We start from the raw sequence: 419,310 nt of genomic DNA, 5'->3' as shown, positions 1-419,310 counted from the left end.
CTTCATTGTGTCCTTTGATGTACAAAAGTTTTAATTTTGATGAAATCCAGTTTATCTTTTTTCTTTGTTTGCTGTACTTTTGGTATCATATCTGAGAAACAATTGCCTAAGTCCAAGGCCACAAAGACCCGGGTCTCTGGAAATCCTACCAGATATATAGTAAATCTCCTCTCTACCTTCCATGCCTCTTAACTTCCCTTTCATAGTTTTTGTCTTTTTTTATTTTTCTGTGTTTCATGATGGGTAATTTTCTCCTACATATTTTCCAGCTCTCTGTAATTGTGTCTGATCTATTCTTTAACCCATGTGTTGAGTTTTAATTTAAATAATCAGTTATTTTTTTTATTTCTAGAAGTGTTATGTGGTTATTTCTCAAATATATCTGTTCTTTTTTCAGACTACTTTTATGTCCTAATTCATTCTCTCATATTATTAATCACTTTAAACATAATCATTTATTATTCTATATTATTTTACAATCTGATTTTCTTGGTAGCCTAATTCTGAGTGTGTGTGTGCGCGCACGCGCGCACACACACACACACACACACACACACACACACACTCTCGTACTGATTCTTGCTCATAGTGGGTTGTTTCCTCATATATTTAATATTTTTCAATGCAAGAGCTTCCTTAGACTAGCTTTTCCTATGGAAATCTGTATGACCCGGCTAAAGGGCATTTCTCCAAGGTGGTTTTGAATTTTCTTCTGCCTAGAGTTTGGAGAGATTACAAACTGGGATAGATTTTAACATTCTCTTCTTTGTTTAAAGCCCACATACCATACAGGTGGTACGAATTCAACTCCAAATCCATATGTGACAGTTTCATAATTATGAATTTTTAAGGGAAACCCATATTCTCATTCAAATACTGAGCAGACACAAAGTCTTTTTGATATAAGAGTATTTAACTAATCCATCTGTCAAGGGTTCGAACTCTATGTAGGAGTCAGTTCCATTTACCTGTTTCCCATGGACTGAAGTTTTCATCTATCATGGCAATAAAATATAACAATATAAAACACAGATCACTGAGACTGAAGGTATCTCCTAGGGCAGTTGCAACTTTTGCTCACCTACATGCATGTGAGTTTTTAGTATTTTCTTTATATCTGCTCCCTGAGAATTTCCTTTACTTTCTCAGAATTTTAGCTATGCATTTAAAGAATATTCAATATATTTGTCTAGACTTTCTTGGTGTTTTTAATGAGGACATTTTATGGTTATCTAGTCTATTATTTTGGCAGAACTGTAAGTCTGGGACATATGCTGAAGACTCAGTTGCGGATGCAGGAGTATTTGGGGGTCAGGCTAGCTGTTTACAAATCTATTCTAGTTGTTCTTATATGAAAAGAAAGTTCATTGGTTTTCAGTCCTTAAGGGGAAATCACTCAAGCTGAGAAGCCTACTATTAATATAAAATGTAGGCTACAAGTTGCCAGTGTGTTACCCAAACACTGATTTTTGTTCTTTTCTTGATATGTACCTTAAAACTATGTGATGAACTACTTGCAAATAATTGCAGACTGGTTTTTTTGGTTCTTTCAGGAACATGGATGAAAATTAATTTGGTGTGTTTCTTGTTAGGATCAAGTCTGGAGTCCTGTTCTCTGTCACCACTACCAGTATCTAGGAATCAAGTGGTTCCTAGGAGAGTGTCTGTTCTCATTTTCTCTTTCTCTCTCAAAATAATGAGCTGTGGCAATTCTGGTTTGTAGCATCACAAGGAGAGTCCATTGAGATTGTTGCCCTGATAGCTTTATACATTTGATTTCTGTCTTTTAACTAGAGTACTAGAACTGCACTATTTTAATGATAGCATTTTAAATAATGTGTTTGTATAGTCTAATGCACCTTAACAGAGAGATTTTATTGGATCTAGGATTATAATTAAGAAAATAAAAATACCACTTCCAAAAAAAGTAAAGGAGGATCTTTTAGAGAAGATGGACAAATGAGTTATATGGGTCTCTTCCCTCGTATTTTGAACACAGAAATCCTTGATGAACATGATGAGATTATTATAATCATCATCATAATTTAAATAGATAGCCAAGCTAAATATCTTTTTAAAAAATATTTTAAAACTGTTTCACCAGAATGGAAAAGCTAATCCCAGAGGTGTGTGCAATTGCATGGCTCATGGGGGCAATCACACAGCATATGTGCCTGAAAGTCTGGTGTCTAAACATTTTCAACTTGTCAATCCACAGTGTCTCTAGACATGGCCAAATGTCTCTTGGAGGGCACCCGGCTGAGAACCACTGGTTTAATGAACCCCCCTGGCCGCTATGTGAAGAAGAGGACAAGGGAGAAGAGAAGCCACTGTGCGACACACTCACTCTTCTTTGCTTCCTCTGACCTTGGATGTGAGGTGAGGAGAGAACAGAAATGTCCATTAGCTTTACAGCTGAAACTCCACTGTGATCTGAGCAGAGCTAAATAAGGCATCAGTAACTAACTCTTCTCTGAAAGGTAAAGAAGAAAAAATACAGCAGGTCCAAACAATAAAATTAGGAGATTTGTGCTATTCTATTAGATCTAATTGTATGCAGATATTATGCTATAATATGAAAACAGGAAAAAATATTTTGTAAGTATTTATTTGCTAGCTTGAGAATTCACATCTGTCCCTTTCAGGCTGGGGCTTAGCAAGCAGGTTTCAAAGTTTAATTGGGAATAAAACAATAACTAACATTCAAGAAACATTGCAATGTTCAGAATTTAAAAGGTTTTATTCTTAACTATTTTTGAGAGATTTCTTCTTGAAATCAAATGTGAATAACAAACATTTAGTAACAGGTGATAGGAACATCCGCTCTCTCTTCCTGTGTTCTCTGACTGGGGTAGCGGTTTCTCCTTAATCCCAGCCTGCAACCCAGGACACTGTGGACTCCAAAACGAATCCTGGCTCCAGGCAGTGGCAAGAGAAGGAAATCCATGTCATTTACTGTTTCGCTCGGCTTTGAGTAAGTACTGCTTCCAGTTCTAAACCAACTTCGGAATCAGCCTCCCAATGATCTGGTTCCTAATTTGTTTTTGATCTCCCTGAATGCCTGGATTGAATGTGTTGTAAACCAATTCTCCTCACCTTGTTGAAATTGTTGCCGCTATTTTTCTGATTCTGGCTATTGGGCTACACTATACTTTTTATAGTTCTTCCTCTTTTTTTTTTTTTTTTTTTTTCATTTAAACAACAAAGTTGTTTTCTATCAAAACTGAACTTTTGCAACCACATAAAAGTGCTTGAATTATTCACTGGAAAAAAAAGAAAGAGACATGAATGTTTATAAACATAAAACATAGGCATTTGTCAATTTCTGGAGTTTAGATCTGAGTGGAGAACACTCATCTACAGCTATAATAATAACATAGCAGCAATAATAATAATAATAATAATAATAACAAAAACAACCACCAGCACAGCAACAATAATGCGGCATGTTTTTCTTTTATATTCATTGTTTTCTACCCTTTCTTATTCCTTATAGAATTGGAAGTGTTCAGTAAGAAAAATGATGGAACAGAGACAGTGTTTGTATAAAAAGAATACATTGAAGTTATGCTCTGGGAGGAAGGCAATACAGCATAGAGAAGAGTCTGTCTTGAATAAGATCGCCTCTGTAGCAGAAGGACCGACGGTCACTATTCAGAGTGTGAAGTCTGAAAAAAGATCTGTCACCCCTCTCCAAGATGAAGCTCTGACTGTTTGGAGAGTATCGAGAGGTAGAAAGAAGAAGGAATGGTAAGGAGGTAGAACAAGAGACCAATGATGGGAGTCAAAAGGATTCCAGGGCACCTGTTGTAAGAACTAATAGCTTATTTGATGAGAAAAGTAAAGAAACATTTTGTTCTACTTTTGGTCTCTGAATTTTAGGATTGCCAGTTCAGCATTGCCTAATAGAATTTTTTTCATGGTAATAGACTGGTCGTACCCTCCCTCCCACCATCGAAGGAAGAACCACCAGCACCAGCACCACAAAAACATTAACTGAAGGTTTATCCACCTTGCTAAGTCCCTCACCAGCCCTTCCTCTGTGAGCTCACAATACCTGATCTTTTTTCAGGCTTGCTTCTCAATGAATTGGAAAAGCCAGTGCTGGCTGCAAGTACAGAAATACCTTGGAGACACTGTTGCCAGGGGAGTTCACAGAGCTGGAACCAAAATAGGACAGACTATTTTTTCCTAGGAGTTTGACTGCCCAAGGGGCTGCCTGATCTGCATTGAAGCTGCTTTGTTCATTTCTCAGTGACAAGCGTCTAATGGCTGTCAGGGCAAGACCCTTGGAAGCTCAGGGCTCAATGAAAAGGCAGCTTTCCTTTCCCAGGCTCTAACTTACTCTCTGAGGGTCACCCTTGTGAACTAGCTCTGAGAAAGGACCACTGGGCTGAGGGATTGTGGTTCCCCAGCCTTGTCACAAGTGTGGAATTTCACTTTGTGGCATACCAGAGGGCCGATGAGAGGGAGGGCTCATGACACCTTGACAACCTGCGTTGCAGGTGTGTTCAGCTGGCTCTGGAGATGTTACCTGAAATGGCACTGCTCACAATCGTCTTCCTATCCCAACCCCCACCCTCTACCCATTACACTAATCACTCTCTTGAAGTGTTAGGACTTTACAACGCCTGTTTGGTGAGCTACATCTGAAGGGAGCTAAATCCTCAAAGTGAAGGCAATTTGTCAGTGCAATATTAAAACAAAGTATGGAGAAGGAATAAAGGAATACTTCAGCAAAAGCCAAGCTCGCTAACCTTTCAAAAGTAAGTGTATTTAATTTGAGCTGAATCAGGAAGACTGTTTCAATGTCTTATGTATTTATAAGTGCTATGTGCAGGCTTTATTTTACCCAAAGGCTGCTTGTAATTCTGTTCCTCTGCAAAAATGTCTTCTCAAGCTGTAAGCTAATTCTGCATCCTCACTGCCATCTGGAGCACCTGTGGGCTTGCTCAACCCACCTTAGGGCAGTTTCCTCAATATCACTTCCTTTCTCTATTTTCTTGTTTCTTCCGCAACCCTCACCACCTCAGCCAAAGGAGGGCTGCTAGCTATATCTCAGAAATGGGAATTTTATTATAACATCTTAACCAGTCTTCCTGTCTCCGGTTTCCACCTCGCTTGCTGAAAAGCAATACACACTGTTCTCCACATAATTGTCAAAGTGATCTTTCAACAATATATATCCATCATATTGCTCTCCTGTTTAAAACTTCTATGGCTCTCTGTCGCCAAGTCCAAGCTTCTCTTATAATGGAATTCTTGGTTGTTTTCTCCATCTACCCAGAGTCCTGCTGTTTCACAGCTTCCATGCGTTTCCTGCCACTAACCAGAATGCCTCTTCCTCTTCATCTCATGGCTGGGGAAGTCTTAGCCCTCTTTTAAATCCCATGTCCATAATCATCTCTTTTTGAAAGGCTTCTATGACTTGTCTGTATTTAATCATTTCCCCCTCAAGATTATGTTTGACTCTTGTATATGCCTGTATTGATGTACTAACTGGGAATTATAATTTGTTTACATCTTTCTCTCTTGCTGTATTATATAATTCCTTAAAGCTAGAGGCTCTATCTTACTCATTCTTGTGTCTTCGGCATTTAGCAGACTGCCTGACACACAGTAAACTCTCCACAGCTCCTTCTTGAATTGATTTATGCTTATTCATGCAACTGGTAGCTGTCTGACGGAGAATAAGACAGTATACAAATATAAGAGAGGAACTAGGGCTCGAAGTAGAGGAATCATAAATCAAATAAGTCATACTAGATTGACTCTCTGGTTTCTTTCAATCAGATAAGCTGGAGGAAATTTCCTCCTACTTCCGAGTTGGATGAAAATGATTATGTTTCTATTTTGATCTCTGGTCTCCTCTTTTCTTTCTTCATTTTTTTCTCTTTCTAGAACTAAAAGGCACCGCTCTGAGTGCCATCCTTCCTTGTCCTGCTTTTCATTCGTTGGTCTTATCCTGAGAGCATAAAGTCAGGTTAACCCCAAACTTTGAGCACTTGCAGAAAGGGAGTATGAGAGTTCTCTGCAGTTAACATCAACTTGATTTTTTTTTTTTTTAAATCGTTACTCCACACAAACTACCTTCCTTCAGACTGAACACAGAAGGAGACAAACATCGGTGGAGATCAATGACCACTGGTCAACGGCTACTGGAGTGATTGTAAGTAACTCTCTAGATGTATCCTAATTGCACTTTGCTACTTATATGTATGCTTGTCGTCACATTCTGCCGTTGTACAGACTGTCTTCCCTCTGTTCTCAGACAAAGATGTGCGTTTCTTCCTATTCAGAGCTAATTCTTCCTCCATGAATGCAATGATCTCATCCTGTTTACTTCAGGGACCTCGCAGCAGCGCCCTAATCTCGCTTTTGTTCTTAGAGTTCCTTTTTTCCACTCCTTTCTCATAGAGTCTTTATTGTGTTACAAAAATAACCCTGGGACTGTGGGATGTTTTCTTTCTATTCCAGTCAATATTCTTAAAAAGAATAGACTCCTCTCACTGTCTTCTATTTCCTCCTCCCCACTCATTTCTCAGCCCACAGGAGTCTGGCTTCTACTCTTACCACTTGACTGAAACTCTTTTTTCCAAAGGACAAAGGTCACTAATGATCGGCTTGTGGCAAAACCCACTTGTAAATGAGCAGGGCTTGTATTACTTAACTTCTTCACAATAATTGACGGTGCAGAGATGAAAAGCAATATTGTATATAGAGCAGTAATGCTCAATAATGCCACCTATTATTACTAAGCTTATTAACTGCCTACTCCCTAATTTCTTGAGACCTATTCCAAGGCTTTCTGGAAACAACTTTTGCTTGTTTGCTTGCTTTTCTCCTACTCATTTGATTTCCCTTACTTAATTTTCTTTGCTGGATCTTATGCTTCTACTCCTTCAAATGTTTGTGTTCCTCCAGAGTTCTATTCTCATCTTTTCTCTCTCTACACATGTCCCAGTGAGATTCTATTGACTTCCATAACTTCAGAAATTCATTTCTCTAGGTCAGAATTATTTATCGAAGGACAGGTTTTTATTTCCAATTCTTTTATGAACATCTCCATCTGGATGTTCTTAAGGGCTACAGAACTCCATGCATGCAATGCAGAATTTATTTCTTTTGTTATGCCTTCCTGCCCCTCTCTACATCTCCATTAGTATTTCCTATCATGAATGGCACTACCACCTTCTTAGAAGCCCGAGCCAGAAACCTTCATATGATCCTATTTCCTTCCTTCTCACACACCAACCACTCTTCCAAATATGTCTAATTGTTTATGGAAGCCCATAAACGCTAATATTTGAATATCCCTCTAATCTGCTTCCTCCTACCCAATCCACAAACATAACTTGAATTTGTGACCTTATGATCTCTTCCTAGGAAGATTGTCCCGGTATCCTTATCACTTCCTGTATACAGTCTTGTCTACTTCCAGTTCACTGCTTGATGCCAGAAGAGTAGTCAAAAATATAAGTGTACACGAGTATATATAATGTAGAAATTGAAATCTATCAGTCTTAACTTCACACATAAATCTAAAACTTCAGGACTGACAAGAACCTTTAGGAGGATCCAGACGTGGTTAGCTTTGGCGCCGCATAAATCACAACTCCGCACAATGTACACAGCCATAGAAGACTGCCCAGCGACATACTCTGTGTTTGTTTCCTTGGCACTCTCCTTCACCCACGCCTCATCCCCACTTTCCCCAAAGTAAGAATTAGTATTTCTATACTACAATGAACATACACCCTTTAAGGCCCACTCTGTGTCATATTTAAAATATCTGATATTCATGTCTGTCTTCCCTGTGAAATCCTCAAAATAGGAATATTTCATACCATTCACCTTTAAAACCACAGGGCTTATCACTGTGCCTTAGATCAATCCAGACAATGACTGCAGTAATTTTTATCCAATTACTAGTTGTTTTCTTCTAAAGACTGATTAATAGAAGCTCTTCAGGGATTGTTAAGAATGCACTAACTATGTGAAGACAAGAATTTGGCTTCCAACATGAACAAACTAGAGTCAATTGACAATTGGAATCAGAGGCTAAGGGTTCAAGTCCTGAATTCCACCATATTCTCTCTGTGTGACTTTAGATAAGCTATGTAAACCTTTTGAGCTTAAATTGGCTCACCTTTAAATTTAGAGCAACAATTCCTGCCTTACCATCTTGTTCTTCAGATTAAATAAGATTATATGTGGCAAAACAACTTCGTAACTGGGAACATGATAAAAATATTTGCAAGACATCATTATACATAAATGTTTACCAGATGTCAAAAATCACCATTTCTTTATCATTTCTAACAACTTTGGTTGCAAAAAACAAAACCAGGAAAACAGTGGCTTAAGAAATGGAAGCCTATTTTTCTCATCCACAGGAAATGTAGAGGTACATTGTTGGTTCAGCTGGTTTACTAATGCTCTCAGGGACTCAGGGTCTGTCTCTATTTTGATCCATCATTTTTAGCACATTGGTTTTGTCCTTATGCTTGTTTCCTCAAAGATGGCTACAGCAGTTACAGACATCACATCTGCATCCAAAGCAGAAAGACGGGAGATAACGGAGAAGGAACAAGCCTTATTTGTTCTTTTCATTAGGATAGCACAAGGTTTTTGGAAGCCCTCATCAGACTTCCGGTCCCATCTCATTGCCTGGAATTCACATGGTCACTCTAAGCTGCGTGGAAGGCTGGAGAAGTATTCCTCAGCCTTTATAATAGAGGTAGGCAGCTGGAAAATAATAGAAGAAGCAACTTGAAAATGGATATTAGGCTTGCCAGCCAACAGTGTTTGCCACAAGTCTCTTCTTGAACATCTCAATTTTCCACCCATTTGTTGAGCAATCAAGCATAGCATTGTGTTTTCAAAGCTGCTTCTTGTGGGGAAGGATTCCTCATTAAAGAAGAATTAAGGGTCAGCATGTCTTTTCAGACAAGTAGTCCTTCCTTCAGGTATCCATAAACTTTAAGTCAATATCATGGAGTTCTGCCTTTGGTGGAAGAGGAGGTCACCCTAGCTAGTGCTACACTTTGCCTTCAGAAAACACACCCATTAGAAGCTCCTCAGGAATGTTAGGTGAAAAGAAACTCTCTGAAAAGTACCCTTCCAGCAGTTTCCAATAGTACGGTGTGGAAAGATAAACACAAAAAGACTGTAGACAGAAGATGATTTAGAAACAAGAAAGAGTTGCCGGAAGAAAGCAAAAACCAAAAAGATGAAACAAAATAAAATGAACAAACAAAATAAAATGAACAAAATAAAATGGGTTTTATTCCTCTCTCTCTGCTCAAGTCCCAACATAGCATTTACTTTATAAAGAGCAAGGCAATCTCCCTTCCTAGTCCTGTCTGCTAACTGGGCAGAATGTAGTGAAACCCAGGGAGTCTTTAAGATTACTAGTGAGTTCAGTGGAGGTATTTATATCTTCCAGGCCTGGAAGTAGCCTCTTTATTTTCATTAGTTCTGTACAACAGAGATAGAGTGCATCTTAACTAAGCATCTTATGTTGCTTGAAAGCAAATGGGGCCGTGACTCTGCCCAAGGTTCAGTCTGGCCAAGGAATTGAGTGTACCTTGGGCAGTGTCTACTGTACTGGACCATACAGTACTTTAGAATAATTTTATAGCTCCAGCAGATGGCTACTTTCTGTTTTTAGAAGAGCTGACTTGGAATGCCTTCTGCTTTTAATCTTGTTGAAAGGTGTTCTAAAAACTCAGACCCTATCAATGGCTCTTCATCTTTCTCATTCTGGCTACAGCAAAAAATGCATTAAAATTAATTTATTATTAAAAATGGTAGGAATGGAATGTCTAATGCCCTTCACAGGATTGTAGGAATTAATTCCAGCAATAAATCTGAGACCAGACTGCAATATCACAGTGAACAATTCTAAACGTCTGCAACCACCATCTTGTGAAAAATGACCTAGTGGAAACAGTCCACTATGTATTTCTTTCTAGATCTTTCCACCCCTCCCTGTCTTTCTCTTTTCCTCTCTGTCTTCTATGTAGTCCTTAATGTAGGCCACAGAGGCAGTGAGATAGGTGATTTTGTTATAGATATCTGCCTGGAACATTCCACGGTCTCCTTATTTTCAGGTCTGTGGATGTCTTTACTGCAGTACATTCCACTAATATGGCGGCTGACAAGGCTTTTGTGAAGGACATGACTAAATTCAGTCTCTATTTTCTCATTCAAATCATCTAATGACATTTTCGTGGCTAAAATTAAGACATCAGTTCCTTAAATTGAATTATTTTGAAAATCCATTTCGAGTTGAAGAGTTGGATTTACTTGCTATGTGTATTTATTTATTTTCATGTTCAAGAAGGCTTCAAATGGATTTCAGTTGTCAAGTTCAAATATTATAATTGCTATTCTCTTAAGTTGCATGCAAGTGAGAGAAGTTGACTTGTTGGGATATGCAGACTGTTGAGGAATTTTTCTTTAAAAATAAAATTGAAATTATATTCTTTCTTATGGTTTCTTTGCAAAGGCAGTGTTGAAAATACAGAAAGAAAGTGTGCTTTATTTTTCTGACCTCTGGTTTTTTTGTTTGTTTGTTTGGTTGTTTTTTTAGTTTCAGGTGTACAAAATAATGTAACAGTTAGACATTTACACCCCTCACAAAGTGATAACTTCCCCCAAACTACTACCCCTCTGACATCAAATACAACTGTTACAATTCCATTGACTATATTCCCAATGTTGTATTCCACCTCCTGCGAATATATATATATATATATATATATATATATATATATATACACACATATATATATTTGACATTCCATATTATTCAATTTCAGCTTCAGGTGGATAGCACAGTGGTCAGGCATCTCTTTAAGAAAGTGTGCTTTAAAGGATTCTATAGACCCTTAGATTTGGGAGAGTTAGAAAAGACTCTTAGAATTTAATTTTTCAGTTTGAATCCTCCCTACCACCCTTCAATCTTGACTCCCTTTTGACAAGCGAGGAAATTTTCCTAGGCAAGTGAAGGACTTCCCAAGGTCACATGATTGACTGGCATGGGATCTCAGATCTCATTTCTGGTGAGTGTTTATTCTGCTAAAATTGCTTTTCAATATGAAAAACATTTTTAAAACTATTGAATGTGCATTCAAATCTGACTCCATCTAAAGGAAAGAGCTAATGTTTAATTGGTTGTATTAAAAACACAAAGGAAAATCACATTAAAATGAATCATCTTTTTCAAACATTTCTCAGTGGAATATAATGCAAGATATACAACAAGCCTGTGAGTCAGACAGATCTGAGTTTACATCTCAACCTAGTGTTATGACCTTGAACAAGTTGCTTATTTCCTCTGAGGATAAGAATACTGATTGTGCAATGTTGTGAAAATTAGCAGTACTGTATGTGAACCATCTAACACAGTACCTGGGATAGAATAGGTACTCAAAAAATAGCTTTTATCAGGTAACATCAAAGCTAATTTTTATATAAGTGATGATGAGGGTTCCATAAACTTGGAGATGTAGAGAAAAATATGTACTATGCAGGTATCTACCTAAAGTGGATAGGCTGATAAAACGGGTCTCCGGAAATACAGGTTTCTGCCTCCTTTAACCTGAGTCATCAGCTCAGATGCTCAAGGCGATGTCCATCACAGGTGCACTGTGCCTAGGTCTTTGCTGAATCTGAGCAAGATGGAGGGCAGCGGCAAAGTTGCAAAATCAGCCACTCCAACTGATGGAGCCTAGACATACTCCTTTTGTCTGCAGCCTATTAGCCAACATGCTTGGGAACCCCACCCCCATGCTTTTACCACGTTCCCCCTGATCGTTAGTTTGTCCAACATCGACCCTGAACTTCAGTCTTGGTGTCCTGATGTGCGTGCTGGTTCCTCTAGAGGAGCCCAGGGCACTTTGCTCACCCTGACATCCTGTCTAGGCCTTAACACTCACCTCTTTCAGAGATGGGCACTGTCACGTGAAGCTTTCATGCTGCCTGGGGCCCTGCTCCTTGTGGATCTTTCAATTGTATCCAGCGGGTTTCCACTAACTGTATCCATTGCTGTTTTCAGTAGACGGAGAGCACAGGATCAGAGTAAGTTCAAGGGTACCACGTCCTTCTGAATATTGTGATTGGACTGTGATTCACCACCGGTCAGGTGCTCATCCTCCATTTTAGTGACTTTATCCACCTAGATTCTCTACCAACCTAGCTTCTTCCTCTTCTCCCACTGATGAGTTTCCACAGTTCCTTACTCTTACCATGTTTCCCCGAAAATAAGACCGGGTCTTATATTAAATTTTGCTCCAAAAGACGCATTAGGGCTTATGTTCAGGGGATGTTATCCTGAAAAATCACGCTAGGGCTTATTTTCCAGTGTGGTCTTATTTTCAGGGAAACACGGTAGCAGTCCTGAGCTAAGAAGTCTTTAGGAGACCTGTGGGGAAAAGAAAAGTTTGATGTACGTACCATGGACTAAACTGAGCTGTGTGGGGCATTCATATTCTCCTATAATCTACATTCCCCTGCAGCTGCTAACTGTAACCCTATGATGGAAAGCCATAGAAAAGTTCTCAGAGACTTACTGTGAAGTTTCAGTGATACAACTGTTTCTCTCCCAGGAGGTTAGGTGGAGTAGGGAGCCATCTGAGTAACATGGAGTCCTGGTTGACAATCAGCCCTTCTTTCTGACGTTGAGATATATTTCTGGGACAAGGTCTATGTATCTCAACCTTTCTCCTTTGTTACTCTTTCCATCAGCCAAAGAGCCTTGCAGATGTGCTTCCAAATACCCGAAAGAGCAGTAGATAAATTGATTAGGAACTCTTTGAGAGAAACTTGATATAATAGTAATAATAATAAAAAACAGTTCTAATTTTGGTCTTTCTTTACACAAATGATAACAGAACTTTGAAGAGGCCTTGGGTGCCATGTTTGGGCATTGAGGGGCACTTGACTGAGAATGAGGGGAACACAGGGGACTGGGAGCTGGGCACTACTGCCCACATCTAGTATGTTCTTTCCCACAGTGATAGCAATTGCTCTTGCCTCTGTGGATGGTAGAAGTGGGAACTCTGATGGAGATGCCTGCATGGCAATCATGGGCAGTAAAGATTAATTTCCCGGGGTCTATATTTGCAACTTTTATAGAGATAAAAGATGACTATGTTGACCCTCAGACTTGTTTGCTACTACTTTGTGCTATTTTTATTTCTTATTTTTTATTATTTACTTTTTTCAGTTACAATTGACGTTCAAAATTATTTTATATTAGTTTCATGTGTACAGGATAGTGGTTGGACATTTATATAATTTATTCAGTGATTCCCCCTGTTTAGTTCTAGTATCCACCTGGCACCATACATAGCTATTGCAACATTTTGACTATGTTCTCTATATTCCCCATGACTATTTTGTAACTACCAATTTATACTCCTTAATCCCTTCACCTTTGTCACCCAGCTCCCCAATCCCCTTCCTCTCTGGCAACCATCAGTTTGATCTGTCTATGAGTCTGTTTGTTTTTTTGTTCATTTATTTTGTTCTTTAGATTCTGCATATAATTGAGATCAGACGGTGTTTGTCTTTCTCAGTCTGACTTATTTCACTGTGAGTTATTTTTAAATTAGAAAATGAACCTGGCAGTCCATCATCTCACTTTTTAAAATTAGATGGACAAAGATCATATTTTAGACCCAACATGGATAAAATGCATGCTTTGTATTGTTATTCAGGAAGTAGGGTAAATTTCTGCCCCAAACTCTTTCTCTACATTCCCATTATGATCAATGGCATTATTAACAGGTGCCAGGAGTATCATCTGCAATTAGGAAGCAGAAGAAACAGAATGGGTTAAAGGACAGATGTGCACATTGGGACATAGATCACTGCAAAGCCACCTGCTTTTGTTCAGGTTCTTTGGGTCACATGCAACATAAAATAACCCTGGGAAGCTTACGCACATTAAAAAACAAAAACCACATTTTACCATGATCCTGATGTGACTCTTACAGAACTAAATGAAGAGATGAATAACTGAGGCTCCTAAGGGAAAGGAATGAGGACAGCGTGGATACCTCATCAGCAGAAGTTCTAGGCCTTTTTCTTGAGGTAACAACAAACCAGTTCTTAGTTTCTGAATACTGGCATTCCAGATATCAAAATCTCATTGGATCATTCTGGGTTAGATGTCTATGTTTGGATTAAACTGTTATTGTCAGTGGGGTTGGGTCACAAGCTGGTCGTGGCTTCTTCTGGGACACACCTCTGTGGCCTGGGGGGCTCAGTCTTAGAGAAGCGGTGTTTGTTTTGAGCTGTGCAACCTCCCCAACAGTGTACGCTACACACCTCAGATTCTAAAATGCTCACAATTAAAACATTTGCAAATGCTGTAGCACAGACTGCATGGAAAACGAACTACACACCCTCACACACACACAGTCTGAGGGTGAAAAAATTAAAGCATCTATAGCAAAGATGCTGAAGGTTTGTGGCTGGAGAGAGAGTTGGTTCTTCAGCTCATAGGATATTGATTATAGGTTGGATTGTGTATCCCCAGTATTTATATGTTGAAATCTTAAGCCCCAGTACCTCAGAACATGACCTTGTTTGGAGATAAGGTCTTTACAGAGGTACTCAATTTAAAATGAGGTAATTAGGGTGGGATCTAATCGAGTATGACTGATACCCTTATACAAAGAGGAAATTTGGAGACAGTTGACAGACATACATACCTGGAGAAGGCAGAGAGCTGAGTGATGTTTCTACAAGCCAGAGGACACCAATGATGGCCAGCAAAGCACCAACAGGTCGGCAAAAGGCATGGACTCCATTAGCCCTCACGGCCCTCGGAAGGAACTAACACCGCTGACACTCTGCTCTGACTTCTAGCCTTCAGAACTGTGAGACAATACATTTTTGTCATTTAAGCCACCCAGTTTGTGGTATTTTGTTACAGCAGACATAGCAAACTAATACAATGTTGGCACAGTGAAAGGGCACTGGTTAGACACTTAAAAATGACTCCATTAAAACTTAAGTGGTCAGAGAAAAAGGTGATCTCATAAGACTCTATATTAGATTGAGCCACTTTTCTACTGAGGCTAACCCTTACCTTCATTCTTGTAGGATGACATGTGAAGATTTAATTCAATTCTCAATGTATCACAGACCAAATAAGATTAAATAAACTGTTAAGTAAATGGGTTCACAGTGACATATAGAGATATGCCCTAGTATTCTCAAGTTATTAAGAACATTTTCTGATGTGAAGCTATTCTTTTCTCAATTTTGTAATAATTAGGACTTGAGCTAAACAGTCACTGCAAAGTTATAAAGGAATAGATTCTGTTACATTTTTAGGTCAACAGTGGACTTTTTCTCTCTGTAATTACTGACATTAGCTCAGCCATCTGTCCTTTTCCCCAGGGAACCCATACATTTCAAAGACTCCAGCTGAGAGAAGTTTGACTATTTCTCTTCTTCAGCAAAATATAATGATTTCCAGTAATGTATAAATGTTTGGAATTGCAAAAAGTCTCCCAGATATTTGAATGGTTTGTGTTGAGGCTACCTTACACCAAATTCACTGACGAATGCCATGGCTCAAAAGGAGAACATATGAAAAGGAGAATGTAGTTCTGCTATTACCATGTTTCCCTGAAAATAAGACCTCACCGGAAAATAAGCCCTAGCATGGTTTTTCAGGATGACGTACCCTGAACATAAGCCCTAATGTGTCTTCTGGAGCAAAAATTAATATAAGACCTGGTCTTATTTTTTGGGAAAACACGGTAAAAACAAAATAGGTAACTTCCATAGACATTTGGTGAGGATGACAGTGATGAGCTCAGTCTGAAATCTTTGTAACTCAGTATCAGTGAGGTCTGTGGCTATTTAGTGTGTTATTGTAGCCGCACTTATCACAATCTAGTATTGTCTCTTTTATATGTTTAATCTCTATCTTCCCAATAGATTTGAAACTCCATGAGGACCAGGAGTATATTTGGCATGGTCAACATTGTGCCTCACAAATCTAGCACAATCTGGATTTCAATAAATTTTTGTTGAATAAAAGAATGATTAAGTTCAAAGAATCAGTGACTAATCAGTGTTTATTGCAAGGTCTCGGCAAAGCATTACCAGTTTGATACAGAATGCAGATAACAGTTCTTCAGGACATGTGTTTCTATCTCTTCTTCCTTTTTATTTAACAAACTAATTTTTAAAAAAATTTACCAACTTAGATATGTCATATCTTTTCTTTAAAATCTTTATTTTGCCATTTCTTACAGTATAAAGTTCAAAATCTGCAGTAGAACTTTTTTTTTTTTTTTTAAATAATCTGGTTTCAATCAACACACCCAGTCTTATCTCCTTCCATTTCCCCAGTCTTTCCTTTTCCTTACTTTTCAATATGTTCCTTATGAGCTAGCCAGACAGAGCTGTTCCCAACCCTACATGTTCCATGAACCTTCATAATTATGTAATGGTGTTCCTGCCTAGAATAGCTGTCCCCTTCACCTTTGTCTGTTGAAATTCTATTAATTTTACAACACTCACTTCACTTCCTCCATAGAAACTTCCATAATTCACTTCTCTCTTTTCAGAATTAACCACTTGCTCTTCAATGCTCCCTCCCCCAGTAATGTTTACATAGCAAACAAGTAATATTTCCTTGATTGTCTGTATGTCTTTAGTGTTTGAAAATCTCTTTAGGGAATGTATTTATGCCTCCATTCCTTAAACCTAGCTCAGTGTGTGGAACATAGTAGGTGCTTAATTAATATCAAATGGATCCCTTCCTGTTTTTCGCAGAATTATTATTTTTAAACTCATTCTTTCAAAAAAATATGTGGGCATTTGTTTCTATTCCCATAAATATACTTAAGCCACACAGAAGTGCTTTGCTTACTTTACCAGAAATGACCTAATGTTTTATAGGATGACATAAGACTCTGACTATTGTACACTCACATTCTCTTTCCTGCTCACTTTAAAACAATTTAAAGAAATCAACCCCTAATGGCTCAAAACAGCTTAGTATAGATGGTACATCTCAATGCTGTGGGACTATTCAAATTTTACATTTCTTTTTTTTCTATTTTTAAGAAATAATCAAGCTATTAAAATAATATAGCTTCTCATTCCTATCATACCCTTAGCCTAATTGACTTGGATTCTCCAGAGTCAATTAAAACTGAATATGTTCTCACATCTAGTCATGGGGAATGGATGCAGGTCTATTTTCTTTGTAGGTTTATATAGTCTTCTGTGGGGAAATGCTCAAGACTATGAATCTACAAACACACTCAGTTTTGGAAAGAATTGGTTTGAAGTTGGGAGGTGGGATTCCTGTGGATCAGCTGGGCAGCTGCATTATTAATGCCACTGGGATGCTCGCAGATTGCTCCCAACATACCAGTTGGGATCAGCTCAGCAAACTCCTGTGGGATAGGGGACTCTCCACCTTCAGGGCTGCTACAGTAGCCCAGAGAAGTGCCCAATTAATCAAGAGAATGCAAATGGAGAGCTGAGTTTCTCCATCACCTTGTAACTGAGTTTTCGTGTCGATCACATGGTTTGGACTAGTGTTATGGACCTGGCACAAAATCTCCTGCATCTTCAATGGTCTCTTAATTAGGCAAATTTCTATTTTAAGAATATTTTATATTGCTTGGGGTAATATGGCCATTTTACCTATCCTCATTCTTCCAATCCATGAACATGGAATACCTTTCCATTTCTTTGTGTCCTCTTCAATTTATTTTAATGTCTTATAGTTTTCAGTGTATAGGTCCTTCACATCCTTTGTTAAGTTTATTCCTAGGTACTTTATTCTTTTTGTTACAATTGCAAAATAAATCTCTTTTTCATTTCTTCTTCTGAAATTTCATTTTTAGTATATAGGAACACAATGGGTTTTTGTACTTTGGATAAAGAAGATATATGGTGCATATATACAATGGACTATTACTCAGTCGTAAAAAAGATGAAACATTGCCATTTGCAACAACATGGATGGATCTTGAGGTTATTGTGCTAAGTGAAATAAATCAGATGGAAAAAGTTGAGAACCATATGATTTCACTCATATGTGGGATATGAAACAGAAAGCAATAAATGAACAAGAAAACAAACAAAAACTCACAGACACAGACAACAGCATAGTGGTTACCAGAAGGAAAGGGGTAAGGGGAAAGGTAGAAAACGGTTAAGGGGGTCAAATATATGGTGGCAAAAGGTGATTTGACTTTGCGTGCTGAACACACAATGCAATATACACATGGCATATTATAGAATTGTACACTTGAAACCTATATAAGTTTATTAACCAATGTCACCCCAATAAATTTAACTTAAAAATTTCAGTGATATATAGATAATGTATTACAGAATTGTACACCTGAAATCTATGTAACTTTACTAACAATTGTCACCCCAATAAACTTCAATTAAAAAAAAAAGAACATTCTAACATAAATAAAGTTGTTATAGAAAAGTGAGAGAAATTCAACAGTATGTCAAGCTCTTAGAACAAGAAGTATTTATTTCTTCAGTGAAGTGGGTCTTCTCACTGTGGATCCAGAGAAACACTACACAATCTCTGGTTCTTCTGCCAAGAAACATATATATCATTTTTAAAGGAAAATTTCATGACTTTATGTCAAATATTAGCTAGTGCCTGAATTTTTATAATAACATTTAGCATTTTTACATTGCAGTGCAATTTACCAAAATGTCTTTCTGTGCATTATATGTTTAGATCCTCTTTTCATCCTATGATTCGGGTATTGTTTAGGGTGACATGACATAAAAGGTTTTGAGAGATAGAATTTATTTAAGACCACATAACTACCAAGTGATATTTCTGGTAGTCAAATCTACGATTTCTGATTTCCAAGCCCATATCTTTATATTAAATGGTGCAATATACCATTAGTAATAATGCACTAGGAGCACACATCCACCTATGGCTATGACTTGAGACAAACTGAAGAAGACCTATTATAAAGCTATCTTTCCTAATGGCCTTTGGGAGTCATATACATTTTCATCATGTAAAAGCATTGTGTTACCTAAAAAACGTTCCAGGATAAGCAGCTAAAATAATAGCATCAATTCAAGAGATGTTCATTGAGTATGGTCGATGTCCCGGGCACCACACTAGGCTTTGACACTACAAAGATGAGGAAGGCCAGATCCTACCCTTGAGTAGCTAGCACTGAAACTGTAACACCAAGGACACATAAGAATAAGGAAAAATTCTGAAGTATCAACTTGTCATACCAGACTACGAAGGAAAGGTAAGTCAACATCCTACTAACATCTCACTCAGAGTAGAGGTCTATGTCCTTACAATGGCCCCCTGGTCAACATATGTGATCCCTCTCACCTGTCTGAGCTCATCTCCCACCACTCTCTCCCTCCCTTACTCAGTTCCAACATCACAGTCCTTTTTTGTTTCCTGAACATCTCATTGACAGTGGCTGTTTCTTCTGCCAGAATGGTCTTCTTCCAAAAGCCTGCTTGGCTAACTTTCTTACCCTCTCATTCATCATCTTCTTTAATATTCCAACCTACATCTCCCTTGCCTTCCCCTACACTGCCGAGCCTCTTGTTTGTACTCCACTTTCCCTTTGTTTTTATCCATAGCACTTATCAGTACTTTGTTAATTTGTCCTAAAATCTGACTCAACATTCTAGAATAAAGCTCCAGAACTTTGTTACGTTCACTGACGTATCCCAAGCATTGAGAAGAGAGAACAGCTAGCACTCTCAATATTTGTTGAATGAATGAATACAATTCACAGAGCACTTGCTTTGCATCAGAAGCCTTCTTGTATATATTATTTTCATAATCTTACACACGTTTGGAATGTAGCTCTTTACTCTCCCCATTTCACAAATGGAGAAACTGAGAGCCACAGAGCTTAAATATCCTGTGTTCATACAACTGGTCTGTTGCAGATTCTTTTCCTATACACCATGATGCCTCTGTCTGACAAGGAGAAGGATTAGACGATTGCTGCACAACTGCTATATCTAAGTAAAAAGAGAAGATAACTCAGGGTGAAGAATGTTCATGTGTGGCCATGGCCAGTTGTCAGAGACAGGTTAGCAGGGGGTGGGGGAATAGACTGCGATATCTGAATCTAGGGAAAACAAATGGAGTCATAGGAAAAGGATCAGAAACATCCAAGAGCAGAGTTGTACCTTTAAACTATGGCAAAGATCACTCCATGCAGGTGTTGGGTGGAGCGGGGTTGGTGGTGGGTTCACAGGAAACCAGACCAGTGTGGAAGCACCGAAGTTGGTCTCAAACCAAAAGGGATGCTCTTTAAGACCTTCAAGAGATGGAGCTCCCTGATGGTGTCTCCTCCGCATCTACATGCCAGATTAGTTTTTTGTTTTTTTTTTAAACAGATGTTGGTTATACATATTATTCATTCTGTATATTGTCTTCCTTTTGGATTAAACCATCCTTTCCCATGACGCTGTCCATCTAATCACAGTATTCCTTGCTGATTTAAATTCTTCAGAAAATTTTCAGTAATGTGTCCTGGCATAGAACAATGAAACAGGCATTTGAGGGCAGCAGTGTGGTAAAGAGGTCATGCCGACTCAGGCCCAGCTATTCTGAATACTGGCCTCACCACTTGTTAGCTATATAACTGAGGGCAAGTTGCTTATGTACCTTAGCATCAGTTTCCTAAACTGAGAAACGTGCATGATCATATAAAATTGTATGGTTGTGACAATTGAACACATAAGGGCAGAAAATTAAGATCGTGAACTCATCGTAGAAAAAGTGCTACACACCTCATTGCTAAATATCACTACAGTCACCTTCGAAGTACTCCCCACGGGAAGCTATGCACCAATGCCAGCACCTAGTCCATCCTTCAAAGCAATTTTGGAACTCTTTTTCTGGAATGGCCATCAGAGCTGTCATCATATTAACCTTGAGGTCCTGAATGTCATCAAAATGTCTTCCTTTCAATATTTCATTTATCTTTGGGTAAAGAAAGAAGTCATTGGGGGCCCGATCAGGTGAGTAGGGAGGGTGTTCCAATACAGTTATTTGTTTCCTGGCTAAAAACTCCCTCACAGACAGTGCCGTGTGAGCTGGGGCATTGTCATGATGCAAGAGCCATGAATTGTTGGCAAAAAGTTCAGGTCATCTAACTTTTTCATGCAGCCTTTTCAGCACTTCCAAATAGTAAACTTGGTGAACTGTTTGTCCAGTTGGTACAAATTCATAATGAATAATCCCTCTGATATTAAAAAAGGTTAGCAACATCAGTGCAACAAATTCGCGAACTTAATTGTCAGACCTCGTATATAAGAAATTTGCTACAAGGGTTCCATATGGTGGCCAGCAAATAATAGGTGATGAAAAAATGGTAGCTATTTTCACTTTTTTGCTATCTTGAAAACTCAGTGCCAGGATTTAGCCTTTGTTCAATTCCAAACGTAAACTTCTGGGGGTAATCCAGGAAATTTAGCCACCTTGTTGGGGGCATAGAGAATAACCATAATTGGGAGCAGTGGGAGGTAGTGGGAATAAATTGAAAACAAAACCTTAAAGAGAAACTGCCCCTTTTACCATTTACATGATCAAAGTTTGGGATTTTAATGTTTAGAATTTAAATGAGAAAGACGTTTAAGATTTGGCTGCAGGTGTTTAAACTGCAATTAAAAAGATTTAGAATTCTGACCAAAGAGAAAGGATGTACCATTAAAATTGAGATCCTTCATAACTTGAAATCAATCAGGTACCACTCAGATTTTTATGGGTCCAAAGTGAGATGCACTTTTCCTAGTTTCCACCTTTATTCTAAAGTATCCACATTAAATGAGTCCAAAATAGTATCTGAACAGATGGCTATTTGCATAATTAAAAAAAGAAACAACCACCATAGTACATGTCACAGGTGACCTAGTGTCTCCCCTGAGGTCCTGTGGTCTTCGGATGAAAGGATCCAAATGACTGAGAGGTGCTTTTCCGGATTAGGGTGCAAAATACAGGACTGAATGAATACAGAAGATTAAAAGTCTAAATTGATTCCAGTCTAGATTTTAGCTAAGGCGCTTTTAGGTAGATTTTCAGGAAGGACAATAATGTGCTAAACTGTCCATTCCTTTAACATTTACTGAGCACCTATTACATGACAGGCATTGTACCAGACTAGACCTTGAAGAGTCAGAAATAAACAGGGTAGACATGTGCTTGCCCTTAAGGAACTTACCGTCTTTCTGGGGAAGAGAAGAGACTCTTGGTTGTAAGTCTAAGAAGTCTTGCTCATACGCTGATAGATATCTATGTAAGATAAATTTGTGCCTCTGAAGAGAGTTTTTAATTTTCCTTGAAGATGGTGGTCAGAAAGAGGCTTCACAGCCTGAGCTAAGTATAGAAAATGAAGAGGTATTCCATGGGTGAATGGACTCAAAAAGGGTATTCTGGGTAGAGAAAGATTGAGCAGGGTGACCTGGATGACCTGGACATTATAGGGCTCAAGTTGACTGGAGCATAGGATTGGGGGCCAGGGAAAGAGCTGGGAGGGAAGAGATGAAACTGGAGTAGGAAGTAGCAGATCACAGAGGGCTTTGCACGCTGTGCTATAAGACCAAGACATTGCCCTGGAGGCTTGGAGGTGGGGGGTGAAGAGGGCCTGGGAAGATGTAAATTGTCACATGCCAATCAGATTTGACATTTAGAGAGATGACGGGTGGGATTCCAATGAAAGGTTGGAAGGTGTAAGCCTCATGGCAGGGGAACATTTTAGGACATTTTTGGAGGAATCCAAGTTCAAGATATTGCGAGTCTGGGCTAAAAGCTCTCCTTTTTGAATTATTTGTAAAAAGCCTTCCAATTTCTCTCTTTTTAGGTATTCTATGAGATGTTCCCCACTTCCTGAATATCTCTCCCATCCCCTGAGCAAACTGCCCAGGCAGATGAGTAAAAAAGCAAGAGATATGTTTTGTTCAAGTCACCAGAACAGAATAAGTACATAGAAACCCACTTCCAGCTCCCCCTCAGGTCCTGAAAGCCAGGGACCCCAGGAAGTAACGAGAGAAGAGACATTGCAATTAGGTTTTTCATTAGTGGGAGTGCAGAGAGACACCCGAGACTAGAGGTAATGTTCTTTTGGTGAAGCAAATGAGAAAGAGAGAGGAAGAGAAGAAAGAAAGAAAAGGAAATGCTGAGGAATCCAGACACATGATCCTTACAAACCTTGGCCTGTGAGTGAGAGTGACACAGAAGAGGAGAGAGGCGTGGGGTTTGGAATCTTCACTTTTATTTTAGGAAATCTAAAATGGTCGGGTGAGAGACAGCGGGAAAATTAAAAAAAAACAAAACACGTCCAATTGTTCCACTGAGAAAAGCAGGAACACTCAAGTAGAACAAATTCACCCCCGTGCCCCCCTTCTTTTTTTTAGGAAGATTGCAGAGGGCATGTACATCAATTCTGCTGAGTGTGAAATTAAGAAAAATAAAAGAACAAGGAAATGAGAGTAAGCAACGGTATTGAGAGAATGAGAGGTCTTTGGAGCTGTGCTTAACAACATAGTTCTCTTGCAGGAGCATGAGGAGAGCTGATGATGAGTAAAATGTCCTGGAAAAGAACCCGTGTTGAACAGAGAGCTGGACAGGCATCTGCAAAGATGAGAAGTTTTTGTTTAAAACACATAAGGCTGGATTCCCCTGTGGCTCACACAGTGTGTGACTTAGGTTTCCAACTTCTTGCCCCCCATGACTCCCTGCACAAAGTCACACACTGTTCAAAGGGTATTATGCCATGCACACTGGGTAGTGTCTAGAACAAAAGATACACGTGTGAAGCAGAAAGCCACGGCAGATCTTGTAGATAAAATGCAGCCATGTTCAATGAACTGTATTAAAAATAAACAAAAAGAAGTGGCTTTAACAACTCACTCACATTTTAAAAAGCAGTGCATTCCAAATATGCGGGGGGGGGGGAATTTCAAGTATGTGATTTAGGAGCCAACAGCACTGGGTTTTGATTGTTCCTTATTTTTGCTTATCATTAGGGATTTTCTTCCTTAGTCGTCTCCAGTACATTGCTAGTTGTGTCTTCTTTTGTAAATCTTGGACTGTGAGAACTGAAAAGGCCCTGAGAAACCATCTGGAAAGTCCTTATAAATGAGGAAACAGAGTTCCAGAGAGAAATGGCTAATTTTCAGGGTTTGATGACTATCCTGGTAAGAGAATATTTATTGAATCTAGATTCAGAATTATCTCAGGTCTTGGAATTTGGAGCGGAGGAGCTGATATATTGTTTTTCTGGTGTGTCTTCTTAATTTAATGAAGTAATAGGTCACATAGCCCTCCAAAGCAGCAGGTTAGAGGAAAATTCTGTTTTATAAATTCCCCTGATTATCAGAATAAGAGTGGAGCCATAGATCGCAAAATGATAATGTGTCTGTTTGCAACCCTGGAACAGTTGATTTTCAAGTTTAAGGAGAATGTTGTCTTGCTCTCTTGCTAGCATCCATGAAAAATACCGGAGATGCCAAAAAAATGTATACACATGACTTGCATTCATCTTTTGTTATCGGTATATATTGAGTATTACGATTTTAATACAGGTTTTTCCTTTCTTAAATTGTGTATACATTTTTTGGCACCCTCTGTATACAGGCAGCTAAAACTTTATGTTATGCAAACCAGGAGGCCAGAATGGTCTTAAGGGGTAAGAGTCTGTCCCTTAAGGTTAAGCAATGCAACAGAAATTCCAACAACAATAACAACAACAAAAAAAGAAAGACAGAAAATAAAAAAGACAAGGGAAGAAAGTGAAATCTCCTTCAAATCTTCACTTTTGCTTTAGTTTTCAAAATATGGACGAGGATAAATTATGCCTTACTTTTTGCCTTCTTAGTTCCCCTCTAACTTGTAGTGTTTGTTACACTGAAACTTTCCCAAATTATCTCAGCACATGATTTTTTAAAAAGGGTAAAACAATTGACATTCTAAGTTAAATTGTTCCTGCTATTATTACGCAACTTAATGAAATTCCATCTCCAGTCATTGATGAAATCCATTACCACCCTGATCCACTGCTTCACTCATACTCTCAATATTGCTTTCTTGCTTGCTATGTAACGATTTGGTTCTTTGCTGAAGAGTTGGGAATCTTGGCTCATTTAAGCAATCTGATGTTAGCAATCAGTTGACTCTACATGGCTAAGGCAAGATAAAAGACAGACACCTTTTTTGATAATGTAAATGTTTAACTGTGTCTCGCCTGTCCCATTGACTCATTTAACAAATATTTACTGAGCCTACTGTTTGCTGTAATTACTGTACTTACTGTTTGCTCAGCCTGAGTTGCTTCCCTTTATGCTGTCACTTGATCTTCGGAAAGCACAAATATGATTTTGTCACTCCTTTACTTAAAACTCTTCAATGTCTTTTCACTGCCTATAGGAAAAACTCTAAAGTCTTTAGTATCGTTTTCTAGGAGTTGACCCCTGCTTAAGTCTTCAATCTCAATTTCTACCAATTCTATTTTCTACGTTCTTGTCGTGCCATCATATTGGTTATTCTCATGGAACATGCTGGCGTTTCTGCTCTCATCCCTCTGGGGAGTCTTATCTCATGTCAGAACAAAATCAAATATCTCACCTTCTACGAAGACTTTCCTTAAGCATTCTATCATAGTTTTTCCTTCTTTTATTCAGTCAATAAGTACTTACGAAAGCTAACTATGTGCTAACTACATTCTAGGTGTGGCCAACAGTCCTTGTAGTCAGACACTCATGGGAGAGAGAAACCATAATTAATTTACTGCAATTATGGTAAGTGTAGGATTCTTCGATAGCATAAAATTAGGAAAGCAGGTGCTTTATTGGGGGTATTGGTGAAGGTTTCTATTATAACACCTATTGAACTCTAGTACAACTGTCAACTTATTTCACTCCGTGTGCCTTGGGGTTAGCAACTCATTTTAATCATCTTTCTCTTATCAGAGCCTGGCAGAGTGGCTAACACATTGTAGGAACCCAGAATATGTTTTCAAATTCAACAACTTGCACGAGTGGCCAGATATAACATTTTGCTTTCCTTCATAAGTTTTTATATTTCCTTTCTGGAAAAATGGAATATTTGTACTGTAAGGTGGGTTTTATTGTGTTCATTTAACAGATGACAGACTGGAACTTTGAGAAGTTAAGAATTTTTTCCTCAAGTTTTGTCTCCTTAAGATAACTAGAGCTCTTATAAGCTGATACATTTAAGTGAAAATAGGAAAGATATAGGCAGATTAAGCAAAGAAGAAGAAAGGTGATTGGATCATGGCTATGTGAAAAGACTCCCTATCCCCAATAATGATGAAGAGATACTAATTAAAATGAGATGGTGATATTAGATTGCATTCTTCTCTAACCACAACCCAACATCAGTTAATGGCAATAGCTACATATCTATCAAGAATTACTTTCAATGTAAATGGATTAAATGCGCCAATCAAAAGATAGGGGGACTGAATGGATAGCAAGACCCTTACATCTATGGCCTACAAGAGACTCACTTCAGATCAAAAGAGACACACAGACTGAAAGTAAAGGAATGGAAAAGATATTTCATGAAAATGGGGGGAAAAAGCTGAGGTAGTGATAGTTATATGAGGCAAAATAGACTTTAAAACAAAGGCTATAACAAGAGACAAAGAAGGACCCGGTAATTCCACTTCTGGGTATTTATGCAAAGAAACCCAAACGCTACTTTGATGGGGCATGTGCATCCCTTTGTTCATTGCAGACTTGTTTACAATAGTCAAGACATGGAGGCAGCCTATGTGTCCACCAGTGGATGAATGGATAAAGAAGAGAGGATATATATATACATATATATATATATATATATATATATATATATATATATATATATATACATATATATATATATATATATATATATATATATATATATATATATGCACACATATACACAATGGAATATTACTCAGCTGTAAAAAGAATGAAATCTTGTCATCTGCAACAACATGGATGGACCTGGAGAGTATTGTGCTGAGTGGAGTAAGTCAGATAGAGAAAGACAAATGCCGTATGATTTCACTTACATGGGGAATCTGAAGAACAAAATAAAGGAATAAACAAAACAGAAACTCATAGATACAAAGAACTTTTAGAGGGTTGTCAGATGGAAGGAGGTTAGGAGGATGGGTGAAAAAGGGGAAGGGATTAAGAAGTTACAAAATAGCCATGGGGATGTAAAGTGCAGCATAAGGAATATAGTCAATAACATTGCAATAACTATGAATGGTGTTAGATGGGTGCTAGATTTATCAGGTGGTCACCTCGTAGGTAATATAGATGTCTAATCACCATGTTGTACGTATGAATCTAATATACTATTGTATGCCAACTCTATTTGAAAAATTTTTTAAAAATCTTAAAAATGGAACAGATAATATTATTTTGCAGTTTGTTTTAACTTAAAGGGTATTGTGAACACTCTTTGAAGTCAATACAATTAAAGCTATGTCTTCTTTCATAGTTCTTAGTATTTTCTAGTTTATACAACTATATATAATGGTTCATATAATTATACATTATTTATATTATATTATCATCATAATAATATGTCATTATGAAAAAAAACCCAAATCCTGAACATGTAGATTGGTACCAGTGTTTTTGCACTTACTGTTCCTTCTGTCTAAAATATTCTTCCTCCTCTTTCCCACCAGGGCTCTGTTCCATTCATTTCTCAGGTTTCCTTATCAGCATTTCTTTAAGAATCCCCCAAGACCACAGGACATCCACTGGGCATTCCTTTGGAGTGATTTCTTACCACACCCACTATCCTATGTGAGGGCCACTTCCAGGACTTCCTGCTGCTTTGTCTACCTCCTGAGCATATGAAAAGTACCTTTTCACTGTTGTCTCTCCTGTCCATAGCCCATGGCCTTGCCGGGAACTGATGTTTGAAATAGTTTCCAAATGACTATTAATTGCCTCTTCCCTCTTAGCATAGCTCAGATCCATAGCCACAGAGGCACGGCTGCTTTGTTGACTGATTGATGGGGCTGCCACGGTCTTCCATTAGGGGTTTCTCCAGCTGCAACATAACTTCGCTGAGAGTCTACGGTTCAGTTTTTGTAAGTACCTGTGCAGTTGGTGATTGTAAGGACTTTCTATTCCAAATCTGTGTAACACCAGGCCGTGCAGAGGAACCAGAGCATGGGAGGCAGAGTGAAGCTGTCTGTTGTGACATTCACAAAACTCCTTGCCTCTCTCTCTCCCTCTGCTCTCTGACCTTTCATTAAGGCGCTGTTTGTAAGCCAAGACAGTCAGTTCTCAGCAGAGCTCTTATCAGCACAGGCACAGCCTTCCCACACCAGGCATGCTTTTGTTCCGGTGCCTGGTGGAGAGAGGCCCTGAGAGCCCTCCTCCTGGCTGAGATACATTTACAAAGGAAAAATGGCATTTTATCATACCTGGAAGCAGGAAACTATAATCACTAATGAGATTTATGAAATTATGGCCCAAGCCAACTTTGACTCTCATCATAAAACATACCTTGCCTTAGCCGGCCCACACTACGGGCATAGTGAAAACCTCTGGATGCTAACGGATGTCCTCTGTGAATTATGGATTGATTAAGAGGAGCACAATGTGTTATTTGAAGGTTATGTGAAGGCTAAATTATCCCATCTGTGTGAGACAGGACACAATATTTTATACAGTCTGTGGAGATCTGTCCAATTATGTTTTATAGTCCGGACTCAAAGATCCCAGCTTCTTATTTTATTTAACTCACAGGTGAAGGTTCAGCAGAACATCCACTCCCCTGGGGTAGACAAGATGGGGAGGTTGGGCTCTGGAAGCTGAAATGTAGCTTCAGACAGAGGCCATTTTATAGGGTGAGGTGCTCCCTTTGAATTCTTTCACTGAACCAAATAAGAAAGAGAAAGATGGGTCCAGATCCCGATCTGATCACGGGGCTGCTGATCAAATCTGATCACGATGCTACGAAGGGGATCTTTTCCATGTCACAACAAAACTTAGCTCAAATTGGTGGTGAGCTTTATGGTCAACGATATGCTGTTTTTAGGGCCCCAAAGGGGCTGGGGTTCAGTGAGACTTCTATCTTGAAATGCTTCCAGCTATTGTCCTTCTTAACACCACCCCATGGTTCTTTTTGGCATTGTTTCCAGATATTTCAACTCTTTTAGGTCCTCTATTCATCAGGCTGTGATTTGATTGTTTCCTGATATTAAGTTCACCATCATAAACTATTTTCACACAAATTAATTAAGGCTTAATTTCTACAAATTCATTTTGTCTTTGTTCTAGAAAATAGCAGGGAAGATGAGAAGGGTATACATTTGTCCTGTAGGTTACCTAGAGCCAAGCATGCTTCTTTTCAGAGACCTACACTTTATATATTGTAACACAGAAAGGATGCTTTTTGATATATAGGTTTCCAGAAGCAGAATAAACAGTATTAAACTTCCCCAATTGCTGTAGTCAGCCTTCTGGAGCAAATAATATGCTTGGCTTCCAGTATAACTTATTGAATAAATAATTAAATGTGAGTTACTGTCTTCTTAGAGATCTTTCCCCCTACCAAGACTTAGTTGACCCAACGTTGGGGACCTGAGTCAAGTTAGGCCAGGTGAGCCCTTCTCCAGGTCTCATGAATTTGAGATAAGAGAGTAAACCCAGGTCCTCTAGGAAGGTGAGGTTGAGTGATGAGAGGTTTAGAAGCTGTCATGTCGGGATTCTCTACCTTGTGGAGAAACTTTTAAAAGATTGAAGCTGACCTGCAATGAAAGTAAGACAGAGAGAGAGAGAGAGAGAGAAAGAGAGAGAGAGAGAGAGAGAGAGAGAGAGACAGAGAGAGACAGAGAGAGAGACAGAGAGAGACAGAGACAGAGAGAGAGAGAGGCAGAGAGAGAGGCAGAGAGAGAGACACACACACAGAGACACTCAGAGAGAAAACAGAGAGAGGGAGGAAGGGAGGGAGAGGGAGAGAGAGAGAGAGAGAAGACTCAGTCTCCTTTTTCTTGGAGGTTAGTCTTATTCCTGACTTTTCTTTAGTTGTGTGAGTCAACAGATTCCCTTTTTGCCTAAGCTCACCAACGTCCCTTGCAAGACCCAACGTCCATAACCAACATCAAAATGGAATCTTCTGCCACTCTTAGTAAAGCCTCTTCCAACTGCCCTGAACATTTACAAATCAATCTAGTGAATCTTTTTAAAATTTCCATGTCTCTTTCCCTGAAATCAACAGTCTACTTTCTTGGAAGGAGGATGTCCCGCAAATCAGTCTTATTTCATATCTAAAAAGAGCCATATTTTTATAGTGCTTGGTCTAGATCTGTAAGATCTAGATCTGTAGATCCCAACTTTTTCCATGTCAGTGATTGTATTCAGCAGTTACTAAGATAGACTACAGAGGATAATTGCAGCTTTCCTCTTTGATAGGGTTATATGTTGCGACAAGACTTCTGAAATGTGAACCCCAAAATAAAATACAGTTATGCAAACATGGCATCCTCTCTCTTTCATAGTAGTCCAGAAGTCTATGGGTTGTCAGATGGGGAGCAGCCCAAGTTCCTTCACTCGTATTGCTGTACCATTCCTTAGAGTGGTGCTTGAGCTGGTCCATCAGTAAGTACACTTTCCAGCTCATAGGAAAAGGGAAAGAGCTCACAAAGAGGGAAAGACATTTTTCCTTAAGGAAGTTGCACACATTATTTCTATGCCATTGATGAGAGTTATTATATAAATGTTATATGCAGCTGCAGCCAGGGAGGCTGGGATGTGTAGCATCTAGCTGGGCAGCCACGTGCTTTGCTAACACACATCATGGTAGAGGGAGATTATTACTAAAAGGAAGAAGGGGAGAATGGGTATTGTGGGAAAATTATGTCTTTATCATGTGTTGCTTGACTATTACTACAGGGAAATGAGTGTGCTTTCTCTTTAGCTAACAGTTCACTCGGATTTCCCATGTGCTGAAAAGAACATACATTTCAGTTTGCTATCCCTTCAAACTACTGCCCTTTTTTCATTTCATTTACCACCAAAGTTCTATAAAAAAATAATCTATACTCAGTTCACCTACAGGCCTACCACCCCCACCCCACAGCAATCTGACTTCTGTGCCCATGTCTTTTACGAAAAAACTTTCTCATGAATGAGAAATGGCTTCTAGTTCCTTTCTTCTCAGCTCCCAGTCACTTCACCCTCTCACCTGCTCAGTTGCTGTTCAAGGTTCATTCCCGTCTGGACAAGCACTCATTAATTTCTATGACTCAACACTGTCGTGCTGCTTCTACTCTAACCATGAAGCGTCTTTTTCTTTGCCCATCTTTTCTTCTCATGTTATAAATGTGATATTATCTGTGGATATAAGTTTTTGAAATCTCTACCTCTCTTCCGGCAGTTTCCCCAGTGGCTTTGGTTAACACCAAGGATGGCCTCAACTCCACTCCTTTCGTCTTACATACAATTTGCCTTATCGTCCCACAGTAATGCTTCAAACAGGATCCTGATACAAATCCAAGCACAGTTCCTTGTTAGTTTCCAATGACAAAGTGTGTTCTGTGACTTCTCTGGTGTCAAAGCTCTTTTGATCCCAAGGAACAGAAACTGCCTGTCTACTTCAAGGAAAGGGAAAGGTTTCCAGGGTATTCTTGGGATATTCAAAGGTGGACTGATGGCCAACAACAGAGTGGAGAAAGGGGCCAGAGCACCCAAAAGAACCAAGTGTTATGGCCCCTCTTGCTGCTGCACATGCGTCTCCCAGCCATAGTCTCTTCTTCCTTAGAGGTTGCGTAGGTCATGGTAGGACATAGCTACTAACAGCTCCCATGGTTATGCATTCTCAATTTCAGTTATCTAGGGTGAGACTCACTTTTCCTCTCAGCCTGTTTCTAAAATCTATGGAAAGATTTCCAATGGAGATAGGTGAAATGAAGTACTCAGAAGAATCCAGAGGGAGAGTACCCAGAAAAGAATATATTTTGGGGAAGCCATTCTAATAGATATACATTCAATGATGTGATTCAATGCAAGTGCTAATATATGTAAAAGATGTAACAGGGTGGAAAGAACATCACACTTGGTGTTAAGAAATTGGTATTTGATCCCAGACCTGCCGTTGTTTCAGCTGCATGATTTGGCAAGTCTGAATGCCAATATTTTCATCACATAGTGATCCTTACGTCTGTCATTATGGTGATAACTGAATGACGTTATAGATATGAAATGGACTAGGTTAGCTCCCAGCACATGTTAGACATTCAGTAAATGTTAGTTGAATCTAGTTGGCCAAGAGGTCTGTAACAGAAAAAAGACATTTGTCTGGTGAAGTCTGGCAATGGCTTTTCTCAGGGCCGGAAAATAACACAAAAGTCCTCTTTCCCAGTAATTCTCATGTACAAGAGAGAGAGAGTATTAATGCAGCTATCTGTTCTTCGTGGGGTTAGTTGGCTATGGATATTCTTTGCAGTGCTTAATTGGCCTTGCCAGTTCATCAGGAACTGGGGAGCAGCATCACGACCTTCCAAAGGAAGATGGATTGTGGCCTGCTTACTCACATAATAGGAAGCTGCACGTCAGCTGAGAAGGGCACAAAGCAAAGTTTCCTGGCTTTGTCTGGGCAGGAGAAATGTTTTGGTTCAATTCAAAGCAACCCTGCGGCCTCATTGCAGTATTCTGCTAGATATAATTCTGGAATTGATAGGGGTGTCTGGAACATTTGGGAGGGGGTGTTGCAAGAAAGATTACATCCTCAAATTTGAAGGTATTGTTGATGTTTGTCTGAGAATGAAAAGAGCAAGGAGTATTACTCGGGAGTGTGTTATTCCGAGGCTTTGGGTTCACAAAGGGATGGCTATTTGGACCCTTCCAATATTTCACTTCTCCTAAACCCCACTCCTAAACTGCAGAAGGCTTTGGATGAATCGAGATGACACTGAGGTCTGATAATATGCCAGGTGGGAAGAATTGAGAGAAGATGAGTTGATCACTTCCACAAAGCCAGCGGGAGTGCCCAGTGCTCTCGGGAAGAGCAAGACAGAGGAATTGCCCAGCTTTGTTCATAAAATCCTTCCAGCCTCCCAGTTTGTTATGCTGACTGTGAGGGGATTAAGTATCAGCGGCCCCATTTAATCACTGAGGCTCATTGGGTGATCGCATTTCACTAGTACTTGTCAGAAAAAGCAGGCGGAGACCTCTACTGCCCGAAGGTACAGTAAAATCCAAAATATTTTTTCCTGAGGATCTCTTTTGACTTGCAAAACAGCAAAGTCATAAAGTTCACACACACACACACACACACACACACACACACACACTCACACACGAAAGGTCTGACAACTAAGTTTGCGAACTTTCCACTGTGCGCTTACACGGTGGAAAGTTCCCGAAATTAATTGTCCGATCTTTCGCATATGTAAATATTTTTACATTAAATATGTACAATAGTTTTACACATGTACATTTGTAAAGGATTACATAATTAAATATATAATCACCAAGGCAAGTCTGAAATCCATAGGAAAGGCTGTAATGAAGGGCAGACTGGAACTCTCGGGCATGAATTAAAGCTGCAGGCAATGGGCAGAAATTCTCTTTTCTTAGGAAAGCCCTAGCTCTGCTTTTAAGGTCTTTCAACTGATGGAATCAAGCCCATCCAGGCTATCTAGGATAATCTCCCTCACCTCAACTGCACTAATTATAGACTTCATCGCATCTACTATTATAACTTTGTAGAACCACCAAGATCAGTATTTGATTAAGTAACTGGGGACTGTAGCCTAGCCACACATCAAAAGACCATCACACAAGTTCAGTGAGTAAATGAAATGCCTACACTTCAGTGAAGAAATGTCCATTTACTTAATTCTATAATAACTTTGTTCATATTTTCATGCAAAATGTTCAAATTACATAGTATTTTGTTTGACTACACAAATAGTATTACTTATAGTTTGGAAGTATTTAGCCATGTGTTTCTGAATATATTTAAATAAAAAAACATGACTAGGTTAGCTCTTTCAGACAAATCTTTCCCTTCATTTTATTTGAATTAGCTGGGTGGATTATCCTGTAGATTATTTCACAGCTGCCTTTGCATAAAGGAAATAGTAATTATTGGACTGTTTGGCGGGGGTTACATATTATATCATTCAATATTCCCAGGAATCCTGTGAGATGGGGGTTATTATACCCATTTTGTAGTTGAAGAAACTGAGGCTCAGAGAGATTAAATAATTTGTTCAAGGTCACAGAATAAGCAGGTGGGTATGTCCAAGATTTGAATGGGGACTGGCTGACTCCAAGTCTTGAGTTGACCTCCGCTGTGCCACCTTTGTCTATTACTATTGTCCACTGATGAGTAGCAGGCTTTTCATGCCCTAGGAGCTGTAGCTAATGGCCAAGTTTAATATTGATTAGTCCTCTTTGCTTTTCAATGTTAATATAATCTAAGTTTAGAATTAGATTGAGCAAACAAAACAGAATAAGCAGATGCTAAAGGCAACTTCGTCTCCCATCCCCTCACAGCCAGTTAACTGGCCTCAGTGAGGGATGGTGAGGAGGGACTGAATGGAGAGAAAGAAAGGAGGAATGATAAGAATTTAGGATTAGCTTTATTTAAGCATTTAATTAGCTGCATTTAGGAATTCACCTTGGGTGTGGGGAGGCTGTGTTTAGCGAATTTAGCAGCATCCTGGGAGAATGGTGACCTTGAAAAGCAGAGTCCTGGAGAAGTACCAAGCCAGAATTAGTTCCTGATTATTTGATTGACACTGGACAGACCACTTTACCTCTCTATAGCTTCATTTCCTCGCTGACAAAATGCTGCACATTTTATGTGACTCGCTCTGAGCAGTCTCCAAGGAAAGGTGTGTGGATAAAATAAGGAGAAAGTTGTGAAAACTCTGCAGAAAACGTCTTTTATTTTAAAGTGCCGTGCAAATAAGATGTGCAATTGTGGATGCAGAAAAACTGCCTTCATTTTTTTATGGGTTGAATCATTCGTGGCCAAATCATCTGATTTCATTTCCTCCATCCTTTTGTGACCCTGTGTCTACTCATGACGTGGGTCTTTTGAGTTTTCCAGGTATCATTGCAGCCAGCATGATATCTTTTTTAGCTTGATGACTCTGCTGGGGTAAATTCATAAGCAGCTCCCACGAAACTAGAGCCTGGTGTTCACTGTCTGAAATACCTTCTTTATCAAAACATCCAGCATAGAGCAGATCCACCAGGGGATAGCATATACAATGATATTTTTTTCCTGAAGAAGAACTGCAGTTTTCAAAAGATATGCCTTCTGATTCTCTCATCTCCCTCCCTCCAACTAGTTGCTTTCTCTTGCACTATTATTAGAATCAGCTACAGATAAAACATTCAAGCAGGTCCTTTCTTCCACTTGTGTATTATTCTTACAATCTTCCCAGTGAGATCAGTTTAACTTTGATCTACTTGAACTAAAGATTTTTTGCCTATATATGTTGAATCCCAATTACCTATGGAAACAACTTTGGGGATGAGGCTCGATACCTACAATTATCAGCCTGCAGAAAATTCCACATCATTGAATTTTGATTCTGAAGTGTATTCCATGAATTTTTCTCTCTACAGTACTTTGCAGTGATATTCAATGCGGAATGATGTAACTTGAAAGAAATTTATATTCCCAAACTTCCCACTCGTCTATTCTTGCAAGTTGGATCTTAATGTCCTAGATTTTTGACAGGTGCTAGATTACAGATTTTTCAAATTTATATGGTCTATTGAGATTCGGATGAAACATATCCTTAACTGCTGACTAATGAGAGGCCCATTAACTTGGAAAGCAGCCGAATAGACAACATCATGAAAACTCAAATACATGCTTTGTATTCTTTCCTGAATATGAGGCGACTAGGCCTGTGCACAGAGGTTCCTGATATCAAACTAGGATTTCCTTCAGGAATAAATTTCAGGTATGTCCCAGAACTTGGCTGGCACTATGGTCTCATGAATTCCATTTTGTATCTGTAATAAAACTGTGCCTGAAATCACTACATGTTATGCCACTCAAAATTCCCTACAGAATACAAACTATCCCAAAGAGACATATAATAGACCAAGGTTGTGGTAGTTTTAGCAGGAAATAGCAGTCATCCCCCCAAAGACCTGTGGATTCAGTTCTCTCTCTCTCTCTCTCTCTCTCTCTCTCTCTCTCTCTCTCTCTCTCTCGCCTACAGAATTAAAAAGGAGTAACAAATCCACTTTTATTCAACTCCCTTTCTCACTTTTTGGAAACAAGTCCCTCTTCTCAGTGGCACCTCCACCATTCATTAACTATGGCCGCACAAATGTTAAGTAATATTTCTGTGGAGAAGAAATTTAATAGCAATGAGTCAGCCATAAGAGTATGGGCCTGGTAATGACTATAGCCAAGATACATACCAAATTTATAGGAATAGTAAGAGCCAGAATGTCTCTCAGGAAAATAGGCTGGCAGATACTTGACTATTGCTTAATCAATGCTATGAACACAGAATGTGTCCAAAAAGGAGGTAGAGGTTATAATAGGTTGCAAAAATACTCACTGTTGTTGAAGCATCTCTGACATCCATGCCCTTTGAGTCCTTGCATAAAAATTGAACTTGTGACTTGTTTTGGCCAACAGAATACAGTAGAGGTCATGGTGTGCCACTTCCAAGCCTGGGCTTCAGCACTTCCACTTGGACCCCTGCCCTGTGAGCAAGCCCAGGCTAGCTTGCTGGAGGAGAAACACGCAGCTCAGTTTCGTGCATTACCCCAGCTTCCAGCCAGCCAACCGCCAAGCACATGAGTGAGATCAGTATAGACACACCAACCTCCAGCCACCTTGCCAGTCGACACAGATCTAAGAGCAAACTTTGTCAAGATCGGCTGAGCCTTACCTACATCAGCAGAACCACCCACTTGACCTATAAACTCGTGAGCCTTAATAAATGGTGGTTGTTTTAATTTAGTGAGTCTTAGCACAGTTGTTATGCAGCAATAGATGGCTGACACAGAGGTCATTCTTAATAAAAATAAAACGGGATCAAGAGTAATGGGATCATTTTATCAGTATGAATACAGTTTGTCCAAAGGAAGTAATCTGGAATATCAAAAACAGAGCAGTCACTGGGCGTTCCCAGAACTTAGGCAAGACCTCCCTCCAATTCTGATTCCGGACAGGGTTGGCAAAGTGGTATTCAGGTTCTGAGAAGTTACAGCCTCAATGTTAACATATACTTGGACTTGGATTTCTGTCTTTCAATCCAAAGTGACTTGGGCTGATCATCTTGGATGGGCTGTAATGTGAATGTGAGGTGTTCCTTCACGTGGAAACTTGCCTGAGAGGATGGCCCTGATTTCCAGACTAGCACCAGCGTTCTCACTGCTGACCCCAAGCACAGAGTTCCACAGATCAATACAGACTCTTTAGGTGTTATGCAAATGCCATGCTTTATTTTTAGAGTAATGATACACCCATACATCAGTAACAATGGATACCTAGCCAGGATCATTTGTCCTGAGGATATTTGCTTGAAATATACTACCGTGTTTCCCCCAAAATAAGACCTCGCCGGACAATCAGCTCTAATGCGTCTTTTGGAGCAAAAATTAATACAAGACCTGGTATTATATTATATTATATTATATTATATTATATTATATTATATTATATTATATTATATTATATTATATTATATTATATAAGACCCAGTCTTATATTATACTAAAATAAGACCGGATCTTATATTAATTTTTGCTCTAAAAGACACATTAGAGCTGATTGGCCGGCTAGGTCTTATTTTGGGGGAAACACGGTAGAAGAATATTTAGCCTCCTATTTCAGTATGATGAGAAGACACAGGCCCTGATTCACTTCAACATAAATATAAATTTTAAAATAGCAAAGAGATTTTGAAGTTCATTGTTGTAGATGATGAAAACATGTCATCTTCCATTAGTGGATCAGTCCTACTTTTCACAGTGTTATTAGAGTACGGATTTTGAAGGAATGGTAATAAACATTACCAGTTGGTAATAAACTTAGCACATACTAAGTTTTTTTTTTTTTTTTCGGTTCCTAGATACAGAATTAAAGGCTAAAGAAAGTCAGAGGAAACTATCGTCTTATGTAGCTTTGAACAGATTTGCCCAGAAAGTATAAAATGGACTAGCAGTTTTCAGTATGATTGCAGTTATGCCTAAAGTTTTAACTGCAAAAAATAATGAGTTCTACCTGAGAAGAGGGGGAAGATTTTCCAGAGGACTGACATTCACATTTGGTTACTGAGTATGAGTAAGAGTCTGTGAGGACAGAAAAGAGAACGGCGTCTCCAAAAAGAGGACTCAGCATATGCCAAGGACAGAAGCATGCAAGAGAATGCCTAATTGCACCAAGAGCTACAGCGCTGTGACCACGAGCAGCTGTGTGTGTGTGTGTGTGCGCGCACACGCGCGCACATGTGCAAAGGTATATTTATATAAAGAAAAAATATGCATAGGGACTAACACAACAGTGGAGACCAGTTAGCAATTTCATTAATTGGATTTTTTTTTTTGGAAATAAAATTACTTGTATGTTAGCTGACTGAAGCAAATAGATATATTATCTTTGTCAGGGACCCCAGTTCCCATGTAGGGCTTTGGACAAAGCTTTAATAACGCTGAGCATAGTAAATATCTAACAGTATGAACCCAAGATCTCATTGCCAGGTATTGCTTTTCACTCTTTTTGAGGAATCAGACACATGATTAGACCAAAGAGTGCTGGTGCTTTAGCATTATTATTTAATGATGTGAAATATGGGAATTTAATTCTCTCACTCGGAATGACCATATGTTATTATCCCACTCAGGGTTGGGCATTCACACTCTGACCTTATTAGCTGTAAACAGACTCCAGATCCAGCTCAGTAGCACTTCCCTGGGGAATGGCAACCAGCCCATTAAAAGCCCTGCCTTACAGTCTTGAACACATGGAATAAGGCAGTGGGTCTTGAATCAGGGAAAGCCAGGAAAGAGAAAGCAAACTGTTTTCCTTACTTCTCATTAATTCTTTTATCTCAGGCTATTGTAAACCTGGGTCAGACTCAGCCTTTGGTCAGGGACCTATATAATTGGCTTATTGTAAATTGGTTGCCTGTTTTGCCTGCCCTAGCTATAGACTGAATAATGACCTGAAATGCTGGCAGAGTTGCCTGGATTTTGACATTTGCTGTGTGGGATCTCCATATGTTATTGCCAGTTCCTGAAGCAGGAGGAAAAGGTATGAAATTTAAAGTAAAATTAGGCAAAATTCCATAACTGGTTATCCATTGTCAGCCTTTTCTTTCCTAAGGGGAGGGCCCGGTACATAGATGCAGCTAGTTTGAGTCCTCTGTGGGCTAGGATTGGGGTGAGGAAGGTACAGGTGTTATTTGTTGAAGAAAGGAATATCTATTAGGCATACTTAAAGGAAAACTTTAGTGTCGAGTCTGAGGTGAAAGTTCAAAACAGTGTCAGAGGCAAATACCGTGTTTCCCCCAAAATAAGACCTAGCCGGACAATCAGCTCTAATGCGTCTTTCAGAGCAAAAATTAATATAAGACTCGGTCTTATTTTACTATAATATAAGACCGGGTATAATATAATGTAATATAATATATAATATAATATAAATATAATACCGGGTCTTATGTTAATTTTTGCTCCAAAAGACGCATTAGAGCTGATTGTCCAGCTAGGTCTTATTTTTGGGGAAACAGGGTGGTGCTTCATGGAACAATCTGGAATTGAGGGGTAGAGCCAGGAAACATGAAAATGGAACAATCTGAGGTAGTTGAGGTGGAGGTTGTCTCCAGATACACTGGCAACAAAGGTAAGATTCTGACATGAAATGTTCATAAGCTTCCAGCATTTTTGCACATCTGGACCCATTTAAAAGAAAGGTAGGATAGAAACTGATAAATAGTAAATCAAATCTTTGAAATATCCCACCCTGTAAACACGCCTTTTAGGAAATTTCTCCATAAGCTTCAAGGGAAGAGGCAGGTTATTTAGAATATAATGACTAATAGTGTAGGTTCTGGCCTCAGAGAGCCTAAGGTTCAAATCTTGATGTTGCTATGTATTAGCTGTGGGAACTTGGTCAAGTTCTTATTCTTGACTTCATTTTCCCCATCTGTTAAATGGGAAATAATGGGGTAGCCACCCCCCTAGCTTTGTTGTATTCATTGAAATAAATCATAAAAGTTGTTTAGCAAAGTGGCATGCCATAAGTGGAGCGTATTTGTTAACGGTTACTGTGATTATGGTGATGGGGATGATGAAGATGTTGATAAAGAAAAAATAGTATCCGTGGAAACAAACCAGATTGAGAGAATGTGTATAGTGAAGTTAAAGCATCCAGCTATACAGTGTGAAGTTTTTGAGATGTGAATTTACCTAGTTCAAGACCTTCTGTTTTCTTTCACAGCAGAGCCACCTCTCATGGCCTAATTATCCTTACAAATGAGTCCCTGCTCTGGGTCCTTTTCTGTGGGTTTGAAATCGATCAGCGAAGACCTAAGTAGTTTGTAGGCAAAGTGCTTCACGTGGCCTCTTGTCAGCAGACCGTGTTACCTCCTGAGGCAGCGTGGAGACTGGTTCTGCCGGGAGATTGTGCTGAGGCCATGTATTCTCAGGTACCCATCAGTACATACAGACAGCAGTTTAGATACAGATCCCCTCTTCTTTCGCTTTAATAGGTAAATGGCCAAGTTCCAAAGACCATTTTCTTGTTCAAAAACTGTCATCACTCTTTCTCCATAGAGATATAAGCGGATGTCAGGCAGAAGGAGGGAAGTAGGGAGAGAAAAGGGTTCCTGAATAATTCCTTTTTAGTTTTGAGAATACATTTAGGAATTGAAGGAGAGAGGTAGGAGCTCACAATTCTCACTTTTTGCGGATAGTATTTCCAAACCTTCCTGCTCTTGATGCCTGTAGCTTTAGGGCCAGCTTAGCATCATTACATCAAAAAACAAAAAAGGGAGAATCTTAACTGTTGTAACATTTGTGATGTAATTTTTTTTTCTGGTTCATTTGGTCTCAGGCTGCCTGCTAATAAGACAGGTGTATTTACTAACTTGTGTGCAAATATTTCTATTAGGTAAACCAAGCTCTGGTACATTCAACATACTTCCACTTAGGGCAAAGAGATCTCTGTCTCCTGAATGGCCTCATTTCCTGATAATGTTCCTCTACGATCAATTGGATTTCCATTTTCTTAAGTCTTCAGCCTTATCTCTCATTCCCCCAGTCCATAAACCTCCTAGTTGAACCAGCTCAGCTTCCTTTGCCTGCAGCAGGTGGATTCATTGAGATTTGGGCCGCAGGTTCAGTACTGACCCATTCCTGAATTCGTCCTGCCTGGGTAAAGGAGTGTGTCGGGAGCCCCATCTCTTCCCATTGATGGCAACAAGGAGTCATCTTGCTTCCCAGGTTTGGAGTCTGAGTACTAGTTACCCCAGGCCCCCACATTTCATTGAGCTATAGTCTAACCATCACCAAGTTTATTTTGTTCAGACCTAGAGAGAATTTCTTTGCCCCTCACATAGTCCAGTAGCATGGTATTATTTAAACATCCAAGTGAGTTGCCAACATTGTGTGTGTGTGTGTGTGTGTGTGTGTGTTTATGTGCGCACGCTGAGAAGATTTACTCTAAGCTCTATCCTCTTAGCAAATTTTAAGTATACAATACAGTATTGTTAACTATCATCACCATGCTATGTATTAGATCTCAGAACTCATTCATCTTGCATAACTGAAACTTTGTACCCTTTGACCAACATCTCATTTCACCCTCGTCTCTCCCCTCCCTGGTCTCTGGCCACTATGGGTCTATTCTCTGCTTCTGTCAGTTTGACTATTTCAGTTCCACATATAAGTAGGAGCATGCCATTTTGTTCTTTCTGTGTCTGGCTTGTTTGTCTTGGAATAATGTCTGCTAGAGTTTGTTTGTTTGTCTGTTACTGTAGACGGGCATGGGTAAGGGGGTAGGATTGACCATCAGGGTTTTTCCATGAGCAAGGGTTGCCTTCCTCTTTGCATCCATCCTTCCTCCCATCATCAGAACCCTCTCTTGGACAGATGGGATTCCTCTTCTGCTTACTACCCTCTTGCTTTTCTGGGCTGTGGTTTACTCCAGTTTGTTTCAATTATCAATATGCTTCCATTTATTTTTAACTTTGTTAAGCCTTATTGAGATTTAATTGATATGAAAAAAATTGCAGATATTTATTGTATACATTTTGAAATGAGTTTGGACATATACTGGGGGTTCCAAAAAAATGTATACAAGTGGACACTTTGCTCAGCGTTGCTCAAGCAGTAGTTCACCGTAATCAGAAGTGTCTGGTCGCTGATGGCAACCACTTTGAGCGTCTCTTGTAAATGCAGAAGTCAAACGTGATTTGTATTCATCTTTTGTTATCAGCATATATTGAGTATTACAATTGTAATGGCTTTTTTCCTTTCTTAAAATGTGTATACATTGTTTTGGCGCTCTGTATATACACCTGTTACATATATCCATTTTCTTTTGATATACAAAAATCTGTTAGAATCTCTCCTCTGCTAATGAGCCTTTTGTGTTCTTTTTGTTCCTTTGTTTTTATTTCCCTTTTTATTACTGTCTTATCATTTTAGTTGGAACTCAGAAGAGAGGGGAAAAACACTATGTGCTCAGTCAGTCATCTAGAACCAGTAATCTTTTAATAAATGTTGTATAAATATTTGATTTAATGCCAAAATCCTCGATAATATTTCAACAAAATGCTGAGTAATAAAATAATTCTAATAAAAATTAACATTTCATGGAAAAATTTGTTTTACAAATCTTTATAAAAAACACTAATGACTCAATGGACTACAGGGCAAAGAAATAAACTAAAGAAATTCAAATGGTCAATAAATATGTGGGAATATTTTATACCTTGTTAATAACCAAATCAATGCAAGTTTAAATAACAATAAAGTATTTTTCATACATTAAATTTGATTATTATTTTATTTATATTACTTAATACTGGGAAGAGTGCTGTGAGGTGGCCTGTTTATAGTTTATAGATGGCCAGCAGGCATACATTTGAAACCCTTCTGGAAAGCACTTCAGCAAGATGTATCAAAGACACTTTACAATATTTCTTCTTTTAATCAGATGCTCTACTTCTTAGGCACTTATAAGTATAATAAAAAATGTGAATAAATCATTGCAACGTTAAGTCTCATAGAGCAAAAAAAGAAAAGAAGAAAACAAACTTTAAAGCCAACAGAACTTTAAAAATAAACGATAACAAATCTGGGCACTGATATTATGTAGTCATTAAAATGATATTTCAAAGAATATTTAATGTCACTAGAAAATATGCATGATAAGTTGGATTTTTAAAAGTTACTTAAGATTCAAATTGCATAAACAATTAAGGCTTCAATTTTGGGGGAAAAAATATGGAGAGAAACTTCCCTGTTCCTATAAAATGGAATGCCCAGCCTTTATGCTTCCTTAGCATTGAATATTTAGAATTGGTTACACTTTCCACTATAGTATGTTTGTCTTGGCTGACCATGAACTCTTTGATAGAAGGAGTATGTTATATTATTGTTTATATTTATTGTTTATATTGTTTATATATATTGTTTATATTGTTTATATTTGTGATTCTTATGGGGCCTGGTACTTAATAGATGTTCCATAAATATTTATGAATTATTAAATTAAGGGATTGATGAATTATTGATTTGATTGAAGAATGAATGAATGAATGAGTGAATGAATGAGTAATATAACCCTAGAAATACAGAGCTAGTCTGGTGGTGGTGGTCTAGTGCAGGTGGAGTAGGGAAGTAAAAAGAAAGAGATGGAAAGAACAAGAGTGAAAGTATATCTTTGGCCAGAGGAAGAATAAAAGGAAATTCAATTAAATGGGATTATATAGAAAAATAAATAAAGTCAAAGATATCAAGGAAGGATAGCAGAAATACATCATGATATTGTGAAACATTCACGAGCTTTTAAATCAGAAATATGTGAGCTTAAATTTTAAGTTCATCTCTTATTGACTATGTAATCCTAGGCATTCAGTAGAAAATAGACACAAGAGTTCTTTCCTAGTGGAGATGACATGAAGTAACATGAATATTTCTTCGTGCTGAGCAGGCTCATGGCAGAGAAAAAAGCGACAAATTCAAGGAGACAGAGAGAAAAAGGAAGAAAACTCATTTTTGATGAGATGTAACATTAACATCAAGTATGGGAAATATAAAGTATTGTTTCAGGGCAGAGTTAGATATGAAAGCCACTATCTTGAATAATAAGGAAGCATGGATTTTTGCTGCTGTGGCATTGCTATTTTCAACACACTCCCATTGCTAGCCGACAGTGCACCTAAATAATATCAGCGGCAAATAGGTAAAAATCAACCCTCACAAAGTTCCAAGTCTATAAAACACAATGCTTTTAAACTAGGTTTCGCCACCTGGCACAGTATCTACTCAAATTGTATCTTATTGGAGTCCAAAAACAAATATTAAAAATAATTATTTATGGTCCTTGATTTTTTCTTTTTTTTTTCTTTTTTATGGGTGCAGTGTGTCCTTCGATTGGTGTGAGGGGCAGTGGAATGGAGAATTTTTTTTTTTTTTTTTTTTTTGAGACCCAGCCAAGTATTGAATACTACATCTTAGACTATATCTTTGAATCATTCCCCACATCCTTGTCAATGAGATAGGTTGGATGGGCCTGGGCTCTAAAGACACATGGCTCTGGGTTCGAATCTCCATTCCAGCACTTACTAGTTCAGGGACCTTGGACTGGTTGTTAAGCTAAAGAGTCACATTGCTGTCATCTGGGAAGGTAACTAATGTTAATAATTTCCTAGGATATTGTGAGAATTAACGAAAATTTGTGTAATGTTTCTGGCATTGCCAACACTGCTTGGCTCTAGTGAGAATTCAAGGTTTCATAGATTCTTTGGGAGTTTGGGTGGCTAACAGGCATTTGAAGAGAAATTGTTTCAAAAGCTTATCCACGTATCATTGCAATTGATGCATTTCCCAGATTTTGGTCTGGATTTTTCTGGGCTAGCCTGCAAGGGATTTTTGCATACTTCTTTCGGGTTTCATGGTGACTGTCTTGCTCACTTTTTCTCTAGTTGTGCCAGAGGGAGTCAGGAAATATTTCACCAGTGTGGAAAGATGAGCCTCCAATTCTGGCAACCAGCAATTTCCTTCTACCAGCACATCTTTTGGACATAAACAGAAGAGTTAGAGAAGTACATTTATACCTCATTCATCACAGCTTCAGAGAAACAGATTCTATCATTCTAGAATCAAAAATGAGCATTCAACTCAAGGAGAAAGAAAGAAATCAATTATGCTGGTGGCATTAGAGCATCATAACAAAGAAACTGAGAAGCACAGAATGAGATCTTATATTTTCCTTAAGTTGAAGAAGCCAAGCTTCCGTTTTTTATACTTGGAAAGCACATCAATGAGATTGATTGGGAAAAGCTAGCAGAATGTTAAAATTATACAGTATTTTTGCAGCTTGACTGTAATTTGTGCACACAATGGGCTATTACCTATGCATTGTTCTAGGGAAGAAAAAAAAATTAATTGCTTCTTCCCTTCCCTCCTTCTTCCTAAAAACCTTATCAGTGATTTATCTTTAAACTTATTGCAATGAGTAATTTCATTATCATTTAAAAATGTTTAATTGTTTTCTTTAGGGAAGAAGATAAAATATTAAGAAAGAAGTTACTGGTTTCCAAAGTTTTTCTTGGACATGGCAGCTGATGTTTTGGATACCCGGCCATGGAGTTGTACCAGCCATGGAGCACATTAAGACCCTGCCCCAGCATGGAGGCAATTCCCACTCCCGCCCCACTGCCGAGGGTGACTTCCAGTGTTAGCCCTCCAGGAAACGTGGCTGCAGACACCCAGCAGCCTTGTAGCACAGCCTGTGGTACTGCCCAGCCATAGAATCAAGACTACAACCCTACCCAGTAGCTGAGTCCACCACACAGTCCTGCCCCCTGGCTGAACACAGTCTGTGGCTTTCCCTAAGCCAGGAGCCCGGCGAGATGCCCTGCCCAATCAGGGAACAAAGCCTGCAGCCCCACCCAATCAAGGAGCCTGAACATGAGCCCATCCAAATGCAGAGCACAGTGTCCGGCTCCACCCAACTGTAGGGTACAGCTGGAGGCCTTGCCTAACCAGAGAGCCCAGCCAGCAACCTTGCCCAACAGCTGAGTACAGGCAAAAGTCTACACAATTACAATGCCCAGCCTGTGGCTCCACTCAACTTCAGGGCACAGCCTGTGGCCCTATCCTGCCATTTGCAACAACTTGGATGAAGCTTGAGGGCATTGTGCTAAGTGAAACAAGTCAGACAGAAAAAGACAAATACTATATAATCTCACTTTTATGTGGAATCTTAAACAAACCAAACTCTTAGAAAGGGAGAGTAGGTTGGTGGTTGCCAGGGTTGAGGGGGTGGGGACAATGGGTGATGGTAATCAAAGGGTACAAACTTCCAGTTATAAGTTGCCCATACTCTGGGAATTGAATTAAGCATGGTGACTCATACTGTATTCTATACTTGACAGTTGCTAAAAGAGTAAACCTTAAAAGTTCCCACCATGAAAAACAAGTAACTATGTGAGGTGATGGATGTATTAACTCACCTTATTGTGTAATCATTTCACAATATGTAAGTATATGAAATCATCACATTGTACACCTTAAACGTACACAACGTTACACATGTCAATATCTCAATAAAACTGGAAAAAATGAAAATTAAGGTAGGGACAAAATTGCTTTTTTCCTCATAGGTATCCAACAGATCTAATATTATTTGCTGAAAGTACCACTGTTTCTCTCAGTGAATTGCAGTGGTATATTTTCCATCAGATGACCTTATATGAGTGGTTCTGTGTGTAGATTGTTTTCTCTTCCACTGGCTTATTTGTCTAACGCTGCACCGATATCCATGCGATTATTTTTAATTACTCTCTTTTCACATTAGCTTGGTTTATTTCTGGGATTTCTATTCTGTCCCACTGATCTATATGTTAATATCTGTTTTTGTGCCAGTACCATACTATTTTGATGACTATGAATTTGTAATGTAGTTTGAAATCAGAAAGAATGATGCCTCCAGTTTTGTTCTTGTTGCACAAGATTACTTTGGCTATTTGGGGTCTTTTGTGGTTCCCTATGAATTTAGGAATTTTTTCCCCCCATTTCTGTGGAAAATGCTGTTGGAGTTTTCGTAGGGATCTACACGGAATCTGTAGATTGCTTTGGGTAGCATAGACATTTTAACAATATTAATACTTTTAATCCATGAATACAGAATGTCATTCTGTTGGTTTGTGTTTTAATTTCTTTCAACAATGTGCTCGTATAGGTAGGGAAGGCCAGTACTAGACAGTCTCCGTATTATATTCTGTGTTCGATATTGAATTAAAATGCATCAGGTAAAATGCATGCCAAAGAGTAAGCATAAGAGTACCTGGTTTTGCCAGTCTTCACCTTGTGGGAAGTCACAGCATCACTGGACCTCAGGTTTTGTTTTTGTTTGCTACTTTGTATGTTTGTTTGCTTGTTATCTCCAAAATGGTAATGCTATCGGCCCACACATACCCTGCTGTACTGTTGTGATAATCAGATGAATAAAAACTGATCTTAAACACACACACACACACACACACACACACACACACACACACACACATTGTATATGGCAAAGGTTTACACCAAATAACCTCTTAATGATCAAGATAATTTTCCTTTTACTAATTTCTAGGGCTAGATACCTAGAGACTTTTTCATAACTCAACCTTTTTGTTTTACTGCTGGCTGTCTGACTTGATAACAGAGTTAGAGCTGGAGAACAAAGTGGGCGTGAGAGGGTAGATTATATGAAATTTTCTTCTACCAGATGCTCCTTTTCAGGAACAGGAGGACATATTCCCCGAAACTGAATCTGGGGGAAAAGTACCCATGTTTCCCAAAATAAGCTGCATGGGAAGTAATTACAGCCCTCCTGTTTGCCAGCTAGTCCATCTCCAGAACTCAGAAACTCCTGGCACAGTTAACATCATTCATTTGTGCCAATAAAGCCTGTATGTCCTGCCACAGAATTCTTCCAACTGTCATAAAGGGACTCAGGTACCTGTGGATACCATATGCTGGCAATAAGTCTATCCTAATAGCCCAGCCCATGGTCCCCTCATTGCTTTTAAGTCATTCCTCAGCATCATAGGAACCCCCACAAAACCACCATTTAGCTGTCACACATGTCAGCAGATGGAAGCTAAGGGATGATAAATAATGGCATTACCCCAAACAACATGGGCCAGTCTGCTCGCTGCCAACTCTCTTTCGCTGAAAATGCAGATCTTACGCTGCACTGAGATGGTGAAGCCAAAGGCAACACTGTCAATGGAATTTCCCAGGCAGACCTTTTTTCTTTTTCAAGATTCCCACCTGCTTGGCTCACAGGCCAAGGATGCAGGTCTTCTTGATGATGCAGGATGAAAGCAAAGATTTAGGGGAGAGCAGCCAGTCAGTGCCCCAGCAAGTAGTAAAGGCGAGCCAGATTCTCGAAGGCAACCCCTTTTTGTGGAAGAGATGTAAAACGGCCTGAGGTGGGCTTACTGCCCTTGCTGGGGTCAATTCATCAAGAAAAATTAGCTTGGTGTTTCTGGTCATGTCCCGTACTTTATCTAAGCTAATTGCTTTGTGACCTCGTGAACTAAAAGATACTTTCTCCATTGCTTTAAGCTCATGATCTTCCCATTATGCCTCTGACCCCGTCTCATACCATTCACTTTTCTTCAGCCACCCTGTCAATCTCCAAACCCACCAATCTGCTCTTGCCCCAGGGTCTTCGCTATGGCTCTTTCTTTGCCATCTTCTGGGTGAAATGCTCTTCTCCAGATATTTGCAAGACTTTCCTTGTTCTTGGCTTGTGAGTGTATCAAAAACACCACACTATCTTCTATTGCTCTTTTCCTGTTTTATTTTTCTCCATAGGAATCATCACTGCTCACTCATTTTATGTGTCATATATTATATCGAAGGTGACTCAACGCCTTTCTCACATACCAATTTCAATGCCTTTTACCCAGTTACATCTACCTATGGTTTTTCTCTTCTCTTCCTCTGCTTCTCTAGCACTTTATTAAGACATTGAGCACTTTTCCCTGATCATGTAGTTGTTCTAGGTATAATAGGTGTTAACATTTCTTCTTCCTTATTAGATTACAAGCTCCTCTAGATTGTGGGTTGTTTGAATCCCCCATAGTAATTTGACTTGTGTTTAGTATTGGGGGAATAAATGAATGGCTGTACCATAGTAAATACATTCATTTACTCATTTACTCATTTGTTTAACAAGAGACTATCATTGGTCACAGCTCTAGGTGCTGGGGAAGAGCAGTGAATGAAACAGGAAAAAGAAATCATTAGTAAGTCATGCATTGAGTATCAATGTTTCACTGAGGATTTTCCATAAGTTTTTGTTACATGCATTTAATCCTCATGATATTTCTCTCTGACAGATGTTATTATCCCGATCTAAGGATGACTAAATGGAAAACAAAGATATTGAAGGGTCTTTTTTTTTTCTTTTCTGAATTTAATCCTGATCTTTCCCATCCCAACATACATATATTAAGCAATATGCCATGTATTCTGACTGTGCAAAGTTCTGGTATCTAAGGACAATGATCACGTGGGGATGGTTGATGATGTGTGTACAGCACTGACATGAATCCATTGTGGGCAGAGGGTGTTTACTGACTTGTGAGAGTGGTTTCCACATGGCCTTTCCTGGAGCCCCTGTGAGGAGGTTCAGCTCCGCTGCTCAGAGGCAGCGGTGACCTCTGAGCGCTTCTCCCAGGCAGACCTCTTCTCCTCTTCCCAGCCCCTCTCCAGGCGACTGTCGGCTTTTGCCTTCAGTGGTTTGTACCTGTGTCTCCTCTTTAAAGGTCACTTTCAGGCCACTGCAGCCACTTGACCCTCAAGTACAAGAAGTGAGAAGTACCTGAAAGTTTATCTGCTCCTCACTCTCATATCTGGGGGGGGCGGTCAGGCTGAGTGGAAGCTCTGTCTGAAATCACACCCTTGTTGACCTCTTCCCTTTACTTTTTTTGTTTTCCCCACTCACTTACTGGGTTTTCCCTCAAATTTATTGAATAAGTCACTTGCACTCAAACACTTATTTCAGGGTCTGATTTGAGGAATCCAACTGGAGATAATATTCTCGTTGGAAACATTACAGAGAAATGTTTTCCCTAAGAAAGGAAAACTATCTGCCACTCGGACACTGTTCTGCCCTTTTAGAGGAATCTGCTTACCGCTGAGTCAGGACTGGGCCTTGAGGGTGTCTCGTGGCTGTCTTAGATGGCAGTCCTAATCTAACCCAGGTTGGCAGGAATAATAAGTTAAACCTATTTATTCAGATTGTGTTTTGTCTATGGTTGCTACACGTGTATTATCATATCTTCATATTAATCTCTCTGTATTTATGTATTCAGGATCACATAAAATAAGCATGGAGAAACTTATTTTTAACTCCACTCATTGCATCTAGCATTTATTGAGCATTCATCACTTTCTAGGTATTCTGCTGAAGACTCAGGATACAAATCAAAACCATATTTCCTACCCTTGAGAAACTCACAGTATTTGGGGCAAGACATACATGTGGTAAATAAAAACACAGTACAGGTGGTGAATGCTGCAGGAAGTATCAGTATAAAGCGCCAGGAGACCAGAAGAGGGAGCTGTAAATTCAAGGAGGGGAAAAAACAAGAAGAAAGATTTTACTGAGAAGGTGACATTAGAGCTGGTCTAGGAAGGAGGGAAAGAAATTACCAGAAGGAGAAGAGAGTGTGGCCTCGGTAGAGAGAACATTGGGAATAAAAGAAGCATAATTTATTAATTTATGTGTACTTTTTTGTCCCTTCCTCCATGACACTTCCTTTCCATTTCTAAGACTGCCAAATAAATAATCAGGATTTTTGTGCTTAGGGACTGAAGCACGTTATCTGAAAGCAACCTCCTTCCAGTGGGAGTGATGCTGGCGGGAGGTGTGAGAAGTAGGGATGCAGAGTTAGTGTGGGGGGGGGGGGCAAGGGAAGGGGGAAGCTGAGGTCTGCAGACCTCTGGGGTTTGGGCAGTAGGCAAGTCACCAGTGACCAGTGTGGATGACAACAGAGACGACTCTCTGAATACTCTGCTCATTACAAAACTTTAAAGAGCGTTAGGGAGGTAATGGTGGCGGGTATCACCAGAGGGACTAAGATGGAATTTACATTCAACCTGGTGAAATGACTGCCATGTTAGATTTAATTTTATTTAAAGAGTACAAAGAAATAAGGCACTTCTTGAATATATGCCTTTTCAAAGTATAGTTCAATACTTATTTCTGGCTTGATGCACAAGTGGAACTGAGCGGTTTGCATGGTCACATGCAGGATACAACGGGAGGCGGGGAAGTTGGGTTGGAGACATGTTGTAAAGCTCCTGTAAGATGTGATTGTTTTATGCACTGATAAGAACCATCACATATCTTTGAGTAGAAAAATACCAGGCTCCCAGGGCTTGGGAGGGAATAAAGACTGGGTGGAAGGTCTCTACCTATGGGGCACAGTGAGAGGCACTGGTGATAGAAAAAGGTAGAAGGTCAGTGCTTGCCTCAAGGGCTCCCCATTTTTCCAGGTAAATGAGACTTACTCTCAGGAGAGGTATGTGACTGATGCTGCAGGAAAGAGTGGCCATCAGAGGTCACTTTCAGCTCCTCATTAGTTTTCTACCACTTTGTTGCATACTTAGAGTTGGCCACTGAGTAGTGAAGTCAACCCTACCTTGGTGGCTCAGTCAGACTAAACTATTTGTTAGGGGCTTAAATAAAGTCACATTGCCTACTTTTTGGATGCGATGGCTGAGCTATGACCTCTGGGCCCCTACGTGCCTTTCCATATTTTTATGTTTTACCTGAATCTATAATTGACAACCTGACCAAGACTCCACTGTTGAATAAGTCAAGGATGGATATGTGACCCCACACGGCAGCACTCCATACCTCTTGGGTCAGTTCTGTCCTACAGACTGGGTCTTTATCCCTTTCCATCTGTAGACTACCCTCTTTTCTAGAGCAGATTTCCAATTTTATTCCAGAACTGGGGTTCCCACCATGCATCCCAAATACTTGGTTGGAGTTCTACTACCTTGCTTAACCTCCTCCTGACTGCTAAATTCTGTCTTCCATGCTCTTAGCATGTCTTTTGGTGTCCTGATACTTATGGGAAAATCATTCATAAAACACACTAGTTAGGATGCCTGACTTTTAAGTTTGTGATGCCTTCTCGATCTTTGGAGTGCTGTGTTGCTATGATGTCCCAGTACTGACCTCCTTTAGGATTCTGAGGCTGTCATACTCACTGTCATACTATCATACTCACTTTCCTTACATTCTGTCCCCAAAGCCTTCTCTGTAACCAAGTAGACTTCTCAGGTCCTTGATTGTCTAGAATTTTGTTTATTGCCCTTCAACACATATTAAGAAATTGGAAAGGATCTAAGCAGTGGCTAGTGAGATACAGGACTGGGGCTGTTCACAGGGAATCAAAAGAAAAAAAAAGATGAAGAGAAAAGATATTCTGTACATCACTACACATTTGAGATTACCAAGAAATAGTCACTGATTTTTGTGTTTCATTTCATCTCAGCACATACAAACAACAGGACTCCAGTGTTCCCAGCAGAAGGAGGTTCTGAAGGCTTTACAGAGGCTCGTTTTATGTGATGGGAGACAAGTCTGCTGTGAGACCACCATTGTCACAGTTCATGACGACAATGAATCGTGGTACCTGTGGGGCTGGGTGCTGAGCAACAGGCTGATTCAGAACGTCTCTGATGATGTTTTGCCATTTAAAAAAGGTTTGATGCTGATTCTTTAGAGCAGCAATTTTTTACCTCTTAAAAATTCAGCATTGCAACCCTTCTATCAAAGGAAACCTTATGGAGAAAACTAACATGGAAAACATACAAAACAAAACTGCTGAGGTTGGAGCCACGGTGAGATGCCTGAGCCCTGGCCACCAGCTTTCCTTTCTGATCCTCCAACTGTGGTGGTCCCCGAGGCTGGCAAAGCTCTCAGTGTGGTGTCTGCAGAGCAGAGGCCACAAACTGGCTTCCTGAGGGCTGGATCTGCCATGTAGATGTGTCTAGTTGGACCTTACAATGTTTTACTGAAATCTGAGTTAGTATTTTCAAAATGAGGTAGTTCACGTTACAATTTTTAGTTCCCTTTCTTCTTCTGAATAATTTTAAGTTCATTCAATATGGAGCCTGAATTCTCACACAATAATATTAGTTTAGAAAAGATGGGCAGTGCATTAGTCAGAGTTCTCCAGAGAAAAGAATCACTAGGATTGGTATCTCTCTATTTATTCCTCTCTCTCTCTCTCTCTCTCTCTCTCTCTCTCTCTCTCTCTCTCTCTCTATCTCTATCTCAACTGTATCTGTATCTATATCTTTATTCACCTATGGATATCTGCTTACTTATCTATGTATGTATACACACATAAAGAGAGAGAGAGAGAGAGAGAGAGAGAGAGAGAGAGAGAGAGAGAGAGAGAGAGATTTTAAGTATTGGCTCACACCAATTATGGAGGCTTGGCAAACCCCAAATCTGCAAGGTAGGCTGTCAAGGCTAGACAGAATTGCAGTTCAAGTCTGAAGACATCTGATGAGGGTAATCTCATCCATATCATGGAGGGTAATTTGCTTTCATCTGTCTTCTGATTTAAATGTAACTGAGCTAAGTTGCCACCTAAAACTACGAGCAGCTTGTGACAATTCACAAGCAGTTACCTCTTTAAACATTAAAAAAAAAATAATGTTATTGACTTTAAAAAGTATTTTCTCTAGTTTCTTTTGAAATAATTATAAACATACAGAAAATCTGGAAGTACAGTACAAATAACTTTATTGTCTCTAAATTAATGTAGAATAAGTTGTCAACTTAATGTCCTATCACTACTGAATGCTTAGGATGTATCTTTTGTGCAAACAAGGTCATTCACTTACAAAACCTCAACCCAGCTACTAAAATCAGGAAATTAACATTGTTGTATTGCTATAGAATCCTCAGACCCCATTCAAGTGTCCCCATAATGTTCTATATGTTCATAATGTTCTATAATGTTCTAAAAGAGTCCTACTCAAAGTCAGGCATTGCATTTATTTGTCATGTCTCTTTAGTCTTCAGTCTGGAAGAGTTTCTCACTCTTTGTTTGATTATTCAACCTTGACACTTTTGAAGAACAGGTTATTTTGTAAAGTATTTCTTAATTTAAGTTTGTTCAATATTTTATCATAGCTAGATTTATTTCATGCATCTTTGGTAGGAATATTTACAGAAATAATACTTGTTGCTCTCACTGCACCCTGTCTAATAGAAGAAGGGTCATCTGAAATCAGACAAAAATTCTAAGTCCATATGTGGATGAGTATGGCTGCAGTTTATCAACAATAAACTGAAATAGCTGTAGAATTGTGAAATCTATATGTATGTGTGTAGGTGCACCACATTTTGTGTATTTCTACTTAACTGGGTTCAACTGAGAGTGGTTTTCTGCATTCACATAATGTTTTTCCCAGATAAAATAATGCATAAGCCAATAGGGCGTTTGAGGTATACTTAAATTGTTCCTTAATATATCAATAACATTGGAATAAATTCATGTTTTCCCAGCAAGTGTTATAGCAAAACAGGTTATAAGATGAATCTGAGTAAATCTGTTTTTAGTTTATTTGGGGAATATAATAGTTTTGGTGGGGGGTAAAGGCTTGGAAAAAGAGATTCTTAGAATGGTGCTGGGATCAGCCAAAGTACTTTTCAGAGTTCAATAATGTCCATTAACAGAGTAGACTCGTGATGTTAGTTGATATATACCCTACCATCTTTGTCTTCGTACTTTTCCTGGAACATTTCATAGCCACGGTTACTCTTTCAGGGCTGTCAATTTAACATACAGAAAAATGGCAGCAGAGCAATCTCCCTCTGCAACGTAGCTACAATCTGCCTGATAAATATCTACCAGGGAAAGGGAATATTTCTGCATGTGAAAAAATGCAAGGAAAGAGCAACCACACCAAAGATATTACTGAATTTGTACCTAAAAGGATATACACTTGTATAAAGGGAGTTTCATGAAGAATTTACATGATAGAAGGAACCAGATGAGATGATTCACTGCTATATACCTAGAGTCATTAACGGACACTCCAGGTTGGCACATTAATTTCTGCAAATGTTCAGAAATAGAAATTTATATAAATACAAAAGGAAGCAGTAGACTTTTAAACGTTTTTGATTTTTGATTTCTATACCAGACCTCTGAGAGCTCCCTTTCTCTCCTTTCCAGCTGATTTCTATAGCCCTGTCTTTTCTCTGGGCTTTTGACAAGTGATGAGACTCACAATTCTTGACAGCCCTCAAGCTTGGATTCACTGAACAAAGTAAGGCTTTAGTTGTACAAGTGGATTTCATATTTAGAGCTTCCTCTGGTAGTGATGCCAGTTTAGGAGAAAAATCAGAGAGCATAATTGTTCTCTCAGCACCCTACATCCATCCTTTTAATAGTTCAGAATTCCCCTGAAAAGAAAAAATACACGTTTCATTCTAGGTTTAAGTCACAATCCATCTTTGTGCTGGCTGACATAGCTTTTTTTTTTTTTTCTTTTTCTTTTTCTTTTTAAAGTATATGACTTATATCTTAGGCAAAAAGAGAAAACTATCAGCCTTTTAGGCCAAAAGGTGCACTTTCAAAGAGCGGGCTAATGAAGAGACGCACAGGTCTGCTGTCTCATGCTATAATTTGCATCAGACCATTAAAGACATCACTGGGCCAGTATGCTCATTAAAACGTTATTTGTCATAGGAGAAAAGGTCCCGTAAAATCTGGAAGCAAAATGAATGTCTATCAAGAGATTAAATTATTTTTATTCACCGAAATCACATGTATCCATTTAAAGTGATGTATTTCTTTACAAAGAAATAAGTTCCAAACAAGATTGTAGAAGGAAGGAAAAGGATGTAGAAGTGAATTCAAGTTAACAGACATGAGTGTGTATGTGTGTGTATGAGTGTGTGTGTGTGTGTGTGTGCGTGCCTGTGCACGTAAGTGTTTAAAAATATGTTCTCCAAACTGTTGATGGTAACTAATTCTGATTGGTAAGATTTCTAGTGATCTTTGTATTTTCACCTATTGCAGTATTTAAAAAAAAACAAAAACAAAAACAAAGAATATGTATATTTTTATAATAATAATAAAACATAAGGGACTGTAAAAGTATATTCATTCTATGCCCCTTGAAAGCATACTAAAGAAAGATAAAAACAAAGATGAGGAAATAAAACTTCATCAACAGTGATAACAGAAAGCCACTGAAATTTAGTCCCTAAGCTATGGAAAGTACCTGCAATACAATGATTTTTCTCTCAAATTAAGAATGCTATCAAAAGTGTATTCCTATCTCTCCAGATTTCAAACTAGGTGCATGTAATTCTGAAAGTGAAAGTTCCTTGGGAGACTAACCATCTTGTAACAAGGTAGGGGGTTCAAGGAGTTCGTGAATGCTTCCTGTGTGCTAAGTACTTTATGTAGACTAGTGCATTTAATCTTCTCATAGCCCCGTAAAGCAGACAAGGTAACATCTATGAAGCACAGAGGGGTGAGGCAACTTGAACAACAGACAAAGGTGAAGCCAAGATTTTACTGAGGGAGTCTGATTCCAGAAACTATGTTCATAATCATATGTGGGGAATACATTTGGAGGGGCCAAATACACATTTCAGATTGGTGGGAGAGACAGAGATAAAAGAAGGCTTGTGCAGAATGACATCTTTGTTTTACAGATTTGATGGAGAAGAGAAAGGGAAAACGGCAATGCTTTTGGGAGCCCCTGAATGTCACTGAACAGAGCTAAATAGTCATTGTATCATTCGTTGAAACTTCCTAGGTATGAGCCATAGTTCACTGATTAAAATGAATCCCCTTCCTGACTGATAAGATGACCCATAAAAGAGGGAACTCTGAACCCTGAGAGGGAGTGTACTTATACCACAGTGTAGATTGCAGCTTGGATTAAAAAGTATTCTAAGATAACAAATCAGAAACGAGTGCCCTAACTCACTCAACTGTCCCCTCCTCTTCTTGAGAAAAATAGCAGCTCACAAAATGAATTTCATTCAGAAAACAAACAAACAAAAAGGAAATTAACATAATATAAAGGAGAGCTAAAACTTAAAAGGCAAATGGAAAATGTGCATCTTAAAAAGAACTATTTAATTAATAAAAGAACATTTTAGATAACTACTCTCCTATACTCTCAAACAATCAAAGGAACACCAGCATTTTAAAAATTATAAGCAATCAAGAAAAGTTATTAAGTCTATAGTGCAGAATAAGAGTGTGCTGCCAAATGTCAGAAAAGACAAAAATAAGATAGTTTACATAATGATAGATACTAAGACGTAGAAGGAGTTTGAATAGATACTAATAAAACACAGGGGCACAGTGAACTGGATTATGAAAATTATATAAAACAGGGTAGAGATAAAGGCAATTAGAGAGAGGCAGAGATAGTTGGAGGACACAGAAAACATATTCAACATATGGATAATTACCATCCTTGTTACTAAAACAGAGGAAAGAGCACACAGCACATATTATATATGGAAAAGCAAAAGAAAAAACGAACAAAAAACAAAACAAAAAGAAAACATTCAGGAACATAATACAAGAGAGCTTTCCTAAAATGAATGAAGCCATAAATGTGCAGATTGAAAGAATACTGTGTGATCCAAGGGAAAAAACAGCGAAAGAACGACCATCACTGAAACATACCCTGATGAAGTTACTGCAATTCCAGGATATAAAAATTAACACCGTTATAATCTAGGCAGAACAGACATATCAAAAAAAGGACCAAAAAAAGAAAAATCAAATGGCCTCTACAATTCTCCTCAGAAACACTTCAACAGAAGAATACATTAGAACAATATTTTCAGAATTGTGAGAAAGAAATGAATACAAGAATTTCATACCCTGCTAAGTTACTGCATCTGTAAAATGATATAGAAAGTAATGTCTGTAATTTCAGAACTTTGAGAAAAACTGCACTCAGATAGATTGATTGGATAAATATCTTTTTGAAATCTAGACAATCAGAAGAGGAGAAGGAGGAGGAGGAGACTCAGAATGAATAACTCAGAAATTTTGAAGCTGAATGATAAAAGAAATAGTAGCGATCACTGAATGTATGTAAATACAGAAATTAGACCTTAGAATCCATAGTAAATGGCCTATAGAATATAATACAAAGGGTATAAAACCTGACAATGTAAAATAGTGTACTGTAATAAACTAATCAATATCAATGAAAGGAAGATACAATAGGTAGGAGGCATTTTAAATATAATACTATTCTTATTTTTCAGGGCAAGGTATCAATAGATACTGTCAAATTTGCCAAATTAGTAAATAGAATTTAGGTGTATTATTTTAAAGTTATAAGGTATTAAGAGATAACCACTGCAAAGTCCATAATTTTAATTCAAAGCTTTGAAATTACTGAAAGGGGGAAAAGGCAAAAGATAACAAAAAAAAGAAACCTAGATCAAAAAGCAAATATTTAAAACTGAACACACACTAAAAAATGAAAACCAGTTCTCTTCAATAAGACTTGAGGTCAATGAGTGAATCCAAAGGAAAATTTTAAAACATACAGAGCCTCAAACACTCAACATTTCTCTAGTGAATGTTGGTGGGAGTAAACTCAGGGGTAGCATGCCATGCCTTTTCTTTTTCTTACTAGAAACTAGATTTTGCTCAGCTATCTACCCTTCAGACCCACCGGTTCTGTTTCTCAGAATAAACTAAGCCTTGACCTGATGGATAAATAGGACCCTCACCCACTTTGCTAGGCACTGGTGGACCAATTCTGGCTAACAATGTGGGGAAAGAAGCATAATACAGACTTCTGGGAAAGACTTCCTTGTTCTCAAGAATGTCAATTGTGAGTGAGGAAATGTGGAGCTCTAATTGCTATGGACACCAGGGGATTTGTCTTAACATACAGTTTCTATTGGGGATCGCAGAGTAGAGAGACATGAAACACCTTAGGGCCTTGAACACATCACGGAGCTGCCAATAAATCAACCCTAAAGTCCACTTTACATATACGCTTCCTCTTATGTGAGTTAATACATCTTCTCAGTCAATTTGAGGCTGTTTTTGTTGGTTTCATTTTATATACAATACCATGCATCTAATTGATATAGTTAATAAATGACAAAGAATAACATAAATAAATTAGTCAATTCCAGTCATGTGCTGTTTAACGATGAGGATATGTTCTGAGAAATGTGTCACTAAATGATTTCATCCTTGTGCTAACATCATAGTATGTACTTATGCAAACCTAGATGCTATAGCTTACTACATGTCTTGGTTATATGGTATACCACCATTGTATTAGGTTGGTGCACAAATAATTGCGGTTTTTGCAATTATTTTTAACCTTTTAAACCACAATTACTTTTGCACCAACCTAATATATATGGCCTGTTGTTGACCGAAACATCATTACACAGCACTTGACTATATTCTACATTTATTGAATGATTATTGTGTACTATGCATAGAAATAGTTTAGTGAATACATAGCCAGCAAATGTACACACACTCATACGTACACAAATACATACCTATGTATGCAGCAAATATATGCACCCACATATACACACATAGAGAGAGGATAGAGGAGAGAGAAAGAGAAAGGCAAGGGAGATCTCAAAAGAGATACGAGAAAATGTTGACAGCGTATATGTAACATTTCATACCAAATGAACTCTTTACAAGCGTATATTACTTCAACAACAAAATGATCTTTAAAATGTTAAAGATTTAAACAATCTGTTTTCATTTTGACTATAAAGAAATCACTGCTGTCTCTAGTATCTGCCCTTACAACAAATGTCAACATTGTGTCTTTGGCTATAATCCACTGGTGAGAAGCTCTCAGCAGGAATACAGCTGAATTCTGTAGTGTTGGGCTGGGGTTAGATTTCCTATTTTATCATCCAAAAAAGAATAAAAATCATAGAACAAAATGCTTCAATAGCCCGACACTTCTGAAGCATTCATATATGCAGGAGAAAGAAACTAAACATCATTTTAAAAAGAAAAAAGAAAAAGCTATCCAAAGAAGCACATTCCGCAGAGCTATAGCTCTATAGATACACACATTATATGGGTGGTATAGAATAAAGATCTTGCTTATCAAGGACAACAGGTTTTAATGGCTGGGGAATTAAAATCTGGTTTCAGCAACCCCTTTGCCTGGTTGCAGTAAATTAAATTTAATGCCGACAGGAGTAATACACATTAGATTCCGGAGCAATAAATTTAAGCACCAAATTAATGCAACTGAACTGAAATGAAGGGTCTAGGAAGAACATTATGGACAAAGCAGACTCCTTTAATGATTGTTCTTTTCCTAATGGAGAAAATCAGATCTAAGAAGTAAAAATGCAAAACCCACCCACAGTCTCTGAAGCCTCTGGGTTGCTGACGCTGGTGTGTACGTCTCTGTTGAGCTTCCATTAGCCACATTTCATCCATTCCCTCTCCTCTCATTTCATGAATATCTGGTTAGTCTTTTTGGATAGAGCAACACCATTTTGAGAGAAGAGCGAGCTGCGATCAATGAGAGGGCAATGGGAACTTGTACTGAAAGCCTCAGGGGAAAATGGAACAGTAAATTTCCTTAATAAGATGAAAAGGTTTCACTTTTTTCCCCCCTGCATCATAAATATAAGCCATCTCACAGCTTAACGTTTATTTTAGAACAATTTGATTTTTCAAGACAAATGCAGATCCTTGGTTTATAGGAGTTGAAAAACCTACCAAAGCTTCAAGATTATAGGGTAGTCAGAAGTATAAATGATCTACTTGCTATCCTATTGCAATAATAACTCAATTTTATCATTGGTAGTCCTACAACAGCTCCTGTTGAATCCCGTAGCATCTGCCTTGTAATGTCCAGAATTGTGGTGACTATCCTGGGTCCATTAGGGAAGACAGCCCCAGAGGAACCTCAGTACCTGATAGTAACCTTGGCATTCTGCCAGAACTACTCTGCCTCCAGACTCTTTGATACGTGACATAAAACATCCCTCTGTGCTTTAGGTCTTTTTTTTAGGTTGTTATTTTTCTAGTACTTTGAACCAAAATTATCCTAATTAATAAAGGGGATCAGGAACCAGAGCTTTAGTCAGTCATTAAGTCAACCATTTTAATTTAGATCCTACTATGTGTGAGCCAAACATGGTCTCTCCCTCACAGAGATGACAGCTTATTGAGGATTCCAGAATTACAAAGAAAAAAAAAATCAACAAACAATCAGGACCTCAAGGGATCCTGTTGTGTAAAAAAAAATGCCAATCTCAAAAAAGGCTCATAGAGCATGATTCTACTTATTATGACATTTTGATGTAACTCAATCATAGAAATGGAGAATAGAGTAGTGACTGCCAGAGGTTAGAGATGAGGGGTACTCTGAAGGGGTAGCAGAGGGAGTTTTGTGGTGATGGAACACTTCTGTATCACATGTGATAAAAGTGCATGGAACTAACACACCCATATATACGCTCACACACACATACACACAAATGACAGCATGTACTACTGAGGCTGAGTAAGTTCTAGAGTAGTCAGAGGTATACCTCTGACACTGTACCCATGCCAAATACCTAGTTTTAACATTGAACTAGCTGTAAGAGGTATTATCATTGGGGGGTGAAGGGGTGAAGGGTACCCGACACCTCCCTGTACTTTTTTTTTTCTTTTTGTAATTTCCTATGAATTGCTAATTATTTCAAAATAAAAGGAAAAAAGGAATTCTAATAATAATCAGGAATTCCTTGTTAGGATGACAGATTGAACACATACATCTAATTTCTAATTTAGAATTTACCAAAAGCGTCACAAAAACTACTAGAAATATTCCCCCTTACCGCTTAGGACTTAAATCCAGAAGTGTAAGGATACAATGAAAAGAGAAGACAATTAATGGTGTTTTGGAACCACTCATCATGGGCTTAGTATACAAAACAAGGGCAAATCCTGAGCCAGCAGTACAGCTGAAAAGGACCCAATCAATCCTACAAACCTCCTAAAAGGCTTGGGTACTGGCAATTCCAGAAACTTCTAGAAATGGGGGGAATGGGTGAGGCAGGGATCTAAAATGTGTTTTATTGGGTCAAACATTTTTGAGAATTAGTTAGGAATCTAGATCTTCTCCCCCATCCCGTGACTCTGAGTGATTGCCCAGCCTCCTCCCTGACAGAAGAAGGATATTTATTCTTTGGTGCGATTTATTCTAATCAGGATCAACGGGCACAGTCAGGAACATGGGTACCATCTGAAAAACAGAGGTGTTAAGTGACTTTATCTATGCTGCAAGCTGACACCCTTGAGTGCCCTCCTCCAGTTAGATCTCAGAATACAAGCCGAGAAACTCTGAGTTCCGGACAGGGGGTGAAAGACTCCTCCCTGGGAAACCTGACAAGCCCAAAGCAAAAATGAGCTAATACTGTTTCAATTCTCTAGTGCTACACACACACACACAAAAAAAAAAACCATTGCGAAACTGCTTAAAATAACAGCTTATTATCTCTCACAGTTCTGTGGTTTGAGTGAGCAGTTCTTCAGCTCCTCTTGGCACTGGCTGAGGTATTAGGATGGATGGAGTCATGTGAAGTCTCCACTGGGAGCCCAGCGGGGGCTGTCAGCTGAAGGCATCAGCTCTCCTCCCTTTGGGTCTCTCCAGGAGGCTGCCTCACATCAGGAAGTCAGGTAACTGAGTAGTGTTTCAAGAGGGAGCAGTTCTAAAGGAAAGGGCTCAGCTGAGGCCTGGCAGAGTAATATCACTTCCACCGCATTCTATTGATTAAATCAGGCATAAGCCCAGCCTAGAGTCAGTATGAACATTCATAGGTTCTGGGAGGCATCATGCACTGGGGGTCAGCAGTGTAACAGCCCACCACACTGACATCAAGGGCTCCCCAACAAAGAGCTGACCTGGATCATCCTACACTGGAACTTAAATTAGCCACACCCTCAGAGATTCCAATCAGAGTTTTATCACCTACTATTAATTATGAGCAGACAAACCACCATCCATCAATACCTGAGACAACTGAAAAAAGCCTCCAATACAAAAGAGACCAAAACAAGAAAAAGGGAAAGAAAGCAAATTGGAAGAATTATAAATTATACAGAGGGTGCGCAAAAAAAATACATACACATTTTAAGAAAGGAAAAAACTGTATTAAAATTATGTTGATGGTAACCACTTTGAGCACCTCTTGTAATGGTAGAAGTCAAATGTGACTGGTATTCATCTTTTGTTATCGGTATATATTGAGTATTACAATTTTAACACAGTTTTCCTTTCTTAAAATGTGTATACATTTTTTGCCACCCTCTGTATATATATAGTTATATATATATATATACACATATATAACTATATATAGTTGTATATTTTATTACATTATATATTATATTAAAAATTAGATTATTATGTAATATTATATATCATATGAAACATATAGTATATATGTATTACTATATTAGACTACATATATTATATATTAGAAATTATATATGTACCAGGAACATTGAACAATCCATTGCTGCTTTTTCTTGAAACTAGTATCTGATCTGTACCAAGATTACACCAGATTTCCCAATTATAGGAGACAACCGAGAATCCATAGTCTGGGCCAACTTTAAAGATGAGGCAGTTTAGGCTCGAGGAGTGGAAGTAATTTACTTGGATGACACAATTATTTGGTAACAAACCTGGAGTTAGAACCCTGGTGAACTGTTTTTATCCCAGTTTTTTTTCCTGTTATGTGGCACAGCTTCCTCAGAGGAAGAGATGCTCAGAAAAATGATAATTCATATGACTTCTGTCTCCAGTCACTGCTGCTCTTTCTATCACTGGACACCAGCTGGAAAAAAAGGCAGTAGGGCAGCCTAGCGCACAAGGTTTTTCCATTTTACCACCAAGATTGCTCTCGTGCTTTTGGGGAAAGAGTAACCTTAAAATGATGAATGTTTGTCCTATTAAAAGCTCCTCCAGCACAGGCATTATTGATAGTGTGTAAAAAGGCCATCCATTTTAGTGCAAATGAAAATTGAAATGGAGAGAACATCGTGTCTTTTTTTCTAATATATGGTGCTGGCTCAGGAGCAGTGTGATTGGTGTGAGCTGAAAACAGCTGTCCAGAGTCCTTGCGACCTTCACCTTCTCCCCACTTACCATCGCAGGGATGCCGGATCAGAAAGGAAGCTGTCTTCCTAACACAAATCTAATAATGTTTTCAGCTTTTAGCAGGGCATTCACGGACTCTCACAATCCGGTATCAATCTCCTCCTTGGATTTATCTTCTGTCACCTTCAGTCCCCAAACCAATGTGTTAGTTATGGGAGATAACTGTCATTATTATTCCCACATCGCCGTGTGCTCGTCTGCTCTCTCGGATGTGCTTTTTTCAGAGCCATTCCCATCTTTTCTGTGTGGCTGATTAATTCTCTTCTTTCACTGTCCAGCCCAGTGTCCCCACTGGGGCCTTCTCCACACCTTCCGTTCTTCAAGCTGCAAGGACTGTTGCATCATGACACTTCCATTGCTTTTTAAATGTATGAAGGATGTTCATGTGCCATGGAATTATGGTCAGGGTATGTCTGTCCCCTCATCTACAGGGTGAACTTCCTGAGAGCACAGACCTCATGCACCCTTGCATCTTCAAGGCCCAGCACAGTGCTTAGAGGTAGGGTTTCCAGGCGGGAATTCCCACCCATTCTCAGGGATTTTTTTCTCTTTCCCATTCCTGAATCCCAAGAAAAGTTGGTTGGGAAATCGGGAAAATTCGCTCCTTGAACCCAGGTGGTTGGTGGTATCTGCCATTACTTTGTGGAAACAATTCATCATGGAGAACAGAAAACAGTTTATATCTTGGGATTCAGGAATGGGAAAGTGAAAAAATTTCCTGAGAATGGGTGGGAATTCCCACCTGGAAACCCTACTCAGAGGATAGCAGGCAATTAAACATTGGTCTAAAGAAGGAAACTGTCAATGAGTGGTGAATGAATGAGGAACCCATATGAGATCAGAAAGCATACTTCTCCTTTAAGAAGACTTCTCAGCTACAGAGTCAATCTCAGCCACCATCAGTCCCAATGATCAGGTACGGGGGGCTTCCACCTGGGCAATCAACCCAGCTGCCAAGGTTTGTGTCGTTTGCCTATCACTCAGTAATAACTTTCCAGGAGTAATATGGTGCTCATCTGAAAGAGCGTCTTCATTTAAAATGAAGCAATCTTTTTCAGTGACGTGAGAGAGCACTTGAGACCCTCCATGCTATATAATTAAAACCCATGCATTAATCTTTCTATTTTGTCTCTGGGTTTAAACCCTTTGCTGGTGATTATTATCTCTTGATACAAGAATTTTAAAGTAAACTGGCAGTTAATTTACCAGCATTTAAAAGTAATGAGGAAGCAAAGATGTCAGAATGAAATACACGTTTCTTTGAAAACTAAGGCAACGATTGCCAACTCTTTTGAAATCTGGTTAAGCATACCAACCTTAAAAGGGGAAGGATGAAAGAGCAGCTGAATTGTGATTTAGTTCAGACAGGGAACCATTAGGGAGGCAGTATGGAAAAATGACAAGAGGGTTAGGCTTAGAGCCAGGAGGCCCGGATTTGAAATGCCTGCTTCACCTGTTCTTAGCTTACCAGTTTAGCTGCTGCCATTTCTTTTGTCTATAAACTACACATAATAATTTCTACTTTGCAGCATTGTTGATGATAAAATGAAATAATACATATGTAAGCTCAGAATCTGGCATGCAGTTGGTGCTCAATAAATGTCCATTTGTCCTTCAAAAAAAGGAGTACCTCTGACAGACCATTTGTTACATCTCTGTGTCCTTCACAAGGACGGAAAGAACAGCTGATTTGGTAACATGGAGGAAGGGGAATCGAATACATGCAAGGAGGCAAGATCGCTCAAGAACTTAGTAAACCACTTTACACTTATTTCAAATTGAGAGAAATTAGGTGGTCTACTCGACTTTACTACCCTACTGGTGAGCAGCTGAAGCCTCTGGATAGATAAAAGTAACACTTTGGCTGCGCCGTTCGACTAGTTCGACTATACTCGAATGATACTTCCATGCCGCTGCCTGCTCGTTCGACTTGACCCCATGAGCTCAGTGTTCCAGGAAAGATGTTTTGGAAAGCAAATGTACACATTTCTATATTTTTGTGTTTTTCGAGAATGAATAATAATAAGAAATTTTTATACTTTAAAGTAATCATTTTTTTAAATAAAATGTAGCACCTTAACTGTATTTATTTAAAATATAAATACTGTAGTTATTTTCTGTAGGTTTTTTGACACATTTTGGAGAACAACCGTGAAATCAATTCATGCAGTGGAAGGGTTAATAGGGCATGTCTAATACTGAGACTAACCTCTAACCTCCTAACTCAAATTCATCTCAGTGGAAAGAAAAGTGGTTTTTGGAGCCAACAAGAATAGGTTCAAATTCTGGCTCAGTTACTTCCTAACCCTATAACCCGGACAGTTATTTAATTGCTGTGAAATGAAGTGACTAAGCTCTCTGAGTTACAGTTATTTTGTTGGTAAAATGGAAGCATGGTACTTACCTCATTTAGTGGCTGTATTAAATTTGATAATGCATGTAAGCAGCAAATATAGGACCTGACACATAGTATGTGCATGACTACCTAGTTTTCCTCCCAACTTGGATCTTAGTATTGTTTTTCCCTACTAGGCTGGGAATTAATCAGTATAAAGTGTTACAGCAAAGCAGGCTCATGGGAGTCAGCTTCCCCAGCAGTTTTAAGTTACATTGCATGGATCCCTAGGGATTCTCAGAGTTGTCCCCTATGAGGGGTGGCAAAGTTCTCCATTTTAATCTGTTTAGTGTTTAAAAGAAATGGTAACACTACTAACAAGAAAAAAATATCAACATAGCAAACATCTGCAAACCAGTGACCTGTTGCAACTCACCCTTTTACATTTGAGTAAACTCAAAACAAAGAAGGCTCAGGCCTTGCCAGAAATCATCCTGTGTGTGTGTGTGTGGGGGGGATAAATGATGGCATATCAGATATGTAACACAGAATTGGGATGTCATGTGTGATAAATGAGTAGAGACTCTTCCTGGAAGACTATTATTACCGCCTACCTAGTGTGAGCTTTTCCCCAGAGGCCTCCCTATCCAAAAATAACCTCAAAATTTTGCCGAATATAACTGTTTACAAAGAAATTTGCAGAAGATCCAGGTACTTATATCATGTAAATAAATAGTAACAATAAAAAAGAAAGTGATGAGTGTCATGGAAGATATGTTGGAAAGGTGGGAATGGATGGTCATTTGGATCTGTCATGAGGGTAGACAAGTAATAAACTAGAGAGCAACCTTTCTAGGACAATTGCAGATAGTGTGCCATGAATTGTGGAACATGGTTACAACAGCTCTCTGCAGAAAGAAACACATAAACACGGAATGTACTTACATCCAGGTTTGGGAGTCAGAGTTCAGTTTCAACTCACTTGCTGCACCTTCAGCACGTCACTTCCCCACTTAGGCCTTCCGCACCTGTAAAAGGAGACACATAAACAGGTGTTTTGATGGTCCCTCCAAGTTCTAACATTCTCTGATTGTACTTGAAAATAATATCTATTTTCTTCCACTCCACACTTCTCATATGCCAAGAGCAGAGAAGTAGTTATGTAATAGAGGACCTCTCTTATGCTTATTCACCCCAAGCCTTTTAAAGTCAGTTCTATTCACATACTTGACTGTCACTGGGACATTGGTTCATTAAAGGATGCTGCCTTTTGTCCCTGGACCCATCCAGTGTGGCAGCAGCAACAGCAGCAGCTAAAATATGTCAATTAATCTATACAAGTTATTTTACTAAATTTGCTTTGGTCCCCACGTAGTGACAGCATGTCAGCGTCATTTCCTTCTTCCTCTTGGTTCTTGTTTTGAAATCCATCAAACTTTTTTTCCCCAACTGAATTCAATGTTCTTGTTCTTACCACCAGCCTCTGCAGCTTGCAACTCAGCAAAGTTTATTCTGGAGCACTCTAGTACATTACAAGCAAAGCAGTTCTCGTAATGTTGCCCACACTAGTTAGAGATGCTAGATATCATCATTGTTTTATTATATATTTAATTGCATGATTGCAAGACTGAGATTTGTTATGTCACTGTATTGTCTATTGATTATTTGGCATTTTGTTCAGTGCCATACATTTCGTGCGCTCAAATTGGAATTATGGTAAGATGTTTGGCACACGGTGGAGAAATAATTTTCTTGGAAGAATTAGATATTTTACCCATGGTGGCAGGCTTACATGAAATGGATATTCCTTTAAAGGCTGATAATGTATTTTAGATCATTTTCAGTTACCGCTGATTTCTATTTTACTTTCTGGGTGTCTGTGGGAAGTGAGAAGAAGAAAGATCAATATTTTCCTACTTTATGGATATGTTAAAATCATTTATTAAAAGCCTGCCAGGGATCAAACCTCATAAAAAAGCAATCCAGCCTCGAAATGAAGGGCACTGAGTTTGTGGCTTGCAATCTCCTTTAACAGAGTAACCTCTGAACCCGTTAAAGACATCTTGAAGGTTCTAAATGATGTGGCTCTTTCTTCTTTCTCCATTTGGTCTGTAGTCTCCCTCCCTCTTACGTACACACTGGCTGTCTCTCTTCCAGACTGAAGGGCTTTGCACTGGCTGTTCCGGTACCTAGAATGTGCCTTCTCTTTCACTCACATCACCATGTCTTGCCAACCTCTAACCTCTGACCTTAGTTGTATCTCTGATCTGAGATGCAACTTTTTCAAAGAGAAACTTGAGCTCCTCAAATTTAGATCCACTATCCCTATTTTCCCAATGCATCGGGCCATATGCTTTGCTTTCATAGTACTTTGTAGTTTTCTTGTGATTATTTAAAATACATCCCACCTCTTTCAGAATGATGAAAATCATGATGTGAGGGACCACGCTTACTTGGTTTTATCTATATTTTTCATGTTCAGGACATAATGGAAACTTAATAAATATTCTGAAATGAATATTCTGAATGAATATTTTGAATATTCATTCAGAATAATGAATGAATAATTCCGAGTGAGTATTTGCCTTTATATTACCCATTTGTTCAACTCTGGACTCAGCCTAGTACAACTACTCTACGTCTTTGGGTTGGATGGGTATCAGCTTACTATAAAAACAGCAACTGGTGAAAAATTTTAATTTTATAATAAACATTGAACATATTCATTTACATTAATATAATCTTCATTATTATGGTGGAAATAGTTCTTATTTAGGGATTATTTGGTTACAAAAATAAGGAATCTACTCAATGATGCCCAGCATAAAGGCTGTCTGGGGATCTAGTAGAACCAACTTCAGAAAACGGAATTGCCTATCACAAAACTGAAAAGTCTTCAGGCAGCCTCTCTCTACTGCTCTTTCTCTGGCTCTCTAATACAGTTTTTCATCTCTGCCTCTTCCTGAACATATCTTTGTTTCAGAACGGTTTTCTCAGTGAGACTCTTAATTCCTTCTGCCTGTAATTGTGGCTTGCACAGGCAATAGCTTATCAGGAGCCCAACTTTGTCTCTAAGTCTATGTAACCTTGCAATTCCAGTGCCCAGCATTGTCTTACTCAGTTGGCCTCTGTCTGGCTCAGCTTACACTCTCAAAAGGCAGATACTGTCATTGGTTGCTGTCTGTTCATAGGATGTTTCCTTAGGTCCTTGCTATATAAGGTCTCCATAAAGACCTGCAATGTGGACCCAGAGCCTTGAAGCAACGGTTCATGTTCAGCATGCAGCCTTGAATAAGAAAATACGGAGGTAAAGAAAATTGAGAAATGTTCCTATTAAATGATTTAATAAAACCATTTTGGTGTTGACTTTGGAAATATATGTTTATCTGGGTTATTCTATGGGGGATACTTTATCCCTGCATAACAAAAGGTAACTGGGGTGTTATGAGTATTATGTTAGGTTGGTGCAAAAATAATTGTGTTTTTTGCAATTATTTTTGACCTTTTAAACCACAATTACTTTTGCACCAACCTAATACTAATGTTGTACAACCAGAGGCAGAAGCACATCTTCATTGTTGGGTTCAACTTTGTTTTCCAAGGGCAGGGACACTGTCTATTAATCAAAATCTGTCTTGAGTGTTTCTGTATACTTTGTATGTGCTCACTAAACATTTAGATGGCGGGCCACTTGCAGAAGTGTGGATGATCCCATATGTAATGTAGGTTGTCCAAATGATGCCCATATTTCAGGCTTCTGAATGTGAGTCATGCTAATAGTAACTTAAGTAATAGGGTTTTGGGGGTGGGGATGCTGATTAATGACATTCTGATCCTCCCTTTCTGAGTTCTGAATCAATTGATATAGACAAAAGATTAAGAAAGAAGGAGAGATGAATAACTTTCTTACTTGTTAAAGCCAAAGTAGAGAACAAGATGTAGTTATCACACACAATAGGGTTCCTAATACTCTTGCCTTCCTCTTCTGTCCCCTTTCCTCCCCCTCTTTGAAGTATAATCGTATTGTCAAAATTGGACTAATGAAAGCACCAGCTCTAGACTGAAAACTTCAAGGAATTACTAACTCCAATCTTATTCAAATTGCTCTAAAGATGAAAAAATTGGTGAAAAGCTACCTGACTTATTTTATGATACTAGTATGATCTTGATACTAAAACCAAAGGAAATTGTGAGTAAAGCAAATTATAGGCCAATTTTACTTTCCAATGTAAATAATAAAGTCTTAAATAAATATTTAGCAAACAGAATCTAGGTGTTCATAAACAAATACAGGTGGATTTACCATGGTAATAATGAAATTTAAGCCCCAGAGTCTTTCAGTTACAAGAGCTCCTTCTAAGTCATATTGCTTGATTTTGGAATTTTTTCCTCAGAAAAGGCCCCCAAAATGTGTACAGTCCTACAAAACCATCTCATTTCAAACATATGCACACAAACCTATACACACAGTGTAAACACATCATGGACAATTAGGGTTTACTCTAAAGATCCTAGAATCTATTAACATAATTAACCACAATAATAGGAAAGAAAGAGAAACATATATGATCATCTAAAGAGACAGAGAAAACAGAATTGGATATATTTCAGTGTCTACTCTTGCAAAGAATTGTCACCAAGCATTGTGCTTTATTATGAAATGGCAGAAGCATTTCATTGAAGGAACAACACGAGGATACCCAGTACTGCTGCTTTTATTCTGTACCAGCCTTGGGGTCATAGCCAATCCATTAGGATAATATAAACTGTTAGTATCAAAGTGGAAAAGAAAATATGGAACAGATTTTATTTGAAGAAAAATAATTGTATTTATAGAAATACCCGAAAGAATCTCATGATGAATGAATTAATAAAAGATTCAGCAAGTTTATCTCACACAAGTTTAAAATGCCCATATCAATGACTGACTGATGCACAAGCAAAAATCCATTGAAATTTTTACAACAAAAATATATGTCTTTTACAAAAATTAAAAAAAAATGTTATAGATCAATGCACTCAATACAATTGCAACCCAAATCACTTCACGGGTTGATAAATTAAGAAAATTCACATAGATGGAGTAAGAATAACCAAAACAAACAAACAAAATAATAATAAGGAAGTGGCATTCACTCTGTAAGATGTTGACCTATTATAAAACCCGGTAGTTAAAACCAGGTGGTGGTGCAAAAATTGCCAAGTATACTAATAGAATACAATGGAAAATCCAAATAGAAACCTATGTAAATAGGACAGTTGGGATGTGAGACATATAGCAGCATAAATCAGTGAGAAAATCAGGGGCCATTCAATAAATGGTGCTGGGACAACTGGGTTAAATACATTGGGGGAAAAGTCTTATCTCTTTCTCCCATGAGACATGTTAAGTCAAATCCAGATAGAATAAACACAAATGTGATCAGCGAAACTTCTTTTTTTTTGAGGAAAATATGGAAAAATATTATTATGACTTTAGCATGGAGAAAGATTTCATAAATAAGTCACACAAGGCGTAAGTCACCAAGAAAAAGATCGATAAATCTGACAGAATCAAAATGTAAAACTTCTATACAACAAAACACATGATAAAAGAGAGTGAAGAGCGGAGCCACTGACAGGAAATAGGTATTTTCATTACATATGGGCAATAAATGATTAGTGAGGTGGATGTTAACCCAGCCCACATGTTTTCACTCCCTTGCTAATATGTGGCAAATTCCCCATTATGTGAGTATCGCCCTCCCAAAGAAGAAATCAGCTAGGGCTTAGGGAGCAAGCCTAGGTGCCCATGATCTGATGCACCAGCAAGACTTTGATTAGAAAAAAAAAACCCTGGCTTTAGGGGACAGCAGGCAGTGTTTTCAACCTTCGGTTTCCAGCCTCATTAGTGGCACACTCAGTGTTTGGGCCCAGCTGTGTGGCAGTGAGGCCTCTGCTATGACAACCCTGCAGTGTGATTTTGGCAAACCACAGGACCTCTGCGTCAACTCTTTGGTCCTTCCAGAGATTCCATTAGCTGCTCAACATCCTTTTAATACATGACTTTTCTGCTTAAACTGGCTAGAATGTGTTCTTGTGCTTGTGAGTAAGAACAATGACTAATACAACTCCTATACAGAATACATAAAGAGCACTTCCCAAATCGATACACGAATTTAAAAATGAACAGGAAACTCAGAAGAGAAAACCTGAACTGAAAGGCTAACTAGTATATGAAAAGGTGCTCCACAGCACTAGTACTCAGGGAAATGCAAAATAAACAACCAAATAAGACTTTATATTCACCACATAGGCAACTTTAAAAATCTACTAAAACCAACTGAAGGAGACGATGTGTTCAGAGATTACCCATCCCTGTTGCTGATGGAATGGTACATTGGCACAACCACGTGAAAGAGCACACATTGTATCACGTGAGAGCTGTGCCTTCCTAAGACACAACAAGCATGTACTCTGAAGAACCCCTTTCCCATATGCCCAAGGCGGATGTACAAAAATTTTGACTAGAGTTGCTTGTAATATTGAAGGTTTGACAACCCAGAAAGTCAATACGAGGATAAATATATAAATTATACCATTTTTAGTTAAATTCCATGTAACAGTTAAAATGGATTAACAAAACAAGTATGTACCAGCGAAAAATGTCAAAACATGTCAAGTGGCCAGAAAATAAAACGAAATGAAATACTGAACAGTATCATGCCATGTTTGTATTTAAAAAAACACACACAAATAAACAAAAAATAACATTCTGTATAATTTGAGGATATATACACATGTAGTGAAAATGGTAAGATCATGCACAGAAAAGGGACTTACCCACTTTGAGATGATATTTACCTCTGTAGAGAAAAGTGTGGGGAGGGAGCTCCAACCATTCCCATTGTTATTTTCTTAAAAATATATTCTAAAGCAAATGTGCCAAAATGACGAAGTGTTAAATCAAGTCGTGGGTATATGTGTATCCATTACATTATCCCCCTTCCCGTATGTGTATTTGACCTATTTCCTATTTAAATGTGTAATTAAGAACTTTCTAGATGTGCAAGTAAAAGAAAACAAAGAGAAGGAGGAGATGGAGAAGGCTGACAGTCTGACAACAGCAGCCTGGACACATTTTCAAGAGGTTTCAGTTCAATACAGCATAAAAATGTACGATAACGGTGCTCTGTCACCCCTGACTTATTAGTCTCCCGGGCTTTGGGTACAAATCCTCCTTCAACTCCACACTAGTTAAACAGGTGTACAACATGGGATTCCATATAAGAAAACTTTGAGCTTCATGAGGCTGTATTCCCCTGAATGAGCATTTAGTAGCGATTCAAAAATGCTGGTTCACTGACTGAATCAGTAAATCACTATCAAGGTAATTAAATAACCAAAATAGCAAATGCACAGTACAGTGGATGACAACCTTAAGTGTCAGAATAGAAAGTAACTTAAAACAGTACTAGATAGTCAAAACTGCCCTTGGAAATCCTTAGAAAATCCCCATGTTGGGAGAGAGGTGGTCATTCTCATTGAGGTTTAACACAGCATCTCACTTCCGGCTTTGGAAACTTTTTTTTTTTTTTTTTTTAGTTAAAAAACCCCATACGATTATAAAAAGTAGTTGTGTTGTATGTGGGGGTGAAGTTATACTAAACATGTGTATCTTTAAATGTTATAACCACACTCAGACGAGAGGTCCACACTACCAGAAGCCTGAGGAACCTGTGTTTCAGAGAACACAATCCATGTGAAGGTTGCTATTGGGTGTGAACTGAATAAGTAGAATAGCAGATAGAATTCCGTACTTTTAAAAATCATTGCTTATCTCTTTGTCTTCATAGACCAAGTGAATACAACTGAATTTATATGAATTAATGGAGAATATGATGTGAGTCAACCTGATATGGGATTGTTTCGTTATTACCAAAATAATTATAATTAACGAAAGCGCGCTAGGAACCTGTAGTTTTTCCAATACAACATCCTCCGAACATGCTTACATGACTGACTTCATGCTCATTTGTTTATTGTGGACCAATTCGCAAGACAACATCTTTCTGAGAACTGCTGCTCCTGGACCTGAAAAATTCATAGTTCATCCTAACTTTCCACTGTGTGAGTGTGTGTGTGTGTGTGTGTGTGTGTGTGTGTGTGTGTGCCTGCCACATAGTATATTCCAACATGTCAACCCAGGCAACAGGCATTTTTAAGAGCATGATAAATACAGAGTGTTGTCTACAGTCCTGCCTCCTCAGGATTTTTATGCCAAATTGAAGGTAGGTTTATCAAATTTTCAAATGACAAGAAGCTCAGCGACACAGAGAATATTTTCAAATGCAAAGAGAGAGCGAGAGCGAGACAGACAGCGAGAGAGAAAGAAAGAAAAAAAACTTACAAGTTTGGAATGATGAGATGAATAACACAACATGGAATTTAAAAGAATTAAATGTAAGGGCTTGGACCTGAGTTGAAAAATCAACTGCTCAGATAGAAAATGGGGGAGAGAGGTGTCAGAAACAGAACACTTGAGAAAGAATTCGAAATTTTAATCAACAGGAAGATCATCAGGGTAATGAGTTGCTTGGGACTTTGTACAGGAGAATATTTTAAACTCTAATAATGCTACTAATTTAAGTGTATTAATATGTCACAGTTTGGAAATATTGTACAGTTCCATTTCAATATAAACCCTTTCTGCCAAATGAATTAATACATCCAAATATGGCTAACAGGATAGTGTTTCAGTTGGCTATTACTGTACAACAAACCAGCTGAAAACTTAGTGGCTTAAATGCGTTATTTTCTACAATTCTGTAGTGGGGGAATGTGGTCGGGGTTTGGCTGTGTGGTTCTTCTGCTCCAAGTTGTGCCAGCCGAGGTCATTCACTTATTCAATTGCATTTAGCCAACACCTAGGCTGAGGCAGAAGGTCCAGTAAGTTTTCAACTCAAAGGTCTGGTGTCTCAGTGGTCCTCCCTATGGCCACTCTCCCTCTCTCTACATGTTCATGCTCTCACTACTTGTAGTCTACACTAGGGTTTCTCGACTTCTGCACTATTGACCTTTTGGGCTGAATGATTTTTTCACTGTGGGACTGTTCTGAGCTTTGCAGGCTGTTTAGCAGCACCCTTGGCCTCTACCCACCAGATGCCAGTGGCAGGCCTTTCCCCCCACGCCCCAGTAGCAACAGTCAAAAATATTTCCAGACATTGCCAAATGTCCCCAGGCAACTTTGCCTCTGACTGAGAACGACTGGTCTGCCACAACCAAGTATTTTATAGCATGGCAGCTGACTTCCCTGAGAGGGAAAGAGGAAGCTCCCAATTGTCTCAAAGTCTGGGCCTGCAAGTTTCAGACCTTCACTTTGACCACATTCTTTCAGTCAAAGCAAGTCACACACCAGCCCCGCCTGTAGGGGAGGGAAATCACTCTTTCTTCACGTTTGCTTGCAATAAACATGGCAGTGACACCAGCCAGCCGCAGCCTCTTCTTGGGCACACAATTATTCTGCATGAACCGATCAAAAATGGAAACAGTCATGCACATGGTGTCCTGTGGTAACCTGGATTCCCTCTGAACCTCCACTAGCCAATCAATTAGGATGGCTTTCATGCTTCCAGTGACTTCACGACCCAGTCGGGATTTTGGTCTGGCTGCTTGCTCTTCCTCAAGTCGTCTCAGAAAAGCATAGCGGTCTTTCACACATTCACTGCAAAGGTTGCGATGGGCTCCATCGTCTGCCTCCTTATCATTCACTGCAAGAAGTACGTCAGAGAAAGCCTGACATGGGTATTCGTCTACAGGGGCACATCCAGATGTTCCCATAGGGCTTGGAGAGGGAGTAGCCACCAAAATAGGCTCAGGTGAAAGTTTTTCTCTAGCACAGCCATAGGCACAGTCTCCAGTGCCCTTTCCAGAGGTTTTGGTGGGTTTATTTAGCAATACCTTTTCCAGCAGCTAAAGTTTTGCTTCCTTGTTCAGAGGCATTTTGGCCTGTGGCTGGTTACTGACTTTGCTACCGAGGTCTCCTAGAGCTGTGCTTGGCTGTAGCTGGGGCTGGGAGGCTGCAGCAGTGACCACAGGCACGCACGTTACGGCCATACTGATCTTCGTCTGATTTTCAGCATCATTTTCATGTTTCTGATGATGCAGAACATCAAGTCTTCCTCTTCGCCAGGCAGCAGCTCAGTGGGGAGAAGTGGAGAACCGAGGGGATTTATTCTTAAATAATTCGGTTAAATAAAGCTTAAGTTGCCTAAAATACTGAAATGCTATGATTTTATTTGAATCTGTGTGTATTTCTCAAGGTCTATTAAGTCATATCAGGACTATTTAGAAATTAATGTGTGGAGGAGGAGTGAGAATGTTATGAATTCAATTCCATAGGGAATATAATTTTGTAAGGTGTTAAAATTACGCAAACAAACTTGAACGGCAATGCCGTGTGAAAGGCAGTCCTTACTATGTGTGTAAGGCAGTCATTAAAATTCACTTGAACTAGAACAATAAAATCCCAATAAAAATACCAAGTAAGTATCCAGGGGAAATCAGGTTTATGTTCTGTTAGAAATTGCCACCTACACAGTAGGCTGCCAACCTTGCCTCAGATGTGTGGGACAGAAATCTTATCTAAAACAAAGCAGGGAAGAGACACAGAATTCGGTGTGGGGAATATGACAGGGCTGAAGAGCTGGCTGGAGCTCCGGAAATGTGATTTGCCCGAGAATGATAAGAACAAAGACATGATTATAGCCAGTCCCTCAAAGACATCTTAGATGTGGCAAAGTCTGGTATTAAAACGAATGGATTTGTTTAGCTGCATTCAGCATAAGGTAGGATGTCTTTCCACACTAATGGAATTGAAAGATTAAAAAAAAAAAAAAAAAACAACCACCAACTTGCTCTTGGATGAGAGAATAAAATGATTAAAAGGCAACTAAGTCATTCTCAAGTAGTGTGTGCTCTAAAGAAATCTGACAGGAAGACAGCTGCAGTTAGAAGCCACTGTGTGGGCCAATCTCAACCAGGAAGTCTCCCAGTGATTAAAAGAACAGCTTGGGTTAGGTTTGTCTCTTAGAATTCTTTCATATGCAGGCTGCTTTCTGTTCAGCCATTTTAAGAAGTATATAGTTCTAACTAGGTAGTTAGGTATCTTTTGGGAGAGTAGCGTGGACAGAACTTTCAGGTTTCCCTATCCCAGAATACACAAGCTCTCTCCTTTTTTTTTTTTTTTTTTTTTTATCAGTACTCATCAGTGTGACTTAAGACCCTCATCACTCTACTGAATCTATTACCTCTCATATCACTGAGAAATTACTCTTTGAAAAATGTCCTTTCCTAATTTTCACTATCCTTCATATTTATGAAGTGCTAAATGCTGTTGATCCTGCATTGCTTCTTTAAGCCTTCTCATCTCTGAAACTTTTTGCTTCAGAATCTTCTCCGAGCACCTTTTTCCTATTACTTAGCTGTTAATTTCCACCCATGCCCCCTCTTTCATGCCTTTATTTTTGCTCACTCATTCCCTCAGAAAGCTTATGCACCATTGTTTCTTCAAATATTACTATTGGGACGACAGATTCCAAATCTAAATTTCAAACTATAAATCAAGTTATTTAGATTCCAACACTGTTTATAGGGTATGTCTGCTTAGATGGCACATCTATATTAATTAGGACATGACAGGCTCCATACAAACTAAACTAAGCCTGGAAGCTTAGTGACAATATGAAAAAGTTTTGTTGCTACTCATGTCACACCTAGGGTAGGGCAGATTATTCTCTTCTGAACAGTGACTCAAGGCTACAGATCCTTTCCAACACTTGTGGTATCCAGACCAGACCCAGGGATCTATGTGGAAGTGGCATAGATCCCTTCCAACTGCATCCTATTGGCCAGAACCTAGGCACATGATCCCAACCTAATATGAAGGAGACTCATAAATATAGTCTTCATGTGAGCACTAGAGGAAACAAATCAAGTGGGATTTGGTAAACACAGAATATTTTCTCTACCACAACATTCTCGCTCAGCTCAATTCCACTCAAATCTAACTCATCATCTTCCTCTCCAAACTGTAGTTAACCAACTATGTAATACACTATTTCCAATAGTCATCCAGTACTTTTTTGGGTATCTCATACTTAAAAAACATTATCTTTAATAAATCATTCTATTTGACACCAAAACTTAGTTTTTATTCTTTTAAAATATCAGTCATATGTTCTCAGTATTGATACCTTAGATCAGCTATTCATAAAGTCCTGCTTGTCGAACTTCATAATATCTCACTATATAATTTCCCTCCTCAGTTTATTGTCTTTCTGGAAAATAGCTTCCTAAAACAATGCTTCCTTAACATCTCTCCTCTGCTTAAGTGACTTCTTATTTTTTTCAGCGTCAAGTCCAAACACTCATGGATCTCAGAACTTCGCATAATTCGGTCCCATACCACCCAGATGACTTGATCTTCCATTTCTGTATTAGTCAGCATTCTCCAGAGAAACAGAACCAATAAAATATGTACATCTGTATCTGTATCTATGTCTGTCTAGAAAGAGATTTATTATATTGTATTGGCTCACATGACTGTGAAGGCTGAGAAATTCCATGATTTGTTACCTTCAAGATAGAGACCCAGGAAAGCTGGTTTTGTAGTTGGAAGGCCTGAGAGTCAGAGAGCTGGTGGTATAAATACCAGTCTAGGTCAGAAGGCTTGAGAATCAGGCGTGCTGAGGGCAGGAGATCAATGTCCCAGTGCAAACAGGAAGGCAGAGAGTCTATTCAACTTTCCTCTGTCTTTTTGTTCTATTCAGATGCCCATCCACATTGTGTAGGGCCATCTGCTTTACCCAAGCCACCAATTCAAAGGCTAGTCTCTTCAAGTAACACCCTCACAGACATACCCAGAAATAATGTGTAACCAGTTATCTGGGCATCTTTTGGCCCAGTCAAGTTGACAAATAAAATGATCCATGACAATTGCTCTTCTGTATGTTCCCCATGGTCATTTCTCTCATAATCCCTCCCATCCTCCACCACCTTTTATACATACTGACCAAGCTATTACTTGTCTTACTGATGTTTTCCTAGCCTAAAGTACATTGTCAACTCTTTTATTCATCTGTCCAAAATCCTATTTATACTTTTTTTTTTTTTAAAATTAAAGTTTATTGGGGTGACAATTGTTAGGTAAAGTTACATAGAGTTCAGGTGTACAATTCTGTATTACATCATCTATATATCACATTGTGTGTTCACCACCCAGAGTCAGTTCTCTTTCCATCACCATATATTGGATCCCCTTTACCCTTATCTACCGCCCCCACCCCTATTTACACTTTAAGATTTAACTTCTATTCCAATTCTTCTATGAAATAGTCTTTGTCTCTTCCAGTCCTTGCTAATCCCATCATTCTCTCTGCTCAGTTTAGCACCTCACAGTTTTTCCTTGTTTCATGTTAGATTTTTCTCCTAAAGTAGTGCATAAGCACTTAATTCAGGACTCACAGTTTTCTGGTGATTGTAGAATTCAACTCTATGTGCTGATTTGTGTGTCTATTTTTTCTCTGAATCTCATACAGCACCTAGGAGAGTGATAGGCACATAGTCAATTCTAAATAAAACAACAATGTTTCAAGATAGAGAAAACTGCAATGATAAGATACCAGGAAGAGTTGTTTATTTCTGTAGCACATCGTTCCATGGACATTTTCATGAATTCTATCAGGTTTTTATTTTCATGGGATATTGTCAGTAGCACATAAACTTTTTATAGGACTCCTAAAAAGCTTTAAAATAGGATGAGTATTCTTAGTATACACCTATATTGAGACATTAATTAACCCCCAAATACTACATAACACATTTATTCAATGTTAAGTATATGGGCTATATATAGACACTGGCAATTTCTGGGCAACTTTAGTCTCCAAAATCAATTCGTTGCAACTACTTGCAGAATTTGGTGTTTCTACATTAAAGTTTTCCTGAAGATTTAGATCTCCCCTGAACATATTCAGTTGTTCTCCTGGGTATTTGTGCTTTGGTTAAGTTCAGTTATGAGCTTTCAGGATTGGATGATTCATGCTGTTATTTCAGGCTGCTTATGTTTTTTCTTCAACTTATAGCTCCCTATCAATGAATTGTCGACTCATTGGCAAGAATCAAATGCACTTTGCAGACAGTTGCCATATTTCTTCCTTCCTTTCAATCTTCTTGTCTCTGGAGAGTCACTTTCCATGCCCATATGCTTCTCCATGAGGTACTCTGTCCCTTGGTTCTCTAGTTCCCTTGTTGGTACATTTCTATAAAAAGCCCTGTAACTCTCATTTCACTCGCAAATAAATACTTACTACTAAGACAACTTAAACTGTCTATGCCTAAATGTATACTCACCTAAAATTCATTGAATCACAACAAAGTGATTCAGGATATTCACAAACACCACTTTTCTGGGCTATTTCAGTTTGTTCCACACCAATTAATCCACTAGGTTCTCTGGCATCTCTACCATCTGTATTGTCTTGCGTATTTTCCAAGCAGCCTGACAATGATGTGGAGACCTCGAAGAAATACCTTCTCCTATAAGAATGTTGCTATTTGTGAGTGATAAACTGGAAGAGACACTGGAGGAAAATCCTGTTTTTAGGGTCAGATTTACACATCCACAGGTATCTGAGGAGGCAGAAAACCCAGGATCTATTCCCGATCTATTCCCAGGCTCGCCCTGGCTCCCTGTGTGACCATGGACAAGCCGTGGCTTGATGAATCTCTCTACACCTCAGGTTTCTCGTTTGTAAAGTCATAGAGTCGGACCCGATGATTTCTGAGGCCCATTTGCAATCTTCTACGCTATAATTTGTTTCATCATTGACATTCATTGTGATTTGCAAAGAGATGAGCATTTGGAGCAAAGCTTTTGATTTAAAGTCTGTGCTTGGAAGCACTGCTTATTGGGTATGGTGAATACTAATGAGGGGATTGAGATATTTCCGGGATGAGCTTCAGTGACCATCAGAACCTTCTCCAGAGCTTCAGATCCAAGAATATTCTTTTCCAGATCCATGGTTCATTCTTCAGAGTGAACATAGATTATAATAAGAACCAAAACACTTTTGTTTTAGTTTTGAGAAAAGCCAAGCATGCTATAGATTAGCCTTGCAAATATTAATCACACGTTTATTAGCCCACCAGGAATGTGTTCAATCATCTTTCAACCAGGGCCTGCTTGGGAAGGGAACAATTAGCTTGCCACTTGCTTTTTAAAAATCTTTAAAAAAAAAAAAAAAAAGAAAGAAAGAAAGAAAGAAAGAAAGAAAGAAAGAAAGAAAGAAAGAAAGAAAGAAAGAAAGAAAAGTCTAAAAGAAAAATTATGGCCAGAATGACCTAACTGGATACTGAATAGAATATAGGAAAACCCGTCTCTGACCCAGAGAAAGTCCAACTCAAGCCCTATCCTCACGAATCTTGGGTTTATCTTTGTGTAAGACAGTGGATCTCGAGCTTTAGTGAACATCAAAATAACCTGGAGAATTTGTTCAAACACGGTGTCCTGTCCCCAAGTCCTGCCATTCTGATTCAATAGGTCAGAGTGTGGTCCAAATAGGTGCATTTCCAACAAGTGCTCAGGTGATGCTTCTGCTGTTCTGATGAGTTCACTTTGAGTAGCACTGTTCTAAAGTACTACCACATTATTGGTTAATTTTACACACAAATGAGAATTAATATTGGTAAAATTAATAGGACATACAGTAAACAAAGAAATATTTTCAATGATTAATGATTATTCTTTCACTCTGATTCTCATAGCCCAACCAAAGAAGCCACAGTGCCTTGGAGAAATGATTGATACGAGAGCTATGGCACCGAAAATACAGGATGACCCTGGAGCCTTTCACAGGGCCCACAAGTAAGAAAATGCTCAAGTAATAAGATAAATACTGACAGTACTGAGTTATAACCCAAAGGACAAAATAAGGAATACTGAAAATATATTTTTTAAATTGAAAAAACAAAACAACAAAAAAACAAAACCAAAAAATCCACTCTACTCATTAATATCCTAAAGACCTTTCCAAGATCTCAGTGCAAGGCACATTTTAACATTATATGAACAATAAAGAATTTGAAGTCAATTGTGTGAGAAGCTGGAATAATGCAGAGAAAACATAGCACTACCGTGTGAGAGAGAAAAGAAGGCTGCAGTCGGAGAGAAAATAAAACATTCTACCAACAAGTACTGGAAAACAAAAGAAAGACCTCTTCCTATAAGCCACTCCTGTAGATGTCTAGCAAGAGAAAGAATAAATCAGTAATTGCCATGAATAACCAAGGTAACACGACAGCTCAGAAAGAAAGTGAAAAATCTCCAGAAAAGGAACTTAAAGATATGGAAATATGTGACTGAAATGACAGAGAATTCAAGATTGCAGTTCTGAAAAAATTCAACGAGATGCAAGAAAACACAGAAAGGCAGTTTAATGAAATCACAAACACAATTAAAGAACAACATGAGCATTTTACGAAAGAGATTGAAATTTTAAAAAAGAACCAAATAGAATTTTTGGAGATCAAGAACTCAATAGAAGAAATTAAGAATGAAATAGCCATCTTAGGTAGTAGAGTTGACCAGATGGAGGAAAGAATCAGTGACATCGAAGATAGAAACCTGGAAATTACACGGATGGAAGAAGAAAGAGACTTGAGACTTAAAAGAAATGAAAGAACTCTACAAGAACTTTCGGACTCCATCAGAAAGAGCAATATAAGAATAATGGGCATACCAGAAGGAGAAGAAAGAGAGAAGAAGAAACAGAGAATATATTCAAACAAATTGTCGATGAGAACTTCCCAAATTTGTGGACAGAACTGGATCCTCGAATCCAAGAAGCAAGTAGAACACCTAATTACCTCAACCCCAACAGGCCTTCTCCAAGGCACATTGTATTGAAGCTGTCTAAAATCAATGACAAAGAAAGAATCCTCAAAGCAGCCAGGGAAAAGAAGATGGTAACCTACAAAAGAAAGTCCATTAGATTATCATGAGATTTTTCAGCAGAAACTCTACAAGCCAGGAGGGAGTGGAACCAAATATTCAAACTATTGAAAGAGAGACATTATGAACCAAGAATAATATATCCAGCAAAGTTATCCTTTAGATATGAAGGAGGAATAAAGACCTTTCCAGACATACAGAAGCTGAGAGAATTTTCTAATACATGACCTGCACTACAAGAAATACTAAAGGAGGCTATTCGACCAACATCAACAGGGACAATTTGTGGCAACCAAAACATAAAAAGGGGGTGAGTAAAGGTCTGAACCGGAATATGGGAATGGAGAAAGTAAGCATGCTGAAGAAAATGGAATACTCTAAATATCACACTGTCTTTTACATAAACTTAAGGGTAACCACTCAAAAAAAAAAAATCCAGAATGGAAATATGTACTGTAATAAAAGAAGAAACAGAGGGAAACATCATAGAATACCACCACACAGAAATAATAGACAACAACAAAAAAGCAAAGAAACAATGGAGACACAGTCTTACCAGAAAACTGAAGATAGAATGATAGGAAATCCTCACATATCAATAATCACCCTAAATGTAAATGGACTGAACTCACCAATAAAAAGGCACAGAGTAGCAGATTGGATCAAAAAACTAAACCCAACCATATGCTGCCTCCAAGAGACACATCTCAGCTACAAGGACAAGCATAGACTCAAAGTGAAAGGGTGGAAATTGACACTCCAAGCAAATGGTATCCAGAGAAAATCAGATGTAGCCATAATGATATCAGATGAAACAGACTTCAGGGTGAAAAAGATAACAAGAGACAAAGATGGACATTTCATAATGGTAAAGGGGACTATACAACAAGAAGACATAACAGTCATCAATATTTATGCCCCCAATCAGGGAGCAACGAAATATACCAAGCAACTACAAACAGAACTAAAGGGAGAAATTGACCAAAACACAATTATACTAGGGAACATAAATACATCATTGACAGCTATGGATAGATCATCCAAACAGAAAATAAATAACGAAATAGCAGCCCTAAATGACACATTAGATGAAATGGACATAATTGACATATATAGAGCACTTCATCCTAAAACATCAGAATATACATTTTTTCCTAGTATACATGAAACATTCTCAAGGATAGACCATATGTTGGGACATAAAATCAGCTTCAGCAAATTTAAGAAGACCAAAATCATACCAAGCATATTCTCTAATCACAAGGCTTTGAAATTGGATATCAAATGCAAAAAGAAAGCAAGAAAAAACACAAATACATGGAGATTAAACAACATACTTTTAAAGAACGATCAGGTCAAAGAAGAAATTAGAGGAGAGATCAAAAGATACATAGAAACAAATGACAATGAAAATACATCCTACCAAAATTTTTGCAATGCAGCAAAAGCAGTTTTAAGAGGGAAATTTATATCATTACAGGCCTATCTCAAGAAACAAGAAAAATCCCAAATACCCTCACGTTATACCTTAAAGAACTAGAAACAGAAGAACAAGTGAAACCCAAGGTCAACAGAAGAAAGGAAATAACAAAAATCAGAGCAGAACTAAATGAAATAGAGAACAAAAAGACAATAGAAAAAATTAATGTGACAAAGAGCTGGTTCTTTGAAAAGATTAACAAAATTGACAAACCCTTGGCTAACCTCACTAAGATTAAAAGAGAGAAGACACTAATTAACAAAATCAGAAATGAAACAAGGGAAGTTATCATGGACACCAAAGAAATACAAAGGATCATCCAAGAATACTATGAAGGACTATATGCCACCAAATTCAATAACCTAGAAGAAATGGACACTTTCTTAGAAACATATAGCCTTCCTAGGCTGAACCAGGAAGAACTGGAAAATCTAAACAGACCGATCACCAGTAACAAAATTGAACCAGTCATCCAAAACCTTCCCAAAAGCAAAAGTCCTGGACCAGGTGGCTTCACTAGTGAATTGTACCAAAGCTTCAAAGAGGATCTAATACCAACCCTGCTCAAACTCTTCCAAAAAATTGAAGAAGAGACAGTACTCCCTAACTCATTTTACGAGGCCAACATTACCCTGATACCAAAACCTGGTAAGGACAACACAAAAAAGGAAAACTACAGACCAATATCTCTGATGAATACAGACACAAAAATCCTAAACAAAATTCTAGCAAATCGAATACAACAATGCATTAAAAAGATTACTCATCACGACCAAGTGGGGTTCATCCCTGGGGCACAAGGATGGTTCAACATCTGCAAATCCATCAATGTGATACATCTCATAAACAAAATAAAGGACAAAAATCATATGATTATATCAATTAATGCAAAAAAAGCATTTGACAAGATAAACATCCATTTATGATTAAAACACTTAACAAAATAGGCATAGAAGGAAAATACCTTAACATAATAAAGGCCATATATGACAAACGCTCAGCTAATCTCATAATTAATGGTGAAAAACTGAAGCCCTTTGCTCTACATTCAGGAACATGACAGGGCTGTCCCCTGTCACCTCTGCTTTTCAACATAGTGTTGGAAGTCTTGCAGAACAATCAGGCAAGAGGAAGAAATAAAAGGCATCCAAATTGGGAATGAAGAAGTCAAATTATCACTCTTTTGCAGATGACATGATGCTATATATAGAAAACCCTAAAGACTCCACCAAAAAGTATTAGAAACAATCAACGAATACAGTAAAGTTGCCAGCTACAAAATCAATGTACAAAAGTCCATTGCATTCCTATATACTAACAATGAAATCTCAGAAAAAGAAACACAAAAACAATTCCTTTTGCAATTGCAGCAAAAATAATAAAATACCTAGGAATAAACTTAACCAAGGATGTGAAAGACCTATATGCTGAAAACTATAAGACATTTTAAAAAGAAATTGAAGAAAACACAAAGAAATGGAAAGACATTCCATGCTCATGGATTGGAAGAATCAACCTAGTTAAAATGGCCATAGTACCCAAAGCAATATACAGATTTAATGCAATCTTCATCAAAATCCCAATGGCATTTTTTAAAGAAATAGAACAAACAATCATCAGATTTGTTTGGAACCACAAAAGACCCCGAATAGCCAAAGCAATCCTAAGAAAAAAGAACAATACTGAAGGTATCACACTTCCTGACTTTAGCTTGTACTACAGGGCTACAATAATCAAAACAGCATGGTATTTGCAGAAAAACAGACACATAGACCATTGGAATGGAATTGAGAACCCAGAAATAAAACCACATAAATATGGACAGATAATTTTTGACAAAGAAGCAAAAAACATACAATGGAGAAAAGACAGACTCTTCAATAAATGGTGCTGGGAGAATTGGATAGCCACATGCAAAAGAATGAAACTGGACTGCTATCTGTCACCATGTACCAAAATTAATTCAAAATGGATCAAAGACTTAAGCATAAGACCTGACACAATAAATACATTGAAGAAAACATAGGTACTAAACTTATGGACCTTGGGTTCAAAGAGCATTTTATGAATTTGACTCCAAAGGCAAGGGAAGTAAAAGCTAAAATAAACGAATGGGACTATATGAAACTTAAGAGCTTCTGCACAGCAAAAGAAACCATCGTCAAAATAAAGAGGCAACCAACTGAATGGGAGAAGACTTTTGTAAACAGTGCCTCCGATAAGGGGCTAATATCCAAAATATACAGGGAACTCATGAAACTCAACAACAAAAAAACAAACAACCCAACTGAAAAATGGGCAGAGGACCTGAAGAGACATTTCTCCAAAGAGGATATACAAATGGCAAATAGACATATGAAAAAATGCTCAACATCACTAATCATCAGAGAAATGCAAATAAAAACCACAATGAGATATCACCTCCTCCCTAGTCAGAATGGCTATTATCAACAAGACAAACAGTAACAAGTGTTGGAGAGGCTGTGGAGAAAAAGGAACCCTCATACACTGTTGGTGGGAATGCAGCCTGGTGCAGCCGCTATGGAAGGCAGTGTGGAAGTTCCTCAAAAAATTACGAATAGAATTACCATATGACCCAGCAGTCACTCTCCTGGGTATCTACCCCCCAAACCTGAAAACATTTATACATAAAGACACGTGTGTTCCAATGTTCATTGCAGCTTTTTTATGGTGGCCAAGACATGGAAACAACCAAAATGTCCTTTGATAGATGAATGGATAAAGAAGTGGTGGTATATATACACAATGGAATACTATTCGGCGGTAAGAAAAGATGATATAGGAACATTTGTGACAACATGGATGGATCTTGAGAATATAATGCTAAGCGAAATAAGTCTGACAGAAAAAGTAGAGAACCACATGATTTCACTGATATGTGGTATATAAACCAAAAACAACAAAGAACAAGACAAACAAATGAGAAACAAAAACTCATAGACACAGACAATAGTTTAGTGGTTACCAGAGTATAAGGGGGTAGGGGGTGGGAGATGAGGGTAAGGGGGATCAAATATATGGTGATGGAAGGAGACCTGACTCTGGGTGGTGAACACACAATGGGATTTATAGATGATGTAATACAGAATTGTACACCTGAAATCTATGTAATTTTGCTAACAATTGTCACCCCTATAAATAAAAAAATAAAAAAAATATAAAACTATATAGATATTATGAAAAAAAAAGAATTTGAAGTCAGTTTATTTGAAATTTGATTCTGATGCTTATTTTCTGTCTTTTGGTAAATTGTTCAATCCAAGCCCTGATTTCCCAGTTTATCTTTCTTGTGTTGTAACAACTTCTCAGCTTAAATTTCTAGTGTCTTTAATATCAATAGACATAACTCATAGAAACAAAATCTCTTGGTGTTTTCAATACATTTTAAGAATACAAAGAGTTCTAAGACCAAGAAGTTTGAAAAGCACTATTTCATTTCTTTATTATACACTCCAAAATGATAATTAAGGCAAATTTTAAAAATCTAGAATCAGTCATTTAGAGCAGGCTTTTCCTTGGATTAGTTGAACAACAAACTATTCTGATTTTGAGAAATTATTTCATTCAATGAACAGGGACTAGGGCCTAGTGTGTCTGAGACACAGAAATGCAAATGTGACCAGAATTTCTAATCCTGGGTCACGTGAAGTGATACAGAAGCAGAAACAAATAATTCTAATAGAGTGTACTAAGGGTTTAATACACTCGAATGCAGTGGCCTCCGTGGGGAGAAATTAGGGGATTTCTCAGAGTAGCAAACATTTGAAATTGGGCTTTCAGGAAGAAAAGAAGGGAAACATTTCAATCTAGAATTCCAAATATTCCATAAGTTGGAAATAATACTAGCAAAGGAATGAATGGCAGTACAGAACAGCAAGGTTTCCTTAAGAATGGCTATAAGTTTGTCGTGACTGATTTTCCTACCGAATATAGGTTTTATTTGCCTGGTTTTACTGTCATTCTTTAAAAGATTCCTCCTGATGTTAAAATGGAAGTTTCATGGATGATATGTATGTGAGTAGAAGTCAAAACAGCAAGCATCTTGTTTTTTTGTTTTTTTGGGTTTTTTTTTTAAGAATTTTTTAAACAGGAAAAGAAAGGAATAAATAATAAAGGTACTCTTTTTTTCACAGCAGTTATATAGTATTCTTATATTGTTTATTGTATTAAAAGTTCTTTTCATGGCCAGCTCAAGTGAGCCACGCTTTGGTAGTTTGTCTAATTTCCATATTTGAAATTACATTTTATTGAAGCTTCAAGCTCTCTTTCTACTATTTCTCTTTAAGAACTTGACAAAGACTAAAGGATTTACAGTACAGGCAAAATCTGATGCACGTTTCACAGGCATAACTGAAAGAAAGAAGTAAATTATCTTTTGATGGCCAGGTGACTGCATGCAATGTGAAAAGAATGCTTTCCTCCTTTTCACATGTTGTCTAAACCTAATCATCTTCTATAAACCCCTAGAGGGTTTTGTTCTCTGGGGTTTGATGGTCATTCAGTGTTCTCCACTCTTCCTTTGACTTAAACATTTCATTGTCCTCTTGGAATCAGTTTTTACTTTGTTTCTTCAGGTGTCCAGGTTCATAGTATCAATGACAATTTTAAATCTTTAAAAATGCAACCATTTTGTAAGGCATGTTGCTCGCAAACTTCAAGCCTTTTAAAATTTTGCAATCCATAAAGAGAAGGGCGCCATCCAGGGCTGCAGTGACTTTAGTTAATTTTCATAGATACCTGTTCTGTAAATTCAGAAAAATTTGGCATTTAAAGGCCAATGTGTCAGCTTTTATAAAAGGTAATTTTTTATGTCCTCTAGATCTAGATTAGACCATAACTAGCAGCACACTCTACATTTCAAACAGGAAAAATTGTTTCCAATTTATTAAGTGTCGACATAACCCCTGGTAATGGGCAATGTCAAGATCTTATTTAAGGAATTTTGGTTTTCCTCCTTTTCAAATTGATCATCTGCCTGAATAACGTAATTATGGAACACAGCTCCAACATGAAAACCAATGACCTATAGGGGATCCCTGATCTTGAGAAATGCAATTCATTGATTTACAGATTGCTGGTGACAATTTAAAAACAAATGTTTTAATAAAGCAAGTTGTTTTTGAATGTTAACATAATAACCCTGGATAGGCAGCTCTTTATAATCAGAGGCTAATCATTATTAATTCCTTTGACATTCAGTGCAATGACATTAATTATAGCAAACTCAGCAAATATGAAATGCAGTCTAAAACTCTATAGCAAATGTGTTTTAATTTGGAATTCATTGTTGTATAGTCACTGGGAAGTTTGGCTGTATTATCCAACTTCAAGCATCTTACTAATCAAAATTGATATCTTACTCTTCTGTAGATTTTTAAAAAGTTCTGTTTTTGGAAATGTTTGATAATTATTGCCAATTTTTTTCTCTTGGATTTCACAACTTTGACATTTTGTTTGACCTAAAAAAAAAGGTTTCTATTTTCCATATCTAGACTTTTTTACCCAGATCTCTCCTTTTGATTTATGTACGTACTCATTATTTTTCTTAGTCTCCTGATTCATGAAAACTTTTTAAAAAGTGAACATTGCATCATCCATTTACTATGTCCAGTAAACTGACTGGAGAGCAACTATGCAAATCACTTCTTCACTTCTGAAATTTAGTTGTAGTAGGAAAAAAAAGTCATGAAAATTTGAATACTCTAGTGCTAATTTGTTTTGTCTCAGGCTTTGTTATATCATCATGCTTTTGTTATTTTTTCCCTCTAATTGCTTTTGTTAGTAATGTCTTATTTTAGGGAGAGAGATGTGGCAGAAAGCATGCAGTCTTTGGAATCAGTTGTTTATTGCATGATCCTGAGAAAAAACAATATTCAATTGTCGTGTGGGGTGGCCTGCAGGGTGGCCTGCAGCGTCTCTGGTCCCCTCCCCACATAAGAACGCAGGATATAGTGAGGCCAAAAAGGAACACCCACGGAGCCATAGATGGCGGAGTCATACCACTATATTCTCGCTGGCGGCATCCGCCTCTCTGCAATCCACACTTGCTAGTTCAGCCACCATTTTCTTGCTAGCCCCCATTTGCTGCTAGGGTAGCCACGGCAGTTATATTAGTAGCCAATGGCTCACTGGTTACAGCTGACGGCCATCTAATCATACTTGATGGCCATTTACTACCTGAGCCAGCACCTTTCCATGTGAGGCTGAGAGCCTGGAAACTGCACTCCTGGCTCTGTCCCCACAGTGGCTGCATCAATTTACATTCCCACCAAGAGTGCACCAGGGTTCCCTCTTCTCCACATTGTTCCCAACACTTGTTATCTAATACAGAGCTGCGCCAGCATGTCTGAACTGACTGAATTTAGCATCATGCTGTCACCCAAGAGCTATGCAGAGCTACTAACTGGGATGGAGGCATTTGTTTTCTTTGGGGCATGGACTATTGTTATAACCACCTCTATCACTCTGCCACTTCTTGTTCCACTTTTAAGAGTGAAAGTAAAAGAGCAATTGAATGAATGAAATAAAATAATCCAAAATGTCACTCCATAAAATAGCAACAGTGAAACAGTAAAAATATGCAGCTATAATACACACACATACAAACACACACACATGCACATGTACACACAAAACTCCATCTAGGAAAAACCAATTTTGAGCATCAATTAGAGTCACTCAATTAAATCTGAGATTACTGAAAACAGAGAAAGACATCCTGAGTTGGCTGCTTGCTCAAATAAGGGGCAACTTCTCATAGGACAGTCAGTAGAAGTTGCCTCTGTCTCCTTGCTCCTTATCTTTCTTCCTTCCTCAACTTCTCCCAGCTGATTTTCCCCTTAACAAGCTCAGGCCTGCTCCAGAGGTTGCTGGTTTACACCACTGATTTCTCCAACTGGTTGATTAAAAGAATCCTTTAGGCAGTTTTCCCAACAAACAGAGCTCTCTCCACTTACCCTTGAAGGCAGAGGAGTAGGTGGCCAGTGTAGCTTGGAAAAGCTTCTAGGTGATTCTGAATTGCAACTCCCCTCCTTGCTCCCCCAATTACTTGAATCACAATGATAGACTTTTTAAAGTATGACTATATCGTCTCTTTTTATTTCCTGATGAAAGAATCAAACATGACACTGTCTCTACTAGTTACAGTATAGGAATGAATGAAGCAGGAAGACCTGTGGTATCTTGGAGACATTCTCTGCTTCCTTAATAAGATTATTCTTGTACATATAGTTACACCAGAGGTTTAGTTTGTTCTGGATCCTAGAAAGTCAATCAAGAGTTGGAAAGAAGCACTAGGGATCATTCAGTTCAACACATCTATTGTAAAGGTTAGCAAATGAGGTCTAGGGAAGGAATGACTTGACTTACCAAGTCCCAGAGCTGCCTGCTGCCTAAGAAAGGACCAGAGTCCAGTTTTTCTTGTTGAAAAAGCACTTTGTGTAGGTGATAGGTCATCCTGAGGAAAATGCTGGTATATCAACAAGCCGCTAGTCTTTTCTCCTGAATCCTTCTCTTGAAATATCAGGAAGGCTCGTCTTGGCACCAGAGCCCAAGTGCATCTCATTCTCATCCAATGTTGCTCTTCTCACCAGTGACTCAGCTTTGAGGAAAACACAGTCCTGACGTAGTCATGTACTTGTATTACTTGCATCATCCTTCCCACTTTAAAATAAAAGAATAAGTCTGCCATTTTATACCTGGTTGACGCCTTGAGTTTTCCAATTCCAGATATCTCCTATAGGCTATGCCTATTCTGGATAGCAATATGCAGCACTGCTTGTAACCATCTTAAGGCAATGGGAGTTTGTGCAAGCAAGTATGGGAACGAAGAGGCTACAGTTACTGAGTTTGAAGACAATGTCTAGTCTCAATTTCAGATTCCATCAGTTTATATGCAGGAATGTCAGGAGGGTATCCTTATCGCTGGAAGGAGGCAGAGAAGTTAAGGAAGGATAATCCAAGTGGCTAGTGTATGCTCATTAGAATCTATGGGCCTGGGTTTGAAGCCAGGCCTTATTACCCAACACCTGTGGGTAATAATCTTAAGCTCTCTGGATGATAAATAAATGGTAGTACTTACTACTACAATAATAATTGTTAAAGAATTTGTTAACAGGAAAGGTGGAATGTGAGGTTTTCTGACTTTGGTTCCAATCCTAAATCTCCACTATTTGATGTCATTGTAATGAAATAGATGGTTGCTGATGGTTTTTTTTTAAAACCTCATTTTGCTTTCAAATGAGTGATAGCATGTTACTTATTTATATTCACTTAGGATGGTGCTAATATTTATTTGCTTGTCTTTAATACTGTTTTGTTCAATCATTTGCTGAATTACTATTTGTTGACTATGACTGATAAGATTTTACCAACTCCATATCTAAAGGACATCAGAGTGACCATGCATGTACATGCCTACGTAAGTTTTCCTGGATATGAAAGCACAAGGGGGGCATTTTGGAAATCAAACTGACTTAGCCAGGCAGTTAGGATGCCATTCAACCCCGAATAAAGACTAAACGATTGATACTTAGTACAAATTAAAGAATGAACGGAACATGACCATCTTTATCTCTGATTCCCCCCCCTTTACCTAAGTAACGATACTACTCAATTTTATCCAATTCTATAGATCCCTCATATGGACGAGTCTAGACATGATTTGATACCAGAGTCAGACTCAAAATGACTAAGGGACTTGTGACTTTCTAGGCATTAAATAAATACTGAATTCAATTTGCAAATCTGCAGATTGAAAATCAGACTGTAGTAAACCTTCGGTTACAAACATACAGAATGGTGACAGTATAAGGGATAACAGGAGTGAAAACAGAACACAAGACCATCTATCTCCTTTCAGCCTTCAGATTTAGAAATTCAAGCTTTTGGAGATGGACACTGGAATGCTGGAGGAGCCTGGAAGAGTCTATTGATGAGACAGATAAAAAGAAATATAATTTTACATAAGACTTGCATGAAACCCATTATTCCCTACTCCAGATGATAATATGGGCACAGCAGAAATACATTCATAGTCTTGGGGTCACGGGGAAGGATGCCGTTACTGCTCTCTTTCTGATTCCTCAGAGGTTACTTTTGTCTTCTAAGGAACTGCATCTTACAACTTGGAGATTGTATCACAATCAGCTTTCCTAAGCTTTCATTCAGAAGTCAGCCGTGATTCCATGTTATCTTCTTACTTGGTAGCCACAGTAAACTTTAAATACGAAAGTTGAACTATATTACCCTTCCATCCACTGTCTGTGAATTCTTCCAGTGGTTTCCCTATTGTCCAGCCCCCTGTATGGCAGTCAAAGCCTTCCCCAATCTCTTCCATGTTCATCTCCAGTAGCATATTTTGCTGCATTCTTTGCTGACCCCAGTCTCAACCACCCCCAATATCTTGCATGTCTCTGTGCCCACTCATGCCTCCATACCTGCTTTGTGTTACTCCTCTTTAGCTATCCACTCCCACCCTTGTTCAACTCCTAGTCAATTTTCAATATCAGCCTTAGTGTTACCCCTCCCCCTTCATTAAGTCCTTTCCATGGGAAGCGATGAACCGTCTCTCTTTAGTTTCCTCCACTGTATATGCTACAATCACAACACCTACAATACTTATAAGAATTATCTCTATTTATGTCTCTATCTTCCCTACTTTGAAAGATTAGGTCTGTATTCTTTTAAAGAGCAGTCCATAGGCAACATGTAAGTTTTTGAGGCCCCATTCCACACTTAGTAAATCAGCTTAAGTGGGAATGGGGAGAAAAACTCCAGAATCTGCATCTTTAGCAATCACCAAGTAATTTTTAGGCACACAAGTTTGAGCAGCACTGAACAATAACTTATTTATGTTTCTACTCAGATTGTCTAGCATAGTAACTAGAATAGGTGTTGAGTGAATGAACCAATGAATTAAAAGATGAACAGGTGAAAACTCTTGTATCTATTCACATGTCATCCATATGCAACGTGGAAGACTCTTACCCTTAATAAATCAAATCAAAATTGCTGGTGTATCTACACAATGAAATACTACTCTGTCATAAGAAAAGATGAAATACTGCCATTTGCAACAACATGGATGTATCTTGAGATTATTATGCTATGTGAAATAAGTCAAACAGAAAAAGTAGAGAACCATATGACTTCACTGATATGTGGGATATAAAACTGAAAGCAACAAGACAAAGAAAGAAAGAAAAACTCATAGACACAGACAACAGTTTAATGGTTACCAGAGGGTAAGGGGGAAGTGGGGATAGTACAAGAGGGTAAAGGGGGTCAAATATATGGTAATGGAATGAGAACTAACTCTGGGTGGTGAACACACAATGTGATATATATTAATAGATGATGTATTATAGAACTGTACACTTGAAACCTATGTAATTTTACTAACCATTGTCACCCCAATAAATTTAATTTAAAAAATTGCTTCTAACTACAGATTTTATGTTCTGTGGAAGTCTAAAGATCTTGTCGATATTTCACAAGTCATCTGCTCTTGTGGTTCATGAGGCTTCCTACTCTAGCATTTGTACATATACTTTCTATTTTGTTCCACACCAGCCCAGACATAAAACTCAACCCTTCCACCAGTTTCTATGAGAAATCCACTCACATGGAGCATTTTGTAAGATTATTACACTTTCTGAAACTTACGGAAGTCATGGGAGAAGATACACATCATGGAATCTTCTCCTTTCATTTCTTTGCTCTTCTTCTGCCCAATTTACCCCCCAAATATTTCTCCTTATTAAGCATAGCTCTTCAGCTCTCTTCAGCACCTACCTTCAAATTTACTCAAACAAACTCAACTCTAGTCATTCAGTAGAAGTACATAGGCTGGCTTGTTAATCCACTAGCCTAAGATGACAGGCAAAAGTTTACTTTTGTTACAGATTTAATACTTTCTCCCTTTCATATTTCTACACACCCTATATGATTGATGGAGAAAGACTATCTTTGAAACACAGAGCTGACTTTCTTGTGATGCCCTGGGGTAGACAGAAGGGGTAGTTTAGCAAGTTAAGGTTAAACCTTGTAAGATATACACATGGGACAGCACAGCCAGGATTCCAAGACAAGTTTGTGTGTTGGTAGGAAGAACACAGACAGCAACAGACAGGAAAATAGCAAACTCCTGTCTCGTCTAACACGAAGTTGAGCCTTCTGTTCTATTTCCACCCTTATTTCTTGCACAGCCCTTAGTTCGATTCTTTTCAGGCTTTCCTTGTATTTGGCTGAACCCAGAAATCCAGATCTGCACATCAAAAGTTGATGAGTCCAGACATTTAGTGGCAATTAGTTTACTCATCACTCTGATGGACTCTATTTAATTCACACGGCCAGCAAACCCTGGCGCACCCCAGCCACAGAGGTAATTTGGAACACGTTAAAGGAAAGCTAGCCTTGAGTTGGATCAGTTGTCATGGTGATATTGTGGGACATTGAGATACCTGCACTTGAACATACTACAGAAAAAATATATTCAAGGCTTAATGCAAAACATTGCATTGTTCAGTATTATTATTATTACTATTGTTATTATTATTATTTTGTTCAATAAGGCATAGGAAGAGAAAGAGCCCAGGTTTTGCAGGTTAAACATACTAGAGCTGAAACCCAGTTTTACCATTTACTAGCCTGTATCCTGGGCAAAGTAACTTACCTCCTATGCGTCAGTTTCCACATTTGTGCAAAGGGGATGGGTAAGAATAGTAAAGTAGATTATATGGTTTGATGAGATAAATGCATAAAAAGCACTCAACGTGCTGCTAATAAAGAAATGATTCTCTCCTCTCCTCTCCTTGTCTCTGTTAGTTCTGAGATCATTTTGTCAATTAGGCCTATCATCTGTCTATGGAGTATGGAGGCTTGTGCTGAGGTAGAGTTATCCAAAGAGAACTGTGTGTGTGTGTGTGTGTGTGTGTGTGTGTGTGTGTGTGTGTACGTGCATACACATGTACACAGGCAAGAGGTTACCTTTTCCTTTGTTGCAAAACACATTTGAGCATGTAATGCAGTGATTAGGTGGTTATCGTAGTCTTTAGTTATTTATTGTACAGACATATTATTTATAGTTTTCAAAGTGATTTTATGTGCATTATCTTACTGATCCTATAATAACTCTCCAAAGTCGGTAGGGCAGGGGTTTCCACTTTGTAAAAGAAAAGAAAATGAGGGTCTCAGTGGTTTTTCCAAGTTGATCTTTCAAGGAAGTGATGGAGACAACTCACTCAGTCCATTTCTAACCAATGAGTTTTGCTTCATACTCAGATGTGCGCTGTTCACCGTTTTGTTTAATTTAAATTTCGTGGGTATTGCCAGTCTAACTGAATGAGTCAATGAATGCGAGAATACATAATATTGAAGGAATGCTTATCTGTCGTTCTAACAAGGACAGCATTAATTAACAGCATTTGGTAGTCAGGCCACTGTCTGTGTCAACAGTGGCACCCTGTCCTCAGGAAGCTTAGACTTTCACAGTTTCCTACGGGAAAACAGCAATTCGGGTGCCAAGTTCAGTCTATGGGCTCTCAGTAAATGGCAGTTGGCTTTGTATTCTCTCCTAGATAAGACTTTAAATGACAGCTCATTGTGATAATGAAGTCATTGTTAATTCTTCTGTGGGAGCCCCGCAGGCAAATGTCTTTACAGCACTAATGTCTGCGATAACTCAAATCAGACATCAAATTGTACTTTTCATAAAAATTCAATGAAACATCAAGCCAAAGGCAGGACAGATGTCGCCCTTATGAAACGATCAGTGGATTGTTTGCTAGAAGTTCATTTGTGGGTACATCATTTGGTGGAATATGCTTGTTAGAGACGTTCAGAGCGTCTCACTAATGAGCTGTTGCCGGAGTCTGAAGGTCTGGGGTGGCACCCTGGCACCTGCATTTTTAACAACCTCCTTAGGCGATTCTGTCACATACTAATGTTTGAGACTCAATCTGGTATGCACACACAGAGGAGCATGCACACACATATTTGCACAAATAAATAGATACTAGTCTCTTTCCCCAAAACATAGAAGCCAAGAAAATGAGGAGGTGAGATAGTGAAAGGTTAAAGAGAGAGAGAGGAATGAACAACTTCTACCTAATCTGCTGTTTTGCTTTTAATTTCACTTTATCTTCAGTTCATTCTCTATTACTCCAGGACAGTCACTTTTCTAAACCACACATCTAGTCATACCCTTTTGATTAAAAAACAACAACAACAAAAAAACCTTTTGATGGCTTCTTCGTTCCTGTGGAACAGAGTCTAAATCACTGAGCTTGACTTGTAATTGAGACCCTTCCCACATCCTCAGACCTACTTTCCCATCATATTTACTCCAGTCATACCTGGCTCCTTATCAGTTGCTAAACCATCCTCATATTTCTGCATTTGTATGTCCTGATTTAAACTTTCTTCCTGGAATGCGCTCTCTCAAACTGGATTCAGAGATGGTCATACTTCAATATGAAGCTAAATCTCAAGTTATTGACCTTTCCTGACACTAACATTTGAAGATACAAGATTAAGAAAATCTATTTCACAGGCCAACACAGGTAATTTTGGGGGGTAAAGACTGATGCAAGCTCATCATTCTAGGGGGTTACTAGAAGGCAACATTATTGAAAACTATATACCCTAGTGGACTATTTTAACTATCAAATTTGTTAATGGTTAATAATCTATCTTAGATAGGTTCAGGACAGAGATATTTCATTCCTAAAGTATAAGGAAGACTTTTAGGGCCTCAGAGTGCATAATCAGATTAATGTGTTCTTCTTCTTTTTCCCTGAAAAAAATCATGTAGCCCTGTCGCCACGCGAACTACCTTCATTCATTATCAATGCTAATAGAAGAAAATCACGACTCTCTTTTTTCCCCCCTCAACATCTCATGATAACAATTGTGAAACATGCAGAGATACTGAAAGAATAGTACAGTGAACACCCACACAATTACCATCTAAATGCTGCAATTATTAATGTCTTGCTATATTTGCTTTACCACATACCCATCCTTCTATCTACCCATCTGCCCATCCATTGACTCGTCTTATTTTCCATGCGTCTCAGAGCCAGTTGCAAGCATTAGTACGCTTCAGATCCTTTCCCTTGTTAATGCAGAATGTTGAGACTCCCAGGTAAAAGCTTGGCAGGTCAAGTATATGCATGTCCCTTCAATCAATAACAAGTAGCATCTACACTATAATCGTAAACCACATGGGGCCTGTTTCCTGGGACGTGCATGGTTAAACTGAGCAAGCTCACCTTTTTCTCTGGTTTCTCACAAAATCCCCCTATTAGGTCACATCACCAGAAAGCAAAGCATTTGTAATACTGATAGCTTGGGTGTTGCAGAAATTTCATGAGAAAAGTGATTTGATAATAGGCCATTACTATTTATGTCAGGTCAATATAAATATTTGCAGGATAGCCTGTGGTTTTTCAGATTCTGTGGAGCTATGCTTAAAGTCAATTTCCTTAATATGACTTATTGTCCTTAACCTAAGAGTCAGGGGATATACATGTTAAGAGATAGAGTCCTTGGAGTTGCTCAGTGAAGGAACGAGAATAGGGACACAGGAATGGGGGAAGAGAGCATTCTGGTAAGGTTTGTATGTTGACAAACCAAATGTTAGAATGTTATTTAGCACTGTGAAATTAACAACCAGAAGCACTAAACCTGTTCAATAGTTAAAAATAGTGGAGGCAGACTGGACAGGAGAGGGTTGTGGAAGGAAACTGGTGATTTTTATCATAAGCCTTTCTGTAATCATCACCACCATCATCAGAGCACACAGAGTGCTTATCCTGTGCCAAGAACCATTCTAAACTCGTTACATTTATATTACTGTTTTTCTTGAACAGTACAGTACATTTCACTTAATTTTCTTGTAACCTTTATAAGAGTCCTAGGAGGTAGATATTATCGTTAATGTTATTTTAAGGATGTGGAAACTGAGTCTCAGAGTAAGACCTGAGGCTTTGAACTCAGGAACTGTGTTCCAAAGTCCATGTTCTTTACTGTTGCTTCTCAATAACACTTGTTAAAGAAAAAAAACAACAACAACAAAAACCTATGAGATAAGTTATTTCTAGCCATTAGTGGCAGGAAAACTCTTTTTAAAAGATCTCGTAAGCTTGCTTTTATCAGATAATAAAACTCATGTAAGTCCTGTGTAAAACTCTCTTCCCTGTTTTGTGTTGGAAGCCCAGACATCAATCTATTGCTTAAATATTATAATGATTTCAGTCTTGTTTCGGTTTCTGATCTCATTTTTGTCTTTACCTTTTGTGTGTGTAGCCAAAATATACAAAATGAACAAGTAAACAAATATGACAATACATTATTCCTTTGCTCACTTGTTTGCTTCTACCCTGATGATTTTATTTAAAATTCTACACCTTTCACAATTTCTGGCATTGTTATGACTTCTGTAGGAATGCTCTCTGAAGATTCAAAATAACTATCAAACCAGTCACTAATAATAATTCATGTGGCGTTGAAAATGCAACATAAGACTCTTTATTGAGGTTACATTAAAATTAATACATCGTTTGCTTTTCATTAATGAGAGGTTTGCAAAACTGGTGGATTCGGAGTGGAAAACCTGATGTTACAAAGTCAGTTTTTATACCCCTGACGGTATACAGAAAAGATCGTGGGGCTTACATTTTCTCTGTGGATTTATGCTTCCTAGTATCAAAGCACCCACATCATATTCTGACCCCATCATTTTTGATCATTCAGCCTTCTTGAGTGAATTTATTCCTTCATATTCTAATGGCCTGCTATACCTCCCAAGGATAACCAGGATGTGACTGCTCACAGAGCACTGGACATCTGAGCAGAGCTCTCAAGGAAAGAGTACAGGGATCCTCTAGAGTGAGATCCATATGGACCTAAAGCTCTACTTTTCATCTTTCGTGTCAAGAAACTCTTAGCTCAAAAGGGATCAATGTTTTAAAGTAGGCTTAAAAAAAATCTTCTTAAGGAGTACATCCTGCTTTAAAATATATATGTACCCTCCCTTCCATTCCCAGGATTGATGGATATTTCAGTCTTTGGAACCAAGGTGAGCTAAGAAAATGCTTGTATTCAAGCTAAACAACAACAACAACACAACAGCAACAGAACTGCCAAAACATCACAGAGTTGCAGCCTGAATCTATCTCAAAACAATCAAAGAAGTGCCCTGTTATGGCTACAGTACAAGCTCCTGGTGGAATTGCAATGTAAGATGTGAGCCACTGTGCCTGATTTCATGGGGTGTTTGTACCTTCGCCAGGAATATCATGCTGCTGGTCCTCACATCATAAAAGGAGAGGATCTTAGGACTGAAATGGTAAAAACAAAGTAACAAAAAAGAGTTTGAGACGATGTTATCGTTAAAGCAATCGATAAATGAATTGAATGCTGTTCAGTGTTAAAATAGAGACGAGACAAGATCTGAACTATATAGAAAAGAAAAAAAAGACTGGATTTACAATGTAGAGAAGATATGGGGTAGGGGCAGGAATGGGAGCAGAATAATCAGTGAGGTGGTTATTGTCATAAGTCAGATGTCAGGAGGCGGTGGGGTAGATTATGGTGGAGGAAGTGAAAATGGAGAGAAGTATGTACATACCGTGGATGTGAAGTGAAAGACATACTGTTTGGTTATATAGGTGATGGAATCATGGGTTGAAAAAGCAAGGAATCAGAGGTGATTTCTAGGTTTTTGGCTTGAACAATTGGATGGATGGTGGTGCCATTCACTGAGATGGAAAACTGCATGGAAACAAGTTTGGGGACATAAATAGGGACTTTCTTTTGGATACAATGAGTACACTATTGATTCCCAAGTGACATATGAAAAAGCTTGCACTATTTTAATATAAGATACAATGTAGTCTACAATCACACATATGTACAAACATGCATAAGAACCAGAAAATTCATGAATTTGGTTTCCACATACACCCCTATGGTCAGCTCTTATATTTTAAGTTAAATCCAAGGCCCTCATTAAGTTTGCAAGCATCAGAAAATGGCCATTCCTTGGAAAACTTCATGCTTCAGATTATTACCAACAGTTTCAAAGAAGAGGGTATTTTACTGAGGTAGATTTTTAAAACATGAATAATACTATTTATCCATAAAAGAACAAATGAAACTAATTTCTGAATTACTTGATGCAAGGGATATAATTTGAATTTACCAGTGACTTGTACTTTTCTCCACCTTTATAAAATATTGTTCATTATAAAGGCTTAAAAATGTTTGTAGAATGAATGACCATTTGCATATCTTGTCTTTTCAATTAGGCTGTTAGCTTTTGACAATAGGAATAAACAATGTCTTATGCTTCTTGGATTCCACCCAGTAAATTGGAACAGGGCACAATGAAAATTGAAAACATGAATTACAGAAGCTATGAATGTGAATTACAGGGCTACTGCTTACCCTTTATTTGACTTTGAGAAAGTTACCTGCCTTGATAAATTTATATTTTGTCATCTGAAAACAGTAGTAATGACACCTATTCTCATGTGACTGCCTTGAAGATTAAATTAAAAAGTGTAGCAAGTCTAATACAGTTCTTTGCATATACTGAAGTGCTCAATAAATGTTAGTTTCCCATCTGTAAGCATGAATCTATGGACAGAGTCAGTAAATATTTGTTGAATAAATGAATGACATTATCTTTAGAATACCATTACCATTAATTCCTAATGGGTCTTGCATTTTGGGTCAAAAGGACACTCTGTCAACCCTTTTCTATTTGGTGTTAACAGCCATACAGTGTCACAGATCACAAAACCATACTTAATGTTTGTTGCTATTATCAATCAGTACAGCTGAACACAGCCCACAGAATATAATTGAGTCCGATTAATTTTAATAACTGAGAGTGAACATTAGCATTCGTGGGAATGGAAATAAAAATTGTCCCCATCACAAGTTAAATTATTGCTGCTGTTCATAAATTTTAAAACAGCTGACTCCAAATTTCCACCTGAATCTTTTAAAATGATCTTTCTATCTTCCCATTATTTCTTTAATAGACACTTAGGCAGCATTTTGTCTCAGTTGTACTTAAGAGTAAAGCTAGAAAGTAGCTGAAAGAAAATCTGTTTCTTACTGAATGATTTATACCAACATTACTTAAATCTTAAGTGAGAAATTATAGGAGCTAAAGTAGGTCTCCTCAAATATTATTTTGACATTGTATTTTGTATGATAATTCTCCACTTGAAATACGAATTTATAGGGACCCCCTACACCGAAATATTACATTATAATGCACGTGCACTATTAAACTCTAGGTGCTGGGCAGAAATTTGAGAACAACTTATTGATAAATAAATAGATTTTTCAAGGTTTTTCTAGTGTTTACAGAGTTTCTTCTGCTCTCACTTCTAATTAGCCAAATGCATTCAACTCTTCTAATAACACTCATATCTAAAGAGCTCAGTAGACTCTTCTTTACCATTGAGTTATAGAAACTGGGTTTGTTTTTTAACCCTTCCCCACCATCCCTTCCTCCCATATGCATAAAATCAGAATCTACTGGAGTCACATATACTAGGGGTGAAAAGGCTACTTGGTCTACCAGGGAACAGAGTTTTTGGTCCACAATAAATTCTAGATCCTGATTGTTTAAAAACCACTTCAGCATTTCTCCCTATCCTGGTGTTTCCAGAAGTATCTAGCTACAGGAGCAAGTCCCTGGCCTCACTGGAGAAGGTACACATTTCAAGGATACATTCCTAGGAAGAAGTGAAAGGAAAACATCTTAAAAACGCAGGCTAAATGAAAAATAAACAAAGTACACACACACAAATCCTTCCTGGGTGGGAAGGATGGCTTTAATACACAAAAGACTTTTATGTGGCTAATTTGAGATAAAGAAAGTAAAACTGGGGTAGACGCCAGGGACTGTGCTTACCAACAGATTGGTTAAGGCCGTAGAAGACTTACCTGTTTCCAGCAGCGGTGATAATGAGTAAGGAGAGCCTTGAGAGAGGAAAATGATGAAACCACCTGGACAGTATACTTGATTGAACCCTGTTAAGGTCTTTATATAAACTTAAGATTCTGTTGGGGGGAGGGGATAGAGATCTACTCATCTTGTGGCGCCCAAGACAAGCCTCACAAGTAAGTTTCCTTACTTATTAAACCTGCCACTTACCAACCTGGAGTGGCCTGCTTCTTTCTTCCTACTCTCCTTGCACTCCTCCTAGGAAAGCCAGTTTCCAGTTTCACCCTGGAAAATTCCGGAAAAAGGAGGAGGGGAAAATTTGCTCTCTGCTTGAGCAGGGACATCTATCTTCTAACTGTGGACATTGGTGCTCCTGGGTTTCAGGCCTTTGTACTTGGACTGAATCACAGCACCAGCTTTCCTGAGCCTCCGTCTTGCAGACTTGAATCATGGGACTTCTCAGCCTCCATAATCCCATGAGCCAATTCTTCATCATAAATCTCTTTCCATATACAGTTGTCCAGTGAACAACGTCGGGGTTAGGGGTGCTGCCAGCCCATGCAGTTGAAAATCTGCATATAACTTGACTCCCACCAAAACATAACTACAGTTAGCCCTTCGCATCGGCTGATTCAAACAAGGGCAGATTCAGAGCAGAACTTTCCATCCGCGGTTGGGAATGAGAAAATACTGTTTTGATCCACAGGTGGTTGAATTATGGATACAAAAGTCATGGATACAAAGGGTTACAGTATTTACCAAAAAAAAAAAAAAAATCCGCGTGTAATTGGACCCCGGCAGTTCAAATTTGTGTTGTTCAAAGATAAACTCTCTCTATATATGTATAGCCTATTGGTTCTGTTTCTCTGCTGACAAGTACAATTTCTATTCATTAAATTGGCAAAGATAAAAAAGATTGATAAAATTCATTGTTATCAAGGATATAAAAAAGTTGACGCTCTCAAACATTTCTAATGGGCACATATACTGATACTTTTAAAAAAATAGCATATGAATGTGTCACCAGCTGTAAAATTACATATTTTTAATTCCAAAATTCCTCTTCTAGAATTGTATCATAATTAAAGAAGTGCATAAACTTATAGGTGCAAAAATATTTATTATGACATTGTTTATAATAGCAAAACAGTAGTAATAACTATTTTTAAAAATATTTTTTGATTTATTTATAGAAAAGGGACTATAGTAATAACGTAATTTTAATAACTAATAAGGATAGCTAACAGTGTTTCCTAAGTGCAAGTCACTATGGCTATTGCAATGATTATGTGGCTGATACCTACTGACAAAGAAGTAACTATATCCATTTGATGTTAAAAAAGGAAAGCCCACCAAAACTATAGTACCATACAGTTTGTCTAGATAGGTAGGCACTTTATAGTGTGCATATTCATAGAATAAATTTTGGAAGGTTGTTAGGGTGACCATGTGTCTTGATTCACCTGGTACAGTCAATTGTCCCAAAGTAATTAATAACACCCCCTTTCACTCTAAAAAGTCCCCATTTGGATAAGAAATAATACAGACATGCTAGTTATGTGTGATTTTTAAAACTTTCTTATTTATATCTATATTCAATTAAGTCTTGAAGTGAATATGTATTTTAAAAATCAGGCATGGGAAAAACAATAATGAAACTAAGTATTTTATTGTGGAGGAACCAAAAGGGATATAGCAGACAATATGTGTTGTACAGTAAAAATACATAGGTGAGATACATTATAAATTAAAAGCTTATGAAAAATATCCTAGTTTTGGTGTTTTCTGTTCACTACTTTTTAGTCATTTTTTTGTTGTGAAGAGTTGCAGGGAGGTAGTAGATGAATTACCATCACTTTCTCAGCTTTAGGAATCTGATCCTGGGATAAAACAAATGTAAACCCAGCACATTTTTTTTTTTTTTTTTTTCTGAGAAGGGAACTGTTTTTCAGTGAGAGGAGGAAAAGAATCAGTTCCTATCAATAGAAAGTAAGATGATAAAAATTTCTAAATGTTGAAAAGGATTTGCAAACTGTAGTTGCATATTCAGTAAGTAACAAATGCTCCAAGAAGAGGAAGAGACTGGAGGAGTAAAAGACACAGAGAAGAAAGTCTCCAACAGTGATTCTGTCTTGGTTAGAAGGCATCTAGGGAGAATGTCACCGTGTTGGTGCTTTTCTTCAATACCTGGGTTTGTGACGAAAGAGAGAGATTTATAGAGAATTGGAACAAGCATTGCTTAATAGGAAGATAGGAGTGGTAGCAGGATTTGGGGTTTCAAACTGGGGCAGAAAGCTTAAATAAAGATCTAACTAAAGAAGTTAGCATCAGCCTCTTAATGCAATAGAGGGAGCTGGGGTGGAGAAAGATTGTTCTTCCTGGTTTGAAGTTTGAATCAGCATAACTCAGAAGGTTTCTGATCTTAAGAAAAGAGTCATGGTGACGTTAAACCAAGTCCTTAGAGAATACCAGAGTAATATTTAGCAGGAATTGGTATTGATGAATTTTAAATGATAAAATGTGCCATGCCCAGATTTGAACCCCAAGTGTCAGCTGGGACAAATCTATAATATTTAAGTAAGACCAGCTAAACCTACTCCCATGCTATGATTTGTGAGAAGTCCAAGGCTGTCCTCAAGAAGTCTGCAAATTCCTAGGGGAATTCTTCTCTCAAGTTCACCTTTGACCTGAGTTCTCCTTCTAGTCGTCATCCTAAATATGCACCTTTCCTCACACAAGTCCATAAACTATAGAATTCACTCCTTTATTATACAAACATGCACACACATGCACATGTACACACACACTTCACATACACCCCTCACTGAAGGCCTTTATGGGTATAATTGACTTCACTGAAAATTTGGGAATAAGGAGCCGTTTACAACCACACGAACATTCTCATCTGATTATTAGATCCTCTGTATTGTCAAGTGTCTTAGCCATTTTTACAAATCTTGCTCCTGCCCCTTGCTATCTGTTTCCCCACTCTCCCTTTTTCTCTTTCTCTCTCTTCTCACCTTTTATTCTTTGCCTCCTTTATACTCAGAGAGAAAAACAAATACTTTCTGTGTTTTTATATAGAGCAAGTTAGCTCTTTCTAGTACACAGGCTTAGTTTCAGGCTCCTTTTGTGAACATAAACGTCAAAATTACTCTGGTCAAATTAAATTCTTAGACAATGAGTCTTATTCTCCATTACCCATCTGTGTGACGTGGATATTTATTTTACGATTTTAATTGCATTTCTCAATCTTGCTACCAACACATAGAAGTTTTAGATTTCTTATGGCAGTCAGTTAAATAATTCATACTTTATTTTAATAAATAGCATATTATAAGAAAGAGTCATTGAAAAAAGAAGAATATCTTCATCTTAACTCTAACAGCCAATTCATGTTTGGGGTAAATCTAAGCATTTTGATAACATTTAAAAACTCAAAGCAATATTGTTCATCTGGTTGTATTGAACCAAGTTTTAGACATTGGAGAAAGTTTGGGTAAGTAACTAACATATGATGGATTTCAGAAAACTCTCTAGGTTTCTTACAATATTATGCTTGTCTTTTTATTTACACATTAGTTGGATTTATGAAAAGTGGAAAGAAGTTAGGAAAACACTCAAATCAAAATATATATTCTCATGAGAAATAAAAAAAATATTAAGTATAATCAATGTTATAGCAGGTTGAAAAAATGTTATATTGAAGTTGTTTTCTTTTTTGCTTTTGCCAAATTTATTTATTGAAATAATAAATACACAGACTTTAGGGGAAATAAATGCATACAAATATGATTCTCGAAACAAATAATCCAACAAAAGTTAGACAGAGATCAACTGAGCTACAGAACAAAACTATTAGCTTTTATTCTCCATCTTTGTCTTGAAATTCTTGCATTGGAAGGAAGGCGTTACCATATTCAGTCATTCCAGACTTCACACATCCTTTAATCTTGTCAGCACTGTCAAACAGCTCTGTGGCTGGGCTTTTCTTCCATGTTGACAGTGATCCTTTCACCTTTGCCAATGGTTCTTCATCTGAAGGCTTTCTTGTGACATTAACTGACGTTTCCCTAGACAAGAATTTATTTAAAAGTAAAACAGCAGCCACAACTATAAATCTCCAGGAACACAAGAATTCAGAGAGTGCACAACCTCAGATGTTACAAAAACAGAGGAACTGGGAAGGGAATGCTTCCCAACATTGGCCTCGTGGTGTCCTAACTCACAGTGATGCTAATTGGTTCCCCTTCACCACATCGGAAACTTGCCACCAGTACACTGACCTCCAAAACTTTGGTATGCATATTGTTTTCAGATGTTAATGTGTATACATTTTAATTTATTAATTTACTGGTCATTGTATTCCCAAAATAGTGTGTCTGGTTAAGCAGGTGATGGCAAAAGCATAAGTGCCAGGTAATGCTATGCATATGTATCCATCCCTACATCATGCCATCTCACCTTTTAAGCTTCCCATCTTGTTAACTCACTTATCATTTCCAGACTGTTAGTTTTTATCTCTTATGAATGAAGAATAGTCTGATTTTGGTGTGTGGTACAAATTTTTCTTCCTTTTTAGTCATTTGGTCAGTTCATCCTTTTAGGCAATGATACAGTATCATACATCACATAATCACATAAGTTCACTTGGTGTTGCAGGTTTGGTTTGTCAGAAGCTGACTCTGCGATTCAGATTCATGAAGAGGATGCCTACTGGGGAGTGTCCTGAGGGTGTAGCAGTGGGGAAGGGAAGGCAGCAGGTTTGGCAGAAGAAGTTGTAATACTGTCCTAATGAAAGACTCAGTTAACCCTGTGGGGGACCTGGGATGGCCCTTCAGAGTTGTCCTGAGTTGAGGCAAGAAGGGCAGGCCTTTTCACACTTATGCAGACCAGTTGTTGGATATGGGCTTTCCCTGGAAGGAGTCTGCCTGGATAAGGCAGTTTTCTTCACCTGAGGTAATCCTCAAGGATGAATGACCTCTGAAGGTCATCTTCTGGCAGCCCTCCCAACAGCTGGGAGAAAAACGTCCTCGTTTCTGCAGATCCCGGTGGCACATCACTGTTATTTACCACACACTTTAACGGTTACTCAGTTTCCAAGGTTTCTGTAGATCACTGGATTACAAAGTATTTTTGTTTGTGTTTTTTAAAGAAACAGTACTTTTTGTTCCAGACAATAGCTTACACAAAATCTTCCTACATAAGTTACAAAAGCAGATGCTTTTCCATAATGTCCAAGAAATGACTTCTAAGATAACTCCACAGTTATTTAGACACCCAGGGTTTCTTGGAACACGTTTGAAAACCTACTAGATGAAGAGTCATCAAACTTGGGTGATCGTTCAAAATCAGCGGAAAAACCTAAAAAAGAAAAAAAAAACACACACAGAGATTCTTGAGCTTCATACTGAGACACTCTGGTTCAGTAGGTCTAGAGTTGGCATCAGGATATAAAAATATAAACACCTCCCTTCCCCCACCCCCCACCCCCTACCCCCCACCCCCCACCACACACACATTCCCCATGTACTTCGTCTAGAATTGTGCTCTTGGATAATAGCTTTTTAAAACTAATTGTTTCTATTAGAAGAAAAAAGGTATCGATATGAATCACTATTATCTGAAAATTAAAAAGGCCAGGGCATATTGACTGGGAGCTGAGCTGGTTTAGAAGCCTTGTTACGCTGCACATTTCTCCTGTTCTTAACCCTGTTGCCGCAATGGTGTGATATACCCCAATGAATATTTCCATCTGCTGACTGCGGATGGAAGCTTCCAGAAAGGAAGTTTAGGAAAGCCGATGTACATTTTTCTATATTTTTGTGTTTTTCAAGAATGAATAACAATAGGACATTTTTTATACATAAAAATAACGTCATTTACATACAAAGCAGCTCAAATTGTTATTGTTAAATGCATACAATAGTCAAAATATCAACTGTTTGTTTTTTTTGTGGATTTCTCACACATTTTGAAAAAAAACCTTGAAATCAATGAATGCAGTGAAAGATTAATCTGCTTCTTTCCTTAGTGAAGTGGTGTTGAAATTTATGGATTTGTGTTATTCCGCAAAAATAACTTGATGACTCCTTTTCTAGGGGCTGACTTAACTGGCGCATTTGGTTAGGCATTGGGAAAAGGAAATTCTGAGATGACTCAGCCCACCATCTTCACATTGACGTCCCTGGTAAGTGCATCTCCACAGACATTTCACAAAGCCTGATTCCTCTCCAACGGTACCCTCTCCCTTCTCTACCAGCAGTTTTGGAGGGATTCTGCTACTCCATACACTAATTAGCACAAGGAATTGCTTATTAATTATTAAGTAAATGTTTATTTATTACCTGCTGTGTGCTAACCACTACTCCACGTGTTTGAGCTAAACCAGTGAACCAAACGACATTCAAGCAGACTGATAATAAACCATGCATATGATAAATAAGTGAATTTTATTGGATGTTAGAAGGTAAGTGCTATGGAATAAAGAAAAAGGAGAGCAGAATAAGAGGAATCAGGAGTGTCATGGAAGGAAGGATTGAGGTGGTAATTTTTAAATAGAGGGGTTCTGATCAGTCTTATTGAGAAGGGGACATTTGATAAGGGAATTTACCTTGTGGTTATCTGTTCCAGCTGGAGCTGGGTTTCTCAATTATGACATAATTGATATTTGGGGTTGGATAAGTCTTTGCTGTAGGGGCTGTCCTACGCTTTGTAGGATGTTCAGCAACATCCCTGGTCTCTGACCACTAGATGCTAGTACTGTCCTCTTCTCCAGTTGCAACCAAAAATGATGCAAATGTTGCCAGCTATCCAGTAGGGGCCCAACTCAACCCCATTGAGAACCACTGGTACAAACTACCGAGATAATTTTGTCTTTTTTTCTATATGGGTCTTATTCATCTCAGCACTCCCTATGATAAAGGCCATCTTCCTGGTGAGTTGTAAAATGCTACTTTTGTCAGACAGAAAGTCCTCATATTTGTGAGGGTCAGAATCCTACTCTATTATGTGTCAAGGATCTATTTATCTATCCCTGAATAAATATTCCCTTAATTACTATAACTTGTAAGTCTTGCTGTCGGATTGGGTAAATTCTTCCTCCTTCTTCTTCTTTGAGATGAACTTAACCATTCTTGGCTATCTACTCTCTTACATATGCATTTTCTGACCAGCTTGTCACAGTCTATAAAAAACTGTGAGCGGATTATGATAGGAATTCATTAAATGTATACATTAATTTAGAGGGAATTGACACCTTTGTGAAATTGATTCTTTCCATCCATGACCAAAAGTATCTCTCTCCATTTATTTAGGAATGCTTTATGTCCTTCAGTAAAGATATTATTCATTTTCTCCATGTAGGTCTTGAACCTTTCTTGATAGATTTATTTCTGGCTATGCAGTAGGTTCTGTTGCTGATGGGAACAGTGTCTTCAAACACAATTAGTGAATTTTTTAAATTGCTGTTTCTAGGGTATAGGATTGTAATTAATTTTTGTATCTTCAATACAACAATCTTGCTTATTATTTCTCGTAATGTCTTACAGATTGTATTTAATAGTTAAGGAGCACAACCATATAATCCGTGGACTAAGAAAAAAAATTTCCTTTCCAGTTCTTTTACCTCTTATTGCTTTTTCTTGTCTTTTTGCTTGAGTTAGCAGTGTAGTGGAGATTTTTCATGCTGTTTCTGATTTTAAAGTGATTGATTCTAATATTTTACCTTAAGTGTGATCATTGCTATAACTTTTTGGTAGGTACGTAACCTTTATCAGGTTAATGATGATTTCTTTCATATTCAATTCACTGAGTTTTTTTTCTCCTATGGCATTAAATTTTGTCATATATATAGAGAGATCTATTGAGATGATCATGTGATTTTTCTCATTAATGAATGGAGCAATTACATTAACAGCTTTTTCTTAATTTAACCATTTTGACATTCCTGGAACAAACCCTACTTCATGTTCTCTAGAAACGAGAACAAGTCCACTCTGCAAATAAGAGTATCTGTTCCATTCCGAGAGACCTTATCCCTACAGGAAGTTGCCTGCAGAGGTAGATCCAGGTTTACAGAGACCTGAAACTTATTCAATTTGGGGGCTGTCTATACGAATAAACATGCAGATCTATAAATACACGTGAGCTATAAAAGCAAATATCTAAAATTGAAAAGAACCTTTAACAAATTAAAATTTTGTAAAGCTGATGAACACCATAAATATCACAAAATCTAGAAAAGTGACTTAGTTTTATCCATCAAATGCTTGATTGATACAGCAATGTAACTTTTTCTTTTTGACACCTTTTGGCCTCATACTCCTAAAATCATCTCTTTATGGAACGATGATTTTCAAATATTCTCTATGTAGATTCTGGCCAAATAATTCAGTCTTTCCTTTAACATGAACAACATGCTTTTAAAACTTGTTTCTATTGAGTGTTCATAAAAGATGCAAATCCCATGCATATACATTCTCCGTTTTTCATTTCTGCTGCGTGTCTGTCCCCTGTAAACATCAGAGTTCTGGTAACTCTATTTTCCATGATTTCCATAAAAATTATGGGTATATTTGTAAGTATAAACTGCATTGTTAGTATATGCATGACAGAAGAAAACTTCTGCTTTGACTAGACCTTGTTAAGAAACAAATCCTCTGCTTGTGATACTTGGGAGAGATTTCCAGAGATTAGTTTCTGGCTCCACAAAATTCAAACTTTGTTTCCCTTTCATTGCTCACACTCTTTAATGACTGAGATCTGAAGGATACTTTTTCTTAAAATTAAAATGTATTGGGGTGACAATGGTTAGTAAAATTACATAGGTTTCAATTGTACAATTCTGTAATACATTACCTATATATCACTTTGTATGTTCACCACCCGGAGTCAGTTCTCCTTCCATCACCATATATTTGACCCCATTTACCCTCAGGTATGACCCCCCCCACCCCCTTACCCTCTGGTAATCGTTAAACTGCTGTCTGGGTCTATGAGTTTTTGTTTCTTTATTTGTTTGTCTTTTTCCTTTGTTGCTTTCAGTTTTCTATCCCACATCTCAGTGAAATCATATAATTCTGGACTTTTTCTGTCTGGCTTATTTTGCTTAGCAAAATAATCTCAAGATCCATCCATGTTGTCACAAATGACACTATTTCATTTTTTTTTCTTATGACTGAGTAGTATTTCATTGTGTATACACACCATATCTTCTTTATCTATCGAAGGTTGTTTTCATGTCTTGGCCACTGTAAAAAAAGCTGCAATGAACATCAGAACACATATTTTTATGGATAAATGTTTTCAGATTTTTTTGGGTATACACCCAGGAGAGGGATTGCTGGGTCATATGGATATCTTGAGATTGTGACAACACCTCTGGCCCTGTACTTTCACATCATGTCACAGTGAATTGTCACAATGGGCAGGAGGAATATTTCTGGAAGCCATTCCTACACTGGGATATTTGGCAATAACTTAAGTATACACCAAAGTGACTCCAAACCACTTAACTATATCTCACTAAATACAAAATAAATGTGTTCCCCTACTCAACTTGTTGACTGGATTCCAAAAATGCTCATGACGATATTACTACCAGTTGGCATAAAGGAAAGTGTGAAGGAAAGCCAGGTAGGGTGGAGAGAAACTGGTCTTAATGGTGATAGCAAATATATCTTACTTCAACAAATTTTATTAAAAATATGTGACCATATACCATTGATAAGACCCCATCCAGGGCCTTAGGGAGAACCTGTACAAGACAGGGACCGTGAAACTTGAGATTTATTAGCTGCATGGTTCACCCATCATGGTAGGGCCAACGTTAAGCATCTTTTAAAATAAGAAAGACAATTGAAAATATAATGTCTGGCATTAGTGAGCTTGTATGACATATTTCACAGTGTGTTTCCTTTGCAGCCTTGTGACGTGAGGACAGACTCTCACTTTTCACAGAACATTTACCTCCATACTGCTAATTAAAATAAGATGCTCGTAAATCCTCTCTCTGATAGAGAGCTTGCTTGCTGAGACAAAGGCAAGGAAAATTAACCTCAAGAAAATGTCTGATAATTAAGTTTTAATTTTCCTTCCCATTTTGAAAATTTGCTTTCTTTCTTTTCCTATAGATAGAAATTAGTTAACCTTTCTCCAAACTCATGTAACTCCCATAATATTTGGTATTAATGAAATGACTACTTCTAAATATTCTTGCTTATCATGATTCTCCATTTACTTATAGATGGGTGATAAATAACACTTCCTAAATGATTTGATCTCCAAAGTGTTCATTCACATTTGTTTTTGTAGGGAGGTCTTTGGAAATAGTGAATAGATGTTCTTGAACTTGCCCTCTCCTGGAAAACATCTCCACACGCTGAAACGTCAAAACATCTGTTCCATGTTCTGCTCTCCAAAATTTTTCATATTTCTTAGAATTATTGGAGAACTCAAGCACGAGAAACATTCTAAGAAAATATGAAACAGAGAATGCTTTCTTCTCTCCCTCACATCTTCCCTTTCTGTGCACTTTTTCTCCTTCCCTTCTAGCCTGGTCCTATATGGATACCCACAGCATTCATATCCTCTCCCCTCATCCTTCTCAGTCTGGTTTTAGGAAAGGTGCTACATAGACTCCTGTCTATCCATGTATCAATTCTTGATGGTTTGTTTTTCACTGACGTTTCTGCTAGAATTTGTGAAGCTTGAAACATACAAACACACAACACAAAGAATGACTATCTTTGGAAGTGCTCAGAACAAGGAAATAAATGTTGGTTCTAAATGTAACAATAAAGGATTTAAAATGAAATGGTTCTGATTATTAAAGGAATTATAAACAAGTAAGAGATATTTTTAAATGGAGGATAGGAAAAGTAAACACTTGAGCAAGATATTGAGGTAATCATGGCTTTTTAAAGTCAAAGGAAATTTAAAGCTGCAGCAATGAATCAGCTCCAATTCTAAAATGCCCATAATGTCTAGGATAAATCAACTTTCTCAAATAAACTTTGGAATTAGAATATTAAAGCAAATATATGATGAAGAGAATTAGCTTTGCTTATTTTGAACCAAGAGACTATGAATTCTAGTGAACGTGAGGGCAACTACCCTTTGTCCTAAGCATAGAGTTGCATAAATTCAACTGGTATTTTTACTAACCACTCCAACCCTTTACTCCTGAGATAAAAATCAGTGTACTGAATGGGATAAAACCACAATTGAAAGATGGTTGGTATGATGTGCAGACATACCTTGGTGATATTGCAGGTTTGGTTCCAGACCACTGCAATAAAGTGAGTATCACGATGAAGTGGGTAAAAATCTTTTTGTTGGTGGAGGGTCTTGCCTTCAGTAGTAAGAAAGTCAACATCTGTGAAGTGCAATAAAGTAAAGCACAATCAAACAAGGTATGAAGGTACCCCAAAGATGACTAAGCATTTGCAACACCTGAGGAGCTTCTCAAATTGCAAACAGCAGCATGCAGTCCAGTACTGGGGACAACTGAGCTATCAGAGGTAGGTCAGAGAAGGGGTTTGAATTGGCTGACTTTAAGAAATGTGTATTTTTCTTACACATGTCCCATTTGGGAGACCACCTCAGGGGTGATGTAGATGCCTGATCTCTGCACTGCACACCTGAAGCTGAACAATAATGAATGCCAACTATATATATATATATATATATATATATATATATATATATATATATATATATATATATGTATATGGTTACAGGAAGTGGAGTGCAGCACTGGGAATAGAGACAGTGGAAATGTAATGAATGGCTCTGTGTGATGTCAGAGGGCTAGTGGATGGGGGGAGAGGGGATCACACAGTGTACAGGATATAAATGATAAACATCTACGTATTGCTTTGTCTTGTGCACCTGAAACTAATAAAAATAAAAAATAAATAAATAAATAATTTTAGAAAATAGACTTGTAAATTAAGAAAAGGAAAAAAAAGAAATGTGTATTTTTTTAAATCAAGTTTTGATAATCTAATAAGTGACACTCCCCCACTAAACATCTGGGTAAGGTGTCCAGATTGTCATAGAGCAGACCCCTTTGTCAGTGCTAGAGTCTTAACTCTCCTTTTCTTGCATGTGCCATTTTAAAACCACTCTTTATCACTACTATATACATAAGTGCGGAGGGATTAAAAATGAGTCTTGGAACTTTATCAGGACTTAAATCCTGACTCTGCTACTTATCCATCCTGTGAACTTAGGCAAATCACTTAATCTCTGAGCTTCTTTTTTGTATCTGTTGAACGAAGGTGATGGTGCCTAATTTGTAGGAATTTATGGGGATTCAATGTAATGACGTATTTGAAAGTGCTTTACAAAGTACGAGGCATATTTTAGTTTTGCATGACATCCTGCCAATGCTTAAAATAAACACCAATCCCTGTAGTGAACACTTTATGTATCATAGTGTTAGATGCATTATTCTTTGGAAAATTTCATTAGAAACAACCTGACATTTCTGATCAATTTTTATTATTATTGTCTGACTTGTATCTACTTGTAACCACACCTATGTGTTCTAGAATGTTGTATGTGTCCAGGTGTTTACTGAATAGTGGGCACATATTATGTATCTTAACAAAGGAAGTATTTATTATTTCCTTCCTATAGGGACCACCTCACCCTGATGTCATAATAATCCTCATTAGCCCATCACCCCACTGACCAGTTAAGAGCATGTCAACAATGATACCATAATTATTTTAGGGATGGACATACTGTACAAGCCAGACCTAGAGTCCCTTCCTGTAGTTTTGCAGGAGTTTGCTTAGAAAAACACCCTTGGATATCCTCTAGGAGCAAGACAGCAAGGTACATGCAAGCCTGAATTGGCTGGGTGTTCTCTTTTCCATCAAGGGGAGAGAACCTCCTTGATGATGAAGGCAATATGAATGAGGGATGTAGAAAAAGAGACAAAAAACCAGTGATGAAGTGTGAGCCCCTGGTTTCAGGCACACCTGAAGGGAATAGTGAGTGTTGGCTACCCCTGTGGGTATTTTTGTTTTATTAGCTAATAAGTCCTTTTTGTCCCCTAAGCTAGTTTGTACTGGGTCTATACCCTACTTTCAACCAGATGAGGTTTGGCCAGTAAACATCTGATCTTTTCTTTTGTCTAGAGTATCCATACCTTTTCATGCATCTATAAAATCCCAGTTTATTTGTGAATTTCTCTGTAAAGATTTTCTGAACCATTTCCTTTTCCATCTTGGTTGAGTTCATGGTTCCACCCTTTGTGCATTCCTCCAATGTTGGTTATGTTAGCTATTTTAAGGGTGTGTCTTCCTCATAGACAATGAACTCCCCTAGGACATAGACTGTGTCTTATTCAATTTTATCATTTCAGTATCTTGCATAGTACCTAGCACCTAGAAGGAGCTTAATGACATCTGTTATACAATCTGACTAATGACTAAGTGACTACACAAGTTGTGTGCAATTTTCAAATGCAGAGACAACATTTTACTTCCTCATCTCCACACCCTCCTATAACTAGACTCAAGGAATATTTTGATCACAATATTCATTGAATGGGAATCTGGGAGACAACAGAGCACATCTTCCAGGATGGGGGTTATGGAGCTAATATTAGTTCAGCACTTTGTTTTATGATGATTTAACAACTTGGAAAATCTAGAAGAATAGATTATTTACATAGTCCATTAGGTTCTCTTTCTCTGATATCATCCGTTTTAAATAACCCTTCAGCAGACGCTGGCTGCCATCAATTTATGATCGAGTTCTCTAGCAAATGCCTGTGGTACAGATGGCCTCTCAGGCAGGTTTCTCCACTGGGAAGGGGGTGCACTGATTTGCAGCTGAGGATAGTGAAATCCCAAGACTCAGGATTTCTCTTTGTAATTTATTAAAGTGGTTTTCTAATACCAATCAATCCCGTGTGGGTTTGATTGGTGTGAGCCAGTTTTCCTAGGGCTAGACCACAAGTAAGCCATTCAAGTTGCACACCTGGGAGAGCCATGTATGGTCACAAGTCTACAGGGGGTCTGCCCAGTGGTAGCTGTTAGTCTCCAATTGCACTCCACTCCTTTAAGTCCTGTCTTGTCCTAATGGAAGTACACATTGAGCCGTATCCATATTTTATCAAGACATGCATACTATTTTCCTTTAAATGTGGCATTTGCTGAACCTTCAAAGACAGTTTTGTTATGTCTTGGGGCCACTTTTACTTTGGACTCTCATCTTTGAAATTCAAATATAAGGCAATGGAGAAATAGAATTTAACTTTTAAAAAACATCTGCTTTTATTTATTTATTTATTTATTTATTTATTTATTTATTACCAATTTTAAGAACAAATATATTATTGAAGGTTGGAGAAACTATAGACTGTATATTTCCCACCGGTCATGAAAGTCTTTCAAACTCCAGAGACTTTGCCCCCACCTTCTCCTAGCTCTTGATTCTAGGGTTCAGATATTTATCACTAACAAAGACATTTCTCTGGGAAAAAAATTCCCAACATCCTTCTTAATACAGTGTGGGTTAAAGAGGAAGGGTGTCATTCTGTGGTCTGAGAATTATTTTACCATAAAACAATGCTAATCCTTTAGCATAATTAGTGAAAAATTGCTCCCAATGAATGCGAATGATGATTTGTTTTGCAGACATTGGTTTGTGTTCCTTTAGAAAGATCTGCCAAGCAGTTTGAACTCTGATAGGGATTTAGGTGAGAAGGGGAAGATTTGGTTCACTGAACAGGCAAAAAGGAACACATAAACATTTATTACTGAACATCTACTATGAGGCCAGAATATCAAATACACTTTGTAAGCAAAATTCACTTAAAACACAGGAAACACACAATTGCCAGTAAACACAGCAATTATGAAGTTAAAACACATAGGATCAAATTACAATTCTTCCTTTACTAATTTTATAACAGGCAAGTTACTTAGCCATTTAGAAACTCCATTTCCTCATTTGTAAAATAGTATTAATAATAATACCTAGAACTATAGTTTAAAAAATGAGAATTAAATGACATAATGCCAGCAATTGTCACTTTCAAAACCTGTTAGTGTATAATTGTTTTTATTATTATAAATTTATCATTATTCGTTATTTAATTAGAAATTGAGTTTCAAATAACATGCCCAAGGCCATTTATGAATGTAGGCTGACCTCCATTACAACCCTATTTTTTTTTTATTTTTGATGGGATTTAGGGAGAGGAGTGTACCTTTCAAAGGTAGAGAAGCAGGGTTAGGATTTTTGTGGAGCCTTGCAAAACTGGATGATGACAGTAGGATTCATGTTCTTTAAGTATTATATTATTATTGCAGCTGCTCAGCCTCCCATTATTTTTTAGAGTCTATTTTAGAGCCTTTGCCATTTTTAGTCTTGCTTACCACGCGTCTCAATTTTTCTGATGTCAGAAATGGCTTTGAAGAGTTATATACCACTGTGGCAACCTTGGTCATTCATCAGCTCTCAAGCATCCAAAGTGCTGTTGCTATTGTTCAGCAACATTGAAGGAAGGGAATTTGCCCCTTGGGACTCACTTTTGATTGCTATTAGATTTTTAGTCATAGCTATTGCCCTCCAAAGAAAAATCCATACCACCTGGGCTACCCTGCAGTTTTCTGTTATAGTGCTCCAGCTGTTCATTGAGATACAATGGGGGTCTAAGCAATGTCATCTATCCCACTCTTGTTTGACTTGAGAGTAAAACCTGGTGTCTGAAATCCCTGTCTCTTGCCATCCTAACACTGTCCTCATCAATCTTGCTTCTTATCAGTTTTAGCAAAAACGACAGAGACAGACATTTTCCTCCTCACGTCTCAGTTAAGGCTACTGAGCATACTTTTAGATGCATCACCTATATCACATTACACGGCCAGAACCGAGCCTTAGCTGGTTCCCTGATGAATGCTGGTGCAGTCTTTGACCTTGTTTTGGAAGGACAGTTTTCTGTGTTAGCACAGTCCTTAGAAAATAGATAAACTGAAGCATGAATAACTTATACATTGTTTCCTAAAGTCCTTTTTACTCATTTTTAACTAGAGAATCTCAGTATTCCATAACACAAGTACAGGTGTTTGATGTTTTGGCTTCACGTCCAAACTGAAGTGGTATCAATAGTAGGAAGCAACCATTATCTAGTTCTTCAACTTTTGATAAATGTTTTCTTACATATTATAGTCATATGTTACCTTATAAAAAACTTTAAAACCTTTAGTATAAGCATTACTGGTAGAATTATGTCTGAGTGTTCATCTCTATTATATTTCTTTTCACTATGACCAGACAGTTTCAGGGTCACTGGTCAAGCAGTCAATATTGGGGAACTAATAAGAACAAAGGTGAATATTCTGTCTCAAGGAAATTGGTGTCTTGCTTTGAAACAAAAGCTTATAAAGCTGAATGAGGTAGAGAGCTTCCAGTTAAGATGGGGTGGGGGGTAGGTAAAAGCCCTGCTGGTCTCTCCCTATGACCACCTCAAAATTACAACTAACCTACAGAACAACCATCATTAAGAATTGCCTGAAATCTCGATGAACAGGAGTCCTATAACTAAGGATATACAGAAGGAGACATGTCGAGACTGGTAGGAGGGGCAGAGATGCGGAACAGGCTGGTCCCACAACAACATGTGGGGGTTAAAAATTGAGAGGGATCTCTCAGCTGCAGTAGTTCCCCCTAAGGAGCAAGGGGTCCCAGCCCCACACCAGGCTCCCCAGCCCAGGGTTCAGTTGCCTGGAGGAGAAGTCCCCACAATTTCTGGCTGTGAAAACCAGCAGAGTTTGTGACTGAGTGAGACAGAGGGCTGCTGTAATCCCAGGCATTTCTCTTAAAGGGCCTGTGAATGGACTTACTCACCAGTGGACTCACTCGCTCTGAGCTCCAGCACTGGGGCAGCAGCTTAAAAAGCACCAGGGCTGTACAGGAAGGAACTGAATTGTCTGGCTTCAGAGCAAGGGCTCGAGGGGCAGCTTTCTCCCAGACAAAGGTACTGGCAGAGGCCATTGACCCTTTGTTGAACCCTCCCCCTACTCAACCTATACACACCGGGTGGCGCCATATCTGAGTCTCCATCATAACCTCACTAACACATTTGCCCTATTCTTGTGATTCCCTGAGACCCTGACCTACCCAACTTGTGGGCCCACCCAAGCTGCTTCCAGTGGCTTTTTCATACAAACTGCTTGTCTTGGCTCATGCTGCAGACTTTCCTAAAACCTCTTAAAGTTCGCAAACCTCAGACAAGCAATATCTGTCCTCAGTGTGCCCTGTACTTCTTTCTAAGCAGCCCCAAGCCTGGTACTAGCAGTAGCCAGGCTCAGTGCACAGCTTAACTTCTCCCAGGTATCTCCAAGACCAGCACAAGTGGTAATAATCTGCACCTCATACCAGGTGTCCCAAGCAGGGCATAGACAGCGACTGACCTTGGTCTGTACCAGAACCCCTCCCAAGAGGACCCAGAACCAACACCCCTGGTCGCCAGCTTCATAACACACCAGAGCACCACCCAACCACCTTCACAAACGACACATCCAAGGGCAGACTTGGCAGGCACCACAGAGCCCTGCTAAAGCGAGACCTGCTCTGAATGGTTAGGCCCTGAACAACAGCTCTTCCACTATAGTCATGGCCAGACCTTACAACCAGTCAGTCTGAGGGTCAATTTCTCCTACTGATGTGCCAACAGCAATCAAGGCTCAACTATACTGGGAGGGCACATACAACACATGCAACAGATGCACCTGGAGTGTCTAGCTCAGGTGACCAGGGAGACTGTGCCACTGGGTCCCACAGGACACCTTCTACATAAGGCCAATCTACCAAGACTGGGAGACATAGTAGCTCTACCTAATACATAGAAACAAACACAGGGAGGCAGCAAAAATGAGGAGACAAAGAAACATGTCCCAAATTAAAGAATAGAACAAAGCTCCAGAAAAAGAACTAAACAAAATGGAGACAAGCAATCTACCAGATGCGGAGTTTAAATCACCAGTTATAAGGATGCTCAGTGATAACAGGGAGAATTTCAACAAAGTGATGGGAAACATAAAAATGGAGATAGGAACCATAAAAAAAATCAGGCAGAAATGAAGAATACATGAGAGGGAATCAATAGTAGATTAGATGAAGCAGAGGATCAAATCAGCAACTTGGAAGATAAGGTAACAGAAAACACCCAATCAGAACATCAATAGATAGATAGATAGATAGATAGATAGATAGATAGATAGATAGATAGATAGGTAGGTAGGTAGGTAGACAGACAGACAGACAGACAGACAGACAGATAGATAGATAGATAAGGATAGTTTAAGGGGCCTCTGGGACAACATCAAGTGTACCAACATTCACATCATAGGGGTACCAGACGAGAAGAGAGAAAGCAAGGAATTGAAAACCTATTTGAAGAAATAATTATGAAAACTTCCCTAACCTGGTGAAGGAAATAGACATACAAGAACAGGAAGCACAGAGTCCCAAACAAGATGAACCCAAAGACGCCCACACCAAGACACATCATAATTAAAATGCCAAAGGCTAAAGACAAAAAGAGAATCTTAAAAGCAGCAAGAGAAAAGTAGTTAGTTACCTACAAGGGAGCTCCCATATGACTGTAAGCTGATTTCTCAACAGAAACTTTGCAGGCCAGAAAGGATTGGCACAGAATATTGAAAGTGATGAAAAGTAAGGACCTACAACCAAGATCACTCTACCCAGCACAGCTATCATTTAGAATCAAAGGACAGATGAATATCTTCCTAGACAAGAAAAAGTTAAAGGAGTTCATCACCACCAAACCAGTATTACAAGGAATCTTAGAGGTACTTCTTTAAGAAGAAGAAGAAGAAGATAAAAACTATAATGGCGATAACTACATCTCTGTCAATAATTATCTTCAATGTAAATGGATTAAATGCTCCAATCAAGAGACAGGGTAGCTGAATGGATAAGAAAACAAGACCCTTATATATGCTGCCTACAAGAGATGCACTTCAGATTGAAAGATGCACACAGACAAAGTAAAGGGATGGTAAAAGATATTTCATGAAAATGGAAATGAAAAAAAAAAGAAAAAGAAGGTGGGGTAGTGATATTTATACCAGACAAAATAGACTTTAAAACAAAGGCTACAACAAGAGACAAAGAAGGACCCAGTAATTTCACTTTTGGGTATTTATCCGAAGAAATCCAAAACAATAATATGAAAAGACACATGCACCCCTATGTTCAGTGCAGCATTATTTATAATAGCCAAGATACAGAAGCAGCCTAAGTGTCCATCTGTAGATGACTGGATAAAGAAGAAGTGGCATATATATAATGGAATATTACTCTGCTGTAAAAAAGAATGAAATCTTGCCATCTGCAACAACATGGATGGGCTTAGAGGATATTATACTAAGTGAAATAAGTCTGACATAGAAATATAAATGCCATGTGATTTCACTAATATGTAGAATTAAAAAAAAACACAAACAAACAAAACAGAAACAAACTCATATATAGAATATTTTAATGGTTGCCAGGTGGGAGGATGGGTGAAAGAGGGAAAGGGATTAAGACGTACAAATTGATAGTTACAGAAGTGGCCAGTTAGCTCAGCTGGTTAGAGTGCAGTGCTCTTACAACAAGGTTGCTGGTTCCATCCCCACCTGGGCCACTGTGAGCTGCGCCCTCCACAACTAGATTGAAACAACTACTTGACTTGGGTCTGATGGGTCCTGGAAAAACACACTTAAAATAAATAAAAAGTTAAAACAAATTGGTAGTTACAAAAACAGTCATAGGGATGTCAAGTACAGCATGAGGAACATAGTCGATAATATTGTCACAACGATGTATAGTGTCAGATGGGTACTAGATTTATCGGGGTGATCACTTAGTAAGTTATATAAATGTCTAATTGCTATGTTGTATACCTGAAAGTAATATAATGTTGTATATTAACATTAATTAAAAAATTTAAAAAGCTGAATGAGAGGCTTGTCTTAAATTTCCAAAGTAGGGTTTTATCAGAATATGCCAGTATAAGGCTGGAGATAGAACTAAATCCTTAGACATTTTAATGCTCTATGAGCTTCCAGGGGTGATAGAAAGGGTTAGTCATGTCAGGTTTTAGGACTTTTGGGGGGGATAGGATATAAAAATGAATAGGAGAGATTGCGGTATATGTTAGAAATTGTGGAGAATCCTAGATTAACTTGGTGAGTGTTTCTGTACATTATGTCATCTTGTCCAGATGGGGGCTTCTCAGATGAACAGGGTATGGCCCAGAAACTCTACATCAGAGATCTCATATATGCATTTGTCAGCATTGGCCTGGGAGTGACGCTCAGAAGATGATCAAGAATCAACCAGGCCAAGGACACGTGAAATACCCGGTCTAGAAATGGTGCCAGGTTTTTTTCAAAGTAATTCACAACTATTGAACCTCACAGGTCTTGTGAGGTGCTGACTCTTCAGTACTGTAAATAGTATAAGGTAAGAGAAATATTGCAGAGGCCAAAAGAAATCATAACCTTCTGGCAAAAGCGAATCTGGAAAGATCTCAGACCCTTATTACCGTCCCACGTAAGGACGGCATTCATATTTTCAACGTCCTAAAAGTCCAGATTTAGAACAAGATAGACTTAAGAATCATGGGTAGTGATTGTGTTGAAGTCTCAGCTCAAAAATAGTTTTATTCCAAAAGAGTATCAGAGGTGGGAAAGAGAAAAAAAATGTAGCATATCCCTGCACTGGGACACTATTTGGCCGCAAAAAGAGACCAAGTACCGATTCATACCACAACATGTATGAACCTCAAAAACATTATGCTCAGCGAAAGAAGTCAGACAGAAAAGACCACACCGTGCATGATTCCATTTATATGTAATGTCTAGAACAGACAAAACTATGGAGACAGAGAATAGATTAGTGGTTGCAAATGGCTGGGGATGGGAGTGGGGAGGTACTGCATATGAGCACATTTCTTTTGGGGGGTGGTAGGACTGTACTAAAATTAGATTGCAGTGATTATTGCAAATTCTGTACATATATTGAAAAACACTGGCTGGTTCACCTGAAATGGGTGAATTTGTATGGTATGTAAATTTTATCTCAATAAAGATTAAGCAAAATAAAAAGAGCAGGAGGGGTCTTTCCAGAGGAAAAACAGACCTAATGAACTCTGAAACACACCAACAATCGTCTTGTTAAGGGGGCCCATATCATTGACCAGGCTTGTGGGCCTCAGGCCTGAGATCATTTACATCATTTCGCTTTCAGTGGTGAAAAGAGAGGCTCACCAGACTCTTGAGTTCACCTCACAGCCTCTGGGTCACAGTCACTCAGTTGTCACTAGAGGGCACCATTATGCCATCGCTGTTAGGGGCAATACTGGGCTGTCTGCTGCTGTGTGCAGACACCGCAGACCCCAGGAGGAGAGAACAGGATGTGCCCTGAGAATGATCAACACTAGAAGTGGGCCCTGTTGGCTGGCTGTTAGTCCTTTGCATTGTGCTGGAGCGCGCTGGGAGGTGGGAGAGTCTCTGAAAGTCTTAGACATTTATCTCCGAACCACATGGGTCAGGAGAGATGCTAGATGACAATCAAACTCAGCATATTCACCCAGAGCTGCACTGTTATTATGAGCTCTGGGATCAAAATCAAGAGGGGCTCTAGGAAACTCCAGGCCTTAGGAGATAACTTGTGAACACTCACTGATAAGCTAGACTGGGTCTCCATGGGCCTTAGGGATGGGGTGCTTTGTGACAGGAGTCCACAGTGTCAGCAGACACAGCGCAGAGTTGACTGTAATCTACTTTCCTGAGTGGAGAATTTCAGGTTCTGCCGTAGGACCTGGGACAAAGGGGATCTTGTGTCAACGACACGAGTGAAGGGAGATGGGGAAGACATTCCATAATGATGGCAGATGGGCAGGGCTAAGCACATTGTCTAACATTTATTTGGCAATTAATATGCTAAATGAAAAATAAAACAGAGTAAAGTCAAGAGGGTGGGCAGTATACTTTTAGAAAAACCAGAAGCCTTGTTTTGGGGGAGCAGTGCTAGAAATGACCCTGGTTAAATCAGAATTCTGGGGGTGGGGGTGGAGGGCGGTTCTCAGAGACCTGAGTTAAAGCCAAAAGTCTGTGAGCTCTTTAAGCTTAGAGTTTGAATGGGCTACCACCTAAGCCATAAAACAAAACTTAGCAGCAACGTTCTCTTTGAAGTAGAGTGGAAAACAATGGCTGACTTCATAATTTCTTTCAGGTAACCCTTTGGAGTTTCATACAATGATGGTTGCTTCTAACTTCCCTTTAATTTCTTTAGGAACAGTTGGCATTAGAATAAGATTCCTGTGCACAATGCCCCCAATTCCAAGAATAAACATGCGCTAGAGTGATTTGATTGGGTTCACTGAGCTACACCACAGAGGTGTCTTGACCCTCCTGCAAACACAGTCTTCAACTGGCGAGAGTGTTACGGGAGAGTCCTTTATAACTTTCCAGCAGGGAGCCCTGTGTTTTCGTGGTGTTGGTCTTTGGCCTGGGGTACAATAGGCCAAAGGTACAATATTCACGTATTCTATTGCTCTCATAAATTGAAGTCGAACACTTTTTATCGGTGCTGTCTTTGTTGCTGTTTCTCCTGGCATCTTTGTTGGTAATTGCATTTATTTTGTTAGAAATTCACACAAATAGAGAGTCTTTCTGATCTGTGGCTGAGCATTTGTAGGGAAAAAGAGGAATGGTCATGTTCACCTGAATTGTAAGACGTCTTTTTTGGACTTTCTTTTTCTTTGGTCTTGTAATGTCTTTGATCGTGGAATCAGAGTAATGCTGTCCTCATTAAATGAATTGGAACGTGTTCCCTCTTCTAATGCTGGACGGGCTTGTGTGCACTGGCTTCTTGATTTATCTTTGGGTTTTATGCCATGGGTGTTCAATCACTGATTACGTCACTGTTGTTATTTTAGAGGGCATTTGTTTTCCATGAGGCAGAAAGTCTAAGAGTAACATAAAACCACTCACCTTCTTCATCATTTCCCACCTGGCGGGGAGTGGGGGGATCCTTATTTCCATCTCCCTAAGTCTCAGTTATCCTTTTGGTATCTTCCTGAAGCAGTTTTCCAGATCAGACAGGGTTCAAATTTTGCTTTGCTTCTGATTTTTTTTTTAATACACAATATTTTTTAGAGCATTTTTTAGTCTGAATAGAAAAATTAGGTGGAAAGTACAGAGTGTTCCCTTCTCTGCCCCCTATACAATTTCTCCTATTATTAACTTCTTGCATTAGTGTGATCCATTTGTTAGAATTGATAAACCAACACTGATACATAATTATTAACTAGATTCCATAGTTTATATTAGAGTTTACTCTTTGTGTTGTGTAATTCTTGGGTTTGGGCAAATGAATAATGATATGTATTGACCATCATATATATATATATATATATATATGTATGCGTCAAGGTTCACAACATTTCTCAGCTTTAGTATTCTCTCAGAAAATGAGAATAACAATATCTAACTTATTTACTTGTAGGGTTGTTTTAAGAGATGGAGGTAACAAATGACATGAAAGAACCCAGTCCACTGCCTGACTCAATAAAAGTTAGCCTTGTAGCCTTGCCTCTTCTTCTCCCATCCCTCAAGCCTACATCCATTTAACACTTCTTATGTTTCCATATGGTGGCTTTATATCAGTGCTTTCCATCTCTTAATCAGCCTGTGAATTGTACCTTCTGATTTAGTAGAGATGGGGTAGAGCCTGAGGTTCTGCATTTCTAATGAGCTCGCCCATGATGTTGGTTCTACTGGTCCACAGAGCACACTTTGAGTAACAAGGGGTTACATGTCTGTCTCCTCTAAATCAATGCTCCCACACTTCTGTCTTGACCTATTAGTGAGTTATAAAAACAATTTTGTGGATTGGCAATCATCATTTTTACACCCACAGACTACAATAGAAAACATCACAGAGTCAACCATGAACTATATTGTTTTATTAAAAAAATAAGTTATACACACACGATATGAATATTGAGGTCAAAGTACAGGATATTTGAAATTTACTAGTATATTACACTGAAAGAAGGCCGCAAACTTTGCTTGTTCGTGCACATATTTCCAGTTCTAAAACATGTGCTTGCCTTTAATGGGTAAAGTAATACTTGTTTGTTCCAACTGGGATGTAGAGAAAAGTAAGATGGTCAGGTTTTGAAAGGTTCTGAGTAATCCTCATGAAGCAAACATGTGGCTTTGAGGAATAGGTAGGATGACATTTGGTAGAAAGAAGAGGGGAGGTGGGAATGACCCTTAAGCTTTAAATAGAAAGTGTACAGTGAGGACACAAAGAGGAAAAGATAGTCCAGGTGTGGGAAGAAACAGAGCCAGTGAAGGGCTTTAGTTGTCCGTGTAAAATTGAAAGATAAAAGCAGTGTAGATTAGCAGGCGCGGGGACAGTAAAGGAAGGGAGGCAGAAAGCCCAGCTAAATGTTTTCAGTGTTACATTAATGCATCAGAGGAATGAGCTGACAAGCCCTGAGCTCAGTTATTAGCAGAGAAAATGGAGATCACAAGTCATCACAAAGGACAATTCAATGCCCTAAGCTCACCCTCTATCCACACTGCCAGAGGGTATCCTGGTTAAGTGAAGGAGCATACCCTTAAGCCACTCTGACTGCATTATCAGATGTTATGTCTTAATGGTTTTTACTCTGCTGCCATCTCTAGGGTAGACTCATTGCGTCAGTGGTGGAGGACCATGGGAAAATGAAGTATGGGAAATGAGTGGTTGGGTAGGAACGTGAGGCTGTTATCTGTCTCTTTATCTCTGTAGTACTCTTCCCATAACTGTCCTCCACAGCTTCTCACAACACCAAATACAGACCCCTCCCCCCATCTAAAGAAGAGACTCCATACCAAGGTTACCCCTTCATGAGCTTCCCATTACACAGCCAGCAATGTAAGAGTTGGGAGGAAATGGATGATTTTCCAGCTGGATCATTTTCTGTTGCAGAGAAGACAAAGGCAGGTGAGGAGTTCACATAGTCAGCAGCACAGTGACTGGCGAGGGGCGAGCACTCCGTAGATGTTTTCTGAATGAAACAAATGAGGTGCAGGGCAAGGATTAGAACCCAGGACCTTGAAATTCTGGACCACTCTGCTCGTCTGCTTGCCCCTTGGCTCACTTGCCTTAAACCCACGCTCACACTACCTGAGTAAAAACCCAGGCTCCAAATATCGGGGCCACACAGGGAAACTAGAGTCATCCTAAGACTCCAGCTCAGTGGACCAACAGGTGTGGGGTTTGTACCCCTCCCTGGTCATCCTCTTGTAACTCATCTGCCTTAGAACTTAGGTAGCAGCCTCTTTACCTCCCGGAAGCCAGTCGTATATGGGAAAGCCGTGAAATTAGATTCATTAAGATGTCAGAGCCCTGAAAACATCTGAACCTACTTGGGAAACACTGAAATAAAATAATTGATTGGGCTGGCCACAGGGTCACAGGCTCAAAGAGGAGGAAGCGCTCAAGTTCCCAAGAAGAAAAACAGCTCCAGGAATCCCTCAGAGCCAGCGCTGCTCTGTTTCCTACAAATCCGCTTTAGCCTGGCTATGTTTTTTATGTTGTTTTGGGGCTGTTTTATTAAGCCCATGGATCCCTCAGACAGGTATATAGCAACAGGGTGAAAAAAAAAAAAGAGAGAGAGAAATATTTTCTACACAATGGAGAGAATAAAGAAAAAGATCTTTGGTGGGGAGACTCTGGAAACCTCAGGTGTCTATACATCTATGCCTGCTTCTTAATTTTCTTCTCGGTTCCCCGAAGTTAAAACTTTGGGGGATGGGAAGCCCAAGGGGAAATTCTGAAGAGGCGGTGGCAACCTTGCATGGTGTGTTGGAAATCCTTAGACTTGTGTGGGTCAGGAGGAAGGCTGCAGGGTCTCTTCACTGTGGACATGTAAGATTTACATTTCTGGGCCCTGAAATCAAACAGACCAGGGTTGGATCTTGGCTCTGTGACCTTGGGCCAGTTCTTAACCCCCTCATTCAGTTTGCATTTCAAACACGGAGATAACGAGATTGTACCTACTTTCTACACTGTTTTACAGATTAAATGGGATACCTTGTGTGAGTATTGAGCAGAGCCTGGTGCACAAAAGGCACGCAGTAAATGATGAAAGTTATCATCATTACTCGGGATTATTATTATTACTAGGGAGCCTCTTGGAGCAGCTGTGGAGGTGGCAACGGTGGCAGTGTGGCTGCAGCGTTGGCAGCAGACGTAGGTGGAAGGGGAGAATAAACCAAGAGTTTGGCTTCCAGAGCTCTGGGTTTCTGTCTGAGTTCTAACAATTTCCAGTTGCTTTTAACTTGGATAAGTTCCCGATCCTCTCCAGGTCTTGGTTTATTCATCTCTGAAGTAAGTGGGGGAGAAATGATACTAAAAGCCCCAGGGAGATCATAGGCTGGATAGACAGCGCTATATACTGAACTATTATATTATACAAGTGAATACATTTTTATCTGTAGCAAATCTGATCAGCCCCTTCCCTTGCACCTCCAACCCCCTGCCTTTTTAACACCTGAAGCCAATCTCAGAGTGCTACTGCGGCCGTCATAATCATCCAAGTGAAAATTGACTTTACCTTCCTATTTGCTTGCTGTGGTGATCTGCACTGAGATTTCTGTCCAAGTTTATTGTCACATCATACATTCCCCTAGAAAAGATGTTGGTTACTCACTGTCTTTAATTTCCCACCTTTCTAACTCCTTCCACCTGCAGTTTCCAAATGGCACGGACACCACCCCACTGCCTGTGAACCCGTCTCATGTCCTATGGGAGGGGCCTCAGTCACTCAGGAAACCAGGAACAAGGGAGGCCTTTTGAGAATACCATTCAATATAGTATAGTAACTAGCTATAAACATTAGGCTGTACAGTAGATCTCCAGAACTTATCTTGCATAAATTAGCAATGCAGTATTGTATACTTAAAATATGTTAAGAGAGTGGATCTTATGTTAAGTGTTCTTACCATCAGATAATAATAATAATAACAATAATTGTAATAATGACAGGAATAGCGTTGGGAAGTAAAGATATGTCTGTGGCTTTGATGGTGGTAATGATGTCATGGGTGTATACGAGTACGTGGCCCCAAACTCATCAAGTTGTATATATTAAATATGTCCAACTTTCTACATGTCAGTCATCCCTCAATAAGGTAGCGTAAAAAAAGAGAGAGAAAGAGAGAGAATACCATCCTGCACTGTGATTGTAACAGTGTGGCATCAGTTCTCCTTGGCTGGTTTATGCAGTCTTTTCAAACAGATCTGTTTCTGAGTCCCTGGGAAGGGGAATAAAAGCAGAGAAATCCTTTTCGCCTGGGGGAAGAACCAAGCTCACAGACTGAGAGTCTTGTGCTCCATTAGCACCCGCCAGCCAAATTGTACCTGTTTGCTAAGGTCCTCTGATGGGATTCCTCAGAGGCGAGTCTGCATGGGATTCATCTGTCCCGAGCCTGCATCTGGGAGCCTGGGGTGACTAAAACACAGAGACTGCTCTCAGAACAACGGTTCCAGCCTTCAAGCCTCCAAAATAATGGTGCCCTTCAAAACAGACGCTACTGGAGGCTAGTTGTTTAATGCACCCGCTGTGGTAATTCCCACCATGCAAAATATTGGGGATTTTTCCTTTGGCATGATCCCAGAGGCAGTTATAAATTACAGATGAGGGGGAAAAAAAAAAAGAGCTCATCTTACAATGGGTTGCTTTATCAACCATGTGATTTATTTTTTATATTTTTCATGAAAACAAAACTAGATAGGACTTAAGTCTCTTGAGTCCCTGAGCTATGTGTTTTCCAACAACTTTCAAGGTGGGAACAGTCATCCTAGGCACAGTCCCCAGTGTTTCACTGCCCTTCCAGTAAGTTACTCAGTGTAATATCACACTCAGAATTATTTAATTCCAAAGTCAACAAAATGCCCACTATGGCAAAGTGATTGTTTTTCAACTTTCAATCCATCTTCAAATGACCAAAAATTGCCAGAACATAGGCTATGGGGAATTCCAAAAGGGGTTTTCTAAAATATCCCTTGAGCTGGCTTTATTAGAGGAAACTTATATACTTATATAATATATAGCTACTTTTTAAGGAGGGGTTGCTCATTTCCTACTGCACATTTCATGTGCTTATTTAGAAAAATACTACCCAGCTCAACTCGAATCCATGGATTTTCCTCTTATGCTGTCTTCCTTTTTATTTTTAGCCAAAAAGGAATTTCTAGAATGTTTATCAGAGGATATGTACGGTTGTGCGTGTGTTCACTGACTGGCTCGGGGGTGACTGATGAAGCCTTCCTTAATTCAGGACACCAGTATGCCCAGGTGTGTACTGTGGCCGCCTTTCATATCTCCAAGCATCCTTCCAGTGGCTCTTTATCTGATAGTTGAGTAGCCTCCCACTTCAGGGATACCACTGACCAGCCTCCTTGTACCGCGTACCTTGCCCAGGCGCCTGTAGATTGCAGCACTGGTTACAAAATGTACTTCTTTTTATTTATCTGGCTTCCACTTTGATGAATGCTGGACTCTATGACTCCACGTTCCAACTCTAAGAGAAATCCTTCTCTTAGCCACCTTAGACAAGACCATTATAAATGAAGAAGTCAATGTGACCCAAGGGGACAAGCAGGATATTGTAGAAATTAGCTATCCTTTCAGTCAGTGCAACACTGCCAGGAATTGGGTCATATTTACGTCTGTGGTATAGAGCCTAGTACAGAGCTTTAGAAACAAGAGGTGTTTAATACCTGTTTATTGGAATGAACCTGTAAATGTATTCGTCTCTTCTTTTGGATTCTTTGCCTCTTGAGATGCAAGGCAGTGTCTTATTTTAGCTTTACTTTCTATGCAATGCTTTGCTCAAATTAGGAGCTAGGTAAACATTTAATTTTAATTCAAGTAAGTATGGCAGTGAACACGTCGGGGAGGGGTTGTACTTGGGCCATGAAGTATGACTAGAGGTTCTCCATTTGTTTTTGACTCTGATGATTGAGTGTCCATGAAATATTCAGCAACGACATCTCAATCAGCCATTTATTTACTGTATTTCAATATTCAGTCATGCCATTTAATGGACAATAAAAATAGCAAACACATGTTAAAGGCCTCTATTTTTAGCATGGCTTGCGTCTGATAATTAATGCTATAGTTTTCAAATGTCAGTGAGATCAATACAGTCTCCTAACTACCCTTCATAAAAATAAGTAGATATCCAAGAGTTAAATATATGTATCAATTTCTTCAATAATTCTGCTTAATGTTCACCTTTGTTACAGGAAGTTTTCCACAATGAGAATGTTATTCTTTTTTTGGAGAAAAAAATCATTGCACTTTTGGTATTTGAAATGATTTGCAAATTATTGTGATTAATTGCTGGTGTACCTGGAATTTTTTTGGTCCTATTTTTTTACACATAACTGAAGAGATGTATTTTTCCACTCATTTATCTACTGAGAGGCCATTGCTCTGTTTTCATTAACACCATTACTAACAATTCAATATGGCTCCTTTGCCTGGAATCAATTAGTTATAGTATTTGGTAATGTGTTTTACTCCACTTTGGGACATTTTTCCTGCTTGATGAATAGTAAATTAAAAAAACATAAAACACCTTATAGGTCTTTCTATAATTTCTACTTACATAGGGCCTTGTAAACAATATTTTAACATGAATGTTAGAAGTCTGGATATAGATTATTTTTAAAATAAACCTTTGAAAATATTTCTTGGTAGAATTTCTAATATTTTCAGAGTTTAAACATCATATTGTTCCCTATTCAGATTAATCACATGTTCATTAAATTCTTACTTGGTACCCAACACTGTGTGCGAGGCTCCAGAAATACGGAGAAGGATTATCCAGAAACCTCAACTCTCTAGGAACTCATGCTCTAGTACTGAGATGTGCATAAACTCAAATGTCAAATCATGGTGAATATTCTCATAGGGTCACTTAGGAGGAGAGAGGAGGAGTTAGACCAAATACCACTTACAGGTGGATTGAGGCAAAAGGAAATGAACAAGGAGGAAATGGAGTCACAAAAAGCTAAAAACTGAGTTGTTCCTTAAAGAATGAATATATATATATACACACATATATATACACACACATATATATATACATATATATGTGAATATGTATGAATATATATACATATATATGTGAATATATATATATATATATATATATATATATATATATATATATATAACCACATGGAGAGAGTAAGGGCTTGGGTAGCATCTGAGGCAGAGAGAACAGCATATTTAAAAGCATGGAGGTATACACATCATGTGTACCTTGACATACATTCAGATTGATAAAACCACATCTCAAAATATATAAAAGAAGGAAGAGATTAAAGCTGGAGAGAGAGATACAGGGGTCAGACCACAAGACTATCATGCTAAATCAGAGCTAAGCCTTTGCCTTACAGGAAATAAGCAATTATTGAAGGGTTTTTAACAAGGAGTTGCATTATCAGAAGAATTGTAGAATCAAGTTTCATCATTGGGAAAAAGAAAATCACATATTTAATCACTCGATTGTTTTACCATCTTTTAAAAAATTTTTTTCCTAAATGTATTTTATTTATTTTGCTATGTGTTGAGTATATATATGTATTTTAAATTTATTGGGGTGACAATTGTTAGTAAAGTTACATAGCTGTCAGGTGTACAATTCTGTATTACATCATCTATAAATCCCATTGTGTGTTCACCACCCAGAGTCAGTTCTCCTTCCATCACCATATATTTGATCCCCCTGACCCTCATCTCCCACCCCCCACCCCCTTACCCTCTGGTTTTTACCATCTTTAAACTATGTTAAATGATGGTTAACCTAAACATTCCTGACTTCACTAGTTGGTAATTAAAACTGTGGTCACATTTTACATTCTGAGTCTGTGTATACTGACCAGCAGGAAGGCCTTTCCTAGGGAATTCCCTCTGGTAATATTCCAGAGAACCCAGAGGCTTTTTAGATATTCTAATTTTGGTGACTAGCTAAAGCCACATCTTCCTATTGCAGTTTCTGGTGTTTAATGGCGCCTAGGAATGTCTTGCTACCTACTGATTGGTGGCTCCTCGGCTCATTGCCCAGTGTCACTTTGCTGGTATCAGGCCATTTCCCCATCACTACTGTCTTCCCTAGATTGCTGATCCCCAAGCAGTTCTCAGGATGTGTTTGATAACAGGCCCCCTCTCTATCACTAAAATCTTTGCCATTTCTGTCTACTTTTCATTGAGGGGTGCAACAGCAAAAGTGCTTGAGGTCTTAGGGACAGTTATATTTGTATGTGGCATTCTCTTCCCACAGGGCAAGGATATTTAGGATGGTAGAGCTGGCCAGAGAGTAAACATAACTCATGTTGTAACATAGCTCTCGGAAGTGATCTGCCCTACCCTGATTTTCTCTTTAGTTTATAATTTTGTGTGTGTGTGTGTGTTCTGAGTCATTTGCTTCTCCAGTTGTGAAAAATAGAAAATGGTTTATCAGAAGTAATGATAATTACATATAAGTTTCACCTTCTTTCCCATCTGGCTCCGGGGCTCCAATCAAAGCAAAGAAGTTTTCTGGCACTTATCTTACCATTTTCTTAACTTCTTGAAAGTTAGGATATTCTAAGATGTCTTAGGAGGGTGTTACCTTTGTCTACGTAGTGGCTGACTTCACTGTGATCCAACTCACAAAGCCTACAAATATAACATCTCCATAGACCGAAGACGACTATTGGTCATGGCGTGGTATTGTATGAAATATTTATTAAACTTCCCCCATGTGTTGAGTGGTACTTCTATTGAGTAAGGTAAGTATTGCAGATCTTCACCTTTCCAGAAGATCTTTTCAGGGGGTGAGAACTCCAGGGGTGAGGAGAATATGTCTTGTTCCTTTTTCTCTCCTTCCCCTCTTTCTGAAGGCTCCTTGGACGTGTGCATTGGAAATGAGACGGAAATCTATACTTTCACTCATCAAAAAGGTCCGGGTTTACCATCTGTGACTGAAAACAAAGAATACATTTTGAAGGTGATCGACGCCAGCTACTGTTTTGTACTTTCTTGTCATTTATGTCTTCCGTTTTGGAACTTCCCCTACTCCATGTGATCCTGGTGGAGTGGTCACCCGTGTAACCCATTATTTTCTAAGAGAAGGATGAGCCTTTGACACGCACAGGGAGTGGTGGGCTGAGAATTTACCTTTCCTGATTTGTTACGTTTGCATTTGTAGTGTCTCCCACCCTCCTACTATGTCCAACTCCACAGCACCCATATGACATCACCAAATGTGACCTTGGGAAGAGGAGCATGGAATTGGCTGTGCTGAATTGATACAAGCCCATGTCATCAAGGCACTGCCAACAGACCCCTCCTCATATACCTTATATCCATTTGGACACAGAGATTGGTCCAGAATCAAGTATGTAAATCCAAACAGTACTGACAAGCATCATAGTAGAGCACTGAAGCAGATGCTGGGGGTGGGGATGGGGGGGGGCTATGTTTTCCCCTGGGTTAAGGCTGTGAGGAATATGTGAGCCCCATGTTACTGGTCACCACCACCTTTGCTACCGTCTAAAGAGAGTGTACGTGAACACAAGGCAAGAGGATGGTGAGCCAAGAGCTAATGACAGAGTACTGTTGACAATTCGAAACCCCGGTTCCAGTTTAATCTGACCAGAGGCAACCCTCTGGGACTTTCTGATTACCTAAGCAAATGAATTCAGTTTCCACATAAGCTAATTTAAGTTTGGTTTCTGTCACTTGTAAGTTAAATACTCCTCATCCTAAGGGATAAAGAAGCTCTTAGAATAGGGGATTTATATTTTTGTGTTCTGAGAGTGGAAAGTTTAGAAATATTCGGGGCTCAGAAAGGGGTGATTAGGCTTTCCTTAAATAGAGGGTGTGCATAAGAAAACCTGGTATTTCCTTTGGAAGCAAAACAAATGAGGAGACTGGAGAGTAAAGAGGAGAGCTGCCTGGAACAAAACTCTTTAGGAACATCATCTGCCAGGGGACAGGGCCAGGGGCTGTGCTTCTCCACACAGGAGGCTTCGCCACCTTTTTTTCTTATCAACTGTCTGTGCGTAGAGGTGAGGGGTAATGACAGTCTCCTAGATGCTAAACTCAACCTATTCCAAAACTTCTATCCTTTATTCTGTTGCTGGAGGACTGGATATCTGATTACTTCATCTTAAATGCAAAATGCTTTCGTATTTTCCCTTTTGTGATCCTGTGATTTATCCTAAGAAACATATAGTTGATCTTCTTTGCCTTTTCTGACACGGAGGTCCTACAACCCTTGGAATTTCCAACTTGATGAGAGCAGCAAAGGTGTCTTTTGTTAAAATAGTGACTGTTCCAAGGTTGGGGGCTGGTTGCCAGGAGAACCAACCACTTAATTAGAATGTTGGAACATTCAGCTCCACCGGCATGACCTCTGGGGAGAGGAGAGGGACTGGAGGTTGAATCAATCCCCAATGGCCAATGATTGGATCAATCATGCCTCTGTAATGAAGCCTCCACAAAATCCCCCAGAGGGATTTGGAGAGTGTTGGGTTGGTGCACACTGGTTGCTGCTCGGAGAGTGGTGTGCTGGGCGAGGGCATGGGAGCTCTGCACCCTTTCTTCATGCTGGCTCCGTGTGTCTCTTCCACCTGGCTGTCCTTTTTATGATAAGCTGGTGATCTAGGGAGTAAGTGTTTCTCTGAGTTCTGTGAGCTGCTTTAACAAGTTAATCAAACCTGAGGAGGTGGTTGTGGGAACTTCTGATGTGAGCCAGTATGTCAGAAGCACAGGTTACACCCTGGGCTTGCAACTACTGTGTTTCCCTCAAAATAAGACCTAGCCAGACAATCAGCTCTAATGTGTTTTTTGGAGCAAAAATTAATATAAGACTTGTTCTTATGTTACTATAAGGCTGGGTCTATATAATAATATAATTTAAATATAATATAATATAAAAGACGGAATAATATAAGACTGAGTCTTATATTAATTGTTTCTCCAAAAAACGCATTAGAACTGATTGTCCGGCTAGGTCTTATTTTCTGGGAACACGGTAGCACTTGAAGTGTATGTGTGTGTGTGGGGGATGGGGGGTGTCATGCAGGGCGGCTTGCGGAGTCTCTGCTCCCCCTCCCCACATAAGAACGCAGGACATGGTGAGGCCAAAAAGGAACACCCACGGAGCCATAGGTAGCGGAGTCATACCACTATAGTCTCACTGAAGGCTGATTCATACGACGTGCGACTTGCTGTCCGCTTTTCTGCCAACTATCTGACTCGACTCTCCACTTGCTAGCTGCAATCCGCCTCTCTGCAATCTGCAATCCATACTCTGCCGCTTGCAGGCTCAGCCACCCTCTTCTTGGTAGCCCCCATTTTCTGCTAGCATAGCCATGGCAGTTGTATTAGTGGCCAATTGGCTAACTGGCTACAGCTGACGGACAACTAGCCACAGCCAACGGCCATCTACTACCCGAGCCAGCACCTTTCCACACAAGGCCGAGAGCCTGGAAACTGCTCTCTGGGGCTCTGTCCCCACAGTGGGGTACTCTTGTGAGACTGAGCCATTTATCTAAGGAATCTGATGCTATACTTCCCTGCAGTTAGTGTCAGAATTGAGTTGAACTGTAGGACACCCAGTTGGTATCTGAGGATTGCTTGTTGGTGGGGAAATCACACACATATTGGTAAAGGGTGACCAGACCCTTTACCTTTATCTTGGTAGAAAAAAATCAAAACTCCTTTTCATGATATGTTGGGCCTTTTATAATTTGGCTTTTTAATAGCACGTAAGTCGCATCTCCTTTCACGCTCCTCACAGCACTTAGACTCCCTTAGTTTTGAACTCCCCAGACCCCCAAATAGAACTTACTCACATGTCTCTAAGTATTTGTGTACCTACAAGGTGCTCACCCTGCTGTTGACCTAGTTAAGACCTACTCACCGCCTGTGTCTTAGCACAATCATCGTTTCTATGGGAAGTATTTTCAGATTCCTCCAGGAGGCGTCCATGCCTTCCACCTCCATGCTCCTGTATCACTGTATCTATCTCTCTATTGTAGCAATTATAAGTTTCTTTGCTTCTTTGTCTATTTTTGTATAAATGTACTTTGCTAGACTGGGAGACCCCTGAAGACAGGTTTCTGTGGACTAAGCCTGTTAAAAACGTAGTCTAAAGGTTGTTTGCAAATACAAGCCTTTAGGCTGTCTCTGATACTACAGTAGCAGGCTGTTCTACACTGGAATATTTATGAAATCTCAGACATTCTGCCAGAAAGCAGGAAGATTAGGTAGGCATGGCTGAAGTCCTCTACATTCTAGAGCAGAAGATAGGTAAAGAGGTGGGTAATGGTGTAGACAGAAAAATAGACACTTAAGGTGTGAAAAGGGGATGTGTACAAACTGCCACAGTCACCCAAGAGGCATTGTACCTAGTTCAACTACAGAAGGTTTCATAGAGAAAATAACATTTAAGTTTCATAGAGAAAATAACATCTAAATTTGAGTCGTGAAGGATATATAGAAACTATTTCAGAAGGAGAGGGCAAAAGGAAGGAGGCGGAACTTCTTACAGACAGAAGAGACATCACCTGTAAAATAACAGGCAAGTGTGGTTCGTGGTATGGAATCAGACTGGTGTGGCTACTGTGTGATGTTTAGCTCAGGTTCTGGCACACAGGAGGTGAGTGAATGGGGGCTGCATGAGTGAGAGTGACAGGAGCATATGTGGAAGCCAACCTGGGACCTACATGAGAAGAGAAGAGTCTTAGTATTTCAAGCTAAGGAGGTGGTACTTCATCCAGACTTAAATAAGGCAGTAGACCCAGTGGTAAAGCCCAACCACTAGTCAGACTGCTTGGATTGAATGCTGGCTCCAGCGTGGGACCAGTTTTGCAGCTCTAGGCAGGCCTAGATCTCAGTTTCTTCTTCTACAAAAATGGGCCTAATAAGTATACTTATTTTGTAGAGTTGCTGTGAGGATTAGAACTGAAGCATTTAGTACAGAGCTTCATACAATGTGAGTCTCCCAGAAAAGCAGAAAAGTTAACTAGCTAATGAGCTCTTTATGCCCTGGAGAGCTTTCGAAGAATTTTAAGGGAGAGAGTGACAAGACTAGGTTTTTTTTTTTTCTTTTCTTTTTTTTTAGATGTTACAGGGCTCTTGGTATACTGGGGCCCACAGAAAGTCATCTTTCCTGATTTTTTTGGCCTCTCTTGATTAGCGGGGGACAGAAACCCCCTTGCAACTCTATGAAAAACATTGGTGATTTCAGAGACAGGCCAGAGGCATAGAAAAGTATCAGTGAAGGTCTGGCACTAGATAATAATATATACCTTTGCTTACAGAGACTGTTTTAGGCCTGGAGGAGGAAAACAGTGGCTAGGTAATGGGACTGAAGTAGGACCCTTAGGGCTGAGAGTTGGAAAGGCTAGTATTAAATATCAAGTTTAAGCAGGTATAGAGCAGGCGATGGGAACTAGAGAAAATGGAAAAATGGCTAAATGGCCAATAATAGTTACCAGAGGAGAAAAAGGTGTTAAAGTGTGTAACTATCTCACTGTCCCCGTTTACCTGTAACTCTTTCAAGGGCAGCTCCAGATGAATTCTTACTTAAGGTAAAAGCAGCCCTGGGCGGGGCAACTTTGGCCTGAGGCCTCATTCCAAGTGGGATGAGCAGGCCTGGAGCTTTCCTGGGAGGGTCTGCAACTTTGGCTTGATTCCTTTGTCTATGGCTGTAGTTCCAACAGTCAGTGGTGTTTTAGAGCATGGGGTAAACAAAACCCATTGTTCCTAGATATACGTCTACATCTATGGATCTGATTGGACATCAAGGAGACCTCATTTTTCAAACTGACAGCTCAGTGACAGCAAAAGAGGAGACTAGCCCTTGAAGTAGTGGTGTCCAGGCTATTGCTTGGAGATTTTATGACCTATTAATACATGGGCTGTGAAAAAGTGATTCTGTGGGCATATTATTTTGGAAACAGTGACTTAAGAGATGAGATCAGTTGATTCAATGTAAAACTTCTCAGATGCTTAATACGCCATGTTTATTGTTAATCTCCCAGAGGGAAAATGTAGGCAGAGGGAACGATGGCAGGGCATGGGATGACAAGTTCTGTTCTCAATGTGGCTAATCTAGTGAGAAAGACAGAGAAGCAATCCCACTAGCGCCATAGTTGGTGAATACTTCTATGGAGTGTGATACCCAGCTTAGGCCACTTCACTTTCTCAGTGTCAAAAAAAAAACCACTGGCCTTCTCACATTGGCATTTCCTTCTTGTCTGGCTTGTGACGTCAGGAATTAGCTTAATGCTTAGTCAGACTCCTAGGTATGCAAGGGGGAAGCTCTGACCCTACATTTCATGATCAGTTCAGTCTTTGTGCTCTTGGTCTCCGTTCTGTCTCCTAGGTTCAATGCTATTCTCAGGACAAACTCATGAGCTGTTTCTTACAAGTACACAGAATTTCTAGAGTCAGAGACATTAGAACAGGAAGAAATCTTAGATCCCATCATATTCAATCCCTTCACTAGGTACCTTTATGTTCCATCCCTTAATTTTGTAGCAGAATTTCACTAGGATAAGTAGGCATAGACATGACCGTCAGGCTCAGCGGCCCCAGTTGTCCCCTACTCAACAGCAAGGTATTTATTGCTAAACTATAATGTGAATAGTACCCCATGCAGTAATCTATGCGACCACGGAAAGCAGCCCTGGCTTCAACAGAACAGGATTTAATTTATTTTCCCCTAGAAGTGGTAGTTGTGTGTCCTAAGGAGGCCGAGAATAGTGATTAGAGTGTAATAATCAATAGTGTATAAATCTTAAAGCCTGAAAGGTATATTATGTTTCTAAAATACCATGTGCCATTATGAAATTAACTGCTAGGATGAACATGTTACATTTATTGGGTAAAAACTTGTATTATAGCTCTAATTTCAATGCTTCACCTTTTCCATTTAGTAAATGATTAAAAACTAATGGAAAAAGAGGTCACGAAGTGAGGTACAGCAGTGAGTGACACTGAGGTGTTTAGAAAGAGGATAGAGGTGAAGGAAAAAATATTCAGAGCACATATAATAGAAACCAGATGTCAGAATAACAATGAAATATATATATATAATCTAAGGTTTATATAACACTCCTTGGTGAGTCATCTCATGTGGCTTGGTAAGTTGCAAAATGAATAACACAAGTATTTTGTTTATAGATAAGAAAATTGAGGAAAAGTGAGTTTTAATGTTTTTGATACCCCTTGGGAGTTAATTTTCAGAATGGTTAACACAGGTAGCATCACCATTAAATCTCAGTCTCATGCCTGTTCCAGCTTCATTTTATTATGATCTGTCTCCATTTGGCTTGTTGAGGCATTCAAAACATATTTGAGTAGCTCCCAGGAATAGCAACTCTGTTCTCTATCCTGCTGTGAGGTTTACCTTGTCAGGTAAGGCTTAGACTTTAGTTATGGATGGGATTTCACAGCTTTGCTGTGGTTGCTTGTCTTCGTTCACCTGCTTTCCTTGTTTCTCCCACTAGGCTATGACTCCACTGAGCACAGAGACTTTATTCCATGCTGGACATCCTCCGCTCTAACACAGTGCCTGCCACGTAGAAGACATTCAGTAAATAATTGTTGAGGGAGTGAGAATTGTGGCTTCTCTCGCCCATCACTTGAGAATCTCAACTCTAGTCCCTGTAAGCTGTTTTCTCCTGCCCTTTAAGCCCCAAGCTCATTCGTACCCTACATGGTCCCAAAGGCTATTTTAGTCAAAATAGATGTTTGCACAGCTTCCTCACTGTCCTGACAAGTGTGTGGATGGACAACACTAATATTCAGTCTGGATTAAAATCAGGAATTCCTGTTTGTTTAGGTTCCAGGGTTAAATCTTCCTGTACATAGATATGTATCATGGTGATGGTCCTGATGGATCTGCTGCCTGCAGCTTCATTGAGTTATCACTGTTTCTACTTGATCTATTGACAACAGGGGATTGAAAGTAAACAGTGTTGCCAACTCTAAATAGCTGGTTTGAAGCCCTGCAAACAGGAAAGTTTTGCACAAAGCTAAGAGCTGGCACAGGGCTTGGAGTTTTCAGTAAGTTTCTACAGTTGGCTTTGGGAGGGTGGGGAGGGAAAGATGTCCGCATTCTAAAACCAGGGCATGAAGTTAGACCTTGAATCCAATCAGTGTGTTTAAGAAACACCGACCCTGTGCAGTGCTATATAAGAATAAGAGGGAAGTAGGTTTTAAGTCTAACTCTACCACGTAGACATCTGGCTTCTCTGATATCAAATTTCTGTATCTCAAATAAGGAAACAGTGACAGCAAAGATGACTTGATAGAAAGGAACGTGTAAAGTACTGACATTAAAGAGAGATAAACCTGGATTTCATTCATGGATCTACCAAATCCTACCTTTGAAAACTTAAGACACTACTCAGCCTCGCTTTGGTTACTTCATCTGCAAAGGGGTAATAACACTGCCAAGGGTTAGCCAGAAACAATGAGCTTGAGTGTCACATAGCAACATAGGCAGAACTCAGACATTTAACAATGATTGAGGAAAGCAAAAATCAAAATATACATAGAGCATTGTGTGTTTGTGTGTGTGTAAATTAATAAATATAGTGAAAATTGGAGAGACAACCTTTAAATGAACTAGAGTTAGGGGCTAAGGAGGGAGGGGAAAGGAGTGGTAAAAAGTACTGAAGGGTAAAACAAAAGAATTGTCTGGCATATATAATTGTACTCCTGCACTGAGTGACATGATGAACTCAAATCTGTGGTCCATGAAGGGGAAGAAAAAGTAACCATGCAATCAAATACATAACCACAAATCATGATAACTAGTGTGAACTCAAAATATACTATGATTAAGAATTAGAGGAGTAGGGGGCCCTTTAATATGGATGTTAGAATTGTGAGCCAGGGGAAGGGTAGAGGAAAGGACAATTCCTGACAGCAGGGACAGCCTGCTCAGTCTCCACAGTTCTATGAATAGGTTGATGCATTCAAGGCACTGAGAGAGTCATGGGGCTGGTGAGTGAGGGCCAGAGTGGTTAGAGATGAGCCTGAAGTGGTAGACAGAGGCTGAGTTATGCAAGGCCTCTGGGCCACACAGAAAGGTTGCATTTTAACTTAAGTGCAATGAGAAGCCATTAAGGGTTTTAATGTAGAGACTGGTGGATAGTGATGGATTTGGTGGGCAGAGAATGTATGCGGCGTGCTCAGATTTTTGTTGAATAGTCTAACTGCTGTCACAGAGCCAAAGTGAATGTAAATGGATCTATGAAGAGCTTTCTTGCAGCAATCTAGATGGGCCATGAAATTAGCTTGGACAACAGTGTGGGCGATGGGAATGTAGAGAAGTAATTGATTGGAAAGGTACTTGGAGATAGTATCAACAGGTCCTCTAAGACGAACTATGTCTTTGGCATGGATTATATATGTATTTAAATATTTATTGCTTTTTTTGTTGCAGGATTATACCTCCTCCTCTGACTGACATTAGAAAGAGCCATGTTAGTTTCTTTAGCCAAAGAATTTCAATTGAAGTAATATGTGTCACTTCTAGGTAGAATTTTTAAGAGCCAGAAATTGCTTTGCTACACTCTCTGTTTCCTGCGGCATGAGAACAGCTATGCCCCAGATAGAGGCTGCCTCATCAGCCTGGGTCTCAGGATGATAATGACGTATGACAGAGCCTTAACTGACCGGTGATAAAATGAGTGAATAATTAATTTTCTTTCTTAAGTGTACATCAAATGTTTGCTAAGATATACCGTATGCTATGCCATAAAACGAAATTTCACTACATTTCAAAGAAGTGAAATCATACCGAGAATGTTCTCTTACCACAATGGTATTAAATTTGGAATCAGTAAGGCAAGATATTTGAAAAGTGCCCAAATATTTGAAAATTAAACAGTTCACTATAGAACAACCCATGGATCAAATAAGAAACAATTAGGAAAATTAGAAAATAATTTGAAGGACTGAAAATGAAAACATAATATGTTGAAATTTGTGGGAAGAAGCTCAGTGAAATGTAAGGTTTTTTTTTGTTTGTTTGTTTTTTGTTTTTAGGATTTTTAAAAAATTCATTGGGGTGACAATTGTTAGTAAAATTACATAGATTTCAGGTGTACAGTTCTGTATTACATCATCTATAAATCCCATTGTGTGTTCACCACCCAGAAATGTAAGTTTTAGATGACTATATCGGAATAAAGAAAATATAAAGCCAATGATCTATGATTTCACTTTAAGAAGCTAGAAAAAGAAGTGTTAATCAAACCCAAAGTACATGAAAGGAAGTCTTTAATAAAATGTGTGGAAATCAATAAAACAGATAATGGAGAAGTGATTGACAAAACCAACAAAATATAAAATATGGTACTGTGAAAAGTGTAATAAAATTGATAAAACCTAACAAGATTAAAAAAATGATAGGCAATATAAACAACCAATGGGAGATAGGATATCACCACAGATCCTAGAAACATTGAAAGAGTAATAAGGGGAGAGATTATTATGAGGAAAACTGTATGCCCATAAGTTCAGCAACATCGATGGGATGAAAAATATTTGAAAAGCACCACTTACTAAAGCTGCCATTAGAAAATTAAAAACAAACAAACAAAAAATCTAAATAGCCTGTATCTGTTTAAGAAACAACTCAAACTTTAAAATCTTTCCATAAAGAAAAGACTTACCTTGCATCTTGCTGTTATTAAAAGCAGTTGTTCCTAAAATTTCAATCCCTTAAGTACACCCACAAAATAAGAATATGGAGGTCTTTGTTTTCCCTCAACTTTAATTTGCCTGGTGTTACCTCAGTATTGTAGCATCACTATGGTACCTGACAGATGTGGCGCTTTGATCTTCTCATACCTTTTGTACTGGCCTGAAGGAGACCTAAGAGTTCCTTCTCTTTCTGAATTTGAATCACAGCCTCAATGAGGTCTGTCTTGTTTTATGTCCTTGTTCCTAATGTAAAAGTATTTAACTGCTTCTTGGTAGTATTGGATAGCACGGGGGTAAGATTTTAACTGGGTATTCTGGAATTACTTTTACAATAAACCAATTTTATAATCTTAAAAAACAGAATTTTTTCAAGAATTTTTTTCTAAAATTTAGATGGAAACGTTAAGGATCCTAGAATAGACTACCCAAAAATCTTAAAAAGGAAGACTTATGCTATCTGATTTTAAGAGTTATTATAGAGCTAATCTAATCAAGGAAACCTCATATTGTCAAAATGATACACATAGACATCAATGGAATAGAATAGAAGATCTAGGAATATATATGGTAAAAATACAAAGGTGTCGTGGCAATTCAGCGGGTAATGGAAAGTGTTCTTACAAATGGTGCTGGAACAACTGGATGTCTGCATGGAAAAAATAAAACTCAATGCACACTTTATATCACATAATACAATTTATTTGAGATACCATATACCTAAACATAAAGGATAACTGTATAAAAGTTTTCAAATAACATAGAACAATACCCTCACAACTTCGAAAAAGCCAAAGATCCTCCCGCCCTCTTTGGAAACAATACAGAAAAACCATGAAGTAAATGGAATGTATTGATAAATTGAACATCAAAATTAAAAACCCCTTCACATCATGAAAACAAACAGACGAGGCACAGACTGGGTGAAAATATTCACAATGTATATATTTGACAAAAGACCCCTATATAAAAAAAGTCCTACAACTTACTAGTAGGAAAAACAACCCAATCAAAAATAGCCAATGATTTGAAGAGACACTTCACAAAGGAAGATATTCCAATAGTCAATGAGCATATGAAAACGTGTTCAACACCATTAGTCATCAGGGAAAGGTAAATTAAAACAAATGAGATACCACTATACACTTACTAGCATGATTAAAATGAAGAAAGAAGTTGACATGTATATGCAACAACAAGAATGTTAAACATTGTTGGTAGGACTGTCGAATGGTATAACTATTTCAGAAAATTGCTAAACTATTCAGCGATGTTTTAGACATTTCTTTCTACTGTGACTCAGGGATTCCACTCCAAGGGAAATGAAATCCTACTTGCAACCCAAGAGTTCATAGCAGCTTTATAACTGTCTGGAAATGATCCAAATATCCATCACTAGGAGACTGATTAAACTAATTGACATATGTAAGCAATTCAAAACTACTCAGCCATAAAAGGGATGAACTAGTGATACACTGTGCAAACTAACCTCTATATGGACTTTCCGACCCAACCCTACGTTGTCAAAACTACCTTTTGTCTTGATCCTGTCTTGGCTATCTCTCCCCTTTGGTCATGCTCCAATCACAATGTCCTACTTTCAGTTACTTGGAAGATTCATAAAATTTGACAGATGAATGAGAATTGAGTAGCATGGAACATATTATTCTTGTATCAAGAATGCCTTGACTCATCTTTCCACAATCTCAAATCTACCCGAAAGGCCACTCTTTTCATCAACATTTTATTATGAAAATCTTCCAGTTAGAAAAATTTTACAGGAAACACCTGTATACCTACCACCTAGATTCTACCATTAACAATTTATTATGCTTGTTTTATCACGTATCTATTATCCATCTTTCTATTCAATGGCCCACTTTGTTTCCATCCATTCTTTAGAGCAGCTTTCTCTGAATCCCCAAAGAGGTGAAGACCTTACATCCTATTCTGGAACCCTCCCTTACAATTGCTTCTTTTATGACACTTGAGTTAATTGCCATGCAAAACTTTGTTTAATATTTACCTTCTCTGCTGGACCAGTAATTCTCAAAATTGATCTTACATTGGAATCACGTGGGAGCCTGGCTAACACACAGGATACTGAGCCCCACCTCCCAAATTTCTGCAGGTCTTGGCTGGAGTTAAAATTTTGCATTTCTCACAAGTCCCCAGGTGATGCTGATACTGTTGGTCCACAGACACTTTGAGAAAACGGAGGTTGCTTTTGGCACCATGCCTGCAGGGGTCAGATCTGTTTTGTTTATTGCTGATTCCTATAGGCTCTCACAGGCACAGAATGGCTACTCACAACATAATACAGATTTGTGTGAATGAATATATATTATATATCATACATCATATATATTGTCCTTTATTATAAGAATTCCTCAAAACTGTAATTGTCAATGAATACCTCCATCAATCAGCCTATGCTGTTTACTTTTCTTCCCCTGCTGTTAGATAATAACATTGTTTCTAATTATATCTTATGTTATGATACTTTTCCCAGATGGGTTTTGATTTTCACAGGGATTCCTTAAGTTCAGGAAAGAAATTATAACTAACAAAGGATGAAATACACTTTTTGACTTTCTTATGATTCTGGGCTGTAAAATTGGCATGTTGTTTCCCACTTAAAAGAGGTAGGAGTTATGACTTCAAAAGGTTTCTCTCAAGGGAAGAAGCAAAACAAAAACAAAAAAACAAAAACAAAAAACCCAAACAAAACAAAACCCTACAAAAACAAACCCTGAGCATAGTTTGACTAATTGCAAACAAGGTAACAGTTGTACGAGCTTGGAGGCACAGGAGTGAGGGTAGGAGGTGAGGCCGCACAATATGCCTGGAGTTGTCATTGTGTAGTCTCCTAACTATGAAAACACCTGGTTCTAAATGACTGGAGAGGTCCACTGCCACTGAAGGAATTTCCTGGCACCCACTTTGAGTTTTTCAGATATAGGATGCAGAAAGGATGGCCTTGAGTTGCGTGTGACTTCTTAAAAATTAAACTTTATTTTTTAGAGCAGTTTTCGATTCTGAGCAAAATTGAGAAGGCACAGAGACTTCTCACTTATTCTCAGCCCCCACACAGGCATAGCCTCCCCCATGTCACCATCCCCCACCAGAGGGGTACGTTTGTTACAGCTGATAAACCTACATTGACACATTGTCACCTGAAGTCCACAGTTTATATTAGGGTTCACTCTTGGTGGTGCACCTTCTGAGGGCTTTGGACAGATATATAATGGCATGCATCCACTGTTATAGTATCACAGAGTCATTTCACTGCCCTAAAATTCCTCTGTGTTCCACCTGTTCCCCCCTCCCTCGCTCCCTCCCCGCCAGCCCTTTCCAACCACTGATCGTTTTACTGTATTGATAGTTTTGTCTTGTTCAAAATGTCATAGAGTTGGAATCATATTATATGTAGTCTTTTCAGATTGGCTTCTTTCACTTACCGATATACATTTACATTTGTTCCGTGTCTTTGCATGGCTTGATAGCTCATTTCATTTTAGCCCTGAATAATGTTCCCTTGACTGAATGTACCACACTTTATTTATCCATTCACCTATGAAGGACGTCTTGGTTGCTTCCAAATTTTGGCAAGTTTGAATGAAGCTGCTATAAGCATCTATGTGCAGGTTTTTGCATGAACGTAAGTCTTGGACTCCTTTGGGTAAATACCAACAGATTTGCTGAATTGTATGGCAAGAGTTGCTTTAGTTTTGTGAGAAACTGCCAAACTGTTTTCTAAAGTGGCTCTACTATTTTGCCTAACCATCAGCGATGAGTTCCTGTTGTTCCAAATCCTCACCAACTTTTGGACTTCTGAGTGTTTTGAACTTGGGCCATTCTAATAGATGTGTGGTGATATCTCATTGTTTTAATTTGTAATTTCCTGATGACTTGTGTGGGACATTGTCATGCGGGGAACCCTGCTCGCTGCGCCATGTGTCGTGCAGGGTGTCCTGCGGGGTCTCAGCTCCCACTCCCCACATAAGAACGCAGGACACGGTGAGGCCAAAAAGGAACACCCACAGAGCCATAGATAGGGCAGTCATACCACTATAGCCTCGCTGGTGGCTGGGTTGGAGACACAGGACGCAGGAGCCACACTATCTGCAACCTACAGTCCATTTCTCTGCAATCCACAACCCACACTCCGCGTGCTAACTGCAATCGCACTTGCTAGCTCAGCCACCATCTTCTTGCTAGCCCCCATTTTCCTTCTAACATAGCCACAGCAGTTATATTAATGCCCAATGGCTCACTGGTTACAGCTGACGGCCAACTAGCCACAGCTCATGGCCATTCAATCACAGTTGATGGCCATTTACTACCCGAGTGAGCACCTTTCCACATGAGGCCGAGAACCTGGAAACTATACTCCTGGCTCTGTCCCCACAGACATATTTTCAGAGGCTTATATGCCATTTGTGTATCATATTTGGTGAGATGTCTGCTGACATCTTTGGCCCATTTTTAAATTGGATTGTTTGTCTTATTATTGAGTTTTAAGAGTTCTTTGTATGTTTTGGATAACAATTATATGTCAGATATGTTTTTTACAAATATGTTCTCCTAGTCGGTGGCTTGTGTTTTCATTCTCTTGACAGTATCTCTTTAGAGTAGAAATTTTTAATTTTAATGACATCTAGTTGCCTTATCATTTTTTGTTGATAGAGGGGCATGATATACTGTGTAAAAGGAACTGCTGTCACTAGTCTTAGGGGAAGCATTCTCTGGTCCTACAATTAGGTCTCAGTCTTTTCGGTGAACCTGTGCCTCTGGACTGTGAATTTTGTGTGTTTCTTCTCATTTCCCCTTCTGTTTCGGTGGGACAGCTTGGCTAGAGTGGGGTGAAGTTGCATATTTCCCTTTCTTCCTATGGTGGAAGGCTAGAGCCTCCTAGTATTGTCTTTTCCTGCCCCCAGGTCATTTAGGCTCTGATAAAACTCCAGATGGTTAGGCTCTAGTTAAGTAGCTTTTCCTGAGGGCAGAGCTTGTTAAGGAAGAACCCAGCTGCTCAGGAATCTTTTAAAATCATTCCTTTCACCCTCCCCCTACAGGAAGTAGGAGGGGCTCTTTCCTATGCTACTCCATGTAAGAACCTAGTGGAGCTTCTATAAGTAAAACTCACAAAAGTGGCCCCCTTGCCCTCCATGACTGGGTCCCCTGGAGTGTTTAACCCTCAGACTTGTCCACACTGGCCTTCAGCCGTTCATGAATTACAGCTCAGGTCTTCCTGCTCCTGCACTGGTTCCCGTGGTGGCTGCTGCTCAGGTAAGTGGTGATTCTCTGTACTCACCTATTTGTCTATCCAATTTGGTGGGAAGCCGTTTGTGCTGAGACCTCACTTCTCTTACAGATCTAAGAAGAGTTGTTGATTTTCCAGTTTGTGTAGCTTTTTACTTGTTGTGAGGGGAGGGGTGATCCAAGCTTTTTACATGCTAAGCTGGGGACCAGAAGTCTGAGTACAACTTTTAAAATCTGCTTATGTTGCGGTTCCTTGGCTGCAATGTGGGGGAGAGGAGGAAGACATTCACTGTATAATTTCATTGAGTTTGGTAATTATTTCTGTGTTATTCAAATGATGAAAAATTTTCCAAGTAATTTTCCTCTGCCTTGGGATCAGGGAACAAAGGCACCATAAGCACCATTCTCACCTGATATTGGAAGCTGCCCTCCTCATTTGAGTGTTGTCATAAACCTATTTTACAGTGATCATTTATACAACACAGGATAAAATTAGTAGAAGGCACAACATCCATCCATTCATAAAGTCACCCAACCTCTCTTTAGTGCCTTCTTTTTCCAGCTGTTGTGGGAAAACAAGTTGCATCAAGCTTGTTTTCCTTAAGGAACTTAGAGTCTAGCAGGGAATAGAGTTAATAACCTCAGGGCAATGTGATGCAATGTTCAAGTAAAATATGCATTGGTCTTATGGGAAAAGATTAGTGTTTAAATAAGTTGGGGTATCGGGGAGGCACTGAACTGAGTTTTGGAGACAAAATAGCTTTAGTATAAAAAGGGCGGCTATTGTACACCTTAAACTTACATATGTTATATGTCAATAATAATCTCAATCAAGCTGGGAGAAAAGAGAGGGGTGGCCAAAGCAATTTTAAGTGGGAGATAGCACCTAGAAAGACAGGAGGTATGAACAGAATAAAGCATTTCAAAGAACAGGGACCTTTCAGTGTAGTTAGGTGTGGGATTGCTTGTACGAGACAGTTCTGAGATTATCAGAGAGGTTGACCAAGATCATGAATTGCTGAGCAAGTGACCAACCAAGTGTGGCCCATGCCTACCTCTTAAGCCTTATTTCACTGCTTACCCCTTATCGTCTGTGTTCCAGCCCCACTGGCCCTAGATCATTCTCCTACATCTCTCATGCTTTCCCCTCCTTCTGGATCTTTGCACCCTGTCAGGGAGGTTCTTTTGTGTACGCTTCTTTATCCAGACCATGACTACTTCTCCTTTAGAGCTGGACCCAATTCCATGTTCTCAGCCGAAGACCCCTCCGATCCTCCAGATGAAATCCATCTATTGAGCATCTCCTCTGTTCCCTATACGTTTTCTAGTAGGTTGGTGCAAAAGTAATTGTGTTTTTTTTGCAATTTTTTTTTTTTTTAACCTTTTAAACTGCAATTACTTTTGCACCAACGTAATACATAGCCCTTATCTTAGTTGACATTTATGAGGTTGATCCGCCTCTGTTCTCTAAGCTCCAGCAGTATGATGACGTGTCTGTTTTCCTCATACTGTATTCCTGCTGTAAGCAGAAGTTCTGTCATATAGTGAGTGCTTAGCAAGTACTAAATGAAAGAAGACAGAAAACTAGCATTTATTCAACATGTTTAAGCCTTGCTCTGTGCGTGTATACACAAAAGTGTTTTTTCACTTAATCCTAACCTAAACTCTTTGAGGTTGTTGAAATTATCCCTATTTTACAATTAAGATGCATTAGGTTAATAGAAGTTAATTTCCTTAAAGTGGCAGTATGCCCTCATCATTCACTGTGTGTGTTATCCTCTCTGTTAACCCATGGCCTTCAAATTCTACCCAGAAATAAACTAGTAATTTTATTGTCGGAGGTCTTAACTCCCCTGTGGAGCTTCCTCTGGCTCTCCCTGCACCACAAGCAGGAGAGTCTAGGCCATTCTCCTGCTGAATTCTATTTAGCCAGGCAGATTCTTCTTAGTTGGCACTAACATTGTTTACTGATCTGTCTCCCCCATCAACCCTGTGAGGCCCTTGAAAACGGGGATTTTGTCCTGTTCAGTGTATTACTGCTGCCTCTCAAGTATCTGGTATACAACATGTACTCAAAGTATAGCCAGAGTGGCTTGTATAAGACAATTTAAAAATTATTAGAGATGCTCAGTGTCAGATTATGAACTGCAGGGAAAGTGAGTCTGTCACCCGCCGATCTTTAAAATGAAATCAATAGCCAGATTATATTTATCAACTCCATACATATGTATTGAGTTCTTACCATGTGACAAGCACTGACCTAGAATCTGGGAATATAGCAGTGAATAAATAATACCAACCAAGTGCAAGTTCCTGTTTTCTTGGAGCTTATGCTCTAGTGGGAGTTCAATTAGGCCCCGGAAATCTCAGAGCTGGAAGGTGGCAGAGCCAGCTTTCCAATTTAGGTCTGCTTGTCTCTGAAGACAAGGCTACTTATAGGCTACTGCTTCTAGTACAGTCTTCAGAATAAATATATTTTATCTGATGATCACATTCAGCCTAATGTAAGCTTTGGGCATTACTTCTTTGCTGAGAGCACTCTTATCAGTTAGTAAGGTGACCCAATCTTTCTTGCCATCTTGAAAAGAAAACATTGCTTTTGTTCTCACTCCCTCCATTACTCCTTTGTTAGTATAGCATTTATTCTTATTCCCAAAGTGATGCACACATCCTCCTTATAGTTCAACAAACCTTCCTGGCTTTAGAGGAATTATTGTGCTTTTTGTCATAAAAAGAAGTATCTTTAACTTTGTTTATTATAGCATACAGCCTAAATACAGCCAATTTGGTGCAGCCCTTTTGTCTTAACACTATCCTTTAAACCAAATCCAGAGAAGGGGCTTCATCTTTAAATGCTGTTTTCCTTTTGTATACATTTATTTTGTTTTCCTTTATATACATTTATAATTCCCTTTTATATATATTTATACACATTTATAATGTTATATTACTCGATTCACGTGTTCCTACTCAGAACGCATGTCTCCTAAATGCCCTGTTTTGTCTTAAACAATACATTTACCTGTACTGCTGTTTCTTCTCTCATTGACCATTGCAAGTATCAAGTTAGACCCATTGTGGAAAAACACATTACAAAACAAGACAAAAATTAACTCCCACTGATTTTTGTATACTTAGTGTTTTGTCTCAGAGCTCTGTAGGTGACAATTAAACTTTTATTGTCTTCCATTGCTTGTACTCGAGTTTGCTAGGGAATGAGTCCTCACAAACATTTCTGTGATTTTAGTTCACCCATCTAGCGTCCTTGGTTTCCTTCTTTCATTCCCTTTTGGCATTTTTCTTGTGCCTTTTTTACTTGTCAGTTTCTGCAGGCCCAGTTAATCGGAAACTTTTGGGCCTCCTCTGAAAAATTATCTTTGCTCTTCCCTGTCAGGTTCACTGCCCCATCTCCTTCTATAGTTTCTTTGTGAACTATAGTCAAGACTGAATTTTGTAAGGCAAATTTTCCCTCATCTTCCTGCTTCAGAAGATGCCTTCCTTCTATTTTTTGTACTGTTCTCTTTGCTCAAGACTAGCTATTATATTTCTCTTTCTTCACTGCCTCCTGAAATTTAACTTTACTTTCTTGTTATCACTAAGGCCCTTCGACTGTCTTCTCCTTCGGGCCCAGGAATATTTCCTGTGTACTTTGGGGAAGATGTTAAGCTGTTCATACACCTCATGGGTCTTGGTCTCACAGTTTTCCTTGCTGCTTTTCATAAATCTCCTGCAATCTTTTGGAAATTTACCCCTGTTTTCCACAAGGGTGAAATAAGTAGTCGCTTTTTGAAAGGGCACAGCTATGTTCTTTTTCACATCACCTTTTTTTGGGGTGGGGGGTTGTGCATTAGAACCACCTTATGTTACATCTATAGTGTGTGTTTTCCTAATTCCAGGAACAGCTATTGTTCTTTAGAAAACTTTAAAATAAAATTTAATAATTAGTTACATATTATTTTATTGAATCTCAAAATTACCCTATAGTATATTAATCTTGTTATATATGTTTTATAGGTTGAAAAATATGGACTTTTTAAATTTTTACTAGAAATATTACAAAACCAATATAAACTATTTAATCCCAGGACTTGGAATTTTAAAAGTGTTGCTTTGGTTATTCTTTCACTTATTTGTATCTAACTATGTCAGATAGTGTGCTATGTTCCAGGAAAACAGAAATAAATTCCTTGCTTAAAATGTACTCAAAATTTCAAGGAGATATTGAAACATAAATATTGTTGATTCATGTGATAAATGAAACCATGTGATAGAGAGTTATGGGAACACAGAAACGACCGAAATTCATCTAGAGAATTGGAGAAACTTCATAGAGGAGCATATCTTTGAATTGTCTATAAAAAATGAATAAGTATATGTAATACGGAAAGAAGATGAGAGATGTTCATGCTGTAATAATATATACTATATGCATAGGTAAAAGGTATAAAAGAGCATGGTATAGTTAGGGAAAGGAAACTAGAATGGTTTGAATCAAGTATGGATTCTGTGAGGTGGGAAGATACAGATTAAGTGGGAAAAGTCAATCAGGGATAGATCATATCTATCCAGAGTTTGGGCTCTCTTCAAAGGTGATTGCAGATAAACCCTGGAAACTTGACAGGTTAACATGCAGAAGTCTATTTGTGGAATGATTGCATTCAAGGAACTGAGTGTTTTTGTTTAGTGGTGGGTGGTGGTCTTTGCTCTGCACAGTTTGGGGCTCAGACTGAAGACGACTCTGCCATTTTCAACTCCCTGGATATTGATATCGACCCAGCAGAGGGAAAGGAAAAGAGCCAGTCAAGGATAGGACAGGAGGTTTTCATAAGCCAGTACTGGATGGAGGATTCTTCTCTTCCACCCATAGTCTGTGGCTAGAACTAGAGGACAAGGCTAATCTACCTGAAAGGGCCACTGGGAAACATAATAGTTATGTGCCCAGGATAAAAGCCTCTGTCCCAGTAATATAAAAATTTTCAGGTGGTGGAGGTTTTCAAGTGGAGAAATGACATCTACATTCTGATTTGGTTGAAGAATACCAACAAGGAAATCTTGGAGGAAATACAGCAAGTTTGTTTGTGAATATTGAGTTGAGATGGCTATCGCATAGGGATATGAAAAGAAGCTAAGCCTGGAGCTTGGAGGCACTTAAAATTACTCTTAAATGTTTGAGAAGTAGCCAAACAAAAATGACTTAGTCAAAATTACAAAAAATTGATTATTTGAGTGGAGATAGTGTGTACGGCAAAGAGAGAAAAGAGAAGAGGGCATACCTTAAAAATTCTTATTTAAATAATTGAACAAATAGAAACAAGTCAAAAAAGGGCATGACCGTGTTTCCCTGAAAATAAGACCTAGCCGGACCATCAGCTCTAATGCGTCTTTTGGAGCAAAAATTAATATATTAAAATAAGACTGGGTCTTATATTAATTTTTGCTCTAAAAGGCGCATTAGAGCTGATGGTCCGGCTAGGTCTTATTTTCGGGAAAACACGGTAATTGTAGTAAGAAAACTAGGATAGAGCAATGTCACCAAAACCAAGGGAAGAGATGTTTTTAGAGGATAATTTATTCAACAGCATAAAATGCAATCAAAAGTCCAGATAAGAAAAGGACAAGCAAATGGGAATATTAATGAGAGGTTTTTAATAGCCTGTGAAAAAGCCGATTAAGTTGTTGTAGTAGAAGATAGAACACCATGATTTAAGAAAACAGTGGGCGAGACCTCTATAGAAGCAAAGTATTTATTGACTCTTCCAAGAAACCTGGAGAAGAAGGAAAAAGAGAGAGACAGTGACTTTAGGGAGAACAAGGTTGAGCTAAGGTTTTATTTTGAATTTTTTAAGGGTAGTAGATATTTGAACACGTCTGTAGGATCAAGGGAAGAAGCCAATGGCAGAGGTTTGAAATATCCAACAGACAGAATAATTGATGGAGCAATGCTTTAGAGGAGAAAAAGTTGCAAACCTAGGTAGGGGCATCAGCTTTAGAAAGAAAATGTCGATATCTTCTTTTGGAGAGGCAAAAAGAAAGAAAAGTTTAAAGAATACATGCATTTCATGCCAGAGGGAATATGATTCAGAAACTCAAATTCTATAGTTATTTTCCCAAAGAAAAAAAAAAAAAAAAGCAAGGTCTTGTGATGAAAGTGAGAAAAGCATGAGTGGAGGGTTGTGGCCGGAGAAAACGGAAAGGGTTTAGAAAAGAGGCATGGTTATGATCAGTAGGAGACAACCATGGTCGTGGGAAAGAGTTTCCAGCCATCACCGAAGGCCCAACTAAGACAGAAGTTATATAATGTCACATATCTTGAGAAAAAAATCTTCTCTTGAAAGCTATGCGCTTCAGCCTCTGCTGTCCCAGAGATTGTATACGTTTCCTGCACTTTCCCTGGACCCACCATTCTTGGTGGAATCCTTTTGGAAGACAAACAAATTCATTTACCAGACTCTGCCAATCAGTTAAGGTTGATATGCCCAATAGGCAAATTGTCATCACTGTGGCTATTTACCTGCTTTCTCTCATCCTCAAAATGCTTATTTGCAGATAATTCTTACCTCCTAAGTTGGCAGAGGAAATTCAGGTCTCTCAAATCCCATAATTTATCTTCCTTTTCTGCAAATGGATTAATAAAGCATTAGTGATCGATCCTATTCCTCACACATTTACAACACTCATTTTCTTTAAGATCTTGACTTGCTGGCTCATGCTTCAAAACAAAAAAAAATATCTCAAAAGCAATGCACCTTATTACCTGAGATACTGAGATGGGGAAGGAAATTGATGTGGGTAAAACTGGGACTAAGAGGCCTAACTTAGATTCACCCTTTAATGGGGTCCTTAGAGGCATGGGGGAATTCAGACATTTGCCATGTATTCACAGAACAATGGTCTTAGACAGAGTTAGATGATTACAATACCAACAGAGTCTGAGCCAGTTCTTAGTCTGCCTGGACTGTCATAACAAAATACCATGGACTGGGTGGCTTCAATGACAGAAATGTATTTCCTCATGGTTCTGAAGACTGGATGTCTAAGACCTAGGTGCCAGGAGGGTTGTGTCTGATAGAGACTCTCCCCTTGGGTTGCAGGTGGCTACCTTTGCTGTGTGCTCACGTGACTTTGTGTGTGGAGAGACAGGCTAAGTGAACTCTGTGGTGTCTTTCATAAAGACACTAATTCTACGGGATCAGTGCTGTGCCCTTATGACCTCATTTAACCTTAACTACTTCCTTAGCAGCCCCATCTCCCAATAAAGTCACACTAGGGGTGAGAGCTACAACTGATGAGTTTTGGGGGAACACAAACATTCAGTCCATAACATGAGCCAACAGAGCAGGGCAAGAATCCTCAATGAAGGCAATCCTCACCATAAAGAATATATTATCACCGTGATTTAATAATTCCACTGTTAACTGGGATCCCAGTTGGTCCTTATGTCTACATGGAAATTGCCAAGATGTACAAAGCGTGTCATGACCTAATTCAGGGAGCTCTTCCAACAGAGAATACGACATCTCAGTAGAAGGTTATGAGTATTTTATGAGACACACTTCCCCTCACACTGGTGAGGCAGGGGCTACTGATGTGGAACTCTTGGGATCAGGATTGACTAGACCTGCATGGGTTTGCACTTCAGTCACTTTAGCTGGAAGAAGGAGCTGACACATCCTTTACAGCTATTCATTCACTATGGCTATGTTGCTTTCTTGAGCGTATCCCCCACTGCTGAGAAAAGGTGAGAGAAAGAATGGGAAGTTTGAAAACTGAGTGAGCATGCTTAAGACCAAACAATTAGCCAATGATAGCACTGGGACGGAAATCCAAGGCCCTACATTTTCAGGAGTCATACTTCCTCTGTTGGAATTCTGTTGCATTTAACATTAAAGTGGGATTTGACATTGTCTAAGGGGAACAGAGATCCTATCTCTGCTTTATGTGTGTAAATTACTGTTTGAGACTTAGAGTGTGAAACAGCTTCCGGGATGATGATAAAAGAACTCACAATCTTGGAGCACTTAGGTGCCACACACTTTCAATGTATGATATAATTTAATCCCAAAAAAAACCCCATGTAATAGACACTATTACCACTTTCATTTTATAGATGAAGGAAGAAAGGTTTAGAGGAGAATGAGGTGCCACAACAAAGAAGAAGCAAATCCAAGATTCAAACCCAGCTTGACTGAGGTTATAACTAGGAACCGATAGCCCATGTACGTGTTGCTCTCATAGAGCAGAAGAGGGGTTTAATTTAGATCTTTACTGGTATCTTTGCAACATTTATTCTGTGCCAATATGTCATTTGACCATACCATCTAAAGGTAATGCACATTTTCCTAAATGATAAATAAAGCAATAATAAAAAAGGTTTATTCTCCTTTCTTCTCACAGACAGAATTTCAGAAACATATACTTTGCAGAGGCAAAATTAGGAGCCCTTTTCTAAAAGAATGAACATTCCAGAGTCCCAGGATTGCCTGAAATAATAGATTAAAAAAAAAAAAAATGCACCTGGAAGCTTAAAGAGAATAGGGGTTAGATGCAAGTCCTAAAATCACCCATTACCCAACCTCAGTGAAACATACTGTATACTGTTGCTCTCTTTTCCTCCCCAGCTTAGAGAGTTTAATTATTCCTGGAGGCGCATGGACCTGCTGTGCTAAGTAATAGTCTCAGATTTCGAGACTGCTTCTCAGAGTCCATCTTCGCTATGAACTCACTGCATGATTTGCTACCACCTGGTTTGCTCACTCACTGAGATGAGCTAAGAGAAATAACACCCCTTCTAATGTTTAAGGCTGTGAACAGACAACCATGCTCTCTGGGCAATAAGCAAAGAATACTTAAGAGACATCATCAGTTGAGTATTGCAATCAAATAAAACTTACAACAAGAAATCATCTGACACGTAGTTAATGACATGCTTCGTCATTATTTGGCTGCATTGTAATTTGACCTAAATGATGAACAGTTTGTGTAAATTACCATATTTATTAGCAACTGCTTTCTCTTAATGTTTCTATGGCCCTTTAAAGTTTACAATGCACTCTACAAAAGATTATCTCATTATCTCACATGAGAAGATCTAACAAGCTCAGTAAATGTTCATTTAATTTAGATGGCTCAAAACCACATTGGAAGAGCTGGGTAGTAATTACTAACTCCTTTTTACGGATGAGGCAGCTGACGCTCAGAGACACACGACTGCTTTTTCATTGAGCCCAAGCTAGAGCCAGTGTCGTTTGACTTCCGGTGATGGCTTTTCCTTTTCATACCATATAGTCAAATGCGGCATCAGTGATGGGTAGGGCGGTGAGGGGAGAATGGGAGAATAGGTGGAACTGAATTAAAAAGGTAGCTTCTCAGATGTCCCTCTGAAGTTTAGTTCCCTTTATGTCCATCAAGTGGCATGTCCTTCAATTCCTTGAGGCAGATCTTTATGCTGTTTGAGATTTTAGAGAGAAAGGGAGAGATGGCGGGGGAGAGGAGGTGGAGGAGGGAAAAGTAGAGATACAAAACACTCACCTCTGGGAAGACTACTGCTACCTGTGAATACTAAAAAGAACATACCATTTTGGTGTTGTGCTTTGTAGTTTTTAGAGAACTTTCTTCAGGTAAATGGCAGAAGTTCAGTCAGCTTATTTTACCACAGGTGGCTTTTCATTATCTGGCCTTGCCCACCCCCCAGGTATCAGCTCCTGTGCTCTTACAGATGCTCTCTGCAGCCGTTACACAAGACAAACTTACAACAAAACTTGAAGGTATTAAGCTCTTTTGTGCCTCCGTCCCTTTGTACCTGCTGTCCCTTTTTGCCTGGACTGCCTGTCCCCTACTTTATCCAAAGGCTTCAGTTCTTCCTCTTCGATCCTCAGCCATCAGAGTCCCCCAGAGTGATTTTAAGAAACACTGTCCCCAGGCTCTGTCCTAGGCCAGTTATATCTCTGAATCCGGGGGTGGGGAGTGGGGGATACAGGCGAGAGCTTGGGCAGCTGTAAAAATTTCTTTACTTGATGTTGGTGCCTGTGAGGGTTGAGAGTATTTTTCACATCCCTGACTATCCCATTGGATCTTCAACTGTTCAAGGGGATGGGATAGTTTATTCCATTTTACATTCTCCGAGCCTAGAATGGGGTCAGACACACTTACTAAGTTTTCATTTGTCTCAGAAATAGGGCTGATTAGGTATGTCAAGGGATGCTGGAATTTCAAACTCCTTTGGACAAAGACACTTCCTTATTTGGGGCTTCACATAAAGCTGCAAAATGTGTCACTGCTACGCCTCTGGCAGTGTTGGGTGGCACCTTCTGTTTCACCTCTTCTGGCTTTATACACTTCAGTCATTCTTCTTGGTTCCCTGAAAGCCATTGTGGTTCCATTTTGGCTCTTGCCCTCTGTGTAGCCCACATCACTTCTGCTGCTGTGTCCACAATTGCTGTTGGTATTTGATGATGGCTCTGTTTTTCACTTAGCCTGACCATGGCCTCAGAATCTTTCTCAACCCAGAAACCCAAGACGCCATTTCAAATAAATCAGAGTTGGTATATGAGTCAAAATCTATTTGTGTTCCCTGACCTAACCCCTTGAATTGATGCCAAGGGTTTGAGTCTGGCTCTTCTGCCTGGTCTGTTTCGTCTAGTATTGAACTTCCAATATCCCCTGGCTTTAGCACTACATTTATAGAATGGAAACACACTGCCTTGTGCCCACCTATTCTAGATTGAATGTTTGTGTTCGCCCCCACCCCCCGCCCCAAATTCCTATGTTCAAATCTAAGCCCCGGTTTTAAGAATGTCTCAGATACCCTCTCATACAAACACCAACACCTGAGAATCCTGTCATCAGGGAACCATCTCAACTATAGTCATTATTGTCTCCTATCAGAAAGGATGCATTGAGGTTAGACAGAAGACAAGCCATCCCCAGCCCCAGAGTCCACGGTTACTCTTTATCATATTGGGTATATGATACCCAAGAAACTACAGGACTGCTTTCATGTGTCATTCCTGAATCAGAGCTAACTCCCCACTTCCACTGAGCCCAGCTCCCAGCATACCTTTTGTTCCCTATTTGAAGCCAAAACTCTTGCACACTCAGATTTTGTTCTTTACTGTTGAATGATGGCAACATTTAATCCTGACTTCAAGATTGTAGGCAGTGGACTTTTCTTCAGTTTGTGTTGCTGTCCTGATTTTGTTTTAGAGGAATCTACTCTTGATCTACGGAGCAGAAACCTGTCATTGCATCTGTGCAGGGCTCACCATTTTCTGGATACCTCTCCTGACACCATCCATGTGGTTTGATGAGAGAGTGGCCTTTGTCTCCACTGTGACCCCTCCTCTTGTCACAACTGATGAGATGTGGGGGTGTCGGTGGGGCATGGATTGCCTACTTAATACAAGCTTGTTCCCAAGAGTTTGGAAGTAGAATTAAGAGGTTTTCCTCTCAGACTGATTAGTCACATGAAACAGAAGTAAATTTATATCAAAGACTGTTCGAGGTAATATTTTTCCAAAACAGAGAAATCCGAAAAAGCACCAGTGAGATGGAGGGTAGGGTTCATAAAAAGAGAACAAGTAAGCAGACATGCAAAGATGTACAAAGAAAGGAGAAAAGAGGCAGCCAGTCACATTCTATCTCCAGTTGATCACATGGATATCCAACAGCCCCAGCTCTGTATGGAACAGGCTTTCATCACCAGTTCACTGCAACGTCGTCTTTGTCATAACCGGATACATTTATCGTTCTGTTTCTGGACTTTCTTTTGGTACATTTGTCTCTTTATCTTCGCACGTCTTGAAATTATGCGTTATGGAAACCTTAATATCTAGTAGACTAAGTCCTCCAGGTATGGTCCTTTTTTATTTTTGCAAACATCTTGTTAGTGGTTTATTAATTTCCACTAGGAAGAATCTACTTTGGGATTGCATTGACTATATAAATGTATAAAGAGCAAATTTAAAGCTTTATAACAGTCTTGCAATCCAAGAACATGGTATATCCCATGATTGAGTTTTTAAATTTCTCTTAACCATATTTTGTAGTCTACAAAAATAGTTTGCACTTTGTTTATAGATTTATTTCTTGATTTCTGATACTATTCTAAAGGTATCTTTTAGAATACCCAGATTCTATTTTTTTGACTAGTATTTAGAAATACAGGTGATTTTAAAATATACTGACTTTGTATCCAACCACCTTATCAAATACACATATTAATTGTAATAGTTTTTCTGTATATTCTTTTGCATTTTTCTGTACGTAATCGTATCATCTATGAATAAGACAGTTTTACTTCATCTTATCAAGTCCTTTTATACCATGTTTACTAAAAGTGGTGATAATAAGCATTCTTGTCTCCTCACTATTCAGTGGGAAAGTCTGTATTTCATCATTCAGTATGACGTTTGCTACATATTTTGAGGGTATATTTTGTTAGTCATGTACATATAATCCGTTTTCATGAATGAATGTTGGTATTTGTATTATGAATGAGTGTTGGTTTTTATCAGATGATTTTTTTCTGTGTCTATTGAGATTATCATATATACTTATTCTTTAATCTGTCTACGTGGTGTGTTGCGTTGATTTTGAATCTTGATTAAAAATTTTTTTTTACAGTTGACATTGAATATTATTTTATGTTATTTTCAGGTGTGCAGCATGGTGGTTAGACATTTATGTAATTTACAGTGTGATCCCCTGACAAGTCTAGTACCCACCTGGCACCATACATAGTTATTACAATATTATTGACCATGTTCCCTATGCTGTACTTTACATCTGTGTGGCTATTTTGTAACTACCAATTTGTACTTCTTAATTCCTTGATTTTGATTTTGAACCTTAAACGAACCCTGCATTCCTGAAATAAACCAAGTTTAGTCATAGTATATTATCTGTTTTATATTATCACTGGATTTGATTTTTCTCCCTTCCCCCCTTCCTCCTTCCCTCCCTCCCTTTCTTTCTTTGGGTCCTTCCTTCCTTCCTTCCTTCCTTCCTTCCTTCCTTCCTTCCTTCCTTCCTTCCTTCCTTCCTTCTTCCACAAGGATTTTTAGGTGCTTTTTTTTAGAGAAGAGGCTTATACTTTTTATTTAATGCCCTCGTCATCTTTTTAAATGAAGACTTGGCTAACTTCGTAACAAGAGTTGGAATGTGGAAATGTCAATGTATTTATTTTTTAAAAAGGTACATTGAATCATAAGGAAGATTCAATATGGGAAAATAATACAACATAACAGCAAAGTGTTGTAAAGAATATTGAAGGCAATTTATAAAAAGGTAATGGTATTTGCTCAGGTTGTATTAAAAAAAGTGAATCTACATTTGTGGTGACTCGTGGTTCTTTATCTACCACTTTGTGCCTCAGCCTATTATGGGACGCTTGTCTTCAAATTGTGCTGAGGACTTTACAGGGATTATCTCAATCCTCTTTATAGCATTGAGTAGTAGATACTTTTTAAACTCCACTTCACAGGTGAGAATATTGAGACACTCAGAGAGTAAGTAACTTGCCCAAGATGATAAAGAGCATATATTTAAGATGGGATTTTAAACAATAACAATAATCTTAATATAGAGATATTTTCCCCATTTTACCTTAGAGTATGTATTCCTTTTCAGAGAAGTTGAAAACCTGCCCCAACATAGCATAACTAGCAAGGAGTTGAGCTAGCTTTTAAACTCAGATCTAATTGCAGAGAACACGTGTTTCCTTCTGACTCACATGGCTTCCGGGACATCCTTGAGCCTACTTTGCACACCAGTCTCCCTAAAGAGAAGGTGGTAGCTCTCATAATTATAAAGCTGGACTGCTCATTCTCAGAAATGGTTGAGGGAGTCCACAGACCTCCTGCCCAGAATTCTGCGGTCTTGTCTTAGCTCTTCCACTCAATATCTGTATGACATTGGTCAAGTTGTTTTATCTCCTTAAAGGAAATGGGGTAGAAGAATGAAGACCATTTTCCTGTTGTTTTTTGATTGGGAGGTGGTAGAAACATTGCTGGGTGGCAATACTCTAACAACCCTCTTCACCCTGTACACTAGTTCTTCATTTGTTTATTGGTTTTAACATGAGTTTCTCCCAGGTTTCAAAAAAAAAAAAAAAGAAAAAGTAGCATTAAACAGCATCAACTTGAGGATGGTACTACTTGCTACTAGGCAGTTTTCTTAAAAATGTACCCATTATATTATAACTGCCATCCTTCCTCTACTAGAAAGGCAGTAAGGTGCAAGGGTTAGGAACACAAAATCTGAATCCAGAACCTGGGTTCAAATCCTGTCTCTGTCACTTAGTAGCTATGTGATGTGATGAGAGGTTACCCAACCTTTTGTGCCCTGGTTACTTGATCTAGATGTGATGACTGGAATGGAGTTAATATTAGGATAATACAAGTTCACTGAATCAAAGTTCTTAGAGCGGTGTCTGGCAGCCAGTAAGTGTTGCTGCTGGTGGCGTTATTGTTACGGCTGCTGCTGGTGTTGCTAATTTTATGATTACCACCACACGTCTTCTAGCTGTTGCATGAATTGTGAAGAAACATAAAAGCAAAGCCATATGACACCATCAGAGTTGTCAAACTCACCAAGACAGATGTACTTGGGACAGTTTCAAAAAAAACCCCTTCAACATATGGCACGAACAGTAGAAAGATAAGTGTGTCACGTATAGATGGAGCAGATATGTATTACTCAGTACATATTGTTATGTAAAACTGAATTTATTTCACCATTAGTTAAACTTCCTGATTATATCACATGCTCTATGTGTGTATGTATGTGTGCATGTACTGTTTCTCGTTACCTGATAAGGGGTTTGTATAATACATTAGTAGTACACAAGAATACAGATTAAAACAAGGTCCTCATCTGTCCTCACCCTGTCACCATCGCTGTGCTACTCCCAGCCACATAAAACTCACTTTCATTGTTAGCAGTTTGGTGTCAATCCTTTCCGTTCTTTTGCTATAAATTTATACATATACTCCTTTCTTTGTTTATACTGAAATGGGGTAACATTTATTTTTCTGCATTGTTTGTCATTGCTTAATAATGTATCTTGAGAAGTCTTTCCATATAAGTATATATAGATCCCCCACTCTTTTTAACATTTGCATATTATTTCATAATTTTAATGCACCTTAATTTATTTTACTATATGTCCCCTATTGTTAGACATTGTTGTTTTCTGTTTTTCACTATGAACACTATGCGTCATTGTGCATACATTTCCATGCACACAGGTATGTATTTCCTTAGGATAGGTTTCCAGAAGTAGAGTTTTTGTGCACATGGTCTTTTACTGTGTAGGAAGCATTTTTAAAATAGTCACTATTTGTTAAATATCTACTAGACACCAGACATAAGACTAAGTAGGAGTTTAAGTATATTGTATCACTTAATCTTTACTCTCACTCCATTTGTAAATGAGGAAAAAGGCTCCTAGAGGCTAAGCCATTTATGCCAGTCATATTGTTAGTAAGTGGTGTTAAATGTTAGGATTTTCTTTGGTGCTCTTCAGGGCAATTTTTAGGTTCAGAAAAGAGAATTCAGAGGTTTAAATTGGTTTTAGAAGTTAATGTTTAATTTATTAAAGCAAAAATCTAAGACCCTTATTCTTAGGCTTTTAAGTTCAGCTTATACACAGTATGATTCTATTCATATAATAAGTTTAGAGAATTTTAGAAATGACATATAAAGGGGTTTTGCATAAAGGGGTTTGCTTTAATTTACAACCTTAGTTAAACATCTTCAAAAATTTTAAAAGGTATAAAATTTGATATGCAGGACTTTTTAATGTAAGCACCCTCATTGTTGATTGACAAGCTTTAACAACCTCTTACTTACATAACTCATAGAAACCTAAAAAACTCGTAGAAACCTAAAAAACTAAACATAAATATGCTGAACCTTAAGTCATTTTTTAGTATTGTACATAAATTATGATTCCAATTTAAAATACATATGGAAATCAGTCAATTACACATTTCAAATTAGAGTTCTAATTTATTAATTGGAATCTTATTCTAATTAATAAATTATATAAAATATTAAGCATATAAAATATTCCAAAATGCACAGACTTTATTTTTTATCTTTACTTTTCATTTTAAAATGAATTTATTTTAATTAAAAAAACATTTTTCAGGCCGGCCCGGTGGCTCAGGCGGTTGGAGCTCCATGCTCCTGACTCCAAAGGCTGCCGGTTCGATTCCCGCGTGGGCCAGTGGGCTCTCAACCACATGGTTGCTGGTTCAACTCATCGAGTCCCACAGGGGATGGTGGGCTCTGCCCCCTGCAACTAAGATTGAATATGGCACCTTGGGCTGAGCTGCCTCTCGGATGGCTCAGTTGGTTGGAGCGTGGGCTCTCAACCACAAGGTTGCCAGTTCGATTCCTCGAGTCCTGCAAGGGATGGTGGACAGTGCCCCTTGCAACTAAGATTGAACACAGCACCTTGAGCTGAGCTGCCGCAGAGCTCCAAGATGGCTCAGTTTGTTGGAGTGCGTCCTCTTAACCACAAGGTTGCCGGTTCGACTCCTGCAAGGGATGGTGGGCTGTGCCCCCTGCAACTAGCAACGGGCGGCTGGACCTGGAGCTGAGCTGCGCCCTCCACAGTTGAGAGTGAGGCGACAGCAATTTGAAGCTGAACTGGACCCTCCACAACTAAGATTGAGGGGACAACAACTTGACTTGGGAGAAGGGGTCTTGGAGGTGCACACTGTTCCCCAGTGAAGTCCTGTTCCCCTTCCCCAATAAAAAAAAAATATATAGATTTTTCAGTTACTGTTGACATACATACAATATTATATTAGTGTCAGGTGTTACAAAACAACACATTGATTAGACATTTATATACCTCACAATGTGATCACTCCTATAAGTCTATTACCCATCTGACACTGTTCATTGTTATTACAATATTATTTATCTTTATTTTGCAAATATTTATGAGTTTTATTAGCTAGAATTCATCCTAGATCTTTCAGAATTCAAAGATGCTAAGCCATTAAGAATAATAGTTTCTCTCACACAATTTTAGGGTTAATTTCTAATGAAGATTTTTGATGATTGAATTCTCAGATTGCTTGAGGTTACAGAAATTTCCATATGGATACTATCTATGTTTTTGTCAGTCATCCTGATAAGATACATTGGACTCCATTTAGTCACTTTTTTTGAGCTATATTTTCAGTTCCGACATTTTGAAAAAATATATTTCAAGTAAAGAAAAATGTAAAAGTTCGTTACTCAAAATGTAATATTTAACAACACATGTTAAAATTAACATAATTTCATTTTCCCCAAGTTTTCTGAGACTAATAAAACAGATGTCTGTAAATAAAAATTTAACAGAAAAATTATCAAATATTTATTAGTTGTTTTTTTTATATACTACTCAGAAATTGAGGCAGTAAATTTGTTTAATAATGTATATTGAAAGTCTCTTTTTAAAATTTTTGCCAGTTAGACTGGCTTTTTTTTTTGTTGTTGTTGTTTGTTTTCATTCACTTTGTACAAAACTAAAGTAGAACCCAAGGCCAGGACCAGAGTCAGATCAGTGGAGGCACCTAAGGAGCAAAACTGAAGAAAACACTCATCCCCACGGTCATGCAAGTGCCCATTCTACACTTGGCACTTTGACAAAGAGTGTCTCCTTATTTGTCTCACCTCAATCCTGGCCTTGGTACCAGCCAACTGAGATAGCTGATAGATTATTAAAGACAACTTTGACATTAGATCACTGTGAAATTTTTGTTGTAGAACTGTATTAGTTTCCTATAGCCACAAACTAACTGGCTTAAAACCACACGAACTCAACGTCTTAGAGTCCTGAAGGTCAGAAATCCAAAGAGTCTTACAGGGCTCAAATTACGGTGCCCTCAGGGCTGCGTTCCTTCCGAAGGCTAGGGGATAATCTGTGTCCTGGCCTTCGCCAGCTCCTGCATTCTTTCACTCATGGACTCTTTATCTTCAAAATTCCACCATCTACTTTTGTCATCACATCTCCTTCTGACTTTGATGCTTTTGGGTCTCTCTTCTCAGGACTTTTGTGATTATACTGGGTCCACTGAGATAGTCCAGGATAATCTTCCCCTCTAAGGAGGCTTAATTTAATCACACCTGGAAAATACTTTGATCATGTAAAGTAACATATTCACAGAGTCTGAGGATAAGAACATGGACATCTTTAGAGGGGTCATTATTCGGTCTACCACAAGCCCCTTCCACCTCATTAAGAGACGCATCTTAAATGACATTTTAATATTTATATTAATTTTTTTAGTAACATAAACAGTATTTTCCTGTTCTCTAAAATCAGCTTTGTGCTCATTATAAGTTTTAATGTCTCAATCCAAAGAAATAAATTTTAACAATTAGAATCTTACATTTATAGAAAACTCCAATGAATAAAATGTACAATATACAAGTTTTCCTTACAGAACAGGATGACAGATGGCAGTAGAGCAGCCTTTCAAATATAAAAATATGCTAGCACAAGGATAAAATTCCATTGGTGTGTACAGTAGATACACAAATTCAAAAGTAAAAGGAAATAGAACATTTTAAATGTGAAAAAAGAACTACTTTCATGTACTATATAAATGGATAAGGCATGTGTTAGATATTAACTAGTATTTAGATTTCTTTGAATATATTGAAAATACAAGAAACTCTTATTTAAAATGTTAATATTTACAATATGCAGAAAATTATCTCCTTTACACTTATTTGATTTTATGATGGCAACTTTTAGGTCAAAATATAAAACTGTATGATAGGCTACATAATTTTAAAATATTTTGTAGGATGAATGAGCAAATGTTTGTTGCCTGAATTTGCAGAGTCTTACGTTATATGGAAATATTGTTCCAGGTCAAGAGAAGCCCATCAGCACCAGAGATTTTTGCAAACAGAATTTAATGCATAATTAGTCCATAACCTATTTTCAGTCTCTGTAAGAGTCTTTATCTATAGATGGTAGTAATAGAACTGATTTTGTTCCCAGGGTTTTTGTCAATACCAAGTGGGACAAATTGTCTACATTTTTCATAAATTATAAAGTGCAATGCAAATTATAGTTATTAATGTTGCTTACTTTTATGTAGGCACTAACCAGTAATAGGCTTTTCCTGCACCCTTTCTTTCAGAGACAAGTCTGCCATGAACTTGCTTATGAGGAGATCAAAAGATCAAGTAGGAAATCCTGACATATGTTCCTCTTTTCACTCATTAACTCCTCCCTAAGGGACGTCTTGAATGGGGATCACTGGTGACTGTTTACTGAGTTGTAAAAGTTCAAGTCTTTGGAGATTTTCATTTTACACAAAGTCTTTCAAAGAGGGCTTTTAAAGGTTACATTGAAATATGTCATCCTTACCCCTCCATCTTCTTGCTTCTGACATCAAAAGGACATGAATAGAATAATAGCTTTGCCCAGGGGACTTTGCTACTCACTAGAGACATTGGCAATAATTACTTGGTGGTAAAAGCTAATGATTTTCTCACTTAGGCAAGAGTAGGGCTTCCATTGGTTGTCATCCCCTTGGTAAATTGAATGGCTTTTCTTATGGTAATGCAAAGAAGAAATGAACTGCACATTAAGGAGCTGTCTGAATAGGGAAATGTATTGACATTTCAGCATTATCTGAATTGTGTGTTACGAGTGGCTTTGTCAAATTAAAATGAACAGCAGGTCAAAGTAAAAATTCCAAGCTCTTTCTCACTCAGAATGCATATTACATGTTCTCTCAGAATTTAAAGAGTCCAAAAAATATTAGCCAATTGAGGTTACAGAGACAAGCCTTCTTTACAGGGTTTGTGTAGGACACATGGAGAAATGTGAAGTTCCAACAAACTTGGGTAGAGGTAACACTCCCCCCTTCCCTTTGCTGCTTTCCATCATTTTCATGTCATGGTTAGTTCCTTACATAGAGGACAACTTTGTGTAGTGCAAATTGGCCCAACTGGAGTACATGAGAATCTAATTTTGTTTCTCCTAATTCACTTCTTGAAATGTGGCAAGCCACTTTATTTCTCTGATTCCTATTTGTAAACTTCCAACTGTTGGGTCAGAGCAGCAATTTTTTAAATTTTTATACCAACCTACGTATAAATGATGATCACAATCCTGTACAAATTACTCTCTTGGGCTGGGTCTGAGATTCAGAAAAGGCCCAGCGCTGATTTTATAAGAAGAAATCCTCTTTTAGGAGCAGAAAGCTGCATTAACTTTACCCTTTGCTTTTTCACTCCAGAAAGCTATCAGAATGTCAGTGGGTGAGATGGATATTATTATAGGGCTCAACTTGACTGTGTTCTCATTAATTTAAAAAAAATACATCTTTTGAGTATGAAGTGACAGATAAAGGAGACAGATGTCCAATGAGGGGACTGAGGACCAGAGATGCATTATGACTTTCCTGAAGAATCTTTGCAAGTTATCTTATGAAAGAAAATGCCTGAAGTCTAAAGAAGCTGGAAAGCTCCTTGAGATGGTGAGGAGGTGATTGGCCTGACACTGGATGTGTTGGACTAGAAGATAAGAGAAGCTAAAACAGAACCTCAGAAAGGAAAGAAGAAGGTGAAACTCTTGGGCCCACCTTCAGAATTCATCATAAGAAGACTTGCTAAATCTTCAGCCTCATTATAAGCAGAGAGAGCCATTAGGCAAGAACCTTATGGGTGCTACATTAAGGAATAGTATGCAGATAAAAGCCTGATTGCTCTGCAACAACGTGGATGGACCTGGAGATTGTTGTGCTGAGTGGAGTGAGCCAGACAGAGAAAGACACATGCTATATGATTTTGCTTTTATGTGGAATCTAAAGGAAGAAAATAAATGAACAAACAAAACAGAGACAAACTCGTGGAGACAGAGAACATTTTGATAGTTGTCAGATGGGAAAGGGTTTGGGGGTGAGTGAAAAAGGGGAAGGGATTGAGAAGTACAAATTTGTAGTTACAAAGTGGTTATGGGGATGTAAAGTGAAGCGTAAGGAATCTAGTCAATAATGTAATAACTATAAATGGTATCAAGTGGGTACTAGATATATCGGGGTGATCACTTTGTAAGTTCAATAAGTGTCTAATCACTATGTTACATACCTAAAACTAGCTATAATATCATATATCATCTATAATTAAAAAATAAAAAAAAATAAAAATAAAAAATGTAACCAGAAAATAAATAAATCTATTTTTAAAAAACCAAAAACCAAAAACAAAAAGGACAAACCTGATCACCAAATGGAAAAGAAAGGGTTATGAGACCCTGTGTTCCCTGTGATGCATTCGGACTGGGGTACCAACTTTGGAACTAACTTCATTTGATGGGCTCATGAAAGCAAGCTGGTTGTGGGGATGATCATCAAGGACCATCACTGTGGCTGCAGGGACGGCTCAGGCTGAGACTGCCCTGGCCCCAATTCTCACCCTGCCCTTGATCTTGAGTAAAGATGGCTGCTATATGCACTTTCATTTGCCATTCATTTTCCTGGCATCAGTTTCCCTGGTAGCAAAGACCTAGGGCAGAGTTGGAACACAGTCTCTGTGGGTGATTGGTTTGGTGTTTGTTGGGGTCAGTTATTTGTAATTAAAAGTCATGTGTTTTTAAACCACACACACACAAAAAAGTAATCATTTGAAAACACTTGTGCTTTATTTGTAATATGGCATTTAGAGTTAAGACATATTTCCAAACTCACTAGAACTATACCAGTGGCCTCAACTTTATCAACAGTCTTGCCTAAACTTATTTCTTTTCCTGTTATGTCAAAGGAAAAGGTTAGCATCCACTTGTCAGCTAACGAGAAGTTTACAACAACTCCTTTATAATAGTGCTTTCCCCTGTCAATTTCTAGAAACTCATCCGGACTATATATGTGTGTGTGTGTGTGTGTGTGTGTGTGTGTGTGTGTGTGTGTGTATATATATATATATATATATATATATATATATATATATATGATACATTCTTGACAGGAAGAACATAAATAAGCCTGTATTTCTTGTACCCAAGAGTCTGCCAAAGAAAATCCAGCTTTAGGTTCTTTGTTTCTCTGTGTGTCTTCCTTTCTCCGGCAGAAATCCTTGGATAAAGGCCCTGACACCTCTCTCTTTCTACTGGGCTCTTTCTTTGCTCCCTCTGGCTTTTCCCCCACAAAGCTGGGAGCTCTGGAGCACTGGAAGCTGCCTCTCACATTACAAAGTGTTGTGGCATGGAGACTGACTCATCTCTGCTCTAAGGCTGGGTACAATCTCTGGGACTCCTGTTCTTGTCTCTTCTCCCTGGCTACATGTTCTCCTTGAACCACTCTTTTCATCAGAGTTTCATGTCAAAGAGGCTTGGCATCCAAGTATGAGTTTATAGAGACGGGGACAAAAGGGGCTCGTTCTGTTCAGCCTCAAGGTTCCAGGTATGTTTCGAGCCAGGCAAAACTATTATACAAGTGTAAGTCGAGCCAAGCAGACCACTGTACTCAGTTTTTGAAGCAAAAGCTCAGAATAATCAGATAAGTGCATTTGCCTGCATATTAGCCAAGTGACATCTTTTCCTTGCTGTGATTTTTGTTGTCATTTTAAGGTAATGAATAACTTGAACATTTTGTCGAAGATGAACGAGCTTGTGGAGAAAGGATACAAAATGAGAAAACAGAGGAAATATTCATGAAACTATGTCCCTTTATTTTTCCTTGAGATATAATAGAAATAGTTGGTATTACGTGAACATCCAAGCACCATAATTTGAAGACACACCAGTCTGTGCTCAAATAATCTTTCTCCTAAGTGTTTTATTTCAAATAGTGACACCAATTCTACTTTTACTCTAGGTCTAATCCCATCTCGACCCAAGAGGAACCTACCCTCACCAATATTTCCTCCATTTTCTGATTCTCCATTTCTCCTTTCTCCACCAGCTTCTTCACTTTAGCCTATTGACGTGTTCAAGTTACTCATTATCTTAAAATGGCCAAAGATGTGAACTGGATAATACTGGAATGTGCCTTCAAGTAAAGTGACTCATGTGGATGTGACAATTCAGGGTGCATGGCAACTTGGGCAGTCAGTCAAGAGAACGGAGTGAGGAATGAAGCTTGGATATTCAGGAAACTAAATGTGAATTAAGGCCATATGTTAGAATAGTCTTTGTAAACAGAATCTGGTGCATACTCTCCAGAACATTTTGTAATTTTGATAACCTGAAATACAAAGTCAGGATAGGGCACCAACTTCAGAGATCCATACCACTGGTGGTGCCTCTCATTTGTGCAGGGAGTTGGCCAGAAACAAGTTATTATCAGTAGGGAGATGTCAAAGAGCTTGGAGCATATGAAGTGATCTTTAAGCATCTGAAGTATTCTGCGAATACTACTGTAAACCCCAGGGAAGCCAAAACGTAAAGGTCCTCAAATGGGTTCATACAAAACAAGGACCCAGTTGGGAGTCTTGATGGGAAGCTGAAGTGTTAAGAAAGCTCTTAAAGTAGAGCTCCTCCTTCTGGGAAATGGCTATGCATTTCTTTCTGAGGGAGTCATTCTGTGAGGGGACTGCCTTAGCCATGAACAATACAATTGCACTAAAACAAATATTTATTTGCACCATAGAATTTTAAATCAGAATCCTTGTGGGTGAGGTCTGAGCATAACCTATGCTTTTAAAAGACTCACCTGGAAACCTTCAGGAGTGGCTGGCTTAAACTGCTCTTTGGTAATTGTGACTACTGTGTCACAGACACTTGAAGGGAGTGAAGGAGGTTTGTGTTGAAAGTTTATAGTTTTCATAACCCCTTGGATTTCTGAAATTCAGATATGTTTCCAGAAATTTCTCAGTTAAACCTGAAATATCTTTATGTACATATCTATTAGTTTAGAGGTGTAATTCCAGATACTGGGCGACCAAAACAACAACCAAAAGAACACATAAGGCAATGAGGTTGCAGGGACTTCAGTGGTAGGCTTCAACACCAGCATGGTGGTGCAGGTGAGGGGTTTGCTCCTGGATCTTGTGTTCCAGAACACGTGATAACAGTGATCCTATGGGAACTCTGCCAATCAGACTGTAAGGGCTTGAGGCAGAGGGAGCTGAAAGTTCTCCCAGGTACCCTCCAACACATGTGAGCCTGCTGTAGACACCAAAGGCTTGCCACTTTTGCCTGTGACAGCAGGACTACAAGTGCTGGGTGTGGGATCATCCAGAGCAGAGGTCTTCTGTTTCTTCTGCTGATTGTTTGTTTGAGGATTTGGTGCTGTGGGCAAAGGTGATTGTAAACTGAAAGCCTGGAAAGCACAAGAGTTCATTACATTTGGCACTGGATTAGCTTTCCAGAGAATGCCCATCTTCTGTGCTCTGTGACTGCGGTATCTAGTACGAGCAGAGAAAATTCGTGCAACCAAGTTGATTGATCTCTCCACAAATGTGTGGATTTCAAGTTTGTTTATGCCCCTGGGACTACCTGGTAATTCATCCCTGTTTGTCTTCCTTTTCTACTCCTCACAACGCTGTATCATCAGAATTTCCCCCATGCAATTCAATGTGTTTTGGAAAAAAAAACATTTTTATAAAAGGCTACTTTCTATATGGTTGTTTTATAATGTATTTAAACATTCTCTTATTGTTAAGCACGAAGGTTGTTTCCAGTTTTTAGCTATTATGGATAATGTTGCCATGGATACCTTTGTACTGAATCTTGAACAAATCTCTTATTCTTTACAATCGATTCCCACTTGTAGAATTGCTAAGTGAAAGTGTAGAAAATTTAAATATGTGTGCATACATATGTACAATACTTCTGATATAAATAACACATCCCTATTATATAAAAACACATTAATACAGATAAGCAAATATTCCAAATCTCAAGACTCAGAGATTAATACAGTTAACATTTTACTAAATAATCTTTTGGAACTATGTTTTATGCATACAGTGTCATGAACTTTTCAAAAGGCCCATTATACCTCTTGCCAAACTGCTGTCCAGAGGAACATGACAATATGCACTCCTACCTGCTGTATTGTAATTAAGTAAATATGTTGGGAAATAATGTCTCATTCTTTTTGTTGGAATTTATGTAACTCTATTGGGGTTGGTTACCATTTTGCATGCTGATTTTTAAAAATTTCATCTTTTGTGAATTGATCTCCAGGTTCTTCTCTCTCACTTTGTTTCCTTCTTTTTGTGGGGACAGGTTATTTTAAAATATGTAACAATACAAAGAAAACAATAAAAGTCACTCAAATATCCATCACACAGAATGAACGGTTGTTTTCATTTTGGTAAAATTTGTCTCACTCTTTTTTTATGTTTATAACTTGTATATGTTACACAAGTCATAGATGAATACATTATTATTGTTTCATTTTTTAAAAAAAGCACATTGTACATCAAACTGTAGTCCCCCTTGTTTTGACACTTCAATTTTTGTCTCTCTTCCCTAAGTAAAAAACTAACATGCATTTGAGGAGTCATCTTCTAAAAAGTATCGATCTATCTGTCTCTCCCATGGAAAGCATACAATATGGTGTAGTATTTGCATTGTTCTTCAACTCTTCAGCCAATATGTTTCTTAAATATCCATATTGATGATACTGAGCCCTAGATTCCTTTGGACTGCTGCATATACTATCTGGATTCAGAGTGTACGTATGTACAGATTTATTTTTCCTTTCCCTATTGTTGGACATTTGGTTCATATAGTGATATAAAAAGGAGTCTTGGTTCTCTAAGGGTATATGAGGAAGTTTTATTTTTCTCGATAACTACAATAGCAGTGCTTTGTCAAACTCTCTCCTGCCCGCTCCTGCTGGGTTGTGGGATCCCTTAATGACAGCTCCTTTGAGTCAGGTTACTTTCGGTTATTAAGCCTGTCCCCCATTACCAAGTTCCATAAGACTTGGTAATGTACATTTTATCACTGTAATCTCATATTCAATTCAAAGCAATATCCCCTTCCTCTCCCTCACCTCTGCACCCACTCCAGCAGGTGTTGGATTAGGGGCAGAATTGACTGCCCGTGAATGCCCCCTTGTCCCCACATTTCCTCTCCCTTCTTCTCTCTCCTGGTGTTGGCCAAGGGGAGCGGGAGGGATAAAACACATCATCTGTGTAAGAGCCCAATCTGGAGATCTTCTCTTGGGTTGGTTGGAAGCCCTTTCCCAGCTTGATTTCACTGTGGACGAGTAGTGGCTGGCCTTGCACAGAATAGCTTGCAGCCTTTCTCTGAAGCAGCAGCCTGTGGCTCCACTCTGTGGCAGTCCCCAGCAAGAGAGCAGGGCTCAGTGGCCCTACCTTCCCTGGCCTGACTCTGCATCTAGGGCACCAAGGCAAGATCTACTCTCTAGACCCATAGGCATGGGGAACTTGAGTGAACTGTCAGGGCCCTGAGCTGGCTACCCCTCTGTGCTATCTCTTCCTTATGTTGTTTCCTTCCCCTGTTGCAGGGTCTCTGTGGTGGCTAAGCAGAAATCCAACCAGAGATAAAATGTCAGTTTCCCTTTCTTGTAGACATCTCCATTCTCTTCTCAGTGATTTTCCTTTCCCTTCTTTCCTGTCTATGGAAACTGGAAAAACCTCCCTCCAGAAACTTCTTCTCTTCCTCCCAGGTCTCCTGATATGACTATAGGGTAGGAGGGTAAGTCACGTGTCAGTTCTACTAAAATGTCTCTAGGTAGGCTCCAGGGGAGACGGCTTGACCCCCTACATTGGGTTGTTCTCTGTACTTAGAAAATGAGAGGCACTCGAGGTCTTTTGTTCTCAGCTGTGTACTTTAGCTCCAGGAAAAAAAGGAAAAAACCCATTTTGTACCTCATAGCATTTAAAAACAAATAGTTTCTGAGTTTTTTATTGTTCCACACAATACAATTCTGGACATCCTTGTACCAATCTTCTAGAACACACGTATGACTACTTGTGATGGAAGAAACCTAGAAAAAAACCTGCTAAGTCACAGGGCACGCACATTTTCCACTTTAACAGAAACTGCCAAATTGCCTTCCAAACTGGCTCTACTGCTTTGCACCCCAACAACTCTGTAAGAGATTATTTCCCCAAACACTCACTCATCATATTTGATGTTACAGGCTTTTTATCTTATGGGTGAAAAGTAGTATCTCATTTTCAATTTGCCTTTCTCCTCTCTCTCTCTCTCTCTCTCTCTCTCTCTGATATATGTGTGTGTGTGTGTATATATATATATATACATATATATGTGTGTGTATATATATATATATATATATATATATATATATATATATATGTATGTGAATATCTTTTCATCTTTTCATCGGCTTCCCCACTTCCTTTTTACCCCATTGCAATGTTTGGCTTTTTATTTCTGTGAATGAGATCTTTATTTTTAGAGAATGTCAATGCTTTGCCTCTATATATTTTACTTCTCTCTTAATTATTAGTCACCCTTTAGTCAGAATGGTCTCTCTAAAATTTAAATCTTAATACAACACACGCCTGCGTAAAATGTAGTGTTTCCAGTGTCCTTCAACATACATTTCAAACTTCAACAGGCGTGCGAACGCCTTTAAGATGTATCTTCTGTGTACTCGTTCAGCTCATCAATCATCATCGCCTGCTGTCTAGTCTGTGTTCCGTGTATACTGAGCCATGGAAGGCTAGTCACTGCTCCATGCCTTCTCATGTCTCTCTCCTTGGGCACACATTTCTCCCGTTCTCTCTGGAGTGGCTCTCTACGCCTCAACGTCCATTCCTCTGGGCTTATGCAGCCTCTCCTCTGGCAAGTCCTCTTTCTTCTGTGTGACCCAAGTATCTCTCACGTCCTCTCCTCATAATTCTTACCTAACAACTGTGTGGTCTCTTTGTGGGCAGGGGTTATAGTTTAATGATCCTTGATGTCCTTAGATTTAGCATAGTGCCTTGCACGTAGTATGACCTGATTGAAACAATATATATATTTTGGATGAATTAATGAATGAAGTTAAGATATAGAAATAGTGTTATAACGCCAAGGATTCTTTGAAAGAAATACACATTTATTTCCAGTCGTTGAGGAGAGAATATAATTATACTTTAAACAGTGAAGTTAGTAAGGGAAGTTGAGGGAACAGAACTAGAATTGAGGCATGAGATGGGTAAGGATTAGAGATTCAAGAAATGAATTAGAGATTCAAGAAATGGTATTTTACTCCTTTGTAATTTTCTCCTTTGTAAGCAAATAGGTATCAGACACCAAAATGAGCATAACGGTTTACAATGGAGGATTCACAGAAAGATGTGGGTGAGCAGTGGTTAGATAGTGTAAGAGTTCTAAACTCCTCACCCACATCAAGCAGATATAAGTCAGCTCAGAATTGAAATTAAAAGAGGATTTGGGGAAAGGATGCTCGTGGGCATTGATTTCCTACCCATCCCAAGGGAAAAGAGTTGTGCTGGTTTTTCACCTTGTGCCTATGAAAGTGGCTTCACTGGGACCACCCAGAGAGTGAACATATACACTGGCCAGGTGTCTAATTCTTGACTGAGCAATGGATATTATAAGACATGAACTGACAGCTGTAGTGACAAAATAGACATAGAAATGGCTACTTAGTGTCCTGTACTCCCTACATTCATCCGGGGGAAGACTATCTGACTATTTCTTACGAGGTCAGACAATTAACTTTGTGAATTCATCCTAGAAAAAGTACTACATAATTAATTGCTGAATATCACCATGGTCACCTTCGAAGTACTCCCCTTGGGAAGCTACGCACTGATGCCAGCACCTAGGCCCCCCTTCAAAGCAATTTTGGAACTCTTTTTCTGGCATGGCCATCAGAATTGTCATATTACACTTGATGTCCTGAATGTCATCAAAATGTCTTCCTTCCAATATTTCCTTTATCTTCGGATAAAGAAAGAAGTCATTGGGGGCCAGATCAGGTGAGTAGGGAGGGTGTTCCAGTACAGTTATTTGTTCACTGGCTAAAAACTCTCTCACAAACAGTGCTATGTGAGTTGGTGCATTGTTGTGATGCAAGAGCCATGAATTGTTGGCAGAAAGTTCAGGTCGTCTAACTTATTCACGCAGCCTTTTCAGCACTTCCAAATGGTCAACTTGGTTAACTGTTTGTACAGTTGGTACAAATGCATAATGAATAATCCCTCTAATATAAAAAAAGTTTAGCAACATTGTTGCAACAAGTTCACAAATTTAATTGTCAGACCTCATACAGACAAGTGACAGGTAAGATAAAGTTGGGAAATATAAGGTAACGCTGGGAAAGAATCAGAGCGTCTCCTGGAGGGGCAAATGGCTATCCGCAGAGATGAACTGAAGGTGTCACCTCATTTTCAGAGGGTGAAGATAAAGTTACCATACCAACTAGAATGGAGATCAAATAAAATGCAGGCGAAAACTCCCTAACGTGGCCCCAAAGGTTCCATGACAGCACCATGGGAAAAAGGGTCAGTTCTTAACATGCGTTAGGTTCAGAGACAAGGCATCATTCAAGTAAGAACTTTCCTCAACCTTTTTCTCACTTTACTCCTCACATTTCAACCCAAAGAGGTAAGAAATTCTAGTTAACAAGACATGGCTGAAGAATAAAACAGTGGTGGAGAAAAAGACCAGGCCAAGTGTACCTTCTTTCCTTGCTCCAGGCTTTCTCAGATAACAGTTCAGAGATGAGGGAAGGAGGCAGGGGTTGGGGTGGAGAGACAGCAAAGCCTGAATTTTAAGGACATTTGGAATTTGGAACATATAGAGTACCGGACATTTCAATTTTTAAGTTGAACAATATTTTATAACTTAACATTTATCAAGAATATCTTGAGGCAGGCCTGACTTTTCTATAGGGACAGGAGGAGAAAACAGCTCACGAAATAAATGGGTCAACACAATGAGAGACAGAACAAAATGGCTTTATGAACTCATTTCATGAGTCATGCTTGTCAACATGCTGATTACATTTTACTTAGAAGCTGGTGAGCACCTCTGCAGTGACAGCTACTTAATGGCTCTATGCCAGGGTAAACTCTTTCAATAATGTATATGTTAAATGAGTTCTATTATATTTCATAGACATGCAAATTTCTTTTGAGTTTTCCCTTAGATACCAATGCTTAGATTCTTCCATTTTTGCTTGTGTTTCCTGGACCTCCTGGGTCCAGTTTAATAAATGAGAAGTTGTACATGGGACGAGGCTAACTCACATAAGCTGGAATAGATTTTACTACTCTCCCATTCTGGCCTCCTGGGTAGAATCAATACTATTGATCACAGTGGCTGAGTTGGCCAGACAGCCACTACCCCCAAGAAGAGGATCTCATCAGTCTGCTGGTGAAATATCACGGGAAGACATGAACACGGTTTCAGAGAATGATGCTTTCTGTGCATTCCGGATTAGCACAGGATCATCATTTTATCTCTCCAAGTCCTCCATGCAGTTATGACTGACCAACTAACCTCAATACATTTTATTTTAACTAAAAATGTTTATGGCAGCAACCACCTGGTCATCCAAAGCATTGCCTTCAATGGGTGTTTGAATATAGATGTCTGCAGGTGATAATTCAGTCATTTGTATTGTCACTGAATTCCTTGGACTACCAAGGTGATCTTTGATATTGGTGACAGGGTCATTAATGTCCTTTAGTCTAATCAGATGATACAATAAATTCTAGAGGCCCATTCCAAAGATTCTGTTGTCGCAGTACCACTTCTCGTGCTAGTTATTGTATCAGTCCAGGTACATTCCGAGGAGCAGAAATACAGTGAGCATTATAAAATGAGGAAGTTAGTACACAAATTAGACATTACACACTTGTGGAAGGAGCTGCAGGGTTGGAACTTGCAAAGAGATATCAAAGCTGGTGTATCCAGCTGTTAGAGTTAAGACTGTCAAGAGAGGCTGATGAAGGAGTCTCCGAATGTTATTGGTTCTTCATGGCTACTGCCTCTGAATTTACAGCAAGCCATCTGATAATAAGCCTGGGGTTTCTTTTGGTGAGCAGGTGTATTAGTTATCTGTTGCTATGTAACAAATTATCACAAATATAGCAGCTTAAAACAACACACATTATCTCACAGTTTCCGTGGGTCAGGGTCTGGGTATAGCTTAGTCTGGTCCTCTCCTTTGGGTCTCAAGGCCTGCAATCAGGGTGTCAGCCAGGGCTCGGGTTTCATCTGAGGCTTGGAATCTCTTTCAAGCTCACGTGATTATTGGCAGAATTCATTACATTGCAGCTATAGAATTCACAGAAGCTGTGTTTTCAAGGCCAGTAGGAATGAACCTGACATGTTACCTTTTAAGTGTTCTGGTGATGGTCAGGCCCACCTACAATAAGCTTGCTTTAGATTAACTCAAAGTCAAGTGATTAGTAACCTAACTGTGGCAGAGATATCTCATCACACTCACAGCTTCCAAGAGGAGGGCATTCTATTAATACGTATAAGGAGAGTGCACCAAGGAGGAAGAATCGGGCTTTGTTTAGAACTCTGCTTACCACAGCAGGGGTGGCAGTTGAGAAAAGAGCTTGACATGGAGTGGAGAAGACCCTGGACAAACTGGAATCTGCCGGCACATCTGTATATGTCTCTCATTATCTTTAACCAGTAACAAACTTCAGAGTGTGCTAATCACAGCTGCTTTACTTCCTCCTCCAAATCCAACGACTTTGACTCTAATCTAGGACCTTACAGGGATGTGAATTCTGAGAAATGTGGTTCCCAGTCTAACCAAGCCAGCATAGCCAGGGTGAAGAAAATGTATTAAATTGCACTGAGCAGGGCACACCTACTTCCCAGTGAATCCATCAGGTATAACAAAATACCGTTACTCTTTTCACAGAAGGAGGCTCTCATCTCGTCCTGTCAATAGAGCCAAACCATGTGAGTTACATCTTAGTGAAATGAAACCAGCCATTTTCTATTTGTTCCAAGAACAAAGAATGGTGTTTTCCACTCTTACTTTTATGATACAGTTAGATTAGAATGAATATCTTCCTAAAACATAATTTTAAAGAAGTCACATTTTCTTTTATGCAATTTAAATGAACATTTTACAGCAAGAGAAAAACGAGATGATTTGCAATATTGAGTGTCTGCCTTTGTCTCCATAGTGCCTTTCTCTAAGGACCTTGGGTGATTTTATCTCTGTTATGCTTATTATCATGTATAAGCAAGGGCAAGTTGCAGTTATATCATCATTTTCTAGTTGGAGAAACAGAATTTTGATTAAATGAGGCAATCTATAAAATCAGAACAAATTAGAAAATGTCAAAAGACACAAGGACTGCCACAGAAACTATTCTGGATTTGGAAAAAATAAACCAGCACGTGGTTAGAGAGAAATGTAAGAAATTGGACACAGAACAAAAGAAACATAGACCAAAACTCAGGAGGTTTTGCTACAAATTTCTTGTGGGACCTTCATCAAGTTGCATCAGCTCCCTGTGACATGTCTTTCTTCATCTGAGAGCTTTGCATCCCCAGAGCTGAGGGCAGTTCCTGAAGCATTGTCTGTGCTTAAGTCCTGTTGAATTATTCAATAACCCAATCAATTTCTCAATAAATCCATGGATGAAGCAGAATTAATTTTTGGTAATTTTTGGTCAGCTTTGATACACTATGATTCCATTACTTCCTCTGATTTAATAGTTAGATTTTCATTGACCTTCGTGTTTTTTTTTTTTTTTTCAATAGTTGCACAAAAGGCAGGGCTTCTCAACTGGAGGTGTCAACTCAATGTGACTTTGTACCCAAGAATTCTTTACATTTTGAGAGACTGTGCAGACAATGGCCATCCCTAGATACCAGATCAATTCTAAGCTTATTGGGTCAAACGCTAACCTGGGGAAGCGCCCGCTATTTGCCTGTTCTATTCCTACTCTTAGGTAGTTTCACAAAGTCGTAAAACCATGCCATTCTCAGCTCCTCATAGATTGCTCTCAACTGGGTCCTCTTGGCTGGTTGATAATCATATTATTCTACTCACCTTCCTTAGAGCAGCTCTTCCAAAGATTGTACTCCAATGTGTGCACCCACCCACCACATACATGCCATTAAACCTTCCCTTCCCTTCTACTCACACTTCTTTCCTTGTTTTCCTTATTATCCTGCTGACATTGGCTCTAATATCTTGCTAAAATAGTTTTTTTTCTTTTCAATTTTCCTTTTTGCACACTTCACTTCCTCAGCTCAAAGATCACATTGATACTAATGGTTCCCAAATCCGAGTCCTGGATGTAAACTAATTTCCTAATTTTGAATCCCACATTTCCAGATACTTACTAGATATTTTACCTGAAGGTTCTGCCATGTCTTCAAAATCAACTGAAAAACAACATGTTGCAAACTGACACGATCATTTCCCCTCCACCCCCATTGGTTCTCTGGTTTTCTCACACTTATGCAAATGGCATCCTTATTCCTTTCATCACTCAGGGTTGACAACTTCGCATCACTCTTGACCATTTCCCCTGTCCCTTCATTTCAAAACATTGTCAAGTTCTGCTCCGTCTGGCTTAACTCACGCTGGTTCTGATGCACGGCATCCTGGGACCATTTTATTGTGAAATATGGAAGACGGAAAGAAAGTGGGACTAAGTGGAGCCAGAGTTTGAGAACCTGATCTAGCTCTAGAAGGCTGGCCTCATGGGAAGAAGTCCTGTAGACCTTGTTGTTCTTATTAGATGTTACTATAGGATGAGTCTTCTGGACCTTATGGTCCTATCTCACATTTACTATAGGATGTGATGAACTCAGGCTTGTTGAGGTCACTCTTGATGTCCAGAATGTCTAACTAGAAGGCAGGAGAACTTTGAGGGCATAAACGATACTTGAGACCAACCCCATAGCAGTGAGAGCACCATCACAGAACTCCATTGTTAGGGAACTGGCCTAGCTCCGCAGGCACCCGGGCCCCACTAATACACGTTTCCCTTGTTAACCTCCCTGAGGCACAGCTTCCGTCATGTTAGTTGCCTGGTCAAAAATTTGTAGTGGTTTCACATTTTTGATGAATTAGTATTCCAACCTTTCTGTCAAGCTTTTGAAGCTCTTGTTATTCTAGCACCAACATCCCTTTTATGACTAACGGTTCATACCCTGTAAACTGAGCCTTGCATTACTTCCCAGCACCTACTACTGAAAATAAACAAGTGACATAATCAAGTAACCCAAATGGTGATCGGTGCTATGAGGAACGTGAAGGAAGTTTAGGTGATGGGCAGTGAGATGGGTTGCAGTGTGTATACTGTGTAGATAGTGGTTCGGGAAGGCCACTATGATAAGGTAACATTTAATAAGAGACCTGGAAGAAGCAAAGAGTAAGCCATAAAAATATCTAAGGGAAGGGTGATATAGGCAGAGGGAACAGCAAAGCAAATGCTCTGAGGTGGGGGCATGCTTAGTGTGCTCCAGAGGCGCTAAGGAGGCCAGAAGAACTGGGGTGTGGTGAGTGAGGAAAAGGGGGACTAGGTCCTGTTGGACATTTTAGATGTGGTGACCCTAAGTTCTAGTTTTTCCCAGTATTCCTGATTTATGCTTGTTTTCCCAACATCATTTTTAATGATGCTCCTTTTATGTTCCAACATGTCCTGATATGGACAGTACTTATGTTTGTATAGTGTTCCTTGGTGCGCACCGGGATAATACTGCCTCATTCGGGTGAAAGTTGTAGGATTATATGAGGCGATTCATTAATTCTTTCAACACTTATAAAGCATTCACTATGTTTTTATTATCTGTGGATACAAAAATGATTAAGAATTGGCTGCAGTCCTCAAGGAATTTGTAGTATAGAAGACAATCTAAGAAATGTAGTACGGTGTATTAAGAATGATAATTGTATGTAAAAGGGACAGAAATAATACACAGTGGTTGATTTATCCAGAGGCCTGAGGGTGTTTTAGTAAAGGCTTCATGCAGGTGATTACACGTCTGGAATTTTACAGGATAAATGAGAGTATGACAGGCACACAGAGGGAGCAAATACAGAATCAAATGGCAGCAACTAGTCTGTTTTATTTAAGGACCAGTGAATGGGTGAAAGTTTGAGAACTTCACGTGGTGGAATGGGGGGAAGTTGATCTTTAGGAAATGAGGCAGGAGAAAGAGGTAGGGGCCTGAAATTAAAGGTTTGTTTTCATAACTCCAAGGAATTTGGACTTTTTAATCTATTTCATAGAGAGCTGCAGGAGGGTGTCCTCCTCATGAGGAAAGTGATAAGATCAGGTTTATATTCTAGAATTATTCCAGGACCATCGTAAATAGATTGCATGGGTGAAGTCAGTAAAATAAGTTAAGAGAGTCATTGTAGTAATTCAGAAGAGAGAAATGTATGAGAGACATATCTGGGAGTACAAGGCCTGATATACAATAAGTACGGAATAAGTGATGATTTCTTTTCTCCTCTGACAGTTCTCTAGGTTAGTAATGGCAGATGTTGTTATCACCATTTTATAACTTGAAGAATTGAGTTGCTAGTTCAAGTGACTTTCCCTGAGGGGATTCAGATTGTAAATGACAGGGCCAGAGTTACTACTTTTGTGTTTCTGCTTTGAGGTTTAGCACTCTTTCAACGTCTAAGAGCTTTGAGGATACGAATGAGAATAGCAAGTCTTTAAATAAATAGAATATATATTTTTCTGCACATCGCCTTCAAGGGCCAACCAACGAATGAATCAGATCCTTAATCAAGTCCCATCTCTGCTTTTCATCTATTCCACTAATACTTCTGGAGAGTTTATTATAATCAGGACCTGGTAGGTAAGTGAGACAATCAATAAACAAATGAATAAATGGGTTATATCATTATAAACAATGATGAAATAAAGCTATGCAACAAATTAATAGATGGTTAGGGGACAGAAAATGATGGGGAGTTTCTATTAGGTAACGTAATCAGGAAAGACCTTTCTGGGAAAGTGACATTTCAGCTGATACCTGAATGATGTTGAAACCAGAGGCCAAATGAGTCCGGGGTTCATGCTGCCTGCACCGCTCAGCCAAAAGACCGACACAGGAGTTGGGTCATAGAATAAGTGTTTATTATCAGAGCACCAGTGGTCTGAGAAGGCAGCGGGTTAACACCTCCAAAACCTGCCTTAACATTCTCAGACCGGCTTGGGGTTTTTAAGGAAAAATTGGGGCATTCCTCCAGAAGCCCCATGATGGTTCCTGGGGTCTGTATGGAGCCTTCCCTCTGGCGATGTGGCTCTCCAATGTGGTCACCAACCCAGCAACAGTGATGGAATGAATGCTAGGCCATAAAGATTGTAATTGGCAAATGGTGGGGCGGGGAGGCATTGTGACTAATAAGCAAGCATAAGTTTCAGGGGAATTGTCTAAAGCAGGGACGTGGGACAGGGGCATCCCAAGCTCAGGAACTGGGACAGGGGACATTCTGAGCTCAAACTGCAGGGAGAGGGTTGATTAATTGTTAAGCTTTAGAGCAGAGAGAGGCTGGGCCTCTTTTGTGGGGGTTCCAACCGGGCCCTGTTTCAATGTGAAGGAGCAAGACTTTGAAGATGTAGGAAAAGATGGTTTCAAGGTGGCAGATGGACCATCAAAGATAAAGGATTGCCATATTTAAAGGCCCTGAGACAAAGTGTGGTATAGTTAAAGATCAGGAAGATGGCCAATGTGGGTGGCACTGAATGAATAAGAAGATACTCAATAAAGAAGGAGGTCATAGAAAAAAGTTGACATTTTCAGTTTTTTTTTGTTTTCTTTTTTTTCTTTTTCCCCCGAGTGACTGTGTGCTTAATGATGCAATCTATGACTCCCGGGTTGAAGCTTCAGGGTTAAATCAAGACTTGATAAGGTCGGCATGTTTATTGAAAACCCAAGCAGAGATACAGATCTACTTGATGCTAGTGGAGAACTCAGGGGAGAGAACAATTACAGAAACAAACATGTAGCGGGCACCAGCATACAAAGGTTTGTAAAGCTGTGGAATCAGATACGATCACCTCGGGAATGAATGTTTGTATGGAAAAGCGAGCAAAGGACCAGGTTTTTACAACATTTACATTTGGGGGAGAGAAGTTCTTCTCAATGAAAACTGAGAAGCAGCTGATGAGGAAGAAGAAACACCAGAAGAAAGTGGTTTCGAGAAGCTAAGTGACTGAAGGGTTTTAAGAAAGAGGAAATAATCAACTATGTCATATGCTCCCAAGAGGTCAAATAAAATGAGGAGGAGCATTGATTGATGGATTTGGGGAGATGAAGTGGTGACTTTGACAGTGTGGGTTTTGCACAGTGGTGGGGATGGAGACCACATGGAAGTGGGTTAAGAGACAATGGGAAGTACAGAAATGAGCACTGTGGTAACTTATACGTTGTCTAGCAATTTACCACATGGGAGAGCTGGGACGTCAGGTGGTAGCTAGAGGAGGTAGTAGGGGACCAGTTGGGGACATTGTGAAATGAGAGTCCTTGCAGACTGTAATGATGAGAATGATGCAGGAGAAAGGGGAAATGGTACTGCCAGAGAATGAGGGAAGGCAGCTTTGTCTTATCTGGAAGATGAGTTCTTGTGGACACAGTTCGGTAGACTTGTAAGCAACCGTCCCGAGGAGAAAACCAGAACCAGCTAACATGGATGGCATAACATACTGTGTGCAGGCCTTACACGAAGCTTTTCCCCATATCACACTTACACCATAACTCTAGAATGGAGGCACCATTATTTCTCCCAATTTACAAGTGAGGAAACTGTGTCTGAGAGTGTTCCAATGACTTGCCTGTGGTCACATCTTTAGTAAGTCGCAGAACTTTGTTTAAAGCCCAGGTCCACCAGCTTGTGCATTTAATTACTGTTAAGGACTTCTGTCCAGCTCAGTGAAGAAATGCTCTAGATAATCCAGGATGATGATGATGTATTTCTCCTAACTGCTGCCCAGAATTATTATTAAAATTACCAGGTGCTTCAGAAATAGTTTGACATCTCACTGATTTGGTTAATACTAATGTGAGAGTAATCTGGCATTCCTGTAACCTGACTGTGTCCAGAAATTCAACCTAAAAGCCACTGTTTCACAGAAATTACCCTGAGGACAGGTTCCTTGAGCATGTATCATACAGTAGACTTTTTACCATTTTACCTGTAACTTCTTAATTCAATTAAAAACACTTTTATTAGTCTACATGAAACCAAACACTGTGCGAATTAGTGAGGATGTATTGATGAACACGATGAAATTTCTGTCCCCAAATAGTCAAAGTAAGAGGCAGCTTGAGGTGGAAAGTGTCTTCTTTAGGTTATTTCTGTCAACAGAACTAAATTGGATTCTTTTAGGTCCCACTTCATTTATTCCCTGCACAACAACACTATACCAAGGCCTCAGAATTTGGGGAACAGAGAAAAGGAAGGCAGACAGCCAGGTACAGAAAACTTTTTGTGTTTTTTAAGAAAAGGATGATTGAATGAATGCTTAGTTGATTTTCTATTTCATTCCCAAAAGAATTTGAGAAAGTTTGCAAAGATATAGACTATGAATTAATATAATTAAGGACAGAAATTTGGGCAAAGAAAAATAACTTCTGATCATAAATAGGACCAAATATCTCCCATAAGTTTTGAAGATTTGGCCAGAGGCAGGGAAAGAATTCACATGCAAATACAGAGCAGATGCTCTCTAATTGGATAGAAATGGATAATTATGCTAATCTGTCTTTTTAAAATCAGAAGTCTTTTAATTCTTTGTGTGGATTCAAAATTAAAACATATCCATATTATTTGGTCCTTGCTTCAATCTCTCCTTTCAGGCCAAAAGTACCCTCTGGTGTCATCTTCATGCAACATAGATTTTTCTCATGAAGATCGGGTCACCAAGAGGTCTTCTTCTTACACTATTCACATGTGCCCACCTGGCTATTAGACAGATGTTCTCCTGTAGGGCACAAAAATTTTCCAACATTTAGTTTTAATTGCATCTGCATAATTGTTGGTTAAATGTTGGCATTCATTTTATGAGCTGATATTGCTATGCTAGTCAGTGCTCAATTCAATCCAGGACAAACAAAAAATAACAACAAGAAAAACACAGCTCCTATATTTATAGCTTGTGACTAAAATAGTGCCACAAATCACAACTGTGACTGACTAATTGCTTGATGTGTAACACAGGACCAACACAGACATCCTCTTTACACAGCTTTCATCACTGTAAACAAAATCTACCCTGATTTGTTTTAGAATCAATTTGATTTGAGAAGCAGTGAGGCTCTGTCAATAGGCAACAAACAGAGTACAATTTCCTTTGATGGAATGGGGACTATGCTCTGAAGAGATTGCTTTTCTTCTTCTTAAGGAAACTGGGAGAATGAAACTGGAAACTCCTTTCCTGGTGGCAAAAGGTTTTTCAGTTGTTCAGACATCGGATGCTTTACTTCAAACTCTTTGGGCAATAATGAAAAAGGGCCAAATTGTCAAGAATGTGATTAATCAAAGCCTAGGAGAGGCAGCTGAATGGAGTTAAATGGTTTTTGGCTTTGGAGTCAAAGAGTTTGGCTTTGGTATGGATTTGACAAGGGTATGGTTATAACCCAAACTGTCATGTGATTTGGGGCAGCCCCATGTTTGTTCTGCATCTCAGATTCTTCTGCAGCAAAGTGTGATAATAATTTATGCTCTATATGGTCATTGTAAGAATTGAATGAGAAAATATATTTAAGAGTGTTTTGTAGATGATTGAGTTAAAAAATGAAAAACAAGGAAACATAGTTTTAAAATAATGTCTTTAAATATTTGATATATAAGTCAGCTTTAGCCAATACTTTCCAGACTTTTCTGAAGTCCCTACTCCAATTTTTGACACAGAAAGAAGTGGAGATCTGCATTCTATGCTTTAGAATAAATAGAAATTTCTGCTGTTGTGACTCCAGATTTCATGTTCAATAAATTATGGATTTACTATGGTCTTAAAATTAGAGAAATTTGATCCGTGTTAAATGCCAATCCCAAAATAGTTGTTTGTAAGCCATTTTTTTGTTTGGTTGACAGGGACCCAATTTTTCACAAGGTCTTCCATGTCAGCATCAGGTCCTCTAATAATTAAAGCTCTGCAACAGATCTTTTTTTTTACACCCAAGTACATTATTGGAATTTAGCACCAAACCAATAATGGGTTAGAAAAATATCAGATACATTCCTGTTTTGCCCTAGTGTGGGTTACAATTTGTCATGTTGTTAGAAAGCCTAGGAGGCTGGAGAGGAGGGTAGAACTTTATTTACAAATGTGCTTATTGCCAAGATCGCTACCCTTATTTTAAAACTGATGTCAGTCCTGGTTTTAGGCAGCTCTTCATTAGTAGGGTGGGCATGTACAGAGACGTTTCTCCATCTCTGATTTCCAATTCTGCATGGTCTGCTTCATGAAGGGTTTTGAAAGGTTTGTGACACCTGTCCTCATCAGAATATGGTTTTGTCTTTTTTATAGTTATTCTGGTAAATGCAGATAAGGGATATGCTTAGTCCTCAACCATAAAATCTCAGCAATATAAACTCTGGGGGAGCAAGAGTAGAAGCAAGAAGACCAGTTAAGAGGTGATTGCAAAAGTTGATGACAGAGTTTGTGTAGAGGAATCATAAAAAACAAAACAGAAAACAACTTGTCAAAATGCAGATTCCAATGGGCCAAAGCTCAAGATTTTGCATTTTCCCAAGTTTCCAGGAGACGCTGATACTAGGGGTTCATGGAACACACTTTGAACAGCAAGGACTAATGGTGTGTCTGTACCTTGTTTCTACATCTGTGCTTCTCTCCTTTGACTTGAATGCAGAGGGTCTCATCTTGGGCTGCATGTTAATTCCAACTAGAGAGTACTAAAACCTCACAGCCCCAAGTTTCTGATTTAATTCTTCTGATAGAAGGCTCAGCTGTCCATATTTTTAAGAAGCTCTCCAGGTAATTCTAGTGGGCAGTCAACGTTGAGAAGTCTGGCTTTTGTTTCTTTGGCTTGATCTCAGCTTCACCCTTTGATGCTGCTTTCAGGTCTCTGTTGGCGCCAGGCTTCACAGCGTGTAGAGCTGTTACCCCACCCAGCTGCCCCCAGGATCTGAGTACTGTGCGGTAGCCCTGACTGGTCCAGCACAGAAACTAGAATAGATAGTCACCATCTATTCATTTGTTGTCCTCATCTCGTGGTGTCCCACAGAATTTTTATTATTTTATTTTACCGTGATTTGTTTATATGTCCATGTGTCCCCCTTTTGGCTACTCAAGTAAAAGGACTGTGTCACATCCATCTTTATTTTACCAGGCCCTAGTATAGTGCCTGGCAGAGACTACACCGAGTATTCTGTACAAATGTACAGAATAAATAAAATGAATTGATGCAGTGTGCTTAGTGGGCTCCCAGAAGATCTCCTTAAAATTCTTTAATAAGGCGTTCATGTGCAGAATATGGACGGTATACATAGCTGCCTCCATTTCCCAAACGTGGGCACGAAAAATCTGATTGAAAAGACTAAACATTAGTTAACAACCTGACTTCCTGTGTATTCACATAGAATTGTCCTACTGAAAATTTCAGGATCGTATTACTCATATCATAATTTCTAACACTCTTTTCTAGTGCTTATTATTATATTACTGGATACTTTTCAACAGTGAAAAATATGTGTGTGTATGTATGTAAATGTGTGTGTGGGTGCATGTATATGTAAAACTAGTAGTATTTATATGTGTGTGTACACACAGCACATGCCATTATAACTTCTCATTTTATTGGCCAGTTAACCCTGGCTTGGAGAATTTATACATTTAGCTTGAATTGCCAAGCTAGTAAGTGGCAGAGCTGGGATTTAAACCAAGCGGTTTGGGTCCAGAGATCACGCCCATAAATACTGCCCCGCACTTCCATGCATTACCCTGCCTGCCACAGATGGCCTGACTATTTCTGAAGCAAGTGGGACTATCACACTTATTTTAAACACTTCTCCTTTTTTTTTGTTTACTGGTTATATCTCCTGTTATGCTCATAACCAAATTAAATCTAAATTTTTAAATGCTAATCCCTTAAATGATCCTCTTTCGTATATTCAATCACTCTCTATAATCTGAATCTTTCCTATCAATTTGTGAATTCTCTTGAATAATTCCAACTACTAAAGTAAGAGGATCGTTATATAACGTGATAGAGGCGCTAACTATCACTGTGATGGCAATCAGATTCCAATATATAAGTGTATCAAATTCACATGGACACCTTAAGTTTATGCAATGTTATATTTAAATATATTTCAGTAAAAAAATAAGAATAAAAAATACCCTTGAAGTTCTGCAATTGAAGTTCTACTACTACTACTGCTGCTACTACTACTACTAAAAATAAACCCTCTCTCAAATTTATATTCCTTTTCAGTTGCCGCCCATCTGTCCCCTCCTCTTTGTTATATTTTATAATACCCTTTCTTCACCCCTGATTCAATCCTTAGCCCACTGCAGCCTGACACTTATCCTCCTCATTCCATCAAAAACGGTTCTCCCGCTGCCACTCACGACCTCCATACCATTTATCTCCTTTAACCTGTTAATTTTCAGGCCTCACATTATGTGATCTTTCAGTAGCTTCTGACCGTGTTAGATGCTGTCTTCTTAAAACACACTTTTCCTTGACTTCCATGGTGCCACGCTGCTGTTTTCATCCTGCTTCTCTGGTTGCTTCTCAGTCTCCTTTGCAGATTCATCCTCATCTGTGCAGCAAATGACAGAATTCCTAAAGCTTTTCTCCCCGGCCCTCTTCCTTTCTCTCCTCTCACTCACTCCTCTGTTTGTAGATGATATTCTCCACCCTAAGATTTTCTTCACCACTATATGCAAGTTATACACCCCTTCTGAGCTCTCAATAGTCTACTGGGCTGATATTTTTGGACGTGTCAGGGGTCCATCAAAATTAACATGTCCTAATCTGAACCAAGTCTTTTCCCCACCTGCCCTGTGTCCCCTAACTGAGCATATTCTTGGGTTTTCTAGCTCAGTGAATAATACCGTTTTCCATCTAGTTATGCCTCTCATGCATCCAGAAGTCATCTTTGACACGACACCCTTCCCTCTTTTGATTCTTGTCCCCGCAATAGCTGTTTTTCCAACCATTCTCCACCCATTGATTATACCTCTTGAGTACACTGACTATTCATACTATTATGACAATTTTAAGGCCTTCAATACTTATGACAATTTTTGGCCGCTTGAGTTTTTTCTTTCTCCTCATTTTCTAGGAGTTAAATGATTATTCAAGCCTGGCTAGTTCTTCTGAATGAGTCCCCGAAACAATGTCTACTCGAACCCTTAACCCTTGATTTTCTTGAGTACTTTTAAAATTCTAAGTTCCACAAAACCATCAGTCATCTAAATGTCAATATTGACCCTTCAAAGTCACTGTTTTTTCTACTACAGAATTCAGTTTTCTCTCTAAAGCTCAGCCCAACCTCTGTGCAGACTGCTCTCTATTCTCTCTTCCAGTTGATGAGCTTGTTCTGGGGAGAGGGAGAGAACACAGATACCAGGGCCCTTTACTCCTTTATAGCAGTCTTGTCAAGTCTACATTTTGCTTGATTGACAGGTACTCGAGTCTCCCTTCTCCTCTTCTATTTCTGGAGGTTTCTGAGGGTATTTAATGATTTGTCAAGCATTTCAGTCTTTCCAGTTGATTGTCCCCTTCCATCCCCAGCCTGGCACGCAGCATACAGACCCACACACCTCTGAGAGTGGAATCATCACTGCCCCTTACCTGAGTGGAAACATGCTCACTGCAGAAATCAGCTTCGGATGGATGCATTTAGAATAAGCATCCTTCTGAAGACCGGCTCCCCATGGTAAGAGAGCAGAACATGTTCAGATTAGAGTTGAATCAATGAAAATGAGGGGTGAGCAGAGAGGGGGCCACTCAATGAAGGGATGGACACCCATTGAGTACCAGAGTATCAATGCTGCAAGTAATTTAAGGATTATCTAGCTCAGCCTTTTTGTTTACAGATGAGAAAACTGAGGCCTAGAGAATTTGGATAATTTGCTTCTGTAACAAAACTAGCTATTGCAGGGGCAGAATCTTCTGCTTTCCAGACCTGTTTGGAGACCAGCTGATAGGCTCCTATGACATTGCCTGCTTCTCTGGTTGAATGCTGCCTATCTCATCTATAATCAATCAATCACTCTTTCTTTCCCTCCCTCTCCCCCGGCCCCCTGTCTCTCTCTCCTTCTCTTCCTCTCTCTTTGAATTAAAGTTATAAGAAATAATTCTTCAGTGTAACAAGTGGGGTTATCTTTCCTATACATATATCATAGCAGACTTTAGAAGCTATTTCTTTTCCTACTCTTGATCCACAAAAAAAGGGTCATCCTGTGTATTTGACCACCTGTCTTTCTACTGGTTAAGTCTTTCTACCCTGCCTTGAACCTGTTTTCTCCTGGTATTGGACATTCCAATTAGCTCATCCATAAGAAATTGCCAATTAGCTCATCTTTATACTTGTAGACCTTCTGTAAGATCCTAAGTCATCAAAAGGGTTGGGCCAAGGGCTTTCCCTGGGAGGAGCCAGGATTAGAGCTAGAATCAATCACATGGAAGGTAGACCCCCAATTGAGCAAAGAGGTTCTTAAGAGGCTCCGGTTCTAAGAACTGGAGCAAGGCAGTATTGAACTGGTTACAATGGAAGGAGGTGGGAAATACAGGATATTTCAAGTGGCAATTGGGAGTAACTAAAAGATCTCTGTACATACCTGACAGTGGTGATTTATTATATGTAAGAAATTATGAAAATATGGAAGAGAGAATGTGGGTCTGTGGTAACAGAAGCTCAATTTCTAACCCATGGGATTAGATGCTGTTTTCCCACCTTCATCCCTAGATCTATTTTTGCTTTAAAATTAGACTGGAAAAGCTCAGGAAGATGTCTGAGTACATTGTGGAGGGATGCCATCTTTATATGATTTATTTTAGGCTTATAATAGGCATTTTTGTAAATGCAAAGAGGCAATCAAAATAGATGTAGGCCCATTCCGCATTTAGCTAGTATTTCAAAATATGGAAGCAGATCTCAGCCTCTTTGTGGCCCTAAGAGATTATTTTGGCTGCTGAGTCATCCAGCTTTGGCTGTAGTAGGAGCTCAATAAATGACAGAATTATATTGAATAATTAACTAATTCTTAGTTAATTATTTTCTGAAAACTCTATTCTTACCAGTACTGGATTCTAACCCATATATATCCATTCTCTCCTATTTTTCTAGTGAAGTGCCCACATCTATGTTACTATCTGCCATGACCTCAGTATCCCTTATTACCATATTTGATGCCATCCATTGGCTAAGCTGTTTCTTGTTGTCTATCTCTCGGGTCTCTGAACAGAGCACTCTTTCTTTTGAACTGGATATCCTCCCCTAATAAGTACTAAATTTCCCCCCTTTCCTCCTTTGATACCTGCACTATCCTGTAAACATATCTAAGTCATCATCTCATGCGCTTTCTAGTGTAGTAAACTACCATGGCAAGTCTACTCATAAGCACTTCCCTCCCACTCCAACCTGCTTAGAGGAAATACTAGCCACCGCCACCACCACCACCACCACCATCACCACCACCACCACCACCACCACCACCACCACCACCACCACCACCGACTACTGAATGAGTTCCTTGCATAAATGGATTCACATCATTTATGAACAACATTCTCATGATTAAAACACATGTAGGCATATATTTTTCAACAATATGCCTAAAGTATGCCACTCCTTGACTGCCTAGGCATGTAGTTACCCTTCCTGACTCATTGGTTTTAACTCCTCTTTACTCAATAGGGGGTCTACCTTCCATGTGATTGATTCTAGCTCTAATCCTGGCTCCTCCCAGGGAAAGCCCTTGGCCCAACCCTTTTGATGACTTAGGATCTTACAGAAGGTCTACAAGTATAAAGATAAGCTAATTGGCAATTTCTTATTTTCCAGATAAACCATATCATCAAAGTTTTGGCCCAATTCCCTCACTGACAGTAAATGCTCAATCATTCAAAAAATCGTTTTATTTATTTGTCTTAAAACATCAATAATGGCAATAGTTGATGGCAAATCAAAGATTTCTAAACTAGTTAGGTCAAGTGTTATCTACATGGATGAAACAAATTTTAATTATGAGGTTTATTTTGATCAACTTAAAACAAAGAGAAAATGTCTTCCTAGGTGGAAAAATTATTTCACTGACAAAATGTATGAGACATTGAAGAGGTCAGATCACTTGCCTTGGGCAATCAGACTGAAAATCTGAGAGTTGGGGTAGACTTTGATCATGTTTTAATGAGACCTCCCTCACATATAGAACATCCTTGGTGGTAGCCTAAGAATCCAAAGCCAGCAATAAAAAGTGGCAGGTGGATATTATCTCTAGTTACATGTGTCTCAAAATCAGCAAAGCTATAGGGATGAGCAGGAGGAAAGTGGATTCTACAAATATCTTTACTGATTTTTGAGAACAGCCTAAAATTTAGATTTCAGATAGGAATGATAATTCCCTGACAGTTATTAAATAGGACTTCTCTAAAAGAAGCCTATAGAATAATTACAGTTATATACGAGGTCTGACAATTAAGTTCGCCAACTCATCCTAGAAAAAGTGCTACATACCTCATTGCTGAATATCACTATGGTCACCTTCGAAGTACTCCCCAGGGGAAGCTATGCACCAACACCAGCACCTAGTCCACCCTTCAAAGCAATTTTGGAACTTTTTTCTGGACTCATCATCAGAGCTGTCGTTATATTACCCTTGATGTCCTGAATGTTAGCAAAATGTCTTCCTTTCAATATTTCCTTTATCTTTGGTAAAGAGAGAAGTCATTGGGGGGCCAGATCAGGTGAGTAGGGAGGGTGTTCCAATACAGTTATTTGTCTACTGGCTAAAAACTCCCCTCACAGAGAGTTCCCTGTGGTGCATTGTAATGATGCAGGAGCTATGAATTGTTGGCGAAAAGTTCAGGGTCATCTAACTTTTTCATGCAGCCTTTCAGCACTTCCAAATAGTCAACTTGCTTAACTGTTTGTCCAGTTGGTACAAATTTACAATGAATAATCCCTCTGATATCAAAAAATAGTTAACAACATCACTATAAGAAGTTTGTGAACTTACTTATCTTTTTCTTGGCGAGGCAGTCCTGCATGTAAGTACCACAGTGTTTTTCTAGCTCCCCACTCTCTCTAGGAAGGGCAGCTCCATGTGAGCACACAGTAGCACCCCATTATCTCTTCACTTTCTCTGGACAGGCAAGCCCTGCTGGGAGGTATTACAGCATTTTGTTAGCTCTGCACTCTCTCCAGGTGGGGGAGCCACTTGTGTGTGTAGCCCCCTCCTGTACCCTCTGGATGAATCTCCAGCTGGAGAGGCCCCTTGTATGCACGCTATGGTGCCCTCCTGTTTCTGTGGATCTAGATCCAGGAGGGGTGGCTGGGGACATGCCATAGCTCCCTGAAGGTCAGCCAGAGAACCTAGGTGGAGGTTTTGCCTGCCATCCACATTCAGGGGAAACATAAACAGTGGTGCTCACTGGTTCGTTTGGTCCGGGGATTTTCTTTCAGCTCTTGATGAACTCTCGTTGTTCCGCGATTTTTGCAGTGTGGTCCCTCTCTCTTGCTTGTTGTGCAGAAGCTGTTCAGTTGTCTCACAGCTGTCTCTCAGGAGGAATTGCTCTAAATATAGGTATACATTTAGTGTGGTCTTGGCAGGGGCGAGCTCGGTGTCCACCTATGCCACCGTCTTGGACCTGCTTCTGAGAGCCTATCAATTTAAAAGACATTTTTTGGATGGTAAAGAATAAAGGGACAGATTGGCATCAAAGCCTGCTAATAAGCTGGTACCAGCTTTTTGCCACATTCAAAGGCAGCGAAGAGGTTTTTGGCTGAACCACTGTCTACGTGGGTGGAGGAGGGGAGTTAGTTTTGAGCCATGCTAGTTCCCAGGTATCTATTTCTAGATCCTTCTTGTCAGTGACTGAAGTCACTTCTTTTGGTACCCCAGCCAAGGAGAATTTTAATGTCTGAAAAGGGTAGCATAGCATCTCCAAAACGATGTGTCCAAATCCTAACCCCTGCTTTGTGAATGTGACCTTATTTGAAAGTAGGGTCTTTGCAGAGGTAATTACCTTGTTAACGATCTTGAGATGAGATCATCCTGGATTAACCAGATGGGTTCTAAATCCAGTGGAATGTGTTCCTATAAAAGACACAAGAGAAGAGGAGAAAGACACCGAGGGAGAAGGCCATGTCAAGACAGAAACAGAGATTCAAGTTATGCTGATACAAGCCAAGGAACAGCTGTCATTACCAGAAACTGGAAGAGCAAGGAAGGATTGATTCTCCCCTAGAGCCTTTCGAGGGGCCCTCCCCGCATCTTGATTTTGGACTTCCGGCTGCCGCTACCTTGAGAGAACAAATGTGTATTGTTTCAAGTCACTCACTTTGTGGTAACTCGTTCAGCAGCCATAGGAAACTCATGCAATGTCTAAATGAAAACCTCTGTCCCTCAGATGTTTTTATTTCTTGCTCCTGCCAAAGGGGTACTGACCCTTGGCCCTTCTTCCAAACTACATGCAAGGGTGTTATGCATGAACTGAAACGAATTCATAGTGTACCATTTCTCCAGGAAGTTCTCAATCCCTACGGTGAATTTTACTAATGAGGATTTGAACACACAGTGGGGAAAAGCAAGGCAGGCCTAGCACTCACTCTTTTGGCATACTTTCTGACTTGACCATTAATCAAAGTACCCTGCAGAATGCTGTGTCTGTAAGACCGCTGCTAATATTCCAGGGGAGGAGAGCAGCCAGAACAGAGTTTGGCCACTGGGTTGGATTCACAGTTGGGTTCATGTTCTTCATCTGGAACTGTCACCACTGTCAATAGGTCCCCCTCTTTCTTTGACTACCAGGTTTCTTCCTAATAATATAGTCAGAGTTCATAGTTGACCAGATACGATGTGACTTTTTATATTGTGGCGTGAAACAGAAACAGTATCTACTGCAATAGCCAATCCTGTTTCTTCGTAGGCATTGCAGTTACCCAGGCCAAGTGTTTTCTTGCTGAGAAAATTCAAGCGTAGAACCATGAGATACTGTCTGTTCCTTCTCTCCTACAGACCTTCTTTACTTATGTTCCTAAACAAACCACCCTCCAAATAGCATGTTTGCATAAGTGCCTGCAATTCTTAATGAGGGTGAGTCACTTTTTAATAACGGAGGCTTTGGATAAGGGGACTTTGGCGGAGGATTGGAGAAGGTAGGGTTTAACCCAAGCTTCAGAAAAAGTTAGGAATGGATGTAACTATCCAGAAACTCAAACATTTAAATGCATAACATCAGGGAAACTTTATCACCTTCTTGCTTGCCAATTTCCTACATAATAGTATACCTCTCAGCTTTTCCACGGAGATATTTTCATTCTGCCATTCTTAGATGCAGGTTTGACTAATATTTATGAAATGCCTATGACCTTCCAGACCATGTTAGGTGATTTATAAACTTAATCTTATTAAAGCCTAAAAATAACAATGTAAAGGCAAGGATCATTATCCCTGTGGAGCAGAAAATAAGGGTTAGAAAAATTAAGTTAACTTGTCCCAAATTACAGCCTGAGTAAATCTCAGAGCTAGGAAATTCAGCTCTGGTCTTTAGGCCCAAATGTACTAATTTCCCCTTTCTTTTTGTTTAAAGATTGAATTGGTCCAGTACTTCTTAATGTGACTTAAGGCCATTGTGTATAAGTGCAGTGGTTCTCAATGGGCATTATTTCACAGCAGTATTTACCACAGCAGTAACTGTAAAGAACGAGTGCTTCAGAGTAAGTTATAGAAGATCATAATGTACAGGGAGATTTAATTCTAAAAAAACCCACAAAATTGGCCTTCAAACTGCAAGTATTTAATTTTTAATGTGCTAATCTTAATTAAGTTTAATTAATGCTGCTGAGCTTGGTAAACTTAAAAAACTTCAAATGACACCCCCAGAAGCCCTGAAACATCTTTCTTACTTGTTGAACCTGCCTTTTGGCTGAATCTCAACTCATGCCTCAACAGAAATTGCTTACTCTTTGCTCTTTCCAAATCTATGCTCTCATTTATCCATTTGTTATATGAAATCCAATTTGTGATTGAATCTTTGTCCAATACTTTATCAGAGAGAAAGATGAGCTCTGCGATCATTCATTATCTTAAATAGTGCAACTGAGTTCTGCTGAAGCCTGCTTCCCCGAGTTAATGATTGGGCTGTGCTGCCTTGAGGGTTTACTCTGATTCATTGCTTCTCTTGCTGCTCATATCACCATTGGTACTTCAGGGGTGAAGGTTCTCCCCCACTCTTACCTGTGAAAATTAGTGTTGAGGAAGAAGACCTGGCAGCCTAGTGTCCAATCCTCCAGGGCTTCCAGGTTCTCTTTCTAGATTTTTGGAAAATAGAGTAGATACTAACAGATATCCTTGACTACCCTAAGGGCAAGTAGGGCTTCTTTCTTATTTAAAGTAGGAGAAACACTCTGAAAGCTGTCCGAGCCACAGAGCCATGGAGCTTTCCAGATTGAAGACTCTAGAGAAGTCTGAATCTTTATCTTCTAAATTCAGTCACTAGAAGAGTTCTGCAAATTTTCTCTAAATCGACTCCTCCATTTATTACAGATGCCACATCCAATCCACCATGTAATCCTATTTGTTCTACCTTGAGAATGGATTCAGAGCCCAAACACTTCTTGTATCCTCCACTATAACACCTCAGGTCTGTCACTACCATTTTAAGCCTGGAATAGTTCAATAGCATCCTAACTGGCTTCCCCCCTTCAGCTTTTGCTCCCCTATAGTCTTTTCTCAACAGAACAGCCAGAGTGATACCTTTAAAACATCAATCAGAGAATGTCCTTCTTCTTTCCCAAAGCCTACAATGGTCCCCCATTTCATTCATCGTGAAAACCAAGGACCTGGTATCTTATAGTAGAAGTAATGGTTATGTCACAGCAACCGTTATGTCTGACACAAATTAGTCATATAGTTATTACAAAAAAAATAAAACAATAGATGTCCTTTAAGAAGCCCTTTACATTTTTATAGTGAAAACCAAGGGTAGATAGGATGGTACATAAAAGGTGAAAAAAATGTTTATTATCGTCAACTCAAGAAGTAAGTATTGAGCATGTGTCATAAATAATACAGCATGTTAGGAAAGCTGGGATTAAAAGACGTGGACTAATCCTCTCGGGACTCATACAGCGACCTAGTCATGTAGATGCACAACCGAAGTTCTGCTCATACAAGTCAGACTGTGATATAAGCTTTAATAGAAGCACAAAGTGCTAACCGAGCACAGAGTAGGCACATGAGAATGAGTTGAGATTTAGAGTTACGCTCGCTATCTGGGTGAGTTTTAGAGACTGTGGTAGAAGTCGAGAGTTGGTGCTGAAGAAAAACATAGCATAGAGAGGTAAAAATGGAAAGAAAGTAACAAAAGAAAAAATGTTCCAAACATGCTGTGCTAGCAATGAGTAGTCAAGGTGAGTAAGGGATAACTTAGCTGGGAGTGGAATATTGCGGAGGTTGTGTGTAGGACACAAGTAGAGTCAAATGACGTAAGATTGGAAAGAGGTAAGGGCTGTTGACACAGAATCTTGACTGTCAAGCCGAGAACTTTGAGTTTATTTTAAGGCAGAACTATTAAAAGTGTTGACAGAATGCCTTAATTGATTTGCAGCTTCAGTTTAATTAATCCAATTATAATTTATTAAATAGCCAATCTGTCCTTATACTATCCTAGAATTTTGATATTTATAAAAAGCACTTAGGCCATTTGACAAAATACGAATTCCAGGGCTTGTGCTGGACATGCTGTGGTCAATCTGGTATGGATTCCAGATATCCACACTTAACACAACCAATGGGCAGTGCTGTGGGCAGTTTGTGTGTAGACCCAGTTTGGTCAAATACTGATTTATAGAATACAAAGCTGTAGAAGGCTTCTTAAGGTTGTGCTTTCTAGTAGAGCCTATGTTTTAATATTTTGGTTTGGGAGTCACCATTTCTATTTCTAGTCTGCAAAGTTCTATCTATCTATCTATCTATCTGTCTATCTATCTATCTATCTATCATCTATCTATCATCTATTTATCATCTATCTATATAGCTAATACAGACATAAACACTTACCTTTGATCAGACCATCTAGAAGTATGACAGACATCTTGAAATTTCACTTCTTGTATGTAGATCCCAAGAACAGTTCATTCTCCTACACAACAAAACATCATTACCATAGATAAGAAAAACAACATTAATTTAATACTATCATTCAAGTTTTAATGTATTATCAAATTCTTCCCCAAATATATTTTATAACTTATATTTTAAAACCCAAGATACAATCAAGGTTTATGCATTACAGTCCCCATTCCAGAACCTTCTCACTGCCTCCTCTGTTTTTCATGAGATGGAATAATTTGAGGTGTCCATGTGGAAGGTTCCATATTCTGGATTTTCCTATTTTCCCATGATTAGTTTCAAATAAAAAAGCAATTCTGAAAATAATAGCACAAAGATGATGCCCTGTACTTTCCACTGCATCACTTCAGGAAGTACATACTATCAGGCCATCCAAGAAAAAAACTATAACCACATAGATAAGAGAATTTATTCAAATGCATATTAAAAACAATATTTTGACTATACTTCCTTAGTGGAATACAGCCTCAGGACAAAATGAACTACTAACAATTTTTGAACTTTAATTTGCAGGTTTTGTTGTTAGTTGTTATGGCTTTGTAATTGTTAATCTTTTGTATATATTGTAGGTTATTGTAGGACAAAGTGCATGAGTAAATGTATTAATTATTTTTATAGAAATGTACTTTGGATCCCATTTTCTCACTATGAAAGGAAGAAAATACAAATAAGGATGGAAGAAGATTTTTTTTCTACCACCTCTTTTTTTTTCATTTTAGTTTCAGGTGTACAAAACAACATAATGATTAGACGTTTACACCCCTCACAAAGTGATACCCTCCCAACTCTACTACCCCCCTGACATCGTATGTAGGTGTTACAATACCATTGACTATATTCCCTATGCTGTACTTTACATCCTGTGAATATACAAAGGGTGCCAAAAAATGTATACACATTTTAAGAAAGGAAAAATGTGTAATAAAATTGTAATAAAATATAATGGTAACAAAAGATGAATAAAAGTCTCGTTTGATTCCTGCAGTTACAAGAGGTGCTCAAAGTGGTTACCATCAGCGTCCAGACACTTCTGATTATGGCAAACTACTGCTTGAGCAATGTTGACCAAAGTATCCACTTGTGTACATTTTTTGGCACCGCCGGTATATATGTTTAACTATAGTTAACATTCAGTATTAGTCTACTGCAGCTTCAGGTGTACAGTGCAGTGGTCAGGCATCTACACGATCTATGAAATGATCCCCCGGGTAAGGCCAGTATCCATCTGGCACCCTACATGATCTTTACAACATTGTTGATACTGATAATGTTTTAATGGAAGAAGATTTTGCATTAGAATTACAATTAGTAGGATCTCATGATTAACAGAAAAAAAATGTGTGTAGGAAGCAATTACACTGCAATACCAATTAGCACACCTATTTTCTAGTTACTGTTTTCTAAATACTGTTTCTCACTGTTAGTATCAGTATTCCTTGGAGAAATTGCTAATTCTAGAAAAAGCACAGGTTAAGCCTAGAATAACCTTTTGCACCAGAGCAAGAAAGTATTCACATATTAATGAAGTTATGTCAAAAGAACACGTGATCACAGAAGTTGGCTTGAAGGGCATTTAGCTGCCCAAATTCGAGGTAATTAGAGTCGCAAATGAATCCTAATAACATAATGAATAAAAAAAAAAAATCTATGAATCTACATTAATGTATACCCCTCCAAATACAGAGGAAAAACGATAGAGAGGTTTTCTTTATAAAAGAATGCCAGCTGTGATGGATTAAATATTAATTTCTTTGTTACTTTCTCCATTTGGGGTTGGGATATTGAACTTGGGCTCCCTCTATGACTCTTTAACCTTTAAAAACATGTGGAAGGAGGACTATAGTGTCAATTCTGGGTCTAGACTTCAAGAAAATGGGAAACTTGTGCTTTCTTTTTCTTGGAACATTGGCTCTCGGCACGGCCATGTTCCCTTTCTGAACACAATCACCATGCTGTGAGAATCCCAAGCCACAAGGAGAGGCTACATTTTGGGACACTGGTCAACAGATGCAGCTGAGTTCCTGGCCAACAGCTAACTTCAGCTGCCAGCCATGTGAGTCAGCTATCTTGAAAGTTCCAGCTCAAACACCTCCACGACTACACCTAAGATATTATTTATGACGTGGAGCAAAAGAACCATCCACCTGATCTCCGTCAACTCAGAGAACAATTACATAATAAAATAGCTGTTTTAAGCCACTCTATTTTGGCATGGTTTATAGTGTAGCAATTATAATGTAGCAAGATAACCAAGGCCATGGCTAATACATGTAGAAGGAATGTTAGCATAGAAAATCACCACTTTGTATACCCCAATATAATAACTGACTCACACAAGGATATTCAATAAATGCTAACGGTCTTGGGAAAATAGGCTTAATAATAATAAGTATTCTCATCTAAGTACTTGCTATGTGTTAATTACCATTTATTCAAATGTTCTTTTAAACCTCTCAGTAAATGTTGGGCCTTGGTTTATTCACTGTTAATTATCATCTTTCATCCAGCTCAGAATACAGTAAATTTTCAATCAGTGCTTATTAAATGAAACATAAATGAATATTAACCCAAGGAAATGAAAGAATTGAAAGGGAATTCACAAAGGATATTACTGTTAAAAGACTGTTCTTTGTTTCATCCTACTCCACCAAGGATATCCATTTATCTCAAGGAGAAGAGGGAGGCCACATATGCCCAGAAGAGGATAGACTCTTAAAGCTGTATTTGTACAGATCCTGTTCTCAACAACAAAAGACACATTACAAACTCGCTATGTATTTTGGGCACTTCATGTGTCTTGGTATCATGTGAATAGCACTGAACTCTGAGTTGGAGCCTTATAGTCCAGACCAGGTTTCATCCTTCACTCTTCTTATGAGCAACACTGATCATTGATCATGGAATTCACATTGCTTTACTTCTAATATGGAGCAAATAAGAGATTAAAATGCAAGAACACATGAGCCTGGGGAGGAAAACATAGTCGTATGTAAGTAAATAGTTTTTGAATGTTATATATGCTGACTAGATGAGAGAAAGGGAAAGGGAAGTCTTAGAAGGGATGGAGATAAGATAGTAGAGATGATCGTATATTTTAAAAATATAAAGTAGTGAACAAAGACCAACTATTGGAAAATGTAGAGTGATCCAAACACAGGAGTAGCTTCTGTCATGTTCTAGATATGTGATTGATGATAAAGAATAGGTAGGCAAATCACTAGTTCTTAAGTCACATCTCTTATTCATGATTTATATTAGAATGCCAAGTGTTATATGATTTCCATCAGTAATTGGTTATATTGATAATACACACCATAAAAGAGGCTGGATAGTACTTTGTAATAAAAGAGTTTTCAAAATATAAAGTAGCCCGAGAAGGTCCAGTTCATTAGTAATGAATAGTTAATATATGTATAATCGCTGTCTTTTAGAAGGCAACATTTGGTGACCGCAATGACAATATTAAATATATTTTTAACAAAGAAGACAGGGAGATGGCCACACCTGGCAAATGGACTAACAGAATATATTCATGCAGTCATTGATTCATACATGGTGAGGTGGATGGGAGTGGAGGAAGCAGGAAGTCCTGATTGGCTAACCATCACTGATCCTTTCTTTATACTGTCACTGGCACTGGTCCAATTGGCAATGAGTACTTATTAGCTGAATTCCTCTGTTATTCAGTCCACTTCTCTCATGTTATGTTTGACTAATTATGGAGTAGCAAATACCCAAATCAAAGTTTTATGGCTAATTGGTGGGTTAATGAGCCCACAGAAAGCTCTTTAATTAATTCCCCTTGTTGTGCTGACAGAAGAGACAGAACTGAATCTGAACATTTGCATTAGAGATATTTGGAATCGTATCACTAGCACACAGATGACACCAGAAGAACTACAGTCTTCACTCTCTTTGTGGGTACGATTTTCTTAAGATAATCAACCATTAAGTAGTTGTCAAAATGCAGATTTCATGTGAGCAAAATTTAGTTCCTCTTGTTCACAAAGTGACTTCTCTGTTACAATCAACATCTCCATCATTTCCCAATCACCTAGACTTGTATGCACGTCATATTTTATCCCTCCCATTACGAGTCAGTAATGAAAAGCAAAAATACTAACAATTATTTATTGAGAACTGAGTGTTGTGCATTATACTACATCATTTACCTAATTACCTAATTTTATCCTGACAAAAATCCTATGAGGTATTATTAGCTGATTATATCAATGAGGAAAGTAGGGCTGATGAAGATTAAGTAACTTGCCTATTGTTTCCCAATTGTATCAATTCAAATTTAACAGAAAGGAAGTTCTATTAAATAATGTATTTATGTATACATATGAATATACACATATATAAATATATATGCAGGAAGCAGAAAAACATGTTGTATTACAATGTGAGTATACAAGAAGCCAAATCCACAATGTGAGAAACTTTAGAGGTCAAATGGTCCAGCTTTTTCAAAATATGTTTAATTGGAAGGAGATCAGATAGTTCAAAGAATGTGTCCAAAATCTGAGAAACCGAGCTTGGCAAAAGAAAGCAATCCAGAAGAGTACAAGGAGATAGTAATTTGGGTGTTTTCACTAACTTGGGGATTCTCAGTACTCTGGCCACAGAATTCTTATTTACCTCTTTTAAAACGTTTTAAAAACCATTTAATTTTAAATTAAAATAGAGAAGAAGTGACACAAAACAAATGTAAAATGTATAGCATAATGAATTATGGTAAGGTAAATACCTTTATAAATACCTCACAACCAAACCCCTCTGATGTTTCTTTTTCCTTCTGCATCTCAGTCTACTCTCCACTTCAAATGTTATCACTACCTTGCTTTTCTATTAATAATTTCCTTACAATTGTTTTCATCCAAAGGTGCATCTCTAGACACTATAGTTCACTTTTTTTTTCCATTTTAAAATATGTATGTCTAAATTTCTTTAAATTTGCAGGTTCCTTACGCACCCCTTGCTTTTCCTTAAAATGTATTGATTGAAGAAATAGGTGCCTATGACCTGGGGAGTTTCCCAAAATTGGATTTGCTGAATGCATATTTACAGTGTAGTGCAACACGTTGTTGCTGTCCTTGAAATCAATTCATTCTGGATTACGTCTCTATCTCTTTTCTTCCACAATGAGGATCTGGTTCTCAAGGACGCAGGGGAGAGAGGCACAGAGTATCATATAATTATCATTTGCTTACTCGAATTACGTGTGCGCAGTCCACAGAAACAGCACTCCTGCTATTATTCATACTGAAAACAGTTCAATATATACAACCCGAAGTGATCAGACTCCACTGGAAACACTAAGGCACACATGTTGCACACAAACACACAAATACTTACTTTTCCATTTTATAAAACAGATGATTCTGATACTCATTAGTCAGTGCCTTCATCCATGCAGGCTGCTGTAACCAAAATACCACGGACTGGGTGGCTTATAGAAAACAGAAGCGTATTTCTCACAGTTCTGGAGGCTGGAAAGTCCAAGATGAAGGCATCAGCAGATTTGGTGTCTTGTGACAGCCACTTTCTAGTTCCTAGCCAGCTGCCTTCTGGCTTAGTCATGGCATGGTGGAAAGGGAGAGGGAGCTCTCTGGGGTGTCTTTCAAAAGGGCACAAATCTCATTCATCAGAGCACCACCCTTACGATTAAATCACCTCTCAAAGGTCCCACCTTCTAACCACCACATTGAGAGTTCAGATTTCAACATATAAACTGCAGGAGTGCACAAACATTCAGGTTATAACAGTGGGTGTACCCAGATCAAGGCCAAGACTGTTGGATTCCTACTCTTTCTACGTTTCTATGGTCTTGGATCAATGTTTTAAAAGCTATTTAAAACTGAAATTGAAAGTTAGGCACCAGTCACACATACCATATACGATAGAAGATGAAAGGGAAATTGGTCTTAACATACATATTTTGACATGTGACTGAATATGCTTTTAAGTTTAGGGCCAGATGGCTAAATGCTAAAAATAGTCAGCTGAGCTCGATATTTCCATCATAGAATGAACCTCTAGGATACAGGAATAAATCTTAAGTATTACCACAAATTTAAATATTACTGAATTTTTAATATTAAAGTTTTAGTGGTCCAATTTTGTAAGTTTGGTATTATAGTGCAGGGACAGTAACGTCTCAGCTGGCAGCTGCTAGATTGTTTCCACAATTATTATACTGTACATCTGTGATTTTAAATAGGTGTTCATTTTTTTAGCTTGGATGCTGAAGGAACATGAATTTTTTTAGGATAGCCCATTTGCTTTAACACTCCTCTTTGTTTCATATTCTTTATTCTTTAATGTATATAGATCAAAGATCATTTATAAAGGATATAGTTGTACATGCCATTTCTCCTTCTGGAACTTGAACATAACAATTTGACATTCTGCTTTGAATTCAGACTCACCAGATGTTAAGAATTCCCCAAAAGAGATTTTTCTTAAGATTCATAACTTTAATTCAATTAAATAATTTAATATGCATACACACATGCATAATTTAATTTTATGAAAGCTTATACATCAAAAGTTATGTATGGATTAAAATTAGGGTATGCTCTAATTTTACTTTTCCTTATAGTTTTAATTATATCTTAAACACATCTGTTGGTTACAAATGATATATAAGGTTTTTCCTAATAAATTATCTTACAGTTTGTATTCACTGTCAAATTATTTATCAATTTTTGAACTGTCTAAAAATTTTATGGTAATTATTTTATTCATAAAAGTATATGTGTATACACATATATATATAGTATATTCTCTGCTAGAGGTTTCAGAGAGAACATGGCTTTGTCAGCACCCTAATTTTGGACTTCTAGCCTTCAGACTGGTATAAAATACATTTTTGTCATTTTCAGCCACCCAGTTTGTCATACTTTGTTATCGCTGCCACAGGAAACTAACAAAAGGAGACAGGGAAACATGAACCAAAGATCGAGAAATAATGGGCAGTAGAAACAGACCTATAGGATTCAAGTTAAAATCGTTCTTCATATATTTCTCTGGTGACGATGACATTTGTGAGTTTATTTTTGAATCTTGAGCTCTTCTCCAACATAAATGAGTGATAATTAAAATATAAAGAGAGAACATTTAAAATTAAGATAAATATCTCCATTGATAAAAAAGTACATGGAAATAAAGTTGTGATCAAAAGTGAAACTATAGATTAGTTGTCTTCAAAGTATAAAAACAAAAGAAGAAAACTGAGGCTCTGAGTTTGACCGTTAGTAGAATTACAATAAAACAACAACAACAACAACAACAACAAAAACTGGTACAAAGCAGGACACCTGAGTCAGGCCAAGTGTGTAAAGCACGGAATAGAGTGGGGATTTACTGCCAACCACTGCCCTTGGTTGCAGATTATGTGAAGCTTTGTGCAATATGGGCGGAGAATACAGACAGCCTCTAAACAGATCCTGAGACAAGTTACTTTCTACACAATTTCTGCCCCACAGAGTTACATGTAAGATCTATGTCTGTTCTATGGCCTTTGTGAGTTTGTGGACACAACCACAAAATCATGAGACCTAGAAAGGTAAGGAGAGGGAGGGAGAGAGAGAGAGAGAGAGAGAGAGAGAGAGAGAGAGAGAGAGAGAGAGAGAGAGAGAATCTTAATTTCACGAAGAATGCGGAGACCACTAGCTATCCACCAAAATGTTTTCCTTCTTGTATACAACATCAGAAAACACTTCCCAGCTTCTCTTGCAGTTAGGATGAAACACATGGCTAATTTATCTCCAACTAGAATGTAAAGAGAAGTGAAATGTGCTACTTCCAACTTTGGTCCACAAACAAATCTTATGAATTGTCCTCTATACATACTTTTCTCTCCATCTTGTTGACGGAGATGTTGATGCCCAGGAGAATTTTGGAAACCATTCGTTGAAAATACAATAGGCATCGTTCTCAGATGGCTCCCAAGATTTATCTATTCCCTGGTGTATACTTAGTTATTCAATCTGACAGCAATATAGGGGCTGCTGTGAAGGGATTTTGCAAATATAATTAAGACCCCAAATCATTTGACCTTAAGATAGGGAGATAATCTTCGGTTGGTTTGACTTAATCAGATGAGACCTTAAAAGGGACTGAGTTCTTTCTGGAGATTTGAAATTTGAAAAGATTTTCATCTGAGGAATATTCTCCATTGCCGGCTTTGAAGATGGAGGAGGCAAGAAATGAGAGTGAGCTCAGCGCAGCCCTGGCTGCCAGTCAGCAAGGAAACTAGGATCTCCGTTACTCATCATGGAAGTATAAATTCATCGTGAATTCTGCCATCAACCTGAATGAGCCTCCAGAAAGGCGTGTAGCTTGCCAAAATCTTGAATTTTTCACTGGAAGACACTGACGATAACACCCAGCGATGCTGTGTCTGCACTTCTGACCTACATAATTATGAGCTCATAAATGAGCATGGTTTTAAGCTGCTAAGTTTGTGGTAGTTTGTTGTACAGTAGTGTAAAAACAATGCAGGGTGTCTGAATTAACCTCACAGAAGAGAGACAACCTGCAAACGTGAACACTTTTCCATTACTGCTGTGCAACTAAAGTAAACTTAAAGTAAACTTTCACTGTTAAACCAGTGAAATATTTGGCTTAAAAAAAATCAGCCTATACTACTATGAGCAAGTGATTCAGTTTCATTCTTTTACATGTGTCTGTCCAATTTTCCCAACACGATTTATTGACGAGACTGTCTTTGCCCCATTGTATATAGAATGCAATTTCTTATTTACGATTTTAGTGCTTTGTCTACTTTTTGTCCATTGTTTAAATATGTGTGAAGGTATAACTATGATATTTTTTCTCTTTTCTATTGAATTAATGATGCTGTTGATATAAGTCAAGACAATAAATTTCCTTATGGCAGAAACCATATGATGTTTATATGTGTATGCTTATGTGTTCCAGAGTGTTTGGCATAGATTAAGGGATTAATGATGTTGAATTAACATTTACACATTAAAATGTCACATACAAAAATAAAGACAGCTATAAAAGACTAATTCATTTTCTAGGGGAATAAAAGGAAAATATGTTTTGTCTTTGAGAGAGAATCAATGAAAACTACTTAAATCTGATATTTCAAGTCTCAGTAACTAATCCTTTCATCTCTGCCTATTTATGCATCGTATTTGTTGTCAGTGAGAAGCCCACTTATTTTTGACATACACTTGGCACTCCCTACATTAAAACAGCTAAGGGGGTTTTTCATTTAAATTATTTTCCACCCAAGTGCAATTCTGAGGAACTTGAATCTTTCCATAGTGAAGTATTTAAGTCCAAATCAGACACTTGGCCTGTACTAGGTATGCAAAGCAAGCTCATGCGTAAGTCTTATTTAATGGAAAAATACACAGTAATTACAGATATGCTAATGTCCACTTTCTTGCTTATTTATTTATTTATCTATTTATTTATTTATTTATTTAATGTATTGGGGTGACGTTGATTAGTACATTTATATAGGTTTCAAGTGTACATTTCTATAATACATCATCTATATATTGCATTGTGTGCATTGTGTGCTCACCACCCATTGTGTTTCTCCTTCTATCACCATACATTTGATCTGCTTTTCCCTAATGTCCACTTTCAAATAGACTGAAAATTGATTAATACTAAAAATCCCTGTTTTACTGCACATAATAATAATGCCAATTGAATTAATTTTATTTTTTTCTTTTGATTCTGCCAGAGTTACCATTTCTTGGGCTCAGTAGTTTGCTTTCAATTAGTAAAAATGTCCTCCTTCACACAAGGTGTGCTGTACACATTATGATGTTGTGAGCTGCAAGGTGTCCTCAGGGAGATAAATTATGTTACCCTCCTCCTTTTTCTAAATGACTGGGATCCGTGTCTATACTAAGTGTTTTCTTGGATCGTGTTTAGAATTTGAATATATAGGGCTTTATAGATTTTTTTATTCAGTATACCTGGTTTTCACACTCTTGTGCATGCCTCTCTGCTTGGGTATGAACTGGACCTCGTGACTTGTTTCTAAAGAATAGACTAGACTAGCTCTAAAGAATAGCAACAGTGATTGGAATGTGTTACATAGAGATTAGGTAACAAAAGTCTATGACCTCTCTCTCTCTCTCTCTCTCTCTCTCTCTCTCTCTCTCTCTCTCTCTCTCTCTCCCCTCATTTACTCATTCTGATGAAGCAAATACCATAATATGAGTTGCCCTAAGAACTGAGGCCCTCAGTCAAACAACTCTGGGAAATGCTGAATCCTGCCAACATCTACATGAGTAGGCTTGGAAACAAATCCTTCCCCAGTGGAGCCTGGCAATGACTGTACTGCTAGCTATACATTTTCTTTGCAGCCTTGTCAGGGACATAGACCTAGAGGCCACTACTGGTCTATTGTTGGATTCCTGACTCACAGAAACCATGAGATAATAAATTTTGTTTGTTTAAGCTACTAAGTTTGGGGATAACTGGTATGTAGTAATTGATGATAAATACAGTGTCTAATTTACTTCTCCCTCAAGGCCTCCAATAGCCATAGGAGAGCTTGAGCTGATTTGCTTGACTGGGATGAGACAGAGCAACAACCACCACCATAATAACAACAAAAATTATAATGAATATCATAAATAGTACCTTATTAATTTTTAATTTTCCATAATGTAGTAGATATTTATGTGATTTGGTTATTATTTTTCACTCCTCTAAACCATTATTTCCATGTCTGAAAACTAATCGCAGAAGACTAATCCAAGAGAAGTTTAAAATAATATGCCCAAATGTGCTCGTGCTGCAGTTATCTACAAGAGTACATATGGGAAACTAGTGATTATCAATAGTAGAATGATTGAGTATGTTATGGTGCCACCACTTAAGGCAATGTTACTGAAACTCAATTATGAAGTCTAGGTAGAAATAAATAGTTCACATAGTATTAAATGAGAAGAGCAGGAGAGAAAATGATACATCTTCATTGAATGAGGTCTGCTCAAAGTACACAGATCGTAATGAAAATGTTGAAACAATTTTTAGTAGAGAGAAATCAGAGAGAGATAATAGGAAGACTAGGACAAAACTTAGAGAGACTTGTGTTTCAATATTGCATCTAACACTTAACGGCATGATTTTGAGCATACACGTATAGTATTTAAAAACTGTCTTTGCAAACAGGCTAAGAATACAATTATCTTATAGATTATCATTTGAATGAAATGAGGAGTGTTTATAAAGCATCTTACACAGTGGCACAATATTCATGTTACTGGCCTTTTATTTCGAGTATTGTTAATGGGGTGTGGAGATCTGAGAATTATGTCACTTGAGGTATGTTTCTTGCTTTATATGTAGTAGTATTTGGAAGAAATGATCTTATCCTTCCATTGCTACCATGATAATTACATCCTGTGATGGATAGTTGTATGTCACAACTTGACCTGTCTCAGGGACGCCCAGAGGCTGGTTAAACGTTACTTTTGCGAGTCTGTGAGGGTGTTTGTGGAAGACATTAGCATTTGGATCATTAGACTGAGTAAAGAACTCTGCCTTCCCCCATGGGGGTAGGTATCATCCAATCCTTTGAGGGTCTGGATAGAAGAAAAAGGCAGAGGAAGGGTAAGTTTGCCCTTTCTCAGCTGGGACACCCATCTTCTGCTCTTGGAGCTCCTGGTTCTTAGGCTATTGAACTTGGGCTGGATCATACCACAGCTTTCCTGGTTCTCTAGCTTGCAGACAATAGATGGTGGGATTTGTTGGCTTTCATAATGGCATGAGCCAATTGCTGTAATAAATCTTCTGTATATTACATAATATCTCTATCTCTGCCTCTTTCTGTCTCTCTCTGTCTCTTTGTCTCTATCTATCTCTACCTCTACCTCTACCTCTATCTCTGTCATCTCTATATCTATCTCCTATTGGTTCGGTTTCTCTGGACAGCCCTAATACATACCCCATGCTCTCTTGTGCTGTGCTGCTCAGATTTACAGTGTTGTGTAGCTGTGTAGGATGTCACCAGTGTGGTGTATCTTTTAAAGCAGTCCAGTCCCTATTCATCTGTATATTGAAGAGTTTCCAGTTTACATTTCTTCTAAATTTTATAAAGGATTATCTCATGGTTTGGAAAAAGTTCTACCACTTGACTTCACACATAGGGGACACGTTTTTGAATTTGAATTTTGTTATTCAGGGCAAAAAAATGTTTCAGGTTTTCCTTGGCTGGCTGATCTTTCTTTATGAAGTAGGTGTAGTGGAGACGTTATTCTTTGTTTCATTCCCTGCTCCCCACCCACAAAGTCTTTTGCTTTTGCGTGATGCTCTCCTCCTACCCTCCATAACTCTCTTTGTGACCAGCTCCTTTGATACTTATTCAGAGAGTCTCTTGCCTTAAAAACTATCTTGAACACCAACGTATGAAACTGATGTAGCAGGAACAGGTTGCTTGCTTTTTTATTACAGCTCCATTTTTTTTTAACAGCCTGTTGTTTCAAATGAAATGCTACACATGTCCACAGTGCACTAGAACCTTCTTGGGTTACACCCCTCTTGTAACCCAGCAGGCCTGTATGTAGCATGGCCTCATTTTAACATGGCCTTTCTAGAAAAACTTGCCATTTTTTTTTGTTATACTAAATATTTTAGAAAAGTGTGTTATCTGTGGAGAGTCTGAAAAGAACTCTTCAGATTTTGTTTAAGGTTTCGGTACTCTTAACCCACCTCATTTCTTATTGTTTGTTTTTCAGACACAACAAAATGATTTCCCTTTCTAAAATTGGTTCTCATTGGAGATGAAAAAACTAAATTTTAAAAGTAAATTCCTGAATAAGTCTAATAGAATGAATTAATTAATGATTTCAATTGTTAAAAATAGCATCATTACTTCCACTCTCAGATAAGCCACTTTTTAATAGGCAGCTCCAATAGTCTTGTTCTGAGGAGGGCATCACAGTTGTGGCCACTGGGCCAGTGGGAAGAAGAGCTAAGGGAAGAAGAAAATTTTCACTTTTCTCTTGTTACATCTTGGAAGTAAGCGACTAGTTTCAAAGTAGACTGATGTGTCCTGTGCTGATAGAACACCTTTATTTTACGAATGAGACAGTGGAATCCTGGAATATTAAACTATCCTTCTGAGGCTTCATGGCCATGTGATGGAAGAGACCAGGATTATAATGCAGGCAGTAACCCTTCTGAGATTCAGTTCAGAATATGTGTTAACATAAAACATTGTGGGATTTGCTTCAGAGATTGAAGACATAGTATATTAAATATTCTTTTGAGAGATTTGATGCTTAGGACAAGATAAATATATCTCTTTGGTTTTCTTTCAGTCTGATATACAATAGTATTTATTTGAATAGCAAGTTATGAATTACAAAGGGCTTTTACAGGCATCCTATAATACCTGTGAGCTGGACTTCATTATCGCTATTCACATTAAAGAAACTTTGGTTCAGAATAGTTAGGAGATCTTCCAATAGTTAGTCATGTTGTGAGAGAAAGAGAGATTGAGAGAGAGAGACAGAGACAGAGACAGAGACAGAGAGAGACACAGAGAGAGAGAGAGACACAGAGAGAGAGAGAGAGACAGAGAGAACTAGCTCCCAGCAATGAATGCAATTAGTGCATCTCCCTAAAATCATAACATTGAATGTTCTGAAAACCATGGGCAGCAAAGACAACTTCTTCTTACCAAATGGTTTCTCCACATTTCCCAGGTCTCTTTTAGTTAGATGGCGCTACTGACACCAACTAATTCTAGCTTACTTGCTATTTACTGAAATAGCCAGGTTACTTCTGGCCTGAATGCACAACCCTCCATTCCACTCTTCTCAAGCCATTGTGACTTCAGAGGCACTGGCTCCAGAGGGCACAGTCACAGAAGAGGTGGGGCCTTCGCTAGCCTGGATCCCTGAGTACAATGAGATCGAGAGACCCCTGCTCCCTCCTGGTAAATATATTCCATGAGTAAGAAATCCACCTCTTGATGTCACACCACTGAATTTCAGCATAAATTTTTAATTGCCACATAAATTTACTTATCCTGATTAGCACAGAGTTGAACAAATCTAATTCCCAACGAGCAGGAAAAGTTATTCTCTCTCTGTTATCTGAAGATGTGTAGAGTGTGTTACTTCCTGGAGAGCATTTTCTTCAAGACAATGTATTGAATGAAATCTCTTCATCTGTAACTCTGCACACAACATCACAACCTCAGGAGTCAGCCACCATTTTAGCAAGCGGGTCATTTCCTAAGAAGAAAGGAGGGCCAGCTTTGTGGGGTCTGGCTAGTGCTGTTCCCCAGAGCCCTGCTTCAGGGAGAACTGTGCATGGACTTTAATGCTCTGCAGCTGCTTTCTTGAAGTTCTTAATAATTTTACCTTTGAACTTGAGTTTTGTAAGCAAAATTCATTGGAATAATGGCACGTGAGCTTGAACCTGGTCTCAGCTCACATGGTACTGCATCCAACTGCTTCTCCATGACAAATTCTCAGCTGTCTGCTCCCTTATCCTTCTGTCCTGGCCTGCCTGGTCTCCCATTTCCTATACTGGTCTCACTGCCACCGTCTGCCCTGGGGGGGACCTGGGCATAGATGGAATGTTGGAGTTAGGCACAGATGTTCAGTGGTCCCTAGGGACCGGGGCAGGGCTTCGTGGTTACTACGTCTGGCTGATAACTCAGCAGTGAGCAGGTGGAGAGGCTCTAACCTGCCCCCAATTCAGATACCAAGGGCATCCAGATGTGCAGGTTGCAGTACCTTTGGGGGTTGCCTGTGCACAGCAGGCTGGCACTGTGAGCATATAGGAAAGGGAGATACCTGGCTCACTTCCCCAGATGATGTCCTGGCTAGAACATGGTACATACACATAGTTCAGGCTGCTGTTAGGCAGAGCAAGTGTGCACATGGCCTGTATCACCTGGAAGAGCCTGGGTACCTGTGAGGGACTGGCTCACCCCACCAATTATCCTGTGCCTGAAGGGGTGCTTCCCTGACCTGCTCCTTACCAAGAAGCATCCGCCAGTCCTCTTTCCAGACTTCTTGAGTCTGGCATGTGTTTTTTTCCCTTCTGCCAGCTCCAGGCACTCTCTGAGGATAAGCCACCAAAAGGAATTACGTAATTTCAGTGATTCTGCATACAAGATAAATGCTCTGATACTTTCATTTCAAAGTGGCATTGTATGGTGTAAATATGGATGGGAAGACCCATGCTAACTATAAAATTTTAGTTTTTCTACACTTAGAATTAAATAGCAAATGACAAACACCATAACAAAACCAAATGAGAGAGAGAGAGACCACAAAGAAAAGGAAAAAAAGCTTTACATTTTAATACTTCTAGACACTATTTTCCTTGATTTTTGAACAAGAGGCTTAGCACTTTTATTTTGCATTGGGTCTTGCAAATTATGTAGCAGGTCTTGAAGAAGAACCAGCATGGGAAAGAAACTGTAAGATCTGAATAAATCACCCAACAGTGAGATCTCTTCCAATACATATCTCCCTTTGTAAACTCCTGGTGCCTTAAGAGGTTGTTTAGTTGTCCAAATCTCTTTAAAAATCACAACAATCTACAGCTGTGTTCACAAGCCACCTATGAGGTCTTTCTGGCTTTGAATTCTGTCCAGCTATGCACAAAAGTCTTACATTTCTTCCTTAACTATAATGCTAAAATAAAACATAGGAGGTCTAGAGAAGAATTGCTGAATGGGTTTATCAGATCCTAGAAGCAGTGGGAAGTCACAAAGGAAGACAAAACAGTCTTTTGCTTTACACCTGCTTTTGTAATTTCATCCCTCCAGCTCCTCTGTGCTTCTTTTGCAAAGGGCAGACTTTATTTCTGCCAAAATCTTTGCAACAGAGCCAACAGAATTTATCTCAAGCTTGGCAGCCAGTATACATTACCCACAGGTTTCTGGCTAAACTATTAAAATTAATCAGGTGGCAAACTTTCATTTTAGTAGCTCTAATAAACAAGGGAACCAGATTCTCAGGGGGTGGAAATGTTAGTAAATATAGCAGCTTTAAAAGGAAGAAATTCTTCAAAATGTTGGAGGATGTAGTCAATTTTTAGTCAAGTGGATCTAAACTACCGTTACAGTATAGGCTCAACCATTCATTTTTATAAAGGCATTTTTCACTGTAAGAGGAATCAAGTCTGTTGTAATACAGGATTTCAAGCAAACATTCAGGTTGCTTGAGAAGGTGTTCGATTTGTGGGGCGGTACTGGGGAAAAAGTGTCTATGGATAGTTTTCCTGGTGAACACTAAAGTAATTCTAAAGCAAGAGCTTCCAGTAAGAGACCTGACCCTAGATCTTTAGAAGAAGGCACATGTGGCAGAAATAGATAAACTCGCCAAATAGTTCACACGTTTTCCTGTATTCCCCAGCACTCATGCAGGTAGGCAGATCCACATAACTAGTTCTGAGCTGAAGGGATGTGTAGTGTTTCCAGGCTCAAGCCCATAGGTACAGCAGTGTGGGTTCTCCAAGCTTCTCTTTCCCTGTAGCACTGACAAGTTAGATTGCAAATGGCACAACTTCACTCAGTTTGGATCCCTGAGGGACCACATGGAGCATCCCCTCCACCCCCAGCTGTGTTGGATGCGTAGCATGTAAAGGAAAGAAATCCTGGTTGTGTTAATAAATTGGCATTTAGAGGTTAATTTGTAATGCAGTGTATCTATCTTAATTAATAATAAAATTGGTGCCAGTGGTGTGATATGGTCACAGAAAAGACTAAAATGATAGAGGGCAAGGACACTAAGAAAACTACCTAGTGTGTCTGTTACCCTGTTTCCCTGAAAATAAGACCAAGCCGGACCATCAGCTCTAATGCGTCTTTTGGAGCAAAAATTAATATAAGACCCAGTATTATATTATATTATATTATATTATATTATATTATATTATATTATATTATATTGTATTATATTAGATCTGGTCTTATAGTAAAATAAGACCAGGCATTGTATTGTATTGTATTGTATTGTATTGTATTGTATTGTATTGTATTGTATTGTATTGTATTATTATATTACATTATATTATATTATATTATATTATATTATATTATATTATATTATACCCTGTCTTATAGTAAAATAAGATGGGGTCTTATATTAATTTTTGCTCCAAAAGACACATTAGAGCTGATTGTCCAGCTAGGTCTTATTTGGGGGGAAACATGGTAGATAGATAGCTATCCTTTTTATGCAGCATTAAAACATCTGGTAAAACTGTCCTCTGCAGTAACTTGGAAGAGAGATGGTATATCTGATGAACTACAGGTCTGGGAGAAAAGGGTTGTAAAACAAAACTATAGTAGTGTGTTTTTGTAGTTATTTTTTCCACTTAATTTAGGATTACAGAAAGAAGAGATAGACCCACAAAAGAATTGGCTGGTTACGAGTAGAAATGGAACAGAACAGAAAAACTCCAGAAATGACTGACCTAGCAATGTTTAAAAAGATAAACTTGAATGGCACTGTCAACCTTTAGGAAAAATTATGTAAGGGCGTGCCCTTCAAAACAGTTGTCAAAATCCTTCAATGGATTAATGTACCAAAGGGCAAATATCAGATTAAGGATATCATGCCCAGAAAAGCTTTTCAGTGGATTAAGTACTTCAGGGCAAAGGTCATATTTAAAAAGTCCTTTTTACCTACTATTTCAGTTAAACTCAATGTGCCCACCATTAATTGGAGACAATAGTTTTGGTGTCAAGAAGGGAAAGACATGTAACAAATGTAAGGATTAAGTTTCTAAAAAACTGTATGTTATAGCAAGGGGGTGTCACTTGCATTTGAAAAGGACTGGAAGCAAATAAATATTAAGTCTACTACATTTTTGAGTGACAAAGAAACCAAGAGCTTGGTTTAGCATGTCCTGGGCCTTAGCCTGCCAAAGGGCAGGGAGTAAGTTACCCCAATAATTATGTTTGAATGTGTAAAGGAGGATGGGGGACAACAGAGAACCTCCCAGACCAATCATAGGGGACACAGAGGACAATGAACAAGAGTGCTCCTCCCAGAAAGCAGAGTCAGAGCCAGATCAAAAATTCTTTCCCACCCCAGGATTGCTATTTGTTAAATTTCTTCCCAGTGGCATTGCAGAAGAGACCTAAGGCTGTTGCATGACTCCAACTATGATAGTTTACTGTGGTTATTTGGTACCCTTATTGGGTGGTGTACTGGAGGACTGGAGATTTCTTGTCTGTTTAACTAAAAGGAATCTAGACCAAGAAGAATTACTATTTGATACAAAGGCTATTATGCATTGCTAGAGACCCTGGGACTTCTGGTTCTCTATATGGGGACGATGTGAGTAAGTTCCAGGTGTGGGAAGAAAAAAGTAGAGAGAGTTTTGAGTACCAGAAAAACAAACAGTAGCTGAGTGGATAATAGAAACATTTTAAGCATTCCTCTACGTTTTCTAGGTAGGGGCTATGTGATTAATTATGTGCAAAAGAGTATAACAGGTTCATACTCTCTTCAGTACTCTCTTCTTCTGCCATGGTGAACGGTGGTGTTTCCAGTGGTGGACATTTCTATCAGCTAATGTCCTTGAGGGATCACCTAAAGCAATTTTCTACTTCTACCCCCATACAACAATATTGTCTATATAACATGATAAAGAAACAAAGATTGGTTGAATTAAACAACTGAGATTTGTGGGCTAATTTGTTACTGCCACATAATCTAACGTTACCTCACTGCTACAAGAAGATACATGAAATATAATTTCTAATGACTGGGAAAATGTGGGCATGAAACCAGGGAGTTTCAATGACAGTGAGGAAGTTCATCACCACTGAAAGTGATGTGGAAAAGACCTAAAGTTTGGAATCCATTAGACCTGACTTTGTTCTCTTTTATCTCATTCATTCTGTGACCTTGAACTTATTTAAACTCTTTAGCTATAATTAATGTCCTCACATGTAAAGTAGGGATAATAAAACCTACCTCACAGGTTGTTATACAATGAAAAAGATAGTTTTATGTGAAGGATCTAGCACAATGCAATGGCTACACTGGTTTGTTTTTCTTCTCCCCCCGTCCTACTATTCCCTTACTGGATAAACACAGTGAAAAAATTCATCAAATGGGCCATAGGAATTCCTAAAAATCCAATTGTATTTCAAAGAAGATCAGATAGACAACACATGTTTGAAGCGTCTAGGTCTAAAACTATTGAATGGGGCGTCAGATTCTGGTGAACTTGAAAGCTCATAACTTTAAAGTAAATTAGAAAACAATGTAAAAGAAAAGAAAGGAAAACTTCAAGCAGGTCCAATAGAAAGAGTTAGTGGCTAGAAAATTAAGATTCAGCCATGGATGTGTCAGTGTCTGTACCCTAGAATGAGAGAAGAGCGAGGTCTCTTATGTCAGATGGCTTAAGTTCAAATCCCAGCCCATCCACTACTTCTGGTCACGTCTCTGAACATCTTTAAGCCTTGGTTTCCTGTGTGTAAAATGCGAATAATGATTGTCGCTACTTCATATGCTAGATATGAGGAATAATAATCCCCACGGAACACATAGCCCACTGCCTGGTACGTACTCCATAAATGTTAGTGTTTATTAATAGCATGACGATGATGATGGTTGCCATCTTCCTCATTTTTATTATGGTTGAATGGGGTCAATTAAATGGGGACTCGAAAGTCAGGAGAAGTGTAAGCCTGAAACTGATACGGATGAGAATATGGATCTGTTAGCGTTGTTTAGGAAGGTTTGGGAGCAACCGAAACTGGAGTTCTCTGACCCCTCAGTACACACTAACCAAACAGATGCACTTTCAATGTTCATCCCTCCAGGGAGAGGTAATCAAAGCAATGGCATGGAAACTGAAAGTGAAATGCTGATCTTAAGGTTTCAGGAAACATTTCAATAGTCATTGGGTAAAGGGAGTGCTCTGAGACAGCTGCTATGATGAGAGAATTATAAGTAATAGTTATTTATTAAAGATGCATCTCATTTGTTGATCCATTCACCTATTACATTATTTAGACATTTTATTTTAACGTAGTGAGTGAACACTGTGCTAGGCTCTGGTGATACATATGTAAAAAGAGAAGACACTACTCTTGGCCTCCATAGAGTTTACAACCAAAAGCTCCAGGAAGAATAAATCAGTCTATGATGCCTCCATTTGAATTGCTGCTCTTATCACCTTGCTCTGCCCTAATTTCTTTCAACCCCATGATAGCAATAGCTATCCCTAGCTATTGAGGGCAGTGACAGTGCCTTAATCATCTTGATAAGTGCTAAAAATAGATCCTTATTTAATTAAAGCTTGCTGAGTGGATTAATGAATGAAATTAAAATAACCCTACGTATTTATAGTCCCAATTTTTTTGGAAGGAACTATATATCTACTATAAATGCAAGACTTGTTTTAACATTTTACTGATGAGTTCTGAGATTGGGTAGAACTTTGCCTCCATAATACTTTCAAACTTAAATACAATTAAATAATATTTGATTTCCTTCGTCTAAATACATTCAATTTTACTTTTTATATATGTGGGTGCAGGAAGACAGTGTTTCTATCTTCCACAGAGATAAATGATTTCACAAATTTGGGGATTGCAAATATAACCAGTGAGGTAAGGCAAGCCTACACGGAGATCTCATTCTTATTTTTAAATTAAGTTGCAAAAAAATTGACCTTACCCATATACATTAAGGTTTTTTTTTCCTATTAAGTATATAAAACATATATACATAACAAATACTTAAACATACATATTTAACAAATACGTAAGGATGCAGTAAAAACGTCCCTTTCCCTGAGACACCCTCACCAACCACTAAGAGGGCCAGAGCTGGGCTAGCTAGCAGTGGGGTTTAGGTTCTAGAGACATATCTGGAACACACATTTCTATCCAAGACAATTGGAAAAAGCCAGTGTGGATACCAAATCTAGCTTTGGCCCTAATCTTCCATCAGCAACCCCCTACTTCCCAGGCCTGTTTCTCTTCTCCTTTTTTCTTCTGCCACTTAGTTTCACACAAAAACCCACACAGACTTTGTCCAAAGGATGGGTCAAAGACACTTTGAGCTCAGTAAAAAGCATGACGTATAAAAGACTATTGATCTAAACTGCAAAGTACAAGAGTGTCTGGGGGAGAGTGGAAGGTCAAAGAATAGGTTTGGTTGTTTATTAGGAAAGAGAGGGAGATAGCTGGAAATGAGGGAGGAACCAAGTATGAGACTAGGCGTCAATAAATACCTCCCTTCCTCATATCAGTCACTTTGCAGACAGAAAATTGGTCTATACTGCTGGAAAGGGCAGGAATACCGTGGTGGTTTGGAATCAGTGCTGACCCTCTATCAACTGAAATTGTCCTTGAGAATGCCATAATATTAAGACATTGATATATCTTTCTAGCTACTTTTGAGTATCCGTTAAATCCAAGACACTTTGCATGTATAATATTCTTAATCCAGAAATCATCCCTAAAAAGTAGTAGTATCAATGTTAAATCAACTGCTTCTTAAAGGTTAACTACGATAGCTTACCTAAAGTCACAGGAAAATGTTTGTGGGACAGGCAATCATCTTAGTGAAAGTTCCTAGCATCTTCCCAAGAATAAGCTCCAACGTGAAGGAATCACATTTACTGGAGATCTAATATGAGAGTCATTGTACATATAGAATCTTGTTCAATTTGTCCAACAGAACTAATAGGTGAGAATTATCGTTGCTATCTTACATGGCAGAAAAGGCAGAATAACCTGCCAAATGAACAATAATGTTAAATAACGGAGCTGAGATTCAAATCCATTTTCATCTCATTTGGAAGAAAGAGGTCTAGATAGAGAATCAGAGGCTTTTTAGGAAATGATAAGAGAGTGGCCTCAAGTAGAAAATGGGTTAAGAGTATAGCAGACCCTATACCATTACTGTCTCCAATTTAGCAAATTCCTCCTCATTCAGATAAGTTAGGGACAATTCCGTATCTCCAGCATGGGAATGAAGTGAACGCACAGTTTATTTTTAGCAAGTTGTGCTGTTCTGCTTTTAAACACCAACAAGAAAATAGAGACTTGAACCCAAATCATATGTGAGTAATATTATTTTCTCTATCGCTGAGCAAATAAGAATCTGACATTCACTGTTACCGAGGTTATGCTTTGTCTATGTCTGATCAGTCTGATGTGGTAGCCACCGATCCATGGGGCTAGTAAGATTCATTAAAATTAAATGAAGTTAAACATTTAGTTTCTGAGATGCACTGGCCACATTTCACACACTGAATAGCCACATGTAGCTAATGGTTACCATATGTAGAGTCTTTCCATCCCTGCAGAAAGTTCTAATGAACAACACTGGTCTATATGAATAGCTTAGAGAGAGTTTCAATGTCTTCTTTGCCAACAGACTATATACTACAAACAGCTATTGCATTAAACAAAAAATTGTCTTTGGATTATCACTTATTAATCTCCTTTATTCACAGACAATAATTTCTCAGCCTCAGCATTGAGTCCTATGAATGAATTGTGGGAAGGAACCGAAGCAAAAATCATGGATCAAGAGAACCGTATTCATTTATATTTCATGAAAAATCACAGGCAATGGGCTATTAACACACTAAATGATGAAAATTGGATAATTTTCCTGGTCTTCAATTATTTGTTTATTCATTTATTCTTGCAAGTAACATTCACTCAGCTTCTGCTACTGACAGGTGCTGCAGGGTTTATAAAAGAACACCCTCAGAGATTTCAGAATCTGGGGACAGAAATAGAGACAGACAACTGAAACTCAAGGGGCTAACTGGCAGAATAGCAGAAGGCAAGCTTTTGTTCATAGCGTAAGTTTCTCTGGGAGCCTGATTTTGGTTTATTCTTTACAAGGAAAGAGAGAGGATGCAACTGCCGGAATGAGTGCTATTGGGGGGAAAGGGTGTCTCTGCTGGTCATTTTCAGTATTTACCCCAGATCTATTTTCCTTTCTTCCTTGTCTTACTCTTTGCAAGGAGATTAGGTTGATCCCAGTAATGTGTCACCTACACTCCCTTGCTGCTGACTAGTTTTCAGTTGGGTTTGATCAACAGAAGTTACCTATAGGATCTCAAAGGTGAGGAAGGGGAGAGGGTAGGTTATTTTCCTCTGTATCTCTAGCAGGAGCTGGGACTCTCAAAGACTACAATTCCCCAGGTCTATGTCTCAGCTGGGGCTCCACAGCTACCATTCCTCTCTATCCCTTCAGGTGTAGGGCTTCTCACCATCTCTCAGCTCTGGGTCTTTCATCATTCCTTTTTGTTCCTTTCACACTATCCACGCTTTTGTAAGTAGTCCTGTCTTCAAGTCTTCTCATGTGAAATACCTGGGTTTAATTCCATATCCTTCTAGGACCCTGACTGAATACAGCTAAGGAAGAGGAGAGGCCTAGTGGCTGAGAGCCAAAGACTGAGGACTTTGAAGGAAAGCATGTGTGATGAGGGTATAAAAGAGCTGGTCTTACATAGTGTACTGATATCTTCAGAGGGAAAGGATTATTTGAGGGACTTTGAAGAGATTCCAAGGTCTGTGTCCTGCTTCCTATCTTTCTACCCTCCGTCACCCCATTCCTACTCCCTGGAGTTTGCCTTAGTGAATAATTTTGGTGTAACCTCTAACTGTTCTACCTGGCATGCTCAAGCCTAGGGTTTTAGGACTCAACCACAATGAAGAAAAATAAATCTGCCTCCCACTTATCAGAAAGTAAAGTGGTAGATGCTATCACCACTCTATCTCCTTTGACTACCTAATAGGGGTTCTCAAAAAGTGAGGCCCGGACCCACAGCAGCAGCATCTGGGGACACGTTAGAACTACAGATTCTCAAGTCTTGTCCCAGAGCAATTGAGTCAGAAACTCTAGAGGTTTAGTAAGCTTTGACTCTGTTGCGCATGCAAGTTTGAGTACCAACGGACTATACAGTTTTCCGGCTAGCTCTTGTCCTTACCCATCTGAGAGTGATTACTGCTCCACAGAGAGCTGGGTGACCTTAGGCTCTGATGCTCCCAACTGCTTGGAGCAGGCTTTCTGTGACAATGTGAGAGCTGACCAAAGCTACATCACTGGAATTTAAATTTTCACTTCTCTACATACATGTGAGATGGAGCATATCTCCATATATGTATCGCCCTTTGTATTGCTTCTGTAAATTACATTTTCATAGCTTGACTAATTTATTATTGTTTTTATCAGGAATTTTTCCTATTTTTTTTTTTCCAGGAGATTTTCTTGTTGATGCTGGATATATACAATTTTTGTATTATGCATTAAAAAAAATTCTCCCATTCTATTATTTGTCCTTTAACTTTTTAAATCATTCCTTTACCAATAAAAAATGTGAAGTGTTTAATCAGGCCCGATGATCTGAAATTTATGGCTTCTACGTTCTCGACTGGCTTAGAAACTTTTCCACTTCAGGATGATAAATGTGTTCTCTAATACTTTCTTTTTTTGTTTCTATCTTTTTTGTTATTTAAATCTTTAATCTACATCTGAATTTACTTTTGTGTATGATGTAATTTATGTCTGGTCTCACAGTTCCATAGAGTTAAGGCTAATGCAGGATGTGAGTCTTGCCAGAGTCTCAATGCATGAAAATTTAAGGAGAGTGCAGACTTGCAGTTCGTGGGGGTAGGGGAGAAAACCAGAAAGAAAGTCTACAAGCATCGCTGAAATCAACAGGAGCTTCAGAAGTAGTCATCAGGGAGGGTCTGGGATTAGGAAATCAGCAATCCAAGATGATATAAGCAAACAGCCATACATCTGATAGGCAATTAGGGAGATTCATAGTGGTGGCAAATAATCATCCAGAGGCCATTATCTCGTCTGGTTTCCATGGAGGATTTGATTTATCTCAGGGGTCATGGCTTGAGCAAATACATGTCAGGGTTATTCCAATGATCAAATGAAAGCATGACGTGGATGCAGAGGAGCTTTTCAATGCAAATGTCAATTGTTACTATTCTGGATTTATATGACCCATCTTGATGTTATAGAAAGTACTGATATTGTAGGGTTCCGGCTTTCTCTTTAAACCCAGGCAAATGTTTCTTTCCTTATTTCTTCAGTGGTTAAAAGAATTATGCAAAAGCTAGCTGGGGTTGGTTAATTATTCAAACGTGCTTATTATACATAAGCAGCATATTTGTTCTGTCCCTATTTGTGCATATCTTATTTATTTTTTATGAACCTTACTTCCCGTCAGTGAAGATAAGAGAATAGAATTAGCACATCTGTGGCATTTGTTGTGACAAAATATGAACTTAAAATCTGTATGCTGATTTAAAGAGCATATTCCTAGGAGTCCATGGGAGCCTGATGGAATAAAATTTCAGTCATAAATACAGTTGTGGGAATCTGCATTAAAAAGCAGCACTAAAAACAAATGACATGAAAGAGTGTTATGGAAGCTTTTTAAAGAGAATCTGAACAGAAATAGAGCCATCTCTGGAGAGGTGGAGCGCTGAGACAAATCATCTGTGGAAAGGGGGTGGGAAGAAACAGACCAAGGATGAGGTTTCTCCCTGCCAATTTCCAAATTTGTGAATGCCAGTGCCTTGAAGGAATCATGAGAAAGGTGTTGAAAGAAACAGGGAGGAGGAGGAAACACAAAAATGTATGCGTCGCTTGATAGGCAAAATATACACTGAGCTCTGTACAGCTTTGAAGATACTAAGGGAAGGAGACACGCTTAAATGTGTTGGAGCTAATTATATTTGCTAATTGCATTTTTTTTTTCTTTTTTTTTTCTTTTGCTGCTCCCTCACCCAAAGTCACAGCAGTGCCTAAGGAGAAACACTGTTGCTTTTTCAGGCAGCTGCAGGAATGTCCAGAGCATTTGCTGGGCTCATTCCACCTTTGGAGAGCATACCGCCCCTGGAGAACAGGAACACAGGCCACACATCCTGCATTCTTCCTTGTAAGCTATAATTAGGAACAGGAGAGAGGAAACCTTTTGAGATAGTTTTCAACATATCGATTAGTGATTGTTCCCCTGTGTGACATACGATAGTGACATGCAATATGAATTTAGGTACAACACAGATACTATAAATTTTACTATCTGTATATACATCTTTTGTAACTGATACTGGTCTTCCATGTATAGTACCAATATGAATAGTGTTATTAAAATCAGTGTATTTAAAGAAAATAAACTTTATTTTTAAAGTCGTTACCTGTATAATATTAGATCAGCCTGCAGATTGGCAAAATCTGTGAAGGTGGCTCTCAAGTGACTGACATTTGGGAATCACTACAGGATAACATGATGTGGCAGGAAAAAGACAGGACCGAAACTCAAAAGTTATATATAGATGCTTGACTTTGCGACTAATTACCCATGCATTTTGGACCTGTGGTTTAATTTTGCTTAACCTCAGTTTTCTTTTTTTGAATGTGGTTAAGAAGTCCCAATTTAGTTAATTTAGAGTATTTTCTGAGGCCCCAAGGGGTTAAATTATTTGATCTTCTTTCTCATATACCCAGTGTTGCCATGGGGCGGCATTGTGGATACACCTTAAGATGGCCCCTATTGAGTCGTGCCTTTGAACAGTCCCTATATCTGAGCTGGACCAGAACCTGCAAAGTGCTTCTAACCAATAGAATATAAAAGACAAAGGTTATGAGGTGTCATTCCCTTGACTGTGGTTGGTTATCTAAGTCTTGGCCAAATGAGAGAGAGATTCTCCTGCTGGCCTACGAGAAGCAAGCATCCCTACTGTGAACTTTCCATAGAGAAGGCCACGGGTAAGGAAATGTCAGCAGCATCTAGAATCTTAGGGTGGCCTCCAGCCAACAGCCAGTAAGGAAATGTCAGTAACAAACTGGGCCCCTAAGTCATACAAGGAACTGAATTCTGCCAACAACTTAAATGAGCTTAGAACCGTATGCTTTCCTAATTGAATATCATCTGCCTGACCCTTTGATTGCAACCTTGTGAATCCTGAAGCAGAGGGACCAGCTAAGTCATGCCTGGGCATCTGTCCCACAGGAAATGTGGAACAAGAAACTTCTGTTTTTTCAAACCACTACATTTACATTTGTGGTTATTATAAGGCAAAAATTATATAACTAATATGGGGCAAGAGACACTAGTTTGTGTGGGTATGTTTATTGTATCTCCTATATATAGATAATATTATTTTGTGTAGTATTAATACTGCCTTTTGTTTTTTTCTTTTTTCTTTTTTTTTTTTTTTGGTAAGAGAGCTCTGGGAATCGAAGGAAGTCGTGGGTATTTTGAGAAACTACTCTAGAGATCTAGAATTGGTTTATATGTTTGAAAAACTAGTGATTATTATGTTTTTTCAGTGTTCCAAGAAGAATATAAGGTTCTTAATAAACATTATTTTCTTTATTTTCAGAATGTTCTAGAGAGGAATATTATTATCCTTATTTTTCAGATAAAGAAACTTGCCTAATCTCATAAACATTCTGTAGTATTTACCTTTTCTTGCTCGCCTACGTTGATTAATTTTATTCCCTTTTAGCAATAAAGCCTGTAATTAGGCCCAGCCAATCAGAGGTTGCGTTTTGCTGAGTGCAGTGATTAGTTCAGGCCCACACAGGGACACAGGGACAGTCACAGGATCTGTGTGGAAGCTAACAGAATTAGAATCTGTCTTTTCCACTGAGCATTTATTTATGGAGAAGTGAGCTTGGAGCTACAGGGAGCCTCCATAGAGAGCCTAGAAATAAATCCCAAAACAAAGAGAGGTAGAGCCCAGGAACGGCAAGATGCCAGGTTCTGGTGAAATTATTGGAGCTCCTAAATCCAGCTATGTCTGAAATCAGAATTATCTCTAGGCTTTACAATGACATCAGCCAAGAAATGCCCTTCATTGCATTTAAATTTTTGTCTTGAAACTGAAAGGAACCTAATGTACATGTTTTCTATGAAGAAATGCTGAGTGTGGGGACCAGATCTCCCTGATCATAAATCCAGAGCAGATTGGAAGTGCTATCTATACTTATTTCCCAGTTCCTCTCTAATTTCATTCCCTTCCCCTCTCCCCCGTTTATACAGAGTAATAAAGTGCAAAGAATAATGGATTGGGAGATAAAATCACTGGGTTTTGACCTAAGGTACTTACCTGGTATGGCATGGAATCGGGACTGTGATTTAGGTCTTTTCACTCCCAGTTCACTGTACTTTCAACTAAAGTACAAAAATAACATGGGAAGTTCTCCAGGGAAGAGATCACACATCCATTCTCACTGTTCCAGAAGAGGAAGTGAAACAGATCACTAAAGACTATTCTGTTGGGTCTTTGTTAGGGAGCTTAGTGAGGGCTGGAGATGAGCGCGACGTGAAGATTTTAGAGAATTTAGATTTGTTTCAAGTTGGACTTAATTTTTCTTTTCATCTCTTCTCTAATACTACAGTTTCAGATAAGATGTAACGACTGTCAGTCAGTGGGACGATGTCAGCACCAGCATGTAGGATACACTTTTTATCAACATGATATCAGAACCTGTCATCTGTAGGCCTAGTGGGAAGCACAATTGGTCATCAGGTCTAAGTAGCAACATTAACAACAAAATGATGATTACTTTAGAAAACAAATGAGCCACATTTCAATTCGCTCAGAGTTTAACATCTAAATGTTCAGGGTTTTTCTTGTTTGTTTGTGTTTTACTTTGTTTTCTTTTTTCTTTTTTCTTTTTTTTGTAGCTAGAACTTATTTAAATTTTTTTTAACAACATGATTCTTGCTTGCATCACAAATGGTATGGTCATGAATTTTGCTAGGAACTGAAAATTCCATTGCTTTTCCTTTCTAAAATTTTTGGAAAAGGAAAGCACTCCCAGCCACGTAGATGCTTTGTGTTGAACAATCAGCATAGTCAGCTCTTTGCTCCAAGCAATGATATCATATAGTGTGGTCCTCAAGGGGGGTTCCAAATTGCATACCCACCTCCAGCATGCCAGATTAGACTTTGGAACTGATAGTTTTGTCCCAGATTTCTGAAATTAAAATCATCTGATCAGTTTTGGGTAAGGCCTCATAACTTCTCAAAGTAGTTTCAAGTCAGGCAGGGGTCTGACTTTACCTAGAAGAGTAATGTTGTTCTTTGGCACTTTTTTGAGGTCCTGTTGATTGTCAAGGGGATAGGTGCTAGCTGGGCAGAACACTTAATGTCGCCACTGATACATCAATGGACTCAATTCCTGAGTAACTTGTTTAATGTGAGACTATATTTGTAGAGCCAACAGGCCTGTCAAAGAAGCACTGACTGACCCAAAGTTGAGTCACTTGGGAGAACAATGTCTTCGGCAATTAAATCCTGAGTTTGGCTGAAAGAATTTTAATGATCACCAGGTATAGCAGACTCTGCTAGTGCCCTACCCAGATTTCTTTGAATCTATTTTCTCAACTTTGTATGCCCATTCTCCAGTTTCTGCATGTTTTGTGGTTAATGACTTCAACCTGAAGATGGCCCTTGGACACTTAAAACATCTACCAAAGGGACAGCAGAAGTGACTTGGTGTTTTATGCTGGGTGGGGAGATAGCCAATGATTGACTGCTATAGAAACACAGAAGTTCAGTTTCTTTGCTTTGAAGCAGTATAACGAACTCTGAGGTATGATTTGTGCTCTAGATATGACCTTCCCAGTACTTGTGGCTATTTACATTATAAATAAGTTAAATTGAAACAAAATTAAAAATTCACTTCCTCATTCGTACTAGCCACGTTTCGAGTGTTCGTACAGTACAGATATCGCAGTTTCATCATCATACAAAGTTCTGTTGGGTAAGGCTTCTCAGGAGCTTCCTGAAGGCACAGGTAGGATTTGAGACATCCCCTGACATTGAACCCTGACTTGGCATCTTCCCTTTTCCTGTCCCACCTCCCACTCTCTTATTGCTTTCTCCTAGGCACATTTTCTTTATAAAACTGCTGCAGTAGAAACTTTGATTCAGGGTCAGCTTCCGGGAGAGCTTTACCTAAGACTCTAGAGAACAACTGGAGGAAATTTCAGTTCTTTTATTACTGTCCCTGAATGCTCAATGCCAAAATCTGCTTTCACTACAACTGATTTTCTTATCATCATGCTTTCATGCCTTCATGGTACCTCCTTTCATCTTTAAATGTGGAAACATAGACTACTGCATTTACGGTTTACCCAATGCTTTCTCAGACATTATTTTAAAGGAAAGATATTTTAACGTTTAGCTTATTTGCACTGGTTTACAGTAAGTAATCACGAACAAGTAGCTATTCATATCCTTAGCTTAAGTCTTATATATTGAAGCCCAAAATGATTGTAACTAGTCTAAGATCGTACTTCAAATAATGATACAGTTAGAATTCACGGCACTTGCTCTTTTGACCAAGCACTCCGTGTTCCTTCTGTACCATGCCCGGATCTCAGAACTCCGAGGGATATGCCACACCTAGTACCCTGTGTGTGCATGCTTAATGGACACCAACATGTGTTTTCTGAGAAGGGAGATTGTTCACTGGAAAATTAAGAAGGGGGTGGTTGCAAGATGACTATGGGTCAAGTTGTAAGGTAGGCTTTTCATTCTTTCCGTGAACATACCGGTAATTGATTGTTTAGTGCCCCGGTGTTCTTTGTGCATTGCCATCATGCTGTTAGTCTGGCCACTTTTTCTCCCACACATGCAGAAACCAATCTAATAGGTCAAATACACTCAGTTGTCTTCCTCCTCCCCTCTCCCTTCTTCTCCTCCTCTTCCTCCTCATCTTCATTATCTATTTATTGAGGCAGGAAGTATGCTAAGTTTTTGCAGGCATGATGTTATTGAACACTCATAACATGCCTAGGAGCTGATGCCGTTATTATTATTCTCATTTTATAGATGGACAGAGTTAGACAAATGTCAAAGCCTTGCAGTAACCATATAGGCTACAGCTTATCTCCTTCCCACCACATCCCCAATTCAATACAGTGTTCAGGGCAGGTGAGGAATAATGATGCTTAGTCAAACTACTTGGGCCTGTTTCCTGTGGGCCTTTGCTACCTAGCATATTGTCAGAAGCGGTGGAGGAGATAAAGTATCTTACTAAGAATAAGGCCAATGCCTCTTTTCTCTGATTTACTGCCTTATGTTAACCTGGGTATGTCAATAGATTAGGTTCCATTACTTAAAAGAAAAGAAATAACAAAACTGGTACGTAGTTCCTTTATATCCCTTTCAAAGAGCTGTTACTATTGTTTTAAAATAGAACTAATTAATATAGTTCTGCACTGTAATTAGATTCCCTTTGTCCCAGAAATGGGCCAGACACTGCAGTTCTGTCCAAGAGAAAGTTCTTCATAGCACTGGTAGAACAATGCTTCTCATTCACTCTTAGTCTGAGCCACACCTGAACTAGTGACACTGAGGTGGATGGCTCAGAGGCCCCTTACCAGCCCCCACCACCATTTACTGTGACAAGAGTCTTGATAGATGCAGCTTAATGCCACCGAGATACTATCTCTGAATCTTAAGCAAAAGACAACTGCAGCTACAAGGCAGATATAAAAGTCTCTTGCTGAGATTTGTAGAAAAATATTGTCATTTAAATTAACATTTCCAAACAATAATAATCATTATTTAGTGCTGCAAAGCCATCTACATACCAAATGCTAAATTTCTGAGTATTTTAAAGCCAGAAAATTATCTTGTAGGAAAATGTGGTTTTCTGTTCCTAGACTGGGAATAACAGATCAAAGCCTTTTTTTCTTCTCCTTTTAAGTAAACACGGCATGCCTTATTCTGAAATCATTCTTCCTTTGCTAATTTGCCCCCTGACATACACTAACTTTGCAAAAATTCTTGCAATGGATTAAAATTATATTTTTAAAACTGAGCTTGAGATCTTGAGGTTTACGGTCTGCAAAAATACAAGGTAACTGGAAGTGCTTTGGAATTTGGAACGTGAAGGAATAAAACCAATTGCTACAAGAGATTAAAAGTTTGTTTTTTATTCATGTAAAAGAATGCAACATCCATCTCACCATTTCCCTTCGTCAGTCTACCTTCTTATTCTGAGAGCCTCCAAACCACTAATTTATCCCACTAAATTGCTCCCTTATTCCCTGCTGTCCCCCAGGCACAGAAGGCTTAGTTCTCTGACTCTTTATTCTGGCTCTTCACAGTTGATCTCTCTTGAACCTGGATTCTTTGTCCCTAGTCCTTCTTTTCATTTTTGTTGTTTGACCCACCCTGCTCAGCTACAGGCCTCAGTGGTATCCTTCTTCAGGCTCAGCCCCACTGAGCTCATAAACTCATTCTAATTCAGGCAGAGCAATTTCAGATCAGATGATGGGTCAAAATATTAATAACAGCCAACACGTACTCTTCCCTTGACACGTGCCAGGCAATACCCTACATCATTCATCCATGTGGTCTTTTCAGCAAACCTAAGAAACACGTATTACTATCATCCTGACTTTATAGAAGAGGAGATTGGGGCATAGAGAGGTGACATGACTTGCCCAAAGTAAGTGACAGAGTCAGGCTCTGAACCCAGGCAGTCTGGTTGCACATCTGAGCATCTTCCCTTCTCCATTCCCTCCTTCCTTAGCCATAGGCATGTAGATCTGGGCGTACCTGAGATTTACGTATTATATTTGATCACCCTCCTGCCCAGAAGGTCTCAGTTAAAACAACAACAACAACAAAAACAACAATAAAACCTGGGAGGAGCCAACTTCTGTATCAGTGTTTTACTCTGTTCTCTAGACCTTTGTGGGAACTAGAGGTCTTGCCTTGTGTCCTGAAATGATAGTGCTTTGGAATCTCTGCTGGTTCTCACTAGTTTTTTAGGTAAGGGGATCCTAGACACTCACAGTTGTCCCTTAGTGGCTGACCTGGGTCTTGTTCTAAACGGATCTAGCACTGGGACTATCTGTATGTAACTTGACATTGTTTAGTTGAGTAATTGCTACCACATCTCTTGCATCCATTCACTTGACTTCATTCCGATGACCTTCACATGCTTGTCTAAGCCACCATCTTTACTTACGAGATGAAGATGAATGCATTAGGTTCCCATTGGGTATCTCAGTTTATACTCATGGCCTCTCCAATCCAGTCTTCATGCTGCAACAAGGGAGGTCTGTTTCCTGAAAATGTGGTCATTTCCATGATTAAAACCTTCATAGCGTTCCATTACTCTTAGGACCAAGCCCTACATCTCTGATGCAGCTTGCAAGGCCTTGCCTGACTGGCCTCCATCTGTACCTGGTGTTTATCAATACACTCTCTCCATACAGCATGCTTCTTCCTGTTACGGGACTTTCACACAAATCCCTCCTGCCTTAGAACCATTTTCCCCTTGTCTCCATGTAAATCACTCATTTATCCTTCAGGTCTTTGCTTACAGTTTTTTCCCCTAGAGAATTCTCCCCTGTTCTTGCAGATCAGATGAAGCTCTTATAAACTCTTGTAACACCTCCTTCTGGGTGTTTAATTACATACGGAATACAGACTGTGTGCCAGATAATTATCAGTTGTAATTTGTTACCACATTATAGGACCCAAGAGCATTTGGACCATATTTATCTTGTTCACAGTCTATGTTCTCAGGTTTATATAAGAGCATTAAGTTCCCACAGCAGATATTAGATAATGAATGACTGAATGAATGACTGACTGACTGAATGAATGAATGAATGAATGAACTGTTGCATGGAACCTCCAGCTGTCAGCAGACAAGGAGGCTTCCTAAAAGGTAGCATTTATTGGACATCACTATATGCTAAACCCTGATACAGGCTTCAATATTTTATCTAATTACATACTCACAAGGACCTTATAAGTTAGCTTCTAATATTAACCTCATTTTAAAGATGAGTAAACTGAGACTTTTGACTGAGAAACCATATCTCTCTGTATATATAATATACATAATCTCTCTTTTTCTCATATTTATATCTCTATCTATCTATCTATCTATCTGTCTATCATCTATTTATCTACCTAGCTATCATCTATCTAGCTATCTAGACCCATCTACCAAGTGTAGCATTAGGAATATAGGCCCTAAAAGCAATTTATTTTATCATATAGGCCTTTCCATTTCAAGTTCTCGCTCTCTCTCTCTCTCTCACACACACACACACACACACACACACACACACTCACACACACACACAGTTTCCAGCTTGCACCTTGACTTATGATACCTGTGATTCTATGACCAACATCAAGGTCAATGTGAGGATAAGGGTCCAAAAAGAGGTATATTCCCAGAGGACTTCACTCTTTAGTGCTGTTATACAAAGATCCCTCTCATCTACGTGTACCTCTTATTCCCCTCACAGAGAAGTTATAGTGGTGTGGGGGTGGCTGGCAGGAGGACGTGAAAGGACAAAACAGAAATGGGCTTTTGTTTCTATCTTGAGATCAAAATCCCATTTATTTTAAACAAACAAGTTCCATTTGGACGCTTGTCAAGTGACTTCCCACCTTTCGTTTAGGCCCTTTGAGTAAATGTTCTCTGATGTGCTGGACATTCTGTGTGGATTTAAGTCATTAAATCATCAAATTATGTGCAGAGTGCTGGGCAGTTGAGGTGGACAGGGCAGGAATTGGACCCATGCTTTGCAAAACGTGTATTGATGAATTTGGGATTTGATAGGAAAATTGAAAGCACTTGGTTTTTATGGTTTTATAATGAAAACTAAAACCATTTTATTCCCATTATAAAGGATAACACTCAGAATATATTTGATAAATATAGCATTTGAAAAAAAATGCTTATTTTTCATAAACTATGGGAATCACCAAGTAAGGAAACTGCAGAAACTGTTTTTGTTGAGTTAGTTTGTCTTTTCTTGTTCCCTAGGTTAAATAAGTTTTAAAATCCATAATTTGGAAATATGTGACTATGGCATGGATGCTAGAATCCTTTAACACATGTTTAAAACACACATTTTATTAATTTGGAATCTTGAGCTCAGGCCAGCACATTTTATTATGCATTTAAGCTTCCTGCTTTGTATTTTTTTTTAAAATCTAATAAATTGTTGGATTTTGTTCCTCTCTACTGTGAGCCATATTTTCATTTTTTAACACCAACTAACTCCGTCACCAGCTAATGGCTTCGAGAATAATCTCACAAGATGCAATGAAGCTAGGTGACAGTGAAGTAGATGTGTTGTGCAATTAAACTACATCTAACAAATGACCAGTAAGTTCTCTACATCCAAGAATGATCGGACAACCATGCCCATTTTTGATCATTCTTCTGTGCCCTGAAGTTGGGATGACTGACTCAGCCTGATCAAAGCAGTATCATGTAACTTTTACCATGCTTAAGTGAAATGCTTTCTAAGGTGGATTGCTACCCCCTTGACAGATTACATATTTAGCAATCTATAGAACTTCATTTTTTTTAAGGTGTCGGAAAGGATTCTCTATTCAGTGAAACAACATACATGCCTGTTAATATTAGATCTTCATAAGACACATCATTGTATGCATTATAATATCTTTCAGGGTGATTTGAATGTGTAATTTTGTATTTCCCTCAACATGCCATTAAGGTGATATAGGCAGGAAGGAGGACGCCTTTGTTCATACAATCAATTGAAAGATATATAAAGAGGAGGAATACAATTAGTTTATACTAATCAGGACTCCTTGATAACAGATTTGTCGCCATGTAGTGAGAGAAAGATTCCTCTTCAAAACCAATTCTTCCAGGACAATAATAATAATAAAAAAAGACATTTTAAAAACATCTAGAGGAGTTCTTGCAAGAAGGTAAAATAATGAATTATTAAAGGTACTGCAGCTTCTTGATAAAAATTTTATGATAACTGTACAGTATTCGCCTAACCTTGCCTTTTAGCAATATGGAAACATGAACTCTGCTTATTTTAAGTTGTAAATTGGTTTCCTCTTATTGTCTCATTTAAACAATCTTTTCCAGAATAGATCCAGAGGTGCCAAATGACTCCACATTGTAAGCGACAGGTTTTTTCCTCCTTTAGAATTATTGTTCCCATTATATTAACACCTTCTACTTTGTTGTAAAACTTCTTGCATTTACAGAGGTTATTACGCTTCTCCAAAATCATGTGCAGAAGATTGTATGTATTAGTGGAGAGGAGAGTCTGAACATTGTTCACGGTCTTAACTGGGAAACATCTACAAGTATAGTATTCAGAATGCACCAAGGGGGAAAAAAGAGAGCAGAGTGAAAATTTCATAGTAACACCTGCATCCACTGTAGAACTAAATGAGGTGACTAGTGAACATAAAGAATGCTAGCAATGCCCTTTCTGCCTTCGAGTCCTGTATTTGCTCACTTCCTCTTTATCACAGACACATAAAGTAGGGGAACATACTTCCTTTAGGTATTTTTTTTAATGCAGGTACCACAAAGCAAAAAAAAAACCACAACTATATATACCAATTTTGCACTGAGTAGTTATCTTTAGGCCTGGTGACTGTTGGTTGCAAGAATATCTCCTATAGATTTCTTTATTCCAGAGGAATTGCCGTCTGACATCAGAGGGAGGATAATGCCCTCACATACGAGGTCAGACAATTAAGTTCACAAACTTGTTGCAATGCTGTTGCTAACCTTTTTTTCATATCAGGGGGATTATTCATTATGAATGTGTACCACCTGAGCAAACAGTTAACCACGGTTACTACGTATTTGGAAGCGCTGAAAAGGCTGCGTGAAAAAGTTAGACGACCTGAACTTTTCACCAACAATTCATGGCTCTTGCATCATAACAATGCACCAGCTCACAAGGCACTGTCTGTCAGGGAGTTTTTAACCAGTAAACAAATAAGTGTATTGGAACACCCTCCCTACTCACCTGATTGGGCCCCCAATGACTTCTTTCTTTACTTGAAGATAAAAAGGAAATATTGAAAGGAAGACATTTCGATGACATTCAGGACATCAAGGGTAATATGATCACTCTGATGGCCATTCCAGAAAAAGAGTTCCAAAACTGCTTTGAAGGGTGGACTAGGTGCTGGCATCAGTGCATAGCTTCCCAAGGGGAGTACTTCAAAGGTGACCATAGTGATATTCAGCAATGAGGTATGTAGCCCTTTTTCTAGGATGAGTTCATGAACTTAATTGTCCGGCCTGTTCATTGCCCCTGGGCACTACTTGCCCTCACTCTGCCAGTGCCCCAGCATATACACCTAGATGGAGGTGTTCAACTCAAATTTGGTCCAAACCACCACCCAACAGCTCAGGGAATGTGTTTCATGGAAACAGACAATCTAGACAGCATTCCACTGAGGCGCTAGAGTAGTGAAAAAGAAGCCCAGATTTCATGGTCAGGCGTCCACATCATTAGCACTTACTATTGAAGTTAAGTAAATGATTATACCTTTTTTTCACCTCCACTATCTTTCTATAAGGACTTGACACTGAGATGATTAGATCTAAAAATAAATGATTTAAGATAGGGGGACAGCCTTATATAGTGCCTGTCACTAAGATAACTCTTCGTAAACAATAGTATATTCACTTTTCAGTTTACCTCTGGAGAGCTATTCTGCCACATAGAAAAGCCGCACCTATTAATTGTATTTCTGCAATTATGCTGATTGTTCAGGACGCTTCATTTGGACTTCCTGAAATTTTGCATATCAGCAATGGTCAAGATCGCCCACTGTGTAGAAAACAGAAAAGTAGGATGTTAAAGCAAGTAAGATATGGCATATTATTCAGAAGGCAATTTACCCAACCTAGAAACCCTCAGTCTTGTGGTCTTTGTCAGCTGTGGTCTACCTGGCCACAGATGTGTATAGGTATGTACACTTGATTGAGGAGACACACAGATGATTTGTTGGGAATAATTCAAATGAAGAAATTCAGTGAATCCTATTCAGCGTGAATATTTTTGTGAGAAAAGGCAGGATTTACGGGAAGGTCACATATGTATGGGGAATAGCTCTACTAGCAGGAGTGATTTAGCAGCAGCCATTTGTAAGATAACAGCTTTTAAAGTTCACAGGTTGTTGAAAGGAGAAGGAAGGAGAGGTGGAATTGCAGAAGTAGGCAGAGTATCAAGCTCATTTGCCAAGTCAGGAACCTCGTCTATTGTATTCAATTTACCTGTATTTTCACCAAAGCTTCCTCTTTTCCCTGCAGCGTTCATTTTTTTTTGGGGGGGAGGGGAATCATTTCCTAGTTTTATTATCTTTCCTCATGTTAACCATTATTGCTGTACAGTATTAAGTGGAGTCGTTTTGATGCTTTAAAATCCGGTAGTATCTGGCTAGATTTGCCTAGGTGAGAAAGCATTGTGAAGTCAGCTTCTGTTTCTTCCACTGCCTTTCCTCTTACTAAAGACATCAGTGGGCCTGTGCTGATTCTAACAGGCCATCACCGGTGGCCCCAGTGCTTCATGTCTTTTCCCTGAAAATGGAAAAATGCCATTGCGGTTTAGCACAGAGATTCTCAAACCTGGCTGCACAGGATAACTACAAAATAGAGATGACTGGACTCCATGCCCAAATTCTGATTTGATTTGGTGTTATATTTTGCACAGGTATTTTTAAAAAGCCACCCAGGTTATTTCAGGGTGTGATCAAACCTGAGAAACATTTGTATAGGATAAATGACCTGCCCAGTTTGAAAATAACATGTGTGGTAATTAGAACACAGTGTTCTTTATAAACAAAGCCATGCACCTAATGGTGTATCACTGCATCCCTGGTTTATCCACTGCTTAGAGGATAAAGCTCAAGCTCAAATTTTTGCTCCTCTCCAGCCTCACTGTCTGATAGTTTTCTCCATTTTTTTTTTTTTTTTATTGTTTCAGGTATACAAAACAATGTAATAGTTAGACATTTACACTCCTCACAAAGTGATAACTATCCCCCAATCTACTACCTGTCTGACATCATAAATAGCTGTTATAATTCCATTGACTATATTCCCTATGCTGTACTCCATATTCCGTGAGAGAGAGAGAGAGAGCGAGTGTGTGTGTGTGTGTGTGTGTGTGTGTGTGAGAGTGTGTGTATGTGTGTATTTAATTATAATTGACATTCCATATTATTCAACTTCAGCTTCAGGTGTACAGCACAGTGGTCAGGCATCTACACAGTCTATGAAGTGATCTCCCTGACAAGTCCAGTGCCCATCTGGCACCCTACATAATCTTTACATTATTGAGTATATTCCTCAAACTGTAGAAAGTAAAGGGATTAGAAAGGACACATTAGTAGTCACAAAATTGTCACAGGGATATGAGGTAGTTTCCTCCTTTTGGTGTACATTCCTGTAGTAGCAGTCTGGTGGTAGATGCTCCATTATACTCTTGTAATTCATGCTTCCATGCCTTTCCCCACCTCAAATGCTCTTTGTCTTCCTAACCTCTTGTTCCTTACATTTATCCCATCAAATCACATTTCGGACGTCCTCTTTCTGGGAAGTGTTCCATGATGCTTTCTACAACACACCCTCCTTCAGTAACTTGAAGCTTCATGCAGCTTTAGAGTTTTATATGTGGTTTGTAACTTATTTCCTTCTTCAACTATCTTACCTTGTGAGGCCCTTGAAAGGAGGAAGACGAGGGGCTCTTTTTCTGTATCCATATGTGAGTGTGCGCATACATAGTAGGTTCTCAAGAAATGCCTAAATTCAGCGCTCCTGGTGTGTTACCAATTGAGGCCATTGCAAACATCCAAGGTTTCTTTTGCTTTTACCTTCCTCACATTCTCCTCATTCAGTTCAAAGGTAAGTAGTTTGAAAGAAACACTGTCAGGGACAGAGACAAAGCCAAGGCAACTATGTTCTCTTGCTTTTAATGAGGGACTCCTCGGTTACAAAGGGAAGATAAATGGTTTCTACATATGCAGTAGAAAGATTATGAAAGAATAGGAGCAATTCCAAATAGGGCTTAACAATATAGTCAGACTTCAAGTTTTGCTGTTCGTATCATAAAAATAAATAAACAAATAAATAATTGAAATTCTAATTAAGAATTAATTACTCTGCATGGACCTTTTTATGGTATGGTATATAGCTTTTCACCTTGAAGAACTGTTACTAGGCAATAGCTTAACAGGATTTTGTTATTAATGTTCTTTTGGTTTTTCTCTCTTCCTCACTCTGTATGTTTTATCCCTTCCTTCCTTCCTTCCTTCCTTCCTTCCTTCTTTCCTTCCTTTCTTCCTTCCTTCCTTCCTTTTTTCCTTGCTTCCTTCCTTCCTTCCCTCCTCTCTTCCTTTTTAATTTTTCTTTTCTCTAATTCTTTCTTTCTCTAAATTGGAAAGCATTCACACATTTTTTTTAACCTACTTATTCCTCACACCTGCTATATGATATCACTGTGCTAAACAGCAGTAGGTCAAAATAGGCCATATCCCCTACCCTCAAGGAACTATGTGTTTCATAAGGCCAACAGACATAAATCAAATAACTGTCTTGCATGATGGGTGTTAAAATGAATGCATTGCAAGGTACTATGAGAAAATAGAAAAGCAAACAGAATACCTTGTAAAGTATAAAATGTCTTTAAACCTTTAAACGATCAAAGGAAAGAATAAGCAAAATCATTTTGAGCTGTAACCACATACAAACTTCCTGCTAAGCATTGGTTTCTTCACATATATTAAATCATACCATCCTTATAATTAACCATACAAGGTGAGAATTATGATCATCGTTGATTTAGATTTGAAAACTCCAGATACGTTGTGTGACTTTCCAAGGTCCCCTCCTACCTGTCTTGACATGGCTTCTTCTTTATATTCTTATAAAACGTCTGTTCATCCAGGTTTCACATGGTTCTCCAGCTTGGTTGTTCTATAATTTAGTTGTAATTGTAATTTGTTAATGGAAGGATGCAGGTACAGTGTTTGTCTACTCCACCGTCCTGGATCTTTATAAGTGTTAGTGTTATTATTATTTGTAGTTTTGAGGTACTACATGCTATTTGGGGATATAAGAGAAAGGTGTAAATTGTTAGCTAAATTTATGGAGAGTTAAATATATGCCAAGTATTGTACTAGTTCTTTGTGATATTAACTTATTAATACCCATGTGAGGTAGGTGTTTTTATTATCTATTTTAAAGATCAGTAAACTAAGCTTTAAAGAAGTTAAGAACATACAGTCACTTTGTGGTAGAACTGGACATTGAACTTAGCCATTCTTGAGCTGGCAACTCATGGGAAACAAGACAGACATCTATGAGAAGAAGTTAGGATATAAACTATGAGTTCTAGGTGCCAAATGAATGACACAGAGGATATGTGCTCTAGGTCAAAAGCTATCCATGGAAGCAAGTTCTACTTTTCTCACTAGCCAGGCCGATTGAGGTAGTGCCAGCATTATGTGATACAAGTGGCATGGACCCTGGAGTCAGTACAGTGTTTCAGTCCTGACTTTGCTCATGCTTGTGTGACCTTGGGCAAGTTACTTAAATCTTGAAGCCTCAGGTTCCTCATCTCTCATTTGATGGTGTCATAAATATTTTACGTTACTGTTCTGTGAGCCAATTGGATACTTCAAAAGTGCCTAACACATACTAAGTGCTCAGGAAATCTTTTTCTCCCTGATCAAGCTTCATCTGACGCTAACATTTTTAATGGGGCTTTAAATAATAAAGGTGAGATGAAGGCATTGCTTTGGCAAGCTTCTAAACCTCTTAAATCCCCATGGAGATTTGATCTTTCAACGAAACCCAGCATTTCAGCTCCTTATTTCTCCAAGAAACATGTCTTATGCTTTATCTTTGTAGTACTTCAGCATTTAAGCTACCTCCCACTGTTGTTAATGAGACTATGCCACTGTGTCATCATAGAACCATGTACTTCATATTCATTATTTGAGCATGTTTAACTGGACTGGCTGCCTCACTATTCCATCATTTCAAAATCTCAGAAAGAAGGCTTCTCTTTCTTATTTCTCAATCACGTCTTTCTTCAAAGGAAGAGAGAAACCGCTCTCTTTTAGGGGCTAGGGGTAATGGGGTGGTACAAAAAATCTTGTAGCAACAAAATCAAATGATTTAGGAATATAAGTTAGCTAACAATTTGTCTGTTCACAAGAGAGCACTTTTTGGCACCTGAGACACTGCTGTGGACCCACACCTTTATCTTCTATCTCTTGCTTTACCTTTGTTTCTATCTCTCCACTTTGAAGCGATGTTTTATTTCTTTTCTGCAGCCTGTCTTGTGGCATATCCTTAAATGGCATCAAGTTTCTCTCATAGGTGCATGTTGTAGCCTGTCGCTGCCTTGGGAGCCAGTAAGCCGAGGGGGAAAGGAGAGTAATGAGTCCTTACATAACATCGCAGTACTTGCTGTTCCCAACAGCTCTGTTCCTTGCTAAGGCAGTGTGGGGAGCAATTACCACTCCCCATATGAAGTCTGACTGCCTTAATCATTCTCAGAAAAAACAATTTCAGTACAGTCATTAGAGCCTGAAGACTTCCCCTTCTCCGGAGGGATTTCTGAAATGGGGACGCTATAGCAGAATCTGACAGGCAGAGAAGCAGGAAGCGTTCAGAGGCATGAGAATGCAAGAAAAAGAGCTTTGTTCTGATCGTGTCTTTGGGTATGAAGGAGCCCCCTCTTGTTCCAGGTTATTATGACCTTTAGCATAGAGTTAGCCACTGAATACATGGAGCTTTCTTCCTATGTGTTGAACAAAATTATAACATGAATAACCCATCTCTTTGAATAGACACCATAGTCAGATTGAACTTTTGTGATTGTCTTTTGGGAGCCCTAGGGGCAAGACGAGGAGGTTTTCTGCTCTTGTCCATGCTAAGGTAGATAGCTCAGGCTTGAGAAAGCCTGGCCTCACGGACCAGATGAGTCTGGGAGGATTCCTGGCGGTTAACAGATTATGGAAAGGGCAGGAAGCAGGTTCAGTCTGCCCTTCATCCCCACCCCCGGCCCTAGACTGCTGCTAGTCTGGGGAGTGCACACCAGGCTCCAACCTCAGTGGCATACACCTGAGACCCATCAAGTGAATAGTGTGGAAAAAAGGCAGTGACTTTTGCCTTAAAAAGAATGGCAAGTTTTAGGAGTAGTGAGTTACTATTGCCAGATTTTTCTCTCACCCAGTCACCCTTCCATATCTTGGGGGAAAAAATGACTGCGTATGCCTGTATGAAAGCACACTGAGAAAGTAGACACACTAAAAATATATGTGATGGGGACATCCAGTCCCAGTCATAGAGTAGTATAGCGTAGCCACTGTTTAGTACAACAGTGGGGAGGAAGGACTGCCTTTCCTCTCCCCTACCCTCCCCCACTATCATGCACACACACTGAAATATATATCGGGAATGTCTGCCAGGACAGAGAAGGTAAGGAACTCTTTGGGCAACCCCACCTAACAAGTGGTGTGTCAGTTGTCACGTGAGAGTTATGCATTCACAACCAAGAACATAGGATTCGATGAATTTGGTACATAAAGTTTTCTTTTCCTCTTTTTTTCGGTATTTTTCCTTCCTTCTTTGCGGAACTAGGACCAATTTAGTTCCCTGGGGTTCATGGGCTCATCTTGGGACCAGTGTTTCCCAAGGAGGGGGAAACAATTTCTAGAGTCTCACGGAGTCATGGTGTCATTTAACTGGAAAACTAAAAAGAGTGTGGTCCCATTTTAGAGTCCATGCTGGTGAGGCATTGGTTTTCATCAATTGTTTCTTAATATAAATACATTTTAGAGCTTGAGGGGACTTTAAAGAAACAATGCAAAGAGAAAGGGGGGGCAATCATAACATTTATTGAGCATATACTGCAAGTGGGGTACTCTGGTAAGCTTTCTCAGTCTGTTAGCTCATTCAATCAATCTTCACAAAAGTTCTGTGAGATTTAGGATTGGATCCCATTTAGAGATAAACAGTTAAAGGATGGAGAGGTTCAATAATTTGCCTCAAGTCATAAAATTACTGGACGATAGATCTGTGAAGGCAATGAGGGCATTGATAGATGGGGGAAGTGAGCTGAAAGAGATGGAGGGGAAAGGCTAGTTGCAGGTATAGCCGAAACTAGAGTTCAGAGTCTATGACCCCAGTAAGTGTTCTTTCCCATCCACGGTCTCCAGCGGGACTGTTAACTGCCTAGAAAAACCATAAGTATGAAAGTATGGAAGGGAAATAAGAAGGGCAAAATAAGAAAAAATTGCACTTGTCACAAAACGTACCTGGGACTATGACTTTCTTTCTCCCTATACATGGTTCCATAATCTAAGCAAAAGAACTTCAAGAATTTTCAGTTGCCACTGTAACATCCCTGGTAATGTATTTATATAGCCTTTATTTTCCCCAGGCAGTGCCTGTGTCACCTGCTGAGTAGTATTTGACATGAAACTTGGCCCTGATGAAACAGCGCTGTTTTAGGTACTCTTGAAAGCTTGCAAGACTAGAAATAGGTTTATTATGCCATAGCTCTTACCTTACTTGAAGAAATCTGCATGAATACACTGTAACTTTGTTCTTGAGAGTGCAGATTTTACTAAGGGATGAACACATAACAAGATATAATATTTTATCTTTCCATCTTTTAACACACAGAAGCATGGTGTGTTGAACAGAGTGCTTCAAGAGGAGAAAGATTTTAAATGATTATTCATTGATTAATTGATAAGTTTAGTAACAGGACATTTTCTCTTATGGACAATTCAGATCTCATAACATCTTGTTTTCTCTTTACGTTTGTAATTAGGGACGTCTGAGATCAATTAACAACTCTTCTTAGGTAAATGTAGAAAATCTAATGGCATGCATTCTTTATTGTTACTTGTTCCTCTGCCCTTAGCTTACATGTTTTATCATTCTCTGTTTTTAAAAAATATGTATTTATCGTATTGTTCTTAATTCATTACATTTATTTGCCTTGTTTCAAGTCCTTTTGGAAAATAAAGGAATATAGGTAGAGAGCTAGTCAGCAAACAAGCAGGAAAGCTACACTTACTCAATGGCATTGTGTCAATCAGGTATGGTTTCTTTTTTTACAGTTTAAAATGAGAAATTCCTTAAAGGGATTTAAATTTTCATCCTGTCTGGTATGCTCCTAATACCTATAAAGCATTTCCTGCTTTCTCTTTTGAAATAAGAATGATAAATTGGGTAACTTGGTGGAACTGAGCGGCAACGTGCGTGTGATGTGTTGCTGTCATGTACATAGAACATAAATTTTATGTTGTGGTAATGCAGATGTAGTCATTGTTTGACATTATTATTTCACTGCATACATTGATCAGTTCTCTATGTGTGTCATTTTATTAGTGGCTCTCGAGCATCTTGATTTGGGTTTTTCCTTTTTTTTTTTTTTGAAATGGTGATTAAAAGGTATTTGACACACTTTGCAATGAGTTTCTTAAGTTGCCTAACAAATGTTATTAAGCAAATATGAAAATTAACTCATAAAATCTGTGAGTCATGTAGAATAATCTACAAAATAAAATTTCCTAATTTAAGAGCTGAGTTATTAGTATCATCTAAGAGTTATTTTATCTCTTTGATTATTGTTCTTTCAAAAATATGCTCAAGATAAGTAATAAGAGAAGAAATATGTCAGCTTTGGGAGGTTTTACAGTATTTTCAAGATGTTCTTGATTATGGCTATCACAGTAAAATATACCCAGTTATAACTTCATCCTTTCTAGTATTAGGAAAAATTTCTAAGGCATAACTCTAGAGTAAAATTGTAATTATACTCTCTAAAACTAACATCATCCTAGCACTAATCTTAGCTAAAACCCTAATACTAATGCTGAGACTAGTTAAAGCCTCTTGCCCTCGGAGTAACATTTACTCTCATGCTAAAGCTAAATCCTAACCTTTCCTTAACTTTATGTTTAATATCATCATCGACACAAAACTTGGAAAACAAATAAGTTTTAATTCACATATAAATTCTGACTGGTGGTGTTTTCTCTGGGTCACTCTGTTGAGAAGGATTCTAAGGCTCAGTAAGAAAGGGTTCTCAGGTGAAATAGCATTGTCTGTCCTGATCCATGAAGAGGGAAGGGCAGCATGGATGCCAAGCATTTACCAACCCTGTCCTAGCATCAACTCTTGCCCTAAGTCTGGACTTAGCTCCCTGAAGGCAAATATTGCTGGCATATCATAAATGACAAAAGACTTCCCGGCTTTCATCTTAATTATAATAAAAAGATGGGGCTTGAGTTCCTTACTAAGGAGTTTTCTTCCTGAGGGGATTGTAAGAATTCTTTAGGGAGGAAGAAGATAGGTGTTATTTATTTTTTTTTCATAACTTGTCAGAATGATTCATTCAATCCCTATATATGAAAAAATATAGACAAAGGGTTGGAATTTAAAATCTCAGTGCTCTATTCTAATAAGAAAGTGAATGATTTCCAAAGAGACCACCTAACAATCATTCTGCTACCAAGGGAATATATTTTCTCATTTTATTTCTCTAGGACTTTTATTTAATACATCACATGTGCTTAATCTCTGCCAATTGTTAATTTGACACAATCAATGGGGCATTTCACAGGATATAAGGGTCATTCGTACAGTGCAATCAATTTCTCTAAGCACAGGGGACATGATCTTCAAATAATGGTTGAGGAAATTATTTTTTAAATTGGTTTTATTAAAAATTTTGAGCATAGACAAAGCTCAAAAGAGTGCAATGATAAATCCCCAGAAACTCTCAACCAGCTTGAACAATTATCGATCTGTGGCTGATCTCGTGTAATCAATTATATACCTCTCCATGTATCTTAATTCAAATTTTAGCCATCGTATTATGTTATATGAACATATCTCTGTAATTTAATGACTATTTTTAAATCAGCTTTATTGAGATATATTCAAATATCATACATTTACTAATTTAAAATGTATCCCTTGAGTTGTTTTAGAGTCACCACAATCTAATTCTAGAACATTTTCACCACTCCCTAAAGAAACCCGTACAAATTAGCAGACACTCCCCATTTTACTACCACCCTCCAGCCCTAGGCAATCACTAATCTAATTTCTTCCTGTATAGATTTATCTGTCCTGGGCATTTTATATAAAAAGAATCATGATATTTTGTGTTTGTGTTGCTTTCTTTAACTTAACGTAATGTTTTCAAGATTCACCCATGGTGTACCATGTATCAGTAGTTCATTACTTTTTATTGTAAACAATATCCCATTGCATGGATACATCACATTTTGTTTACCCATTTATCAGTTGATGGACATTTGGGTTGTTTTCAGTTTTTGTCTATTAGAAATAATGCTGCTGTGAATATATAGGTACACATTCTTGTATGGACTAATATTTTTATTTCTCTTGGGTATATAACTAAGAGTGAAATTGATGGGTAATATGGTAACACTGTTAAAAAAAAAAAAAAAAAAAAAGGTTAAGAAACTTTTTGAGGACCTGTCAAACTCTTCCAAATTGGCTATACCATTTTATCTGTCCCATTTACCTCTCTGTTCCCTGAATTTAAGAAAAGATGTGGCAAAAAGAATCACTAAAATGTTTATTGAATTAAATTGATCCTTAGCTATAAAACATACAGTGTTATAGAAAATCAACTCCAGTTACTATTGTAAAATTGCAGGCCTAAAGCATACAAAATGAAGATACATTTGTGGTCATTAGATAAAATAGACGAATCTGTAAATATATACCCCAAAGTAGCTATCTTGTCATATTTCTCATGGATTTAAAGGAGATGATTGCTTAAACAGTACAAAGAAGCGTTTTAGAGAAATGTTCCACTTTTTGGATTCCATTTGTGCTTTGGTAGTTGAAAACAAACCACTGGAAAAAATGGTGGCAATGATAATAAAATTATTGAGCCTTAAATGACTTGGGTGTATGATTGTAAAAGCCCAGGGCTTTTTTGTCTCCAATAATACAAGTTAACAAAAGATACTCTGATATGCTACATAGTTTACCTCAGAGTTTTTAAGAGTCTTTCTAAGGAAACTATCACGATGACTGAAGTATAAAGGTTTTAAACGGAATGATAGGCAAATTTTAATGATTAACCTAATGTTTCATACTCTATGTCCCCTAACTTCAAAATTATAGCATGTTCTATACACCATCATGCATCGGTACAGGATCAGAGAACACTTCTCAAATAAGCATACATTCTTACTGTTTACATTTTTTAATCTCTTTAAGTACTACTATGGGATATTAGAAAGCACTGCAGTCCCTTTACAGCTATATAAATGCTATGGGTTAAATTGTCCTAAATAGTGTGTATCTCAACTACTGGATATGAAATGGATGCTGTTTATTCCTGTAGAATGTAGAACAAGGTAAATATTAACTCCATTTTTTATTGTTACAGATAACAATAAGTGTCCTTTTATTCAAATTGAGATAGTTTTAAGAACACAGTCTTCCCTTGAAGGTTAAAGACAAAATTACATTTTTTTACAGAATATTTTCAATTATATAACTCTCAATAGGGTAAAATTCATACGTTACAAAAAGACATGTTCAAAGTTTAGAGAAAAGTTTAAAAATAGTTTGACTGGAAATTAAAAAGGACATTTCCTTTTCTCATTTAATTAGCTAGAAACCAGTGAGTTAAGAAAAGATCTGCACCAATAAAAATCATGCCTTCAGTTGTACTTTATGTTTCTATATTCACGTGGGTGTGTGTATGTGTGTGTGTTTTATAGCTAAGGACATATTTTATAGAACTTGTAAAGAATGGGCTGCCAGACCCAGTGAAATGGTGAAGTATCAGAGAGAGAGATAGTGGAACGATTCTGGAAACATTATTAGAGCTTATTTGCAAAGTACAAGAATGAGCAATGCTGTTTGGAACTGAGTTTGCTCTTTGTGCAAATTTTCTCCATGACCTCCTGGTGGATTGTCAGTAAACTCAAGACCACTAAGTACAGCTTTGAGGGTGAGAGGATTTTTTATATTAACTGTGAAAAGTGTTGTGTTCTCCTTCAGTGTTGGAATGGGTGAAAGCAGAGGTGTCTGGGAAATCAGCCGTCAGGGTTGATTTAGTTGATCATTCACATCTTCAGTCAATGCCTATTGAAGATACACTCAATGCCAGCCATTCATTATTTGGCAATGAGTGCACTGATGAGCCAGGCACCATCTTAGACCTTAAGAGGTTCCTGATATGAACCTAGCTCTGGAGACACATAAGTTTACAGATAAATTAATTGCAGGAAAGAATGATAAAGTCTAATACAGCCATAGTACGATGCACCGTAGGTATACATAGTCAAGTTGCATATCCTAGTTTGGGGAATTGCTTCTCAATTAGAAAAACAATTAAAACCTGTTTTTATTGCATGATTTGATTTTGAAGTTCTGAATCAAACTGAATATAAATATATACAAAATTATGAATTATGTAATTTTCATATGTGAAAGTACCTTATGGAAAGAACACGAGCGTTGATGTTAGACGCATAATACCCAGTATATCTAAGTTTGTTATTATTTAGGTGAATTTAGAAAATTAATTCACCTACCTATGTTCTCATATGCAAAGTAAAGATAATGTAAACTATACAAGTTGTTAGAATTGGACATTGGAAGTACCTAATATAATGCCTGATACCACCTAGCAGGCATTTGGTTATTGCAGAACTTTGCCGATCTTTTAATAAGCAAGTGTACATTGTGAATTTCAAAGAGGAGGGATGCTGTTAATGGCAATTCTAAAACTTGTTTAAAGAATAGAAATGAAAACTTCTAAAGGAGTGAGTGGTCTCAGCAAGGTGGTGGAGGAAGTAGCCCTAAACCTTGTTTCCTCCCACAAACACATGAAATCTGCCATAATTTAGGTATAGATTCCCTTTGTGAGAACTCAGAAACGAATTAATGTCTGGTACACAACAGGGGAATGCAAAAGCAGACTCACCAAAGGCAGAGGAGAGATTTAGGACATCCTGTCAGTGGAGATTCTTCCCCAGGCACAGTACCATATGAACAAGGTGAAGATTGTATATTAAAAACTACGAAACACTGATGAAGGAAATAAAAGAAGACAAATGAAAAGATATTCTGTGTTCATGGATTAGAAGACTTCATATTATTAAAATGTCCATACTACCCAAAGTGATCTACAGATTCTGTGCAATCTCCACCAAAATTCCAGTGGCTTCTTTTTCAGAAATAGAAAATTATATATATATATATATATATATATATATATATATATATATATATATATATATATAATTCAGAAATAGAAATAGAAATAGAAATTATATAATTATCTATATTATATAATTATATATAATTATATATATAAATATATATATATATATATATATATATATATATATATATATATATGTATATATAATATGGTACCACAAAAGACCACAAAGAACCAAATTGATCTTGAAGAAGAAGAACAAAGTTAAAGGCATTGCACTTTGGTATCAAAATATGTTACAAATCTACAGTAATCAAAACAGTATGGTACTGGCATTAAAGACATACAGATCAGTGGAACAGAATAAAGAGCCTAGAAATAAATCCACACATAGGTGGTCAACTGATTTTCAACAAGTGTGCCAAGAAATACACAATGAGGAATGAATAGTCTCTTCAAAAAAGATGGTAAAGTTGGATAGTCACATGCAAAAGAGTGAAATTGGAACTTATACCACATACAAATATTAATACAAAATGAATTAAAGACTTAAATATCTGAAACCATAAAACTAGTAGAAGAAAGTATTAGGGGAAAAGTTCATGACATTGGTCTTGGCAATGATTTCATGGATATGATACCAAAAGTACAGGTGCAAAAAACAAAAATAAACAAATGGAACTATATCAAACTAAAAAGCTTTTCCATGGCAAAGGAAACAATCAACAGAGAGCAGAGGAAATCTAAGTGGGTGGAAATATTTGCAAACCCTATTTGACAAGAGGTTAATCTCCAAAATAATAAGGAACTCCTACAGCTCAATAACGAAACTAATAAACATTAAAAAAATGGGCTCAGGACTTGAAGAGACATTTCTCCAAAGAAGATATGCCAGTGGCAAATAGGTACATGAAAAACAATGCTGGAAATCACTAATCATGAGGGAAATGAAAATCAAAATCACAATGAGATATAACCTCACATTTTTCAGTATGGCTACTATCAAAGGAAAATAAAGATAAATGTTGGTGGGTATAAGGAGAAATTGGCGTATTTGCTACTGTTGGTGGGAATACAAAATTGTGCAGCTGCTATGGAAAACCGTATGGAGGTTCCTCAAAAAATTAAAAATAGAATTATCATATGATTCAGAAATCTAACTTCTGGGTATTTATCCAAAAACATTGAATTCAGGATCTCATAGAGATATTAGTACTCCTATGTTTATTTCTACACAATTCACAATAGCCAAGACATGGAAACAACTTAAATGACAGATGGGTGGATAATCAAAAATGTGGTATATACATGCAATGGAATACTATTTAGCCTTAATAAAGAACCAATTGTGTGATATGCAGTGAAATGGATTACACTTGAGGACATTATGCTAAGTGAAATAACTCAGTTCAGAAATACAGTTACGATGTGGTTCCACTTATACCAGCTTTCTGAAATAGTCAAATTCATAGAATCAAAGAGTGGAATGGTGGGTGCCAGGGGTGGAGTTAAGGGAATATTAAGAGTTACTAATCAATAGGCATAAAGTTTCAATCATACAAGATGAATAAGCTGTAGAGATCTGCTGTGCAACATTGTACCTATAGTGAACAATAATTTATTGTGTACTGAAAAATTTGATAAGAGGGTCGAATTTTATTGCACAATAAAATTTAGAGAAAATAATATTAATAAAAGAAACACCAATTATGCATGTGTCACGTGCATAATAATTTCAAAAGCTAAATTTCTATTCATTTTATTTGTAATAAACCTTTCAAAATTATTTTTCAAAAGCGAAGTATATACAAATTGCCAGGCCTTACCTTCTAAAATGCATTTAATGAAAAAGAGAGGAACCCCATTTAATCAGAACTAATTTTAATCAGCTGTCACAAAGATCTGAACAAACTAGAAAGTGACTCTACGTTATAAGATGACATAGTCAGAAAAAAAACTCAACTATATTATAAGAAACATAAATCTAATTCTCCTGTTACACTGTTTCTTTGATTGACCTTTGTCAAGTTATTAAACCTCATGTATTATACAAATGAAAATTTAAGGACCTCAATCTAATGGGTCTTTCCTAGTATTTACATTATGATTACAATAAAATGAAGATCAGCCCCGGGTTTTTACAAAAACCCAAGTAATCCCACTGTGACAGCATTTGTCTTCTGCACTGATAATGGAACAAAATTAAAGACATGAAAATTTTTTAAAAATGTGATAAAAACAAAAATCTTGGCCTTGTTGTCTTCTTTGCCACCTACAGGGCACAGCGGTCTGAAAGAGGATGACATCAAAACGAGTCAACCACCTCCCAGTCCCATAAATTTTTAAAAATTTATGTAACATGGGTGCAGTTTTCATAGGTAAATGTTTTGTAATAATTATAAGCAAAAAACAAGGCTGTATTATCTGGTGTGATACTTTATGCATAAGTAATTATACTCTGTGATATTTTACAGCCCATTTAAACATTTTATGTGTTAATATATTTTCTAAATGCTGACTTCTGAAAAAGTGGCTGCATGATATGTTGCACTTTGCTACGTCTGCAACTATTCTGAATTTTAATGTAGTTCAGATATGCATTTGGAAGACAGTACTACATCTTTATTTTTTAACCCATTTTAATTGGTTATAACATAAAATAAATATACTATCAAATATAACATAATTTTATCCTTCATGTTTATTGTTGCTCTTGCTCTGACTGTCTCACTTTAAGGGTATACTTTTGGTATTCTATGATGACCGCTAGACGACATCTTATGCTAATTATGACCTTCTGTGAAAGAGACGGCAAACCCATGATCATTGTCTAACATGAAACACTAGGAAGTGATGCTGGTCGTTCAGAAACATGGGTTGCATTTTGTTTTGTTTTCGGTTTTTCCCCTATTGGTGTCCGTTTAACTGGTGTGGTCAATTGCTTAGCTTTTTCCCCAGCCAACGGTCCCAAAATAGAACCTGGTAAACAGTAGCCCATACGTCCGTCTTCCAACTTGAAACAATTTTTAACCACAATCCAGTCAAATCAGCCCCTTCTCACACAGGAGACTCTGTGTGTTCCTCATTTCACAAATGTCAATGTCAGCTTGATTCTCTAATCTTGTCCACCCATGGTCTTCTCTCTACTGCTCCTGTTAGCTATTTACCTATTTCTCCTCTGCCATAGCAACTCTATTGGGTAAGATTTCTGTAACCTCCCAAGTGCCTCAATACAGTTATCCAGGCGGTGTTCATTGGAGCTCCATTGCCCTCCCTAAGCATGGTTGGCTCTAACTCCGTCAGGACCTGGGGGTTAGCTACTGTTATTGGTCCCCCAGGGTGTTTCCCTTGTGGTGACCTTAGAGTAAGTGTTCAAACTCAGTGCAAAATGTTAAGTGCAAGACCTAACATACTTTTACGTTGGAGTGCTGGAGAGGTTGTGGAGAAAAAGGAACCCTGATACACTGCTGGTGGGAATGTAAATGGATGCAGCCACTATGGAAAGCAGTATGGAGGTTCCTCAAAAAATTAAGAATAGAATTACCGTACGACTCAGTAATCCCTCTTCTGACTATATACCCCCCCCCAAATATAAAAACATTTATCCTTAGAGATATATGTACACCTATGTTCATTGCAGCTTTATTCATGGTGGCCAAGACATGAAAATAACGGAAGTGTCTTTCAATAGATGATTGGATGAAGGTGTGGTACATATATACAATGGAATATTACTAATCCATAGAAAGATGAAATACTGCCATTTGTGACAACATGGATGGATCTTGAGATTAGGAAAGTTACATTTCTTAACATGAACATTTACTATCTATGTATACTGACTGTGTGATACTTGAAAATTTTTAACCATGTTTCTGTTCTCCATCCTGAAAAGTATGTTGTAAAACATAAACTCAATTATTCTTTCCTCCCTACTTTAGCCAGCATACCAATTATTTTTCCTCCATTTACATCCAAGCCTCTTAATATATTTGTCCTTATTTTTGTTTCCATTTCCTCACTTTTAAATCATTTTTTCAAACTAACCTTCTGAATGGGAGAAGATATTTGCCAATGATACATCTGATAAGAGGTTAATATCCAAAATTTATAAAGGACACATACAATTGAACACTAAACAAGCAAGCAAGCAAACAAACAAACAAAAACAATCCATTTAAAAACTGGGCAGAGGACCTGAACAGACATTTCTTCAAAGAGGACACAGATGGCCAATAGACATGTGAAAATATGCTTAATATCACTAATCATTAGAAAAATGCAAATAAAAACCACAAAGAGATACCTCCTCACTCCTGTCAGAATGGCTATCATCAATAAATCAAAAACAAATGTTGGTGAGGATGTGGAGAAAAGGGAACCCTCGTACACTGTTGGTGGGATTGCAAATTGGTGCAGCCACTATGGAAAACAGTATGGAGGTTCCTCAAATATTAAAAATAGAACTACTTTATGGCCCAGCAATTCCACCTCTGGGTATTTATCTAAAGAAATTCAAAACACTACCTTGAAAAGATATTCCTTATGCTTTACTTTATATCCCATGACTATTTTGTAACTACCAACTTGACTAGTCAGGGAGATCACTTTAAATTATATGAAAGTCTAACCACTATGCTGTATACCTGAAATTAATATAAAATGATATTGAATGTCAACTGAAATTGAAAAAAAGGGAGGGAAGGTGAAAGGGAATAGGAGGTTCAAATTTCCAGGTATAAAACAAATAGTCATGGGAATGTAACGTATAGCATAGGGAATATAGTCAATAATATTGTGACAGCATGGTTCAGTGTCAGATATTTGCTGTACTTGTGGTGATCACTTCTTTAGGTATATAAATGTTGAATAACTGTGGTGTACACTGGAAACTAATATATTATGTTAGCTATATTTTAATAACAGTCTTTTTTTAAAAAAGAAAAGATATATGCACCCCTATGTTCACTGCAGCATTACTTACAATAGCCAAGATATGGAAGTAACCTAAGTGCCGATCAACAGATGATTGGATAAAAAACATGTGTTACATATATACAATGATATATTACTCGACCATAAAAAAAGTATTCTAATTGTATTTTAACATTCATTATTCCATTAAAGTTTCCTCATGAAAGTTATCAATAAGTACTTGTGGTTAAATCATGCAATTTAAAAAAATTCCCTATCTCTCTTTTCCTCATTGCAATGTAGACCCCTCCTCCCCCAACTGGGTGCTCCCATGACGTCATAAACTCTCATGCCATAGCATCTGTGAAACTTTACATGCTGTTTAATTTCTCTCTCTCTCATTGAATCATAAGCTTCATGAAAGCAGGACACAATCAATTTGATTCATAACCCCAGGCCCTAGCCCAGTGTCATGCATATAGTAGATGGCCAACAAATATATATCAACTAAACTAATGAATAAATGGAAAAAAAATTAAAGAGAATCTAATAAGCATGAAATCATATTCTGTCATTGATATTGTATTCTAGTTCCAGGAATCTAAATAATTTTAATATAATGCATCTCAACAAAGAACCGACTTTGCAATTATAGAGGAGAAGAAAATCGTATTCAGAGTTTTTTGCCGAAAAGTGGGTACAGATAAGTCTACTTTTACAATTGTTTGATAGAGAGGAAACTGAACCTCAGAATGAATTTATCAGGTTCTTAAACTCAGTGGTAGAATGGCCAAGACCCTCTCTGGTAGATTTCCCTCCCATCCCCAACCCATGCTCCTGTCAATCAAACATGTTACATAAATTTAACCCACATGCCAGTAGATGGGAGAACAACAGCAAAAACAGAGGGTTGTTGTGATTTGTTGAACTAAATCACCTCACAGACATATAGCTACAAAGAACCTAATTGAAATTAGGTATTTCTGTTTGCCAGCTGTATCTGTTATTGGCAATTAGAGGTTTAGATCTTTTTGAAACTGAGTTCCAAGATTTCCTCCCACTCTCAGGTCACTGACAGATCGGTACTTAGCAGTGGGAGGAGAACGTAGTCAACATTTCCCTTTGTGTTCTCTTCCTGGGCTCTCTGGGCTAAAAACTTCAGCTTCTGCTTTACAGGTGTGATTTCTGACTATATATTTAGCTACACAGAGAGAATTCCTTTTTCTAATTTGAATGCCAGGTGACTTATGAATGTGGAAGGAATAGTGGTTTCTGGAGTAACCAGAGTCTGCCTCCCGTGTGATTTGTGGGCTTGGACCCATGACCTTGCAGTCTTCTTTAATGAGTTTCCCGAACAAGTATTAGAAAGTGAAACAAAATTGCATTTTGGCTTTCTTCAAAATTCTACCAATTTGTTCTATGGCATAGAGTGTATAGGGAGAAATGCTCTGAATATAATAGGACTCTATTCATTCAAGATGAGAGCAGGAAAACAGTTGTGTTTACTGACTATACTTTATGTCTCTTAGATGGCTAAGAAAAGCTTTATTTGTTAGATATGGAATTCATAAATATAATGGTCACTAATTCAGTGTTATTCACAAATAAAAGGAGTGTAATTCATTCTGTCCTCACTGTATGCAAGAGGGAGAAGCATTGCACGGGAAGTTAACATAAACATAAAGACAAGTGTGGACTTGTCCTTGGAAATCAAACAATTGCTTACCTTCTCTTAAACACCATAGAGGTTTTTATGTCATTATTAGCTGTTTTACCATAAAACCAAAAAGAAAGAGGGACTGAACTCATTTAATTACTACTAATTTAGATTACAAGTAGACAATGCCAACAGAATGAGCTATTCAATTGGTAAAATAATCAATTAAATCTGTTTATTTTTTCTAATGGCAAGAAGTTAGTGAAATGACAGATATTGTTCCCTTCTGTGAGTTAATCCTTTGTAATACAGATGACACTGGGCCTCCCTTTCAATGGACTATGACACAGACTGTCACACACTCTCTTATCAGGGAGAAAGAAAAAACAAGCCTCACATGGTTTAGCCTCTTGCATTATTATACTAGTCACTATGCTACACAGGGTAACATACTTTATCTCATTTAATTCTCATAATAATCATATGCAATAGGCATCAGCAGTCCTGTTGTTCAAGATGAAGAAACTGAGGTTTAAGGAGTTTATATATTGACCAAGTCTGCCCATTCTATAAGTCAGATGGGCAAACAGGTTGTCTTATTTCAAATCGTTAAGCCTGTGCTCTTTGGACTGCATCATGTTGCAACACACGGTCAGCATGAAGATAAAATATAGGGAAGGAGATAGAAACTTACTTAACATGAATAATTGGGTAAGGGGATAGGAAATGAAATTTGATATAAGTGGTTTCACTTTGGTATATGGTGTAATGTTCTAATAAGTGTTCCAGTAACTTAGTCAAAGCTTTCTGCAGAAGCTCGTGAATTGGATGGGTAGGATCAAAGTGAAAAACAGAATGAGGAAGTGATGCTTAGCATTTAGCATGGATCAACGTGTTTTGCACCTATCTTTTCTCCTTGTCTATCATATTATTTCTGCTATTAATTTTTTTTCCACCTTTCTAAAAGTTCTATTCTCTGAGTGTTCCGTTTTATATGGATGCTATATTTTATCTCTTTGAAATATAATAGTTTTAAAAATGCTTTATTCTGCTCTGTGTATTGTCTTTCTTCCTAAGTCATTTGTTCTTTTAGTTTTGGTCTGTATCTTTCACATTAGGGGATTTCCTCCAAAGTATGTTGATCCTTGGCTGACGGTGCTTACTTCACAGAAAATAATGGTCCCATATAGGAGATGACTGGGCATTTAGAATGAGGATATGGTGATGAGGGCACACATCATGTAGACAATTCTTCCTATCTATAGAATTATTAGACAAGGAATGGGTATTTTTTTATTGGAAAGTCTTCCCATACTTGAATATCTATAGGCATTCAACTGTGGGTCTATGCCCAGAGAATGATATTCTTATAGTTACATAGAAATGGGGATGGTATAATCCTAGTTGCTTAAGGGTTACCCATTGCTTGGTTTTGAGTTTAAGAAAAGTAAAGGGGCTGTAGTAGCCCTCAGCATGACATAAACTGCAAATATTATGTTATTATCAGTATGGTACTTCTTTTCCATTCTCAGTGGTACACATATCTCCATAGATAAACTGTTATTTTTCAGGAGTTGAGGGTAGATGGTCACTTGGTTGAGTGGAATGGAATAAAGTATCCAGGGGATATGATTTCTATGTATGCAAACATTCTACGGTCTTCTCTTTTTAGCCCTGCCTTGCATGAATGTTTCGGAGGTCGTTAGTGCTCCTAATCTGGGAAGCTTTCTGAAGTGTATCTAACATCTGTTTTTCTCTGTGTTGTTCTCTCCCTTGCCTCCTGATAGGCTCGGGCATCTTCTTTCTTATGTCTTCTAAGTGAGTTATTTCTCATCAATGTGCTTTTTGTTTTTTAGGAGGGCACAGCTCACAGTGGTCCATGGGGGCATCGAACCGGCAACCTTGGTGTTATTTGTACCATGTTCTAACCAACCGAGCTAACCAGCCGCCCCTCATCGATCTGCTTTTGGTACCTTGTAACAGAAATATGATAGCTCTAAGAAAACCTAGTTTCTTTTCTTTCCTTCACACACATCTAGACTATGTTTCTGAGCCTTCCTTACAGCCATGTGACTGAGTTCTTGTTATAAAATATGAAGTTGGTGATAAGTGCCATGTCCACGTTCGGCCTGTAACAGCCTCTCACGTATAGTTTTCATTCTGTTTCACTCTTCCTTACATGATAATCCAGGAAGCCATATCGTAAAGATGGAGTACGGAAAGTCTTCCCATGAGTAAAACTATGCTCACATTCAAAGCCATTGAAAATAACAGAGTTCCTGTTCATTATCAAAGAGGACCATATACTGCTAGGGAAGGAAGAGCAAGCTCTAATTCCCAGGACTCTATCTATAATTGAAATAATATTATCTTTCAGCTTCATTTAGAATATTTACATTGGTGGAATTTAGTGAGAGTAAAGCGACAGGTTTTATCTTCATGGTCATATTAAATACCAGAGAACCTGATTCAGATGAGAGAAAAAAAAGTGATTTAAAAATCTTTCTTTGAAATATTTTTTTTCTTACTGTCTTCTCATGAGGCAATGTGAAGAGGTAACAAAAAATGTATGTCCTTGATGTCGATGGGGCATGTCTTTATTCCTCCATACTCAGGGAGGGGAGATCACACCAAAAACGAGATACTTGCTCCCTCCCTGTAAGAGTTTCTATTGGGTACTGTTCTTTTTCTCTCAAAGGATATTTTTTTAACAATGAGCACTAACTCATTGACTACTTATTTCCTCTGCTAGGGGAAATTATCTGATTAAGCCATAGTCTTAGTGATGATGAGTAGTGTTGTTTTCCCTCAAGGATCAGTATGAAGAACATTGGGCATCCAAGTTCCATGCTGCAGGCCCTCCTGAACAAGGTCTCTTGGAGGTGAAAGAAATGGGATGGGGTGGGGTTCGCTCGCTCTGTTCCACCTATGACTGACACTAGCCATTTGCTCCGGGCATCTTTGTCTTCAGCTTAGCGTTGTGGCAGCCAACAATGAGACTGCACATTCAAGCTACATTCTCTAATCCAGGTTTGCCGTAGAGATTTTGAAAGCTTACTTGAAGCTTTCAGGTTGTCTTCATTAGTTAGAACCTGTGAGCGAGAAGAAGTGAAGTCACTCCCAACTCCAACAGAATCAGAATCATTAAACTTTTGTTTGTAGCCACTCCCTCATGCTAAAATCCTAGTGTAGAATTTATGAACTTACCAGATTCTTGGTAATGTTTTAAAAGAGGAAAGGCTCTCAGTGAGTGAAAACTATATTTAGGTTCATAATCATTGAAAATACACAGAGCTCCTGTAGATTGTATAGTAATAGAGGACCATATAATACTGGGAAAGGAAGAGCCATGAAGGTCTGTTACTGTTAGTCTTGATCGTCTCGCAGATGGGGAGAAGTTTTTATATATTGGTTGAAACCTTAGCCATGGGTAATCTCTCTGTAAATATGATAATAGATTAGACTGTCTATTGCACTAATTAGCTATAAAAGCACCGAAAAGAAACACCTGGATTATTTACTAGGGAGAACCTGATTGTTGCAAAAGCATTTTTCTTCCCACTGCCAGCCCCAAGCTAAAGTAGGCCATCAACTGAAACTTAAAATGGATGAAAACCCAATTGCTTTAATAATGCACCATGCAAATCACCCCATTGTGAAATCTTTTCCTAGGTAGAGACTCTCCAAGTTGCTTGAGAGGATGGAGTATAACACCTATGTTGGACGTCAGATATTAAGAAAAAATAGTTGAGGGAAGGATATTCATGAGGTTGCAAGAGTTGAATACCATTGCTGTTCTTTAATTTAGTAAAACATGTGACAAGCAATGGAATTCTGAAGGAAGAAGGAAAAAGAGAAATGATGAAGATAGGCAGTGGAGATGGAGATGGTAATACGGATAGTATTGAGAGTGGTAGCACAGCTGATGATAGCGTTTTCTTGAGGATGAATAAAGAAACTACAGAATTCATGGGAGCAGGAGAGTCATTTATATGGTAGCAGTAGAAACTGTATGGTAGGAGGTGACTTAACTCTAAAATCTCTATGGTTCGTATGAGCGTAAAGCCTCCTATCCTGTCTCTAGGAAATAAGTCTTGTAAGTATTCAAACACTTCTGTGAACTAATTGCTGTTGCTTCTGGACTGCATCTTAAACACAATTTTGCTCTGAGGCTTGGTGCTAAATGAAGGTGTCAAATTGCTGCATACAGTATGATATAAATTAATGATACAAAAGACGATCTGCAAAATGTCTAGTCAAAGCTTTGTTGTTTTGCGGCAAGATTTAGCATTGCTCCCTGTTTGAAATTGATTTCCTTTCAGGAATTCCTGTTTCTCAAATCAGTAATGTGAGCAAGTGTGTGGTGCCACTTTGATAATGTATAAAATGCCTCTTTTCATCCTTCTTTTCATGACATAAAAGGTAAAAGTAAACAGTGGATTATTTTTGACATCTGCGATTTAATTTTTGAGTCTTGATTTCAAATTATGACAGGAAAAAAATAGTTCAAACTAGTGCTTAGCCTCCTTGTGAGGTAGGGGTGGGCTCTTTATTTGACTGCCATCAGTACTCTGTTTCTTTGGATTATAGTCAACATAAAGAAATCCAATGTGGTTCTTTTGCAAATAGAGATGGACATGAACCTCTAAAGACCTTTATCTTCCCAAAGTGTAGTTTAAAAAAGGGCAATAGCTAACATTTGCTCTTCCACCTATGAGCTGGGTACTGGTTTATTTCATTCAACCTTTACAAAAAGTTTATAAGACAGGTATTAAGATAAGCCTAACATTACTTTTGAGGAAACAGATTTAAAATAGCTTGTCAAGATCATAGACTCAGGATTTTCATTTTATTGTATCTAAAAGTAAGCTCCATATTCCCTCTTGGTACTCTTAATGAGATTAAAACGAATGATGCACAGATGTAATTGTAACAAACAGCACAGAAAAAGATTTTATAGTGTATATCTCAAACTCATTTTGACCTTAATGGCTATCTCATTTTTGTTTAATTGTTGATGAATTAATGAAGGAATTTACTGTTATTCTGCTTACTTTTTTAATTGGGTTAGGATAATTTTGGATTCTTTTGATTTGTTTAGAGGTCACTGTCAAAATATTTAACAACCATACAGCTCCACAGTACAAACCAACCACTCAGAAGCCAGCTGCACACAATACTTAGGCGTCTTTCATTGTCTCAGTGTGAATGTCAGTCCTGAATTTATGTTCTTTTGGTGGTTGTTGGACAATGGAGAGGCCAACACATGGTGACATGTACCGTGTTTCCCTGAAAATAAGACCTACCTGGAAAATAAGCCCTAACATGGTTTTCAGGATGACATCCCCTGAACATAAGCTCTAATGCGTCTTTTGGGCAAAAATTAATATAAGACCCATTCTTATTTTGGGGGAAACACGGTATTTCAAGAATATCTGTAACCAGGTAAGGTTCGTTTTTTTTCCCCCCAGTGTTAATGAGTCTGTACTTTTTGTCACACGAAATGTGAAGAGCTTGTAAGGAAAAAAAAATTAAACAAGATTACTGAATGTGGCCCTTAAGGGCAAGACTTTCTATTTTGAGACCAGTGTTTTCATCCATAATCTCATATTCCCTCTCTCTCCTGAAAAGATCTTGTTTTTTTTTTATTATGATGTGTAGTTTTTACAACAATTAGAAGGCAGGTAGACATAAATCTTGATTATATTGTGGAATGAGAAAGAGGCTCTTAACCTTTATGTAAATTGTGTGTATGTTTATATCCCTGAACTGACGTTAAACATCGCAGTCCCTGTTTTCATTATAGCAGCAGGCATCCTGAAGCTGATGTATTTTCTTAAGATTTTGCAAACCAGCCTGCTGTCTGTCCTTGTATGTTATTCAGCTTAAGCTCCCAAGAAGGTTGTGTGTTTTGGGTGGTTGGAAATAAGGTGAAGTGCGAATGACCAGTTGTGAAAAGATGCATCAGAGAAGGAATAAGGAGATTGGAGATGCAAGAGAAACTAATGAAGGCCAAATTGCAGAAGAGGGGACAATCTAAGACCGGCCAACATATATAACAAAATAGGCATTTTAGCAGTGTGTCTTTGGGTAAGTAACTTAACTCCACTGAGTCTCCATTTCCTCATCTGTAGAATGGAGTTGACACTTAACTTGCAGAGATCTTACCAGCCTTGGTTGAAATAACATATAAAAAACATCGAACAGAGTTCTTAATGCATAGCAACAACCAATTCTAGTTGAATAATGTCCCAGACATCCTTGCTGGATCGTTTCTTTCCAGTGTTATATTCTGTATGATTTCATAGTACAAATAGTGTGAATCACAAAACAAATATCCTTTTTTTTTTTTTCCTGTCTCTGGTAAATGCTAATGTTTAGGTTTTCTCTTCTGCCTGCTGTCAAAATAATTGCTTGGTTGCTTGAATTCATGGTAGATAACCCCCACCCCCAGTTTCTTTTCTTCTCAGAATAGGTTTCTTTTTCCTTTTTTCCTTTTTTTCTGTAAGTAAATGTTGTGCTCCTTTATGAATAATAAGTTTGTCTCTCTTTTGATAGACTCACTCATCTTATTTGTCACTCTGCTAAAAGTAGATGTTAAACCATATCATGAATGCTTATGCCTTTAAAAATAGATAAAATGAAATTTATTGTGCCTGAATTGCTTTTATGTTATATGTTACTCGAGATTAACTTCAGTGTGAAATTATGAATTATATTCATGTATAGAGAATCTGGGGACACACTATTGCTGGTGGACTTCAAGTTTAGCTCTTCTGCCTTATTGATGGTGTAAAAATGAAACTAATTTGGAAGACACTAAGTCAGACTTTGAATTTTGTTGGTGGCTTCAGATTCCATAATCTAGGGCAGTAGGTCTCAAAATTGGCTGGGTATCAGAATCACCTTAGTAGTTTACTAAAACATTTGCTGGGGCCACACCCCTGGAAATTCTTATCCATTCATTATGGGGTGAAACTCCGGCATACACACACACACACACACACACACACACACACACACACACATATACATATGTGTGTGTGTGTGTGTATATATATATATATATATATATATATATATATATATATATATATATATATATTAATAAGGGATTTCTATGCAGGGAGACTGGTGTTTAGAAACCAATGATGGGTTAGAAAAGGGACCATGGAATAAAAAGTGGGACAATAAGCCAATGAAATTTATCTGTAAATTTTTGTGTGTATTGGACACAAGGAACATTTAGGGGAAAGAAAAAATAGGTTTAATTTGACAAAATAAACCTGAAAAGACTAGAGAAATGTTCTCAGCAGTCCTGATTCATTTATTTTATGATATTCTACAAATTCTGACGTTAAAAAAAATCTATCTGGGATCACTTTTCTAACCCAGACTACTCTTACAAAACAAAATACTTCTATTTTTTGATGTGCTTATGAGCCAAACACTTTACCTTGCTGATAGTTAATAAAACTGGGGTAAATAAGATGGCAGAGTAAAATGGTGCTGCTCCAATGGACAGTATTGTCAATGAAACTAGGAGATGCCAGAAGAGATGCCTACAGTTGTGGCTCTCAACCAGCTTTGATGAAACTGACTTATCCTATGAGCCAAAACTTACACGCTTCTTTGGAACAATAGATATTGGCAGTGTAATTTGGCCATGAAACTTTCTGGATATCATTGGCTATAATAGAATAGCAGAGAAGGAAGTAATACATGAGGAGAACACGTGAAGACATGCCATATTTGTAGGAAGCAGTCTGTCAGTGAGGCAAGGTGAAGGGGAAAATTGCTTTCTGTTGGCTGGGGAGAAATAGATGCTGAAATAGATAACACACAAAATCTACAACCTTTTGCCTCATGAAGGTTCAAGGGGATTTGGGGAAAATTCCTTAGTCTGATATCTTGTTCCTTTCCCTAACACAAGACCCCTAGAGATGGTTTGTCTAGGGATAACTCACACTATTCATAGATTTGAAAATAAATAGGAAAGACATCATTCCAAGATTTGTAAGGAAGCTCTATAAAAAAAAGTGTTCAGTAGACAGAAATAAAAAATATTTCATCAAGGGATCAGTGACACTAACATTATTTGCTGCAGGGCTATACTGCATCTACAAGAGGTTTTGGCCAAAAGGGATTTTGTTTCCTGCCTCTGAAGCATATGACTGGTTCCTGGGACCTTTCTAAGGCTGTCACAGAAAATTCCAAAGCTGTATTTGGCAGCAGAAAGAACAGAAACAGCAGAAATAAAAGAAATATGACCTCTAACTAATTTCTATCTTCAAGTAATCATGTGCAAGTGCATTTAACTGGCCAAATCTAAATGTCACCTAGAATCAAGATGAAAGTAAGGCTAGAAAATGTAATTTTTAAAAACATTACAAGTAAGTGTTTAATGCATAAATGTACAGCTTCATGAATTACTATAAAGTAATCTTTAATTACCACTCAGAAACTCTAGGAGTTTTAAAAAATATGAAAATGTGCTCATCCTCACTCATGTTGAAAGAAATATAAATTATGACTATAATACACTGGCATTTTTACCTATCAGGTTAGCAAAAATAAAAAAATGTTTGGTGTCACTCATTCTATTATTGCCAAGAATATGAGTAAACGGAATCAAAATTGCAGGTAGGAGTGTAAAATAGTACAAGTCTTATAAGGGAAATTTTACAATATCTATTAAAATTAAATATGCACAGACTCATTGACCTAATGTTTTACTCCAAGGACTTTATTCTACATATGTACACACATCTGTAAGTATATTCATTTTGGCATTGTTTCTAATAGCAAAAGATTGAAACAAATATTAAATGATAATCTAAAAGGGACCGGATAAAGATGTTTTTATAGTACATTGTTAAAATGGAATAGCTGTGCAAAAGAAAGAGTCGCTTCTGTATGTAATGCTATTGAATCATCTCCAAAATATATTAAATACAAAAATCAAAGTGTAGAATATTCTCCTATTGTGTATATGCAAAACACATGCAGATGTGCATGCATGGAATATTTATATACTGTAGTTGTATATGTAACATACTTTCTCTAAAAAAAAACACAAAAAACTATTCATGAGACTAGAAGAACAGTTGTCCTCAGGAAAAAAATAGTGTGAGTAAAGAAAAAAGTTATGACAGAGATTTCATTATCTACCCTTTTACACCAGTTGAATTTTGCTTCATGAACACGTATAACCTGTTCAAATTTAATTTTTAAAATAAGTTACTTAGCTTCTAGTAACATTAGGTTTTCTTTCACTGTATGCTTTTTTTAAAAAGTTCTGGGCATTTAAAAAAAAATCATATTTATTGAGATAAAATATAAATACATTATAAAATCCACTTTTTAAGTATACAAGTTCAACGATTTTTAACAAATAGAGATGTGTAACCATCACCACAATCAAGATGAAGAGACTATTTCTAATATGTGTATATTTCTTTTGGGAAAATTAATCCTAGGTACATTTATAATATGATGAGAGAACAATTACAAATTATGACTCATTAAACATTCAGTCACTATGAACAACCACATTATTTTTATTTTTGTGGGTGAAAAAATGATTAGTTTGTTTTGATCTTTCTGTATCATTCTTTACTTAGCCTGTTATGAAGACAACTAAGAGTTGGAAGAGGGATAAAAGCATTAATAATGCATAAGAAGTCCCAAATGCTATATTTTCATGTACTAATGCTTCTATAAATACTGACCTTATTCCAAAAAAAGAAAAAAAAAATAGAAGTTTCAGATAATGAAAGAAACGTGGTCATGGAAGGCAAAATGATTGTTAATTGCATTTTGAGTAGTTAAGCTAAATTTTCAGTAATATTCCACATTTTTTTCAAAGTTATATGTGTTTAGCCCCATCAGCCAAAGCATATATGCATACATAATTATTTTCTGTATTACTGTACATTAGTTAATTCTCTCCTCCCTCCCGTCCCACAGTTATTTCTTTATGTCTCACTCTTTTTCTTTCTTCACACGTGCTCTATTCTACCCCCTGAATATGGCCTGGAGTATGAATGATTTTTTTCAGTTCTAGGATACTCCTCATGAAATCTCTATGCTCCTAATTCAGAAATATGACTAGAGATTTATTAGGGTTAATATTGAAATTCTGCGAGCAATCTGCCTTCCTCCTCCAAGTCTCTTCTCGGTTCAATTGCCTGCAAGACTGTGGAAAAATGAGTTAAATTTTCTCTTAGTAAAAATTTCCTTGCAATTTATGAATGATTTGTAATGGATAGACATCATTCCTTCCTTTCAATTTTTGCATCAGACAAGTGCACATTTTCCTTCTTCACTTAATTTTAAAATAAAAAAGAAACTGCCCAAGAAGGAACCCCAATATCTCTAATGTCTCAAGGCAAATGTTCTACAGCATCCCTTATGTTTCATAGATTTGAGTCTTCATTCTTCTTAAGTGGTACCACATGCTCTACTGGGTCTCCTGGTTTTCCCTCTGTATTGACCCTGATGATTATATTTTCGCTTCTGCCATTTACTTGCAGAAATTCATTAAACATTGAAGAATGGCATTTTGTGAGGAGTTTAGGAGGGGTGGGAAAGAGGGAGTTTGATTTGTCTTCCTATCCTTTCACATAAGGTGCATATGTAAATCCTTCCTCAGGCAGAACCTAATGAATTCAAGCCATTAGACCATTACTTTCATTTCCTTTTTAGTGTCCTGGATAATATCCAAAACATGCTTATTTTAAATTAAATAGCCTTGTTATCATTAGAGCGTTTTCATAATTCTCAGACGATATATGCAGACTTTGAATGCCCTTGAAGGTAAGCTTTGACACATCTTTAAATATCAAAATGATGATCAATGATTTAAGAATTTCCAAAGCAAACTAAGAATTATGGAAATGAGTAAACTTTTGATGAGTCTTGCTACATCCCAGAATGTTAGAGCTTGAAAGTGCAATTTGAGATCATGCAGTGCAATTTTTTCACTTTATAGATGAGTCAGTCGAGACCTAGAAATATGCAACATAGTTTTATTGTTTTATTATTTATTTATAATAAGAAGACTAAGTCTCCATATCCCCAGTCTGTTTCTTTCCACTGTAACATCTTCCTAAATCTAACTAATAATGATAAAAATGAGGTATTTACAATGTGCTCAAAGTATTTTTATTTTTTTTAAAGTACCTGATACAGTTCTTCATGGTTTTTATTCAAAATATTACCGAGGGTTAAGGAAGGTCAGCTGTGTTTTTTATTTCTACTGAAATAGCAAGCAGACATAATCAAGCTCATGATAATCACCCCAGAAGAATTTTTCTAGGTGGTCTAGGTATGTTATTCCATTTATATAAATCACTTTCTCATCTGTAGACCTAGTCGTTCTACGTGGATAATGGGACATTATCTTTGCAAGTATTCTTTTTTTTTTCTGTGAAAAGATCTCTGTGACAAATTATTTAGGACAATTTGTACTATACATCAAAGTAAGTTAAAATTATTTCTTTTAGGGTGCTAATGATCTTGAGGAAGTCAAAGGATTGTTGGTAAGAATATAAGGGGAGAAGTGTTTTGCTCTGAATTGCAGTGCTTATTCAAATACAATATTCTGGGAAGGGAGGGAGGACCAAGGCTTCTTACAGCTGTTTACTAATAAGTAACAGGTGAGAACGGTGATGCTCACTACTAAAGTAGTAAATGAACAAGATAGACTTCAATTTTATTTCAGTTCTTAAATATTCCTTTGCTCCTCAGACAACTGTGAAATAACAATCAATAAAATAACACAGAAAACAGAATCAGTCCTTAGGACAGAAGCTTATAAAACAACATGATTAGGAACGCTATTAAAAACGTTGATTCTATGTTCTAAGGTTTTCTTTCACAAATCAACTGGAACACATCTTTTTTTAAAAAAAAAAAAAAACCTCTTACAATTTTACTTAAATGTAAATATGAATACCTGTAAGGGGAAGGAATGAAAAGAACAAAAAATTATTTGTTGTCTATTATATGGTAGGCACCCTGCAAGACACTTTACATGTATGACCTTACTTAAACTCCATAGCAACCTACACAAGAAAAACCAGTCTCGGAGAAGTCACTTAACCTACCTAAAGTCACATGGAAAAAAAAAAAAACAAGGACAGAAATAAAACTTGATCTCCAATCTGCCTGACTTTAATGTTTTAATTGTTCAGGAATTTATATAGGTAGATAGAGATAGAAATAGATATAAATATAGACATAAATATAGAGCTAGATATAGATATAAATCCCAAATGAAGGATAGTTTATATATATAATTACAATATTTTATATATAAATACTATATATGTTTATACACACACACAGAGACTTTGGAATAAGAATGGTGGTTTGCTGCTTTTGCCACAAATATGAATTATCTTGGAGCTTCAAAAAATTTCAGTGCCCAAGATCTACCCACAGAGATTTTAAACATGTTGTTGTGGGGTGAGCCCTAAGTATTGGCATGTTTTAAAATCCCTTAGGTCGTTCTCATGGATAACTAGGATTGAACACCACTCCCATAGCATTGGCTAGCAGATTTTAGTGTCTTCAGAATCATTGGAGGACATTTTAAATCCATAGTTTCTGGTTTATTACACTTGGGTTGGGGCTTTTTATGGACTGAATGTTTGTGTCCCCTTGAAATTCATATGTTGAAGCCCTAATCCCCAATGTGACTTGGTGATAGGGCCTGTGAGAAGGTGATAAAGATTAAATGAGATCATAAAAATGGGGCCCTAATCCAACAAGGCTGGTGCCCTAATATAAGGGAAATAGACCCCGGAGCTTTCTCTCTCCACCTTCTGAGGACAGAGCAAGTAGATGGCTGTCTGCAGGGTAGCAAGAGGGTTCTTCCCAGAAACTGAATTGATCTTGGACTTTCTGGCCTCCAGAACTGTGAGAAAATAAATTTCTGTTGTTGAAGCCACCCAGTCTATGATATTTTGTTATGGCAGCCCTAGAAGACTAAAACAAGGCCAAGGAATGGACATTTCTAAGAAATTCCAAGGTGTTCCTGATGCTACTGGTCCAGGGACCACATTTTAAGAATGAATGGTTAACAAAATAAAAGCTTAAATAACCAGAAGTTATTAATTGATTGTGTTCATGCACAAATGTGTCTACAATGTGTATGGTGCTGTGATGAGTTCTAGGAATTTAGAGATGAAGGAGACAAAGCCCATACAATCAAGGATCATATGGTCTTGCCATCGGGTCGAATAGCAATTTCACCTCAAAAATGCTGTGATATTGAAAAAGTCACTAAAATTTGGGGTTCTCAGTGTCAGCACTGGAGAAAACAATGGTGGGAAATGTGGATTCAAGAATGCTCTTGAGCTCTCCCTGGTTTAACTTGCATGATTTTAGTTTTAAGGCAAGAAGTATGGTGGGAGATAAGACACTTGTCCAGAGGAGCAGCAAGAGGCTTAGACTGAGGTAATCTACAGTCCTTGGACTTTCTAGGAGAGAATTTGGGTTCTCTGGCGATTTTTATAAGACTATCAAAGTGAGCTTCAACATGTGTTTGGTTGGGTTCTATTCAGAGAACTTACTCATGTCTTTTAAATTAAATCCTCATAAGCATGAGAAATTATCCTCATCTCATTAAGAATGTTTCCCTTTTCATCATATAGGAGGTCAGCAACATCTGTTCATTTGTGGTTCCACAGTGGTGTTCATATCCTCGTGGTTTAAGAGTGAATTTATGCCATGCTTCCCTGAAGATGTAGGTTTCAGCAAATTGTCTTGTTAATAGGCATTCTGTGTAGGTTTAATGAGTTACAACAGACTCTGTCATACCCAGAAAACCCACAGAGAAGTTTGCTCATTCATAGCACCTCGTCTACATGCAACTTTGTCTTTTATCCCTAAATAAACTGAGAGACTATTCTTCACTTATATTTTTTATAAAATATGTTCTTACAGAAAAAAAAAAAAACACTTCTCCTTTATATTTTTACCAACAATTTATTTATTCTAGAGAGAACCAAAGATGTGTATTTAGTATGTTTTGAAATTTTGGGGTCTTCTTGTTTGATTTGTTTGATTTAGATAAATACATGAAAACATATTATTAGATTATACTACCCACTTAATGCTAGGCATTACTGATTTATGAAAGAAATCTGGCTACAATTTTTAGTAATAAAATGAGTAAGTTCATATATAGAATGTAGACCAGCATCTTTTCAAATCATGGCACTGCAAGAAAATTAGTGAAAATAACTGACTGTCTTCTTCGAAGGGTATTTACTGTCAGAAAATGACAGTTTTGAATGTCTTAAACTAGCTATCCTAACCTCCAAAAATAACGTGTTTTTTCTTCAAAAATTTAGTTACAAACAAAAAGGAAGGAAAGAAAGAAAGAAAGAAAGAAAGAAAGAAAGAAAGAAAGAAAGAAAGAAAGAAAGAAACCCTATCCTGAGATGATAAGAATCTGAGAATATCTACATATGCAAAGTCAGTGAAGAATTTAATCAATCATTGTGGTATCTATCACACAAGCATTGCTATTAATGCAAAACGTGGGGTCTTTTGAGAACTGAGTTAGTTGATTCTGGGCTACATCAGTCTGATAAATGATTGGTTGTATATTTCACTGTTCTCCTTGAATTTAATTCACATTGGCAGGTAAAATTCTCCTTTACAAAGTGGCCAGCTAGGGAAATCACTTTGGAAGGAGCGGAAACTGCAAACTTCTTGGAGAACCTAAGAAAAATGAATCTGGGGATGACATTGGAGGCTTTGAAAAATGGATAAATTCTTGGTCCAAGAACATTGAAAATGCTATTCAAGGGCTCTGAAAAATGAGACCACTGGGTTGTACCTGGAGATTACTGAAGGCCACGACATTGTCTTCACCTATCGTAAAATAGCATTATCTACTCAAGAAACAAAAACCAGAGGGTCCTCACTGTACAGCCAGTTTGCCCAAGAGGAGATATTCTGCTTTATACACATGGTGAACTAAGTAGGTACAGTTGTTTTCTCTTTACTAACAAATAGACAAGTTTTTATTTTTGTTTGTGTTCTTATCAGAACCTCATCTGGAAAAATTCAGAAACAATTTTGTAAGGAAATCAAGGAACCAATGTGTGGGGTAATCCAACTCTGGAATCTATGGTTTTGCTTTGTTGTAGAGAGTCGACCCAATGAAATACTAAATATGCAAATATCTTCTCCCATTCAGTTGGTTGCCTCTTTGTTTTGTTGATGGTTTCTTTAGCTGTGCAGAAACTTTTTAGTTTGATACAATCCCACTCTTTTTTTGTTTGTTTTCTTTTACTTGCCTTGCCTTTGAGGTCAAATTCATAAAATCCTCTCAGAACTCAAGGTCCATAAGTTTAGTATCTATGCTTTCTTCTATACAATTTATTGTTTCAGGACTTATGGTTAAGTATTTGATCCATTTTAAGTTAATTTTGGTATATGGTGACAGATAGCAGTCTAGTTTCATTCTTTTGCATGTTGCTTTCCAATTCTCCCAGCACCACTTATTGAAGAGGCTTTCTTTTCTCTATTACATATTTTTGGTTCGTTTGTCCAAAATTATCTGCCCATATTTATGTGGGTTTATTTCTGTGTTCTTAATTCTGTTCCATTGGTCTATGTGTCTGTTTTTCAGCCAATATCATGCTGTTTTGATTATTGTCGCTTTGTAGTATAAATTGAAGTCGGAAGTATGATACCTCTAGCCTTGTTCTTTTTTCTTAGGATTGCTTTAGGGTCTTTTGTGATTCCATACAAATCTGATTATTTTTTGTTCTATTTCCCTAAAAAAATGCCATTGGGATTTTGGTGGGGATTGCATTGAATCTGTATATTGCTTTTGGTAATATGGCCATTTTAGCTATGCTGATTCTTCCAATCCATGAACACGGAATATCTTTCCTTTTATTTGTGTTTTCATCAATTTCTTTTAATAATGTCTTAGTTTTTAGTGTATAGGTCCTTCACATCCTTTAAGTCTATTCCTAGGTATTTTATTCTTTTTGTTGTAATTTCAAAAGAAATTATTTTTCTCATTTCTTTTTCTGAAATTTTATTGTTAGTATAGAGGAATGCTGGGTGGTGAACACACAATGCAACATATAGATGATGTATTATGGAAATGTACACTTGAAACCTATGTAATTTTACTAACCAATATCACCTCAATAAATTTAATTAAAAAAAAAAAAAAAGAAATACTTTTTACCTTCCAGTGAATTGTAGAAAGTGGGATGTATGTGTATTTCAGATTTTCAGTAAAGAAAAGGTGCCTAGAACTTTATTGATTCTCAATCTTTTTATTTGATATGATTAATAATACCACACTTGATTCTAAATTTCAACTTAAAAAAAAATGTTCAGTGGTTTTTTTTTTTTGGTTTTTTTTTGTCTCCCAGATACTTAAATGTCTATTTAGATTAAAGAGCTTAAATATTGCCAACTAACTTATTTTTATCAATAAAGAACTTTTGAATAGGCTCAGATAAAATGCAACTGTTTTTAAAAGGAGCATCTATTTCTTCTAAATAATAGATTCAGCAGTTTTCTGAACATATCCTTTACATTTTATTTTGGTTTCCATTTCAAACAATTGCTAATCTAAGTTTCTCAGGACAGCACAGTGCTGAGGAAGAGGCAGAATTTAAGCAGATAGATCAGTATTGACTATTGTTAATACCGTATGGAAAAATTTGTAAGGAACAAAATGAGATTGTTTCGAGCTTGTAATGGTCTCCCTGCTGAATTTCACCAGCCTTTGACTCTGGACAGCACACAATGATGAAGTAAGTAATGTAACTTCAAAATGAGCTCCTGGGCAATGACGCATACAGGATATAAACCTTGCTAAAACCAGAAGGGCCAGAACAGTTACTGACGGGCGGGCTGACTATTGAGATGGTATAAGGCACTGGTTTTAAAAAGTTCTGTTTCTTATCCTGTCTTCTCTTTAAAAAAACAAAATATGCTAGCAACGTGAAATCCTATTTGGTAGATCAAGATTCAAGACATACTGATATGCTGGCAAAAAAAACAATTGTTATCCTCCAAGATGATGATCGTTTCACTGCCTTAACTTGTACGTAGCTACAATAGATAACTTATCCTATGTAACACAATTTAGAAACTGGCTTAAACCAGCTCTTCTAAAACATAAATAATCTTTGAGGGTAGATATGTATATATATATATATATATATATATATATATATATATATATATATATATATATACCTTATCTCCAAAAATATTATATAGCCTATCAACTGATTATGTTACATTAGACCAAAATTTCCTGGAAAATTTGACAGGAGTTCGCATTAAAAAACTATTGTATGTTTTCTGTATGTAATATTGGGATATTTCTCTGGTATGGAAAGATTAGAGTCATGACATTTTGGTGCAGCCACCTTGATGTGGCTCACCCACACATATTTTTACTAGGATTAAAAATAAGTCATTTCATTGGGGCATTGTAAAAGAGAAAAAGAGAGAGGGAGAGAGAGAGAGAGAGAGAGAGAGAGAGAGAGAGAGAGAGAGAATACTATTTTAACAAGAGCCACCTATTGAGAGAGACCTTAGGAATGCAGTTTTAAGTAAGACAAATACAGACTTTTCGTTTATGGAGTTTACCTTTTGCTGGAGAAACACACCTATGAAAAATTACATAATTATTTAATTTGTATTGTGATGCAGGCTATGAGGGGAAATTATAGATCCATTATAGGGAAGCCTGGTTTCTCCTGGGTGTCCAGGACATGTTTATTGAAAAAGTAATATTCATGCTGAACTCAGAAGAATGAGGAGGACTTAGCTGGGTCAGGGGTTGACGAGAGCATTCCAAATATGGAACAGAATGTGCAAGGACCCTGAGCAGGAAGAAGATGGATTTCATGGACCCTGAGACTTGAACAGGGACTGAAATAAAACATTGAGGGAAGAAAGGAGCAGGAGAGATGGGTGGGTCTCATGAGTGAAGCAGGTCTAGATGATACAGGAATGTGAGTCTACATTGAGGATTTTGGTCTCTGTTCTAAAAGAGATGGGTAACCATTGACCACTTTAAAGTAAGATAGTTAGATGATTAGATTTGTGCTTCCAGTGGGGAGAGGGTTGAGCCTATTAATGAATTTTGAAAAGCTAATTGGAGCCTGGAATAGTTTTGGCAACGGAAGCAGAGAAGCATACATATTTGAGTAGTAACCATCTGCAGAAATTGAATGTCAGGGTCCATGAGAAAGGAAGGAGTCTTGGAGGCTTGTGAGGTTTCTTTCAAGAGGTATGATATGAATGGCTGTAATACTCTTAGATAGAACTAATATTATTTCAAAAGCAAAATCTGTGGTGGGATGAGAGATGAGGGAAGAAATTATTAACTCAATTTTGTACCTGAGTTTGAAATCCCCATGAAATATTCAAGTGAGATTGGCAAGCAGGCAGTTGGATGTGTGGGGCTGAAACTGAGAGGAGAGATTTAGACTAGAGCTACAATAAATTTACTATTACAGGTCGCTCTCCCAATGCCAGGCATTCTAAAACCTTACAGGTACTAATCATTTAATCATCACAATAACCCCTTGAGGAAGCTGTTGTTATTATCTCTAGTTTGCAGAAAAGGACACTTTTCTAGTTTGCAGAAATGGAAAGCTTGAACAATTTGCTCATCATCACACCGGCACTAAGTAGATAGGAAGAAAGTTAGCAGCTGGCCTGCAATCTATTCTCTCTCTTTACTCAAAATACCACAGAAAAGAAGGAATAGTAACCCAATCAGATCTTATTGTAAATATGCTAATGACAGACTTTCTGGCAAGCATATTAGTAGTATTTACCAACTAGAGAGTCTTTATCTATGTAATGCTTTTAGGGGATTTACCTGGTCTTCCTAGGATGGCTTAATAGAAACACACCTAAAATTTTACGGAACTATGAGCAGGATTCCATGGAAAATGTCACACAAAGTATGTCATTATTAGAGTTGAAAATGGAGAAGTTGTGTTATTCTTTTTAAAGTAATATATACACATCGCTTAGATTTCACGTGGAGTACATATGGGCCCACATATGTTCCATAGGACCTAATGTGACCAAAAAGGATGTGAGGACTTATAGTGACAGTCTGAATTTCTCCCTCCTTCTCTTGTGCCTTGTGTATACTTGAACCTAGGAATAACTTAAAAAAATTTTTTTTTTTTTAAATTGAAAATTATATCAAGGAGGATTAGTTGGCAAAGAAACCTGAAAAGTAGTTATCAGAGAAATATAAGACAACAACAGGAAAATGTAGAGCCATAAAAAACAGGAAATGAAGTTGATACTGTTGATATCGTCACCAATTCCTGAGCCTTCCTGAATTGCTGAACATCCTTCCTGGCCCTGGTGTAGTCTTAAAGATAAAGCTGAGCTGCAGATGGTTAGGGAAAAAGAACAGTGAGAGTTAGAGATAAGAGTGAGGATGAGTCTCAGAGAATTGGGTAGGAGGCAGGGAGGAGGTTTGGTCAGAGATGGGGTTAAGGAGGGCTCAGTAGGTAGGCACCACCCACATTGAATTATTTATAAGCAAAAGACATATGTACGATACCAGTTTAATTTAGGAAAGCTCTTCAGTCATTTTAAGCAGTGTTTGCTCATTTTCTAACACTTCTCTGATATCCTGAGTGATTTGTCTCTTACATTCACTAATTACTTTATGAACATTATAATGGTCATACTTATTTACTTTCCAATAATAATTTCAGAATGCTAATAGAATTTATTTTGCTTTCTCTTTGAAAATTAAGACAGTAAATTAATCTGCCTTTTCGTAGGCTTCCTAATTGTAGTAATTTTATTTGATTGAATCTATATTAGGCACTGGAGTAGGGAGAGGAAATTGTGGGTCCATAAAGAGATCCCTTGAACTTAACTGTCAACTGTATAATCCATCCTCAATTAAAGTTTTTAAAAAGTTGTTCCAATAAAATACAATGCCATAAATAAACTTTAAAATGATGGTTGTAGGATTAAATAACGTCACATAACTCAATCAAAAATAACACATTCTTCTGGTTTATAAAATTAACACAGATTCATAAAAATTCTAAAATGACATGGGAATGAATAGAGTTGAAAGTAGACATTGTAATGGGTAAAAGTCATGGATAGTATTATGCACACTCAGTGGCAAACTCCTACAGGACACCAATAGTAACCATTAAAGAAGGTTTTATGACACACTACTTTTGGGGGGATGCTCTGAGAAATAAGGGTTCTGTGTTCAAATTATTTTGAGATATGCAGCACATGACCACCCTCTTGCAAATTTACAATGTAAATGCAAATTAATGCAAATTAATATTTTAAAGATTATGAAACACATTTTTGAAGGCTGTTTAAATTAATTTATCCCAATATTTTAAAAACTAATTTGATCACAGGACTCTGAATGTGTGTGTTTGTTATTAAATGTTACTGGAATTTGCTCATGTTTATTTAGCATATATGTTATTCAAAGCATTATGCTAAGCACTTTATGTGCATGTTTCAAATGAATCTTAACCAACGTAGGCAGTAGTTACTATTATTATTGCCACTTTATACAGAGGGAAAGTGAGACATAAAACAACTCATTGCCAAAGTAATCTAGCCAAACCATTAATTTAGCCAACAAGCCTACAGGACCGAATTCCATCTCAGGACTAACTGAATTCGTAGCTTAATTTCTTAATAATTATGCTACGCTAATCTTTAATATTCTACAGAAATTTTTGCTAATTCTGATGTAGTTTTCTGGGATTAATTTATTTCGGTGATTAATTAATAACTCAGTGATTTATTTCTAAATAGAATCATGAATCTGCCCTTCATATCTTTTTTTATTCATCTCTTTTGAGATCGGCTGCTATAGTTTTATTTTAGTTTGTTTCTCAAAGTATATAGCTGCTTCTGTAATTGGCCCTACAGTCAATCTAGCCTCCAAATCCTTGTCAGAACATATGATTTCAAATTCCCCACTGCCACTGCCATTGCCGCTGCTGCTGCCCAAGCGTCACTCAAAGTCTGGTAAAAAGTAGTTCAGGAGAATTGTCTAAATGAAATCCGTTCATTCTTCTCAATATTCTCAAAAATGTCATACCTTTGCACCGCTGTGATCACAGAGTTATCTCTTTGGATCAAATGCTCTGAATTGTGTTTTAGTGTTAGGTACTTTCTCTGTTTGTGGTGAGGGATGTTATTAAAAGCAACTCTACAAAACTTACTGTTGTATTTGTAGTGGAGTTACCATAGCTGACATTCCTCCTTCCAAGCGATGATTTATAGTCATTGATGTACATAAGTGCCTGAGAAGCCTTGTAGAAAAAAAAAAAGAGAGAGATCTTTAATCATAATTAGTATTTACCCATAACCAGTCTTATCTGGTGGAATTGTGGTGGGGATGCAGAAGGCAGTACCAGATAGCAGGAGGCTGAGAAAGGCCCTGAATAGCCATAGGAGGGAAGGAACCAGTCAACACCTGGTTTCAGGGGCTCAGTGTGACACTTGCTGATAGAATCTGCCATAATCCAGCTACCTGGACAGCAGGGCATTGGCTGGGACACGACTGACACTGTTACAATTAGACTCGTGAATTCAGCTTACCTTTATGCAGTGTCTGACAGGGCCCTGACATAGTTAGTGTCAACTCTGAGCAACCACCAGAACCACTTTCTAAATGAAAATATGGGGGATTAGAAATACTTGAGAAAAAAAACGCAATCTCTGCAGGGACTGAAATGTCAATAGGAACAGAAGACCTGGAGCTACCAAGATTCATTAACATACATTTGATTGTATTATACGCACAGGTTACTGAACCTTGAGACACAAAAATGTATTTGCATGTTGTTCACTTCAGCACGTGTTTTCTTATAGCAAATCCATGGGGGAGACTTTCTGTTAGGTTTTAACTCCAAGAGAAGTGCTTCTTCTCTAAAGGTGCTTATACAGTGATTTTTAAAAAAAATCCTACATTAGTAAAATTGACATTGTGGTGTATATATAGCTCTGTTAATTTTAACATGCGTATAGATTTGTGTATCCACCACTACAGTTGTGATACAGGGCAGTTTCATTACCCCAAACCATTTCCTCATGCTACCATTTCATGGGCTCAGCCGTCCTTCACCCCTGAACCCCTAACAACTACTGATCCACTCTGTGGCACCATGTTTTTGTTTTTTCAACTGTCGTAAATGGAATCCTACAGTTTGTGGCCTTTTGAGACTAGCTTCTTCTATAACATCATGACTCTGAGGTTCATCCAAGTTTCTGCATTTTTATTGGTCAGTAGTATTACATCGCATGGTTCAATCACAGTTTGTGTATACATTCACCCACTGAAGGACATTGTGGGGAGTCTCTAGTTTTTGACAATTATTAGTACAGATGCTATAACTATTTGTGTACAAGTTTTTATTTATCGAGGATAAATACCTAGGAACACAATTGCTAGATCAGGTGATGAATGTATGTATATAAGTAAACTGACAAAACTGGTTCTGATACTGTGATTTATAATAAGCAATATGTATTTGGTCTTTGTCCTGGTTACAATAATAAAGATGTCTATTGTTACCTTACTGAGGTGACTTTTAAAAAGCACCTAAAGATAGGGGTTGGCTGCCAGGACAGACCTTGTAATTAGAGGATTAGAACTTTCAGTCCCACTCCCTGATCTCTAGAGAGGGGAGAGGAGCTGGAGACTGAGTTCAATCCCCAGTGGCAAATAATTTAATTAGTCATGCCTATGTAACAAAGCCTCCATAAAAACCCAGAAGGAAAGGGTTTGGAGAGCTTCCTGGTTAGTGAACACACTGAGACAGAGTGGCACATGGAGAGGGTACCAAATCTCTGTCCTTTCCCCATACCTGCTCTATGCATCTCTTCCATCTGGCTGTTCCTGGGTTACGTACTTGTATAGTAACTTGGTCATCTAGTAAGTGAAACGAAGGTGGCACCTTTTAATATACTCAGGTTAATATATTCTGGTTTGCCTCCTTTTGTTCTGAATATATTTAAACCATTAAAGTGCACATTTTAAATAGGGCTATTCAATTCTCTTCATGCATTGGGTCTGGAGAATAATTTATTAAGTTTTGTGTGTGCATAATTTTACATATATACATATATGTATATATACATATATACATATATACACACATATACACATATACATACACATATACATACACATATACATACATATATACATATATACATATATATATATACACACTGCAGAGCGGCACTCATGCATTTATAAATATTTGAGTATCCCCTATGTGACAGGTTCTGTGCAGGACCATCAGTGATTAAAATCATAACAAAATCATTCCCCTCATGGAATATACATTTTGGTGATATATATTCTAGGTCATGTATCACACAGATCATAATATGTCTGTGATCCATATCGTATATCCTATATATTTAATTTACATTGATTAAAAGGGAGAAAGAGAAATAATTTAAATGTTATGAGCAGTTTCTTCTCCCATTCCACTTAATGAACCTATACTCCTAAATCCTCTTGAGATAGGAGCTGTGAATCAGATATTTCTTCCATAAGTTTCAGTTTCTCCATGAATCTGCTGGTGCAAACATCTCCTAAGGTAATATGAGCCCAAGATTAAAAGCCATATTTTTCATGCACTATGGTTTTTAATGGTAGATAGGAACTTTATTGGCCAACTTTCTTAGGGATTTTCATGGATATATTTGATTATACTCAATATTTTACATACTAATTTAGAGTCTAATCCCCATGTACTCTGTAACTCTTTGACTTTAATTTTTATATAGATTAAATATTACATTTTAATAAGGGTGATAAATACATTAATAAAATGTTTTTTGTTGGCTATTTTCATATAAACACTACATTATCATCACTTTTTATACTATCAAAGTACTTAAATCCATTTTTATTCCAGAAAGGATTTGTGGCTGTGGACACAAATACTTATCACAGAATAGAATACAAATTGGAAAATATTCAAGGTAGTAGAAAATAGTGGTGAAATTGGGAAATAACTTTGGGGAAAATAAGGACAAACAAGTATTTAGTAGCATATCTTTTACAATTGTGAAATACTCTTAAAATCTTTTAGAGCTTCCAAGCCCCCAATCCAAGTAGGAAATCTATTAGTTATATGACACACAACAATGCCTAAGAATAGTATAATATTTTGCAGTGGGGTGCAAACAAATCTAAGACATATTTCTCCCATACTTTTGCATAAATGGGTCCTAAGAATACTGATATAAACATGGTCTACTAGGTAAATGCAGGACTCCAGATTATGGTGACAAAGGGTTACCTTGTGGTAATTCTAGACTGATTATTATTTGTTATAGGAGTAGCACATTGACAGTTAAATTTTGGTTTTCTAGAAATAGTTACGCTAGTAAGTACATTTCAAAGTGCTAGAAAACTTTTCTTGTAAGATGTTTACTGTTGCTGTGACAAAAAAAAGTTTACAATATAGTTTGTTTCATAACTGTCTTAGATTGTGCAGATGTACACCGTATACTGGAGCTGAGTATATTTCTCAATTAGTCGACAATCTAATTTTGTTCATTTACTGAGCTTTTTCTGTGTAAGTAGAAGAGAACAGAGCTATACCAAGAAAGAAGTTGAAACAGAGTATTTCCAGCGACAACTCATTTTGGAGAAGTAGGTAGCTTGAGAAACCACGCCTTAAGAGTAGAATCTCGGTATATTTTTCCATATTCCATTGTTGCTACCCCTACCAACAGTTTAGTCCATCTTAATACCATATATCTATTGAGTCAATTTTTATAAATGATACATCTGTTATCTTCCAAGAGAAAAGAACACTGCTGATGGATCAATTTAATGTGCATTATAATTATGAAGACATAGTCGATCCTCATTATCCCTGGAGTCCATATTTGCAAATTGAAGTACTTGCTAAAATTTATTTGAAAACCCCAAATCAATACGTGCAGCACTTTCACAGTCATTTGAGGATATGGGCAGCGTGTTGAAAATTTGAGTCACCTAACGGGCATGTTTCCACCTGAGATTGAACAAGGCAACTCTCTGCTTTCTTCTTTCAGTGCTCATATCATAAACAAGTATACTTCGTATGGTCTACTTAGTTCCACATCTTTGCAAATTTGTGCTTTTTGTTGGTGAATTTTCTGTGTAAAATGGGCCTCAAGCAGAGTCCTGAAAGTGGTGCTGTGCTTAAGGAGTCTATAATTTGCCTTACAGAGAAAATACTTGTGTTGGACAAGTGTGGTTCAGGCATGAGTTACAATGTTTAGGCCATGAGTTTAATGTTAATGAGTCAAAAATATATATTAAATAATGTGCCTTTAAGCAGAAAAACACATTAAAGAAAAGGTCATCTATTGATCAGTTGGTGAAAATATAATGACCACAGACTCACAGGAACCTAAGCCAGTATTTCCCCTAGTAGCAATAGTTCAGTACTTGCTAATTCAGTAATAATATGTAACTATAATGAATAAGAAGAATCAACTGTATATTATATCCAAATGTACGATTTTGTCAGATCAAAATATGTTCTACAATTAATAATCTTCAATAGTGATTCTATTGATAAAATTATTTGATTTAATTGATTGATTCTAGTTGTATAGAGCTTAGCTTAAATCTTTATCGAGGTGTCTAAGCAATGCATCCAACATGAATATACTTATACCTATAAGGATGATATTCCCAAACTAAAAAGTTATACCAAGATAATTGAATAACTTCTGGCAGAAGGAAGGCCCATACTAAATGTCACCTTCATTACTTCTGCCTTTTTTTATAAAAACACAAGACATTTGTTATTTAAAATTTATGGAACATTTTAAAATCCATACTCTTTTTTTAATTTTAAAAATTTTATTTTTAATTACCATTGACATATTAGTTTCAGGTGTACAGAACAACATAGTGATTAGACATTTATATACGTCACAGAGTGATAACCCAATAAGTCTATTACCCATCTGAGACTGTATGTAGTTATTATAATATAATTGACTATATTCCCTGTGCTGTACTATATATCCCTATGAAATTTTTTTTCAATTGTAGTTGACATTCAATATTATTTTATATTAGTTTCAGGTGTATAGCAGACTGGTTAGACATTTATATAATTTATGAAGGGATCCCCTTGATGAGTCTAGTACCCACCTGACATTATGCATTATTTTTACAGTATCATTGACTATATTGTCCGTACTGTACTTTACATCCCCGTGACTATTTTGTAACTAACAGATTTGTACTTCTTTATCCCTTTACCTTTCTCATCCAGTCCCCGAACCCTCTCCCATCTAGTAACCATCAATTTGTTCTCTATATCTATGAGTCTGTTTCTGCTTTGTTCATTTATTTTGTTCTCTATATTACACATATAAGTGAGGTCACATGGTGTTTGTCTTTCTCAGTCTGACTTATTTCACTTAGCATAATACCCTCTGGATCCATCCATGTTGTCACAAATGGCAAGGTTTCATTCCTTTGTATGGCAGAGTAATATTCCATATATATATATCTCACAATTCCTTTATCCAATTGTCTATTGATGGGCATTTTGTTTGCTTCCATATTTTGGCTACTCTTTTTTGAATGGAAGGTTCAGTTCCACATTATTTAACACCTTCTATCTGTCATTCTATGCAGTAGGTTCTATTGATATATATATATATATATATATATATATATATATATATATATATATATATATATATATATGAAAAAGACCAGTGACCTCTCTGGGCTCATAATGTTGTGTGTGGCAGGGTTGGGGAGGGGAGTGATAAATACATTTAACTAAAGATTTGCTACAAAGATAGAAGTTCTCTCCTATGCTTGGCAGAATCAGAGAAGAATTCACATAGGACAGATTCTTGAGCTAATCATGAAGGATTCTGTCAGCCGGGTGCAAAAGTAGAACCAAATATATACAAAGATAAATGAATATGGGCTATTGAAGTGACTGTATATAACTAAACTTGGTTGAAAAAGAATTCCTGCCCCCAAGAAAAGATGAATGATCATGTTTGCTTCAGCCTGCGTCTATGTCATCTATTGACAACTGCCTAGCAGGTGGCATTGACATTATAGATAACTTAAATTAATTTGTGGAAACACCTTTCATGGTAACTTGAAGTTCAACTCTGAGGTTGAAGAAGGAAAGGAAAATGAGGGTCAGAGTTATATGATTTACTCCAGGTCACACAGCTTAAAAAATATATATGATTTTGGGAACTAAAATCAAAATTTTTTGGATTTCCCATACTACTGTCAATATCAGGTACTACTTTCCTCCCTTACTTATAAACCACCTCCTCAACATTGAGTTTTCTTAGGCCCTTCTGGTGTCCTTTCAATTTTAATGGTTTCCCTTCAACCAAAAGATTATTACCAAGGGCTTCTCTTCCTTGGCAGTGACCCCTCGTGAAGATATTGACCAAATTTCCTTCCTCATTGAAATGTGCTCTGAAGATGTAGTTCTGAATTTTAACCCTGGAATCAGAAAATAGCTCCCCTGCACATGTCTGCATGTATGTTTGCAGATATGAACAGACGTTTTTATGTATTTGTGTATAATTAATCCATCTTGTTCCAAATGTGATTTAAAATGATCAATAATGCTAACATTCAATAAAACAACTGATATTAAGTTGTTTAAAAATTTGAAGAGGACTTCTTAATCGAGGGAGGATTGAGCATGTAACATGTATATATGCTTCTTTCTGGGACCACAATAAAATAATAATAATCGACTGAAAATGCATAAATTCATAATGATGATTAGAATGGGAAGAAGGGCTGCACTGGATGAGAAATTTTAATACATTTTTGAAGACAGAAGCAGGCAAATGAGGGTTGACTAAAAAAGGTAGGACCATACTCTCTAACTTATATAATATTGTAATATTCTCATATTTTCTCTTTCTCGCTTTATTTCTAGATACTCTGGCTCCTGAGTTCTCCGTTTCATTTCCATTATTGACTAATTGTTCTATATGCCTGCATCAGAGCTATCAAATTAAAGTTTAATTTAATTTCTTTCCTGAATAATTGAATCTCATATCTAATCTTCCCTGGTTTATACATTCATTTTGCTGTAGTACATCCTTAGTTATATTTTTTAGTTAACTTGTTTCAAAATAACATTCTTTGACACTTCCACTAAATTGATAATATGGATGTATTTAATTTTTTTTAATTAAATTTATTAGAGTGTCAATGGTTAGTAAAATTATATAGGTTTCAAGTGTACAATTCTGTAATACATCATTTATATATCACACTGTGTGCTCACCTCCCAGAGTCAGGTCTCCGTCCATCACCATATATTTGACCCCTTTACCTTCTTCTATCATCTCTCCTCCCCCTTACTTTAAGCTGAGAATAATTTTCCTCAAAACTTTAAAGGCATTGATCTGATCTAATGCCTTCTAGCATCAATGTGGTTAATAAAATATATGATGTTGGTCTGATGCTTTTTAGATTGATGATGTCCTCCTCTCTCTCTCTCTCTCTCTCTCTCTCTCTCTCTCTCTCTCTCTCTCCCTCTCTCTCTCTCTCTCTCTCTCTCTCTCTCTCTCTCTCTCTCTCCATTTTTCTCTATAAAACAATCAAACCCCATATCAGTGAAACCATATGGTTCTCTGCTTTTTCTATCTGACTTATTTCGCTTAGCATCATACTCTCAAGACCATCCGTACACCTGAAATCTATGTAATTTTACTAGCAATTGTTACCCCAATAAATTAAAAAACAAAACAAAACAAACAACAACAACAACAAAACCCAATCAAACCCTGTATTGTTTAAACTAAGTTGACTTACATTTCTACCACCCACAGGTGAAAGTGTCCTAACTAACAGTACCACATCAGGTGTTAGCCAGCCCTGTGTCATGATGGGTATGGTCTGAAGAGTCAATGTTCTCTCTCATTAGATCCTTCCTTAGACACAAGGACATTATGAAGGGGTAGTCAGAGGTCTTTTTCTCCCTAGCTTCCTAGAGGCACATGGTGGGGTAGTGAGGGTTATACTTTAAAGATTCAACCAACCCTAATATCATCTAAAACATGACCCTGTGCTATATAATCCTAAATAATGTGCTAATCTTAACTCCCTAAAGATACAGCCCACATAACTTTCTGAGAATACTCCAAGTATTTTGTTGTTGTGATATTCAGGAAATGAATAAAATAATAATGAAGAAACCATAGAGGTTACCATAACAAAATTAAGGGGAAGGGCACTTCTCTGTCACCTTACCTAATTGAGACACTAGAGGTTAGTGTTAATGACTAAGAATGCCAGTATAGTTCAACTTTTCCTCAGTTAGTTCATAACATGCATGATTTTTCATTGAAAATTATCTCTGATAATTGAGTCTGAAATGATATGGATAGCCCACAATAAACTGTCACCTTTAATTAGTTTCAAATAGATGCTTTGCCTGATAGATTTCTGTCACATTAATAAATATTGCAGACACAACACATTTATCATACTAAAGAAGGGACAGCATTTTCTTATTATTTCATCTACCAATTTCTAAATTGGTACTCTCATCAACAAAAGGTAAATAGGTTAGTGTTGTACCTCGACAGAATGGAACACAACCAGAGATTTCCTTTTCCCTTTTTAGTTCAGATAAACTCTGTGCCAGGCCAGAAGAGTAAGTCATTGCAGACGAAAGGAGGTCAGTGGGCCTCCTGGAGTTAGACATGAGTCCCCAGGGAGAAATGTCAATACCACCGAACCATTTCCCCTAACATATCGAGTTTGTAGGGAACGTAGAGAGAAGGTTTCTAACCAAGACTTGGTAGCAGTGAATTACAGTAGGGATGTTCTCATGATGGGTAGAGAGATGGGTAGTGAACTACAACAGTAAATCACAAAGAGAGAAGGAGGTTAGTGCTTCCACTTGGTGAGATGATAGGTTCTGAAACCACTCTAATTCAGCCCTTTTGGAGCTGACTTGCAACCTGGGGAGGAACTAAAGAGTCTCTTGTAAAAGCCATGAAAATAGTAGCTCAGGTGTTTTGCAGTATGAAGTTTTCTTGATGGATTGTATAAAAAATGGTATTTTTCAGAAATTCCCTTTACAGGAGGAAAAGAGTTCTTCGTTTCAAGACCATATAATACATTATCTTAAGGGCTAGGTTTGATCGGGCACACATCAGATCACTTACATGCACTGCATGCTTCTACTTAGAGACTGGCTGCCAATGAATTCCTGAGCTAGCATTCTGACTCTGAGGATATTGTTTCATTGTTTCAGAATCAATGAGGTCACCAGATGATGTGGAACTCAATATACTCCACATGGTAACTCTGTTACCTGTTTGTTACTCCATGTTCATTGCCTTGTACTAAGTGTGGTGCTCAGGCCATCACCAAAATCATCACCTAAGTGATTTTCTTTTTTTAAGAAATGCAAATTATTTATCCCTACCCCAACCAAAACCAGAAATTTGGGTGTGGAGTGCAGCAATCTGTGTTTAAACAAGCCTTCTAGATGATTCTAATGTACACTAAAGTTTGAGAAACTCTGTCTTATAACCTTGTTTGTTATTTATCTTTAACTTTTTATCTGTATCTATATTTTCCTCCAACTCTTGTTGCAAGCTTTATTAAGTATCCATTCTCTAGAAGCCCTAGTCCAGTAAACTCAACCAAATTCAAATTCAATACTTCTTGTAGGTGGGAGTCTCACATATTTTGTTTTAAATGCTACACAATATATGCCAGGAACTTTTTATTAAAAATCGAGTCATGTATCAACTTAAATTATATTTTTCCCCAATGAATTTGCTAGCTTGGTGGAAACTGTCTACTTCTAATTTATAACTTTAAGAAAACTACATCAGCCTTGACCCCTAAGTGCAAGAAACTGACAGTAATATTCCGAGTAGTTATTATAAACTTTTCTACCTTGTTCCCCATCCCTGTTTAGTTAAATTATCATACTGTCCTAATTATTAGCTCTAGCCCATACTCTTTACTACTCATTCTTGATTAGTCTTGACATTTGAGACTAGTCCTTTTCACACTTGATCTATTTCACATTGTAGATTCTAGTTTTATCAGCTTTCCTCATTTTGGGGAACTTCTGGTGGGATACCCGTGTATCAGTTGGAATATGTTCAACTACAAGAAACATAATACCCCACGCACAGTGGCATTAACCTTAAACACATCTGTTTATATCACATAGGAATTATCTCACAAGCTGAAACACTGCCATTTGCGACAACATGGAGATTATCATGCTAAGCTAAATAATCAAACAGAAAAAGTTGAGAGCTATATGACTTCACTCATATGTAGGATATAAAACTGAAAGGAACAAAGGAACAAGACAAATAAATAAAGAACAAAAACTCATAGACACAGACAGCAGTTTAGTGGTTACCAGAGGGCAAGGGGTGGGGGTTGGTGGAAGAGGCTAAAGAGGGTCAAATATATGGTGACGGAAGGAGAACTGACTCTGGTTAGCACACAATGTGATGTATAGATGATGTATTACAGAAATGTACACTTGAGACCTATATAATTTACTAACCAATGTTACCCCAATAAATTTAATTTTAAAAAAGAAAATAATTATTTCCCAAGCAAGAAGCCAGAAAGTAGATAGTTTCTGGAGATTGGTTCAGCAACTCAACAGTGATAGGACACTGTACTGTCATCCTAATTCTCTTGTCCTTCCTCGTAACTAAATGGCTGTGTCAAGCGAAACATTCTTAATGGGTAGTATTCCAAGTAGGAAGAACTAAGGGGGACAGAAAGAGTCCTTCCTCCTGTGTGTGAATCAAAATAAATTCCGGTAATTTCTAAGCAAACTTCCTCTTAGGTCATCTCAGTCAGAAGTGAGTTACATAATCACCTCTGGCTGAAGGGAAGCTGGAGAATAAGTAACTGTGCTATTGTCGTTGTTGTTTTCCTCTTATCCTGCATAATGAAAGGAACACGAGATGAAAGGGCTTTAAATGGCGTTTATGTGCTGCCTTACTTAAGCCTTCAGCATCCCTGGCAGCTTGGGCAAGTCTTCAAGGGGGCCAGGAGAGCATGACATCTCAACAGAAAGAAGGAAAAGGAGGGAGGGAGGGCAACACAAGGAAGCAGGTCCATTTGACACTTTCAAAGTGATCAAAACACAAGGAAGACTTGAAACTGCGTTTTGGTTTTAACACTGCATTGGGTGTTTTCAATAATCCCCAATGCTTTGCATTTATTTAACATTTTACATTGTACAAATCACTCCTATTTCATTTTCATTTTAATAGTTTTAACCATCTGCAGGGCATATATTCTCGCACTTTATAAATGACTGAGCAACATTTAAGAGAGGTTCCGTAACACGCCCTAGGCTTGACAGAGCTGAGTGTAGTTCTCTAGCCTTTTGGAGCTAAGCCCAGGGGACTCCGTCTTATCAAATGTAATTTAAAAACAAAAGTTTATTCTGTCGAGTGGTAAAACATCTCAAAGACTGTCAGTGGAAATATGGATATTTGTTCTTGTGAACTAATTTGCAATCACCTCCTTATTGTACTGCAGGAATCAAAGGATGAGGATGCCTGTGAGTATGTATGAGAATACATGTGAATAAATGATAATGAGGTTAATAATACCGGGTACCATGTGTTAATTGTCTTCTGTGTTTCAAGCACTTGGTTAAGAGCAGAGCTGGGATTAGAATGCAGGATAGTCTGACCCTAAAGTACATACTCCAAACCGCTGTGCTACATTAGAATATACATGTGCTGAATGTATGCTTATGTGACTGTATATATGTGTATCTCTATATTAGTTAGAACTCTTTCAATTGCAAGTGAAAGAAACCCAACTCCAGCCAGCTGATGGAAAAAGGGAATCAACTGGTAAAAGAGGCAAGGATGTCTAGTGACATATCGGCTTCAAGAATCAGTGTTTAGGAGCACAGCATTGAAAATCAGTGGATTGGGCCTCATCACACTCTTTATCTCTTGGTTCTGCTTACGTCTGTGTTTTGGCATCATTCTCTCTTCACGGCCCCGCTTGATTAATTTCCCTGTAATTTAGGTCGGTCATTGTTACCAGAGAACTAGTATATTAACACTGAGAAGGTTTGATCATGTACCACGAGGGTCCCAGGGGGGATCCCCGCAACTTCTCATGGGGAACGATGATTTTCCTTGGTTCCTGTTTTCTTGAAAGAAAGAGTTCAGTCAAAAGACAGGAGTCAAGCAAGCAACAGACAGCAAACTCAATTTGCAAAGCAAGTATACTCTGAACGCGGCAGGCTGGGACCCCCGCCGTGGGTCCTATAGATGGGGTTATCCTCCTCCTCCTGTTTTCCTATTGTTCTCCTTGTTCTGCATGTCTCCTTCATCCTAGTGTGTTTGCACTAGCCCAGCGCTTGCTCTGGCTGCTCAAAGCAGGATGTTGATGATGCCACTGGGTTACCTGTACACGCCTCCTCATTCCTCTTCCACCTGCTGACGTCCACTTTCCTACTTACTGTATCGACATGACTATCCTAAGAAAATTATACAGCATGGAAGGAATGCTGCACAGGACACAAACGGTACATCTCCATGGTATTCTACCCTTTGGCTATAAAAATACAGACATCTTCATACCCTTCATATGATTTCAAAAATGTCTTCACTTAATTTAATTAAATGAAAACCAATGTACTTATCTCTTCCCTAAAGTGGACAATTCAAAGTCATAATTAGTTTTGCCTCTAGTTCCATGTTTAGCATCTCTGGATCTAGGGCGAACTTCTCTCAGTCAGATCCAAATGTGGATCGTCATATTTTTCAACCTATGGCTAAATAAGAAATTTAACTCCCTTTAAGATACCCAAAATAATCCCATATAGAAAACAGAAGAAATAAAACAAGCACATAGCAATTGTTAGTCCACTTATTCCGGCTTTTTTTCATTAGAGTGAGTGCCTTGGTCAGCCAATTTGTCAGTCAAACATTCCATACGCTAGAAGGAGCTTCCATGTTTCTTGTTGGCCATTGTCATGGTTGAGAGGAACTATATGAAGGTGAGTCTTCAGGTGGCTTCACCACTATCTTATGTTATGGTTGTAGTTTGGAAACTGTCTTGGGCAGCTGAACAGTCCTGAGATTTCTCTCACAAAAGCAGTCAATCAAAACTCCAGTAGTCCCTCAGATTGTTTAATGGGCATCCTATTAGCAAGTGACAAACAGTAAAAATCTTGTTGATCTTTTTTAATCTGCACCCCATATTAAGGATATCTAGATTTAACAATAGGCCTTGGTATTGCAACCAGCCTTCTGCCTAGATTTCAGTTGAGACCTCATGTTAGCCTGTGTCTTCGGGCAACATTAAATAATATATTGGAATGAAATAGCAAATGGATTCTGATTTCTTAACCAAATTTGCTTTCCAATGAATGGCATTTATGGTAAGGGAGATTAATACTTCTCTGGTGTGTGGGATATTTGAAAAAAATCATTGTTCATTCAGCCTTCCAAACTTTTCATTGTTTTTTCTGGGTCTCAATTTTATATCTCACGATGTTTTGTCCTGCTCTGCTTTTAGTAGCTTAAAGGAAGGGAAGAACAGTAAACTCTTTCACAAAGCACTGGCTCATCTGAACCTGAATATTCTTGAATTCTGACCTGAGCAGAAAAGGCCTCTCACACATAAATCCTAGCGTCTTCACATCCTACCTTAAGATAGGACAACTTTGGCAGAAGATTTTCTCTGTTTTAGAATTTTGCAAGACTGTAAGAAGTTACCAATACACTACCTAATCATCTTAAAATTACAACCTTGGTAGGTACATATATAAAGGTTTTTTATGTTTACAAATGACTGAAACCCTAATTAAACTCGCTTCAGGATATAAGGCAATTTATTGACTCATGTAACTGGGATGCCTAGGGTGTCTTCAAAATGGTTGGGTTCAGCGGCTCAATGTCACTAGATATTTGTCACTTTGCTGATGTCTCTTTGTAGGTCTCCATTAAATTTCTCCTGTATGTTGGCCTCTTGCTCTCCTAATGCAGATGTAATTCCTCCATGTATCTGGGGATGATGGCCACCAGGTGTTATAATTTCACATATATTCAACTTAGCAATTGAGGAGAGATCACTATTAATCAGGTGCTTGACTTAATTGGGTTATATTCTCACTTCTTGGACCAAGCACTTTAATTCAGGAGATATGACACTTACATCATTCAGGTTTGAATCCCCCTGCTTGGGCAGAAAGCACTATTTTCTCCAAGCCCTTTTCCCTTTGGTGAGGGGTATGTTGCTAAATTATATTTCTAAGCTTCCCTTCCACTTAGATGGGAACAAGTGACTGAGTTTTGGTCAATGGCATTTGGAATAGAAACAAAGTCCCTCTTCCCCAAGCCTCATTTACATAAACCTACCAAACAGTCCTCTACTCTCTTTTTCCTCATCTGCCAACTGAATAGGAATGATTTTGAGAAACTAGAAGGAAATATTTGTTCCTGAATAATAATCCAGAAGGGTGCTCAGTGCCCAGGGACATCTGCATTAGACTCGATACCAGTGTGCTTCAGGAGTTTGTGCATTGTAGGTACTAACAATGTTGATATTAACTAACTTTCTATCTCACATAATTGATTGTCAGCTCCTTTAAAAACTCCATGAATTTGGGAAGAGGTGGTTTTCCAAAAGACAAAATGCTAGGCAGACTAAAAACAAAACAAAACAAAATTACATGTAACACTACCAGATATTTTGTGTAATTATAAATAGAAATATGTCATAGTACGTCTACATAGACCCAGTATGTGTATGTGTGTGTGGGGGTGTGTGTGTGTAGATAATCAGATGTGTCTCCAAGATCCCTCTACAAGGAAGAATTTGTTGCCCACTCATTGGGCATACAGCAGGCAGCCTCCAGCTGTCAGTTCCTTCAGGATCTACCTCAGCTGCAGAGATCTATCCCTCCTAAGGTCATGCCCTTCCAGCAACAACCCAGATTCTGTGACTGAGCAAGATGTGGGTATGCAGGCTCAGTTATTTGGCCAGATGTGGGACATTATTATGCTTCAGAGTTTCTTGCCAATCTGGCAGAGGTGTTGGTGGGCATGACCTTAGGTGGGATAGATCTTTTTCCTCTCCTTAATCCTAGTTCCTTTTCTTTCCCTTTACAGATATTGATTTCTAATAAACATCTAGAATTCCGAACTCCATCATTGCCTACTTCTGGAGAATTCAATCTGCAGCTCTGTGTGTGTGCGTGTGTGTGTGTGTGTGTGTGTGTATTCATAGATAGATAGATAGATAGATAGATAGATAGATAGATAGACAGATAGATATTCTGTATCTATGTGTATATGTATATCCTGGAGCAAATTCATCTACATAAAACTCCTGCTTTGACCATTCACTGGATGATGATAATGTACTTCAAAGGGCTGCATTGAGATTGAAATGCATGAAAACTCAGAACAGGGTACCTAGTGCCCAACAGATGTCAGTGATTTGCATATTAGCTGTATATGTGTATATGCGTCTGTTGAGGAAGATTTCAGGGATATATGCCTCTTGATTTATGCAGAGCACTTCCCAGAATATAGTAATTATTGCTAAAAGCTGCCTGTTTTCCATGCTTAAAACAGATTACTGACATAACTGCCTCATTTTCATATATAATAGACTCTCTTTAATTATTTTTGACTAATATAATCATAACAACTCCAAACATAGTATTCATTTTTAACAAGCTACTCTTTATTGATGCAGCCTTTGCTGCAGATGATTTCTACAAAAGCCCATCGAAAGCTGTGCTTAAAAAGGAAATTCCACATGTTCATTCATACCAGCTCTCTTCCAACATGTAAGGCAGCAACTTGCCACTTCCATTACGATTCTGACATCTCTGATCCTGGATTCACTGTAACAGGTGGCTACTGATTGGGAATTTCCTTCTGCCTTCTTTTTGGCTCCATTCTCTGCCTTGGAGGGTTTCCTTCCCCCTCCCCCCCACCCCTTTCAAATGCCTGCAAAAAAAAAAAAACAAAAAAAAAACACAACACAAAAAAACCCGAAGTCTAGCCAAATGGGGGTCTGACTTTCAAATGTCCTTTCTATTTTATTATGTTCCTTCTTCAGCCAATACCAGAGGACAATTTCATGGCATTCTCAATGACCTGTGTGCTCTGAACCAGTTTTCAGTTTTTGAATGATGCTCACACAGTCACCAATGTCTGATTCCCATGTCTCTTAAAGAGGGAGCATGGTTATCTTTTGTCTCCCCTTGACTGGGTGCTCCCAGAGAGAGGTTTCCTCTAGAAGCTAGTAATAAATGAAATGGACTTGGGGGAGGGGAAGAAAGAGAGAAGAATGTGCCTTTCAACATGCTTCTCTGTCTTCAATTTTCAAAGCTCAAGGAGGACTTCAGTCAGACACATGACTATAGGAACCAAGCGTTTCAAGAGCTCTCAGAAGAGAATGGGCATAGGGCCCAGTGATGAATCTCATTTTACACTTTCCGTCCTTCTGTTAAACACTCTGCGTTGGCACCTGGAGATTATTACTGTACACACCCCTCAGCCTGTAACTATCTTTATAGTACAAAACAGGAAAGCAGATTCTATAAAATAGTATGCTGTGAAGGAGCAAACCTGCCCCGCCTCGACTAAAAGGTGTCTAATAAATTATTCTGACTGACTATTCACTGGTCTTATACAGTGTTACTAATAAAAATAAGTAGCATTAGAATGCAATGGTCTTTCTAGTATATGAGGTTGGAAAATTAAGTTTGTGAACTTATTGCAACAATGTTGCTACACTTTTTTGATATCAGAGGAATTATTCATTATGAATTTGTATCAACTGCACAAAGAGTTAACCAAGTGTACTATTTGGAAGCGCTGAAAATGCTGCGTGAAAAAGTTAGACGACCTGAACTTTTCGCCAACAATTCATGGCTCTTGCATCATGACAATGCACCAGCTCACATGGCACTGTCTGTGAGGGAGTTTTTAGCCAGTAAACAAATAAGTGTATTGGAACAGCCTCCCTACTCACCTGATCTGGTCCCCAATGACTTCTTTCTTTACCCAAAGATAAAGGAAATACTGAAAGGAAGACATTTGGATGACATTCAGGACATCAAGGGTAATATGACAGCTCTGATGGCCATTCCAAAAAAAGAGTTCCAGAATTGCTTTGAAGGGTGGACTAGGCACTGGCATCAGTGCATAGCTCCCCAAGGGGAGTACTTCAAAGGTGACTGTAGTGATATTCAGCAATGAGGTATGTAGCACTTTTTCTAGAATGAGTTCGCAAACTTAATAGTCAGACCTCCTATAAGCAAACTAGAAGCACATGTCTTCACATTCATAATAGTTTAAGTTTTATGAGATGCCTTGTAGTAATAAAATTGTGAATAACTAAAATTCATTTAAAATGCTAGTAAAGAGATACGTTCATTAGATCACTCCTTCATGTAAATGGACGCCTCTGGGGAGCATCGTGAAAGTCTCCCCTCCCGTGGTCATCATGTCTAAGGCAGAGTCTCCCAAAGAGCCTGACCAGTGGCAGAAGCTCTTCCTCGGAGGTTTGAGCTTTGAAACAACCGATGAGAGTCTGAGGAACCATCCTGAGCAGTGGGGAGCGCTCCCAGACTGTGTGGCGATGAGAGACCCATACACCAGGCACTCCAGGGGCTTTGGGTTTGTCACCTGTGCCACGGAGGAGGTGGTGGGTGCAGCCATGAACACGAGGCCACACAAGGTGGAGGGAAGAGCTGTGGGACCAGAGAGGGCTGTCTCAAGAGAAGATTCTCAAAGACCTGGTGCCCACTCACTGTGGAAAGGATGTTTGTCAGTGGTGTTAAAGACCCTGAAGTGCATCACCTAAGAGAGGATTTGAACAGTGTGGGGACATTGAGGTGACTGACATCATGACCGACTGAGGCGGTAACAAGATGAGAGACTCTGCTTCTGTAGCCTTTGATGACTGTGACTCTGTAGACAAGACTGCCATTCAGAAATGCTGTGCTGTGAATGGTCACATCTGTGATGTAAGGAAAGCCCTGTCTAAGCAGGAAGTGGCTAGTGTTTCATCCAGCCAAAGAGGTCTAAGTTGTTCTGGAAACTTCAGTGGTGGTCGAGGAGGTGGTTTGGGTAGGAATGACCACAATGGTCATGGAGGAAACTTTAGTGGTTGAGGTGGCTTTGGTGGCAGTCGTGGTGGTGGAAGGTTTGGTGGCAGTGGGCATGGCTATGATGGATTTGGTAACGATGGAAGCAATGTTGGAGGTGGTGGAAGCTACAGTGATTTTTGACAATTACAACAGTCAAACTTCAAGTTTTGGACCCATGACAGGAGGAAACTGGAGGCAGAAGTTCTGGCCCCTATGGTGGTGGAGGCCAGTACTTTGCCAAACCACGAAACCAAGGTGGCTGTGGTGGTTCCAGTAGCAGCGGCGGTTATGGCAGAGGATTTTAATTCCTGCCAGGAAACAAAGCTTAGTGGGAGAGGAGAGCCAGAGAAGTAACAGGGAAGCTACAGGTTACAACAGATTTGTGAACTCAGCCAAGCACAGTGGTGGCAGGGCCTAGCTGCTACAAAGAAGACATGTTTGAGACAATACTCATGTGTATGGGCAAACAACTCGAGGACTGTATTTGTGACTAATTGTATAAGAGGTTATTTTAGTTTCTGTTGTGTGGAAAGTGTAAAGCATTGCGACAAAGGGTTTTAGTGTAGTTTTTTTTCTTCCTTGCATCCATGCTGTTGATTACTAAATGTAACAGTCTGATCATGATGCTGAATAAATGTGTCTTAAAAATAAATAAATAAAATGCTAGTAAAGATGCTTGCAAAAAGCTGTTAAAATATGCATATAGTTTCTACTGAATAATCCATATCCCATAGTAAGTCTTCAGATAGTATAACATTTGAACTGTGTATATTGCAAGTTGACTTGAATGGTTTTCACCTATATAATTGACCAACATCCCATGTGTATATAAACATTATATTTCCAGAAAACTATGCTTCTTTGAGCTGTAGAGGTGAATAGTTTGAAGCAATTGAATTGTTCAAGTGTTAAATTTATTTTGCTATGAGATAAATTACCATAATTAGTTCACAGAGTATTGAAAAAAGATGCTATCACCTTTTGCTGAGTTTTTTCTTTCCGTTAAACCAATGGAAATTGATCACTACACAATGCTCATAAAACTTGGGAGCATTTAATTTTTTTTAACAAGTGTTGCATCAATTTCTCTGAAGTTCATAAATAATGCTCTCATGCAAAATTTTCACGTGCAGTAAAACTAACCAAATTCCATGAATTCTAAACTGCGCTTTTAACCTCAGAAATCCTAACGATACCAATCCCCTTAACCTTTCTTGGATTTTAGAAAGTAGTTTATTTCTTCTTTTATTTTTTTCAATCTATAAATATTGTTGGGTGTTAGAAACTTCTAAGCCACAGGGCTGGTTTTCACAATAGCTACAAACATGAATCAGATACACATATTTTCCTCAGGGGAGCAAAGATGAGATAAAGGGGACAGACATTTAAAAAAAATACCTATTGTAAGCCAGGTATGATGTTTCCTGTTTTCACATATATTGCTTGCCCATTTGGTTCTCACACTATAATGAGGTATCATTTTTCTTAGTTGACAAACGAGCAAACTGAATAAGTAACTTGTACAAGTTTGTGCATATGGTAGGCATGGAACTAACTCCTAAAGCTCTTTTTCCCCCTTCTGTGCTAAACTCTGTGGCCGACATCTAAATAGGACAGATGAAATACATATAGTACAAAATAGAAAATGTTAACTGCCAGAAGAGGAGCCCTGATAAAGTAATCTGAGAATTTTACAGTTTTACATTTCACACTATAATCTTTGGAGGGCAGGAAAGGAACTTGACTTATAGCTTAGAATTTAGCATTAGTTTTAGTCTTGGCTCAAACTCAAGGTGAGTTTATTACAGTGGCATGCTGTTTTCAGAGTTGAAAACATTAAGAACCACCAGATAATCGTAGTATAATTTTTGAGATTACACAGTCATGTTGATATTGGGTACGTCTTCATTTTATTTGAAACAAAATATGTTCCTTTTTTTTTTTTTTTTCTTTAAATTAGCATTCTACTTCCTTCCCTTTGAATAGGTCTTCTAAAAGTCATTTCCAAACCATTACAGCCATGAAGTATTTATAGTGGCTGGCCTCTTTTTCACAGGATGGTGACAACCATAATTACAATTGCAGGTCACAACCTCTCACATATCCCTATAGCTTTAGGGGTTATAAACCCATAAAGAAGCTCCACATTTCCATTTTTATGGTACAAACCAATCTTTTTACCATGCAAGTCCTTAGGAGAGCCATAGGTAATCAAGCTTTTTCCTACTGTCAGTCAGCAGTTGTACTTTTACAAGAATTTGAAGAGACTGTTCATATCCACAGCTGTAGCTGTCCCAAACATGTCTCTATTTCTCATTTTCTACCTTTTCCCTAAACGTCATACTTATTCACTGAATGTTTCCTGGGAAGCCTGCTCTCGGTCAGGCTTAGGCAATAAGTGGGTGCTGGACATCCCAGTGCCAAGTGTTCTGGAATGATGGATAAAGAAGCACAAAAAGAGGACCATAAATAAGCACTGTCATAGTATGGCTTTGGGACCTGGCTGGTCTCAGAGAAGAAAGGTGCATGTTTACCAAATCTGAAGAGAACAGATTTGTTTCTGGCCTCGTTAGGACCAGAGTCATGTTGTATCATTATAGTCACAAAGTGGTCTGCAGCTTCGAAGGCCCCTGGGAGACTGTAGCCCATGAGGTGAGTGATTTGTGACAACAGGTACATCAGTGGTTTCACAACTGCTGGATGTGGTGGAGAAGTAAGGGAAACCTGGTAGGAAGGTGGCAGCAATAAGCACATTCCTGTTGTTCAAGAATAGTAGTGAATAGCCCTTAGATCCCCAGATATATTAGGAGGAGATAGGGGATTTGTCAGGGGCTTAGGGTCCCGTGTGAGCAAGGAGAGTATATGTTAATATGGGTTTATTTGCATACTAATGAAGATCTGAGCCAAAGATTGGTCCCATGTGTAATTATGAATTTGTTTGATTTCTTGTAAAACATTCATGTTGCCTGCTATATTGTAAACTACATGAGGGCAGGGAACCTGTCTCAGATACTAATTTTCTGGCACAGAGTAGATTCTTCTTAGGTGTTTGCTAGACATCATGGTAATAGGTCCCTCTATTTGAGGCCTTCTCCATCAAACATTGCAGCCAGTGGTAGAACAGTCATAATAACTATAACTCAATGAACATGGACCGTGTGCTAGAAATCATTTTAGGTCTTTACACATGTTAACTGATTCAGTCCTCATCACTGTCTTGGGAAGGAGATACATTGTTTTGACTTCTGTTCCTGACATCTATTTGCTGGTGGGAAAGTTGCTTACGTTTTCTGTGCTTCAGTATCACCAAATGTTAAAAAGCAAAGGGAGGTATAATACACATGCCCTAGGGTGATGATGGTGAGTCCATGAGAAGCACCGTGCCCTTTACATGGGAGATGCCCAGAATGATGCTCCTTTCCAGTCTTCTCTTCCTTCTATGTGTTACCCTGGCCTCAGAGGATGATGCCTTTTTTCTATAAAGGACCATCAAAATGAAGTTATGATGTCTACCTAGAAATGACCTGTTTTATTTTCTCTCTCTGTCTCTGTCTCTGTCTCTCTCTCTCATACAAAGGGTGCCAAAAAAAGGTATACACATTTTAAGATAGGAAAAAAAATACTGTATTAAAATTGTAATACTCAATATATACCGATAACAAAAGATAAATACAAGTCATGTTTAACTTCTGCAATTACAAGAGGGGCTCAAAGTGGTTAACATCAGCATAATTTTAATACAGTTTTTTTCCTTTCTTAAAATGTGCATACCTTTTTTTTAGCACCTTGTGTGTGTGTGTATGCATGGAATATATTATATGTATATTATATATACATATATGTATATATAATATACATATATAATATATACATATACAATATATAAAGAATATATGTATATAAAGACTATATATATATATATATATATATAATTTTTTTTGAAGTTGGTTTTTATAAACAAAGGGCTTTTCAGTTTTGGGTCAGAGTGATTCTGCATCCCTCTTGCTCTAGATTGCTTTACCCGCAATTCCCCGTTTTCCATCTCCACACAGCCCAGTACATTGGAGGCATCAAAGGTCACTGCAGAGAGTCATCCATCATTTTGACACCTTTTATGAGTTTACTGCTCCTGACGGTGATGATAGGAGAGGCTGCTTAAAAGTGATAACTGCCAGAGGCACTTGATGTTCATAGTATTGAATGATTGAAATATGTTCACGTTTGGGACAACAGAAAAAATAAAAATCGAAGAATAAAACGAAGAGGTGATAAAATGCAAAGGCAACTCGAAAAAGCAGGTCCTGATGGAGAAATATTGAAATAGTGGTTTCAGGGAGAAATGAGCCTAATTACACCCTGTCCCATAGGTGGAGTCTTATGGATTGTTTGTCCTCCATGATGCCAAATTGCCCACAAGTCAATAAACCCCTGAGTCTACTGTCGTAATATTTTGTCGATATGACACCAAGCACCTGGGACCTGTCGAGTTCCGAATACAGGTTGTCATCACAACATGAAATCAATGCCTTCTTGAAGGGATAGTATGAATGCTAAAATGAACATAATGCGTAAACGTAAACTGATCTCCATTATCACATCAGGAGTATGAAAATGTTCTGCTGTTAAAGAATGTGTATTGAGTGTGGCCTAATTATGTCCAACAATAATAGCTAGCATTCATTGAGTACCGAGTGTGTGCTGTGCCCTGTGTTAGGCACATATACTTCCTCGTCTCATGTAATTGATCAACAATTACATGATGGGGAATTGATCAACGATATTCTCTTCCTCTGCCCAATTTCAAAATCAGTTGAGATATAGTTCACAGGACGAGGGCTGGTAGAAAACAAAATATCATTTTTATTATTGGTAGAGATTACTAAATAATATAGCTTTATATTTGCAGCCGAAAGGGATAGTGAATGCTTCACTTAATGTAAACAAACTTCTCTCTGTTACTGCATGAGCTGGACAATCCAAGAAATCTCTCAAAAGTAGCAATGCCCTCCCCACTGTGTTTACAGCGTAGCAGACCACACACGAGAATGTATGTCTCCTGGAGAAAAGATGACTGTGAAGACAGAAGAAGGGACTGAACCAGGAAGGCTCATTTACTTCTCCAAATTTTCTAATCAGATCAGACTCTCCTTTGTAAGGAAAAATAAGTGAGGAGGCAGAGAATAAATGGGAGTGTTTCTCCAGTGATTTACCCTCATTCCTAGTAAATGCCAAGTTCCTTCCCTCAGTGGAAATATGAGAAGGAAGCAATAGATACCCTATCCCCAGGGCACCATATTATTACACAATTAATAATTGAGAAAACAAGCTTAAGATGTTAAGTGACTTTCTTAGTTTCACAAAACTAGTAAGTGGCAGAAAGAGACTCCTACTACATTTTTTAGCCTCCTTGGGAGGCTGAAAATGAAACATTATGTTTATTTTAGCAATAATAACACCTCCTCAATTGTGACTGCTTGCAAGTAATAAGTCATTTGGTATCGTATATTATGGAACGTGGAAGAATTTTGAATGTATAATCTGTACATGCAAATAATATTTATAAGATTAGTATTTAATAAATAATATTAAGATTAGTACTATTGTGCAATCAATACAAAAGTCTCTTTAAAAACAGAGAATACACATACTCAAGTTTTCCCTTTTAATTTTTTCCCAAACAGAATAAATTATTCAGGCCGACCCAGTAGAGAACAGTTTTCCAAGCAGAGAGAAAACAATTGGTAAGTCGCAGAAACTCAAATAATCATTCTATGCTCTAAGAATCCCAACTACTTCCTTGAGGATGGGTCCAAGGGTTGTTTGCTTGTAGGATTATGGCAGGGGCTTACGAATGGAAAGCTGGAAGAGATTCAAACTGGAATGAACTTTGCAATATGTGCTAAGAATTTTGAAATTCCTCCTGAAGGTCTCAGGAATCCCCACAGATTTGAAAAAGAGTGTCATATTGCATGATTTACAGTTTGGAAATATCGCTATGGCAGAAATGTGGAGGGATTGTCACAGTAGAATGTGACTGAGGATATGTTTTCCACATTATTTTGTGTGGTGCCTTAGGATTCTTCACAGGTGCTTTAGGAGCAACCACAGGACAGCTTATATTCAATCTCTTGCCTTTAGTTCAGTCAAAGCAGTTTTGCTTCCAGTTATGCAAAACATTGGGTTTCAAAATTATATTAAATTTAAAAACAGATTTTGAGCCATTCTAGTCTAAATGATGTTGTGTCTATGCTTTTAAAGGACCTCGCTGATCTAAAACAAAGACCTAGACAACTTTTATATCTGTTTAATCTCTCTATCCGGATTTGACACATTTAGATTGAACAAACAAACTCATTTTTTCTTCTTCCTAGGCATTCAGTTTAATGGTATTTCCCTGCGTCCATTGCAGTTATGTGTGGCCATGTAGCCGAGTTCTGTCAAATATATACCACTTTCAGACCCAGCCTATAAAATCCTTTCACTCTTGACTCGCTCTCTTCCTGTACCTGTCAGCTAGACATCACTGCCCAGAGTAACCTTGGAAACTAAAGATTAAAAGTGGCAAATTCTCCAGTGACTTAGGTCCCCAAATAACTCCGTGAAGTACATAGAGCCTTGTTCCTGTTGCCAATAACACTTTCTATGAACTATAAGTGAGCCTCATATTGTGCTATCACTGATATTTTTCAGTTTTTCTGTTATAGCAACAAGCATCACCTTAAATAATACATGTAACTTGGAACCCTATTCCTGCAAAATCTCTGCAGCAAATATCTACCTAATTGCAAAACTTTACATGAATTCTGCTTAAAGTCAGGAAAAAGACAGTGGTGCTTGTTACTCCCCCTGCTATTTCATACTCTGATGTAAGCCCTAAGTATTGAAAAAGAACAAGTGAAGAAATAAAAAAGATAAGGATTGAAGAGACAAAATGCCATTATGTGCAGATAGCATTATTCTCAACATAAAAATTCCAAAATAAAAAGCATTCAAATTAACGAATTAATGATTATGCTCAGAAACTTTTTCTGGGTCAACATATAAAAATCAGTAGTTCTGAATTCCAATCCTGTGAAGGAATACATTTCTGTTGTTCTAAGCCACTTGTTTGTGACTGTGTTATGGAAACCCTAGGAAACTAACACACCTACCTTGCCATCCTACCAACTTCCTGAGAACTAGGCAAAAAAGGAAACTTCTCTGTTGAGTTGCAAAAAAGGTTTTGTTTCATACAAGATCATACCGGAAAATTCTCCTGCCATGCCAGTCTTTTAGATCCTCAAGAATATGAGGGTAGTCAGGAGTCTGCCATGGAAAATACTTCAGTGAAAGAGATGCAAACCTGTATCTTTGATCAAATGCTGTTATTCTGCAAAGAAAAAGTGAAGACAAGATGTGAAAGTAAAGAAAAAAAGGAGGAATTGAAGTGAATCTTTCCTTCCCTTCAACTGCTAAGTATGTCAACTTGAGACACATTTCGTTTCAAGACTTAGGAAACTTTAGTATTGTTTTGTACAGTTTTTCACTGCTTTAACTCACAACAGCAAAGGAGCGACGTGTAAGTGGAAACTGTCAATCAACTAAGAAAACAGTCATGATCTCCATAGTGACCTTCACTGTTCCAGTAGGTCACCATGCATGTATGTGTACAGGTGAGGAGTTGGTGATAGGAATAACAAGACCCTACTGTGTCTCAAGGAAGTTTGGTTTCCCAACAAAGAGGTGGACGGGGGCTTATTCACCAAATTGGGCTCCAAGACCTCAAGGAACAAGACGTAACGCTGAGTTTTGTTGACTCACACTGATTCTCAAAGCCTAGTTTTTGCATGATGGATTCAAAATATTCCTTCAGTGATTTACAAACCATGCAGTGACACATTGATATGTTGTTCTCTGAAGTATAATCCATATGAGCTATATTAAGAACTACAAACATATCAATGTAAAAAGATTACTCATCATATCATTGAAGACCGTGGTTCTCAAACCTGATTTCCTAAAAGAATTCCTTTGGACACCTGTTAAAAATTCATATTCCTGGGCTCTACCCCGGATTTAGAGTATCAGAACCCCCAAGTGGAACCTATCTGTGTTTTTAATAAAATTCCGTTGTGTATCTGGAGATTTACCATGGCATGGATTTTCACATGGCAATCATGAATTTAAAGAATGAAAGTTACTTTTGTAACATGGAGCAGTCCACTAGCTTTAGCACAGACTTGCCAGGTCACCTGTAAGTAAGGCTGGAAAAAGACTATAGCTATTGACTGTCTATTGTATACACAGTACAAAGCTAGGTATTTTGCCAGGCTATCTCATTAATCCTCACAGAAAGCCTATGAAAAACGGAGTAGCATTCGCCTCATTATAGAACTGAGGGAAATGAGACATAGTTTATGTAAATAATTAGAGTGGCGAAGTACAAGTAAGTGTTGGAGCTGGCATACAAATTCAAGTTTGTCAAACTGCGCAGCCCATGGTCTTCTTATAATAGCCTCCAAGTTCATGGCCAAAATAGAGTTCTTATGAATGAAAATAGAACAAGAAAAAAATGTACACTTCTATTTAATATGATCTGTGGGTGATCTTAGAGAGTCTCTCCCTCCACCCCGGGGAGGGGGGATATTAAAATTTAATAATGTCTGATTTTCACAGCACCGATATTACATAAGGCTTTATACTTTTCAGACCATTTTCATCTAAAACGTCTTATTAGATCCTTTCAACAAACTTCTGTGGCACATAGGGAAGAGATTATTAACTATTTTTATATATTTATAGATAAGGACAAAGTCACTGAGGGAACAAAAGACAGTTTCAAGATTGCACTGACAGTGAGAAACTCTTTACTGTGTTTCCCTGAAAATAAGACCGAGTCTTATATTAATTTTTGCTCCATTGGGGCTTATTTTCAGGGGATGCCTTATTTTTTCATGTACAACAATCTACATGTATTCACATACAGTCATGTCCTCTTCTTCTAGAATATCGTCATAACATACTAAATGCATCCGTCTGGCTAACGATCTTAACTGGGGCTTATTTTTGAGGTAGGTCTTATTTTTGGGCAAACACGGTAGTTCTTTCTGCTTCTAGTATATCCCATAATATCCCCTTATCTTTTTCTGAGGAAGTCACACCCTTCCTTATTGTTTACTCCAACCTCATCAACTGTGGAATCTGATTTCCAGAATCCAAAATCTTGGTAGAATGGCTGAAAATGACAGTGTGATAAGAAGACAGATGTGGATTTCAGATTGAGATCGGGGCTGCAGCTCTTCCAGTTTTCTAACCATACGGAAAGCTCAACTTGACACCTTGTAGAATGGACAAGAAACAAATATATTGGAGAGTTGTTGGAAGATAGAAATATAAGAGAGTTGTGGGTGATATAAATCACCCATCCCAGTGTCCTGAAATCAGTCACCATACATGCTGGTGATAGCATAATTATCCCTCTCACCATTACTGTGAGGGCACCCACGGACATGTGACCAGCACAGGCAGCAGTAGGAGGAGACCAGGAACCCAGGGAGTGTTGTTTATAACACAGAACCGTTGGCAGAGAATGAGACACGTATTTTCTTTTCTTCGGGGGGACAGAGGGTGTTTCCACTCCAGGAATGGAACTGCTCCCTTTGCAGGAAGCACTGAGCATTTTTATACAAACTTGAAGAGGCTTCCGTTGAATACCTTCTGTTTGGAGAGACTTGACTAACTGTTTCCTGGGGCTGGCGATGATGCCTTTTGCTTTGCTTTTCATTTTTGGCTCCACTGAGCTGAAGGGGCCAGGGGAATGCTAGTATGGGCTGGCTGCTTAGGGCTGGTCCCAGCTTCCCAGCTTAAGAAGAAATTGATAAATGAGACCTTCAACTTTCCTTCAAATTGTCATAGCTTGATTCACCAGGGTAAGCAAAGAGGCAGGACTTCAGGCAACAGCTCCAACAAGGAAAACAAATTATGCATTTGTCTCAAACAACTTGATCTCCTTAGGGCTTGGGCACGGTGGCCAGAACACAGACAGGGAAAAAACAACAACATCAAAAACAAAAACTAACCTTGGTTCAGTGCCTAGTTTGGACCAGTGATATGCTTTTAATACTTTATCTTTTAACACCCATAATAAGCCTGTAAGGGAGGTGTTTCGGTCCTACTTTATGGCAGAGCAAACTGAGGTGAAAGAATTTCAATTTCTCAAGGACTTTCAACAAGTAATTATTGAGCTTGTGTTCAAATCCCTGTCTGCATGGTTCTGAAGCAACTGTTTTCACTCTACCATGCTGCCTAGTATTATGTATGTCCCACAACTATTGTAAAGTTTCATTTGATTTAAAACTGAAATGCAACATACAGAGATAGAAAGATATTTTAAGCAGTGTGTCTAGCCCCCAAATGAAGGCTACTGGTTTTCATTATTCTCCAAGGATTGGAGTATTTTGCTTCCTTTGCACTTATATCTCTCATCAGTTGCCCTCTGAAGACTTGCACGTGGGCTGTGAATTGGACGCATCCCACCTTTACAGTCTCACCGTCCCTTGGGATGCAAAAGCAAGGAGACCAAGTCGACAAGAACCATAGCAGGCAACGCAAAGCCACCTGTCTAGATGCCTCTGCCCCTTCTTCATCCTCATTGCCAGCCCCTTCTCCGTACAACACTTTACAATGTGCTGCTGCTACTATTCCCTGCCACATCCGCATTAGTAAGGGCTTAATGAGTTTCGGGCACACACGCATCGAATCCTTATCACATCACAGACCCACTAGGGTGGCAACGAGAGAATTTATAAAAAGAAAAATGAGCACAGCTCCTTGTTAGTCATCAGAAGCAAAGCTCAAGTCCCAGGCACACGTCAGGGACCCTGGTTTTCACTCATGAAATTGCTCGTGGCTCTCCACCTCAAGACTTCCGAGTGCTGTGACCTGGAGCTCCGAATTTAGCATAATTCCAACAAATCAGTTTTACTGAGGACGAGGTTAAAATTCTCTGCACCAGGATAAGCAGTGGTTCCCTTTATGAGATTATGTATTTCCTAATTGTTCTCCGGCTTTCTCTTCATGTCACTGGGTGGTCCATGTCACCTTTGCTTACCAGTTTTTGTTTTTTCCTTCTCTCTATTCTAAATGTGCTTGATAGCCAAGGGGCAAAAAAAAAAAAAAAAATCAAAAAAAATCTGGGTTTACTTAAAAATTGGCTTTAGTGCTTGCATGCCTTGTATTTAAGACATTAAAATCAGGAAATTAGATAGATGCCTGCCAGCCAAGGCAATACTTCTACCCATTACACTTCAAGATCAAATTATTTTACTTCTTGAAACAGTTTCTCTTAATTGTCTCATGCTTTGCGCAGTGACATTAAACCCAAATAGTCACTTCTTTGGCTTCACTGACAATGTATGGTTTGAATTATGGGTTGTCAACACTGTTTTTGGCAACCTTATTCTTTACTCTTTTCTTTCCTGTTTTCATTTGTAATTTAATGGCGTCAGTGTCTTACCAGCATTAAAGGATTTTGTTTTATCCTTTACAGTTGCTTCCATAGAAATATTTTTTTTAAAATTTACAATCTATATGTAATGGAACCAAGAATAAGAATTTTCTGCTCTTACTCATGCCTTCAAAGGTATTGTCCAATGTGGTAACCACGACCCATGTGTAGTTATTTAAATAATTTAATGTTATGAAAATAAGCAGAATTAAAATGTGAGTTCCTCATCATCCTGACTACGTAGCAAGTGCTCAGTGATAACATGTGGCTCGTAGCTGCTATTTCGAATTGCAGAGCAAAAGAACATTTCCATCATCACTTCGGAAAGTTCTGTCAGACAGCACTACACCAAGGGTCCTTTCCAAATGATGAAGCAACTGCTTCTTCACATAGAGTTGTAATGGAGAGTCACCTAAACAAACAACCTGAAAGTCCCTAAGCATCCTTATGATGAAACAGAGTCATTAGATGCTCATTTATTGGACTATGGGATGTAGCATATAAAGGGGTTTTGGTGTGAATGTAATTCATGTTTGTCACTGGAATTCCAGTGGTCTAGTCACATGTGTATTTGCATGAGGGATCAAAGGTCCTATTAGGAAAGGGGCAGTTAAAAGGCTTTTCATCAAGAGCATATTTAGTCTGTGCAGGAGGTGGTAGAAATTGGAGGGGAGGGAACAATTTGGGATACTCTGTTGTAAGTAAAATTTAAATCCATTGAGTTGAGGTCTCCAAATGCAAGCTTCTCAGGGGAGAGGCAGTTAGTTATAAGGAAAAAAAAACGCAAAAAAATGAAAGACATGTTTATCTAGGAATTATAGTATACTAGGGCACAAGGAGTGTACCTCTGGGATCCTCAGAACAAAATAAAACTAAAGGAAGCACAGATTCCTTCCCAATGTGTTTCTGGCACTGGCGCATCTGGGGAGCTGTATCTTTGAGAGACCACGGAGTAACGGCATCTAGGGAAAGACTACAGTGTCCCTTCGAACAGTAGGTCACTTGACAGTCTTGGCACATCTGCAGCAGCGCCTGGAAGGATGTAGTGGACTAGCACCAGAGCCTGGCAGGGAACAAAAAGAGAAGGGGAGCTTTCTGGAACAGAAAGGGGTGACCGCCTAGCAGAGAGGGGAAGAGATGCCAACAAAGAAATGCTGACCACTTCTCAGAGCTTATTAGTATGAAAAGAATAGGTATGATATATTGTAGTTTTCAACAGAGAAGGACTATGGTTTAATACATGCACGGATATTCTAATGTATAGTTCCCGGTGTGGTTGACATGGACACAAAATTTGTTACGTTAGGGTAACATTACAAAGAATACAATGCACTCAATTATATGTATGATTGTACAGTAAAGCCCTGCGAGAGGGATGAATAACTAACTGTTAAGTAAGCAATTCCCCCGTTCTCTTTGCTTTCATACTTTATCTTTAAGATACATGGACCTTTTCAATACCGGTAAAAAATAAAGCATTCTTCAGTGATGGTATGTTGAGGTGGGGTGTATCAATCAACTCCGAACACCTAAGGGAATCAGGAAATAGATAAACTTTGGGGATTTACGAGTACATCTCTAAATCAAAACTGGCCCACTCAGCAGTCAGGGACCCATGCCTGTATATTAACCCTCTCTTTCTGTTGTCCTGCTATACTATTCATTGCAAGAAATCTGTGGCTCAACTGAGTAAACCTTGGGGATCGAAATTAAAGAATTCAGCCTCAATCTGAATCCAGTGGAAAAGAAGGCCCTTCCTTCTCTACTGTCCTTGAATGGAAAAAAATGTTTTTATTTTTTATTTTTCTCTCTTCTTGATGTTGCTCCTTTGCATTGCTCCGAAGCTAGAACTTTTGCTTAGCTCTGTCCTTCATTTACTATGTGGCGTAGGTCAAAAACTCTACATTTATCTCAGTGTTTTCATAGTTAATATGCGTATAGCAATCCTCAATCTATGTGTAAAAATGTGAATGAGTATCTAGGGAAAAGAACAATGCGAATGATGTGTATCAAACACATACTAGGTATCTTGTCCTTGTACCAAAATATTTCTTTTAATACTGCTCTCTTTTTGATAACCTGTGTTATAGTGTAATGGAAATTTGTAATATCAGTTCCCCCAGCATGTAGATACTCTTCTTCATTTTGGGGACTGACTGCAAAGTTAGGAGGGAGGCAGGGGTCACTGTCACTATAAAGTCTAGGAATTGGCAAGTCAGGTGGGACTTTCCTTTGTTCCCTAGAAACTAAGGCTCAGCCACAGTACCTAGGCTTGTCCACCTGTCTACACACTTGAGTCTTGAGGGAGTTACTCAAAGGGGGTGCAGAGACTGTTTGCAGTGGCTATGGCAGAGAATCTGCAATAACATGCCATCCACCACGCCACAAAAGTGTTACATGGTAGTATCATGGCTGCACATGGCTTCCTTTGGTCCCTGGTCATTTTTTGCCCCATCCTCCTAAGGTTTCCGGGGTTCCCTAATAGCTCATCAATACATGACCCTGCTGTTGAACTTAGCTAACATAGTTTCTGTTTTTGTTTCTTGTCACCAACCATTTTGATTAATCCAATAGAAGTGATTCCTTATATTTTAAGGATAAGGAAACCAAGACCCTTGGGGGTGACATGCTCTCAATGCTACTGAAGGGCTCACTCAGCGTTACGCAAGTGGTGGACTGGTCAGTCGAGACTTAACCCTGTATCCATGTCTCCCCAAGTGAATGCACTTTCAGTTATACTCTGACCTTTCTTTTCTTCCTCTTCCTGTTTTTTTTTTTCCTTCCTTCTCCCTTCACCTCCTTTCACCATTTCTCTTTTCCATACAAATAATTTTTAATTTAAATAATAAACTCAAATTCTTATTTTTAAACAATCTAGTTTTAATCCTTAGCATGGATTAAGTAAAGTTAATTCTAGATTAATATTTAGAAGTGTATAAATCCTTATTAGCTACAGAGTATCATTTCTGACATCTCCTGACACTAAGTCCAATATATAGTCACCTGTCCCATAAATGATTCCAAGTTCTTTAGTTCCATCTTGGTAGGAAAGCCTAATCAACAGGAAGCTGGTAGTCCACCATCATGTAAGTGTGTTCTATCCAGGTAACCCAATGACATAATGAAGTTTGGTTAGTATAAATACAAAGGACAACAATAGCATGAAGTCTTTAATCAGTTACTTCTGACTTTATTGTGAATCTCTTGAAAGACTAAAGGAGTCATTGAAGGTCTTCAATTTAAACTTGAATTAGAATAAATGGAGAGGCACTTTTAGTATCCATTTTACCAGTATTTAAAAGAAATAGGAAAAGTCCAAGTGTGGGGATTGTGTGATATCCAGAAAGCAAGGGCTCTACTGGGCTTTATACCAGAATGTGTAAAACAAACAGAAAATACAAGTTCATCCTGACAGCTGCTCGAGAGGGGAAAAAAAAAAAAAGGAAAAGAAAAAAAAGAAGTGATGTGTCAACCTGTATTCACCTTTTAGCAAAGGTGTGAAGCAAGGGGGAACGATTATGAAAGCTTGTCAGCTCAGGAAGGGTTAGGGAGCGGACTGTTTGTCATTCAGCCTGGCTACTATTACTAAGTGGCAGGTAGAGAAGAATCTCATGCCAGTCTGGGTGGAAACAGAAATTATAAAGATGCTGAACAAGCAGGGTTTTGATTGCTGGGAGTAAACATAGATAAAATCCAAGGCCAGCTGTTGAACGGTACATATGAATGCCTCTTGGGCATAAGTAAATGACGAGAGAGGCCCAGCTAACCTGAGAAGTGTGGTATTATTTCCATTCAGCTGAAGAGGTAAGAAGGAAGAATAAATTGCCTTTTGCTGTTGGATCAGAATGAGGGACAATACCATTTTTTTTTTTTTTTTTTTTAATTTCACAGAAGAAAGCAAGAAGTCAGACCTCCTTGATGGTCCAGGCCTCTCTAGAGAACACAGTGGCTCAGGTAAATACTTTTTAGAGCCGATTTCTGAGTAAGGTTCTCATGAGAAGGTCAACTGCCTCTCTTTGCTGAAGAAACTAGAAGATATTCAATACACATCCTGTCAGTTATCTCTCAGGTTATTTCTTTTAACTGAAACTAGAGAATAAGAGTTCTGAAACTTCAGGAGTCTAAGATTTACCGGCAGAGCTTGCTGGAATGCAGATTTTTAGGCCAACACAGGGCCCAGTAAATTCCGTTTTAGTAGATTCCACTGGAAATTCTGATTCTGTTCTAGGAACCCACTTTATTGCCATTGATAAACCCTGGGAATCTGAGGTTAAAGGTATCAGGTTTTCTACCTTTATTTCCCTCCATTGAAAGTGGTCTCCAAGAGATTGGCTGCCCATAGCTCACCTGTTTGTGTGTCTGTCCACCAGACACTTCCACTTGCTTCTCTCACCTTCCCTCCCAGGTAGAGCTGCCAGAGCAGTGGCTTAGGCACGTGCAAACCTTTCACTGAGTGTCTCTACCTCTTAAGGTTATTCTGGGAACAACAATATGCAGCCAGACCCTCAGGACCCAATTCCTGGTGCTAGTATACTGGCTGGTTTGCCAAACAAGCCTGCTCAGTGACTTTGTGTTGAGAATACAGACATTCTGGACTAAGGATATCAGGTCTCCTAGGCCACTTACCATCCTCTTTCTGCTTAGACTTGACTCAAAACACTTTATAGCTACCTCTGGCAATGGCCTCTCTGCCACATCAACTGCTGTGACCGAGATATTGCCAAACTTTTTCCATTTTCCTTTTTAAATCTCCAAGACAGCAAAAGTGCCGTGGATACCCCAGTGTAACACATCCCTACATGTAAGGAAACGTTTTGTTTCTCTAATGGTTCAGTTTCCAGTTCAGCAATGAGCCTTTCACCTAGCTTCATTTCAAAAATCTTGGGGAAAGGCTAGTATTGGGCAAATATGAACCACATGTCCATTTATCAGGAGAGGGTGAAGTATTTTTAACGAGGAAAAGGGCGGCAATAGAGCTATCGTTATAGGGAGTCATAATCTTAGATACCATCATGACGATTTGTGACAGTCTCACAGAGCGTTTTCTGGTTAGACTGGAAGATTCTTCTGTCCTTGGGGCTTCCTTTTTCCTGTGTCACCTCCATTGGGCAAACTTGGGTTCTGCAGTAGAACAGGTGCTTTCTGGGGAAAGCTAGATATTTCTCAATTTTTTTTCTTTCTAGTTTAAGATTAAAAGTACATTAACTGAATACTTCCTATGTGACGGGCAGTTTGCTATACTTGTAGACTGTGTAGATTATCTCATTTAATTTTCATAGTGGGAATGATGATGTTTTTCACAATTCATGAAACATAAGCTAGCTGAGAGATTACATAACTTGCCGAAGTTCAAACAGATGATAGCGATTGAACGTAACATTTGAATCCAGTTCTTCTTGATTTCAAGCCTGAAGCTCTTTCTACCTTTCTACAGTTGTTTCTATGTGTAACACAACCACTCAACTGTAACGCCTCAAGAATACGAGGCTACACCCAAGCCATTTAGTGCAGGGACAGCTTTTAACCTCAGTTGCATTACACTTTCTTTGCACCTGTCCCCATATATGGAAGAGTCCTCTATCTTAAGTCTCCATCAGTACTATTTCACCTGTTCTTATTCATCAACCATATATTTCCAGTGCCTCACAGAGCATTGTGACCTTCTTGAGCATTGAACAAGCTCCTTTTGCTAACTGTATCTTTTCTGGCTTAAACCCATGACCTAATTTTGATCCTTTCCTGATTCGTTTCACAAATAATTTTTGAGCACCTGCTTTGACCTCTTCTTCATCTCTTACATGCAGTTGGTCCCTGCGTTTTCTTTTCTTTTGATGAAGTCTGTGTGCCTCACTCTTTGATGTGACTGCTGGATTTGACTTTTCCACTCAGTTTCTAGTTCTTTTCTGCCTAGCGTCCACTCCTAGACTAGCATAGTAGCCCTTGGCCAGTATCCCTGTCGTTAATATACTTTGAGAAATTTTGCCACCATCCTCCATTAAACATCGGTGTCAATTTAGGTGCTCAATTCATACACCACCTCCTCAGGGAAGCCTTCTTTTGTCTCCCAGGAGTAAACTAGTTATTTCAAAGCACTTCATTCAATACTTTAAAACAGACTTTAAAATGATTGCTTTAATAAAAACGTAGCAAATGGTTATATTATGGAGATCGTAAACCTACTCGACAAATGAAAACCAAAAATTCCTAATAAAATCTAAATACGTTCTTATGGCTTTGGATAAATTTTTCAGTGATGTATTCAGCCCTATTGATGTATTAAAACACTGCAATATCTCAAATGACATAAAGTTGAAGAATATGAGCTCTGAAGACCTTTTCAGTGACTCAAAGAGTAACACTAGTCATGTCAATGTCATTGGCATTGAAGATAAATATGAGAACAAAAAATAAGAACATTTAAAGATTAACATATGAGGTGTGACAATTAAGTTTGCGAAGCAATGATGTTGCTAACCTTTTTTTTTATATCAGAGGGATTATTCATTATGAATTTGTACCAACTGGACAAAGAGTTAACCAAGTTGACTATTTGGAAGTGCTGAAAAGGCTGCATAAAAAAGTTAGATGAAAATGACCTGAACTTTTCACCAATAATTCATGGTTCTTGCATCACGACAATGCACCAGCTCACACGACACTGTCTGTGAGGGAGTTTTTAGCCAGTAAGCAAATAACTGCATTGGAACACCCTATCTACTCACCTGATCTGGCCCCCAATGATGTCTTTGATAAAAGAAATATTAAATGGAAGATATTTAGATGACATTCAGGACATCAAGGGTAATACGATGACAGCTCTGATGGCCATTTCAGAAAAAGAGTTCCAAATTGCTTTGAAGGGTAGACTAGGCACTGGTGTTGGTGCATAGCTTCCCAAGGGGAGTACTTGGAAGGTGACCATAGTGATATTCAGCTATGAGATATGTAGCACTTTTTCTAGGATGTGTTCTTGGACTTCATTGTCATTGTATATTACACGTTCAATACATTAAACATATTACAGTGCAGATATGTAGGTAAATTGGTATATTCCACATCCTAAGTGAATATTTGGCTATTTCACTTACATCATTTACTCATCACATGTTTGAGTCGGCCAAAAACAATGGCTTTTATTTTAGTTTTGTATTTTACCATAAAGATATTAGAGTATTTTCCTTATTAGGTTATGTTTTTATTTGCACATATGTGGACTTCTGCAGTCTTGATGAAAGAATCAGTTCTTATACTCCTTGCCTTCTCTTTTTCCCAGGATAATATATGATAAGCAAAAACATGTTTAACAACAGAAAATTTACTGCATGGTAAGCACTTTATGTCCATCATTTAATTTTATTTTCACAAAACCCTATGCATTAGGTTCTTTATCACTATTTCATAGATAAGAAAACTAAAACAGTGTAAATGACTCAAGGTAGGGTCCATCAGTAGTAAATTAAGAGATGAGACTAGGGCTCAGGTCTTTCTAACTGTAGAACCAAAGATTGTCTCTGTTGTGCTGTATTACTATGTCATTTACAAAACTGAAAGTCCTAAAAGAGTCCTGGAAATTTCAACCAGGCTGAGATACTCTGAATATCTGACCTTACGATCAAATCTGTGTCTCCATGAGGTTTTGGATTGTCTAGCAAATTTGGAATTAACTAAATATTCTATTGGTGTTAGAAATTTTCTTGACATTTAAAACAATGCCTCTTATTATACCACTGGGGTTTCTCACTCACACACCTTCTTTAGCCATCTACTTAAAATTTAGATGCGAGTAACCAATATGTTCTTCTAATACGGCAATAGGTATGAGCCTTCAAGGATATATAAAAAATGCTTAGCCATCTGGTACCAATACTTTTTGGTAGCAAATCCCTTTCCACAAAGATATATAATATGGATTACCTCTTTCACTTGCCAAATGTTATATCCTAAAATAAAAAGATGCGGTTTCCTAAATATAATTGTGCCCAGTAATTGGCAATTTCGGACCTTAATTTTTTGATAGATTATACTGATTAACCAGTTCTCTTCATTATCTCCAGTCTACTGTTTTTAATAGAGGGAAAGTGTTAACCAGACAAGTCAGTTTCTCTTGCTCTTCTAGTAGCAAGTAAAGCTCCTCTAATTTTGGTCTCCCTGCAGCAATCTGCTACCTATCTCTGTCAATGAAAAAAATAACTGAGGGCTTTAAAAATAGATTTCCAGGAAGCTTTAACTCACATTTCTAACATTATTGAAACTGTAAAGAAAAAGATTTTCTAAGATTGAATTTCACACACACTACTCAGAGATCTTGCATATTTCAAACTAAATGTTATGGGAAAATAAACATCAAATCTGAGTTCTAGAAAATTCTGTGTGAGTATCTGAGCAAACATGAATACATTACCATTCTGGGGAACACATTACTGTGTTAGGGGTTATAGTGTCATGAAATTTTACAGAGCATATTAAACTCTTAAACAAGATGTTTATTTTTGATGTGGCTATCATTTAGTATGTAATTATAAATCTGAGTATATTAAAACACATGGACACAGTTACTCTCTTTTCAACCTTTTGAGTGTATCTGGGGGCAGAGAGGGAGGGGAAAGAAGAAGTTTGCAGTGATTTAGGTGAAGATCTGTATTGTGTGTTGGGAATTGATATTCACGTCTTATGGTTGAATGACATTCATTTTCTGTGACTAAGCATCAGCTGGGTTTTGTGGCTGGGTTTCATTATGTTTACGATATCCCAAATTGGAGGTTTCACATTAGTAAATACAATGCTGCTATGTTCTACATTAAGAATACAAAAGAATAAATTACATTATTTGTTTTACTGCAAAATTCTTGTGCAAGGTGCCATTTGGAGAGTTATTATCTCCCTCAAAAGATAAAGGGAATAATTAAGAAGAGAAACAATTTTCCAAGAGCCCATAGCTGGAGAAATATAATAACTACGTTGGCTATTGATTTTTCACCACATCACACATCTTTGAATCTATTGAATCATGAAACACTAGGAAGAGCCCCAGGTTTACATCTAACTCCTGATATTGCCGTTGCCAGCTTATGGCAACTTAACTTTTCTCAGCTGGCGTCTTCATCTGTAACATGGGATGGTGATGTCTCTATCACGTGGCATATAAATTAAAAGAAGTAGCTTGGGAAAGTGTGCACATAGTGCTTCGCTAAGGGCAGGCACCCAGCAAAGGTTGAATTTAATTATATGAAAACTCAAGACTTACTAACTTTACCTTACTAGACATAACTTTCCCAAAGTGCAAATATGCAAAGTGTCCTATTTGGGCAACAGGAAAACAGAGGGTTTCACAGGGAAGGGTGTCAATATCCCTTATGCAGATTGAACATATCCTCGTCATGTCGGGGAAGAATTCTGTGCTATCAGGACTTTTCTGCCTTCTGTCCCTCATCCCCCCAGCCCGAAAACGCTGTGATATTTCAGAGCACTCCCCTACCTCCACTGCCAGAATTACAGGCTAAAGGATCACAGTCAATGTCACAGCCACCTGCAGTCAACCTCATGAGTGGAATGACACAAAAACTTCCAGAGACAATAAAGCTGTCTTCTGAAATACACTGAATGTCCTACCACCTAGTCTTCCTAAGTCCCGCCCTTCCTGGTCAGGCTCTGAATGACCCGTGTCAGGAAGCTCCTCGGGAGCACATGTCAAGCAAGCCACAGGATCACTGCCTGCTGAGTTCACCCTAGGACAGAGACGCAACACTGACCGGAACATGAGGGGAAGGCCGTTTTCCCGATGAACATGCCCATGAGAATATATCCTCCTGCGAAGATTAATGCATCATGAAGACCAGCTGTAATTATAGTGATATCAAGGCTCAGAGTACTAAAAACAAGCATTTCACTGTGTAATTTATTTTTTATTTTAACTATATTTGCTCATGCATCTTCAATGATGATCAACTGCCATTCTTAGCGTGCGTCTTGCTCTTCCCTCCTGTCATACCCAACAGAGACTTGTGCACAGATCGTTTATCTGGAAACTGGTCCCAGGAAGTACAAGTGAGGATGCGGGGCTAATGGGACCAGAAAGAGAGAGAACACAGTAAAGGGTTTTTCAATGAGTAGGTTACCATGATAAGCTCCATCCCTCTGGGGAACCTCTGAGGAACTGAGTAGAACACATTTCAGAATTGACGCACCAAGAGCTGAGGAAGCGGGACGTAGGGTGTTTAGACACAAGCAGCTGCCACTCATTTGATGATGGTCGCCCCTGGGGGCAGCATTCATTCAGCATTTTCAAGGCTTCTCTGACTTGGCATACAGCAAACTTCTGGGTAGCTAGAGAAAACCTAGGGAATACCGTAGAAGTAAAGAGATAAGTGTGCTTGATGCCAAAAGAGGCTGCGGTGCATGACGACTGTTCACCACAGTTGAAGTTGAACATAGAGCCAAGGGCATGAGTCTGCTGCTAACTCTTTATTTCAAAATATTTGAAGCCATCTGATCACACCAAGCATCATGATAATTTGTGTGTGTGTGTGTGTGTGTGTGTGTGTGTGTGTGTGTGTACATGTGCAGCTATATATGCATTCTTATTAGTATGAGCACAGCTAAATAGCATAGGTGACGTCCATGCCTCTCCTTCCTCTGAGCCTATTTAATCCTCGCTTATTCTTCCTGCTCAATTGTCTCTCATTCAAGGAAGCCTTTTCTTATCCCTGTAACTAGGTCAGATTTGTCTTTTTTTACACATTCATGGAAATGTGTATTGTTAACAGTAGTGGCACTAATTAGAATTGTACTTTTATAATAAATTGTGTAATAATTTGATGAACATTTTTATCCCCCAGGAGTCTCTAAGCTCCTTGAAGTCAGAAACCAGTGCCCACAAGAGGGCCTCACCTTAGAATGTACACAGTGAATGGATGTCCCTTTTAAAGCAATCATAACTCATGGGGAAGAAGGATCTGTAAGCAATTCTAAAATGATGTGATTAAGTACCATAATGATAATTACAGATTTCTGTGGGAGCATAGAGGAAGGAGGGACAAATACCTCCTAGCATGAAAAATATTAACAGAGCAGATATCCAAGAGGAGGGGAGATTGGAACTGGTCATGAAGTAGGACAAAAAGATTTCTAGAAGAGGGAGGGAAAAAAATATGGTTTAGGAGAAAATAAAAAAGGCATTAACTTTACACAGTAATAGCCAAGTGAGTTCCATTAAACATAATTTTGTATATTTTGTACATAACATTTTGCATATATATGTGTGGATACATACATACATGATATATATGTTATTGAGCCAAAACAAATCTTGACTCATGCACAGTTTTTAAATGACATCAGAACTGTGATAACTATCATTGAAGTGACCACCAACCAGTTTTCGTCAATCCCATTTAACAGAACTCAGTTTTGGTTGGAATTCACAGCTCTGTTATGCCTTAAAGATCATTGCTTAATTATGAACCAGTTATGGAAAAAGACATTTTAAAAAATGTCCTATTCAGTATCTACCTTTGTTCATAACTGTTGAGCATCTTTAAAAATCCTTTTCAATATGATCCAATCTTTGGATAAAGCTATTAGTTTATTTGGCACAAATAAATAGAAAAGATAAATAAATTCAAGTACCTCTTTGGGACTTCTGCCCCATGTTTAATTTTCCAAATTACTAATGAAGCAAGAAAAAAATGTAATATGGCCCACAAAATGTGTTATTCTTTATTGAAGAGGATTGGTAATCTTGAGTATTTAACAGAGTAAGGAATCCACCCAGTCAGTCATCCCATTGCCTTGATGACTGGTATTGCAAGTTCCAACATGGATGGTTGACAAAGGAGTATGTCCTTGGGCAGAAGACAGAACTGATACAATTGCCTTGTCTGGGATCTGAACAGAAGACTATGAGAGAAGAGAAGGGTATAGGAAAGGGAAGAAGACTATACTTCGTTGAATTCATACTCTGTGTCTGGCACAGAGCACATTCTCTAATGTACCCTTCAGAACCTCCCACCTCTGGGTGGTACAAATTTTATAGCTAAGGCCTATGACCAAGGGATGGCTGAATGGTTTGACTGTATAACCCATTATATTTTCTATTAGGGCATCCAAAGAACACCTGCAATATAAAGAAAAACAGCAAATTTGTCATGTAAAGACAGCTTACGACAGTTCTCTAGTTTCTCTTTTCTATCTGATTGTCACTCTTATGTACTACTTTTATGAAAATTTTAGGGTTGGTACTGCCTGGACAGAACAGAACAGAAAATGCTAGAAATGTTAAGCAACATGCTAGAAAGTAGCAGAACTGAGATTCAGACCCAGGACTTGCTCCGAAGACCATCTTCTTTGTCCACTGAACTTGAGTTGTTGACCTTTTCACCAGCACACCTTACCACCCGAGTATTATAACCATTTGTCCTTTTGCTCACAGAGACATTTATACAAGCCTGACAGATTTGTTTTGACTACTAAGGGTGATTCAGTAGGTTCAAAAACTAGTATACTAGCATGACATTTTAAATTATATAACATGATTGCTTATAGGAAACACATTCCTTTTTATAGATGTATGATGCCTGCTGTGTCATGCAATTAAAAGTTCCAGAAAAGCATTCTCAGCATGTCACATTCCTGAGGCTGATTTATAGGATTATAGCTTTCTCCCTTTGTGATTCAATTAAAGCATTTTACATTGGGCTATTATAGGGTTTAGGCTCTGATCATAATTTGGATGCTGAACTATTAGATTAGCATGTGACTTGATTATAAATAAACTGAATTTCTTGTTTGCAAGAGACCATAATTAAAGCTGCAGTCAAAATGGCATATAAGAAGCAGTTAAGATCTATGTGATAGACTTCAGTGATAAAGTAAGTAATACCAATATGTGATTGATTGTTGGGATCTATACAAAGTTAAATACAAAAATGGAGACTTGGTGATACATGCTTGGGATTTTAATCCGGCGTAGAATTTTTCTCAACTTTATTGAAGTATAGTCAATTAATATACAAAATTCCTCCAAAAGATTTATTGTATTCTTCCCCACCCCACAAAGGGTTTGAATTATTGACCAGGTCAGTGATGTGAGAAAAAAAGCATTCTCTCTTATAAGGACCTGGAGACAATCCAAGAAAGTTCTGCTTTCAAATTTCTGGAGAGCTGAGCCTAGTCTAGCATTGTCTGGAAAGTTCTATTTATTGTGTGCCTAGCTAAACACCCGTTAAAAGGTAATGAATGTTTTTTTTTTGTGGGTTTTTTTTTTTTCCTGCAAATAGTCAGATAATAGTTTCAGAGATGTTGAAATAGGAACAGGAAAGAGAATCACTGCCATTACCATCTGAGTTTGGTTGGTGGTTATTTCAGGGGGAGATATGTTTTGTTTTGATGTTGGTTTTATTTTTTATATTTGATGGTGAGGAGAGTTAAACCTAAATTGAATGATGTCGACTGGGCATTAAGAAATAGCACCTACTCTCCAGGAAAGGAAGAGGGAAAAGGCAATCAAGCATGAAGACCAAATAAATCTTTAAATGATGCAATAAGAGAATGATAACTTAGAGATGATGCGTTTGCCCTGGCCCCATAGAGGTGTCAAGTTTCCACCTGTGGAGATGGATAAGAGTCTGCTTAATAGAGAAATCTAATTTTGAGAGAATAGTGGCCCAGACCATTTACAAAAGCAACAAATGAGTGATCTACTGATAACATAAATTTGACACTCTTCAATCTTTGAGGATACTATTAGGCTGAATGCATTTCCATCAAGAGAGAATATGGCCTCATTTCAGGCCTCATTTTCCCTCGCCTGGGCTGTTGTAATCGCCTCCTAACTGGTATTTCTGCCTCCTACTCTTACCACCCTCTCCAATCTATTTTTTCTGTCACCAGCATAATCTTTCTAAGACCCAAATCTTAAACCATTTTCACGCTTGAAAACACTTCACAAACTCACCTTTATCTATAGAATAAAATCCAGATGGATTATCATGGTAAAATGCTCTCTGTCATCTGGCTCTCCATCACCTCTCCAGCCTTCTCACTCACCACCCCGTGCCTCATCAGCTATGCTCCAAGCATACTGCATGATTTGAGATTCTCCTTTGTGGCCCATGCTGTCTTTCATTTCCATGCCTTTCTTCATGAAGACCTCTCAGTCTGATATAACCCTACTGTGCCTAGAAAGCACTGATGTACGAGTATTTTTCAGGTGTGATTTCCTAACGGCTTCTCTATTTCCAATCCTGCTAGTTTTCACCGATCCTTTACATTTCTGCTACATGATGTTTCCCAAATCATAGAACCTATTCCACTACCCAATTTCATTGGTTTTACATGCGTGTTGGTTCCTTGTTGCACTAGAATTCCATGAAGGTGGTATCATATCTCATTTTTCTTTGATAAGTAACACATATCAAAATTACACATGCACCATGCAACTTTAAGTGCTTTAACTACTGAAAACGGTGGGCAATATTTATGAACATACTTAGTTGAATTTAGGTAAAGGTGGGGAGTTAAAAATCTTTTGTACAGATTTTAGTTTTCCCTTTTCGGTTAGGTCTCGGTAGGAGCTTAGTACTTACTCAAAGCTTTTTTTTTTTAATAACAAAAGTATTCATTCCATTCTCTGTTCTGGTAAAATGATGCTACAGAAATATGATACATGCTTGTGAGGGTATTTTGTACACTATAAAAGGGCTTATTCCATGAATATGGGAAAGCATACAGTAGTTAAGAATAAGGTACCACATATTCATTAAAATGAATATACTAGGCCTATAGACATCACTATGGATAGAGCTGACAGACAAAATGTTGAATAAAAAAACAAGTAGTAGAATTATAATAACATCATATAAAATGTATATATATATACACATGATATGCATATATATCTATATGTGTGTATATAAAATGCATGCATGTATGTACATACAAGTGTATATATATGGATGTATATTCACACACACACACACACACACACACACACATATATATATATGCATATATATATATATATATATATATATATATATATATGCATATATGTATATATATATAGAGAGAGAATCCCCATTAGCCTCAGGTTTTGTATTGACTAACTCACCTACTGGCTAAAGTTTGTTCGCAAGTCTAAATCAGTGCTCAGATGCTTTCATCATCATTCGTGATCATGTGTAGAGCACCATTCAAGTGCCCTGACCTTCACGTTCTCAGCCGAGGTCCAAAAAGCCACCACTGGGCCTTATTGTTCCAGTTCTCATCCTGGAAACAAGTGTTCTTTTCACAGTATATTTGGTGCCATGTTTTTTGCATCTTTGTGCTTTTTCTTGGTGATTTTACAGTTTAATAGGGTCCCCCATTGTAACATGAAAGTACTAACGAGTGTTCCTAAGCCCAAGAAGGCTGTCACGTGACTCATGGACAAAAGACCTGTTAGATGAGATCTATTTGGGCATGAGTAATAGTGCTGCTGACTGTGAGTTCAATATTAATGAATTAAGAATATATACTAAACTACTATGTTTTCCGGAAAAGAAGACCTAGCCGGGCCATGAGTTCTAAAGCATCTTTTGGAGCAAAAATTAATATAAGACCCGGTCTTATTTTCATATAATGTAAGACAGGGTAAAATATAATATAATATAATATAATATAATATAATATAATATAATATAATATAATATAATATAATAATATAATACCAGGTATAATATAATATAATATAATATAATATAATATAATATAATATAATATAATATAATATAATATAATATAATACAATACAATACAATACAATATAATATAATACTGGGTCTTATATTAATTTTTGCTTCAAAAATGCATTAGAGTTGATGGTCTGACTAGGTCTTATTTTTGGGGAAACACGGTAGGTACCTTTAGGCAGAAACATACATAAAAAAAGGTTATAGGTATTGATTGGTTGACAAAACTGTCCAACTCTCATGAGTTAGGCTCATGAGAACTTAACTGTGCATAATGAGATCAACTCTAGGTAATAGCATTTATATAAATTTCAAAACCATTCAAAAATAATTTATATCATAAGTGGAAACAGATCTACCTCAGAATAATACAAAAATTATTGGTTGGATATGAAGTGAATTAATGATATGGTTGCCTATAAAAAACAGAGGAAGCAAGTGGGACTGGGGAAGGGAAGAAAAGACTTAATTTTAATGTAAATTTGCCCTCATTTTGCTTTAAAAAAAATTGTAGGCCCCCAAAAGAAATAAATAATAGCTGATTACCTCTGTTCCCACCTACCGAGTTCAGATCAGACCATTATTATTTGTTTTGGATCTTGGTTTCTGGCCTGAGCAAAGACACTTGCGAGCTGTCATATAAGTCATTGATTTCATAATATTGACCATCTTTAGTCTGATAGTCAGGAGCTCACACATTGAATCCCCACAGTGTCTTAGCCAAACCTTCTACAGCTTTTCTGTGCTACAAGAACATTCCGAACACATTGCTCCTGTGACATGTCTTGCACGTTCCATCCTCCATGCTCTATCTGTCATGCCCACCTAACCAAATACTCCTTGTTTTTCAAAGCTTTGCACAATCATCCCCTCTCCCACTTGCCATCTTGGTATTATAGCAAACAGTGATTCTCACAAAACTTTTGCCTTACGTTCTTTTGTATCATTCACATCCTTATATGAATCTGCTTTGTTATTTTTCTGTGTAAGTTGAAAAGGTCCTTGAAGGCAAAGAATAGGGCCTTTTCCAGTGAAACTTCTAATTTAATAGATAACTGCATTTCTGAAAACATCTATAGAAATTAAATACGTGAATACTGAACGACATGTTCACATGTTATAAGGTAATTCCGTTCCCAGAAAGCTAAAAGTTTCTATGAATTTCCAAAATTATTTCTAACCATTTGGGCATACACTTTGATAATATATTTGCTAATATTTTATATTTTGCTTTTCCTTTATAGGTTAAATAATCTATCTATAAGTGGAACTGTTGTAAACACCCAAATGAAGCTAAAGACATGTTGTTTTTGTTTCTGATGGGATACCACTTTGTTTTATAAGGAGGCCCTTTTCTTTTGTATCCTTCTTACTATCTTGTCCTTCCTAAGGAATATTAGATTTATCATTTTAATGCTTCTCTGAACTTCTTCACACATTCTTCATTAAGATGAAGAAGGATTCATCTTATTGGTGAGGTGTGAATACTACACTGAAAATGGCCATATTAACCAGTCCCTCTTATATCTTCTGTCCTATTTGCAATGGCCACAGCGAGGCCGTGGGATGCCAGGCTGCTAGTGGGTAGCAATGTGAAAAGTCTGCCTTGTAAACCCAACTTTTCCCATGGTTGGGTTTTAAGATCAAGGTGAGGAAAGATATTAGAAAGTCTTTTTTATGACTCACGTCAAGCTATGTTCTCCAATCTAGTTTTAACAAGATTGAAATACCTTGGACTTTGGAGATTATTGGGAATCTAACTAGATCATTAAGGAGGCTGACACTATATTTTTATGTTCTTATTAAATATCGGTCTACTGTCAAGGGTTAGAATCCAAAATGGATGTCACATGAATATATTCCTGCTTTGACCCCCAACATTTAATCTTTGTTTTTTAAATTAAATTTATTGGGTAACACTGGTTAATCACATTATATTAGTTTCAGGTGTACAATTCTAGAGTACATCATCTGTATATTGCATTGTGTGCTCACCACTTAAAGTCTAGTGTCTTTCCATCACCATATATTTGACCCCCTTTACCCTCTTCATCCTTCCTCCACCCTCTTCCCCTCTGGTAATCACCATATTGTTGTCTGTGTCTATGAGTTTGTTTGTTTTGCTTGTTTGTTGCTTTCTATTTTATATCCCACATGTGAGTGAAATGAAATGGTTCTCGTCCTTTTGCATCTGACTTATTTCACTTAGCATACTTTCAATCCCTCAAATGCCCAACATTTAATTTTTATTATATTAGAAAGTGGCTAAAAGCTTGACTGGAATAACACAGCCTTGGGTCCAAATTGCTGCTCTGACATGGACTAAGTCTATGCCTATATTTTGTCATCCATCCACGATGATACTAATTGGAACCTTTTTAAAGGTTATGAGGATTCATTTAGAACAGAGTCTTGTCTTCAATAAATTTTAGCCATTGTTATTAATATCCCCATTTATGCATTCTTTAAATGGTTACAGACAGTGCTCTGAGTCCTAGTGACAGAGATATAAACTAGACCAAATCTCTTCCATACTACTCTAGTGGAAGATATATACAGAGGTAAACATATTAATTAACTGATACCTCTAATTTTATTGCAAAACTATTGGGCACCCAAGCATATGCCAGGTTCTAAGTACTAATGGTGATATATCAGTGAGTAAAACAGACAAAAATACTATCTAATTCTAAAGATAATAAATAAGGAAAACAAATCAAATACACACAATCATATGTATAATATCACTGTCTGATATATAAAAATAAAAGTTGGAGACTAGAGAAGTTGGGAATGTGAAGAGAACAATTAGTTTGAGTTTTGTAAGTATATGACCCATCAAGTGTTCTAAAGCTGAAACGAGCTTGATGTTTTGAAGGATGGAAAGAAGTTCATGCAGGTAGAGTGTCCAGAGTGAGTGAGAACATTCTGATACTAGAATGGAGGAGTGAGTCAGGAGCCCGATCAGGCAGGGCCTTGGAAGCTGGAATAAGAGATTTGTATTTTAAGTTTAATGAAGAAAAATTAGGAGTTTATAAGCAAGGGATTGGCCTGACCTGATCAAGCTTTGATAAAAAGATCTCACTGTCCGAGAACAGATCATAGGGAGATAAGAGTGAAAGCAGGACCCGTCAGGAAGCCATTGCAAGTCCAGGTGAGAGGTGACATTGATTTGGGCTAGGAAGGTAAGAGGAAAAATGGACAAGATGCCAGAGATACAATGGAGAAAAAAATTATTTGCTTAAAGATTTGATCTTGATACAAAAACCTGACCGCGGGTGGGTGGGAGTGGGGGCGATATCTGCTCCATTTCTTCTATTGGACTTGTTATGGCCCCCGTATTTTATTCTAGGCTACCGGAGACATTTCAGACATCATTGGGATATATGTGCAAAATGGGAAAGCCACTTAGATTTTAGTGACAAACACCTAGAAAGATGTCTCTTGTTTTGAACTCTTAAAATTGCAAATAGGGACTGGGTTACACGTTTACCAATTTGTTCTATGTGTAGAAATAGAAAAAAAATGAGGGAATTAATTTCTATATCATCAAATCTATATGACTCTATTTAAAAATGAATCTGCCTGAAAGTACATCTACTGTTGAAGCATCAAACAGGTTCTCCTTTTCCGCCTTCCCCACCTTCCTATTTATAAGAGCCCTTCTTCCATATCAAAAAAAACAAAGGCATATCTCTCACTCATACTAAGGCTTGCTGTGGGTCGTTCTTTGGGGGACACTCAAAAAGCAACTATTTTAAATATTGCTATCTGAGAAATATTTTTTTCAGTGAAGTCATCAGAAACATGTAGAAGATTTTCTTGGACATATGGGAGCTAAAATCCAAGCGCAGCCTCAAATGAGATCTTTTTGTATGGTTTGGTATTTTCTGAATTGACATCTAGAGAGGAATGTTCAGAGCAATGATTACTTTTGCTTAACAACCTCAAGTCTTCCTTCCCCGACCGAAGTCAAAAATGAATTGTTTCCAAGGGAGTGTACTACGATATCAAAACAAAGGAAGCATTGGTAAGACATATTGAAGTTTGCTTATTTCCTCTAGATGACAAATCCACTGTCAAACCATTCCCTAACTCCCTTCTTGCCTTCTTCTCGTCCCTTCCTTCTCCTATCCTCTTCTCTCAGATTTTTCTTCTCTCCATTGTCCCCCTCTTGTGTCTTTCCTTTATTCTCCTCCTCTTCCTTCTTCTTCTATCTCTTCTCCTCTCACTTTCAGATTTAGAATTCTGATGTGGCATGCATTGTATTACCTAACAACATATTCCTGTGAGGGTGACTGAAAATGCACCAGTTTTGATAATTAGGTTAAATGAGAGTAAGTATTTAGGACTGCAAAAACAGAAGTATTATTCAACTAAGTAGAACAATGTCAGCCAATAGGCAGGACACGTGAGAAGCAATTAAATATCTGTTTTATGTGAACTTTTTCCATATGTTGAATAAATACGTAAGAATCTATTTCCAAAGTTTTGATGAAAATATATTTAACGCATTTGGTCTTATAAACACAGTTTATCAAAAATATTTTATTGGAAAGTATTTTGAAATTAATAATCTTGCAATTACCTTAAATTTTTCTGACTATATTGGGTTGAAATAAGGTGCCTTGAGGTGAAAGAGCCAAAGGTATAATCAATAGTCATTTTTCTGTTGAATTCTTTGTATGTCTCTCCAAAATTCAGGAAATGACTGAGTTTTAAAAATATCATTTTGCAAGTAATGGGGTTTTTAATTCTTTGCTGTTAACAAAATTGAAGGACATAATTGAGTTGCCTGCTGATGTATAATTAAGAATAATGTTTGATAGCATATTACTACTTGGTCTTTTTGGTTTTGGGGGCTGATATTTCAAAAGGGCTTTTAAAAATTGATTGACATTACAAAAAGAAAATTCCTTCTCTTCTAATCTACGACTCCATATGAATAATGTTTCTCTGCATAAACATCTTTAAAAACACATATAAAATTAATTTAGTCTTGTCTCATTTTTGCAGTAAGTGTTTATCTTCCACAGAGACCTAAATTCATTGGAAAGAAATGGCCTATTTATTTTATTTAGAGATTAATTTCTAATAAAATTATATATGTTTCAAAATTTATCAAAGTCACTAATAAGTTTGCCATTTTGTTCAATTAATTGTTAATTATTATTGTTATGATGACTCAGTATAGAAGGGACTGTTTAATTGTTTAATGTATAGAGTCTTATGATCAAATAAATTTTTTAAAAATTTAATAAAGTATTTTTATAGCAGAAAAGCTTGAGAGTGTGATCAATAAAATCATTCAGGCATGAAAAGATATTATATTAGGATTCAGTTCTGTAAGAGAAGCAGAATGCAAATATACATTCAAAGAGGATAAGGAGAGATGTAAAATTTATGGCTGCTACAGGAAAACTTTTTCACGTATTTTTATAAATTGCTGATGGTGGGTATCAAGTTACTATGGAATTTTGATTCCATTTGATTTTTGAAATGTCGATATTTACAATTCACTAGGAATTATATCATTTGCAACTTTTTAAACTCATGATAAAATTATTCAAATTTATCAGGGTAGATGAGCAAAAATGAATGAATATATATATATATATATATATATATATATATATATATATATATATATATGATATGAATCTATATCTCTATCTATCTATCTATCTATCTATCTATCTATCTATCTATCTATCTATATACTTCTATGTAAGGTTCCCCACATTCTTTCTAGTTAAAGGGAGTATAAGATATAATATCTTTTGGAGGACACATTCTTCACTTTTGAGAATGTATCTTAACATGTTTAAGAACATTACATTTGTAGAAAATTCCATGAGTTGGTATGCTTTCCAAGGATTAGATATTCTAATTATGTGATGCATGTAATTTACCAAGACATCCAGGATATCTGCTACCTCCTGCTCTCTAGTTCATAACATAATACTTTTAATATAGTGGAGAGAAGGCCTTCTCTGGTGTCTAGGTTGTGATCGATAAAGAAGAAAATTGATGAATCTCTGAGTCATGATATCAGTAGTATCCTGTTGTTCTGCCTAGGTGAATAGGTGAAAATTAACTCTACAATTTAAAGGAGAATTTATTTTTATTTGCCAGATCAATAATTTCATATTAAGCACCAGGGGCTTTATTAATTTATCCATTAGGGTGTTCTTATATGGAACACTGATTCAGTTGAAGTCACCACTTGATTAAGTTCTCCAGAATGCTATTATTATGAATAACTGCCAATACCATGCACTAGAAAAAATCAGGAAATAAATATAAAATTTTGGGGTTATTGCTTCTGTCTCATTCAAATCTTCTAAGACATCTTTGCAATTCCATCAACATTGAAATATTTCTTTTGATTTGCTGTTTGAGTAAGGAAGAAAACTCCAGTGACCTCAACTTACCATTATTGCTACATTTCATAGAGCTAAGTTTCTGCTGGTTCTTTCTTATTACAGTACACACAGAAACTGTGGACATGACCAACAGAGATGGCTGGAGTCCCCCTGGGAGTATCACAAGGTGAGTACAAATGAGACCTTAATTTATTATCAAGTCACTCCAAACTTTCATTGACGGATACATTGCTATGGTATTTTGAGTCTCTGATTAGTGTTTTGCCATTTCTAGAATTCAAAAAATGGGGCAGTTCTCCTTCTCAGTGAAGTTACCCAGATCAGTGGCCATGGGGAAGTGTGAAAGCCTCTGAGATACAGAGGACTAGAAATTAACTCAGGACTAGAAATTAGGACGAAGGGTCCAGTTTTGCAGCCTGGTAACTCAAGTGAGCCTTTTGTTCTTGGGACTTGTGAACTGTTAATTTTATTTCGGATGAATCCTAGATTGCTTAACAGGAGAGATCTCTTGATGCCAGACCACCCCCCAATCCCTGATTATCTCACCTATACTCCTGCCTTTACAATGACTGTGCTCACTCCATTGATGGCATGTAATTATTAGCACCTGGGGATAAAATCCCAGACTCATTCTACTCAACTGGAGATCGCAAGTCACTCATAGACCTTCCTGGCCCACAGAGGACAGGTAGGAGAGCTCTGTTTAAAATATTTTGATCAGTTGTTTTACCTGATCGAGAGGAAAGGAAGGTCTGGAATTGGTCATGAGACATGGTGAGATGCTCAGTATTCTGAAAGATCTAATTCAGCATTTCTGTTCCCTGCAGTTGGGTCCCTCACCGTGGGTCACTCAAAGGCTTCTTGGTCATTGTTTGTTCTGATTGTGCAGCAGATCCAAGTAGAGTTTTAATCACTTTCAAGTGCTCAAACAAGAACATGAACTGCAGAACCTCTGTTGATTGCACATACATCAGTTCAGCCGACCCCCAAATTACTTCTCTCTCACTTTGATTTGTACCCAGAGAATCAAGGCCCATATATTTTAACCCAAATTGTATTGATAAATCTATGCCCATATTTTAACCCGAATTATATACAGAATGTATTGATAAATTTCTCTCATTTATTCTAAATACAACCTTTTCTTCTTCACTCATGTCTTCTTCAACCGTTCAGGTCACATTGTGTTCCAATTATAATTACCATTTGAGAAACAATGAGTGGTAACATATCAGGACAAGTGTTAACTCTCCTTTACTAAGTGTGGGCAATGTTGCAATGTGGTTGGGCCATTCAGTGGTTCAATAAGTTCTATGGATCCTTCTAGATAACCTTCTCCAATTGTTGAGATTTCAATCTTTTCTGATAAATGCCTTAAATATTTATATGATTATAGGCAACATAGTAGACTTAGTTGTGATATAAAATAAAGTGAAAGTTCAGGATTTCATACAGTCCGTTTCTGTATATTCTTCACACTTCATCTTCAGTGAATACAGCTAATTATATAATCAGTAAAATCATTTTCCTATTGCGTCTGCTGCTAATTTCACATTTGGGAATCTGGGTTGGCAGGAGATGTTGCCTCACCACTCTGCTACGTGTCAAGCCAATAACCAATTCCATATATCCACATATCCCTAAGCATCTGTTCTCAAAAATTCAAGTAACAGAAAACAACTCTGAAAAAATACACACAAAAGGATAGCTCACAGCATCCATGAAAGGGCTAAACTGTCAAACCTCAAGGTGAGCTCTACATGCAGTCAGTTAGTTGTGTTTATACAACTGTGGATACAGTGTCTTCTCTGTGTGTGGGCCTGCATAACTCCTGGTATCCTTGGGTTCTCTGGCTACTGTTTCAGTTTATTTTTCAATGGTTTGGTTGTATTTGTGTTTGGTTGTATTTGTATTTTTGACTTACCCTAGATGCAAATGGTGGGAGAAAGAGGGTTCATTCTGAGGATAAAAGATTTACACAACTGTTTCCATCTCTCTAATTTCTCTGCTGACTGCACCATGGTTGGTTCTCCTTTGCCCCATTTCCTCTCATCTTTTAATTATTCTGGAGTTCTTCTGCAAAACAATGTATTCCCTTTTGATTGTCTTGTCTTTAACTTGAGTAGATTTAAAGGTGCTCAGGTATGCGTTTGATCTCATTTTCACTCCATCTTCAAGAAATTCTCCACCACTTAGGGTTTTATTAATTTTATTGGGGTGACATTGGTTAATAAAATTGTATAGGTTTCAAGTGTACAATTCTATAATACATCGTTTATATATTGTATTGCGTGTTCACCATATGATTTCACTCATATGAGGGATATAAAACATTTACTTTGTTTATGGGACTCATTCTGGCTTTGCAGCACAGTTATGAATTTATTTTACTTGTATATTTCTTCTGTAATTTCTATGCAATATAGTTAAGGAGTGATGAACGTATTATTTAATTGCTTGCCATCTTAAATTAGATATTAAGACAAAAATAATTTTTAAATCCTTCCCAGTTGTTAAGGGATGATTCCACTTCAGATATGTGACCTTGTGGTTGGTTGATCTTTTCCCTTATTTTGAAGATTCTAGAAACAGGAATTATAATCCCAAACACTTTTCACCTAAATAAGAATAGATTTATTAGATTTATCAGAAAAAGATTTAATTAGGGCAGTCAGGCCATGATTATCAACTTCAGAGAAGTTTTGCCAAAGAAAACCCCTCACAATTACTTATAACTGAAAACCAGGAACCAATTACCTATGTATAGGCCCATGCCCAGGAAAAAGGCAGGATGAGTTAGAAGTGTTTGAAAGCTCTGAAAGAGGCGATGTGATGTGCAAGACAGCATCAAAGGTATGTGAGAGACAATGCTGAAAGAACAGTTGGGACATATGTATGTTAAGAAATTCTTTGTATGCAAGGAAGGTGGTTTATTAAAGAGAGAAACAAAGTAATGGGGCTTTTAAAGGGGGTAGATAGCATAAAGGAGAGAAAAAAGTTTAAATGTGACTATTTCAGAGAGATCACCTCCGTAACTATGTTGAAGGTGTTATTTGTGGGCACAAGAGGGTGAAAAACTGGAGACTGCGAATGAGCGACTTGATGGAGCAGTTTTAGTGTGAATGGGAGGATAATTTGCGTAATGACTGGTGGGAGACATGGTGCTAAGAGAGGGTTTTAAAATATTTTTTACGTAGTTTCAATTGTCATGTAAAAGAGGAGACATGGGCTGAAAAGCTAAAGACTTCTTGGTTTGTCTTGATGATCAGGGCTGGATAAATTTTAGAAATAATTATAAAGCATCTGGGTGATAAATTTTTAGTGAGGGAAGCAGCCGTCTCCATTAATTGGCAAAGTTCACTCCAAACAGGCACATCTCTTTTCAGGTCCTTTCTGAAAGTTCTACTAAATCCGTCTTCTCATCGTCCAATGTCACAGACACAGCAAAGAGATATTAGAGAAGTAATTCTTACTGAACGCCAAGTAGGTGTCAAGTGTGTGATAGGTAGTGTTGTCTTGCCAAGGGATGCGTTTTGAATGGCCAAGGACTTCCGATTAGATGCCCTTTAAATTTCTTTCCACACTTTACACTTTATGATTTCCTACTTACCAGCAAGCCTGTATGTTCTTCACAAAATTGTATTTTAAAACTGTCTTATGATTTCACTGATATGTGGTATATAAACCAAAAACAACAAAAGAACAAGACAAACAAATGAGAAACAAAAACTCATAGACACAGACGATAGTTTAATGGTTACCAGAGGGTAAGGGGGGCAGGGGGTGGTAGATGAGGGTAAAGGGGATAAAATATATCCCCTTTGGAAGGTGATGGAAGGAGAACTGACTCTGGGTGGTGAACACACAATGGGATTTATAGATGATGTAATACAGAATTGTACACCTGAAATCTTATGTAATTTTACTAACAATTGTCACCCCAATAAATTAAAAAATAAACAAATAAAAAATAAAACTGTCTTAGAATAAAATTAGCCAGTCATTAACTAATTAATCATTATTGTCAAAATGCAGGTTCACCTAAGAACACTTTGCTGCATACAAATTTATCTACTCTGTGAATTTCTTTTTAATAAAAGAAAGTTTAAGCAATAGTTCAAAGTTTCAAGTTAAAGGAAAATAAATGTGTGATTAGACTGCTACCTTGGTTCATAGCTTTTACTAATTCCTCCTAATTCTTCTATTTTTATTTTTAGTAAAACTAACATTTAAAATGGATTATTTTAAATCTCTAAGGCATAACTCTTTATATATTGAAATTCCTATTAAAGGTCACAATTTTAAAGCCAGTTTCTGCTAATTTACACCCCCATGAGGACATGGAGGGGCCAGAGAGGAGGTAAAGGGGTTGGGGAGAAGGCAACTGGTAGGACTCTGCTAAGCTATTGATATATGGTTGTTCCTTTTCTTATCCCAGCTTTATTGAATCATAATTGACATATATAATATTGTGTAAGTTTAGGTGTACAATGGGATGATTTGATACATGTCTATAATGCAAAGTCTTTATCACAATAAGGTTAACATGTCCTTCACTCACATAATTATCATTTTGTTGTCATCATGGTGAGAACATTAAAGCTCTACTCTCAAAGCAATGTTCAAGTATTGTACAGTATTGTCAAGGTACAGTATTGTCAATTATGGTCACCATGCTGTACCTTAGATCTGCAGAGTGAGGATATTTTAAGAGACCTCTAGGACAACATCAACTATAACAACAGTCTCATCATAGGGGTACCAGAAGGAGAAGAGAGAAAGCAAGGGATTGAGAATCCATTTGAAGAAATAATGACTGAAAACTTTCCTAACCTGGGGAAGGAAATAGACATACAAACCCAGGAAGTGCAGAGAATCCCCCCAAAAGATGAACCCAAACAGGCCCACACCAAGACACATTATAATTAGAATGGCAAAGGTTAAAGACAAAGAGAGAACCCTAAAAGCAGCAAGAGAAAGGCAATTAGTAACTTATAAGGGAGCTCCCATAAGATTGCTGCTGCTTTCTCAACAGAAATTATCAAGCACGCATTCCCACATCTGTGTAGTCTGTCACAAACCTTACTTGCTCCTTTCTTTTATTTCTCATTAGAGTCTATTTATGTGCTGAGACCATATTTTAAAAATTACTTTAACCTTTTAAAACTACTAATACCTAATATTCTAAGTCTCTCCTTTTTCTAAAGAGTCTTGGTGACTTTTGGCCCTTTACATTTTAGGATTAACTTTGCCAAGTGTTATTTAAACACAATTCTATTAGGATTTTTATCTATATTGCTTTATACTCATAGACTAATTTGAGGTCAAAAAACATCTTTGAAATACTGAGTCTTCATTTCCATAAACAACATGTTTCTCTCAATTTATTTGTGGTTTCTCTATAAAGCAGTTTCATCAAAGCATTTGAAATATAATATAAATATACAATTTAATAAATTAACAACATAGCTAAAAAGAAGTCATTGTCAGCTAAAATGATTTAAGATATAAAAGCAAATAATTTGAAAAGTATATGAATTGATTTTCAAAACCAGAAAATGCTTGTAAACTCCCCTTGTGCCTCACAAAAGCTTTTACCAGTATATACTGGTAGTTGGATATACTTATTTTCAACCAATTTGGTTTCAGACAACACAATTAGTGCAGAAGATATCTTTAAAAAATTCTAAAAGACTATGTCAAGTAAGGACTGTAATTATACTGAAATAAAATGAACCAGGAATTTAAAACAAAACCTCACAAGAATTAAGTGTAAGAAAATAATTAAATGTCAGAAAGGTACTAAAGAGATAAAACATTTCAATCTATTCCAGGAATCAAAGGGTTGAAATAGTCATATTTGATGATTTCATCACTGTGCTCATTTGGTCATGCTAATTGTTTTCTGCAATTTCATCTTGTCCCTTTCCTCATTCATGTCCCAAACTGTAAGTTTCTTTATATATCCACCTCCCTTTGTTTCATAATTCTGACATTGTTCTATGCTTCTTTCTCCTCACCTGAACTTGAATTCTTCCCTTCTCTTCCAAATATTTCCATGGTGCCCCTTTGGAACCCCCATTCCATGGCAAACACAATCCCATATATTTTCAAGTTTTTGGCTGAAAGTGCACAGCATTCAAATCTGCCTGTTACCTGAAGACACCATTTTCTCCACAATGTACGGTACTTTTTTACTACCACCTCTGATCTTTCCGGCACTTTGTTGATTTCATTATATTTTGTTTATCAGCCCTTCTTTTGTTTTTTTCTAAATTGAGGTATAATTGACATATAACATTGTATAACCAAGGAAGTGAAAGTATGACATTAATGAAAGAAATTGAAGAAGATAGAAATAAATGGAAAGATACTTCATGTTCATGGATTAAAATAATATTGTTAAAATGTCCATATTACTCAAATAAATCTATAGATTCACTGCAATCCCTATCAAAATTCTTATGGCATTTTTCACAGAACTAGAACATATAATCCTAAAATAAGTATGAAACCACAAATTACCCCAAATATCCCAAACAATCGTGATAAAGAACAAACCTGGAGGCATTACACTCCCTGATTTCAAACTATCACAAATGTATAGTAATTAAAACTGCAGGGTATTGGAATAAAAACAGACATATAGATTAATAGAACAGAATAGAGCCCAGAAATAAACCCACATGTAAATGGTCGATTAATGTACAACAAAGGAACCAAAGAAAAGGATAAATGGGGTTGGGAAAACTGGTCAGCCATATGCAAAAAAATGAAACTGGACCATTATCTTACACCATACACAAAAATTTACTGAAAATTAATTAAAGATTTGAATGTGAGACTTGAAACCATACAACTCCTAGAAGAAAAGATAGGCAATAAACTACTTGATGTTGGTCTCTGTGATGATTTTTTGAATCTGATACCAAAATAAAAAATAACAAAACCAAAAGTAAACGAGTTGGCCTACATGAAATTAAAAATTTTCTGCACAGTAAAGGAAACCATCAACAAAATGAAAAGGCAACTTACCACATGGGAGAAAATATTTGCAAACCATATATCTGGTAAGTGGTTAGTATTCAACACATATAAAGAACTCATACAACTCAATAGCAAAAAATAAATAAATAAATAAACAATCTGATTAAAAATGAGCAGAGGATCTCCTATTTTCTCACAATTTATTAGGACACTTTTGCATTCATTTTCTTCTCTAACCAGACTAAAGTTGGAAGGCCATCATTTTAACTACTCTCTTGCCAACATTCCCCAATTTTAAACCTACTGTTCTTCCCTCAGACACACCTTACAAAATTTCTGCCCAATATCAATGTTCAACTCTGAATCAAACTGCTTTCTCTTTTACACTCACATTCCTTGAATACCTGGAAAAACAATCATGCTTGTAGGCTTTACCTGCACTAGAGATCCATGTTCTTAGAATCAGTTAAGTCCTCACACAACCCAGAATTCTACCGTAAGTTCACAATTAGCCTTTCTTCAAAATGGCAATTATTATAAACATTTTCTAGTCACCTTAAACTCTAATGCTACTCCTCCACTCTCAGCAGACGACCTTGTCACACCCATTTTACTGAGAAATTATCATGTCCTTATAGGTCCTCTAACTTCCTACAAAACTTTTTTTTTTTGAAGTGCAATTGACATACAACATTACATTAGTTTCAGGTCAACAACATAACAATTCAACGTTTGCATACACTGAGAAATGATCACCACAATGAGTTCAGCTAACATTGTTACAATTTTTGTGTTTGTGTGTGTGTGTGTGTGTGTGTGTGTGTGAACAGAACTTTTAAGATCTGTTCTCTTAGCAACTCTCAAATATGCTACACAGCATTACCAAGCATAGTCTCCATGTTGTACACCACATCCCCATGACCCATTCACTCCATCACTGGAAGGTTGCATCTCCTGACCCCTCGTTCTCACGTCAGCTGGGTTTCAATATTTTTAACTTAGCTGCATTGTACTCTTTCCTTCCCTTTAATGATGATGGAAGAGGCAGCTTCATTTCTCTCATCCAATCTCAAACCTAATGTGCATCAGAATCACTGATGCCTTCCTAAAACACAGATTGATTGGCCCCAGGCTCAGCAACTCTGAATGAGTAGGACTCGGGTGGGGCCGGAGAGTTTGTTTCTGTCAAGCCTCAGGTGATCATGCAGCTGTTCCAACAGGGACCATTGCTCTAAGGTAATTCCTCAATAATATCAAATCCTTCTCTGCCCCTTCAGGGATGATGTTTCTTCCATACCCCAATCTTTTCCAAATATTCCCAAACTTTTCCTTTTTACTGGCTTTTCCCCATTAGTATTCACATATCCTCAAATTACTTCTCTTATAAAGGAAGAACAAAGAAAAAAAAACAATCCTCCTTCATACTCACATTACTTCAATTTAGTTTCCCATCCTCTCCCTCCCCTTCGTAACTAAACTTACTGAACAAGTTCTTTACATATGTTATTATGAATATTTTAACCTACTCGTCAGCCTACCAAAAGCAGGTCCTGACACCGCACACACACTCTGTTGAAGTTCTCAAAGAACGACCTAGTGGAAAATCCAATGGGCACGTTGCAGTTCTCATAGTCACCAGAATATTTGTGACTTGCATACTCCCTTCTTTAAAAACTTGGCTTTAGCTTTTAGCTTTTCTGATTTTTCTCCTGTCCCTTTCCCCACTCTGATTAATTTTCTTTTTGGAATCACCTAATGTCATTGCTTCATTTTCTGCTTCACAAGCATTCCGTGGTTCTCGATTGTTATCCACATGCTAAAGTCGTAAAATCCAGGCTAGATCTGTCTTCTTTCTTCAGCCTGTTGATGGTATCAACCTGATTTCTTTTCCTTAATGGGATATATAAGATTATACTCTCACAGTCAGAGGAAAACTACTACCAGAAAAACAGAAGGGGATAAAATGATATGGGGTTCTCAAGAAGATAGACTTGTGGGAATAAGAGGGGTTCCCACTAAGTCAGAATGAATTAGGAATAAAATCACTGTGGAGTGTAAAAACATGAACTTATAATTTCTTGAAACATTTTCAAGTGATTTTTTTTTAGTGTCTGGGGCAGAAAATCTTAAATTATTAATGATGCCAATCTGTTTCTGTAGTTTTTCTGTCTCCTTGCATAAGTTCATAGACGCAGGTAAGAAGGTGGATGACTAGGTTTTATTTGAGGGTAAGGTTTTGAAAAATATATTCAAATACATAAGAAATTGACAAGGTAATTGAAACTATTTACAGTGGGATGAATATAATTTTGCGTCACAGATTCTAAGGTGGTAAAAGGGGAGAATATAACAAAAGAAGGATAAAGAATAGAGACAAAATATCAAGGTAACCATGATGTCATTATACATTTTAATAATTGTTGCATTGGGCGGCTTGGGTAACTCAGAGAACAGAAAATTGTGATTAAGGACTTGATGTTCGATTTCATGACTTCAGAGGAGAAAATATTTCTGGTGGTGACAGGTACTATGAAAAGACCTTGAAAGTAAGTGGGTGGTGAACACACAATATATAGATGATATAGTATTGAATTGTACACTTGAAACCTATATAATTTTACTAACCAATGTTACCCCAATAAATTTAATAATAATAAAAATAACACAGAGTCCTGCGACTCTTGATAAAAAGCAAAAAAAGAAGCAAGTGGGATGGAGGAAAATGCAATTGTAGAGGGCATCCAGGAGTTAGATGCCAGGTGTTGTATTCCCATCAAAGAAACCTAGAATGATGACAGAATTTGGGGAGAACATGAATATTGTGAGTTATGCTGAAGTGCTCAATAAAGGAAGGGAGAGGCTGATAGTAAGCAGGTCTGCAGATGGTTGATAGACAGAGGCTAAGTGGCTTATAGCTAAATGAGTCTCAAAAGTTCAAGGGTCTTTGTTCAGGTGAGAGTACTTAATGGACTGGAAGCAGAAATAGGGAAGTTGGAGGACCCTGACTTGACTTCTAGGTTTTCAGATAAATGGAGCTTAAAAAAAAAAAAAAAAAAATCAACTTAACTTCATGGAAGGAAAACGGTGTCTTCAGGTTATTCTAGATTTAAGTTGTGTCAAGGAGATGGAGGAGATCTTTGAAGAAGAGGATGAGCGTACAAAGCAGATAATGATTGTTGATTACAAAGATCCCAGGGGAAGAGTTTGGGAGGGGAGGGGAGGTTTGGTTTATAGCAGGGAATATAAGTAGCATGGGGATGAAAACTGAGAGAATTTAGGATATAATAGATGACAAAAGAGGCTTGTATTTTTGGCAATAATTCTTGTAGACAGGGACGTAAGACTCGGTGGATGTTGTATTGATGGGTACTTGTAGTAGATGTAAAGTTTTAATGATTTGCTGTATATAGGAGTGGATTTTTGGCCCCTTATGGCTCCTACTACAGGATTCGTGCAGAACATGCAGGACCGTTTCCTTCCTTAACCACCTATGTTCTCAACTCCATTGAATTCCCTGTTATTTTTTCACCTTGTTTCCATGGAAATACAGTTTAGAGTGTATTATAACAATCAAGGCCACATGAATTCCATATCATTCTAAATTTCTTCCAGCTGGTATTGTAAGTGCTTGTTTTAGCAAGAAAGTTGCTGTGATTTGTTTTATAAAGGACCACTTGCTTCATCTTCCATTGTGCCTCAGACTACCCCCAAGACAATAAGTTGCAATAAGCTATAGTATTTTCAAACTCAGGTAGTAAGTATATTCATTCAAACATAGAAAGCTGAGTGATTTTTTTTTTCCAAGTTGAGAAATTCTCCAAACTCAATGTGACATAATATTCAATTTAAGATTTTAACCAGCCTATAAAGCTATCATCTCTGATAGGTCTATATTTTCATATACCCATTAAAATAATTATACGATAGGCAGAGTATTAAAAGCTTGATTAACTGTACAGAAGATACATAAATTTGAAATCTGTACGTGATTTAATATGGCTTGCAGAGTGATCAAGGAATCGAGCATGGAAAAGCACAGAGGGATGAAATTATGCATATTCGGTAAAGACTACCAGTCACATGAGTTTTTTCTCTGGGATACTCTAATTCACCTGTGCTTTTGTGTTTCTCAATAGATTTCTCTTACTTTCTTTTCTTTGATCCCTCATTTTGCTCTCAATTTTCTTCATTCTTCACCTTCTTGACTATGCGTTTCAACTTGTATCAGACTTTTTCAGAAACATTTCAATAGTACTTTCTAGTCCAATTTATCAGTTGCTGTTAGAGTGATAAAAATGAATTCTGGCTAGAGTGGGCCTTTTAATGCAGTATGGAAGAATGTAAATGAGAGTGAATTTTGCATCAGATGGACCTGGGTTTAGTGCACTAGCTGTTTGATACTGGCAAATTGTTTGAACTTGCAGAACCTCAGATGTTGAGTGTCCTTATTGGCAAATGAGATGATGATACCTACAAAGAGCAATTGGAAGGATTCAAATAAGACATTGCATGTAAAACATCCTGCACAATGCCAAAGCGTGTCAAAAATTAGCTACTACCTGACCACTTACAACATTTTTTCTCTTTGTGGAAAACACAACTCAGGCATGTGAGGGATGGTTATATTGTGTAGCTCTCATCTATTCAAAATGCAGTGAACAGGAAACTTAAGGTAAGAGGGAATTCCTTTAAAGTGTAGGTTTAAGCTTCATTTTTATTTTGAAAATACTCAAGCACGCAAAGTCTCTAGAAATGGTAAAACTTAGTGGAAAGCCGAATTATAGGATTGGGTTTGCCAATCAAATCCATTCAGTAAAAAAGAATTTATTACAAATGAGGGTGTAAAAAGCAGGTGATAGTGAGAAATCAATGCTTGTTTAAGCATTACTAAGATGGTTTTTGATCATCAAAGGAGAAAGAAATGTATGGAGCTGGCAGAATCTCTTTGGATCCATCATAGTACAAAGGTGATTGAAAACTGATAGAAAAGAGGAAACAAGAGATTGGGGACAGCTGTACTTGCAGGTTGTTGAATGCATGGATAATTGACTGACTGACTGATGGAAGAGGCTAAAATATTCGAGGCACTGACTAGATACATTGCCACGCCATTATATCATGTCTTGGGTTATCCTTACCCAAACCGATGAGTCAGGTAATATCCTGATACATTTAAAAATTAAAAAACAAAAAACTAAAGCTCAGAAAGGGTTTATACGCTACCTATATCATAAAATGAGAAATAAATACAACTGAGATTGAACTGGGTCCTCTGACTTTCATTCTAAATGACTTCTCTCTCTACCAAGAAGCAAGGCAAGAGGAACAAGTTCAGACATGGTAAGCTGCTAGTTTCAAATACTAGGGGTTTGTGTGTGTATGTGTGTGTGTGTGTGTGTGTGTGTGTGTGTGTGTGTGTGTGTGTGTGTGTGTGTGTGTGTGTGTGTATAGTAAAAACAAGCAAAAAAATCAATAAGCAAACAGAAAAAGTGAATGATTTAAGCTAAGATGGAATTAAGAAGCAAAAATTAGAGGTAAAGCACCGATTTGAGCCTTCCATGGTAAAATATTTCTTTTTCCTCTTGCTCAATGGTACTTTTTATTTCATAAAAGAAATTAAATTTATTATAAATTAATCAGTATGTATAGAATCGCTTTACTCAAGCTAGATTTTGTTAAAAAAGAGCATGTTTGGTTGAACTGGTTTCTTTATTTCTATCCTGCTCATTGATCCATACCTGAGAGAACTCTCCTAGAATGTTCTAAAATATTTCCACAGAACCAATTCTCTCTGGGGGAAAAACAAATGAACAGAAATGTTCACAGTTGAATAGATTTGGGAATCACTGGTTATTATGTTACTTTCTTAACTTTCTTGTAGATTCACAATGCATTAGCAGCATAGCAATAACTTCAAAACCTGTATTAACATAACATCTTTAATTGTGTTTAAATCAATATTATTCGAATATATTTGATAATAAGACCCCTCACTCTTTTCCTTTCTTAGCTATAATAATAACAGCATAGCTTATTATTCCACAGGAAAAAGAAATTCGGAAATGCAAGGTTAACAAACTAATAATATAATATTCATCAGTTTGATATGTTCATCATTATCATTAAGCAAAGGGACATATGACAATTCTCAATGTTTTAGGATCTATCATGCCATTTAAGCCGAAAAGAAAGGTTTGAAAAAGTAGATTGCAAATATGCGTGTGACTCTAGAGCCTTGGTTTGACCGTCACTATAAATGTGAGGCTGGTTACTCCCACAAGCACCAGGAAACATTTATCATGGTACCTAAATTGTCCTGGGGAGAAATAAAAGACACTACCTTTACTTTACAAATCCAGCAGTATCATCATTGCATCGCTTTCTCTCCCCCATTCCCCTTCCCCTAAGAATCCAACACTTGTTCCCTCATTTGGTAAGCCTTCATTGGGTTTTGATGTTTTGGGTGGTATTATGCTAACCACTGGAGACACAACACAACAGCATTCATTCCTCACCTTCATAAAACCAATGATCTGGCAGAAGAGAGACAAGCCTTTCAATATACGTGATAAATACTGTGTAGGGTTAAGTACAGGCCCTAAAGGATTACTGGTGAAGGGCATCTAATTCATCCTGCTTAAGTCAGGACAAGTTTCCAAGTGGTGCCTGTTGAGTGGCAAATGACAAGTCACATTTACCAAATAGATGAGAGAAAATAGAAGTCTCGAGGCATAGACAAATACATGGAAAATAATATAGAGACGTGAAAAAGCAAAGTGCATTTAGCAGAAAGCTTGGATTGACTGACCAGGACACAGAACGGGTGTTTGTGTGCATATGAGTTGGGAGAGATTGAGCTGTGTGTGTGAGTGTATGTGTATGTGTGTGAGTGTGTGTGTGTATGAGTGTGTGTGTGAGTGTGTGTGTGTTTGTGTGTGTGTGTTTAAATGGCAAATAATTGGAAATCAACTCAATTTTCTTATGTGCTTAGATTAAAAGGTGTATGTTTGATGTTACTTTCATGTCAAAACTGCCGTGGCTCATTCTATTCTCGAAAGGTAGAGTCTTTGACAATAGTAATAATAGTGGTAGACAGCTAACGTTTCTTGAGCTCTTATGAGTGTACCTTTACTGCTATAAATCATGCTTACATTTTTAGTAGCTGCTATTAAGTATGAAGCAGTAACTTTGGTGGGGATAGAAGGAACCCAGACCTGTTTATTAAGGAAATACTCAAATCAAGATTCTTGGGCCAAAAAAGTAAATCTCTGATTGCTATGTTTTCTCATGCATTGATGGGACCTACATTTAATTGTGTCTCGGAACATTTGCATATTGTCTTTTGTGAGACAGTCTGATACTTCACTTCTTCCTGTTTGGTGATGTATGTGCTTTTAGGATACATCTCATCCATTAATTCTGGATATTGGTGAAAAACTCATGAAGATCTAAGTAAAATCTTTGGTGTAAAGATGGTAGTGGCATCTAAACTTCTCAGAGGCTTTTCAGAGAGCTATGGACTCTGTGTACCTCAAGGTGACAGAATTCTTGAACAATAAAACCCAAATAAGATGTTCAAGGACAAATGTCTTCAAATTGTAAGGACAGGTTTCATTTAGTCTCATTTTCTTACTTCTAATAATGCCGCCACTGCTTCTTATGGGCTGTGATTGTTATGTTGATGTAAAGGAAGGTTGATTGTGGAAAATGTTGTGATATACGGAAAGGTCATAAGCTTATACCTTTGAACAAATTTACTTTGTTAAGCTGATATTGCAACTATTGATTATTCCTATTCTAAAGTTTTATGTTGATAACATAACTAGACTAAAACCAGGGCCTTAATTATTAAAAGAGAGGTGAGTCTCAGTCACAACATAAAATACAAAGTTTGACATTAGAATTCTCTTTTTCCTTGTCAGTTATCCTAATATATAAATACATTATAGATGATCATTTCAAGAGGAAATTCTGGTAACAATGGTGTGGAGTAGGGTTGTTTAGAAGAGTTTACTTATCACCATTAAAGTTTAAAGAGAACTCAGGACATTTCATCAGACTAGGATATTTTAGAGATGGAAGGAAGCACTCCCTTTGCTTTCTAAGAGCCTATAATCTATTATTCAGAAATGTTTCTGAAATTTTTGTGAAGATAAAAACACAGGGAAGGGGGAAATACACTAAAAAAAAATCCATGCACACAACCATTGTCATGCGGGAGACCCTGCTCGCTGCGCCATTTGTCATGCAGGGTGGCCTGCGGGGTCTCTGCTCCCGCTCCCCAAACAAGAACGCAGGATATGGTGAGGCCAAAAAGGAACACCCACGGAGCCATAGGTAGGGGAGTCATACCACTATATTCTCTCTGGCGGCACTATACTCTCACTGGAGGCTGGATCCACACTGTCCGCAAACCGTCATCCACACTTGCCAGCCCAGCCGCCATCTTCTTGCTAGCCCCCATTCCTTTTCTTCTCTCCCTCTCTGCTAGCGTAGCCACAGCAGTTATATTAGTGGCCAATGGCTCACTGGTTACAGCTGACGGCCAACTAGCCACAGCTGATGGCCATGCAATCACAGTTGGCCATTTACTACCTGAGCCAGGCACCTGTCTATATGAGGCCGAGAGCCTGGAAACTACTCTCTGGGGCTCCGCCCCCACAACCATAGACACATTATTGTTATTCTTTTCTGTAGCTATATTCATCTGACGGTTTTCAACTGATCATATTTCTAAACCTATTAAACGGATTGAACAGGTCAACTTATGACCTAAACTTTGACTAATCATTTTAAGTATATATACACCATGTTTTCCCGAAAATAAGACCTAGCCAGACCATCAGCTCTAGTGCATCTTTTGGAGCAAAAATTAATATAAGACCCGGTATTATATTATTATATTATATTATATTATATTATATTATATTATATTATATTATATTATATTATATTATATTATATTATATTATACCAGGTCTTATATTAAAATAAGACTGGGTCTTATTAATTTTTGCTCCCAAAGATGCATTAGATCTGATGGTCTGGCTAGGTCTTATTTTCAGGGAAACACAGTATATACAGTATATGTGTGTGTGTGTATATACATATATATATATATGTATATACACACACGTAATTTTGCAAAGGAAATATAATAATGATTTCATATGCATGATGACAAGTCCTTCAATCAATTTATTTTGCTCTGTTTTACTTATTCTACAAGTGAATTTTAGATATATAGAAAAATTATCTTGTAAGATAACTTTTTTTTTTTTTGTAAGATAACTTCTTAAAGGAGTTTGGCTACAGTGATATGGTATATGCAGAAATCAGCTGGAGGGTTTGTTAATACAGATTTCCAGCTTCATCCACAGAGATTCTGGCTCACCAAGTGTGGGCTGTATCTTAGGAACATATGTTTTTAACAAGCTCATCACATGGTTCTGAAACAGCTGTTCCTTGCTACACACTTTGAAAAACATGATCTAATGAGATTAAATTGTTTACTCTTACTAAATCCACTCTTCAAGTCTCAAGTAGACCATTGTTAACATTAATAAGATACTTGGAAGTTGGATGGTAACAGGAAATTTGCTTTATGTGATTAATAACAATCAAATAGGCAAGGGGCAAAAAGAAGTCAAGATCAGAAAGACTCAACCAGAATTCTGCTGAAGGGGAGGAATAAAGACAAAACACAAGATGGAAGCCAAATCCATGTATGGTGGATAGTATGGGAGTTATAAAGAAGGTGAATTTCAGAAATTCAGGAAATCAAATCACAAATATGATGCCCATGGAAGAACATTTATTTTTATACAGGTAGAGTGGAAATTGTTCCTTAAGTGCCTTCTGAAGGAAATACAACTTCTGGGAGAAAAAAATTTGTTGTAACTTACTTGTTTTTTTTCATCAGTGGTACTGGCCCTACAACCTCACCTTGGTGGTAAATTGTACTAGTTGTGAGGGTGGTGGTCTTTTTTGAATGGTTTGAATGAACATTTATGATTTTGCATGAAAAGAAATGGAGAACAAATGCTACAGCAGACTGAACATTTAGGTACTTAGTACTTCATGATATTTTAAATAGGTAGATATTTTACATGGCATTGAATACATTTTTAAGGGAAAGAGTCTAGTACATTTCTAACAATAAGCAAGAGAAGGCATATTTTCATCTATAGTCGACTGTTAATAGTTGTAATGGGGCTTTGATGAACAGACAGCAAGTATATCGGTCTCACTTGGCCTAGGTTGAACTTTTAAAATATACTTACAAATATTTTTTAACATTTATTGATTATTTTCCTGAACTGGGTAAGCAGCTCCAAGTTATGTTAGAAAACATGCTTTTCTGGCTCTCTGGACATTTTTGGCTTAGCTTTGTATTTCTAATGTACAGACGTGGAGGTGTCATATTTGAGAGTTGATAAATTTCCTCTGACTACACACCACTTTGTATACTTTATTTTAGCCTCTCAATACTTTTTTTTTTAAATTTATTGGGGTGACAATTGTTAGTAAAATTACATAGATTTCAGGTGTACAATTCTGTATTACATCATCTATAAATCCCATTGTGTGTTCACCACCCAGAGTCAGTTCTCCTTCCATCACCATATATTTGATCCCCCTTACCCTCATCTCCCACCCCCCCTGTCTCTCAATACTTTTTATTAGAAAGGATACAATTATTCAATTATTCTCTCTGTATACTATTTCTTTTTAATTAAACGTATTTACAAAGTGCTTCTTATGTTCCAGGAATTTTCTAAAGGCTTTACAAATGCTAAAAACATTTCATTCATACAACCTCCCTCTGAGTAAGGCACTTTTATTAGCTCTTGTTTTATAGATGAGGAAACACAGCACTGTGAGGTTGCCTAACTTGTCAAAGATCACAGTTGTACATCTGACGTTCAGTCCAAGCACTTTGGTTCCCAAATTCACACTAAAATACTTTCCTGCCTCTCCACCTTTGACAATACTGTAGTTTTCAGTAGCAGCAGTAATTCATTGAAGAAAGCAGAGATTTACAGATACTATCTGTGCTTGTAGACAACAGTACACTCATAATCTTCTTGGAGGAAGATCTTCTCACCGTCTTGAAGTTAAGCATGGCCGTATGAATCGCTCTAATCCATAATATGTCAACAGAAATGGAATATATTACTTCTGGACCTCAGTATTTAAGAGCTTGTACTCAATTCTACACTCTTCCTTGACTTTCCACAATGATAGAGGAAAGATGTGTTGATGGAAGTACCACGAGGTCAAAGTATCTCAGAATACTGGACCACCACATGGAGGATAACTGCCTGTGAAAGCTGCCCAGTAGAATTTATGTGATCCACAAATAAACATTGTGAATTGTAAGCCACTGAGATGGAAGAGTTATTCCTTCTTGTGGCATGATCTAGCCCAGTACTTCTCTACCAGGAGCAATTTTGACCCACACAGGATATTTGGCAATGTCTAGAGAGTCTAGAGCAGGGGTGACCAACCTGCGGCCTGTGGGCCAACTGCGGCCCGCAATCCATTTTTAATTGGCCCGCAGCAAATTCCAAAAATATATTTAGTTTACTTAAATAAACCAGGTGAGGCAATACGTACTTCACCTCGAGTGAGTGGCCCGGCTGTTTGTGTATTTTACCGCATATGGCCCTTGGTGAAAAATGTTGAAAAAAGTTTGGACACCCCTGGTCTAGAGAGTGTTTTGATTGTTACACCTGGGCAGAGGATTAATACTGGCAGGGACTGGGTAAAGGCCAGGATGTTGCCAAGTGTCTTACTATGCACAGTACAGACCCCACAACAAAGAATGATCTAGTCCAAGTAACTGCTGAGATTGAGAAACCCCGGCCTTGCCTATCCTAATACACACGATAGCCTCAAAGTAAGCATGAGTATGTGAAGCAGTTATGACAGAGATCACCTGTCATGACCAGTCACACCAGTCTTTATGAAATTGTGCTTTAAGCTACTACCAGTAGCAACTGAGTGCAGCTGACCCATATCATTGTCACAAAACTTGACTTCATAAACAAAACCTTCTTTGCCTCTGTGCAGAAAAATCTCTGCCTGTGTGCTATCTACTCAAAATCCTCTGTATTCCTTCTTTAAAAACAGTCCTATAAGACCTTGTACAAAGGCAAATAACCAGTCGTCAGCACAAATATGCTAGTAGGTTAAGTAAAGTTGGCAGCCCTGGGAGGTATAGTTTTCTCTTGTGCCTGACTCTTATCCGTTATAATTAGGCATGTAAATTCTCTGTGCTTGGGAAAAGATTTTTTTAAGAAGGAAACCTATCCAATGGTCGCTGGCACCTGGGGGTTGTTGCTATTTCAACTGTGTCTAAAGAGGTTGCCTAATGCCTGTGTTGAGGAAACCAACGTCTCATTTGAAAAATGGAAAGAATCCAGCCACTCTCTTTGGGACCAACCTGAAGGAAATGTTCTTAACTTAGCATTTATTCAATTATACCCACAGGACTGCTATGCAACTCTGTTTCTAGCTTAAAAGAGCCAAAGGTGAAGCGTTTTCATGTATCAAGAACAGGACATGGCACACTTTTTCTTTTAAGGACCAGGAAGTAAATATTTAAAATTTGTGGGCTGCACAGTCTCTGTGGGAATGTCTCAATGCTGCTGTTTAAGTGCAAAAGCAGCCATAGAAAATTGGTACACTCTAATGGCCATGGATCTGCTTCAATAAAAGTTTATTGACAAAATGAGGTGACAGGCTAGATGTGGCCTGTGACTGGTAGTTTGCTGACTTCTGCTCTCGGTGATACTGTCATCCTGCATGTGACCATCCGTCTAACCTTCTTGACCAGGACCACGTCAAAGCAGAAGCTGTGGCAAAAAGGAAGGAACAAATATTTATCTAATTTGTTATTATGTGTCAGGAACTGTGACAAGGACGCTACTAACTATCCTACAATGCACAGGACGACCCCTATAGCAAGAATCATCAGGACCAAAATATCAATATTGCTGAGGATAAGAGACCCTACCCCTTGCTACAGAATTTAACCCAAAATGAAGCAGCCTCAGCATTAACTGGAAGTTGTGTTAAAAACGGAGAATCTCAAGCTCCACCCAAGACATACATCAGAATCTGCATTTTTAGCAAGATCTCTAAAAGAAGCATATGCAGACTAAAGTTCGATACGTGCTGATCCAGCCTGGCATAACTAATACAAGCTCCATGAAGTTAGTCACCTTATCAGGAAAGTGAACATGAGAGAGGTTAAAAACGTGCTCAAGGTCACTTAACACGTAAAGTTTTGAGACACAACTTGAAGCCATTGTTCTGACTTCAGAGGGTACATTCTATCTGCTGTGTCACATTACCTACCTGACCAAAATCTAAAAAAGTCTATCTTTAAATCATTAAAATTTCCACTAGAGTTTAGGTAGTATATACCTGTGCTATCGTGCATAATTTTGCGTATGTATTTAATTATTTTACCCATATTAGTGAGCCCCTACCACCATGTGCCATTAACCTATTCCAATAGACAGAAAAGACAAATCTTGCTCTCATGGGGAAAATATCCTTGACTCTTCACAGGAACCGTATATCATTATTTGTGTGTATGTAATGAGCATATATAGAAACCTAAGTGTCCATTAGCAAGAGGTAGAAAGATCAAAGTCAGAATCAGATAGATTCAAGTTCAAATCCTAATTTTGTGGCATTGACCAATTTACTAACTCTTCTGAGTTGGAGCTACCTATCATGCAGCGTTATTGTAAAGATACAATTAGATAGCAGTGATTAGATATAACTTTCTGAATGTCCTCATATGGATGGAATTGCCTTCTCAGGAAGAAAATAATGATTTGAAAGACTCAGAGGAAGGTAGCAACCTCTTCCAGGAGGAATTTTAATTTAAAAGATAACTGTCTACCTCTCCCCTCCCCTACCTGTCCTGTCAAGTAGAAAATACAATGGCAATGCTTATATCTAAGGAATAACTTTGTCATGCAAGGAAGATAAGTTTGAAGTCACCATCTATCTTGCAACAGGACTTGGAACATTGGAACATAGTTCAGAGTGTCACAAGACACGGTGTAGAGAACAGGCTTTATTGTGGAAATTTATAAAGCCAGCATTGACACAAAAAGAAGGAAAATGATTTCCCCATGTCCCTAGATAGATGAGGAGAGAAATTTTAGGGCCAGAGTATGCTACTGGGTATGTTGTGGCTAAATCTTCCTGGGAAGGGGAGAAATCCTGCTTCTATGTTTCCTTCTCATGGAGCAAGCATGAAGGCAACTTTGTCAGTGAAGAAAAAACTGGCTACTTGGTCATCCCCAGTCTGTTTAGATGCCAGCTTTTTTGGCAATAACTGCTTCATAAAGCCAGCCTTCCAAATTCAGGAGAACTTTGGGCCTGAATGATATTGAAGTTCCTTTGGCCAGAGCGAGTAATTGGTCCTATGAGTTCAGTTCAGGGATGGCCCCTCCAGTCAGATCAGTAGGGACACTCAAGTCCCTGATACCTCATTGTCAAGGATCCCCATGTGAGTTACGAAAGACAACTTAGAGAATTGCATTTGTTGCATCACAGACATAATTTCAAGTACCAGATATGTAACATCTGAGCTAATATGGTTGGACAGGATAACTTCCAAAATTTGTCAACAGTGCCAAATAGATAAGCATTTCTTTCACCGCCACGTGCAGGTCTTTAGTCTCTCATGAACAAGAGGTTGTAATCTGTACAAGAACCACTTAGGAACCTATTGAGGTGTTATCATACGCTTCCTTAGCAAAGCAGATTGAAGTAGTGTTTAATCACTTGTTCATTCACGTATAAGTCAAATATCTTCCCAAATATTTGCAGTGCTAGGCATGGTGGTGTACACTGAGAATACAAAGGTAGGCAAAAGAATATGCCTGACTACAAAATAAGAAATTTAGCATGCATAATTCATATATTTCTAGAAGTCAAACTGAGCATGAATTGAAGTATTGTTTAAATATCCGTAGACCGTAGACCCCATCAAAGAACATAAGCATAAATATATATTACATTTTGATTGTATATTCAGCTATTTAAATTAAATTCTAGGTGTACATGGTGGCCTTAAAATGAGATGGAACAGGATATACCTCCTATTAGCTCTCTTCCCGTTTACATCTTCTAAGAATACATTTTATATAATATCTATAAATTAGGTTAAATCAACCATAAATATCTTGACCACTGAATATGCTCATAGTGCCATACTTTTAATTTATTTTCAGTGTTGGATTACCAAGGCTTCTACTGATTTATATGCGTTTCTTGCAGAATAAATCCCACCACTTCTTAAGTGTCAACAATTAATTCACTTTTCTGGTCAACAAAACTATTACCAGTTGTCCCATTCTCTTTTTAGAGGCCTCTTTTGGAAGTCTCTCAGTTCGACTGTGAAGCTACCATTCATGGTAGCATTTTGGCTGACTGAGGCCATATGCGTATGTTCAATGTGGAACATTTGGGTAAATAAGATAAACATACATTCTATTGAAACCATGACCCATTCAATTCAGGCTCAAAGCAATGCTTAGGTTGAAGAAAAATAGCCCAGCAATTAAACCATAAATTTGAAAAACAGAAGAAAAAAACTTAAGTTCTTTGCACATGTCTCTCAAGCACACTGAAGGGGATATGCAACCCTCACGTAAAAATCACCTTCTTTTTGCATTTCCTTCATTTGTGGAGTTTGTTGGTGGTTCCTTATTCATGACTCCCCTCCCTAAATCCCCCTACTAGCCCTAGCCCATGCACTTCTTATGTTTCTATTGCTCCCTCTTTTTTCCTGTGATTTTACTATAATTTCATTTTCCCTCTACTTTCTTAATATTTTGTCCACTGCACCATTTAAATAAAATACATAGTATGGCATGATAGAAAGCTCCTGGATGGAAGTTGGAGGGGGAAGGGTAAGAAACAGAGGAACTTGTTACCTTGTCTGCAGGTCAATAAATAAAGAAGAAAGACAAGGGGCACTCGTATGAATATTACTGTTCTATAGCAGAACATACATTTTTAAGGCCCTGAGAAGTGTTCCTATTTGACTAAGGATTTGGACATAGCATTGAGCGAACTAAAAAAAATTGTCCAGTGTTTGGTTGCATTAAAAAGTTACAAGTCTGACTCAATCACTAACACTATTATGCAACTACCTTTTCCAAGTTCACTGCCAGTTAATCTGAACTTTTCCCAGTTCAGATTAAATGCCTTTGCTTTTTACTATCATAGCACTTCCTACCACCCACACTGCAGGCTAGTTATTCAATCCAAATGGTTATACCTAATCATACTTATGACAATGAGACAACACTGGAAAATGGACCAAGAAATAACTACACAATAAGTTTGTCCTGAAAGATAATTAACCCCACTGTCTGGTGCACAGTGGTCTGGCCACCATGGCTGGCTAGACTGAATCGGCCTCAGATGGCCATTGTTCCTGAAACCTGGCAAGCTGACTACCTACTATGACTTCTCTCCATTGGATAAAAGCATTCAGTGACCTAAGACCATTATTATTTCATTGAGCAGCAGTAGTTTATGATTGGGTGATGTTTATCTTTAGCTCTAAAATCTTCATGAAACCTTAGCACATAGCTCTTTTAGTATACACACACACACACACACACACACACACACACCAGAGCCACATAGACACACAATTTCTGGGTTCAGAAGATTGTCCAGGCTCAGTCACACATTCAACCAAGAGTAACCCCCTTTACCTTCCCAGGCCTACTGCTACCTAAATTTGATAAAGACCCTCCCTCTTCCAATCCAAGTCTACTTTCTTGTGTTAGAATATGACACTTCTTGGTTAGGAAAACTTCACTATGTTTGTGTTATATGAAATAGCCTGCATACATATCTGTCACTCCTATCCTAAATTCTCAATATTAATACATCTTTGAATCATTGAGGGTTATCTCAATTCCCAGGGCAACAGTAGGTACTCAGTGAATATTGGCTGAACTGAGAAGAACTGAATTACAAAGACAACAGTCCACACAACCTCTTCATACCCTGTTAGCTTATAAGAAAAAGGCGTGGTTTTTAGCATTGTATTCCAATAGTTATAGATTTTTGTGGAGTAGCAGGTATATGCACTATGAACTATGAGCAAAGTGATAAGTGTTGTACTATAGATTTAAATATATAAACAATGTTCATTGAGCACAGAGAATAGGGAATGATTTCTGTTGAGAAGTAGAAGACATAAGAACATTGAGCATTTTATAAAGTATAAGACATTTGCAATGGGTCTTGAAGTTCGAGCAGCCATTTATTTATGTTTTTGTTTTTTTGGGTCAGGCTACAAGGGCTGGCAGTCGAAGTGGGACAGGTGGAAAGACAGCATTTGGAGAGGAAGCAGTTTGAACACTACATGAACACAGTAATGAATATACTACCATGTTTCCTTGAAAATAAGACCTAGCCGGATAATCAGCTCCAATGTGTCTTTTGGAGCAAAAATTAATATAAGACACGGTCTTATTTTACTATAACATAAGACCCGGTCCAATATAATATAATATAATATAATATAATATAATATAATATAATATAATATAACATAACATAATATAATATATACCAGGTCTTATATAATATAACATATAATAATATGTTATTATATTATTATATAATATAAGACCGGGTCTTATATTAATTTTTGCTCCAAAAACGCATTAGAGCTGATTGTCCAGCGAGGTCTTATTTTCGGGAAATGAGTATGAAGAGATAACAATGACTTAGGAGTGTTGCTGTCTGGATTGAATACGATGACATACACACCGAAGGCACGTTACAGCCCCTGGGAGAGAGCAAGGGGTTGTAACTGTTGAATGAATCTATGTGTTAAATCACAACTTTTGCCTCTTCCCCACCTCCTCCTGTTTTCTGGCTATAAGTTCTCCATATTAAAGGAAGGATCAGTGAAGTTCTCGATATACCTTGCTTTCAAAAAACAAACAAACAAAAAAAAACCACTGTGGCTTAAGTTAAATCCCAGTGAAATCAGCAAAGGCATGGCAAATCACAAATGCTTCTCCTAAGGAACACCAGGTTTGAAGCATCGGATTGAATTGGAATAGAACAGATGGTTGAAAATTACAGTATTGACTGAAGTTCCTGCAAAAAGAAAGAGATTCCGTCGTGTAAGCAGGAAAGAGATTTTAAAATGAGACAGATTTGGGGAGGAAAGTTTTATTTCATATGTTTATGTAGACCTGAAGAAGTATTTATTTATTTCAGGCTAGATACTTAAATGCAATACTGTATTTAAATGTCTCTGATAATAAGAGAAAATTTATTTTACTCTTTAGCTTCTTAGTCTATGGACTTTTAAGGGGCACAACACATTGATGGTTAGAGGCAGGGCACTCTTGTTCAAATGTTTTATTTATCATATGTTGTTCCTACATGCATTTTATTGAGATAAATATTCAGTGAAGAGAGAGAGAGTTAGTAGAGTTATCTCAGACCTTTACCATCTAATATTACATATTAGAATTAATAGATTATGCAGCTGAAATAATCTACTTAGTTTTTCTAATTCTGATGCCTTCAAGGGCTCAAAAGTATATGTATTAGTAGAGTTCATCTCTTTCAGTCGCTTTACATTATTCCACTCATTGTCCATGGAAAATAAAGTGCCCTTTTTATATGGGATTTAAATGTGCACTCAGCATAGAAAATTGCATGCGTATTCTGTGGAAACAAATAGCATCCTGCAGTTAAATACGTTTCTTTGTTACTATGCTTCCCACATAAGTACAAACATTCATTTTGTTTTAAAAATGTTTCTCCATAAATGGCTTTTCTCTTTTTACCTGTGGTATAGACACAGGCAAGAACCAGAGTGAAAAGATTTCTCCCCAAAATACCCTTTATTCACAGGCACTAAGGTATATATGTAGTTATTTTGCCAAACTGTTTTACAAGACTTATGTTTTTATTCCAATTCCATGAACCTCATGGAAATACTTTGCTCGGTGCTGAGAAAATTCCGATTTCATGCTTGGAAGAATTTTATCAAATATTTATAAACATAAAATAGTTATTTTTGCTATACATGCACATATCATTAATACACATACACACTTTCACTCCTCACACATACTGATGTAGATACGCAACTGAAAGCTATGTCACATGAATTACCCAAGAGGACATTTTTCAATAAATGTAACCTTTGTGCCCTGCTCCTTTTGAATCAAAGATGGACATTTGATTTATAGCTACAGGCATCCCAGAAAAAACAAAATAAAAATACCCGTCAAGTATTTTCTAATTAACCACCTGGATTTAGTCACCTGCTTAAAAACTAGTTAATGAGAAGGCCAGGCCATTTCAAGTTCATACATGACTAAAACTCACACAAGTTCAATTGTTGATGAAATAATGGTTGAAAAAAATGAGAAAATTGTGATGTTTTGGTGAGAATAATAAGGACATCTTAATATTTGAATATATATGCGTGTGGCTTATGCTATCGTACCCTGCTGACACCTGCTAGGTCAGTGGTTCTTAAAAACACAGTATTGAGACCCCCAGCTTCAGCATCAGATTACAATTTATGAAAATGCAAGTCCTTGAATTCCATCCTAGACCTACTGAATGAGAAGCTGTGGGTGCTCTATCAAGCCCTTCATGTAATTCTGAGGCACCCCAAAGTTCCAGAGCCACTGTTTTAGCTCTGCCTTGGAAGCCAGCAAAGATAGTTTCTGTACAAGTTAATCCATCAGAGAACTTGTGATCAGCTCCCTAACAAATTACCTGAACCCAAATTCCTGCTTTCAGGGCAACCCAAATTAAGACAGTGTACTTACATTATTTTAACACACATACAAACACACACACACAAACACACACACACACACACACACACACACATAATCTTAATGACATACTTTCACAGCAGACTTGTTGCTTTAAATCCAAAAGTATTTTCACACGTTTGTTTTCCTTAAATGGGAGTCCTTGAAGGGCAGAGGATAGCAGGTGTAATTTATCTTTATATCTCTTGGGCTTTTGGAAAATAATAGCTGTTCAAGGAATGTTTGTGAAATGAATGTATAAACGGATACAGTTGAAGGTTTTAAAATATCTTTTATTAATATTTATAAGTGTGTTAAAGGTTATAGATGAATCAACAAATGCTTACAGTTGCTAGTAAAGAGCTATAGAAAACCCAAGTTAGTTAGGCACAGGCTAATAAGAAATATATATCATCATGGTGCCACTGAATGATACGTAAAACGTTTCTGAGAACTGACAGTGAACTGTGTGCGTAGTGGGACTTTTGTCTTCTGGTTTCACCTTATATATTGCTGTGTTTGACAGCGAATGCTGTTTTGTATTCATATTGGAACATTTGTTGCTACAAATGTAAGCATTTGAAGTATTTATAAAGTTATTTTTCACAAAGGAACGGAGATTTCAAGATTAGAATCATTTATCCCCAAGGAGAGAAGATATAAATGAAAATATTTCCAAATTCCCAGTGTGGATGAAGGTCATGACAACATTGCTGTATCAAATAAAGAAAAAAAATAATAACCTGAAATTATTTTGTCTAAATGGGAATGTCCCCATTGTGGGGAGCAATTTATTTCTGCAGTACAGTCTGTGTGGCACAAATCTCCATTCACTACCTACTAGTTTTTATTTTTATAACATTTTAAAGGGATACAGTAATTTATAGCTTGTGCCCAGAATCTCTCTCTTAGAGGGATATGTCTTAAGAAGAAAAGTATTATTATCTATATTTCTTCTCTTGCATTAATTTTTCTTTGGTTATTGCAAACATTAAAGGGAAATATATGAGCACTATAATTATCATACTTAATACTTTCTAGAAATACTGTCTATTGAATTTGAAATAGGCTAGGGAACTTACTAAGCAATTGCTAGAAGTTGCAGAGCTCCACCAAATCTATCTATTTTTTAAGTATATGAAATAAATTGAAACTGACTTTTTTTTTTTTTTTTTTTTTTTTAGTGAAATGTGAAGCTGTGAGTCTCATTTACTCGTATTTCAAAGATAATATCCTAGGCTCTGAAGTAAAGTTGTTTCATGGAGAATGAACATAAAGAGGTCAATGAGATTCACTATTTGGGGTGGACTAAATTTAATTCCTCATTCTCCTATATCTCCACTTCTTTGCATCAGCTCTCATCTGTTTTTACTCATCTTCTTTTCACCTGTTAGAATTCATGTTTCTCTACTGTTTTGAGTATCCTTCTCCATTGTTCCACCCACAGAGAAGTTTCCATCTAATACTAGATCCTTGAAATGACCTTGCCGTTCTGTTTTACCCTTTTGTTAAAAAAGCTATGGGGGGATGGGTGAGAAAGGTGCAGGGATTACGAAGTACAAATCAGTGGTTACAAAACAGCCATGGGGATGTGAAATACAGCATGGGAAATATAGTCAATAATATTGTAAAAACTATGTATAGTGTCAGATGGGTACTAGAGTTATTAGGGGGATCACTTCATAAATTATATAAATGCCTAGCCACTAAGCTGTGCACCTGAAACTAATATAATATGGAATGTCAACTATAATTAAAAATTATATAGCACAGGATGTGGAGTACAGCATAGGGAATATAGTCAATGGTATCGTAACAGCTATGTACCATGCCAGAGAGGTAGAAGACTTGTTGGGGTATCACTTTGTGAGGAGTGTGAATGTCTAATCATTATGTTATTTTGTAGACCTGACACTAATTAAAAAAAAACAAAAAACAGTTAATTCTCAACCAGGGAACAACAACAAAAAAAAGCTATGTGATGTTTGTGATGAGAGGACAGCTTTTATGTTCTCACTATAACAACTAACATCAACAAAATGGTAATTATGTGAGGTAAAGGAAGTGTTAACTAATCTTATTGTGGCAAGCATTATGTAATATATATGTGTATGAAATCATCACATTGTACACCTTAAACTTACAATGTTATACGTCAGTTATATCTCAGTACCTGGAAAAAAAGTCAGTCTCTTTTAAAACTAGACAAACAAACAAGAAGCTATGGGATTTAATTCTCCACTTCTTTGTTGGTGATTTTTCTAATCAAGATTAGGATATCCTGTTTACATTTGTTTTCTCTGATAGCCACAGCATATTATTCATACTTCATAAATATTTAAAAAAAGGAAAATTCTCATAACTGCAGGGTAGGAAAGCTGAATCATAAAGGAATTTGCATCAGCCGTTCCCTTCAATAACAGAGTTCTACAACAGAGATTTTTGCAAAGAGAGAAAAAAGGTAGTGATTGTTTTAACTTCTCACTTGCTAGCCCAGTTTGATTTTTTTCATTCTATCTGGAATTCTTTACTTTGTTGATAGGAGAGTTGTGTTTTTCCAACTTAGCACTTACTGTAAAAGATCATATTTTCAGCCCAAAAGTGAACTGTAAGTTTCGAGGTGATGCATGTTCCAAATTGCTTTTCTTCCTCAACACAGAACGGCTGAGGAAACGTATACCAAATAATCGCAGTTAAACAGAACAAAACTTGTCCTACCCTGGAAAAGAAATGATGTGGGAAAAGCACCTCCCCTTTGGTGGAGCTATTAAAGAGAAACTGCAGTGTGCAGTTGGTGATGTTTTGTTGCAAAGAAAGAAATACTTTATCAGGTCTCTTGGCTCAGTAATAGAACAAACAGAACAATTAAGTGTGTGGAAGAATTACAAAGCACATTTGGAAGCTGGAGACCAGGAATTGTACAGGTCTATATCAAGATGATAAAAAATCAACCTCAGTGGACTGGCCGGTGAGCTTAATGAAGTAATGGGATGAATGAATGTTTATCAACTTAATCATCAGTTAATGAACCTTGTGATTAAGAGTCACAGGCCAGATGAAGTAACATGGCAGACAGATATGTCAAGTTTGGAGCACTGGGAATACCAAGATCAGAATAAACGTGTCTCCACTGACTGCAAAAAACCAACAGGAAGATGATACATTGTCAAAGGGCTTTGTAATTTGTAGAATTATTTTTATAGGACTTAGTTTTCCCTGGTGTAAAATAATTGTATTTATTTATTTATTTATTTATTTATTTATTTATTTATTTATTTTTCAACCCTTCTTCTGGTGAAGGCATTGATAGGCTACAAAATGTTACTTCAAGCTTTTTGCTAAGGATCGGTTTTTGTTGTTTTGTTGTTTTGTGTTTTGTGTGTGTGTTTTTTTTTTTTTTTCCCTTTTCTTTCTTTTTTTTGTTGTTTTGTTTTTGTGTGTGTGCTCGGTTTCTGGAAGAAGTAAAAGGGCAACTGCCAAAAACTTTATTTAGGTTATATCTTAAGGAAATTTGATGAGAACGTCTAACTTGTTAGGAAGTGACTAGATAATGCTGTGCTTGGTATCTTTGAGTTTGTTCATCTGTCTTTTTAGCTCTTCGAAACCTTTTAGAACTAACTAGAAGGCATAACTTATATACGGTAAAATGTCAGATGATTTAAATGAGTCAAACAAAGCAGTCCGAATAATTTAGAACTAAAAGTTCACTTATACAACAACAGAGTAATTGTCTTGATAATATTTTCTTAATCAAAATGATTCACTATTTAATCGTAATATACTGACATTTCACTTGGGTAAACAGTACAAAACAAAGTCTCTGTAGCATGAAAGAAACCAAACAGCCTGCAAGTAGCTGGGAGGATCTGGGTCACAATAAAACTTGAACAAGAAGCTTTCAGAGAATTTTAGAGATATTCTCACTATCTAATGTTTCCTTTGTTATCTCCACTCATAAATAGAGCTCCTATGTAGAAAAATCTTGACTGCCAAACTTCAACCTCACTGTTCAGGGAGTACTTAATTTGTTTCCCCTTTTAATTACTAGAAGACATATACTACAAATATCTGAGATAGGCAGTTTTCCCACAGTGAATAGGTATCATTTTACCCCAAAGTGAAGGAACCCAATGTAATAATTAGTCTGTACAGTCTGGTTTTGAAGAAAGGCTCAATATTCATGAGCATTTTGGACATTTTAAAAGTTTTTTAAAACTCTACATCCAATTACTGTGATCTAGAAAATTTAGGGTTTCAGATACCCCCAGATATAAAGAGATCTCTGGGCCCTAGAGAACAATTAAAAGTAACAATGGTTGCAACAACAGTGAAGCCCAGCTAAAATCAACCTTAATTAGGTTGTAACTGAACTCTAGAACACCATTTATTTTTCTAATAAACAGAGTACATTTTAATATGTTTGGCATGTTATTTTTCTACTTACCTTTGAGTTGTACACTTTTTGTAAAACTATGATATTTTTAGCCTACCAATCAGTTACCTCCTACCTAGGGCACATCCCCAGAAGCAATTACTTCTTTAATTGGCTTTGATTCATTAATCCCTGCCTTTTCCACTATGCTATCAGGCGGAGGGGGACCTCCCACCCACTTCTATGGCATAATACACACATCACAGTGAATTTATCTTGATCCAGTCACTTTCATTTTAAAAGTTAAAACATTTAAAAAATGTTCAATAGGCTATCTTTTCAGAGAATTTGGGCTCACAGCAAAAGCGAGCACAAGTATAGAAATTTCTTATATAACCACTATCCCCACACATGTATAGCAACATCCCCGATCAGAGGGATGCATTTGTTACAGCAGCTGAGACTACAGTGACACAATCATCACCCAAAGCCCGTAGTTTATATAGGGTTCACTCTTGGAGTACCTTCTATGAATTTGAACAAATTTAGAATGACATGAATCCATCATTGTAACATCACACAGAGTAGTTTCATGGCCCTCAAAATTAATTGGGTTGTTTGTTTTCTTATTGTTAAGCTTTAAGATTTCTTTATATATTTTGGAACACAATCCTTTAGCAGATGTTTCTTTTACAAATATGTTCTCTCAGGGTGTGACTTGGTGTTTCATTCTCTTAACAGCGTCTTTCACAGAGCACAAATTGTTCACTTTGATGAAGCCCAGCTTATCAATTCTTTCTTTTATGTCATGGATTGTGCCTTTGGTATTGAATCTAAAAAGTCGTTGCCATAACCAAGATCATCTATGTTTTCTGTATATTATCTTCTAGGAGTTTTACAATTTTGCATTTTAATTTAGATATATGATCCATTTTGAGTTAATTTTTGTGTGTGTGTGTGTGAAGAGTATAAGGTCTATGTCTCAATTTTATTTTATTTATTTATTTTGTATGTGGCTGTCCAGTTGTTCCGCACCATTTATCCTGTATTGACTTGGCTCCTTTGTCAAAGATCAGTTGACTGTATTTATGTGGGTCTATTTCTGGGCTTTCTATTCTGTTCTATTAATCTATTTGTTTATTCTTCCACCAAGATCACATTTCTTGATTATTATAGCTTTATGGTAAGGCTTGAAGTTGGGTAATATCAGTTCTCCAACTTTGAACTCCTTCAATATTGTTTTGACTATTCTGGGCCTATTGTCTTCCCATGCAACTTGAAGAATCAGTTTGTCAACGTCCACAAAATAACTTGCTGGGATTTTGATGGGGATTGCATTGGATGTATAGAACAGCTGGAAAGAAATGACAGCTTGACACAATTGAGTTTTCACATTCACGAAGGTGGAGTATCTCTCCATTTGTTTTCTGGGTTTATTGAGATAATTGGCACGTAACTTTGTGTGGGTTTAAAGTACATAGTGTGATGATATGGCACATATATATTGAGAAATGATTCCCACAATAGAGTTAATGAACACTTTCATCACCTCGTAATTACCATTTCTTTTTTATATGAGAACATTTATGATCTATTCTCTTAGTTTTCAAATATATAATACAGTATTGGTTACTATAACCACCATGCTCTATAACATATTCCCAGAACTTATTCATCCTATAATTGGAAGTTTGCACCCTTCGAACAACATCTTCCCATTTCCCTCACCCCTCAGCCCCTGGTAACCACCATGCTACTCTCTATTTCTAGGCGCTCATCTCTTTTAGATTCTATACATAAGTAATATCACACAGTATTTATCTTTCCCTTTCGGATTTATTTCATTTAGCACGATGTATACGGGTCCATCCATGTTGTAAAAAATGGAAGGATTTCCTTTTCTCATGGCTGAGTAGTATTTCATTATATATGCATATCACATTTTTACTCATTCATCCGTTGATGACACTTACATTGTTTCCATACCTTGGCTACTGATAAAAATGTAACAATGAACAATGAGTGCAGATATATTTTGGGGAATTCTAATTTAATTCCTTTTGGTATGTAGCCAGAAGTAGGATCACTGTAAACAATGACAGTCCCATTTTTATTTTTATTTATTTATTTATTTTTTTGAGGAAACTCCATACTGATACTGTTTTCCACAGTTGTCGTAAAAATTTACATCCCCTCCAACAGGTGCAGAATTCTCTCTCTCTGTCTCTCTCTCTTTTTTCCACATCCTTGCCAACACTTGTTTTCTTTTCGATAATAGCCATTCTAACAGGTGGGAGGTGACATCTCATTGTAGTTTTGACTTGCATTTCCCTGATGATTAGTGATGTTGAGCATTTTTTCCTGTACCTGTTGGTCATTTGCATATGTTCTTATTTATTTGTTTATTCGTGTGTTTATTTATTTAAAAATTTTTATTAAATTTGTTGGGGGTGACAATGGTTAGTAAAATTACACAGGTTTCAAGTATACAATTCTGTAATATATCATCTATCTATTCATTGTGTGTTCACCACTCAGTCAGTTCTCCTTTCATCACCATATATTTGACCCCCTTTACCCTCTTCTACCAGCACCCCTCCCCCTTTACCCTCTGGTAACCACTAAATTTTTTTCTGTGTCTATGAGTTTTTGTTTCTTTGTTTGTTTGTCATGTGCCTTTGTTGCCTTCAGTTTTATATCCCACATATGAGTGAAATCATGTGGTTCTCGATATTATCAGTCTGACTTATTTCACTTACCATGATAATCTCAAGATCCATCCATGTTGTCACAAATGGCAGTATTTTGTTTTTTTCTTATGGCAAAGTAATATTCCATTGTGTATTTATACCACATCTTCTTTATCCAATCATCTATTGAAAGACACTTAGGTTGTTTTCATATCTTGGCCACCATGAATAATGCTGCAGTAAGCATAGAGGTACGTGTATCTTTGCAAATAAATGTTTTCAGATGTTTTGGGTGGTAGATAGTCAGAAGAGGGATTGCTGGGTCATATGGAAATTCTATTCTTAATTTTTTGAGGAGCCCCCATACTGTTTTCCATAGTGGATGTGCCAATTTACATTCTCACCAGCAGTGTGCGAGGGTTCCTTTTTCTCCACAGGCTTTCCAACAATTGTTATTCCTTGTCTTGTTGATAATAGCCATTCGGACAGGTGTGAGGTGGTATCTCATTGTGATTTTGATTTGCATTTCCCTGATAGCTAGTGAAGTTGAGCATCTTTTCATATATCTGTTGGTTATTTGTTTGTCTTCTTGGGAGAAGTATCTGAGCAGATCCCTGCCCATGTTTTAATTGGATTTTTTTTTCTTTTTTTGTCATTGAATTGTATGAGTTCTTTATATATTTAGAATATTAGCCCCTTATTGGAGATGTTGTTTGCAGATATCTTCTCCCATTCAGTTGGTTGCCTCTATTCTGTTGATGGTTTCTTTTGTTGCACAGAAGCTTTTTTACTTTGATATAGTCCCATTCGTTGATTTTTATTTTACTTCCCTTGCCTACATATGTTCTTTGGAAAATTTTTTATTCAGTTTCTCCAGCAATTTTTAATCAGATGTTTGCTTTTATTTGCTGTCGAATTGTGTGATTTCCTTAAATGTTTGAGATATCAAACCCTTCTCAAGTATTTGATTTTCAAATAGTTTCTCCCATTCCATTGGTTGTCTTTTCATTTTGTTGGTTGTTTCTTTTGCTTGCCACCTTGTTGCATATATTTATATATTTCTGCCCTGTTCAAAATCATTTTTATGCTTGGTGTCTCATACAGAGCTTTGCTACAGTTTGTGTGTAGTAAATTTTGGTTGTCGGGGACTTAGTCCTACCTAATATCTGAGTAAGATAATAAAGTCTAACAATAGAATATATGGTAGACAATGGACGTTGCATCACTGTTGGTTGTATTATATGATCTACTAAGTTAGACTGTACTGAATTGACCATCCGTGTCCCCAGTAAGATGTCCCTTTGTTTTCATGTAAAACTGGTTAAAATCATCTCTGTGAACCTGGCTATAGCCTTGCTTTTATTTGTACTCCAAGGACTGTTACCTCCTTGGGGTCTTGCTGCCTCCCGAGGGAAGACCCAGGACACACAAAGTAGGTCCTGAACCTCTCTAGGTTTCTTGTTTCTTCTCTGAGACCTGTAAAACTCTCATTATCTCTCCTCTGTTTCTCCATCCTTTCCCAATACTGAAGTAATCCTTTATTTAATACCAATAGTAGTGGGAGAATTGTAGTCAAGGTTTGTGGAAAGGCCTTTTTTTTGCTTCGTGGTTTCCCCAAACATTTGTGTAATTTCTGGCCTCTAAATATTTAAACATTAAGAAGTTACGAGTTTGAGCTTCCCAGGCTTTTTTTATGGTTCATTTTGCCACATCCCTTTCCCAAGATAAGTAGCACAGAGCAGACTATCTTCTGAAAAAGATGGAAATGGAAGAGGGGGAGGAAATGAGAGAAATGACTAATATATACGTAATATCATCTAACCATAAAAAATGGGTTATTAACAGTTATTTTTTGCATTCATTAATAGCAACCATTTCAAAGTGTTCAAAGGGCCACACCCACAGACATTGCCGTGTTTTGCCTACAGAGTAGACAGCTATGTGCATCTCGAATGGCAATGGATTATTCTTTTCTCTCTCACTCTCTACCCTTTTCTTCCTTCTGTACTTCTCTACTTTCTCTGGTGCTCTCTTCCTTGGGTGCTGTATGCAAAATAGTAAAAAGGTAATTTAAACAAAGGTAGGCATGCTACAAAGAATAACTGTAGTAGAATTTTGGGGGGGGAAATAATGCGAAGAAATATTTTGTAAATAAACATATGTGGAACATTTATGGGTGGAGTACTGAGCCAGAGTTGTATAATAGTTAAAATTCCCGACAACTCTTTTACATAAAACTAAAAGCCTTGTTTTATAAAAGAGAACATGAGATGAAATATGTTGAGCACACTAATGCCAGCCGTTCAGCTATGAAGTGACATGATCAGATTTGCAGTGCAGACCTTCTCTCCTCAAATCCCACTCTTCTGAGAAAATTCTGTCAGTTTACTAACACTCACAGTCCTAAGTTTGCGTGACATTTCATGCTGCTGTAAACACTGTTGAGAAATTTTGAAAATTTCTCCAGGCCCACACCTATTAAATCTAGTCGCCGGGATAAGGTCTTCCGACGGCCTCCAGGATGGCTGCGTTTCCACAGTGGAGGCAAATTGCTGTTCTTCTCACAGCCCTGTAGTCCATAAAGTGTTTTCTAGATCTCTGGTATGGCTTCGCCCTTTAAGGGAATCAGGTTTCACGTTCTGTTAAAAGATGTGCATGTGTGTGTGTGTAAGCGCACGCATGTCCGTGGACTCATGACTTACGGGAATCAGATGGCAAACAGAGAAAAGATATTGATTGGCAGACAGTCAAGATCAATAACTGACACTGAAACTGGATAATCTGGCATCAAACAAACCTCACTTACCATGTCTCACTTTTACATCCCAGCCATTGCTATGTGGGCCTCCTTACTCTGTTTTCAGCATTCTGCTGACTTCCTATGGTCATTTCACTCGAAATTAAAATGTGTGGGGGAAAAACATGGGAAGCCTTTGTGTTACAAGTTCAATTGCTGACATTTTTTTACCTTTGACAAGTCCCAATTTGTTTTCCAACACTGTCACATATGTCCTAGTTTGTTTTTTTCTGTCCTTTTTCTCACTAAAGTGAGCTATAGTCTTTTTTTTTTTATCAGAGTATTGATTTTGCTTTTAAAAAGGACTCTCTATTCCATTATTGCTCCTGATCAATTCAGACCATTTTGAATGAGAATTTTCCCTTTTTTCTTACCACACAAAATGTCTTTGTTTTTATTTCACTGTCCTCTATATATCATTTGCAGAACATTTAATTGTATCCCCAGAGTTTATTTTGAAAGGTGTTGGTTTGTTTTATAAAAAAGTCAGGTCACTTGACAATTTCAATTCTTTTTGTTTATATATGGTTTTGTTTATTTATTGGGCATATATTTGCTGTACCAGACATCATAGATAGTGCAGAGGTTAAAGTAATAATACTCATTATTAATTAAAGTGAAATTGAAAATAATGAATATAATTATAAGTAATGTATATTAAGCGCCAGGCAGTAAACAAGAGGGCTTTATAACTCTTAAGGTAATAATACACATTTATTGAGTGCTTATGCCCTAGGGAATTTCTAATTGGCTGACACAAATAACATAAAACATTCCCAGAAACATGTTATGATGTAGGTACTGCAATTATTCCAATTTTGAGATAAGAAGGCAAAGAAGAAACTAAATGACTCGATCACAGTTGGTGAGTGACAGAACCAGGATTTCAAACAACTTAACCACTATATTTTTCTGTAGGTATTGTTATTACTGCCATTGTACATGTTTCGCTTTACTGCCTGGAAAACAACCAATAGATCAACACCAAAGGGAAACACTTAAATTCCCACATATCTACAAAGTTACCTGGAAAATTCAATCCCTCTTTCCCAGGATCTGCTCAATCAATTATAACCAAGAAAGAAACCTCAAATGCATTAATTCATTGCACTGACCTCAGAGCTGTTTTGAGCTCTGATCACAGCCACCAGTTTTTGGACAGGCTACTGAACCAAGGGACTGAAATAGGAAGCAGTCAGAGGCTCAGTTTTTACCCATTTTTCCTCCTAATTTGCCTTAAAGTGGTATCTTATTTACTCTTTAATCACACTCACTTTTACAAATTCCTCCTGCCAAGTAGCTCAGACACTATACTAGGTACGAGGATTGCTGTAATGAATGTGAGTTTGTCACCTGTCATAGCTAACATTTTAATATTTCTAAGTTGCCTTTGAAATAGTTCTCTTTGGAGTTTTTCAAATCCTATTAGACAAATACTTGATAGTGAATCCTCTTTTGTCTCTGTTTCACCAGTATCCTTCAGTGTCTTTCTCTGAGTAGGAACTCAGTGAATGTTTGCTGAAATGAATGAAAAGAAATTGACCTCCAATAATGAGTAATACCTTACAAAACTACTAACGTATATTTCTTAAAGTGTGTTTTAGTCTAGAGGTTGGAGGGTCTGGGCAGGTAGTTGAAAAATGTAGCTCTATATGGACTTATTCAAGGTTCTTACCATGTCTTTATACCTTTAAAAAATTTTTTTACTCCCAATATTTTTATTAAATTTACATATGGTAAAATGTGCATATCTTAAGTGCAGAGGTCACTAAGCTTTCACTAATATATATCCCACTCTATCACCTCAATCATGACTTACAGTATTTCCATAATCGTAGAAACTTTATTTGTGCCCCTTTACTCTATGTGCCCCCCACCCCAGGAATCACTGATCTGATTTCTATTATCATGGACTTGTTTTGCCTGTTCTTAAACTTCACATAAATACAATTATACAACATGTACTGTTTTGTGTAAGACACTTTTTGACTCAGCATTGTATTTTTGAAATTTACTCCTACTGCTGTGTGTTTTAATGGTTTGTTCCTTTCACTGGTATTATATTACCTTGTACTACAACGTGTTTATTAATTCCCTGTTTATGAACATTCCAGTCTCTTCCAAGGTTTTCCATGATGTATAAATCTCTTATGACTTTCCTAATACAAATCTTTATGGGGACATATATTATCATCTTTTCTGCCTAAATGCATGGAATAGAATTGCTGAGTCATAGTAGAGGTATATGTTTAGATGTCAAATAAAAATAAAACTGTCAAATAGTTTTTCAAAAGTTTATAATATTTTACACTCTCATCAACGATGAATGAGAGTGAGTTGCTTCGCATTCTCTGTAAAACTTGATATTGTCAGTTTTTTAAAACTATTCTTGGGGGTTTGCTTTGTATTTCACTGATGACTAATAACACTGTATATCATTCATGTGATTTTGGTCCTTCTCATATATTCTTTCGTGAATTGACTATTAATTTTTTGATTTTTTGATGTTTGTCTTTAATATTGATTTGTACAAAGTCCTCACATATCCTGCATACATATTCTTTACCAGATATATGTATTGCAATTTTTTTCTCCCAGTCTGTGGCTTGCCCTTTTATTTTGTAAGTGGTCCTTTGAAGAGCAGGTATTTTTATTTTGATGTAAACATAATCTTTTGTATATATATATATATATATATATATATATATATATATACACACACACACACACAGCACATCAAAACAAGTGACAAATTATGGGGAAGTTGAAAGTAAGATAATTGAAAACAAAATCAAGGACAAGGCTTGTAGCTGTTTGATGCCAGGAGACCTGTGTATTATGTTAGACATAGAACATGCATTTAACTTTGTTTCCTACAAATCAAAGCAAAGAGGAAATATAATTAGTTAACTAGCACACAGATAAGGAGAACTACAAGATAAACAGAGTTATTTCTGGTACAGAAAGTTTCTCCCAGTGGGCTCTCATAAAGATGATACTGTAACACTGTAGTGAGGAATATTTACAATATTCTTTTACTAAATAGAGTAACTACTTGAGCCTTCTATATCCATTCTCCATTTTTTTTTTTTCCCCTGATCTGTGTCTTTAGTGGTTGTCCTCCTTGGGCTTTCTCTCCTGGACTTTCTTGCACTCTTGGAAAAACCAACAGAAGACTAAGGGCAGAAGAGAAATTGTTCAGGGTATTTATTCACACGCCTCCCACCCTGCAGGGCCTATGGTTTCAGAGTGGTTACATTCCTCTACTTGAGACAAGAGCTCCTGTTGGCTTAGCCGTCTCTGGTGGCCACCATTCTCACATAGTTCTGGTAGCACTATTGTCTCCCGTACTTTTTTAGATCTAGTGATGCACTGCTATCTTTTGTTGCTTCTTTTAACTCTGCCCATTGTTAATCATTTCTTCTGTAGGCTCTCTTCCATGAATCCTTGGGATGCACCGCTTTGTTTCTGGCAGGAATAATGGCCAGTTTGTACAACTTTTCCTCGAAACATCCTCCAATGTAGGTAGAACCACGATGCCAGGGTAATTAACCAAAAACAATTCTGCAGTGTTGTGCATGGATCGCTGCTAATTTGCATTAATCCATGGATAAAATTTACACTATATAAAAAATGAATGGACTCCTGTTTTTTTCTAAATAAAATACAAATACTCTTAGATATACAAAGCAATATGCTGGAGGTTTGCGAGCTACAGGACAAACAAATTTTATCCCAAAGCACTGTTTTCTCTCCAACGTATGTGTGTTTTAATTTTTATTTTGTCACCTATATCTAGAAATAGGAGTTAATTGTACATTTTCATGTTCGCACAGCATTGGGTTTATCTTTTCATGTTAGTTTTTGTTGTTATAATTCATAGGGGTCACTGGAAATCTCTGTGAGTTTATGTTATTTGTTAACTGATTATCATTTTGATGGTAAACATGCAGGATTGGCCATTCCTCCCATGGCCAACAGCAGAAACAAATAGTTTATTGGGAAGTCCAATGAGATCTGCAGAGGTTAAAATTCTTAAAATTCAAGTATTTGAAATATTTAAATCTCATATTCAGATGAGATGTGTATATTATTTATTAGGGCGATGTTTGGATCTGATTTAGTGTGCCTCCAGATGTGCAGTTTAATGCGGCATTTTGGTCATCAACTTTCTCCAGCTGCTGACTCCTCCATGACATTGTTTTCCTTGAAAATCAGTCTTGAGGTCTCACTTTGGACTGGAACCCTTGACAAGGGTATGAAAACACCCTTCTTAAGAATCTTCTTAGGGAAATTGTGAGGTTGCTTGCTTTTAATTTTTATTTTTCACCTTCTTCTCCTCTTCTCCCTTAAATGATTTTCTTCTGAGTAATATTAATGCAACTGAGTATCTATTACAAAATATTGGTGTATCATTGCCAGCCTCTTTCAGTACTTGTATTAGTTTCCTAGGGGTTCTATAACAAAGTACCTCAAACTGAGTGGCTTGAACAATAGAAATTTGTTGTCTCACAGTTCTGGACTCTAGAAGTCTGAGATCAAAGTGTCAGCGGGGCCATGTTCCCTCTGAAAGCACTAGGGGAGAATGTGTTTCAGGCCTCTCTCCTTGGCTGTGACAATATAACTTCAATCTTCATATGGCGCTGTGTGTGCGTGTATGTGTGTGTGTGTGTATGCGTACACACATTTCTTCTTCTTATAAGGACCCATCATAGTGGATTAAGAGCCCACCCTACTCCACCCATATTGGAGGAGGGGCCTACACCATTATGGGCCCCTCTTTGCTAATTTTATCTGCAATGAACCTATTTCCAAATAAGGTCACATTTTGAAGTACTGGAAGGTAGGACTTCAACATATGAATTTAGGGTAAAACAATTCAATCCATACCAGTAGAGTATTAATTAAAATAATGTCCTTCATACCATCTGTTCAGTTATTTCCTGTGCGCTAATGAAATACTATTATATTTGTATTTGTTAGCTTTGAATGACAATATTATGATTCCTTTAAAAAATCATTGTTCCAGATAGAAATAGAAATACAATTTTAATAAGAGAATTTAGAATTGTTTAAATGTTTGGTAATAATTGTGGTGTGTGTGTGTGTGTGTGTGTGTGTGTGTGTGTGTGTGTGTGTGTGTGTTTACACATGGATCTATCATATGACTAGAAATTGATATATCAGGGTTTGGGGAAGCATAAAATAGAGTTACCTTCAATTTTCCTCAATGAGCAAATAGCTATATCAAGCACATTGTATACATTGTGAATCACTTTTTCTACTGTCTTAAGTTCCTATTGAAGAGTAATCTGATACTATGAGAAGATCCAATAAGTCTTTTAAGCCACTAGGTTACTAGAAATAATTGAATAATTCAGTGTACTAAATGACATCCTTCTGGTTTGAAAAAGTACCTGGTATTATCTTTAAGGTGTTAGCTGTATCATTTTTGGAAACTACCAAGGACTTAGCTGCCTTTGAAGAAAATTTTGATCACAAATTTAAAAATGAAATTCTGTGTTCCCTTTGATCGTACTACTATAAAACTCATGATGATAGGAGTTTTTCTAGAAAAAAATAAAGAAAAAATGCAATCTAGGTCACTACAGTCTCTTAACTTTGGATTTTTTTTACTGATTAACTGAAGCAATGTTTTCACATTTGTTGTATTTTTAGTTATTTTACAAACATACTGGTCACTTTAGGGACTTTTTTAGGAAAAAAATATATGCTCATTTAAAATGAATTTCAGGAATACAGAAGTGAGAGAAAAGGAAGGGGAGAAAAAGAAAGAAAGAACCAAAGTAGGAAAGAGAGGATAATAGAAAGGAAGAAAAAAGGAAATAAGACATTATGGAGAAGAAAGCACTACACTTAGTGGCTGATTAGATAAAATCACCGTTAAATAATTGAAAAGCCAATGCTGAGCCCTATATTGGAACCATTCCTTTTCACCTGGGAGAGGACAGTGATTTTTTTCTCATTGGGATAGACCCATTCTCTCCAGGTATGGATTTGCCTTTTCTGCTCATAGCAATTCTGCCGACATCATCATTTGTAGATTTGCCAAATGCATGATTCACTGATGTAAGATATTGCTGACCACCAGGGAACTCATTTTATGGCAAAGGAAGTGGAGCAAAAGATTCATGCTCATAAAAGTCACTGATATTCCCATATACCTCATTATCCAAAAAGGGCTGGCTTCGTAGGATAGTAAAATGGTCTGCTAAATGATCAGTTGGGGTACCATTGTGGAGGTAGCACTCTATGAGGTTGAATTGCTATCCTACAGGATGGGGTATAGATTTTCCGTCAATAGGCATCATATGGTAGCACGAAAACTTGAATGCTTAGTCCAGGAATCAACAGGTATAGGTGTTATTGCCACCATCACCACTACTTATAATCCACTTAAATAATTTTTGCTTTTTATCCCAACAAAGTTGGCCTGGGTGGGTTAGGAACTAGTTTCAAGATGAAAATGCTTACACTTCACAGCATAGTTCTGCTAAATTAGGAATGAAGGGCTGGCATTGTAGACTCTTTCCTGGCTATTTGAAATCTTCAAACAACAGAGATATAGGAGCTGGGTGATTTCCTTGAGTACCTAGGAGAATTTGGGTTGCCGTCATAAAATGAGAGCAAAGACTATGTCTGAAACCTTAGGGAAACACTAGATTGCCTCTTACTTTCTTGCCCTTTAGTTTCTGACATCGGAAAATCACAGCAATCTAGATTCCTAGAACCAAGGACCTAGACTCCATAGTTGCTATGATCTGAATGATTGTGTCCCTTAAAATTCATACATTGAAACCTAATTCTCAATGCAATGTCATTTGGAAGTGGGGTCTTTAAGTGGTAATTAGGCCATCAGGACACAGCACTTATGAGTGGGATTAATGCCCTTACAAAAGAGACCCCTTGTCCCTTCTACCATGTAAGGACGTGGCAAGAAGTCACCCTCTGTGAACCAGGAAGCTGACAGAACCTGTCAGCACCTTGATCTTGGACTTTCCAGCCTCTAGAACTGTGAGAAATAATTTTCTGTTGTTTATAAGCCACCCAGTCTATATAGTATTTTGTTTTAACAGCCTGAACAGACTGCTAAAACAACAGGATTGAAAGTTTAGTGAAGAACCCACCTAGCAGAGATACTGTCAAAGGGTTAGAGGAAGACATGGAATGAGTGCTTGGTGAAGGAAGTCTTATTATCAAATTAAGCGCTGGGAACAGATAAAGGACAGATATGGAAATAAGGACTATGTGGTAATAGCTATATTTTAGGTTAATACTTTTGTTTTCTTCTTTGTTTTCCTTTTCCATTTCTTGAAAGGTATTAAGGATGACAAAGGTTTTTAGTTTCAGTTGGACGTATGGAAGAATTGACACCATTTTGTGATGATGCAGTAGCTTTTGAGACTGTAGGTACCCTCATCAGGACACAAGACAAGTGTGGATGCCAAAGTTCAAAAAGGTGGGCTGTTCTGGACATTTTCTGTTTGCCCCTCCAGACCCAATCTTCTCCATCCTGCTCAGGTCCTGGAAGGCTCCTCTGTCTGGACAGCATCCATGAGCTTCCTTCCTTCTGCCTATATGTTAGATTCAGCCAATGAAAGACAGAATCGCGAGAAAAGTGGAAGAGTGACGATAGGACCTGTACTCCCCTGGTTCCTCCGTGGTAGAAGTTGGTTGTATCTATTTTCTACCAGGTGGCCGTCTTCTGCAGCAATCCCTCCTTCTTGCCCCTTCAGGTTTAGATGTGGTCATTTCCTCCCTTTCTCCTTCTCCTCCTCATGGCTAAAACCAACTCTTGTTGGTTTTCCGAACTCTGCCCTCATCTTTGTAAATAATGTCTTTTATTAAACTCTTTTCAATTACCTCCATTCTACTGTGCCTTCTATTTCTTGCCAGGATGCCCCACAGATACAATATGTGAGTTATCAAAAACCGGAAATCTTATCTTCCCTTTCTGTTCACTTTGCATTTAGTTTTCTATCGTAATCTGTCCAGGAAGAAGCGTTGGTGCATTTGTGTTATGTTGACAGGATAAACAGCATATGTACGTACCATTTGTATTTGAAAGTGCTCGCCCTCTTTATAATACTCAATGTACAAATAAGAAATCGAGGAGTGGATTTTAGAATAAATCCCATTGACACATATTTATTAGACATGAGCATGTAGATGTGCTGTGCTAGAATGCTATTCAGTATGCAGGAACAACAAGAATCACTTGTCAGAACTCCTGGTTTGAAATCATAAGGTTTCCACTTTTTAGCAGAGGAAACCAGAGGCTGCTTTGGCAGATAGAGTTGAAAATGATGTTCTCACACTGCGGAGGGAAGGAAATCAATGTCCAATTCACACATTTTATTCTGAGCCCAACTAGATATTTTCTTTTGGTTACGAAGGGCTTGCAAAAACACAGTGACCCATTCTCTTTCTATTTACTAGGTTAACTCATGGCTTCCATGCTGCTTATATGATTCATGTATCTCCAGTAAAATATAAATTCTGCACTAAATGCAGTTTAGCCTATTTTTGCTGTCATGTACATTAGTTTAACAATATTAGAAGATAAACTGAGGCATAGTAAAAAATTTTTATTAAATTTATTGGGTGGTATTGGTTAATAACATTATATAGGTTTCAAGTGTATTGTATATTACAGTGTGTGTTCATCACCCAGAGTCAGTTCTGCTTCCATCACCATGTATTTGACCCCCTTTACCCTTCTTTACTACCAATGCAAACATGCATTTAAACCTTTTGAGAGAATACAACTCATTAGAAGACTACTATGATTTTGATAAGCAGGATAATTCTCAAGTCTGGAGTACAACTTGGAGTCATGGTCCCCAAGACCCAAATCAAGCAGAACAAAAATAATCAAAGAAAGACTCTTTGAAGGAGTCATTTTCTTAAGCCAACTGATCACTTGTTTCATGATCTCATGTAGTTGAACCTCAACTTCCCCAGAAGTGTCAATCCAAGTACAGCAGGTGGTGTTAGCCATAGCACAAACACATCCATGCTCAGCTAAAAGGTAATCAAGGGCTAGCCTATTATCAAGAATTTTGAGCAGAGAGCCTAGGGAATTTTTTGGGGCAGCCATTGCTTAAGCCTCAGATTCTGAAATACCTTCAAGAGTTAAGGAGAGGTTCCTGATCATAGCCTCACTTGCCCTTATTCCTAACCAGGGTGTAGGGATTTGCCAAAGGAAGCACATTTAAAATCATGAATGACTCCTGGAAATTCCTGTTTGAGTCTGTGGCTCGGGATGTGAAAGGTGACAGCCAATGGAGGCCCTTAAAATTTACAGGTCTGTAGATGGCACAGCTGGTTTTATTCAGGTTACCTTCTGTACAGAACCTAGGTGCAAGATTCCCCAGGTTTGGGGCTGTCCAACAGAGACAGGCAAAGGGACCCCGGGATGAGGGAGCTTGACATGATAAAGGGCTGAGTTTGTTCCTGACAAACTGAGGCACTGGATATCAAGGGGAAGTTTATGATGGGCAGAACTGCAGGATAACCAACATTGTGGCAAATCCAGCCGTAAGTTGAAGGTTGGATGACTCGCTTTGCAATGGCCTGATAACTGTGCCAGGCCAGAGCAAGACAAAAGGTGGACAAAAATATCATAAATACCTTCATGATGTAAGAATTAGGAAAAGGATGGTCACAGAGGGAAGGAGGAATGGGAAGAAATATTCTTGATTGTATACGTTGGGAGGAACCAGCCTACCTCAGTGTCAGCTACTTCTTGTCCAAATCAGTTTGATTTTGAGGTCTCCAGCATTTTGAGTCTCCAGAACCAGATGTCAGTAGAACCTTCTTCAGTTGTGAAATATATACCCAAGCTTTCCCACCTTATAATTTGGCAGCCTTGTCAGTGGTCAAAAGTGTAATACTTGGTAGGGTCCTTTCCTTGAATCTCACTTTTGCAAAAGCATGAGAGTAAAACAATAACTGTCTATAAATGATAAAGGACTTAAAAATGCCCATGGTTAAAGATCTGATGAGAGTTTATTATAATGAAATTGACAGGAAAATGTGATTATTTCTATGACATACAAAATTTTAGATAATATGTGGAATTATAACTGATAACATTACACATGGACATATCAGATGTTTAGGAATTTCCTACAGTTTCTAGAACACTTACATTAATAATGTGTGTCTACACAAATATAACTTAAGATGGTTTATCATCACTTATTTGACAATGCTTCCTATGTAATTCAATATATCAAATAAGTCTAATTAGTTTAACATTTCTCAAAGGATTTGAGATTTTCAAGGGACCCTCTGAGTAATCTCAAAATTTCTTTGAGATCAAAAGACTCCATTTAGAATTTGGTTTTGGGAAGCTGTCAAAATGTCAAAAGGTTTGAACATCTGACTAAATAGAATCACATAACACTATGAAATAATACTTATCTGTTTAACCGAAGTGACAATAGAATATATTAAAGGCAAATACAGAAGGTTACATGGATGTGAACAAAACTTACCCTTATTTAATGTTGAAAAGACAGGGTTTTCTTGAGTAATCAAAGACCTGATAAAGATGCGTGAAACACAGTAAATGATTTTCATAAGACATAAAATTTTGCTGTCCAAACAGATTACTTAAAAGATTACTAAAGAAAAACCTTTGTTTACAATTTTTTATTAAGAGTAGACCAATAATCTAAGAAAACTTTGTTCATTTAGCAGAGAGAAAACCAAATTCTAGTTTTGCAGCAGTATACTTTACATATTAAAACTCATTAAAAAAACAAACAAAAAACCCTTAATAAATCCATTCCAATTTTAGTCAGTTTGACCACACACATAGGATTCCTCCCTAAGAATTGTTTTCCATAAACTTGCAACTTTTTAATATCCATTCAGATTTCGTCTTGTTTTTTTCCTCTTTCTCATTCTGGAACAATCAGTCATTCTTCTTTCCTTACCAACTTTTCATACACAGTTGTTTCCTTTCACTCTTACTATTTCTAAGTAATTTTAATTACATATAGTAATTAGAATTCTTAACCCTTAGAATTCTTCATTCCTAGTGAAAACTAAGAAGTAACCAATTATGAACTGTCTGTTACACTAGCGTTCTATGGACTGGCAAATTTATAAATATATTTCATAACTTCTAGAAGTATATTTTGCCTCACAATAATTTTTTTCAATGTGACACAAGACATGTTCACAGATAGTCCCAATATCTTTAGTTCCTTTGTTTAAAAAAAAAAAAATAAAAGGTAAAAGTAGATAAACTTGTGTTCAATAGTTAATGTTTCAGTATTTCATCTTATTTGGAAAAAATCTAGATGTTCAAGGAATAGCCATCATTTAACTTATCTCAGTATAACTAAGGTTTCAAGTTACCAAAAAATTTTGGAAATTATATTTAAGTAGATATACCATAAAGCATAATTATTGTTGAAGAGTTCATTTATAAATTTTTATCTTACCTCTGTTGAATTTACTTTTTCATAACTATTATGTTTACTCATGCAAATTTCATGAAATATTAAATGGCAAATCATTATGTTATCTTTGTTGGTGATAATTCTGTAACAGGTAAAAAGGAACTTATTTTGTTTTACTAAACCTAGGTAGAATAAAATAGTATATCTGCATTATATTTAATATTGGTAGCTCTAAATACATGCCTGTTTTCATTAAACCAACGAATTTAAGATAGCTTTTATTTACCAATAATTTTCCTAAATCACGTGAACTTGAAAATCATTTGGGTTAGTTTTTATATATATTTTTTTAATTACTGCTAAAATTTATGTAATTTTTACTTTAGTTTTATTGAGAAATATTGAAATACATCACTGTATAAGTTTTAGCTATACAACATGATGATTTGATTTACATATATTGCAAAATGATTACCACAGTAGGTTCAGCTACCATCCATCTTCTCATGTAGATATATTAAAAAGAAAAAAAAAGAAGAAAGGAAAAAAAAAATTTCTCCTTGTAATGAGAACTCTTAGGACTTACTCTTATCAACTTTCCTATATATCATATGGCAGTGTTAGCTATAGTCATGTTGTAAATCACAGCTCTAGTACATACTTATCTTATAATTAGAAATTTGTATCTTTTGGCCACCTTCGTCTAATTCCCCCTCCGTCAAGGTAAATAAGTACGAAGGATGTGATGTATAATATGATTATTATAACTATTTACTTTGTTCACACATTTATAACATACACACCTGGACGTACATAAACATACAGATAGATGCAAACAGGGATCTTATTATAGCCTTTGTTTTAAAATTTTAGCCACCAGACTACAATACAGTAATGCAAAAGTTCCTAGTTTATAAAACGACAGTTGGATCCAAATTGTGTTTCAGGAAGATAGAAAAGTTAAATTCACCTGCTCAGATGGCTAAAATTTATTACTAATATTTGTGATAGAAACTTTTAAGATTTTTCACAAGCCTAGTTGTTAAAATAGCCCTTCCTTTTTTTTTTTTTTCTTTCTTCTGTTAAGAATTGCCTTGGTTCCTAGAGAAGACTAGGTACAATACTTACATCTCAAAAGGCACAGAGAAAGAAAGCAAGTTCTACCAAGAAGAACTTTCATTTCCTAAGTCCAGATCTCTTTACAATATCTATAAGTCTTTTGAGGTAAATAGGGGAGGTTTGGGAATTGGTAAAAAGAATAGGTTGGTTTTGAATTATTTCTAGAGCCACACTGTTTCTAGTTCTTATAAAGACTAGATTTGTAAGACCAGTACAATTGTCTTTAATTCCTCCTAGAATTAGGTGGCAACATGAGTGGCATGGAGATGGCCCTACCCATCCAAGTAGGTTATTTTCAGTTTTTCTTCTTTACATCAGGAAGAAGATTTTCAGCTAAGATGAAAATCAAAAGATTCCCATGTTTTAAATTTAGAGCTGTGTGGTTTAGGAATGTTTCATGAAATCCTTTCACAAAGCTTTCAGAATGTTTTTCTTTCCTTCTGGGTGCATAGTTTCACTTTAGATTAGGAGGAAAAAAATTTTTTTTTCTTTTTTTTTTTCTGTCAGGCTCTATCAGCTTTCAACTGGCCAGCTTCTAATCAAAGATCAACTTAAAAAAAATCCTTTTGAATATCCTGTCAGGTTTCAACTGGGACAAACAGTAAATATTCCCGGCAGTATTGAACAACCCTGTGGAAACAAGAAATGTCCCCAAAAAGGGTGTAAAATGTACTGATAGTACCCTTCCCCCACCCCAGGATCCAGAGCCATTTCCAGAGATTAAAAAAAAAAAAAAAAGACTCACAATTTCTCTGAGCGCTGGCAAGTCAGTAGGACCCCGTCCACAAATGGAATGCAACTCACATTTCTGCCCTGTCACATCTAGCCACAGATAGGGTGCAACCAACATTTGTGTCTGACCACATTTTGGGGGCCCACAACCTGACAGTTGCCAAACCAAGTTCTCAGGACACAAAATTAGATAAACAACAAGGCACGAGCTGTCCCTATGAGAGAAAGGAGGGACAACCAATGGGTACCTGAAAGCAAATTCATGAGTCACAATTCAAAGATCTAATTCAACCAGTCTGAATTTGGAAAGGAAAGGACAAAGTGCATTTTTACTTCCCTCCATTGAAGAGGCATCACACATAGAGACAGAGATGGAAGAGGTGACTTTGGTAAGAATTCTCATGCTTTACCAGCTTCTTCCAGCACCTGCACTCTCTGCAGTGAGTGAGGCGTCCCAGCACGTGTCATCCTGGTCACCAGAAGCTATAGAAGAGGGGAACTGATTTTCTCTCTACCGTTTATGGTGAATGTTTTGGTGAGACCCTTTTTTTCTCTAGGGCACCTCATAAATGGTTAAGCTTGTCTAGGTTAAAAGTTCTCTACTGTGGCCACTGGGAGTCAAGATTATCATCGGTAAGGTTAGCCTGTCTATTCATCCTTAAAACAAAATTTTACTCACCTCAGGCTTCACGGTGGACCCAGTTCAATTTAAGTCCAACTCAGTTCCACCCCAAACCTAGTACAGTTTCTAACTTGAACCTAATCCAATTCCGGGATCGAGTCCAGTTTCTAAGTCAGACCCAGTTCAATCCCAGACTCAGTCTGGTTTCTAAGTTGGGCCCACTCTGACACTGGACCAGATCTAGTTTTGAAGTAGGACCGTTTGACTCCAGACCTGTTCTGGTTTCTAAGTCGAGCCCAGTCTGGTTTCAGACCCGGTCCAGAAAAAGAAATGCTCAAGTGAACTGTGAAGGCTCATAATGCAGGAACTGTGGAGTTAGGATCTGAGAGAGGCTTACCCACCACCTCCAGAGGCAGCGAAAAAGCAGAGAGTTCAAGGGATTCAGTAGGTACTTACATCCAGGTGCTGGTTGCTCTTGGGGGTGTTGGGGGTCTCCTTTGGTTTCCTCTTCTGACACCAGAATTATTTAGGGATAAACAGAGACAGAAGAAAAATTTATTTGAGTAAAATAAGTTTGAGTTTATTTGAGTTTATTTGAGTAAAAATTGATTAGAATTGGGCAGTATCCAATATAGCAGATAGAAAGGAGCTCGGAGGAGCTGTCCAAAATGAATGGCTTTTATAGGCAGCAAGGAGTGGAGCAAGAAAGTTAAACTAGGCAAAACAAAACCAAACAAACCAAAAACAGATTCATTGTTGCAAGGTTACTTCTCTTCAGAGGATGGCAGGGGTCTGTAAGTCAGATTTCCTAACTATGGCTGATCAGGTGATTCGTGAGTGACTGGTTTCAGATTTCATTTCTGGAAGACCCTAAACTGTAAATTAAGTCTCAGTTTGGTGATGTAAGGCTTATAAGCAACTCCATTTTGGAATTGTCATGTTTTTATCAACAGATAAGCTTGTGTTTTTAATATACTGGGAAAGTATGGAATTCCGGACATAATGTATAGCATTATATTTTTCTAGATTTCATTGACATTCAAATTTAACTTCGCTCATGAGCAAATCCTCTCTGCATCCAGAATGCCTGTTACAATGCCTGGCAAATGGTAAGGACTTTGTAAATGTTTATTGAATTTCAGGGCTAAGTGGGCCTTTTATAATGGCCAATATATGCTCACGTTTTTAAAGTTGTATTTCTTTATTTAAAGTAAATTTGATGAGCTATATCAAGAAGCAAGTAACAAGTCTAGGCAGACTGCTAAGAATCAAAGCTGGCCCTCACTGTACAGCTTTCAGAACTAGAACCTAAGTAGGAGTGTAAGGGATGTCTTTGTAAATACATAAATCTCAAAATAAAGAAGAGCTGCATTCAGATCTCCTCCCCTCTATGGGTATATGGCTATGCGCTCTGCCCTTGAAGGCAGACAACTGATACTCTGATTGCTTTTCAAATTGAAAGTCTCACCTGCTGTTTGCAAACGTGTTCTCTTCTCTTTTGCCCTGTTATTGAATAAACAGGCATTGATTTCTATCTCCTCTTTTTTTCTTTTAAAGCAGCAACATCCCACAGATACTAGATACAGCCCTGCCTGCTTAGTGAAGGATTTAACTGAGAGTCATTTTTTTTTAAAAGACTAATTTCTGCACAGTCTGTTGGTAGATTCCTGTTATGAAAATAATGAATCGGATGTGACAGATGGAACAGGTGTAACTCACTAATTATTAATATATAGCTTCCTATGGAGAAGAGTGTGTTGGAAAGTATTTATGACAGAATTATTAGCTGAAAACAATTGGGCGACAGACATATCAAAGATGGCTGATGATAGCCATGCTTAGTAAGCAGAACTGAGCTCTTCTTTTGGATGAAGATCAGCACTTCCGCGGAAATGAGGTAAGGGAAGGAGAAAGAAACTTTTCATCACTGTCAAAAACAATAGAGCACATCCTGCTTAAGCTGCTGGACACGGAGTGAGCCGCATACTAAATAGTATGTTACTAATATCTATTTTAAAATGTTTTCACTTGCATTGTTTGTACTATACATGTTTATTTATTTTAAAATGCCTTTATAAATGACTTTGAAGATAAGTGCATGGGTAGGGAATAAGAGAGAGTGAGAGCAAGAGAGCGAGAGAGTGAGAGAGCAAGAGAGAGAGTTGATTTATGATGAGGGAAGACCCATCCTATCTCCAAATTATCTGAATTTATTTAACATTTCTTGCTTCATTCATCAACTCACTGATACATTAAATCAATGACACATTTATTGATTATTTATACCTTGTACTCTTCCTTCCGTATTATGTTCATAGTTTCTGTCCAAGAAACTCTGATAAGTTTACAGGTATACAGAGATGCATAAATCAATACAGCAGTGTATTCATTCATGACTAATACCAATGTGTCAAACTTATGTATCCATTGTTTAAGAAAAAAATCATTGTTTAAGAAAAAATATCATACCATATAAAATCAGTCGGCAGAAGTTGATTTTATTCCAATACATTTGCCAACAAAAGGGGAAAGAACACAGACCAAGTCTCAATACCCAGCTCCATAGGGGATGGTAGACCATCTGTGTTTGCTAATTGGCCTTACCCAAAGGAAAAGTACACTTCTCCTTCTTCTCATATCTTCATGACCAAAGGTAGTTTTACAACTTGGAGCAATTTAGGCTCCTGTCCTCCCATGACAACTGGGAGCAGTGACACTGTCTTCCTTGATAATTACATTTGAAAGAAATGGTTCCCAGGTCCTTGAGAAAGACCTTCCTGAGTTGTAAAACTGGCAAGGAACTTTCTTCCAAAAGATTTACATCTCAAAGGGGAAGTAAAAGATTTGCAACCACATGTTTCTAAAGTAAATGCTCTAAAAAAAGGAGGTCAGGGGCTTAGAGTCTGTATTCTCAAGTTTAGTCAATCTGAAGGAAAAGTCAAGTCCCTTTTAGTCACTATACAGATTTTAGTCACTAGCTTCTATTCCATAACACCAAATGTCTAGTTGATCCAAAATGCAATAGGAGACATGGTCTGAGTATAACTCAAAATCTACACTGACTGAATCAATTGGTTGCTTCGGAATATAACAGCACAACCAATGTCAAACACATAGTCTCTTGTAAAAACAAGTAAAATGAGAGTGAAGCAGAAAGAAATAGCATTTGTTGAGTTTTTTTTCTTTCTTTCTTTTTTTTTCTTTCTTTCTCTTTTTTATGTTCCATGCCATGTACCGTGTGCTGTTTATGCATTAACACTAACCCCGGGACCTCAGTAATTATGTTTATTGACCAGATTGGGAAAGTGAGGCTCAATGGTTGGCTCGTCTGATATCTCAAAATAGAGTAGTTGGCAGAGCTGGGATTTGAATTTAGCTTTGGTTTCCAAACACCACAATCAACGCATTCAAGAATGCTGGTACCTTCTATAAGCATAGAGTTATGGGCTGAAGAAATGGATAGTTTTAACTGAGTAGAAATGGACAGGATATTGGGAGTGAGGATAAGAGAAAGGAACCTTGTCTTCTATCTCTTTTTAATGCTTGGATAGCTGGCATTTCTTTTCTATCTCACATTAAATTCTTCCAGGGAATTAGATTGTCCCTGTCTCTACTGTATTGGATTAAGCATCGGAGACAGGGACACTTTTAAAAGAGAGTTCATGATATTGTTGTGTTTCAGCAACCTTAGCAAGAGGATTTCACCTTAATGCATTGTACAAGTTTACACAACCAATTGTTTAAAAATCTATCAAGCACAATCCAATCCATTAATGAGAAATCCTCTTGCCATCGTTGCAACAAGTTTGCGAACTTAATTGTCTGTCCTTGTGTGTGTGTGTGTGTGTGTATGTTTGCTTGTTTGTGTGTGTATAAAATCTAGGACACTTTTATAGAAAAGTTCTGTTTATGCTTCTTCATTCACTTACTTAGCAAGGGTGGACTCAAAAGGAAATCTCTTTTTTGTTCTGGAAGTATGTAAGTGGGCAAGATTTGCTCTAATTTGTCTCTGCTATACACAGCCCTATATGTCTTTGATGTCTCCCAAGTATACAACATGAAGAAATAGAATAGAACTTGCTGGAAAACTGAGGACCCTGTTCTACAAACTCTTTCAACCACATGTGCCTCCATTCTAACAGACAGAGAGGAACCCCAGCACTCTGGGGAATTTTGTTTGCTTTTCTATGTCTGTCTCAAGGCTGAATTGCAATACTTATGAGCTATCATTACTTTACCTCCCTTACAGCTTCTCAGTGTCCACATACCCATTCTATTATCAACAAAAATCTGTATGAATTCTAACACACATAAATAATGGCAATGGCACAGCCTAGTTGATGAGATGAAGGATGCAGAATCACAGACTGGTTAAGATCTTGCTCTGCCATTCACTAGCTATGTGACCTTGGGGATTTTCATTTCCTTCTCTAAGTTTCGAGTTTGTCATCTAGGAAATAATAGGAAGTAACTGTAACTACACTACAGAGTTTATGTGAACATTAAATGAGATAATGCATATAAAACACTTAGTATGGAGAATGGAAACATTAATTCTCAACAAAGGGTAAATACTGTAATTGCAAGTTTGGTATATCAAAAGAGATGAACATTTCTCGATTTGAGACGTGGTCGTATTATTTCTCTCATTTTTCACATCTGTTAAAATAGAATGGTTAAGCTCACATGTTAGGATGGTTACGTGAAGCGTGTAGCCTGACACCTAAGAATCAGAAAATTCTTAGGAATGGGTTAGGAATGGAAAAAAGACATACTTAAAAATTTTTCTTTGGCCATGACTTAATAAATTTAACTTGCATTATCCTTTCAAAGATATAATTAATTTTATCTTGTGGTAATTCTATAATTAAAGTATGCCTAGTAAAGATGTTTTTCAGTGTTCAAAAGCTAAATTTGCAAGTTGTTCTTCTTTGGATTGTGAGAAAGCTGAGAATTACAACTTAGGATCTGGCCAGAGAAATTTAACAGACTTCCACTGGGGACAGAGGCAGTTGATGAAAGTTCTCCATGTGTTCTTCTCAGCTAAGCTGACTGTTTAATTGATTCTAAAATCAATTTTCAATTAGTGGTGGTTTGGCATTTCATATTAGCTGTTAAAATTTTGAGAAACGGTAAAAAGAAAAGCATGTGACTTAATGATTGCCTTTACCCACATCAAAAGCACAATGGAAGCTAAAAGTTACAGACTCTTAAAATAATGCAATACTTTGAAAAAACACAAGGAAATGGGGGTAGATTCTTTTACAGGCGGTATGTTTGTCAGCTGGCAGTGCTGATAAGGTAGTTATTCTTTCCTTGTGTTCATTATCTTTCATTCCTCAGCATTTGAATTCACAACATAGTCTTCTGTTTCCACCCTAAAAGCTTTGGGAACGAGGAAAAAGATTTTAAAAAGAAAAAACAAAGTAAGCAAACAAAAATACAAAAAACCAAAACCCAAAACAGTTCTAAACTTGCATGATATTTCAGGATTGGCTTGTCTTTCAAAATTCCCTTCCCACTCTGGGCCTTTGTGTTGCAAACTATGAGTCCCAGCACATGCCTCTAAAGCAGAATAAGTTTTCACCCCTCTTTCCAAAAAGAGCTACCCTTGTTCACATATTCATGCACCAGATTGTTTTCCATGTTAACAATTATGCAGACCTCCTAACAGTGTTGTGAATTGTGTGCTAGTTTGAATCAAACAGATGTCCTTCAGACCAGAGGGGGCACAGGGAGTTTGAGGGAATTCCTTAGCAACAGTATCTACAGCCCAGATTATGAAGCCTGTTCCTCACAGCATCTTTATTCATATGTAGATGGCTGATGAAAAGTACAGATAAAGTAATATGACTATGGAGGGTATGTATATACGTAGAGAGATGTACTTTATATACATGCATAGTATATAGGATATAGTATATATCCCTTAGTGGAGGAACTGTAGGAAATTGCTTCTTATATTCTTTTTAACCTGCTCTTTCATGTCTGTCTTTTCTGCTCATCCAAGCAGGTAAAATTGTGTTTAGAGTAGGTAAAAATCCATCTCATAAAACACTTGGAGTCCTTAGGCAAAAGCTTAAATAAACAAAGACACAATAGTCTCTTTGTGTCACTAAGCCTTAGTATCACTTATACTGTGTCACTAAGAAAGCCTTATACAGTGTCTGGCACTTAGTAGGGGCTGATTGTTGTAAACACATGAATGGATGAGTGGATGAAGGAACGTGATTCTTAAAGAATAATTGGATTCAGGGGTCTGCCCTTCATTACTCTGCACCGACAAGTGTATAAACACATTTCATTTGCTGCTTCTGGGGAGAGCACTCCGTAGCAAGTTTCATGGGCTGGTTGGCTGTCATTTTAATGCACATTCTAGCTATAAGCCCAGTAGTATGAGCCGCTCCATAAGGCCGCATGGAACAAGCTCACAGTCATGAACATCACAAAGGGACATGTGTTTCGTGGCTGCTGACCACCTGGTGGTTTGATCCTTTTGAGGACTATGCTGACCACTCAGGAGATTAGATGGCATGTGTGAGAGCTAATGTGTGTCTTGTGGAAATGTTCTGCCAGTCTGTTTTGTCAAGTGTTCATAGTGGATCATGATCTTGAGAACCAAACAGGATTATGTTTGCATATATATATATATATACATATATATATATATATATATATATATATATATATATATATATATATATATATATATATATATATTTGCCTGACAGGTTTGTCACCATATTTTAAAACTTTAATTTCCCATCACAACACTAACACCATATAAAAAACAAACAAACATGATTGAGTTAAAAAAGAGAAATCAGTGCAATGAAACTATCCATCAGAGGTTTTGCCGGGGGCTGTACCATTATATACCATGCCAGAATTTATTTAGCAAACATATTTAGGAATGACTAAACTACTAACGCAATGGCTAATCAAGGAGAGTCTCAGGCTGTGTGCTGAACTGTGAAGGGAAATCATGGTCTTATTTTGACACCGTATACAAATGGCTTTCAAATCAGGAGATTGTCTTTTCATAGGGCTCGAGGGGAAAATAGTCTCCCAAATTGACACACGTGTCTATAGTATGTATGCGGAACTCTGTGTCATTGCTAAAAACTACATATAGTTTCGGGCTTGCTGAAAGATGTCATAACATGACACCTACCATAATAAAAGGAAGCCTGGTGCTTTCACCATTTTAATTGTAGTCTTCACAAAATTCTGCACGTTAAGAATCAGGATGCACATGTATTTTCAGGTGAAAAAATTGAGGTTCAGAGAGTGCCCTTGGCTAGTCTGCTGTGGAAAGTGGCTCATCAGCATAACCAGCAGTCAAGTAGTCAGATGCAGCAGTCAAGGATTTTTCTTCTTTGAAGTTTTTTTTCTTTCTTTTTTTTCCTTATGACATACAGACTTTGACAATGGGAAGAAACTATCCTGTTTCCTTTGGGGAAACACAACGATTATTCACACGATTTGGATTCCCATTGTAAAAGTGTTGCTCCACATTTTTGAATGAGAACCTAGAGACCTAACAGCAGAATTCGCAAAATGAGCCTTTCTGCCCAGTAGCTACTTCTGATGCTCTCATTCTGTTTCCTTAGGGAAGGCATTTCTCAGTATATTTGCTGACTGTTCTTTTTAAGAAAAGACACTTAACATGGAAATAATGGCCCCATGGGTGAAAAAGCATAAAATGAAATGCCCCAAGGCATGTGCATTTTATTACATTAAATTAAAAACACATCATCTACTGTAATCCATCTAGTAAACAAACAAAGGATAAGCAAGCAAGAAGAATGCTAAACAAATATTTTTATTAAGAAAGTAGCTTTTATTGGTTTTTATTGTTCATAAACTTAATAAATGTTTATTGTAGAAATTTGCATAACAAAGAAAAAACCCACACAATTGCATGAAACTCTCCCAAAACACTACCTGGAAATAGGCATTATTTTAACTTTTCTAATGTCTTAAAATGATTTTTCAAAAACCTGAGCTTATATGAAATATGCTGTTTTCTATTTTATTTTTAAATTAATAATATGCATTGAGAATTTTCCTTTTATTACATATTTTCTTAAAGACTTATTTCTAACATTTGACAGTATATTATATGTATAATGTGATTTAACCAATTCTTTTTATTAGTCATTTTGATGACATATTTCATGGAATGAATACTGTGATAAACAATGTTCTACATAAATATTAGAAGAATTCTATGTCAAAAAGTCTAAGAACTTTTTTTGTGTGTCACATGTTATCAGACACTTAATGCCTTCCAGACCTACTAAACCACTGTCTGCAGCATGTAAATCTACAGCCCTTCCAGTATTAGATATTTCCCTTACGAATAGTTTTTAGAGGGTGACAGCTGAAAATTCTGCTTAATGTCTTAATAATTTACATTCACTTAACATTGTGCTTGATTATTATGTATACTTGGGTGTATACACACGCATTTTTCTTAGCCATTTCTTACTTCTCCTTTTGAAATTGTCCTTGTTTCCTAATAGGAATGTTCATTACTTTATATTGATTGCAAGAGCTATTTAGGTATTAGGACTAATAGTTCTTGGGTTGTCATTATATTGCAAGATTTTCTCCAGATTTATTTTTTGCATTTTATTTGTCTTTTTATATATTAATACGTGGTTTTCTCCCTTGCTTCAAATCTTAAAAAGTCTTCTTTACTATGATACACACACACACACACACACACAAACACACACACACACACACACTCACACACACTCACACATCCAGACAAGTGAAAAAATATTACAATATGTTAGTTTCTTTATTATTAGCCTAAAGTTGTCCATAATATTAACTTACTATCCCTTGATATCTGTAAAATCTGCAGTGACGTTGCCTCTCTTATTCCTATAATTGATAACTTATACTCTTTCTTCTGTTTTCTTCTGATCAATCTGGCTTTGGGGTTTCATCAATTGTATTGATTTTGTCAAAAATTAGTTTTGGTTTCAAAAGCAAGCACTAGAAAAAATATTAATGGGTTAATAATATACGGTAATACAATGCTCAAAAAAGAACTAACTGTGCCACATACAAAATAATAGCACAGGTCTGTAAAAATTACTCAGACTTGTTTTTAAAATAAATAATTGATCAATGGTGTTAAATACCGTGTTTCCCGAAAATAAGACCTAGACTGACAATCAGCTCTAATGAGTCTCTTGGAGCAAAAAATTAATATAAAACCCAGTCTTACTTTACTATAATATAAGACCTGGTCTTATATAATACAATGCAATATAAGACCGGGTCTTATATTAATTTTTATTCCAAAAGATGCATTGGAGCTGTTTTTCTGGCTGGGTCTTATTTTGGGGGAAACACGGTAGTGGTATTAAGTAGTAGTGTGTATACTTTTTTTGTTTTTGAAGTTATTTTTCATTAAGTAAAGACATGGAAGAAGAATTTGAGATGAGAATATTTGAAGAGTCAGGATAAGGCTGTACAACTACTTTTTATTTAGCATTGTGTAGATTATTCAGGCGTAGTAGAAATGCTAAAAGACGTTCACAGAAGGCTCAGCTATCTCTATTCCTTGAAAAAATCATGAAATCAGTATTACCTCCAATAATCATTAAGGAGACTCTATGGAAGAGTTTGGATTATATTTTTCTTGAAAAAATAATAGCAAAAGAAAATGTCAATGGATTGTGAAAGTGTAAATTAGGACAACTTTGAAATAAACATTTTGGCAGTATGCGATTCAAACCAGTATTAAAACTTCGATCTGGCAGTTTTGTCTTGGAATCTTTCCTGAGGAAATAAGCTGAAATGAAGAAAACAAATTAGGCAAAACTATGTTTATTGTAGCAACACTGTTTTTTAATTTTGAAAATTGAAAGACAATTTTTTCCTCCAAGATATGGTAATAGTTAAACTTATTAGCTCATCTAGTCATTTGAGTATAATTTAATCATTGAAATGTTTACAAGTGCCATGTACTAACTTTGAAAATGCTTGTAAAGTAATGTTAAGAAGGATTATACACAGTCAATTATAATTCTTAATAAACAAATGCAGATAAGAAGGACCCGGTAAGTCAACATATTAATGGTATCCATCTTTGAAGGAGGATGGATTGGTAAGAAACAAAACAGTAGTTATGAATGGAGATTGGACTCTAAATTAGTCAACGTGTCATGTCTGTGACTCATGTTATACTTAAGTAAGGTACATGATATCTCTTTTCCTCAGTTTCCTCAATTTTGTACAATGCGGGATAATATCAGTATTACATCATGAGAGTAATTGTTTTGTTAAATGAGTTGATGCATTTGAAACATTTAGAACAATGCATGAAACAAAACACTCTTCAAATACTAGCTATTACTTGGATGACAGATGATGTATATTTCTGTACTGCATGTTCTATATTTGTAAGTTAGTTGTATTTTTATAATGGAATTGCAAAAAAAATAACTAGCAGAGACTCACTTATCAATAATTCTTGCATTTTACTTTCTATTTTCAAATCAGTGCATGTGAGAAAAAAGCTAGAGAATTTCATTTTCCAAATTTAGTTCCAGTGGCAAGAGGATTTACAAATGTTATGCTCAACTTGACAGAATTTCTGAATGATTCCCTCTCCACTCATGTGGTGCGCTTACTCTCTCCACCAGCACCTGCTATGTTACCAAGCAACACAGAATCAAACTTTTATAGATTGGCTTATGCCAATTATTGATTTTCCTGGTTTATAAACATCAAAACAATATTGAAAGAAAGCCAGGAAATCAAATTTAAATTGTGTGGGTTCAGTATATTTTGTCACAATAATTTTAAAAATATTTAATAACGCTAAGAGCAACTTTGCTTTTGGAGTGAAATGCATTATAATCCAAAATTGCCTCTTGCCCAAATCCTAAAACAAGACATATCTTTTTGATGAATAGGTCAGAAGATTATTCAGAAATTTAGAAATAGTCACACATGGACAGGTAAGGTGCGATAGATAAAACAAATTTTTCAAAAGCGTGAGAATATGGTACCCATTTCACTTGAATGAACTTTAACTGATGAATCAATTCCCTTCTTCTAACAATTCTGCTGTTGTTATTACTTAAGAGCCTTTCTTGACAACCATCAACCACTTTCACATGAAAGTCGTCCACTTGTGTCTCTTCCTCCATGTAAACACTTCCAATATGTTTTATGTATGGACTTGGTGGTAGAGAATGAGTAATGCAAATTCTACAATTGTGTTTGTTTCTAACAACTTACACTTTAACTGATCTGCTGTCTTCCTGTGTGTGTGTGTGTGTGCAGTTCATTTGCTTTGTGTTACTTTTTACTCTACTGTTTGGAAAACTTTTAGTAGCAGTGAAACTAATACATGTCTAATGTGTAGGAAATCACTTATGTTGTAACTAAAATTGAAATATAGTGTCCTTAATTTTCTTATATTTTTTAAATCAGGATTTATTCATGAATGATGGTGGTAAATAAAGATCCCTATGACAAAAAGGGATATGCCTTGCCTATCTTTAGCCTGGTTAGAGCCCAGATAGAAAACTATCAGCTGTAGCCAATGAATTATGTTTTTCTCTTTGTCAGGAGGAGCATTTGGGAACTACCCTGCCCAAAATAATTCAGAGCAAAACCCCATCTTAACCTCTCTTCTCAGAAATCTGTACACAGTGCCCCTAAGTCAGTAGAGGCCAGTTTCACCAACCAAATCAGCCCTCTGGCAGGTTGCAGTGTCAGAGTGTCAAAGGTTGACCAGAAGTCCCAGGCTGTTCTTCATTTGAAAGGGTAGTGGCAACACTGCTGTCACAGCAAGGATCTGCCAGTCACAAGCACAGCCATAAGCCACAGCTTGCATTCCCACAGGCTTGGAATTTCAGGTATCGCTATATATCTGCACCTCATATATTGTTCTTCACTGTACCTGTTAATGGAGCAATTGTCAAGCAGAAGTGAGGGATTCTAAATTTCGCCTTTTCTTTTGTCTGAAGCATCCAGCTAAGAAATCCATAACTAACTGCTTTTTACCACTGGTTTTACAGGGGGGACCTGCACTATAATTTTTGTTATTGTACTTCTCTAGTTGTCTTTTTTTTTTTCAACAATCTTTGGAACTGTCCTACACACGACTCATTGTCTTCTCTGCAGGAAGGTGATATGGCTCTGTGGGAAACACTGGAAAATGTTAGACACTACCTGTGTCCTTTGAGCCATGGACACATATAAATAATACTTTAAGTGTATTGATAATAATTAGAATAAAAGGGACTTCATTGTTAGAAAGAAAAGAAACAGAGAAGGAATGAATGCAAGCATGTAGTGCAGGTTGAGGACATAGGAAGGAAACAAAGAAAATGTATGGCCAGGTCCTACAACTATTCTCCTAAATCAGTGATGGAGAAAAAGCTCAGTTGAGTGAGCATGGGAGGAAACAGAATGGACATAGGTTGAGATAGATTGAGATTGCTGAGAGAATCGAAGTAAAGCAACCTGCCAGAGTAACCTTATGCCTCATGGAGAGAATTTATCACGGGCACCAAAAAGGTATATGGCAAAGTGTATGGGGTGGAGGTTTGAGACATACCCCTGGAGAGCACATAGAAGTTTTCCTGGAAGTCCATAGAGCTGACCCATCTTTAAGTTCTTGTAAAACAACACATAAAATTCTAAGATAGTCAATGTATTTTTGACTATGGTGGCAACTTGAGGGTAGAATTCAATCACTTCCATAGTAATGGTGTCAAAGACTTTTGAAGACATACTGTTGTTGCAAATTTTTTTTGAGCGGGTATCTCTAGCAGACATATGAGTATATTTATAAATTATGTATATGTGCTATTAAGCTTCTATATTAGGAGTACTATAAAATATACAAATTGTACATGTTAAAGGATGAAGTAAATATGAATATATAATTTCATTTTTTTCTTAAAAACGTTTGCATCATACCTCTCATGCCACTTTGAAGACCACTAAATATATTTTCCTTTGATTTCAATTGAAATCACTTGCAAATCCATTGTCTCTGATGGCCACAGGGGTAGGTAAGACCATTGATATTATTTATCTGATACATATGAGACAATAGAGACACAGGCAGTTTAAAAATGGTTTATCCCAGTTCCTGTAAGTAGATTTAGCTTGCCCATTCAGTCTAGCACTAGGAATTTACAAATTTCATAATAGAAGTAAGCATGCCAAATCTACAATTTCTATAGGACATCTCACATTTGCTTGTTCAATTGTACCTCCTACGTTTTACTTTCTGGGAAGATCTTACTCCACAATTAGCTCTACGATTGAAGACACATGCCAATTGCCCTTGCTATTCAAGCTGACCCTGGCAAACTGTGGTCTGGTTTCCCACACTGTACCAAACAACTGCTAGGTTTTGGTCTCGATGAAAAAGAGTAGGTAAATTGAACACTTCTCCTATTCCCTAACATGCAGAAAAGGACACTCACAAAATAGACTGGCCCAGATTTTCAATTTCACATATTGGTGCAACCTTTTTCTTTGTAGCTGTTTGGGGATATTTTGAAGTCGTGTGCAGCTCTGGCTATACGTTATAGAGTTTTCCATACTTTGCCCCAAATAAGTGTTGTTTCTGATCACTGAACCCCAAGCAGATCAATCTGCTTTTGTTTTCTCCAAAGCTTTTCTTTGTCATTCACTTTGTCTTCATCTGACACTAGATTTCATTATGAACTTCAAGCACCTCTTTGTCTCCTTCTTTTTGCTTATAACTACCATATTTGGAGGTACTGTACAGCAAATTACTAAGTACCCAGCTGCATGTTTATTTTATTTTACTTTGAGACACTCAGTTGCATTTTCAGAAAGCTTTGATCCTGTCTGAACTGGCTAGCCTTTAAAAAATGATACCACCATTTACTTATTTTTTTACATGCTGGAAATTACTACAGTAGATTATTTCTGTGTTTCCTCCTTTACTCTTAACAACAGTCTTATATCAGTAAGATCCACATTCGAAAACTCTGAACACTGAGGCTGATAAGATCACCTCACTTGCCTAATGTCACAATAAGGTAGCAGGGAAGGGATGAGGTTAGTTTGATTTTCAAACCCAAATCAGGCTGACTTGGTTGCCCATTCTTTTAAACCATTACCACATGGCCTCTAGACAAACTGTTTGAATTTTTTGGTCCTTATTTGATATTCTATTCTGCTACACATTGCTGGCTATGGTTCAAATATAATCCTATTGAAATAATCCCAGAAATATTAAATGCAAATCAATCAATATAACTTAGACTTAGATATTAGAATGTTTGGATATCAGTATCTTCTTGGATTACGCTACTCAACTGGTATCCTAGCACTGGGGGGTATTCCAGAAAGTATGTCCCCTCTTTAATTTAGCTTGCTACTGTATATTGCTGCTTTTACTACTTTACTACCACCACTACTACTAACTACTACTACTATTCACACACACCCTAGATAACTTAATGGGTCCAAAAGTAGAAATGACTATGTTCATTGGCCACAAGGAATTTACTAATTAGTAGAGAAAGAGCATCCATAGAGCTGTTTTAAAAGTCATTAAGAGAAAGGTGCCTTCTTAATTGGTATTTTGTTGAATATTTCTCAAGAGGTAGTGAGAAATGAATTGATTAAATTGCCAACAATGCAAAGGTTACAAAGATTAGATCTAGTCTCTATACTCAAAGAACCTATTGGATTTTAACTTTTATTTTCTTAATTTAGTGCCAGTACATTGCAATGTTCACTTTATAATTAACACCTCTAGCTTACTGGTTTTTTTTTACCTTCAACACCTAGTTATCAGTCTATGAGGTGATTCCTCAAGTGTTGGCATTTGACATATGTCTTACCTCCCCAGGAATATCCTCACTTGCCTAAGGACAATGGAAAATGTGTCTGCTTCTTTGTATTCTTCACAATGGTTGGCACAGACTATCCATGAGGTAGGCTGTTACCAAATATCCATTGAGTTGTCGAAATGAATTTTGTAGTAGAATTTTTGGAAGGCCAAGTGGACCTTCAGAGCATGCTACCAATATCTACTTATGAGATCAGAGAAAAATCATCATCTCTTTTAGGCTGAATTTTATTTGTAAAATTCATATGTTACATAAAATGCTCTCAAAGGATTCGTCTAGCTAGACAGATCATATAGTGCCCAAACTGTGATGTTTTTAAGAGTCAAAGTGGGTGCCCATAGAAATTACACCAAGAAAACAGGCCCCAAACCAGTAGTACTATCATATATAAACTAAGCATCTGGTCGTACTTCTAGCTCATAAACTCTAAAATGTTATAATTTGCCATTTTATTCACTTTTAGTTTGTAATCTTAGCAATTAAGAATATAGAACTTTCATTTATGCCTGGCTTAGTTCACTTAGCATAGTGTTCTCAAATATTGTGTTACACTCATTTGTGGAGTCTAAAAAGAAAAGTCAAACTCATAGACAGTAAGAGTAGAATGAGTTGCCAGGTGCTAGGGGTGGGGTCAAAAGTTACAAACTTTCAGTTATAAAATGAATAAGCTATTCGTCTAATGTACAGCATGGTGATTATGATTAATAATATTGTACCACATTGTTGAAATTTTCTAAGAGAGTGGATCTTAAGCACTCTCACTACACACACACATACACAGTCACTCACTCACTCACTCACTTACACTCAAAATGGTCACTATGTGAGGTGATGGATGTGTTAATTAACTTAATTGTGGTAGTAATTTCACAAGGTGTGTGTATGTCACATCATTATGCCATGCATTTTAAATATAGAGAATTTTATTCATTAGTTATAGCTCAAAAACAATAAAGCTAGAAAAAGAAGAGTATAGAATTTGCAATCCCAAAGTCCTGAGCATAAATTCCATCTCTGCAGCTTACTATCTCTGTGATCTTGGACAAATTTTTTATCTACCTCGATTCTCTATTTCTTCCTCTTATGAGAAAAAATAATAATATTGTCTTGTTTGACATGGTTATAATAGGAATGCAGTAAAATTAGATACATAAGCAGACTTAGCATGGTGACTGGCACATAATAACCAACATAAATGGTGAGAGTTATTACTATTACTACGACTATTATTGTTATAATGACAAATATAATTGTTGAAATTATTATTTTTATTTAGTTGGACAACTCATGTCATTGGTCTTTGCATTTCCTCATTGGTTGAACAAATTACCTAATTTGAATTATGCATCACAATTTCATATATTGATTTGAAACACTGCCACCTGTTATGCAAAATGTGCTACTTACACCATCTTAAGAAAATGTGTTAAACTTCTCATTGCCTATTCACATCGCACATGTAGTGTTGGCGTATGGTGGTCACTGTTTTTTATGATTATCTTTGAAAATGTCTCCTTTTGAAACACACTTCTTTTTGCACTCGTTTCAAAATTCCCTTGTGAAAGGACTCCACCAATCTATTTTGAGAGACTAATTGTAGTCCATAGGGTCCAGAACTGTGGAGTGAGTAACTACCCAATTTGGATTAAAGTAATCACAAGAAAACACAAATCCAGGCAATCAAAGGAGAGCACAGATGGGGAGACTAACATAGAAAATGCCCATCTTATAACAAAAAGGTAACTAATGGGAACTAGCCTTTGTGTGAAACAGTCTTCAAAGAGAATATTATAAGGTGGGACTTCATAAAAGAATGATCCCCCAAACACTGATTGTGCAGAAGTAATATATATTTCTTATAAAATTTTCTAGGGCATTAACTTTATTCTTTACTATTACCCTAAGAGTGCTTAACTCCCGAGTGTTGGTGCTATAAATCTTCAATTGAAAGAAGGAATATCAGTCAATAAATACTTAATGACAGTATAAATTATGTACAATAGAGTAAGTGAGTATTGCAGGGAAGAACATAGACTAATGGGCCTTCTTACAAAATGCCGTAAAGACTAAACATCCTAAATCTTTAAAGTAGGGATGCACCACCTGAGAGAAATAATTCTTACAAAATATCATCTTACATTATAGGAATTACTTTTGAAAAGCCAATGAGTGATATATATATATATATATATATATATATATATATATATATATATATATATATATATATATATATCTGGTAATTAAAAAAAAATTGGTAACTCTAACCAAAATGTCCTTAGGGAAATAACATTTAATATATTCTTTAATCATAATTTGGTTTGTAAATTGTAAAGCATTTTGAATAAGCTCTACAGAGTATTAATGAGAGTTTATATCTTATTTACTCTTTGAAATACCTTGACTGAGTTTTACTATAATTTATTCATTTGTCTTTTAATGCTTAGATCTAAGTTACTGAACAAAGATGACTATTTCCTAGGACTATTATTTTTAGTGAGTTATTTGGATAACCAAAACAACAAATCAATAAAATTATAATATAGTAGGGATTTCAAAGGAAGTAATACTATGGATTAGTGTCCAGTTATGCCTATTAAGTATAGGTTTCTGTTTTTTTTCTATATTTACTTCTGGGATCTGACAGATGACAAACTTTAAACAGAAATGTTAGGTTCTTCTGTTTGGTTTCCCATGGAGTACTTCAAAGCCACTTAATCATAGCAGTTTCTTAGACAGTCCATGGTGCAAAGGCTAGAAAAAGATAAGCATGGAAAAGGCATGAAACTAAAAACCTAAGTGACATATTGTCTTTAAATTGAAGTATTTTCCATCCTTTCCATAATCCATTTTAAATGGTCATAACATAACTTGCTTTTGAAGAAAACTTATTTGAAGAATCTGATTTGTTATGTGGGTACATGCATTGATCTTATTTTACAGCTGATTATTCAACTTCCACTTAACTTTGGATGCTTAAAGGTAGGCATTATGTGAACCTGGAGGTATAGCGTAAGATAGAGACCATGCTGCCGGTTTCTCTAAGCTATCTCTTTTCTGTACACTGACGGAATCTCAGTCCATCAAGTTGCAATAAGATCTCAAAAATCCTGTTAGCAAGCATATTGGCAGAAGATTTCAACATAAATGAGCAAGTAAAACAAACTTTAGGTTCATTATAAGCCCCCAAATTAGCAGTGTTTGTGAGGTCATTTTCATTAGCCACTTTATTTAAGTATATGTCTACATCAAATTTTGGCCCAATACTTTATAGATAACTAATAATATGTCATTATATGCCAGGAAGTAGCCAACTAATGCTCAAGGTCCAAATGCAACCAGTAGCCTGTTTTTGTAAATAACATGTTACTGGAGCACAATTACGCCCATTTGTTGAGGGATCGTCTGTTGCTCCTTTCACCCTAAGAGGTCAGGATTGAGTTGTTGCCACAGAGACTGTATGATCCGTGAGGCTAAAATATTGCCTCCCTGGAACTTGACAAAAAAGTTTGCTCAGCCTTGATATCTACTAATCACATCATAGATTATTCAGGATGAGAAGAATTTAAGTGATTATCTCTCCATACTGTCACTGGAGGCTCACGAGATGTCCAAGAGGGGACTCCGTCCAGAGCTGTGGTGGCCGGGCTCTTGTGTCTGCACAAGAAATAATTCAAGTGTGACACAGATGCAGGAAAGCAAGTGATTTACTGAACATGAAAGGACACATGTGAGAGGAAAGTGCTGGTGAACTCAGAGAATGAGTTGATCCTCAGGAAGTCATGATGGGGTTTTTATCCCTCCCAGGGTGGGAATTGGTGACTTCCCATGGACATGGTTCATTCCTCTCCTTCCCCTGGGCAGGACCCTCCATTTCCAGCTTTTTCTTCCTTATTTGCTTCCTCTGGAGCTGTCATGGCGTCAGATGCATGATGGGAGTCATAGTAATCGCAATGTAAATGAGATTATAATGACATTATCATTAGCTAAAGGTCAGGTCCCTGTCATAGGGATCAGTCTAGATGGATGAAACTGAGTATTGCTTATCTCCATCTGCAGGTAATGGAGACAGTCACTTGTTATTTGTGTAACCAGTGAGGCACCTCCCCTTGTACTTTGAAGGGGGTTGTCAATTTCCTAGGCTATCTATCCTGCCTCAACACAACTTCATTTTGACCAAAGAGAAAACTGAGATTCAGGAAGATGATAATTTGCTCAAAATTACAAAAGTAATATAAAGCTAATCGGAGACAAAAGCTTAGACTATGAACCAGATCCTGCTGCCTGATCCATGAGTTCTTGTGCTCTAACTTAGTAAGCCAGGCTTCTCAGACAACTATTAATAGAGTTTTGACAGTTTGGTTAGCAATAATGTGAAAACTATTGGAAACTACTGTTCTTGCAAAGTATTAACACTCAGCATGGCAATGGAACATTTAATGTTTAATTACAGTCATTATCTCAGTTCTTTTTAAACTTTTTCCCTCTTTCCTCTAAATAGTCACTTCTTTTTACCTTTGTTCTACGTTGTGTATATATTTTATTATAAATTTCCTAATATTTTATTGGGGAATGTTGTGAAGCATATAATATAAGGTAAAATAATTGTCAGCATAATAAAGAATAGTTTGTGAGAGATTCACAAACCGTGAACACCGAGTTTTTGCTGCCACCCTCAGAAAAATTTAAGTGAAAAATTGTCTTCAACTTACTGCTGGAAAAGAACTATTGCCAGTGTCTTATGATTTAATGACTACAGTTTTGCCTTTTCAAATGGGAATGCTTATCTCTTTTAACTCCCAGAGTGAGTTTCAGTAATTCCTTTGTAAAGCATTCTAATAATCATCACTGATTTATGCAGCTGTTATCTCCATGGTTGCAACATATTTAAGGATGTTTTTAAAAATGTATAATTTTAAATTAATCTCCAGAGAGAGTTAGATATGTGTTATAAGATGATTTAACAGGTGTAGAAAAAGTGGTACAGGTTGCTTAATTTGACTTTGTAATGGTCAAAACAGCAAACACGTGGCAGAACTGGAGCAAGAATTTATGACTTCTTGGTCAGAATTTACACCCCTGGGTTATACCTGTCAAAAGGTCCTAGGAAAACATTGTGTTCATACATTTTTAAATTGTGCTTTGCATTTGATTATCTAGCAAACATTATTATGAAAATGTTTAATAGGTGATAATAAGCTTCCTGAAACTAATAACATTAATAAAAAGAAAAGCCTCTGCCTGTATAGATTTTATAACTCATAAAATAATTCCAATACATATTAACTAATTTTACTATTTAAAAATTTTTATTTCACTATTTTTTACATAAAACATATATACAGAGAAATCTTGCACACACACTCACATGTGCAGTTCAAGGATTTATTATGAAGTCTACAACTGTACAAGTCAAGAAGTAGAATGTTTCTGGGACCCAGGAACAGTCTAGGACTCATACTGGTCCCTAAACCTTTCCTGTCCTCCAAAGGCAACCCCTTACCTGATCGAAATGGTAATCATTTTATTGCATCTATTTGTTTTTACCAAGTAATCATGGATATCTAAACACTATAGTTTTGCCTGGTTTCTAAGTTTTATGTAAATGAAATCATGCAACTGTCTGTTGTGTCTGGCTTCTTTCACGTATGTTTGTGAAATTAACGTACTATGTTCATTTGCATTGCTATGTAGTATTTAGTTGCTTATATGACCATAGCACCATTTATATACACTCTACTGTGGGAAGATATGCAGATTATTTCCAGTTTGGTGATATTGTGAATAATGCACCTCTGGACAATTTTGTCAGGGTTTTTTTTTTATGCACTTATGTATGTTTTTATATTTGGTTGATATCAAATAATGGAAGCATTGGATCAGTGGAAATGTGTTTATTCATTATTGGTAGATGATATCAAATGGTTTTCCAAAGGAACTGTGTAAATTTACATTACCATAACTGTAAAAGGTTGTCATTGGTTTGTGTTCTCACCAACACCTGATATTATTATTATATTTTTAAGTCATTCTGAGGGCTATGCAGTGATAGCTCATTGTGTTTCTGATTTCTAATTCTCTCTTTTCTAGGGAGGTTGGACACTTAGGTTTATTGGCTATTTCTAAACTTTCTTTTGTAAAAGATATTCAAATATCTAATCTATTTTGCTGTGAGGTTGTTTGTCTTTTGCTGTGAGGTTGTTTCTCTTTTTCTTGTTATTGTGCAGGAGACCTTTTTGTATTCTGGAAGCATTCCTTTTATGTATATATAGCACACATATCTTCCATCACTCTGTGGATTGCCAGCTATGTTTCTGACGGGCGACATTTCTTTCTTTCTTTTTTTTGAAGAAAACTTAAAATATTTCATATGGTCAAATTGACCAATATTTTTCATTTAGTGTTTTGTTTTCCTGTCCTGTTTAATAGGTTTTTCCCCACTCTAAGTCATTTAATAATTTTATAAATTAAAAAACACTCTTAAAATTAAAAAGATTCTAAATTAAATATTCTTCCATATAACTTGTAGATACTTAATTATCCTCCTTTCATAATTTGATTTGCTATAATCTGAAATTAAATTTTGTATATAGTGTGAGACGGGTCATTTTTTTTTTTTTTTCCATTCAGATATATTAAGCTGGTGCAAAAGTAATTGCAGTTTTGCAATTATTTTTAAACTTTTTAAACCGCAATTACTTTTGCACCAACCTAACAGTATTGTCCCAGCACAATTTTCTTTTTGGGAAGACTGACTTTCCCAACTGTTTTGCCATGCCATTTTGATCATACATCAAGTGGCCACAGATGCATGGATTTTTATTCTGGGCCCCTTTCTTTTGTACTTTTGATTGTCTATTCCTGAAAAATAGCACCTCACTATTCTAATTCCTGTAATTTTATAACTAGGCTTGTTATCTGGTAGAGCAAATTTCCCGCCTTGTTTTCTTTATTCGGATGTACTTTGGCTACCCTTAACCATTTGAGTTTCTATAAATTTTAAAATCACTTTCTCAAGTCTCAAAAGGTAAAATTCATGGACTTTTAGTTTAAATAAACTTTTCATAGCAATATGACACATGTAAAAAAATATGAACAAAGTATTCGATGAGATTCTTTTTTCACCTGGTAAATGTAGCCATTTAATAACGATCTCAATCAAGAAATATACTCTTCTCAGCATGCCAGAAGTTCTCCTCATTCCCTATCTAGTCAGTACATCCCGTGAAGGATGGCAGGGGGATCCCTGTCCATTTCCTGGTAGGAAAAAAAAATGTTTTGTCACTGTTATAAACATGAAAGAATTGAGGAAAAAAAATGTAGAAAATTATCTATGTAAATTTAGTATAGCTTTATTAATTTCATGACATTTAAAAAACCACAATGGATTCATAAAGATAACAAAATTGAAGTAAAGAGCAACCCTGACTATCTTGATGTAACATATATGCCGATAGCACTTTAATTATACCATCTGTACCCAGCAAGCTTTCTGCCTTCTTGCCCTCACTATCTCGTTTGCAGTGTGGATGCTTACACAGTTTTGCAAACTTAAGTGTATGTGTTCCTTGCTCTGCTTTGGTAGTTCAATATTTTGGCTGTCTATTTTTTGGCTTGGCAAAATGTGATTAATTACAATTTACTTCAAAACAAAAGTCTTTTTTCTTAAATCTTTCTGGCATACTCTCAGTAATTATGCCTCTGTACCAGCCTGAAACCACTGGTATCTATCTTCCTGCTCCTTTATTGCAATTCTTTCATTCTCTCTCATTCTTAATCCATATTCTCCAAAGAAATGTTTGAATACAATTTATCTTCCCACATATGTCTATTTTCAGGGAAAAAATGCACTAATCATACAAGAATCTTCTTGTCTTCATATAAATGAATAATTTATAGTGGGTTCTCTCAATGCATTATTCATTGGTATTCGATTTATACATTAATCTTGTTGAGCTGTGATATATATATAGATATATATTTATATATAAAACAATATGAGTATATAAATAATATATACAAATATGTAACTATTTTGAATACACACACACGCACACACACATATTCCTGAGAGACAGATGGATCCATTCATCCACTCTTGTTGTGCTAACTGTATCATTTAGGGCATATAACACTTGCTATTTTAACAAACAAATCCCCAAATAGTAGTGATTTAATCCAACTGAAGTTCATTTCTTGATTATGAAACTCCAACGGGGCACTCGGCAGATGGCATAGCCTCCTTCTATGTGGTGGTTCTGATATCACCAAGGGCTTCAGAGACTTCCACTGCATCAGCTGTATTCATTTGGAAGATAAGGGGTATGAGAGTGTGAATAATTGCATGTGAGGGTTTTGATTTTAATGTATTTTTTAATGGGCCAAGAACAAACATGACAAACATTAACTCCACCATCATTGAACTGGCCAAAATGGCGTCACAAGCTGGCAAATGGTATCTGGTCTGTATCAAGGAGGGAAGGGGGATGAGTTTGGGGGACAACGAGCCAGTCTCTGCCACAATGGAAAAACAATGGGATGGACTCTTAATTGTATAAACTCATGCATCCCATCCACCCCATACTTTCTTACATCATAATTTACATTTAAACCTCAACGTATTTTTATGTTCCCCTGCATTTGGGTGCTATCTTTATAGACCCAATATTTTCTTCTAAATATTTTTTAGAAGAAAGATAACACATTACTCAGTGGGTTTGTATTCTGCTTCCTGTAAGTTTTTCATATCATGTTATATACTCTTGGCCTGAGGGTAATCGCTTACTGATTGTTTGCTAAGTTAATATTTCAAAGATTGCTTTATGAAATGTAGTGTTTTCTATGAGTTATGTATTCACAAATATATTTCTAAGTGTTGGTATTTGTATCCGTGTGGTGGTGTTTAGCTAGAAAAGCAGGAGACGATCAATAATTCAAGCCTAAAAAAAGAACTAGGAAAACACTGGGCTAGAAGACTGAATTATTCAGCTTGCTTTCGACAATGATCAGATTCACAGGATTTTGCTATTTCTTTTTTCAAATATTGACATTGTCTAACCCCCTCATCAATTTTGGCTCACCGAATATTTGCATATGTATAGAAAAACACATTATAGGTTATTCGAATTTGAAGTAATTAAGATAATTTGGGTTGATTATTATTGTATCTACCCAGTAAATCTCTTCTGAGAACAATATATGTTTCAATAAATCATGAATCAAACCCCAATGTGGTATAAATAAATTGATACTCTTTTTTAGTGTTTCTTCAAGTTTTTTTCTCCCCAAACTATTTTCTTAAGAAAATATGTCTTCCGAAAGTTCTTCCCTGCTTCCATAAGAGTGATCTACGTGATCTGTAAATGAGTGGCTCTATATGATGACAAAATAGTAGGGAACCTTTATAATCCTGTCTCCAGATAGTCCATACCTTGCATGTCATAATCCAATAGTATGGAATTACTGAAAGGCAGAACAGGTTATTATGTCGAATCTCTCTGCTATTATTCATGCTGTTCTCGTCGTTTAAAATTCCTTTTCCCCTTAACTGACTTTTTAATTCCTACTGACCTGTTACAGCACAGGTGCCACCTCCCAAGGAAGCTTTCTCTTACCTATCTTCCTCACATAGGCTGAATAATGTTTTCCTTCATGTATATGTCTTGTACAATGTATCGTTTTGTTTGGGGATTGTTTTCTAATGTGTCTCACTATCCTTCAAGACTATAAGCTCTTAGAATGTAATGGGGTCGTTAATTTATCGTATGTTATCCATAGTGATATTCCTAATAGAAAGTAGGCACTCAGTTAACATTATGTATTGAGTTGAAATGGCCTGATAAAACATAATGTATCACAGGGCATGGGAATACTGTCAAATGATATAAAGATTATTGAAATCTATATTTGATATATAAATAATGCAGAGATCCATATAGCTATTATTTGAAATGTTTTCATTTAGTCATAAATTAGATTCTGATTTCTGATAATCAACAGCAATTCTTTGGAAAAATAATTGTTGCATCATGTTGCCCTGGGACAAATTTGCTTCAGGTTTGAAACTATAATAGTTAAAATTCCTTCCCTCTAATCTATATTACAGTTGCACTGAGTTAACCTGGTCTTTTATTTTAGAATGTCAGAAACAAAAATAAGATCTGTCACAGCCAATGCTCATTGCATAAAACAGGCAGACAGGTAAATGCCTGATATCTCCTGGTCTTTGGAAAGAGACATATAATATTTATATACATATGTATATAATACTACTTTGGTGATACATTGCTTTTAGAAAGTGTCAAGTTTTCATTTGCCAATTGCTACTGTCTTAGCCATGATAGTCAATGTTGTGTTGTGGTAACTAATTAATTCCCAAATATAAATGACTTTGCACGTAAAGCGTATTTGTCATTCATGCTAAGTGTGCAACTCACATTTGCAGAGTGCTTGCTACACATAGTTCCTCAGAGATCCGAGCTGATGGTTATTTCACCAAGGCAGATGTTCTGACTGCCAAAGCAGGGGAGGTCATACATGGAATTCTCATTCTACTTTCCTATTCTTTGACACAGAAGCACTACACCTTACATCCATTCACAGCCATTGGCCGAAGCTTTCAAGAGGGAGCTAGGGAATCTGGGGGAATGTGTAAAATCGATTGGGATCATTACTAAAGCTGCCACAAATAAGATGTCTGGAGCAATAGCCTGTATTTTAGAGGGCCTCTTTAAGCAGCAGACATTGCTTAATACATCCTGTTCTGGTGCTATAAATAATCAATACACATCTGCCAAGGGACTGAATGCAATAAAGGAAACACCGGTCTTAGAGTCACAACAACTTTGCAAATAAAAATTTAAGCCATTAAAAATGTGTAATATGTTCCGTGAAATGTGGAAGGAGAAACTCTTTGGGAACCAGGCCAACTTGGCTTCAAACATAGCAGATTTAAGTGACTTGGGACAAGTAGTTTGACCTCTTGAGGCCTCAGCATCCTCATCAGTAAAATGTGGCTGCTTTTGCTTATTTTCTCAGAATTAAATGAGAGAACACGAAGTGCCTGAAACAACATTGTAGAAGGCAACAAATAAAAGTTACATTGACTGTTTCCATATATACCTGTATACTTGCCCCCCTTAGTGCTCAACAATATCGTCAACCACATATGATGGTGTCCTGTCCTTCGGTGAGCACATGGACAAGGAAGAAGTCTCACACTATCCAAGGCCTGGCAATTAAGTTCGCGAACTCACCCTAGAAAAAGGGCTCCATACCTCATTGCTGAGTATCACTACGGTCACCTTCGAAGTATTCCCCTTGGGAAGCTATGCACTGACGCCAGCACCTAGTCCACCATTCAAAGCAATTTTGGAACTCTTTTTCTGGAATGGCCATCAGAGCTGTCATCGTATTATCCTTGATGTCCTGAATGTCATCAAAATGTCTTCCTTTCAATATTTCCTTTATTTTTGGGTAAAGAAAGAAGTCATTGGGGGCCAGATCAGGTGAGTACGAAGGCTGTTCCAATACAGTTATTTGTTTATTGGCTAAAAACTCCCTCACAGACAGTGCCGTGTGAGCTGGTGCATTGTCATGATGCAAGAGCCATGCATTGTTGGCGAAAAGTTCAGGTCGTCTAACTTTTTCACGCAGCCTTTTCAGCACTTCCAAATGGTGAACTTGGTTAACTGTTTGTCCAGTTGGCAGAAATTAATAATAAAAAATCCCTCTGATATCAAAAAAGGTTAGCATCATCGTTGCAATAAGTTCGTGAACTTAATTGTCCGACCTAATACACTGTCCATCTGAATATAATACAATACGATCAGTGCCCCAATAGGGGTATATGTATGCTGCTTTTACAGTCTAGAGGGAAGAGTTATTAATTAGGAGAAGCAAGCATTGGAGATAAAGGGAAAGTCAGGAACACTTCAATGAAGACTATTAATAGAATACATGGAGAAGGAAAATAGCTATAGCCATTCATAACACATCAAATTGCTGTAATAGTAAGTGTGATGATGTATATAAAGTGCCCAGAAGAATGTGACACAGTGCTAGCATTCTCTATATGATACTTACTCGTAATACTCCATGGAAGGTGTTTACTCTGTAACCCCTGCATAGAATCTCCATGATTTATTTATTGATTGATTTGCCAATCTGCTTCAGGCTCCAGACATTACAGCAGTAGCACATGTACTCCTCTGGAATTCCATGTCAAGGAAAGTCCTCTACAGGCCTTCAGAATATAATGCAAATGACAAGGGCATAGTAATCACGACTGGGCAATTTGAATGTGTAAGAGGTTCTTTCATATAAATATGAGGAAAATTCCATAATAAGCTAAAGAGTGAAAAGATATGTCAGCTACTCATTATTAGAGAGGCCAACAATATAATTAGTTGGAAAGTTAGCACCACTTACTAAGAAGGGAGACTTGACCTAACAGGTATATGAGGTCTGACAATTACGTTCCCAAGCTTGCCACCGTGCGCTTACATTGGCAGCACTGTACAAACAGCTCGGTAATGTCTCATAACCTTGGTATATCGGTGTCTCACAGCTGTGTTCCTGTCGATGTGTGGCGGTGTCTTGCTGAGTGGTGTTCATTATTGTGTGTTTCTGTGTGCCGTGGCGAGAATGTCTGAGCTTGAATTAGAGCAATGAACAACATTAAATGTCTTATGAATTTGGCAAGAGTGCAAGTGAAATCAGGGACATGCTCGTCCAAGTTTATGGGGATAATACCATGAAGCAAACGTCAGTGTACAATTGGATTAAACATTTTTCTGAGGGGAGAGAACACGTGACTGATGAAGAGAGGTCAGGGAAGCCATGGAAACATTGCAAAAATTTGTCGAATTATGCGTCAAAATCATCGGCTGACTGTGAGAAGCATAGCAGACCAAGTAAACAAGGACAGAGAAACTGAGACAGGTGTGTGCAAAAATGGTCCTGAAGGAGCTCTTGCATCACGACAATGCACCAGCTCACACGGCACTGTCTGTGAGGGAGTTTTCAGCCAGGAAACAAATAACTGTATTGGAACACCCTCCCTACTCACCTGATCTGGTCCCCAATGACTTCTCTCTTTACTGAAGATAAAGGAAATATTGAAAGGAAGATATTTTGATGACATTCAGGATATCAAGGGTAATATGATGACAGCTCTGATGGTCATTTCAGAAAAAGAGTTCCAAACTTGCTTTGAAGGGTGGACTAGGCACTGATGTCGGTGCATAGCTTCCCAAGGGGAGTACTTGGAAGGTGACCATAGTGATATTCAGCAATGAGTTATGCAGCACTTTTTCTAGGATGAGTGCATGGACTTAATTGTCAGAGCTCGTATTCAAGGTCAAGAAGAAGTGCTTGTTTTTCTTATTTTTCTGAATAATTGAAGTGTATAATGTAAAAAAATGTTTCTGGACTGCTGAAGGCCATAACATGCATATACGCACACTTATCTCATTCCACTGTGGGGGTGGGTGCATCAGGTTCTCGCTCTGCCACTTACTAGATGTGAGAATTTCATAAGGTACTCAGGCAGCTTTAGCCATATTTTCCTAACCCATTTGTCCAGATAAAATTCCTACTCTATAGTTGTAAGTATTCAATTAAGTAAAGTAAATCTCAGTAGCTCTTTCTGTTGTTCCTCTTGGTAATTTTCTATTCTCATCAATCCAGTATAGATCTGTCTAGGGAGATCGGGAATTAAAGAGGGGGAAAGCATTAACATGGAGAAACAACGCACGACATTGATATTCAGACATTTAAAAAAACTGCATAAACCCCTCTTCCAAGAAAAATTACAGAGAAACTCGCTATGTAAGACTGATAACTAATACTGCTTAAGTTGAAGTGGACGTGAGAGAGGAGTCCTGCCTAATAGGCCCTTGCACACCTTGTTAGCTTGAGGCAACTCTAAGGGACAAAGAGGGCTTACACATTTTGAAAACAGCTCAAAGGCTCTGATTTATTACCTGAGTGGGGATTTCCTTTTAATCAAGTAAGAATCATTGGAATACTTAATTTCATTTTGTTCTAAAATTAAAAGCAGACATTCTTAATTGTAATCATTTGTATTGATCATAGAGTTGGAACTAGTTTGCAGTTTTTTTTCCCGGTATTTTTAATATATTCTCTTTAAAAAACATTTTTACTTTTTGCTTTCCTAAACAATTAAGGTTTTTTGTTTGTTTGTTTGGTGAATGATGCAATTATTACACAAAGTTTCCAGGTGTAGGTTTCTAATTATGTATATTGCTTAGGAATTGATGTCTTTCTTCCATCCAAGAGCTCTTGTCTTTTTCAGTTAATGAAAAATCACAGACAATATCTCTTTAAAGATCAACTCTCTCTGTCAAAAATATTTCTTCTTTTTTTTGGTATGAAGCTCAATTCAAATTATGTTGGATCATGTACTCCCTGCCAAGTTTTCTTCACCTCTTTTTCATGTTTTTCTATCTCGTTTTACTATGTTCTCCTAATTGTCTCATTTTAATCTTCTACTTCACTAGTTAAGTCATCAACTCTGTTTCATATGCCTATGGATTTTCTTTTACTTCAATGAGTATATTTTTACATTTAGAAATTCATTGTGTGTCTATTTAAAATGTTTACATTTGTTTTATAGTAGCTTATTTCGTTTTTGCAAAGAAAAAAATGTGTTTTTTTTTTAATTTTTTTTTTTTTTTTTTAATTTCCTTGAATGACACACACAGAAAGTGATGGTTCCCCCAGGCCCCATCAGGAATGGAGGAGTAGAAGAGGGCAAGAGAGCAGAGATTTCTTTTCCAGGCCCAGGGCTGTGAAAAATGATGGACAAGCATTAGTTCTCAGGAGGACCCCCAGATGGTCTGTGTTACTGGTTAGCTCTTTGGAGCATCAGCATCTCCAAGAATTCATTTGTAGTCAACAAAGATGGGGAAGGAAATTCCCTTTTACTTGTCAGACTGGAAAGAATAGACCCCACGGTCTGAGGGAGTATCCACCGTCACTTGATTTGGCTGACCACTGCTCTCCTCAGCTGAAACATTGGAAGAAGGCACAGAGGTGGACTGGGAGACGTAAGCTCCTTGCATAGCTTCCGCTCTTGGTGCATATGTGCCCATGGTGCTGAGGGACAGGTGGCCCAGTTGCTGGGGAAGAGGTCCCATCATGGAGGCAGGCTGGAGAGAAATGGGGTGATCCACCCCTGGTGTCAGAACTGAACCTGAAGGCTGCATGACGTATAACTGGTATGGTGCATCTAAGATGGGTTAGGTACTGGTAGAGGAGAGGTCTGAGTTACTCTCTGATAGGAAGATACGGGAGATGGAAGACATGGGGAGAGTGCAGACTGAGCAAGCATACTGTAGAGGGTGATGTTTTAAGGAGTTGAGCAAAACACATCCTGAAGAGCTGTGGTGGGGTCATAGGTCAAGGCCATATCACCCATGTCTCCATTCCTTGGCCAGGCCTATCTGTTTTTGCTCCAATTTTCCTTGGTTCTATCATTTCTTTGGACCACCATCGGTAAATTTGCAAAGCAATAGATTAGATGGGGCTGGTACTCAGGGGGTGTCTTAATATATTTTCTATTAAAGTGGGTGATGATGGCTTTACACTTTTTTATGGATTCCATCCTTGCAAAGCCAACCCCTCTGCTAGTCCTGCTGGTGTCTTGAAGGATTTGAGCGGAGAGAACCTGGCCAAAGGGCTTCAGCATTCCTTCCAGTTCTTGCTTTTCCACTGACAGTGGGAGGTTTGATATGTGTACATTTGTGGGGTCGTACTCCTGTTGCTTTGCCATCTTTGCCTATACATCACTGGCTTTCAGTGCTGTTACATTCTGTGTGGCTGACGAACTGTCAAGGTCCACAAAGCATAGCCTTTGCATTTGTTTGTGGTCTTGTCCAGGATGGCCTTAGTGGAAACAATCTTGCCAGATGACTGCCAGCGCTTGACAAGGTCCAGGTCAGTAGTACCTGGTGGCAATCCCTGGACGTAGAAGTTACGTTTGCTCAGCTGGTTGTTTCCATTGCTCCCATTGCTACTGTTAGGGCTACTGTGGCTTAGACTAGGTGGTGCCGTCTGCTGAGACGGTAACACACATCTTCTTATTGTCCTTCTTATAGCCAACAGTCCAAATTCCAGGTCTGGAAGTCACTGATCGCAGCATTTTCTCTTTAATATTAGGGAGCTGAGAGAAAGAAGAGGGAGAGGGTTAGGGAGGGGGAAGAGAGAAGAAGAAGGAGATGGAGGAAGAGCTATAATATCCTACTCTATTCATTTGGTTTCTAGTTCTTCACGTTATACCTGTCCAAATTTTGAGCATACTTATCTAATAGTCACTTTCAGATCATTTAGTAGCTATTTTCAGTTTTTGGGCTGTTTTTGTTTATGTGTGGACTCTTTCTTATCGTGGTTTATTTCCTCATGGGGTCTGTAATTATTTTGTGTGGGTGTGCTCCTCTTCAGTTTGTTTTTTTAAATTCTGTGTGGTTTTTGAATATCCTCAATTTTCAAAACATTGAAATAGAGTGGGTTTGGTTTGGTTTCTCTTAGGCATCCCAGGAATTTTGATGGCTCTACCAGATTCTGTTTATGTCTTATTTAGTGGTTCTTATACTACATAAGTATTATAAATCAGGATTCTATATCTACATACATGAATTTTTGGGGTTTTTATATTTATTTCCCTACCCAAAGCCCAGAAAGAAGAAGAGCTTTTGTAATTTTGCTGGCATATTGGATTATTATTATTATTATTATTATTATTATTTTAGATCCTAAGAGTAGATAGTATTTGGAGCTCAAGGTTTAATTCAGCAGCGGGAAAAGTTCTAGTTTTCTGTTTAAATTTTATTCACAGTTCTTTAGAATCTCTTCCTGGTCTAAACACCTCATGGATCCCTACTTTATTAGCTTTGCCTTCGGTTCTGATTTTTTTTCTTTATTTCAAGCACCTGAGGAATTTGTCTTTTGTCTGACTTGGTTGTGAATGTAAATATTTTGTCTAGCATCTTTGTGTGTGTGTGTGTTTGTGGTTCATAGGGTGAATCATTTGAGTACAGTCTGCCATCTTGTCTGAGTCTAAAAATTAGTTTTAGAGAAGAAGTAATTTAGTTATGAGCAATAATCAGTATACAGAGTATGTAAGTGTGGATGACAAAAGAAAAATCCCTTTCTATTTCTAGGGAAACAAACCAAATAAGCAACTTGTTTTATGTGCTTGAATATTTATGTATTTATACAATATCAACACTCTTCTACAGTCCTTGGGTTGTATCTGGAGAAATTATTCTGTCTTGTATGAAGATCCAAAGCTAGGAAGGGCATTTTACGTTATTACTCTAAAATTTGGAAAGCAGTTGGATTTACTGGATGAAACATAAATGTGTCTCTAATTGATTGTTTCCCATTGTCATCCTGCTACATTTTCAGCTGTTGTAACAGTTTTTGAGCTTTACAATTCCTTCAGCAAACAAGCTCACTACAGGACAGAATCTGAACTTTCTTGAATCTATGAGTACATGACTAGTTTGAAGGTCACTGTTTCCTAAGGGAAAAAACACATGAAGTGTGACAGTTATTGGCCTGATTTTTAATAAACGTACAGATATATATATATATATATATATATATATATATATATATATATATATAATTACCCAATGAATGTAAAAAAAAAATCATTAGTTACACACACACACATATATATATATATAACTAATGATTTTTTTTTACATTCATTGGGTAATTGATGTATTTAGAGTCTGTTGCCTCTAATACAGAACTTCAGCCACTGCCGTGATTCCCCCACCCCTTTTTTCACAGTACTGTTGGAAGCATCTGCAAGGTTTGGTTACCATGGCGGGGAGAGGTCTACATATTTCACACTCCCCAAAGTAATCGAGGTTCCTGTTTTTCATTTCTTGGCTTCCCAAGTATTGACTCCTGCAGGTTCATTGTCTTTCATTCACTTACCCCCCTACGGATCCCATCATGACTCTGACTCTTTTCGTGGCTGCGCACCCATTGTGTTCTTCTGCCCCTTCCATTGCTCACGGCATGTGCTTGGCATGCACGTTCTTGCTGCCTGCTGTGATATACTAGATTGTTTGGGTTTCTCATAGATTTTTTTTGTTCAATAGGGAAAAATGCTTATTTTTTTCCTTTCCTTTTTGCATTATACTCAAAAATGTAATGACAAACTAGAGCTGCTCATTCTCCAATGTCTCACAAGGATCATAGGAAACTGCTGTTAAATTTGTGTTTGTAGTTCTCCCTCCTTCTATGTGACTTAGCTACTTGTCAGTTGGGGATTGGGTCAAAAGAAATCAAATTTCCTTCATTTTCCTTTCAAAGAGACTCCTGTTGTTCAGTTCTGTCCTATAGCTTTGGTTCACATACGTAGCACTTACCCAAGGTGGGACCTCTGTCTTTTATTCAAAAAACATTTTTTGAGGTGTGCACTCTACTTGGTCACTCACTTGTAACAAATAGAGTATAAGAAGGAACAATTATTCACTTTTCAGGGGAGAAACCTGACAAACACCATTTTAGCAAAGTGATCCATTTCAACATCATCACTAATACTAATACCAGAGTCCCAAATATGATATGATGAAAAGGGCACTTTATCTCCATGATGTACTTCCCCCAAAGCAATAAACTGGGTGTAGCTCTGAGAAACCACTAAACACACTCAAATTGAGGATCATTTTACAGAATAACTGGCCAGTATTCTTAAAATAATCAAGGTCATGAAAAACAAGGAAAGAGTGAGAAACTGTCACGACTGACTGAGGAGCCATGATAACTAAATACAACACAGTATTCTAGATCAGATCCTAAACAGGAAAAGAACATTTGTGAAGAAAACTAGTACAAATCCAAATAAAAGATTTTGCTTATATATTTGTATTGTATTAAAGTTTTCTTAATTTCGATAAATGCACCATGGTTTTGTGTGACATGAAGATTAGGGAAAGCTTCCTGAAGTTTACTAATGTATTCTCTTTAGAATTCTTCCATAAACCTAAAATTATTTCACATAAACTATTTTATTTAAAGAAATTAAGTTCCTTCTATAATTTAAAAATCTCATGTGAATGCATACTCACCAGGTTCTCCTAGACTTACTTTCAAGTACTGGACATCTTATTTCTAGAGAAGGAGTAATGCATTCTCATCCTAAGGATAATTAATCTATTGCATTCTGGATGGTTTCTCCTGAAACAAATGACACTTGGTTAAGCCAACCACCAAGAGTCATCATTTCCTGGAAGAATCTTATCAATGCCTAGTGTCCTGATCAGAACTTGAACTTAAGGAACCGGTGACATGTTTGGATAGAGAAATTTTCTGAAGAGATAAGCATAGATAACCTGATTTGCATTTTTTCAAGGCTTTTAAATTCTATGTCAGATATTCACCAGAAGCTGGCTGGCTTCAATTATCTAATTCTAGATTTGAAACTGTCAGTCCTTTTCTAAAACAGAATAGTTCAATGGTGAATATTAAATTGAAAATATGAGGAAAAAGTGCTCACCTAGAGAGAAAACATTGATAAATTCTGGGGATTTACCCGGTAGCCCATTGTAATACAAATAGGACAAGCTGTCAAGCTTTTATGTAAAATCTGATACCACCAGCCAATGCCAACAAAACTCTGATTTTCAGCTTGTCTTGTCCTGGCTGCTAAAGTGGAAGAATTGTGGTGATGTAGCATTTTCTGCACCTGTTCCTTCCAAGAGCTGGAACGTCTTCAAAGAGGTAGGTGTGTGTATATTATGTTATTGCAATTACACGTCCTGGGAAGAGAATGGGCTCTTGTTTTTCAATTTGAGGTCTATTTACTGAAAGAATAAATGCCGTATCCCTTAGATTTTATTTTCCTTTAAAATCGATCATTCTGGGTTTGATCTCTTCTCCAAATTGCAGAAGCAGATTAATGCTGCAATTATCTGCATTAGTAATTGAATGTCTCTCATGGCAAACCTCAGAGATATATTGATTTCCCAACCTTTCTAAATAAATACCCCCCTCTAAATAAATACAGAACCCCAGGTAAATAGCCACCTTCTGCCCTAGACACTTAATAACAAATGTCTCTTAGCCAAGAATCAAGGAGGGCCACGTGGGTATTCACTGATTACAGACTTCCCTTGCAAAAATATTTTGTCCTTTGTTATTCCTATATTCCCTCCGTTTGTTTTTTCCAGGTTATACAAACTTCACACTCTCTATCCCATCGCATTAGACCTATCAATATATCCTTTCCTTCCCTGCTTCCATCTCTCCATTCAGAGCTTGTCTACTCGGGCAAAATGTGGAACTAATTCTTTCACACAAAGTTATAAACATGTCTAATAAGTAGGCTGATTATGTGTCATGTAAATGAGGGGCCTTTGGGGACTCCATGGGGGCATTAACTAAATGGGATACTAGGTCAAGAGGCATAAAATTACGTTGTCCAGGAGACTTGGCTATTGATAAAACTTAATGTGATACTTTTCTCGAAGGAAAAAGGAAGTTTAATAGGGCAAAATCTTAAATTAATAAATAATAATTTCTAATCACTGAATTTCAAACAGCAAGCAGTATTATGGGATTTTGACAACCAAGGTAGGTCTTCTCTAAACTTCTAAAATGATGTGTCTATTTTTCATCTCCAACCCTCCATCTTTTGAGAAACACTAGTAATACAGTCAGTAACAGATATAATAAAAATTCGTATATGCACAGCGCTTTAAATTTTTAAAGTAGTATAATATTTATTATTATACTCACACTACATAAGAACTCTATTGTACTTGGGCAGATTTGTGTGGCTCCTTTTGC

The 419,310-nt window shown here is 37.7% G+C and overlaps 2 long non-coding RNA genes and 3 pseudogenes across 2 annotated transcripts; 3 read left to right on the top strand and 2 right to left on the bottom strand.

Moving 5' to 3' along the window:
* Nucleotides 1-128,333: 128,333 nt before the first annotated feature.
* LOC141568903 (uncharacterized) lies at nt 128,334-131,898 on the bottom strand. The gene is made up of 5 exons (XR_012492199.2): nt 131,741-131,898; nt 131,548-131,634; nt 130,935-131,006; nt 130,171-130,268; nt 128,334-129,383 (listed from the first exon to the last, which is right to left on the bottom strand). It is a non-coding gene; the product is annotated as an uncharacterized LOC141568903 (long non-coding RNA).
* Nucleotides 131,899-151,223: 19,325 nt separating this feature from the next.
* LOC148756536 (uncharacterized) lies at nt 151,224-418,243 on the top strand. Its single transcript, XR_016018077.1, has 4 exons — nt 151,224-151,397; nt 305,072-305,131; nt 333,089-333,152; nt 418,150-418,243. It is a non-coding gene; the product is annotated as an uncharacterized LOC148756536 (long non-coding RNA).
* Nucleotides 171,832-172,784, top strand: LOC148756537 (protein BUD31 homolog; annotated as a pseudogene).
* Nucleotides 298,745-299,719, top strand: LOC141568999 (heterogeneous nuclear ribonucleoprotein A1-like; annotated as a pseudogene).
* Nucleotides 413,424-414,643, bottom strand: LOC109447007 (RNA-binding motif, single-stranded-interacting protein 2 pseudogene; annotated as a pseudogene).
* Nucleotides 418,244-419,310: the final 1,067 nt, after the last annotated feature.

Source organism: Rhinolophus sinicus, chromosome 12 (assembly GCF_057876585.1).
Source record: "Rhinolophus sinicus isolate RSI-liver-muscle chromosome 12, RSI-T2T, whole genome shotgun sequence".
In the NCBI taxonomy this organism is placed as follows: Eukaryota; Metazoa; Chordata; class Mammalia; order Chiroptera; family Rhinolophidae; genus Rhinolophus; species Rhinolophus sinicus.
This window is presented reverse-complemented; position numbering and strand designations above follow the sequence as displayed.